Source organism: Cylas formicarius, unplaced genomic scaffold (assembly GCF_029955315.1).
Source record: "Cylas formicarius isolate icCylForm1 unplaced genomic scaffold, icCylForm1.1 PGA_scaffold_3__17_contigs__length_32017465, whole genome shotgun sequence".
Taxonomy (NCBI): domain Eukaryota; kingdom Metazoa; phylum Arthropoda; class Insecta; order Coleoptera; family Brentidae; genus Cylas; species Cylas formicarius.
The window spans coordinates 23,237,889-23,774,265 of NW_026844326.1; the positions used below are offsets into that span (position 1 = coordinate 23,237,889).

General features: G+C 35.5%; 40 protein-coding genes, 1 long non-coding RNA gene and 3 other non-coding genes across 68 annotated transcripts; 18 read left to right on the top strand and 26 right to left on the bottom strand.

Annotated features, from left to right (window-relative positions):
* Positions 1–24,699: 24,699 nt before the first annotated feature.
* Positions 24,700–201,352, top strand: LOC132698924 (matrix metalloproteinase-14-like). Its single transcript, XM_060665252.1, has 10 exons — positions 24,700–25,181; positions 98,161–98,432; positions 173,700–173,846; positions 186,668–186,810; positions 195,061–195,225; positions 195,333–195,629; positions 196,011–196,213; positions 197,819–198,120; positions 198,189–198,292; positions 199,510–201,352. Exons 1-10 carry the CDS (start codon positions 25,050–25,052, stop codon positions 199,767–199,769), a joined length of 2,025 nt encoding a protein of 674 aa, XP_060521235.1. The 5' UTR covers positions 24,700–25,049; the 3' UTR covers positions 199,770–201,352.
* On the bottom strand, positions 41,788–45,342 carry LOC132699378 (uncharacterized). Its single transcript, XM_060666042.1, has 2 exons — positions 45,293–45,342; positions 41,788–43,191 (listed from the first exon to the last, which is right to left on the bottom strand). The coding sequence occupies exon 2, from the start codon at positions 43,185–43,187 to the stop codon at positions 42,288–42,290; it is 900 nt and encodes a 299-aa protein (XP_060522025.1). The 5' UTR covers positions 43,188–43,191; positions 45,293–45,342; the 3' UTR covers positions 41,788–42,287.
* On the top strand, positions 77,529–77,619 carry Trnay-gua (transfer RNA tyrosine (anticodon GUA)). The gene is given in 2 exon segments: positions 77,529–77,565; positions 77,584–77,619. It is a non-coding gene; the product is annotated as a tRNA-Tyr (tRNA).
* Trnay-gua (transfer RNA tyrosine (anticodon GUA)) lies at positions 77,708–77,798 on the top strand. The gene is given in 2 exon segments: positions 77,708–77,744; positions 77,763–77,798. It is a non-coding gene; the product is annotated as a tRNA-Tyr (tRNA).
* Positions 98,701–98,773, bottom strand: Trnak-uuu (transfer RNA lysine (anticodon UUU)). Its single transcript has one exon. It is a non-coding gene; the product is annotated as a tRNA-Lys (tRNA).
* On the bottom strand, positions 170,764–171,774 carry LOC132698925 (uncharacterized). The gene is made up of 2 exons (XR_009618449.1): positions 171,577–171,774; positions 170,764–171,513 (listed from the first exon to the last, which is right to left on the bottom strand). It is a non-coding gene; the product is annotated as an uncharacterized LOC132698925 (long non-coding RNA).
* A 1,100-nt stretch (positions 201,353–202,452) lies between the features above and the next one.
* On the bottom strand, positions 202,453–205,547 carry LOC132699165 (glucose-induced degradation protein 4 homolog). Its single transcript, XM_060665721.1, has 4 exons — positions 205,306–205,547; positions 204,912–205,079; positions 204,626–204,858; positions 202,453–204,356 (listed from the first exon to the last, which is right to left on the bottom strand). Exons 1-4 carry the CDS (start codon positions 205,450–205,452, stop codon positions 204,293–204,295), a joined length of 612 nt encoding a protein of 203 aa, XP_060521704.1. The 5' UTR covers positions 205,453–205,547; the 3' UTR covers positions 202,453–204,292.
* Positions 205,548–207,316: 1,769 nt separating this feature from the next.
* Positions 207,317–217,341, top strand: LOC132699445 (uncharacterized). 4 transcript variants are annotated; one of them, XM_060666156.1, is made up of 4 exons: positions 207,317–207,421; positions 213,478–213,835; positions 213,887–213,982; positions 217,063–217,341. In XM_060666156.1, exons 1-4 carry the CDS (start codon positions 207,410–207,412, stop codon positions 217,164–217,166), a joined length of 570 nt encoding a protein of 189 aa, XP_060522139.1. In that variant the 5' UTR covers positions 207,317–207,409; the 3' UTR covers positions 217,167–217,341. The 4 variants fall into 4 exon arrangements, with proteins under 4 accessions (XP_060522139.1, XP_060522138.1, XP_060522140.1 ...); XM_060666155.1 differs by lacking the exon at positions 207,317–207,421 and adding an exon at positions 207,460–209,173; XM_060666157.1 differs by lacking the exon at positions 207,317–207,421 and adding an exon at positions 207,460–209,173 and having other exon boundaries at positions 213,896–213,982.
* A 3,054-nt stretch (positions 217,342–220,395) lies between these two features.
* LOC132699632 (uncharacterized) lies at positions 220,396–230,329 on the top strand. Of its 5 annotated transcripts, none has more exons than XM_060666456.1 (7): positions 220,396–220,633; positions 223,950–224,280; positions 228,039–228,104; positions 228,162–228,281; positions 228,430–228,597; positions 229,141–229,365; positions 230,101–230,329. In XM_060666456.1, exons 1-7 carry the CDS (start codon positions 220,607–220,609, stop codon positions 230,253–230,255), a joined length of 1,092 nt encoding a protein of 363 aa, XP_060522439.1. In that variant the 5' UTR covers positions 220,396–220,606; the 3' UTR covers positions 230,256–230,329. The 5 variants fall into 5 exon arrangements, with proteins under 5 accessions (XP_060522439.1, XP_060522441.1, XP_060522440.1 ...); XM_060666458.1 differs by having other exon boundaries at positions 229,159–229,365; XM_060666457.1 differs by having other exon boundaries at positions 220,396–220,627.
* A 166-nt stretch (positions 230,330–230,495) lies between these two features.
* Positions 230,496–238,110, bottom strand: LOC132699631 (cytosolic endo-beta-N-acetylglucosaminidase). 2 transcript variants are annotated; one of them, XM_060666455.1, is made up of 7 exons: positions 238,087–238,110; positions 235,958–236,253; positions 235,625–235,782; positions 234,818–235,118; positions 233,657–234,032; positions 232,715–233,196; positions 230,496–230,669 (listed from the first exon to the last, which is right to left on the bottom strand). In XM_060666455.1, the coding sequence occupies exons 1-7, from the start codon at positions 238,093–238,095 to the stop codon at positions 230,552–230,554; spliced, it is 1,740 nt and encodes a 579-aa protein (XP_060522438.1). In that variant the 5' UTR covers positions 238,096–238,110; the 3' UTR covers positions 230,496–230,551. The 2 variants fall into 2 exon arrangements, with proteins under 2 accessions (XP_060522438.1, XP_060522436.1); XM_060666453.1 differs by lacking the exon at positions 238,087–238,110 and adding an exon at positions 236,348–236,670.
* A 1,472-nt stretch (positions 238,111–239,582) lies between these two features.
* Positions 239,583–241,783, top strand: LOC132699873 (uncharacterized). The gene is made up of 3 exons (XM_060666827.1): positions 239,583–239,743; positions 239,799–240,094; positions 241,646–241,783. Exons 1-2 carry the CDS (start codon positions 239,626–239,628, stop codon positions 240,083–240,085), a joined length of 405 nt encoding a protein of 134 aa, XP_060522810.1. The 5' UTR covers positions 239,583–239,625; the 3' UTR covers positions 240,086–240,094; positions 241,646–241,783.
* Positions 240,136–241,010, top strand: LOC132699872 (sepiapterin reductase). Its single transcript, XM_060666826.1, has one exon. The coding sequence runs from the start codon at positions 240,136–240,138 to the stop codon at positions 240,934–240,936; it is 801 nt and encodes a 266-aa protein (XP_060522809.1). The 3' UTR covers positions 240,937–241,010.
* A 335-nt stretch (positions 241,784–242,118) lies between the features above and the next one.
* Positions 242,119–257,427, bottom strand: LOC132699870 (tubulin monoglutamylase TTLL4-like). 3 transcript variants are annotated; one of them, XM_060666822.1, is made up of 14 exons: positions 257,302–257,427; positions 255,740–256,790; positions 253,524–253,651; positions 251,622–251,822; positions 251,316–251,484; positions 250,926–251,034; positions 250,658–250,865; positions 250,481–250,607; positions 250,204–250,420; positions 248,600–248,858; positions 248,373–248,546; positions 244,779–244,852; positions 242,386–242,518; positions 242,119–242,329 (listed from the first exon to the last, which is right to left on the bottom strand). In XM_060666822.1, the coding sequence occupies exons 2-14, from the start codon at positions 256,741–256,743 to the stop codon at positions 242,289–242,291; spliced, it is 2,844 nt and encodes a 947-aa protein (XP_060522805.1). In that variant the 5' UTR covers positions 256,744–256,790; positions 257,302–257,427; the 3' UTR covers positions 242,119–242,288. The 3 variants fall into 3 exon arrangements, with proteins under 3 accessions (XP_060522805.1, XP_060522804.1, XP_060522806.1); XM_060666821.1 differs by lacking the exon at positions 257,302–257,427 and adding an exon at positions 256,915–257,091; XM_060666823.1 differs by lacking the exons at positions 255,740–256,790; positions 257,302–257,427 and adding an exon at positions 254,338–255,710.
* A 40-nt stretch (positions 257,428–257,467) lies between these two features.
* On the top strand, positions 257,468–262,978 carry LOC132699869 (vacuolar protein sorting-associated protein 11 homolog). Of its 3 annotated transcripts, none has more exons than XM_060666818.1 (10): positions 257,468–257,607; positions 257,776–257,938; positions 257,992–258,060; positions 258,113–258,286; positions 258,733–258,929; positions 258,980–259,148; positions 259,197–259,286; positions 259,342–260,075; positions 260,851–261,468; positions 261,784–262,978. In XM_060666818.1, the coding sequence occupies exons 2-10, from the start codon at positions 257,924–257,926 to the stop codon at positions 262,865–262,867; spliced, it is 3,150 nt and encodes a 1,049-aa protein (XP_060522801.1). In that variant the 5' UTR covers positions 257,468–257,607; positions 257,776–257,923; the 3' UTR covers positions 262,868–262,978. The 3 variants fall into 3 exon arrangements, with proteins under 3 accessions (XP_060522801.1, XP_060522802.1, XP_060522800.1); XM_060666819.1 differs by having other exon boundaries at positions 257,563–257,938; positions 261,784–262,644; positions 262,702–262,976; XM_060666817.1 differs by having other exon boundaries at positions 257,563–257,938.
* Positions 262,900–263,396, bottom strand: LOC132699874 (small ribosomal subunit protein bS21m). The gene is made up of 2 exons (XM_060666828.1): positions 263,155–263,396; positions 262,900–263,103 (listed from the first exon to the last, which is right to left on the bottom strand). The coding sequence occupies exons 1-2, from the start codon at positions 263,299–263,301 to the stop codon at positions 262,987–262,989; spliced, it is 264 nt and encodes an 87-aa protein (XP_060522811.1). The 5' UTR covers positions 263,302–263,396; the 3' UTR covers positions 262,900–262,986.
* Positions 263,397–263,520: 124 nt separating this feature from the next.
* LOC132699871 (zinc finger protein 142-like) lies at positions 263,521–270,587 on the top strand. Of its 2 annotated transcripts, XM_060666825.1 has the most exons (4): positions 263,521–263,804; positions 263,865–264,125; positions 264,183–266,396; positions 268,022–270,587. In XM_060666825.1, exons 3-4 carry the CDS (start codon positions 265,975–265,977, stop codon positions 268,962–268,964), a joined length of 1,365 nt encoding a protein of 454 aa, XP_060522808.1. In that variant the 5' UTR covers positions 263,521–263,804; positions 263,865–264,125; positions 264,183–265,974; the 3' UTR covers positions 268,965–270,587. The 2 variants fall into 2 exon arrangements, with proteins under 2 accessions (XP_060522808.1, XP_060522807.1); XM_060666824.1 differs by lacking the exon at positions 268,022–270,587 and having other exon boundaries at positions 264,183–265,973.
* A 451-nt stretch (positions 270,588–271,038) lies between these two features.
* Positions 271,039–276,105, bottom strand: LOC132699455 (inositol polyphosphate 5-phosphatase E). 2 transcript variants are annotated; one of them, XM_060666173.1, is made up of 9 exons: positions 275,831–276,105; positions 275,404–275,678; positions 275,239–275,353; positions 275,013–275,187; positions 274,800–274,957; positions 274,471–274,743; positions 273,081–273,307; positions 271,466–271,689; positions 271,039–271,407 (listed from the first exon to the last, which is right to left on the bottom strand). In XM_060666173.1, exons 2-9 carry the CDS (start codon positions 275,632–275,634, stop codon positions 271,296–271,298), a joined length of 1,515 nt encoding a protein of 504 aa, XP_060522156.1. In that variant the 5' UTR covers positions 275,635–275,678; positions 275,831–276,105; the 3' UTR covers positions 271,039–271,295. The 2 variants fall into 2 exon arrangements, with proteins under 2 accessions (XP_060522156.1, XP_060522155.1); XM_060666172.1 differs by having other exon boundaries at positions 275,404–275,667; positions 275,831–276,104.
* A 702-nt stretch (positions 276,106–276,807) lies between these two features.
* Positions 276,808–280,047, bottom strand: LOC132699856 (trifunctional enzyme subunit alpha, mitochondrial). Its single transcript, XM_060666794.1, has 2 exons — positions 278,777–280,047; positions 276,808–278,041 (listed from the first exon to the last, which is right to left on the bottom strand). The coding sequence occupies exons 1-2, from the start codon at positions 279,885–279,887 to the stop codon at positions 276,873–276,875; spliced, it is 2,280 nt and encodes a 759-aa protein (XP_060522777.1). The 5' UTR covers positions 279,888–280,047; the 3' UTR covers positions 276,808–276,872.
* Positions 280,048–280,443: 396 nt separating this feature from the next.
* Positions 280,444–286,677, bottom strand: LOC132699263 (SET and MYND domain-containing protein 4). Its single transcript, XM_060665895.1, has 4 exons — positions 285,395–286,677; positions 281,469–281,670; positions 280,844–281,278; positions 280,444–280,557 (listed from the first exon to the last, which is right to left on the bottom strand). The coding sequence occupies exons 1-4, from the start codon at positions 286,611–286,613 to the stop codon at positions 280,458–280,460; spliced, it is 1,956 nt and encodes a 651-aa protein (XP_060521878.1). The 5' UTR covers positions 286,614–286,677; the 3' UTR covers positions 280,444–280,457.
* A 434-nt stretch (positions 286,678–287,111) lies between these two features.
* On the bottom strand, positions 287,112–289,769 carry LOC132699752 (probable inactive peptidyl-prolyl cis-trans isomerase-like 6). 2 transcript variants are annotated; one of them, XM_060666627.1, is made up of 5 exons: positions 289,393–289,769; positions 288,933–288,995; positions 288,796–288,878; positions 287,908–288,416; positions 287,112–287,479 (listed from the first exon to the last, which is right to left on the bottom strand). In XM_060666627.1, the coding sequence occupies exons 1-5, from the start codon at positions 289,765–289,767 to the stop codon at positions 287,367–287,369; spliced, it is 1,143 nt and encodes a 380-aa protein (XP_060522610.1). In that variant the 5' UTR covers positions 289,768–289,769; the 3' UTR covers positions 287,112–287,366. The 2 variants fall into 2 exon arrangements, with proteins under 2 accessions (XP_060522610.1, XP_060522611.1); XM_060666628.1 differs by lacking the exon at positions 288,933–288,995.
* A 3,557-nt stretch (positions 289,770–293,326) lies between these two features.
* On the bottom strand, positions 293,327–380,446 carry LOC132699193 (segmentation protein Runt-like). 3 transcript variants are annotated; one of them, XM_060665769.1, is made up of 6 exons: positions 380,278–380,446; positions 376,360–376,896; positions 368,176–368,289; positions 339,185–339,346; positions 298,753–298,893; positions 293,327–294,353 (listed from the first exon to the last, which is right to left on the bottom strand). In XM_060665769.1, the coding sequence occupies exons 2-6, from the start codon at positions 376,763–376,765 to the stop codon at positions 293,842–293,844; spliced, it is 1,335 nt and encodes a 444-aa protein (XP_060521752.1). In that variant the 5' UTR covers positions 376,766–376,896; positions 380,278–380,446; the 3' UTR covers positions 293,327–293,841. The 3 variants fall into 3 exon arrangements, with proteins under 3 accessions (XP_060521752.1, XP_060521753.1, XP_060521754.1); XM_060665770.1 differs by lacking the exon at positions 380,278–380,446 and adding an exon at positions 378,342–378,688; XM_060665771.1 differs by lacking the exon at positions 339,185–339,346.
* A 5,792-nt stretch (positions 380,447–386,238) lies between these two features.
* On the bottom strand, positions 386,239–394,958 carry LOC132699457 (uncharacterized). The gene is made up of 6 exons (XM_060666175.1): positions 394,829–394,958; positions 390,702–390,850; positions 390,475–390,648; positions 389,905–390,087; positions 389,668–389,844; positions 386,239–386,545 (listed from the first exon to the last, which is right to left on the bottom strand). Exons 2-6 carry the CDS (start codon positions 390,828–390,830, stop codon positions 386,258–386,260), a joined length of 951 nt encoding a protein of 316 aa, XP_060522158.1. The 5' UTR covers positions 390,831–390,850; positions 394,829–394,958; the 3' UTR covers positions 386,239–386,257.
* On the top strand, positions 392,737–396,597 carry LOC132699456 (protein singed wings 2). The gene is made up of 8 exons (XM_060666174.1): positions 392,737–393,067; positions 394,740–395,007; positions 395,109–395,259; positions 395,315–395,454; positions 395,502–395,837; positions 395,934–396,053; positions 396,103–396,192; positions 396,401–396,597. Exons 1-8 carry the CDS (start codon positions 393,045–393,047, stop codon positions 396,584–396,586), a joined length of 1,314 nt encoding a protein of 437 aa, XP_060522157.1. The 5' UTR covers positions 392,737–393,044; the 3' UTR covers positions 396,587–396,597.
* A 673-nt stretch (positions 396,598–397,270) lies between these two features.
* Positions 397,271–398,416, top strand: LOC132700172 (partner of Y14 and mago). Its single transcript, XM_060667338.1, has 3 exons — positions 397,271–397,475; positions 397,531–397,782; positions 397,836–398,416. Exons 1-3 carry the CDS (start codon positions 397,436–397,438, stop codon positions 398,108–398,110), a joined length of 567 nt encoding a protein of 188 aa, XP_060523321.1. The 5' UTR covers positions 397,271–397,435; the 3' UTR covers positions 398,111–398,416.
* Positions 398,417–398,438: 22 nt separating this feature from the next.
* Positions 398,439–403,087, bottom strand: LOC132700168 (neprilysin-1-like). The gene is made up of 9 exons (XM_060667330.1): positions 402,978–403,087; positions 400,485–400,915; positions 400,029–400,422; positions 399,410–399,801; positions 399,254–399,354; positions 399,145–399,203; positions 399,043–399,094; positions 398,918–398,985; positions 398,439–398,860 (listed from the first exon to the last, which is right to left on the bottom strand). The coding sequence occupies exons 1-9, from the start codon at positions 403,069–403,071 to the stop codon at positions 398,463–398,465; spliced, it is 1,989 nt and encodes a 662-aa protein (XP_060523313.1). The 5' UTR covers positions 403,072–403,087; the 3' UTR covers positions 398,439–398,462.
* Positions 403,088–403,215: 128 nt separating this feature from the next.
* Positions 403,216–406,232, bottom strand: LOC132700167 (ATP-dependent RNA helicase DDX42). Its single transcript, XM_060667329.1, has 9 exons — positions 405,798–406,232; positions 405,590–405,746; positions 405,018–405,537; positions 404,749–404,963; positions 404,463–404,689; positions 404,097–404,412; positions 403,768–404,036; positions 403,508–403,712; positions 403,216–403,455 (listed from the first exon to the last, which is right to left on the bottom strand). Exons 1-9 carry the CDS (start codon positions 405,974–405,976, stop codon positions 403,378–403,380), a joined length of 2,166 nt encoding a protein of 721 aa, XP_060523312.1. The 5' UTR covers positions 405,977–406,232; the 3' UTR covers positions 403,216–403,377.
* A 554-nt stretch (positions 406,233–406,786) lies between these two features.
* LOC132700170 (clavesin-1-like) lies at positions 406,787–440,852 on the bottom strand. 6 transcript variants are annotated; one of them, XM_060667336.1, is made up of 5 exons: positions 417,161–417,302; positions 416,594–416,629; positions 407,844–408,177; positions 407,371–407,785; positions 406,787–407,213 (listed from the first exon to the last, which is right to left on the bottom strand). In XM_060667336.1, exons 3-5 carry the CDS (start codon positions 408,166–408,168, stop codon positions 407,117–407,119), a joined length of 837 nt encoding a protein of 278 aa, XP_060523319.1. In that variant the 5' UTR covers positions 408,169–408,177; positions 416,594–416,629; positions 417,161–417,302; the 3' UTR covers positions 406,787–407,116. The 6 variants fall into 6 exon arrangements, with proteins under 6 accessions (XP_060523319.1, XP_060523317.1, XP_060523318.1 ...); XM_060667334.1 differs by lacking the exons at positions 416,594–416,629; positions 417,161–417,302 and adding an exon at positions 440,798–440,852; XM_060667335.1 differs by lacking the exon at positions 416,594–416,629 and having other exon boundaries at positions 417,161–417,311.
* LOC132700169 (frizzled-4-like) lies at positions 425,437–449,692 on the top strand. Its single transcript, XM_060667331.1, has 5 exons — positions 425,437–425,771; positions 446,259–446,464; positions 446,719–446,911; positions 448,149–448,332; positions 448,387–449,692. Exons 1-5 carry the CDS (start codon positions 425,616–425,618, stop codon positions 449,226–449,228), a joined length of 1,581 nt encoding a protein of 526 aa, XP_060523314.1. The 5' UTR covers positions 425,437–425,615; the 3' UTR covers positions 449,229–449,692.
* Positions 449,693–450,853: 1,161 nt separating this feature from the next.
* LOC132699052 (superoxide dismutase [Mn] 1, mitochondrial) lies at positions 450,854–452,055 on the bottom strand. The gene is made up of 4 exons (XM_060665511.1): positions 451,942–452,055; positions 451,677–451,846; positions 451,444–451,620; positions 450,854–451,378 (listed from the first exon to the last, which is right to left on the bottom strand). The coding sequence occupies exons 2-4, from the start codon at positions 451,712–451,714 to the stop codon at positions 450,949–450,951; spliced, it is 645 nt and encodes a 214-aa protein (XP_060521494.1). The 5' UTR covers positions 451,715–451,846; positions 451,942–452,055; the 3' UTR covers positions 450,854–450,948.
* Positions 452,056–452,119: 64 nt separating this feature from the next.
* LOC132699051 (AN1-type zinc finger protein 2A-like) lies at positions 452,120–452,984 on the top strand. Its single transcript, XM_060665510.1, has one exon. It carries the CDS (start codon positions 452,305–452,307, stop codon positions 452,953–452,955), a length of 651 nt encoding a protein of 216 aa, XP_060521493.1. The 5' UTR covers positions 452,120–452,304; the 3' UTR covers positions 452,956–452,984.
* A 15-nt stretch (positions 452,985–452,999) lies between these two features.
* LOC132699053 (cytidine deaminase-like) lies at positions 453,000–453,912 on the bottom strand. The gene is made up of 2 exons (XM_060665512.1): positions 453,594–453,912; positions 453,000–453,513 (listed from the first exon to the last, which is right to left on the bottom strand). Exons 1-2 carry the CDS (start codon positions 453,649–453,651, stop codon positions 453,110–453,112), a joined length of 462 nt encoding a protein of 153 aa, XP_060521495.1. The 5' UTR covers positions 453,652–453,912; the 3' UTR covers positions 453,000–453,109.
* A 196-nt stretch (positions 453,913–454,108) lies between these two features.
* Positions 454,109–461,661, top strand: LOC132699049 (dyslexia-associated protein KIAA0319 homolog). Its single transcript, XM_060665509.1, has 11 exons — positions 454,109–454,864; positions 454,950–455,134; positions 455,706–455,888; positions 456,004–456,217; positions 456,274–456,621; positions 456,679–456,808; positions 456,868–457,100; positions 458,439–458,854; positions 460,615–460,866; positions 460,960–461,173; positions 461,229–461,661. Exons 1-11 carry the CDS (start codon positions 454,252–454,254, stop codon positions 461,384–461,386), a joined length of 2,946 nt encoding a protein of 981 aa, XP_060521492.1. The 5' UTR covers positions 454,109–454,251; the 3' UTR covers positions 461,387–461,661.
* LOC132699054 (uncharacterized) lies at positions 455,169–455,694 on the bottom strand. Its single transcript, XM_060665514.1, has 2 exons — positions 455,391–455,694; positions 455,169–455,315 (listed from the first exon to the last, which is right to left on the bottom strand). The coding sequence occupies exons 1-2, from the start codon at positions 455,599–455,601 to the stop codon at positions 455,197–455,199; spliced, it is 330 nt and encodes a 109-aa protein (XP_060521497.1). The 5' UTR covers positions 455,602–455,694; the 3' UTR covers positions 455,169–455,196.
* Positions 461,662–462,037: 376 nt separating the features above from the next.
* On the top strand, positions 462,038–463,088 carry LOC132699036 (transcription factor JunD). The gene is made up of 2 exons (XM_060665490.1): positions 462,038–462,237; positions 462,303–463,088. The coding sequence occupies exon 2, from the start codon at positions 462,424–462,426 to the stop codon at positions 463,084–463,086; it is 663 nt and encodes a 220-aa protein (XP_060521473.1). The 5' UTR covers positions 462,038–462,237; positions 462,303–462,423; the 3' UTR covers positions 463,087–463,088.
* Positions 463,089–463,468: 380 nt separating this feature from the next.
* LOC132699035 (S-adenosylmethionine mitochondrial carrier protein homolog) lies at positions 463,469–464,859 on the bottom strand. Of its 2 annotated transcripts, none has more exons than XM_060665489.1 (7): positions 464,724–464,859; positions 464,517–464,673; positions 464,320–464,429; positions 464,150–464,269; positions 463,937–464,096; positions 463,746–463,887; positions 463,469–463,646 (listed from the first exon to the last, which is right to left on the bottom strand). In XM_060665489.1, the coding sequence occupies exons 1-7, from the start codon at positions 464,775–464,777 to the stop codon at positions 463,529–463,531; spliced, it is 861 nt and encodes a 286-aa protein (XP_060521472.1). In that variant the 5' UTR covers positions 464,778–464,859; the 3' UTR covers positions 463,469–463,528. The 2 variants fall into 2 exon arrangements, with proteins under 2 accessions (XP_060521472.1, XP_060521471.1); XM_060665488.1 differs by having other exon boundaries at positions 463,937–464,108.
* A 430-nt stretch (positions 464,860–465,289) lies between these two features.
* On the top strand, positions 465,290–467,440 carry LOC132699034 (protein RFT1 homolog). Its single transcript, XM_060665487.1, has 9 exons — positions 465,290–465,567; positions 465,617–465,806; positions 465,867–466,148; positions 466,216–466,391; positions 466,441–466,528; positions 466,581–466,834; positions 466,892–467,020; positions 467,073–467,193; positions 467,250–467,440. The coding sequence occupies exons 1-9, from the start codon at positions 465,305–465,307 to the stop codon at positions 467,400–467,402; spliced, it is 1,656 nt and encodes a 551-aa protein (XP_060521470.1). The 5' UTR covers positions 465,290–465,304; the 3' UTR covers positions 467,403–467,440.
* Positions 467,441–467,495: 55 nt separating this feature from the next.
* On the bottom strand, positions 467,496–467,997 carry LOC132699037 (ragulator complex protein LAMTOR5-like). The gene is made up of 3 exons (XM_060665491.1): positions 467,852–467,997; positions 467,737–467,798; positions 467,496–467,680 (listed from the first exon to the last, which is right to left on the bottom strand). Exons 1-3 carry the CDS (start codon positions 467,884–467,886, stop codon positions 467,496–467,498), a joined length of 282 nt encoding a protein of 93 aa, XP_060521474.1. The 5' UTR covers positions 467,887–467,997.
* Positions 467,998–468,055: 58 nt separating this feature from the next.
* On the bottom strand, positions 468,056–471,722 carry LOC132700086 (ring canal kelch protein-like). The gene is made up of 4 exons (XM_060667206.1): positions 471,697–471,722; positions 470,719–470,909; positions 468,747–468,980; positions 468,056–468,687 (listed from the first exon to the last, which is right to left on the bottom strand). The coding sequence occupies exons 1-4, from the start codon at positions 471,720–471,722 to the stop codon at positions 468,491–468,493; spliced, it is 648 nt and encodes a 215-aa protein (XP_060523189.1). The 3' UTR covers positions 468,056–468,490.
* LOC132699033 (ring canal kelch homolog) lies at positions 470,776–478,205 on the bottom strand. Its single transcript, XM_060665486.1, has 11 exons — positions 477,983–478,205; positions 477,757–477,918; positions 477,304–477,705; positions 477,152–477,248; positions 476,871–477,103; positions 474,831–475,014; positions 474,488–474,769; positions 474,321–474,435; positions 474,032–474,129; positions 473,691–473,968; positions 470,776–470,909 (listed from the first exon to the last, which is right to left on the bottom strand). The coding sequence occupies exons 1-10, from the start codon at positions 478,024–478,026 to the stop codon at positions 473,753–473,755; spliced, it is 1,833 nt and encodes a 610-aa protein (XP_060521469.1). The 5' UTR covers positions 478,027–478,205; the 3' UTR covers positions 470,776–470,909; positions 473,691–473,752.
* Positions 478,206–478,324: 119 nt separating this feature from the next.
* Positions 478,325–479,923, top strand: LOC132699770 (erlin-1-like). Its single transcript, XM_060666653.1, has 6 exons — positions 478,325–478,599; positions 478,651–478,731; positions 478,805–478,913; positions 478,971–479,122; positions 479,173–479,325; positions 479,535–479,923. Exons 1-6 carry the CDS (start codon positions 478,471–478,473, stop codon positions 479,880–479,882), a joined length of 972 nt encoding a protein of 323 aa, XP_060522636.1. The 5' UTR covers positions 478,325–478,470; the 3' UTR covers positions 479,883–479,923.
* LOC132699769 (SET domain-containing protein SmydA-8) lies at positions 479,923–484,818 on the bottom strand. Its single transcript, XM_060666652.1, has 7 exons — positions 484,703–484,818; positions 484,535–484,652; positions 482,571–482,784; positions 482,340–482,517; positions 481,207–481,367; positions 480,283–480,857; positions 479,923–480,232 (listed from the first exon to the last, which is right to left on the bottom strand). The coding sequence occupies exons 1-7, from the start codon at positions 484,712–484,714 to the stop codon at positions 479,988–479,990; spliced, it is 1,503 nt and encodes a 500-aa protein (XP_060522635.1). The 5' UTR covers positions 484,715–484,818; the 3' UTR covers positions 479,923–479,987.
* Positions 484,819–503,692: 18,874 nt separating this feature from the next.
* LOC132698906 (putative gustatory receptor 28b) lies at positions 503,693–505,591 on the top strand. Its single transcript, XM_060665225.1, has 3 exons — positions 503,693–503,818; positions 505,146–505,235; positions 505,295–505,591. Exons 1-3 carry the CDS (start codon positions 503,702–503,704, stop codon positions 505,346–505,348), a joined length of 261 nt encoding a protein of 86 aa, XP_060521208.1. The 5' UTR covers positions 503,693–503,701; the 3' UTR covers positions 505,349–505,591.
* A 6,046-nt stretch (positions 505,592–511,637) lies between these two features.
* On the bottom strand, positions 511,638–529,802 carry LOC132699760 (FHA domain-containing protein FhaA). 2 transcript variants are annotated; one of them, XM_060666643.1, is made up of 7 exons: positions 529,516–529,802; positions 515,638–515,720; positions 513,657–513,759; positions 512,806–512,930; positions 512,430–512,750; positions 512,234–512,377; positions 511,638–512,111 (listed from the first exon to the last, which is right to left on the bottom strand). In XM_060666643.1, the coding sequence occupies exons 2-7, from the start codon at positions 515,699–515,701 to the stop codon at positions 512,074–512,076; spliced, it is 795 nt and encodes a 264-aa protein (XP_060522626.1). In that variant the 5' UTR covers positions 515,702–515,720; positions 529,516–529,802; the 3' UTR covers positions 511,638–512,073. The 2 variants fall into 2 exon arrangements, with proteins under 2 accessions (XP_060522626.1, XP_060522625.1); XM_060666642.1 differs by having other exon boundaries at positions 511,638–512,377.
* LOC132699897 (uncharacterized) lies at positions 522,731–523,473 on the bottom strand. The gene has a single exon (XM_060666873.1). The coding sequence runs from the start codon at positions 523,355–523,357 to the stop codon at positions 522,776–522,778; it is 582 nt and encodes a 193-aa protein (XP_060522856.1). The 5' UTR covers positions 523,358–523,473; the 3' UTR covers positions 522,731–522,775.
* Positions 529,803–536,377: the final 6,575 nt, after the last annotated feature.

The following is a 536,377-nucleotide window of genomic DNA, read 5'->3' on the forward strand; positions in this document are numbered from 1 at the left end:
ACAAAAGAAAACTACGAAAATAAAATGTTTACAGTGCAAGCATGAAACAAGATTTATATCCGAAAAAAAATTCAATTTAATGTTATTATGGTTCCGGGAATAAAAAACATGGACGCGTATCCTAGGGCGTGAAGTACAAATATTAATATTAATATTATATTACATATTATTATTATATTAAATTAATATTTTTAGGTTGAGGTTGTTAAGGCAACATATTCTTCATTAAAATTTCTACAAATCCACATACGCTCAAATATTAATTATTAATTATACGAGGTGCCTTTAAATTTCATAATATCGAAAATAGTATATTATGCACTAAGTGCGGTAAACGGTTTATTTGACATGAGCGGAGTGCAGCGGAGCGAGTTTTTAATAAACGAGTCAGTTAAAAAGTTTCCCGAACGTGTTGCATACTATACTTTTTCCACACAACACAAATACATTCACTGAAATGACTGTCACAATTGACAAACGTTAAAATTCAAGGCGTGGGAAATATCTCCGAAAACATCCGGAATCTCGGAGATGTCCGAAGTGGCTCGGATTCATGGGAAACGAAACTGACGTAGTAAAGTGACGCTTCCCGCGGGCTAGATCTGTGGGAAATTAGGCATTTTACAGACGGGGTAGAAAAATGTTATTTCCTTCAAATGCGCAATTCAAATATTACCCATATTTTTGTCACATTATCTTTTAAACTGTATATGTCATGTTATTTGGATGAACTCCAAAAACTATAATTTAAGTTATAAGATGTAGTTTAGACGGATCACAAAAATTTGCAGGTACAAGACCAATTGCAACAATTGCCTCTTTCAGATGACTATAAAAATGTTTTGAAGTGAATAAGTATCTGGGCGATTATGTTTTAACCGTGATCTTGTATTGTTTGTTCTGACTGGCGGTTAATAAATAATCTCATACGTAATGCAATTTTTGTATTAATTAGATGATCGTGAACATATTTTTTTTATATAATTTAATATGTCATTCAGAGAGAAGCTTCAATATACCAGCTAAATTTCAGTAGCCTCTCATGGTCATTTCTAAAATTTATTTATAAATTCTTAAGTTTTTTTCTCAAATTGCGGTTCAGTAACTTTTGTGTTTAACATTTAAGGAATCATATTATTTTAGAAGTAAAATTTATTTTGTCAGTACCGTGGAATGGAGAATTTGAAATTTGTTTCTCGTTCTATTATCTAGTAAAATCCTTTTAGTATTTTACTAGATAATACCAGAGAGAGAATTCATTTATATTTGAGAATTTGAGATGCATACTAAAACCGAAAACTAAATATATAAATATAGATACGATCGTCTGCATGATTTGGGGAAAAAATAAGTCACTTAAAAATGATGAGTTTACTGTGATTTGGGTGTGTAAAATTACTGAGCTAAAAGCATAACATTTCAGAATTTTAGGCAACACCAGGAGAAAAAGGCCTATATTTCTATTATTTTAAGTCAAGGTATGTTTATTGCCTAGTTCGTTTTCCCAAATTTACGTTTTTCTTTTAATAGAGTGACTTCTACTACTACCCCCGGAAGTGAATCTCCCACGAATCGCCACCCATTTAACATTTTAGAAATTTCGCAATAGAAAACGCGAAATAGTCCGGTTCGATGGGAAATATTAATGAAAATGGTAAAAAAAGTACTGCGGCATAGTCGGCATCCGCACAAGCATTTCATTAAATTTAGAATAAGCCTGGGTTCCGTGTTTTGCTTAAAACCTTCGATCTTTACTTAAAAATGCTACAGTACATTTACCAGTTATACAATTACGGCTAATTTAAATACATGTAGATAAATATAGCTCTGGCCAGACTCAAGATTAGCATGTTCACTCGTTTCTACACGTCACAAATTACCATTTACGATGTGCTTATTTCCCATTAGGGGCGTGATTTAATACTTCTTACTGTTTCCCGCTTTGTTTTCGTTGCGACTTATAATTGACGCAACTTTTGAATTATGGCTACTTTAACAGAGTCAAAATTACGAAAGATATACGTTAAGTGATCGAAATAAACTCAAAGGAATAATGGTAGTATAATTTTACTGTTTAACAGAAAGCCGACTGAAAGTCGATAGAATATTCGTGGCACCCAGTAAAAAATGTTAATAATACCTTAAATATTTTAATAGTTTTAATAATAATATTAATAATAATAAAAATACTAATAACAACTATGAATTCTCGAACAACGAAAGTAGTTCTACAGGGAATTAAAGGGTGACAATGACGGTGAAGGAAACGAAGCCCCAGAAGATACAGCCCTCGATCAGTACTGGAGTGATATTTGGTTAACAACAAAGACACACAGAGTAAACGCAAAAAGGGCAAAGGAGGAAAAAGCAAGAATGACGAACAAAAGAAGAACGGACGATAGCAGAATAACAGCGAACGAGTTAGAAAGAGGAATAAGAAAAAGTCTAAACTGGAAAGCCCCGGGACAGGATAAAATCCAAAATTTATGCTTGAAAAAATTCAACAGCGCCCACCACAAGATAGCAGAATGATTCACAGAAACATTGGAGCACAATCTAGACATACTTCCATGACAAAAGGAATTACCTACGTTCTGCCGAAAACCTACTAGCAATAACACTATAGACCAATAACGTGCCAACGCTGTACGAACTATTCACGGGAATCATCGAAGAAAAAATATATAAACATCTAGACGATAACGACATCTTAATGGAATGGAAAAAGATACAGATCGATCAGTGAAACCAAAGTGCTTTAGTAAGACCAGTATCGTTGAATCATTTTTATCTAAATTTATTATTATTTTTAATTAATAAAAAATGTCGTTAATAATGTACCTATTAAAAGCTTGGAAAATGCAGTGCAACACATAGAGAGCATTGTAACTAATAATGATGACTTTAGTGTCATCGTATTTTCTATTAGTACTAATGTGATTTTATTATACCTACAGAATAAAAGAAACATAAACATAATATTTAATTTTTGTATTTTTAAAAACAAGAGTCCGTCTCTGATGATCTGTCCTACAATAGTTATTGGTCAGGTGTTTTCGATAATAGGGAACTTGAACAAAATTTTAATTTGAAAAATCTTGTTTATAAAAGTAAGTTTATACTATTAAAAAAAACACAGTTCATAAAAATAATAATTTCCAAGTTCTATGTAACAAATATAAGGAATAATTGTAATCTTTAAATCCTCTTTGATACGCGCTGTCAATGGCTGTGACGTCAATTCGCTAGTTAGATTACGCGCCAGCCGGACGGTACCATAGAGAAACCATTAGAGAACGACAGCGCGTTCATCTTGGTGGCTTCAATTTTGATTTTAATCTGGATTCTGTCGCTTGCTTTTGTTATCTTGTGGTTAGTATCAAAAACAAAGGTTTGAAAAAGACCGAAGTCGATTTTTTTAAAGGACGGTCTGAAAATTTACCTTTAGTGGATATATTGATGTTGACATCTTACATACAAAACACCGAAAGTATTTTTTTTGTTGAGGTTTGCGGTGTTAAAGCTAAAAGGTTTGTTCATAGAAAATTTAGCCACTAGTTATAAACCACTGCACCTAATATTGTAATCAGCTTAAAGTTTTCTAGTTTTTAAAATTCAAATTGTATATCAAATAAAATGTAAATTATACAATAAAAACGTTTTTTTTAACTAGTGGAAACCTATCTACTGATGTTACAGTATATTGGGATTGATAACTTAAAATGTGCGTTATTTTACATAAGGCCAAAGTAACACCTGAACATAATGTTAACAAAAATCAACGGCTTTTATCTTCTGGTAGACGAATAAAAAGTTTATCTCGCCTTTAATGGGTTGTACTCAAATATGATGGCACGATTTGTAATATTGTTTTTGTGTTGTTTAAATTATTATCATACACAAATACAAACTGGCGTACATTAAACTCCTTTACACGAGGCAAAAATAACCGTAAATAATATAATTCTCGGCCCATAAACCGAGAATAACAGTATCGATCGAAAAGTTTAGTGTTGTTTAAAATGAATAGCCGGGTGTCACAACTTAAATTATTTATTGCAACTTAAATATTAGGTTTTGAGTTTTGATATTTGGTATGCATTATTTCTATACATAAACAAATATAATAACCAAATAATAAGAAATATTCAAGTTCCCTGTTTCCGTCAAACAGCAAGGGGATATACTTGCAGACAAAGTGTACGTACCTGGGCTACAATTATTGTATTGTATACGATTGACTTTAAGCATATTGTCGGATGTACTTCACGGGATACTGTGGGCCAATTTAATCGCAACTCCGCAGAGACCATAAATTACGCCGCGACGCCCATACAAAGCGTCCGTCGCGACGTCTAAAAAATTAATATACGACGGCAACAACCTGCGCGCTCGCCTCGCTCGGCAGCACTTTTCTGGGAAAAGTGGAAAGTCTCGGAATCATTTTCCCGAGGACGAAACGAGGAAATTTTAATTGTCTAGAAAGGTGGCACGTGGTGTACGAGTAGAGTTTGGTTTGCAGACTGTGTACTATTAAAAGCTTTCGGAGAAGCGATGCATCGGTTTTTATGAGAAATATTTTAAAGATAGGCTGCATCCGTCATAATGTTAAACTGTGGCAGTATGCTATTGAAAAAGCCTTGATTAAGAGTTTCATTTGGCATTAGCGAAGTGTCAAACTTGTTCTCTGATCATTAGTTTTTAGAAACACGTTTGCATAGACAGCACTCATTTATTGAATAAACAAAACCACACCCGCACTAATAAAAAGGATTCCTTGATATAAAGAAATTTGACAGGTCGCTATGCATTTGAAATGGGCGAAATGTATGAAGGTTTTGATCCAATACAAATAAAAATTAGGACAAATGCCCCCCATTTTCTTTGCCCTAAAATTATGTGAAATTGAGGCATTAACTTATAGTTTTGTAACAATATTCGATGATTTTGAGGGAATGACCGTATTTTTTCAGCTAAAGTTACATGGATTTAAATCAATGCTTTCACTTTTATCATAACTTCATATTCTCTTTGGCTCAAAATCATTAAGAATTGGTAGTTTGGGTATTATTCGCTTAAAATATAAGATTTTTGTAATAACACTGGCAACTAGTTGCGTCAAAATCTATGCGTTTTTTCTTTCCTGGAAGAAAATTCGGGACAATAAATAAAACAAATTTTGAAACAAAATATAGTAACATATATTTAATCACAGATTTCTTATCTAACACAACATAGAGTCGCAAAATTATTGTAAAATAAATAGAATGGAAGGTATTACCCAATACTATATTGGTAAGAGATTTAATAGAGCGTTGTGAGCAATATACACAAAGTTACATTGCAAAAGTTTGTTGAGATAAATTTCCAAGTAAATGTGTAAATATTTAGAAATGCAAACTTAAAAATGCAGAAAGCGATCAGCTCGTCTGAATACAAACCATCAAAATAGCTCCAATACGTGGATGACACCTTTGTAATTTGGATTCATGGAAGAGATAGACTTGGTCGTTTCCTGGACCACCTTAACGCTCAACATCCAAGTATAAAATTTACCATGGAGACAGAACAAAATCAGCTAATAGCGTTTCTGGATGTTCTAATAAAAAGATGCAATGGGAAACTAAGTCACACAGTGTACCGCAAGCCGACTCACACAGACAGGTACCTACATGCCTTATCCAACCATCACCCAAGCCAAAAAAGAGGAATCATTACAACCTTAACAGAACGTGCCCGGAGGATCTGTGATCCACAACACTTGGAAGCAGAACTAGATCACCTCAAAGAAGCCTTTCAATCAAATGGACACAGGATATCTGATATCGATAAGGCCCAGAATTGCCTCACGACAAGACCCGGATGAACAACTAACGGTTGCGAGTGCTTATCTACCTCTTGTTCCTCGAGTGACAGACAGGATCGGAAAAATATTGAAAAAGCATAATATTAACACAATATTTAAACCAACAAGGAAAATACAACAAACGCTAAGATCAGCCAGGGACAAGAGAGATCCACTGTCAGCCGCCGGAGTCTACCGCATACCATGCACGTGTGGAAAGGTGTACGTTGGAACGACAAAAAGATCTGTCGCAACCAGGATAAAGGAACATCGAAGAAACTGCAGACTGGGACAAACGGATAAATCGGCAGTAGCGGAACACGCGCTCAGTGAAGGGGATCACAACATTCTTTTTGGGGAAGCTAGGCTTCTCGCGCCTACTGCGGGCTATCATGCCCGCCTCGTACGAGAAGCAATAGAAATCCATAAACATGCGAATAATTTCAATAGAAAAGAAGAGACACTGCAGCTCAAACAAATTTGGAACGCCATCTTAAGGAACACAAGGACAGCCCCGGTAGTCACAACCACTCATGCGTTAAAATGCCCCGCCACGACTCCCCAGGCATAAAAACAACGTACGGCCGGGAGCGCGTCAGTCTGCATCTAACATCGGAGATGGAAGTACTTCAGAAGAAGGTAGCCGCTGGTGCTAGCGAAACGTCAGGAAGAAATTCCACTCAACGACGGCCATTAAGCCCTAACAAAAACACTTACAATTCAAACGCTGGCCGCGAAAGCCTTAATTATTTTATTAATACAGACTTAATTTCTTTTAATAAAATGTACAAACAAGAATGCGACAAATGATGTATATGATATAATTTTTATTATAGTGGGTATTTACTTCATTTTCCTTACTACTGCAAAATGCAGCACAACCTCAAAGTGAACTTGTGCCGCTAGAATCGAATTGTAAATAATTAAGATAAAAGCCCCTATAGAAAAGCCCGTAATGCTTCAAATGAAAATATTTAGAATTATCTTGCTGCCCAAATTTTTAATACGTTAATATTTTGATGTTTAAACTCATGAGACGGTTGCATAGACACTTTACCTTATAGGTTATCTCTTGTTTGTTAAATAACGTAATTCATTGAGAAACTAATATGTTTTTTTAGTTTCTCAGTAATATAAACTGGTGTAATATTTTAAGTTACACTACATCCCTTAATCAAGGTATTTATTTACCTTTACATATTTTCATCATTTCAGCCATAATGTACATACCAAAATTGCACAACGCCAACATCGATGCAGCAGTAGCAATCTGAAAATTAAATTGATTTATAACCCCCACCCAATTCAACGACGACCTTACGCAAAATAGCCAAGGGGCGCGGCGTACGATGTTAAGTATCTCTAACAAAGGCCGTAAGACCTTATATCAAAGAGCTGGGATTTTCGGAAAGAATATAACCATGAAAGTGTGTAGAGACAAAGACAAAGTGAGATTATCTCAGAAGCATTTATAATAAAAAGAATCACTCGTTCAATATAAAAACAACAATGAATTTCAGTGAAAAGCAAAATACTCGAACTAAAGACATTTTCTTTGTAACCAGAGAAAAAATACCGAAAATTGGATAATTTTACCAGTATCGTTTCAACTGGTTTTTGTTTTGTGAATTTATTAAATGCCGTCTTTATTAGGGAACAATTAACATTTATATATACAGTGAAAGCTCTCCTGGCGGACAGCTCTAACAGACACTAGATTATTATAGCCTGACGATATTTTGTGCATAAAATTCGTTAAGTCCCCTTTTATATTAGGTGATTCCTCTTTATTTTGCTTGAAAGCTTGGCTTTGAAGTCTTAAGTTCAGCACCATCGGAGTTTCTGGATGTAAACGTAAAATAGCACAAAGAAAAATGCTTGTTTTAAAGGAAATAACGGAAGTTGTCAGTTTAGTAGATAAAGAAACAGAGAAAGAATATTTTGTGAAAAATGCCACTTTTATATCATATTTTCGGTATTTTTCAGGTTAATTAGTTATATATTTGAACTGTTGATTTCTGTTTCCCAAAATCCCAGAGATGCAAATTAAATGTATAACATAATTTTTTAAATCAACAATTTATATATATTTAAGAATATATGTTTTTTAAATTTATTATTAATATTTCTCAAAAACCAACCCGAAAAAACAGAGAAAGCGGAAGAGAACATCATTTACTATCTGTCACTGCGACCCTGACGGTCTATTGGGACTTCCTCCATAGTTATAGAGCTCTATCTAGGTTTGTCTTTTTGAGTCCACTATAGCTCAACAATCCTTTACCAATGAATACGGTACTGGAGTTGTCCTTGGACTTGATGGAGCCTGAAGACTGGGCTCAAATTTTTTAGACAATAATTTATCAACTGTTCCTTTGTTATGCAACCCTTAAGCGAAACTTTTCAACGAAACCAAACACAATTCTAACCTACTTGGGAAATAAGCAATAATAAAACTGACAAGATGAGCATGTTAGCTCGCGAATTCGTTGTGTCACCAATAAGCTTTTAACAGCTTAGACCAAACAGGAACAAATATTTCTGTGTTAAAAATAGCGACACTGTTTTGAAACCAGCTTGTTCTTCTTCCTACCTTAGGTCCAAGACCTATGACTCCTGGGTAATATTTACCCTTATTCCTGCCATCTTGCCATCTATTTTGTTGTCTTCCTTGTAATCTTTTCCCTTCCGTTCCTCTTGTAATCTTTTCTAGTCTGTCTTCCTCCATTTTCGGTATATTTTGATTGCAATTCCTTCATTTCTGTTTCCCATCTTACATTCGTCGTTTCTTACTCGGTATCGAAAAGGTCTTTCCTCCTTTAGCATGTTCGTCTGCCTGTTTTTGAAATTTTTGCCAAAAGTTAGCTGTTGAATATACTACTACATATAGTACAAACATGGACAATGTGAAAATAGTATACTATGCAATAAGTGCGGTAAACGGCATTTGACTCACGAGTTTATTTTAAACGAGCGGAGCGCAGCCAAGCGAGTTTTTAATAAACGAGTGAGTTAATACTATACTTTTTCTACGACCATTAGTTTTTGGGTACATTTTCGCAAAACAACACGAATATATTCACTGACATGACCGTCAGAATTGACAAACGTCAAAATTCAAAGCGTGGGAAATATATCCGAAAACATCCGATTGCTCCCAAATCCGTGCGGTAAAATCCCGAAAATGTCCGAAGTGGCTCTGATTCGTGGGAAACGAAACTGACGTGGTAAAGTGACGGTTCCCGTATGCTAGATCGGTGGGTAATTAGGTATTTTACAAACGGGAGTAGAAAAAATATTTTGCAATGTTAGAAAATAAAAAGACGAATACAGTTTACAACAAACGCAAAAACGTTGGTTCTGAAAGAGTGACGAATGCATATAATGTTACACAAAAAACAGTTTTTTTTTTAATTAAACTTTGTTTTTTAAATTTGGTGGCATTAAGTTCATTAAACAAATCCTTCCATTCCCTTATTACACGTGTTCTTGATAGGGCATCTTCATCAATGATCGAATCAAAAAAATTATTATTGAAAAAATTAATCCTCAAATTTTAAAAGAAATGTGTATGCAAGACGGAATAATGATGGTGGAGTATGAAAAATGGAGTAAGTTAATTTTCTCGCTGGACTATATTTTATTTGATTACTCGGAACATGATTCCTATATACTATATACTGGATAATCTTATTTATTAAAATTTAACTGTTTTCATGTCATTCTTAATTCTATATAAGTTTTTATTTACTTGATCTCAGTTATCCGTCTATCTCTATTTGCAAATTGTCACGGCAATAAATATTTACCAGAAGTTGGTGCATGGGACCCTAACTAACGAGACTAAATTCCTTATTATCATGGATACTATAATTCACGTGTAAATTTCTAAGCCAAACCAGTGAGTCAGGTGATTCGAATTGGTTCAAGTTATTGGAACGCGGAAATCCTCCATATTTACCCGCGAACAACAACGAATCACTTTATAAATTATATTTATCGTTGAAAACCTTCGCAGTCGGTACCCATCGATTTTTATTATCATTGTAAACAAAACCATTTTTATTGCGCCGCGGTGCGAACAAAAACACGTCGAGGTGCATTGTTCATTTTCCACGCGTAGTTGATGCAACTACTTCCTTATAAGGTGCTAATGTAAGGTCGCTTTTGGCACTTTCATTTTCGTTGGAAACGGACGTGCGCTGCCTGAACCATAGGAATTTTGCTTGTAGCGAAATATTCCAAAACCTGGTGGGAAAACTTGTACTCCCCTTTTTAAGATACATAGTATCAGTTGTAATAAAATAAATCCAAGAAACCTTAGCGCCTAATAAATAACAGAGACGCCTCAAATATTAGTGAACAAGAGGTTTTACTAGCCTAAATAGCTGAATATATATTCTATTAAAAACCTGGAAACGATTTGGCTAAATAAGCACATCTTTTCCGACTTCAAACTCCTGCTAGTCCGGGAGCACTGGACCTTTTTCCAAAATGATAAGCAACAAGCTAATTCTTTGGAAATCGTTTCATTTCATCAAGACGCCCAACCTTTTCCTCGACGAAAATTGTTGTATCAGGTAGCTAATCATGTCAATTTAGTTACCATACCAAAATGATCAGCAACAGTTTAGTTTTCAGCTAAATCTATAGATATTGAAATATATAATTTGAAATTAAATTTGGCCTACAAACAAATAGGTTTGGTATAGGGTGGCCACCCCCTCACAGTTGTATCTATTATTCATTTATAAAAAGTGATGAGCAACATGCTAATTTTTTTACTGCAGCTTGCTAATAATTTTTATAAACAAATGATCACATTGTCCTACAAATAAACTGGTAGGATTTTTCAGTCCTACACTTTAAAGTTGTTGTACAAAACTATTTTTAAAAACCATCCGTAACCGCCTAGATTTTTGTAAGTGCATTCGTTTTAATAAGACGCCCAGCTATTTTTTCGTGAAAAGTAGCAAAAGAGATAGCTGAAAGAATGAACAGGTATCAAATCATGTCAAATTGATTATTAGGTAAAAGTGATCAGCAATAGCTTATTTTTAATAAGTTTTGAGATAATCAGATAAATAATCTAAAACAACATTTGTCCTACAAATTAAATGGTAGGTTTTTTCAGTCCTACACCGGAAAATTTCGAAAACTTAAACGTGGTTACATGTACATACGTGTATATTCGAATATACGTGTATATGTATACATACACATATACTTACATCAAATTGGCGGTATATATTCGCATCAACGCACATGCGCGTAATATACCAACGTAGTATCCAGCATACGCATACAACATACATTGTGCATTAAAAAAGATTTGTTTGCTTGGCTTGTCAACACGTGTTAATTAATTTTCTTTTATAAGATTTAATTGTGAAAGTGATCATGCAGTGTTTTCTTTGCAATATACTCTGTGATAAACCTAATTTTCGTGAAAAAAGAGAGACGATAAAAATATGAAACAAAAAGTTGATTTATTAAATTATAAATAATAATAAAACAACTTAATTAAACTCATTTGTAAAAAACAGCTTCCTGGGGAATTTTTTTTGTTCTAATTTAATTGTTCTTAAACTATACTATCTTAGCTGAAGGGTTAAACTTTATCAACAGTTAACTCAGTAACTGTTGCATATTGAATTTTTATGAAGATTTTGTGCACTGCTTTAAAGACATTTTTAGATGCAAAATAGTAATGTTCGTACCAGATTTGCATTATGTTCTAACAAAGAAGTACTGCGAAACTACTTTTTTCTAAAAAAAGACTGATATTATGATTATACATTTCTCTAACAGCAACATCAAAGTCTTATTCAGCATATAAAAAATATGTTATCTTTTTATTGTATTATGTAACTTTTATATTGAAATGATTATATTTTTGTTCAATAGTGAATTTCCTTTCTATTTTGTTAACAAATTCACCTAATATTTTTTCCAATGAATTTTTCAATAACATCTCAATTTAAATTCATTGCCTCGATTAACGGAAAGTAAATGAGTTGATTAAGGATAAAAGCGAGAAACAACATAAAAAATGACAACCCTATAATACTAACTTTTTATCTGTTTCGGAAGCAAATTGCTGCAGTTGTAGCATTTCATACGAATCGTGAGCGAAACAGACATTAAGGTTAGATATTTAATTAAATAAAATATACATGCCTGGTCGGATCGGCGGTTAATTTATTTTGTATTACTGAATTTATGCAATCGCTGCAGTGTTGCAATGGAATTGTCAATTTGTTATTTCACGCGAAATTATACGTATATACTATAATAAGGCATAATTAATTCCCAATTTTTTTGCATAAAACAGTTTATTCTAAATTGCATACAGGGTGCAGCAGAAAGATTTGTTCTATTTTATTCGTAGAAAGACGGAAGTAATAGATTATATGTGAATATTTTTCATGACTAACAACAATTAACCCAATCTCAAATAAATTAAACTACGCGTAAATATAATTTATAAAACATACAATTAGGAAAGATGAGTAAGTGAAATTAGAAAGTCTCTCTGATATCTGAAATGGTTAGTCAGTTAGAGGGAAACCTGTAGACCTAACTTTGATTAAACATTACATAAATCAATGCAGTAGGTACCAATTCCACAGAATCCAACTCACACGTCGATAGATTTTTATCAGTAACCGTTTGGCAAGCTGCTAATATCAGAATCTTTAGAAGGGAACTAATAACTATCAAACTATCCAAAATTTCCTTTTTAATTAAAAATATGCTTATCTGACAGTTTGTTGAAAATTTTGTTGCTATGATGTAATTTTTCATCAACAAGAACAAATATCGATTTCTGCTTTTAATATGCTAGACGTAGATATTACGTAATGTTTTTTTAACTGACAATAAAAAACTGTCTCATTTTATTAGAAATGACTATGCCGAAGGAATTACAATCTGCTACCCCTTAAAACTGAGATATCAACAATATAATTCTGATCGGAAATTAAAAAATCAAGTGTGCCCTAAAATTTCGCATAAACAAATCGAATTAATATCTGTTTAGGCTGCGTTATTAATCATTTGTTTACCTGGATTATTTGGTTATTATGTCACGTTAAAGATACGACTTAGCGCAAATCTGAAATCAATTCTGAATATTTTGTGTCCATTATGTCCGATTGGCGTCCCTTTTACGTACTAACTGGACCTCGATTGATGATGGAGGAACAATCTGTCTGTATGTATTTTATATTATTTTTCATTTATTCTGGAGGGATGAAAATTACTGCAGAAAACATAATAGTAATAAGTATGTTTCCAAATACTTATTATTTAGTACAAATTCAGATTTTTTTGTGGTAAAAAAGCTGGCTGACACCTTTTACTGCTTTTTGAGCAAAACAGGAAAAAGAATGATCTAGTGTTTTTCTGCAGCATTAGTATATTTCATTCATAGTTAACCTTAGATTTAGTTTTTATTTTTCATGTCATAACGTCGTTAATAAATATTTTGTTACATTTAAGGTAAGCAACTAGCAACAGTAGATATCTCAGAAACTATGCGTGAAAACTTTTGAAATTTAATGTAGGCGATGTCATGTTTCAAGTCTATAGTTTTTCTTAGAAGTCCGAACTTTTAATGAAAAGAATATGTTTTGTTTAGTTTTTGACATACAAACATTAAATTAAATAAAAAAAAAACGACCTTGGTCCATATAATTATTCGATCAAGCATACTTAAAAAATCCTGTGTATCAAAAAAAAAGAAATATTTGATGTTGATTTTTGTCTAACCATGTGTAACGTCTGTTCATCTTTCAAAATATTGTGACTAAATGTATTATAGATACGCATTTAATTTAAAACGTTTTTAAGAGTTTATACCTAAAAAACAATTTCGTTCGGAAATTAATATCCAATACGCCACTTTGCATCTCTCCTGTCTGAACGAAGCGCGGATCACCCGGTATAGACGAATAAAAACAGTGTAATAAACACTAGATAGGCAGCAACCCTAAAAGACTGACACTGAAGTTGCATTCAGCTGGAATGTAAGACACACATATTTTGTATATACGGAACATGTGGCACTCGTTTCACAAACAAAGAAATGATTGTACCATAGAAAGGAAATACTGTAGGTACAAAGAACGGTACGAGTTTGTGACTAATCTCGTTATTATTTTGTTAGTAAAAGGCGGATACAAAACGATTCTTCGCTTTTAAGTTCCTTTGCTTTTCTCAAATTAAGGCTAGCACTTTACTTTTTCAATTACAGGACCTAATTTTAGAAGACGATTTTCTGAGCATTGAATTCTTTTATTCATTTCTGGGTCCTTTAACGATTTCGAGTGTATTAAAATGCATTCAACCTCTTTTGAGTTATCGACATTTGTTTCTGAGAATTTTCTAACTCCCACCTGGAAGAGAAAGAACCAAGTGCACAAAATAAAAAAATATTAATTTATTGCCCCCTTCTCAAAATTAAAATTTTAATATGTCTCATTTCCAGCCTTATTTTTTTTTTCAAATTTTTACAGTGTCTCCCTATTATTCTCCTAATACCTTACTCCATTGCTCTTTCTGGCATACGCGGTACAATATGTACACAGAAGCGCTGTCCACCTGTTCGTAGAATTCCCGAGGCTTTTTCAATCATACTTTGTAGTCCTTTTTTAAATATTAAAAAAAATTAATAATAATGAATACAACCAAAGCATAACGGACCCTGCAAGTAAAACGGTACATTAAAAAAACGGAAATTTTTAGGATGTTTTTGATATTTTTGCCCATAAACGACACACCCTGTATATGATTCAAACAATGGTCGAAATAGGGGTTATAGCCCTGAATCTCCCATGTTTCCTGGTATATGATATTTTTCAATGGCGTAAGTGGTTTTTAAGAACGATTTTCAGGATCTATTAGATTTTTGTCTATAATTGAAAAACCCTGTATATAATGAAAAAATGCCCGAAATAAAGGTTATGGTCCCGGATCTCCTCCATTTCCTAGTTCATAAATTTTGCCCTTCGGGTTAATAGTTTTCGAGAAAATAAATTTTTTCTTTAAGTCAAAATATGGCAGAAAAAAAATTTCAAAAATTAAAAAAAAATACTTTGCGAGATTTCAGTAAGTTCTTTTTCATCAGATGAAATGCGGGTGTGGACTTCTACCCTTCTGCCAAATCTGAAGTCGATAGCTGCAAATTTAAGACACCTGTTAATTTTTGAATATAGCACTTAATATCTTGAACACCCTGTTCAGGTGAAAACCTTAAATACAAAAGTTTTAGCTGTTTATGCGGGCTATGTTGCCATGTAAAACGGACTGACATCAGAAGCATACTCTTTTAGTTATATCAAATTTTCATAGCATAGGGGGACCCATTTTTCAGTTTTTTTACATACATGTTTGAAAAACTTTCAGGAATAAAATTTTATGGAGCCGAATCTTATGCGTCTTAACATTCAAGAATTTTCGTCTGCCAAATTTGAAGTCGATAGCTTCAAATTTCGGACACATATCGTGTTTCATAGCAACGTCCAAAAAAAAGGCGAAAATCGAAAAAAAAAAATGGACGCCGAAGCTTGAACGCCGCCATTTTTACATGTTTATACATCCCATGGACTGTTAAAAAGAAGCAAAATTTGAAGCTTGCAGCTCAAACCTTTCGGAAGTTATCGTCGAATAACAGAGAACGGAGAAACAGGACGGAGAACGGACAGACAAAAAAAAACTTTTTTTTTGACGCTGATCATTTCTGTACCAATGGGGGTTCCATAGGACCTACCGTTACCAGGATCTCGAGTTTAGTGAGGAACGCGTACACTTTCGAAAAGAATCGATTTCATCGATTTTTCGAAAGTAAAAAGAGATAAATAAAGCTATATTTGGTAGAATTTAATATAAAAATGAAACAATATTTGATGCCTGTACTTTTTACGTCTATAATAAGGTGCATAGATACTATTACAGTCTTTAAGTTGAAGATATCAGATATATGTTGACATAACCTCCAGATTGGCACGTTTTCTAGAATATAGCAAAAACGCAAAACGAACCGGCCAAAATGAACCATTTTGAGTTCCCGGTCCGTTTTGCCTTAAGAACTTCTTTTAAACAAAGCTTTCAATATTTTTAGATGGTTAGTAACTATTAAACAAAGACTGAGAGGCAAAAATGGTCCGAAGAATCAATGAATCAAGGAATTATTGATTAATTATTAATTATTAAATTAAAGCTGAAGGAGCTGCAGGGTTTAATCGGGTTTCTTTTCACTTTAAAACCTGAGACATTTGAATGCCTAGGAAACCAACCTTGTTTTCAAAAGTTTCAAACCAGGATGAAGTGATACTTCCTACAACGAACCACTTGCACACCTCGCCATCTACCAAAATTCTTTAAATAAAAAAGGGTGACCCGTAAGACCGCTATGATTACATCGTCACCCTATCAAAAAGAATTGGAAATATCGCGAGTAAAAACTCAACAAGTCTAACGAAAAATCGAAAAAAAAGAAGGTTAAGAAGTTTTCCGAGAAAAACGAGTCCTCTTCTGGTAAAGAAGAAGACGCAGAGTGTCTGTATTGTCACCATTTACATTCAACGTTAACGGAAGGCAGGATCCAGTGTCTCACATGCAAATGTTGGGCTCGCTGTTCCTGCGCTGGCGCTGAAGATGAAGACCCACATTATGCCTTCATATGGGTGCCGTGGTACCTTCCTATGAAGAGAAAATGGACCAAATGCAGTTTTATGATTTATTGCCTTTGTTTAATTTCATTTATGTTTAATATGATACTGAAAGGAAACATACTGCGTTACACAAATATAAGTTTAGTTTGTCAAAAGTGTTGTTCATATTTTTTTATCCTGGCCGAAACTGCGGCTTCTTTTTGTTTTTTAATAATTGAGCATGAATGTCGATTGGGTACTTAAAAATCAGCCGCACGTCAAGCACTTGGCTTATTTTTATGAATGGACGGTATCCGCTATTATCGTGGAACTGAGGTGCTTAAAATTTCGACAACGCGAAGTGGGTGGTACGCGTTCTCATTTGAAGTGTGATCAGGCATTTTTAATTTTTGGACGTTAGACGTTCGCTTCGCCGAAAATTACCAAGCTTTCTAAGAAGTACTTGTGATGTGAACGTAACTTCAATCTAAAAAGTTTCTTGCAGCATAGCACTATCAATAAAAGTGAAGGGTCAGGGGAAAGAAAATAAATATCATAAAAATGAGTTTTTGAGAAAAACGAATTTTAAAATATTATGGACTTTGTCTTAAAATATATTTGGCTAAAATATATTTTCTCAATACGTAATATTATCAGCAATTATTGAGTGACTTACAGACTGACGAAGGGATGGATTATTTCTTCTTCTTCTTATACTATGCTCTTAATACTAGTTCTAAACTACTACTACACTCCTGGAAGCCAATCTCCTGGTTTTTAAGAAACTGTTAAAGTATAACTGAAAATTTTTTGGTTATTAGGGCTTCATAAAAATTTTGTTCTGTTGTAAATATCATTAACCAGATCTAGTTCAAAAATGCATGAAGCAAATAGCACTAAAGATCTTTCCGACTTCGTGGTTGCATCTGCTTATCTCACAGAACGACCATTTGAAGTAAAGGTGGTTATAGCAACAGGTGTAAGATAAACGTGCAAAATAAAAAATATGACCTGAAAGAAATCTATTAAAACTAAACCAAAACAAAAGAAATGCCATGCACGATGCAATTGCAACCTTTCTAGCGTCTTAAAGTCGCTAAAAGCAATCAGCTTAATCATCCGGTAAGGTTTGAAGTGCACAATAAGATAATAATTTAAAATGATCCATTTGTCACATATGGAGAACAGTAACAAATACGTTTAGGCGCCTGTTGTCAACATGGCCACCGTTTTCAGTGCTCGGCTACCAGTTTCTTTAATCGGAATTCTGGTGCCATTGACCACATTATTATACGAAACAAAGCGCTAGGGCGTTTTCGTTTTTCTCTCTCCTGGTCAACCATCTCTGAAGAGATTTAAGAGGTAGTTCCAAGCTATTTTCGGTTCGAATTACGTAGTCGTAAAAGGAAGCAACTGTTTATCTGGCTACGATCTGTATGCCGCGAAGTTTTGATCGAGATTACGATTTCCATTTCTTTTTTGCAGAATATTTATTTATTTAGATATCGTTCTATTCAAGTATATACATATAATAGATTCGGTGAAGGAAAATATGGACTAACCAAACTAATAATAATAATAATAATAATAATAATAATAATAATAATAATAGTTTGGAAGGCTAAAAGATATATAAGAAAGCTTAGTTGTGAGAGTGTGAGTAGCCGCAGACAAGGTTTGATGCTATATTTAGGTAGTGCGTTTGATATTGTGAAATCATGATCTTTTATTTTCTATATTACGATTTACTGGGCTGAATGATAGTGGCCAGCTCAGCAAGTTTTTGTTATACCTCAAAGGAGTATCCTGGGACCCCTACTCTACACTAGTTATACTTGTCAGTTTCATCGGCGATTTAAACATCTTAAATATTATCTACCTAAACAGCATGAACAAATTAACTAACGTATTATTTTCGATATAAATAATTTTTATAATACTGGGTACCTACAAATTTGGAGCTGGCTAAATATGCACAGATTTATGGCGTCTTTTTATTACATCTTCATTAAAAAGAAGTGCACTCTTTATCTATTTAGCGAAGTTTCATGAATATCATTACATACACTACCGTAGCCACATAAGAGGACTCTTTATAACTTAAAAGATTATATATTCCATTTTGATTAGCTCACTGAAACTGTCAGCTTTGGACGATACCTGTGTGTGTGTGTGTGTGTGTGTATTTAAGCGTCGACTTAAACAGATCTTCATACAGTCTCAGGAATTTAGGATTTACCTTCATCTCAGATAAAATAAAATTATTTGAGATTAACATCCAAATGAATAAAATTTTTTGCTACCTAATACCCCTACCCATTTCCTTTCCTCCTCTTTATTTTGAATTATTTGCCATAATATTGTTTGCGCACCAAACCTATTCTTATTACTATTATAAACTTAGTTACATTTGAAAGTGACATTAAAAATTTAAGAATTTGCAGGACAGACAAACAATTTTGAAAGAGGCAAAAAAAAACTTATTGATGAGGAAAGAAACTGATCAAAAAAAAAAAAACTTTGAACACAGTGTGATAGAAAGCCGAAAAGTTACGGTCCTGAGAAAACAATTGGGTCAAGGGATTTTTTCTAGGATTTTTTAGAGGACTATGGGCTCGCTTAAAAACGTATACGAAGCCCTTACGCCGTCAGGGCACAACGTATACCAGACTTCCTGGCAGTAATAGCCGAGACTGGCAATAAAATCGTATTGAATATTTGATGAAGCTTCCATTTTAAGCGGATTCCAAAACGGGTTGGCTGCATCTCATATTGCTTTCGAGGTATGATGCCTCGCCCATCGATACGTGAAAAATCCATCAAACACGGGACGTTGACATTCATGTTTATGAAAATATACTCCGTATTATGATAAAATATTTAAATGTTCATCACGTACAAGTAAGGTTATTTTTAAATCCGGAAGTACGCGGGATGGTAGACGTGCCACACTAATAATAGGTAGAACCAATGTAGGTACAGGTAAAACTTGTCAAAACTTTACATACTTTACACAGACCAAGCACGGCGGGTGCAAGTTTGCCGTCATCTACATATTTTCCTTTAATATAAATATTTTATACTGTAAACATTTGTTCCCTAAATTGTAAACAATGTTGATTTAATAGATATTTAATAACAACTGGATTTTGTTAGCTCATTTGTCGATCATAATAAAAAAAACATAACAGTAACGTAATCGTAATGAAATATTAAATATGAATTTGGAGAATATTTTCATTTATTATTCTTAGTCGTAAAATCGCTAGGATTACCCATTGTCAACTACTGTCTACAGGAGGTGCTTCTTGACATTTTTTCCACATTGTTGTGCTATATCTAGCATCTCAAAGTTATTTCCATAGAGGTTAAACCTATGAGTTTATAAAAACTAACGCTTTGCATCAATTTACAATTAAAAAAAAAATGGGAAAAATAGCTTATATAAAAAAATAAATTTAAAAATTACATCGTATCCCCAGCGCTTAAAAAACGAGAACACCAAATTCTGCATTGCTTTTAACCCTAACTCCTTTTTTGACAGAAAATTTAATAGGATTTCGACATATTTTGAGAAAATACTGCAGCAAAATGCCGCATCCAAACATAAACGATCTGTCAGCTTCCATGTTGTTTGTTGAAAATCCCAAGGCCTTATGGGTCCAACGGCAGAATTTGTCATTAGAACTGTCATTGGTTAAATACGAAATTTTAAATCTCGCGCATGCGCACGTTGAATGAACTTTCTCAAAAAAAAAATACATAGTTGCTTCAAGAGTTCCTGTACTGTCAGCATAGGTATGTCTAGTAGCTACATGATATAATAGTTTCTTGTAATTTCTCGAAAGGGTTGAATCGGGTTACCTATACCGTTCTGGCAAGTCATCTACCACATACTTCTTTGTTGGTTTATTCCTAAAAGAGAGATAATTGAGCCTTAAATGCATAAAATTTGGTATTGTAGCAATTGCTTCAATGGCTAGAAGTTACCGGTTACCAATTTCAAACCCACCTTAAGACAAAAGTTAGTCTTTAAAGTACATTTTATCAGATTATAAGTTCACGCCGATAGGGCCGTAGTATACATATTTTATTTACATTTTGGTTATCAAGGTCTTTAATTCATCGGCCCATCTCGCGACTAAACAATTTGGTGGAATCTAGGCATACTTCCATTGCCCAAAAAAATGCCACAGCCAAGCTGAAAAATTCCTCAGGTTGGCAGAAAACGAGATTTAAAATGACCTTATCCATGTTTTTCCATAATCGTTTGAAAACTGCCTGCATTATCAACATGCGTAAATAGTGTATTATCTAGCAATTATAATTATATCCATAGACGGACCTGCGGGTTTCTGTAGAATTTGTGCATTTATTTAACAAAAATGTATGTTTTCGTCAGCCAGTAGGCTGAAACGTTTTTCTTGTTGGATTATGTGGGCAACCTTCGGAACTTTTTTGGCTTAAGTTTCTTCTTCCTTATTACTAGTAGGCTGTCCCAATTTTGTACTACTATTCCAGTATTGAAATTTTAACACCTCATAATTTTTTGCACTTTTCCATCTTAGCTTTAGCTCATTTTAAACCGTACCTTAGTGTAACTTTTTTTGTAAATTGGAAATAAACGTAAGAAGAAGAAGATTTGGTTTCAATTTCAGTCGACCCCGTATCTTTATGAGTTTCAAAGTTACCCCTACAATCCCATCGACACTCACACGCTCAAACTCACAGAGACATATATAATAAAGGTAGCAGTATGTTGTCAATTTAGACGGGAGGCTTGTTTCTTAATTAAATTAATTAAATTACGTGATAATGGCATTAAAATATGCATATAGGTACTGCAAATAACTACACTTTTTGTTGAAGTTATGATTTTCTTAGTTTTGAGCACCTTTCTTGTTTACTTCATGGTTTTAAGAATAAACTTTGTTTCAATTTTGTTTTCTTTCATATTTATTTCTCTTGGAAAAGTGGACGGTTAACGCTTCAAAAATTAAAAGGTAATACGTCATTATATGTGATGACCAGGGGCTGCAAATGTAAGCTTTTTGGGAGTCCTAAGCTGGAAAAAACAACTGACAGAATAGTGGCAAAAATTAAACATTTAGTTAGTTAAAAGACCTTATGAAACTATACTGTTGACAATGCAATTATGTTTACCCTATTTTAAAACATTTCATGAACTAACATTTTCTTCTTTATGAGTTTCAAAGTTACCCCTACAATCCCATCGACACTCACACGCTAAAACTCACAGAGACATATATAATAAAGGTAGCAGTATGTTGTCAATTTAGGCGGGAGGCTTGTTTCTTAATTAAATTAATTAAATTACGTGATTATGGCATTAAAATATGCATATAGGTACTGCAAATAACTACACTTTTTGTTGAAGTTATGATTTTCTTAGTATTGAGCACCTTTCTTGTTTACTTCATGGTTTTAAGAATAAACTTTGTTTCAATTTTGTTTTCTTTCATATTTATTTCTCTTGGAACAGTGGACGGTTAACGCTTCAAAAATTAAAAGGTAATACGTCATTATATGTGATGACCAGGGAGCTGCAAATGTAAGCTTTTTGGGAGTCCTAAGCTGGAAAAAACAACTGACAGAATAGTGTCAAAAATTAAACATTTAGTTAGTTAAAAGACCTTATGAAACTATACTGTTGACAATGCAATTATGTTTACCCTATTTTAAAACGTTTCATGAACTCCCATTTCCTTCTTTATACTATCTTATTGTTTAAAAAATCCTTAATCATTTCAAGGAGGCTATAGTCTACACGAAAAAATAGCGTTTTCCAGTTATAGTTCCACACTACAAGGTTATAAAGGCTTATAAACTACTGCCTGCTAATAATGATTTGATACATTTAAAAAGGTAATAGTCGCTTACTTACTTGCTTACTTATTTGCGGCTTATTTGGATTGGAATTAAAAAATTGGACTTTGTATGTATAATTATCCTATTCCTAGTTTTATAAAGTTATACTACTGTCTACTACTATCTTATTATAAAATGTTCATGCTTTTTGACGTAAATGCTGGATAATTAGGACGTGGCAGGCCCAAAACATTTTGCCTGCCCCCCTAATAATTCCTTTCCTCACGACAGCACTAACATTACCTTTAAAATCTGATGCACTCACTTGGTGATTAAAATTTATTGTTGTGTGAACAACTTTCGTTATAACTGTGGAAGATTTGTCGTAATAAAGCAAAAGCAAACTATAACTTCTTTTTAGAAAAATGTTTACCACGCTTATTTTGGTGTAAAAATTGGCGTCGAAGATAAGTCCCTGGGCATTAACAAACTTTCAAAAAGGTAGGAAAAAAAATGTTTAAGTTTTGGTGTTCCTATGACCTAGTTATCACAGTGATGATTCTTACTTTTGCTCGTGTAATGTTCAAGGATTCAACAGAAAAAATAAGAAACAAATTGTAAGAGGTAAGCGCCAAAATTTCCCGGCTTGACATAGATGCAGCTCCAGTATCACGATAATACTTTGTCTTCTTTTAAATATATATCTTAGTAGGCTGCGAAAAAAAAATTGAAGTTTTGCGTCAAATAGTTTTTTATTGACAGCATTTTAAACAAGACGTGTCCAAAAAAATATCGCAAATAACGCAAATTGAAAAGAAGGGTTAGCACCTAAAATTATTAAAATAAGGCTGGATGGTATGTAAGGCCAAAGTTCTCCTTCGTATGATGTAGTTAAAGAATGGGCAAAACGTTTTCGAATGGGGCAGGAGTCCCTTGAAAATGATTCAAGAACTGGTCGACCAGTGGAGGTCGTAACGGAAGATATTGTTGCGATTGTGGAAGAGGTGGTATTGAGTGATCGACGTTTAAAGACAAGGAAATCTCAGAAATTACTAAGCTTTCTGATACAAGTGTTCGTCGAATCCTGCATGATCATTTAGGTATGCATAAAGTTAGTGCAAGATGGGTTCCTAAAACCCCTTCGGCTATTCAAAAACAACGCCGTGTCGAGTGTGCGCGGTCTTTTTTGGAACTCCGTGGGTCGGAACCGAAGCCTGTGATAGAAACTATTGTGACGGGAGATGAAACTATGGTTCTCTATTATGACCCTCTATCGAAAAAAGAATCAATGGAGTGGCGTCGTAAGGATGAAGCACCTCCAAGCAAATTCCGAGTCTGCCAGTCAACAAAAAAGGTGATTCCACGATCTTTTGGGATTGTGAAGGAATTCTTTTGATAGATTTTAAAGAAACTAATGATAAATATTACGCAACATTATTACATAAATTGCGATACTGCATACGTGTTAAACGTCGAGGAAAACTGACCAGAGGCGTGCGTCTTTTGCACGACCTGTCCATACCGCTGGTGTTGCACAAGCTGCCATTTTAGAATGTGGGTTCCAACAGATAGATCATCCTCCCTATAGTCCAGATGTACCGATCCCTAACGCCCCAAAAGAACTAGAAAACGTCATATCGCCAGAATCCCAGGAATCTAATTCCAGCCCAGATTTCAGCGAATCCGAAGTGTTTAACCAGAGCGAATTAAATGATTTAATTAGAGACTTGCACCTTAGAAAGAATGCATTCGAATTGTTAGCGTCCAGACTTCGTGACAAGTATTTATTGGCACCTGGCGTCACATCAAGCTTTTACCGGGATCGCGGAAGGGCCGCTAGTGTGATCCTAACTAGGATTTCACTTTTTTACAGAATACAAAAATAGATTATTTTAGGATTATCGTTTCTTTTTTAATATTTGCTAAAAAAAGTTACGTGGTATAAATAAATGCATAAATTTTTTGAAATCAGCCTATCAAAATTACATAAAATCAGTTTTCAAAATAAAAACATCTGTTAAAAAGTTTAATTTTTTGACCTGAGTTATTGAAGAAATGTGTGTGAAAATTGCATCACATCTATCTATGCTTACGTTTTACAATTGTTTTACGTGACAATGCTCATAGAGACGCTATCCCGGGTCATTCGTCCTGTGGAAGGGCCGCAACCCCAACGAACCTCGCAGTTTCAGCGTAGCCGCCGGTCTTTTAGAAAAAAAACACCCTTACAGCTGATCGCGATATTGTGACGTCGCGAAAACGCAACGTCCCGACGTCGCCGCACGCCCGTCTGCGTCACAAAAGGGTGGGTAAACCGGCGGCACCCAAACAGCTGAACGACGACGGCAGAGCCAACGCCGACGTTTTCATTTTCAGTCAGTAACCGCGAGGCAGGCCGTGCGCTGCCGTTTTTCCCGCCACGCACCGGCAACACACGCCTTTGTTTTTTCGCCGCGGCCGCCTCTATAAATCCCGAGAAAGAGCGCGCACGGCGACGGGAAAAAGGTTGCGGTCTGCGAAATCGGATTTCCACGCAATATGCGGCGCGGCAAAAAGAAAAACCGACAGCGTTCCTGAAACAATATCGGTCGTTATCGCACGGGAGATTAGAGCAAATATACCGTTCGGTTACGCGTGGCGATTTAGATGCAGGTGGCGGCGTATCGTCGTAAACCAGAGCTTGCTTTGTTTAAAGAGCGCGCTGCCCGCCCTGTCGCAAAATGTGCCGCGATCGTCGCGCCAAGTGCCGAGTTGCCGTCGCTGTGTTTTTGTTGGTGATGTTGCACGGTCCTTCGTGTTTTTGTACGGTCCGGAATGGGATTACCAAGAGGGACGTGCTTGACGAGAATGTGGTGAGTTTTTGAATTACGCGCCAACCGCCACTCTGTCGGCGGCGTATCTAACTAACCATCCCCTAAAGTGGGAATAACCAAATCTTCTAGAGTATGGTATAACTCATTTAAAAGTAACTATACTTAAAATTTCTCGAAACTTTCTGGTCAAGTTACTTACAAGGGGCAGATAGACTCCCAAGGCAGTATTTCGATCGCCAATTAAAATTGGAGGACACTATGGAAATTAAATATTTGCCTTATTAAATATTGGGTTGCGCAGGTGAACTCGGTTTTCCTATCTGTTGCAAAATCTTATTCCAAATACTCTAAAACGCATTTTGCCCGACTTCCTTAATAAATAGAAAGAAATTTGCTTTCAGGCTGATCTTGACTTCGCTCGACATTCTTACTACGCGATGTTTTACAATGGTTTAACTATTAGTGATTGTTTTCCAGAATACCTAAACACTAATTTACCATTCCGCACAACCAGTATTTTAGTTCAACTTAGATCAACGAATAATTATTTCACAAAAGTCTGGTATACAGGTTTGTCATATAAACTCAACTATACTGAATTTTGTACTGTATGTAATCTCCACGAAAATGAAACTCTGTTGTACGTACTGTTCAAATGTCCTCTTTATAAGAGGTTGGAAGTATCCGGTTTAATGATGTGGAATTTTCTGTGGATAAACTGGATAATGTTACACCTGTATTGGATATCTGTTGAAGGTTAATATCAATTCTAAAACTTAACGCCTTGCCTTCTTAACGGATTTCAGAAAAATGTTTCAGTAGTTGACCATAAAATTTTAGAGATCATGTTATAAGAATACTTGTATTTCTTTATAAGCAATAAATAAAATGATTGAAGTAAGACTAATTGTTTGTCACGCGAGCGTGTGTTAATAAAGTCCATACCCGAGCGGAATGTTTTAGATTGTTATTGTTTTTGTGCTGTAAAAACAGAAAATGTATTTATTTTAATCATCCATTTTTGTTTAATTAATTGAAAAAATTGATCACTTTGCTAACTTGATAAACTTAATAATCCCTAATCAGTTTCCTTAAAGGTTTTGTATTCAACGTATCCTACAAAAGTAATAAAAAAGTTCCCCTTAGAAAAGGTGTCACCCATTTTGTTACAAATTATTGAAAGTTCTTCCGCCATAAAGTTTTTTTATTCCTTTCATCCCTAACTACTAAATGTGTTAACAATTAATTAAATTAAACAATTTGTAAATCAATTAACAAAAATTCAAACAATCCGCACCCATAGCTCTTTCCAACTTGCATCAATTCTCTGGCAAAAATAATAATTTTGTTAATATTATTCGACGATCTTATAGCAGTTTCTTGATCTGCATTCAAACATTTTAAAGGAAATCTTTTTTAAATAGAGCCTATCGAGCCAAATAATTTCTCAGACTTCCGGGTACTACTTCCGCGTCTGTTAATGAGATCGCCACTAATTTCGTATCTAGAACACTGCAGCACTATATGATATTAGCTGGTCTTCCATCGCAAACGGGTTAATAAGGCCAAACTAAGCAGTTACCAATTACACCAGCGACGAGAAAGAAATATTAGGTATACTTTTAATTGTACGGTAATGGTAATAAGCCCAATAATATTTTCCAAAAACAGGGGTATGGAAAGAATTTGTTATGATAATGGTATTTTTATATGTGTTGGTACTTTTTATGCTTTGTGAACTACTCAACAGAATCAGCCTTGTAAAACAATTCCAGGAAGAATCCGAGTCACTCGGAGTATCGTAAGTAAAACTCCAAAGGAAAAATAGAGAATACTAAGCGCCCATTTGACATCAAAAGGATCATGCGCAAGGTTAAGAAGACTACAACTTAATTGCGATATAAATAATTCTTTTGCCAAAATGTTCTATATTTTTCTTCTTTTGCTTCCTTTTTTGTACCCCACGTCCTCTAACATTAGCCATATTAAAGCTTACAGTTACAGCCAGAGTCACTGAGTGACATCTGACGGCATCATCATAACTAAGGTCAAAATATCAGTGACTAATGTACTGGAAGTAGCTCGTTATCGAAATCTTCCACATTACGCATCATCTGGCAGACCGAAATTTGTATGAAATCCTTCATTTTGTTTCGATATCTCACTGTGTTACATTCCTCTTGACCTTTTTGCCATCAGCGTATCAAAACTTCCTTCCTGTGTATTACTGTAGCGTGGATGGTAGAGCAACTCTACTTGCTTGATCTATCTAATCAAGTAGTATTTAGAACTATCTTTCTATTTTGTGTTTAATTATTTTTTGCCTCTGCAGTGGTGTCATCTGTGTATAGAAAGTTGGAAATCATTTTCTCTCCATTAGATACTTCATCCTAACCCCGACCAATATACCCAGTTTACCAGCGCCTTCCTCGCCGCAAGTGGTGAGTTAGCAAGGAATTTCCTTAATAATGTCAGCGCATTTCCTGCTTTCCGGACCAAATCCATATCTTACGATGAATCACGCACGGACCTGTTTCGTTTGACCGTTTTAAAAATAATTACATTTATCTATTCGCGCACATTAACGGTTATTCATTTGTTTAATCGGACGTGCTAAATCAGGCGCCACTACGCGGACGTGCTATGGGTGCGCGAATTGCAAAACACTGTCATCGCACTTTTAATCGATGTTTCTCTTCTTCCTGCTGGCCCAGATAAATCGTATGACAGTTTATTCACCCCATTTCGTCATATCGAGGATGCGCCTCCGTCTCCGTGCATTTTGATTTTGAGCCACGGGAACTAGCTATAGCTTTGCCCATTAAAATTCATAAAAACAAAATACCCATCATCAAAATAAATCAATTTCAACTATTTTAGCTAAAAATCAAAAATTTTAACTGATTTGATGCTGACTGATCGGGTTATCATATTATGACATAAGAATTTTAAATGAAATGCTCTATATTTTATGGTGGCAATCATAATTTAAATCACTTAAAAATCATGATTCAAATTAAACTACTTTTTTTTAAATCCTTAAATTAATAGACGAAGATCTAGAAAGTAATGATGTAGTGTCATAAATGTACTTTTATCCTTTTTACTTACTTTATATGTCGTACTTGTGGATCTGGTTAAATGGTTGTATTTCAGCTATTAAATTTCTTTGTTTTGCCCAAATAACTTACTAAATATCTCATTAGGAATTTCAAAATGGTATAACCTCAAAATGAGGGTAACTACTTACCACTAAATAGTTACTGATTTTCCACAATTTCTAAAGCAGCTTCACTTCTTACAGGTTACGAAACACACATAAAACAGCCTCTTAATTCACCACAATTCATTAAATTCACTCAAGAAACTGTCAACCAGTCATGAGAGTAAGTGCAAAAATGTGATCGTTAGGTTTAGAAAAACAGGATACAGAGTTAGCAATAACCATGACATAACTTCGAGGAGAACATATCTATTTGGTTTGGTTTTTTTGTTTGACTAGCTATAACTTCGATATTGCCTCGCCGTCGGTGGAGTTTTAGCAAAGCGTCATTTTTTCAAATTTTTGTTATACAAGCTGCTGTAAGGGAAAATTTGCATTTTTTGAAGAAAAATTTGGAAAAGTAGTTCAACATCTCGGGATATTTCTGCCATTTTTTTGACACATCGCGATATTAAAATTAATGAGAAATCTAATTTTAAGGAATGGAACATATAAAAGCGGCGTGGTAACGTATGCGACTTTTTAAACTATGGCCCCCAAACATGCAACATACTAGTGCATTTTTAAATATATGGTAAATCCATTCTAGCCTACCTCGTCGCTCTGTGTGGCCTCGGCATTATATACGGCAGTACCAATGACAATACTAATCGAAGTAGGCCGATGTACCAGCTTTATCAGTCGGCGGGGCTATTTGATAACCTCATAACCGTTAGCGTGTGTGTGTTTATGCGTGCGCAAATGCAGTTTGTTGACTTTTTACGACAATAAATCAATGAACTTATTTACGATAAAAAAATTCCTGAAGTTAAGGCCGGTTCCAGACGTAACGCGATTTATAAATAAAAAGGCGAGGCGTCCGGATTTTCTTTTGGTATATTTAATCCTATAGAAATCTTCAATTTTATTTGACAAAACACTGAATACTAATTTTTCACAGAAACTTCCACAGGCTACTGTAGTACTTTTTACTTCTTCTCTATCAGATTCCGTGAAAAAATCTGTCACCCCTCATGATTCTAAAATTCCTCGTCTCTATAGACAACCAAAACAAACAAACTAGGGTTACCCCTTCGACCTATTGTCAGCACCATTGGTTCTCCAACGTATTCTTTAGGAAAATATCTAGCTTCTATATTAAAACCCTTTACAGGGATAGTTGCGCACTTAATTGTGTTCACTTCATTGAATAATTGAAAAGCATTACATTAGATGGACAAGATATTCTGGTTAGTTTCGACGTAGAATCCTTCTTTACTAAAGTCCCTATTCCTGAAACTCTCAACAACATTTCAGATATATTAAAATCCGAAATCTGCAACCAAGTCTTCTCACCTTAATTGAAAATTGCTTGTCTGGAACATCTTTTTCTTGTAACCGTCATTTTTGAACAAACGTCGGGAACAGCTATGGGTTCTATGTATGGCGGAAACTGCTCTGGACACCTTGGTCGAGAATCCCTAGTAGATTTTCTTGGAAATTTAAACTCTAACATACTACAACCGACAACTAATAATAACAGCCCATTCTTAGATATTCTTATCAATAGAAAGTAAGACCTAACATTGAGTCACTGTGTTTACAGAAAATCTACGCACTCAGACCGATACCTTAATATATTTTCACATCCTTATCCGGCCCAAAAATCATCGGTTATAGACTCTCTTGTTTACAGAGCTGTAAAACCTATTTCAGCCCTAGTCACCGAACCCAGACTTAAAACACCTTACATTTGCCGTTCTCTCTAATAATTTCCATATTAAAGGTATTATGCGTTCCATCACAAAATACACTTCACCACAACCTTCTAATAATAATGAGCCCGAAAGCAATCCCGCACTTATCACTGCTGTCCTTCCTTACATTCAATATATCACTAACCACATAACAAAAATTCTCAACAACCACAAAACCAACAAAATCAACATCAACATCTTCGATCCCTCGGCAAAGTTCCACTTGAGATGCCAGGACTTTACAGCTTCCATGCATATGCGGCAAAGACAGAACGGGCGAAAAATATCAACTAGGCTCAGCCTTAAGACTAAGACAAACTCATCAGCAATTGTCGAACAAAATCACGAAACCGGACATAAATTTTTTTTCTATAAAACTAAAAGTCTTGCATGCAATCAATTCTTCTACCAACGAAAAATCCTAGAGTCTAGAGAAATTTATAAACAACCTAATTAACTCAACTACAACTCAGGTCTTTACCAGTCAGCAATATGGGAATCAGTCGTCCGAGACGGCGTTTTTGCCCTTTATTTAGCTCCGCCCCCCTCAAACAATATATAAGCAGCTACAGAGTAAAATGCGAGCCAGTTTCACTCAAGCTCTGAAGAAACCAACAAAAGCCGATGCAGGAGGAAGCGCTGAATACTAAATAAATCAGATAAAACCCATAAGCGGTTTCAAAATTAATAAATGTTTGTTTACATTCCAAAGATCTAGCAAGGTATTACTTATCAGAGATAATACCCAATGCTAATAATTTATTTATTTATTATAAACCCACGTCATAAACAGAGTTAAAAATACCAAATTAAAACAGTATAATCCAAGAAACAGTAAGAGAAAAATACGAATCAACTATAGCCAACCAACCTACTAACGTATTAATCAAATCTGTAAAAATGCTCCAATTAATATTTTCATTATTCATATATATATAAAGAAATTTATTACATAACACTTGGAAGTGTTCTGAGGTCCATGATGCTGCATATCATTGGAGTTACCGAAAAACACAGGATGTTGCATAACTGGTCCACGAAAATATAAACATTTTGCATACACAGCAATATAATATTTAATACTTTTTACAAAACTTCTGGATTCCTCTGCATCGGTTTTTGCTGAGTCGAACTTGCTAACGTTTCACCAATCATCCTGTTGGCTTCTTCAGAGCTTGACTGAAACTGGCTCGCATTTTACTCTGTACATGCTTATATATTCTTTGAGGGGGCCGGAGCTAAATGAGGGTCATAAACACCGTCTCGAATGACTGAATTCCATATTGGTGACAGGAATAGACCTGAGTCGCGGTTAAGATTGTTGTGGTTGTGTGCGGCAACTGCTGATCGCTTTATTTCTCGTAGTCTTAAGGCTCGTTCATGTCCTTTCAGTCTAGTTGATATTTTTCGTCCAGTCTCTCCAATGTATGCTGCATATGCATGGAATGCTGTAAACTCCTGGTATCTCAAATCAAATTTTGTCTTTGACGGATCGAAGATGTGGAGAGATTTTTGGACAAGTGGCAATCTGGGTTTGACATTATATTTCTTTACAACTTTTGATGTGGTCAGTGATTTTTTGAATGTGAGGGAGGACAACAGTGGCAAGTGTGGGATTGCTTTCGGCCTCATTGCTATTGGAAGGTTATCTGGGTTCGGTGACTCAGGCTGAGATAGTTTTACGGCTCTGCGAAGAAGAGAGTTGATAACCGATAATTTTTGGGCCAGATGGTGATGCGACAATGCATTAAGGTATCGGTCTGTGTGGGTAACTTTTCTGTAAACACAATGACCCAATGTTAGGTCTGATTTTCTGTTGATAAGAATATCTAAGAATGGGAAGTTATTAGTTTCTAATTCAATGGTAAAACATATGTTAGGGTGTGTAAAGTTTAAATGTCTAAGAAAATCTATTAGGAATTCTTGACCATGAGGCCAAACTACGAAAGTATCATCGACGTAGCGTTTCCATAATTTTGGTTTTATATGGGAATTGTCGAGAGCCTTCTTCTCAAAGGCTTCCTCCATACATATATTCTCGATGGTTCCGATAGTGGAGAACCCATAGCACTTCCTGACGTTTGTTCAAAAATGTTCCAGACAAGCATTTTCAATTAAGGCGAGAAGGTTTGGTTCTAGATTGTCGGATTTTAGTATATCTGAAATGATATTGAGAGTTTCAGGGATAGGGACTTTAGTATCTAATGTAATGATTTTTAATTATGGAGTGAAAGGAATTAAGTACGAAACTATCCCTGTAAAGCGTTTTAATAAGGAAGTTAGATATTTTGCTAGAGAGTATGTTGGAGAACCAATAGTGCTGATAATAGGTCGATATGATCGGTCTGTGAGAATACTTGAATCTTTTCCTAGTATTCATTTTTGTTCATGACCACAGCAGCATTTCATCTATCTGCTTTTAGGATTACGATGTCGGCATCAGCTTTTAGAGATTTTAGAGCAATGCATTCAGGCTTTTCAAATCGAATTTCATTAGCTGTTTGAGATGGCAATTTGTTTAGGATATACTCGACATTTGAAATGATTTCCTCTTTTCGGATAATACGTGGGACAAGGACGAAGTTGGAACCTTTCGAAAGAACTGATTTTTCCGTTCCCGAAAGTTGGTGCGTGTTTGGTAGTTGAGAAGAGTTTGATTGTTTCCCTAGTCTTGGCGTTAGTTAGCGGATGACGAATGGTGGATAACGTTATGCTCTCTACAACCTAACAAAAAGGTCAGAGTGCAGAGTAATCTTACCAGGTCAGTAGCCTGTGGAAGTTTCTTTGACTAAAAAAAATACATCGAAACAACTTTTGTCTTAAAGTTTTTTTTTTTTTAACAGGTTCTGAGATCAGGTGTCATTCCATAAAAACGGTCCGCCCTATACAGATGTTACGCCATTTTTTATTCTACGAATGCTTGTGTCGAAATGGGCAAAACAGATATGTCGTCGCCGCGCAATAACCACGGCAGGATGTCTGCGGTCCAGAACTTTCTAATTAATTGCGTTGGTGAGGTCTCGCGTACGGCAACATCCTCTACAACGATTATCGCTATTTTCGGGTATATTCAGGCGTGGGGCCCGCTTAGCGAAAAATATCGAATGTCCTTTAGTTGTTAAATACGACCTTGAAGAGTGGGACGTTCGTTTGCGCGTAGGAGCCGGGTCAAAATACGATTTATTTCTCCAAGGAAGTGATTATTTGAGAAAGAACAATTCAATTAGATCATTAGACGTCACAAGTTTCTGTTTAATGATAAAGTTAATTGGTTAACAACATAAAATGTGATTGGCGATGTTAAAGCCGCCTAAGTTGGATTCGCCTTCTGGATAACAGCGTGGGAACATTAGAAACAAATAGAATAGCATAGAATAGTTGTTTATTTTTGCAAGTGTTTGGTATACTTGTAACTTGTAACTTATCTAGAGTAAAAAAAAATGCATATCTTTGAATATTAAACGTTGAAATGAAAAGGGCCTAACCACATCACACTCTTAAACTTTCTTACAGGCTGCAAATCCTAAATCGATTTGGACAGCCTATTTAATTCTCTGGGGATAAGGTGCTTGGCGCTTCTTTTGTCAAAGTTCAGGTTTAATTTGTCTTTTTTTATATAATCTTTGATTTCTTGCCCAGTTTTCTTTTTCGTTCATTGTAAGTAATGTTTTCTTTTTGAACGCTTTACCTGTAAGCCGTCGGAAGGATGGTTGCCTCCCATTCAGGATTTACTTTTCAGGTTACAACCATTCGCTTGAATATGTGTAAGGTTTTTTATAGTTTTCAAAATCCTTATCTGTATAATATTTAAGCCATCCAGATGTGAGTTGCGCGCCGCTCCCCATCCCATAATTCCATAGGTTGGATGAGAATTGACCAAACAAAAATACAAGTTTTTTAACATTTAAATCCATTTATTATATACCTCAATCTCTTTGCCAACTAGATAATGTGCATATCTCATTGCATGTGTTGATCTAATATAACACAACAATATTAAATATAAATGTGTAAATATATAAAATACGTAGTGTCTAATTACACTTTTGGGGGTGATAAAAAGGGTGCAGTCATTAGCCTTCATAAAACCCAGTGACCCTTTTTATTGGGTGGTATTATAGGTAGTTAAATTGACCTCAAAAGAAAATCATTCTGGAGATATTAAAAGAATTAAATGTGCCTCAAATATTGAGTATTTTCAAAATTCTTAAAAGGACACTCACTTTTTTATATATTCTACCTTTTTTCTTATTTTGCGTCGAGAAACCCGCTCCTGGGCATGTATTAATGATTCACCCTGTACATGGATTCGTTTTGGTTGAATTAGCTTCTTTAATAGTATATGCAACACGCTAGATAAATGCCATTTAAATCACGAGTTATTAAAGATCAAAGAGGAGAAGAAGTCGAAGAAGTCTGTTAAATTTTTGGGTATATTTTTGCAAAACATCTCGAAATTATACACTGAGTGACGTGTGACGTGATCGTTCACAATTGGAAAATATCAACACGACTAAAATCTATCGAAATCATCAGATCGCTCCTAACCCATGACTTAAGTACCGGAAACGCTCAAATAGGCTCGCGACAGTGTTTAATAAAACTGATGTCTTGAAAGCACTAGTAAAAAAACAAAATTGGATCCAATATTTGTTTGGACTGACCTCGTATATTTACCCTCGTATTTTAATTATGCTTGAAAAGATATAAAAGAAACTGTAATTTATATTTAATGATAAAAAAAGGACAGACATCAAAAAAGAAATAAATAAAATAGTAACAGTAATATAAGTCAATTATACCACAATTTAATAACATTTTCTAAATTAAAAAACAAATTAACTTTCTTAGCAAAACAATATGAACATCACAGTCAAAATATTCATATAGATTTTATATTTACATTCATTACGTACATATTTAAAAGTTCTACTTATGTTTTCATTTTATAATATTTGCATCTAATTTTAGATTCTTCATAAAAAACATGTTTAAAGAATTTTGATATTATTGAACATCCTCAACCCCGAGAACGACTCAAGCATTAGCATATTTAAAGATAAATTGAGATACTCCTCAAATAAATAAATCAATATATTGAGTTTTGAAACACCCTATATTTGAAGTTAGGAGAAATGCTGTGCACATTAAGTATTACGATTAAAATAATTTTGATGACTGACAAAACTTGACAGATCTAATTTTTCTTTTATATTTTTAATTAAAAACAGATAAACTTTGGTAATTTAAGCTTTATCGTTCTATTAATCGATATTGACAACCCGCTACTACAACGTATCATCGCATTATCACGTGTGTATATTATAATCTTGTCTTATTATGTATATTAGCTTCTTCGGAGTTGCCATTCTCTGATCCGGTTATTTATGAACAAATCGAAGTAAATATGATCACATTATAATAATTAGGTTTATGAGAACGCGGAAATTCTATGTTGAGGCCGTAATCATAATCTCAAAGAGACCGATGTTTTTAAATTACATAAATTGATATATTAATCTTTGATTTAATTATAAAGCTGAGCTAGTCGATTAGCTGAATCTACCGTCACCGAAATTAACAAGACCAACACTCAGGATATTGGTCCACAACTAACGTGGATATGTGTCCGAATATTTTGGTAGTTTAGAAATTAACCTACTTGTTAAGGCTATCAATGTTTAGGCGGCGACGCCATTTTTGCGCAGACCGTCCCTATGGCTTTCTTCCTCTGAGTCTTTCATTATTTTATATCGTTGCTAACCTAAAGTATTGTATGACTTCTTGGACGTCACTTCTCTTTTATATTCTCATTAGTTTGTAAGTCTGTCAGAGTAATTTCCAATATGGATCGTAATACCTTCATTTCTATCGATATTATCATAAATAATATGTTCGAGTTAAATGATCAATAGTGCAAATGACCGTCATAGATTATTTATTCATTCGTTACTGATTAGCCCACAGATAGATAGATAGAAAAAAAAAACAATTATATACATATGTATACATACACATACGAGGTTAGCGCCAAACTTTGTCTTCGTTTAAATATTGACCTTAGTAGACTGCGAAAAAAAAATGAAGTCTTACGTCAAATAGTTTTTTATTGACAGCATTTTAAACAAAACGTGTCCGAAAAAATGTCGCAAATAAAGAAAGGCTGGATGGTGTGTACGGCCAAAGTTCTCCTGCGTATTCTGTAGTGAAAGAATGGACGAAACGTTTTCGAATGGCGCAGGAGTCCCTTGAAGATGATTCAACATCTGGTCGACCAGTGGAGGTCTCGGTCTTTTTTGTAATTCTGTGGGTCGGAACCGAAGCTTGTGATAGAAACTATTGTGATGGGAGATGAAATTGTGGTTCTCTATTATGACCCTCTATCTGAAAAAGAATCAATGGAGCGGCGTCGTAAGGGTGAAGCACTTCGAAGAAAATTCAGCCAGTCAACAAAATGGTGATGGCCACGATCTTTTGGGATTGTGAAGGAATTCTTTTGATAGCTAATACCACTGTCAATGGTAAATATTACGCAACATTATTACATAATTTGGACAACTGACCAGAGGCGTGCGTCTTTTGCACGGTAATGCGCCTGTCCATGCTGCTGGTGTTGCACAAGCTGCCATTTTATAGTGTGGATTCCAACAGATAGAACATCCTCTCTATAGTCCAGATATGGCCCCCAGCGACTATTATTTGTTTGGATAGTTGGATATATGAAAGAGGACTTACGTGGACGGCGGTTTAATGACGAAGTTGAGTTAAAAGAGGCTGTTTTAGCTCATTTTGCAGACAAACCAAAAGAATATTTTTTTAAAGGGATTGAGAGATGTAATAAGTGTATTGAAGTTAAGGGGGATTATATTGAAAAATAATAAAAAATTGTTACTCTACTTTGTTTCTTTCATATTCAGGCCGGGAAATTTTGGCGCTGCCCTCGTACATAAATGGTTAGATAGTCTACAATAATAATAGGTATAGGAACGTAATATATAACACATAAAGAAAAGAAAAAAAGGAAGATACCGAACACAATCAAAAAGTGGAAACCATCAAGAATAGGGTAATCCGGTAACCTATCTTCTGTTCCTCTGCAGAGTAAAAAAAATGTTTAAAAAAAAAATTATTTTGGTTTTAAAATTTTTAAATAGCAAGTTTGTGACTTTATTTGGAATTAAATTGTATAAACTTAGATCAACAGAGTTTTTCAAGCTTTTAGTGTATTTAAACTTCCTAGTCCGAAGCAAATTTGAGGACGAAGTGGGGTATTTATGATTATCTGACTGAACCGAAAACATATTTTTTGAGTTATGGATTTCTAATCCGTGTGATACATGTTCTGGTAGAGAGATAAGAGGATAATACTGGGCTCCAAACTATAAAATTCCAATTTTCCATTAAAATTGACTGATACAGTCAAAGGCTTTTATTTATCAAATTGTTTGACTCAAAATAATAGATTATAGATTGGCACAACTTTAGACACTTTAAAAACCTCCTATTGCATTGCAGCATTCTTTAATAATCCTACTGTACAAACAATAAAAGCCTAAAGCTTTTGAATTATTCAAAGACATTATGACCTGCTCGACTCAACTGAAGAAACCAGGAAAAGTTTGAAAGAGCATTTAGGTTTAATCAAGTTTTGCATCAACTCAGATGGCCTAGCAGGAGTTTCGTCCAAAGTGTCTAATATTTTACGCACCACAGTAGTAGTATGCAGTATGAATAAATCTTTCGTTAAATTACATTTACCTGTGCTACACCTCTCGATGTTAATTAATTGCCAAGAATCTTTGCTCTTTTTTTGGATAAATGTAAATAGTTCGTATAAGCCAGTTATCTTGTATTTTTATTTCATTTTGATACTCCCTTTTGTATTTTGTAATTGCATTTTTTGTAATTTCCGCTATACTACTGAGACTGTCGTTGAATTGGAGATTAAGGAAAACACAGCAACGTCTGTTCCCAAATGTTCTTCACCAAGGCAAATTCAAAATCATTAACTTTGGTGCCAATTGTATTATAATTTAATGTAATTGATGATTGACGATACCTATTAAATTTTTCATATTTTTTTCTAGACTACTTTCGACACTCTATTTTATTATTCGACAATTGCAAATTATGATTATTAGACTCAATTTGAATAGCAATGGATTTTTAATTTGACATTATCATAAAAATGTCCTATTAAATATTATAACAACTCCAAAACTCAGAAAGTTTCCTAACTATAAAAACTGTTATGAAAGGTAAAATTTCCTACAAACCTCTTATGAATATTCATTACCTAATATAGAAGCTTAAGCTTCGAAAAATATTAGTTTGAAAGTCTGTTGGTCCATTTGAGATGCTTCCTAAATAAGTCGCAAGGTAATATAGCAGTTGTATTGTAAGAATATGTCTGCAGTCGAGATATGCACAGGAAATGGCCAAAATATTGGTCGGTTTTCTTAGAATGAATAATATGCGTTGGTCGTGTTGCAATTTAAGAATATCCTGTTCGTCATCGGGTTGTAGATGTGGTTTTATGAATGGACGATGACGCCGGTTAATCGAAACCCGAAAAAGGATTACGTGCGTGCCAAGGATAACACAGTTAATTCATATCTGAAAGCACGTATGCGCTTGATCAGCATTAATATAATAGTCATCTTGCTTTATGCCATTTGCACAATTTGGATACGTTAATTAACTAACAATAAAAATTAAATTTTCAACAAACATACACAATGCTCAGATAACATATAAAAATGTGTTACTTCATATAAACAAGTGGTCTGAAATGCTCCATTTCAAGTGTCAAAAACTTTAGTTATATTTTGTTTTTTTTTTCCTCCATAAGATCCTAAATAATAACAATTTCTCTGTACTCATTTTCAAAGCTTAATGGATTTTTCTGACACGCCCACAAAATGAATTACTCATTCATTCATAAAAATAACAATAAATGTCCAACTCCAAAAACAAAAATAAAATTTGGGCAAAAATATTTAAAAAATCGCTTATCAGATACCACCCTGTAAACCTATACATAAACACTTATACCTCGGTCATTTTTTATGACAGATACCAACAACTATACATTAATGAAAATGGTTAATAAAAAGTGCATTTTTTTAACAACCCCAATATACATGATTGCCATATAAAATAAGAATTGTATGCAGTGTGGGAAAAATTTGAGCACTCCACACTGCACACTTAATTTGTTAAAATAATTATTAAGAAAACTGGGAAAACATGAAATCTCCTTTGAAAACAACTGATGAATAATAATGAAGTATTTTTATCTATTTTAGTACATTTGTGTTCACGATTTGAGACAGTTCAAAGTCCCTTTTGCTTTCTTCGATTGGAATAAAGGACAATTTGAAGGAACCGTTACAAAACACATCAATTGACACAGTAATTAAGATGTAAACTGATTTACAATATATTTTTCTAAATCTGTCGAAATCTGATTTCTCTTCATTACTTTAAGCTTGATCGTCAATCCGCCGAAGCCGGTACTCGCTTCTCTCGCTGTTGGTAACTAGAGGCGGAAACCAAGCAAAAAAATAAACACTCCCGATCTCGTGAATTAATGTTATTTGTTTAAGAGGCAAAACAGATATAAAACCTTTCGTACCGGCGCCATAAAGTCTGCCTTATTCGTTGAAACTGCTTTGCGATTCCGATTTAAAGTGTCCGCTTCAAAGTCTTGGAAGCGTGTGGTTGCAAACTTAAATACTTACAAACTGCGGACATGTCTGTAATTTTTTTTAAGGTTGAGAAAACTTTATTGTTCAATATGATATCTAGCCCAACCTAATGTCTGGCATGGGAGACTTTATCTTTTGAGATTGGTTTAGTAAAATCTTATTTGTATAAAAATGCACTTCTTCTTTTGGATCACATATTGCGGATATTGGAACGAGCGTGATTGTTGTGATCATTGATTTTTTTCGTTCTTTTTTTCCCGATAAATCTTACATCTAATACTCAAAAAATGGATCAAAGAGTTTCAAAAGAGTTTTATTTATAAAATAATGATTGCGCTAGTGCGTATACAAACCTACATTCATGCGAGTATTTTTTGTTTATTTACAATAATTTTAAAACTATTATTTGTAAAATAAACATATATTTATTTATTATCTGTTTGTTTATTACTAGAAGTTAGAGTTTGGATCGGTATTTCACACCGGCTTTGTTTCACGTGAGTGCATCCCAAAAGAACAGAAAAACTATTATAGTTTCCGGCATCGAACGTCCGTTAATAAATTATTCAAATCAACACTAATCTTTACACCTACCAGATTCATTCATAAACCTCCTTTACGTGGAATTGACTGCGTTGGTGTGTTCGAGGAGACGATGCAGAATTTTAAATAAAGCTAGCGGCTTCGTTTGCGATATATAATGGTTATTTGAATATTTATATATAGAATCCGAGGATTTTGAACCTCCGACTATTTGCAAACAAGACAGCGTGACTGCGAAGGTATTTTATTTTGCACGTCGGGAGGAATTTCTCATTTTATTTTGCAATGGAATATAGATGGATAAATAGTTTATTAACTACCTTACAATAACATTGTCGGTAGCAAGTCATACAGAAAAAAAAAGTTAACACATAAATTGTTTATAACATCCCATGGTATATGTCTATAGCACAGCATAAACATTAAATTTCAATCAATACACAGAGCCCCACACAATTGATGCTTTCGTAAAAAAACTTGCTCTAACAATAAACACCTACCCTATAATAGCCCTTCCTTGAAACAAAACTTATAATTTTATGTTTAAAGTTTGTCTTATTTCAAAGTTTAAAAAATGGTGGCAATTTCATGAAGAGTTTTTTTTTTCGATTATGGAAACCTATATCTCGGAAGGGCTAAATTATTTACACCTTGGTTATGTGAATCCGAAACCCATGGCAAACTGAAAGTCTTGGAGTTTATCATTAATAAACAATGGCATATCCGTAGTGAATTTTTTTGCATTCTAAATATTTCAGTGGCATAAGGGGAGATAGTGCACAAGATGGTTGCATAACTTATACGTGAATGAAATAAACCAATGTAAGTTGATTGATTTCAATACTTCAAAACTTACCATTTTAGGACCTTGCCTCAAGAGAAATAGGGTATTATTAAGATTTTTGCATAGTTTTACTCTTCGTTTTTGATTCGTTACCCTTCAAGACTACTTGAATTAATAAACGTTGTCGTCAGCAATCAGTACAATTTTAGTGTCGGTATTTCAAGCAGAGATAGCCACAAATTGTTACAATCGCCCCCTGGTATTGGTTCGTAAACAAGTGCAAACCTCGTCTCGATACGTAATGTGGTTTTGGAGTCTAAGAGACTTTCGCATTTTGGGGATGGCTCCATAACCTTTGTTTTTGCGAAAATTTTGTTCTTGAGTAGATGCATATTTTTTCTTTTCTTTCTTTCTATTAAACAACATAGGTATATAGAAACACTCAATACCAATATTTGTGAGGTATTTGTGTAATATAAATTGGGGGGTTTGCTTATTTGCTATTCCCCTAAAATTTCATTATCATTTGGTGTGTCAAAACTAAGACATAGCCTCCTATTTCAGAGATAAGATATTCGACAATATATAACATTTGCTTGTAGATTTGGCTTTACATATAGAATTTGCTTAATCGTCATGATGGTGGGGATGCAACTGTTTCACTATTGGTCTAGTAGCGGTAAGTTCCATTTTATCTAGTCTTGTCTTGGATATATGATTTATAACTGAAGTAGCAGTAGCTATAAAAAAGCTGCGAACGAATATATATTTTTTTGTTAATTTTTTTGACTTGGTTTAAGAATTTCAAATTGTTTATATATACTCAAAATAGACCAATATTCATACAATTTCTCACACATAGATGATAATAATTAGTGTCGGACCAAAAATGTCTTCCCATGTAATTGGTGTAATTAGAACTCAATGTAAACTAATTCCTCAGAGTAGTTGCAAAGTTAGATACTTACGATTATACAGTATGCAATATAGCAGACCGTATTTGTATATTTTGTGTTTCAATTTCCTTACTACCATCCTTGACACTGTTTGATTTGAGCAGACAAAAACGTTAATAATATTATAGTCATGTAATTACCATTTGACGTTATTCTGATTTCCGTTTGGAAAGAATCACAAGTCAATAAGTGATCACTGTTGCAAATTACCGAAAGAAATTTGCAATTTAGACATTAAATAACCTTTGGGCGATGAGTTATTCGAAGTATACTCCATTTTGTCGCCAATCCTATCTAACTGTAATTCGTAAAATGTTTTATATGCCGTGCAAAAACCTGAAAGGCGAAACTCTATCCTATTTGGAAACACATTTGCTTCTTCGATTATTACGCTTATACTTTTTTCGGAAAAATTAATCATCACGTGGTACAACTCGGTGCCCAATGCCAAATAGTATTCGTATTTGTCAAAGTTGTCACATTCGATGATTTTGTTCGAAATCAATTTGGGAGTACGGCAATGCCAGTGAGTTACCAAGTCGGTGGTGGAGTAAACGACGACGTCATATTTTTGTAGAGGGCACTTGTAAGGTCTGCGACTACACTTGCTTTTGTGTTCCATAAAATACAACGTTTTCTGTGAGACGTTCCGCCTAACTCTTACCAGGCAAATGTTGGTGTCGACAACCACTAGGAAAGTGTTGGGCTCGTTGTAGTTGATTTGCAATGTTTTGGTAACTACACGGCCTGGATGAATCCTTTTGCAGTGTTCTACAATCTGGCACCAGTTTCCCTGAAAATCACAGAAGCAACATTTGTTGTTGCGAAAAACGCACGTTTTCTCGTGAGAAACGACTTCGTGAATTTCCAACTTTGCTGTACAGCCGCTGAATCTGTTGACGCAATCGAAGGCGCAATATTTGGCAATGCGATTGTAGATAGACCACGCTGAGTCATTTGGCAAGACGTCTAAACATCGGCCGCAGAACTTCATTCCCGATTTGGTAACCTTTATGGGAAGAACGGAAAGGTATTGGAAACAGATGTCACACGTTAGATGTTGCAGCATTGCTTTATGGATCGGTGCCACCATTGTTCTGCAACTAGGAAACATAGCTTAATAACGAGTGAGATTACCAACCAAAACTTTAAAATTAAAGTTTTAGTTTTTTGCTGACTTTAGTGTTAACCTAGAAAAAACTTGAATCAGGGTTATTCTCCTGGGTCGGTTGTTTATAAAACAAACTTGCTGACGTTTTGCCAATCACCCTGTTGGCTTCTTCACAGCCTAACTGTTTAACAGTTAGGCTCTGAAAAATCCAACAGGGTGACTGGCAAAACGTCAGCGAGTTCGATTTATAAACTATCGACGCAGAAATAATCCAGGAGATTTGTTAATAGTATTACAGTAGTCTGCGGAAGTTTCGTTGAAAATTTAAGGTTATTACTAACTAGCGTTGGGGCTGGTCAATAATATGTATTTGATAATAAATAATTATGCTTTTATGATGTCCCATTTACCTATAACTCCCTTCAAGGAATACCCGCATACGATTCTTAGCAATTCGGGGAATCCCAATAATAATATCGACTCCATTTGGTTCATAGAATGACGCGACGGCGACGTAACAGGCAATATAAATAGCATTGTATTTTTAAAATTCAATTGACAAAAATTTGACCAGGTCAACGTTACGATTATTATGGAATATCACCTTTTCTGAGAGCCAGCAGAACCAGCATTGTATTTTTATATTTACAAGATGTTTGCATTTTTGTTTATATTGGCTATTTTTTTCTGTTTGTGTCTAGCATATCTATCGATTTGTCCTACTGAGAGCTTTTTTTTTGGATTTGGGGTTCATTTGCTTATAGAATGGCTACTGCAGCGGTGTATATTGTTGTTTTGAAACTAAATAGGGGCAGGATGGTCAATAAGTAACTAAACAAAAATTAATTTAATAATCCAGTCATTTCGAAACATTAGCAATAAAAATAAAAATAAATAATAAAAAAAATCCTATACCGTCATTAGGTTGGTTTTATTGACTTTGACTGTAATTTTCGAAACTAGTCCTTGACAGTTTTATTCCACTTATCTTGGTCGTTTTTTTATTGTTATTTTGGTTTCCATTCAACGTTGTACTGAGTGTAAAATATATAATGGTATATGGTAGAAAAAAAAAACACAAACTAAAAGTAGAGTCCATTATATGCAAAATTCAGGTATTATCATTTTGTCACCAGAGTTTACAGTGTACTATCAAACATCCAAATATTTGTTGCGCGTTAAATTTCTAAAAAAGTAGTCCAATAATACCCAAGTTAGGAGTGTGTATCTTTAATGGCTATCAAAATATTTGAATACAACAAAGACAAAGAGAAATGGAGAATTTGGAATGCACTGCACATTTGAATAAAATCCAAAAATTTTTATAGCTGTCAAATAATTTCTATCATTTAATACAAATTTAAAATAATCACTCGATTTGAAAATTGAAACATTTGTTCGGTCATCTGAAATCGGGTATTTGAATTTTTAATTAAATAGCCTATATCTATATTTCAAGACTGTCTGTTTAGTGTTTACGGTTCAATCAAATAAAAAATAACTCTTAAATATTGTTATATTTACCTGCTGTAATATTAAACAATTGTAATTAACATAATCGATGACCTATTCAAAACTAAAACTCAAAAGTTTTGTTGCTGCGCGTAATTGAATTTTCACCACGCAGCATCACATAGACACATAACTTATACCGCATTTTCATTGGTTAACACAACGCTGACGTCACCGTTCGCCCAATATTGTTTGCGATTGTGCCGGATTCGGCAGTAATTTCTCGGGATTTCCACAGTGATTTCCAATATTATGTTTTTGAAGTTAATCTTATCGCTATTTTTACAAAATTTCTGATAAGTGATGATATTTGTGCAAAAACTGACTTACGGTTCGGTTGAGAGAAATATTTTCCCATTCCCTGATGCCAGGAATGTAAAAAGTGTCGATTTAAGACGCCAGCTGGGTTATTTTAGTATTTTATGTTAATACTAATGCGATTTTATCATACCTAAATAAACATAATATATTTAATCTTTATATTTTTAAAACCGCAAAAAAAGTCCCGCCCTGATGGTCTTATTTCGATAATTGCCGTCAAATGTCAAGGCGATATACTTCGAGACAGATCATACCTGATTCTACAACTAATTTCCGTAATCTGCAACGCACTAACCTCTATAACAGATTCCCGAACACTGCCGCAATCATTCGGAACAGCAATGTCACAAATTCATACCGGTACCGATAACGATAATTCGCGGAATTGCGTTTTTCTACTCCCGTCTGTAAAATACCTAATTACCCACCGATGTGAGTGCGGGTAGCAATGAACGAATGTTCAAAGTTCAAATGGCCGAAAATCCCGAACGGCGGTACCGGTAACTCCTAATAAGGTGTATAGGTAGAAGTTACCTTTGTGGTAAAAATAAAAAATATTATTCTAAGCGTCTACTTAGACAAGGCACTGTGGATTGTATGTCAAATACAAGGAAAGGTGGATGGAAAAAAATTAAAAATTATTATACTATTTTTTGGGAATAATTATTAATGTGGTTGTGCTTAAAATTTTTGTTTCATTTCAGCCATTTGAACAGTTTTACATCATAAAAGAGGACAATCAGTACAAATATTTTCTGCTATACCAATGCAATAACAAAAGATTTGGTGGGGCCATTGGGGACATTTCTGGGCCGCTCTGGGGCCGTGAGTCCACGATGCTGTTGAAGTATTTTTGTATCACCATAAGTACGTTTTTATGTGATTCTCATGTGGCTATGGGAAATGCCTCACCTTATTTGTAAAGTAGGCTAGGGGTAGGGGCCCATAAATGTGTGTTATCCCAAGGCTCACTCGCAACTGGCTAGGACAAATTGCACAGCGAATTCACTCAGTCAGTCGTTTATTAAAAACTCGCTCCGCTCGTGTCAAATAAACTCGCGAGTCAAATGCCGTTTACCGCACTTGTTGCATAATATACTATTTTAGTAGACTGGGAAATTTTAACTGTGGTCGCCAAATGACATCCAGCTCCTTCCTGCCAAGCTCCAGAGCTTTCTCTTAACAAGGTAACAATTGAAAAGATCATACTTTCATAATTTTATTAGATTATTATAATTAAAGCGGATGCTGAAGACGGGCGAAATAACTGGCAACCAATTAAAATTAAATAAAACAGGGGTTAAAGTTCATTCTGTCTGTCTAGGTGAGAAGCTTTCTTCGAAATGACTGTGTTCAGTGTTGATATGCAAAAATTAGGAAATTTAGAAAATTCGATATTTCAATAAGGGTAAGATATAGGTATAGGGAACCCTGAACAAAATCTAGAGTCGAAGCTAAAAATGAATCTACAGAGGGCTCGATTTAAACTAAACAAGATGTTGCCACGTTTATAAAAAAGTGTAATTCCTGGGTAATTGGCATGGTAAAGGCATTGTATAAAATATATCAAATTTTTTAGAGATTTGTTTAAAATACCGATTTGATAATAGGCAGTTCAAGAAATATGCAAATAATATATGTTGTGTATGTCTTCAAAAAAGTGCTAGAACTCGGAGTTGTAACGTGGGTGAGCAAAACTATTCATTCCAGCTGTGCTGTAGTGGACAAGTCAAAGGGTGTCGAAGGTTATGTGATTTTATGTTTTAAAAATATACTCATAGCATAAAATTGATAGTTTGCAAAAAAAACTAAAACAGCACACAGAAAAAATTTGTTCCAGTGCCTGTTGCTACATCAGTCATATGCAACTTTGTAATTGGGTCTAATAAATAACTAAATAAAGAATATTTCATACATTTCCTAGTCATTCTGTATAGTACCTAGGTTTTATACCCAATATCTTGATTCCATATTTTACCAGAATATTAATAATAAATTCATGTAAAATGCCTAGCGACTTTCACTTTGTGGTACATATTATCTAAATCTTTTTTTTTTTTCATTTTCGTGGCAATGTAAATTTTGTATTTATTAAATTTCAAAGGGGATTGTTGGGTGAAGAAATAAAGGTACCTTAATAAATGACATCAGTTAAAGTGGCCCATAGACAATAGATTAGGGCCAGAACTATCACAATCGTGTCACGTGGATCAGACAACCCAAAATGAGGGCTGCTTTTAAATGCCGACTGCGTGCGTCGCCTACTACCGCTTTCAAAAGGAAACATCCGGTCGCAAACGTGTGTTGGGATTCCGTCTCGAGAGTCACATTTCGATCCGCATCGCGTTGACACACTCCTCTTTGTTTAAACACGTTGGATCGATATGAAAAAAATGGCGCGAGCATCTCAAGCAATCTTACTCTAGCAAAATGAGCTAATCTTGCCAGGCATTGAAAAGCTTAGCCTCGCTTTTCTTGTTTTGCTTTGGTTATTTGGTATAATGTCTAAGTAATCGTAAAGTATGGTTAATACAGAAAGGCCTGAAATATATAAATGATGAACTAACTGAACTGGGCATTGTGGTAGGGCATTGAAGCAAAGGATAAAAAAGTATTCTACCAAAATGGATACTGAATAAGAAGAGAAAGACGAAGAGACGTACAAATAATCTTTGTAGTTTTTCATGAGTCTTATGATAATGTGTAATAGAATAAGCTAACTGAAAGAAACCCTTCTCAGTCAAGTCTACACACACAAGATGAAATATCGTTCGCTTAAAGTAGAAAGCCACCAGACCCGAAGAATTTCCAGTGATTAAAGGACTGAGACAAGATTGCTCGGTGGCTTCTCTAATTTTCAAAATCTACTTAAAGAATGCATTAGAAGGACCCAAGGAATGGGTTCATCAACAGCAGCACTCGCTTGTTTTGCTACGATCAAGTTTTGATGACGGGAGACAGCGACGATGTCGGCTATATGCTCTCAACTCAAAGACTTAGTCATGAATGTGTCGTGAAGAAACCATAACCATTTTAAATATTTTGGACTGACTTTCCTCAAAAACGGAAAAAGCCATGATAACTCTAATGGATTCTGGATACCATCGAAACTAAAATGCTAACTTGATCTTCGGAAGGTGGGACGGAATAGACGGAAAAATAAAACCTGGAATTGGGTCCTTCAGCAAGAAAGCAAAGAGGAAGGCCACCAAGAAGCTGGAAAGATGAAGTACAGGGGATTATTGGAACTGTCATTCGCGACGGTTCCATATACCATATACTTTCCTAATCTAAGACATGATTTGTGTCACAAACACTACCTCTGTAATTGAACAGATAAACATTTCAAATATTTGGTAACAACCGAACAATCTCCTGTCCGCACTCCTACTAATTCTAAGAACGACGAAGGATTCATTAATTTTGCTAAGATCAAAAAAATAAAGAGTTTACTACCATGTTTGAATTCATAGAATTCTGAAATCTGGAGGTAGCTTATCAATGCCACATTTATTACGTCTGTGCCAAATAGCAGTCCATGAAACAACTTTTAAATTTATTAACCTGTTGCTGTGTTCTGAAACTAACCAAAAGTGGTCGTAGAATCTAATAAATTATTTTTGTCGGACTTTGTCAAAGACTCGGTATAATGTTTTTGTGCATTTGAGCTATTTTTTCAAAGCGTCTATAGAAATTTATTTGGTTTGTAGCAGCAATTTACTCGTAATAAAACAAATTGCGGGTTCCCTCTTATCCCTACTGGCAACATGGACGCCCTACATTCATTTTGTTTCTATTAATAAAAGCCAATAAACAGGAAATACCTGTGAGAACTGTTTCACAATCGCATTTCGCTTCTCCTTCTCAGTATAAATAAACGGATAATCTATAAATATAATCGGAATACTTTTGATTAGGTCGCAGAAAATTGGCCGTGTAGGAAATGATTTAATGCAAAGTGCCTGGGTCATATTTGCTCCCCAAATTAAAAATGTTTAACTTATTTTAAGTTTGCCTAAAAGATGTAGTTGTCATATATACGAACTCATCTCACTATGGTAATTTAAAGGTGGACATCTGTTTTTTTTTTTTTTTATGTCTCCCTTAAATAATGCGCTTTAGCCAATGAAGCTATGTAAGGCTTTAGCTAGAACGGCATAACAGAGCCATAATCATTGTCAAACCTAAAAAAGTGTTTATTTATATTTTAAGCGTAACTAACGCAACAAGCTGTGTAAATTTCCCTTTAGGTTTCCTTTACAAAAAGTTCTCAGAGTGTGAAAACTTATTGGTGGCAAATAAAATATTGGGTTGTTCGGAAAGTCATTTCGTTTTTTTTGGGGAACATGAAAGACAGTTTTCGTATAATGAATAAATATTTTATTAAATTATATATTGGCCATTCTGGTCCAACACCTTTTGCCATTTTTCTGGCAGTAACATAATTCCCCTCTCATAAAAGTTTTGGTCCTTGCTGGCAAAAAACTGGTTCAGGTGGTTTTTGACATCTTCATTTGAGATAAAGGTTTTGCCATCCAAAAAATTTTGCAGGGACCGGAACAAATAGTAGTCGGAAGGCGCCAGATCTGGAGAATATGGTGGATGTTGCAGTACGTCCCATTCAAGCTGTAAAAGTTTTTGGCGAGTGACCAAACTTGTGTGAGGTCTCGCATTATCCTGGTGGAACACTACACCCTTCCTGTTGATTAATTCGGGCTTCTTCTCTTTAAGTGAATCATTCAATTTGTCCAGTTGATGACAATAGACTTCTGAATTAATCGTTGTATTGTCCGGCAAAAGCTCAAAAAAAAAAACGATTCCTTTGACATCCCACCAAACGGAGAGCAGCACCTTTTTTTGGTGAATGTTGGCTTTTGACACGCTTTGAGCCGGTTCATCTTTTCTGCTCCATGACCTCTTGCGTTTAACATTGTTGTATACAACCCATTTTTCGTCCCCAGTAATAATCCGCTTCAAAAATGGATCATTTTCTTGACGTTTGAGGAGCGAATCACACACGTCAACGCGACGACACAAATTTCGCTCCGTAAGGACATGGGGCACCCACACATCGAGCTTCGAGGTTAAGCCCATGCCTTTCAAATGGCCATAAACAGTCGAATTCGACAAATTTAATCTCTCACCGATCTCTCGTGTGGTTATTCGCCGATTTGCATCAACTAATGCCTTTATCGCATCTTTGTCAGCTTCGACCGGCCTTCCAGACCGTGGTGCATCTTCGACATCAAAATTGCCGGATCGAAATTTTGCAAACCAGTTCTGGCACTGGCGTACTGTTAACACGCCTTCTCCATACACATCCGCCAATTTTTTTCTCGCTTGGACAGCATTTTTACCTTTTCTGAAGTAAAAAAGTAAAATATGACGAAAATGCTGCTTATTGCTCTCCATATTTAAAAGGGCACCAACCAAAAACTACTGCGTAGGATTAATAAAACTTTTTCACACACAAGCCTTGCAATATCAGCTCTCAAGACATATAATGGTTATGCGGCTTAAGTGTGAAGTTGGTTTCGAAAAAACGTAATTAAGTCCTCTGACGGGAAAAAACGAAATGACTTTCCGAACAACCTTATATAAGCGGGGAGTTCTGAAAAACTAGTGGGAGCAGAGGCTCGACACCTATGTATTTATATGTCTCTTTGTTTAATGCCACCAATACTCTAACTCTAGCTTCTTTCGGGAAGCATTTGATAAAGTGAATTTGAAGTCAAGATGTCCGTTGACGCGACTTTTTTGACAGTTGTTACAAAATGGTTTGATTTGTAACAGGGTTTTTAAATGGTACAATGTCTATATATAAATTGTTCAATTACATAGCAGTACAGAAGAGCGGTTCTTCGTAAATATCAAACATGCAAGGACCACTTAATTGCTTTTGTAAATGTATACCAAGAGTAAAAAACGAACCCGAAAATTTTTCTTTTTTTTTCTAATATCTTTTGAAGCTAGTTCTGAGGACTGTTTTTCACTTGGTTGGACATATTTGTTCACAAAATAATATATATACTGAGTCTATCAAAAGATGGATTTAACAGTAATTAAAATGAACATGAATAATTTAAACAATAACCATTCTAAAATCTAAACGTAAAATCGGGAGCACACCAAGAAAATAGTGTATAATTTAATTTGTTTATGTTAGAATAACCAAACCCTGTGTATTAATTGACAAAAATGAATCCTGATCAAGCAAAAAAAAAAGACATTGTCTCAAAAACCAGTAAAGATATCAGAGAACGTCCGATTTTTATTACTTTTTAAAGATACACTTGGTATATGGTGCCCATGAATTTAGTTGGAAAACATGTGAATGTAAAATCATACGATAAAAATTTGTTACAAAAAATATATTGGATGAAAAGTTTGTGCCTTTTTTATGTTTCAGAATCGCATTATGTTTTAGTTTGCTTATATCCGTGTTCGTCGCGCTTTGTAAAAATAGTTTTAATATGGGGTGTGGTGCATCATGGGAGGGTCCGATATCACGTGCTCCGGTTCATTCTCGCTCCGACTCATTAAGTTTATTACCCTATCGGCTAGACATGACATACGTGCCCTCCCGAAAACAGTGTTAATTTTCCGCTCCGACATATGTTGCATTAACCCACCACGCTTTTTGGGGTATTAATTATAGAACAAAGTTTTACAAGACGCTTTACCACTAAGCTACTAAATGAAATGCCCAAATAATACTTTATGAGGGGGGGTTTATAAGAAACCTTGCTTTTGCTTTTTTGAATCAGAAAACCATTAATAACTGAAAATGATTACCGCCGTTACCAAGGTTTTAGAAATATCTTTTGGGTAACTTAAAAAAGTTGACAAGGTATTTTCTTTTACTTGAATGCCCATATGTGTGAGACCGACGCTCTGGTGTTAATTGTTTATTTTAGTCAGCAAACTTTTTTACTGTACTGTACACTGTATCCGATGTTTGTCGCGGGTATGTCCGTTGTTAGTGAATTTTTGCAAACCTCTGGTACTTTTATGTGAAACAGAAAATGACTTTAACAAAGCTTTCATGACCTGTTTAGTTGAAGTTTAGTGGCATCCCTCGTACTTCGTGTATCCTATGAAACGTCGGAAAGGTGAAAAGCTCATCCAAATAGATTATTACGTAGAATTCGGTGGCATAGTCAGTTTTTGTAAATACTTTATTCATTTTGATTTTTTTGAATGGAACAGCTTATATCGTATAGACCAATTTGATTCCGCTTGGTATGAGCGCCTCAAGACTGTATAACAGTATGGGATTATTTGTATAAATGAGCTAACAAAAATGATTTTTTAAAATTGTCATGAAGGTATTTGCGGGTAACCCTTGGAAAAAGGATTTATTAAATATGTAAAATAGTTATGGTCTGTTCATAGATATAAGAAAGTGACCAATCGCTTTTGAATGGGATTATCCAAGGGTGCTCATTAACATACAATGCAACAAGATTATTACCTAAAGTTCCGGAATTTAAATTCAGGTAAAATTGTGGTCCGTAATAGAAAATAATTTTATATCTACCTGTGTTTAATATTTTTTGGTTTGATATACTACTTAGTTTAAGTTTATTAGTAATCATTCTTATTTCGTGTGTAATACAGCGTGTGCGAATTATGCGAGTCTAGTGTATCTCAGGAGATGCTCCCGCCCAAATGTAGAAAACACTATCTTCTTTCTTTCTTTCTTTCTTTGGAAGAAACGGCCACATTGACGACAATTCCAACATCAACTGTATGGAAAATTGTGAATAATCCCATTTCAGCGAGGAAAAAAGGAAGCGATGTTGACATTTTCTCGAGTGTAGTGATCAAGATATAATACGGCGTAAAATTTACCAGTTATACGAAGAACAAAGCGTGCCTATATTAGATATCTTAATTAGGAGGCTTGAAAAAGATGAAACCGGTGTTAAATGTGGCAGAACTACCTTATGGAAGTGTATTCAACACATGGGTTTTAGATTTAAAAAAATCGACAAAAGACAAGTTTTAATGGAATCTTTTAGAATTCGGAAATGGTGACAGGAATATCTAGAAAAAATTAAGATTTACTGAGAACAACAAAGGCCAATTATTTACTTGGATGAAACCTGGTTCGACACTTATGATACCCGGAAAAGGATTGGGTTGACTCAACTGATAAGTGTAAAACAAATGCGCCATCAAAAAGAGGCAAAAGAATAACTATTTCGCATGATGGCTCTAAGGATGGTTGGATTCCAAATGGACTTTCTCGCGAAAAATATTAAAGATTCTTTTCTGGATTACCACGAAGACACCACCGCTGATTTATTTGAAAGTTGGTTTAAAAACAAACTAGTTCCAAACATTCCTCCTAATAGCGTCATTGTAATGGACAACGCAAGTTATCACAGTAGACAGTTGACTAAAACACCTTCCTCATCTGACACAAAAGCAGCAATCCAAAACTACATGTATAATAACGACATTTATTTTCACGAAGATTATACCAAAAAGCAATTAATTGAGGTTCTACAAAGCTTGAACCTACAAAAGGAATACGTCTGTGATAATTATGCAAAAAATCTAGGGCATACAGTTTTAAGGCTTCCACCTTACCACTGTATATTTAATCTCATTGAACATGTTTGGCACTAACTGAAATCTGTCATTCGTCGTAACAATGTTTTTCCCCGTGTTAACTTCAATGTCTTCAAACTTATAGAAACCGAAGTTTTTAACATCCCTCCACAAAGTTTGGCAAATTCTGTTAAACATATACAAAAAGCAGAACAATCGTATATCCATATTGCAAATAATATAGAACATATAATAATTAGAACAGGCGATGATTGCTATAGTGATACTGATATATTATGTGAATAATTTTAAGTAATTTAAGTAGGTAATAAAAATAATTTGTAATTTTATTTTAGATTTAAACATAAATGCATACATAAATAAATAAATATTTTTTAGTATCTTTCCTAACAAAACCTCAAATAATTAAATTCTAAGCAAAGTACGGATCTGTTCGGCCATATTTCATTCTTGCAGCTTGCCCCCCGGGTCTTTCCTTAATTCGTATCAGTTAGTCACTTTCTTATATCTATGAACAGACTTTACCTTATTTATTCCTGACAATACTTACACAATAACTTTTATAATTTGTATGAAGCTAACTTAGTTTAATATTCAGATTTAATTTAATATAATTAGCTTTATAATCTATATGTTATTAAAAAAGATAAACCAAAAAAGAGAACGTAGATATCAAAACAATTATTTAGAAAGATAAGGAACATAATGCGAATGTAACCTCTTGCTATTATGAAAACTTTGGAGAGGATTGAAACTGTGTGTAGGATATGCATATGTCTGAGGAAATGTATGAGCAATTAGCTATGTTGAACATCGCCATTAATAATTGTTCCTTTTACGAATAACACTAATCCTATTGTTTATGATGTTGAATACTTCAACGATCTGGTGTTGTTTTTGACCCAAAATCCATATTAATCCTGGTAATTGTCAGCTTCTTCAGTTTTGAAAGCATTGGCTTTTATTATTTTATATACAATACAATATTAATTGATGCGCAAAAATTATTTTATTTTCTGACAGCTCGCTTGAAGTCGTACTAAAAGCATTTGTTTTGAAGTAGATCACGCCATCTACAATCCTTTTACTCTTTATATTATAACAGTTAATGCTGGATAAGTACTTATTAAGTAATTTTAATTATCCTGTTCCCACAAACATATCAGATTTCACTTCATGACGGTACCATTTGGATCCTTCAACCTATGTTTGTGATCTTACAAGGAACTGCTATTGCGAGATACAACTTAGACACAGGATTGGCAAATGTCAAATTGGACAATCCTTCATCTAAGAGAGTCTGCGAGGTTTAGCGGTCTGCATGGGCTTCGTTTTACCAAAATGCTACTTTTTTTAAATTTGTTACTGCAATATTTCTTTTTTTGACAAAATTTAGATAAAATACAACCATTTTTTTCCTGATATTAAAAAAATGTTCTTCAACACATACTTCAAAAATGATCCCGTATGTCTTGCTACCATTTTTAGATGGGGATTTCAAAATTGACATATAAAATTCCTACATCAATTTACGACATGCAGTAATAGATGGAGGAAAATTATTCTGCGCCGCGTCTACATTTTGTCAATGCCGTTTTATTCGGTACGACCACCGATGGCGGCCCACACGCGTGAACCCGAAACAAAATTATCTCCCAGTTTTACAATGTGCCAGTCGGTGCATCACCGTGCATGCCCAGAAATAATAAACTGAAACCCCCACATGTCCCGACAGCAGGAAACAAAACTTTATATCGAGCGCTTCCAATCTAAATTTGTAGTCGTCTTTATGGCGAATTGAGAGGAAAATTGCCGCTTAAATTAGATCTATAGCGGCGATACGTCACACCTTTGTGAATAGCTCTGGTCGTGGGGGATGGTAAAATACAAGCTGTGACGAGAATCCTGCGAGCGTGCGTAGTCGTTTCCCCCCAAGCTGCTTTTTATTTTTTTATTGTTGGTGTTTTATAATAGGTTTCAACCAAAGGCCAAAGTTGCCATGCCTTATGAACATATATATATATATATATATATATATATATATATATATATATATATATATATATATATATATATATATATATATATATATATATATAATTGATTGATTCATATTAAGGCTATTGAAACTAAACACACTGGAAAAGTGTCAGTATATATTACCTTATTTTATCTATTATCAATTGTATTCCGAATAAATCAAATTAAATGTCGTTTGATTGTTATGCCGTTGTTTACAACCAAAAATATATTGCATATTTTATTAATTTATATTAATAATTCATTAATTTATATTAATAAACTGTTTTCTCAATGCAAAAAATTTGTAAAAGCCAAAATACAGTGTAACACATTTATTTTGGCTCTCTGAATAAATACAGATTTGAGGTGTTGCACAGTCATAGAAGTTGATGTATCATATATTTTAAGATACGCAGCACAAACAATGTAAATTTTCGATATTTTGCGTCGCGTGAAGTTGTTCCGAATATTATTCTCACCTCACATACCAGATTTCATTCGCATTTTTAGTTTTTTTCGTTATTTTGGACAATAGCTACATAAAGTTATTATATATTTCTTTATTCGATAAACTAGTGCGCCAGGAACAGTAATATGTTTACTATTGTGAAATGAATGTCAATCAAATTAAACTTTTCGTTAATTACATTGACTTTTACTTAGTGATCGCCGACTTAAAATGCTGTTACCTTAATACAAATAACAATAAACGATAATCAGACCACAATAGAAGGTTTAAAAACATTGAAACCCTATCCGGAAAAATAAATATAATAAAAGATGTATCATACCAACAATATAACCACAAAAAAAGAAAAGTAAGGCACCCCAAATACTAATATCGAGAACTATAAGATAATTTCCGAAGTTAAAAAAGACACTCAAAGGCTTGTTTATTTGATTCGAAATAACTTTTGAACAATTTTTATTAACGGAAAAATCGAAATAATCCGATTGTTTGGTGATATTGCCCTTAATGCCAGAGAAGTTGCTGCAGAGTTTAACAGGAGGCATTCGTAACGTGCTCCTATTACACATGGAAAATGACCAACCTGGGCGAATACTACACCCGTATCCTGAGGATAACGACATGTTGGCGGCAAATCGAGCAAATACATGCATGAAATCTTTGAGATTCTCAGCTGACTAGTAATGATAAAATCGGAAGATATTTCATCCGTCACAAAATCAAGCCCTATAAACCAAACCAAAAAAAAAAAAATTAGATATTATTATTGCGTCCAAGGTAACTTTTTAAATGACAGGCAGTTTTTAAAAAAGATTGTCTTCATTCAACATCATGGGGGTTATCTCCTCTCAAAATTGTAGATACTGTGCCAGAGATAATCGCCAGTGGGTTATAAATTGTCAATATCTGGTGAGGGATTTTGGGAAACCAAATAATAGGTTCTTTTTCTTTAATGAATCATTAAATGCTGATCGTTTAGTTAACTTTTTCAAGAAATAGTCTTCTTGAAATGTGGCCTCCAAAGTCTCCTGATATTACACCACTAGATTTTTATTTTTAGGGAGTGACGAAAAAAAAACGAAGTTTATAAAACAATGCCCAGAAATCGAGATAAGAATAAGATTAGCCTGTCAAGAAATTAGCATCCCAGAACTTAGACGAGTATTCGGATAGAATCTTAATAAAAATTGAAAAATGTATTCGAATAAATGGACTTGTCGAGCGAGATTACATTTTATAAATTGTGAATTGTACTATAAAAATTATTTTCTTAAATTTATTCACTTACCTACCAAAAATTATTGTTTCTTAAAATAAATCTTAAATTGACGATATTGTAGATATTTTTCTTTCCATGGTACAGACATTTATAAAATACATGAATCAACTTTTAATAATTTCATATATTGACCAATATAATGAAAAAACTCAAAACACTAATTTTGTCATTAAATTTGGTATGTGGGGTTAGAATAAAATTCGCAACAACCTTTTCAAATATCTTTTTCCGACGTCTCTAAGGTAAAGCGAAATATGGAGAATTGATGCTGTTTGTGTATTCGCAGTTGGGCATGTTTAAAATATAAATTTGAGTGGAGTGTCTTAAAAAATGTGAACCATCAACCTATAACTGTGCAAAACTTCAAATCTCTAGTTATTTAGATAGCCAAAATATAGGAGTGTGTCCATCTTAAATGCAACACACTGTATAAATATCGATGTATCGATACTTAGACAACGTCACACAGGTGTTTTGTGATCGACTACCAAAATTTGATAAAAGAAACCTATATAACGTGTTTCTTTCTACATGGGCTCGACGAGCGGAGCCACCTCCTTAAAAGGTACACATTTTTCTCAAAGTCCAAAGTCTATTTGGTTGTTAAAAATTAGTCATTGCATTTAAGGACGTAAATAAAAAACTAAATGTATTGGAAAATAATGGTTTTTAACAACAAATTATGTTAGGTTACAGAACAAAAATTCATTGTTTATTAAAGCAGACTCACGCTGTTACATAGTTATGAGAAGTTTGTAAATAGTAAGGTGTATTCCTTAATTGGTGAATAACGTGCGTCTTCTATCGATATATTTGAGTTTGTACCTTAAGAAAATAAACAGTTTCGTTGAGTCTTAGAAAAAATTATTTAAATTCACGCCCACCAATTTTTTCCAAAATAAACCACTCCAAGAAAGCAGACGCCGTCTGTACAAATTACTGCGGATAGGCGTGGGATTTGAAAAAATAAGCGCCTCATTATTTAAAAACTGCCGGGCCAAAATTATCTGATCCGCCATGTTCTTATAAATATAATCATTCCGACGGGTGTTAAAAAACAAATAATAACTTTGGGCATTGTTGTTTTGGGGCTTTTAACCTTGGTGACTGGATCACCCGCACCATCGCTACGATTCTGATATATATTACCAAGAATTTTATTTTGGCACATTGTAGATTTGTAGATTCAGTTTTTAACGAGGTTTTTAAATATTTCAAACCGAAAACGAGATTTTGGATTTCAACAGGTACATTCGAATTTATAAAAAAATCAATGTTTATGTAATTAATATAAATAGTTATTCAACGAGAAACTGCCTTGTTTCGCATGGGCCACGTTCCCTTAAAAGCCCGGTCACACAAGTCACCGATTCCATCGATAATTTAATTTGAAAAAAGTCATTGAGGAGTAAAGAGTAGTTTTTCTAAACCAAGTTTAGTACAAAAACAGATACAAATCATCAGAATTTTCTTAATAATACAACAATTCACAAAAAGTTTTATATAAAAATAATTTTCATGAAAATTTAACAAGAAATAATGCTACTTAAATTATTTTAATAGTCAGTATTCCATCTCTAGTGAGCATGCAAGAACGAATTTGACGAGGCATGCCCATTCTTTTAAAACCGTGACTGTGCATAATTTTGTTGTTGCTTCCTTTTATTTATTTATATAAACGTCTTGTTCTTTGTTATGTACACTGTCCTGTTCTTATGTATTATGGACTGTTTTATATAACCTATACACTCCTTATATAATTTATTCTTTGACTTGTTTTTTATATACATATTTTTCTACATTTTTATATTTATAACTTGCCATAATTGTATGAACAAAACGTGGTCAATAAATTCTATTCTATTCTGTAAGTTGCTCGGTATCATCAGGGTTCTTTTGACGGACTCTAATCTTTTTTTGATGTTAAAAATAAGTGCTCTATTGCAGATCTAAAACTGCAATACCTTCAGTTTGTAAGACAAATTTTGCTCGTCTGTCTTCTACCTCCGGAGATCTGCAGCTTACAAAAGTTGGCATTGAAGCTGTGGGTAAGATGTTGTGGGAGCAATGAGGGTTCCTATGCCAAATGCACAATCCTTTGTCTAGGAGGATTAAATAACCCTCAGCATAACAGATTATTGGACAGCTGCACTTGAACAAACAGAAAGATTTAGGAATAAAAACAACATTTTTTTTTTCCGCAAATCAGTTTAGAGGCCAAGACCTTCAGTTTCTAAGACAAATTCTCTTGGTTTTCCATTATTCAAATTTTGCTGCTCTAGATACCAATTTAAAAGGTCAAATATATTATCTACTTTTGCTTCTACACATCTGTAATTTTCCCATTGCTACATGAACTACAAAGCGATACTGCCTTTCCGTAGTTACTCTTCTACAACTTCTTATCAGTCTATTCTTTATGATTCCCATTCCCAGAAACCTTGAATGGGTTTTTCAGACCAACCCCTTTTGTAACCTGCCTCGTTTTGCCAAAGCAATAATTCTTCCCCTTTGGAATTCCGATTAAGCCACGTACTGGATTTTTTTTAAGTTCAGAAGATACGAGGTGTGTTCAAAAAGTATCGCGAATTTTGTGTTTTTTCAAAAATTATTTATTTATTCATGAATATCTATTTTGTCCCCTTCAAAGTAATCCCCATGAGATATTATACACTTGTGCCAACGGTTTTTCCAATCTTCGAAGCACTTCAAAAAATCATTTTTTTTTATCTTCTTCAGCTCCTCCTTCGATGCCGTCTTTATCTCGTCAAGAGAAGCGTAACGTCGTCCTTTCATGGGAAAAAAAAGTCACGGAGGGCCAGATCTGGGGAATACGGTGGCTGCGGCATCATTAGTGTGTTGTTTTTGGCCAAAAAGTCGCGCACAAGCAACGATGTGTGAACAGGGGCGTTATCGTGGTGCAAAAGCCAATTTTTGTTCTTCCACAAATCCGGGCGTTTCTGGCGGATCGCTTCGCGCAAATTGCGCATAACTTGCAGGTAATATTCCTTATTGACCGTTCTTCCCTGTGGCAAGAACTCATGATGCACCACGCCCCTGCAATCGAAGAAAACTGTCAGCAAAACTTTCACATTCGACCGAACTTGGCGCGCTTTTTTCGTCACCAGTTATGACCCTCTGGAGCAAATTTGGGTCGTCGCGGACGGAGTTTAACATCTCATTAGCAATGTTCATGCGATGCTGTTTTTGGTCACAATTGAGCAATTTTGGTACGAATTTCGCGGCGACCCGTCCTCATGCCCAAATCATTGATAAAAATGGAATGGCACGAGCCAATCGATATGTTTACGAGGTCCTCAGCAACTTCTCTAACGGTGATTCGACGATTGGCCAATACCATTTTCTCCGCTTCATTAATTTTTTCGTCTGTTGTTGAAGTGCTCGGGCGTCCGGCACGCTCTTTGTCGTTCACATCTTCTCGGCCTTCTGAGAACATTTTATACCACCGATAAACGTTGCTTCGGTCCAAGGTAACTTCTCCGTATGCCACAGTCAACATTCGGAATGCATCCGCGCACTTAATTTCGTTTTTCACACAAAATTTGATACAGGTTCTTTGATCCATTTTTTTGAATAGGTAAAAATGGAAGACGATCCAAAACACGTGCAAGCAAAGCAGTTGTCAACAATTAAATGAAAATTCAAAATGACCGAGCTTGTCGGCATAAATGAGAGACATGAGTACCAACATAACGCCACAAAAAATTCGAAATTCGAATATACGTAACCCGCGAAAATTCAAAATTCGCGATACTTTTTGAACACACCTCGTATAAGCTCAATGAGATTCGCAAGTGACAGTAACAGTAAAATAGATATTGTCGGGACAAATCTTATCGAGATATTTTGTTCTGCTCAAGAAATATATGTAAATATTAACGAATATTTCATTTTAATACCGGATTTCATATAAGCTTGGTTGTGTTTATAATGTTAAATACGGACTAGGTTGAATAAAAATGTGGTAAAGCGTAATTTGTTTAAAGAGCTTTTTAGCATATTAATCCAACTGTTTCCACTTAACCCCACTGTAAGCGACGTCCCAAAACATACGAAATTGTAATTGTTTTGTTTCTTTTCTAGATCCCCATCGCGTTTCCCCGAAATCACTTTGTCCGACAGCGTGAATAAATTAAAAAATTAATGGATTAAATTGCTCGACCCGGTACGCGGAAAACTTGTCGAGTCATCCTGTTGCAGGCTACCCGAAAACATACATAGCAAGAGTTTTTAAGCATTAATTGTACTTATTAAAATTATACCAGGTGTGTTGAAAAGGTAAGGTGACTTTTGTATTCGATTCGATGTTATGTTGGTGCACATGTCCCTAACATATGTTCCCAGTTTCAGTTGCAAGTTTACCTTTTTTGTGAGCGTTAGATGTGTTTCGTGTGAAAAAAAAATGGAACAAAGAATTTGCCCAAATTTTTTTGTAAGAAATAGAATATAGTCCTGCAAAACAGTTGAAATGTTGAAAACGGCATATGGTGAATCTACTTTGAGCAAGAAAAATTTTTTATAAGTGCTATAAGCTGTTTCAAGATGTTCCAGTACGTTAATAACAGATGAAAGCGTCGAAGAAGTGATACCAATGGTCGAATCACTATTAGAGAAGTGGCTGAAGACGTCGACATCTCTATTGACTCGCGCGTTTTGGGCATGAAACGTGTAACAGCAAAATTTGTTCCTAAACTGCTTAATTTGGAATAACAAGACCATCGAAGGAGCGTCGCTCAAGAGCTGTTAAACGACTGCAATGATGATCCTGATATGCTCTAAAAGGTGGTGACGAATATCATGGCTATATGGTTATGACGTCGAAACCAAAGTCCAGTCGTCAGAATGGAAGAACCCAGAATCGCCAAGACCGAAAAAAACACGTCAAATGTCAATGTTTTGCTTACCGTTTGCTTTTATTATCTTGGCGTACTACGTCAGGAGTTCTTACCACAAGGTCGTATGGCCAATAAAGAGTATTACCTTGAAGTTATGCGCCGTTTGCGAAAATCAATAATAAGAAATCGTCAGAACCAATTCATGAATTTTGCATCACGATAATGCACCTGCATTTTTTGGGTCTTACTTTTTGGCGAAAAACAAAACCACAATGATGCCTCAGCCATCATATTCATCGAATTTTCTTGTTCCCAAATCTCAAGAAACCTATAAAAGGAAGGAGGTTTGGAACGATTGGAAAAAACGTTGGCACAAGTATATTATATCTTGGGTGGGGGAGGGGAGTTGCTCTGAACGGAACAATATTAATTTTCAAGAATAAATAAATACTTTTTGATAAAACTTAAAAGTCACCTTTCTTTTTGAACACACCTCGTATACATTACATTAGATATATTTTAGATATACCATTTTGTACAAGACAATAATAACTATCTAACTATTTAGACCTCTTCGTTCCCAGAACATTACCCGTTCTTCTCTGACTGTCGCCTTATTTATCCTCCATACTTTTTCAGATCATCCGCCATCTCATTTGAGGTGTTATTCTATTTCTCTTATTTTCCCAAGCTTTCAATTTTATAATACTTCGTTACCTCATCTCTTAAGTCTCTTACTTTCGTTTTATTTCTTATCCACTCGTTTCTGCTTTATAATTATCAGTTTTGTACCTAACATTTGTCTTTGGTTGCCAGATATCGTAGATATTTTAGTTTTTAGAGTAATGCTCAGTTTGCCAAATGCTGTAAATGACAAACTAATTCATCTATTGATTTGTGATATTCATCGACTTGTTCTATTTTTCCTGTCCTATTCTGTGTGGGTTATGATTTTAGTTTTGGTATGCTTCATATTGATACCTCTATTTTTAACCCTTGTGTTTAGTTCTTTCAGCGTTTCTGACTGTTTTTCTTTTTTATCAGTTTTCAGGGCGATATCATCCGCGGTTGAGGCTGTTCAAGTACTGTCCACACATTTTTATACCTTTTTCCTAGTCTAGTTGAAAAAAAAAACCTCTAAAACCTAGTAACTAATTTTAGGCGATATTGTATTACTATAAAAACTCAAACACGAACGAGCACATCGCGCCATTTTTTTCTAAACAACGATTTTGACACACGTAACTCGTTTTCTTTATGGCAGCGACTATGCTGATTGTTACTGGTTAAAAACAAGTCTTGAAATCACCTGCACATACCCATATTGAATGTTCCGACTCACCATTTTTTTATGGTGTCCTCAAAATGCCTACTTGGGGCATATAGAGGTTTTTATTTCTTACAGCGTATAAACTGGATTACTATCCCAAATGTAGTGAAACTATTCCTGCTGTTATCTTTCATTGAAAATGCATTTGTTGCGTCTCTTTTATGGTCCATAACACGCTTTTTCACTCAAAGTAAAGTTTACTCAGGTCCGTAATGGGATGTTGTATCAATTAGCTCGTGCGCTTTAAATGATTATCATTCCAGATAAGCCGGAATTTGTTTCTTTTTTAAGCTTCGCCACACTTTTTTAAACTACGTAAGTAATTGTTTTTCATCCCTTTAAAATATTACTTATATGGTGCGCTATATTTTTTTCAGTGCGGGCTACTGCAGTTCTGCCCTGACAGGCACGAATTTTCCATCGAACTGTGTGCACGAAGTTCCCCATGCGTAATAAAAGTCTAGGGGTGAAGTAATGGGATATGATCGATAAAAAGCTTTTTCCTATTTCCTAAGTATTTTTATTTGCCTTGGAAAGATGTTTGTTAAAAGCTCTTTTTCTGTTTATTTAATAAATATGCCAGTATTTTGCCTAATGAGCATAATTATCATAACAAGGTTTTGACGCTAGCGGTATAACTTTTTTTTAGAAAAATAAAAAGAACGCTTTGGATATGACACCAAACAACAAAAAAAACGTAAAAATCGGTAAATTGGATTTTTCACTGTAATAATCCTATTTACACTTTTATCGGCTCTTAGGCATTTTTGGAACTATAAATCAAACAGGTCGAGGGTGGCAAAAAGTAAATTGAAACACATAATATATGAATACATGCTTTTGTATTGCGTACTGGATAATTGTAATTATATGCATAATAAATACCTATTAAATAAAATTAGTCGTCAGAATAGTTTCATAATCATCCAAGGATATAATTAATGGTTTTACTTTGTCCCAAGTTTTTTCTATAATTATTTTCCACTTCAAGTACATGATTAACACATTCTCTCCAATTGCTCTCTTAAAATTTCATCTAGTTGTTTTTTTTTTGTAATTATCTTCAAAATAAAGTCATGTTCACTAGGGTTCTCTTACAATACCTGTTTTTTGTTGTTAATCGTTGGTACTTTTCTAGCTAAAGTGCATCATAAACTATCACGCTTCCAGGTAGGATATTTGGAACAAGAGAATTTTCAAAAAGCATGGTATTCTAATGTGCAACCTTAAATGTTTTTCGCTAAAAGCAGCAACTTGCCCTGGAATGAAATAATATATGAAAATGGCATCGATAGTAAAGCCTAGATTTTAAGTAATTTCAGCACGTGTCTTTCTGATGAACATGCCCCTATAAGAGAATCTTAAAAATTTAAACATCTTTATGAAACATCGTGACATTGCTCTAAAAAAATCGAAAGAAGACTAGTGGCAGACTGGGATAACTAAAAATTTCTAAGCAATTTTACTTTGAGTGAGGTTCGCAGAGAAAAAAAATATTTTAATAGATGCAGAAAATATCCCTTGCTGTCTGAAATTTTAACATTTGTTCCTAAAGAGATCTCACAATACCAGCAATACTCTCGGAACACTTTGCTACATTACATACATTAATATAATAATCATAAATACAATAAATCACATAAACTTCTCATCTAGGATGGCCGAAGTGTCTGAGATAAATCAAATTTTAAATTCAATGAAATCCAATTCAGCCATCGTAGACGTTTCACCACTGATGTTAAAATATATCATATTATAGACTGCTGCTTGAAAAAAAGTTACTTTCCTGATATATGGAAAATATCAATGGGAAAACCACTGGCAAAAATAAGTAATGCTAATCATCGAATATTTAGCATCCTGCCGGTTTTGTATGCTCAGATGTACGATCATTTTATAAACAATACTGTCATTCGGACTGTTCAGTGTGACTTCAGGAAACATTTTGGTACTTCGGTTGCATTAACTAATTTTAAAATATGGTCAGCATATTGACACTTTTTAAACTGCTGACATTTTGAACTCCATTCTGTGCAGTAGGGTACAGGCGTTTGCCGATGACACGCAGCTCGATTGTTGTTTTGATGCCGATGACTATGTTGAGGCTAAACCACACTACACTTTTAGTCGGTAGACTTAACATTAAAATTAATGACACTCAATTAACATTTGTAACTACCGCAAAGAATCTGGGGGTTGTATTGGATACTCAGCTCAGCTCAGTTTAAGTCTATTTTCAAAAAAATCTACTCCTCCCTAAAGATGCAAGAAACTTATGTGTCACTTGTCTTGCCTAACTAACTATTGTGAGATTATGTCTACGGTTTTTGCTTGGATCGTGAGAGTCGAACCCGTTTTGTGTATGGGATCCAAAAATATGATCATACTTCTCATCTTTATAGCGGGCTGCTCCCACCTCTATTCGTGAGCGTTATATTTTGTTATAACGTGCATAATTTAAATTTTTAAATTTAAATATTTATGTTGCATCGTTCTTTTTCGTACAACGCAGTGTGTTGTTACAATTAAGTCTCAAATATACATATAAAAAACCATGTTAAATTCGCTAATAATATTTTCATATTGTAAAACTGTTTTTCTACTGCCGGCTGTAAAATACCCTATTACACACTGACCTAGCATGCGGGAAGCGTCATTTCACCACTTCAGTTTTGCGCCCCACTGATCCGAACGTTCGGTTCAGTAGAGTAACTTTTAATAGTGGAGCGCCGTAAGGCATAAAAATGGTAAAATCTCGGAACCCAGGGCCAGTCAATGAATCTGTATAACAAGTGTTTGTCTGCATTATTAAAACCTCAAATAACAATGTTAAAACAAAAAATTGACCGATTACTGAAGAATGAAAGGCGCGAGGGGGAAAAAATGTTTACAGTAAAGATCTTAATTTTATATGTAATAAATTATGTTTGCAGAGTAAATTCAATGTTAATTTATTAGATTTTCGCAAAAAAATGATTTACAAAAGAAAATTTAACCTTAAGTATATCGATTATTGTTCATTATTGTCGTCGTTGTCGTCGATTTCGTTGATGTAGATTGTAGGTAAAGGATTAGTAAAGCTATCACCATTGCGTTCTAAGCAAGCTGCAGTGCAGTTTAATCCACCTTTCCTGCACCCGTAAGATGCTCCACATCCTGTTTTGCATGCGCAAAAAATAATTTTTAGTAAAGATTCTGGAGCTGGTCGCTGCGTCATTGTTTGCGGTATCAATATTCTTATTCAATATTTTTTATCCCTCTGGGTCTGTTTTACGGTAATTTTCAAACGCATATAAGAATCCGCGTGATACTTAGCGTCCTGAGCTACTAAATCTAACACACCTACAATTCTTTTATGGATATTGCGACAATATTCGCTTTCCTCTTCGCTTATCAAATTTAAAATAGTTTGCTTGAACTCAGAAGTAGTTACGTAGCTGATTTGCTTTCTTACCGATTTGGACTTTCTTCTTTCCTTCATTTCATCCGCTTCTTTTTAACATAAAAAGCACTTATTTTTCCAATCAAAATCAATAGAAGTAGCCGTTCGCAGTTTTATTTAGGTGGAGGGCATGTTGATGTGATATTCTTTTTTTTTAAATAAGCATTAATACATCATTTATTGATATATTTTTATACTTTATCTCTTAGCTCAGAGCTTAATTCAGAGCTACATCCAATTTTGTCACAAATGAGGCAATCATTATTTATATTATCACTATTCGATGGTTCACCCATTTTGATTCGAGGCTGTAACAACAAATATTACTAATATCAATAACTAACCTTTATATCACAATTAATTAAAATTTCAGATGTAAGGATTGGAAATTTCTTTTTTTTTTTTTAACAAAAATGTGAAAAAATCGGAATTCACTATTTTTCCGATTAATTAAATTATTATTTCTGCATAAATAAAATACATAAAAATAAATCAACTGTTTGTGTAAGCACTATCTTATATATTAATATACTATTGAATATTCACAGCTGTTTTCAAAACCATGTAATATAAATAATAAACAAATACTTACTATTTATGCCATTATTTTCAAAGTTTGTAAAACTCAGTAATTAACTTTTATCACACTCATTGCACAATAATATATTTATTTTTTAATTATTTAAATTTTTTTTTCGGAGCAAACAAGTACGTATCAACCCTAGCAAGTTGCCACGTGTACTATTCTGTTTGGGCCCGCGTTAACAACACCCAACAGCTGCTGTTGCCCCCTCCCCACCTTTCATCATTATACCTGCAGTCCCTTGAAACCCAAGATGAAGTTTGTAATAGTTCTTCTTTTTAACATCTAATTTTACACTAATATAACTTAAGGAAAACTCCAAAAAATTAATAATTATTTATAATAATTATTAAAAAATTAAGATCGCACAAAATATTTTTTTTAACATTTTTCTATATGCTATTAAAAACACATTGCCAAAGTTTATAAAAAGATTTATTGACTGGCTCTGGATTCAGAGGTATAAACCTTACGGCGCTCCACTATAAGGTACACTGCCCCGGAGTTTATTATTATTATTATTATAAACCTTGGTAAATTAGTTTTATATTGTTTTAATGCTCGGTTTGTTGAGGGTAAAAGGTCTTTGATAGGCTAGGCACGTCATGACCGTTCATCGTGTGCTGCTTAAGCTGATAAAAAGAACTACTCTCTCTTTATTTTTTCACTTACGTTATTGTAACCCAAAATATGGTCGCAGTACTTCAATCCACAAATAAATCTGCTATAAGCTGGCGGCATAGTTTTATAAATATTTTTATTGCATTTGTTTACGTTCCGCTATTACGTAGTTGACAAATCGCGGCTCTTGAGATATAAAACCATGAAGATTTTTAAAAAATTGATTCGTCAATTAGCTCCGTTTTGTCGATGTTGCCTTAACATCAGCATCGACGAAGTCGACTTGCTTATCGCATATTTATGTTAAACAGAGACCTCGTGTGTTTGTTTCCACACTTATAAATAAACAAGTCCGTGTATTTTAAAAGCCGATTAATGAAAATAAAGTAGCAATATTTATTGCGGCCAATTTAAACCATATAATTAAGACATCGAGAGACTTTGCAAGGATATTTAATTCTGATTACGTTTATAATATCAGTTATAATAATAATATTATAGTGGAGTGAATGCTTAGCTTTATTTATTGGATTTCGTATCTATAAAGGCTTAATGTTAATAATATCCAGGTAGTTTTTTTCGTAAGTTATTATAGGGTCAAAATACAATCCAATCCATAAAGTACCATTTGGTTACAGTATATTATACGAATTTTAAAACGTTGTATTAGTCACGAGTTTCTTAAGGCACGAGCAGAGCGATATAGATATATATGTAGATGTAAATATAGAATGATAAGATAACAGTTTATTAAAAATGGACCATATGACTTACTAATTCCTAATTTATCTTCTTTCCTGAGTCTTGACCTTTGCTATATTATTTTTTTATAATTAATTTAATAAAAAGACAAATAAAATTATAAGTATAGCCAAAAACTATATTAATTGGAGTGGGATGTATACACATTTTTGGATACGATTTGCTCTTAAAAAAATCTCTTCACGTCATCTTTGCCCCCGTGGATGAGTGATTACGCTATAAAAATCACGTTATCAGGTTTAATGAATGAATTTTTGCCGGATATTTTATTACCCTGACTGATATTGCGCTGTATGACTTTGGACAGGTACAGACATGCCAGCTAACAAAACACGCATAAACAGAATCCAAGCTGCATTTCGTCTACGCTATTTAGGTTCTATTTACTTTCAAGTCTATTTTTAGGTTCGCGCTGCGAACGACTTTACACGCTGGGTTAGGCCTAGAGGTAAAATGCCACAGTACGAGGAAATTTGCTTCGCAATCATTGACTAAATACGTAACTGCATGTAATTAGACTTGCAGTGTTACGTGTTTATGTATTTTCGGGTAAATTTGTTCTAAAATATCTTTACAGCGAAAACAAGGGTACAGCTTTCTGTGAGCTAAGTTCAAAAGACCAATATTGGAAATTAATCTTCCATTTTTTGTCAACCCTACCGTAATTAAAAAGTTAAAAGCAATTTTATAACCGATAACAAATGATCTAAAATAAAAATGAAATCTTGCGAAAAAGCTCAGAGATATTACAAAAAAAATATAATTAATTATTCTAATAATCTAAAATTACAATTTGCTAATGGAGTTGACAGTTAGCACAGAGTAAAAAAATAAAATATCGTTTAGGATCGTGATGAACTTTCAATTTGAAATTAGAAAAATATCTACCTATGGTGTGATACTGGTTGAATTAAAAAACTATCAAAGTAAAAGAAATATGAATAGGTAGGTTTCGATTAATGAAAAAGATCAATTATATAAGATAAAAATATTCAGTTTAAGTTTACCGCTAATAGAAACGAATTCAATTGATTTTGGGGCCACTCACACCACACGTTGGGCATCACAGAATTTGATTAAAGATTCTAGTAAGAAAAATACATACAAAAAATATGCACTAACGCTCTGCTGAAGTTTAGTAAAAAAAATTAGATGCTTAGTTTCCAACATACGGCGTGCCAAATATTAAGAAAACGCAATTCTATTATACTATGTTAAAATTTTTGACCGATTTTGTTGAAAATGAAAAATTCTGCATTTCATTTATAAAAAACAAATTTTTCGTTGACTAACTTATAATTGTGAAGCTTAGTGCCGTCTTACTTTGATTAAGCCACTAGAGTAAAACTTTTTAAAAATTAAAAAGGATTTATTTTTTGGCCCCACACTTCTAAAAAATTAACACTGAATCCCATCAGTCTTCTTAATTGCCTACAGACTACACAGAATTGTAAACATTTTTTTTTCTCAGGCGGAGCATTGCCGCATGTTTTTAAATCACCCTGTATCAAGTTGGCTTGTAATATAGAATGCGGATATCGAACAAAACAAACCCATTGTAATTACCACATAAAGGTGCCACGTAGAGGTAACAATAAAAATCGCCATTTTAGTAAACAACGAAAAAAAAGTCACACACACACACGCGCATACGCACATAAAAACTTAAAACATAAGTTTCCCATTGCTATTCCACACTGGATCGTGTGTGTAGCATCGAACACGGTATGGGCAAGTCCATTATTGTCTTACGATTTCCAATGTTGATTTAAATTTCATTTGGAAATTTCTATGATTTTTCTGTAATCTTTTTTTTTATAAACGAAGGGTGACTCTTTTTATAGTGGAGTATGTTGTATGTTTCATATTTTAGTGCCTGCCGTTGATTTCGCAAGGACCGTACTAGTGTTCTAAAATACTTAAGCGGGATTTGACGAAGGCGTCACCAAAAATGAAACATATGCTAACCTTTTCTTAGAGTGAAGAGAATCTTGCATCCCATAAAACCACAGAAGAAGCGTAAGGATGCCTATCCATTATTTGCTTCAATAAAGGCGACAAAGACTTGATAAGATGAAAAGTTTAAGAGAAGCAACGGCTCATTAATGATGAAACTAACTCTCACCAGCCTTTAATGAATCCTTTTTAAAATCGACTTCTAGTACCGTAGAGTTAACGAAAGGCACGAAATATATAAGAAAACACCCAATGAGGAAAGGGGTAAACAATTATTTTGGAGTTTCAAATGCGTTCCGTGTTTCTTCATACAATATTGCGTGGACTACCATGAAGTCGACTTAAAGCACTGGAATTTCAGTTATTTGCGTCCTCACAACATTTTTAAGGGCCATCTAACGGCGATGATGAGGATAGCGACAGAAAACTTCTAAAAGTATTTGTTTCTTTAACTCATCCATTTGAAATTACCTACAATAAGTAAATACATATGTAAACTGTAGCTATTTAGTTCTAATACAGGACCTAGGCAGTCTATCTAAATATTCACTTATCTTGCCACCTGCGTGCCTATCTGCCTACGTACCGACCTACTACCTACCTAGTAATATAGAATATCATCATCTTAGGCTTAATAACTTTCAATTCAGTTGCCTACTGATCGAAATTCAAAAACCATATACAACGATTCAGAGTGTCAATGTATGGTCTGTTCATAGATATAAGAAAGTGACCAATTGCTTTTGAATTGGATTATTATTACCTAAACTTTCGGAATTTAAATTCAGGTAAAATTGTGGTCCGTAATAATTAATTTTATACCTACCTGTGTTTAATATTCTTTAGTTTGGTATACTACTTAGTTTAAGCTTATTAGTAATCATTATTATTTCGTATGTAATACAGCCTGTGTTGAATCGTGTGCGGATTATGCAAAATATGTGCGAGTCTAGTGTATCTCAGGAGATGCTCCCGCCCAAATGTAGAAAGCACTATTCTATTGAGACTAAGGAAGTTATAAACGATGTTTATTTGGCTCTCATTGAACGTAGTGCTAGCAAGCAAGCATCTTTAGAAGAAACGGCCACATTGACGAAAATTCCAACATCAACTCGATGGAAAATTGTGAATAATCCCATTTCAGCGAGGCTTTTAGATTTAAAAAAATTGACCAAAGGCAAGTTTTAATGGAATCTTTTAGAATTCGAAAATGGCGACTGGAATATCTAGAAAAAATTAGGATGTACAGAGAACAACAAAGGCCAATTATTTACTTGGACGAAACCTGGTTCGACACTTATGATACCTGAAAAGGGTTGAGTTGAGTCAACTGATAAGTGTAAAACAAACTTGCCATCAAAAAGAGGTAAAAGAATAACTATTTTGCATGCTGGCTCTAAGGATGGTTGGATTCCAAATGGACTTTCTCTGTCTGCGAAAAATATTAAAGATTCTTCTCTGGATTACCATGAAGACACCACCGTTGATTTATTTGAAAGTTGGTTTCAAAATAAACATTCTTCCTAATAGCGTTGTGGTAATGGACAATGCAAGTTATCACAGTAGACAGTTGACTAAAACCCCTTCCTTATGTGACACAATCAGCAACAGTCCAAAACTACATGTATAATAACGACATTTATTTTCACGAAGATTGTACCAAAAAGCAATTAATTGAGGTTCTACAAAGCTTGAACCTACAAAAGAAATACGCCTGTGATGATTGTGCAAAAAATCTAGGGCATTTAGTTTAAAGGCCACTGTATATTTACTCCCATTGAACATATTTGGCACCAACTGAAATCTGCCATTCGTCGTAACAATGTTTTTCCCCGTGTTAACTCCAATGTCCTCAAACTTATAGAAACCGAAGTTTTTAACATCCCTCCACAAAGTTGGGCAAATTCTGTTAAACATATAGAAAAAGCAGAACAATCGTATATCCATCTTGCAAATAATATAGAACAAATAATAATTAGAACAGGCGATGATAGCGATAGTGATACTAATATATTACGTGGATAATTTTAAGTAATTTAAGTAGGTGATAAAAAGAATTTGTAATTTTATTTTAGATTTAAAGATAAATACATACATAAATAAATAAATATTGTTTAATATAATTCCTAACAAAACCCCAAATAATTAAATTCTAAGCAAAGTACGGACCTGTTCGGCCATATTTCATTCTTACAGCTTGCCCGGGTCGTTCCTTAATTCGTATCAGTTAGTCACGTTCTATCTATGAACAGACTTTACCCCAATTCCTATTTGACCAAGTTCTAATGCAGTACTTACGCAGCCTACCCATCCACTTATACACCTACGTACCTATCTATCTGAATACCTACCGAGCTACTGCTTACCCAGTAATATAGAACATAATCATGATAACACAAGGCAGGCACATCATCATCTGAGGCTTCATAACTTTCTGGCAGGTTTGGAAAGGTCACAACAGTACGCAAATGGAATTTTTAGTAACTGCCTACGGATCGAAATTCAAAAATCAAATACAGCGAATCGGAGTGACAGTGCACCCAATTCCTATTTGACCAAGTTCTACTACAGTACTTAGGCAGTCTACCTACCCACTTATCTACCTACCTTCTGACCGACCTACTACCTACCTACCAGTACTATAGAACATATTGATGGTAATACAAGACAGGCACATCATCATCTGAGGCTTCATAACTTTCGACTCAGTTGTTTCAGGTAGGTTACAACGATTCGGAGTGATGATAATTATGATAATCCAAGGCATAACTTCCGGCTCTGTTGGTTCTGGCAGGTTAGGAGACGTCACGACAAGTAGGCAAATAATTTTTTTTTTGTGACTGCCTACGGATCGAAATTTAAAATCCATATAAAACGATTCGGAGTGCAGTGTACCCAATTCCTATTTGACTAAGTTTATCGTCCTTAAATCACAACATTAAGCCGAACACAAAGTTTGCGAGTCGCGAGAGATATTTATGGCTCCCCTATTTATGATCGCTTCGATGCAGTCCATATCCTGCCCGTGTTAATCAATGGCAATCAAACGCGAAGGATAAAAGTGCTGTTATTTTATTGAGATAATACGAAGCTAATGCACGCGTTAAACACGATTTTATTGACGCCAGATTTGCGCAGAGCGTTCCGAATATTAAATTTATTGCGTTTTGTTGTTAAGTCTCCCGACTTTAAGGCTGATAGAGTCAGTGTTTCGAGGTTAAGCGGTTATTTGTATCTCGTATATATTGACATTAATCCTTTAAGATTAAATAAATGACTACGAAAAGAATTCCATCGAATAGGATGCTCGACCAGTCGAAACCTAAAATCTTCTGTTAGTGGGTTACTGAATTTTTCGCGTACTTAATAAATATCAGAGTCATTAGTGACTAAAGATGCTATTATTCTAAGCCTTTTGATAAAGTAAAATGTCATTTAAGGTGATGTTACTACAGTTGGCAACTGAATCGGACAAAAAAAAGAAAAGGTTGGTAAATACAAGTCATTCACAAAAATGATAAATAAAATCATATCCGAAAAATAACTACTGCCATTTTCCATACTTTTTCCATATTTTCTTACTTGTTGTTTCCTTCCTATTAAGTACGACTCAAACAATTTTAGAACTTTACCTCTTACACCGTATAGATCCAATTTTTTGAGCAATAACTCCCTGCCTATACAGTCGTATGCTCTAAAAAGATCTAAGCACGTACCTAAAGCTATTCTTTCACCCTATACCCAATAGCATTGATCTTCCTTGAGTTTACTGACAAAAAGAGGCGACCTAATTTCCGGGGCTAAGTGTTGAAGAAATAAAATTTGTTGCGTTTTTTTTATCATTAATTGGAAACATACAATTCTTCGCCGATACTTCGTGTCAATAGTGGTTATTAATTAATTCCATGGCGGAGAGTTTTTCAATAACGTATCAAAGTAATGATAATTTTTATTGTTGTATCTACTCTAATTAAACCGACCTAAGCAATTAAAATGGTTGTTCATAATGGTTATTTATTTTTGCGAAATTATGGTAAACTGCTAATTAAAGAGTTAAAAATGGGCACAAAGTACCAAAATCCCTTATTATGTTTATCAAATATCACTGGTTTATCTCTCATTTGCAGTTATAAGTAGCCCGTTTAGACCCAATTGGATTAGAATTATTACGTCCAGTTACTGAAAAAATGTCAATATTTAAAAAGTGTCAGCTTGGTGGGACGCCATTGGACTTAGGAATTCTAATCAAATTGGGGCTAAACTAGCTACAAATATCTTGAACAACTGTATCTTGAAAATAAGGCATTTTTATATTCACTTTTTTTTATTATTTTTTAAACTGAAATGGAGAAAGAATCATAGTTTATTGAAACATTTCAACACTTTTCAAAAACTCTATATTGCCACTATTTTTAAATGATGTCTAGCTAACTATAGCAGCTAGATGCTTCTTATTTTTAATTTTAGTAAAATCGCGATGATATGTTTATGTCGTGCTTTCTTTATGGAAAACTTAATTGCTAATAAATTTTGTAAAGAAAGACCCACTTGGTTTCTTTGCGATCACAACCCGCTCCAATTTAGCCTTTTTTTATGGTATTGTAAGACGTATGTTCCACAATCTGTCCAATTCGGCCGCGTAACGAAGATTTACAGTGACTGTTGCACAATAATACGTTTCTAGTCGTTTAAAAAGCTCCTTAGTCTATTTGCGTCTATAATTTTAAAACCGACAATTGCACAATGATGCAGGGAAGGTGCACCAGCCTTGAACCGACCTAAATTGGATGAGCCGACTTATCGTATGGAACTGATGCGCATGGGCGTACATCATTGCGGTTTTACAATAAAGAAGAAAGTGGTGAGCTAAAAACAAAAAACTATTCCGAACTTGTTTTTAAACTACCATTCATCACCAAACCACTTTTATCCCACATTCAAGCTCAAGGTTTGTTCTAAATGCGGCTTATAACCTCGACTTATTTTTATAGATTCGTGTGGCTTTTGGAATTAAACTGTACTGTCGAATTAACAAAGGCTGTAAATGCTTATTGTGCTTTAATTCTGACAGTGCGCATTCAGGGTTACAACTATACAAATTATATGTTTGTCAACGTTGTATTGTATGTTTTTATTTCTATGAAGATAAGGGTACATTTCAACTTGTTTTGAAATGTAAAAAATTGAAAGTAAAATATTAAGCTTTGGGGAAGAACTGAATGTTTTTGTCGACCTACACGATGTTATATCATATATAAGAAACCAACTAACATCTTGGCAAAAACAGAAAAAGAAGACAAATCTGAATGTTGACAAAGACGATGGGAAATTAAACGTATAGTTGTGCCCGCTTTTACACATTATTTTATTTGACTGCAGAGCATAACTCACGTTTTTTAAAACTAATTAATTAAAAAACAATTAAATAGATTATATACCATTTTACATGACGATGTTATTGGCATGTAATTATTATAAGGCACTGGCGTTTTTGTTAAATTTTTATTTACATAAAGTTGACCAAAACATATCTACATCAAAATGTCATCAACGTTTTTGCGCGTTTTTAGGGATATTAGTGCTAATACATTGGAAATATTGCTGTTGTATTCAAGTGGGTATGTGTTTTTGTTATTTATTTCCGGGATCGATTAAAATATTCTAATTTTTGGTGCTTACCAGTGGAAAAGAAAATCGTTCGCATAAATGAGCCACGCGTGATAACTTTGCACAGTTTCCCACAGGGCATGCCGAAAAACTGCGGACAATGGCACGCCGCTGCGCACCCGGGCTTTCTCGCAGCGCCGCACGGTTACCGAAGATAAATAACCTTTTTTTTTCCATTTGGTTCTCCTTTATAGGAAAACTATTGAATTTAAACCCCGATTGCACGACCCGTAACTGCTGCGTAAATAAAAATAAAAGTTGATGGAGGAATTAATTGTAGCTCTGGTTATCCTGCTTTTAAAACCCCGTACGGCACAGTTATTGACATCATGTTATATAAATATCTAACTTGTCAAAATGAGTGCAGAAATAAGAAAGGATTTTTAAAATTTGCTTACATTTATATAAATTAAACTTTTACTAGTTTAACATCAAATATTTCTTAACGCTTGCAATGTTTGTATCTGTGCACTAGCATCTCCTCAATTTCTAAGTCACTATTAGTAAGCTCAAGCTATCCCAAACAACTCTGATATATTCAGTAGAGCTATGTTGAAACTAGTCATATAATGCTTGTAATTTTATAGCGGCAATTTTTATGGTAATTTGTTGGATAATATTGAACCTCATACAGAATTATTTATAATTTTTTTAATATATAACTAATTGTGATTTGCTTTGTCTGACGTCCATACCTTGTAATAAATATAAATTTTATTAAGTAATTTTGAGTTTTCTTGAAAGCCCCGTTAAAAGGGAATAAAACAAAAGTACAATGCTTTTATATTATTATTATCATCACTACCTAATTTTGATGAATTTTGATGATTGAATCTTTACAGCGTGTAAGTGGGTCTTGAAAACGAGTGGAATGTTATACAAATCCGCGAGCAAGTTTGTTTACTTTCACCACCACGCATCAACCTTCGATAGCTCAGTTGGTAGAGCGGTGGACTGTAGTGAGTTAACGTTGTAGATATCCATAGGTCGCTGGTTCAAATCCGGCTCGAAGGATAAGTTTTTTTATTATTGAAAATTGTCTCGGTCTAATTTAATTGGCATTGCATCAGCACTGTTTACTTTCACATTTTTACATTCACACCCTTCGATAGCTCAGTTGCTAGAGCGGTGGACTGTAGTGGACTCGCCTTGTAGACATCCATAGGTCGCTGGTTCAAATCCGGCTCGAAGGATTTGTTTTTTTTATGAGGAATTCCGGTTTACATTCAAATACACTCGGCCGGCTTCGATAGCTCAATTGGTTAGAACGGAGGACTGGAGTACTGTATTAGAAGGATTAGTTTTTTTTTTTGTCCCATAAGGGTTGATGTTTTGGTCTCGTTAGTAGCATTCTGATCAGGGCAGCTAATTACTGTTCATTTATTACCTTAATAACTTAGTGCTTGAAATGGTGCTCTTAAAGATGAGAGAAACGTTGTTGTTTCGGGATCACCTCCGTTACATATAGGTAAAGTCTGACTAACTGATACAAATTAAGGAAAGACCCGGGCAAGCTGTAAGAATGAAATATGGCCGAACAGGTCCGTACCTCGCTTAGAATTTAATTATTTGCGGTTTTGTTGGGAAAGATAATAAACAATATTTATTTATTTATGTATGTATTTATGTTTAAATCTAAAATAAAATTACAAATTATTTTTATTGCCTACTTAAATTACTTAAAATTATTCACATATCAGTGTCACTATCGCTATCATCGCCTGTTCTAATTATTATTTGTTCTATATTATTTGCAATATGGATATACGATTGTTCTGCTTTTTCTATACGTTTAACAGAATTTGCCCGACTTTGTAGAGGGATGTTAAAAACTTCGGTCTGTATAAATTTGAGGACATTGGAGTTAACACGGGGAAAAACATTGTTACGACGAATGGCAGATTTCAGTTGGTGCCAAACATGTTCAATGGGATTAAATATACAGTGATAAGGTGGAAGCCTTAAAACTGTATGTCCTAGATTTTTTACATAATTATCAAAGAAGTATTCCTTTTGTAGGTTCAAGCTTTGTAGAACCTCAATTAATTGCTTTTTGGTACAATCTTCGTGAAAATAAATGTCGTTATTATGCATGTAGTTTTGGATTGTTGCTTTTGTGTCACATGAAGAAGGGGTTTTAGTGAACTGTCTACTATGATAACTTGCATTGTCCATTACAATCACGCTATTAGGAGAAATGTTTGGAACTAGTTTGTTTTTAAACCAACTTTCAAATAAATACGTAATAATATTTTTCTCAGGCAGAGAAAGTCCATTTGGAATCCTACCATCTTTAGAGCCAGAATGCAATATAGTTATTTGTTCTCTGTAAATCCTAATTTTTTCTAGATATTCCAGTCGCCATTTCCGAATTCTAAAAGATTCCATTAAAACTTGGCTTTTGTCAATTTTTTAAATTTAAAACCCATGTGTTGATGAATACACTTGCATAGGGTAGTTCTGTCACATTTAACACCGGTTTCTTCATTTACTCGCTGAAATGGGATAAATTAATAATTAATTAATTAATGGGGTTAACTTCCTTAGTCTCAATAGAATAGTGTTTAATATAAGAGAATATTAACCACATGTAGGTATACGGAGGACAATTCTACCTGAATTTAAATTCCGAAAATTTAGGAAAAAATCTTCAAAAGCAATTGGTCACTTTCTTATATCTATCAACAGACCATACTACCATACGCTTCGAATACTCGCGAATACTCAACAGTGTTTCACCAAGGCTTTTTTTGTAAAGTTTAATGCATTGATTCCGTAAAACTTTTAAAATGCGGCATTTTGTGCCATTTGTGTTGTTGTATATGTATAGCATTTATAATATGGCGTGGGTATGTAGGTGATATAAAAAGCATATTGGCATAAGCAATTATAAACAAGTTTTTGTAAGTCCAACTGACTGGAAATATCAAATAGTAATTTCTAGAATTTCACCTATCTTTTTAGTTTACTGCGATTATATCTGCAAAATTCTGCGATATCAAAAATTTCAAAATTGCTTTAAATTTGGGGCATTCCGCACTTTCCAGTTGAACTCGTATAATATTTTTACTACCTAAGCTTCAGGTCAGTTTTTTGTAGGTAGCCGTTCATATTTAGAATTTTTGGTGGTTTTTACTCGCTTGGCTCTAGCATCATTTGGTAGACAATAAAAATGTGTGCCGAATAGTTTAAACAACCGCTGCGTGTACCGTTATCCTTGCACATTATTTCGAAAATTAAATCTAAATTAATTCAAGTAACAATAACTGACAAAAACGGAAGACCCCGAGGCTGACAATAAATAAACTGAATAACATTCAAGGATGTTCGCGGCACAGTGGCGTCTCTGACTATTCTCTGAAATATGTATTGGATAATAGGTAGTTTTAAACAATGCGGCAGTGCTTAAAATAACATTCGCCTGAAATAATACGATAAACAAAGGAAATGATAGAGAATCTGTAACTTTTCGTTAGTTCAAATTGTTTTATTTATTATTATTTATTTATTAAAAGTAAGAGGCGAGCAATAATAAATTATTAGACTACTTAAATAAATGCGTTCCTACCTAACCCTGAAATCTCCAATTCTGTGGTGATCAGGCGTGCATAAGATGTCACTTTAAAAGTGGACTTCATTAAACACGGTCGCTAGCCTATTCGAGTGTCTGTTGTACTTTAATCACGGGGTGGCAGCGATCTGGTGTTTTCTGCACGAGTTTATAAGCTTCTTGTGTCCTACCTGTCATGCCGCTGCGCCCATGATTTCCCATCTCGCAATTATATTTAGATCATCAGTCAAACTGTTCTCTAACCGCTGTCTGTTGGCGCCTAAATCGTTGACTCACAAAAAGACAAACCAACTGTGCATTTAACGATCAGCTGGAGGCAAATGTTATTTAAACACGATCGTTTTTCAACGAATTTGTCTCGTTTTAATTCACCCCCGTGTTGTTTTTCAGTTTGTATCTTTCAAAATATTATCAAAGAAACTGGCGTTGGTGCTGGATTGTGCTTGATGCATTTAAACGCCTACGAGATTAAGTTAAGAAATGGGAAGGAAGAGGGCGAAAAATTCTATTGCTACTTGTTATTAAGAATATAAAACTTTCTTCGATTTATTGGCGATAATCAATATCGAAAGTTTTTAGAGCGAAATGTGTCCGAAACTTTCTGTACAAGAATGATTTTTTTTTAATTTAAGAATTCTGGAATATTGGTCCTGAGTGATCAAAACTATTGTGCCAATGCTTTTAGGACTACAGGGCGATGGAAGTCTTATGAATTGAAAAGCAGATGGGGAGTATCTAAGAGGCAGAATTCATAAAACTAGTTATTATGGGAGCAGTTTGCTAGTGAGAACCATAACAGGAATCATGACCACCAAAGGACCTAAACATAAACTTAAATCGAAAAAGGTATTTTGAAGCAATGAAACTTGATCCACTGGCAACTGTCTCATTAAAGATTTGAAAGGAACACATGCCTGTTGAATTGTAACAGCGTCAGAGCTACTTTTTCCTAAAAATTCAAAAAATCGAATTGCAAAATAAATGAAAACAATGTGTGAAAGTAATTTTCTTGGATGGCGTGCTAATTTAAATTGACATTTCACACTAATTACGTAATTCATACCTATGATAGTCCGGAAATTAACTCGCGTTACGATTTACCACCGACGTCAGTAATTGATGGGCAACCCATACAGCTAACTTAATAAACCCAGGCAGGGAAGGGTCCAGTGACCTTTGTGAATACGAACAGTACATATTATAATTTATTGGCATCGTAAACGGACAAGCCTACGCCTTTCAAACACTACCTGTAGACAATCGCCAGACGATGCTACGTGTCCTACCTATGTAGGTTGTTGGGATCGACATGCAGAGTGTAAACACACGTGTTGCATTGTTCGAAACATTATTTTCGACGTCCTCTTGGTCCTAAATTATTTTAAATAATCGATGACCTCTAAGAGTGCCATGCGAATAATATTTCAACACAAATAAAATAATTAAATACACCAACCTTCAAAAAAACGTTATTTCGGCAAGGTTAATTGGTGGAAACTTTTGAGGTAAAAATGGTGGTAATAATAGGTGATTTGAAGACATTGTATATATATTCAAAATAAATGGAAATTGAAGTCGAGAAGTATCCGCAACTTAGGTTCTGAAGAAATAGAAAAAAAATACAGTGCTATAAGATCTGGGATGATATATATTAGAAAAGTGTATGAGAAAATTAAAAATGAAATATCACTTTCTTCAGTCAGCAGTTAAGTAAATAAGAAATTAGTATATTTTCTATGTACTGGGTTGAAGACTAACCAAAACTATATGTTCTGAATCTCATAAAAATCATAATATTTGGCGATTTGGTTAGGTAAACATAAACACCCTTAATTTTTTAAACAAATTTGTTTAATAAGTAATATTTTGGCAGGATTTTGTCTTTTGTGAATTGGTTGAATCCGTGTTCCTATGACTGCCTTACTGTTTTGAATTGTTAGAATTGCTTGTTTTTATTATCTTTTAGGTATTTTCAAATATGCGTTTTATCATATCCTTAATATATTCCAGGATTTAAAAAAAAATATTTCTTAAGTAAGTCTTATTTCAGGAAAAGCATGAGGTTTTGTTTCGATTGCGCTTGCTTTGATGTGTTTCAACTTTGGTTTTCTCAGTTTTATTTTATTCTTATCTAAAAAGTTTCCTTTACTTCCCTAGTATTATTGATTTTATTTTAAGTTGGTGGTAATTTAAGTGGTATTTAATTGTAATTCTTGGGATAATTTATAAGAGAAGTGGAAGTTTGGTGCCAGATCCACTACTGATAAGTAAGTTTTCGAATGGTAGTGTTGATGTTAACAAGGCTGTCAAATATGACCGAAATCGGAAAAAAAGTCTAATCTAATCTTATAACCAAATCAGACCAGTTTTTGGACACCGCAATTCTGTGTTAAAGTAATCTCAAATAATAAAGATTTAACAATTATATATAAAGAAATCAGTCCAAGGAAATTTATGTGCACCGCATAAATCCTACTTTTTGTGTTAAATATTAATATTAATTATTAATAATGTGAGCAAGTATCCATTTGTTCTGAAACTGACGTTATTTTACGGCTCGTGTCAATAATTTCGGAAACACTGTGAATGAGAAGGATAATTATATTCATACATCACCATGACGTGCATTTCCGTATCTTCTCGTATATGATAATTCTTTTATATTATCTTCAGCGCGACAATAGGTTCAATTTTCATTTGCATTAGATAGTAGACTCGGTCTAATCTACATAACGTAGCCTATCTATTGTCCAAAGATTATTAGTTTTAAAAACGGAGGTATATATGATAAACAGTACTCAAGGTACTTAGTACCACTGCAGGGGAATGGAAATAATGACGTATGTCCAACAATGATGCCGTTGTGACTGGCTTGGCTAATTCAATGCCGATGGAATTATTTTTACAAGTATCCTTTTCTTCAATTTTTAGTTTTTTAAGTGAAATTATTTTTTTCTAGGCAAGTATTTCAATTATTATTTATATAACGATAACAAACAAACGCAATGAGAACCTTCTCTGATTGTTTTTATTTTTAATTTCAATGGTTATCTCACTGAGTAAATTTTTTATTCAAAAATACGAATAATTTTGAATGGCACTGATTAAAAATTTGAAGCTAAAACCTGAAATTTTTCACATTTTACTTATTTTGATATATATATATATATATATATATATATATATATATATATATATATATATATATATATATATATATATATATATATATATATATATATATATATATATATATATATATATATACACACGTGTATTTCTAATAAAGTTCAAGTAAGGCAATCTTAAAGGCAATTTTGGTGGAGTGCGTATATAGAAGCGTAAACTGCACACTTTAAAATTATTTTTAATAGAAAAAACATGTCGGCGTGTAAAATTCAGAGTGTAACAACGTCGTTTGTGAATGTAAACATTTTTCTCTTGACAGTTTTATGCTTGCTACGCGGGTATTTTTTTTCTAAAAATACCATTCTACAACATGTAAATAATGCGGGAATTTGTTATCACCACACCACGCAAGTTACAGATTCCTAAAAAAATAAAGTATCCTATAACTTAAGGGTATTGACATTATTACCGTACAAGGTTCATTGTTTTATTTTGTGTCGTGTCCCAAGAAACTGCTCAGTCTGTTTCAATATCATATAGAGAGAAACTATAGCACCTGATTCTTCAAACACAACGATACGCTCACTCCAAGAAATAAAACAAATTTCACCCACCCCATATACTGTGCAGGGAGAATAAATAGACATTGATGAGGAGGAGATAAAAGAATGATAATGTGATAATTTTTTTTAGCGACCATACTAATAAGCTGCAGCGTTGACCTTTGTATATGTGACTGCGATTATCAGTATTACATATTAATAATCCGTTTCAATACAATTATAATGTTTTTCCACGCTGAAACTGTTGTTGCATCTCGATCGCAGATCTTAAATGACCTCCGACGAAAAACAGTTCCTTTATTAGGCAGGAAACGGGTTCGTCTTGTCGTTCACCTTTGACCGCAGCGGTGCCACTCCAATAAAAACAAAGTTCCTAATGTTAATTATAACAGTTGCCGATAAAGTGAGGCCCGATTAAATTGACTAACGGTTTATGATTCATTACGCGGCCTGATGTCAATTAGTTCGCTTAATTGAGAATACGGTGTGTTTTCGTTTTTAATTTTGAACTATTTTTGTTGGATGTTCCCTCACGGCCTGCGAACAGATTGCAGTTTGACTTGTGAGGGTTTCTAATCACAGTTTTCGGCTTGATTTTAGCCATATAAATAAGCCTTCGTTCTTTTTAGTGAATAATGTGCTCCGCCAATTTAATGCATATTACAACGATAACTGTTTCACAACTTCTGGGTATGCTTGAAATTAGATTTCTGATTTTGTCCCGTTCAGTTTGATCACATATTTGCGATAGGTTCAATGACAGTCCATGTAAGTTTTTAGGTGGAGCCTATAAGGCTGTAACCTGTCTACCCATGTTATCCCCATGTGTTCAACGGGGTTCGTCTCGGGGCTTCGCGTTGGCTTAAGTTATAATTTCCACTTATCGCACATCAATAATATTTCTTTCCCAAACTGGACTAATACCGTCGAGAAAAAATCCTGCTAGCGTGCAATGTTTGTGGTAAGTCGATTTGTCCAGAACTTCTTTGGTTTCTGCCAGTTTCTTCATACCGTGCCAGTGTTCTGGAAGTCAACTTTTTAGGAAAATAAATAAGAACTAAAAGTTCAGATTTCCACGAAATTATATATTTTGACATGACAATTGTTTCGACAACACCGTGTCTTTAGCAAATGTAATATTTACAAACTACCTGCTACTATATATAAGGAAAAATGACCATAAAACCTTAATTAATGTTGTTGTGAGAATTTAAGTTCAATAATCTAATTGATAGTTAAGCAACACATTTGAATGTCTCATTTTGTTAATCTGCATGGCTTCCAATAAATTTAATTTTCTACTTTTTGTGGCTGTTTTTCTGTGTTTAAGTGTGTAGCATAATTAGAATCTAGACTATTGTTTTTAAACGCTCTTTTATGTTCGTTAATGCGTTTCTTGAAGGATCTGCTTGTTTGTCCAATATAAATTTTAGGACAAGATCCGCATTTCAACTTGTAGACATCTGATTTTTGAGATTTTGGACATTTCGTTTTGGTGTTTATAAAAATTTTCCTATTGTGTTATTAGTTCTGAAAGCTATTTTTAAACCACATTTTGACAAATGCTTTGAAACTTTTTCACTAGGTTCTCCTATGTATGTAATTGTTTTTAATTGTTCGTGTTCTGTATTAGGTTTCGGATAAATAGAGTTTACTGTTCGATTTGTTTTTTATTTATAATTTTATATAAAATAGACGGATTGTAGCAGTTGTTCAGTGCTATTTGTTTAAAGATATTAAGTTCTTTGTTGTAATTTTCTGTTGAGAGTGGCGTATTAAGAAGTCTGTGTATAAAAGAGTGAAATGCAGCCATTTTGTGTGCATAAGGGTGATTTGAGCTGTTATGTGTAATTGTGTCCGTGTGTGAAGGTTTATGATGAATGGAAAAATCTAATTTGTTTCGCGTTTTCGTAATAGTTAAGTCAAAAAAATTAATAGAATTATCCTGTTCAATCTCGATAGTGAATTTTATACGATTATGTAATGAGTTGATGTAATTTAAAAAAGAATTCAATTGTCTGCCCGTTCCAGCAAAGCAAGCAAAGACATCATCCACGTATCTGTGCCACCATAGAAAACTTTTACTTAAAGGATGTTCTAGTTCTCGACTAACAAAGGACTAAGTGGGTTTCCCATAATCAAACCCTCAATCAAATCAATATATTCAATTTTCAATACATTTGGAGACATCTTGTCGTACTTCCTAATTATTTTTTAATTTCTAAGCTAGGGGTGTACACCGTAATTCCTCGGTTACGAATAATTCCTTGGAATTTCACGGAATTTCTTTATTTTTTTTTAAAGCATTAAATTCTTTTTTAAATATTTAATAATAATAATAATAGTAATAATAATAATAATAATAATAATAAAGGACACGGTTCAGATGAACAAAATAAGATATTTTGTGCCTCCGTTTTTAAACCTATCCTTAGAAGAAAGTAGCAGCGCTAGGCAGGAAAAATACACATAAAAAAAATAATTACCTAGTACGATTTGTGCAAATAGAGAGACTTACACTTTGGAAATAGTTTACAGTAGACATTACTTAAATATTTAATGATAATAATACTTCACGCATTATATGTTTTAGCCATATTATATGTAAAGGATCTTTCAAAAATTCCAGAGGTGTGACATGGAGAGGTGGCATTTAAATCTTAAAGTTAAATTGTGAACGTCCGTGCGAAAGCTGATTTTTCTGAAAAGATAGCGTGGAGACTTCAATCTTATAATTTTTGTGATATAGATCACATTTATGGAGATATCGTCGACTTTTCATATTAAGCCATCGGTCTTCCTTCAGTTTATGACTAACAGGCCTGCCGCGTTTAATCCCAAAAATGAATCTTAGACAGTATTTCTGGATTTTTTGAATCCGTTCTGACGATATCCCAGTGGTTAAAAAAAGATAAAACTATCGAATGACACAGGACTTTTTTTAATGATTGTGATTAGAATATTTTTAGAACCATATGAGCATCTTAGCTTACTGTCGAGCATAAGCCCAAGGTTTTTAAATCCATTTATTATTATATTATACTAATGAGGAACAAAAATGTGCTCGGGATCATTAGATTACATAAAAAATAAATACATACATACATAAATAATCCCAATCAATGGTAGGTACCTACAATTCAAAATGAAATGTACAATTATAAAATAGTGTCCAAATAGGGAAATTTATTTTAAGTATTAATACAGGGTAAAATCTGTAAAGTCAATTTTTTTTGTGTCAAATGACCAGTGAATTGACCGAAATAATTTTAAAAATACCATAAAAATGTTTATTTTATTGAGTTTTCCCGACATCACAAACTTATTATTATTAACTAACGATAGATAATGCTCTACATTGATGTTATTTTAAACATTTTTTGACTAGTCAATTAAGAAGTGGTGAATTGACGGTCCAGTCCCAACACTGGTAATCCGTAATGAATTTAATTTGGGCGTTTGCGGAGAGCAACAACATTTTACTAACGTTCTAATGTATATTTTTATTATTTGTCAATTCAATATGCCTATTGCATGTAACCACTTGAAATTGTATATTATTTTGTTTTAAAACAACTGTCAAAGATTTTAATAAATGTCAAAGCTAACATCATTTCTAATCCATAGCCTACTTATCCTTAATGTACTTTTTTTGGTTCAGTGGTTTATTTTTATCGAAAGAAATATAGTATAAGTTTTTTGCTTTGAAATGATCGCTCTACCATAATTTTCAAAAAAGAAGCAACGGAGCGGTCCTACAAAAAATAGAATGTCTTAACCATCTCGAAAAAGATACGAATTCAGGTTTTGATGTCGACATTTCAAAAGAAACTCTAAAATTTTATTTAATTAGGTGACATGTAAGCAAAAAAGTTGTATTACATTTTTTTTCGAGAAAACGCGCAGGTTTCTAGATATTTTATTGTATATTAAAATGGAAATATCTCGAAAGCTTTATGTTTTATGGCCCGTTTTAATAATAACAATAATTAAATTGTGGAAAACCAACTATTTCATGTTCGAATTGCATAATGAAAAACATTAATAAACAAAGTCCACTGAGGCAGTTACAGATTTAGGGTATTATTTCTATGTTTAAATAAGGGAATAATACTTAATAACAATGTAATAATACATAACAATAATCATTTATGGTGAAGTGTTAAGACATCATCTGTCTGCCAGCGACCTACCGCTGATTGAATCATGGTTTTAGTGAAATATTTTTTAAATATTTCTTTTAGGTACTTTTTACTCCAAATTAAATGAAAATTTCGAAAATATTTTTTGTTTTTATTTTTTGGCAAACATTTTCAGTCACTGGTAATAATAAAATATATAAAAAAAACATTTTTTACCGTTTCTTACATATTTTGAACCGTATGTATTTTTTCGTCTGGAAATAGCTAATTACACACCGGTTTAACGTGCGGGAAGCGTCACCACATCAGTTTCGTTTCTCGCGGATCCGAGCCACTTCGGACATTTCCGGGATTTTACCCCACGGATTTGAGAGCAATCGGATATTTTCGGAGATTTTACCGCACTGCTTGAATTTCGGTAAATTTTTACCGCACTTGTTGCATAATAGACTATACCCGCATTTTATAAATTAATTTGCTATCCGAGTCGTGTTTACACTTGTAGTATTTTAACCTCTCTCTTTATTTGGATAAATGTTTCGGTCGCTTTCGGGTGTTCGTCGCTGGTGATTTGGACAAATGCACATTATAGAATTTGTGGTTTTCCCTTCTTTTCCTTTGGATCTGAGCCACTTCGGACATTTCCGGGATTTTACCGCATGGATTTGAGAGCAATCGGATATATTATACTGCTTGAATTTTAACGTTTGTCAATTCTGACGGTCATATCAGTGAATGTATTCGTTGTTTTGCGACAATGTAAAAACTAACGGTCGTAGAAAAAGTATAGTATGCAACACGTTCGGTAACCTTTTTAACTCACTCGTTTATTAAACACTCGCTCCGTTGCACTCCGCTCGTGCCAAATAAACTCGTGATTCATTCAAATGCCTTTTACCACACTTGTTGCATAATGTACTATTTAATTAGGTATTTGTTTTCAAATTATACTTGTATCTCATTGATTGATTAAAAAAAGGAAACGGAACATATCTTGAGAAGACGGTAAATGAAGGTGAAGGAAGAGGATAGGTTAGGTGCAGTAATTTAAAAACCAGTTTTTCAGTTTAGTAACTTTGATTTTGCCTGTTAGCTATAAAATGTAATTCAATTTAACGGAAAAAATGTTAATGCATTAAAAGTTTCTCCGAGCCGAAATATAGCCATCAATCAGATAATATGGAGCCATAAATAACTTTAAAATTGTTATACTTATGGCGCCTATTCATACATAAGTTCATATAAATTTTACATATTGACGTCGACTTGTCTGCATTCATTTATTTATTTTTCACCTTATTTCCCGCCTTACGGTCATGTCAGTGAATGTATTCGTGTTGTTTTGCGAAAATGTACCCAAAAACTAACGGTCGTAGAAAAAGTCACTCGTTTATTAAACACTCGCTTCACTGCTCGAGTCAAATGCCGTTTTCCGCACTTAATATACTATTATAAGCAAATAAAAAACAGATATTTCATCATGGGTGTGAATACCTATTTCCGAATGTTTTTTAGTAAATACTATAACCAACATAAAGGGACTTATTCACATGGGAAAGTATCCGAAAATAAACCATCTCAAGGAACTGCACAAAGACATACGTCACGTAGACGGGTCGTTTTTCTCAGCCCCGTTTGCATAAAAAAAACTTTGACGGTTGCCTAATTGGCTTCTCAACAATCCCACCTAATTGAGTCTATTCTTGCACTTTTAAATCGACGCGTTCGTCGGGTCAACAACTTGTCGCGAGGATTTCGCCGAATCACTGTCATCGAGTTGATGTATCTGCATTGTAACATAAACAATGGATGAGCGCGGATGTTGTTATCACACCAAATTTTTCCAATGGTTTTTTTTAGAATAAACGATTCAAACCGCTCTCACATTAAACTGAAAATTTTCTAGTCGAACCTTGTATTGGGTATTCTATTAAAGGTTCTGAAGAACACATCTGTTTAATATTTGGCTTTACTAGGAAAAAAACTATATTTTATACATATTTTCAGCAATTTAGCGTTGCCAAGTTTACCCCCATATTACAGAATCAGAAACCACACACAAGCTTTTAAATAATTTTTGCACTGTGTAGTTGTCTCGAAAAAGTTTAATAGTCCAAAACTGTAATATTGGCTAAAACTTTTGTCCAAAAATAAAACTACCTTATTAATTTAACTTCTTTTTTTTTTCTGATCCCCACAGCAAAACCACTATGCTATAGCTCGTACTTATGCCGTTAATAGGTAATTTCATAAGTTATTTGTTTAGCAGGTGCTTTTAGATATTTTTGCTCTGCAGCAAAATATTCATTTGCATTTTATCATGTTCTTATGAATACACTGCGTGCACTGCAAATAGAGGAAGTTAATCTTCTAGTTGAAGCAATATTTCCTTTAAATGTTAAATGTCGTTAAATCCATACTCTTGGCCAAGATATTCTGTCTCCCTTTTTTAAAATAGAAAGAGTGACATTCAAAACTTGCCAAAGAAAAGTTCACACTTAAACAAGAGTTTTTGCTGTACTACCTGGACTTGTTTTGCAGGTTCACCGTGGTCTACATTTTTCCCATTCCAGTCAATGTTTCAGTTTGCAATATTTGTCGTATCTGAACTAGGATTATTTGGAATTGTAGTAATGTAGTCTATATCTATGTCCAATCTGAAATATTGCCAATTTATAGCGTTTTATGGGTTATTTTTATACCTACTCCTATGAAAGGTCCCTTATTTTGTTACTCTACACCATTTGTAAACTTTAGACTTTACTCTAAATTAATTTGATTTCATATATTGTACATGTTATACATATAATATTATATTTTATTATCTCCGGATATAGTTTCTTTAAACATTACCAAACAAACAAAATTTTAATTTGAAAAATATTGCTTATATAAGAAAGTTTATACGACTAAAAGAGTCACAGTTCACAATAAATAAAAATAAATACACAAAATAAAAATTTGTAGTTCTATGTTACAAATACAAGCAATTAAAATTTAAATGCTCTTTGAAACGCGCTGTCATTGACTGTGACCGGTTGTGACGTCAATTCGCTGGTCAGACTACGCATGGTTTTAATTGCTTTTGTTATTTTGCGTTTAGTATCAAAAAGAAAGTTTTGAATATGATAGAAGCCGATTTTTTAAATATGCTTGTGGTGACATTTTACATACAAAACACCGAGAGTTTTTCTTTAGCTGAGGTTCGCGGTGTTAAAGCTAAAAGGTATATTCATAGAAAATGTGAAACTAGTTTTAAACAAATATAAAATTCGAGTGGTATATCAAATAAAATGTAAATTATTCAGCAAAAAAATAAAGAAAAAGGATTTTTTAAACTAGTTAAAATACTGATTTTAAGGTATATTGTCATTGATAAGTGATTAAGTGTTCTTTATTTTATATAGATCGGGAAGTCATTCCCATGAAGACTGCAATAGGATGGATGCAAGTTCGACGAGTTAAAAATGTTTGCACAAGTTATGCTCCGACAAGATGGCACAATTTGTGATATTGTTTTTGTGTTGTTTCCATTATTGTCATGTAAAGCAGAATAAGTACAATTAAAAACTGGCGTATATTAAATACTGAATTCAATAATATAATTATAATATAATTCTCGGCCTATAACCTGAGAGTAGCACTATAAAATGATGCCATATCGATCTCAAAAACAGCGGTATGACGTCACGATCATTCCCGCGCGTTTAGTGTCGTTTAGTTATTTATTGTAACTTAAATATTGAGTTTTGAGTTTTAATATTTTTTATGAGTTATAAGCAAATGTTTTAAAGAAAAAAAATAAAATGTTGTTCCCTATTTTTTTAGACCGTTCAGTGAGTGGAACAAATACGTTTCAAAACTTATTCTCTCGCCACGAGTGTGGGGGGTGCAATGGTTTCGCATTCATTATTTTCACATTGCCTTCTTCGGATTTAATGTCACTGCTGAGAACCGTTCGAAAATGCTACCGAATATTTAAAAAATAAGTTGTTTTCGATTTTTTTCCTAATAAAACGTACGGCATGTAAAAGTGACGATGCATAGATCGTAGATAACCGCAGCCGCCGGTTCGTAAACAACCTTTTATGCAAACCGACATGAATATGCATGGAACATAAATATGTACCACTTTTACTATTCCTGCCTCGTACGCGCGGCGCCAACTTGATATTGATTGCGTTAAGCGCCCGCCCGAATGACAACAAAAAGAATTTCTTAACTGCATACGACGGCATGCCGAGCGAAATTACACGCCGTACGAAGATAAATGGTTGTTATTAATTACTGTTATTAGCGAAACAATAATGCACAATGCGCGAAAGGTTACGAATTAATTATTAATGCACACACGCACGCATTCATAATTTAATTTAAAAATTTCGATGTACTAATATTAATTAATGGATTTAGATAGGTACGGGCGGCTATGGCATATGTTGGCAGGGCTTGGTCCATTCTATTCCGATTCAAATGGTTTTATTGTTTTCAGATTTTTTAAAGGAGTCATGTTACTTGATACTGTGGTGTCCCACCGAGGAGTGCCCCGATTATATAATTGCAGAGGAAAGTAGCCCGATATCGAATAGCATTATATTTCTTAAAACAGGCTGACGAAGAAGATAACATAAATCTACAAGAGTTTGAGGAACCATCTTATATAGTTGGAACTATATACTGAATGATACAGCTGTCCTTCAACAGTCCTGTAATTCATCAGATGACGAAACCCTGAAATTCAAAAGGAGACGTATGCTTTCTGCAAACGACAGGATTGTTTCTACTATCAAATGGAAGAAAGGTCAGATTGAATACACTCACACACCTCTATCGGATAAATTTAGGTCATCTGAGGAATTAAAAAATAGGGCTTCTGACGTATACTATGTATACTAGTTGGTTATTGCACCGGGTCTCGGGGTAATTTACAATTTACACTATCAACAACCTTGCCAATGCCTAACATACGCGGATCATGTGCTACTGTTGGCAAGAAGTAGAACGGGGCTTGAAAATACCACCAAACAACTTACAAGAACGGCAGAAACTTTTGGGCTCCAATTTATCCTGGATAAAACCAAACTTATGGAGTTCAAGAATGCTACAGGTAGTAAAAGCAAACGAAACTTACAAGTACAAGTGGGGACTAACAAGATATGAATCTGAAGAGGTAAATGACATTGATATGATATTTGGGAGTACTCATAACCAACAAATGTGACAAGGAGTTGGATCTACGAATAGCAAAATGTAATAATTATCTGTGGGGGCTTCACAAAATTGAAATGTCAATAGAGAGCAACAAAACTCCGACCAACTTTAATTTACTGTTCTGAGACATGAGCCCTTAATAAAAAAAACAACAGAAACTAAGTATACAGTATTAAGTCGAATCTTTGGGGGAAAGAATACAGAGCATGCGTGGGAGAGAAGGATGAATACGAACTATTCGGAGATAAGCTAATCGAAAAATTTGTTCAAGCAAGGAGACTTCAATTTCTAGGGCACCTCATCACCATGGAAAATAATAGAAAAGGAAGTGGCATGGAAAAAACCAGAGGGGAGGAGGAAGCATGGTAGACTGAGAAGAAGAAGATGGAGAGAAGCCGTCTAGCAAGATTTAAGAGAGGGAAGGATTACTAGTTGGAGAAATATAACAAGAGATAGAATAGAATGGAGGAAAATTACAAAACTCTATACATAAACGGCCTGACAAAAAGGCTAATATATATCGGCGTAATTTATTATTTTTATTTACAAACTCAGCAGTAGGGTGGGAACAACCTAGGACATATAAAAATAAAATTTTATATTTACTTTTATATTTCAATAGTTTAGATTAGAGGTTACTAACGCACTAAATATGACATAAATCACACTCTGAGCGGATCTAATTGCACAATTTACACATAATAATAATTCGTGAATTACTATGACAATTACTATGGGGATTATCTAGATAAAAATTCAAGAAATTTCACGTTATATACGCTGGAGCTGAATGAAGAATTCGAAAGCGTTAATCATATTATTTAAAAATTTGTATAAAAAATGACTGCAGACACGTTTATTCTATTTTGCAGAGAATGAAGATGCCTGATGCATGCCTGTCTGTGATATGTGCAACCTTTTCAATGTTATACTTGTCAGTTTCATAGCAGGGACTTCATAAAAAAAATATTAAAGCATACTTCTTACAAATGATGTATACAATGTTGTAAGCCATTAAATTAAAATACTTACAATTTCTTATGATAAACTGATACACTTTAGATGCTCTAGATTATATATGTGTGCTGAAAGATAATATTTTATTGATATTATAGGAAGCACAATACATTTTATCAGCATTGAAATGCAATGTTTAATAATACCATAAAGTTTCAGATCAGTAGCTCATAAAAGTAATGGACCAAAATTGGAACCCAGCGGAACCCCTTATAACAACTCGCTGAGGTCTCATATACAATCAAAAATTTACCAGGTCATATATGTTCGGAAATATATGTTTTTTGCAAAGACATTGATAAGTACCATTCCCAAGATATATCTTCAAAAAACAACCTAAGGCTAAGGCTTTCGCGGCCCGTTGATAAGCTATTATCTTGATTCCGGTTTAAAGGCCTAACGTTTCGCTAGCACGAGTGGCGAGCTTCTTCAGAAGGATTTGCGAACTGGAGAACCTCCAGATCGAACTTGAACACCTGAAAACTGCGTTCGAAGCAAATGGCTACAGCAAGAGGGAGATCGAGAGATCAATGAACTCAAGATCATCAAGATCACGGGATACCGAACAACGACCCTCTACCTCCCACGTATATCTGCCGTATATTCCGAGTGTCACCGACAGGATTGGCAGAGTATTGAAAAGACACATCAAAACAATTTTTAAGCCTACAAAGAAGATCCAGCAGACCATCAGGTCAGCGAAGGACAAGAGGGACTCACTTTCAGCTGCATGAGTCTACCGCATTCCGTGTTCATGCGGAAAGGTCTACATGGGAACTACCAAGAGATCAATGGGAACGAGACTTAAGGAGCATAAAGCAAGCTGCAAGCTAGGACAGACAGAGAAGTCTGCAGTAGCTGAACACGCACTGGGCAGCGGGGAACACAGGATACACTTAGAGAGCTGTAAGTTACTAGCACCGGTCAACGGCTATCACAATAGACTAGTCAGGGAAGCCATTGAGATACAAAAACACCCACACAATTTCAACAGAAGGGAGGAGACCCCTAGACTCAACCAAATCTGGAACCCGATCCTTAGGAACGCCCGAACAGTACCGATCGATATCCCGAGACCAACCGAAGCGGAACAAGCCCCGCCCACCACCAATCGGCATAAATACAACTTGCGTAGGAGAAATCGTCAGTCTACGTCCAACATCGGAGATGGAAGGACCTCTGAAGAAGCTTGCCACTCGTGCTAGCGAAACGTTAGGAAGTAATTCCAACCGACGACGGCCTTTAAACCCGAATCAAGATAATAGCTAACTTAAATGCAGTTTCAATCTGTCTGCATATTACGCCACCCCAAAATATTTAGCTTACAGGTATGCCATGATCTCTCAGTTTTAGATTAAAAATATATGGCTTTAGTTCTCTGTATTCATGGGCAGAACAACATCAGCGCAATTACAGTGTATATTGGGATAACAGTTTTTTATTGACTGCGTGAGTATATCTGTCGACTTATATTGTATAAGGAAGGATATAAATGATCCTTAATTCATTTTCTAGGTTCTTCAATCTAAGTCGACTATTAAAAATTATTCGTATGTTTTAATATTCTGAGACAGGTAGAAGCATTGACCAAAAAAAACTGAATATCTTCCCTAGCCAATACTCGATTCGGTCCAAGAAACATATCAATCGATTTAGACCAATTTATTTTTAGACTTTTTTTTTTAAGAAATTGATTCATATATTCGGAACTTATTTACTATAACCAGAGCATCCAAGCATCATCCTTGCGAAAGCTTTTAACTAAGCTATATATGTCACATATTCACTGATGTTATCCTTATCAAAGGTAAGGTAATATTTTGGTAATATATATAACACAAAACCGATTTTATGATTTAAAAATGTATTTTTAATAATTGACACGAGCATGAAATTATTAACAGATTTTCTATATACATAAGACTGTCGCCGTCATAAACAGTGAAAATCTATGATAACCACTTGGTTACTTACGCGATAACATACGATGTGGCCCAAAAAGAAACAAAGCAAACAGAAAAATTGAGAAATAATACAAATAGATCGATTTATTACATTTTTCTGGGATTAGTTTTAACGTGTGTGCGACAAAGAAAAGAATACCTACCCATTATCACCCATCTTCCTCTAAATAAAATTGGCCCTATTGCAAAAGCAGCCCAGTATGTTCATTTTAGTTAGTTTTTTGTCGAGATAGATAAAGTAAAACTATTGTTATTAGAAAACAGACTCAAGTGTGATAAAACTGCCGAAACCCTTAACCCTTGTTTTCAAACGGAAACCACAGCTTGACATAGCAATATGAAATATTTTAAATTTTCGAAATAGAAAAATGTTTGAGCAAGCTTAAGCTCATTGAATCCCCGATATTAGTCTTCGGCTAGATTGTCTTTTCCTACACGCAGATTGTGCGCAGTATGCCTGAACGCGTTTGGTTAGTTTTGCTGTTCCAACAAACTTTTTGGGTAGTTCGGGGTTACAGATTTTTATCACGCACACAGTAATATAAAACACATTTTAATTTTCAGTTCCTATGACATACCCAAATCATAACCTAAACGTGTTTCATTTTGTGTTTTTGTCTTGTTTTATTTGTTGTTTTTTTAGCATAGAGATCTTTCTTCAGTTGATACTTCATTCGAAGAAATACTTGAAGAGACTTATATTACAAATATCTAGTATATCATCGGAATATTGCTCTTCCCTTCGACTTCTCTTTATTTATTATTATTATATTTTTTTTATTTCCAGTAAATAATCGTCTTATACTTATTTTCTGGCCCATGCAAACTTATCGGCGACAATTTGCTGCTAAGTAGCAAGCGCATACTTTGAAGATAACAATGGACCATGTAATTCTTTTCGTAACCCCTTTCTGGAAAACGAATTTCAGAGATAAATTGCATCTAGTCGCCTTTACAATACCAGCCTGATACCGCCCAAGCTCAAACTTGCACGTCGCGATTTATTATCGTCTGTTATACATAGATTTTGCTTTTTAAATCATCCGGGCTGCATTGTTTGTAATGTCAAGTTCAAAGAAACCCACAAAGCAAACAGTACACTCCTTTAAAACGCATAATTGCATCTCATATAGTACCGCATTAAACTGCCCCATACTTCATAATCAGTGTAAACGGCTGCATTGAAATAAGAAAAAAAAAGCTCGTTAATTAAAGAGGACAGATAATAATTATAGTCGAGCGCATTACGAAAGAGCTTAATGACGCTTTATGTTGTGACATGTGTCTGGTTTTAAGATACGTGACAGTGACGACAGGGCGCAGAAGACATTGAATAGATAGTTCCATGATATACGGGGAAAGCCACAGGATATTTATATCGAGAAAAATTTTAATGATCCAAAATGTCGATAGACTGACTACCGTCTGCAACTAGGATTATTTTAATAAGCTTTTTAGTCCGGTCTCTAATGCTCCACTGTCCGCTCCGAAACCTTTCCTTAACATTTTCAATAATTTGCTTTATTTTTAAATTTGATTTTTGCTTTGTTTAGAAAGTTGGAAATTCATATTTCATATCAATAAATTTTAGGCATCCAGACAAATTATCGTCTTTGTTTTACACTCGTAATCAATTTTTATGATAACATTCAAAAGTTTCAGTTGCGACTCCTATAATGTCCAATGATAAAAACGATTTCCTTATTTAGCTGAAAATATAGAAAAATATCGAATTGAGTACGGTAATACAATTTTGAGAAAAATGCTGTAAGAAATATGTACCAATTGTAAAAATTATTTGCCATTGTTAGATAGAGACAATCAAATATAAAACAAGAAGATTTAAAATGCTGCATGCTTGTGACATCTAACGAGTAGTAGCCGAACTTTCGCCGGTCTCATCGAACCAATTTTCGTTGTGGGCCACTGTATTAATGGTTTCTCCCGTTTCGTTACAGCAAGCTTACTTGACGCAATTTGGTTACATGGACAAATCGCTAGATGGCGCGTTCGCCTTGCGAACCGAAAATTCCGTGAGAGATGCTATACGGGAGCTTCAAGGATTCGCGGGAATACCAGTGACGGGACAAATGGACGAGCGCACTTTGAAATTGATGCAGACGCCAAGATGCGGAATACCGGACAAGGAAGAAAAGCGACAGACTTCCGGGAGGCGGAAACGATACACTATACACGGCCTAAAATGGCCTTATACTAATCTTACGTGGAGGTAAGTGGTCTTTAGCATTTATTATGGCCCAAAATAATTTCCTTGGTAATTATCTAGAAGGCAAAAAATATTCATGGGTAAGTGGTTATAACTTCGGGGCATGGATACATTTAAAAATATGTTTAGGAAAACATTGATTAAAGCTAAATAGATATGTTTCAATACCATATTACATATGTACCTATTTTTTACACCCTTTTGTGAGAGTCGCTGGATTAGAAAATTTTAAAATTGAAAAACAGTTTTTTTAACGTGGAAAAAAAAAATTCGCCCGAGCAGGGACTTGAACCCTGGACCCTTGGATTAAAAGTCCAATGCTCTACCGACTGAGCTACCCGGGCTGTAAGAATATTTTCAAGTGACAAGCAGCACCTAATATTGGGTAACATTCATAGAAATAACTAAGTTCATTACTAAGAAGACTCCCTTCTCCTAAAGACGCGTTCTCGTATTGATGTTATACTGAAGACTGGGATACAGAGCACCATAACGCGATATTCTCCAGGATATAAACTCTATCATTGTTTTATGGTCACCATATCACCTTGTGGTTACGTATATACATTTTCGATGGAATCTATAGCTGTTATCATTAGTATGAGTTTTCAACTTCTGGTGTTTATACGTCAACATTCATATAACGATTTTTGAGTTAAACTAATAAACAATTTGAAAAATATATATTTTTATTTATTTTCCGACATGTAAAACAATAATACTTATATATTATTTTGTATACATTTTGGGATGAAAGTTGTACGTATTTATTTTAATTGTTAATAAAAGAGATAAAAGGAGGCAACCTATTTTGTGAAATATACCTCATGCAAATAAATTTCTTGTTTAGCCACTTAATTCGATTATCAGAGTTTACAAAAAAGTAGGAGAGAAGCGTTCTACACCACAGACAATAAACTCAATAGCAGATTGCCATACTCGAATAGAATAATCTGTATATATTATAAAACATTGGTTTGCTACAAGAGATTTTGAAAAATAATAGTTCTCGGCATTAAACAAGAATATAAACTTTAGAGATGTTACGCGAGACCATTTCAAAAATAGGACAACTACAAATAATTGAAACTGTTTCCCCATAATCCAAAGCAGGCCATGAATACGTAAATAAACCCATCTTATTTTCAATTTTCTCCCCCATCAAAAATTCACTACAAATTGATTTCTCCGTTGAAATTAATTTTGATCCATAAATTCTTAAGAGGGCAAATGACCCGATCCCTAAATATACATTTGTATACCGTCTTTTACTTCTACTGTACTTATATGAAACTGCTATTATAATTATTGACCTTGAAAACTTTGTTTTATTAATCGATGAAATCGTCTTTATTTATAAGTAAAATATTTAATTTAACTAACGGGTTCACAAATTACTAAAAAAATTACAAAATTTGACGGATTTGCAAAATAATAATACATTTTTAAAAACGGAACACATTATTAATCTTAGTAACACACAGAACAATGTAAGACTAAAAATTCTTTATTATTCAAAATCTGAATTTGACGAAGGAATTTTTAAGTTAAGTTTAAGCTACTGCGAATAGGCTTGTTTTACATTTACAGTATTACGTTAATCACCTTGAATATAAACAGAACAAAAAAAAATGAATTAAGCTTATAAATTTATGCTACTAAATTAAAGCTATTTTTGCAGAGTCGTGTTCATGTCTATTCTGTGTTGTTTTGTACTTTAATGAGCTTATCTGTATGCTGAGGGTGGTGCAAGCAAAACTTTCTGAGCTTGACCACCGACTAAACTGGTCTCGTTTTTTTTGAGAAGTCATCTGGTCGGAATTACTCTCTACATGTTAACTTGAACAGCAAATCAAACCCAGAGGTCAAAAATATTACATTGCTATGAGTGATTATTGGCTCCACAACTTAGGTGGGAGGATTTACACTTAAACTCTCTGTGCTCAAACGCAAACAGTTTTTGTGCTCTGATTATCAGGCTTAAAGAATCGCTTTTCAAAGGAAGCAGTCTCGCATGTCATATGTAATACTGCATCTTCAAGCTGTATTTTTATCTCTGGGCACCCGTGATTCGTGAAGAAAAATCCTAGTCTCTTTGGCAACAACTCTTATACCACTGTCACCATAGTTCACTAGCATTAGCTTGTGAAGGATATGTCTGCCAAGGTCATAAGTAAGAGTGAAAAATGCTATACATGACGTACAGTTGCTAGAAATCACGTTCTAATTAAAGTTGATTTCCAATTTCCTCGTTAAGTCAACCAGTCACTCATTTAATAAATGTGCTGGAGATTCACGACAACCAACCACAATCAATACTGGCGTTTCTTACAAATGTCGATAAATTCCACTTGAAAGCAATAATCTATTCGTCGTCCCCATTAAAAATTAAACCCCCCCGTTGTTCTATAAAATTTTTAACCCACCATGAACGGGGGTAAACGACCTGAACTACAGCTCGATGTTTGAACAAGCATGCAAGGGATCGGTCGTCGGGTACGTTTTCAATTTTTGTGCTCGAAATTAATTCATTCATACGGTCGAAACTATGAGTAGCGTTTACAGGGTGATGCTCGCAAGTCGCTGGCCCCATTTTTGCCGAATTTGCCTGTCTTAAAAGGGCATAAACAGATAATGGTTTTTTTTTGCAAGAAGGGGAGGAAAACAACTAGGGGATGTTGTTGAAATGATGTTCAAATATAACTTAATCGAATCATACGAGTTTTCAAAATTCTAATTTTCAATTTTTGTTTGTTAGCTGGGATAAAGTGTAGTTCGTCCTGACTGCTCCAGAGGAAACAGGGAAAATGTGGATCATGGTTGATCAACACTTTAGTCTCTCTTTTGATGCGTAGAATACGTCTTGAAAATATTGACCTCTAATTTATCTGCGACCTGCTTATTAATTGGCTGTAACTTTTTTGTTTTCAGAGATATCAAGGTAAACAAAAAAACAAAATGTAGGGTTAATAGCCAAGTTTTTTCCAAGTGACGTATAAAACAAAATACTATCAATTTTCTCACAAATAAGCCTACGTCATATATTTTAAATGGAACACTGTATATTATATATGTTTATATTTTAGTTCACTCATATTTGAGAAATCGCCAAAAATATATTTTTTATGTAATTTCAAAGAGTGCCTTGGCTGACTGCGACAACGATAATTATTTACAAATTAAACACAAAAACATTAAAAACAACAAGACAAACTAAAATAAAAAATTCTTTAACTATTCTAAATACTGGTGTATGTGACCACCATTTTCCTGAACATATTTCTCATACGGAAATAAAATCCTTTGCCAAAATTAAACGACATTACTTCGTGATTTTTCATGTGTCCCCAAAAAAATCTATATATTTTATATATTGTTCTATTTGGTGCTCCAAGAGTTGCAAATAATGATCTCCAGTTCTTTGGATCTACAAATATCGCGACCAAAATATGCCCATCAATGACACCACACCATACATTAATTGATACCTCTGGATTTTTATTTCGTGTATTTGTCTAGGATTATTTAAAGGCCAATAACGCCTATTTTTTCTATTACAACCCTTTCTTGTAGTGAACGAACTTTCATCAGTCCATAAAATGTTTTCCAAAAAATTATTATTCCATTATGTCTATCTAAAAAATCCAAACAAAACTGCATCCTCCTTAGTTAGTTTTTGAGTTTTACGAAATTTAAATTTTATTTATATTCTCTCAAAACTGACAAAAGAAGGGTTAGCACCTAGAATTATTAGAAAGGCTGAATGGTGTGTACTTCCAAAGTTCTCCTTCGTATTATGTAGTGAAAGAATGGGCAAAACGTTTTCGAATAGGGCAGGAGTCCCTTCAAGATGATTCAAGAACTGGTCGACCAGCGGAGGTCATATCGGAAGATATTGTTGCGATTGTGGAAGAGGTGGTATTGAGTTACCGACGTTTAAAGGTCAAGGAAATCTCAGAAATTACTAAGCTTTCTGATACAAGTGTTGGTCGAATCCTGCATGATCATTTAGGTATGCGTAAGGTTAATGCAAGATGGGTTCCTAAAAACCTTTCGGCTATTCAAAAACAACACCGTATCGAGTGTGCGCGGTCTTTTGGAACTCTGTGGGTCGGAACTGAAGTCTGTGATGCCTGTGTGACTGAACTATTGTGACGGGAGATGAAACTATGGTTCTCTATTATGACCCTCTATCGAAAAAAGAATCAATGGAGTGGCGTCGTAAGGGTGAAGCACCTCCAAGAAAATTCAGAGTCTGCCAGTGAACAAAAAAGGTGATGGCCACGATCTTTTGGGATGGTGAAGGAATTCTTCTCACCTGTCAATACTGCTGGTGTTGCAGAAGCTGCCATTTTACAGTGTGGGTTCCAATAGATAGATCATCTTCCCTATAGTCCAGATATGGCCCCCAGCGACTATTATTTGTTTGGATGTTTGAAAAAGGACTAACGTGGACCGCGGTTTAACAACAAAGTTGAGTTAAAAGAGGCTGTTTTAGCTCATTTTGCAGACAAACCAAAAGAATATTTTTTTAAAGGGATTGAGTTCTTAATAAAGAGATGTAATAAGTGTATTGAAGTTACTCTACTTTGTTTCTTTCATATTCAGGCCGGGAAAATTTGGCGCTGCCCTCGTATCATTCATTTTACGGATGCTAAATTCGAGAAAAACCATTTTAGCAATAATGACTTGGACAATAATTCAACCATCAACGTTGTTTACTAGTATGTCAAACGTAAACATTTTTATTCAGGGTACTCTTTGAACTTATATAAAAATTTCCTATTTTTGCCGATTTATCATAAACGAGTGAACTAAAATGAAAAGTGTGTTACATCATTGTAATCGGAAACACATATATAGTATACAGTGTGTCCCATTTAACGGCTTTGATACAAGATACAGTCTCAGTCCAGTTGTCTTATTTCTTTTTAGTTCAGTGAGTTCCTCATTATTTTTTTAATAATTGTAGTCGACATACTTTAATGATGCTGAAATAATATCCAATATATTGTCTTCTTTGATTGATACGAGGTGTGTTCAAAAAGTAAGGCGACTTTTGTATTTTTTTTTTGTTTTGTTTGTACACATGTGATGGGTATATGGTTATGACGTCGAGACAAAGGCCCAGTCATCAAAATGGAAGAACCCAGAATCGCCAACACCGAAAAAAGCACATCAGTTCGATCAAATATCAAGGGTTTTACTTACTGTTTTCTTTGATTATCGTGGCGTAGTGCATCAAGAATTCTTACCACAAGGTCGTACGTGCAATAAAGAGTATTACCTTAAAGTTATGCGCCGTTTGCGCTAAGCAATACGAAGAAAATGTCCGGAATTGTGGGAAAACAATTCATGCATTTTGCATCACGATTATGTGCCTGCTTACTCATTGCTTGTGTCTAACGTTTTGACCAAAAACAAAACCATATTCATATTCAGGAAGGAAGTTTGAAGCGATTGAGGAGATAAAGAAAAAATCGCTGGAAGAAAGTGCTTGCCAGAAGTGCTTCGAGAATTGCAAAACAAGTTGGCACAAGTGTATTATATGTGGGGGATTGCTTTGAAGGGGGACAACATTAATTTTGATGCATTAATAAATACTTTTTGATAAAACTTAAGTCATCTTCCTTTTTAAAAACATCTGCATCATTTCAAAGATTCTTTTAGAGTTCCATTGTTACATTCATGAATGGATTCTATGAGTACTTGCCAAAAACATTATAATTGGACCACCTAGTAGGAAAATGTATGTATAAGCGTATAAACCGTGAAAACTGGATTAATACGATGAAGTTAATTCGGTTCGAATTTCCAGAGAGAGTTTCTCTATTAAAGTTGGCAAGTTAACAGTGAGAGCGCCACATTGCTCGTTAGCGACATCTGGTCGCCGGTCGTTCGGTTTAATTTGTTTATTGGCGATTTTAATGACTTTTTTAAAACGGTCTCGTTGCGAATTCGTATTCGGGAGTCGGATAAGCCCGATTGGATTCGAGGAGATTAGAGAGGGCATTATTGTTTCAATTTTATTAGTACCGCCGGCAAATTTCGTTACATTACCTAGATTGGCTGGCGCGCGGCTTTGTTATCGTAAATTTGCTACAAAGAAAGACGTGAAGGGGTTTTTCTGCTGACATTCTGTATGTATGTTTTCGAAATGTGAAGAAAAATACTGACAGACCTCTATGTCAGTTTAAGATCTAAAAATTTAGAAATTCTTTAGAATTTAGTAAAGTGGCTAAGATCGCTATCAAAATTGTGAAATAACAACATCTCCCAGAGCGTTGGTTGCAATATAAAGCAATTATACTTTAACTGTAAGTGTACATGAACCTCCCATTGGGCAAGCATATTTTCTTCTCAAAATTTAATATTGTTATGATGAATTCACTTTTTGTATTGTATTTTATTAAGTGATCAACTCGGTGTGCAACCAGTGATTTAATGAATATTAAAGCTGAAAAAATACATATTATTTTCATGTAAGGGCCCATTACAAATTAACTATTTGACAGAAATGGAATAGTGTATCTTTTGTGTAGTGAGCTCTGATTGCAGTGCAAATGAAAAAGTGGAGGAGCTGAATTTGATTTTCGCTACAGCCGACCACAAAACTGTGGGAAAGACTTCATACTGCTAAGTTTGGTCTCATTTTGCTGTAGTGTTATTTTTTGTAATTATTTAAATTTGAATCGTTATGGTTGTGATGTTGTTTAGACATTTATCCATTAGAAAAGCTTATAGAAATGATTTTTATTGGATTATAAATAACTTTCCAAGTTTCTGAAGCCCATTGGTTGTCAGACGTGTCACGACTTGTAACCCTTAGTAATAGAATTTAAATGAATGTAAAAAAATATGAAAATATGACAGAAATAAATGTCTAAATTCATAGACCATTGAATAAATAGATTTTACAGCAAAACCATAAATCGTTCAAAAGTTTTACAGTCCTGTAGACGTTAGCCAAATCTCTGTTAATTTTAAATGATTTGTTCCGTCGTGTAGATCTGCCATATCGCAATTGCCTATTTAGTCTGTTAAAGTACAGGTATTTGGTCCCGACATACAGAAACATTACTTCCGTTATTTTCGTCAAATTTAAAGTTCTTGAAGGGACGGATGTTTCAGTTAATTAGTACTCTTTAAATTCTGACACCTTCGAGCGTTCAGGTATTTGAGGCGTGTTTAAAATCTAAAAGGGTTAGCGTGTGTTAAAAGATGAATAGGGTTAAAAAAAAGAAAAATTGGCTTTATGTGTCTGGCAAATTTGTATAAACAAAAGGGCAAAGTGGATAAAAATGTGGATTCAGGAGAAAAAGAAATAGCGGCATATGTGTTTATTCAGAGACCCTCCTCTATTTGCTAATCTCCTTCCTGAAGACATTTGCTCGGTTTTCAAGTTTATTTTTATCTCCCCAACAGTGTCAAATCGTCAAATCAACTTTTTTTTTCCTTATGTAACTCACTATACTAATTGATCCTGCTCGAAATTGATTTGTATCTTTAAACATTACCATCGCTTTACATTCATTGTTTCACGCTTTATGTAACACAAAATAACACAAACGTCTCTTTTAGCGAAATTTATAAATATGATACGAGGTAAATAAACCAAATGCAACTACCATTCCTATGATTACGCTTTCTCAGTTTAAAGCAGAAGTGTTCAAATTCTACTACTAACTGGAAGACTTTTTATTAGATACTTTACAATTTATCCCTCATTTTATCCATTAACATTATTTGTTTGTGCTGTAAACTATACTACATATATTTGGATTGTAACATCGATATTTTCTTATTTCTGAATAAAATTCTATTCTATTCTATTTAATAATTCCTTCTTTCATTCCATCTTTTCCAACAGCAACTGATATTGTCGTATAACATCTGCGAGCGGAAAAGAAAGGCAAAAACCAACCATGGCTGACCAATAAAATATTAAATCTGGAGAAACGTAGAATAAATAACGGTAGAGACACAACGGCATATACGCATATTAAAAGGGGAAAAGAAGCTTGGCTTGACAAAAAGTATGATAATTGCAATGTGCATAAAAAAATAGAGGAAATCACGGAAAAACAATAACATCAGTTAAGGAACAACTCAAGCACTCAAGCTGATGATCAATAGACAGCACCGCCAAGGAGGAGGTTATGAGTTTCATTAGTAATTCAAGCAGGTCAAAGCGATTTCACAGTCGATATTACAGTAGACGCTATTAAGCTCATCGATGACAATAACATTCATCTGTTCAATAAAACATTATAAAAGTGAGAATATTCCAACAGAACGCTGTGAAGACTACCCTATGATAGATATAAGACAGGGTGCGTCATAATAAGCTCATCGAAGTACTAAGAAAACTCAACCTAGATCCTATTTATTGTACACTCTGAGTTAATCTTTATAGAAGCACTGCAAAATGTTAGACTTGGCGTCAATGTTAATGAAACATTGATCAGTAACCTCAGAGTGGAGATAATACACCGAGGTTACAAGCAAAATTGAACAGCCTCGACGTGTATTCATTAAAGTGTGAACATTTGTGTCTTACTGTAATCTCTTTATCGAACTCCGGAAAAGGATGCTGAAATGTTATGTTTCCAGTGTTGTTATACGGAATGGAGATAAGGACTGTGGCAGAAGTGCTGTTGAACAGAACAGCAGCCTTTGAAATGTGAAAGTATAGGCGAGTCTTGGAGAGACCTTGGGCATATAGAGTCAGAAACGAGGAAGTATTCACCGTAGGAACACACAAACCGAAGTCACCCTCACCATCAAGAGAAGACAACTTGAAAACTCGAAAAGAGGTACTGGCAGAAGAAGAGATACCTAAGATCTAAGGAAGTGTTGAAATAAAACATCAGTGGAACTGTTTCGATCTGCGGTTTACAAGGTGAAACTTGCTAATTTGGTCGCCAACTTCCGAGATAGGAAATGGTACAAGAAGAAGATCAAGACGACATGTAATTATCAATTTCATGAAAATGTGTTGAAACATCTCCAAAATCAGATATTTTCCATCTTGTAAATTACTTGAAGATAATGCAAATATTTATAAACAATGTTATCAGTTATTGGGCTTAATTTGAATTTTAGCGTTATTCACTCTACCCTAAAAGTGGCGATATGTTATCACACACGAAAACCAGCTCTTTGGCATTTTTTAGCTCTTTAAGAAGTTGGAAAAGTAGGGATTCCTTTTAGTGGTATGACGCGAGCATAGCGAAACAATGGCGCAAAGCTGTCACTGTACGAAAACCCGTATGCCATATTCGCGGAACTAGCTGCCGTTCGGTAATCTAATAAGACCGATGATAGAGAGCGAAGAGATGCGACGGGCTGCGGTAAATCTTAGAAAAGTCCCGGTAAGTGCCTGCGGGCCAGACCGAAGTGCTTTAAACCATATATTGGCTTCGAGCGTCACTTTTGGGGCGGTCGAATACTTATTCGCCGGCAATGTTTCAATCAAAGAGCCTGTCTCCGTTAAAATCAAAGGTTTAACGTCGTTCTCCTCCCGACGTTTGATATACACGGTGACGCAAAATGCAATTACTCGGCGGAAATTGCTGTTACGGAGTTCGATAATAGTGCGGATGTGGTGATACGAAATTCTCAGTCCATTATCTAAGTATTTAGTGTATGGAGGAGTCGTTCCCGTCTAACCTTTTCCCTGTGAAATTTCGATTAATTTCTGTGGAAAATGGAAAAACTCTTGCCCAAATGCCACCAAAACCAAAAACAACAGCAATCGTTATTTTTTCTCTAGCCCCTATTTGCACTTTTTTGAAAAGTTATAGTGATTTACAAATCCAGCCATCTAGATATTATAGATCCAAGAGTTGTCTCCTTGATTATCCTAGGGGAGGGGATGATTCCCATTGATTGATGTTGATGTGAATGACCCTATAGAATACCTGTGGCCCTAGCGAACCAGAAGTTTCCCTTGTTATCTCATTGTTTTCGAGAGTTTTTCTTTATCAACTCGTTAATGACAACAAAATATACCAAAATAGGTTGACATCAACAACTCCCTAAACGCCGTGAAGTTTTACTCCTTCAGAAAAGGCATAATATTTTAATAATTAATAATATAAATAATAAGTTCAAACCCAATTTATATTAGACTAATAATATTATTAACCTATTTGATTTTGGCTTGTTGGATTCTCTAGTACGATAAGACTAGATTAAGGTTTCATTTTAGGTTTGGTTATATATATTTTTTTGTCCTTTATTTTATTTTATATTTGGGGTTTCAAAAAAGTAGACTTCGTGAAGCCAATTGTAAAATCATATCTCGTTCCCATGCTAGATTTTTATATTTGTTTATCAAAAAGCATTGTTTTGACGAACATGAACTGATACCAAAATTAAATGAGCCATTTCTTTAAAATATTGTTTCTCACATACCTACATCCGTTCGGCTTACTTAAAAGAGAAGAATTGTCTAAAGAAACACCCGTCCGACATTTTGTACAGCAGAGATACATTCTTCAAAAAAACATTCATAAATGCACTGGAAGAAGAAGAAGATATTAAAATATATAGGGTGTTTATCGGAGGGTTAGCCAAACTTAGTGGGCGTATGTAGACTTTTGCTCAAAAAATCCCCGAGTTGTTTGCATTGCTTTTTCAGTTGTTTCTAAAATAAAAAAGTCTTTTTTTATGGTTTTGGAATTTAATCGATCCTTAGGTAATAGAAATTTTTCTAATTATGAATATACAGAGTGTTTGGTGGATGATTTCTCAAACTTGGAAGCCAGTAGATATAGCGGATTTCGAAGATATTTTCTCAATTTCTGCCCTAAACATTTTTGCATTGCTTGCAATATCACAAATATTAACGAATTAATAACAAAACAAAAACAGGCAGGAAATTATAAATTTGGTATTCATTTTATGCTAACGATTTGCTTGAGATTATAAGTTCCTACGACCAATATTTACTAGGGGACAATTTTCATTTTAATATCGGCACATTATTTCGTGATGCTTTTCATACATGCTTATCACAAACTTGCAACAAGTAACAAGATATTTAATAAATTTTCCATTTGTCGGAGTACATGGACAATAATGTCTAGAAAACTATCCGGAACATCGGAAATATTAAGTTTCCAAAGTTTGGCAAGTTTCTGAAATGTTTCCCGAAATTCAATACTGCAACTAAAAAGCGGTCGCTCAATTTAAATTTAAATAATGCTCGAACTTTCCTCCGACAGACCCAGTTTCCAACAGTTAAAGAGTCGTGTTGTTAAGTCAGATGCAAAAGTTAATTTGAAGGTATGAATTATTTTTACATACAAAATTAGATCAAGAAATATATGGGAATTGTGTAAATAAAGATTTAATCTTGTTATCACTGGGAAATCACATGAATTTGGCAATGCTGATCATCCGACTTAGCAATCATACTTCTATTACTACGCATTTCAAATTTCACGTAAAAACATCCAGTTGACTCTCGAATGTAATTGCAAGTGGAGCCCCCTACGAAGGGGTGTTTGCTTCCATCTACATACTCTTATGAGTATTAATTACGCGTCTCGAATGCGTGCTGAATTCTGAAATATTCAGCCAAAATAAATCCGGCTTAGTTCGCAATTAATAACCCATACAGGGATGGTTCACACCGATTTTCAGTTACAAAAATAGCATACTTTGCAAATATTCTGCGATCTCAGAGAGTAGCTTAATGTTTCATTTAAATTTTTGGTTATAAAATGCATTTGCATTAATTTTATGCAAAGTCTAACTAACTAATCTCTGTAACTTCAAGTACTAAGTAACTAGGTAACGAAGTACCTAGATATTCATGAAACAAGCTAGGGAAAAAGCGTTGAGACTCAGGACATTGTTGTGAGCTCTCCCTTCTCGATATTTGAGCAAAAATTTTGGTTAATTAGCTCCAAAGTAGTGTTAATGAAATTTTGTCGTTTGTTAACCAGTAAAGGCTTGAATTATTTTCCGATCCCCCCAACAGGGAACTTGAATATTTTTTTAATTTCTTTAATACATTTGTTTATGTGTAAGAATAAAGCATACCAAATATACCAAAACCTAATGCGTAAGTTGCAATAAATAATTCAACTTGTGACACCCGGCTATTCATTTTAAACGACATTGAACGCGCGGGAATGATCGTGACGTCATACCGCTGCTTTTCTATCGATACTGATATTCTCAGTTTGTAGGCCGAGAATTGTATTATTTACGTTCATTTTTGACTAGTGCAGTGTGTTTATATTTATATTGTTTGCACGGGTTTGGGAGCAATCGGATGTTTTCGGAGATTTCACCGCACGGCTTGAATTTTGACGTTTTTCAATTCTGACTGTCATATCAGTGATTGCATTCTTGTTGTTTCGCAAAAATGTACCCAAAAACAAACGGTCATAGAAAAAGTATAGTATGCAACACTTTTGGGTCACTCGTTTATTATAAACACTCGCTCCGCTCGTGGCAAATAAACTCTTGACTCAAATGCCGGTTACCGCACTTAGTGCATAATGTATTATATTCATCTACCAGAATATTAAAGCCGTCATTTTTTTGTCAATACTATGTTCAGTTGTCAGTTTAGCCTTAATCGCGCAAACATTTTTAACCCTTCTACCTTGCACCCGTCCTTTTGCAGTCTCCATAGGAATGGCTTTCCTGATCTACATAAAATACACTCAGTTATCAATGGCAATATATTTTAAAATCAGTATTTAGGTTTCCACTAGTTTAAAGAAAATCCTTTTGGTTTTTTTTTGTTGAATAATTTTACATTTTATTTGAATTTAAAAACTAGGATACTTCAGAATACTGTAAAACTAGTAGCTAAATTTTCTGTGAACAAATGATGTGTTTTAGTTTAAAAGTAGCTTTGCGGCGAACCTCAGCAAAAGAAAAACATTCGGTGATTTGTATGTAAGATGTTCGCATAAACGTTTCCACTTAAGGTAAATTATCAGATTGGCCTTTTAAAAAATATTTCTTTTTGATACCAAACGCAAGATAACAAAAGCAAGTGACAGGATGAAGACTAAAATTAAAATTACAACCACCAATACGAACACGTTGTCGTTCTCTAATGGCTTCTTTATGCTACCGTCCAGCTGGCGCGTAATCTTACGAGCGAATTGACGTCACAACGGGTCACAGCCAATGGCAGCGCGTTTCAAAGAGGAATTTAAATTTTACAATTTTTAATTGCTTTTATTTGTTATATAGAGCTGGAATTTTTTTTTTGAACTGTGGTTCTTTTAATAGTTTTGTAAGCAATATTTTTCAAATTAAATTTCCCTATTTCTGCCTGCAGCACTTGTGCCTGTAGACTCCGTTGTTAGGTGCTTCTTCCAACGAAGTAATTTGATTCGAGTGTATTTTACTTAATAATTTTAACAATAATTTAATTTAAATTAAAACTGTTCATTTTTAATTTTAGTTTAAGTTTAAAGTGTTCGTCATCCGTTACTTTTCGCGTGATCGTTCGGTCCTGATGAAATATTCCATGTCTGCCGGTGTGTTCCGGACGCCACTCGGTCACCCGCTAGTCGTCTCGAGGACACTCCAAACCCGGTGACGTCACCGACAAAACTTAAGGGTAGACATTTGAGTGTCCTCGACGCGATTCTCATCGGAGCCGCGGTCTTTGTCGTCAACCTATGCGATACAGGGCGACTCTGCAAAACTTATTTGCCATATTGGCGACGTGGTAGGACAGTGATGGCGCACTTTTTCAGTTGGATCTGTCAAATTTTTAAAAAATCGAATCATTTTGACGCGAAACGAATCTTTGAGGGATTTGCGTACATTCTATGTGATTGTGACCCACAAGAATCGTACTCTTAATTCAAGATCTTTTAGTTCTTTGGATCAAGAAATTGATGCACCTGCATAGAGGGCAAACACGTAAATTGATGTATTTCTTTTCCTTGAAACTTGTTCATGTAGGTATTGCTCATTATTGAGTACTTTATGGATAGTTTTATGCACTTTTGAACTAATAACCCCATGTTTTAGATATTATGTCGAAATATCACACAGACTCGGAACAGAAGTCATAAAAAACGATAGAATTGACGTGTTCGAGCAAGTTCAAGAAATACTACTCAAAACAACAATAAAATAAAAACAGTACACCGATATTCATATAAGTTGACACAATTTTTTATTCTATCAAGTTTTAGTTATTACTGTTTCAATTCAAACCTAGGATAATATTATTAATATTTATTCAAAAGTGACTACAATTTTTTTTTTAAATAAATAAGAACTAAAAGTTCAGATTTTCACGAAATTATATATTTTGACATGACAATTGTTTCGACAACACCGTGTCTACCACATTTGATAAAGACACGGTGTTGTCGAAACAATAGTCATGTCAAAATATATAATTTCGTGAAAATCTGAATTTTTAGTTCTTATTTATTTTGATAAATGGATTTTCATCAAGTAAAAGCCACCTCAGTTCAAACTTATTTTTGTTATTATAAGTTAATAAACAATAAAAATAACATCATTATAACAAGGATTGTAAATGTCTTTGGATTCTTATTTTGTCACCGATGTTTCGAACAATCAAATTGATTTCATTCTCCATTAAGTACTTCGGGACCTCTACGTCGTCAAACTTCTCATCCATAAATAAAATCAAGAAATGAGAGATTGTATTGTTGATTTTATGTTATTTATATTAGCGAAATTCCTTTCTACCACTTCTGCTGCTTCTGGAATTTTTTGTATTGAAATAATTTCAAAGACAAATGTTTCTAATAATAAGATATTAAAAAATAAAACCTGTATCCGGATCCTTTTTTCGGAAGAATATCCTGTAGAATTACTACTTTTTAAGCAAAATTATTTATAACAACTATTTGTTGTATATATATATAGCTGAGGTTTATATCCAGTTACATGTGGAAAATTTAAATTTACGATAAAAAGGTAATTTTACTATATTGTCAGAAAGAAATATTTGAATTATGAATGCATCTTTAAAATTAGTTTGTAATAAAAAAAAGTAGGAAGTTTATAAATGTATTTTTTTGGGGCAATAAACTTAAATTGAAAATATCATAGACATTTTAGGTGTGGTTTCGTTTAGTTAGAAATAGTTTGATTTTAGTAATGTGCAAACTTTAAAGCATAATATTATGGAAACGCATGGTCCTAGAAATTTAAAAAAAAACTAATTATATGCTAATTTCTGAAATGGACGCCCTACCATTTTCATTTTAAAACCCAGTTTCTGCAAAATCTGGACTGGAATCCTGCATCCGACTGGAATCCTGCAGACGTTTCGCCAAAATCTCACTTGGCATCTTCAATGCTCGCACTCCGAAAACACTTCGAACGCTGGAAGGTTATCGGCGGTGCGTGCGGTATTTATACTAGGCGCCGAAGATGGTAACGGTGCTGCTTGTGCGTGGGGGGAGGTGGCTCCGCCCCCCGAATTGTCGCGTTGTTAATTTCGCCCGATCGTAGTTGCGATGTCCCCGTTGGCTGCTGCGCATCGCTCTGCTGTTTGATTATCGTTCTCCACGTGTTGGATAAATGCAGAGCGTCGTTTCTCGTATTGAGGTGTCCGGACTTTTCTATTTCGATGGCCTCTCGTATAATCCTAGTCCTAAAATCAGGAATATTAGCTATTTGTTTGCAAGTGCCGAAATCAATTTTATGGCCTGTCTGATGTTGGTGCTGAAACAAAGTAGATGTTGTTTGTTTGTTTCTTATGGCTAAACGATGTTCCTCGAGCCTGGCTGAAATCCTTCTGTTGGTCTGTCCCACATACGTCAGGCTGCACGATCCGCATGCTACACTGTATACTCCTTGGTTTTCCAGAGTAATTTTTTGTTTTGGGTTTCTTAGTATTGCTCCGATGGTAGGGTCAGGTTTGTATGCCGTTGATATATCGTGTTTCCGTAATATTCGGCCGATTTTGTCAGTAACCCCCTTGATGTATGGAAGGACAGCGATCGATCTTCGTTGGGTCTCGTCCTGCACTCTCTGCTGCGGCTGTTGTTGTTTACTGATTGCCTTGCTGATGATGCGCCTTTGGTATCCGTTTTGTCGAAGACAGATACTAATTTTCTTCAGTTCTTTATGTCTGTTCCTCTCGTTTGTGAGCCTGAAGGACCGAGCAATTAATGTATTTGCCACTGCCTGTATCTGTGATGGGTGGTGATGAGATTTAGCGTTCAGATATCTATTAGTGTGTGTTGGTTTTCTATAGACAGTGTGTTCCAAGTGTCCATCTTTGGTCCTTGTGATGTGCACATCTAAAAAGGGCAGACTGTTATCCTCTTCAAGTTCTATTGTAAATTGAATCCTTGGGTGAATGGAATTCAGATGATCTAGGAATTTCAAAAGCTCCTCCTTGCCAAAAGGCCATACAACAAATACGTCATCAACGTATCTTGTCCATAGTTTTGGCTTCAGATTTGCCTTCTCTATTGCTTTCTTTTCGAAGTAAATCATTAAGAGGTTGGCAATCACAGGTGAGAGAGATGATCCCATTGCTGCTCCATCTATTTGTCGGTAAATTTTCCCGTTGTTCATAAACAATACAGTCAAAACCACCGCAACCAAACTTAAGCAGAGAAGAAATGCAAGCCTTAAGGAATCTAAACAAAAACGAAAACATTGTAATAATGCCAGCAGACAAAGGAAATGCCACTGTCGTCATGAATACGTCGGATTATAATGCAAAATTGGAGGATATTTTGAACGTCCCAATATACAAACTAGTCACCAGAGATCCCACGACATATTTGGAAGAAACAACTAAGTCCAGGGAAGCTCTCAAGGATTGGAAGCTTTGGAGACCTAAATTGGTTTCGCAGTAATATCACTAACCCAAAGCAATCAGTTAAAGTTAAAAATTACATTTCGTTAGAGACTGTTGTGACGTCTGGTGTCCCACTTTTCTACATTCCTTTTTAATGTTTTCATTAATGACCTAAAAAATATTTTTCGTTTTTCCAATGTCTTCCATTTGCGGACGATTTAAAGCTCTCTAAGGTTATAGCATCACCTCTTGACTGTAATAGATTACAGGCGGATCTTGATAGGTTTTCTTTGTGGTGCAGACAGAGCAATTTAACTCTTAATACAAACAAGTGCAAAATTGTAAGTTTTAGTAGATCCACAAATCCAGTAACTTTCACCTATCATTTGAACTCTGGATCGCTCGAGAGACGGAACCTAGTTAAAGATCTTGGGGTTTGGCTCGATTCGGAGCTCACATTTACATATCACATTGATTTTATGGCTAACAGAGAGCTATTCGATTGCTTGATTGCTTGAGCTTGTTTTTCGGACTTTGAATGGTTTTGAGCACATCTTTACGTATAGGGAGCTGTACTGTGCGCTTGTGCGTTCAATTTTAGAGTATGCTAGCTGTGTCTGGCAACCATACTATGCAATTCACAAAGAAACAATTGAGCGTGTGCAGCTAAGTTCCTTTGAGGGATAGGTTTTAAATTGGGAATGTCATTTGAGAAAATAAACTACGAGGAGATTATGAAGCTTTTGAATCTGATATCTTTGGAGAGTAGGCGCATTTTTTTTGACATCGCTACATTGTACAAAATCCTTAACAACTTGATGGATGCACCAGATCTTCTGGCATCTGTTGGTTTTCATATTTCTCCTATTAATGCAAGAAATAAGGCTCTTTTTAACATTGATTTTCATGGCGTTAACTCTCTTATATTTATAAATATTTTACTCACAAATAACGAGCTTATTGATTTATTTTCTGACTCTCTCAGTAGTTTTAATTGCAAAGTAAAGAAGACTGTTTTTAATCAACTGGCCGCCTTGTAAACTTGGTAGTTTAGCAACTGTAAGTGTTTGTAAGTGTTGGTGTTACTATTTTTCTTAAGTTAAACTATATTGTGATGATAATGTAAATGCTAAATGCGTAAATAAAAACTTTAATTTAATTTAATTTAAAATAATAAAGAATAATAATAACAAATTTGGAATTGCTGTAAGGGGCCTTTCGCAAGCTGTCAATCGTGCTATGCGAGTGGCGCATTTGCGATTGATCACAAATTTTAACATGATCAAAAGATTCAAGGTTGATAGTAGTGGTTAAAAATTAACCCTGTGGACAAAAGAACTTTTATGTCACTTTTTTCTGTAAAATAGGAGATATGTAGTGTTGGACTGGTCAATTGACAAATTTTTAATTGGCTAGTCTAAAAATGTTTTAAATATCATCTTGCAATTGTAGAGCGCTATCTGTCATTATTTCCCAATAATACGTATAGAGAAAAAGAATATCCAAATAAATACGCGTGAGTTTTTTGAACAAATCTTTTTTCTTATCCGACATTGGTAAGTAATTAGTGAGAGAACATACATGAGAAAAATCTTTACAAAATTCAGTGTTTAAATCAGGTTCTGTTAAAAAGGCTCTGGTTTTTATATGATTTTATGATCATAGTCTAATAATTGAAGCAGCATTCGCTGAAGCCGCGATAGTACTGAGTGAAAACTTTTCTTTTATATTGCTTCTATCGGTTTTTGATCTGAATCGAGCTATATTGACACCATAAATAAAATAATTAAACTTTTGACAGCTAAATAAAAAAAATTCTTTCTTCTTCTCATCATCGCTTAACTGTCTGAATCTAATTACATCTTTAATGATTTAAACCTTTAAAGTGACCAGTATGTATATGTATTTACTTGGAAATATACCAATTGTGGGTGATTTTTATATAGATTATCTCAGGATCTCAGGCTCAGTAAAAGTCTTTATTTTAAGAAACAAAAATTGCAATTACAATCGTGAAGACGATGATCCTAGCAGTCGCGGCCACAAGAAGAAATTTTTTTAGAGATGTGTCCCCAAACAAAAGTACGTAATTTAAAACTTGGTAAAAGCCGAAATTTGTGTGGAATTTTTAAACGCGTCGTGGAGTATAGACGCTATTAATCATTCAATTATTGGGAATGATGTAGAGGAGGGGATGGGAGCCATTCGTTCTTCCAAATTAGTTTTCCCCTCAATAAGCCCGTTATTAATCCCGAAACAAAACTCGGGACACGAAATACCGAATTAACGTCTAAATATTTGATTCCGACCGTCATGTTTTCAATTGAAAACGGCCATGGAAATAAATTGGAGTACCTTGGTCGTTCGCGTCCATCTCGAAACCTATTTCCATCCGTTTTTAAAACGAAACGGTGATAATAATAATAATAAACGTGCCCCCGTGTCACGCATCGAGAACAGTAAATTTTGTAAAATCTGTCGGTGACACCGCGCGGACGTCACACGATTTGTTAATTGGAAATTTCTCTAATCAGAGCTTAATTGTACGGCTGTATCGAGTGGGTCCTCGATATGTATATTGTGCGCGCATCTGTCATCGGCAGTGCTTGCCGTCATCCGCGCCGTTGTCTAAGTATTCCCGCTAAAATAGAAATTACCTAAGGGCCGAATTACTCGATACATTCGCCCTACTTCTACGTAATTGGTTTTTGACTGTTTGCGTATACCGGCCTTAAGGAGCAGGAGCTGGCATAAACTCGCTTGCATAGAAATCGGCCCGTTTTGAACTTTTAACTTCAATTTCAAATGCTGTTTGAAAGACAATTTTATATGCTTTAATACGAATTTAAATTGATTAAAATTTATTTCTGATTTTTAGGTTTCGCATAGTGAAATAACTGCACGAGTCAAATTGACATTTTTTTATTAATAAAAACAAATAGAGTTATTGACAGTTATTGAACTGAGGTGGCTTTTACTTGATGAAAATCCATTATCAAAGTAAATAAGAACTAAAAGTTCAGATTTTCACGAAATTATATATTTTTACATGACAATTGTTTCGACAACATTGTGTGTTTATCAAATGTAATATTTGCAAACTACCTGCTACAATATAAACCGAAAAATGTCCATAATACCTTAATTAATGTTGTCGTGAGAATTTAAGTTCAATAAAGTGGAGGTATTTGAACCTAATTGAACATTAAGCAATACATTTGAATGTCTCATTTTGTTAATCTCCAGGGCTTCCAATATATTTAGTTTTCTACTCTTTGTGACTGTATGCAAAATATCAAAATTGTCGTCAAAAATGGTTTTTTCTGTGTTTAAGTGTGTAGCATAATTAGAATCTAGACTATTGTTTTAAAACGCTCTTTTATGTTCATTAACGCGTTTCTTGAAGGATCTACTTGGTTGTCCAATATAAATTTTAGGACAAAATCCCCATTTCAACCTGTAGACACCTGATTTTTGAGATTTTGGACATTTCGTTTTATTGTTTTTTAAAAATTTTCCTATTGTGTTGTTAGTTCTGAAAGCTATTTTTAAACCACATTTTGACCAAATGTTTTGAAACTTTCACTAGGTTCTCCTACGTATGTAATTGTTTTAAATTGTTCGTGTTCTGTGTTAGGTTTCGGATAAATAGAGTTTACTGTTGTCTGGATTTGTTTTTTATTTATAATTTTTTCTATAATGGAAGGATTGTAGTCGTTGTTCAGTGCAATTTGTTTAACGATATTAAGTTCTTTGTTGTAATTTTCTGTTGAGAGTGGCGTATTAAGAAGTCTGTGTATAAAAGAGTGAAATGCAGCAATTTTGTGTGTATAAGGGTGATTTGAGCTGCCATGTATGACTGTGCCCGTGTGTGAATGTTTATGATAAATTGAAAAATCTAATTTGTTTTGCGCTTTCGTAATAGTTAAGTTTAAAAAATTAATAGAGTTATCCTGTTCAATCTCAATAGTGAATTTTATACGATTATGTAATGAGTTGATGTAATTTAAAAAAGAATTCAATTGTCTGTCCGCTCCAACAAAGCAAAGACATCATCCACGTATCTATACCACCATAGAAATTTTTGCTTAAAGGATATTCTAGTATGATATTTTCCAAATTATCCATAAAAATCCCGGCTAATAAAGGACTAAGTGGGTTTCCCATAATCAAACCTTCTTTAGAGATGTAAATCTGTCCATTAAATTCAAAATAATTTTGGTCTAAAGATACTATTAAGCAATCTAATAAATCTTGTTTCACCAATGGGTTAACCTGTTTCCGAGTTAGGGTGAAATCTACTAAATCTAGGTGAAATACTGAGAAATAGACAATAGTGTTGCGTTAGAAGGGATTTTGATATCTTTAATTTTGTTGATTAATTGAAAAGAATTTTTTATTGCAACTTTTGGTTTAAAATCTGTGTAGAACTTTAAAGTATTTACCAATTTTGTTGAGAGTTGAACTGCTGGAGCTGTTGCATAAGGCACAACTGCTCTAATGGGCATATCTTTTTTATGTAACTTAACTACAGAATATAGTTTCGGCGGTTGTGGATTCATAATTGTCAAAAAATATTTGCCTTTGTCACTAAATAGTGTGTAGATAGCAATTACTTCCTTGACTTGTCTTTGATATAACTCGGTAGAATCATATTTGATGCACTGGAAAAGTTCCGGTTTAAGAAAATTGTTGGTTTTTGAAATATATTTTGAGAGATCGATAGCTATGACTGTCTTCCCATTATCTGCACGTGTAAATATGTTATTTTCAGAAGCTTTGTTTTTGATAGTTTTTACTAGTGACATTTGAGAATTTTCTTTGTGTTTGTTGTTATCTATTAATTGAGAGTTTATATTCGCTAATACATGTTTGTTTAAATTCAAATCGTTAATGTCCTTAATTGCTAATTCACAATCGATCCCTAAACAGTCTAATTCTATATTGATCGCTATTGTTTCTTGTGGAATGTTAAGCCACTTTTCCTCGACTGCAACATTGGGATCGAGGTTGGGGTCGAATTCTCCGTTTTAGCTAATCCCATAAACGTTCGATCGGATTGAGGTCGGGACTGCATGCTGGCCACTCCATAACTCGAAAACCGACTTCTGTAATGTAATCTTGCGCCATCCTTGCGGTGTGCGGCCTAGCATTGTCATGCAAAAAAATGAATTGTTCTCCAATGTAGTCGACATATGATACCACGTGATCTGATAAAATATTCTGTATGTATCTGGCACCTATCTCCTGCCCCTTGAGCCCGATCGCCCCTACAGATGAAAACAGGATCCATAAAGGCTCCGCTCTTCAATTCAGCATTCTACAAATCGCTCTCCTGGTCTTCGGTACACTTATTTTCGTCGGTCACTATCAGAAAAGCATATTCTGGTCTCATCTGAGAACAGACCCCCATTGGTACAATGATCCAAAGCGTAGGCGTGATTGTCCATGAGCTTTTTCTTTTTTTGCTATAGTTATCTCATGCGAACTAATAATTTTAAAATAGTTACTATATATTATTTTATAGGGACTCTTGCAATTTTAAATTTGAATCTATAATGACTCCAAGATTTAGTTTAGACAGGCGATGAGCAGTTATGTCGGTAATGGTTGAGTCATTCACTTGTGTTATTGTTCAGTGTTAAGTAGTTTTTATCATGCCAACTTTTTATATATTTCATAGTCCCTTCGGCTTTTACTTTCACAGACAAAACGGACAATGTCTCCTGTTCGAAAGCTACTGAAAACATTGTTAATTTTTACTCTCACTCCCAGTGTTTCCATTTTTATTAGCAATTTTTCGTATGCCGCTGTGTCAAATGCTTTTTACAAGTCGAGAAAAATATCCAGGCATTTCTTGTCAGGTCTATAATGGTTGACCGCGTTTTTATCTTATGGATTGGGGTAATAATTGCTTTTTCAAAACATTCTGGGTATTTTCCGATTAAATCAATGCAAGATTAAATTTACTAGATATATAACTTGTATCAGAATTAGATGGTGGTTGTTTTTTATTGCTTTCACTGGGATTCCATCACAACCAGGTGCGCAATTTTGTTTTAGGTTATGTATTTTGAATTATCATTTCATTTTCTATAATTGCTAATCAATAACGACGGTTAAAACATTTGATTGTTTTTTATGTTCAGAAGTGTAGTGGTTGATCCATGTTTCATACATAGTTGCCAGATTTGAAAGTTTTACTGTACAACGGCGTCACTTGACTTTGTAAGGAATGTGGAGCTAGATTATGTACGTGAAAGAAAAAATGTAGAACAGGACGAATTAACTTGGCCTAAGAGAGATAAACAATGTTTATTAATCAGGGCTTGACGACTATAAGTCTACGTGGTGATATTGTTTCGTGGTTGGTGATAATTATACTGACTTTTCGTTTTCCACCTTACATAAATTGTTTCCGAGATTTACAGGAAGATAATAAAAATACAAAATATATATTCAACACCAAAAGTAAGTGCCGAAAACGCCGCAACGCCGCCATTTTTCGTGGCCTCGATTATAAACGGCATCCCCTCGAGGAAATTAATATCCCACCTAACTACCCTTAAAATTATAATTTGACTGTACCGCACCGTCGCAGAAGACACCTTGACAATTTCGTAGCAATTTTAAGATTAACCTTTTACGCCCCCGCCCCTGCTCCTCGTTCCTCTTTGCATCCCCCGGTCTCCTAATTCGTTTAGCGATTCAATCTTGCCGTTTTATCTCTCAATTTCTGTCTAATAATTCGGTAGGCGACGGCAAAAATTCCTCGCCGTGTTACGGATTTTAGTTGATGTTCGAATTAATTTCAAAATGATCTCGGAAAAAGTGTTTTAAAACACCAAAGAGATCGGAATTTTCCACGCTTACTTTAGTTTACGTTTACGTTTATACGGGTCGTTTGCACAGATTCGCCTTAAGTCTCCCGTTTGTTAAGCATGAGATTATGTCAAGCAAAGATTGTGACAAATGTCACTTAACCAATCAAATCTCTAAAAAAATGTCTGTAGGATATTGTTGGATAATGTCCTACATATTTTTTATTTAAAATATTTAGAATTCTCCGTACCATGGAATCGTGAAATATAATATGATTTCAGGTCCATCAAAATCAATTTTGGCCTGTTGTATTTCGCGAAACTCAACACACATTCTGGGTTTGCCTGTAGAAATATCCAAATTTTCAAAAAAACAAACCTAGTCGCCATATTGTCTTCGTTTCTACCACCAAATCCAGGCTTTGATCTATCTATTATCAAACCTAAATCTTTTAGAAATAAATCATAAATTCCTTGTTTATTTTGGGCTATTTTTCCCAGTTTTCTTTATTTTCATAAGTACCACAAAATCGAATAATTATTGATGAATTTATATCCAAATCATGTCATCATCGCTACTAGAAATCCTTCGGAAGAAGTAGAAAAAACTCATACTTTTTTATTAAATTAAAAAAAAAAAATTTTTATTAAATGAAATTCCTAGGTCGACGTTTCCGATTTTTGGCAGGGATTTCCGGGAACTCTATGCTTAAAATTCTGTATTTAACTGTTTTTTTATCCAGCACGATATTATCGGCAATTCATATCTACTCAAACACGTGAGTATTTTTTCTCCTGTCTTATAAACTAGGAATACAGAAATTTAGTTGTTTCACAAAGTAATAAAACATCTTGCTTAAACTTGGTTCTGATTAATACTTCGCTCATGAACTTGATTAAATTTGCCACATTGAAAATTTGATTTGGATTGTGCAAAAGTAGATATATTTGCTCATCCAGTCAAATCAAATGGAACCAGAAAAGAATGAACTATACATCAAACGCCAAAACATCATAGTTGTAAGTATTTGACTTCTGTACAATGTAAACTAAGCAATAAATAATACTTAATACCGCCTACAAATTTTGCTAAGGTAGTTTTAGACATCCCCATCGTATAATCCGTATAAACAGAGAGAGAAAAGCTTCTTGACATGACTATTTGAGTTCCGTGTATTTTGTGTGTTAATTTTCCTACATTAATAGTGCACACCAGATTTACCACTTGTCCCTAAATCTCTCATCATCTTCGATCCGTCAAGGACAAAATTCCATTAGAGATGCCAGGAGTTTATAGCATTCCGTGCATATGCAGCAAAGAATACATTGGAGAGACCGGACGAAAAATATCAACTAAGCTCAAACAACATGAAAGAGCCTTAAGATTAGACAAATAAACTTATCAGGAGTTGCCAAACACAATCACGAAACCAGACATAAATGTTTATTCGATAAAACTGAAATTCTTCTACCAAAGAAAAATCCGAGAGTCTATAGAAATCTATAAGCAACCTAATAATCTTAATCGCGACTCAAGTCTCTACCTGTCACCAATATGGGAATCAGTCATCAGATACGGTGTTGATGCTCCGCATTTAGCTCCGCAATATAAAAGCAGGTATAGAGTAAAATGCGAGCCAGTTTCAGTCAAGCTCTGAAGAAGCCAACAGGATGTTTGGCGAAACTTGAGCAAGTTCTAATCAACAGAAACCAACGCAGGAGGAATACAGAAGTTTTATAAAAAGTAAATTGCCAATTTCTCTCCGGTTTAAGATGAAGTCTCAACTATAAAAGTCTAAAAGTTTTCTGTCGTTGTCTGTCGTTGCAAGCTTAATTACCATAAAGTATTTAGAAACATTTAGAATATCCGAAAGTGCTGAATCTCTGCTAACGTGTGTGAAGCTGTCAAAGTACCTTTTTTAAATCAGTTTCTTATTAATATTTTAAACATTCTTTTACCTATATTGTTGACAATTTGACAGAGTAATTTCTTTTAATAAGCAGATCACAAGTATATTAGTGACTTTTTTAAAATATTGATTTTTTCAGATCAAACAACTAAATTTATGTCTGTAGACCTTTCTTATTTCTTCGCTTTATTCTCGTTCCACTGTACTGACCATTTATCCGCGGTACTGGCAAAATTAATTTGAGTCTTAAAATCATTTAAACGCTTTGCAGTATTTCATGAACTCCATGCTTGTAAATAGTACTTAGATGACGTACTTTCAATATGATTCACTAGACGTTTCATAATCATCAAGTCTCAAGACAGATGGCGCTCGAGTCTAATAAATTCAAAATCAAAAATTCGTTAAACTTTAAAGACAAAATTTATGAGGTAATTAGTTTACATTCTTTATTGCGACAAAAAAAAAGATTTTACTGACTTATATTATGTAAAAAATATGACGAAATATGTTCATGATCATTTAATAAATACAAAAATTTCATTTTTAGATTATTAATTAATCACCAGTGGGGAAAACAAACATGCAAGACATAAAAAGTCACAATGAAAACAGAATCACCCGTATACGTTAAATACAACAATGTTAATGTTGTTTAATTAACCAGGTTTGAGAAAAAAACTTTAATTGTCTTAAGTTATGTATATGGTGTTAAATGAAATAGCAGCAAATGCAAAAATTTAAGAACGTGTTTTTTTAGAACCGAAAAATCCAAATTTTAAATCACCAACAAGGAAATAAATTAGCTAGCCTTAAAGAGTACGTACCTACCTTGGACTGCGTGAACTATATTTTAAATTCGGAATCGGACTCCAGATAAATGAATTTAAATTTGTACCATCCCGTGCTTAATTGCCAATTAACTTTCTGTCCTTTATTGGAAGTACAGTTTCTGTTTTTTTTCGTTAAGGTTGGTTAGTTTAGTTAGTTGGTTAGCCGAACAGTTTCCATTCCCTGGTTTCAAGTTCAACATTATTTAGTTGTATTCATAGGAAAATTTATGATTTTTAGCGCTCCTGTTAATGTTGAATTTCTCGTCGAATTTGAGCCCTCGTCCGTATTTAGCTACTTGACATTTAAATCCACAACAGTTCTTTGGCATTTAATAAATGTCAAATGTGGGAAACCGATTTATTAGTTATACAGGCTGTCCCATTAAGGATGGCCACCGGTCGAATCTCGAAAACTACTGAACCCATAGAAGTTCAGGAAAAAATTATTACTGGAATGAAAGTCCTGGAAATTATTTTTAAGCTTCGCACTTCAGCTCACGGTCGGATCAAAATTTCTCAAATAATCGTTTATGATTATTTGGAAATTCGAAAAATTCCGAATGAGTCGTGTCAAAGGCTGAAACGCCCAACCATATTAATAAGAGTGGGAGAACCTTCTAACTAATCTGATTTTTACAAATAAAGGCTTGGTACTACTTAAGTACTAATAAAATTCTTAGCGAGGTCAGTAGGTTGAATTTGCAAGAAAAAAAAGCACTTGTCACTAGATAGAAAGTACAGAATAGGACTTCGACTCAACTCATGTTCCTTTTCAAAGAATTCTTCATAGCATGCACCGATATAAATTAATAAAAGACACTTAAACCGGGAAAATAATCGAACTTTTTTAAAGTCATCCTGACCGCCACCAGTCATTTGAACGGGCGAATATAACTTTTCACTATACAATAATGCAAAAGCTATAAGTAAGTCAAATGAGATTTCGTCAGAATAGTATATATTATAGTATATATAACGGCAAAGGCAAAATTAACTTTTTCTGCTCCCTTACTTTAATACTTAATTATACATCGATTTAGCCTGTGGGAAGCGTCACTTTACCACGTGAGTTTCTTGTCTCATGGATCCGGGCCACTTCGGACATTGCCGGGATATTACCGCACGAGTTTGGGAGCAATCGGATGTGTTCGGAGATTTTACCGCGTATAGTATGTAACACTTTGGTAAACACTCGTTGCCGAACACTATTTTTCAAAATATTGAAAATATTTTTTAGATCGATAGAGCAGATTTAATTACATACAGTGACCAAATTTTCAGAAAATTTCATGCACCGTGAGACATCCTGTATGATTGCAAATATTAATCGGTTATTTTGTAAAAATATCTTCTTGTTATTGTAAATACGAAACATGGCGATTAGGAGCGTACTTGTCTCTATATCGCTTCCGGCCTTAAAACCAACGCATAGACTAAATTAACCGGACCGCGATACAAGTCAATTACTTACTCTCAATTCGGTCTATCTCCACTCCCGTTCCATCCGCTCGTTTCTGTTTCTATCTCTACCGACACCATTAACAAACGTCACGAACGCTAAACAATTTGACTCTCTCAAATTTCAAATCCAATTTAGCTTCGTCGTATTTAGCAGGCAAATGCAAAACGATATTTAATAACCGCGCACACGCCCCCTCCAGCGGGAGCCGCGGGGGAAGGGGGCTTCATCGTCGTGCCCCACATGGGAATCCTCCGGTTCCCCGAAGGCACGTAATGTTATTTCGCATCCGGGCTATAAATGAAGTGGCGTGATAGGAGCCACTCAATAATTTGATTCATGACTTGTGAATAAGTAAAAATCGAACGTATGATAACGGGTGGTTAAATTTCAAGGACCGATGTTGATTTTGAATAAAACACAAACTATTTAGGAAATTATTGTAATTTTATTTTATTATGATATATTGGTATTACTCAATTATGTATGGAATAAAATATCGGCCAAATGGGCGCCGCGACCACGGCGGCACACCTCCATCCGATGGTCCAAATTTTCGATGACCCTGAGGCATAATGGAGGTTCTATGCCGTTAATGTGCCGAATTATCTCATCCTTTAGCTCTTGAATTGTTGCTGGCTTATAGACGTACACCTTTTCTTTCAAATAACCCCAAAGAAAAAAGTCCAACGGTGTCAAATCACATGATCTTGGCGGCCAATTGACATCGCCATTATGTGAGATAACACGACCATTGAATTTGTTGCGCAAAAGAGCCATTGTTTCGTTAGCTGTGTGGCAAGTGGCACCGTCCTGCTGAAACCACATATCGTCCACATCCATATGTTCCAATTCGGGCCATAAAAAGTTCGTTATCATCTCACGATAGCGAACACCATTCACAGTAACTGCCTGACCGGCCTCATTTTGGAAAAAATACGGCCCGATGATGCCGCCAGCCCATAAACCGCACCAAACAGTCACTCTTTGGGGGTGCATTGGTTTTTCGACAATCACTCTTGGATTCTCATTCGGCCAAATGGGGCAATTCTGTTTATTGACGAATCCACTGAGGTGAAAATGTGCCTCATCACTGAAGATGATTTTCTTCGAAAATTGATCATCCACTGTTGCCATTTCTTGCCACCATTCTGCCCATTCACGACGTTTGGAATGGTCAAGAGGCTTTAGTTCTTGAGCCAATTGCACCTTGTAAGCGCGTAAATGCAAGTCTTTATGCATAATGTTTATCAACGACGAGCGTGAGAGGTGCAATTGTTGGGCACGACGACGAGTTGAGGTGGACGGCTCTTCAGCCACACTATCGCGAACAGCAGCAATATTTTCTGCAGTACGAGCTGTACGAGCATGCACTGGTGTTCTCACATCTTCTACAGACCCGGTTTGCTCGAATTTTTTCACGATTTTTGCGATTGTACGCACATTTGGACGATCAAATTGACCAAAAAAATCACGAAGTGCACGATATGCATTTTGATTTGAACGCCCATTTTCATAATAAGTCTGGATAACTTTAACACGTTGTTGGATTGTGTATCTCTCCATGGTTCAAATTGAGTAAGTCTGAAATAGAGAAATGTCAAATAAAATTCGGAAAAAAACTTGGCGTTTAGGTGTGGTTCACATTCAACATCGGCCCTTACAATTTAACCACCCGTTATTTTGGGTGCCGTTACGCAAACGAAGCAAACAATTGCTTACTTGAATTTACAGCAAAGATTGACGGTGATAACGGTTATTATTCCAGGTTACAAATGACAAATTACAACCTTAAATATCAAAAATAATACCGCTTTGTAAAGAAGAAAGCGACAGCGAAAATGAGACTTCTCCTCCGTATAGTTTTCAAATTTGTTTTTTTCTAGGTGTTTAAGAAGTGTGTGTATGAATAAAAACAATATAACTTTTTTAATTTTTCAATTGAAACAACTTGCAATAAAGAAAGCTATTCCGTGTATATGTGAGGAAACTTCTAGCTAGATTTCCTTTCAATAAATCTTTAAAGAATAAGCATCACTGAGTCACTGAAGAAGTTGGGTTACTACGAGTGTGCTTCTCTTTTTCCTAACTTTTATTATTACAATTAATTTTAGTTCAATATTTCATGCAGTGCCATTATTTAGCTTTACTAACGGATTTTGAAGTCGTTATTAAAGTGACAGATTTAAGAAAAGTTTGATCTCACAAGAGGGCTGTTTAAAAATATTGCGATATCTTAACCAAAAATAGTTCAATACTCTCCTTTTATCTAGATAATTAACAGAGCAGCAACATAGTTTTCTGTAAAATGTACTTTTGGTGATCGTCTAAATCAGTCTAGGGGTTATACACATTATCCGTATCTCAAAATCACGTCAATTTTGTTGCAGTAATAAAAAACGTTCAAAAGTGAATTAAAAAAACAATATCGGATGCATATAAATTGGTAGTTTTCCATGACCTCCAGATCAATTACACAGTACAAATCTGTAATCATGCTAAAATGTACAGATGTCAGAATTTATAACGGTGCGGATGAACAGAAACAAAGCCTCCTATGTAATATTTCATTTTTATATAAATGTATTTACCGATCCGGTATTTCCTTCGTGTTACTGGTTTTTCAAAAATTTGTATTCAAAATTGTTACAAAAACCGTACAAATTTTGAAAATTGTTTGTCCTTAGAATTTAAAAAACATAGGTTATCCTAGAAACATTAGAGTTTTTACCGCTACGCTATACACAGAATAATATTTTTCTACGCCCGTCTGTAAAATACTTAATTACCCACCGATCTATAGTGCGGGAAGCGTCACTTTAGCACGTCAGTTTCGTTTCCCATGAATCCGAGCTACTTCGAACATTTCCGGGATTTTACCGCACGGATTTGGGAACAATCGGATGTTTTCGGAGATATTTCCCACGCTTTGAATTTTGACATTTGTCAATTCTGACAGTCATGTCAGTGAATGTATTCGTGTTTTGCAAAAATGTACCCAAAAACTAACCGTCGTAGAAAAAGTATAGTATGCAACACGTTCGGTAAACATTTTAACTCACTCGTTTATTAAAAACTCACTCCGCTCGTGTCAAATAAACTCGTGAGTCAAATGCCGTTTACCGCACTTGTTGTATAATATACTATTTTAAGTATTCAAAAGCGTAGGTAATTTAGAAACTTATACTTTAACAAATTGCCCTGATAACGTTCAAAATAAACGCTTAAGCCAATGTTGGGGAGTTTTAAACATCGAGCTCACGTGCGTCTTGTACTAAGGCTGCTTTTGCTTATTGTTTGTGAGAAAAGTAACTTTTTGAACTTGAAAAGCTGTTTTTGGATATTGCTATTTACTTTGTATCGAAGACGTATTTCATCTGTAGTTGTATTTATATTCGTATTTTGTGCATTTGTATTTATTATTACATATTTTAGATATGCAAAGAACAATAAAAGCATGTTGTTTTGCATTATTTACAATTTAATTATGAAAACTTTAATATTGGTAAATTGTAACTTCACATGCCATCATAGGTAACCATTCATATTTAAGCAGAACTCCTATTAATAATATAAAATAAAATATATATAATAAAATAATAAATATTATTATTAATAAATAAAATGAAAATTATTATTAATAAATAATTAAACGAGTTTAATACAAAATAATAAATAGTAAATGTATGTATACATTGAAATAAATTTAAATTGTGCATCCTGACAATCTTTACATCTATTGTGTTTATTTTTGAAACCAATGTGATAATGAATTTTACTCCATCATGGGCCCGCCCTGTACCTTTGTTTTTTGTTGCGATCCATTTCAAAATAATTTGAATTTGATTATTCAAAACCCATCAATTCCTTAATATCGAAAGCTGAGCTGTTGATTTTTTGGGTCAACCCGTACACACTTCGTACACAAAACCCGATTAAATGTGTACCGACACATTCCTCACTATTGCAAATCAACGAAACATGGGAAACGTTTCCTTTTTATGAAATTTTCTTCGGCAATAAGACATTTTAATATATTTTTCGGATTGTGTTACGTAAAACTAAAATTAGGTTGCGTCCCGTATAAATTTCGGGCTGGTTTCAAATTCCTCCCGGTTACACGTTTATATAAATATTTCATTTAACAGAAATTTCCATAGAATCCCCCACAATTCTCTAATATTGCCCCTATCTTATGTCCGGTTCGTATCGATTCCTCCGCGTCGCACGGAATTTTATGAATTCGGGCGATTTATCTGTTTGTGGATTAAAAAGCCCTCTTCGATTCCATTGATTCCATTGGCACCGAAAAAAACAATCGGCAATTTTCCGTTCCGGCTGATGCCTTATTATTCGCCTTTGATTAATTCAAAAGCAAGTTTATTCTTCGCAAGATGACACAATACCAATTTCCAAGAAGGAAATAATTGCATTCCCGTTTAGAACGGAAATTTTCTGCGAACAAGACGAACGTTCAGCCACTATTTCGAATAACGATCGCATGGCTGGAAATGGAAATAGAAAATGTTGACTTAAACAACTTCAGTTTTCACTTCAAATTTAGATAAATTTAATTATAAATTTGTAGAGTCTATTCATAGATATAACAAAGTGACCAATTGCTTTTGAATGGGATTATCCAAGGGTTGTCATTAACATTCAATGCAACAAGATTATTACCTAAAGTTTCGGAATTTAAATTCAGGTAAAATTGTGGCCCGTAATAGACAATAATTTTATACCTACCTGTGTTTAATATTCTTTGGTTTGGTATACTACTTAGTTTAAGTTTAATAGTAATCATTCTTATTTCGTGTGTAATTCAGCGTGTGTTGTTGAATCGTGTGCGAATTATGCAAAATATGTGCGAGTCTAGTGAATCTCAGGAGATGCTCCCGCCCAAATGTAGGAAACACTATTCTATTGAGACTAAGGAAGTTATAAACAATATTTATTTGACTCTCATTGAACTTGGTGCCAGCAAGCAAGCATCTTTAGAAGAAACGGCCACATTGACGAAAATTCCAACATCAACTGTATGGAAAATTGTGAATAATCCCATTTCAGCGAGGAAAAAAGAAGCGATGCCGACATTTTCTCCAGTGTAGATGAAAGTAATCAAGATATAATACGGCGTAAAAGTTACCAGTTGTACGAGGAACAAAGCGTGCCTGCATTAGATATCTTAATTAGGAGTTTTGAAAAAGATGAAACCATTGTTAAATGTGGCAGAACTACCTTATTGAAGTGTGAAGTGAAAAGGGTTGGGTTGACTCAACTGATAAGTGTAAAACAAACGCGCCATCAAAAAGAGGTAAAAGAATAACCATTTTGCATGCTGGATCTAAAGATGGTTGGATTCCAAATGGACTTTCTCTGTCTGCGAAAAATATTAAAGATTCCTCTTTGGATTACCATGAAGACACCACCGCTGATTTATTTGAAAGTTGGTTTAAAAACAAACTAGTTCCAAACATTCCTCCTAATAGCGTCATTGTAATGGACAATGCAAGTTATCACAGTAGACAGTTGACTAAAACCCTTTCCTCATGTGACACAATAGCAACAATCCAAAACTACATGTATAATAGCGAAATTTATTTTCACGAAGATATACCAAAAAGCAATTTAAGTTCTACAAAGCTTGAACCTACAAAAGGAATACGTCTGTGATAATTATGCAAAAAGATCTAGGGCATACAGCTTTAAGGCTTCCTTCCACCTTACTTAATTTAAGTAGCTAATAAAAATAATTTGTAATTTTATTTTAGATTTAAACATAAATATATACATAAATAAATAAATATTGTTTAGTACCTCCCCTAACAAAACCCCAAATAATTAAATTCTTTACTTACACCTACCTGGAGATCACTATCGTAGTTTTGTGGAAGACTGGATCATTGAATTTTATATATAAAAAAAACATAACACAACAAAACATAAAATTCTGCTTAAATCTTATGAAAAAGTCAAATAGTAGAGAAAAGAGTAAATGAAGAAAAGCGTAAAAAACGCTTTTCTTCATTTACTACTTCTATGCTTATAAAAATGATGCAGTTATTCGAACCCGTTAGTATAGATCTTATATTCCAGTTCATTCCGAAGAAAAAGCCAAATGGAATCACATCAGACCTAGGTGGTGGCTTTGGAAAGTTGGCGTTTTACCTTTCTGAAATGACGTCACGCTTGTTTCAATTAACGTATTTCTTATATTATTTATGTTTTAGCAATGATCCCTAACCTAAACGGAAACTAATCTAGAATTGGCAATTCCCTTACAGAAAACGCTGTCATTTGACGAAAATGGCTGGCAGGTTCCGTTAAATATTTGCGGAAACCGAACCAGTCTTGGAGGTGCTCGAGAACATCACCAGTTGGTTCAAAAGAATCTTATAACTTCGAAAACTAAAATTTTCTTGCAAATAAGATCGCAAGGCTTTACTGATATAAATTCTTTAATTTGTCTTTATTATTTTAATTCTCAATTACAGACACTACTACTCTAAGATTCTAAGATGTCTTCGTCTGTACTAATTATAAGTGGCGCAAGCTTCTTGAATTATCCTTTCTGTGTGGTCGATATAATTTTTCCAGTGGTCTGCAGATACTTCATTTATCGCTTTTTCCCAAATCGCCAAAATTTCTGATGGTGTCCCTTATGATTAGCAATATATTCCCTGACACCCAGACCATACAATTTCAATAGCATTAAACTGACGGTGGTATGAAGGAAGTCTTAGTATTTTGTCGCTTAAATTTTTTCCATTGTTACAATTTTTTTGTACAATGCTCCATAGGTCATCCTTCATGATCCTCTCTGAAAAATCGATGTTCAATTCTTTTAACCATCCAATGAATCTCTGCTTTGTCTTTGATTTTCCTGGAATATCCTCTAAAAGGCCGGATGATAATTTTTTATTATCTGATTTTTAAACCAATTTTCAAAATTTTGCGTGTTCATATTATCATTCTAATCTCCGTTTGTAGTCCGCTTTCTTCCACATAAAACCAATAGTTATTTTTTATGTATTTAATTTTATGTGTATATTTATTTGCATCTTTTAGTTTTTTAAGCACAGTCTGCATTGCAACATGCATCTATATGTAATTTGTAATTTTTGTTTTTAACTCTTTTGGCTTTTGAGCCATTCTGGAGGTGTAGGATTCATCACTCGTTATTTCTCTTTTCTCGTTCGATTGCAATATCAATTTACAGAAGGATTCCATTTTCAGCTTGATCTTTTTCCAATTGAAAAAGCCTAGATATTCAAAACTGTTAGCTGTTAGTTAGTTAGTTTATAAAGAATCACAACAAATCAATCTCAATTTTGACGAATATAATCTGAAAGGCATAACCAAAACCGGCATTGACTGTTATAATGAAACGACAATGATTAGAAATACTTAATATTCCTTGACTGTTAAATCGTAGGAGGAACCTTTCAATTCAGTTCTTGTTTCTCATTAGTGAACTTCCTCTGAGTTGCTAGCCAACTGAATTTTCACGTACCTTTAAGGCCAGTAACGACATTTCATCTAATAACTCCAGAAATCATTTTTTTATTGGTCGTTGGTCTTCTCAATCAGTTCATGAAATTATTGTTTTTTGCTAAAATAATATTCCTATACTACTCGATTATACACTTAGTGGTGTGTCCTTGACGAAGTGTGATTCGTTCAGAGATCTGAGTATTGTGTTTGACACTTTAATTTTCATTGAGCACATTTCAAGAATAACGGCCCACAACTGACGACGTAAAGTTTTCGTTCTCCCACGTCGTACATTCAAAGACAACCTGTACTTGCTACAGTCCCAGTATAGATACATCCGACACCTGCGATGTAGAATCGCAATTATTAGAAAATTTTTAAAAGCTTTCTCGATTGAAACTTAATCAGATTACGAAGTTCATTTCCGATAAAAGCCCGAGATAATCGAATATCGAATTGCTCAGAGATTTAACGAAATCAATTATAAAAATATTATTTTTGCCGGAACTACGTGCTCGACAAAAAAATCTGGAAAAAAATTCTGTCGTAGATTAAATATAAGCCAACACAATTAAAAAGCCGGTATAATTGATCTAATTTTTCACTCGACTCGTCGGGCGCCATTTCTTACGCGTCTCTGCGTCTATTTTCCCGGCGATGGATTTTCCGGAGCTTTTCCGGGCAGGTATTAATTAAGGAATAATTTTTGAAAGGTCTTAAGGTCTGGTAGATTTCGATTAAGCGATCGGGTGTGGCGTAAACCGATAACTTCGGAGATGGCGCTCGGGTGGGGGTTTTTATTATTTTTTGTGTTATTTTTGCTGTGACGTCATTTAAAAGTTGATATGCCGTCGAAACCATTTATCATAATTCATGTCTCGTAATAATATTGGAACGTCGGTATAAAGTCTTCACTTTGAACCTACAAGTATCAGAGTATTTATTGCTAAATTGCCAACAGTAATTTTACTGTTTTCAGAAATGAATGACTAAATGCATTTTGTTAAACTGGAACCCTTCTTAACCCAATCATCTTTTCTATCAGCGAATTGATTTCGATTGCTTGTATCGCCGCTAGCGGACGTTTTTGCACATCACTAGATATAAAATTTATTTTCGCTTTTATTGCAACAGAAGATAGCATTTCGATATCTCTTTCCTAACCCAATAACCACTAATATTGGAGTGAAAGAAAGAAACGGCGCATAACTTTATTGGCCCCGTACGACGTTGTGGTAAGAACTATTGAACGATAATCAAAGAAAACAGTAAGCAAAACCTTGACATTTGATCGAACTTGGCGCGCTTTTTTCGGTCTTGGTGATTCTGGGTTCTTCCATTGGGACGACCGGTTTCACCACCAGTTATGAACTTTTTGAGCATATTAGGATCATCATTGACGTCGTTTAAAATTAAACAGTTTCGGAACAAATTTTGCTGTTACACGCTGCTACGGAAACAATTGCATGGCACGAACCAGTAGAGATGCCGACGTCTTTAGCCGCTTCTCTAATAGTGATTCGACGTTTTTTCAACGCAATTTGTTTCATTTCTTCAACGCTTTCACCAGTTATTGACATGCTGGGGCGTCCAGAACGAGGTTCTTCTTCTCGGTCATCTCGCTTATACTTATAAACATTTTCTTTCGCTCAAAGTAGATTCACCATATGCCGTTGTCAACATTTCAATTATTTCCAGCAGACTCTCTCACTCATGAAGAGAAAAGAATTTTATTTTAACATAATTTAAAAAATGGGCTTTACGCTTATACTTCTTTTCCCTCGCATTAAAGTCTGCTAGTTATCAATGAAATATTGCCATCCCGCCCGAACTTCATTAAAATCTTATCTATGGTAGATATTTCTTTTTTGAAATAAGTCCATTCAACTTCGCTCGCTGTTAGGGAAGAACTATTTATTTTTTAATACTGTTAACACTACAACAGCAAATACCGATGATGCGCTAACATAAGTATGTTTTTCTACCCCCGTTTTCATTTCCCTGATTTTAACGCACGGATTTGGGAACGATCGGATCTTTTCGGAGATATTTCCCACCCTTTGAATTTTGAAGTTTGTCAATTCTGCAGTCATGTCGGTGAATGTATTCGTGTTTTGCGAAAATGTACCCAAAAATTAACGGCCGTAGAAAAAGTATAGTATGCAACACGTTCGGGAAACTTTTTAACTCACTCGTTTATTAAACACTCGCTCCGCTCGTGTTTACGGCACTTGTTGCATAATATACTATTTAATAACTGTCATTCAACTGTCAGCTCTTTACCCCGGCATAAAGGAATAATGAGGGGCAATATCAGGTGACATTACACGTGTTCAAAAATGACAACAAAGCTTATTTATTAGTACCGGAATTGCGCTAGTGTATAAAAATAATTTTATTCGTATTTTATAGCGTGCCTTTCGTTAGGTAAGTTGAGAAGTGGGACGACCCCACAGATAATCTTACCACTCAACGCCCCTGAAAAAAAACTGAAAAATGCCTCGTGAAAAAAGCGGCCGGAGCGCGCAAGTTGCGCGATTTTGGGTGTATTAAGCGGTTGCGTGCGCACCACTTGCCAACCTTATAAAAGTATGTAAAGCACATTTTCCGACAGTCCGAACGCGTTTCGGTGGTGGAATTTAAGCTTATGAAAGCTTTCAGTTGCGCGCTCGCTCTGATCGGCTTTGCGATCGGCTCAAAACGCCCAAACATTTTGAGAATCTCCCGACGTAAGTTTAAAGTTTTCATTTCAATGTATATATGTTTTGCACCGTTTGTTTTGTACGTTTGTTGTTCACGAATTATAATGAATCTCGCTTAAATCCTAAATACCAAATATTTTCTTTTCCAGAGTAATTTTAATTCACAGGTATTGATATATGTTTCGTTATCTGTCGCGCTATCTAATCATCTGTTTATGTTTGTATCTAATACAAAACGTACGTGATGCGTGAGGAAAAAAATGAATAAGATTGTTTTGTTGTTTTGAATGATATTCGTTTTTATTGTATTAGATTAGGTTAACGGACTATGCTTTTCGGGATTTGCAATAATAGTTATCTAAACATTATCTTTTTTAAAACTTTAAACAAATCGCACCTGTAAGAGAAGCTGGTAAGCTTTTTTTTTTTTTTAAACTGTGGCAGTGTCATTATCCACACTGAAACAAATACAAATACAAACAAAATACCCGGAAAGTCGTGGTATTTTAGTCACAGGTTTAAGAGCGATCGGATGGTTTCGGTAGGTATTAGAGCACTGATGGTATTTTAATGTTTGTGACGTCGCTCAATAAACGTATTCGTGCTGTTTTGCAAAAAAGTAAGCCAAAACCAAAAAGTATTGTATGCAACACCGTGATAAGCTTCTTCAATCCCTCGTGATTAAGGTGACGTTGACTAAAGTCGTTGCATAATGTACTGTCGTAAAATAACATGATTAGGAGTGGGTTACCTGTATAGTCCCTATCTCTGACACATTCACTAGATTTTGTAGTTGTAGAAAAATATATTGTATATAATCAGTGGGATTTTTTATGAAATTTGCAGTTTTCTTTTCAACTTGTTTATTAATATTTATGATTCGTTTGGTCACTCTGAATGTATTCGTAGGTAATTCTTTTTCGCGACCGTTGTAGAGAAGATAATATACAACACGTTCATGAACTTCTTCATATAATATAACTTGCGCACGATATGCTATCTTTTGATGGACGGTTCGTTTTAAAATATATTTTTTTCAATTATTATTTCGTGCTTGAAAGAAAAATATTACAAATGTAATTTACAAGACTTCTGGATTTCTCCTGCGTCTTTTGCTGATAAATCGAACCTGCTGACGTTTCGCCAATCATCCCGTTGCCTTCTTCAGAGCTTCACTGAAACTGGTGAAAGGTTAATTGGAGATTTTTCTTCGGTAGAAGCATTAATTACATGCAAAAATTCTATACTCCCTAAGAAACGTTTTACCATTGTATTAGAAACTAATATCAATCTCTAATTTCCGTCTAAAAATCACACAAGCCAGAATGAAAACACCTAACAACTGCTCTTTCAAATAATTTGCACATTGGAGATATTAAGCGTTCCATTACAAAATAGACTTCACGACAACTTCCCAAAGAAAATAAGTGCGAAAGCAACCTCACACTTGCCTCTGTGGTCCTTCCTTAGATTGAAAACATTCCTGATCACCGCATATCAAAAGTTATTAAGAAATACAAAATTAAAACTATTTGTTCAAAAATCTCTCATCATCTCATCATTTCTAACCACAACGCTACAGCAATGTAGAGAAGGAAAAATATCAACTAGGGTAAAAGAACTTGAAAGAGCGACAAATAAATTCATCCCCAGTCTCTTAACAACCAAACGATCTTAACCGCGACTCAGATCTTTACCTGTCGCCAATATGGGAATCAGTCCTCCGAGGCGATGTTTATGCCCCTCATTTGGCTCCGCCCCCCTCAAACAATATAACGGGTGGTTAAATTTCAAGGGCCGATGTTGATTTTGAATAAAACACAAACTATTTAGGAAATTATTGTAATTTTATTTTATTATGATATATTGGTATTACTCAATTATGTATGGAATAAAATATCGGCCAAATCGGCGCCGCGACCACGGCGGCACACCTCCATCCGATGGTCCAAATTTTCAATGACCCTGAGGCATAATGGAGGTTCTATGCCGTTAATGTGCCGAATTATCTCATCCTTTAGCTCTTGAATTGTTGCTGGCTTATAGACGTACACCTTTTCTTTCAAATAACCCCAAAGAAAAAAGTCCAACGGTGTCAAATCACATGATCTTGGCGGCCAATTGACATCACCATTATGTGAGATAACACGACCATTGAATTTGTTGCGCAAAAGAGCCATTGTTTCGTTAGCTGTGTGGCAAGTGGCACCGTCCTGCTAAAACCACATATCGTCCACATCCATATCTTCCAATTCGGGCCATAAAAAGTTCGTTATCATCTCACGATAGCGAACACCATTCACAGTAACTGCCTGACCGGCCTCATTTTGGAAAAAATACGGCCCGATGATGCCGCCAGCCCATAAACCGCACCAAACAGTCACTCTTTGGGGGTGCATTGGTTTTTCGACAATCACTCTTGGATTCTCATTCGCCCAAATGCGGCAATTCTGTTTATTGACGAATCCACTGAGGTGAAAATGTGCCTCATCACTGAAGATGATTTTCTTCGAAAATTGATCATCCACTGTTGCCATTTCTTGCCACCATTCTGCCCATTCACGACGTTTGGAATGGTTAAGAGGCTTTAGTTCTTGAGCCAATTGCACCTTGTAAGCGCGTAAATGCAAGTCTTTATGCATAATGTTTATCAACGACGAGCGTGAGAGGTGCAATTGTTGGGCACGACGACGAGTTGAGGTGGACGGCTCTTCAGCCACACTATCGCGAACAGCAGCAATATTTTCTGCAGTACAAGCTGTACGAGCATGCACTGGTGTTCTCACATCTTCTACAGACCCGGTTTGCTCGAATTTTTTCACGATTTTTGCGATTGTACGCACATTTGGACGATCAAATTGACCAAAAAAATCACGAAGTGCACGATATGCATTTTGATTTGAACGCCCATTTTCATAATAAGTCTGGATAACTTTAACACGTTGTTGGATTGTGTATCTCTCCATGGTTCAAATTGAGTAAGTCTGATATAGAGAAATGTCAAATAAAATTCGGAAAAAAACTTGGCGTTTAGGTGTGGTTCACATTCAACATCGGCCCTTACAATTTAACCACCCGTTATAAGCAGCTACAGAGTACGAGGACTGACTTTTATATTTCGGGATTTTTTTAAGCTAGTCATACCATCTGGCGATTAACGTTTTTATAGGGAAATTTGACATTTTGAGGTTAGGTTTACTCAGTTTTGGCGAAAAAGTGTTGATTTTGTTTTTTGTGATAAATTAAAAAAATTATGGCTGTTAAAAATAGAACTTATCGGGAGCGTTTTCGTGGAAACATTTTCACTTTAGACGTGGGCTAACTCAACAAAAATGCATCGATGAACTTAATTCGACTTTTGGAGTTAAAGCACCATCGCTATTTATCGCTGGTTTTCGGACTTCAGTTATGTTCGTAGTTTTCTTACTTATGAATTTCGTGCAGCTCGTCCAAAATTGGTGGTTGTCCAAGAAAACGTTAATGCAGTGCGGAAACTGATTTTGGAGGATCGTTATGTAACTTACCATGAGATTTAAGTATCTTTGGGCATTAGTGGGACCAACATACATACAATTTTTCATGAACCTATGGCCGCTAAAAAAATTTGTTCGCGGTGGATTCCACATAATTTGACATCGGCCTAAAAAAAGGCGCATGTTGCTTGGTCGAAGGAAATAAACAAAGAACTTTTTGAGCATTAAAAACGTTGATTTGGTGAGCCGTCCACCGTATAGTCCTGATTTATTCCCATGCATTAAGAATAAATTACGTGGGCAACGATTTCGACACCAGAAGAAGCGATTGATGCGTTTGAAAAGCATTTTTTGGAGGTGCCCGAATCGATGTGAGAAAAGTGCTTTTATGATTGGTGACCATTTTGAGAAACAATGATGTCATATTTGTTAGTAGCTTATAGTTTTTTATTACAAAATTACGAAATATAAAGGGTAGCCCTCGTAGAATACCAACCATTTATAGATAAGCTCTAAACAAGTCAACATCAAGTTCGAATAGTATTACCGCAGCCGGTGGAAATTTCTTTGAAAAGTATTACAAATTACTTAAATATGAATATATAAATATATCTTATTGTAAGAAATTAATTCGTTTGTGTCTAGAGACTGAAAAAAGTTAACGGCCCTAGTTGCTGTAAGACTCGCATGTGGATTGTCTTCTCTGGCAATTAAAACTGTTTGTTAATACATTACCATAATTCAGTTATGACAAAGTAAAGACAACAAATAATTAAGTAGTCATGGGGTATATGAGTCCAGATATTCAAAAATTGTTATGTTGTTAATCATCCAAAATTTTATATAAACTTATTAACTATGAAATTCAGTATTTACAAAAAAAAACTGATGATTGGAAAAATTCACCAAATTGGTTTATTTTCCTGACGAAAACAAATAAGTCAACAATTTTTTTTTCCTACGATTTGGGACTTTTTCCATTAATTAAAACTATGGAATTCCAAGTGTGATTATTTTTCTAGCAAACGAAGCGAATCCAAAATAATAAATAAACAGAAACGTTGAATTTTTATTGGCTTTACCTGGACAGTTAATATAAATCTCACAGAGGCTTGTACAATGTAACTAAATCAGCTAAAACATGTTTAAGCTATTAATAAAATACTCTTCTATTAAAAACATATCCTGGGTCTCAGATTTTCGGAACCATATTTCTATCTGATTGAAAGCATAAAATATAAAATTCCTTCTGTCAATTCCTATTCAAATTTCGTGATTTGCCTCTCTCGCGAATATCACTAATCTAGCAAAATTTTTACAAAAACGCGGCCACGTCCGATATAGTTCGCGGAAAAATTCGAACCAGACGAACAAAACGATACGAAGCAAAACTGCAAACGAACAAACAAGAAGCGAGAGGTCTGGATATTTCTGCAATTTTACGGTTTAACCCCGTTTTAAGTCGGGGCGCGTGATTTTCGGATAAAACCCAACACCGACAATCCATTCACATAAAATATGCAAAGCAAGCCCGAATGATTTATTACATATGGCTTCTGGCTTTCGAGATCGGCCTCAGATACAATATCGAAAACAATCCTAGACAGCAGACAATTTAATGCGAAATTTTGCACCGGGACAGCAAGCCACTGACGTTTTCTCTCATGTAGAACAATAATGCTTGAAAAACATGCATTTTTACAGAATTTGATCAAACTATAATCTCAGCTGGTTCTGACACACAGCTCGGGAGCATACGTTAACTTAGTTTAATAATAATAAGAAATAAAATGTTATAAATTAAACAGCGTTTGCTATAGAGACTTGCTAAATAATTATTCATCCAGACTTCGAGCGAAGGTAGTCATTTCTTGCAAAGTAGTCTAACAAATCCAAAATTATATGCATACCTAATTGCAACACTTGCAATCGTCTGCATCTCTTCAATCAATTTTAAATTTCACCATCAGATTTGTTAAATCTCCTCTCGTTATTGGTTTTCTTCTCTACAATTGATCATTTTGAATTTTTCGTTGTAGAGAAGAAAACCAATAACGAGAGGAGATTTAACAAATCTTTTTCTTCTCTACAATTGATCATTTTGAATTTTTCGTAAGTAATAAGAAATGTACGATTACTGAGAGGATACAGAATGGGCGACCATGAAATCAATATTCTGTGCTACGCTGATGACGCCGTACTGGTGGCTGAAAGTGAAGACGATCTGCAACGACTATTACATCGATTTAACTGCACTGCCAAATCACTTAATATGATAATATCGGCCCAAAAAACTAAATGCATGACAACATCAAAAACACCATTAAGATGCAAATTAGAAGTTGAAGGCAAAATCATCCAGCAGGTAATGAAATTTAAATATTTGGGCATAGAAATCTCGGGTTATGGTGCTGTGGAGGCAGAGGTCAGAGAGCAAACAACAAGGGCAACAAGAATAGCAGGATGCTTAAGCGACACAATTTGGCGAAATAAAAACATTAACATCGAAACCAAATCGAGAATTTACAAGGCAATAGTAAGACCAACCATGACATACACCGCAGAAACCCGACCAGACACAGCGAAAACTAAAGAATTACTAGAGACAACCGAAATGAGGATACTTCGTAGAATAACTGGAAAAACGCTCTTGGACAGAGAGAGGAGCGAAAATATAAGACGAACATGCAGGGTGGAAAACGTTAATGCGTGGGTATTTCGTAGAAAGAAAGAATGGAACGAGCATATTAGTAGAATGGACAACAGAAGAATAGTCAGAATTGCACGCGACAAATCACCATTGGGTCGCAGGAGCTTAGGTCGCCCCCGAAAACGATGGAGTGACAACCTGGCAGTGGGATAGGCAGAGACGACGAAAATGAACAGGCAATTTGTCTAGACTAAAGTAGGAAGAAGAAGAAGAAGAATTTTTCGTGATTCTTCAGTTATACTTTGCTTTGTTTTGGTTAGTTTGAATACTCTTTAAAACCGTTGATTGTAATGTTGGTTGTCCCTCTCCCAAGAGGGACCGCAGAGAGAAGTCAGGGACGGAATTAACATTTTTGTCGATTTTAGTGCCGATAGTTACGAGCCATTATGCGAATATTATCCAGGCTCGAATCTATCATGTTAAAGATGGTGCCAGTGAACTTCTGCAAATCGGTTAGTCCACAATTTAACCGACACCGTTGGAAATATCCCTAATATTCTATAGTCTGTATCACTCTTCATCGTCTTGGTTTTCGACGGACCCTCCTCTCCCAATAAAACTTTGTTATTGGGTAAAGCCATTAACAAAAAATTTATTCTTAGTTGAGTGACAACGCAGGGGTGGGCCAGGTATATTCCTTTCTTTCTCATATATTTCTTTAGTGTTGACCATTTGTGGCAGTGCTAAATAAACATTGTTATTGTGCGTTTCCAAAAAGCTATTTTGCGAGACTATAACATTGTCGTGTCGAAACCATTTTTCGCTTGTAAAATCAATGGCTAGAGCAGAAAATGTTTCTCCTACTTTAAGTCCCAGTGTTATAAATTTCATAAAAAGGTGAAATTAATAAAACATACCAATTGAGAGCTGGAAATATTCAGTACAGCACGTTATAAAAATTGAGGACTCTTGCTTTCTATACAAAACAACATAGATAAATGACCACTCTGATAGTAAAACAGAATTAAATTTTGACATTTATAATAAAAATGTTATTATATATAGATATTCCCAGCTATGAATTTATCGCATGTATTTAATGTCATTTTTTTTCTAAATAAACAAAAAAAAATTATTACCAAAACCTTTGAGAATCCGTCCCTAAGGTTTTGTCCTTTAATACCTACTGGACCCGAGTTTTATTGCCGTCGGCAGGTAACTTCCATAATTGCGGACATAAGCCAGCACGATGAAGATTGAGACAGGCTATATCTAAAATTCGAAATGGTTCAAAACCTTTACAATTATTACTGTAACATTAATGAGTTAGTTTGGTTAGTTGAGTTAATTTCAAGTAGCGAAACTCACTTTCCGTTCTTTACTCCCTAAATATGACGCAGTAAATTTCCAAATTTCCCAAATTTATGCTACAACTTACTGACTATGACCGGGTACGTAGTTCTTGGAGGTAGATATGGCACTTTACGAGACGGCAGAAGAGGGAGCCGGGGGTCTATCGGACAAGTCGGGGCTATATATGGGCAATCTCAGGGTCACATGGTCGTGAGCCCGATCTTCAGAGTAGTCCGGCCTCCGAGGACGAGCCAGATAAGTAAGACGAGACTTTGTTACCAAATGGAAGTCATGGAACCTTTGGCTTTGGCTAGCCTTAAGACTATTACAAATAAACCCATCAGCAGTTGCCGAACACAATGACGAAATCGAACATAAAATTTTATTCGATAAAACCAATTCTTCTGCCAACCGAGAATCTATAGACATATGTAAGCAACTAAACAATCTTAACTGCGAATCAGGTCTTTACCTTTCACCAATATGGGAATGTTCATGCCCCTCCTTTAGCTCCACCCCCCTTGGCACCCGGTCATTTGGATGCGGTGGTTTTGGCGGTGACGTTTGTTGTTTAATTTCAATATACAGTTTGTATATTGAAATTAATCATTTAAATGAATTGTATTATATATGATATAAATGAGAAGATAAGTTTGTGACTATATGGATAATAGATGCATAGTAAACTTTTGATGTTGGTTATAAATTTTAAAAACAAATATAGTGTATTACTTTAAAAAAGAAAAAGTAATACTGGAATAAATAAATTATAGATATCTTCCCTTCTTATTCTCATTTTTTTTATCTCTTATTTTCCTTTTTTATTTTCTAGTAATTCTATAAAAGTAATGAGTTTAAGTTTTATATTTATAATTTGTAATTTGTTTTTATTTTATTTTATAACATAATGTTGAATTTAAATACTTTAAGCTTGATCCGCCTAAAATAAGCGTAAACAGTTCCAAAATTCTAAATTCCACATTTAAGTTCATCTAAAATTCTAAATCATATCACGTAGCGAGCATACGGAGTCAAAATGCCTCATAAAACACTCTTTGAATAAAGAGTCTACTTTAGCCCCAATAAAACTGCATCTGTAAAATGACGCGTCTACGCCCGTTTTGCGTATCGTTTTGCTCGCGCTGATAAAGCGCTGGAACGCAATGCGGAAGGCCGTGGTGATAAACATAAGCGTCTCTCCGGGATTGCACGGATTTTCATTGTTATAAATTAAATTTTTCGTATTCGCGCAAAGTCATAAAATGTCTGACCATACTGGCCCAACTTTGCAATACACTCCTATTTTAGTTTGTGTTGGGTTAGTAGGTTAGTTTTGGTTAGTGGGTGGTGAACTACGCTCAAAATTTCAGGCCTCTACAACTGTGGATTCAGTAAAATTAGCGCATGAATGAACCACTTTACACTGGTCATATTTTTAACAAAAATCAAGGAAATTAATTGGTATCTCGAGAACCTCTACAGATCGATATTAAAGAAAAGCACTCAACAGGCCATATAGGAACTAACCAAAACTTGTTTTCATGGCCGTCTTAATAATTATAAACAAACTGTTTCTGTCGAGGGAGATGTTTTATTTGGTGAGGGCAGGCTGTTGCAAAGTAAGTTATAAAAATAAATAGCGATAATTTGGCAATATTGAAAATTGAAATATTTTCGCAAAATTTTACTTCTCTCACTTTTTTAAAATCAAATACCCTGTATATTTTTCATATTTTCGGATAGCCCTTTAAAAAATTAATCCAACGTCCAAAGTCTGCGACGCACTGTTTTGTATTATTGAAGATTTTTATCCAATTCTGAAAGGGTCTCTAATATTTTTAAAAATTAAAAATTATAGATGATATTGCTAGTGATGTATGCTTATTACCTCCAAATTATTTATGGCATTTAAAATGTAATTCCCGCATTTAATTTTTTAAGTGCATCCCGAATTTTGTTGCTGTAATGCGAAAACTTCTATTGTCCCATCTTTGTATACTAGTTCTTTTGAAGTGCCTCACAAAAAGAAATTAAAATGATTAAATGATAATATTTATACGTTTATTTATTTTCTGATAAATATTTTTTTAATATATTTAAGGGTATTTGAATATTGTCTAAGAAAAAGTATTATTTTATAAAATACGTTATTCAGAAAAATGTTTTAAAAGTTAAGGTACAATGAAAACCTTTCCAGCATAACATGTAACTTTATTTGACCACCCTGAGTGACGATTGAAATAATTAAAAAAGAAAAGATCAGTTTATTAGAAACAACCTTTGTATTCACCCTGTACAAAAACCTAATTAAATGATTGATATCAACTGGACTCGAACAACACGAAACAGCATTAAGACTTCGACAAATAAAATCATCAGCCGTTGCCAAACACAATGACGAAATCGAACATAAAATTTTATTCGATGAAACTAAAATTCTTGCATGTAAGCATCTGTAAGCAACTAAACAATCTTAACTGCGAATCAGGTTTTTACCATTCGCCAATATGGTAATGTTCATGCCCCTCCTTTAGCTCCGCCCCTCTGGGACATCCGGTATAAGCCTTAAACAAGACAACAAAATGAAGAAAATTGACGACGAAATAAATATTTAATCGAACAACCGTAGCTTTTTTTAAAAGCGAAACAATTTCATTTTAAAACCTAAACTATGTTTTTAAATACGGTCGGAAAACTCGTTAGTTCGCGGGAATATCCGTTTTCCGTTTTAGAGGCATTATTTCGGAATGTAGGTCAATGTTGTATCAATAACGCCGGCAAGAATGTATAATTTGTTCGTTTGCGCGTTGAACTTTTTCTCAATAAAAACGCTTAAATGCCCGCTATGGCTTGACGTTAATGATTGAATTTATTAAGTTAGGTTAATTTGGTAGTGACGTAGTTTGCTTTCAATAGGTTTAAATAACAAGAAAAGCAACAAAATTTTATTGAAAAATAAAGAAACAGACAGCTTGCTTAGGAACTGATACTTCTGTATTTTGTACTAAAGTCAATTTTGCAGTTTTTTTATTGTTACTTTCGAAAATCGATGAAATCGAATTTTTCGAAAGTCTCTGCTATCGTATAAATATTTGCTATGAAATACGATAAGCGTCCGAAATTTGAAGCAATCGACTTCATATTTGGCACATATATGCGGCTTTGCCCCGTGACGGAACCTATTGAAAAAGGGGGGGGGGGACGTATTTAAAAAAAAATTAAAATCGCATGTGCGTGACCGAAAAAGAAGACGCAGAGGAAACGACTCCATAAACATTCTTGACAATTTTTCGAAAACATACAGGGTGCGCTGCAAATTAAAAAAAAAAAACTGAAAAATGGGTCCCCCTATTATTGAACATTGGCAATAATTTCAAATCTGCGTTTTAGATGTCAGTTTCTTTTACATGTCGATATAGCCCATATAGACAGCTTAAACTTTTGTATTTACGGTTTTTAAGTATTATACAGGGTGTTCGCGATATTCCGTGAAATATTAAAAAACATAACAAGTACTCCAAATTTGCAAATCTCCGACTTCAGACTTGGGAGAGAAGTCTGGACCCGCATTTAGGCTCTTTAAATTGGAAGCAATAAAATAACGCGAGGTATTTTTTTTATTTTTTTTGTGGTTATTTTGGCATACAGAAAAACAAGCAGTTTTTTGAAAACCATTTCCTCCAATGGAAAAATTCGGATACCAGGAAACTAAGGAGATACAGGGCTATATCCTCTATTTAGAACATTGTTGGAATTATATACAGGGTACGTCGTTTGTGGCCAAAAAATTCTAATAGATCCTAGAAATTTCCGCCTTTGTGTGTGGTCAGAGAGTTTCAGGTTTCGTCAATTATACAAGGCGCGAGATATTTGCAAAAATATCATTCGACAACGCTAGTACCTGTGCAAATTTTAATATTTACCGATGTTTGCTGTAAGTTTAAAGTTCGACAAGATGTGATTTTACGAAAGTTCCATAGTGGTCCGCAGGAGCACGATAAAAAAAAACAATGCGTTCCTTTTACTTCTTTTACGTTCTTTACTGTTACAACAAAAAGCTGCTTCGCGCTACCCGCTACAAACTTGCTCCGCCCAGCGACGATTTTTCGAAAGCAATCTTGTTTCCTTATACTGTTTTTCATTTAATCGTATTTATTACAAGTAACATTTAGCTCCAAAAATTGCCGCTTTTTGTAGTTTTGCATATATTTTCAAAACCATATCGAAAATGAGATTTCCCAAGCTGCTATTATGCTAGAAAATCATGGGTTGTATTAAAGTAACGCCAGTGTTCGGTAATAGGTTTGTTGTTGACACCCAATCTCGAATACATTTCGAACTGGTGTGCAAGGTGTAAATAATAATAATCGATTTCAAACTGCCTAATCCAATCCAACGTCACTTTTTTTGTTGTCCATGGCTGGCTCTTAAATGGCCCGGCACAAAGCACTAATATGACGACATAAGTTTATTCATATTGACTGGTAATGGCGACGTCGGTGTCACATTTACACAAAACGTACAAGCAATATTTCAAATAAGCGGCATGAAACAGTCGCCAAAAACAGAGATATCAGGACGATGTCACGAGCATGCAAGCAAAATCCATAAGCCAGGCCTTTGGCAGTACGAAATCTTGTCTGCGACCGCAGTCTGTGAAGTCGGAGATTGTTGAGATTATCGCTCTTACTGACGTCGTCTTGCAATCGTTACGTGCGCAGTCTTTACGAAACGGAGGCGGAAGCCTCCGTATATCGAAATCCTTGCCCAAATATCTTTTTAGTTTCGCAGACAAGTACAGTTTGTCCCATTTTTAGTGGTATTTAGTGGGTATTTCGGGTTTTAGAGGATCTCCATTATTAATAAAGCTAGGGCATGGAAGATGTCACAAACAGAAATATCGTAACTAATTTGAATTTTTAAATGCAGATCCTTTATCAATTTTTTTATGAACTTCACGAATTTTTATATACCATTTTTGTATTTATTTAGGATTTTTATGAAACTTTCAAAAATATGTAATACGGTGACAAAGCATATATCTTTAATATTATTTTTTTATACTTATGCCATAGAAGAAAAAAGTTGTTCGTTTTCCGAATATACTTTGATTGGCAAGCATTCAAAATTCGTAATTATTAATATAATTTCTACCACCTTTTTTGATATGGGTTATGTTACCCAAAATATGACAATCAAGAGGAATTGTATATAATGGGAGTGTAATATCAATGCAGATATACAAGTTTATCTTGACAGATAATTAACTTTTTGTAATTTATTATGTTTAAAAAAATCGTATTTTTTAAGATCTATTCATAAAAACGTAAAATCAAATAGTAGGTCCTATATGTTATATATATTTGAAAAGCTAATAAACAGCCAAATGAAATTATTAAAAACTTACAGTGTGCTCAAAAATTTACTTTACATATCATAATTTTGGAATTTTGGAGGACAACTGACTACTCCACTGGATCCTAGGAAAAAGGCGCTATTCAGATCATTTTTGATAAATTTGCTCATAACCGAGCTACAAAGGCTGTCTAAAAATGCAAAATTTCCAGAATTCTATTTTGTGAAAAGCAGTTAGGTAACTTGCATTGTCCATTACAATGATGCTATTAGGAGGAATGTTTGGAACTAGTTCCTTTTTAAACCAACTTTCAAATAATCCAGAGAAGAATCTTTAATATTTTTCACAGACAGAGAAAGTCCATTATATCTTGATCACTTTCATCTACACTCAAGAAAATGTCAGCATCGCTTCTTTTTTCCTCGGTGGAATGGGATTATTCACAATTTTCCATACAGTTAATGTTGGAATTTTCGCCAATGTGACCGTTTCTTCCAAAGATGCTTGCTTGCTGGCACCAAGTTCAATGAGAGTCAAATAAATATTGTTTATAACTTTCTTAGTCTCAATAGAATAGTGCTTTCTCGCACATATTTTGCATAATTCGCACACGATTCAACACACGCTGTATTACACACGAAATAAGAATGATTACTAATAAACTTAAACTAAGTAGTATACCAAACCAAAGAATATTAAACACAAGTAGGTATAAAATTATTTTCTATTACGGACCACAATTTTACCTGAATTTAAATTCCGAAACTTTAGGTAATAATCTTGTTGCATTGTATGTTAATGACCACCCTTGGATAATCCCATTCAAAAGCAATTGGTCACTTTCTTATATCTATGAACAGACCATACCCCTGGGTTTTAATTTCGTGTATTTGTCTAGTATTATTTAAAGACTAATATCGCGTATTTTGTCTATTACAACCCTTTCTTGTAGTGAACGAACTTTCATCAGTCCATAAAATGATTTTCAAAAAATTATTGTTCTCATTATGTCTATTTAGTTTTTGAGTTTTACGAAATTTAAATGGATTATATTTATGTTCTTTCAAAACTGAATGGATTGATCCCCAAGAAATACTTCATGTACTCTAGTAAAAGAGGAGGATGTGCTTCATAGATTCCTAATATGTTTGCCTTATTTTCTTCATTTAAAACATTATGTTTCCGACATACCTTTTTGGCATTTAATACGTTACCGTTTTCTGCAAATTTCTTTGCCAGCCTTGAAAATATGTGTTTTGAAGGAGCTCGGCGGTCTGGATAAAGTCTAATATACTGACGACGAGCTGCGGTTGCACTTTTATTATTCAGAAAGTGTATTTGAAGCATATCACTCCTTTCCCGGATACTAAATTCGCCAAAAACCATTTTAACATTAATTACTTGGACAATAATTCAACCATCAACGTTATTTACTAATATGTCAAACATAAACATATTTTTATTTATCACAGCACTCTTTGAAATTATATAAAAATTTTCTTATTTGTCAAAAACAAGTGGACTAAAATATAATGTGTTACATCATTGTAATCGGAATAAGATATTCTATTAAACACATATATAATATACAGGTTGTTCCATTTAAATGAATTTGATGTAGGCTTATATGTCACAAAATTGTATTATTTTGTTTTATACGTCACTTGGAAAAAACTTGGCTACTAATCCTACATTTTGTTTTTTTTTTTGTTTACCTTAATATCTCTAAAACCAAAAAAGTTACAGCCAATTACCGTCGTATCAAGATAAATTAAACGCACGCTACATAATCCGGCGTAAGTAACATTCGAATAACGCCCCGTATATCTCGTTCAATTTTCCGCCCTGACACTTTAGTTCGCGTCCAACTGCGCGGAAAAAAATCGGTAAACAAAAATCGAAAAATCAAAATCGAATAAAACCGGGCAAAAAGTCCGCCGCCCCTCGTCGAGGGGATGAAAGCGTTTTCATATATTGACATCCGCTTCATCCGCGCGCATTTCTCTTTCGCACCGTTTAGATTCGCCGATAATAAGGAAACACAAAAATGATTTTGTTTTCCTTTCCATTTCCTTTTCGATTTCAAATATTTTATTGACTTTCTTGACGCTTCCATCAAAACAAATCCGGCAGGTAACTGACTACCCCCCGAAGGCAACGGCGCAATCTAATTATCCCGTCGTCTTTGCCCGCCTTCGGATTGCTGCTAAGTCGGTTTGGCCTTTTTCCGAATGTTCTCCGTCGTGTTGCGAAACTGGGAACTCACAATTTTATTTTGGTTTTTCTATTTCTCCTCTACTTTCTTGGAAGCGTTACGATTGCAAGCTACTTGGTGCTACTTTATGTTCAAGTTCTCACTAGGAGAACTAGGAGAGATAATCCCCTTACAAAAATTGATAAAAACCAGTTAAAATGTAACATTGCAACAGTTAACACAATGAAAGAAATATTTGACTCTGCCCCACCCTCCTTGAACTTGAAAATTTTGTGCATTTAAAGAAGCGGTAGCTTTGACACAGGCCAATGAGCACAGTGTGGGGGCCTATACCTTATCTCGAAGCCTACGGAGGTTACAAAAAAATTAAATACAAAAGTTGTTTCGACTAAAATTATCTTATTTTTTTAATAGAACACCCTACGTTTTATTGCATTTTTGAGTCTGTGATGCACCGTTTCCAACTTACTAGAACTTATTCAGAATCCGGGATATGTTTAAACCGTCATTGTTGGGTTCCTTATTAACTTTTTAAACTTTTTTCCGTCTGTTATTTTTACGGAAATAATGAAAAATTTAAAATATTTTTTTAAAATACGCGGTGTTGCCACGTTTCGCAAAATGATGCTTTTTTCCAATTTTCTTAAATAAGACATCCTGTATATTATTGGATTTTCGAATAGCCACTTTAATAGCAATTTCAATTATATAACATAGTACGGGTCTCTGACTTATCGTTTTGGCTTAACTGGCAGATAAAATTTAAAACTGGGTATAAGATTTAAATTATTAATGTTAAAATGTTGACGGTTTATCATTGTAAACCATATGTGCCCCACAAAAAAGTCCATCGGAGTCAAATCTGAACTCCTCGCTGGCAAGGAGATGGTTCCATTTTGTTCAATCCAGTCTCTGAAATTTTCGTTTAAAAAACGAATGATTGCAGTACTTCGATGGTAAGGAGCGCCATTCTGCTTCCAAACTAAATACTCTTTTGGGTACTCTTTTTGGGAAAGATTATTATGTACAAGTTGCCGAATTTCGTTCCTTAATAAGTTTAAATTTTAAATATGCTACGGCGTTCGCGTTGTGTCATTCGAAAGAGGATTCATTTCTGCGTCAGTCTGTGCAAGTTTCGTCTCGATCGGTTGTTCAGTTCGTGTGTTACAGTACTTTGATCATCGGCGTGTTTGGACCCCTTGTCGCGAAAATGTGTGCTAAAAAAACTGAACAAAGAGTAGTGATCAAATTTTTGGTCAAACGTGGTGTAAGTTCCGCGGAAATTATGAAACAGTTAACCGACGTGTACAAGGATGATTGCCTGAAAAAAACAGCTGTCTACGAGTGGGCTAAGCGGTTCAGGGAAGGCAGGGAGTCGGTGGAGGACGATTCACGTGAGGGAGCTCCCTCCACCTCTCGAACGGCACAAAACGTCGATCGCCTGCGCGTGCGTGTGCTCGGAGACCGTCGGGTAAGCCTCAGAATGTTGGAAGACGAGTTGGGTATCAACAAGGAAACCATTCGACAGATGCTACACGAGGATTTAGGGATGCGCAAGTTGTGCGCGAAAATGGTTCCCAAAGTGCTCACAGTTGAGCAGAAAGAGCTTCGTTTATCCATCTGTGAAGACATGATTTCTCGAATTGAGGAGGAAGGAGAAGACTGGATGTCAAATGTTATTACCGGAGACGAGTCTTGGGTGTTCCAGTATGACCCTGAGACCAAACGACAGAGCATGCAGTGGGTGGAAAAGGGGGGGAAGCGCCCCACAAAAGCCAGAATGTCGAAATCAAAAGTGAAATCTTTGCTCATCGCATTCTTCGATATTAATGGAGTTGTACACCACGAATACGTTCCAGCAGGTCAGACAGTCAACGGGAAGTTCTACATTGAAGTTTTGAAACGTCTGAAGGAACGTGTGTTTCGTGCACGGCCGGAATTGGCCGAACGTGGATGGGTGCTGCATCACGACAACGCTCCAGCCCACTCCTCATTCGCAGTTCGCGATTTTTTGACCAAAAACGGCATTCCAACGCTTCCGCACCCCCCCTACAGCCCGGACCTGGCCCCCTGCGACTTTCATCTCTTTCCACAATTGAAGTCCTACCTCAAGGGCAACCGATACGACGGCGTCGAGGAGGTGCAACGTATCACGACACGGGTGCTGAGGGACCTATCTTCAGGGGGCTTCAGGGGGTGGATCCAATGGTGGCGCCGGTGCATCGAGCTAGAGGGAGACTACTGCGAAGGATTATAACTTAATTTTAAGAATTTATGTATATTCCGGACCGTCCGGGCACTTTTCCGGGAATATAATTGACAGACCTCGTATATTTTGAAATATGTTATCTATAAAATGCCTATCCATCATTATATTGCAAGTTAAAATCTTCTTCTTGTAGCTTTTGTACTGGTGTGAATTTAAATGACTTTTGTTATTGGCGATGTAACGTTCTAATAGGTCAAGTTTTTCCTCCTGCGTATACATTATACAAAATAGTTTCAACAAAAATGCAACTTAATAAAATAAATAGAAAATAGTGGAACTCCGGAAAAATTCGTTTAAAATATTATTATCATACACCGATACCTGTCAAAAAATCAGTAATATTACCACAACAGAGAACTGCTATTGTTTTCAGAACTACTGTAATGATTGTGAAGGTCAAAACTAATAATATCGTCAATTTTGTGTTTGTGTCTTTCAACAGGCAAGTTTATATATATATATATATATATATATATATATATATATATATATATATATATATATATATATATATATATATATATATATATATATATATATATATTTTAAAGACATGTGGTCTATATTATTAAGAATATGATTATTTTTTAAATGTTTTAAGAAACTTATTTACAAATTAGAAATGTAAAAGAATTTAGGTATTATTGGAAAATAATTAGCAATTAAGCCAAAAAAAACTGAAATTGCTATTAAAGTGGCTATTCGAAAATCGAATAATATACAGGGTGTCTCATTTAAGAAAATTGAGAAAAATAAATAAATAAAGGTTATTTTAATAGAAACAACTTTACAAGTTCTCACTAGGAAATGAATGTATAGTATAATGGGAGTGATAATTCAGTTACAAAAATTAATTAAAACCAGTTAAAGTGTAACATTCCATCAGTTAACACAAATAAAGCAATATTTGACGTCAACCCTACCCTCCTTGAACTTAGCTTTCACACGTAGACCAGTGACTACAGTGTGGAATGTTGTACATAGACCTATATCATAGAGGGAAAAAAAGAGTCATCTGCTTTCAAAAAACTGATGCCGACGTAATTCGTCATATGCTATATGCAGGGAACAGATGATTCCCAGTTCTTCCACCTCCTTCTTGCAAAAACATGATTTATACGAAAAGTTTTGGCCTTATTGTCAAAAAAATATAAAGGACTCACTTGTTGACTAACATTACATGTATTTTGAAGAAAGCTATATCAAACAGCAATTGCTTGAAATATTAAATTCATTTTCAATAGGTCATCCTCTGAATTCTAACGACATTGAGTAATAATGACTTCGATAGATGTCTAGTCCTACCATACTTTTTTTGGGCGACGCAGACTCAAAATCAATATTTGAGGATAGATCATTTTGAAATTCCATGTTATATTGGACTCGCAATTTATACTTATATCACGTGTATACTTTATGTTTTGGTTGTTTTTTTTATAGATTGATTTTTGCTTCTTTTTGTATATTTATTATGTTTAACCAGACCGGGACCTGGTTATCACAAATTTAACGTCAGAAAGAGCAAAAGTCAAATTTAGGAAATGTAAGTAAAGTTTCAGAATATGTCAATGTGTCCGCTTCAACACCCTGTATATTAAAATGTGTTACGCTGTCTTTAGTGCCATTAAAGATTTGGTTAGTTTCACCCACACGCTGCACTAAGCTACAGCATTAGTTTTAGATACATTTCTGCTGTGTTATGTTATTCGACCACGAGAATTGGTAAACGTCATCGCTGAAATTTACCGAAAATATCCGATCGTTCTCAAACCCGTGACTAAAGTACCGGAACGTATTACGCTGAGGTCTTAAATTGGCACTTTCAGTGTTCAATTGGATATTTTAGAGATTAAAAAAAATACTCTATCATTTTAGTCTTTTTTTTGCCAAAGTTTCAATATTGTATTTTTTTATGTTCTTCTTCTTAAGGTGCCATATCCATTTCACTGGATGTTGGCGACAATTCTGGCAAATTCTTCGCGATCCTTTGCGGCTCTAAAAAGTGTGTGGGCATCAAGACCGGTCCAGTCCCTAATGTTTTTGAGCCATGAATTCTTCTTTCTACCGATGCCTCGCTTTCCTTCTATTTTTCCCTCCATGATGAGCTTAAGGAATTGGTACTTTGTATTTCTGAAGATGTGGCCCAGGTAAGCTGCTTTCCTTCGTTTAACCAGTTGCAACAACTCTCTCTCCATCCCCATGCGCCTCAGGACTTCGTCGTTGGTGGTGTGATCTGTCCATGCGATTTTGAGCATTCTCCTAAATACCCACATCTCGAATGCTTCCACTCGATTCATAGTGCCAGCCTTAAGGGTCTAGACCTCGACGCCATAAAGTAACACCGAGTACACGTAGCACTTTATGAAGCGGTAGCGTAGTCTCAAACTAAGACTCTGGTTGGTCAGTATGGGTTTCATTTTTATAAACGTCGCCCTAGCTTGTTCGATTCTACCACGAATTTCCATATCTGGGTCTAGGTCCTCGGTTATCCAGCTACCAAGATACTTAAATTTAGAGACCCGCTGTATCCGTTTTCCTCCAGTCGAGACGTCCAAACGCACATCTGGTGTTCTGCTTATGACCATGACGTTAGTTTTTTCAACGTTAATCTTTAGGCCCGAGCGTTCTCCCGTCGCAGATATTCTATCGACACGGCGTTGTAGTGCTCTTTATGTTCTTAAATAGTACTATTTCTTCTATTTTTAGCGAGTATCACAATCGCTACTTTTTGTTTCTCTAAATGTTAATAAAATTGAAATAAAGCTTTTCTTAAGTTCTTCTTACAACGGCAGAGTAAAAAAAAGTTGTGTCCACGCCAATGAATCTTAATATTACAAGAAATATAAGGTCCCTCAAAATGCATTTATCTTCAAATCTCCCTGTAACTTCCTAAGTTGATATTCCACAACGACCAGTGCAAGTTCTCATGTTAAAGAAATTTTATAATTTTTTTGTTTGGACGTTTTTGATTTCTTTTTTCTGCTTTCAGTTGTCTCAGTATCTAAAATTTCTGTCAGGGCTTTATTCCTTTGTCAAGCCGAAGTAACAACTAGGGTTTTGACATGGGTATTTGCTAAGGTGGTTCCTTAAGTCAGTTTCGGCTATGATCTGCCAACTGCAGTCAGATTGTCGAACCTCGTCAGATGAAGCTGCATGAATGCAATGTGTACTGTTACACATAAAGTAAATATTGCCCTAGTCCAGCACGTCAGACTTCATTTTCCTACTGCACAGTAAAAAGCTCGCTATGGGAATTTAATTGTTTAGAAACTTCTCTCATTTCGAGTCGAATTGTTAAGCCTCTAGCGTCGTCGCACTCTAGAGTATGAAACCACATCAGGCGCTTTAATTGGGTTTCGCTATAACAACCGAATTGTAGAACGATATAACGGCGGGATTTCCGAGATATTCGCAACAATCCACCTTTTTTTAAGCCTCATATGGGCTAAGAAGAACTCAACTGCATACATTTTGCAGGGATTTTGAAATTTGTACCAGTGATATCTAAAAGGAGGTTTCCGATTTAAGTTTTTGATGCAAATAAAACTATTAAAATGGCAAATAAAATAACTCCATAAATAACTAACTCAAATTTTGATTCATGTTAGACATTTTCACACTTCCGATTTTCAGTTTTTATTATTATATTATATTCAATAAAAAATGTTATCCTTGCGATAATACATTCTTATATTTCTGCGTTACTCTGACAAAAATCACAAATACGCACAAACTCTTGAAAAGTATTCCTGTTTAATATCTCAAGACGAAATATCAACAAAAATTTTGGCACTAGTGCAAAAGCAAAACGGTTTTACTTTGTGCTCAATCCTAGAAAAATTGTTTTTATTAGGTTTTCGGGAGTAGTATGAAAGTTTTTTCAATACTTCATTGCCGAACTAATTTTTTTCTTTATTTTTGTTTTTGACTAGTAGAATGTATCTGTTTATACTATTTTTTCTGCTGTATTTGACTTACCATTGTTTGTGTGGTTCTTGTAAGTTCGGAAATTCGTTTTTTAATTATTATTGCACTCAGGGAAATTCACCTTGAGTGTTCTACTAAAAATTTGGTACAACTAAAATGCTTTAAAATTTAACGTATATGGTAATAGTCTAGCTATTATATTTAAATCTATTACGTTGCTAATACATTAATTAAATATTAAAAAATATTTTAAATTAAATATAATTTTTTCCATTTTTTTTTTAGTTCTTTGTAGATAATTTACCCAGAGACTGTCAGCATAAAGTAATAAAGTAATTGTTGAATATGAGTGAATTTATGAATTAATTGTCAAGTTTTTATCATCAAATGAAGTTTTCTTTTTAATTTTATCGCCTTGGTTTTTGAGATCATATTTAGAGAAAATTTTACGGTATTCTGGATTAAGGCAGGTATTTCGGCTCACACTTGCAATTTCAGAATTCGCATTGTTACCGAATAAACTAAAAAAAATAAGTTTTTACTAACTTTCATTGCCACGAAACAATAATAACTAAATAAAAAACTAACTAAAAATTAAGTTAGCTTGCATAGGGAAGTTTCGTTTTAAAATCACACGACAAAACGACATTTAGTAGACAGTAGATGAACAATTTTTCCTTAAAGTTCATTAAAGGGCAAAAGTTGAACCGGGCCAGCGACGTCGCGTATACTCTTTCTAAAGTGAATATGACGTCAAATTGAAGTCAGTCAGTTTGACGGCCTCGGTCTTGGCCCGGACCGGCATTATTGAATTAAAGTCTCGAAAATTTACCGACTCTAATACGGATAGACAACGTTCGAAGTTCCAAACTGCAAATTTACCGTAGCCACAACACGGAAAATTTATACGTAGGTTATCTGCCGGATTGATTTATGGTTCTGTATAGGTTTCAAATTAATTCGCTTGTGAAGCGTTGTACAAGGTGTATATTTATTTGAAAAACTATGATACGGCCACGCAAAGTTCTAATATAACATGTTCAATATTTATGGCGGTATAGTTATTAACGAATAATAGTGACAGTCATATGGTTTTTTGTTTTGTCTTTTACGCGTCTCTCACCCTTATTTATATTTCATAAGTGAAAAGAAATAGACGAAAATAAAGTATATTCAAAATGCAAATTTTCATCACTATCGCACAACTCGCTAGGCCTCCTAGACTTCAACTTGAAATATCAAAAAAAAAATGTCAAACAAAATATTTGTCCAAATTAAAAGTAATAATAATAAAGCAAGCATTCTATTTGATTTATTATTGACGTTGCAGAATTTTGTGAGCGAGTTTGCTATGGTGAAAATGGTTTAATTGAATATCTTAGTGGTCTCTATTTATAGATCGCCAGAAGGGGATATTCATCTTTTCTTAAATAAACTCAACGATTTATTTAACTTCATTAATGTTGGAAATAATAAAGTTGCTTTGCTTGGGGACTTTAATATCCAGTTCCAGGAAAATGTTAAAAATTACAAAGACAAAATGAACAAGCGTCACTTCTTGGATTTAACGCTCTCCCATAGCCTTGAAGGTCTAATTGATGTCCCAACGAGTCAGGAAAACTGCTTGGATAACATTTTTACAAATTTTGATTGTCAGAGAGAAGTAGATGTCATCGATACTCGTTTGTCTGACCACAGTGTAAGATTTATTGCCCAACAAATTCAACTGACAGGGTGCCGACTCTTCGCCATAGGCATATAACTTAAGTTGATTTAAACGATATTCAAGTATTGGTAAACGTGATTGGTCTTTTGTAATCCTACAGGAATATCGACATTGAACAAAAATTCAGTACATTCCTTGATATACTCATAAGCCAATTAACTGTGCCTTTCCCCTCAAGAATAGAACAGTTAAAAATAACAAATTAAATATCGAATAGTGTATACCGACGAATTACGAGAGATGCGGGATCATCTAAACTTTCTCCAGGATATCAAAAAACAAAATCCTAAATTTCCCGATATCGAAAATATAATAAAATCTCATAGGGCTGCTTACAGGGCGAAAATAAAATTAAGTAAAAAGTCTGCTAACTCGTTCTACATAAATAAAAGCAATAACACTTCTAAGGCAGCACGGCAGGTCGTCAATAGGAAACGCAAAAGTGGATCAAATTTTTATTCACTGGGTATCACTCCCGACAATTTTAATGACTATTTTTCAAACGTAGCAAATAAATTAACTTCAAATATTGCTACTACTTACGATTCAACTGAGTCTATGATGGCGCATACTGATAAGTGCTTTTCTTTCTGTGAAGTCTCATATATTGAAATGAGAGACATCCTGACCAGTTTTAAGTGTAATAATAGTAAAGACGTATATGGTACAAATATCAATATTATCCAATACATTAAAGACTTAATAATTATTCCATTGACTAAGCTGACGAATAGGTGCATATCTGAGGATATTTGTTGTCCAGAGTGATTCAAGTTTTCAAGAAGGGCGATGTAAATGATATAAATAATTATCGTCCAATATCTATTATCCCCACAATCGGTAAAATTATGGAAAAGATTCTATATTCTCAATTAGCAGCTTACTTCGAGGACAACCGTTTGTTGTCTCTGGCCCAGTTTGGGTTTAGACGTGGTAAATCGACTTGTGGAGCGATTAGTAGAGTTCTTGATCAGGTTTACGCAGCTTTTGAAAACAGAGAGTACTCCGGCACAGTGCTATGCGATCTTTCGAAAGCGTTTGATTGCCCGGCATCCTGTTCTTCTAAGTAAATTGCAGTGGTAAGATGTGGATCCCTCACGGATCCCTACAAAGTTATATTTTCAACAGGAGGCAGATCGTGGTCCTGAATGGAAAATCATCACAAATTATAGTTGTTGATCATGGAGTACCCCAAAGATCAATGGTATATTTTTCTCTTTCAGGGATTATTTAGCTACGCTACGTTTGGTTTGGGGTGAGTGTTTTCGATACAGAGGCGAGCCATCCAAGTGAATTTTAGGGATGACGTAAGAGCAAGATCTCCAAATATTAACTGTTCCGTGTTATTATATTTATTCGGCATTAAAGTATACTAGAAGCAACCAGGGTCAATATCCCCTTAATATTAATGTTTGCCACCATCTCACCAGAAACAGAAATGATATGTTGATTAACTACTCAAGAATTGCAAAGGCTAGAAATTATAAGAACTCTTATGGACCTAAATTCTTCAATCTATTGCCTCTAAGCGTCAGAGAACTGCCGGAGAGACAATTCTCTATTAAGGTCAAATCACTTCTGCTGCATGGCGCCTATTACTCATTTGATGACTTTTTTACCAATTTTAATAATGGTTAGCGTTTTTTGTGTTATGTCGCGGTATCTTTATAATTATACATGTATGTAGATAAATAAATAAATTTTAATGTACTGTGCTCTTGAGTAAACATAGTGGAAAAACTTGATATCTGATGATTGTATTTTTCTTAAAATAACACTCAGAATTTATCATAATCAGATTTTAGTAAGAGAAAAAACTACTGCCTTCGGAGATTTTACCGCACGACTTGAATTTTGACGTTTCTCAATTCAATAATGTCAGTGAATGTTACTCGTGTTGTTTTGCAAAAATGTACCCGAAAACTAACGGTCGTAGAAAAAATATAGTATGATAAACTTTTTTTTCTACTCCCGTCTGTAAAATACCTAATTACCCACCGATCTAGCGTGCGGAAAGCGTCACTTTACCACCTCAGTTTCGTTTCCCACGAATCCGAGCCACTTCGGGCATTTTCGGGATTTTACCGCACGGGTTTGGCAGCAATCGGATGTTTTCGGAGATATTTCCCACGCTTTGAATTTTGACGTTTGCGGTAAACTTTTCAACTCGCTCACTCGTTTATTTGTTTGTTGTATAATATTTATTTATTTGTTTGTTGTATAATATAGTATTGTAATACTTCTGAAAATTTCCATACTTTTTTTTTCTGGAAAAGGCGCTCAACATATTGTGCGCAGTAGCGAATTTTTCCCTGCTGGAACAGCTTTCGCATTACTCTGTGGTGACTATCCTCTATTTTCCTGCTTCGCTCTCTGTGCTTTCGATTATTCTTCTTATTGATGCACCTACTCTCGATTGCTCTGTATAATAAGTCTCATATCATGATGGGGTCCCTTAAAGAGTGCATGCTCCACACTTTGGACTAACTACCCTATATTGGTTTTTTATTCAAAAATTTGAAGCACAAAATAAACACTTAAAGATTGGTTTACTCAAAATTTATGCAATTTGAATAATTTTTGAAAGGCACCACGATGTTTCTAATTTGACGCAAATATTGCAATGAGTTCAATTAAGTCTTTACGTTTTCCATGTTTTTTAGTAAACAAATATCGCCGCAAAATAGAATAGAAAAATTACGAACAACTTAATATTGAAGAAATAACACTTGAAAACACACATTTATAACTATAACTACCTGGATAATATGCCGATGGCTCATCTGACGGAGGCATTCATTGAAAAATTTACCGGAAAGTGTATATTTTTCTGATATATACTAATATACAGTTCAAAACACAAAGCAATAATAGAGCTAATAACCGAAGGAACAAATATAGTTTTTATTAGTTGGCGCTTTACAGCATCACTTACACCGCAGCCGACACATTAGTCCCGGTAAACTATTGTTTATGGCCTGTAATTATCGATCGCCCCTCGTACGGGGAACAGTCTGGGTTACCCACACATCGTTCGCAATCGCTCTGGATTCATCGGGATTATACGGTCATTAACACAACTTTTAATTGACTGCGGCTTTGTGTTGTTAGCGGCCATATTCTTAAGTGCTCAGCGAATCATACCAGGAATGTAAAGGTTCAACGCCCGTTTGGAATGGGGTAAAAAAATTGGTAATTGGTTTCAGAACATAACACATTAAATCAGATTTTAGGAGTGTTTAATAGCTCCTTTTTTCGTTCTGTATTACAATTTACCTATGTAGTTCCAAAACTCTGAAATATGTATTTTTCTACTCCGTTCTGTAATTATTATACACCGAGCTAGCTTGAGGTAAGTGTCATTTTATCACGCCAGTTTGGTTTTCCACGGTTCCGAGCCAGTTACCGGACATATTGAATTTTGATACACAACACATATTATGCAACAAGTTCGGTAAACGGCATTTGACTCACTAGTTTATTTGACACGAGCGGATCGCAGCGGAGCGAGTTTTTAATAAACGAGTGAGTTAAAAAATTTACCGAACGTGTTGCATACTATACTTTTTCTACGACCGTTAGTTTTTTGGTACATTTTCGCAAAACAACAAGAATACATTCACTGACATGACCGTCAGAATTGACAAACGTCAAAATTCAAAGCGTGGGAAATATCTCCGAAAACGTCCGATTGCTCCCAAATACGTGCGGTAAAATCCCGGAAATGTCCGAAGTGGCTCGGATTCATGGGAAACGAAACTGACGTGATAAAGTGACGCTTCCCGCACGCTAGATCGGTGGGTAATTAGGTACTTTACATACGGGACTAGAAAAATCCCGTTTACCAAACTTGTTGCTTAATATACTATTGCAAAAAATATCTTGATACCGTGGTAGGCTTTGCTGAGATATTTGGACGTGAACTTTGATGTGTTTCCTTACTTCTTAATGTTTAATATTGTTTATTCCATAGTCTAAAAGAGCGTCTATGTTTCTGCCTATATTTTTAATTTCCCCAACTCCTCGTTATTTTAGACTAGTCATAGTCATAAATTATATTTTTCAATATATTTCTTAAGTATTTTTTGGACTTCGACAACATTGTACATTTATGTATGCATATTTCATTTATACGAACACTTATGGAGTTGTTAAATAAATAAAATAAGGAGAGTGTATGGAAATAACATCCGAATAAATCAAGAGGTTATTCTACAAGAAAAATACATAGTTTTCAAGATGCAGGGTGTCAAATTTAAAAAAAAAATGGGTTTTACTTGATATTTTAAGTATTCCTTGAGCAATTTTGTCGACATTTGGTTAGTTTGTTGTTTGTTATCACAATATGCTTATTTAGAATTAATTAAATTAAAATGATTATTTGCAGTGGCGTCCCGGGACGCATCCTGTCGAACATTTTTGACAAAAAAAATGTGCGCTACTGAAAATTATGCTTTTCCCTACCATTGTTCATATGAAAGAATTAAATAAAGTATTTCCGTGTAATATTAATAAGTGTTAATTTGATTTGCAATTCGCGTGACATAAATGTGCGCATAATTCAAAAATAAAAAAAAATATGTATTTTGGAATTTACATGTTGATTTGGTAGTCGCAAAAACTTTAAAAAGGACCTTAGAATTTTCCCCTTTTCAAGAATTAAAAAATACGTTCTGTTAATTTTCTGACCAACAACTTTTTTTTAAATGTTAAAAAAAATGTTTTAAATTTCGAAGTATTTCAATTTGTATACACTTTTTTCTGAGGTTTAAATGTTTAAATGTGGTATTAATTCGATTAAATATCGAAAAATTGTATATATTGAAATGCGATTGAATTTAGTTTTAATTAAAAAATATTAAATTCTTTTCATCTTGTATTACATTAAAACTAAATTTTCGTTTTTGTGTCAAATTTATTAATTTTTATTTTAAATAAGTTTCTACATAAAAATGTTATACCAGTTTCATATTCAACAAATCAACAAATTTTAAAGTGTTTATGTACATCTGAATAAAAAAAATGAACCATTGAAATATCGGATCCTAGATTTAGAGATTTATCCACTGCGCTGGTTCCATTAAAGTTTAGATCCAGTTTGGTCAAGAGTAATGAAAATAGTACATATTCAATGATCAGTGCGTGGAATAAGGGATAAGGGAGTAAAGGTGTATCGGACAAGCCTAAATTTCTTCCGTGTACACACTGCTGCACAGAGCAATAAGCTTTCCTGGACCCGGCTGTAATCGTGGGATTATTAGCGGTTGCGAGGATGCAGTTTGTCAATCAGCGCCTCCATTGTTGACTGCCGCGACACGTCGTGTTGCTGATTTAGCTTCGAATTCATGTTTGTCATCGTTTGGACGGTCGGCTGGCTCACAATTAACTAGCATTGGCGAAACGAGCATTGGAACGCTCCCATAATTAATGCGTATTAACAAAATGCGATCGGTTTTTCCTCAATTTTGTTGATTTTCTAAGAAATGGGTCTAAACATAAAATGTTCACGGCCGATTAAACCAAAATACCCAATTAACACTATAAATAAAACAAATCGCCCATGCTCGAAGATGTTTCACAAAAATTAATATAAAGTTACACACATGATCATTGGCCAAGTGTATCCCATATGTGCAAAATTACATCTTGCATACAATTTTACATGTGTATATGTGTACGTGTATCTACAAATTTCGCAGAAAATTTTAAAACATAAATTTACCAAGTTCGTTGTTAAATCACAGTTCATTTGAATTTTCACATGGCGTTTTGAATTAACATAAAAAATATATTTAACACGCATTTTGTAAATTTTTTAAAATACTTTTAAAAAACACTGTGTGCATTTGAATTGACGTCTTTATGCGTGCGGACGAAACACGGATAACATTTTGAAAATAATTATTTTTGAGAACTGGGGAGTTGTTTGATTCTTTATAGTTTCATTAAACACTGTTTTAGAGGCACTTCGAGAATTTACGGTGATTAAGTCTGACGTCACTCAGTAAATGTATTAGTACTATAGTACTGGATAAGAACATCATGGTTGAAAGATCTAAGACAATGGTATGGAAAATCCTCGATCGAACTGTTTCTTGCAGCTATTAATAAAACAGTGATTGTCAACATGGTGGCCAGCATGATACCAAACGATCGTTAAATCGTCACGGCACTATAAGAAGAAGAATGGTGACAATTTATGGAAAAGATGTGTGCCAAAAATTTAAAAAGTGATATGAATAAATACATGAAGTAAAATCAAAGTACTTAAACTGCTTAAAGATAAAGGAATAGAAGCAATGACAGAACTCTTCAACGTTGTATATAACGCTGGAATAATGCCCGAGGATTGGTTGAAATCAGCCTTCCAAAAAAGAACAGAGCAACAAAATGTAATGACCATCGGACTATCAGCCTGATGAGCCATGTTTTAAAACTATTCTTGCACATAATACATATAATACAAGAATTGGTGAAACCCAGATGGGCTTTCGTAAAGGTTTGGGAACGAGAGAAGCCCTGTTTGGTGTGCAAGTGCTGATTCAGAGATGTCGTCACGTGAATTATGATGTATATATATGTAGTATTGATTTTGAAAAGGCTTTTGACAAAGTACAACACGATAAACTGCTTCAACTTCTTAAAAGGGCTGGGTTAGATACCAGAGATGTCCGAATTATTCAAAATTTGTATTGGAATCAAAAAGCAGTAGTAAGAATTGGACCGCATCTCAGCGATGATATGAAGATCAAGAGGGGGTGCGCCAGGGATGCATTCTGTCGCCTTTATTGTTCAACCTGTATTCTGAAGAAATTTTTGACGAGATTGATCAGGTTACTAACTCGTGTGCTCAGTACGGACTTAAACTAAATGTTAATGAAACTAAATATATGATCATTAGTAAACATGTCTCACATCAGGATGATGGCATATATGTGGAAGGTGCACCTCTGGAACGAGTTGGGAGGTTGACGTACTTGGGCAGTAACATCAACGATAAATGGGGCCCATCTAATGAAATTAAAATTAGAATAGAAAAAGCAAGAGCAGCATTTGTAAAAATGAAAAAAGTTCTCTGTAACCATAATCTAATATTGAAACTGCGAATGAAAATGGTTAAATGTTACGTACTTCCGGTTCTCCTATATGGGATGTAGTCATGGACACTCACTGACGCAACCATCAAGCGTCTAGAGGCGTTCGAAATGTGGATGTACCGTCGTCTACTCAGGATCAGCTGAGTGGATAGAGTGAGTAACGCAGTAGTACTAGAGCGAATTAACAAACATCCGGAGATAATTTTAACCATCAAGCAGCGTAAGCTAGAATACTTTGGACATATTATGCGTCACCCTGAGAAGTATTCCATACTGCACCTCATAATGGAGGGAAAAGTGATTAGCAAGAGAGGCCCTGGAAGGAGAAAAATCTAAGACAATTGTATGGAAAATCCTCGATCGAACTGTTTCGTGCAGCTGTTAATTAAACAATGATCGTCAAAAATAGCAAGTATTGCAAAATTTAATGTCGTTCGTTACATTGTTTGAGAATGTGCTAAGCTAGCGAAGTGGACCTATTTAGATAGGCATAGGTATACTGAAACACTATTTCAATTACAATTTTTTTTTTCATACAAATTTTGAAATAATCTACACAATATATATAATCCCCACCATCGCAATACAGTTGCAGACGAGATGTCTGATTAATCGAAAGGGTGAAGCTTGAACTCTTCTGGCTAGCGGGAACACTGCTGTGGCTTCGGTACTAACCATGGATTGCAAACTATTCACGCTAACCGCCAAGGGCCTGGGTGATCGCCGCTAATAAAGGAGTTGACCCATTCGGTGACTCACTCAACCTGGGTGTGATGTGTATTTTGAACCATCACAACCTCCTTGAGTGAGCGACCGAGGGGATAAACGCAACCGGATTTAGGTACATTACGTCTACCAAAAAGGAGTTGTATTATCGTTGTTACCATTTTAATAACATTCCAAAAATAATGCAAGTATGTAACTATTTTGCTGGGGAGATTTTTTTAGGAGGGTGGATAGACACTAATTAACGACACCGTAGACATTGAATGGCTACTAACTTAACCTAAATAGAAATAAGATTCATTTCTATAATTTCATTTTCCTAGATGCCTAAAAGAGGATTATGGTTAATTGCTGTCCATCTGGATTGATTACAGCTTTCATTTATGTCTCTTCCCAGATTGAAATGAGCCAGATTTTCTTCTCAAATATAGAGGATTAATTATACACTTAACATCTTCTTTTTCTTGTGGTGCCTATCCGTTACGAATGTTGGCGATCATCATGGCAATGCGTACTTTGTCAACTGCTGCACGAAAAAGGCCTACTGTTGTTTTATTGAACCATGTACGCAAGTTCTTCAACCACGATATCCTTCGTCTACCAGGCCTCCTCCTGCCTTCCACCTTGCCATGCAGAATCAGCTATAACAAGTCATACCGGTCGCTGTTCCTCATTATGTGTCCCAGATATTCAAGCTTGCATGTTTTTATTAAGAGAAGCAGCTCCTTGTCTTTACTCATTCTTTCTAGGACCCTAAGATTGGTTATATGGTCGATCCATGGGATTCTTGAAATACGTCTATACAACCAGATCTCAAATGACTCGATTCTTGTACGAGCAGCCTCAGTTAAAGTCCAGGATTCCACCCCGTAGAGTAGCACTAGAAAGACGTAACCCTCAATAGTATGATCAGTGATAGATCACGGCATTTAAATAGTTTTGCTATTTTCAGAAATGCGGCTCTGGCCTTCTCTATTCTGCATTTGATCTCCAGAGAGTGATTCCACGTTTCACTTATCTTGGTTCCGAGATAAACACAAGTCTTGACACAACACTTGACATGCCAAAGTTAATCTCCCCCATATCTGTTATGGTAAATGGTATAGACGTTATTAGGTCTTCACTAATAAAGATTTTCGACATTTCTCAATAGAACATTAACACCTTGTAATAAATGGCTGTTTTTTAATTAAGGATGTTTATTTTTTTAATTAAATATCGCTTCCTGGCGGTTCTGGACAATTCCTAAAATTTTTGTATTTAAAATGCGAAATTTGATGTAACGTGTCACAATCGGTGGTATATACTGGCTTAACCAAGAAATTGGTGTCTAACTCTAACTCACAGGATATTGTAATAGTAATTACATATTTTCTGGATTCCTCCTGGAGCGGCTGTTGATCAATCGAACTTCCTGACATTTCTCCAATCATCCATTCTTCAGAGTTTAACTGAGAGAGTTCCAGTTAAGCTCTATTAGATTCATCAACAACAACCGATGCAGGAGGAATGGAGAAGAATTGTAAATAATGTCGTTCGGTAGTTGTTAATATTTTATATTATAATAGTTGTTGGTAAATCGGTTGATTGGTTTGCAGGTATACCATAGCAAACACCGAGGTTCATACGAGCTTTATCTGTATTGTAAATTATTTTGTATGGTTATAAATGGTTAGAAATTTCATAAGTCTGCTTCTTTACAACGACTTGCGTCGACTTTCCTTAAACGTAGAACTCGGTGCATATCTCAATGAACCCTCGTTTAACATATTTGACATGTAAATATTCTACACGGTCCGCAAGCGTACAAATATTAAAGGAGTTAATATGTAGGTACGTATTTCACACAAAGTATTTCTCTTTATGATCTCGAAACGTTCGCATATAAATTACACCGCACACTTTAACTCAAAGAACCCGAAAAAAGACAAAAAAAAACCATCGACATAATTCCCTTTTCTTTCTCGTTTTATTACTCTCCCGAGTTGAAAACTTAATTAAAGGAAGTGCTCGGTTTCGCCGGCAGGGCGCGCTGTTTATATACTTTGCAGTTGCCCGTGAGTATCGTATTGCGATTGCGGTAAAGGATGAAATAAATTCTAATTGGTTCGGATGGGAGGTAACGAATCGATCACGTTGGCCTATCTACAAGTTTATAATCTCGAAATTAAGGCGATTATTCATTATCTACTGGCAAGAACAAGACCAAGTGACTTTTCTAGAATTGTCAACGCTGCTAAAGCTGCGATTCATAATAACAAACGCTACATATACCACCACAATGGCAAATAATAAACAGGACCCAAAACAAAATTGTTTCGATTTATCAAATTTGTCAAATTCTTGACTGGAACCTTCGGCACTGTGGTAACACACAATAACGCGTTTTACCACAAACCGAAACTCAATTTTACGTATTCGACGCGCGTTTCGCCAACCAAGTTGGCATCTTCAGGAGAAGATTAAAACTTCTCCTGAAGATGCCAACTTGGTTGGCGAAACGCGCGTCGAATACCTAAAATTGAGTTTCGGTTTGTGGTAAAATACGTTATTGTGTGTTATCAAATTTGATTTACGAGTATGTATGATTGAATTCATACCTCTGAACTTTTTTATTGCCAACATTGTTTAGAAAATGCCTGTAATCGATGTGAACAATATTCATAACAATTTTGTAAAAATAGTATTATAGTATATGTTGTTATTTATCTTTTACACGTCGTTTGTACAAATTTTTTTATTGAAGATTACTAGTCCATATTTCCTATTTTTAATGTCACCATTAAAATTGCTTTTAATATTACTCAAATTACTATATTTGTACTTAATATTGTGCCTACTTCACCTTTGGTTTACTAACTATAGGTTCTGGAGAAAACTACGTAATATCTGAACCAATAAATAATGAACTACTATATAAAAGAAACAAACAATAAGCAAAATAAACGTTAAAAAGATCTATACTTAAAAGCTGCCCTCAACAAGTACAAGGAAATATATCCTATATCATTATAAATTACTAGTTCCTGCTTTTAACGTTATTACGCTAGTATGTCATTGTACTATATAAATCCCGCTTTCCCTACTTTACCTTTTTACCCCTTTTTACCTGCGTCACAGGTTTTATACAGGATTGTGAGTTATTATTTCAAAATATATGGAAAAAAATCTTGTATGAGGCTTTTAAAAACACACATATCAGTAATTTAAATCGGAATATACGGTTTTAGCCATAAGTTGTATATGTTGCAGTCAAAGTGTACAGTCCAGTCAATGTATACATTTACTAGCCAATGCATACATTCACTTCCCATTTTATTGGAATGAACACTTTAACTAGTAACTGCATGCATTAACTAGGTAATGCATGCAGTTACTAACCAACTGCAGTCAAAGCGTTCATTGATGAATTTAAAAATAAAATTTAGTTTAGCGAATAATTAAATTAATTATTGACTCGAGGATTATTGCACTAGAGCTAGAAACTAACTAACTAACTAACATGGAAAGAAAATAATTTGAAACACAAACACATTTATAAATAAGAAAAACACTTTATTTGTTTGAACAATTCAAACTTCCATGGCATTTGGAATTGCACAATTTTTTTGATTTAAGGCGTGCACATCTATTTGTGGTGTAGTATTGGTGTAGATGGTGCCCCAAATAGTAAAAAAATTCGAAGTTGATCAGCAACTTCATTATCATCTTTCATCAAACTTTGTTAAGTGCACCTGGTATGCCAATATAAATTTAAATTTATCATCTGGCTGTGATTGGAAGTCAATTAAATCTACTTGACATCTTGAATTAAAACGAGAAAACACCATTGGCTTAACCACCAAGCCTTTCTTTTCATTCGCCCTTTTTTTAAGGCACCCTTCACAATTATTTAAAAATGTTTGAATATCTTGTGCTGTTATATTTTTAAAGCGAAGGTTAAGTTCCTTTTTCATTCTATCTCGTCCACCTTGTCCAATTGATAAATGAGTTTCATATAAAACTTCAAACAATTCTTCAACAGTAACATAATATAGCACTTTTTCATTTGCTATTGGTGCAATTAGTTTATCCACATTACATACATACACTATATCATAATGTTTTAGTAACCAGAAGTGACCATTTTCTTTTTTCTGAGCAGATTTAGCGGATTTAACATCATTTATTAGTTTTGTATATCTTTCCGCAGTCATACGAAAGCCTTTAACTTTTTGTGGAGTATTGTTAATATATTCGTAGAATTTAACTTTCATCGCTTCTTTATCCATTTTATATTTATGACTAAAAACATAATTAATAATTATTAATTACTCTGGACACATACAATTTAAACAATTCACTTACCAAGAATCTCAAACGGAAAAACAACAAACAGCAAACGGTGCAGCACGAATAAAGAGGTTAGGTTTTAGGTTTCCCGGTAAATTTAACCCACTTCCCACTTTGACTAGAAGCAGTCCGTGAATGCATACATCCACTAGCAAATATGTTCACTTCGTTTAAAATGAATACTTTAACTGCAGAGTTTAGCAAATGTATGCATTGGCTAGTAAATATATACATTTACTAAATGAATGCTTTGACTGCAACATATATAATTAGAGTTTATTTTTTCAACTTAGCACGCTAGCATCATTGCTAATTTTGGTTGTAGATTGTTGAAATAATTTTTATGCAACATAATTTTTGCTGACCTCTGCGAGAGATAATCGATGGTCTGTAGACGGTACCGGTAATTGTGCCTTAATCATTACTGCAAATTTAATAATCGTCTTCGGTCATCAAGTCATCGAAAGAGTGGGGGTAATGGAGGAACGCAACCGCGCCGGCAATAAAGTCTATGTTCGGGGCCCCAATATATCGGCTATGAAGGCGCGTAGTCGTGAATTCGATTATGTAAGCGACACACGGACCCTTAGTTAATTTAAGTTTGACTTTAAACAAATTAAACGTCAATTGGGTTCGTCGGCATCTGCGGGCGCTGACTGCCTGCCTCACCATCTTAGTGTTCGAAGTTATATGAGTCCCCCCCTCTCCCTCCGACTCTCACTGGCCACAGCATAATTCAGAGAAGACTCTTGAGGCATGTTGGGTCGAACTTTCTCTATCGACGAATGTTGATTAAACGAAATATACATTATTCCATAACGGGGACCCGGCGCGTAATAATTACAATCGCTAGTTCGGCAACACCGCTTTCCTCACGAAAAATGCTGGAATGTTAAAATGTGACATCGCTACAGCTACTTGTAACGCGATTTCTTCGACGCTTTCTATGAGCTTTTGAACAGCACAAATCTGCAACGCTTGACACTGGGGGTCGATCATAACCTTCTTAAATCGGATAAAAATATCTCTCACTTGTGCGATAATGTTGGTAAAATATAAATTTACATTATTCTCGCAGTATGGAACCAATTTTACGCTTCCTTGTTTTTCTAAGTTGTAAAGAAATCGTTTGGTTTTTTTATTTGAATTGAATTATGATTGATACTCCTATTCATATTTATAATTCACACACAAGCACAAAAGTTATGAAGCTTTCCGTCATAAACTTAAAAAAAATAGTATACAACAAGTTTTACTTTAAAAATGATGCCCGACGATCAGAAGCCATCTTTCTCTGGTACCTTCCGGCCTAACGGCTTTTATTCGGACTGCCAGCATGCTGTGTAACTGATTTCCGGGTCCTCTTTTGATCGTTCTATGTTCCAGTCATAACAGTATACTATTATAAAAGACAGCAAATTTCATCCATTAATCATTCCAAAACCAGTGTGACATCAGTTAAATTGTAGTTAAATTACGTTTTTTGCCTTTTAAGAATTTTGACAAATAATTTTTATGATTAATACGTCATTTAAAATCCGTTCTCAATTTATCTCAAAAACTGAAATTTTGCATTTATATTAAACATAATACAGTAATATATACAGTGAACGTCTAAAATATGGACAAATTGATTTAATTTTTTTTTTTTTAATGGAGCATATCATTTAATCATATCATATCCATTTTAGAATTCGGCGTTAAATTTCGTATCTAATTCATAACTAATTTTAAATCATCTAAAGTTTATCCTTTTTTCTTATACCCTTTTAATTTTAGACATCCCCAGAGGAAAAAATCCAGTGAAGTAATATCTGGAGATCTTGCAAGCCATTTTATTGATTGACACCAATCAATCGTCTTGGTATCGACTTCCACTTTTTAACCCACCCACTGTATATTTGTGTGCTAATGTAGCGTATAATACATAATATGGATATAGCATGTTATTAAAAAAAAACCTTGTGAGATCATGCTTCTAATTGAATTGATTAAGTGGGAAATGCAAACACAACTGCCTATGCGTCAAAATAGTAACCCTTATTAAACTTTTCTCTTATTTATTTCTCGGTGTTTTGTGTATCTCAACGGTTAATTTATGTTTGAAACAAACATTTTTACTTTGTTTTTTTTTTCAGCTTACGAACCCAGAAGCTGCAAAATCTCGACCCCTACGAAGTACGTTACGTTATCTCGAAAGCCTTAGAGGTGTGGTCTAAACATTCGAGATTGACGTTCACCGAAGTCGATAGCGACAAAGCGGATATCCTTATTTATTTTTACAGGTAAACAATTTTTTTAAGCTTGGCATCTGCGTATGTTGATTTTCTTATTTGCTGATACAGAATACGTAAATATGGCAGCTGTTAACAAAATTTTAACATAAAAGCCTAAACGAATAGAAAACAATGAACAGCATGAAATGAATGAAAGCAAATGAACAATAATAAAATGCGGTGTTCAGACATTCCCATTTTTATTGGCCGGTTAACCCATATCATTTTTTGCTCTGAAATTATTTATTTTGTTGCACTTAAGAACACATTACATGTGTCAAAAAATAAAAATAAAAACTCTAAACATACAAAAAAATACAATAAATAATGTTTTGGAGCACATTAGATGTAACATATAATTTATACATAAATATACAAAAGAAAGTTCAAATTCGACAGAAAACAACTAAAAGTAGATTGTTTTCCAAATAGAACCTGATTTGATACAAAAGAATGCATAATATTTTATGATGCCTGAGTGCACCACTGGCAACAACCGGTTTCATTTTTGGTGATATTTTACAAAGCATGAAGTATGTAAATGCACACTACACTTATTACAAACGTAAATTGTGTCGCTGTGGCAGATTCTACATCTCCTTCGGGCTTTATTATTATTCATCTATGGCGGGTGCAATATTTCTTTGAGTAATTGTTTTATCAGTTTTTAAAACTCGCAAAGCAATGTAAAATTTAAAATCAAATCACTTCGTCATTGAAAAATATTTCAAGCAGAGTTTTTCCAGAAAGGCTATTTTTTAGTTCCTCACATGATCTAAATTCATCGGATATAGGTGTAGACAGTGGAAGCAAGCCTGTCATTTGCAGAAAGCATGCGTCTTCTTTTGAATCCCAGGGTTTTATCATCCCATTCAGGTTCAGTAGTTGATGAATCACAGGACTGTTGAAGGACAGCTGTATCATTCGGTGTATGTAACTTGAAAGTTCCAACTATCCCAGTTGATTTATGTTATCGTTCTGTAAATATTTTTCAACGTTATTTTTACCATATATTTGCAAGGAATGGAATGCTACAATACATAATAATACGTAAATCCAAATAATACTTTCGACTTTCATTGTTATTGTGCTCATCTATCACTCCGCCGCCAATTCCTTTTGAGTCAAATACCTCGGAAAATGCCATATTTTACGAATTGTAACGTTCACCGCACAGGGCACAAACTAATACTAAAAAACACGCTAATTGTTGGTGATTATTGATCACAAATTAAAAGTTCTTAAGAAATATAATGTTAAAACCAGATCAATCAAAGACAAAGTCTACATTGAAAAACAAGACAAAAAATATCAATAGAAATATGAAATGGCCTTAAGACGACAAATAAATTCATCAACAATGACATTGGTAAGGACCTTGGTGTCAGTTTATTTTATCTATGCGGACGACTTAATTTTTTTTAAATCCGGTTTTCAGAGGATTGTCTTACTCTCCAGCCTAGTTTAGAGCAAATGAACAATTTGGCCCTAAATGATAACTTTCAACTTAATACAGCCAAGTGTAATGCAGTCTCTTTTTCCACCACAAATCTATCGGTGAAATGTGTGAAATATGACTACCAACTTTTTGATGAAACTGTCTCCCGTTCTAACATTTTTTCTGGATTAGGAGTAATATTCGACTCTAAATTATCCTTTGTTCCTCATGTTAATAAGGTACTGGTAGAAGCCTCAAAAGCTATGGTACGTTGCACCAGAGACTTTAGTCATATTAATAGCGTAAGTTTTTGAAGTATGTATGCTATACGTTGGACGGAGTATATCCCCACGAGGCTTTTCGCATACAATATTATTAAATAGATTTGGTTATGTGTCCCTTAATGATCGCCCCTATTACCATTATTTTTGATGGCTCTGACCCATTACATAGAATAAATTTTCTGGTTCCCGTATTAACACATTGTTTCTGCCCACACCAAGAACTAATATTTTAAAATTTTCACCTATTTTCTCGACTTTTTTCGCAATCTATTACTAAGTTAAAAACTTTATTGGCCCATTAACTGTAATTTTTAATTTATGTATATTCCCATTCTCTTGTTTTTTTATTAGAGTTAATGCGTATGTTAGCCTAGACTTTAGGTTAAGTTTCGTCAAATCATCATTACTTACAATGCATCTGTAACTATTTAATACTTTATACTACAATCTACCTGACTTCTTTAAATAAATAAATAAATAATAGTATAATGACGTATGGAAGTCACAGAAATGAATTTTTGGAGACGTGCCGCGGCTCAAGGTCAAGAATCGAGAGAATAAAAAAACAAAAAGGACCAGAAAATCATGGAAGTAAAACAGACGAAAGTGGTAGGGGCACGGTATAGAGGATTAGCCAAACAAGTTATAAGCTAGACGCCGCAGGGTAAAAAAAAATAGAAGAAGACTCAGAAAGAGCTGGAAGGGAGGGGGATAGACACTTAAATTCGATTAGTGGCAGGTCGGATGACGTCGGAGAACATTTTAACCCCGATTGTATATATATGAAAACTTTAATATTGTTGCATTATAATCTCGCAGGCCAATGATTTATTTCCCCTCCCGAAAATCAGTTTCTCCCACCTTACGTGATTACCATTCATTTTTATGCAACACTCCTCCCCCCCATTTGTCCCTTGCTTAAATGCATCGCATCAATTTCATGGCTTAGTTCGACGTCTGGAGTGGGACTCTGTAATTCGTTTTATGTGAAGACGGAGAGATTATTTCGGTATTGCAGCATTTTTAAACTCTGTATGCGCTTTCGGATACATTCGATGGAGCCGAACGTATCTCCGAACTTCAAGGCGAAAGCTCTTTTAATTTCAGCATTTCCTTGTTCACTTTGGCGAAAACAGATCCAATTCCTATTACTATTTTCCATGTGTGGGAGCAATTCGTTAAATAAATTCAAAAGTAGCTCCTTATTTAGTCGAAACAATTCAATGAATCTATTCTCCCTTGCAGATTAATTCGTTCACTTCTATCTCTCGTTACTTTTTGCAATTTTTAGATTTGAGATCCGTCGTCAGTTCTCCTGCTTACGCAGTAAATGTCTCAAAACAGGATACATCTGTAATTTAAGTTGGGGATTATGAACACAAATTTTTAAAATCTTTATCTCCTATGAGGTTTCAGGAGAGAATACGAACTGAACAAATACCTACATGGAATGCGGTTATTCTATTCTATATTTTATGCTAATTTTAATTAAATTAATTTAAATTAAATGTTCGAAAACGAAGTAACAAACATCAGTCATCCAAAATAAAAAAATAACAAACGCTTTATGGTTCCTTCTCTTGGTAATATGATACTAGTTACAGAGTCTCAGTCCTGTGACTCCAAAGCATAACTTTTCCCCTAAAATGACAAGTTTTCTGGCAAATTTTTTTGAAAACCACCCTCCCCCAAACCCCCCTCCGAGCACAACTTCCGCGATGTCGGATAAATCCATAATGAAAACGCACTTCAAACAAGTCGACGTCGCGCCACACGTCGCCCAAACAGACACGGCAACGATTGGATTTGAACAAGACCACCGGTGGATAATTCCAAATTCGAATAAAGATGGAAATTTCATCAGTCCCGGCAGCAGCCTGCGTCGTTTCATTTCGCTCCCCCTCGCCAGGATCGTCCGAGTGAACAGACATTGTATTATTGTATTAATATCGGTATTCAAATATCGCAAAGTCGCTGCGAATGACACGCGCCTGAAATATAAACCTGTGTGTCTCTATTTTTACGATTTCGGCGGTCGTAAAGTCCGCATCGCAGAGCTGCGTTTTAATTATTACGTTCGGCGGAAATGGAGGAGACCAATTGACAAAGTGGATTTTTTTTCAAACGTAAACCTTTAGAAAGTATATAACAGTATAACGTTCGGCTTTTAAATACAAAAGTTGGGGTCTTGTAGCAGCCGATTTTTGTAAAATTGACCAACTCCAAAGCCATATAGCAGCTGCAGCTGATCGTATGCGTCGAATGCGGGAACTGTCAGCGGCCATGTCGGTTGTTGATCGCCGCTAGGTTCTATTGGTTGAAAACGAGGTTTCCTGCAATCCCCGCGCATGCGATTTATAAATGTTTATATTTGTTAAGAGTCGTTTCAAAACTTACTGTATTATTAGTTAGCAGCGGAAAAATGCAAGAAAAAAATCCCAAATTTTCAGAATATTTGTATCGAAATGAACAAAAATGGCAAATATGCGTTATGAAATTAGTAACATTAATGTTATTTAAAAAAAAGCCGGGACGATTTCTTAATAATTAAACCCGTTCTTTACCAACCTTTTGAATAAATAAAAATGAAACAAAAAAATCGTGATAACAGTTTTTTATTCATAGATACATACGTTGATACTTGCATAGCAAATCGCAATACATAAAATCTAAAACAGAAAAATCGTACAGAGACAACGATTATAAAAAGAATTGTAACACAATTAATAATTCAACAGTATCATTGATACATTCAGATACGAGGACAGCGCCAAAATTTCCCGGCCTAAATATGAAAGAAACAAAGTAGAGTAACATTTTTTTATTATTTTTCAATATAATCCCCCTTAACTTCAATACACTTGTTACATCTCTTTATTAACAACTCAATCCCTTGAAAAAAATATTCTTTTGGTTTGTCTGCAAAATGAGCTAAAACAGCCTCTTTTCACTCAAGTTCTTCGTTAAACCGCCGTCCACGTAAGTCCTTTTTCAAATATCCAAATATCCAAACAAATAATAATCGCTGGGGGCTATATCTCCCACACTCTAAAATGGCAGCTTGTGCAACACCAGCAGTATGGACAGGTGCATTATCGTGCAAAAGACGCACGCCTCTGGTCAGTTTTCCTCGACGTTTTACACGTATGCAGTCTCGCAAATTATGTAATAATGTTGCGTAATATGTACCATTGACAGTGGTATTCGTTTCTTTAAAATCTATCAAAAGAATTCCTTCACATTCCCAAAAGATCGCGGCCATCACCTTTTTTGTTTACTGACAGACTCTGAATGTTCTTGGAGGTGCTTCACCCTTACGACGCCACTCCATTGATTCTTTTTTCGATAGAGGCTCATAATAGAGAGCCATAGTTTCATCTTCCGTCACAATAGGTTTCGGTTCCGACCCACAGAGTTCTAAAAAAGACCGCACACACTAGACACGGCGTTATTTTTGAATAACCTAAAGGTTTTTAGGCACCCATCTTGCACTAATCTTATGCATACCTAAATGATCATGCAGGATTCGACGAACACTTGTATCAGAAAGCTTAGTAATTTCTGATATTTCCTTGACCTTTAAACGTCGATCACTCAATACCACCTCTTCCACAATCGCAACAATATCTTCCGTTATGATCTCCACTGGTCGACCAGTTCTTGAATCATCTTCAAGGGACTCCTGCCCCATTCGAAAACGTTTTGCTCATTCTTTCACTACGGAATACGAGGGAGAACTTTGGCCGTACACTCCATCCAGCCTTTCTTTAATAATTTTGCTAACCCTTCTTTTGTCAAAAACTTTATGACTGCTCTATACTCAATTTGCGTTATTTGCGACATTTTTTCTGACACGTGTTGTTTAAAATGCTCTCAATAAAAAACTATTTGACGCAAGACTTCAATTTTTTTTTCGCAGCCTACTAAGATATGTATTTAAAAGAAAACAAAGATTTATCGTGATACTGGAGCTGCATCTATGTCAGGCCGGGAAATTTTGGCGCCAACCTCGTAAGAGCAAATTACACAACATACAATTCTTAAATTTACAAACTATTCTTTGCAGATGCAAACTCTTGAAGCCTATGTTAAAGAAACAGAGGTAGCCTCCAATTTCGTCAGTGCTATAGGTTCAAAACAATAATTTGTTTTTATAAATATTAAATTTTCTTTCACTGTTAGTTTAGTTAGTCGTTTAGATCTTTAATAACGTTTTTAACTAATTCGTCATTTTAATAAAGACTGGACAGACAGACACACACAAGTCACTTTACAAAACACTAAAAACTGAAACCCCTTTGAACTACCGGATTCGGTTTGCAATATTATTTCATTAATTCATCAAATAACGTTTTGCTTTTACGTTATAGTGTGAATTTATTCATATATAAGAAAGCAATAAAGTATCTGAATCGGTCCATTGTAATGTAACAAACCAAAATAGCGGACAGGGTCTTTATCTAGCAATGAAATGCAACAAATTCTCTATTATTGGAGAACGTGCCTTTTTAGTACAGACAAAAAATACAAAAAACGCCTTTTGCATTTTCTCCGTTTCTTAATTATCAACATTAGGCAGGCTAGTATGCTCTGCTCAAAGCAAAGAAAAGGAAACTGGAAGCAAGATGTTCAAGCAGCGATTTCTTATTGAAAAGTAAATTTTTGACACAACAGTGTCAAGAGGCTAAAAGTATAGATAGAAACAAACTATCAAAAGAAAGTTGATTGTTAAAAAAATGTATACACTTACATATAATAATACCGTTTAAACCTCTACAGAAAAAATATATCAACATCAAATGGGAACATAAAACCGAAACGGAAAGTGCTAGTGTACAATATTCTTCTTTATCTTACTTGGAACATTACTGTCAATTTTATTGTTGAAAATTATACCTCGTTTCAGAATTATAAAGGCTATCGCCCCAAAAACCATAAAGATTCATACGCAAATCACCGAAAGGCTGTCTAGGAAAGCAAACCATACAATGCAATGTAAAAATTGGCGAAAATAGAGCTGAAACCGTTATTATTTATTCTCAATTTAACACTGTTTTTACAGTTCATAATATAGCACAAACTCGAAGTTTTTCGATAATCTTGTACTGTAACATTACCTTTCTCAGATCTGATTATAATTAGATCGGAGTGGTCTTTCAGAAAATTTCTTCTTTTAACCTTTTCAATGATCTCTTCTACAACCAATGCACTGACAGCTCCCAGATTATAATCTACAGATAGACCAAACGTTGCTCCAATGGTTTGTTTCGCTGTTCAAACGCCCTTCATGTAAAGGAACTGCTTAAATCCAGTCCAATCCAATCCACTGCTTTTTGTTCACCTAGATGTAGCATACTCCCATTCAGTTCCATGCCAACGCCGTTTAAATTGTTCATGATAGTGTTCCTCAGTCAGATTTACTTTGTTATTTCAACTTAGTAATGGATCGAAATAGTCGTTAAATGTTACTAACAATTAAGTAATCATACTTGTCATAGAGACTTACAGAATGAAATATTCAATGACTTATTGCACTCAGAACATGTAAATGTATTTTCGGAGCTTAGATACACATCTTATTTGACTCAAATAAAAGCGAGACAGGAATAATAAATTGTTAAATGTATGATGTTAAATTTGATGGATTCATATTTTTTAAAATATATAAAATTTTAGGTACTTTTAAATAAATGATGCATTCCAATTTCAGAAGCTTCAGATCCAAATCCGCTTTCCGTAAATTTGATATAAATCCAAGAATATAAAGGTTGCATTAATACTCTACTTCTGTGTTCGCCAAAATTTACCTTCTTGTTCAATCCCGAAACATATTTTTTCTACTCCCGTAAAATACCTAATTACGCACCGATCTAGCGTGCGGGAAGCGTCACTTTACCACGTCGGTTTCGTTTCCCATGAATCCGAGCCACTTCGGACAATTCCGGGATTTTACCGCACGGATTTGGGAGCAATCGGATATTGTCGGAGATATTTCCCACGCTTTGAATTTTGACGTTTGTCAATTCTGACGGTCATGTCAGTGAATGTATTCGTGTTGTTTTGCGAAAATGTAACCAAAAACTAACGGTCGTAGAAAAAGTATAGTATGCGACACATTCGGTAAACTTTTATTAAAAACTCGTGAGTCAAATGACGTTTACCGCACTTGTTGCATAATATACTATTATTGGTTAATGCTAAATCAAGGTAGCCTTATTAATCCATAATTATTAAGATGGGCATAGTAATTATTTCTATAAGTGGTTATTTAGGAAATTCAAATCCGTCAAGTCCCGCTGTGCTTTCGCGGATTCCAAACATCCCGACCAGCACTTGCGCATTTGTAAAATCCATCAATCCACAATTTTTAATACAGTTTCAATATGAAGGTTCAAAAATATAATTTTATCAGTTTAGGACTTTCAAAGGTGCGCTTTTCAAATTGCTTGAATAAAAATGGAGAATTTATAGTACACCTCGAACCTTCCTTTATCGCCATTTAAAAGCGCTTTATTTTTCAAAATTTTATTTTTTTTACGCGTAACGTTCAACACAATATGGGCCTGACGCAATATGTGGAAACAATAAATATTCCCCTTATATGATACGCTACTGACTTTTATATCGAAACCAAATGATTCGGGTCAAATATCACATTCGTTCATTTAGGGTCCTTGTGATGGCCGCATGAAAAATTTATAGAAGGTTTTATTAAGGCCTTCATTGAGATAATTGGGAAATAAATTAATCCTATATATGATATTATTGACGAGCCAGCTTTTACGAGTATTGGCGATTTTATGTCGAACTCTTGATTGTGTTTGGGTTGAGAATTGTTCAAATCCGCTGCTTTGAACAATATTTTAATGGTTCTAATTTGTTTTTAAGAAAGGTTTAAAAGTATGTACAATACCATAGTATATTATGCATATTTTATGTAGGACATAGCGTTTTAAATCTACCCAAAAAAAAGAGAGTTTGCGCACCTGATAACTAAATAATTCAGAATAGGGAGTAAAAAAATAATCATAATGGGAAAGTGGAGCTGCATTTAAAATTAAAATTCTAACATGCCAATATCAGATATAATTTGTTATTAAAACGGGAAAATCAAATAATAAAAATGTATATTGGAATTAACAAAACAAAATTAAAATAAGTGTGAAGCTATATTTCCTGCCAAGAAGTAATAACTCAAATTTAACTTATGAAGGAGCTTTTTAGAAAAGTAACCACTTGGCAGGGTATAGTAATACGCCGAGAATACACTGCAACCAACGGTGCAGCATTACTAAGATTAATACAGCACTGAATGTAAATGTAACATATTTACATCGCACTGAATACCTCCAGCAATTCGTTGTAGCGGTTGTTGAGAAATGGATCAACATTCCTTCGTGTGAATGTAACGTCCTAGTTTGCAGCAAGGTGGTAAAACAAATTACAGTTAAATTATGATTTCAAATAGGGGAGAAATTTTGGAAGGAATAATTGGCCTTTGTTGTTCTCTGTAAATCCTATTTTTTTTCTAGATATTCCAGTCGCCATTTCCGAATTCTAAAAGATTCCATTAAAACTTGCATTTTGTCAATTTTTGTAAATCTAAAACCCATGTGTTGAATACACTTCCATAAGGTAGTTCTGCCACATTTAACACCGGTTTCATCTTTTTCAAGCCTCCTAATTAAGATATCTTATGTAGGCACGCTTTGTTCCTCGCATAACTGGTAAATTTTACGCCGTATTATATTTTGATCACTTTTATCTACACTCCAGAAAATGTCAGCATCGCTTCTTTTTTTCCTCGCTGAAACGGGATTATTCACAATTTTCCATACAGTTGATGTTGGAATTTTCGTCAATGTGGCCGTTTCTTCTAAAGATGCTTACTTGCTGGCACCACGTTCAATGAGAGTCAAATAAACATTGTTCATAACTTCCTTAGTTTCAATAGAATACTGTTTTCTACATTTGGGCGGGAGCATATCGTGAGATGCACTAGACTCGCACATATTTTGCATAATTCGCACACGATTCAACACACGCTGTATTACACACGAAATAAAAATAATTACTAATAAACTTAAACTAAGTAGTATACCAAACCAAAGAATATTAAACACGGGTAGGTATAAAATTATTTTCTATGACGGACCACAATTTTGCCTGAATTTAAATTCCGAATCTTTAGGTAATAATCTTGTTGCATTGTATGTTAATGACCCCCCTTGGATAATCCCATTCAAAAGCAATTGTTCACTTTCTTATATCTATGAACAGACCTTACCCTAACTTAAAAACGATTTATGGTGTGTAGGTCTTAAAAACTGAGATACGGAATTTATCTTTAAATTGTCACCCTATTTACTAATCCCAGGCATTGCAAATTTATTTTTTAATTTTTCAATTTTTAATTTAAATATAGGTTATTTGTTTCTGTAAAGTTTAATAAACACCCCTGCAGTTGCGAGTTTGTTTGGGCGCGAGCGGAGTTTAATGAACTAGAAGTTTATCAGCGCTTGAAATAAATTCCGATCTTTCAGTATTTTAGGAAGATCGATATCGTACCACTTGCTATGATTTAAGCATATTAATTTTCATTCGTCATGTACATCCGTTTTCCAATGAATACGTCTTTACTGAACTATACTATACATACTATACAAAGTTATTCTTAAAAATTTCTCGGCGGAAAATTTGAATTTGGCGTAGTTTCGATTCCCGAAAAACCATCGAAATTCCCAACAGGAAACGGGGGCGACGCCAAATCCCGACAAATTCGTCGGGATAATTGGGATCGAGTCCCGTCGACAAATACCGTGTACACGTAATACCGGAAGATGAGAATGGCGCGGCCGGCTACAATCTCTGGAACGTGAAGTCCTTGGGATCACCGGGATATGCAGCAGCGACCGGAATCGGTTGCCGAAATTTATCTTGTCTATGCCCGCGAATTATTCTGCCATTAGACGCGGAATTATTACGAATGCGCTGCCCGCCGCAATGCGACGCGGTTCTTACCGCGATTTGATTTGTATTTGTTGGTAAACCAAGATGCAAAAATACTTGGCGGATGCGGTGCAAAGGACAAAAGTTCGGAAAACAATATGCAAAAACCGTATTTAAAAAATTAATTTATTCTGAGAATGACTCATTCCGCCGCCGTTTACTTTGGCGGAGCTGGAGATGCCGCCCCTTCTCCAAGTCAATACAGCCCATTTCATTAGAGGAAATGTAGGGGATCTCGATTCTAACCAAACTTCTCGAAAAACTCCATCGGTTGAACAGGTCGAGCTCCCTCAGTACACCCGGCAGTATTTGATACTTAAGAACATTTATGAAATGACCAGGAAGAAAATCTAAAGTCAGCATTATAAAACATCTGCTCTTCTCTCTAAGAATTCCCATATTACAGCCTTGCATCACAAATTGGTCCTCACCACACTCTTAAAAAGAAAATGAATCCGAAAACAACTACACACTTGCCACTGTGATTCTTCCTTACAATCAAAACATCACTGAACATATATCAACATCTTCGATCCGTCAAAGATAAAATTCCGTTTCGAGCAACAATATCAATATAAATATGAAGGAGCATTAAGACAACGACAAATAAAGTCAATAATCATAAAACCGGACACAAAATCTTATTCGACCAAACTAAAATTCTTGGATGTAATCAATTTTTCTCCAAATAAACATCCGAGAATCCATAGAAACCTCTAAACAATTATTTTATGTAATTATTTACCTATCACCAATAAGGGGATCAGCCATCTAATAAACCGGTTTCGGTTAAGCCTTGGAGAGGGCAAGAGGCCAAGGCAAAAAATATCAATTGTAATAAAACACGACAAATACACCCATCGGCAGTCGCAGAAAACAACCATGAAACCAAACTGAAATTGTTACATGAAATTAATTCTTCTGTTAAGGAAAAATTTAAGAAACCATAAAAAAAATCTCTAAACATCCAAACACTCTTAACCACGATTCAGGTCTTTACCTCCAATATGGAAATCAGTCATATGAGAGAATGTCGTGTCCCTCCTTTAGCTTGGTTCACTCAAACGGTATGTGAGCAGGTACAGACTTTCAGTTAATCTTTGAAGAAGCCAATAGGATGATTGGCGAAACGTTAGCAGCGTGAAGAATTGTAAATAGTTTTCCTCTGCATAAATATTTTGAACGTTCTTTACTCCATTAGAATTGTCTGGAATGAAGTTTCGTCCGTAACGATACAAAATAAACATAATGCACGAATATTTTAAAGATTCGAATTAACCAATTTGGGAACGGAAGAGCATTGAGGATAAAATGCAAAATGTCCATTGAGAGCGATCCTTTATTAGAAAAAGACGCCGATCCCGAGAGTGACGTTGAAAGGGGAATAGTATCTTATGCAACAAGTGTGGTAAACGGCATTTGACTCACGAGTTTTTAATAAATGAGTGAGTTAAAAAGTTTACCGAATGTGTTGCATACTATACTTTTTCTACGATCATTAGTTTTTGCGTACATTTTCAAAAACAACACGAATACATTCACTGACATGACTGTCAGAATTGACAAACGTCAAAATTTAAAGCGTGGGAAATATCTCCGAAAACGTCCGATTGCTCCAAAATCCGTGCGGTAAAATCCCGGAAATGTCCGAAGTGAGTGGGTTTCATGGGAAACGAAACTGGCGTGGTAAAGTGACGCTTCCCGCACTCTTGCTCGGTGTACAATTAGGCATTTTACAGACGGGAATAGAAAAACAATATTACTTCGTATAGAGGGGCTTTGAAAGTGATTGACGACCTAAAAAATTTTGCAAGTAAGGACTATCAATCTACTGTTTTGAAAAATATACATCAACAGACTTTATAAACCAGTAACAATTAAAAACTAAAGTTTATGTGATTTTTTAATGGTTTTATATTTAATACGAAAAAGAATTGGCGTGATAGGACATCCGAAAACTAAAACTCTTTAAAAACTTTATATTTTGACCACAATATTCCGCGCCATATAGCGTAAATAATCTAGTTTAAAGGAATATGTATTTTTCTATAATCCTCGGCTTAGTAGATTATTTGAAACGTTTCGAATCAAATTTTCAGAAGGGATCATGGCGACAACTTCCCGTTCGACGGGAAGGGAGTCATCCTGGCCCACGCGTTCTTCCCGACCGGACAGAGAGCTAGCGTCGACGTCCATTTCGACGCCGACGAGAGTTGGACGACGTCCGGAAGCAGCGAACAGGGTAAGCAAGTTGACCTTCGACAAACTTCCGGAACTGCACCGGTATTAAATTTTTTTCCACTGGTGCAATAAAAAATTGACTGCAAAATATGCGGGTTGGGTGTGAGATAAAGAAAATTCTAGAATGATGGAAATGTTTCTTTATCGTAGTAATAATTCTTATTCAAGTTCTGAAGTCGTTTAAAGTGAATCTCCAAAAATAAATAAGATAGTTGTAGGATAGATAATAGGATAACAGGAAGAGAACCCCTTTTCTAAAACCAAAACGAGATAAAGATAAATTAATCAATATCGTATACGCGTGCTCACTTCCATGTTTCTTAATGAGTTTTTTGTTATTTTTACAGCATGGTTATCACAATTTGGGCTGTATTCTGTTGTTCTATAATTTGTACCAAATACTTTTCAATTTTGAAAATAGAAAGCAAATAACTCATAGCTCCTACATCTAAACCCTTTCGAAATCCTTAAGTACTCAAACATATTTGAAGCCGAATGCTATTTCCCCTTCCCTATTTGTAGTGCAAGAAAAAGTCATACAGCTACGAAATACGAGGTTAGAGAAAAAATTTCCAGCCCTGACATAGATGCAGCTAGAGAATCACGATAAAACTCTTCTTTTAAATATATATCTTAGTAGGGTGCAAAAAAAATGAAGTGTTTCGTTAAATAGTTTTTTATTGACAGCATTTTAAACAAGGCAAGAAAGGCTGGATGGTGTGTACGGGAAAAGTGCTCCTTGGTATTCTATAGTTAAAGAATGGGCAAAACGTTTTCGAATGAAGATGATTCAAGAACCGGTCGACCAGTGGAGATCATAACGGAAGATATTGTTGCGATTGTGGAAGGGGTGGTATGGAGTGGTTTGACGTTTAAAGGTCAAGGAAATCTCAGAAATTACTAAGCTTTCTGATACAAGTGTTCGTCGAATCCTGCATGATCACTTAGATATGCATAAGGTTAGTGCAAGATGGGTTCCTAAAAACCTTTCGGCTATTCAAAAACAACGTCGTGTCGAGTGTGCGCGGTCTTTTTTGGACTTCTGTGGGTCGGAACCGAAGCCTGTGATAGAAACTATTGTGACGGCAGATGAGACTATGGTTCTCTATTATGACCCTCTATCGAAAAAAGAATCAATGGAGTGACGTCGTAAGGGTAAAGCACCTCCAAGAAAAATCAGAGTCTGCCAGTCAACAAAAAAGGTGATGGCCGCGATCTTTTGGGATTGTGAAGGAATTCTTTTGATAGATTTTAAAGAAACTAATACCACTGTCAATGGTAAATATTACGCAACATTATTACATAAATTGCGAGACTGCATACGTGTAAAACGTCGAGGAAAACTGACCAGAGGCGTGGGTCTTTTGCACGATAATGCATCTGTCCATACTGCTGGTGTTGCACAAGCTGCCATCTTGAGTGTGGGTTCCAACAGATAGATTATCCTCCCTGTAGTCCAGATATGGCCCCCAGCGACTAATATTTGTTTGGATATTTGAAAAAAGACTTACGTGAATGACGGCTTAACGACGAAGTTGAGTTAAAAGAGGCTGTTCTAGCTCATTTTGCAGACAAACCAAATGAATATTTTTTTAAAGGGATTGAGTTGTTAATAAAGGAATGTAATAAGTGTATTGAAGTTAAGGGGGAGTATATTGAAAAAAATTAAAAAAATTGTTACTCCACATTGTTTCTTTCATGTTCAGGCCGGGAAATTTTGGCGCTGCCCTCGTATGTAGATACTTTGCCTGCTCTCTTTTAAAGTCATCAGTTCTTCCAGAGTGTCAAAACTAAGTAGCGCCAAGTATTTCAAATTTTTACTTGTTACAGTTATTAGATTTGTGAAAATTAACCCAAGAATTTTGCAAACGGTATTTATAACGGTCTTGCAACCACTTACCACTATAATAGAGACTATGCAAAGACTTTATTCACGGAAACAAAGCATGCTCTTCATGATTTAACGAGATTAAACAATTATAATGTTGGAAATGTGTTTTTCGGAAATTGAGCGAAAAAATATTCGCGACGCCACTGGAAAACCGGCGTGTTTATTCAACGCTAATTATTAAGTACGACAACAAGGGCGTAGTCGCCTCGTATATTTTTTAATTATGTCACTGAAAAATCAATTTCGTTCTGCAAGCGACAGCCTGGTCGAGGCCGAATAAGCCGATAGCTAAAAGCTGATCTAACCGACTTTCGGCAGCCACCTCCAGAAAATAACTCCTTTTTATTCCATCTTTACAGATAAATTGAACGTAATCATTGCAAATGTACTGAAAACATTACAAATTAAAATGCTCCTCAATGTCAATCAAATGTCTGTCCCACAGCAAGTATGCCTGTATATATGCGATAGAGGCCAAAAAAGAATGCTCGAAACGAAGAAGGCCATGGTGAACAGTCTGGTAAACTTTAGTTTGCTTCTCAGACAGCAAAGGAGCATTCAGTTGCCTAGGAACACAATAGAATTGAATTTGTGTGCCAAAAACGCCGTTATTTAAGATGTTGAAAAACTGATGAGTTATGTATATAACAGAAACGCAAAAGTGTGAGTCACGAAAGCATAAATACTGGGTGGATCATCCCAAATGTGTATAAAGAAGATAGATCTTAATGGACATTTTGCAAAAAATAATCTAAGCACTTGGTAGTCACTTGTTGGCAATTATTGATTAACATCGGATATGACCTTAGCAAATATAATTATCATTATCATTTGAATCTTAATTATTATAAAGCTCGGCATTATTAGAAAATGACTACAGTTATTTAACTATCCGTCGTATGTGGCGAATTTTTTTGCAAACTCATTTTGGAAGTCTATACTAGAAGGTAACCTAGTTTTATTGAAGTTAAAAAAAGTAATTTTCATGGTTAAAAAGTAATAATCTAAATTAAACAAAATAAATAAGAACTAAAAGTTCAGATTTTCACGAAATTATATATTTTGACATGACAATTGTTTCGACAACACCGCGTCTTTATCAAATGTCACATCAAATCTGAACTTTTAGTTCTTATTTATTTTGTTAAATGTATTTTCACCAAGTAAAAGCCACCTCATTTCAATAATCTAAATTAATTCATTTAATTTAAAACTTGATGATGATTATAACTGAAATGAAAAAGTCAGACAAAAGTTAAAAACATTTTGAAAACACGCAATTATTTTGGAAAATGCACGGAGAGACCAAAACTGACCAAATGATATATATCAAAATGATTTTTCTTTTCTTTACGTAATTATTGTCATTAATTTAGTACAACTAACCAAAATGGTACAGCTAAGTAGGGTTGTATAGACAGAAGATACAAAGATAACTCACCTTTTCAAAATTAGAATCTCTACGTAGTTTAATTTGTAATTTAGGTGGAGCATCTCAGTTGTTTGATTTGAATTTTGTGTGTGTGTTATGTGTCACTAATATTTATGAAATTGTTGATGAAAGTGACTTGTTTTTATCTCTTCTCCTAACAATACCTACATTTGCATTGTCGCCATTGGCGGTATGGTTTCAAAACCCACTTTGTCAACATTACGATTTGCCTCGTTTTTTAGCTTTCCCGTAGATATAACAAAACTGCCATAGGAGAATCAAAAGCAGAAGCAACGATCATTAATAAATTTTGGCGGAAACGGAAACAGAAGCGATTACGGAAGCGGAAGTGTAAATACGCGTCTTCCACGCGAATATGCTTTTATCAGGGATTTTGCATTTGGCACTCGAATCGTTAATCTCAATGGAATAGTTCAAAATTGTAGCCTTTATATTTGCCTCGCTTTCGCATTCTAAACTTACAATTACATCTGAAATCACATGTAGATAAATATAAATCTGTTTCCGAGTAATTAATTTCTGTTGTTTATTATAACCATTGTATTTATTTTTGAATCATTTATGCTAAGTTCCAATATCGATTTTACTAAGTAAATGTTATTTAAAAAGATGGTAATAGATATTCCTTTTTTGTTGTCATTTATACTAATGGATAGAACTCAGTGGTTGTGATATATTTTCATTATTTTTTACGGCGACAACCTTTATCTTTGAAGAATACCTACAAATAAACGTCTCGTGCTGCATTTGGTTGCAGTACTGTATCCGGTAAAAGAAAGTAAATAAATTACGTATATAAGTAAAGAATTTATTAACAAAAATGAAAATTGATTTAGTTATAAGATAAAAATTTTTAACGATGATATTCGAAATTGTTGTTCAAGAGACCCAAAGTATCGGTTTAATGCATACACGAGGTTAGCGCCAAAATTTCCCTTCCTGACATAGATGCAGCTCCAGTATCACGATAAAACTTTGTCTACTTTTAAATATATATCTTAGTAGGCTGCAAAAAAAAAGTGAAGTCTTGCGTTAAATAGTTTTTTATTATTGACAGCATTTTAAACAAGACGTGTCCGAAAAAATGTCGCAAATAACGCAAATTGAGTATAGAGCAGTCATAAAGTTTTTGGCAAAAGAAGGGTCAGCACCTATAATTATTAAAAAAAGGCTGGAGGTGTGTACGGCCAAAGTTCTCCTTCGTATTCTGTAGTGAAAGAATGGGCAAAACGTTTTCGAATTGGGCAGGAGTCGTTTGAAGAAAGTTCAAGAACTGGTCGGTCAGTCATAAAGATTGTGGAAGAGGTGGTATTGAGTGATCGACGTTTAAAGGTCAAGGAAATCTCAGAAATTACTAAGCTTTCTGATACAAGTGTTCGTCGAATCCTGCATAATCATTTAGGTATGCGTAAGGTTAGTGCAAGATGGGTTCCTAAAAACCTTTCGGCTATTCAAAAACAACGCCGTGTCAACTGTGCGCGGTCTTTTTTGGAACTCTGTGGGTCGGAACCGAAGCCTGTGATAGAAACTATTGTGACGGGAGATGAAAAACAAATTAATGGAGAGGGTGAAGCACCTCCAAGAAAATTCAGAGTCTGCCAGTCAACAAAAAAGGTGATGGTCGCGATCTTTTGGGATTGTGAGGAATTCTTTTGATAGATTTTAAAGAAACTAATACCACTGTCAATGGTAAATATTCTTCTTCTTCTTAGCGTGCCTTGTCCTATCGAACGTTGGCGATCATCAGCGCAATCTGGAGTTTGTCCACCGCTCTTCTAAAAAGTGTCCTGGCGCTAACACCATATCACTGCCGCAGATTCTTCAACCAGGAAGTTCTGCGACGGCCTGGGCCTCTCCTACCATCTATCTTGCCCTGCATAATGAGTTGGAGTATTTGGTACTTTGTGTTGCGTAGAATATGTCCGAAATATTCTAGTTTTCTCTTTTTGATAGTGTGTATGACTTCTGTTTGTTTGTTTAGTTGATTTAATATGTCTATATTTCGGACTCTGCGTCTGTATGTCCACATTTCGAAAGCCTCCAGTCTTCTGCACATGGTTTCGGTCAGCGTCCACGATTCGGCCCCATACATGAGCACACTAAAGACATAGCATTTGAGAATGCGAATCCTCAAAGCTAAATCGATATCGCGGCTGCATAACACGGCCTTCATTTTAACGAAGGCGCCCCGGGCTTGCTCTATTCGGGATCTTATCTCTTGTGTGTTGTCCCACTCTGCGTTAAGTATGCAGCCTAAATATTTGTAGTGTTGGACGCGTTCTATGGGTTTTCCGTCGTACTCCAAATCACCCCACACATCTCTATGTTTGCTTACTACTAGCCATTTAGTCTTTTTGATGTTCAGCTTGAGTCCCATCTCCCTACTTCTGTCTGCCACGCAGTTCAAAAGTTCCTGCAGGTCCTCCAGCGTACTCGCGAGAAGCACAGTATCGTCCGCGTATCTGAAGTTATTTATAACTGTACCGTTGAGAATAATACTTTGGTGTTTCTCGTATAATGCTTCTTCAAAAATGCTTTCGGAGTACAGGTTAAATAACAGAGGCGACAGCACGCAGCCCTGTCTCACACCACGCATGATTCGAACCTCATCCGACATCTCTCCGTTCACTACTATTTTTGCTTTCTGGTGCCAATATAGATTTGCGCAACATTATTACATAAATTGCGGGACTGCATACGTGTAAAACGTCGAGGAAAACTGACCAGAGGCGTGCGTCTTTTGCACGATAATGCATCTGTCCACACTGCTTGTGTTGCACACGCTGCCATTTTAGAGTGTAGGTTCCAACATACTCCCTATAGCTATATGGCCCCCAGCGACTATTATTTGTTTCGATATTTGGATATTTGAAAAAGGACTTACGTGGACGGCGGTTTAACGACGAAGTTGAGTTAAAAGAGGCTGTTTTAGCTCATTTTGCAGACAAACCAAAAGAATATTTTTTTAGAGGAATTGAGTTGTATTGAAGTTAAGAGGGATTATTTTGAAAAATAATAAAAAATTGTTACTCTACTTTGTTTCTTCCATATTCAGACCGGTAAATTTTGCCGCTGCCCTCATATTTAGATAAATATACTTTGTATTTCAACCTTTTTTTTGTAATAACGTAGCGGTAGAATATGTATTGCTATTTTCAAACCAATATTTTTTTAAAGCTTTAGAAACGACTTAAATATTTTCTATTAATTTCTAGGTATAGGTATCAACCTAGATTATTGTAATTTTCTTTTTTTACAAATATTTAAGGAAAATATTGTTTGATTACAAAATAATAATAAATAAAGTAAATAATAATAAATAAATAAAGTAATTTATATACCAGTTGTCCTTAAGATACTCTTGAATATTGAATAAAAAATGTTTAATAAGACCAAACATGACCTCCCGTCACGACTGCTTGTAGAGGGGGCAACTTTGAAATATTAAACGGAAACATCCATTTTTTATTGAGATTCGCATTCCGTGTCCGAAAAGCGTCAGGTTTTGACCACAGTTTTTTTACATGACGCCGTAATCGCAAGAAACCATTTATCCAATTTGTCAACATTTGACTTTAATATTAAGATAGGTTAGTTCTGATACCGTCTTTTTCTGTTGTAAGATTTGCTTCATATTCCTTTCAAAGCTGCAATTCCAGTTTATATCGAGAAAAATATAGTAATTTATATAATTAAACATTCCATTCCATAATAACCGGTTTTTCCTATTGTAAAATTTGCTTAGCATCAGGTTGACGAGTGCTGCCATCTATCCGTCCAGCGATTGCGCAAATTTCAAACGCGTAATTAGGAGGTAGTGTCGCCAAACGATCTAGCAAAACGCAATTTAAAATTAGAAAATGCGACCGGTTATATTTATAATGCAAAATTCGATGGCGTCATGCAGTAGATATGGTCAAACACGCCGGATATTCCGATTCATTTTTTAGAGTATCCTTTCGGCCAACGGGGGTAAATTATAATTTTCACGTGTGATTTAATTTTCGGAATCCGCGGGTTTTTGGTTAATATTGACAATGTCGACTCTGCGCGATTAAATTTTCCGATCTCGCAAGAGATATTTTCAACTACGAATTTGATAGTGTCGTGTTAACGACGGAGATTTATTCGCGCTCGATATGAAACAGTGTGGTGCATCTTTACCTCTGATTTTAATCTTTAATTTTGGTGGGTATCTTTAGAGTTATCATTGTTACATTTCAATGTATGGTGACTCACTATAAGTATCTTATTACAAGATTTGGATACCGATGAAAGGGTACTTTCCTTCAAATGTCTTAGATGGCCATAACAGATGATAATGTACTTATGATATTTTACTACATATTCTACGAATTCTACTCAACATTCTCTTAAGGTTTTTGAAAACAAAATGAGTATTTTTTTTAAACTGTTTAAAATACAGTTTTAAAAATAGACCAGTAAATTTACTTACAATATTTCTTAGCTTCCAAAGCACCCGTCCAACTACGTGGCTAGGCAAGCCATGAAAGAGTAATCGTGCTCCATTTTCTGCCCCGCCTAACTTTCTGATAATATCTAGAAATGGCTTGTATGCGTGGATCATGGCATATTCCTATTCCTAAGCAAATTCTTTAAAATCAAAGTGCTGCCGTAAAACAGTATACTACAAGCACAACATTGATAACAGCAAAATGTACATTTAAAATAAATAAAACTGAAAAATTGAAAACGATTAATATTAATTACATTTTCAAGCAATCAAGAGCGGCAGAGAGAAACATTCTCTCAGAATTTTATCTAAAGTCCCACATGCAGTTCCATAAATTTAATTAGCCTACTGGGAGGCGGGAACATTGACGTCACATTACAACGATACTTTAAACATTCAAATTCGTTATGATAACGATGCAAATTTGTCACAGGCACCAATCTATTCAACGTAGCAGCCCACGAGATAGGTCATTCATTAGGGCTTTCGCATTCTACCGAGCAAGATGCCTTGATGTACCCTTGGTATAAGGAGATGAAGGACGGATTGGATTACGAACTACCGGAGGATGATAGGCTTGCCATTCAGTATCTCTACGGTGAGTGGTCGAAAGTTCAAACGCAAAACATAATCACTTGCTGAACTTTTTATTTACTTAACCGTCTGGAATAGGAGCACTGCCTTTAGCAATTACTCATTTTTCAGGCGCCAGAGAGAGGCAGTGGGACCGAATACCTCAATACCGACCTCCAGTCACCGCATCAACCACAACCACCACCACCACCACCACCACCACGACAACTGCAAGAACTCCCTCACGATTTTACCCAACTCGAGCTCCATACGATCCTCGTTACCCTTACGGAAGACCTCATTACCCGCACTCGCCCTACAAGCCCAATAAGAATCCGTATAACAAAACCCCAATGCGTCCCGAAAAGAAACCACATTATCCTAAACATAACTACCCTCACGGAAGATACCCGCACCATAAACATCCAGGTAAGACGACAGGTTCTAGAATCACTACATCAGCGACCATTTTGTCCTTTTCTGATTCCGGTAGAATATTATCGGTATTACAGGATATTCAAGTTCTAAGATTGAATACATCCATACGTTCAGACTTGTTTTTAAATATATATAAATACAATTAAAAAATAAAATATCAAGTTACTAGAGAAGTTTTTTCAAAGTTACGAGTGAAAGAAAAGACTAACAATTCTCTGTCTACTTCATATATATATTAATTAATATGTTATTTACTAATGGTCATTCGGTGCTCAAAAGGCGTGTAAAATTTTCTTTACTGCGGAAGATAATTAAATTAATGACAGTTGGACATCAACGATGCTTCATAAAGATTATTTATATGTGACACAGGGCGACCTTACCCTTACACAACAACCGCGAAACCAGTACGGCCAACAACGAAAAACAACCCCACCGTACCCGAACGACGTCCCGAGGTGACCACATCTCCTTCTAAAGAAACGCCAAAGAGAGATCAACCCCCAGACACCTGCGATACCAGTTACGATGCCGTCGCGATGATCAGAAGGGAGATGTTTGTCTTTAAAGATAGAGTAAGTCACATTAAGTTTATATTTTATTTATGCTTTACACATTATACTGCGTATAGCCTTTGCACGGGAAGCCAAACAAAAGCTAAAAACCTCCCAAAATACCATTTCTATTCTATACTGATTGCAAAAATATTGTGGTGAACGAAGCTAATGGGCTGAACCCGGCCTTGTTTATGTTCCAAGCAACTCGGGTACCGCGAATCGAAGCGTGATCAAAAATATCGCCCTTCGAGAAGGCGACTAGAATATTCGACCCCCATCGTGAAAAGGCACTGGTTCTAAGAAAGCCGTCGAGCTCACAAATATTAGAAGCATTATATAAATTATCCATAATGTGTAGTAATAATTTTTAACGAAATAAATTTTCAGTTCTAACGATTTAAGCCGATTTTTTTAGCGTTTTGGTTCGGCTTCCTGTGCAAAGTGCATCTGGAAAACCTCTTTCCCAATTTAAAAACAAAATAAAGTATTCGGAGTAATTCTAGTTTGACCTACACTGTTCTATACCATTGGGATCTTAAAGCCTATAACCAATGTTTTTGGAACAAACTAGTCAAAAAAGGGACAAAAGCACCAATTATTTTTTTAAACCTAAAAATTTGTATCATATTATGCGTTCCTGAAATTACCAACATTTTTTTATAATAGAAAACGAATCGTTCCCACGCTGCTACCATGAATTTTACAAGTTTCTAAGCAATATATTATTAAACACGGAAATTAACAACTTTACCCATATCTGTCGTATCTCGGATAGTATAAATTGGATTATCTGGTATAGTCGATACTTCCTTCACAGAATGAAATAAACCTATTGTCTCTCGAAATCGCTCTTTTTTCCCACCAAAAAGTAAAATAGCATCTGCCACTGGGTTAAGTTTTTAATTATTCGTTGACCGAAAAAGTTAAGATTTGTTAAGATATGTTTCAATTTAATGTGCTTGTGGTTATAATACTTTTATTTATAATAAACGAACTTTAAACTACAGATTTATGGCGTTCGCTCGTCTTGCTGGTTGTTGGTCAGGGATTTCTTTGTTATCATACTTGGATATTTTCAATGTTACAACTATATACAACTACATTCATCATTCAACGGCAAAGGACCACAAAAAAGTCAACAGCCAAAATAGTTTTAATTGTTCACATTGTTATAACTTTAAAACAACATCATTTTTATTTTGTTTTGTTTTGCTCAGAATGTACTTGTTTTTCTCAAGATATTTATATAAAAATGTCGCATTTCTCTTTGACCCTTGTGATAGAAATTACACCCTTTGTTAATTTTGCCTTAAATTTTTATTTTAACCTCAAGATGATTCCGATAACTAGGTTATAGAGGAGTTAACAACAATGTGTTTTTTTTATTTTCTAAAAAAAGAGATTCTCGCGTCTTATACCAAACCAAATTTCAAAAAATTGCCCCAAAAACTAATTGTAGAAAAAGTATAGTATTACAAGTTGATAAAATTCTTCAGTCACTCGTTCGCCTGGTAGAAGTAGAACTCGTGACTGTTATACTTTTTTTATGACGACTTTTAATTATTACTTAAATAGTCTTCGTTTTGCGAGACAATAACTATTGTCATATCAATCATTTTGCAGTATTTCTGGAGAATAGGCGACAACGGAGTGTCCAACACTTACCCAGCAGAAATAACGCGCCTGTGGCGGGGATTCCCGTCGAATTTCACCCACGTTGATGCCGTCTACGAACGTCCCGACGGACTTATCGTTTTTTTCGTCGACGATCTTTACTACTTATTTTCGGGCGTCAAGGTGGAAGCGGGCTACCCGAGACCCATAGTCGATTTAGGTCTTCCTCGAACGTTGAAAAAAATCGACGGCGCCATGGTATGGGGCCACAATGGAAAAACTTACTTCTACAGTGGAGATATGTATTGGAGGTATGCAAAGAAATCGCCATTAAGATTCGATACGAGTTTTTATATATGTATTTATTTATTCATCGTAGATTCGATGAAGACGTACAGAAAGTTGAATTGGACTATCCGAGAAATATGAAAATGTGGAAGGGCGTTGGGACTAATATTGATGCCGTTTTCCAGTGGCAGGATGGTAAGTCGCATAGAATGTTTAATTAACCTAAATGTCTCACATTTCAGCATAAACTTTTTCAAGTTCATTGAAGAATCAATACATTCAAACATTTTATGGCTATTTTGCTCTCTTCTCCAACAATTGCGAAAACGTTTGTTGTCAGTGTCCTATCCAAACCAACCAATCTAACCATATTGATGAATTGTAAGAAAATGTCATAGCCGACACTCATTTTCAGATCTTGTTTTGACAGAGGTTTTAGACACATTTCATCGTAGTCGTCGAAAAACTATTTCATAAAAATTTCACAACATAAATTACGTTACCACTTGACTAAGTGGCAACATTGCAAGACGTTATGGAATTGACTTGTCAAATTTTTTTGTGTCAATTGACCGAAATAATCTTAAAACTAAAATAAAATTTATATTTATTTATTAATATTTTTTTATATATTTTTATTGGGATTCCTCGAATCGCATTTTGATCTAATTTGACTATAGGACTTTTCGCTCGCAAATGTTCTCAAATAACATTGAGCATTCCCCCTGCTTTTTGACTTTCTTAATATTATTTGGAATAATATAAATTATCCATTTCTGTAGAATCCAAAATCATTATAAAAAAGCAGAATGATTAAATGTTTAGGGTGACCCATATTGTTGCCAATAGTGGCCTAATAAAAAGAATTGGGCAAGTCGTTCTTGAAATTTAATAATTCGCCTTTTTTTAATGAATTTTTTTAAAATTCTGTGGACAGTTCCTCGAAGCGTCATAAAGAAAGTCCCTAACAAAATCCGAAATTGATTGAGAAGATTAATTTATAAAGTAATCTTAAACGGCCTCACATCTTTCCCTTCGCAAATCGAGATTGTATTTTGATTTACTGGTTTATTTCTGCGAACGTTTCTCGTTGTTTATTTTTCATTTTCTTGATTCATATAAAACAACAACGCAAAGAAGAGCGAGAAGTAGTATAAAAGTATTTACCTGCGTAACACCCATGCTAAGGTGTATTCATTCAAATAGCCTTTCATTTAGATGTTTCTGGAAATACTATATCGTTATGATATATTATACATATATTCTATTATATCGTTATAATGGTGTAAAAAGTTTTAATTTTGGAACTATCCTTAACAGGTTTTTATCAAAATTTATTTTTGTATCCATTTCAACATCCAACAACATTCATTCTCAAAGATAAAATTTTGCCGTTCTTATTATTTTCGCAGGGAGAACTTACTTTTTCAAAGGCAAGGGTTTTTGGAAATTCAACGACCTGCATATGCGCGTAGAACACATAGATCAAAAGTTATCGGCGCCATTTTGGATGGGCTGCTCCAAGAATTACGAAGGAAATGACTTGAATCAGAAACTGCCGTACACCAAGCTGGAGGAGAACGCCTCCAATTATCTGAAACCCAGTTTCCTAGGTATCATTTTGGTTTTTTGTTTGTCGATTTTCAAGATGTGTGGTTGCTACGTCTGTTAGCGTTTTAGTAAATTTTACGGGAGTCTTGGAATGATTCGCGCCAGTTCATTTCTTCTCCATTAACTATTATATAATCTATTTTGCAAATTTTATTTATAAGATAACCCTGCCTCAACAATATTTTATACTACGTAAACTATACTCAAATATTTATAAAATTGTGATAAAATATAGCTAACTCTAGTGTTATTTTTATATTGTACAGTGACCATACCATACCGTTGACCATATAGCTGTAAAAATATTTAAAGCACATTTTATAATACATCAAAAATTGACGCGTGGTTTACCAACACTACATTTTTTTTAAAATCTGATCTTAGGTAGCGGCAGCTTGTCTTTGCTAGGCAGAGTGCTGGAGCTTATCAGCAATAATAAAAATTACAATGTCCTGTATAGAAGCATCTGTACAAGTAGGAACTAGCTGCCCAGACGAGCAGTCGCTGTACCGCTAGTTATGTTCGCGTCTTAATTTTTGAAATTTATCAAGTACCCTGGATAAAATAAATAATGTAAAAAATCGATGTTTTAATCATGTTTTTATATAATTTGTGATATGAAGAAACCAGGAGTTACAGGTCTGCTTCCTCAGATAAAGATCGAAATTGTCGGTTGCCTTGTGTAATAAACCGACCATTATCTTTAATTTAGTTGTTTTATTTAATTTTAGTTAGGTACACAAAAGAAAAAAGGCCATAGTGCAATCACGAAAGGTTCGGATTAGAGGCGCATCCTAGTACCTTAGATCTCAGTGAAGGAATATATGGGTTGAAAAATAATGTATTAACTGGCCGTTTCTCTTTTATAGAGCTGATGAGATTGTTCAAGCAAATATTACACCTGCTAGGCAATATTTTGGATGGCGCGCACTGTTTCTTATCAGATCTTTATTTTATTAACAGTATCAGAATTTTATGTTTTACCAAACCAAGAATAAATTGATCCGTCAGCTCATTGGCCATTGTTTTGATTTCAAATGCACACTGCCTTTGGAAAAGCAACACTATTTTTGTGATACATTTTTATTGGCAAAATGTTTAGGCTGAAAATACATGTATTGAAAAAATAACTTTTAGCTGTAAGTTAGGTTTATTTACTTTTTTATATTGCTTATATAAATTCTGTGATATTTTTTAATTGTAATTCAATTTAACCTGTTTTTATTAGCTTACTACAATTTAGATTTTTTAAATACCAGTGAATTTCAATTTTAGTATTAACAATGAATTTCATAGTTGGATAAATCATAATAGAAAAAAGTACCATTCAATTTTTACAAAAGAAATTAAGTCAGTGACCACGAAGGAATGAATGTTAGCAGATATGTATATGAAAACAAACACTGTGTATTTAACAAATCGATTAAATCTCTTTAAAAAACATATGGTGAAAAAATATCTAGAAAATCCTTGATTAGGAACGTTTTAGTTCCAGTTAAATAAAGTATGAAAATAAATTTAGGATTTTTATGTAATTTTTAAGTAATATGACAGTTCAGTATAATTTCTTATCATGTAACTTCATTATTTAGCTGTAAATATTTCAAGTGTAAAGTGAACTTATAATTATGTGGAAAAATATAGTATTGCAAAAAAAAAAGAGATAGTTTTCATTGTTTCCGATGGAATTGTATGGTATTCTAATTATGTGCACTGACATGAGGAGTCAAATTGTGTTTCTATTAAATCTAATGCATTATACAAGGTGTCCAGATACGAATACAGAGGGAATGATAAAGCCAACATCAAACACTGTATCCGTACAAGTGCGTTTGAGTTACTTCAGGCGGGTCGATAAGAATTGATTCTGTATTACCGACCGGGCCAACCGGCCAGATAAGTCGAAACATTTTAAATATTACAGGTCCAATTTCAGGCGGTTCGGCCATGCGTTCATAAGCAAACTTTAACGTAAATTCGAAAGAAAATCATTTTGTTTTTAGTTAATAAATTTTCATGAACCATTTTGTATTGTAACCCCAAAATAAATTGTCAGACACGTTACCCTAAATTTATAACCCGGGGTGGGTTCCGATAAGACTTTCGGTTCGACACAGAGAACGGCATTCCGCTAATTCCAACCTGTTATAGTGGCAAACTCAAGTTTCAGTAAAGCAAGATGCAAGGGACGAGTGGAATACTCTACATAAAAAACGGCAAAAAACATAATATGTGAATTACAATCATCTCTCAGAACTTTTGTCCCAATTATCCAAGATATCGAGAGCAAAAACAGGATAAAATAAAATTCGTTTAAATTTTTAACCTGACCGATTCACAAAGAGAATTTTTTTAAATATCATAAGTTCTAAATTAAAGATTCGTTAAGCATGCATATGTATTTTTGTTTTTGGAAAAAAACATTTTAAATAGACGAACAAAAAAAGGACTTGAATCATTCTACAGCTAGGTTAACAACTGCCGCGGAGAAAGTTCGCACTGTGGAAGCAGAGCTCTTACTTTTCGGAAGGGGTTTGAATATTTTTGGCCCTTCTGAAAGAGTTTATTAACGTCAGAATTGACAATCGTCAAACTTCAAGCCGTGCGATCAATTCAAAAACGCATTGGGTCAGTTTAAAAACGAACTATACCATTTTAATACTTCGTCTTAACCATTTAAAAAAAAAATAATTTTAATATTGCCGGAATTGAAATTAAAACTCACAACTACAAAAAACTAAAATCCATAAAATTTATTTCACAATTTCTCAAAATCAACACAATTACTTACTGGTAAAAACAATTCAAAAAAATATATTTAAATATTTTATACACAGAAATATACATAACCATTTCATCAAATAAATAGGCTAAGGCCGAGGTTATCCAGCATGATATTTTTAATTATTAATTTAATTTAGAAATAATTTTAAAATACCCGGTTCCATTTTCAACAATTTTTTTTTAAATTGCAGCAGTTTTCTATGAAAAAATGGTTTGAAAGGCACCTTATTCAAAACGATTGACACATAGATGTGATTATTTAGTTGAAAATTTCATCCGAACTTAACGAGTAGCTTACTGAATTGTCATAAAAAACCAGGAAATATCAGCAAATTTTTGTCTTTACTTCTATCTACCATCATGGACGAGAATAGTTGAGAGAAATGCAACTGTAAATGTTGTTACAATTAAAGTCATCTTAAAAAAAAAGTAAATAGACAAAGCTTTAAATACAATTGTGAATAAACAGCACCAAGTTGGATAATCCCGACCTAAAATTTCCTTACAGCGAAACAAAAAAATAAAATAAAAATTTAAAGCACACAAAATACCTATTTTGATAATCAGTTCGAAAATAGACCTGTTTAAATTGAAAAAGCCATCAAAGTCTTTCATGATAATTTTAATTTGATGTACTTGGACTTTTACTTAGAATCAGAATATAACTAAGCATAATTATTTTAACAATGGCCTGTACAAGGTAACCAACAAAGTACGTACATACAAGAGAATTTATCAAATTCTCCTAATTTTTCCAATTTGCTTTGAGCAATCTATGTTTTGGACTTCACCAGAGCGAACATAGAGAACACGAAGAAACATAATAGAGTGGGTTTAAGCTGGGGTCTATTTTATGCAATTTTTTCATGTAATTAAACATTTGAAGTGTTAAATAAAATTTATCTCAACAAGTTTTGGTTAGTAAGTTGTAAGGTCCCTGGATGTTATGGCCACAAAAGATCTTATATTTTGGTAAACAAAACTTTTGTATCGCATTGTAAATAACCAGTCACAATCTCTCCAGTAACAATTCCGTCACTTTCATTATTTATTTATATCTTTTAACACATTCATTTTCTCTTAATAGAATCTGTTAACACATCCCATCTCCAATTCTTTTTCCTATTACAAAAATCATTTTAAAAAAAAAATCTGCTTTTAAGAATTACCAAACCAAAGAAGTAACGTTGTCACTGCAATTATGCAAGATCGCGAGTAGAGTATAAAGAGACAATCAATATTACTGTCAAAAAAGACTGAGTGTAGTTGAATGTACATACACAACATTTTAATGTCTTATCTTGACAGGAATGACATTTACCAAGAATTAAAAGTTTGTTATCAATTAGATCTAAAAATAAGTAGGGAACTTATTACCAGCCTAGGTTTTGTCAAGACAATATCATTTGGCAGCGATCTGGGCTAAAAACAAATGTTTACATCATTTTCCTTTAGGTATTAGAGCAGTTTTTTTGAGTGCCCATAGTAGAAATGCTCCACTCATAAATAAGCAGAAAAAAACCAAAATGCTAAGTATTTCAGTTCAAGTTTTACTTTATTTCCCTAAAACAGTGTAAAAGCTTTCAATATTTTCATTTCCATGAATCAAACTTGAAGGCCTATTCAAATGATCTACACCACCTACAAGTCAACCCTTACAAGTTGTAAAATTTATAGAAACTCTAAATAAAAGTCACAATCTGCAACTCAACAGTGATACAAAAATCTCATATAAAAAGTATTATTGCAAAATGTTATGATAAAATTGATGTTGCAAATAAAATTTGGCGTTCACTTGTTTTACCTAAATTCATATATCTGTATTGAATTTTCAGGCACATGCGTTAAGTTAAGAGATTGGTACCTACAAAAATAAATGAACATGAGAACACATCAAACACTCTGTATTTAAATTAAGGATATCTACCATGAAAGCATTAGAAAAGTAAAAAAGGGGTTAAAAGGTAAAAGAACCCTTATTCTTAACGTTGTCTTAACACATTTCCAAAGTAAACTCTAAGCAAAGGTAATTTAATGTATTTTCCTTTAACTTATTTCAGTCTCTAGTACCTTTCAACTATCCTTTAATAGTACATACCCCTAATTTATTTACTATTGCTTAAATGTACTTACCATTCAGAACTACGATGATAATAATAACCTTCAATAGTAGCCTTGGACTTTTGGAAACAAATGTAGTAGAATCCTGCAAACGAGGCACCACTGATATCTTTAATGGTATGATCAGGTACCAAAAAGTGCTCTTTCCATCGCATAAATACATAATCTGTGTCTGCCAAAATTTTGTAATCAAAATTGTCAGAGTTGAATGTTTTCACATACTCGCTGAATAAGGAAAATTTACCCTACAAACATGCACAATTTTAGACACATACTTCTAAGGTTCATGGATATTTACCCAATGTTTTCGGTCAACCTCCTCATCAGCATCCCATTTCCGCGTTAGAAAAGGATATTTTTGACTTATTATTTCTCCATCAAAAAACGTAGTCAGTTTAGGATACTCTTCAGTTAAGCCGTTAATTTGTAGGTATCCACATAGGTATGAATTCTCTTCGTCGACGTGCTAAAATAACCCCCAAATCACTTTATATTTCGCACAAACAAATTTTATATTCATTTTCGCTAAAGCTATTAAATCAAACCTTCCGTAATTTAAATCACATCCCCATTTTTATTTTTATTACCAACTTAAAGCACGACATATGAGTTTATTAACGAAGTACATGCCAAATTAACGTAACAAAATTGGCAAAAACAAAGAAAATAGAGACCACCAAAATCATTCTAACCTGCAAAACCACTTCAACTTCGTACGAATTGCCTTTCGATTTTTGAAAACCTTGGAATCTGGAACCGTTGTATAACAGCGATTTCGTTATACCTGGTTGTTTAGAATTAGCCGGCGGTGGAAGCGTCGGATCCACCCGCACCGGCATTTTCTCAACAGTTTTGAGTGTCCTTGTTTGACGCGCAAAAATTTTCGGACAACTGACAATTGATAAACTGTGTCAGAGAGAGACTTGCGTGCTTTAAACGTTTAAATGACAGAGGTATCGAGAACTTTCGCCAAATGACCCAATCACGAGATTGGTGTCTGGTGTCTGTCCTTATCGGGTTATATGCGCTCAAAAGAGAGAGTGATATAAAAAAGTGACACATACATTTACAGGTCAACCTTTGTTTTATATGTTGCATACTTATTTTAGTTCCTAACATTTTAGATAGTTTTAAAGAATTAAAATACTAACCACACACTAACTAGCGGCACCAATTTAAGTTGAAAAATTTGAAACAACTTGAAAACGGTTAGATCAAACAATATAGAAATAAGAGAACTTTCTTAATACAACCAAAATCAAAATAAATAGAAAGCTGTTAAAGCATAGCAGTATGTTATTTATTACCACATCAGTGATACATAAATCCTTATCCTATCATGACATTAGTAAAATTCATTCTTTACCAATTAGGTAGCTGAAAGAGTGCCTAGAAAATAATCCAGTTAGATTCATTATTCAGTGTAGAGAAGAACGAGCAATATTAAATGTACTGGGTCTCCAAAAACTGCTTTTTAACCGCGACGTATCATTCAATTTTATTGTTATTGCAACATTATCATAACATGGAAAATGGAAAAAAGTATCTAGTTTTCATTGGCATTGGTTTTTCTATAAGATCCGAATTTGTTATAAAATTTATGGTGTTCATTTCATAGAATGTTTTTGAAAATTCAGCAGGATTCAAACGGAAAACTGTTTAGTTATTGAACTGTCAGTGGCCGTGGTGATTGTTGAAGGTCTTATTGATTGGTCTGAAAAGGCAGGTATTATAGGTTGAAAAATTTTAAATGACTCATGCATACTTATATTGATTGTTCTTCGTAAGATGTTAGCTTCAAAAGTGCTATTTATACTCTCCAAAATCTCCACAACAAAATAATTTAAAGGTGCAGTCAGTAGTTTCTTTAATTTTCTTCTTAATCGCTATCGCTAAATCGTTATTTTATAGTTTTTCTTACTTGTAAACTTGTTCCACAGAAAGAGAATAGGCTGTCTATATTTAGACTAGATATATATCTATACAATGTTTTCATTTCCTACTCGAATAAAAATATAATTATTATATTATATATAGTGTTTCAAACTTGAGAACTGTACAGCCTTGTGAAATCTTTGTTTATGGATCGATTTTGATAATTCTTTTTTTATTGGATAGATCTTTGAAAAATGCAATAAAATCTTCTTTTGCATATTGGTTCAACTTAAAGTCATGGCCAATTGAGACTATTTAACAAGAGATAGAGAAGAGAGACCTGCTATTAGGGATTCAATACTCCATGAAGTGGGACACACTGTAAAGGAACATAACAAAACGCTATTCAAAACAAAACGAAAGAAACATATTCAATCGCAACAAATTATGTTTTTGAGGATTGCGACGATAATTTTTTTTTTTTAACAATCGACTATCAAATTTTTCGGATTGCTTATCAAAACTGTGCAGTATAAAGGAAGACAAAATAAAAACTTAACTGATGGAAAAGCCCGCGACTAAACAAGCGGAGATTGGTGATGGTGCAATTTGAATGCAGAAAAAAAGAACCAATGCAAATGAACCGACATGATCCAGCGAAACGAGCAAAAAACACGATTCAATGCAATAAGTACATTTTCCTGTGTGTGACAATGTTTAACAAAGACAAACTTTGAGCAATAACGTCGATCGGGCTGAAATTTTCAGCGATTTTTCGTATAAGCGATTCGTTTCATCGTCGATTTTTAAGCCTGTTAGTGGGAGAGCGCAAGCAAGGTTAGTATAAGAGTACTTATAGAAGTACCCACCCGAGTGCCGACAGATTTTTTGATTTGGTGCTTTTGTTAAACCCAAAAAAGAATGAGGAGTGCTGTAAGTACGCTTTTTCATTTGTTTATCCGCTTTTTGAATTTTTGTGAAACCATTTTTTATGGTGATATGTTGAGAAATTTTTGGGGTATTTTTTATTGAAAAAATTTTAGTCAATGTAAATCTTACTTGTGTGCTTTAGCTGTGCTTAAACCACGGTTAAAAAAACATTATACTATATTACTATCTAGCTAGAAATAATGACACCAAAGGGCATATAACTTTTTAAATTTTTTAAAAAACTAATATTGTAAATTGGCGCAAATGGTGGGTTCGGTTTTCGCACTTTTGAGACAATAAAAATATAGTCTAATAACAACCAAAGAATTTCGTTAACTTTATAGCACACGTATAAAAAAAATTCAGCATAGTTTTAAAATTTTAGAGTATGTATATCAGGTGAGTTAAGCAATCCTTTTATTCAAAAAATTAAGCCCATGTTTAGCTTAATTTTTAATATCTTAAGAGAGTCCATTAAAATTATTGCACACCAAGTTTTTTGCGAATTTTATAAAGTGTGCGATTCGAAGCTCTGAATGCTTGAAAATAAATTTGAATGCGAAATTGCTACACAAAACTCCCTCCGGATTATTTTATCGAAATTAGTTGTTAGGATAAATTTTTGGTATTTACTACCGCTAGTCTATTTAGCTTTCCTTAAATTGCACTTTTTGGTCAGCTTGAGCTTGAAAAATTTTAAAATTTAATGCAGCAGTTGAGTATTTCCCACAAAAATCCACTATTTTTTTTTTTATTGTGTGAAACTGATTATCTGTATTATTTCATAAATATTTCTTCATCTAATAATTTGCAATCCTTCGACAAATTTTACTATTTTTTCTCGAAAATTTCTCCATTAGAAGTTTTTAAAAGTATATGTCTTAGCAATATTAATATAGGGAGTAAAATGAGATACATAAATTAAACCCCTCAGGTGAAAACAAACGATAAATATCTAAAAGAAAACAAATATGGTTTTTCAACCTTTTCTTTAACCTAGTAGCTTCAAATAGTGATTTGCAGGTATTGACCGACCTAAAAAATACTATTTCCTTATCTGGAATTTTTCTTGAGAACAGACCAGATTATACTTTACCCACTCCGAATATTATAAGATATTTTTAATATATTTTAAGGATCCTCTAATAACATTGCGTCTTAGGAATTAATAGCAATCACGTTCACAATTAAAGAAATATTAATAGTAAAATGCCAATTAACTGAAATGTCAAATCGATCTTACAAGTTTCCCAAAGTTGATCAAGTGTGCCTACCAACTGTAGCCCATTAGATTTTAATTTTTGTGTGTCGTATAAACTTGATTTAGATTTATTATTGATAATAATCCAAGCAAGGATCGAATATTCCAAAGCAGATATTTTCCTATTTAAGAATGCCACATTCACATAGCCTTCCTCTGATTTAGAACCCTCGATTGGCGGATGACTCTAGTGCTGACTTAGCGTTCAGTTCTCTTCTATAATCGCCTTGTCACCCTGAATGAAGACCTCGGGGACGCATAAAATATAATTCGAAAAATATTTTCCACTGCAGAACTTGCGAAATTATTGTTGTTAATACATCTGACGAAAAATATTTTTTCTGTGATAAATACTGACCTTAATAAAATTCTTATCTCAGTTTGATTAATTGACTAGACGTTTAAGCGTATGCCGACCAGAAATACATTCAAACTAGACATTTGTGCACTTGGTGTTGCAGTAATTTGCGTTAACTATGAAGTACTTGTTTAAGGTAATTAACCTCTTATTATATCAACGCCCCAAGTATATCAAAAATAACGTTTCTTTTGTTGTTTCCTTTGTTATTTATTTTTAGTTTTGTTTAATTAAATTAATAATGCCTACCAGATTTCTTTAGCCAATATCATGCAAAAAACAATTTCATTTTAATTAGATATTCATGTTAATTAAGCTCTATCTTACGGGGCGCCTTATTCCTTCCACAACCAGAAATCGTATTAGTCGGGTGGTCCTTAAACACAAAACACAAAATTTCTCTCTTTTTTGGGGAATCCCGTCGACTATTAATGAATAGCATAATTTTTGCGATAGTAACTAGTTAGACCATCGTCACCAAATTCCCAAAACGGATAAAACCTGCAATCAAACTCTCTCACGCATTATTAAAACCGAGCGGATGTTATTAGTCACTCCTCTCGTTTCTGTAATAGCAGGCTTCGGTGGAGCCCTGGGGAAACCCAGAAGTAGCCATATATTTGATTTGTGATCATTCACCATTGCCCAGTTTAGTTCTCTTGAAAATGTAAGGAGCTATCCAGTTATGTATAGATAGCAATATTGTTTGTGAAAAAAAAGTTTAATATAAATAAGAAACGAACCAAAACTATCGACTCGCCAATGACTTCTACGAATAGTTAACCAAACCTTGACCCAATAGGTCATTAAATTGCGTTAAGCAATAAAATTGTAACAGGATATGCACAAGATTTTCTTTTCCGTAAAATCCTATTATTTCGATTAGGATATCCAATTAAATTTGTGCGACCCTAACGTTATGCAAATAAACTGAAGAAAACTAACAATAGGTGTAACGCACTCCGCTTTGGATAATTTCACGATTACTATTTTGCACGTCCATAATCGAGTTAGCGGGAAGGACTCTTCTTCGATTGTCTTCGTCTAATCATCGGCGTGGATTGTTTTATTTTTTCTGCCTAGCGATGGAAATTTGTTCGAGCCATTAACGAGATGACGAACGAATTACACGCCGTATGAATTCATAGCGTGTCTTCGCGCAATGATGGCCGCGCCTCAAGTTTGTTTTTATTAACGATACGTATTTTGTTATTGTTTTGACGGGGAATGCTGCTTTACACTGTTGCAGAGGCGAAACAAGTGTGGTTTAGCAATCTGATCACAATCTGAGAAAAGAAATTGATTTGCTATATTATTTTCAAATTTATTCAAAAACAAAAACAAAAAAAAAATGTTTAAAAATACCGGTTAGTGTTTTGTTGTTGCTTTCTAGTTTATTTTTTGCTGTCCGCCTTTTTGTTCGATTTACTACTAAATTGATATTTTTATTAGATCGAATTGGAAGACCAGACAAAATTTACAAGAAAAAATGTTATATATACATAAATAAATAAATAATAATAAATAAATTATTCAAATGCATAATCAATCATGCCAAAGAAAGGCAAAGTGAAGACGTGGTTTTGTTATATTAGCTAACCGATCGTAGAAGAAAGAACCCAAAATAATCAAAATTTGGTCAGCAAATATAAATGTTTTTATCCATAGAATTGCTGAAGCCTATCATCCTCTCGACTTCTTCAGAGCTTAACTGCAACTAGTCCGCATTTTACTCCGTACCTGCTTATACATTGTTTGAGGGGGGCGGAGCTAAATGAGGGGCGTAAACATAATTTCGGATGACTGATTCCCATATATATTCTTTGACACATATTCATGGATTGCTATATACTTCTGGCCTCCCCAATGGAATTTTGTCTTTGACGGATCGAAGAAGTTGAGATTTTTGGACCAGTGGTCAATCTGGTTTTGACGTTATATTTCTTAAGAACTTTTGATATGTGGTCAAAAATCGTCGGTTATCAACTCTTTTGTTTACAGATCTGTAAAACTATCTCAGCCCGAGTGACTTGACCCAAAATTAAAACACCTTACCTTCGCTCTTCTGTCTAATACACTTCACCACAACCTTCCAATAGCAATCAGTCCGAAAGCAATCCCCACAAAGTTTTGTAAATAGCACTTCAAAATAGCCTGTGGGAGCTTCTTTTAAAAATTAGACAACAATTTTGTTAAATTTTTTCAGAACATATAAATATTCACGAAGCAACTGTAAAAAAAATCCAGAAAAAATTTTGTGATTTATCAAGAAAGTATAGCATTATTATTTAGTTTATCAGTTGGTCATTTAACCAAAAGCAACCGTTAATAAACAACAACTGCCCAAAAATTGGTTTTAAAAATCACAAAAATCAATATGGGATTTTATTCAACGCTTCAGTTTTTGCATTTGTCATATGTTAATTAAAGCCTTTAAATGCCAAAATAGTTGCACCCATCACAGACGAAAAATTTGCATAGTGCACAGTACACACAGAAATGCAACAATTGTATATATCATATTTCTTCGTCAGCACCAGGCAAAAGCACTTAATCTAAAATCTTAACGCGAGATAGTTTGGGTCTTGGTAGATTTCGTCCAGATATGTAAATAAAATCGGGATTAAAACGTTCTCCAGTCGCCATTGATCTCGATCCACCCACAGATTTTCCTCCAGGTCTCTCTCTCGGATATGATTTCTATCCCTCCCTTCCAGCACTTTCTGGATCTTCCTCTCTTTCTTTTACCCTGCATCGTCCAGTTTATAACTTGGTCTCCTTCTGAAGAGTACGATTTTCGCTAGTTTTTTTCAATTTTACCTAAATTTTTATTTTTTTTTTCTACATTCTGTGTTGCTAATAATCGAACTTATTAACTAAATTTGTTTAAGAGACCATTTTCTACAGGCTAAATCAATACAGTAAGTTTGTACGTTACTTGCTATAGCCAAAATTTACAGATATTGTTCTGAATAATGGTCTGTCTGGAAACTTCATTTTTGACATGAATTAAATAACTGAAAAACGGTAAAATTTCAATGTAGGATATTATACACAAAATATTTCTTGAATTTTCTGGGGAATCAAATACTATCAATCAAATGCTTTTCAACTAAGAAAGTTGGTACACTCAAATGTGGCGCCATCTTGGAAATATTTTAGCCGCATTTCCGACACTAACGTTAGTTTAATTCCAAATTTGCAAGTTTTTGCTATTTAATACCAGATGAAAGAGGTCTCTGGTGTTACATCCTGTATATAAAAAGAGTTTAATACAACGATTTGGTTGCTGTTGAACGAAAAATCTTTATTTTTTCTTTATTTTATCTTTATTCAAAAATTGTCAAAGGCAAACTCTTTACAAAACTTCTAGATTCCTCGTGCGTCGGTTTTAGCTGAGTCGGAAACGCTACTTCGATGATACTTTTGTTATTTGGCCTCGTGGTCAAGAAATCCTAGTAGATTTTCTTAGACATTTAAACTCGATACATCCTAACATACGTTTTACCATTGAGTTGGAAGCTAATAATAACCTTCCATTCTTAAATATTCTTATCAATAGAAAATCAGACCTAACATTGGGTCATTGTGCTACAGAAAACCTATGCACACAGACCGATACCTTAATGCATGGTCACATCACCATCCGGCCCAAAAATCATCGGTTATCAACTCTCTTGTTCACAGATCTGTAAAACTATCTCAGCCCGAGTCACTCTTCTCTGTAATAATTTCCACATTAAAGATATTAAGTGTTCCATCAAAAAATACACTTCGCCACAACCTTCCAATAGCAATAAGGCCAAAAGCAATCCTAGACTTGCCACTGTGATCCCTCCTTACATTCAAAACATCACTGACCACATATCAAAAGTTCTAAAGAAGTATAACGTCAAAACCAGATTTACCACTTATCCAAAAATCTCTCAACATTTTCGGTCCATCAAAGACAAAATTCCATTTGAGATGCCAGGAGTTGACAGCATACCAGGAATATGCGGCAAGGAATACATTGGAGAGACCGGACGAAAAATACCAACTAGGCTCGAAGAACACATATAAACAAACTAACAATCTTTACCGCGACTCAGGTCACCAATTTGGGAATTAGTCATCCGAGACGGTGTTTATGCCCCTCATTAGCTCCCCCTCAAAATATATATAAGCAAGTACAGAGTAAAATACGAGCCAGTTTCAGTCAAGCTCTGAAGAAGCCAACGTCAGCAATTTCGACTCAGCAAAAATCGACGCATGAGAAATGCAGAAGTTTTGTAAAAAGTAAAATATAGGTAGTAAATAAACTAACTAGAATATAAGATTTTTTCAAAGATCTAAATTTTTACTCAAAATCAAAGGCAAAGGTTGCTAAAGAGAGTTATTTCTATAAATTTTAAAATAAATTTTTCCGTCACCATGAAAAAGACTCGTTGAACTGTTCAGGTATTAGTTGTATGCGCTGCCTTGGCGACGACCGCCTACGCAGGCGGATACGGCCTCCTGGGAAATAGCCTCGGTCTTGAATACGGCGGGCCCTACGGCACGGCTACGTCGGGCTACGGCAGCAGCAGTTACTACTCCGGAAGTAGTTACTACAACAAGCCCTACTACTACAGCAGCAGCGGCTATAGCCCATATTACGGCGGCGGAGGCTACGGCGGCGGTTCGGGGAGCTACGGAGGCTATGGTGGGGGTGGCTATTACAGCGGCGGAGGCTACGGCGGATACGGAGGGGGTGGCTATGGGGGATCCGGAGGCTATAGACCTTATTCGGGTGGATACGGCGGTTACGGCGGATCTGGTAAGTAGAACGTCGACTCGTGGAGGAAAGCTGTTTTGGAAAACCTTTTAGAACGATTAGATAATGTTGTCGAAATCGGAAATAAGAGAAGCGAATACTATAGTAGCACCACGGCTAGGTACAGCGAAAGCGAATCGCTAAGCGAAGGTAACTTGTCAAGGGCTTTTTTTTGGGATCAAATTGCATTTTTTTTTATTCTCAAGCATGCCGAGAATATCAACATTATCTTTATAATGAATTATAAAATCATATTCAAATGCTAGCATGGATAATGGACTGCTTGCATGGGGCTATGTATACATAGAAGGACGCGTTTTTTACATTACATAAATTTTCACGACTGTCTTTATAGCATAGCGCCCTTCTAAAAACGAATTAATGTAGGACATATCATATATATACATAGTATGGTCCACATAGACTTTTAATCATATCAGACCAATCGTGTCATTTTCTAGTGATTTGCAAAGGTTAAGTTTATCAAGAAGCGGACTCAACAAGATGATAAACAACTGGAAGCAAAAATAAATACAAATTTTGATAAACTGTTCAAGTGGTTCCTTTGTACTTAAAGAAAATTAAAAGAAATATAAACGTTGTTGAAAAGGGACTCTTAAGGGTGGATTGCACAAAGTTGCTTAGAATTACAGTAGTCCAGAATCTAAATTGCGACAATGTATCATCAAAAATAAAATCGCAAAAGAAGCAGTATACAAAAGCCAGAGCAGGCCTTGCTCGACTTGAGACAGATTATGATGTAGATCTCACTTCAAGCCAGGCAATTGTTGATTTTGGCCGGTTTTCTTATTTACGACCTTAGTATTCACATTTTTGGAAACAAACACCGTTTTGTATTAAATGGTGAAACAAGTAATCATAATACCTGCAATTGCGGTAACCCGTGGACAGAAGGTCTCCTCACTCAATGGAAAAAAATGTTTAATCTACAACCTACTGAAATAAAGAACCAATAAAAACGCTTAAGAATTTTAAAATCAACCTAAATCAGTTTCATTTTTGAATGAAAGTGGTTGTTTTTATAATCTTGCTGATATCTTAAATTTCGTTTGTTTATAATATCATTATTGTTATTCGTCGTGCTATATTTGACTCTTTCCAAACATTGTAGTGTCTGCTCGAAATAAGACTAATCGTAATTCTAGATGTAGAAAGCAAAAACAATATCGACTTATTGGCTTAAAAAACTCAAGAAACGCCAATGGAATAGAAGTGTTATTGGTGCAAACTGTATTGTCTTTTAATATATCGAAATTTTAAATTTGAATCATGTAATTTTTTATATAGAGTTCAGTGACGAACTATTTTATTTTGCAAAAATGACTTATTTTATCAATTCGACTAATATAATTGTTTTTAATAGAAAACCCACACTTTTCCCATTAAATATTTTATTTAACTTAAAACCAAGATTAAGAATTATGAATGAAACGATCGACATAAAAAGTGTAGATAGAAGCCAAATTATACAATGATCCTACAAACCAGTTTTCGAAGAAGCACGGCGAGATAAAAATTGGAAACCTTTACTATTTTGCGTATAATTTTATGGGTCGCACCACCACTTTCCCTCTAATAATTTTCAACCAATCACAATCCTAACAAATAACCAAATCCCATTCACAAACATATATGTTTGTGAACACCCTGTATACGTCCATCAAAAGCTCGCATTTCAAACAACATCGATCTCGAAATATAATATTAAAAACTCGTGCATGCATAAATTGCGTAATATTGGTCATCTGCGACATTTAATAGCTATTGTTTTCACGGTAATTATTTAAATTTTATGCATGTGTATCGATGTTCTCAAAGGTTGTCTTGTCGTGTCGACAATTTGTAACCGCAACCGTGATTCACCGACGTGATAATTACCAGCACCATTTGTTTACTTAAAGGAAGCAATTACGCCAAATTAACGTAAATTAGTATTGCCTGTAACTCTAACAAGAGACCGACCAAAATATCTGCACATGTTCTTGTGTTTTGTTCTAATAGGCTTTCGTTACCGTTTTAGGCACAAAACGGGTAGATATTAATCTACTTTTGTTTTTATTCGACATAATGTATTTACAGGTAGTTGTTATAGACCTAAACATATTGTGATTAGATGGTTACACATAAAATACAAAAACGTTTATTTCTATCGACAATAACCTGAAATAAAAAATAAAAAATGATGCAAGAGTCCTATGATATAATTTGTAAATAATATTCCACAAAATAGCAAGTTTTTTCTACTGAAAACTTTATTACATAACTATGTGTATCACTTTTGTTGAAAAATTATGATGATTTGTACATTTCATACAGAAAAAAAACACAGTACAGTTAATTTTTTTTTAAACTATCAATTTTTTAATTTTTCAAAAAGGAAACGTATGCACCTTTTTTTGAGGTTTGACCAATGCCAGACACATACAACAAGTCAAGATTTGCATAATAAATCTGAGGTGTTTTCTAGTTATGGTTTATCTCAATATACACGCCAAGTCAATTTGAAAAAATCACATAAAATGGTTTCACATGGATGTAGGTAAATAGAGCTCACCCTATAAAACTGTGTCATCATCTGCGAAAGCTTTAAATAGGTAATATATAATAAATACTAATAGTAAATAATAATAGAGTATAAATAGTAAATTAGATACAGAATATCGGACCAAAAATTGAATCCTGGGGTATTCCGGTTGAAATATTTGACGTCTGAGGTAAAATTTATTGCTTGTTTGGTAAAAAAGATTTCTAACAATCAAAAGTCCCATCAACAAAATCGAACGCCCTGTTGAGATCGCAGCAGATTATTAAATTTTTTCGTTCATTGAAATTATCAATTTTTTTGTTGTCAGTGTCAAAGTTTGGTAAGAAATGTTAATTACATGGCATATTAATTATTTCAAATTTATAGAGATCCTTTTTTAAATTTACATTAAACAAACAAACATTAAAAGTTTATGGGAATCTTTGGGGTTTGTTGGAAATGTTATTGCATGCGTCTGGATTGCTTCGAGATATTCATAAAAGTCCATAAAAAAGATGAAACTCGTGGAGTTTTTGGAGGTTTTGTTTCATCTAATTAAGTGCTAATTTTTAATACCATGGTGCGCAATATTCTGCTTTCGCTTTAAAGCTTGGACGTTATATGTCGCGTTAACATTTTTTTTGCACATTGGTCATTACTAATAAGGATCGTCATTATTTTGCAGGTTACAGTGGATATGGCGGATACAGGGGCGGTTACGGTGGATATGGAACAAACTTTCTAGGACGGCCACACGGCTACAGGGGATACGGCTACTCTTCGTATTGAAGAGACCACATGCCCAGAGCTAAATTGTGATAATTTTGTAACTAAAGTTCGCCTTGGATAATATTTTAATTATTTTTGTACTTATTGCAAGTTGGTTATAAAAAATATTTTGATCTAGGTGTAGGTTGTTGTTAGATAATTAGTCCGTAATAAAAATGTGTTCATTCTAATAAAATGTTTCTTTATTTTTAGAATCCTTTAATCTCCGTTCGGGTAGATTAAACGTTTCTTCACTTATTTTGTTACTCTCAATTGATATAGCGGCAATTGAGCTAAAATTCGTTTACACTGTTTGGGAGTGGGGGATACTAAGTCAAAACAAAAACACATTGATATTTACCAATAGGGGGTTATTAACTATTATTAATATCGCGATGTTAAATATTTTTAGCCACGTCTACTTCACATTTTTAAGAGAGCTACTTTGTTTTTTCTTAAACTTTCATTTTTCTTATGGGGACGTAAAATTGAAGTTTGCAATTTAGATGACGTATTCTCTTTCTAAAGGTTGCATTACCAGTTACCCTCGGAATTTCAAAAATAATTGAAGACAGTAGGCTACGATTTTCGTAAAATGCAATAAAAATATAAAAAATCCAATTTTCAAAATATTTATATTTGTAATAATTCAAATTTTTAATAAACATTTCATGGTACTGTCAACCTTGTGTGAACATTGCCTCGGGTAATTATTTTCCGAAAACGTTATGAAAATGTTATGTTTCGTATAGCGTGGGTCTTTATACTTAATGTAACGCTCGAAAAGGTTGTCAACAATCTGATTTACTTTTCGGTATAAATCTAGGTCATGACATTTGCAAATTGGCAAACAAAATATCGCGTTGGTCTAAAATTCGAAGGTATGTGTGGGCCGAGATGTGGTTTAAGTACCAACGACGAGGAGACGACATAAGTACCGGCGTTGATTACTGTCAACACTTGTTGAGAAAAAGTTGTTCTATCTCAAAACAATTCGGGATTTGATGTTGAGTGGAAAAATGAATTGCGATGATTTGTTGTCATTTTGTGTCATAGTTTTAATAGATAATAAAATTTGTTCCTATTTACTTTACACACAGATTTGTTAAAAACGTATCTAAGCTCACTCGAGAACGGTAGGTCCTACAGGGCCGTCAGTACAGATCGTCAAAAAAAAACACTTTTTATTTTTTTTTCTGTTCCGGATAACATGCGTGCGATTGGAACTGCGAGCTTCAAATTTTCATCCACATGATGATGCACAGCAATCTGCAAAATATTGAGCCGATCAAATAGTCGACGGCCAATTTTGTGACGGCTATTGGTGGTTTTTGCTCGCAAAGTCGCCATGAAACAAAGCAAGTGTCCGAAATGTTGCCATAGAAATTTAAAGTTAGATCTCCAGATGGAATTTATTAAAACCCGTCGAGATCCGAATCTCCGAAGTATTTTTTTAAAAAGTGAAGAAAAAAGTTGGGACCGAAAAATAATTATTTTTTCGAAAAAGGTATAGTTTAGTCAAAAATATTGCCATTGTTCGACCGTAACTGACAAACCGTGACAAAAGGTTCGGTTTGGTTTTAACTTCCTTTTAAGGCGCAGCAAGAGCTACAATTTTTGCATTTACCGTTTCTGAAAGCGATTTGTTGGAATGAACCTACTATTGAGTTATTGAGTGCTCGTAAAGTATTGATTGGTGTGTGATAGTGCGATAGGATGTTTGATACTGGGTTGAACAAAAAACCTACGGATTTCGTGTAAGTGCCGTTAGGCTCCTCGAAAGCTGAAAAGAAAAATAACACAATTATTTTTTACAAAATTTAAATAGGGCAGGCGGGTAGTACACAGAGAAACTTGTTTAAGTGATGTTCCATTCTCATTTCACGAAAGTAATATCTAATGGATCTTAATCATCCACAGCTTCTATGAGATTGACAATGGTACTCAACGCTCATAAAATAGATTTCATTTGGCCGAAAGTAGGTTTATTTAGTAATTACCATCCATGCACAAATAATTCTGCCTTAGTGCTCTGTGAACTAAATTGATCATTTTGCACACCTGGATGAAACCAAAGATTGCCTCAACCATCAGTTAAATAAACACATTTTACGGGAGGACTTTATTATTTCTGGGCGAGAAAATAATTTTTTGAGGTTAAATAATGGCAATGTACGCAATAATCCAGAGTATGATGTCACAGGATAAAAATAGTTTTAACAAATTTGGGGTTCAAACAATCGAAATAGGAGCCAAATATTTTTAAAAAATGCAGTAACGGTGGTGATGCCCAGAAAATATCCAATCATTTGTGACGACAGCTTCGTTAGCCACTCTCACAATGAATTTCGAACTCTGGTCAAGGATTTGCGAGATATTTTTAAATTTTAGTTATTCGACTTTTGTCACTTCTGATGGTCAGGTCGCACGTCACTCGTCCGGATTCGTGGTCGCAAAATAGTATAGTATTAAACACGTTAGTAAACTTTTTCACTTATTTGTATATTAAACCAACTAGTCAAACAAAACTCGTGTCTTTTTACATAATATACTGTTCCGGAAAAACACGTGGTGTGACACTTGTTAACGTTAGGAAACAATTCACTGCTTCAACACCACCCGTTAAAACTTTGTTAATTACTTTGAACTAGTTAATAAAGATTTATATGATCTGTAGATAAATAACTACAATATTTTTGGTTTTGGTTTCAAATATAGATATCATTTAAATTTAAATAGTATATTATGCAACAAGTGCGATAAATGGCATTTGACTCAGGAGTTTATTTGGCACGAGCGGAGCGAGTGTTTAATAAACGAGCGAGTTAAAAAGTTTACCGAACGTGTTGCATACTATACTTTTTCTACGTCAGACCGTCAGAATTGACAAACGTCAAAATTCAAAGCGTGGGAAATATCTCCGACAACATCCGATTGCTCCCAATTCCGTGCGGTAAAATCCCAGAAAGTTCCGAAATGTTTCGGATTAATGGGAAACGAAACTGACGTGGTGAAGTGACGCTTCCCGCACGCTAGATCGGTGCGTAATTAGGTATTTTATAGACGGGGGTGGAAAAACTTAATTGACTGTTCTCCCTTTCATCCTGAACGCATCGTATAAAAGAGATAATGCAGATGGATACGTAATTTTTTCAAGTCGATTTCAAAATAAATACTCAGGACGTCATTCTGATTGCGAATTCAGTATTCCTACGTCTGATTAAAATATATGCAACACTCTTACGCAATACGCAATATGTAACAATAACTGGATGAAACAACTCTCTCTTCTTTCCAAAATCCCACGCGGATGACGGCCCAGTCGAGATTTTGAATTTGCTTAATTCCGCACAGCGAGTAAGCATAATCAGTTACGTGCATTGCGAATATTTACATTTTTCCTCGTTGTCAAGTCATTGTGTGTTTATTTTTTGTGAATAACATTTTGCTGAATTATTATTATGGGTTTACGGGATTTCAAGGTAACGGTGAGTACTTACTATTAGTTATTTAGACTTATAAATTATAAAAGAAATAAAAACATAACAAAATTTTATATTTTTGAGAAGACTAGTTAAACAATTTTTAAAGATCTCACCCTTAACTAAAGAATTTATATTTACGTTTGCAATTTTTTACAATTACAAATTAGGTTTTCATGAAAGTGAATCTTATTTTGAAGTTGACACAATAATTAGCCAAGTGGGAGCGCTGCCAGCCAATTAATTAACCATTCCACAATTAAAGGTAGTCATAAAATTAGTGGTAATTTATATGACAAGTAGGTAACGTTTGTGCTTTGTATGATTAGATTCCAATTAAACCAGGTATCCGTATAAATGTTTGCGTGCATGCCAATACAAATCTGGTGATTTCACTGGGAAATATAATTACAGATTCGAATTCAGTAAACGAGTGACCAAGCTTGATAGAAGAGATAATTTCGTTCAAATAATTCAATGCTTTACAAATATTTTGTAGTCGATTGCCATCGTCATATCAAACAGGGGGCAAAGTTACGATACGAAAATGTTTTCTATAGTGAAATGTTCTGTTTCCCATCTAGATCCCATTTTTCATCGACTGCAGGATTTATATTCGTACCAGTCACATAACATTATCACATAACAAAAAAAATTCCAAAAGGGGGAAATGATTACAATAGCAGTAAGCCTGCAGAGTGCGAGAGGTTTTTGCCTATAGTAATTGAAACAGAAAGTCGCGTTGTTGGGAGCTATTTATTTCCGACTATTGTTCAACTCCATCCATATTGTTCTGTTTCAATAATTAATCCTATAAGTTACCGATAATTTAGTAATTATTTATTTTTGACCGCTCCCGGTATAACACAAGACATTTTTTAACTGTTCCAATTCACTTCCTAAGCATTATACCTAAACCGCTAAATGCTAAAGTGTTTACATCCTCAACACAATTACTGAGCGCTTTTCATTTTTTTTTAAATTAGTATTCAACAATGGGTTTTGTGTTTTTAATTATATTATGCATGACTCATTTGTTTGCTTCGCACAAGGTAAAGTTGAGGTAGGTCTAAGTGATAGAAACTAAACAGATTAAAAATTCATACAAAATTTTGTTGGAAAATGTAAGCATTTAACAATAATAATTAACAAATGTAGATATATTTGTCCGAATAATCTTTATTGGAATTCATGCGTATCTCTGCTCAGGGGCAAATTTTCGCTTTGCACGCGCAGACGCATTTCTTTTTCATATTAACGTATTACTTCGAAAACACTGTACTCAGTTAAATAAAATTGTTAAATATAGCTTTAAGGTGAAATGAAATAAATAAAATACCTAAAACAAAAATAACACGGTTGTACAAAATTAAACTTTTTGACAGATGTTTTTGTTTTGAAAACTGATTTTGAATAATTTTGCTAGGCTGATTTCAAAAATTCTATCCATTTATTTGAATCACGTAAGATTTTTTTTTGCAAATATTAAATGGAAAAACGATATTTCGAAAATGATTTATTTTTTCATTCAGTAAAAAAGTGGAATCCTATTTTTAAAAAATTTACTCAGACTTTTTTGAGTGAAATCTTCGCCTTTTTGACAGAAAGCTGCTTTGTCCGTACATTCGGCTGTGTTTTTTAAAGGCATATCCCTTAGAGTTCCCAAGAAACTTATCAATTACTTCTTTATGTTAGCATTAGATATGGCTGGAAATTTCTAGCACAAATATTTGAAACACGGTCCAATTGTGTCTAGAGTTTTAACAAACTGCTTCATCAAACCGAGTTTGATATGAAGAGGAGGCAGTAAAACATTTTTGAGTTCAACTGAGCTATCTCTAGAGGGCCATTCTATTTAAGTCCAATGTCTGTCTCTTACTCGACTATCCCACTCACAAATAAAGCATGCAAATTTTGTATAACTCCCATGTTGTCCTAGTAGTCCTAACTTTAAGGTTACCACAAAGCATCCACTGATGTTCTTTGTGGTTTATTTTCTTCAAAAGAAGTTCTAAATTTTCATACGTTTCTTTTAAATGTACCGAATGTGCAATGGCAACCGAGCCCAGTTCGTTGCCATAAACAGGCCCATTCTTCTTTTATATACGCCACATTTCCTAATTTTGAAACTAAGTCAGAAATATTGTTGCAATACACTAGCAGTCCTTCCTGAGTAAAATATTGACATAACACGTTTCCGCCATCCCGGTAAAAGCTTGATGTGACACCAGTAAATGCTTGTCGCGATGTCTGGACGCTAACAATTCGGATGCATCCCTTGGTTAAACACTTCGGGCTCTCTGAAATCTGGTGTGAAATCTGAGTCATCTTGGTCGGAATTAGATTCCTCTGATTCTGACGATATGACGTTTTCTAGTTCTTTGCGGTAGGTAACGGTACATCTGGTACATGAGGAAATGGTGGAATACAGGAGTCAAGACTGAGCTACACAATTTGTTTCTTATTTTTTCTGTTGAACATAACACGAACACAAATAACAAGCATCACTGTCAATCCTAGGCTCCCGCCATACTATAGGAACACCAAAGCTTAAACGTTTCTTCCTACCTTTTTGCCAGTTTCTTAATGCTTGAACGCAAACGAAACATGAGGAGCTCAGAACTTAAGTTATTTGGATTGTTCCCCCAATGCTCTCTTTTCATATTTATACGTTCTAAAATAATAAAAACAAAAACAACGAAGACAACAGCTACGAACACAGTAGCACGACGACCAATACAACGAAACTGCGCATAAACAGGCTACAACGCTGTAATGGCGCTTCTGCGCCAACTCTGTTGCTCTGCAGAGAAATCTAATATTATACAGTGTTGCCAAATCACATTCAATTTCTTAAAAATCAATTCATTTAAAAATAATGCCTAACATGGAACAACCAAATTCACGTCATAGGTATGTGTATTAATAGAATACCATTTTTAAGATATAGAGCGCTAAAAAAAATGACGTGGTAGAGCAAAAATATGGCGTTTTTTGGAAAAAGGGCCCCCAAAAACATACAAATAAGCAAACAGCTTTCAAACTCCAAAATCACTGTAGACCTGTGTAATCAAACACCAAGCATTATGAATATTACGTTTCAAAAGGTTTTTGATTTGCGCAAGGTGCTCGCACAAACGTAGCCGAAAACTCATTGAAAATGAAACAGAATTATCCAAATGAAAGAAGAAATGAATATTTCAATTTATCATTTTCAAAGCCACCTTTAAAAACATTTTTAAAAGCATTTTTCTTAATGTATTCAATCTTTAATCTATTTAATTGTAGTAATCGCTTCCTCAGCATGAACCGTTTATTTCAGATCCAGACTTTTGTTAAAATTTCCGTGTGCCTGCATATATTGATTCACGGTACCACTTCTTTGCCGTCCAATGAGAATAGCAAATTCTTGGGTAACGAATTGCCACAAGAAAGACGTCGTCGACCACTAAACCAAGGTCCGTGCAACTTCGGCGGCTACGGCAAACCAAAGAATGAGGCTTCCGAGCGGTTTTTCTTAGATTTTCAATTCTTGAACGTCGAAAATAATCACAATTACAATATCAACTGTGGAGGGGGACATCCAGTTAGTGAAAATTATCCAGTCGCCGATTCGTTTGGCGGTTACCGACCAGGAAAACCCATTCTAAACGGTAGGTGTGGTTTAAGTTGACTGTAATTGCAAATTTTAGGTGACGACTTCGAAAAAGGTTAGTATATGGTCTGTTCATAGGTATAAGAAAATGACCAATTGCTTTTGAATGGGATTATCTAAGGGTAGTCATGCAACAAGATTATTACCTAAAGTTTCGGAAATTAAATTCAGGTAAAATTGTGGTCCGTGATGGAAAATAATTTTATACCTACCTGTGTTTAATATTCTTTGGTTTGGTATACTACTTAGTTTAAGTTTATTAGTAATCATTCTTATTTCGTGTGTAATACAGCTTGTGTTGAATCGTGTGCGAATGATACAAAATATGTGCGAGTCTAGTGCATCTCAGGAGACGCTCCCTCCCAAATGTAGAAATGTAGGAAGTTATAAACAATGTTATAAACAAGCATCTTTAGAAGAAACGGCCACATTGACAAAAATTTCAACATCAACTGTATGGAAAATTGTGAATAATCCCATTTCAGCGAGGAAAAAAGGAAGCGATGCTGACATTTTCTCGAGTGTAGATGAAAGTGATCAAGATATAATACAGCGTAAAATTTACCAGTTATACGAGGAACAAAGCCTGCCTGCATTAGAGATATTAATTAGGAGGCTTGAAAAAGATGAAACCGGTGTTAAATGTGGAAGAACTACCTTACCACTGTATATTTAATCCCATTGAACATGTTTGGCACCAACTGAAATCTGCCATTCTCCAATTCTCCAATATCTTCAAACTTATAGAAACCGAAGTTTTTAACATCCCTCCACAAAGTTGGGCAAATTCTGTTAAACATATACAAAAAGCAGAACAATCGTATATCCATATTGCAAATAATATAGAAAAAATAATAATTAGAACAGGCGATGATAGCGATAGTGATGCTGATATATTATGTGAATAATTTTGAGTAATTTAAGTAGGTAATAAAAATAATTTGTAATTTTATTTTAGATTTAAATATAAATACATACATAAATAAATAAATATTATTTAGTATCTTGCCTAACAAAACTCCAAATAATTAAATTCTAAGCAAATTACGTACCTGTTCGACCATATTTCATTCTTACAGCTTGCCCGGATCTTTCCTTAATTCGTATCAGTTAGCCACTTTCTTATATATATGAACAGACAAGCGGGTCTTAAAGTCATTCTGAAGTCAAAACCATAAAAAAGTTGTAAAGACGGTATATCGTTGGGCGAACACACGATAAATGGTCTACGAAATAAGTTTTATCATACGATTTGATCTCAAATCTTTAACTAGTTCTTTTTTTGTATATATTTTCAAACTAAAGGTCATGCTGACTAAGGAACACTTACAATACCTCTTGCAATTTTCAGAAAGTTCGTTTGGCACCCAACCTTGCAAAAAAAAAAACATTCAAAATGCAGCTCCATGAGGAATTTTGCCACCCTCATTATAGTGACTTGGGTGTCGAATCAAGTCTCGTCCAAATAATATTTGCTTTAAAACATATAAATTAATAGCAGATCATTTTATTTGCTATATTAAAGTTTCCGAAATGTTATAGTAAACGTTGACTAATGTCGTAAAACGTCTTGCAGCACATATTCAAATAACATTTTCTTTTTGGTCCGTTACTCTCCTCCATTCCGTCGACGAACTTCTCTTCAACCCGCCATCTAAACATATCAAATAATGACTGGCAATGGCAATGCGCAAAAGATTTTAAAATTTCTAAGGTGTCGACACTACTAAAACAAAAATACCTCCCTGTAGTTAAAAACGTTTGTAAATCGGCCCTTTATTGATTTATTACTCCGTTTATTAAGGGTAAAGGGCCTTCGGTTCATGATAGGCCAGGCAAGTCGTGTGCTGGACTATATGAGACTATGACTATGACTATGTAGTAATTCCTTGACGTGTACTTGAGGAAACCCATAAAAAATACCTATCGACAATACCTATACAAAAATACCTATAGAATAGTTCACAAAAGCTTGTGGAATCGTTGAGTCTAGTAAAGTGTGAGTGACTGTAAATTAGACCCCTAGTACTAAATATGTACCGGGTGAATAGAGTAAACCTCATTGGTTTCAGAAGTTATGAGAAAATGGTAAATACAAAAGTTGTTCCGATTCTTATAATGTACAATTTGAAGGTCATAGCGTGGCTCAAAAAAGCGTGACGAATAAAATATACATTTTTATAAATGGAATACCCTACTTGTAAATTTTATTTTCAATACCTACCTAAGAGTTTTTCCAATATTTTAATTTTTCTACATTTGCAAAAAAAAATTACGTTTTCTTTTTAAGGTAAAGGTAAAGATAAGGGTCATATTTGATATTATCTGTCTTTTAAGATAAACGAATATATTCGCTTCATCTTCAATTGAAAACTCTCGATTTTTTAAATTGCACGCCCGATATATGTATTTTTTAAAGATCTTACAAAAACGTACAACTTTTATTAAAGTTATTTTAACTTTTCCAACATTGACCCTTCTTTCTGTTCAAGTTAGTTAGTTGGCTTGGGCAAATGACATTGAACACCCTGTAGCATCTAACTCAAATTCCGTTACATATACCTTTTAAGTCATCTTAAATAATGGCGCGTTTTATTCGCCACGTTTTTTGAGTTAACTTTTATATTTTTCTACTCCCGTCTGTAAAATACCTAATTACACACCGATCTAGCATGCGGGAAGCATCACTTTACCACGTCAGTTTCGTTTCCCACGAATACAAGCCACTTTCCAGGATTTTACCGCACGGATTTGGGAGCAACCGGATGTTTTCGGAGATATTTCCCACGCTTTGAATTTTGACGTTTGTCAATTCTGACAGTCATGTCAGTGAATGTATTCTTGTTGTTTTGAGAAAATGTACCCAAAAACTAACGGTCGTAAAAAAAGTATAGTATGCAACAAGTTCGGTAAATTTTTTAAGTCACTGATTTATTAAACACTCGCTCCGCTCGTGTCAAATAAACTCGTGAGTCAAATGCCGTTTACCGCACTTGTTGCATAATATACTATTACCATTTTCCAGAAATTTTTGAAACCAATGAGATAATGAACTTTACTCTATCCTTGACTCACTCTGTACAATATTTCTGGAAACCTTTAAGGAAAAAGCAAAGAAGAGATTTAGCTTTATGATATATTACTATATTTCACATTGCCGTCTCCGAAAACTCCTTACTTGAAGGGATTAATTAATGGCGATTTCCTTACTATGTTTGAAAAACTTAGTTTTCAGAAAGAAGACCTGACGGCTATACGACAAACCAAACGAAATTGAAACAGCAAAGGAATTATCAATTTGTGAGTGCCAGTAAACCAGTTATTACGTCACTCTAAAAGATTCTTGGAAGAGCTCATTAAAAAAATAACTTGCTAAAACCAAAACCGAGGATAAAGTGATAATAATAAAAAAAATTAATGGTTTTTATTTAATATATCAGGTAGAGAATTTTGAATGAATTCATCATGACAATTCTGCTCACAGTTTAGCTTAAAAACTACTCACACATATAATCACACAAACTTAGCACCCATTATTTTGTGAATCCTGTGCATTCTACTAAAACAATAATTACTACGATTAAACGGACAATGTTGTAGGGAATCAATAAACAAAAATATACAATTCAGGTTTTTTTTTTCTAAAATATGTCATCAATATGTCCGAAAGTCATTTTTGTAATTGTAAGCCGCCCACTTGTAATTTGTGAATCTAAACACCAAACAAAATTTTGCTAGGCTGATTCTTATTTCTAGGTAACAAACCATTTCAAGGAGGATACAAACCAACACAAGGGGGTCACCACAAGCCTCATAAACCAGGTTAGCATTCTTTCGACGGTATCGCCATCGTTAACTCAAAAAATCTTTGCCTTTTAGGAGGACTTTTTAACGGAGGCGGATTTTTTGAAAACAGACCAATCCTTTCAGGCTTTTTATTTGGCAACAGACCACAAGGGCCCCACGGTCCCGAAGAGTCGTCGCCACAAAGTCAGCAAGGTATCGAATTTACTATTTTTTGAAAATATCGTTTTCGAGTGTAGGTTAACTTTACCGGGTGTTCAGTTTTCGGAACACAACAATCTGCAAACTTTAATAAATAAAAACTGGACACCCTGTACGTTAACCCCTTTCCGATTTGCGCCAGGAGCATTTAGCGGATCATTTGCTGGGATTCTGCCGACGCCGCAACAATTTGGACAAGGCTTGGGCGAGGGCATCCAGTCCTTTCTCCAGACAATCCCTCAAATAGGCCAAAGCTTCCAGTCCCTTTTGCCAACCTTCGATAACTTTCAATTACCTCAACTACCATCAGGTATTTGTGTCTCGACTTTACGTCAAGGTGTCAAGTGGTTAATTAAGAAGGTCCCGTATAATATCCAAAGGAGAACCGACATGCCGTATCTTTAGTTGTGCGATGAACAGCATAATCACATTCTAAACGAAAGCCACATTAACAAAAATTAATAAAAATCCATTAAATGCTCTATCCAAAGAGACCAAAAATATTCAAATCGTTTGGATAGATAGATATTAAAATTTATGTATTGCAGCCATTCATTGGAGGTTTTATGTTTCTTTACAGTACCTACAGCGTCCCCTAGCGGGCAAATTTTTCCGAATGATTTCTCTTGTCGTATAACCTTATCGGAACCCCCGTATTTTGATTAAATCCCCTTTTCACGCGACCAAAATGTAAAACATTGGATCTATCGCTGGAGCAGTAGGCAGACGAAGGAATTTTTATTTATAATCTTAGCCTTTGTGCATGATGGCTGCCGGTTTTAGTCATTTTATTAATGACTCCTTTGGATATAATATAATTTGACCCAGGAAATTACTAGTAACTCCAATACAGGCCCCCTACAATTTCCAGCCCTCTCGCAGGGCGGGCCCGTGTCCAACAACAACTTCAATCGTCCTGAATCTATCTCAGGAGTTCAACCAACAAGACCGCAGGTGGCGCCCCCGCCACCAACAACGACCATCGATCCTGATGACATAATCTATAACGACGAGATAAAACCAGTTCACGAAGATTACGATCCTGTTACAGATTTCTACAACAACAAGTTGCCCCCCGGTCAGTATCTGACGATTTCCAATCCTTGGTTGGGCAGCTACACGCATCAGTTGGGCGCTTTCAATCCCGCTAACTTTTATAATATTCTTCAGCAAGGGGTGGAGGAGATCATCAACGACCTGATATAACCGATGCCAAGGTTTGATATCTACATGTCGCCTGTTAGTTTGAACCCACATAGCTATTAAATAACACAGAGATGGGAATGGGTTTCCGCTCATGCCTCTGAATTTCACCTACTAACCTGCGCTTTGCGCCATTTTCTTATTAAACAGCACTCGCACACGCTTAACTCGTTTTCAAAGAAAATTCAACGCGATCTAAGCAAATTTTGAGAAAATACTACCATAGAAACGCCGCCAAACTTATTGACGATCCGTTAGGGGCCATGTTAGTTGTTGTATACCGCTTGCAAACGAGAGGCCGCGCATGCGCGCATTGTTATCGTCATAGGCAGGGCATATGTGTTTGGACAAAGAACATTCACAACCAAAATCTAAATAAACAATATACAAGACATTTATTCAGCATAATCCACATAAATATTAAATTTTTTCTCAAATTTTTTACTTTTTATTCAGATTATCCATACGAAGGTTGTGAAGCTTCGTGGTCAAAAACTTAACTGACTTGACAACTTTGAGGAACTAAAAATAGTTTTGATGAAATTTGTCAGCAAATGAATATTTTGTGCATATTAACTAATTCCTTGCATAACATAACAGAATTTTTTAGGCAACAGAAGAGAACCTCGCAGAAGATATTTCGCGGAAAATGGGAAGGGTTACAGGAATAACGCAGCAAGTAACCCACAAGTAACACTTGGCAGATCCATAAGCGTTTTATCAAGACAACCAGAGAGTTCTGGCACCTTCAAATTCCCTTCGTGAGGTTGGGCAGAACATTATTAAATCCATAAAAACTTACTTTTTAGGCTGTTAAATACATACAAATAAATATCAGAAAAGCTGCCAACTTTTTAATTCGCAAACTATTATTTAACTCACTTTCCCATTTAAATGTTAAAGAAATACGCATATGTCTCTAATAAGTTTAAGGGGCATAGCAAAACTTTAAGACATGGACCCTCAATTGGTATTTCAAATAATGGAACTATTAATATCATTAATTCGTTTTTATTGCAATATATTTTAACATAATGTACATTATATTTGTATAATTTAATTTAGGACGACGAAAGTAGTCGCTTTATACCGAAACCGCAGAGGTGTATAGAATTGCCCGCCTCAATAGTAGCTCCAATTTCCAATATTGTGCAAGGTGGCGTGTAGAATTCATATAAGCTGAAAAACAATATTTATTGTCATCACAAACTATTGTAAGTATAAAAATTGTTGCCAATACGTTGATGTTTTCCAATGTAATATGAGTAACTATATAAGATGCTAATTTTTTTTTATTTTGTTTAGTTTTTATAACTTTATATATGAGAATGTTAACGAAAGTTAGTAACACGAAGGAAGGTATTGTCTGCTATGCTGATGCGGCATCGAATACTGTTAAAAACCCTTGGAAAGAAACCGTCGCAAAAGCTGAAAAATTACTAAGTCAGGTAAAAAAATCGATAGATTATAGCCTGCTGTCACTTAATTTAGAGAAAACCCAATTCATTAGTTACTCCATGACAAAAGCTGGTGCTCCAGACTTGCAAAGAATAATTTTAACTGTGGCTATGACACTTGCAAATGCGATCTTTACATAAATTCTACCAAAAATATTTAGGGGTCGTTTTTGATCAGAACCTTAAATGGGATGTCCACGTCAATTATATCACTGTGAAAATTCGCAAGGTATTCCATAAATTTTTTATATTAACTTATCAAGCATGTTTTGAAAATAATATTATTCAAAAACAAACTATATTCTTCTAAAGAATTGTTTACTGAAACGAAAGTCTTAACAAAATTCGTAAAGAAACAATCAGCCGTTCAGTAAAAACTAGATTTGTATCAGATCAGGCCATGCCAGTACCATGCTAAAATTCACTTCAGTGCAGAGGAGACTGTTTGCAGCCCCTAGAATATATAACTCCAATGTATTTGCAAAATAGGGAATATACAAAAATTAAGAGGCTTGTCGACTCCTGGTTATTTAGTGTTGACTATGACATTCTGGAAGCGATAAATTAACTGTGAATAAATTTAATAACAATGTGACTTAATTTACTTTAATAATTATAAGTCCACATGAACATAGCCATAAATAGTAAAGTAAGTTGCATTAGACTGAACAAATGCAAGCTTAAATTTTATTATGATTATATATATATATATATATATATATATATATATATATATATATATATATATATATATATATATATATTCTCACGTATTGATTCACGGATGGAAAAATATGATGACACTATATTCCGGGATATCATCCGTTCGCTCGTTGAACTCCGACTGGAATCCTGCATCCGACTGGAATCCTGCAAATCCTGCATCCGACTGGAATCCTGCAGACGTTTCGCCAAAATCTCACTTGGCATCTTCAATGCTCGCGCTCCGAAAACACTTCGAACACACTGTGTGTTCGAAGTGTTTTCGGAGCGCGAGCATTGAAGATGCCAAGTGAGATTTTGGCGAAACGTCTGCAGGATTCCAGTCGGATGCAGGATTTGCAGGATTCCAGTCGGATGCAGGATTCCAGTCGGAGTTCAACGAGCGAACGGATGATATCCCGGAATATAGTGTCATCATATATATATATATATATATATATATATATATATATATATATATATATATATATATATATATATATATATATATATATATATATATATATATATATATATATATATATATATATATATATATATATATATATATATATATATATATATATATATATATATATATATATATATATATATATATATATATATATATATATATATATATATATATATATATATATATATATATATATATATATATATATATATATATATATATATATATATATATATATATATATATATATATATATATATATATATATATATATATATATATATATATATATATATATATTAATATTAAAATAAATTAATAAATAAATAAATATTATTAAAATATTATTATTATATTATGTATATTTTTGACCAACTTAATTATATCGCTAATTTTTAATGAATTAGAAGCACTGTTTTTTTATACATAAGTTACGCGCCATAGAGCCGCAGATATTGTTTACAAAAATGACATCAGGAGATTTGGATTTATCAACCTTACACTCAATTTTCAATACACGAACCTAGTAAAGTGGTGCTAGGTATAAAGTAAATCCAACCAGGAAAAAATGAGAGAGAAAAAGGACTTACCTCAGGTGGAAATCGCCCTCTTTCAAACTATCAAACTTGTTATGGATAACTCTAACTTCATTATCATTATGCAGAGAGGTTCTTTTAGGATTGACCTCCAAAAGCGACTGATCGTCGGTAGTACCTTCTTTAAAATCAGCGAGCAGTTTAATTTTCCGAAAAGCGCCGCTCTTCGAACGAGTCAGTAAAGTGACACTCATCTCCGACGGGCCATCAGTCAGACTCTTCGTCAGAAAATATGTCAGATTCGTTCCACGAATCTCGAGCTCGCATACGAACAAGTGGTGGACAAATTCCGTGTTTAGTTTCAAATTTTCCTTGGACAGGAAACATCCGTTTCTTGAATTTAAAGCTTTTTGCTGCATACACGAGCAAGTATTAATCAATGTGGGTATCGAAGCTATGTCGGCCACCAGGTTCGAGTTTTGAGGGTAGAGGAACCTCGACGGCTGTTGTCTTTGCCTGAACAAATTATAGTATGCCTGCAGTAATAAAAGGAAAATACAAGTTTCGATATAGATATAACAAGCAGAAAATAGAGCGATTAAATTAGATTAGATTAGATCTATTAGAATATAACTACTATAAATATATGTGAGAAACTCAATGTTTTCTTGACTTCCTGGAAGCCGCGGGTGGAACAATACTGTGCATTCACAAGAATTATTCGTCGCCGTATATAAATTTTAATTTTCCGCGCTTGGATATCTCTGTTGTTTCAGGTAATCTAAAACAATGGCCGACATAGTATGAACTTCTCCGCTTCACAAAATGTCTCCTATTCTTTTATAAAATCTACATTACTTGCCTGCTACATTAATTAAGACCAAGTTATAGTTCATATGAATAATAATTACTATGACCAATAAACATCATTTTCAGTCCAGTCCAAATCACCGGCATTGGTCTAAACTTAACTAAACTTTAAATACTGTATCTTACCCTATCAAGTCCGATGTAAAAATCCGTTTCGAAATAGTCGTTAATGGGGTGCGTGTACAGATAAGGCCAGAGACTACACCAGAACGCGTAATCTCGGGTTAAGAAATCGTCAAATATCGTTCCAGATGCGCTTCTATCTATCGTCTCGTGCGTCCAACCTGGTGCGAACAGCGCAATGGACAAGTTGTATCTCGTTACCATTTCGACTGCCTTAAACGTGTTAAATTTGCCGCCGCCAAACATGTTTCTTCCGAAGACGTCGATACCAACGAATACGTTAAAATTCCTATGAGCAGCGTTTTCAACGGTATTTATTAGTTTCTGCTCGTTCCAACTATAGTTTAAGAAGATCCCATCGCACCGATCAAAGAAACAACTGAAATGCGGAAGGAAAAACATATGGGGCGTCTCATTTTTGACGTATCCTTATGGGAAACTCCGTTATTTTTGAAAATTCCGCCCGAACTTCACATACCTACTATTCTGATACTTCAAAACTGATATAATCAGATTTCGAATAGCACCTGTACTTTCTGGGCTACGAGGGAAAACGGAAAAATTGGCAATTTTAAAATATGCCCTACCTACCTAATGACATATTCTTATTTTGTAAATATGTGCTTTGTTATTGCAACTTTTTAACAAAAAATTTAGTATTTAGTATTTGAATTGAAAGTTTGTTTTTTAGGACCAAAATGTTAAATAAGAACCTAATACTTTTTAGCATAACTTATCCTGGTGCTTTAGTTGCTTTCTGTAATGGTTTTAAATAATATCTTTTCGAATTTCGATTACGTTTATATCATATCACATCACTTGGACGTATTACTAAATATCTAAATAAGACACTTTCAAGAATTAAATTACGGAAAAAAAATCAGGTCCGTATTTAATATTCTGACTAGAATGATGGTCGTAAAACAACAAGGCTTCAAATTTTAACTGCACCATCTCTTGACTGTTGAAAACCTAAAACTAAGGTTTTACCAAATCAAAATCCCTTTCATACTGAGAAAGATATGGAAAATATTATAATCATCAAAAACTGGTACTGAAAATCTGAGGGATTATTATAACTCGCTTTCCCATAAACATGCAATGAAAACAGTACACGATGGTAGCGAACGATTCCATACTCGGCTTGAAAGTAATTGTACTAACCGATTTCTTTCATTAAGTTCATCCTGCCACTGCAATTTACCGTCCTCAGTAACGCTGTCATACCATATAACGACGTTTTCTTCATTATCGTTATGAATCAATTCGGTGAAGAGTTTAACAAATTCCTGGAGGATTTTTGGATTTTTTACTTCGTTTTCTATGTTAAGCAACCAGCCGTCAAATCCAAATATTCTGGTCAAGTCAACTAAATCTTGTGCAAAATCCATCATTGACGGGATACTCTCGAAAATATCCTCATCGCAAATTTTGGTTCCCTCTTTAAATTCGGTTATTAAGGTACCTATAAGGGATAAAAGAAAACTTTTTTTCTTTTTGTTATTTGTTACCAATTTAACGAAAAATATTTTTGACAAATTGGGGGCTCTATTTGGTATCCTTATGATATATACAGTGTTATCTAACTTTCCGCCAGACACGAAATCAATATTTTGTTTAGACCAATTCCAATTAAAAACTAACACTAGCATTGTGATTTTGAATAAATATTTTGATTTACCATCCATGTTACTATGTTAATTTTTTAAATAATGTTAATAAATAAATGATAAATAAAATAAATGACTCATCAAAATAGCCGTTTAAATCTGAAAGGAAAGTTGGACTTTCAGAAAACCGCGATCTTCTAACTAAAAATAACCAAGATGAACCACCCTGTACATGCAAGGTTAAATCAATAAAAGACAGTGAATTTTTGTTTTTTTTTTTAAATAGCCTATGAGAAAATAAATCACCTCTACACTATCTCGAAAACACAAAATTATTACTAGGGTTTAGAAAAATACTAACCCAATACTTTAACCCCATTCCTGTGGCCAGCATTTATCCATGCTAAAGGGGGTATGGTAACAAAGTGATGACTAAAATAGACAAAATAATCTATCTGTGCCCAATTATAAAATGTGTAACCATCACCTTGTATACTTTCATTTTCAAAATATATAAATCTGGAAATAAAATAAATTTTCAAGCCATTTCACACCTAACAACATACACCAACAATATAAATACATGCTTCTTTTAGTATATTTAAGCACACAATTCAACGATATAAAAAAAAATTTTAGCATTAAAAAAATTGCTAAAACTTATGTGAATTGACTCAAAATTGTATGAGCTTACCTATCTTCCAAATACCCTCCTTTATAATCATGACAAACCAATGTCTGCGGAACAGTTTTTGAATCTAGTCTGTTCCTCACAATGAAGTGTTTAGAATCACTGTGACAATCAGATAATACATTCTTTACAACAGTGGCACTTCTCTTTTTTAAAGTTTCAACTCTGTCCACCCACGATGGTGGTTCAAAAATCACATCTTTAATCTCTTTCGCATTAGTTATTGGATGACACTGCATAAATAAACTTGGAACCATCTTATCCTGTTTAGCGTCTATGCTTCCACCGATTTTTAAAATCTTCAGCAAAAATAAAGATTAAGGAATGTAAACTTAGGAAACAACTGCAAACGTGGTGAACCTTGTATAAACAAATTAACGACTTATTACGTACTGCGTTAGAATTCATCTTCATATCTTTGAAAAAATATACCGGAACAGGAACTGCACTATATCAAATTATTCAATGGAATGCATCTAATGACCCCAAAATTATGCGGTTGTTGATAAGGAGGCTATGAATGTACTTCCGTTAATGTTCTAATTACAAATATTCCTGCAAGATTGCAGATAACGTAATCTCTATTCTGTATAAACTTGCACGTCGCATGTGATTAAGCGATATTTAAAAAAAAACATCCCTGGAATTTGTTTTAAAACCTAAAAGCTCTCCATTATAGGTTATGTTCTAATCACAACAATCCACAATAATTATCCCATATCATTTAACTGGAATTCTTGCAAGCATTCGCATAGGTGGAATAGCGAAGTCTGTATAGAAGTTTGAATTATCTATAAATTCAATTTAGAAATCTCAATTGCGGTAAAATTGCCATATCTCACGCGGCTAAGGGATTCTTGAACAAAACTGCTAAATGTGGTCAACAAAAAAAGTACAAACCTCTTAACGGAAATGCGCGAGTGTTCTCCGATAGCGAGCTCAACAGGTCAAAAAGAAGAATAAGAGGAGTACCTGTTCTATCATCATAGATAAAGCCTTCTTATTTGATTTATTAATTAATTATTTAATTTAATATTAGTTATATGATATCTATCAAAACGTCAAGAAAACAAAGGACGAATATTTTTCCCCATAAGCCCTGGGGTCGCCAGATTCCTGCTGACTGATAGGAGAAAATGTGTCCAGGACTATGTCCATCAATCCAAATGGCATAACATCTGTCAATACAGGCAGTAAAACACAGACTATCTGTGAGTCATCACGAAAAGGAGATTAAATGCCTATTTGTACAGAAGGGCATGTCTCTATTTTTCTCCCATTAATCTGAACTTTGCGTCATTTTCTTTCTAAACATCGATTTTAATACACTTGACTCGTTTTCCAAGAACAGTTAACAAACAGCCAAGAGAAAAACACCTCGTTTGGTCAAAAGTAGTTTTTATTTATTAATTTTTTTATTCAGTGCTAATAATACAATCTATGCTGCAGGTAATATTAAGTAAGTAATATTTAATATAAAATTTAACTTTATATTACGTAATCCTTCATAAATATGTTCTTCGCATGATTCATTAAAACAAATAAAATTTTTAAAACATCTATGGACCACCTCTGTATGAATTTCTAGACCGTTTTTGTAATATATTTTAAACATTAAAATAATGTAGAAGATTGATAATTTTTCGTTAGCCTCTGACCTATATTTGACATTATGAAATCCCAACCAAAACTAACCAAATATATAGCTTTCCTAATGTGATTCTCATACTTTAGAGTTTCACGGACTTGTGAGATGTAGGAGGTGTTGCTTAGGGGCGTTCAACATCTAACGTGATCGCTGACAGCTCGTTAATTCGACAGGTTTCAATTTGGACCTGACATTTTTATTTCAATATTTTCTCAAGATTTCGATATATGTTCTAGAAAAACGAGTTAAGTGTGTGGAGACCTCTGTTCAGAAACAAAATGACGCAAAGTGCGAGTTAATGCGCAAAATTTCTGCTATTCGAAAATGCAATAGCCGCCTAAGATGCATCAATTTTTATCCTAGTTGCGGTCACTATATTATGAATATAGCTATCAGATAATATAGTGGCCCTACCACGGCAAAAATCGATGCGCCGCAGGCGGCAATGATATTGTCGTAGAGAAAGTGAATTTCATCCACTAACCTGCACCATTTCCTTTCTGAACAACTATTTCCACACGCTTAACCCGTTGTTTCAGTACATTTAATGAAGTGTAGGCATAATTTAGGAAAACACTGCTGTATCTAAATTTTCTGAAAATCTGTCAGCGGCCATGTTGGTTGTTGAAGGCCGAAAGCATATTGGCTAAAAACAAAGTTATAAATTTCGCGCATGCGAATGTCTAATTGACAATCCGATTTTTTTTTGTCACAGTAGCTTCATAAGTTCCTGTGTTATTGGCGTATACAGGGCCTCTATATACATATATCTAATAGCAATTTGATATTATGTAACAGCTATATGATAAATTCACACCCCCGTACAAGTCTCTTCCGTGTCGCAGCTGTAAAGATTTCTATTGTTAATAATCTCCGCTGAACTGACCGCCCCTATCCCACATTCGCTTCACAGGCGCTCACCCCAAAAATAAAGCGTAGGGACCGTTAAAATAACCCCTACCCCACCCTCTTTCCGAGGCTATTTATGCCCATTCATAATTAACAACCCATGGCGTGCCATGTTGCGCTTAGATGCTGTAAATTATAGTCTCCCATCAGTTTTCTAACGAAATTCGAAAATAGCGGTCGGTTTTCAATCGGCACGTGCAAGTTGCCGTGATAATCCTTGTTCATAAATAATCGATACACCTCCCTTATTATCTTCTAGTTAATGTCAAGCATCAGCATCAAGAAATGGTTCCGGATGAGGCCGCCGCCGATATCGATGAAAACTATGTCAGAAATTCAAAAAGTTTTGATAGGCGAAATGCCGAAATGTATTTGAATGAAAGCACATTTATTGGTCAGTACGCGTACGTCGAGTATTTAAGATGTTTGAGTTGCGCTGACGGCTACGAGATGTCGAAGGACGATATGAGAAATCTACTGATGATGACCTTCCAGGGCTGTGATTTGAAATATATTGGCAATGGCTAAATAAGGCGATCATAACAGTGCGTCATTTCTAAGAAAACATTATAGGTAATTATAACAAAAATTGTTCCGCATCGTTTTCGCATTTAAAAATATCAAAATTTAATTTGCAATATTTTTAAAGGTATATAAAAATTTATGTTGAAGCGTGATCTAGTTTTACCAAAGGACAACCTATATTTTATATCTAGTCAACCAATAACCTATTGTGTAATATTTTAAATGCGTATATACTTAATATACCCGATTTATTCTATTTGCGTTTTATTTCTGATATTTTGTTGTTCACTATTGATAAAAATATTAGGATTATTGGTTATGCAGTTGAAAAGCCCAAAATATATTGCTTATTATGTTTACATCATTTAGTTAACAATAAATGTATTATTATTATTATATTAAAATTTATATGTCCCGCATTCGTCGTAAATGTCCACGAACGACCCATGATTTGGCAACCGTCGTAATCTCGATTCACGTGATACATTTGACGGCCAACGAAAACGTGGCATGATTTTATCTCGCTTTTGCACTCTTAACTAACCAACACGGAGATAATGATCTGCGGCGTCACTGTGTATAAAAAAAAATGGATCCGTGGCAGTCTTGTCAATCGAGGTTGAACATTTCGGATAAAAACACTTTAAAATTCGAGGATAATTTCATCGATAAACTACCCGACCACAAAGAATATTTGGCGGTTCTCGGTAAGAATTAATAGAAATGAAAATTTGAACAAACGGCACCGGCGTGTATTTACAGAAGGGAAATTGCTGAAAATCAAGAACGATCCCAACATACTCCAACAATTGGCGGCGAAGAAAGAGGTGTATATGCGACAACTGTTAAACGAGGAATCTGAACGCTATTTTGAATACTCGTCGTTGGACGAACCCATTTCCAGCTCGCAAATCGTTCGCGCTATATTAACCCAACGGCAAGCTCTCAATCAAGGAGAAATTCTTAACATTATAAAGTATGATGAACTAGGTAGGGACGATAAAGATCCGGCTGTAAATACGCCACCTACAGAAAACCGCAGTCCTTGAATTTATTAGGTTCGTAATTACTAAATTTGTTACTAAAAGTTTGGTTTATAATGGCTGGTGCAACGAATTTTTCAAAGAAATGTATCGTTTTTGTCACGGGTGCTTCAAAGGGAATTGGCCAAACTATAGCTGTAGAATCCGCCAGGCAAGTCAACCAAGATTCCGTGTTTGTTTTACTCGCCAGGTCGGAATCGGGGTTAGACAAAACAAAACAATTAATTTTGGAAATAGACAAGTCTTTAACAGTGCTAACATACAAAGTTGACCTTTCCAAGCCAGACTTAAATTTGTACAATGATATTTTCAAACAAGTCTTGAAGTCAATCGATTCTTCTGGAATTGAGATTGGCCTTATATTTCATAATGCCGCCCATGTGGGAGTTCTCAAAGATTCGACGGAATTGTCAGACCTGCAGGTCTGGAGGGAATATTATGATCTTAATCTGTTTTCCGCTGTCTTACTCAACAATGCTTTTATCAAACATATAAGGCCTATCGCGCCTCAATTGGTAATCGTGAATATATCATCTCTAGCTGGCAAAGTGCCTTTTGCAAACTCGGCGATGTACGGTAGCGGGAAAGCAGCTCGCGAATTATTCTTCAAGGTTCTCGCATTGGAACACAAAAATATAATTGTTTTGAATTATTCCCCCGGACCTGTTCAGACGGATATGTTCGATATGGTTTGCGATGTTGCCCAGTCTGACGAGGTCAGGTCCACGTTTCAGGAAATTCGCGCCAACACCGTTTTGACCACTAATCAAACCGTTTCCAAATTGCTAGAGGTTTTGGAAAAAGGAGATTTTAAAAGTGGCGACACCGTCGATTATTTCGATAGGGTCAATGCTTAAAGGAAAATCGATAAACGCATTCCATGTAAAAGTATGCAATGTTGTCCATACTAAATAAATATTTAAAAATGTTATTAGTAGTCTTTTATTTAACCTGAGGCTGTTCCAAATTAACTCCGAGAGAAACGCCCCGCCTTATAATTTTGACCTTGATTTGTAATTAATAATTAATTCAAAAGTTGATGAATTTTCATGTAGCAACAGAATCCTTTTTTTGCAATCGACTGCTAATAAAATTTTTAAATATCCAATCGCTGCATTCAGACTTCGTTAGACCTACGGGAGACGAAAAAGTTTTAACGTTTATGAATGTATGTCTATTACTTTTTCTTGTAAAAATCTACCTTTGGATTGACACAACTTTCTTACTCGATACAACATTTTAGCCAAATGTTTGTTTGATCACGAAGGTTGGCATTTTGACTCCACATTTTCAAGGTTATATTTTGGGATTTTATGATTTTTGGCTTTTTTCAAAGTATAATACTTACTAAACAAAAATTCGATGTTAAGTCTAGAATTAGAGACGTGGCTAATAATTTAACCATCGTCATTAAAAACAATCTATCGCTAAAACAGTGGGGAGACGAATGGTTCGCCGTTTTTAGTCAATTGTTTGAATCGAATTGGAACTTTCGACATAACGCTATTAGCTTATATAAATAGGTTTAAAACCAATCTCCTCGTAAAAGGCAGTTTGGCGTTTCAGGTTCAAGGAATCGATGAAACCGTTAATGTTTTTGCTGAAACTAGCGTGGGACTGTAGGTACAGATTGCCTCTGCTTATAGTGGTGGGTTTTATGGTTTTGGACATACGAATGCAGTTGGACATTAACGTACAAATAAGGCACATACCTAGACCCTTACCTCTACGACCTATGAATGAACCCAACAATTTCTTAAGGGACGACGAACCTGTTGATAATATGTCGGACAGTAAGTCTTTGTCCTATTTCTGATGCTAATAGGATTAACTTTGTTGTTTCTAAGGTTCTTGGACAACGCTCGATGAGCAAGAAGCGTCGGACGAAGATGGGAACTAAACAGTTTGACAGTAAGGTGATGATGAGACTGCGAGACTCGTGTGATATTTTATAAACGCTACGTGAGAATGGACCCAGTATTTCCTTTAAGATCTGTGTGTATATATATTTTTTATAGTTATCGAAGAATAAAACGACATATTAATTTTTTGTTATTGAAACATCATAAAAATACAATAATCGCTAAATAAGTTACAAATAAAAATAATTGAGAATAGTTTAATACAAATAAATGCAAAAAAAAACGAAACGTTATAAACGAGAAAAATTGAACTATAATTTTATTGGCTCTGCTGGTTCCAAAAAGGTTTAGCAGTCTCGGCAGTTTATGCTGATCTTTGCGTTTTCGCCTATCAAAAAAACGGTCGTTATTATACCTTGAAACAATTGAATAACGCAAACACACCTGATATAAGCCGCTTTTCGCTAAGGGTAGGCGTTTGACCTAAAACTGGCATCTCACGAACACCATTCGTCTGACCTTCCACCGACGGACGTTGCCCTTTGATCTCCACCCCATGGATCGTATTCGGCGAGTTCTATAAACACAAATTGCAAAAAAAATGGGCGTGCCGCACGCACGTGGCGCGTTTCAGGAATCTATTTCTACAATAATTTCATCTATATATTGATCTAGACGTGACAAACTGCACTAGGATCGGACAAGACGGGAAGAAGTAATGCTCCATTGTTATGGCGCTTATTGAATTATGAAACAAATTTATCTCCTTGTTTAAAAAAAAACTAACTAAACAAAAAAAAAAAAAAACAAAATTCAAAATTATATTTTTTTATCCAAATAATTCGGAAAACTAAAAGCGGTAATTTTAAGATAGTTTTCGCTTGAATTCCTATCAAAACAACTATCGTAGATACGTAAGTGCATACATTCAACTATTTTCCAGTTGCCATGTTTTTATAATCAAATAATTTAACATAAGAGCGAAACCCTACAAAAATTATAAAATTAATATATTTGTTATTTTTACGATATTTGTTGTCAGACGTATAGATTATAATTTGAATGACTTACGCATTTGCTACAATTCATAGATTATGAAAAAGAGCATAAAATTTGAATCAACTTCTTCGGGTCATCTCAATTTCAACAATGGCACCATATCCTGTGCCTCAATTAACAAGTATTCGAGATATTTTTTAATCTATGGTGACGTTGGCTCATGTTATCATTACTTCCGACTAAGCTATAAACAATTAATTACCCGACAGTTTCGGAGCTCAGCCAGCTAAAGAAAACACTTAATCTAGAAAGTGCCTAACTAACACAACTATTACCACACTTCTAAATTCAACGAGCGAAACCGTTAATATTAAACACAAATGCCTAGTTAATGTATTAGTACGACCTAGACCGCTTAGATCCGCTATTCGTCTAAACAACGCGATTGTTCCGCCAAAACAAGCCTCTCTCTCTATATAGCTGATGGTTTTGGTGGTGGCCATTTGTGCAAAAAATTACAGCAAAATTGGACATAATGTTCACGCAAGAATGCACATAGTATGCGTCCCAAAGTATATCGTGGCTATTAACTGAAATTATCGAAATAACCTGTCGACGGCATTAAAACACCTGACCACCTGTATGACGGATATCAGGCAAAGACGGTGTTTTAAAAATATAAAGTTCAAATATTATATGACGTTTATTTAGGTATGATAAAATCACATTAGTATTAATAGAAATTTTGAAACCAGTTTCAAAAAGCTTGCTCTAGATAATAGGTCAAGCTGTAGTTCTTAATTCAATGAGAATTATGGCAGCTTTTAATGGAACTAACCCATCCTTTGCATCGTGGCTATCAAACTAAGATTCATATAGGTAAAATATACGTCTGTTTTCGTATCTATACTTTTTAATTCCCTGACTGTAATTATATTTCCAAGTGTTTTAGTTTATTTTGCAGTATTCAAATCCCATTTTACAAATAACTCTATGGAGGAGATTAAGCACGGCTAATGATAATATTGCTTTTATCTTCCTAAAGCAGGAACAGTCTGGTTTTAATAGGTGAAATATTTTTTCCTTCTTATCATATAAATTGAATAATAATTCACTGTTAACAATATACTTTATCGATGATACTGACGTTTTTGTAACTAGACAGGTTCCTTTTAAAGCTTGTTGTTTAATGAATCCTCTACTTATTAAACATTCCTACACATTTTAGTGATATACTCGTAAGCTTTTCTGAAACGCACGGTAAAACGAAATGATTGCCACTGCCACTGATCACACGCGGTCGATATCTACCTGTCGTGTCCCTCACCTATGAATAAATTATTGGTTTTGGGTTTACCCAGTACCAGTAGGTATGAAGGTCCTAATTACTTTTTTGGGGGACGGTGCGTCAAAAGCCAAGACATATACTTTGAGACACACCATACGCGAATTTGTAGACATCTGGGTCATAGTGTAATTACACGTGCAGATCGACTTATTTCGACGTACCAATACGGCGCAACTAAATATAAAAAGAAAAACTAGTTATCCTGCATTAGTATGACCACATGTTAAGGCAAACAAAAAACCTCGACAAGACAACCACCGACAACTTACTGCGGCAGAGGGAGCACACGTTACGCAGCGCGCCCATTATGAAATTTCTCGCCTTCGGAAGAGTGGGGGGGTGTGATGGATGTGTCGTATCGAAACAAAGACATGTGAACACAATGCGCACGAGATGACTCGAATGGATACGATAAACAATGATCGACGCAAGCTCGAAAGGACCCGAAGAAAAAGAAGCCAAACAAAATCATTAAAACGCATACACTTACCTTCTCCAACAGGCACGGCGACGCCACCTTCAGGTGCACTTTCTGCGCGCAGAGGGTCCGCAGCAGAGCAATTCCTGCGTGCGATAACAAACACAAAATATATTTCGGCAGGGTTTTATTATCGTGGACAAGAGACAGGAGAGACCATATAAAGCACAATAGGGACTTTTTGCACCTCTTATTTTGGCGTTGTTTTACTTTGTCTCTTATTTGAAGGGTGCGCACTTGGTCAGAAATAACGTTTTCTCTTGTTAACCGATGAAGTTCAACGCGGAATAAGTTTAAAGCGTATACCGTGCTGTCAGTGTCGAAAATAAAAAATATTTTGAGTTATGAAATTAATTATTTTTATTTGACTAGTTTCTTGTTTATTCTAAAGAACACCTAATGCATCCTCAACATCAAATTTCGTCATACCAAAGAAGTCCTTCCTATTGTCGTTACTTGTTTGAGCCAGTAGTTTAAAGGTAATTTTTTGTAGCAGTTGTTTCCTATTCGGTTATCCGAAAATGCGGAATATTAGAAAGCGAATGTGGTTTTGGCGATAATTAGGACCTAATGCTGCTCTGAGAAGACCTAGACCTAAATTCTTCTTGAACACGTTAGATCCCTAACATTAAACACAACGTCAAAAAAATTATGCTATAACCCCTTAATAATCGATAAAGCGACATAAGGGTGGAATTTCATAATAGTTTCATAATTTAATAATAGGTGGAAAAGGTCCCTGACATTGATGCAGTCAATATGAAAATCACAAACAAGTAAAATTTCTTCCCTCAGATCAAGATTGATACCGGAAGATACCGTGTGCACTGAATATGACATTTTACCGAAAAAAGAGTTGGGAAACAATGGGTTTTCAGTTTCCAATTTTTGGTGGCGGATGACTTGCCCCGTCTCCCATAAATATAAGCAATCAAATGAAATAAAATTTTCCTGCACATTCAGTTGCATAAAGCTATTGGCCGTTTATCTTGGGACGCTACCTTATCTCAGAAACTATTGGGAATGGAGCCAAAAGTTAAATACATAAGTTACTGGGGGTATTACAAACCTTCAATTTATATTAATGTTGTATATACAGGGTGTTTCATTTTTCGTGTGCGAGTATCAACTTTCTAATTTTAAATGCAACGCCTGTTATATTACTTCATTTTTGAATTCTATGCAAAAGTGTAGACATATTTTGTGTATAATGTCTTATACTTAAGTCTAACCATTTTTAACATTTTTATTTTTTTATGCGAAAAATGCAAATCGTAAAATAAATGCCAATTTCTTCATTCGAAAGCATTTATTGTTTCACTTGACTAAGTTTTGTTGTAGACAAAGGACTCGAATAACGGATTTCATAAGAAATTTCGATATATAATAATACAGGGTACGCGGAAACTAAAATTAAAAAAATCATTTAAAAATTTGCCAAAAAACGTTTTTTTTTAATAGAAACTACCTATTTTTATAATCTTGTCATATTTAGCATAAAAAATTAAGGCAATTTTATATAAAGTTGTATATGCCTAATATTTTTGCTTTTTGAAATATTTAATTTTAAACATTTGTCTATCACAAATAATATGCTGTTGCCATATTAGTTCAGCAGTTAGTCTAAGTTGGCTATGAGGGCGTATAAACAAAACAAGTGCAAGAAGGCTGCTTGCGTATTGTTTACCACAAAGGATATGTTACAAAGTTACATATCGAACAATAAAAACTGGACCCTGCCTCTTAGAGATTATATGAAAAAATTTCCATTGAGGTGTTCAGAAAAAAAGATCTTCGACAAGATTTACCAAGACTTTAGAATATGTGGAACTTTGAAGAAAAAAAAAGTCGTATTTTGAATAATTAAGAGCAACTTAATATTTTGTTGCATTTTGCAGAGGCCCCTGAAGATTTAAGCCGAAATGCGTCTTTAGATCTACATGTCAAAAGAACAACGCTTCGAACGTGCTTTTAAATAAAAACTGGAAGCTCTATAAATTCTGTCCAGTGCAGAAATTAGTGCAACAGGATTACAACATCAGCTTAGATTTTTGCAACAATCTTATGGAGAGACATTTTTCAGAAAATATAATTGCTAATATTATTTGGACAGATGAGTACAACCTCAACTAAAATTTTTAATTGGAAAAATTCCAATTACTGGAAAAACAATAATAAAAAACGTATGGGAGTTACAACATCAGGTAGAACAAGTATGGTGTGCCATTTGGAGGTACAAAATAATGAGTCCAGTATTTTTTGATCAGAATGTAAATTCCCAACGCTACTGAGACTTTTTAAATATTATCCATCTCTTTGTTGAAAATGAAGTGCCTGAAAGGGGACGACGAAATTTATTTTAGCTAGCAGGATGGCGCTGCTTACCACGGAAATTAGCACCTATTTAAATGCCCACTATACAGAATGGATTGGCGAAAATGGTGGTTTCCCCTCGCCTCCAAGGAGCAATGACTTAACTAACCTAGATTTCTGTGGGGTACACTTAAAGATTTACAGGTAACACAATCCGTCAATGTCGGATAAGAGAAGGTATCGGACATTTAAATGGGACTGAAGCTGTTATGCTGCTTGTATTACTCAAAGGGCAGGACATATTGCACAACTGTCACAATAAAAATTATCCTTTGTAAGCTATTAATTTTTTTTTATTGATTTATTTTAATTATTTATTTATTTTATCGTTCATTAAAAAAAAATCACCGATGTTGTCGCTTATCCTTGGTCTTATTCTGTATAAATAATACATACATAATCTTTGGAACTTCATAAGCGCATTGGCAAGATTATGGTCAACTATTAAATGGTAAATCATGACTTCAGCACTTGTTTTGTTCAAACGCCGTCATAGCCACCTTACACTAACTGAACTTATATGGAAACAGCCATATTATTTGTGATAGACAAATGTTTAAAAGGAAATATTTCAAAAAGTAAATTCATTGGGCAACCTAATATAAAGTTGCCTTAATTTTTAATGCTAAATATGACACGATTAGAGAAATGGGTAGTTTCCATTTAAAAAAAAAAGTTTTTTAATTTCATTTTTAATCTTATTTTTCGCGTACCCTGTATAAATATGTATCGAAATTTCTTATGAAATCCATTATTCGAGTCCTTCGTTGACAAAAAAAACTTGATCAAGTGAAACAATAAATGCTTCCGAATGAAGAAATTGTCAGAAGAAGTCTTGCAAACGTCATTTTTCGCATAAAAAATTAAAAATGTCAAAAACGGTTATGTCTAAAATTTTGTATAAAATTCAAAAACAAAGTAGTATACCAGGTGTTCCATTTAAAACAAGAAAGTTGAGACTCGCCCACGAAAAATGTATATGCAAAATTAAAATAAATTCAAGATTTGGAATACCCCAATTATCTTTTGTATTTAACTTTTTGCTCCATCCCCTATAGATTCTGAGATAAGGTAGGGTCACAAGATAAACGGCCCACCCTATACATAAAGGAAATATTTAAAAAAAAATAGATAAGTCAGATAATGGACGAAGACCAAGTCAGACAATGGACAACGACCTGGAAAATTTTATTTCTTCTGATACATAGATTCAACAGATAGATCCACACTCACCGTCCTCTCTCCTGGACGCGTACCGCGACTCCCACGCGTCGAACAGACGATTATAATACCTCACCTCCATGAAATCTAAATACTTGTGGGTATGTGCAGTCGGAAATATCCGCTCGAACTTCCCTTTCACCACGTATTCGTCCTCCGCCCTGGTCAGGTGCCGCACGTCGTCGCCTGAAACGATAACGGTAATAGGCGGGTCCTAGAGCAATGCGGCGAAGGGCTACCCGTTAAATCTACGAGGATATCGTGGACGTAGTCCTCCCGGCCCTCGAACTCTGTAAAGTACGTGTGCTTGTTGCGCTCCCTCTTTGTCAACGTTCTGCAGTAAATTTTCGAATCGAAGCACTGCGGCGCTGTCTTCACGTTCTGGCCCAGCTTAATCGGAAAGTGAAATTGGGCCATGTCGAACAGCGTCTGAACCAGGGGACCTTTGACGTGAGCGTCTAGGGGCGAGGCACTGTGCAAACTCGGGGATATATTCACCTGAACGGAAAACAGTTAATTTAAAGAAATAACTCGAAATTTGACAAAATACCACTTATTTCTTTAAAATTCAAACCTAGATATGCTTTTGCGGTATAAGTTTGCACTACACTGGGCCAGAAAAATCTACCATTTTGCTTTATGAAAAATATAAACATTCATAAGCTTTCTTTGATCTAACTTTTTAATTTTTGAATTTTATAACTGAAACTAACAAGCATCTCAATATAGAAAAAAGAATAATATTAATTTTTAAAGGGAATTTAATGCTCCACAAGGAAGAATATTTAAAAATATATATATTCGCGCTTCGAAGAAAAAATAAAATCCTAATTTTTTTCTTTTTTACAAAATTTTTTCAACCAATGGAAAAAATTTGCATCCCATGGAAAATTATTTTATCAGCAATACAATCGCCAAAAATAATTTTAAAAATTACAACTGTTTTACTATTGAAAATTATTAATTGACAATATTTGGCACATTAGTATAATATTATATTCGAATTCATATCTATTTATCCTGCCTTGCTCTTTCTATTTTTAGAACAATGGAAAGTGAAAAATAATTTGGGCCTTCATTTGATTCGCAACGTCTATTGCGACCGCCTACCGAGCAAAAATGACCTTGAAGTTTTGCGTTTCCATCAGAGTATCGCGAATTTTTGACTAATAGGTTACCCTAAGATCAAAGCCCTTCATCTCAACTCTAATTATTTTTCACTTTCCAGTGATCTAAAAATAGAAAGGGCAAGGGAAGAAAGTTATAAATAGATACGAATTTATCTATATTCACGAATATAATATGCTAATGTGCAAAATAATGTAAATGTTCTATCGTAAAACAACATAATTATTATTGTTAAAATTATTGTTAGCGATTGTATTCATAGACGATGTAAATAAAAAATTAAAAACAGCCGCAGGCGTTATCGGACATGTTTATTAATCCAACTAACGTTGGGTTGGGTTAATATTATATTTACCCCAAAACTTAGCGATGCATTTTCGAAACACCTTGTATATATTTATAAGGTGCTATTGAAATGCCATAATACAATTTACTGAGTGAATCTCATGATCATAATGGTTAGTTAGAGAAAAATACCTGGATCTTTGTACGTTGCTTTCACAAATAAAATATTTACTGTAATTATTATAATCAAGGTACTACCAAGGGGTTCTCCCATCTTTAATTAAAAAGATCAAAATACGCAAAAAACAATTTAACATTCTTATTACTTCTAACCGTGCAACAGGCTTCACATCCATTTTTGTTTGTTTATTCTATTATTTACCATTAAAATTTAGCTACCATCAGTTTCGGTTACACTTGCGGCACTAACCTCGAGTAACCAAGGCTTTAGATGTTCGTCGAGGAGGACGTCTATACCAAACAGTTCGTAGCAATTATAGAAACTGTTCATATTATCCTCGCAGAGTGGAGTGATTAACGATTCGGACGATATAATGGTCTTAATCACGAGCTGCTGCAGGTTTTTCCACAAACCCTTCGTGTCCACACCTTCCGAATGCAAGTATTCCATGAGCTTGGACAGGGTCCTGAAAAAAAGACCGCCAAACGATAACGCTGAGGGACAATTTTTCTTAAAGTCAACCGACCATTTGTGACCTTGACACGCGTTCGCGTCCTCGTTCGTCGTATACTGACTGGACAATTTGTTTATACTATAGTTGGTGAGGTGCATATATCGATCTTTTAAATCTTTGGCGTCGTCGCTGTATTTGGCTAAAACAAACCGTGAAACACCGCCAGACTGAACACCGCCGCGAACCTACCACTCGCAAATCTGGCTAGCCCTTCGGGATAAAGGTATATCCTTAAAGGGTGGAAGCTCGTTACTAAAACGTAAAGCCTAAGATCGAACTTGCTGCCATTGATAAGATAAGGGTTGCTTATGTATTTTTGGACCACCAGGGATGTCTTTTTGGGAAGCTGAGACCATTTGTTTATCACTTTAATGCCCACGCCTCTGGCCGATGCGGGCTACAATAACACCCACCCCGTTTTGCGAATGGATTTTTTTATTAGTTCCTCGGTACTTACGGGTTTAATAATCCACATTTCGTTGCCGTTGCCGTTTTTAAACTCCCAATTTTGTTTCAGTAATTTCATTTCCTGAGGTAGTATATAGGTGTGAGGTAGAAATCCGAATCTGGCGAAAGCAATTTTTGCCAAAAAAGGCGAAAGAAAAAATAAACCGGTTGACATAAAAATTGTATCGTCCAAAACATTGGATTTTTCAAAAGAAGTAATGCTTTTTTCAATTTTATTCTAGAGTATCGAAAAGAGTGAAATTTCTGGAGAGTATCCTATATCAACCTTTACACTCGACTTAGGTTATGTGTCAAATTAAGGTGCATTACCATCATCGCGGTAATATTTTCTGGACTCAGCAATGTTTACATCACCCGGTATTATAGTTACGCGACTCACTCTTTAAGTCCGTGTTTGCTAATCATCCGTTGAAAATTGCGCCAAAGCCGGTCTTTCCGGCCGAGCTGGAAGGTTCCGGGAAAATGATTCAGCTTCTGCGTCTCCTTCAGCGTCTTAAACATGGGAGACTTCATGTGTTTGCCCCACGTGCCGAGCCATTGGTTTGTTTCTGAAACGTACAGCGCCGGTAATGGCAAAAAGGCGCGTTGAGAAAAAACACCGTCGCCTTTCGCCGCCCAAATGATGGTTAGGTGGGGATAGGGACAGGTAGGAAGGGGGCGGGGGGCACACCTTTATCCAACTCACTTCTAACCAACGCGAAACCCGAGTTTGTAAGCGTTTTCCTAACTATGATGGGGGTGATGGTGCTGAGCTTCCATTTGAAAAATTTTCTACCTACAGGCACTTTGTAAGCTGTTTCCGTGTCGTGGGATCTAAACTTAATGTAAGGCGGAATGTTCGGGAATAGGCTCGGCCTCACCGGCCAAACCGTGCAGTCTCCGGAACCTGAAAAATATGTTTTAAATAAATAATAACTCATTGAATTATATAATAAATATAATAACAAAAGTTAATTTATTTATTATTTAAGACTGAAAAGTAAATCAGTATGTATTTCTCCCATTTCAATAAACAAAAAACATTATTATTAAGTGTAGGTAAACAAGTGGGCATTTTAAGTCTGCGAATAACATTTTTAAAACGTTAAAGAACATGTAATTATTTTAAATTTATCTCTCTTTTTACAAACGGTTAAAATATTGTTTGATCGGCAGATAGTAATATGCAAATAATTTCAGTAAATATTGTATCGATAATTAAAGTAATTATACAACTAAAACAGTCCCTTCTCAAATTTATATAAATTATCGAGAGAAAGACAAGGGTCCCCATCATTAGCCGTCCTTTCCTATGTCAAAATTTGCCTCACTTTTCCATCACACACACGGAGTTAATTTATTATCAACACATGCAAGGCCTCTGTATATCTAATAGCTATAAGGATATAATAAATGTATTTTGTATTGTTACGAAGACTTTTACTGCTTATTGTACTTGCAAAGAAATATTTACTTTGTGAGTTATAAAAGTTATTTTAATGTTTCGCAGTATTGTATGTTTGACAGGTTTCATACTATAGTATGTATAGCATCTTAATATCTTAATGGGCGTAAAAAAATCTAACAATACTAAAGAAGTAGTATAAAAGCAAGTAACTAACACACAATTTTAAATCAATTTCATCAAATTTAAATTCCATTGACGTTATTGGATAGTTGAAATGACGGCCATTTAGAACCACCGAACAATCATCTTTTCAAAGCTTAACAACGTAATCTCAATAATTATTCTCGATCCTACTGATTTCCCAATTATAATTGCCGATCTTGACCCAAATATGCCGCTTATAAAAATAAAAATTCTAAATATACACAAAAATCAAAAAAGAAACGGCGTTTAAACTTGACATTTCGAAGCGTGACGTCACGCAAGTTAAGTGCCCATCGCAGATATTAGCAAGGTGCCCATCGGACACCTACGCAAAATGCACTAACAACGTCGTTAACGCTACGGAAAATATCTAATCGATCACTTTGAATGAAACGAAAATTGTCAAAGCAAAACCGGGGATATTCGGGGGGTGAAGGCGATCTTAAAACGCGAAAACGTTCCTTACTGTTGGATTTCGATTGGCCGAAAAGGTTAGCGAGAAAATGTAAACACATTAATCACCGGGAAACCCGTTTCCCGTGTCGCTTATATATTCCCGATGCGATTCAGTTTATATTTAATAAGTATTTTTCGAAATAAGGGGGCGTGCCCATATTTTCTTCTTACTAACCGAATCTAAAATTAAAGTCGGTGCCGCCAATGAACACCCGTGCAGCCAAGAAAGTGTCACATATCGGTAACATTTAAAAAAACACAAGACATGTTCGTATAGTTTAGGTCAAATTATACCGCTGACGTTTTGATCAGAATGTCGGACACAGCAACGCAGGATGTATGCACTTAAAAACCAATAATAACAAACTACTTTGTTGAAAAAGTCGGACAGGCGGATAGACGATTTGATTATACTAATTTTTAAAAATCTCAAAACTGAAAATAGTTAAATGTTACAAGGTTTTTTAACCTGCACGGGAGCAGTTGACGCACCACAGATAAAAGCCATATAATATGACGCAAACTGAAATTTGTACTCACCGGTTTCTAATCGCTTTAATGGTGCGTTATCGGAGGAATCCTTGGTACTATTATCATAGGTGGACGGGTCACTAAGAGGTTCCTCTTCCAAAGGATCGTCGTCCACGACATCACTCTCGTCGCCATCGCTACGAACCAAAACTAAGTATTTGAACTTGGAAAGTATTACTGCTCATGGTATATTATTGTTTATTTAGTTTGTCATTTATACAGAAAATCTCGCCACATAAAACTTATAATTCGACTATACACAGAGGATGGATGTCTGGTACATTCTGACGCTGACAATTACTGTTTACCCGAAACGCGCCATCTCTGAACCAATTTTAGAAGTTTATGCATGAAACCGACTTAAATTATTAACAAGTTCAGTCCCACTTTCGACTAATCTAATGTGTAGAAAGGAATAAGATCCTTGTGATAAAAAATAAATTTAAGAACAATTTTTTAGAAAATATAGCACAAGAGTAACAGTTGACGGTTTCGATACAATGTTTTTTAATATTTTAGCACTGCTTTAACATGTAATAATTCTTTTGGCCCGGCACCCTTCAATATAGGTTTGTTGTTTGCTCCTTTTTTTTTGCTTCATTGCCTACTATACTAAAAGATTTTCACATTATTGTTCTATACGCCTCAATTTTTTTCCAGTATTAATTCCATTCAAAAGCATACAATAATTTCGGAGTTTATCTCGTTGTGGTAAAATCTACCACGAGTTGGACACAACACAATCACGCTGACTGTGTACAAAAGATTGGACATAACGAAATCGCATTCCTCATATAAATAACAATGAACTTTTAAAAAATACCTGTAATCCTGGTAATCTTCAATAACATCCAGTCGCATTTTCTAGGGACCAAAGCCGCCACCATCAAAACGAAACTAATTCCCCCCACGCCAAAACAACAACAAAATGTCAGTAACTAGGGTTATGTACCGATATTCTGGTACCGATCCTTCCACAAGCGCGAAAACTACTGAACATTTTTGTTTAAACATTTTCGGGGAATCGACAACGTCGCAATAAGGATTGTTCCCGGCATTCCTGGGGACTTCGGGGGACGGGTGAGGAGGGAGGGGATCCCGTAAAAACGTGAAAATATGCGAAAATATTTCTCGGGTGATTCAAGTCCGTGAGTGCCCGAAATAAAAATAGACAAATCAAGGTGGCGACGCCCGCCCACTCGTTTATTCAAAAACAATACGATGATACGGGTGGAACTGTTGTTAAGTAGGTCAATGGTGAGGATGTTATAATTAAAAGCGACCCCGTGAAATAAATTGCGAATGCAAAAAATGCAGTGCGTTGAAAACTTATTTAAATTACCTTAATGTAAAAAAAATTGATGGACGGATTGTACCAATTCAATTTTGATAAAAGCTCAGTTACCATTTTGCACTTAGATTAAAATAACAAAATGATCAAGCAATGCAAACACGAACTTATATTTTTTTTAACTTACTCCGCCCTATTTCGAAAAAATTGTCGCTGTTATTAGACCATGCCATGACCGGATTGATTTCACTTGTATTGCCGCTAGAGAGCGGTTTGCGATATAAGTGCAAATAAAATTTATTTTCCCAAAAAAAATCATTGCAACAATACAACGAAAAATAGACAAATAAAGGTAACACTAAAAACTGGAAATAATATCGGTAATCTTAAATTGCAAAAATTTTAATGGCGGTATTTAAGTGCCAATAATATTAAATTGCATCTGTGTTTTGGGGTTGTTAGTTCTTTGAATCAAAATTAGGATTTAATAATGGCAGGTATACTGGAAATATTCCCCAAGATGCGACATTATTTCGAACTTTTACTTGTGTGTAAAACTCTTTGTTGGCCATTTTTTGTTGCAATAAAAGTGATATCCTTGCATTTAATTTTTTTGAAAAAATAAATTTTATTTATAGTGGTGTCGCTACCGCGATTCAAGCAAATCAATCTGAACAGGGCAGCGTTTATTTCCGAAAATGTTTGAACACTCCCCACCACTTTCATTTAAGGGATAGCGCAAAATGATTTAACAAAAAAGAATCTAATTTATTGCAACTTTAGCTGGCTAATATAAGATTATTTCGCTCCTGGTGGCACTTTTGTTATTAGTTTTTTAACCCGAAGTCTTTACAGCAATTACTTTTCGAGATAGGGTATAGTTCCCTTTTTAGTAGCCCCCTACTAAATGGCCAACCTATCGATGGTCACTTACCTCTCTGCAATGGATAAAGCACTGCTGGCAGCCTTAGCTTTCGTCTTCTTGATGCGTGAGGGATTTATTTTCCAGGTTTTTAAGGTTATTTTACTTTTAGAATTTTTTGGAACAGGAGCTAAAGAATTAATTTTATCTTTCTTTAGTTTTGGTGTTGATAGAGTGTCAATAGAGTTTTCAACAGAATCGCCACTACAACACTTCTCATTATTCACGTAAGTACATTTCCTTAAAATTTTTAATTTTTCTCTGAGATACTCGACCTCTTGTGCATACCTCTCTTTATCCACAGGTCTATCAAAATAAGTATCTGTATCACAACATAAAGACCTACCATCTTTCACATCCTGGCATTTAACATTGCCTAATAAACAGTTTTCGGGGCACATGTGACTTTTGGACAATTCACAGGATCTTTGGCTTGGGTTTTCTATGTTTTGATTGTCATTTTGGTATTGTTCTCTAGCAGGACCCTTCAATTTGGGCTGAATCACGCCGTTGGACTTAAGATGACACTTTATAGGTTCTATTTTAGAATTTGTATAAAATTTGGAATTTTCCATTTCATCAAAATTTTCCAAATGATTACTGAAATCAACAAACTTAATATTCTGATCATAATGTTTGACACTTTTTAAACAATCACTATAGGCACTGTCATTTTTAGAGATATTCGCAGGTTGACAATTATTTGATATATAAGATGTGGGTAATTCAACTAAATTTGATCTGATTCTGCAGCAATCATATTTTGTCTCATGCCAGCCTTTAAAATCGTATTCAAGCTCCATATTTTCATATTCAGTGCTCTTATTATATTTTTTTGGGGTTAGGGTTTTCATTTCTTTACATTTCTTTCTGCATATTTCATTTGTTTCGCTTCGACTTCGTCTCCTGGGCGATGTTTTCTCACAAGTTGGGCACCAAGATGAATATGAGAATTTGCAATATTTTTCCTTATTATCAGGAATTCCATAAGAGAAGTCCAGGCTACAATCACTCATATTTTTAGAATATGTAATTCCTCATTAACAAACCCATCGCTTAACACCTGTAAAAAATGCAAATGATATTAAAACGTGTCTATTTAAATGTCCACACAGGAAAATTCAAAATGGTGTAATATCATTACAACAAAAAATTCTTATATCTGAAAAAACTTATTGGAAACTTACGTTGTGTGCACAGCAAACAGATATAATAAATAATTTCAAACGATCATTTCAAATTAAAATTAATATTAATAACCAAAAATAAGAACAAACTGTGTTTAAAATTTACTGAAAACTATAACACATCTGAACCATCTTTAGATCGTAAGTGCGAAGACATTGCCGATTAAGACACCGAGATAATGGCGTTATCTCTTTCTAACTCATTAACGATCTTTGTTCCTTTAAGTGCGCGTATGTCGAATACCTGTCAATAATATCTAAAAAATGGAGGAAACGAACTGCCTAGATTTCATTTTCCCGCCTACTGAGTCTACTTTGGTTTCTTTTCAGAAAACATGAATGAAAAGTATTCGAAAATTAGAATTTCAGACTTTTTATAACACGTACCAAACACATTAACCCTTGTTATTCAAAAACTATACAAAAGCATCCGTGGTAAAAGTAAAACTAGGAAACGGAAGCACCGCGTATTAATAAAAGTTTTAGGAAATCGTCATAACAATTGAATGCATTTCTCTTTGGTTAACAAAAATGAGGCACAATTAAAACTAGGCAAAATCGACTTAAGTCTTATTTTAATAGAAATCTACAACTCCAATTTAAATTATTTACAAAATTGATTTGAAAATTGGTTAATTTGTGCGTGACATCCTGATTATCAATCGTTAATCCTGATTGGTCAATCACGTTGTGGTAAGACAAGGTCAACGACAATTGTCTGAAGATTTTTTTAAAGAAATTAGAACTGATTTGCTTGTTTAAATTTCTTTTTTTTTATTTAAGATTACATTTTCTTTAACCGAAATGAAATAAAATACTTTCAGTAACAATAATAATAATTTTTATGCTCTCCATTTCAAGAATGGAGGTCACCGGAACCAACAACAGCCTTGACAAATATCAGCTGTTCCCCACAACAATTTGTGATTTTACTTGCCTGCATTATTTTTGGGGTTATGGGATAATATTCTAGATATTGAACGATATAATAATAATAATAAAGAAAAAAATGGCATTTTTAGAGGCAAGTGCGTACGGTTTTTCATGTATCGAATTCGTTAAGTTATTTATTTTTAGTGGCGAAAATTTCATTTCTTTGATTTAAGAAAGGGCGTTGATGAAGGCAAGTTATCGGAATTGTTTAAGGTATTCAGTACGTCTTTGCGATATTCTTTTTAGCTAAATATCGAACTTCTAGGAAAGTCAAGTAACAACCACTTCTGCCGGGAACAATTATTTAGTGCTGGGAGACTCCTTAGGTCAAATTTATCTCATTTCACGTTCATGGTATATCAGATCTTTCAGAGGTTACGAACTGAGGATAGACTGTTCCCAACAATTAAGGAATTCTCCGTTGCTGGTTACAATAGGAGTATGTCTTTTTACATTTATTTTTATTTATTAGGTGTAACAGCAACAGTACTATATAGTAAATATATCAAAAACAAGCAATACAATATAACATATTATTATATTTGCATTTCATTTGTTTTGAAACATCCTGTATATATAAATGTGAAATTAAAAGCCCCAAACTTCTGTAAATTCCATTAGGAATTATTAATGCTTTCAAATTCTAAACCTGATCATGCAGTGTCCATTATTTCCAACATTGGGAATCTGTTTTTTTCCTAATGTTATTAGGAAGACTATTAAATACTTTAGGACCTAAATAATAAATATGCATTTGACATTCACAGTGCCTGGGGGTTTGTAGTTGAACAATGTTTATTGCGGCATTTCTTGTATTTTGTCCATGATCAATAGTATGTTTATAAAGATATGTTGATCCTAAGTTATGTTATTATATTTTAATAGCAAGATGAATCTGGAGTAAATCCTTTACTCAAAGTATGGGATGTAAGTCGATTAGATAAAAATGGAATTCCCTACTGCCACAGAATTAGCAAAGTGTTGCCTGGAAGTCGACCTATACAAGTTAGTGTATTGACTGTGCATGATGGTTTACAATTAATGGCCATAGGTTTTGTTGACGGCTCTTTGCTTTTATACAGGTTTCTTTTCACTTCTGGAAAGTTTTTTGTTTCTTACTCTAATTTTAAAGGGGAGACATCACAAGAGAACGAAGCTGCAAACAAAAGTTATTTAAAGATCATTCTTCAGAAATTACTGGGCTAGCCTTTAAGTCTTTAGCGACAAACACGTTTCTGTTTGTGTCCACGGACAGATCAATTATAGTTTACAACATCTTCCAAAAGGACAAGGAACAGAAGGTAAGGAGCTCAGGTTGTGTGTAAAATTTTAAGAGTTTATCAATTTAGTGTCATCTGGATAACATTGGGTGTGCAAAAAATTGCAGCGTTTTAGCAGAATCATTCCAAGAATGTCATTTTATGGTTGGTCGGAATGATGTAAGTCACAATTATTTTGATTACCATAATTTTGTTTTCCGTTTATTTGGTTCAGGCTGTGTATTGCTACTCTGCAGATGGTAGGGGACCATGTTACGCAATAGATGGGGAAAAGGTTATGTTGCAATGGTTTCGTAACTATCTGGTAATTATATCAAAAAACAGCCGTCCTACAGCCATGACTACAATGTCTAATGAAAGTCAAGGCAGTGCAGTTCAAGGTGATCTCATAACAGTACTGGACATTCACAACAAATTCATTGTGTTCTCTTGTGTAATGCCCAACATAAAGGCAATATTGAACGAATGGGGCTCTTTTTTCATACTCGATGTCAACAATGAAGTATACCATCTTGATGAGAAAGACCTTCAGTCCAAACTGGCTCTCTTGTTCAAAAAAAATCTATATGATGTAGCGATAAGAATTGCAAAATCGCAGCAATATGACTCAGATGGTCTGGTCACAATTTTTAAGCAATATGGAGACCACCTGTGTGACAAGGGAGATTTTAATGGCGCAGTGGATCAGTACATCAAAACGATAGGAAAATTAGAACCCAGTTACGTCATAAGAAAGTTCTTGGATTCACAGCATTTGGATAAACTAACCACCTATTTGCAAGCATTACATAAGCAGGGGCAAGCCACTGAGGATCATACAACATTGCTGTTGAACTGCTACACCAAACTTAATAATTCTATTGGACAAAGCGACAGTCTCAAGGAATTTATATTGATGAAGGAGAGTGACTTGAATTATGATGTGGATGTGGCTATCAAAGTTTGTCGGTGAGCTATTTGTACTATATATATATATATATATATATATATATATATATATATATATATATATATATATATATATATATATATATATATATATATATATATATATATATATATATATATATATATATATATATATATATATATATATATATATATATATATATATATATATATACAGAAATAAATTTAATTGAAAGTGATGTATGGAAAATGAATTTGCCAGTTTGAAAATCTCCGTCAAAATTCTTAACAGGACAGCAGCCTTGAAGATTATTTGTCTCTTTTCTACAGCGAGATAATTTATTCTCAGTGGAAAGTTTTGTATATACTAATTCATATTAAAAAAATTAACCCGCCAAAACTAGCCTAATAATATGCTAATCGTTAATATTTTCGAATAACCCCAGAAATAACTGAAGAGACCATTTTGTTTAGAATTGATCAGATTATTTAAATTTATTAACATTTAACATTATTTTTTATTATTTAAATTAATTCAAACTGTCTTACGAACGCTACTGGTTAAATAAAAGCAAGTTCATTTATGCTATAAATTATATATATATATATATATATATATATATATATATATATATATATATATATATATATATATATATATATATATATAAAGAATATATAAAAAAAAAATATAAAGAATAGGAAAAAATGTTTTTTTTTCTCATTTTTATCTGCTGAATACATTGTGAAAGTTTCTCCATTATAATTCGGACTGCAGTGTATAATCTGTAACTTAAGTTTAAGGATTTTTTAGACATGGCAGTCCAGCTGAAGCATTGATGTTGGCGAAAAAGCACGAAAAGCACGACTGGTACATAAAAATTCAAATTGAGGACCACGAGAAATATTCCGATGTGCTTGATTACATTTCAAATCTAAATTTTGAGGAAGCTGAACATTATATGAAAAAATACGGGAAAATTTTGGTCGAACACTTACCCTACGAAAGTACCCAGTTCCTCAAAAAGCTCTGCACGAATTACAAGCCCAATAATTCGCCTATCGTTTCAGAAAATAGCATGTTAACGGGAAACTATGACGTTGTTCTGAAATCAGACCCGGAGGATTTTATTCATCTCTTTTTAAACAACTCTGAAAGGCTGGTGGAATTTTTGGACCATTTAATGTCAGAGGGATGCATCCTAAGCACTTTGGTGTACAATACGTTGCTCGAGCATTACGTCCACGTATGGTCTAATTTGGAAAGTGTGGGCGAGAAAAATAAATTTTCTCAAAAAATATTAAAACTTCTCCAGGAACCCGAGACAAAGTGCGATAAATCGCAAGCGTTAGTCGTGTGTCACATGCATTCTTTCAGCGAAGGAATCTTGTATCTCTACCAAGAACAAAAGTTGTATCAACAAATTTTGAGGCAAGAGCAAATTTTAAAACTTATAAAATAGACTAGTTCCTTTTTCCTGAAACGAGTGTGCTCCATGCCACAATTTCCTTTGGCAACACTGATAGTGAATACAGCAACTTTCATAATAGTTGTGGATTGTTGATTCATGTATTTATGATATATTGACAGCTGTCAGTTTATTTTAGTCACACCAATGTTACCAACAATCCAACATGTAAATAAATAAACTTAATTTCCTTATTTTTGGTATTCTATTAAAATTTGAATAGGGATCTATTCATCATTTTAGCAGAATACATTCTAAAGGTTGTTTCGAAATTTTAGGTACCACATCTCACAGAACGATTCAAATTCGGTTTTGACATGCTGCAAGAGGTTTGGCCATCAAGAACCGACACTTTGGGTTCACGCGTTATGGTCATGTGTCAGGGACAGTCGTCAACCGTCTACAGATCTTCTTAATGAGATATTCACAGTGATAGCGAAGGAAAGATTGTTTTCCCCGCAGCTGGTAGTGGATGCTATAGGCAAGGGCAATGCCGAGATGACTTTGGGTCATATAAGATCCTATATAACCAATGAGCTGCAGCAAGAAATGAAAAAAACCAAAGAAATGTCAGAACTGACTGAGAAGTATCAGAAAGACACAGAGAATCTTAAGCAGCACCTCGAAACGCTGAAAAGTGGGGTTATCGTGATAAGAGGGTCGAGGTGCGCGGCATGCCACCACCCCCTGGAGTTACCTGCCATACATTTTCTTTGTCAGCACAGCTTCCACCAGCACTGCTTTCAGAGCTTTTCAGATGACGAGAATGAATGTCCGACCTGTCAACCGGAGAATAAAAATTTGTTGGACTTGTTAAAAGCCAGGGAACATAACAAAGACTTGCATGAAATGTTTCATTCTCAGTTGGAAAAGGCCCATGATGGGTTTTCTGTTGCCGCAGAGTATTTTGGTCGTGGCGTATTTAACAAATATAAGATCATAACAGATGAAAGTCTACAGAGAAGCTTGTTACCGATAGAAGAAACCAAAGTAACAAATAAAAACAAGTTAGTGGAGAAGGAAGTGAAAAATTATGGTTTTGGTGCTGAAGCTAGGTTAAGACAGTCTGAAAACATAAGAACACAACTTAAAATTGAAAGAATATCCGAAGGCAGAATGAGAACTGAAGAACAAACCAGGTGTTTTATGGTCCTTTTTTTAAAGTTAACATTTGAACTTAATATATTTCTTTTAAGGCAAAGCTCATCCCTCAGGTCTAGTTCCATTAGGTTTGCTTCATCAAATCCTTTCGAGGATGAGTATGATGAAGAAAAAAATCCCTTCCGCGAGAACGATGATCTTGACGACTCCAACCCATTCAGTGAAAACTACTGCGATAGAAATCTAAATCCCTTTGAATAAATTGCATAAAGTCAAACTAAACTTTAGTTATTACTAAGCCTTGTCTATTTATACTTTTACATTTAAGGACTTATTTTATTACACAGTATTAAGAATAAAACCACATTTTTATTTGGCTGTTACAAGGAACCTGGGAAAGGATCTATTCTATTTTTCCTCAACACAAATTGAATTTTTCGGTCCATGTCTTCATTGTAAATTGCTTTACACTTCTCAAAATTGATTCTTCTACGAAACTACAAACACGGTGGATAACTTATTTTATTTTGTTTCCTCGGAAGTGTTACCTGATAGGGTTTTTCATAGTATCTGGTTCTTCTATACTGGTCGAGAATATCTTCCCTTCCTAGTATTCTGTTTAAGATTCTACATGCTGCTTCTACGTCATTATTTTGCACGAAGACTGTCCTAGCTATGAACGAAGCATGCCTCATTGCTAGCTTTAGTGTAAAATTAATAATTTTAAAATTCAAGTATGAAATAACATTTGGGGTTGGATAAAAGAACTTGGTTAGTTACAATATCCTTAATCCATGGAATAATCTCCTTTAATATTTTACTGAGTTGGGTAAGTTAGCCAAGGGAACCTGCCTTTTATCGTTACAAGTCGAGTATATCCATAGAAAAAGGAACTTTGTGACAGATGTGACACGTATTCGGCGGCTAACTTCTGATATGTTTTAATGTCCTAGTTAGGTTACAAGGCCAATTTTTAATTTTGTTTATTTTTATGTTTACACTTTTCTTTTATTTTAAAATGGAGTTTAGTTATACGAGCAGAATTTAATTTTTGACGAGAAACATGGACCAACAAGCTCAACTGACCGTTTGTAGATTGTGTTTAAAAGATGTAGAAGCCAACACATCTTGCTTACCAATTACAAACAATAGTCTTGTTTTACAAAATTTGAATCTTATTTCATTTGCTACTATAAGAGTAAGTGCCCATTAAAAACAGACCTTGTCAGTATTTTTCAATTTTTTAATTTGGTTTCAGAATCTGCAATTAACAGAGGAACCAGTTTTGTGTGAATTATGTGAAGAGAAACTTAAAAAATTAGCTTATTTTAAAGAGAACGTTATAACTAACGAATTTAAAATCCAATGCCATCAGAAACGAGATATAAATTTTTTTCTGCAAACTTTATCTTCTGACATAGATCAGATATGTCGCTTGTGTTTAAAAACTTCTGCATACAATTTTGACAAGACATGGAAAGATAACAAAAAGCTCTTTGTAAAGTGCAACATTCACTTGGTAAGCTTTTTTTGAAAATGTTTTGGTTCTAGGGAATAAATTGTTTTCTTTTTTTAGAATTTAAATATTTCTAAACCTTCAAAAATGTGTGAAGAATGTTACAAAATGTTACAGGAGACTTATTACTTTGTTTGCGACTCGATTGAGAAGGAAAAATTTATAGTATCCACATACTCTTTAAAAAAGGAAACTCTAATAGGGAAGGATTTGTTAAATATTTTTAATTCTTTGCAGAAGTTTGATAATAATAAAGCAGCCGGCAGTGAGTCACCAGACACTTCTGATGTTGTAGAAAACAATAATAATGTCAATGATGATGAAAATCTGGACTCAACACTAATTGACAATAAACCTGAGGCAATTCCAATTAGTCATAATAATATAACTACAAAAGCAGCAACAGAATTAGAAAGGTCATGCAATCAACCCTTGGCTGAACAGGAAACATATGAAATGCCCAAACAGGCTAGTGCTGCAATTGATTTAATTGTTGTTCATGAGAAGAATATTACAGTCATCAATAAGTGTGATGATTCTTCAGAAAAAGCACCAGGTCTTGCTCTATCCGAACAAAGTGGGGAGCAATTAATACAAAGAGTGGAATCACCTGTAGAGCAACAGGAAATTGGCTCTGCTACAAAGTGTGATGAGGAAAAGGAATCTGGGATGGAACCACAAGATTCCAATAAAGAAATTAAAAGTCTTGCACTTACTGACACTAAGCCAAAGAATGATTCAAATATAATTAAAAAAGGATTACACAAAACTACTGAGGTAAAAGGTGATTCAAACTCAGTTAAGACAGAAGCATCGGAGAGGAATCATGAAGAAAAGAAATTAAATGAGCTGGCCCCTGCTGATACAGAAAATAATAATAAACAGAATGATGACACATCTGCTGCTGCAGTTGATAACGATATTGAAAAAAAAATGGATCACAGTGTTGATAAAACTGTGTTAAAGGCTTCGAATGACCCTACACCAAATGTTGCAGAAGTCAGCACTGCAATTTCCTGTAATGGTGACCCAAAACAAACTGAAAGTGGGAAAGGCAAAGAATTTCAGGCAAATAGGGACTGGTCATTTTTAGATGCTGCATCTCAAGATTTAACGAGTATTTTCGGCGAAGTTTCAGAATGTTCAGACAGTGTAAATGACATGTACAAAATTACAGAAACAGTTGATGTTGTGGAAATAAATGTTTCTACTACAAATGGTAAGTCAGGATTTAGTGGAAGGAACAAGTCTATATCCCCCTCAAGGCAGGAATTGATTGACTTGCTAGAGGATAATGTGAGCATGGATATTCCTGTGAATGACTCACAAGTGGCAACCCTAGAACAAGGGACAAAAGTGGGAGGTGATGAAGATAAAGACAATTCAAATGTAGATATTGAAGATAATAAAATTAACGAAAACAAGGCTGGTTTGAAGAAGAAGGGAATGCCTAAAAAGGGTATCAAGTTGGAAGTTTATCCAGAAAAAGAGGAAATTAGGAAAGCAGTTGAACAAAGGGGCGAGAACAATAAACCAATAAATATAAGGGTTTCCCCAAGAAACAAAAACATCAAAGCAGAAAAACAACACAAATTGAAAAGGGGGAAAAATAAAGAAATATCACCAGAGATTAGAAAGAGTCCAAGAACCAAAGTCACTGAAGGAGTATTGAATCAGAATAAGCAATTAGACGCCAAAAGTAAAATGTCACCAAAGGATGATGTTTTTCCTGACTCTGAGCCTTTAAATTTCGTTCCAGGCAGGGGAAGACCCAAAAAAACTATTAATGCTGAATTAAAATTTGATGACTCCTTTGACAGCGGCGTAGTGTCGGTTTACTGATAGCGTGGTTATGTCAGCTTCAAATCCTAGAAAGAGAACGCGCAAAAGCGTGCGCGAAGCGGAACCAGCTCAAAAGAGAACCAGAACGAAAATTGAAAGACCTGATGTTGAAACGAAAGCTGCCCAGGAGGAAGAATGTGGAAGCGTTTCGAAGGAAGTGTCGGCTGGTATTGATGCCCCTACGAGTAGCTTCGGCGCTGCGCCGAGAGATGGCGCTGATTGTCAGGTCGGCGAAGGCGAGAGCAAAGCCGACACATCTGCACCTGTCGTTAACGGGTTGAGAATTATTCGCAGAACCAACAGAAGCAATTCAGAGGCGGAGAAAAAGTGGCTAGAACTGATATCTGGAACCAGTAGCAATAATAGTGGCAGTACAATCGAGGGCGCGGAAAAGAAGCAGATCACAAATACTAAAATCAAAACTAGAAAGAGGTAAGTAACTATTTTGAGTTCTTTAATCTTTATTTCCTTAACTTTACAATTTTTTTGTTTATTAGTTAAAGTGTAATTTATAATTAGGTTTGGACTAGAAAAAATACTGTTTAATTCCAATAAGGAAAGACTCGTAAAGAACTAATCAAAAGAAAAAAAAAACGTTTTTATTAAAACCAAATTAAAATAAATTAAATTTGGGTTTAAAATCTAAGGAAATATCTACAAAAAAAAATCAGAACCAAGAATAAAACATTTCAAAAAGGAATCCCCCTTTTTAAGAAATTAATTTCATATACTTAATACCATAAAAAATAAAATAAATGAAAAGCGGGCATAAATTAAGAAACGCAAGATGAATGCAAGCAAATAATAGCACTTTATTTCAACAGGTAACATGACCCAATTACACGAAATATAAAACAAAAAAAAGTGATAATGTTTCCTTTTTCTTAAACAAACACGATAGCTTTGCAGTGTCAAATATGGCGAATATTTTTTAAACGGAAGTACATCTATATATATATATATATATATATATATATATATATATATATATATATATATATATATATATATATATATATATATATATATATATATATATATATATATATATATATATATATATATATATATATATATATATATATATATATATATATATATATATATATATATATATATATATATATATATATATATATATATATATATATATATATTATTTTTCATAGATTTACCTTTATTTTTTATACTCGGAAAATAATCAATGGACTTTTAGGTTATTTCACTTATCACAATTGGAACAATTTCTAAGACCACCCTGTATAATTTGCAGCCGAACAAAACAACTGAAATGATGTTTAACAACACATTAAGCTCTTATCTTATTAGACATAAAATCGCTAATACATATATCGTGAACCAGAAAAGATTGCTAAAGGTTATCTTACATAAGTTTACCCTTATTTTTTGTGGGGAATCGAATTCTTAATTGTTTGTCATTGTCATGTTTGTTATACGGCCACCTTTTGTACCACAGAAGTTCCTTTAAAAACCACTAATTTTCTTAAGTCGAATATTTTTTGGAGATGAGGGATAGAGGCTCTCTATAGTGTTGTAACCTCATGTTTTAGAACAGTCAAATCGGTAGAATTAGTTTTACACGCATGCGCGAATTTTATACCATTCCCAAACGATTATTTTCTCGATGATCGGTTGGAACGCTGTTGGGCCCCGTTGCTAGGTACCAAAGCTAATCTAAACCTAAAAGATGAAAATAGCAAGAGAAATAATTTAGATTATTCAAGATGTGTGTTGTCCTAAACGTAAAAACGTAAATAAATTTATAAACCAAAACAAGAACCACCGAAACCAGGCAATCTCCATACTAATGTCATTGGGCTGACAATCTGGTTAACCGCGCATGTCACACTGAATAGCATCGAAATTACTGGAATCCTTCTAAGAACGACGTTAAACTTGATTGGAACTTAAATAGAATCGTTTATCGGTTAGCAAATCGGTTGGAATAAACTTAGTATATTCCACACCTCAAAAACCTCGGTACCTCAATTATCCCGTACATAGCGATGGTAAACAAGTGTTTGGCACTTTCGCAGGAGGGCTCGCGAATCGACGCCTATCGTCGAGTTTCTAGGCGTGAACGCTGACGCGCCGCCCCCGATGCCGCCTCCGGCCGCGGACGGCCCAAAAAAATTCTACGAGAAAGCGCTGACGTGCGACCGCTGCCAGTATAGGACCAAATCGCGGGACATGTTGACCCAACACCAGCTCATCCACAATCTGATCGACAGCGTGAAAAAGTTTCGCTGCAAGAGTTGCTCGTTCCAAGCGAAGTCGCAGGAGCTGCTCGACCAGCACAAACTCACCCACCTGGACGTTAACACGACGTACAAGTGTGTGTATTGCGAGTTCAAGGCAAAAAAGAAGGTTTCCCTGCTGCACCACATCATACGTCACGAGGACAAGCCTGTGGACAAGGAGTTCTTCTGCTGTTACATAAACTGCGACGAGCCTACAGAGGCGTACGAGTGTTTGCAGTGCGAGTTCCAGTCGGCCGCTTGGGACACATTGGTATCGCACGTGGCCGACCACGAGGCTACCAACACGTGTAACCCGAACATCGAGATGTTCAAGTGCAGCTTTTGCTCGTACAAGACCAAGACGGAGGAGCTGCTGTCGCGCCACGAGGAGCTGCACAAGTTCCCTAAATATATTAAGAAGTCGGACGAGAGCGACACACTGTTGAAGTGCGACAAGTGCGCGTTCGCGACGGTAAACAAGCGAAGCCTTCAGAATCACTTTTCGAAGAAGCACGGCTCGAAAGACGAGAAGAAACCGAAACCGCAGAGCGACGAGTTGTTTTACTGCGCTCAGTGTCCTTACCTGACCGATAGGAAACCGAACATCACGCGTCACGTGCTCGTCCACATGACGAAGAAGAACGTCGAGTTTTGGGAGTGTCCGCACTGCCCGTTCGAGACAAAGCACCGCAGGAGTTACATCAGGCACATGGTGTGCGTTCACAACGTCGTCGTGTAGCTTTGGAAAATCGTGGACGTGACTGCAAACAGGCACTTTTACCCAAGCTCAACCTACAATATATCCAAGACTACCAATTCGCAAACTAAGCGTTTTTCGTGCGTTGGAATTTATCGCGTATTTACAAAATGCCCAGCAGCGAGACGAACAACTCCGAAGCTCGCCGGATCGGCGCCGAAGGACGTGAAACGTCTCATACGGTTAGCGTACGCGGATATAGAACTTACCATTTTGTCTTATTCAGCCAGGTTCATTGGAATGGGGCAACTCTGAATGTCGACGTTTCCACCCAAGAATACCAATAAAACGAATAAAAGATATTTTTTAGCATTTTCTTAGTTAATTAAAAATATTTTTTATTCAGATTATACTTTTTATCTTTTAAAATCAAGGATGGTTCGTTCCACCACGGACCAAATGCCACTGGACAAGTTTTAAGGGAGTGGCACGATTTGGCCTATTAAGATCTCACAAAGCGATCGCCATCGCGTATAACGGATGTTTTATTTTTAAGCGAGCAGTGATTATAGAGGTTAAATTCTAAAAATTGAAGTTTATATTGGTAATATTGGTGCCTTACTGAACAATGTTCATATACTTGTTACTCGACTTTATATTGCAAATTTATTATTTAGGAAGGTAGTTATAAAAACGTATTTTTTTGTTTTAAAAACCATATAATTTAATTGTATTCAATCCCCAGATTGATTAAATATTTTAAAACTTTTTTTTAAATTAACTTCATGTTGAAGTCTGCTCAAGTTGCGCGATCAATGGAGAATAATTTGAAAATTATATTTTTATCCTCGCTTTTTTCCCGCATTATTTATCGTCATTATTATTGTAGTATTATTGATTACTTGTTATAATCTTTGTCTAGTTAACGATGTGCTAATTTAAAATTTTCGGAACTTACTCCAAATCCCATTCAAATATTGTGTGATTAACTCTCAGATTAACAAAATATGCATTTCGTTTGTATCGGTGGTGTTTGGGATTAACGGAGGTTTACTGTAGGTATTAGAAGTGTTAATGAATCTGTTAGAACCCAGGATATTTAATCACAAGAGAAACCTATAATATTGGCAACGAACAATCGGGTCTCCCTTTTGGTTTAATGCCTTTGGTTATGAATCAGTGCCTTTATTGTAAAATTTTATTGCTATATCAATTTTCTGTTAATATATTTGTCGTGGCGGATTTCGGCAAAGGTGTGGTTTTAAAGTTTATATATTTTCGTATTATGATATTACAGGAGGGATTGACTGGAGGACCAGTAAATAGTCCCCTTGCTAATGCGTTGCCGTCTAGGCTATAAAATGGCTTCCTTTTCGTTGCGTATCGTTTTAGAACCGGCGTAAGTTTTTATCGCCCGAGACCATTTTTTTATTATGTATCAGTAATTATCCTACTCCCGTCAGCAAAAACGAAAAAGGAGATGTATCAAACGGTGTACATACACGTACAAGTTTAGCGTTAGGATTAATTTATACGTTTATTCCTTTTTTAATGCAAATATTATTTTGTGTTTGACAATTATGAATAAAATATGTACCTGTCGAATTTTTTTTTTGTTGCCGATAATTGGATTGATACTACGAGTATGGGATTATTTTAAAAAATTGCCACCCTGTATTTCAACACTTAAGAGACAAATTTTGTTTTTATAGACATTAAATTAGAAAACACCCTGTGTAAATTTTCAAATAGATCTTGTTTACGTTACATAATGAAATAGATCTTGGATTCTATTCTAAAAATAAAAACTCTTGTCGCCTTCTCTTTTAGGTTTTTGTTACCCCCAAGTGGGATGCGGCGTTGTCAGACCACCGAATTTAACGTCCTGAAAATTAGTGATGGAAACATTTGGTAAATTCTTTTTTATCTTTAATTTCTTAGTTACAATTTGTTTTCTGTGTTCGTTTAAACTTTACGGCTGTTATCAGAATTGGTTATTTTTAACTAATTCATTTAATTAAATATTAAAGAAGAATTTACACGAAAACAAATGTATCAAATTTTTCAGATTGTCAGCCGAGTTGTTTTCGCGGCTTGGCGGCCTTTATGTAAAATTCGGTAAAAAACAGACATTGGACAAGTGGAGATTTATTTTATAAAATATAAGGGGCACCTATCACCTATTTCTATGAATTATTATCTTTGGTCAGTTCCCGGGTTATACGAACTACTAACGACTAGATATAGAAAGAATATCACAATTCATCAAACTGAAAAACATATAAAAATGATTGTTTCCGTAATGGAAGAGCGCATCTACAGAAAATCACAACGCTGCGGTAACGGACGGACGCAGGAATGGATAATCCACGTTCACTGGATCACGCACACGGTCGTCCCTTTGCTTTTGCTCAGGGTTTCCGCCCTCCTCTTAAGACCCTCCAGATATACTTCGCGATTAAACAGACCCGCGGCCAGAGGTATTCTGAAAAACAGGATACTTAAGACGACCACGCCCCCACAACTAGCGACTTCTCGCTTACGTATCTAAGCCCGGTCTCAGGTGGACCTTGAACACGCCCCATACAGGTTTGTGGTCTGAAGTCGTGATAGAGGGTACGGAATCGTACACGACGCACTGCAGCGGCGGGTTTTCCAACACCCCGCTCAGTCTTCGGCAATTTTTTTGCTTGTAAAGGATTCGATCCGTGTACGCGGGAGTTCTCTGTTTCGACGAGCTGTCGAAATTTTGAGTGCCCGGATCGTACTGTGAAATATCAAGCAGAGAATTTATTCATTTACTTAATATTCAAAATTTATTTTCATCAATGCACGAAAAATTGATGATACAAAACTCATGGGCCTAATTGCAGTATAAAAAGTGGGTCAGATTCTAAAAGAACGTGAATTGAAGTGATTGTTGGAGTGAATTGCAGAAACTAATTAATTAACTAACACAGCGTTGAACTTGCTTGCATTGTTCTGCTGCTTCAGAGGGATGTGGACAGTGTTTGCATGTGGTCTAAGATTAATAGTCTTGCGTTTAATGTAAAAAAATGCTGTAGCATTAGCTTTAGTCGTTCATTAAGTATGATTCACAACCGATATAGTATTGATAGAGTCGAGATCGAGGCCGTCACTGACATTAAAGACTTGGGTGTTTGCTTTGATTCTAAACTAAAGTTTTGTGACACATTTTGCGGAAGTGGTAAACAGGTCTATGCGAGTCCTTGGGTTTGTTGTACGCAATAGTGGCCAACTTACTCCACATTGCTTTAAAATCCTTTATATCTCTGGAGTATGCATCTGTGGTATGGTCTCCATATTATGCCTGCCATATAGATAACATTGAAGCCGTTCACAAAGGATTTTTAAGATCTTTGGCTTCAAAGGCGCATATCAACATCTATAATGGGTATCAGATCAACTACAGTATTATGACTAAGGCCTTTAATATTGATACTCTTCAAACCAGAACATTTCAGAGTGATTTAGTTTTTCCCTTTAAGATTCTGATGGTTGGTATTATTGTCCATTTCTTTTACATAGCATACAATTTAATGCATATTACAGAAGCTGTGATAACTCAATGTTCCCCATACCTTATCATCGCGCAAATTATGGAGTTTATTCACTCCTTACTGGAATGCTCAAAGCGTGCAACTGTTTTGATTCTTTTCGGTTCTGTTTCTTGTTATTGTTATATTTTGTTCTGGTTTCTGGCTGTTATACTGCTGTCTTTCTCTCTCTTTGCCTTTAATATATGTAACAGTTTTGTAAATTGGTTAAACCGTAAATAAATAAATAAATCAACTGTTGAAGGTAAAAAACGTGAAATGGAATTTAGTATTATAATCTAGTAAATCTAGTATTATAGACTTCCATATTTGGTTTATGGTAAATATTTCTCTATTCCGTGACGGGATTTCCGATTGCTTCATTTTTTCTATTTTGAGAGGTCTTTGAACATTAGTATTAGTTTTTAAGCAGTTTTTATAAAGAACATTATAGGTTAACTTGACATTATTTATAATTTTTTCCAAACCACGGGAGAGAGATGAAGACGTAGTAACTGTAAACAAATGTCAACATTCGCGCAGGTAGGCGGGGACTGTATTGAGGTATACTCCCCCCCCTCTTTTATATCTATCATTTTACCTTATAAGTGGGGGGGAACGTTATTTTCGCCTCGGAGAACCCCCTGAAAGCGGCCCCCTCGGCGAGCACAGCGCAAAGTTGATCGTGGTGTAGGTAACCGTGCGGCAAGTGATCCGGTAATGGGAAGCTTGTGTTCGACAGCCATTCGAGCACCTTGCTGCGAGGCGTGGCCAGACGAAAGTTTAAATCGCCGCACCAAAACACATAGTCAAAATTCTGCGTTACGTCTGGAACAGAGAAATGTTTGTGACGAGAACGTAATCGGATATGTCGAAAAGTGTAGCCTAAAATTTTGTCGTATATGACTAACTTCTTCAATTAATGATTCTTCCACGACGCTCGCCGGGATTGAGGCGTAACCTGAAAAGAAAAAAAAAACAAGCTTTATTGTGCATTAATTTGTTTGAAAGAAAAGGAATTGTAGCACGGCAAACGGTGGACATATTTACAACGGGAAATTATGGTGACAGCAATTTGGGCATGTAGTGCAATAATTGTTAAGGAAATAACATTCGCTCATCTAAACCAAAATATAGTGTGCTTGGTGCGGTTTGCTACTCAAAGCATCTTTAACAATTAATCTAAGGATATCGCTACACTCTTAGGCGAAAGTAGGTTATTTTACCGAACGATGTGCCAAAATAGAGGCCATTTTGGCCGATTGGTCGTTTGGATTACGTGACAAACGGCACCCCAATATTCCCTTAACTTTGTTCTTGAGCAGATAATAAACGAAACTGATATTTTACAATATAAAATTGACATTTTCAAAAGGACAAGGGTTAAAAAATAATAAGGCAAAGTCAGATGATTCAAAGCATCATTAGCAAGCAGGAAAGTTGCGTCACATGATTGGAACGACTAATAATGAGACGAGTTTAAATTCGCAAAATCGTTATAGTCTAGTAATGTGCATATTTTAGATATTATACAAAATATTGAAAAATGTTTACTTCAAAACTTGGGCTTGTGCATGGGTGTAGATGACATAACATTCGATATACTCTGATTACATTAGAGTTATCTTTCTGTGTTGAATTATTTTTTTTTTCACAGAACAAATTAGATGTACTGTACATAATTTGGTAACGTATTGATAATTTAGAATATGAGAGAGTATGCATAGATGCAAATGAATGAAATGAAGGTGCGATTTATAGGTATGCGCTATAAGTTAGTGATGAATGCAGATGTCTCGACTGTGCAAAAAAACCAATAAATAAGGGGAAAACCAATTTTACTTACGGTAAAATTTCAACGAACCAGGCACAATAATTGCACTTCCAAAATAATCGAAAATAATTAAACTCGCAATATAACGCGCAAACAGGCTGAGAATACTGGCCGAATATAATTAAAACTTTTTTTTACAGCTTAAAATATTTCTTACCTTTACTTTTGTTTTTGCAGGGCAGGGCCCTAGGCAGATCCAGCGAATTGACAATTCTTTTAACGTCGCTAACTCTTTCTTTAACTTTTTCTTGGTGGGCTGTCAAGTGAGCGGTAACGAACAGAAAGGAAGTGCCGAAAATCATAAACGAACTGGCAACAGCGCCTTTGGTACGAAATGCGGTGCCAGGTCTGACTGATAAGCTTGCGTCCTCGGGGATAGAAATGTACCATATTAGATCGCGTCGAATAAAAACGCACAAATGAATAGTCCCTAAAATACAGATTAAAAAAATTGGAGGTAGATACAAAAACGGATTGAAGTGTTACCTAAACTAACAGAATGATAAAGTATATGAGAGGGTCCAATGGTTTCTTGCAAGGATACTTCCCACTCGAATCTTTCAGAACATGACTCCTGGGTTCCAAAGGTTAAGATATCAGGTACATGTTTTATTCCTATAGGCAGCACGAAATCATTCAGTTCTCTGAAATCCAACCGATAATATTACACAATACAGTATCAATCAACAATTGTTTTACTTTGGTGCTGAATGTCCATTCATATTCCATGTGCCAACAAATATTGTAATTTCCCTGTTGCGACAAACTCTATCTAGTTCTTTCGAACCTAAAAGTGGATTTGCACCAATCTTGCCATGGAGAAAGTTTCTCTGTCTCGCTTTTACTGTCGGAATTAAATGAAGACTGGTTATACCTATAACAAGAGACTCAACATAAAGCAATCTCATGGAGCAAAATTTGAAACCTTCTTTCAAGACGCTTTCATGCGAGCCGTATTTTTCTAAAGGTTTTGGTATATCATCCTCCTCACACAAGTTACTTTCTGAGAGACTATTCTCCCTCTTTAACGAATATGCTCTCTAGAAATAGAATAAAAATTTTTTCATCTCCACATTTAAACCTTACATACCGGTCCAACGTCGGATTTTGTCATAACCGCACCGTTTTTTGTATCAAAACTTAGAGGTCGTTTGGACATGGTCCAAGGGGCCTTTGCCTCAGATATTGTCATATTATTCAAATTTGTTTCTTTTGCACTCTGAGTTCTGTTCACAGTTACTCCCACCTTATTCGGCGGTTTATTGGGCAACAAAAAGCTTGCAAAGCCTTTGTGTTTTACTTTTTTCTGTTCCTGCTCCATAGTTTCAGGCAACTGATAAGTCTATTGATTTTTCTAAAATTAGACTGATAGTTTATTTTTGGGCACTCTTTATGGTAATAAAATAATTGGTTATCTCGTAATTAAAACGTTTGCAATTAAATTTTTAAAAAATGCCCTAACCTGGTGCCAAAAATTGCTATCGAATTATGTGTTTGTATCGAAAATTTCCACTTACGTATTCCATGTTTGCATTTCTATCGAAGGATCGATAAATTGTTCATAATAAACGTTCAAAATAATACGCTTTAATATTTTTGTTCCTACTAATCGCTAAACCCTCTAATCTATTTTTATAAAACATTTTTTATAGGTCCGTCCTTTTAATATCACTTTGGGCATTTAAAAACCACAGAACGCGAAAAGGTCATTGGCACACGCGAGACAATTCTTTAACCTCGTTCAAAAATCCTTTTGCGTAATAGAAAAGAACCATAATCGAAAATATCTTCTTTATTTAAAAGGGCAATGCCCCCCGAAATTACAGAGTTTTTAACATATAGCTACAACATATATAGAAGCCTTACCCATGCTGATTTAGGAGCAATTTTTTAAGCGACGATCAAAAATATATGATTATTAAAATCCGCGCGCGCAGTACTTTGAAATCTTGTTTTTTAACCAATCAGACTAAGCAGCGTTCCGTATCAGTATGGCCGCTGACAGTTTCAATTCGCGAGATTTCAGTTTAGATGCAGCATTTTCTCAAAATATGCCCAGACCTCCTCACCTGTTTTGTGAAAAGAGTTAAGTGTGTGGAGATCGCTGCTTAGGAAGAAAATGTCGCAATGTGCAGGTTAGTGGCGAAATTTAGAAAAATGCGTGATTATTCCCATTTCTACAAAAATATAGCCGCCCGAAGGCCTACTAGGGCTATAATATGGTCTATAACTAACGTGACCACACGTCCCGGTTTTGGCGGAACAGTTAAATATGTCAAGGAATAAAATATTTTACATTTGTTTTTTATTTATAAATTGTACTTATGTTAAAAATAAAATTTTTTTACATGATTCTTATTCTGAATGCAAATTTTCGTTGTCTCCACCTGCCTGATCATGTTATCTATAACTTACCACGGAACTCATTCCTTAGGGGGAAAGAAACCGTGACATAATGACAGAATAGTTTTTGTGCTAAAACGAAAAAAGAAAACACAATTTTTAACAAAAGATATTTATTTGCTTAATCTCGCGTAACACTAAAAAATAAATACGTTATCAATTATTATAAAACTTTTTAGCCGAGTCTTTGCTCATATCCAACAAAGTCTGCGCCGGCTTGAAGGGCAGGCCGTACGCGCCTTGATACTGCTCCATTTTCGACACGAACTTGGCGGCCCCATATTGGTCCACCCACCTAAATGGACCGCCGCTAAACGGCGGGAATCCTAGACCAAAAACTGCCCCTATGTCTCCCTCTAGTGGGCTCGCCAGTATCTTCTCTTCCAAGCACAAAACGGCTTCGTTCACGAACCTGGCGACCATTCTCAGAGTTTTGTCTTCATCCTCGAACGGTCCTTTCGCCTCTGAACTGTACTTCTTCAGGATGTCCAACACTTCGGGGTTCACGTCGCGATTTTTGGACGCTTTTTCGTAAACGAACACTCCTTTGCCGGACTTGCGGCCCAAAAATCCTGCTTTTACCACATCGTTCAAGATGTTTATGTCGCCTCCGCCGAATCGTTCGCCGAATACCTGAAACAGGTGGGGGCCGATGTGATTCGCGACGTCTATACCGACTTCGTCGACTAACGTGACAGCGCCAACGGGAAAACCGAAATTCTTAGTCAGAGAATCCAGTTCTTTGGGGTCAACACCTTCCTGGAGCAACCTTACAGATTCGGCCATCATGGCAGCTAGGATTCGGGTCGTGTAGAACCCGGGACCGTCGCCTACCGTAATAACAACTTTTCCCTGTTTCAAACCGACGTCGACGGCCGTCGCGGTGGTTTCTTTGCTCGTCTTGTCGGTCGTTATGATTTCCAGCAGTTGCATTTTGTCGACCGGCGAGAAATAGTGCATGCCTATAACTTTGTCAGGCCTCGCGCTAACGGCCGCTATTTTACCGATCGGTATGGCGCTCGTGTTGGTGGCGAACACGCAATCCGGTCGGATCACGCCCTCTACCTCCTTCAGTACTTTGTGTTTGATGTCGAGGTCTTCGAACACTGCCTCGATCACTATGTCGGCGGTTTTAAAGTCTTTGTAGCTGAGGGTGCGGTTCAAGTTCGAGATTAGACGGTCTTTTTCGAGCGACGTCATTTTCTTCCTTTTGACGGCGCCGGTCAGACCGGTGTCGATTTGATTGGTGCCACGCGCGAGGGAATTTGAGTTCGTGTCTTTTAAGATTACGCGATAGCCTTTGTTTAGCGAAACGTGGGCGATACCTACAAACGAAATTTGTTTGTCAGTTCTGTAATCCCTGGCAAGATCAAAATTTTTTATCTACGACATAGGCATAATTTTTGAATACGTTACTGCACAATTGCTCTGACTGCTCATTACTACCTTAGCTTTTATTTATTTTTTGTGGAAAAAATGACTTTTTCAAAGCGAAAAATCCGCAATACTGTGAAGTTTGCAGTAAACAAATCCTTTTTTTCTTTTTTTTTCTGTATGGTTTATTATATATATTGTTTATTATACATTATATTATATCTAAAAGCGTGTCAAATGTGTTTAATTTAACTATTTAGAATATAGAATATAACTGTTGAATTTTTAATATTTTTAGATTATACTCTTACACGCCCCAATGATTTATTGCCCTCCTCGGAACCATTTATATTTAGAAAACAATCCTCACTCCACCGATCCCTTGTCTAAAGGCCTACATTTGCATCAAAACAATGGCAATTTTATGAATGTTTTTTGCGGTCTCTGTTAGTTGGACATCTGTGGCTATAAGCTGATATGATTCCACATCACGTGGAATTGGGGAAATTTAAATGTACAAATAAATGCAATGTTAATTCGATATAACGCAATTGGTATCATATTTGATAAAATAAAGGGTGGAATGAGTGCCCATGACACATAGGTCCAAAAACAGTGAAAGATAAAAAAAGACCTATTTATGTGTAAATCCGCCATGTACCATTATAATCAACATTTAATGTTACCTGCTCCCATCAGACCCGCTCCCAAAACGGCTACCGTCTTGACTTCTTTAGCTGGCTGACCAAATCTATTTTTTTTGCACTGAGTCTGTCCATAAAATAAGCTGATAAGCCCTTTGGATTGGGGTGTCATTGCTAATTCTCCAAAACCCCTGGATTCAGCATCATATCCCCTCTCAATACCCTTGTCCAATCCTTCCCGCACTACTTCCAGGATCTTCAGTGGTGCAGGATACAATCCTTTTGACAATTTCATAACCTGCTTCTTGGCTTTTCCAAAAATTTGATCTTTAACAAAATCATACTGCAAGGCGTAATTAAGGACTTTGTCAGTCAATTTCTTTTCACGTTTGATGGGAAACTTTCCTGACGCGATTTGTTTAGCGATCCCCACAGCAACAGATTCCAAATGCAACCTAGTCATGTTCTCGGCAGTATCTAGTCCAGGCCCCAATGGATCTACCACCAAATCCACAATTCCAAGTTTCTTTGCCTTATCTGCGCTCAAGTTCTTTCCAGTAAGGGCAATATCTAAGGCATTAGGCAACACTGTGAGTTTTGGTAACCTCTGAGTTCCACCCCCTCCAGGCAGCAGACCCAACATAACTTCTGGCAATCCCAACTGGGTTTTCTTATCTTTTACAGCAATTCTATAGTGACAAGCAAGTGCGGTTTCAAGTCCGCCTCCTAAACATGATCCCTGAATGGCTGCAACAAAGGGTTTCTGGCTTTTCTCAATATCAAAGAAAATTTGATGGCCTGCTTTAGATAGATTTGTTACCTCCTCCTGAGTCTTGCACTGCGATATCATATTTATATCTGCCCCAGCTATGAAACAGTTCGGTTTATTAGAAATTAAAACGCACGACTGAACTTGGGCATTCGCTTGGACTTCATTCAAGATCTGCCGAACTTCGTCCATTACTTCGCGGCTAAGGGAATTAACTTTCACCCCTGGCGAGTCCAGCGTAATCACGCCCACATTGTCTACTACTTTTAGGCCTACATGCTTCCTCCCGACGGCAGTGGAATAACACCTTCCGCAAACGGAAACATATCGGACATTGCGGGCAGAAACTTGCGACAAAATACCGTAAATACGGTTACTAAACATTTTTCTTTCGAGGAACTCACTAACAAGTGCAACCAGTACCTGTGCAAAAGTAACTTAAAATAAAAAAAGATTAAAAACTCCACCAACAAAATTATAAATATTGTACTAAATTCCAAAGATCAAAGGTCCTTTTCTTTAGGGATGGATCGGCTATCGATATCGATGTCGATATATCCGAAGGTGTTTCAGCTATGTAATTTCATTGGATCTATGCAATAAATTCCATACAAATTTTTCTAAGAACTGGCCTAATGATCCTAGCAATTTGGCCCTATGGAAACAAGTAAACAAGGTTTCGAAGAACGGTTACTTGGTATAGGTCAAAATTGTTGTTTGCTAGTTGAGCAAATATTGGTTACATTTCTTCTTTGTACGTGTTGGTCACTTACTAAAAGCGAAGATCCTCTACGGAAGTCGGCAATGGGCAAATGATGCTAGCAGAATTGCCCAACAGTTATGTGAAACGCATCATTGTTTGTAAGAACGGTTACTTGGGGTATAGAAGGTTGCATATTGCACTTATGCAAGTTTTGAAGCGGTAGGAAATAAGAAGCGATGTTTTTATAATATTTATTTGGCGTAACATTCCGTCGTGTTGCCTGTATCAGCTACGCACGCTCTCAACATTTCTTCAGCCAATTGTGTGTCCTTATGCGGTGGGAGAGATACCCTAGAATAGAGCAAATACATACATGGTGAGCAAGTCATACAGAAAGAAAGTTTCTTTCTGTATGGAGTAAGTAACAACTTTACAGGGCGTAAAACTTTTACTATTCTATTTGTTTTATTCAGATACTATCTGAAGCAATGAAAATAGTTGTGGTGCTTATGAGTTAATTGAAAACATTGCTTAAAATATTTGTACTGCTTGAAATTAGTAGAGAATAAAGAAGAAAACATAATGTTCCAAACAAATAGCAGCAAAAAAAGTTCGACAATGTTCGATGAATGATTACCTGTAAAATGTATTGATAGCTGCTTGGAGAATATCGGCAGCCTTCCGCGTGTCTCCGGAGTTCATAATTTCGAACGCCCCATTGTATTCTTCTTTGCAGCCACGAAGCAGCAATACCCTATCTGATAAATTGACAGTTTGTTTGCATTTTGGACACCTCGGGGTCTCGTTCTTCAAGGGACACGTAAAAAAGCCGAGACATTTCTCTCTCGGACACCTTATCCTTTCGCTGACGCTTCCTAGACCATTTTTTAAGGTGGGCCAATCTTGTTTGCAAGCGAAGCAGCCGCATTTAAACCAGTATCTGCCTGCCAGGTATTTTTGCCTTTCAGTTAAAGACTTTCTCGTAAAGATTGGCCCGTAATTTTCAGGCACGTTGTCGTTTGCATCTAACGGCCTTGCCGCTGTTAAAACGATTTTTTTGCCGGAAAAATGTCTGAAAACATGTTAGCTATCAGGTGCAGTTGACAGTCTTTCACAGTGAGATAGGTAATAAGGTTTCAAAAAGTATCATTTTTTTGTGCTAATTCCCCGCAACAAAATGTCGATTTGGCATTAGGATAAGATTCAGATTCCATCGTTAAATTATGTGATATCACTTTAATAACGCCTCCTATGATGTTTACCTTGTGAGGGCTGGGTGGCAATCGTGATTGAAAAGAGACGCGGTCGCATAAATCCCGACGCCTATGTACAAAGTTTTCGAGTCCCTAATATGATGTTTCGTGGGATACAGAGTCTCGTACACCTCGTGGGCGTTAAACTGAAGCATTTGCAAGTTGTAGAGCAGTAGTTCGCCGACATGGAATTCGGGCTCCGTCGGAAAAACTGCAAAACCATTATACACAACTTAAATTTAAATGTAAACGTCATCTTAGAAATAATATTCCTAGATGGCTGTTAGAGAGAGAAACCCCTAATAAAGAAAGTGATAAAGGAATTAAGGTTGCCCTATGTAACAAGTCTGTTGTAAGATAGCTAGAGTTCTCCAAACGATATACCGTTTTTATGGTTTTGACTTCGGATTCTTTTCAGCACTTGTACCACAAGCCAGGGCCGAATTTAAGATGTTAGTCGACAAGAACTGTGCCGTGCGTACTTGAGCTTAGCTCGATTTCAAGTTGAATTTGCCCATTAGATAGGTTGATCTCCTATATTAAAAACACATTAGAAAACTTAAACTGATTTCCAATTTAAGGGTTTAACATAATGACTAAAATATTTTCCAAAGAAAGCAATACAAAGTCTTATGTAGTTTGCTATTTGTTGATTTGTGGGGGTTGGTCAAATCGGAGTATGCTGTCAGTTTTATGAAACACTATTTTCTTAGCTGTCGAAGCTTAGGAGTTATTTCTATTCCGTCTTGTGTTTGTTATTAATAATTACCTACTTACCGTTATTCAATTGTTTTCATGCCTCATTTTTGTTGAGGTACCATATACATTTTATTACAATTTATTTCTAACCAAATACTAACATTATTCAATTTTATTAGTCACTTGCGATATCCAGCGGACACATTTGTCAGTTGCTGCCAAAATTATGATTTTAAATATGTTTCTATTTCTGAAATCGACATCTGGGGAAAGTGGAGGCATAAAATTAACGTTCGAGAACACGGACAGATCGTGGGACCCCAAAAAGTCTACTTCACATGAGTGAAGTTGATATATAATGCGTATCAGAAGAATATTGTTTTAACAATTAAAATTTTTCATGAAGAGTTGCGTAGTGTTTTGAACATTAACTGGTGCTAAGAGACTTTGCGTGCCTTCGTACGAATAATTCGTTTTTATTACAAAACCGTCAATAAGAAAGAAATCCCCAACATATATTTAGATGAGACTTGGTTTGATAGCCACGATACCGTCAAGAAAGGATGGACTGATGGTAACAGTAGGGCAAACTGGTTAGGTAGGTAACGCTTTGTTGCTTTTTGCAAAAGATGTCAAAGAAACAAAGGTTAACTAACACGAAAACATGATAGCAGACATCAAAAATGGTTTTCTGAGAAATTGCTTCCCAATGTTGTTGTTTGACAACGACATCGACTAAAGAAGTCATTCGATTTTTTTTTGCTTGAAAATGATATGTATTTTGAAAATTTCTACACAAAGAAGCAGTTATTGGAAGTTCTCAAGACGGGAACCTGGGCAAGTTGGCCATGGAGCGGGGATTCAAAGTGGTCCGTCTTAGACCATATCACTGCAATTTTAATCCGATAGAACTGATATGGAGGCAGCTGAAACCCAGTTGAAGAAGAAACAAAACCTCGCCGAACTTTAGTTCTGGGGCAATAGGATTAAGTAGAAGTGAAGTACAAAAAAATATCTACTTTCAGTTGGAAAAAATGTGTAGAACATGTCATCGAAGAAGAAAATGTTTACAGAAGTCGACTAGTGCCAGAATTATTTATTAATGTGAGGGACCAGTCCAGTGACGATAGTGTCTACTTTGATGTTGAATAACTTTTTTTTAATAAATATTCTAACATTGATTTATAGCGAAATTTACTCCTTTATTTATAATAAACATTTGAAAGTAAGAATGGACTTTTCACCGCATCGACTAATAATAATCGAGGAGTCTCACCGATGAAACTCTACAAAAATCCGTCAGCTTTCAGCCTTTGTATGCATGAAGTACCGAAGTATGGTTCTAGAACGTCATTGTAGAATTGCAAATCTATTTATTGGGGGTTGCATAGAGAAACCCAAGCGAGGTAGACCTGCGGTTAGACCTAAAAATTTACCAAAGTTAAAAAACCGGAATGTCGTAAAAACGGTATATTGTTTGGAGAACTCTGTATAATCTCACTTGTGCGAGATATTGGGATAATACCATTTTATGTAATTTTTAAATACATAAGAACAATATACAGTGAAAGCTCTCCTTGCGGACAGCATTTTCAGCGTTTCAATGTTGAATGCATATGCGATAAGCGGACGCTCTTATAAACGGACGCGGACACTAGATTTTTCCTGAAAGTGTCCCAAAACCTCCCATAAGCGACCGTAAAACTCTAATAGCCGGACGATTTTTAGTTCCGTTTATTGCAATGTATCTACATAAAATTCAGTGATTCCCCGTTTTTTATTAGGTTATTCCCCATTTACACATTTCGTTTACTAGCCTGAATGTTGTGTTTTGTCTTCAGATTTGTAGTTGATATTGAAGTTATTTTATAATTTTACGTAAAATGGAAAAGGTGGAAGTTGTTACTTAACGTTTTAGACATAGAAAGGTTTAATATTGGGAAAACGCAAGCAGCTGAAACAGCCAAAAATAAGGAAGATATCAGAAGTAGATGGCAATATGGAACTAATATAAATCAAAAGAAGGATTTTTTGAAAAAGGAAGGTTTCGCTATAGACAAAAGATGTTTTGAGTGGTTTGTGAAAGCTAAAAATCAGAACATTCCAATCTCAGGGCCGTTAGTGAAAATGAAAACTACTACAATGATTTCAGTGCGTCCGATGGGTGCCTTCAAAAGTGGCGTAAGAGACATAGTGTTAGTTTTAAATGCATATCTGGTGAAGCTGCTGCAATAAATCAAGTTAATGTGTCACAGTTTTTGGAAAAACTTCCGTCCATGTTGCTTGGCTACAAACCAGAAGATGTGTACAACGATGATGAAAGTAAACTTTTTTTCGTGCATTGCCCGACAAAACTCTGTCTCTCAGACTAACCATCGTATTCTGTGCAAATATGGCGGGAAAGCGCCTCGTTCTCGTGCTTTAGAGAACGTTGCTATTAAGGATCTACCAACCACTTGGAAATCCAATAAAAAAGCATGGTTGCTCCAATTCGACCGAAAAATAGGAATCCAAAAAAGGCAAGTTCTTTTATTTTTGGACAATGCATGCTCTCATCCTCGTGAACTGAAATTGAAAAATGTGAAAATTATATTTTTCCCGCCAAACACAACTTCAGTTTGTCAGCCTTGGATCAAGGTAGTCCAAATGACTCAGAAGAACAACTGAAAGCACCATGCAGTTCAAAAACGATAAATTCGTATCGGGAAGCTCTAAATCATATTTCTGTATTAAAAACATTTGCTAGAGATGATTTCACTGCATTTCAACACTTAAAAATTTAGAAAATTATTATGAAAATTGTCTCCTTCATCAAAATATGGTGAAATTTCGTCAGACAAGCATTTTAGACTTTTTTCAAAAACCTAAGGAATAATGTTTTTTTTTTTTAATTTTTACACCACGTATATGTTGAGGATAAATACATCACTAGTTTAAAATGTTGTCCTCTTATCATTATATTATACATTGTACGTATTTATACGTACACACTATCCTTTAAACGGACACCTCACATAAGCGGACAAAAGTTATGAAACCGTGAGTGTCCGCTTATGGGAGCTTTCACTGTATTATTGTTTGTATTGTATGCAAATTAGTGGGACCCTAATTTAGGAACGAATTTTGGAAGTGCAATTTATTGGAACTTGTCCACCCTGTTTAATAATCCCAAATTTATATTTTATTATTCTCTGACATTAAGAAGCTTGCACGAAAGTAAAACCACCTGAGCTTACCGTGAGTATCTTGCCTTGTGTTGCCGAAAAATCCCGATTCCTGAAGACATTTGAGCAGAAATGCCGCCATCAGGGTCCTCTGCAAGAAATCTCCGGACGTCCTCTTGTCGGCGTTGCAGCACAACCGATAAACGTTTTCCTCGTCTCTGTTCTCGTATATTTTGAGGCAACGTTCGAGTCCGTACTGTGTGATCATCCTCAGAGCAGTGTGCGACAGAATGCTCATGCCGGAGCCGATGAGCAGGTCCAGGTACTTGCACTCGTACCGGTGATATGTCGAAATTGCTCGGTCCCTGCACGCGGTACAGCAAAAAGCTACGCTCGAGCATTCGGTACACCCTACGGCCGACTCTAACCTGGCGAAGCAATGGTGACAGTGGGTACCGAACATTTCTGGTAACAAACAAGCCGCGTAGGGCTCTTCCACCACCAAAGTCTCCCCCGTTGAAATATTTTTGTTAGCTACCACGTAGCGTCCCAATTCATCGCTTTTTTTCAGCGATAGCTTCGCACTAGCACCGGCGAGACTGCCGACCGACTCGTTTAATATTTCGGGCGTCTTTATTTTTCGTTTTTTCGGTTTTTCTTCGGCGACCGTGCGCGTTTCGTCGCATTTGAGCGATTTTAAGAGTCCGGCGTCGTTCACTAAAAGTTTTTCAGCCAAACCGAACGAAACCCTGGCTTTATTCGCGTCGTCCATTGCCTTGTGGCATACGCCCATACTCCAGAAAGCCAGAGCTTTGTATTCGTCCGCCAAGCCTTCTTTTAAGGCCAGTTGGACGTCCGATAGGGCCAGCGAAAATTTGTTCATCTTTAGAAGCGCCTGAGATCTACCCCAGAGGGCTAGAGGCAGGTCTTGTCTGGGCGCTCGCAACACGCTCTGGCTGAAGAGCACGAAAGATTTCTGGTGCTCGCCTCGTTCGAGCGACGTTTCGGCTTCGGCCCGTTTTTTTCGTGAGAACTCCGCGTTTTTCGGTCGGTAAACTTCGCGCACGTTCGATAGGAACCGTTTGAGAGTTTCGCCGGTCGCTGCTTCAACGAAAACAGTCTTTAAGCGTTCCTTGTCGGTCTTGAGCCGGCCGAACCTGGTTTCTATCCATTCTTTGCCCGCATTTTGTTCCACACATTCTACAAACGTCAAGAAGAAACCCTTCCCGTTGGATTGAAGAGTTTTCTCGCTACAAATTTCGCGGTATACATTCTCTTTGGGTCTCGCCATGGTCAGTTTTACTATCCAACAATGTGCCCGGGTTATTATTAACCAATTTCCAGGCCTTTCTATTTATAAGTACGTTGAGACCGGCGCGTTTTGCTGGTTTAAAAAGAGGGACACGTAATATCTGCGGAAAACCGACGCCCTCTATGGGCGATTAAAAAAATTAGTGCTGGTTCGTCAGCACGCTAAAAGAGAACTATAATTATTCACCTGCCGTGCAATAGATGTCGCCCGATGGAGAAAAAAAATGCCTATAGATGAAGTTTTCCAAAGATGAACCACGAACTTGTGATGTTTAAAGTCACTAGATTAAGTTATCACAAAAAATCACAGGTCATTTTAATAGTACTTTATGCAATAATGCAAGTTTACCAAACTTATTGCATACTATACTTTTTCTACGACCGTTAGTTTGTAAGTAAATTTTTGCAAAACACCACGAATACATACATTCACTGACATTTCAAGCCATGCGGTCATATCTTCGAAAACATCCTTTGCTCTAAAATTGTGCGGTAATATCCTGGATCTGTGGGAAAATGATGCTCTCCGCATGCTAGATCCGTGTATAATTAGGTTTCTTACAGAAGGCAGTAACAAAATAAATAAACCCTTCAGCTAATATAAAAAATTACGAATGGTAAATAGTCATTTTGAATTGGGATTTGGATTATTCCTCTTTCTATAATTACGCAGAAAACCAACCACTGGAAGGTAAACACCGTGTGTGAAAATATTATTTTATTGTTCTGCAATTTATAATTTGGCATCGCTCATAGATATAGCAGAACTATATTGTATTATCTCCTTTTTCTTTGGGTGCGCGAGCAAGTCACTTGACGCAGAACCAATACGTTCATCCTCATTAGCTGGAAATGACTTTGGTTCACAAAATTCTACCAACTTACCCACAGTCGTTCTCATAGGTCAACAAGCATGCATATCAAGAGCTGAATTTAAAGAAAACAAACAACATACCCCTTAATGTGTGAAATGAAAATGAAAAAGCAGAGATAAATGTGAAAGATGACTGATGTGGATTCATGGCTGGTTGACTGTTAGACTTACCATTGGTATGTTATAAAAAAGTATACCTATTTTGCAGATTGCAGATGTATTACTTACAGCCTTTGCTAGAATTTTTTTCCGCTTTGGGTGTTCCAAATTTTCATCGCTATAAAAAGCTAACATTTTCCCTTTTTATAGGTTTTGTGGTTCCTTATGTTAAGCTAATTGCCCATTTGATGTGCATGCTTGTATTCATGAGTTTGTGCAGTCGCTTGAATCTCGCCCTTACATTCGCCGTTGTCTATCAAATATTCCTGCAAATGTCTAAACGGTCCATAACTCTTTAAGTCGGTTGACAGGCTATAAAGTCCATCGACAAATCGACTATGCGAAAAGAAAGAGTCTCGTGTTAGATTATGTTTTTCGGATTCTAACACCGCAGGTATTATAGATGTAGATCTCTGCCAAGAGGTTCCGTTTTCTAAGGTTATCGAATACTCTCCGGCTTTTACGATCGTTACTTTGTCGATCGGTGATTCGTAGTACGTCGATACATTTTCAATTTGGGTCAACACCTCTTCTCCCTGTATCACCTGTCCGAACGCTACGTATTTACGATCCATCCAGGGTGCGGCATCGAGAGCGACGAAGAACTGGGTGCTGTTATCTTTGTGCGGTCCCGCGTTACACATGGATGCCACGCCCCTTTTGTCGTGGGGCACTGCGTAGTTTTCGCAGGCCATGTCGATGGGTTCCAAATCGAATCCGCCGCACTGAATCCAACAGCCTTTCACGACCCTTTAAAGATAGCAATACGTAATTTTTAACGGAGAAATATATTCATTAATTAATTTAAATACAGAAAACAACCAAATAAAAAACTCCGGCAGTATTTTTGCGCAACCACCAAAAATCCATCGCTGCGCTATCTATGGACCAGGGCTTGACTAAAGCATGTCGAACCACGATCTCAAAGCGAACCTTGTAGTTTCGCTAGTGTCGTACAGATGGCTCTTGTTCTTTACAAAATTGGTATAATGAAATTTGAATATGAACATTTAAATTTTGTGAAAACTCTATACATACACGTGAAACAGTGCGAAAAATGTTACAGCTCGTTGTTTTGTTCCGCCGATAAAAGCAAAAGCCAGTGAGTTTTAGACGTTATGGGCTTTACCTATGGACGGGAGTGCCGGCGTATCCATTTTGACATCTTTCGAAGAAGTTTTGACACGTCAGAGGTACCAGGTCATTGTAGAGCTAAAATAAAAGACCATAAAGGGTCTTTATAGCGACCTTGTAATTAGCAATAACTTCCAGCAGTAGGGATCCTATTACTCGATTACTTATGGCAATTGTCAAATACACCAGCTGCCTCTAAAAAAACATCATTAGCTCCAACGGGCTAGATTCTACACGGAAATTGTGCTGACGAAACGAAAATAAGCGGTTTGAACTTCGGTTATCATTGACCTGTGTATGACGCCATTTTAAATATTGGCAGAAATGATACCCTCTTCGATGTTATTTTTGCTGATCATTAGCTGTATTTCCATTTAATAAACAATGTTTTTAAGGACAACAAAGCACAAATTCCTAACCCCAAAAAACACAAGCCGTCAAAATATATCGCAGGTAAAAGCCTACCCTAAACTTGAACTAAATCAAACTAACCAAAACTAACCATGATGTAATGACCTTCGTTTTTGTAAATTTTGGTTAAATTGTCAAAATGCACCCTTCCAAACCGGTTATTTTTGTTTTACATCCTTACTCCTCGATCGAGTATCGCTTTCAGGTAAGAGCGTAGGTGTTCACAGCCGAGCTGGTGCCAATCAGCTTCTAAGGTGAGCCTCCATGATTTCCGTATCATCTCCGACAGATCCTCGAAGTCGCCAACGGCTTCACCGTCGCGCAATACCAGGACTTTGCCTTTGACGTCCCACGTTTTGCCTCCCACTTTTCTCTGGTACTTGACTATGAGTCGATGCCATTCGACGTCTAGCAGGGGTCTTATTTCTGGCTCGCCAAATTCACCCGGTAGACACGAGTGTAATCTGGCCAGCGCGTATCTACATTTTTGAAAGTCTTCGCCACTTACGCACCCCAGGAGCGTGAATTTTCGTGGTACTGGCGTTTCCTCGCACATTCTCGTTGACGTTGACGGACGTCGAAGTACAGTGTATCTCAAAGTATATCGTTTTGATTTTTGGTGGGGCCTCCCCCAAAAAGTAATTACGACCATCTTACCACATGTCAGCTGATATCAATAGCAGTGTGGAACAATCCGTCGAAATCACTTGTCATTAAATGCAAATCAAATTCATTTGTTGATTCATTAAACAAGAAGGTTTTAATGGAAACCTGCGTACTTTTGAATAATCATGAATAAGTTCAAAAACTTTTTGAAAACTGCTTGCAAAATGATCTTTTAAAAACATAAAATAACTTGGCATTGCACCATATTTATTTTCAATGCAATTAGAAGAAAGCGCAACTTTTCGAAGTGTTAGATTTATATGCTATTAAAAAACAGTGTGTATGTATCTTCCTCTATATCGTTGTACATTCAATTCCAGAAAATGTTTAAGTCGGGGTGTAATAAATTTAATAAAATTACTATTATTAATATGGGAAAAAGTTCGGAAGTTTTAAAAATTGAAGAATATTTGGATACAAAGTAACGTTAGTGGCCATAGTAATTAATTTTAAGTGTGATTCTAACCAACTAAAATTGCGTAGCTAAATAACCCCTGAAAGAGTGAAAAATATACCATTCTGACTATACTTTGAGAGACCTCGCCAAATTAACGACCAAAACTAACCAAACCGCGCAACAAGTACCCCACCCTTGAGAGCTTCTTACAAAGACCAATAATATGCTGCTCGAACGTCAATTTCAGATCAAGCAGAACCCCAAGACTGTTCACGTGTAATGGGTTGTTGAAAGTTGACTCGCGTAAAGAAAATATAAGGTTGTTCGTAAAGTCATTTCGTTTTTTCCCGTCAGAGGACTTAATTACGTTTTTTCGAAACCAACTTCACACTTAAGCCGCATAACCATTATATGTCTTGAGAGCTGATATTGCAAGGCTTGTGTGTGAAAAAGTTCTATTAATTCTACGCAGTAGTTTTTGGTTGGTGCCCTTTTAAATATGGAGAGCAATAAGCAGCATTTTCGTCATATTTTACTTTTTTACTTCAGAAAAGGTAAAAATGCTGTCCAAGCGAGAAAAAAATTGACGGATGTGTATGGAGAAGGCGTGTTAACAGCACGCCAGTGCCAGAACTGGTTTGCAAAATTTCGATCCGGCAATTTTGATGTCGAAGATGCACCACGGTCTGGAAGGCCGGTCGAAGCTGACAAAGATGCGATAAAGGCATTAGTTGATGCAAATCGGCGAATAACCACACGAGAGATCGGTGCGAGATTAAATTTGTCGAATTCGACTGTTTATGGCCATTTGAAAGGCATGGGCTTAACCTCGAAGCTCGATGTGTGGGTGCCCCATGTCCTTACGGAGCGAAATTTTTGTCGTCGCGTTGACGTGTGTGATTAGCTCCTCAAACGTCAAGAAAATGATCCATTTTTGAAGCGGATTATTACTGGTGACGAAAAATGGGTTGTATACAACAATGTTAAACGCAAGAGGTCATGGAGCAGAAAAGATGAACCGGCTCAAAGCGTGTCAAAAGCCAACATTCACCAAAAAAAGGTGATGCTCTCCGTTTGGTGGGATGTCAAAGGAATCGTTTTTTTTGAGCTTTTGCCGGACAATACAACGATTAATTCAGAAGTCTATTGTCATCAACTGGACAAAATGAATGATTCACTTAAAGAGAAGAGGCCCGAATTAATCAACAGGAAGGGTGTAGTGTTCCACCAGGATAATGCGAGACCTCACACAAGTTTGGTCACTCGCCAAAAACTTTTACAGCTTGAATGGGACGTACTGCAACATCCACCATATTCTCCAGACTGGCGCCTTCCGACTACTATTTGTTCCGGTCCCTGCAAAATTTTTTGGATGGCAAAACCTTTACCTCAAATGAAGATGTCAAAAACCACCTGAACCAGTTTTTTGCCAGCAAGGACCAAAACTTTTATGAGAGGGGAATTATGTTACTGCCAGAAAGATGGCAAAAGGTGTTGGACCAGAATGGCCAATATATAATTTAATAAAATATTTATTCATTATACGAAAACTGTCTTTCATGTTCCCCAAAAAAAACGAAATGACTTTCCGAACAACCCAATATAATTTGTTGTGTTTTTGATTCATTGAGGTTAAGTTTGTTAGCACGAACCCACTCACTAGCCCCGGACTGGGCCCCCTCCATCCTGTGCACCAAGTCGTTCTCAGAATGACTTCTACAAGAAAAGGTGCAATGTACAAACTATGTCAGCAATATGCTCAGGGAGGTCGTTTATATAGATCAAGAATAGAAGAGGGCCCATAATGGATCCTTGGGGTACTCCATGTTCAACAACTCTAATTTGTGATGATTTTACATTCAGGACCACGATATGCCTCCTGTTGGAAAGATAACTTTGAAGGAATCCAACCGATGAAGGATCCACACCATACCTTACAATTTACTCAGAAGACCAGGATGCCGGACATATAGGACTGTGCCGGAGTACTCTCTGCCTTTAGAAACTGCGTAAAGCTAATCAAGAACACTACTAATCGCTCCACAAGTCGATATACCACGTCTAAACCCAAACTGGTTGTCCTCGAAGTAAGCTGCTAATTGAGAATATAGAATATTTTCAGAAACTTCGCCGATTGTGGGGATAATAGATATTGGACGATAATTATTTATATCATTTACATCGCCCTTCTTGAAAACTGGAATCATTCTGGACAACTTCAAGGAGTTAAAAAAAATACCATCGGATATACACCTGTTCGTCAGCTTAGTGAATGGAATAACTATTAAGTCTTTAATGTAATGGATAATATTGATATTTATATCTTTCTTTACTATCATTACACTTAAAACTGGCCAGGATGTCTCTCATTTCAATATATGAGACTTCATGGAAAGAAAAATGCTTATCCGTATGCGCCATCATAGACTCAGTTGGAAGTATTAGCAATATTTGCAGTTAATTTGTTTGCTACTTTTGAAAAATATTAATTAAAATTGTCGGGAGTGATACCCAGTGAATGAAAATTTGATCCACTCTTGCGTTTCCTATTGATAACCTACTAGGGCGTAACCGATAAATGACGAGTATATTTGGCTAGTGTCGTGCTAGGCCAGCAAACTGCTGCGAAAATCCGGTTGATTCTTAAATTAAGCACTATCATTGTAAGTTTCAAAACTTCTAAAATTGTGGTCACATTTGTGGTTATGTATGTTTAAATGCTCCACAGGCAAAAGCTATCTTTGTCCCAATTCCGCCTGAAAACCTATCGACGAATGCTATTCCTGTGGTTGCGGTTCGAAAATCCGCAAACTCGAGCTCGAAATTTATAGTCTCAATTATTGTTTTAGTGAATGTTTAACGGTATTGATAGGCACTGGATTGACGATTGTTAATTAATTTTTATTAATGGCACAAGCGAAATGTCCTTGCGGTAAAAGGAAAGGTCGTCCAATTAAAAAACGTCAAAGCAAATATATGGTAAACATTTATTTCACTATTTTTACAGATATGTATAAATTATTACTTTGACATTTACCGTATGCTGTACAGAATTACATATGTCGATCACAAAAGAGTTGATATGTATCTCAGAAAATCGTCAAGTAAAACGGAAAAGTAGAAAAAAAAAAACAAATTTCAAAATGGTCGCTCGCGAATATTCAAAAATATTACTATGGTGTCCTTGGACGAAGTGCGCAGGGGGAAAAAGTTTTTAAACTATGCTTTAAGAGATTGTATCACTTTTAAAAAGAATTTTTTAGAGCAACGTTGTTTGTATATTGAGATAAAAAAATATTCAATTTGCAGCATCTAACAAAAGTGCCAATAAGCGGGGATGGAAGGTTAATATGGTAGACTCAATATATTTATTAAATCAATATTAAAATATGCTGAAAATAATAGAAAAAAAAGGACAGCAAAACAAAATATAATGTGAAAATAATAATTGAACAACTCACTTCCTATGTCACTGAAACACCCTGTACACCCATACAGAAACCATTTCCTGGCTCCGCCCGTGGACACTCCGCACATAAACGGTTCGCGAAATTAAAACAAAAATCCTCAGAACAGTCTCTCGTAGGGTCTCCACACGGGATCGGCGCTCGGCTGCTGATCCCTATTGCTATCCTGAATCTCTTCCCCTTGCACGTGGGAATTCAACTCGCCCGAAGACGTAGGCACCAAATCCGGCCTGCTACCGCTACCCGAGGCTAGCCCTACGCTCGGTAAATTTCCGGAAGAATCCGTGAGATACGCGTCGCTGCTCCTGGAATCGCTAGGGGGATGTAGGTGGAAGTGTATCTGGTTCTGGTTGACCGTAGAATACAGCGACGTGGGATACAACATCACGGGGGTGGGTTGGTTGATGTACTGCTGGTTGTTGTACGACGTGTTGTAGCAATTGTTGTTCGGGTAGGCGGGATATGTAGACCAGTTGTTGGGACAGTAGGAGTTCTCGGGATACCGACCGGCCAACGTATCTAGTTCGGACTTTGCGCTGTTGAAGTTGGGCGGCGGCGACGACGTCGTCAGAGACGTGGAAATGAACTCGTTGGACGAAGCTTCCGGCAGAACTGGAATAGAACACAATATCATCATCAAATCATATGTATAATACATAAAAGGGACTATAAAAGAGATAAATAAAACTAATATTAACAAAACCGAAACAAAAACTAAAGTGGCCGACCAGACAGATTGCTCAATAAAGATGGATGTCACAAAATAAGTCGGAGAGATATGAGACACGATTGCAATTGGAGCAAATTGGAGGTAGATCTCTGAAGCAAAATATGTTACCTCGCAAATGCGGAAGGAAAACTCTTTAAACAAACTTCCACAAATCTTCTACATTCCACATGCGTGGGTTGTTGATGAATCAAACATCGCAAATATATTAAGAAAGCCTTCTACATCTTCCATCTTAATCCAAAACTTTGGCAACGCTACGCTGATGATCCTATAAACCCTGTACACCCTAATATACGTTTCTCCATTGAATAATCTCGTATTCTTATCAGACGCAATATTGGCACACAGACCGATACACAGAGAGTAATTTTTCCTAAAATTGTGTAAATGATATTCTTATTGGGCCAATAAAAATTCCTGAAATTTTCTACAAAACGAAATTCACAAAGTATATATTATATGATTTATTCTCTGAATTAAGCAATTCTTAACAATACACACGTTTATTATTAACCGGAATACAAAAATGATTTCTTGGAATAAATTAATGGAATGTTAACGTATTTGCTCAAATTGAAATTTATTTGTCGCAATTATGTAGAAATTAAATTATTTAGTATGTAATAGATCCCTTAATATTAAAAAGTGGAAACGTAATATTGCTGAGTCTAGGGAACCTTCAAGTAACATTGTTTCTATCGAAGAAAATAAATTTAAAGTATGGGTTATTTTAGACATCTTCTCAGATAGAAGAAGCTATAAGTGTAAAAAGAGAGAATGTAAGAAATAAGATTATACCTAAATTGCTCTTGCTCTTGCAAATTAATGTCTCTGGATATTTTAGGTTTTAGAGCATCAAGCATCTTTTTCTCTGTATACCTTAATGCATTTTCACATCACCATCCGGCCCAAAAATCGTCGGTTATCAACTCTCTTGTTAGTTTCGAAAATCGGTGAAATTGAATTTTCGAAAGTATCTGTGCTGGTATAAAAATTTTATATCTTGGTAACGGTAAGTCCTACGGGATGGCCGTTGGTACAGAAATGATCACCGTTGAAAAAAATTTTTTTTTGTCTGTCTGTTCTCCGTTCTCGTCTTTTGGTTTTTCCTAAATAACTTTCGAACCGTTGGAGCTACAAAATAGAAATTTTTAACCCTCCACGAGGTACATAAGCTTATAAGAAACGGCCCTGACTTCATATTTGGCGCATAATTGCAGCTTTGCCCCGTGACGGAACCTATTGAAAATGTGGGGGCTGTAAAAACGACGATTTTTCAAAAACCGTTTACAAGACAGAAAAAATTCTTGAACCGGAAGACGCAGTGGAAACGACTCCATAAACTTTTATTTTTGACAATTTTTCAAAAATATACAGGGTGCGCCGCAAATTCAAAAAAACTGAAAAATGGGTCCCCCTATTATTGAAAATTGGCAATAATTTCAAATCTGTGTTTTAGATATCAGTTTCTTTTACATGGTGATATAGCCCATATAGACAGCATAAACTTTTTTTTAAGTATTGTACAGGTTGTTCGCGGTATTCCGTGCAATATTAAAAAACATAATAAGTACTCCAAATTTGCAGCTACCGACTTCAGACTTGGGAGAGAAGTAGAAGTCTGGACTCTTTAAATTGGGAGCAATAACATAACGCGAAATATATTTTTTTAATTTATGATTTTTTTTTTGCGGCAAAAGATGAGATGATTTGGTTTAAACTGTGTCGAGAGCTACAATTTTCTACTCACGGTTTTCGTCCACCATACAGGGTGCTCGAGATATTTGAAAAGTGTCATTTTAAATCGGTATTATTGATACAAATTTTTTAATTTACCAAAGTTTGCAGTTACTTTGAAGTTCGACGTGACTTTACATAGGGTGCATGAACAATAAAATAACATCGATCTTGCGAAAGTCCATAGTGGTCCGCAGAAGCACAATAGAGGCACAAAAAGCATTTAAAATTCAAAGCTGCTTAGCGCATAATAAGGAGTAGATGATTGGCACAGCTACGATGCTTCAAAGCGAACTCCAAATGGAATTTAAATCGCGAATAACGCCATAAAAAATACTGCTGCTGCTGCACTTTTTTATGTCTGATTTTTTTTATGGGGACCTTTCATTTCTGTTGCACAAAAATGGTATTGCCTAAAACAATTTGTTATACAAAAAGATATCCTTGTTTACGGTCAAAATATACTGTAAAATATATGAAAAAAAAAGCGCACTCTGAAATTGTAATTTTCCGTGATGCCCCCCGTATTCAAAGGGGGAAGCAATTAACCGAACTAATTATATTCGAATCGGAACGACTTAATTTTTTCCTTAGAAGCGATAATTTTCGAACAAATAAATATAATTTAATATGTTAATCGCCATTTAATCTACGGCGGTGTACGGCGGCCCGGTCGCATTGATAAGTAACTAAAAAATTCCTGTAAATACCGCAAAGCTCGGTTTTAAAAAATATATTTATCGCGTGGTGAGTTCGTAAAATATGGTAGGTCGCAGGTCATAAACAACTACTTAATAACCTGCGTTACCACTAAAATCCGAATCGTACGGGAACATTTTTTATTATACTTTTTAAGTCACTTACCTCTTTGAATTGCAATAAAATCAACCAGACTTGATTTGGATTTAAAATGTTAAAACCACGTTAACTTTGCATCAAATTTGAAGAGGATTTGAACATTTAAAATAGAGCGTAAGAGAGATAAATTAAAAGAAAAACACTTTATTAAAGTAGTCTAGTCCATCTTGGTGGCTCGATTTCTATTGCTTTAAATTAGAGTCTACCAAAATAATTTTTTTATTTTTATTTTTTAAATATTTTTTAATAAAAAATGTCCTACTTCGTCGGGTAAGTCAATTTTCATAAATTACTTTGTTTATTACGTTTGCAGCACAAACAATGTCCAGGTTCAAAATTTTCCAAAATTTAGTGGTGGCACTGTACCTGTTTAGGCATTTTAACCCTGCCCTTCCAAACCGATCGCTGTATTTTAAAGAGCTGAATCTTTTTAGATATATTAGCACATATACGACCTACCACTCCATAAATTTCAAATAACATATAGGTCTTTATATTTTTGGGGGTCCTTTTTCCAAAAGAGGCCATATTTTTGCTCTATCGCGTCATTTTTTTATAGCGCTATATATCTTAAAAATGTTATTTTATTAATATGAATATGTTTGTTCCATGCTAGGCATGATGTTTAAATGAATTGTTTTGATTTGGCAACAATGGATAATATTAGATTTCTCTGCAAAGTAACAGAGTTGGCGCAGAAGCGTGATTGCATTGGTCATCGTGGTCCTGTGTTCGCGGCTGTTGCCTTCGTTGTAGCGTATTTCTAGTGTTCTGGAACGTATAAATATGAAAAGAAGACATTGTGTAAATAATCCAAATAACTTTTGTTGTAGTCATGTCGTAGTAAAGCAAAGGTAAACCATTTTTGTTCGTGTATTAGTCAAGGATTCAACAGAAAAAATAAACGAATTGCGTATCCCAATATTGACTCTGCTATCCGACTGGTGCATAATGGACCAGATGTACCGATACTACCGCCTCAAAAGAAATAGAAAACATCATATCGCCAGAATCAGAGGAATCTAACTTGGACCCAGATGCCTCAGATTTCACACCTGAATTCAGAGAGCCCGAATTGTTAGCGTCCAGACTTCGGGAGCAGCATTTGCTGGCACCTAGTGTCACATCAAGCTTTTACCGGGATCGCGAAAAAGAGTTATGTCAATATTTTGCTCAGGAATGACCGCTAGTGTAACAATATTCCTGACTTAGATTCAAAATTATGCCGTATATAACAGAAGAATGACGCCTGTTTATTGACTCAATTAAGTGTAGTTTAAAAGGCGTTTTATTGCACAATGGTAACGAATTGGCTTCGGTTCCCGTTGCACATTCGGTAAATTTAAGAGAAGTCTGAGTTAAAAATTTTTTTCACTTTTAGAATTCCACGTTTTTTTTTCTTTAATATTTGCAAAATACCTTACGTGGCACAAAAAAATGCATAGAATTTTTGAAATCAGCCTACCAAAATTACGTAAAATCAGTTTTCAAAATAAAAACGTCGGTTAAAAAGTTTCATTTTGTAGACCTGTGTTATTAAAACAGATTTTTTGGGTTATCTAGAATTTTTAATCACTTCATGTTAAAATCCTAATTTTATTTATTTATTATTTATTTTATTGTATATTATTATTTATTTATAAAAACTTTTTTTTATATTTATATACTATATAAAACTGTGCTCACCGGTCGGTAAATGCATGGTCGTAACGTAGGGTGAATCCTGATGAGGGTCACAGTAGTTCGACTGAGTTCCGTACGTTCCGTAGCAATTGCCGTAGTCCGCCCACGGACCTGTTGCGCAATGTGCGGACAATGGTCCGTTGTCTGAAAATAAGTATTAATTATTAATGGGCCTTGACTTACCTAACAACTTTTTAAAAGAACGAAACTGATACGGATTTTTCTAAAATTGTCAAAAATATACTTGTATACATTAATAAATGGAAAAATACCTATACAGCGTGTTTTTGAAAGCGGGAAAAAACTTCTGCTTTGTGTATGTTCTGCATACAGGGGACTTCAAAAAGTACCGGATTTAAAATTAACAAAAGACGTTGGGTATATCTCTAAAACTAAGAGTCGTAAAGACGTGCGGAATGGGCTACAACAGAAACAATTGACAATAACTCGATAAAAACGTGATATATTAAAATAGTATTACAATTTAAGTGCTCTATGATTTCTATGATGTATCAACTTCTAATTTAATAATAGCAAGTGAAACTAAATGACTCAAAAATATAGGTCTCCACTTTTGCATACAAATGATTGGCCTTCTCGAAAATACAGCGTTCACAATCACAGAATGGTCTGTGCTTGTGGACTAATTCCTTCAAATGACCCCACAAGAAAAAATCTAGGGGTGTAAGGTCCGGTGACCTAAGTGACCAGGGAACATCCATATGGCGCCATATCCATCCTCGTGCAAAAGTTCTATCCTAATATCCGTTGACCCCAGCTGCGCTGTGAGAAGGAACTCCACCACGCTGATACCAAAGAGCCGGTCGGGAATTTAATGCCAGGCCGTTAATAAAACCAAAAGTTTCGGTTCTTAGGAAATTTAAGCAAATCTCACCGGTAATATTTTGGATAGTTTTGGTTAGTTTTAAAGACAATTAAAATTTTATTACAACGGGTAAATATTTCCCAAAGTCTGGATTTTTTCGGGTTTTAAATTCTTTTTCTCATATATTTTAGGTTAGGAAAGAAATATGGAGATAGAGTTTTCATTGGCGTGTGAGTCCCTCACTTGGCTATCTTTTGTAAAAACTGTCATGTTGCACATTTTTTACAGAAACCAGTTATTATTCGTAATTATGTAGAAAAACGCGCTCCAGTGGCAATTACAAGCAATAATTACAATTGTCAAATTTACAAAAACGTTGATAGGCCAATATAAGTTTCTTTCAGCGATCCCAACGTGTTTAAATTCGTTAAGATTTCCGCAAAGAGATAGAGAAAAAAAGTTTTTTACAAAAGAGTCTGGAGTTTATATCTGTTTTAAAATGAAGTACATTTTAGCTATGGTGAAAAATTGGTAATGAAACGTTTAGCGAACATTTTGAAAACTTAAAAATAAGTTCCTCTATTTTCTATTGGTCGCGCTTCTTTATTAGTTTTAAACCAGGTACTTTTTGAAGCCACTCTGTATGTCCAATATACAAATATTCTTGTGCAAATTAATTTTTTCAAGAAGCAGGACCTCTTAGAAACATTTTTTTAGTAAAGTTAATATATTTTTTTTTATTTGGTTAAGAACTTCCGAAAAGCCGTATAAAATTTATGAAAATATTAAGATCGTGGTAGTGGTAGAACCATTTTGCTGCAATCTAAATAAAATAGGCAACATTAATAACAATATTAAGATTCTATTGTTAAAATATTTCGAAATATTGATAAATATCTCGGGCACAACACCAACAGCTATACATTGGAAAATTTTTGAGGCGTAACTTAAACGGCATATAGCTATAAAATAATATAGTGGCCCTACTACGGCCGCGATCTTTTGCGCATGCGTCACCTCCCAACTGACTGAGTTGCTACATCCGAACATAATGTACCCTGTGCCATTGTTGTTTTCATTCATCTAACAAGATCTTAGAGAAACAGTGGTGTCTATATATTTGACATTTAACAAACTGGAAAATTGACTTACACAAATATTTACTAAATAGAATTCTCTACATTTTTAAGTACACTTAAATAGCTACGAAGGATGTTTGGGTAATATGTGTTAGTGTACAAGAATTACAGGAAATATAATAATAATAATAATAATAATAATAATAATAATAATAATAATAATAATAAATAACCTTTATTATAACAAAAAAAAAACAATATACAATATTAATATTTTTCAAAACAAAGTAAACAGATAGCTCAAAAGCGGGCAGTCTAGCTTTAAATAGCTACTCTACTGAACCGCTAAAGATCTATTTATATAATTAATAAATTGGGCACTATTTATTAACAAATAAAATATGAAAAATGCAAAATCGGAAGAACAACATAACTCTACTACACACTCCAGAAAATACAATTGAAGATAAAGAAAGTGATAACTCAATATAATCCCTTGCTAATAACATAATTAGTAACACATTATTAGGAAAATTGTATTTTTAACAAATGATCTTTGGACCTTTTTTTAAATGAATATAAATTTAAGTTACTGAATTCCTGTGACAATGAATTGTAAACACGAACTGCGTTGAATGTGAAAGATCTACGAAACAAGGCACTCTGATTGTGGCATCATTAGTCTGTACCTGTATCTTACATTCACAGAATGGATAGTACCCCTAGGAGTAAGCCGCTCTCTCAGCAAAGCGGGTGAATCGAGGTTATAGATAATTTTCGTAACGAATATGTTGAAATGAAGGGCTCTTCTTTGTTCCGTTTTGTTGGCGATATGCAGCAGATACATGGTCATATTTTCGAAGACCCATAATAAAACGAACACAAGCATCCTCCAATCTTTGAATACGGCACTTACACTCGCTATCGATAAAAAAACCATACACTACATCACAGTAGTTAAAATGTGAGAGAACAAGTGACTTACATAATTGTGTCCTAAGTCTAAAATTTAAAATATGCCTGTTACTATATAAGATTTTTAGTGAGAAATGTGCCTTTTGAAAGATATTTTTTAAATACTCACGAAATCTTACATCACAATCTATGCTCAGCCCCAAATTTTTTGCTGAATCGACAACGGAAAGTTTAATAATATCTAACATTACATTAATATTTTGTAGCTTAACTTTATTTTTATATATAAGAAAGCAATTAAGCTACAAGCTGAATTTTTAATAGAACAAGCATAAGAAATATCTCTTGTCAATTACTGTCTTATACTGACGATGACGTGGGTGCTTTAATTCTGCACTGCTTTTCCAAACCTTAACTCCTTTTTTGCGGAACATCGACGATCTGTCAGCGGCCATGTTGTCTGTTGAAAGCCGCAAGGTTTTATGGATCTTGCGTCAGAATTTGTCATTAGGGCTGCCATTGCTTAAAAAGCAAATTTTAAATCTCGAGCATGCGCACGTTGAATGGACCTTCTCAAAAAAAATTACGCTGACGCTGGTTGACCGATAATGACAAAGTTGGCTACGTTAGAGGATTTTTCTATGGGTCCTGTGATTTCCGATAAAAAAATTTAAGTGATATTTCTTACATAACCCAATTTTCAAAAATCCACATCGTATGTAATGCTCATGTAAAAACAGAATATCGATTAATTTAAAATAATTGAATCAACTCACAATTCATATGGAATTACATCAACTAGCAAGACACTAGATTTCGGGCGAAAATATTTCGCCATCAGGTCTTCTTTAACATATTATATATATCTTTTGGCCGCGTATAGATCAAACGCGAAGAAAAAACAATGGGAAATTACGGGCCGTCCTTAAACGAAAATCAACAGTAAAAGATATCATTGACAGTCATCGGGAGTTCCCAGCGTGCGTTCGCGTGTGTGCAACGTCACGTAGGCGGCGAGATGGAAACTTTCGTCTACGAGGGAATCACTATAAGTTTAATTGTATCGTATAAACAGGTTCACTTGAATTTCCGCCGAAGGAAACGCGTTCAAGGCCGTTAAGAAACCAAACAGGTAATTCCGGTCTAAGAGTGCTGCGACGCGATGGGGGAAAACGTTTTATAGGCTTTAGAGGTAATAAATAGTTATCTTTGCTACTATGACGCGTCCGCGATCGTCAATTGTCATGGGTCTAGCGGGTTAGTAAATAATAAATACGTAGCTCTATAACGAACATGTGCACCGTGTTCGTTGGGGTTTCTCGATTTCGTTTGATAGATCAGGTACTTTGAAATAGGGAAAAAGCGGCCGATCACTTTTGTTTTAGGCTCCATAGTGTTTCCTTCAGATCTCTAGGCCCATAGCTCACATTTCAAATTAATGTTTGACTGTCTCGGCTAATTCGAGCAGAAAACGAAACTTTATGGATAAATTTGGGGTAATAATAAGGCATAATAGAAGAATAAAAAATTAATAAGACTCCACTTTGCGTGTGTTTTACGGCACTTGCGGCCTTTATATTATCTAATGGTCCAACCTCTCGTTCAGACAATATCAACGAATTTGCACAATTCGTCTCTGCCCAACTCAGTCAAGGTGAATTTTTACGATTTTGTGGTTTTACTCGACCGTTTCCTGGTTTGTTTGCGTCTCTCTTTTCGAAAATGTATAATTAATATTGTAAAAAAATTGTTTGAACTTCTATCGATGGGGTTTTGGTACTACAGGAAGAGTAGGAGGAGAAATATATCTGCATAGTACTAGGAAAATGGTAGAATCCCTTAATAAATAGTCGTTGAGTGTAAACCTAGTAAAACAAAACACTGATAACATTTATTAGACGCCTTATTGGAACAATCTGTATAGGACACTACAAAATCCGAGGATATTCAAAATATGTGCAGATATAGGAAAAACTTGCATTTAATATATACATAATTTCTGCACGAAAAAATAAGATGAATATGAATATGAAAATGCTTTTCAAAAAACAAGGTTTTAAAAAATATCTTAAATATCCCTTGACTAATTTTGTTGAAAATTGGTAGTGCTGTTTGTTGTAATAAGAGGTTCATTTAAGATTAATTGAACTTAAATTCTGAAGAACAGTAGCGTTGCGGGAACCACCCACCTACCGAATATTATTGACAAAGACAATATGTGCCACTGATATTTTCGTCTCTTAAATTTTTTTCTGATATTGTCTCGTTTCCGAAAAAAAAAAACAATAAAATTCAATTTGTTGCATGTCCGTAATGGCAACAAGTTCTATTTGGCTTTTATTAGTTAAATTATTAAAGATATTGTATAAAGACACTCCGAGAAATGGGCACCAATTTATTGTCCTGCTGAGTGTTTGTCGAACCGGGAGAGAGAACTACAGCGAAGTGAAAAGTGACCCTGGCATAAAATCCCAAGTAAAATATTAATATTGTTAATGTTGCTGTAGACCTAAATAAAAGAGCAATTACTGAATAATTGAAAATTCCTTTGACAGTTTTCTTGTTCTCTCTTGGAATCGAACAGAGTATTGTGGCCTAAAAATCACTTAAATGTTATGAAAGCTTGACGAATTTTTATTAAACCTCACCCGTACAAAATGGTATTCTGAGAACGTACGATACCAAAAACGGAACGAAAAACGCCACTTTGTTGACATTCACTCAGCTTCCGATATTAAAAAAGGCGCGCTGTTTTATAGGGTGTCACATTCCAATAGATCAATGGAGAATCAATCAAGAAAACTTTTAAGTTTGGTATAAGTGATAATCTATATATCGGAAGCGTTTTGGCAGCGTGAGGTTTGGAGTTGAGATATTTACTACTTGCACTTGTAACTCCCGTTTCGAAACCGACCTAAACAGTGGAGATGCAGAACATCGTATTCTGAAGTATTTAACTTTGGCAGTAAACAAACTTTAGGTAAAAAGGACATAACGTAGAAGAATTAGGTCAGGTTAACAAATTAACTGTATAGGAAGAAAGTATAAAAGAAAAAGATGAGTTGCTTATTTTTATTATTTAAAAAGTGTTCGCCGAACGTGTCCACCTGCGAAAGTTTAATGGCAAATTTGCCCCCTATTTTTTAAAACAAAATATTCAATAAAATAAACATAATTAAATTATTTTGATAAACAAAATAGTTTCAGGTACGATAAATTTGTATCTTCTTCGATCGCGAATAAAAGTTAAAATATTATTAATTGGATGTAAGAACGGTGAATCACGCTGTATATCTGCGCCGTGGGAGTTTTCTTCAACGGTATTTCCGTAGTAGCCCGGTTAGGTCCTCGATAGAGTCGTCGTAAATTAAAATTTTAATTACTTACCTATTGAAATAAAAAGCTAAAACACACCATCATAAGATTGTTCATAGTTTTCAACTGAATGATTTACAGCCTATAATATAACGAAAAATTAGAAGAATTAGAATGTCATGGTTTGATTTGACATAACACATCATATCACATGATGTCATGGCCTTAGACGATAATATAACAACAGAATATGGCGAAATTTCGTCAGACAAGCATTTTAGACATTTTTCAAAAACCTAATGTTTTTTTTTTAATTTTTACACCATGTATTTGTTGGAGATCAATACATAACTAGTTAAAAAATGTTTCCAGTTTTTGTTTCCTTTCCCTCTTATCATTACATTAAACATTGTACGTATTTATACTTGCACACTATCCTTTAAGAGGACACCTCCCATAAGTGGACAAAAGTTATGGAACCGTGAGTATCCGCTTATGGAAGCTTTCACTGTATTCTCAAAAATTTAAAGTGAACCTTTATTTTTCGAACGAACAAGCGGAATAAGAATAGGGAAAATATGCTGAATTTATTTGAAAAATGAATCGAGGTAGCCAACTTTTGTTTACAGAACTTTCACGAAAAAGTAGGGCAGTATCTTCGCTAATAACGGAGATTCCGGCCATTTGCCACCAAAATTGATCACGTTGGACACGTCCGTGATTAAGGACGGAGATTAGTTATTTTCGTCACGCGGGTCCCAATTTATATTGGGACAATAACCAGGATCCGCGAAATTTGTTTTGTGTTAAAATATTTACATACAATATATCGTATATAATTTTCAGCGGCGCGCCTCGCGCATATTCATCGCTTGCGCCCATTAAAGGAACGCCAATTTACAAGCGTGTGTAATGAAAATCATGACCAAATTCCTGTAAAGTAACCAAACAACGGCAAAATACAATAATTAATATTGTAATGAAAAATAAAAATAAAATGTTCTTGTTGAATTTAAACTTCTCTAAAAACTAAAAAATACCAAAATAAATTTTATATATGTATAATGTGTTGCATATCTAAGACATTTGTACTTTGTACGGTATCGTGAAAAATGTTGCCCCTACGAAGTCACTTTAAGTTTCACGTTGAAACGCTCGTAAAGGCAAAAAAAATGGAATCGCAGTGTGTGGCCCGTTTCGGAGCCATCTTCGCAAATTTGAAATAAATAATGTCAATTAGTCATCTGTCTAAATGCGCCGCAAACGCAGGTAGAAACCACGTGCATTATAAATCTCGCCGATGGCGGTGAAGTGACGAAACGGCGGCCCGTCCTCAGGGAAACGACAAATATTTTAATAACGGTCGTCGTCATAATAACAGTCGTCGACTGCCAAATGCTTGATCGAGAAGAAAGGTGTATACGTATACGTAGCGGCAACGCAGGAAAAACCCCAAAGTGAAACGTTGCATATTAAAACGCGATTTCCATTGTAGTCCAAATTCTCGGTAAGGCTTCCTGTGTGTGTGTTTGTGTTTGTACGAGCAGCATGGGTTTTTCTTTGGCCAACTTGACCTTTATCGAAGAACAAGCGCGTTACGTCAATTTTGTTCGATTACTTATTTGCAACAAAATTTAAATAAAACGCGTGAAAACGCTTCCACAATAATCGCCCTGCAAACAGTTGGCTATCCCTTAACAAGTTGTACTTGTCAAATGTCTTAAGTTTATTATTGTGCGACAAATAAAATGCGTGTTATATCCCAAGAATCGTAAACCTAATAGGATTGCCTAATCCGTCAAATCTGGCTGTGACGTAGGTGAAGTCCTGTATTGGCGCGTTTAATATGTAAATGCATGGAAATAATCTGAAACTGACCCGAGTTTTGATGGACTTTGAGTATTTTGAGTAGCTAATATAGCATTTTGTTTGGATAATCACTCATTATTTTCGTTTAATGTCAACATTAAATCGTTTTAGTACTTATTTAATAATTATTGGGAAGTAGCGTAGGGCAGGGTCTGAGGTAGGGTAAAAATAATAATATTGCAATCAAGTTTGGCTTACATGTATTATCTTGAAATACATACATTAATTAAATATTCTTACACATAAATAAAACTTTGTGTTTTACGGCATTCTACCATTTTAAATACACAAAAATCAACAAATACTTATAAACTAGAAATCACTATTTTTGAATATATTAAAGAACATAAAACAAAAAATATATTAGGCATACATAACAACTATTTATAGGTGGTAGGTAAATAATAATATGTATTTATATGTTCCCTGGTATGTACATAATATAAAAAATACATATTACTACCTATACTTAAATCTTTATTTTACAATTTTACCATACTTTCTAACTTTTTTTCTGCGGGTATCATCTTGCAAAGATTTTCTTCTGGCCGCGGTTCTGGAGATGGATTTTTCTCTAGAATTTCACTTGTGGCATTACATGTTGTTGCTAAAAGCTCAGACAATACCTGCTGAGCTTCTTTTTTGGCATTTTTGGAATGAAGTCTTTTTGATCTAGATAATCCTGGTTCTGTTGGTTGCTTCCGGTTAAATAATAATAGTGTCGGAACAGCATTTTATTTAACAATCTTTTTTAAAGGTAAACCTAAAATTTAAATTATGTGGAGAATTTAATGTGTTACTCCAGACAACAAAAATCTAAGAACTTGCCTTTTCATCAAAATAGTTGTTTTTGATGCAACTTATCCCACTGAAAAAGGTAAAAGAAATGTATTTCTTACCTTTACTTATATGATTCTGTGTAATATTTTGAGCTTACCTCCTAAGTAATAACACCGCTAATAAGCAGCACGAACACAAAACTTTTAAGTCTTCGTTTAAGGTTAAAAATACTGATTTTCTCAGTTCTCGCTATACAATATTACAGTATTTGTTAAAGCTTAAAAACACTGTTTTGTCCAATTTTTTTTTTTACAGAAATACAATTAACACAAACATAAGCGCACTACTCACTAGTTTAAATTATTTTAATTGTTCAAAGAACACAAAATACAACGGTTTAATACGCCTTCAAATGCACAAAAACCGTTAGAGGACTTCGCTTACGTCACAAGCGACCACGTGCGATCGATAATTTTGGCGAACGTATGTCTTATGGGATAGGGCAATCCTATTAGGTATACGATTCTTGGTTATATCCATAAGAATAATATAGTTTTGTCTTTTAATACTGATATTTCGGCTTTCTGTGCAATGAATTTCTACTAATTTTATAGAATTCGCATTTATTAAAAAAATCTGGATGAGTTCGGAGAAGACGTTTTTCTAGAAGCCGCTCAGAGTATGCAACCAATTATACGCTTGCGTATTGTGTTTACTTGTTCAGAAATGCCAACGGTTGCGGAAAAAAAAACTTTTATTATTATTTTAGTCGTTTCCCACGAATCAGCGCTCAATTATCGACCTTTAACGTATTACCCGCAGTCCGCAACCGCCCAACAAGCTGTAAAACCGTGTTAACACTTCAAAAACCCGTAAACCAAGCTCGCGGTTTTCTGGCCAGGTATTGTGTGCGTACCCGTAAAGAGAGGGAGCGAGAGAGAGAAAGAGAGAGGAGGACCGCCGACCGACAACAATAATGAATGAACTTGTGGTCTCCGTTTACACACAAACCGAAAAAAAAGCTCCTCACAAATTAATTCCCGATGCCGCGGGATATCTAGTCCGGTCGCATCAACTCGCGTTCGTTTACGTTATCAGCCCGCACATGGAAAGAATGAAAGCGCGCTGGACGAGCGGCCACCGCGATTGAAAAGAAGACCACGGCGACTTGATTATTTTGGGTGTTATTCAAATCTGACGTGTAACTTTTCCTCTCGTCTATTTTCGCGCGAATCGTGTCGCAGTTTACATTGTTTGGGCGTTAAAACATGCATACAAGCCCGCGCTGCAAGTTATTGAGGGCCGAGAATAAAAAAACGGACGCCGCAATGCAAAAGTCGCGTTTCTCAGGTAGCCGAAGCATAAATTGACTTATTGGCTGGGCGCATTATGCTCAATTACCGGTCGAGTGTATATTGTTTTCTGAATTGAATTCGCAAACGCAAAGATAGGTGTATGCGCGGTACTCGGACAGATTGCACGAGTGGGTCGGGATTACGCCAGATATACAAACATTTTGAAAGTCAATTGTTAGCGAGTGACTGAAGCGAACGTTATACGATATAATTAATGACTATTTTAATTACTAGACAAAAATATGGATGACAATTTAACCTAAATCTAACTAACCGACAACCAACAAACGGTTTTTGGTTTATTGTTTAGGGAAAGAATCTTATCAAGGAAATTCCAATAACTCACGAAAAAATGAACTGGCTTAATAGAAAATTTAAATGTTATTCGAATAGATGGTCTTTTAAAACACAACAGCATGTGGAATAAACAATTGCATTGGTTAGAACCATTTTTATCCTTTGTACGTTGTAAAATCAATTTTGTGTTAACAAATGATCGGACAGATGAGTGGATTTTCACTAGTAAAGTATGTTCATAGATATAAGAAAGTGACTAATTGATACGAATTAAGGAAACACCCGAAACGAAAGATACTAAACAATATTTATTTATTTATGTATGTATTTATGTTTAAATCTAAAACAAAATTACAAATTATTTTTGTTACCTACTTAAATTACTTAAAATTATTCACATGATATATCAGTACCACTGTCGCTAAGATCGCCTGTTCTAATTATTATTTGTTCTATATTATTTTCAATATTGATATACGATTGCTCTGCTTTTTCTATATGTTTAGCAGAATTTGCACAACTTTGTGGAGGGATGTTAAAAACTTCGGTTTCTATAAGTTTGAGGACAGTGGAGTTAACACATTGTTATGACGAGTGGCAGATTTCAGTTGGTGCCAAACATGTTGAATGGGATTAAATATACAGTGGTAAGGTGGAAGCCTTAAAACTGTATGCCTAGATTTTGTAGGTTCAAGCATTGTAGAACCTCAACTAATTGCTTTTTGGTATAATCTTCGTGAGAATAAATGTCGTTATTATACATGTAGTTTTGGATTGTTGTTTTTGTCTTACATGAGGAAGGGGTTTTAGTCAACTGTCTACTGTTATAACTTGCATTGTCTGTTACAATGACGCTATTAGGAGGAATGTTTGGAACTAGTTTGTTTTTAAACCAACTTTCAAATAAATCAGCGGTGGTGTCTTCATGGTAATCCAGAGAAGAATCTTTCATATTTTTCGCAGACAGAGAAAGTCCATTTGGAATCCAACCATCTTTAGAGCCAACATGCAAAATAGTTATTCTTTTATCTCTTTTTGATGGCCCATTTTTTTACCCTTTTCCGGGGTATCATAAGTGTCGAACTAGATATTCCATTCGCCATTTCCGAATTCTAAAAGATTCCATTAAAACATGCCTTTTGTCAATTTTTTTAAATCTAAAACCCATGTGTTAAATACACTTCCATAAGGTAGTTCTGCCACATGTAACACCGGTTTCATCACTCGAGAAAATGTCATCATCGCTTCTTTTTTTCCTCGCTGAAATAGGATTATTCGCAATTTTCCATACAGTTGATGTTGGAATTTTCGTCACTGTGGACGCTTCTACTAAAGATGCTTGCTTAATAGCACCACTTTCAATAAGAGTCAAATAAACATTGTTTATAACTTCCTTAGTCTCAATAGAATAGTGTTTTCTACATTTGGGCGGGAGCGTCTCCTGAGATACACTAGACTCGCACATATTTTGCATAATTCGCACACGATTCAACACACGCTGTATGACACACGAAATAAGAATGATTACTAATAAACTTGAACTAAGTAGTATACCGAACCAAAGGATATTAAACACAGGTAGGTATAAAATTATTTTCTATTACGGACCACAATTTTACCTGAATTTAAATTCCGAAACTTTAGGTAATAATCTTGTTGCATTGTATGTTAATGATCACCCTTGGATAATCCCATTCAAAAGCAATTGGTCACTTTCTTATATCTATGAACAGACCATATCTTCTACAGACTTCTGCCCAAGCAGTACAGCGATATCTAAATATATTCAAAGGATGTCAACATGATGATGTCTTATGGAAGAAAGACAGCCAATATGAGTATACTTGAGGTCTTCAAAATACCTCTTGTTGGTCTGCCGGCGTTGAGATACCTAAAATGAACATATTTAAGACATTAGTAAGTTTCTTTGACATCTGCATGCAAAAAATTTCATGCGTGTCAGTTTCGGCGCAGTTTTCTTCTTAATCGATACTAAGGTAAGCCGACATCCGTCAAATAAAAACCTTCGAATGCGGTCGGACCGCGACGAGACCACAGAACATATATATTTTTTAAAGTAATTATAAATCCGACGGACTGGCATCTATTAAGAAGCGCAGAACGTTTAGGCGCCGCAATTACGGCATAAATAGTTAAACGACTTTTCGTTTTACCTGCCCAGATTGACGTCGTCGTGCATTTTGTATGTCGCCCACCCACGCTAACTTGTTGAATATAGGAATCGGACGGAAATATATCGCGTTCATTCATAGCGCCGCGTTGTGCACTTTTAAATCGCTCTCCGGGGCTTCTGTTGTACGCCATTATTGGAATTTTTTCCTCTCCGTATCGAGAGAAAAGCGATTTATTCCGACTGGCGACCGGTAATTTAGGAGATAATCGAAAACCACCGTCGAGAAGAATTCGCTGGTTATCAGGATTGCTGCGTGCTGCATGCAAAATTGTTCGTCCCTCTTGGGAACTAAAAGTATCTGAACGAAATTAATAATTTGCAATATCTTTTCGCCGAATGAAATTATTAAGACTTGCAAGGCTTTGCAGGTTCGATTATTACCGCCTAGTCACAAAAACTGACACTTTTCCATGGGGACAGACGAAACTCAGAGACCATTTTGAGCAAACTGATCTCCGGTACTTTGTTTTACGAACTGTAGTCCAAAATGCGAGTCCCAAAAAAGTCAAACGGGGCGGTAAATGGAATTATAAAAAGATCCTAAGTTAGTGTCCAATTAATCTTCATTTTAAGTTGCAAAATTGAATGTAAATAAATAAAGTGACCCTTTTGTAATGAATACTTTGTTTAGCAGTGAACATCACTATGTGTTACGAAAAAGAGACTAATAGTATTTGATATAAATGCAACACTTTAAGATGGACACACGCACACTTAAGTTCGTAAGTGAAACTATTTGTGCAGCAGTCTCCAGTCGAGAAGTATTTTTAAAAATTTAAAAATAACTTTTGAAAGGGTCAAGATATAAATGCAACACTTTAAGATGGACACACACACACTTAAGTTCGTAAGTGAAACTATTTGTGCAGCACTCTCCAGTCGAGAAGTTTTTTTAAAAATTTAAAAATAACTTTTGAAAGGGTCAAGAGTATTTTTTTTTCTCGGAAACCGTTTGAGCGATTGAAAAAATTATTTTATTCTTGATAATTTTCAAAAATGTACAGGGTGTGCCTCTTATTGCCAAAAACTGAAAAATGGTTCATATTTTAGTTGAAAACTGACTATGTTTTAATTGTTAGATTATTTTACACGCTAATATGACCAGCTAAAACTTTTGCATTTGAGGTTTTTACATATCGTAAGGAGTGTTTGGGATATTCCGTTATATATTAAGAAACATAATAAGTGTATCTAATTTGCAGCTATCGATTTCAGATTTGGTAGGGTGGTAAAAGTCCATACCCACATCTAGACTGTTGGATACAATGGAACCTCCCGAAGTATTTTTTAAAAAAATTTAAAAAACGTTTTTAGGTTATTTTGGCTTCCAGAAAACTATTATTTTCTTTAAAACTATTTTCCCGATCGGCAAAATTTCTGTTTCAAGCATTTTTTCTATTATGGGCAGGGTATTTCAGTTATGTACCATAAATCGAAAATTTTTAAACCAGAACACTCCATATGTCATATTTAATATTTTCGCATATCATATCGGTTGCTCGAGGTTTCCCGTCTTGTGTTAAATAATCCAGTAAGTTTCCAAATTTGCTGCTATCGAAATTTGACAGACCCCCGGATGTAACTTAGAAAAGTTAGCTGCAATCGAACATTGGCAAATATTTTTAAGTAAGTTTTTGGTGTCGTTTTGGGTTATAGAAAAAAAATCATTTGTGGAAAAAATATTTATCTGACACGCAGGACCGGACAGGGTTATAAGTTTTTCGATTATGTATAGGGTGTTTAGGTTATAGGCAAAAATATCTGTCACACGATAGTGAAAGCAATCTTGTTTGGTTCTTAAGCACGTATAAACGTATAAATAACTTGAACTGAATTCAAATTTGCAGAAGCTTTTTAAGACTTCGTTTAACAAATCCAAATCACATGAAATGTCACTAAAATTTTTCGTCGGCAATTTCACAGAACCAACCACTCATTCGTTCCATGGATGCTTAGACTCAGTAACGAGCTAAGTCAGATGCACTTTTTTGTGTAATGCGAGAAATGCAGCTGGCCTTTCTTAGTAAGTAATTGTAGTTTTTCAGCTTATTTTGAGACAATAGTTTTTCTTCCTTGGAGTTATGGCTTATGTAGATTTTTTTGATTTTCTTTGGTGGTAATTTTAAAAAGCTTAATTTTATTCTTGTGAATTCATAATCCATTGCGTCAATATTGCTAATACGATCCTTTCGTAAGTCTGAGCCTACAACCTACAACACTGGAAACGCACAAATCGAGCAGCGTCCAATAACTGGCGGAGCACGTCATTTTTTTATACGTTTCCGTCACTTCGTATATCCACTCAGATATGACGAAAACGGACTTTGCAGTCAATCTACGGGAGTAGTCAAATGTGTCGCCACCAGCCGGCGTGACAAATCTCAATCGGAACCGTTTCGAACCTATCGGTTTATTAGTTTCGATCACAGAAGGCAAAAAAAATACAGTTACCTCTATTTCCTGTTTATCGTGCCCGCCGTGAGCATCGCGATTCTATATAGATTGTTACAATTATACTTGGAATTATACAAGGAATCAATGACAAATGCCCACCAAATTTATTCACGTTCAGTAAAAATTGCCAATATCGTATAAGACAAACTCGAAACACTTAAATCGATTGACGTCACTACATGCGATTGGGATTTTTAGAGCATATTTACAAAAGGCTTATTTAATTTTAAAATGTATATATTAAAATCGTTAAGTCAGTCTACTATCCTTGCTACTTTCGAAAATCGATGAAATCGAATTTTTCCTAAGTATCTGCGCTCGTATAAAAATTTTCGGTAACGGTAAGTCCTATGTTTTTTTTGTCTGTCCGTTCTCCGTTCTCCGTTCTCGTCTTTTGGTTTTTCCTGAATAACTTTCGAACCGTTCGAGTTACAAAATTAAAAATCGCCTCCTTTTTAACCCTCCACGAGGCACTTAAGCTTAAAAGAAATGGCCCTGATCCGACGCTGGTATCCTTCTTTTTTTCGCCATTTTCGACTATTTTGTGGATCTTGCTATGAAACACGATAAGTGTTTGAAATTTGAAGCGATCGACTTCATATTTTGCACATATATGCAGCTTTGCCCCGTGACGGAATCTATTAAAAATGGGGGGACTGGGGGGTCGGGAAGTATATATAAAAAAAAATAAAAATCGCGTGTGCAAGGGTCTACAAAAAAGACCATTTTTCAAAAACGGTTCACAAGACCGAAAAAATTCTTTAACCGGAAGACGCAGAGGAAACGTCTCCATAAACTTTTATTCTTGACAATTTTTCAAAAATATACAGGGTGCGCCGCAAATTCAAAAAAACTGAAGAATGAGTCCCCCTATTATTGAAAATTGGCAATAATTTGAAATCTGTGTTTTAGATGTCAGTTTCTTTTACATGACGATATAGCCCATATAGACAGCTTAACCTTTTGTATTTGCGGTTTTTAAGTATTGTACAGGGTGTTCCCGATATTCCGTGCAATATTAAAAAACATAATAAGTTCTCCAAATTTGCAGCTACCGACTTCAAACTTGGGAGAGAAGTAGAGGTCTGGACCCGCATTTAGACTCTTTAAATTGGGAGCAATAAAATAACGCCGAGTATTTTTTTTTTATTTTTTTGTGGTTATTTTGACATCCAGAAAAACATCTTTTCCTTTAAAGCCATTCATCTGAACGGAAAAATTTTACATTCGGAATACGTGGGAGACCTGGCGCTATAACTTGTGTTTCACGCATTTTTTCGATTATATACAAGGTGTTTTAGTTATGGACAAAAATCTAAATGACCCTGAAAATTGTTCTTTTAGAGAGTAAATTATTAACAGTAAATCAAAATTCGTACAAACAATAGCTAATCCGTTCAAACAGTGTTATAGGCCGTATCAAGGGCTACATTTATTGTATTTACGGTTTTTGTCTATCACATACGCTGTTCGAGATATTTGAAATAATCCAAATGAAAATCACTATTTCTCGCCCTCAATCTAGACGCGATGACGTCATTTAATATTACCACGTATTGTATGGTTTCAGAAAACAAGTAGTTTTTTGAAAACCATTTACTGCATTGGAAAAATTCGGATACCAGAAAACTAAGGAGATCCAGGGCTATATCCTCTATTTCGAACATTGTTGGAATTATATACAGGGTACGTCGTTTGTGGGCAAAAAATTCTAATAGATCCCAGAAATTTTCGCTTTTGTAGGTGAATTATTGGCGATAAATGAAAAACTTTTAAAGATGTGATAATTTGATATGAACAGCATCGTAAACTGTGTCGAGAGAGAGTTTAAAGTTTCGTCTATAATACAGGGGACGCGAGATATTTGAAAAAATGTAATTTTAAATTGCAATTACCAGTACAAATTTTAACATTTACTGAAGTTTGGCGTAACTTTGAAGTTCGACGAGATATGAAGGACACTTTATACATGGTGTATTTACAATAAAATAACATCGATTTTGCGAAAGTTCCATAGTGATCCGCAGCAGCACGATAGAAAAACAATGCGTCCTTCTAGGACAAGAATAAGCAAAGCGCCTTCTTTTTAAAATAAAAAGCTGATTGGCGCTAGTTGCGACGAATTTGCCCCTCCCAGTAATGATTTTTCGAAAGCAATCTTGTTTAAACTATTTTGATAAACGCTGAATTTAAGAAGATTTTTCAACAGTTTTAGACAGAATTAGGTACATCCTAAGTATAAAAACTAGAATATTTCTTCATTCTGCAGTTCTGTGTGCAAAAATATAAGGTTGTTCGGAAAGTCATTTCGTTTTTTCCCGTCAGAGGACTTAATTACGTTTTTTCGAAACCAACTTCACACTTAAGCCGCATAACCTTTATTTGTCTTGAGAGCTGATATTGCAAGGCTTGTGTGTGAAAAAGTTCTATTAATTCTACGTCGTAGTTTTTGGTTGGTGCCCTTTTAAATATGGAGAGCAATAAGCAGCATTTTCGTCATATTTTACTTTTTTACTTCAGAAAAGGTAAAAATGCTGTCCAGGCGAGAAAAAAATTGACGGATGTATATGGAGAAGGCGTGTTAACAGTACGCCAGTGCCAGAACTGGTTTGCAAAATTTCGATCCGGCAATTTTGATGTCGAAGATGCACCAAGATCTGGAAGGCCGGTCGAAGCTGACAAAGATGCGATAAAGGCATTAGTTGATGCAAATCGGCGAATAACCACACGAGAGATCGGTGAGAGATTAATTTTGTCGAATTCGACTGTTTATGGCCATTTGAAAGGCGCTCCTCAAACGTCAAGAAAACGATCCAGAGTTTGGAAGATAGGAGCTTGGCCAGACGAATGGTGCGGCTCACTTCATATGGCACTGTATAAAAAGGGTAATCCAGCAGACTGCAATAACTACTGCTTGATTGCATTAATACCCCATGCATGTAAAATTCTCCTATAGATCATTAATAACACACTTAGACCATATCTACTACTCCAGATTGCAGAAGAACAAACCGGCTTTATGCCGGGTAAGGGTACGAAAGAACAAATAGGAAACGTACGACAACTAACTGAGAAAGCCAGCCCTTAAACTTGGTAAAATGGCCAAAATTGTGGCAAATACTCAAAGAAATTGGGGTCCCTGATCACTTAATACTTATTCGACATATCTATGAACACAATTACGGTCTGATAAGAATCAACGATGTCACATCAAAGAGGTTTCAAGCGATGAAGGGTGCAAGACAGAGATCGCCCTTACTGTTCAACATATATACCGAATACATAATGCTGGGCATTCTGGATAACTGGCAGGGTGGTATAGGCAGGGTAGGCGGAAGGGAAGTCAATCGACGACACACTAATTATAACATCTAGTGTAGAAGAAATTGAATTTATTATGCACCGTCTCCAGGAAACTAGTGCAGAATTTGTACTGAAATTAAATCCCAACAAAACTACTGTCATTATTGTAGACCGGCAAAACCACAACCAACCCCACGTAAAAGACATAGCTGGATTCAATGTGTTGAATAAGTACCTGTACTTGGGATCTTTAATTGACAATAGCGGTGCATGTGAAGGTGAAATAAAGCGAAGAATTGCACTAGCTCGAACAGCGGTAAGATCTGGAGAGATACAGCCAAAATTGTTGAATTCACTTATGGAGCTGAAACCTGGACGATCAAGAAGAGCGATGCAAGTCGGATGCTTTTGAAATGTGGGCGTACAGACGGCTGTTACGGATACCCTGGACGGCCCACCGTACGAATGAGTCCGTTCTTCAAGAACTAAATACACATCTAAATCTGTCAAAAACGATAAATCGAAGCTTTCTAACATTCATTGGCCATATTGCAAGAATAACGGACTCACTGTAACTACTAATAGTCGAAGGAAAGGTCACCCAATAGACCAAGCCAAGGATTTTATCGGCCATGGCTTTCATGAAACCGTAATCATGGCCCAGAATAGAACGGAATGGCACAATACCATAAGCACTGCTTGAAGAGCATCATAGTCACTAATCCCTTCTTAGGGAAATGGACTAAAGGAGAGATCGTTAATCCCAAATATTTAATTTGAGCAACTTTCTACAAGTTGTTGTTGTGAACACTTATAACATTTACGTAGTGGCCCGAGTAGGGATCCTTGTGGAACACTGTAATTATTAAATTTTCTGTCATTACTTATTATTAAATAACGAACGAACGTGTTACGCGCCGTAAAAACGTAGCGAAACATCCGCCTCAGCGTTTTCAAAGTATTCCTTCGGATATATTAAAAGAAAAAGAAAACGGATTTGACTTTGGGGGCTTCGCGCGCTTGCTATATCGACTTTCACGCACTCCCATTAAATTCTCATGAAATCCAACCCTTTGGGCCACGAGAATTAAAATCTGGGGGCCTCCCCGCTAGAGTTACCGAATCGAGGAAAAAAAAAACGCGAGGTCCTCAGATTACGCCCAATAAAATCGGCAATCGCGCGTTTTCGCGTATATACAGGGTGTCGTTGAAATGACATCGTATAATCGTATATAATAATGAGCGAATCTCAGGGTCATGTATATAGTATCCTAGAAAAATGGATCTAGAGTTTTGATAGGAAATTTAAAAACAGCAATTAGTTTATTGAAAGTAAATAAATTTAATTTTTTATTTTATATATTTATATCTGCTATGAAAACCTTTAAAAATTTGTCACAAATTTGTATTTCCAACCATCTGCTGCGCTACTGGTGGCGACTTTTTTGCACTTTTATCTGTTGAAGGTTTCCTTGATGATTCATTAATGCGAACATACATGGCGAAATAGAAAATAATGAAACTGAACTACACTTAGTATCTTAATAGAGTAGATTTAAAATGGAAAGGTGAGAGAAAGGGAGAAAAATTTTACAATAAAAAAAGATGCCTAGTAATGGGGCTTATCCTCATGGATAACACCCCATGGGGTGTTGTCATTTATAGTGAAAATATTTAAATATTATTTTTTAAAAGTACTTGTAAAAAATAAAATTTATAAAACTTTTTAATATTAATTTTTTAATTTACTTTCCACTTATCGTCTCTGTTAAAACCAAACTAACCAAAGATACCATCTCTGCTTGGAATAAGTAAAATCAAGTAACAATAACGTATACTGTTTGTAAGTTATTGACTTGTAAGACTTTTTATTTAATATCCAATCCAAATACGCTGTGTATTTGCCTAAAATTGCGGATAGAGCAAGTATGGCTCTGAAATGTCAAAGCAACCCATGCGTATGTTGTGCACAAAGTTGTGGGCATGTGAGCGGAAGTCGCTAAGTGATATTTTTACAAAATTTGGAATTTTGCCATTGCATTTGCCAACGTTGGGTTGTTTGATATATTCATCGCGACTGTCAGTTTGATAATGAGATTTCTGATGTCGACCGCAGCACTTCTTGGGCCGGCTAAGGTTGCAAAAAAATAGCCTCTCTTAAATCCGAATTCGGTCGAACTAAATATAGAATCGACATCAAGGTGGGGCTCAAATTCATTAAATTATGCAATGTAATTTTAACACCCTGCATAGATGATTTCCCATCGATTTTTATGTTTTAATTAGGCACTCCATTATTTTTTACGGCGACGTCTTAATAGAAACCCATAAAAAAATTGTTATTTTTTTTTGTTTATATTAATGTATTCGCGCGTTAAATAAATCTTGGTCGCGCCTTTACGTAACACGCGCGTAATCGAATTCTAAAAATAAATTAACAACAATATGAAAGGGATTTCACTTTTTCCCGCAGTTGGGAAAAAACTTACGCGTGTGCGCCAGTGGGTGATGGCGATCGGAATACGAAATTCCGTTTTAATTACCGTTTTTAAATCTAATTTAAAACCAACACTCCAATTTCCCGGTATTTACGGGCGATAAATTTAATGTTCGTTCAAAAAAAAACCCGCCGTTCGTTTTCGAACGTATGTACGGCAGGGCTTTTTAATGGAGTCTTGAAAAACCGGCACGCGGGATCGAACAGCTGAAAACAAACGTGGAAAATGGTCGATATAGTTAATCTGATCAAAAATGAAAAATCGTAATCTTTAGTTATTTTTTCGAAGGAAACACAAGGGCGAAAATGTGTAGAAAATTAAAACACCAGTGGCGTGCCTTTTGGTTAGTTTTTAGTCTAAAAAAATTACCCCGAATGCCTGAAAGACTTCAGGTTGTGGATAAAGTATGTTGTAAAATATGCATAAAAATGCAAATAATTGGTCATATTTTAGACCCCATATGTTTTTAACTAAGCGTTCAACAAATATTCCACTAAAGTTTATGGAGCCGTATCTTCGCGTCTTCTGGTTCAAGAATTTTTTTGGTTTCGTTTCGTTTTAGAATACTTCCTGACTTCCCAGCCGCCCCCCCCCCCCCCCCATTTTCAATAGGTTGCGTCACGGGGCAAATATGAAGTCGATTGCTTGCAATTTCGGACACTTATCGTGTTTTATAGCAATGTCCAAAAACAGTCGATGGATATCGCCTTCGGATCAGGGCCATTTCTTATAAGCTCATGTGCCCCGTGGAGGGTTAAAAAGGAGGCAATTTTTAATTTTGTAACTCGAACGGTTCGAAAGTTATTCAGGAAAAACCGAAAGACGAGAACGGAGAACGGACAGACAAAAAAAATTTTTTTTTCGACGGTGATCATTTCTGTACAAACCGCGATCCCATACGACGTACCGTTACCGAGATATAAAATTTTTACACGAGTGCAGATACTTTCGAAAAATTCGATTTCATCGATTTTCGAAGAATTTTCGAAAAATTCGATTTCATCGATTTTCGAAAGTAACAAGGTTTTAGTATATTTTTCAGAGACCTATCTAACAAAAAATATTATCAACGAAAGTTGTTCAGGGAAAACCAAAAGACGAGAACGGAGAACGGACAGACAAAAAAAAAATTTTTAATAAGGTTTTAGTATATTTTTCAGAGACCTATCTAACAAAAAATATTATCAACGAAAGTTATTCAGGAAAATCCAAAAGACGAGAACGGACAGACAAAAAAAAATTTTCTTTCGACGGAGATCATTTCTGTACCAACCGCGATCCCATAGGATCTTCCGTTACCGAGATATAAAATTTTTATATGAGCGTAGATAATTTCGAAAAATTCGATTTCATCGAGTTTCGAAAGTAACAAGGTTTTAGTGTATTGTTCAGAGATCTATCTAACAAAAAATATTATCAAAATCGAACTATAAATAAAGATTTTACAAGGGTGTAGGTACTGTGAGACACACTGTATATATAATTATAATCATCAGAGACAATTCCATCGGCCATATTTGCAGCGTTTCGATACTTTATCGACTTCGCAACTCCTATAAATCACGCCGACGGCGGGGCGGCTTTAAACTCGAGAAATAAGTTTCCCTCCGCGGGGTTGGGGTAGCAGTCAACAATCTTTGACTGCGAAAGGGCCTTTATTAATTGCAGTGCGACTTGTCGCCAAGTTGCTCCGTTGCATCGTAGGTGTTCGCCTCTGACCACAGTTTCTCTACGGGTATGCTACTGACACCCGCGTAATTGCCCTTTCCGGTGCTGTTGTGTTTGCGATATTTTGACAGCCCCGGAGTTTGGTGACGAAGGGACGCAGGGGGGACTTCCCCCTATCGCGATTTTGCCGGAGGGGGGTTCTGGTTCTTAATTAACGAACTACAAAGAACGGGAAATAGGTCGAGACCAAGACGTTATCGATAAGACGCAATGAAATCTTTTTGGACTGGAGGGGTTAATAAATATTAATAGTTTGTCGTTTTTAATCATGGTCTTGCAGAGGTCAGATCGCCACTGATTGCTTCTTTCACATCATCTCTCCATTACCCCTTTGGGCGGCCTCTTTTTCTTCTTCCGTCATCTGCTTATTTGCGAACTTTTTGCACGATAGTTGTTGTATTTCATTTTATTAACCTGTTCCTTTGTTTTCCTAAGTTTCGTGTTTGACATTTATTTGCTGTCTTATGACGTCAATAACGTCAACTTTCATTTTGGCCCGGAAAGATAACGTTTTTGTAATCTTTTTTTATTTTATTTAATAATATTTTATATTTTTTTGGAATTAAACACAGCCAATTAAGTGTAAATAAACGTTTACTTAACACACACTTAATGCTAACCCAACTTGTTTGATATTTATTTACTGATTTATGACGTCGGTAGCATGGGTTTTAACATTTCCTCAGAAATATAGCATATTCGCAACTTTTCAATATTAATACATAATATATTTGTTTGGAATCTGCGGATACAGCGAAATAAAAATATTTATAGATTGATATCGTGCAAACCGTTGGCGATAAAAAAAATTGAAATAGCAAATTGCACTGGGGTATGGAACCCAAAATTATTTTCATACATACAAGATGTATCATAAATGTGTAATAAAGTCAAAATATGTTTTCTTATAGAACCTACTATATATTTTTTTATATTATATTAGAACTCTTGGGTTACTCCTAACTTAATACTAATAAGCTACAATTTCACATTTCAGTTATTACAGTTTAGCAGCGCTGTACAGGGTGTCTCAAATATTGGAAAGAAATGTCGAAATTACACATAAAATGTTCATTTTCTAAAATGCACATGATTTTTTTTGTTCTGTTTACTTTTGCGTGAAACTTTTAGTAATTTTCAACGAACCAGTTTACCAATTTTCCGTTAAATTTTTAAAATTCCCCGCCATTTTGAACGAAAGAAACTGCAAAATATAATAAGAATTAGGTAAGCAAGACATTGCATAATCACCGTCAAGTTTTGATAAGAAACATACCAATTGTATTTGAAAATTTTTTGTCGAAAAGTACATAAGATATACATAAAATTCTTACTTATAGTTTTTCTTTTCAACAATTGGTTATCTATTTAAGAAAAACTCAACTCCAAAAACCCTGTTGGGTATATATCTTGGAGGGTGCATTTTTCGTTGTGATATTAACTTGGCAATAAGATTTTTAATTTTATCTGGAATACAGTAGGAAACTTGATTTTTTTTTAATTTCTTTAATACATTTGTTTATGTATAGAAATAGCTCATACCAAATCTCAAAACTCAAAACCGAATATTTAATTTGCAATAAATAATTCAAGTTGTTATATCTGGCTATTTCTTTTAAAAGGCACTAAACGTGCGGGAATGATCGTGACGTCATTCCGCTGCTTTTCGATCGATACGGCGACATCTTATAGTGTAATTCTATGAATTACTTAGGACTTAGGAAGTAATTCCAACCGACGACGGCCTTTAAACCCGAATCAAGATAGTAGCTTATCAACGGGCCGCGAAAGCCTTAACCAATTTTTAATTGCTTATATTTGTTATATAGAACTACGAAATTATTTTTCTTTTAATAATATAAACTTACTTCTATAAGCAATATTTTTCAAATTACAATTTTGTTCAAGTTCCCTGCTGTAGAGTCTTATTGAGAGATTTATTTTTGGAAAAATGTTATCTTATGCCGAGGAATTAGGATCAGGTTTTTGTTTCTTGTACTATGAGAATGGATTGATTGGCGTTTTTAGAATTAGCAGGCAGTGTATATTTAAATATTGCTTGAAAGGTTCTAAGAGTTTTAAGCGTTTCAAATGCGTTCAGCAGCTTTATTTGTTTAATTCTTGATAAGACTTTCATTGCTTTTCTCTTCATTTTCAGAGTGTTAGCCCAATGTCAAAATAGTATATATAAGAATTTAAAACACGCCTATCTCTACATCGGTTGTTCCATGACATCTAAGGCTTATTTCAAATTCCGTGACAGGTTTTCCAGTTCTATACCAACACCGAGTCAATAATCCGATTCGTTTTTTAAACGATCCCCTTCGCATAGGTATAACAAAGGACCATCGTTGTTTTGTATCAACATTCAATAAATCCACCGCTTAAGCTGTCAGATTTCAACTAATCGGCGAGCAATAATTACAAAAATATCTACCCATGCTTTCGGCGTGTTAAACAACAATCCCGTGGAGCGAATCGGGCCTACGCAGGGCCCATTTACGAGGCTCTCTCTTCTGAATCGAAGAAGCGACGACGAAGGACCGTGGAGATTGCTGCCGCGTCGTTACCGGAAGCATAATTTCGCATAATCATACTCAGCCAGCTTTTTTTCCCTACCTTGTAATTATAAATTAATGCCGGCCTCTTCGGGACTCGAAAAGCGATCCACCGTGACTGACAACGGACCCGTTTAGAACGTACGCGGCGGCAGCGATTTCCGCCGCGCGTCGCGCCCGAGGCGGTTTCCGCCAACAGCGGTTAGTTTTCAAACAAGCCAATTAAGAAATTAACTAAAGACGCTCTTATTTTGCAGCATATAGTCAATTCCCACAAAATAGCAACGATTTGTCAATATTATATTAACTATCTAGTTGAGACAGTTTGTATAATATGTATGAAATATGCATAATATATGTACCGACTATGCTCGGATTACAATTCGCTTAGTCAGTACAGTGACATTTTTAACGGTCGCTTACCTAGATTAATATTAATATGTAACAAACATTACTGAAGTCTTGCTTAACATTCGTCTAACTGCCTAATTTATATGCATATTATGGTGTTATTATATCTTTATTTTGCTCTTTTTTTCCTTCTCGTTTCTTAAATACATGTTGCATTTCAGCGAGTATTTTGTATTCTAAATTATATATAATAATAATTATAATAATAATAATAATAATAATAATAATAATAATAATAATAATAATAATAATAATATAATAATAATAATTATTATTATTATTATTATTATATATAATTTGGTATTCCAGTACCTTCATTGGCAAACCTACCCTTAGCAGAAGCAAAGTCCCTAGAAAATAACAAGCTTTGTCAGTCATGATCAACAATGTATTTGGTAGAGACACAACCGTCTATTTTGAGACGGCTGCGGTAGAGACTATAGTTAAACAAACATTTATTAATGCGTTTGAACGACAACGGATAGATTAGGGCATCATCAACAAAGAAAACTTTGTATTTAAATTTAATACAAACTTTTATATATATATATATATATATATATATATATATATATATATATATATATATATATATATATATATATATATATATATATATATATATATATATATATATATATATATATATATATATATATATATATATATAACATGAAAAAACAAATAAGGAAATATATATTCATCATCATTCTTTGTTTTTGTATCGCGTTTTTTTATTTTATATGTAATCTTACTAGTGTATGCCGCTGTATTTATTTATTATTTTCCGGCAATCTTTATTAATATTTTTAGACAACGAAATTCTTTTATTGTTTATTTCATTTTTTTTCGTATTTGATTTTTGTAGCATTTTGTAAATTTTATAAACCGAATTGTGTAGTCTCGATTTTTTAAGGATATTTCGACTCAGTAATACACGTCGGGACGAATATTCTAGGACTTGTGTCGTGGTTTCTGGCGACCTAATTTGATGTTCGCCAGGGTACATACGTTTAGATCTCCACAAACAATGCGTGAGCGAATCTTCCAAAAATTAAGATAATTTTAAATAAATAATTATAAACAATTTAATTTAATGTACGTTTCTGTTAACTAGAAGAGTTTGCTTCAAAACTTGCTCTCCAAATGTTCATTAAGGTAACTAGGTAACTAAAACAAGTAAAAAAACATGAAAATGTTTCATGAAATGTATTTTATTTAACTCTATAAGCAAGTCTTCTTAGATGATCAATTCCCACATTTAAGGAGGAAAATATTTCTATAGGACATAACTATCAAACGGCAAAATATCAAGAAACCTCACAAAAAGAGAAATAATATTAGAGAACATGATGGTGATGGTGACGGTGAATAGATGGCACAATTGCATGGATAATTGGTCCTCCTCCTCCTAAGTGCCGTCTCTGCTGAGGTTGGCGACCATTGTGGCATACATTTCTCTGTTCTGGGCTTGATGTATGAGGGCATTTCCATCTGTGTGGGTCCAGTCCCGGATATTTCTCAGCCATGATTTCTTCTTTCGGCCTATGTTCCGTCTACCCTCTATCTTCCCTTCCAATATCAGCTGAAGCTGTTCGTGCTCTTGGTGGCGCATGATGTGTCCGAGGTAAGCGGTTTTACGTATTTTAAGGAGCGTGTACAAGTGTGCTCGTGTGTTCATTTTACGTAGCACCGTCTCGTTAGTTGTGTGGCTTGTCCAACTGACCCGAAGCATACGTCGATAAAGCCACATCTCGAATGCGTTGAGTTTCTTGATGTCGTCTTGCTTAAGTGTCCATGTCTCACAGCCATAAAGCAATAGAGCCCATACGTAGCATTTAAGTGCTCTTAGTCTGAGAGTTATTGATAGTCTCGAATGACATAGCACTTTACGCATATTTAGAAATCCAGTTCTGGCGATTTCTATTCTTCTTCTTATTTCTTTTGAGTGGTCCAGTTGGTTGTTGACTTCTCTGCCCAGGTAGATGTAGTGCTGCACCGTTTGAAGTCTGAGACCATTTATCATAATGTTGGTTATGTGCCCCTGTGAGGATCTGTCAAATACCATGGTCTTGTTCTTAGCGGTATTGATTTCCAGGCCCATTCTTGAGCTTTCTTCATTTAGGATACTCATCAAAGTTTGCAGTTGTTCTTCCGAATCTGCTATCACCACGGTGTCGTCGGCGTACCTTATGTTGTTGATAATGTTCCCATTTATTTTAGCTCCTTCGGGGCAGGTCTGTAATGATGCTTTCATTATAGACTCCGCGTACACGTTGAATAGGAGTGGGGACAGTATGCATCCTTGTCTTACCCCTCTTTCTATATTTACGTATTCGGTGTTTCCAGTCTCCGTTCGTACGCAGCCCTTATGGTCCCAGTACATAATTGGTAAGCTTTATGAATTTTGGTTTGAGTTTGTGAGCCCCTGAGCACCTAGCGATTGGAGGGAGTCTACGTGTTGGGTTCTATAGAATAACATGTATTATCGTCCATTGCACAATCTTTCAAAAAAAGGAATAAGATCAGCGAGCACGGATCTTGAATATAGCAGCACAATTGCAATGATTCGCAGTTTAAAGCTAGCTATTTTTTCTTATTCTAAAAAGATTTTGCTATTTACAACATAAACGTCATTTTGTTTTTATTTGCCACATTGCCAAACTGACCCTAGATTGCGTCCTTTTAAAAATATTTTCAACGTGCTGTCACTTCCGGCTCAACCGAAAGTTGATATTTCAAAAATTTGCTTATTTCAAACGGAACACCGCGTATATTAGTACATATTAAGATACTGTATGAAATTTTAAACATATATTATGTATAATACAATTGTCTTTCCATAGCAGAGTACGTGAAGGGAAACTGTTCGGCCCAACAAATACGATACTATCAAAAAATCTACTTATTTCGAATATGGTTTGGAATAGGCGTAGGTAACTGTGATAGAGAATTAAGTTCTGGACTTAACAATACTTTAGAGTTACAGTTACAGAGTGTCTCATTTGAAAAAACCTAATTTTGGACACTGTGTATAAAAGTAGACAACCCCAATAATAAAAAAGTGAACTTAAGCCTCTTTTTTAACATTTTGCTAAATAGGAGGATCAAATTTTCAGAAATTACAAAAATATTCATGTTTAAATGCCGGGGGCGCAAATATTTCAGAAACGGTTAGACATAGGCATAGGACATTATACTTGAAATATGTTTACAATTACACAAAGAATTTCAAAATGTAATAATAAGGAAGTTGACAGGAACTTCCGGTTGAACCGGAAGTGACAGGACGTTAATATTTTTAAAAATAAGTACACTTGGCACTCACCTTAACCCCAGAAATTGGAAGGCGGTTCTAAATTACAACTTAATAAAATTTTAATGAATGGATAGGATGAAAACCCACTTCGCCAATGTGTTACCGTCCATGGAAATAAATGTACTGTCTTTTACTGACATTTGACGGGCAATGCCGTCAAAGGGAACCGTGCGGAAGTCCCGAAATCGTATCGAATCCTGAAGGCCGGAGCGGGCACTAAGCGGACGCGTCAGACCACGGCACACTCGATTAAACCGGAACCGTTCAGAGAACGTCCGACCGGCTGCACTCCGAAACCGATTTTCCATAAACGTAATCCTCTTCGGTAAATCATGTTTGGCGCGAAAAACTGTTTAATTTTCGTCAGAGAATCGATTATCGGCGTTGTATGGCGGACCGAGGAACTCGGGAGAGGCTAGCGGAAAATTATTATTGCGGATGAAAGCCGGCAATGAAAAAAAAAAAAAAAAAAAGCGGGACGACGCCGATGTGTACCGGACCTCTTCTCTACGCGCGTCTTTCCTCGACCAGAGAATAAAGACGGGTAATTACGCCGGGGTGTCCATAAAAAGCCCCGGGTCTATATTAACTTTCCGCATGAACACTCAAATCCGCACTTTGCCTTAACGTTTCCCATTTGATTTCGTTATTAATATGGAGGCGTTGCAGATGCGAGCGGATAATGGATGAATTTGTACCGGGCGTTCCGTAAAATCAGAGCCCGGTTAACGGGTTATGGAGGTTCAGATCCGAATATGGATTTTAGATTGGTCAGCCGAACACGAATTTTCTATTTCAAGCTCTCCAAATATTAAATATTGGTTAATATTCGACAATTGTTTGTAATGTTATTCATATTTTAAAGTGTTTCTTCTCTGCGACAAAAGCAGTTTCTTTAAAAATTTGAGGTTTAACAGGTCGTATTTTTATTTACGTTTTTTTAGTTTTCAAAATGTTTACATTAATTATTTTATATTAATTGTTAATGTTATTAATTTTAATTAGTTGTGGTTATTTGAATCTACCTCTCTAAAAAATGAAGCAACAATAAATACGAAGTTTTAAGCGATATTAATAAAATAACAATAGTAGTCAATAAAAAATTAGTTACTTAGTTATGTAACGGTCATGGACCATAGATAGTCGTGACACGGTCCTTTTTGACAACTGTCAGTCTTCAGATAGGTGATTCTCCGTTCTCCATGCACCATGGAAGTTCAACTGTTTTTTTTTGTGTTATTGAATGAAAGATATGAAAGATTGAGTTTTTAGGGATAATTGTTAAATATAACAGATAAAATATTAATGTATGTGTTCATTTTCGCATCTATAGTTTCAATATACAGGACGTTCCAAAACATCGTGCCAATATTTAAGGAGTTGGTATTGTTTTATTTCCCCCAATTGATTTTGGATTGAATAGCCGAAAACGCATCTTTAGTTTGAAGCATTAAAAAAATAACAAACATTAAAAACTGTATTTTGCAACAATTTTCCGTATTATTATTTTCATTTTATTGCTGTCTTTCTTGCGACAAAAGGCAGCAGTGTATAAGTTTTTATTTTTAATTTTTATTGCGTGCTAGCTCACAGGTTGTTAGAATATCAGGCTCTTAATTCGTGGAATCAACTAGTTTAGTCTCGACTAGATGGTATTATTTATTATTGTAATTATCACAGATAAATAAACTAAATCAGGTACTTCCTTTCTCAAATAATTCAAAACATGTTTCGTCTCCAAGTTGTCCAATTTACGAGGTACTGAACGTGTCCTCGTTAAAAGGCTTTCCGTCTGATGGGAAGTCAAGGCTACTCCAACATGTAGTCGCCAATAACCAGGTGTCGAAATAGGGGAACGTCGATCCGGACGGAAGGAGAGCAAGGCAGAAGAAAGTAATAAAAAACACGATGTCGTTTGGTTTCGAGGTTCTGTCAAGTAAAATCCGACTAAAAAGTCCATTGTCAAAAATAATCGGCTATGGATTTAAACTGCCCAAGACAAACCCAATATAACCCGACGGACAAATTCCACATTGGAACATTTAAGATTTCCAATAGCGCCTTTTTGACCGAACTTCTCCTGTTTTCGTCAGGTCAAAGATAAAATCAAAGTCGCAAAGTGTATGATATCTGGGACAGGCTAGATTCAATATTGGTACGTATCAGACCATAGAATATTAAAAACTTGATTAAACACCAATTCTTAGTTAACCACTAGTAAAAACGTGGTTACACCAACAACCCAACTAACTGATATCTTTATTTTCCTTTGCCTGTCGATAACTAACCATTAAAAATAGTATGCACATTTAGCGAAATGTCAAACAATATAATCACAGATGTTTTCGGGAAATGAATTGAATTATAAAATGAAATTAATGAATATATACGAGGAGAGTTGAAAACACGACTCCACATAAGACATGACTATACTTTTATTTTATTTACTTCTGATTTTAGATTTAGAACTGGGAAGCAATTACCAGTATAGTTGTACTGTTTGAAACCAATCTATTGCAGTATGACTAATAGTATTAGTATTAGTATTAGTATTATTCCAATTTAAAAAAAAATCATTATTTATTTTGTAGGAATGAAAAATAGATAAACAGGAAATTTTTAAGCAACAAATAGTATTAAGTATTAATGACATTAATTTTCATTAATTATGTAATTTCAATCCATCTCTGTATTTACGTAAATGAAGAGACGACAAATACAACAAAAAGAAGAGTAAAAAAAACAAATCTAATCCTACTGACTTTTTATGCGAATGATTTTATTAGCAAATAATAATATTTGCTTTAAAACAATTGAAACGTACGTGTATGCGAGTGCCCTTTTATTAATAGTGATTAAAAATTATTTTGATTTTTGGTTTGCAGTAAACCGGTTTTTATAATATAATATTAGTTAATTAAAAAGTCAGACGTATTAAAATAAGTTAAGAAAATTACTCTTCGTACTACGTTATGTATAAAACAAAAACTATTGGGATCCACGAGAGAAAAATGACTGAGTTGAACCAACCAAAACTATAGGATATGGGAATTAATAACTTTAAGCAGGATGGGAATCAGGCTCTTGCTACAACAAACAGACCTACTGAGTTTTGTTCAAATCGGAAAAAGAGTTATATGGAGAAAAAACTGATTATTTTTATTGGTTACTAGAATTGAATAATTGAAACTTGAAAAACATTTCAAGGGGGAGTAGCAAGATGTAAAAATATCTAACTATTATGCAAAGAAGGGGTTTATCAAAATTTAAGGTCAACCTAACATAACCATTATAAACTATTATTAAAGTTTCAATATTTTCACCCAAAGAATCTGTCGTTGGTTGTCCCATCTTTTTGACTCGCCCTGTAGATATCTTTAGCAGTTTAGAATTGTTTAGCATCCCCACTTAAATCGCCGCGGTAAATTCAAAATACAGTGTTTTAATTTCTGATAAAACTGTATCTATTCCAGACATTTTAGACAGAGAGGTCCGGAGCGTTGAGGGTCAAGTTTTCGTAATACGATTACAACTTTGGCGGGGTGTCTTTGACGGACTCCGACTTGCAAAGGCTTTAGTTTGCCCCTTTGTGTCTTAAAACTTAATCTCCTAGTAGTATTAATATAAAGGAAGGAACATAAGGTCTGGCAAATATTAACAAAAAAAAACGGCGTTGCCGTCACGCACGAGGGCACGGCGCCTCAAAAAATTCGGCAAATTGGAAAAAATTCGAGCCACGGAACACAAATTTTAAGCGGGCTATATGCATTCGAGCAAAACTTTTGTCTAATTAACGAGTTTTTGCCGCTCAAAAAGTAAATTAAAATTTGTCTTTTCCCATCCGCGTCCACTTTCGGGTTTCGGGTCCGTCGCGGTCAGCGGCGGAGGGTTCGCAATAATACGCACGTATTATTGCTGTTATAATAGCGAGATATTTTGTAATTTGGTTGAAAAAAATATTAATATTAGCGAGCAATGATTTTAGCCTGAGATTGCATCTCCAAAAAATACCACAGACATCCACGTTATTTGTAATTTTAGAGGTATACTTCAAAATGTTGCACATATTTGCATTGTAAACATCGACGTGGAGGGTTGGAAGAAACTTGAAAGTTTGGAAGACTGTTCTTGTCATCCGCAAATTCGAGTATGAAAAAAAAAATTAATAACTGAGTAATTAGTATCCTGCTAGAGACATTTTTCGCAACAGTTGGAAATCTAGAAGAACGGTTGTTCAGTTCTGGTTAGAAGAGAAGCACTTAAGGTCAGTGAAAGGTCCACCGCAAGACAATTTTCTTTTTCATCCGAAAATTCGACTAAAAAAAATAATGTTTAATAATTGAATAAGAAATACCGTGCTACAGGCTTTTTATTGGAAGAGCTTTTGGGACATGAGCTACCTTTCTGGGGAGAGAAAACCTTTTATGGTAATTACAAGTTTGTTATAAAGACCAGGTTCTTTTTCATCAACTATAACAACAACAAACACCCGGTTATCAACGCTTTCTTTTGAGGAAATTTGAAAGCCATTAACCACTGTTCTGGACAAAACAAAACAATTATCCAGTAAGAAATACCCTGTTAGAGGGTTTCTTTTGAGGAAACTTGATAGCTTCCCAGTTGAACTACTGTCCTGGGCCGAAGAAAAGCTTCTATGGTCCGCGATAAGTTAGTCGTAATAAGACCAGATTTTTTTAAATTATCCAGTGGGAAATACGCTCGTCATTCGTTAATCAGCAGTTTTATGGAAAAGTCGTTTTTATTTAAAAAAAAAACATCAAATCGACGGTTAGTACGGCGTTAGACGTCGGCACGCCACTGCCTTCCGGACCGTCATTCATCTTTGGTTTGTTCAGTTAGGCGGTAATCCGGCGTGAAGTCTGCCACAGTTCCGAACCCGTAAACGGATCGATTGATCAATCGAACGAAGAGAAATCGTTCGAATTCGAAAAAAAGAAACAACGGCAGCTCGTCCGCGCACAATAATAGGAAATTATATGCGTCAGTTTTGAGAGAAAACCATGCAAAAGTGATTGCCCGACCGCCGATTAACGTTAACGGGGCAGAGATAATAAAAGTGTCGGTTTCGAGGGTATTAATAAGAATGGCAGTTAATGCGAGTTGTTTATTTTCTTTCGTTCATTCGAAACAACTACTTTGATTTTGAATAGTTTCCTACCCTGCCAAAGCATGCGGATCGGAGCCAAATAATCTAAGAGGAATATTGACAGATAAAGACATCTCAAACATCCAAGGCGTGTGTATACCACCGAGGAAAGAATGTACACCATTTTCCTTTTATGCACTTAAAATTCCTGGGAGTTCCTCTGGAATTCTTCTAGATTTGTCAGTAATTGGTTGAAATTCCTTCACACCGTGCCCCATAATTCCTCTGCGGTTTACCCACAGTTAAAACCTATACTTTATTCATATAAAAGAAGGAGAGGTATTTCAAGCCTTTTGCAGAAGACGGTGGACTAAATTGTTGACAAAAAAGAAGACAATACTTATTTCTTTCCGTCTTAAAGAAATTAATTTTGGTGATTTTTACGTAATATCAACATTGAACAACGTCATTTCAAAGAAAGTTTCGCATATAGGTAGAATGAGCTTCATTTAATTTTAGTTATTTTATCTTCAAAGAAAACATCAACGAAGACCGAGAACACGTTTTTGTGACGATTTTATTGATATAGCAACCCAAGACAACACAGCCACATTGATTACAATGTTTCCATCAAGAAATCATCAACGCTTAAATTTTAGGCGAACTAATTATTCTATTACCATACCCAATAATTGCTAAAGCAAATATTTAGTAACGAAATTGAAAAAACTTGAATTATGTTACCAAAGATTTTTCAATTATAACTGACCATTATTACATCTAAGCCCATCCTAATCCCTTCATGGGAGTCGTTCGTTAGTGATTATAAGCCATATCGCTTAGTTTGGACTAAAAATGTTTTTAAAAAAGAAATAAACTTAAAAATAAATTAGTCTAGCGCTGTAGCAAAATATTATTTACTTGGTGTTTGCTAGTTTTTTATTCGTGTTAACATTTTTATTTCGTGATTTAGTCTGCTATTTTTAGGATGAATCTTACAAACGTAACAGTAAATACAATATTGTATTTAAATTTAGGAAATGCATTGATAATTCTCATATATTTCAAAATTTTTAACTTTAAAAAGCAAATGTTTTACGTCTAAGCAGATTTAGATTAAAAACTTTAAATATCCATTATTTATTTTATTTGTCTATTTCTGTATATACCTAATCAATGTTCATTATTCAATATCTATCATTCCAAACTAACCAAAACAAAATAATGAAACAAATTTCTTGAACATTGTTGATTGTTGTTGAAAATTGTTAATTGTTAAACTTACTCTAAAACTAACAGCACTGAAGATTGATCAAGACTAAGAACAGCTGAAATGGACTCAACATTTGAATCGACGCGTATGCGTTAAAGCAAAGTCTCACTTGGAAAGTATAATTCGGAACAGATTGGTCAAATTTTCTCGGCGACCACAGAGACAAAAATTTGAAACGGCACGCAAAAAACGTCGTCGCAAAACACCAATCAAAGTATAGAAAGTGTCAGGATCGTTATAGTCGTAGAAATTATTGTTTAACTATTTAAGTGGCGAGAAACCCGGCGGCAAAAAAATCATGCAAATTTTCTATTCGTTTGTGTCGACTGCGTTAACGCGGAGTTTCTGTGGCAATCGATTTTTTTATCGATTCACTCACTGGGTCGCTCGTCACACCGTCTTAATCGCGCGAACGCCATTTTTATTGCCCCAACTATAGGTGTTTCTGGGCCGCTGAAATGTAGCAACACTTTTTTGTTGTCCCAGGCGGCCGTCGACGTGGACATTTCTAGAAACTTTAAAAAAAGAAACTTTCCTCGATTATTTTAACGCATAGAAAATATGGTAGGTCTCCATGTATTGACTACAATTATGGAAACAACCAAAACATTTGACCAGTGGGTATTGTAATACGGGTAGAGCATCCGGGACAGGCTTTAATAATAATAATGATAATAACAATAATAATAATAAATATTTAAATAATTAAATAATAATTAATAATAATTAAATGAAAAAATAAATAAAAATTACAAGAAAAGGCAAGAGTGCAGCGCCCAGATGTATCTGCTTGCTGATTTCTACACTTATCCTTACACATAACATCACACCATGGTTTCAATTAATATTTACAATTTCGTTAAGTACCCACTTAGTTATATAACAGAAAAACCTAAACCTACCTCTGTAAATAAAAAAACTATTAGCTAATGTCGAGGCTAAAGTACTGTAAGTACCACAAATTTTTAAAGAATTTTAGCAGTGCACAGTGATTTGATTCTTCCGGCGTTCTGTAACTTCTCGGTGTTTTTTTTTCCTTCATTTTTTGTTCACTTTAAATTCTAGAACATAACCACGTTTTTAGTTTATTTGGAAAAGAATTTATTTTCGCATTCTGCATGGAATGAGGCAGGTCATTATATAATTTAGCCAAGTAGTAACTGAAGGATCTTTCAAATATACCAGATTGGTGACGAGGAATTATGACCCCTTTAAATCTTAGATTTAAGTTATTCACGTCTGTTCTAAAAGTTATTTTTTCGGAGATGTATTCGGGATATTTTGTCTTAATAATTAATTAATTAATTAATAAAGACAACAGCGATAGATCAAGCGCCGCGTCTTCATATTCGTCCAACCCGCTTCCTTCAGCTTGTAGCAGATAGGTCTTCCGCGACGGATGCCGTAAATAAACCTTAGGCAGCATTTTTGAATCTTTTCAATACGTTGTGGCGAATTACCTGTCAAACATTGCTGACATCACGGTGATTAAACACGGAGAGAAGATTTTAGCCTTTTGCGTAATTCCAGAGGTAAAATGAACTGCTTAAAAATTCTAAAAAAAGCTTATCCTTATTATTATAACCGAATTATAATTAAAGCCAGAGCTTTCGAAAATCTTATAAATACTAATAATAATTTTTTTAATCGATAGAAAAATAGTTACTAATCAGTATTTTTTTTATTAAATACTTTTTAATAAATACTTATAATTATTATATATAACATTGTAAATATGGGAGAGTGGGCCACGACGGCCAGAAGGGTCGCCAAAATTTGGGTAAATTTAGTTAAAGTTAGTCAAAAATATATCAACTCATGGTTAAAACCCACAAAAAATAAAAAGCTTAAGTAGGCTGTCTCGGCCCACCCGCCCCTATGTAGATATAATAAAATCGCTAATTTAAAATACGATGAAACAAATATAAGCAAATTACCAATAAATAGGTAAATAGGTAGTTTTTATTCAAAATCTAATTCTGTTTTACTATCATCAATATTCATTTGTTACTGCATTTGCATCAATTTTAATTATATTTTTAATTAATTTTATTACAATCGGACACACTAGGAGTAGCATTTTATGCTCTCACATTTTATTTTCTTTGGTGCTATAAATATTCTATGGGGTTGAATATAAAATGATATGAAGCAAGACGTAAAACAATATGCCCCATCTCTTCAGCAAATAAATCTCCAATTCCATTACCCCTTGTTTTTTCTTTATATAGCCGCATTTTACAAATAACTCTATGAAGGGTGACACGGCTAATAAATATATTGTTTCCATCTGTTTTTGGTTTTGGTTGGTTTGGTTTTGATAAAGGCAATATACTTTCCTTCTTATCATATCTCCAAAAACTCCAGCGGGCCTAGCCGTCATTAAGTAAAGCAAAATTTGCCTCACTTATCTATCACGTCGTTCCAATTCCAGTTAAGATCGAAGGCACTCATCTTTTTGCGGGTTTGTGCCGCTACGCGGCTATTCGCAGTGCAAATATTCTTCTTTTCCATGTTTGACGTAACGCTGGGCCCGGCTACCATGGCTATTCGCCAAGCCATAATTTTACAAGTAGCGCATAAATGCGCCTATGGCGTTTTTCAATGCAAACCAATGAACATAGAAAACTTGGATGTCCGGAAGGTGTAGTGTATAGAGAACAAATCCCGAGCAATAGGTCAGAGATTGAGAGTTATGTATTTACATTGGCCCCTTCAAAAGATAGACCATCAATGTAAAATATGATACTTTTATATACGTCTTAAGAATATGTATAGGATAGCCAGTTAAAGAGCCGTCTATATATTTTCCAGAAATCTATAGTGTTATAAAAAAGGTTTGAATACAAAAGTTGTTTGAAGTAAAATGGTCTTTAATATTTTGTATTATTTCAATTGTCACAAATTACATACAGGGGATCAAATAAAGTTATATTTATTGAATGGAATACCCTACGTTTTATTACATTTCTAAATACTTCATTTAAAGGTGAATCGAACGATATACATGAACACTGGTCTGCGATGCACCGGTTTGAATTTATTAAAGATTCTCATCAATTCCGAGGCAATATTACCGCAATTTACCTTAATTCTGAAAAAGTCTCTATTATTTTTTTTATAAAATTGTCGTATCGATAATCATCTATTCAAAAAATACTGCAAAAATTATGGATTATTTTATTTTTAAAACAGTAACAACATTTGACAAAATTTTTCAAAAATAAATTAATAATTTTATATTAAATTTTCAACATGTCCACCATTTTGAATCATGCAATACCTCCAAATGATTTATGGTATTTAATATATAATCGGTAGTATTTAGTTGTTTAATTAAATCGCGAAAGGTATATTTTTGGTATATTATTCCTTTTAGTAGTGTTAAATCCGGGCTTTCTCCCTGGCCAGAATATGGTGCCATTTTGCCCAATCCATTGCCTAAAATTTCCATTTAAAATTTCAGGAATAATATTGCCAATAAGAGACTCAATATTATTTCTTAATAAATCTAAAAATCGCACTGCTATCAAATTTTCTTCCTAAAATATTAGTCCGAAAATACTATCTCTCTAAATACCGCACCATACATTAACCGATCTTATACCTTGTTTACTCGTCTCAAAGTAATGCATATTTTTTTTCGATTATGCAATGTTATTGTTGTAATTAACGATTCATGATTAAATTAAAATTTGATTTTGAATTGAAACTGAAATGATTAAATTGATTCATTTATTTATTTTCTATTAAATATTCTTTTATAATATTTAATGACATTTCAAAAAATACGAGGCGTTTGATTTAAAAAAGAGAAAAGTAGCATTTTGCGAGACATAGCAACACCGCCTATTTGATAAAAAATATTTCAAGTTTGAATACTGTCCAGGAAAAAGTATTATTTTCTAAAATATGTTAATATGCAGCGTAATAAAAACCTTTCCAATATAACCTGAATCCCGAACATATTCGCTAAAATTTAATAAAATATGGGGTGTGCCGTTTAAAAAAATGAAACTTCATTTTACCACCCTGTATGTAAATGAGTGAAAATGAAAATAATACAACACAATTAAAGATCATTTTACTGGAAATAACTTTTTTATTCAAACTTTTTTTATAACCCTCTTCTACAGATCCCTCTACAGTACAGAATGGGCATCAAAATAATTCTATTTATGTTAGTCTAAAAGTCGATATTACAAAAGATACAGGTTATTAAAGTTGCAAATTAAAATCAGATATTTGTCGATACTTTCGGGATTGATAGGGGCGAGAAAAAAAAATAGTCTGACTGCATTTTGGAACCGAGCCGGCAGGGGGCGCAGCACGCGTTACCAACGTATACAAATGCTATCAAAACTATATAGGCAATAGCAGTATTACGTCGCATGCACACAATGTAAACGATTCGCGGAGTCATTCAATAGCAAAATCGATACGACATATATCGATAATCAGCTCGAAACTGGAATCTATAGAATCTCATCTTATTTAACGAATCGGTGGCGTGTAAAAGACTGCAACCGAAATACGATCGCCGCGGCCTACTATCCCTTACACACCGGTGTAACGCTAGCTAAATTTGCCGGTCGACTGATCGCGTGTACAGCGATTCGGTTTTGTTTCTCTCGCATTTTCTCGCCCGGACGGCGACGGTTTTTCCGCGATTTCCCGTCCGATTTTGCGGAACGTGCCCCGCACGCCGAGATTTTCGAAATTTTATCGACTATGAAACCGAAACTATCGGACTTCGATAACACGCGCAGTCATTATTCGACAATCGATTGCGCGAAAAACGTTCCATTATACAGGGTGGTTTTCAACTAAATTAGTTTCGGAGATTTTATTTTAAAAACTCCTGTTCCAAAAGCTCTAGCTATAAAAGTTTATCTAAATGCCCGTCCGAAAGCTCCAGTTCTAAAATTTCCTCTAAAAGTATTCTAACTCTAAAAGCTTCCTTAAAAGCTGATCCATTCTCTTTAACGTTCTGCACTGTAATATTTTCGTTTCATACACAAACCACAAGAAAAGTTTTTTGGAGCTAGTCGATAGAATGAGAATGGAACATGGAACATAGTTTCCAAAAACGCTAATGACTGCGGGTGTTTTCGAATACGTAACCGAAAAGTTTCAAATGTTTCAGTCACTTACCCTGAGGTTCCTGTTTGTAGGAACTCTGAGATCCGTCGCTGCTGTGAGATGAACTCAGGCCCCGCTGTCGGGGTTTCAGGTTGTCCAGCTCGCGCAAGTGGGTCGTGAATATCGTGTGGCGACCGAGACCGATGGTCGGGTAGGCGGCACCGTGAGGGTGACCTAAAAAAATGCCATTAACACCCTCGAAAAGGCGATAATTGGGGAATAGAGTCAAGAGTCCGGAAAATTACAAAATACTGCCCTGCGTTTGCTTCGTTACCAAGCTCCCTGGTAGGTTTTGTTCGAAAGAGAAGAGCGCGATCGTCTAGACTTTAGGGCCTTTAAAAACTCAAAGTGACTCATTGGTTAGGTTAGGGAGACTCTTGTGGATAGGCATGTCTGTAAACTTCTAAACTCTGTGTTTGTGTATACAAAGATCGTTACGACATCTAATCTTTCAATACATGTTTTTTCTTGTTCTAAACTGCAGGTGTTCGTGCACCAAAGACTCGATCTTTCATTTTATTGGAGTGACGGATTAACATTTTTGAGACTAACCTCGGCCGCCCTAACAATTTCCATGGGAAGAGTAATAAGACTGTGAGAGCTGTAGATACTCATCTAGATATTAATACAACTGAGGGAAATATCAACCCAATTAACAAAACGTATGCTCACATAGCTATTCGAAAATATAGTGACTTGAATATGGTAATGCCTCTGAGTTTCACATACTAACCTATATCTAGTACTAGTATTACTAATTTTATTTGGCACCTTGGGCACCTTAGAAGGCGATTTATTCACAGGCCTCGATTTATTTTTGTTTTATAGTAAAACAATCGCAAATGACATATATATGTTTTATTTACATAAAAAAATTACGATTATTTTACAACCCAACTTAATTAACGAAAATATTTGCTCCAAGGTGGTAGAGAACCCCTTCCCTTCGGGCAGATGTATCGCTAGCCGTTATCAAGTGGAGACTCCACTGAACGTTGTGTAAACAAAAAATAAAGATACTGGAAGTTCGACATCTACTACCATCCGTCACGTTGACGTATACGTCAAACGTATTATAAACTGCAAAATATCCGCGACTTCAACCTATATATACAAGTTTGTTATATTTCTTTCATAAACGTATATACGAGGTGTGTTTAACAAGTAAGGTGACTTTTAAGTTTTATCAAAAAGTATTTACTTATTTATCAAAATTAATGTTGTCCCCTTCAAAGTGATTCCCCCAAATATAATACACTGCTGCTAAAGCGTTTCCCACTCCTCGAAACATTTCCCCAGTCATTTTTGCTTTATCTCCTTAATCGTTTCAAACCACCTTCCTTTCTTGAGTTTTGGAAGCAGGAAAAAGTCGCATGATTGTGGTTTTGTTTTTGGCAAAAAAGTTAGACACAAGCAACGATGAGTGAGCAGGTGCATTATCGTGATGCAAATCGATGACTTGTTTTCCCACAATTCCGGACGTTTTCTTCGTATTGCGTCTCGCAAACGGGAAATAACTTCAAGGTAATACTTTTTATTGATCGTACGACCTTGTAGTAAGAACTCTCGATGTACTACTTCTTCTTCTTCATGTGCCGTGTTCGTCATCGCACGTTGGCTATCATATGGACTATCAAAACCTTATTCACGGCAGCTGTACCTGACGTATGGAACCATTCCCGTAAATTTCGAAGCCCTTCTGCGACCTGACCTTCTTCTTCCTTCTATCTTGCCCTGCATAATTATTATTCGCGTGTTCCTCTCGTCAATACCTACTTGCTGGAGGATTTCCATAAGCTTGTCATGCCCGCATCTCTGCATCTCTGAACTAGAACTTGAATACAAAACAGCACTTCTCTGGTTCCAAGGTTATTACAGAACACAAATTGTGTTTCGCTAATTTGTTCTTTAATTTTGATGTAGATTTTGATTCGAAGGAAAATTTTTATTACGTGACTTATTAAGCTAATTGTGTGAGTTACCTTTTTTGGCAAGTGTCACAAAGGTTGATTGTAACCAATCAGTTAGTATGAGTCGGTTTTCATATTGCCGTTCTTGCCAACTAGTCCATGAGGTCTCCTGGTGTTTGTGCTTGTTACTTCTTTAATTTTATTATGCACGTTGAATCTCGCTGCATCTGTTTGCAGCTCGTATATTTATTTCTTTTGATTTCTTTATTGGTGAGGTTTTATTTTTGTTGGTCTTGATGTTCTACGCCACGATAATAGAAAAACTTCATAACCAGATACCCATGATTCGTCACCAGTTTTGGCGTTTTTGAGCATATAAGGATCATCATTGACGTCGTTAACAGTGCTTGAGCGATGCTTCTTCCACGGTCCTTTTCTCCAAAATTCAGCAGTTTCGGAACAAATTTTGCTGCTACACGTTTCATGCCCAAAATTCCCGAAAAAATTGCATTCGACAATTTTTCAACACCATTTGTTTCATTTCTTCAACGCTTTCATCAGTTATTGACGCGCTGGGCGTCCAGATCGAGGTTCGTTGGCGTCTTATCGGATATCTTAGAAGAGCTTGTACCACTTATAAACATTTTTTTTGGTTAAAAGTAAATACACCATATATCGTTGTCAACATTTCAATTTTTTGCAGCGCTGTATTCCATTTTTTACACAAACTTTTATTCTTTATTCTTTGTTCTATTTTTTTTTTTACAGTAGAAAATCGCCAAGCACACAAAACACGTCTAACGCTTCTGTCTCCCAAAGAAAAAGTAAATGTGCAAACTGGCTGAAACTGTGAATATATGTTAGGAACATGTGTACCAACATAACAAAAAAAATTTATCGAAGATCGACTGTACGTAGCCTACCCAACTACAAAAGTAACCTTACTTTTTGAACATACCTCGTATATATACAAAAATTTTTACTAGATGATAAACGTCTATTAATAGTTTACAAAACACTAGGTTTATATCAAATACGTTTATTAAATGATATTTTGTTTTATAAATTGATAAGTATAACAGGGAGGTTCATTACGGGACAAGTCCATTAACTGGTACGTACAAAATTAATTTCAAAACAAGTTAATAATAATAAATAATAATAAATATGAATGTAGATTCAGACATTACTGAAATCTGATTGATTACAAAAATATTGCAGAAAAACTCGTATAAATACAAAAAACAAAACATGTGCGGTAAACGGCATTTGAGTCACAAGTTTATTTGGCACGAACGAAGCGAGTGTTTTATAAACGAGTGACTTTTTGCGACCGTTAGTGCGTACATTTTTTCAAAACAACACGAATACATTCACTGACATGACCGTCAGAATTGACAAACGTCAAAATTCAAGCCGCGAGGTAAAATCTCCGAAAACATCCGATTGCTCCCAAACCCGTGCGGTAAAATCCCCACGGTAAAAATTTTTGTCTACAAAGATACTCTTTCTTTCCTTGAACAGTTTGTTTTACCTTAAAACAAATTGTCTTGAAGTGAAACATTTATTTTTAGTTTAACGCAGTGTTTCACCTTGTAATGAGACTTTAATTTTCTTCTTTAATTGTTTTGTTTCGAAACAATTCATTTTTTAACAAAACGAATTGGCTTCATACGAGTCATCGAGAGTTCTTAATTTATTTTATTTAGCATAAAACAAAAATTTGTTTCTATGGAAGCTACGAAGCTCTGTCTCCCTTTAAGAAAAATCTAATCTTGAAAATTGGATTTTTACTCAAAACAACCCGGTATAAATTATCTCTGATGAAAATAATAAATATGTCACACGTTCGTCCAAAACAACCTGGCGCATTTGTCTTGAAGTAAAAAAATTAAACCCCCATTGTCTTGAATCGATACATTTTCGTAATATTTGTCTTGGACCTGTTAACACGGAGACACGCATTTCATTTAGTTATTTATGTGATGTGGAGTGAGTGTGTCGGAAAGGTGGCTTTGGTCGGCATCGCATCGGAAACGAAAATTGTGTTTTGTTTTGATGTCGATTTTTGATTTGAATGTGTATAGAAATACCTAGCTCATATGGAAAACATACTTGACCTTTTGACAGATTGAGTATACATACATACCTATACATATAGGTACCCCATACGTACGTAGGTACGTATCCTGGTAAGCGTAGGCTTTTGCTCATAAAAAAGTAGGAAATTGGATTAAATAATGTAACATCAAAGTCACATTTACCCTACATATCCAACTTCTCTTAATCTCATTTTATATAATACTGTTTTTTTAATTAAGATTTAGGTGTACTCGCATTTTGTTACTGCGTTATGTTATTTTTAGAACATATTGCCATGTTCTTTGCATTCGTAGCACCGTTAACGTTGTTGTGGTTGTTATTATACTTTTAGAATATGATATAATATGTTATTATAATTTTAGAATATAAGACTGTTTCTTAAAGATGTTCTCGTTTGTGGTACTTTTAAGTATGTTGCAGTTACTGTTGAATCCGAAAAAAGAAAAATACATATTTTTGTATTTTCGTACGACTGAATTTCTTTACATTTTTCTTCACATCAAAACACCTATATTCCTATGTAAACAATACAATCACTTCTAGAAAACAAATTCAATTTGTAATACTTTTATACATACAGGGCGTCCCCAAAGTCAACGATAATACTGAAAGGGCTGATGGAAAAAGTCATAAGCATCAAGAAAAACATAAAATGGCCTTAGTAAAAAATCGATGGTTTTCGCGATATTGCCACCTTAACAAAATTTATTAAAATCGTAAATATGGATCAGATTTTCGAGTGTCACATAAGAATGTAAAGAGTTATTTTTTTTTAGATATGACACTTGAAAATCTGATACAAGTTTACAATTTTAATGAAATCAATTAAAGTGACAATATCGAAAACCATCGATTTTTTACTAAGGCCATTTTATGTTTTTCTTGATGCTTATGACATTTTCCGTCAGCCTTTTCAGTATTATCGTTGACTTTTGGAACACCCTGTACATATGTTTAAGAAAAAAACTATCTTAGAAGAAAATAATATAAATTTCCGTTTATTTTGATTTAAGGGAGTATAATTTTTCATTTGAAGAATAGATTTGTCTTGAAACAAAATAATGCAGATAGCTATAGGTTTGTTTTATCTCGAAAAACACTTCTATTTGCTCTAAAATAGTATATGGTCTTGAAAGAAAACTTTAGAAATTTTCATTATTTCATTTTTGGTCAAGAAAATTATTTTGACTTGGAAGAAGAATCAAAAGGTTTTGTTTTGAATGAGCAAATATTTTCCTTCTAGAGGAAAAGGTGTCTTAGATTGATACACTTTCATTTTATAATAAACAAAAATTCTGTTTTGCAATAAAACAGAGAGTTAAGAGATTTTTTCTGATAAATCAAGAAAATATTCTCTTGGTTGCTTTGATCTAAGAAAAAAAAATTTACCGTGCCCGAAATGTCTGAAGTGACTCGGATCCGTGGGAAACGAAACTCACGTTTAGCTATTTTACAAAACGGAGTAGAAAAACAAATTTAAAATACAAAAATGTCACATAATAAAGTGAAACAAAAATACCGTACAGAACAAGGGATTCGCTAATTTAGGTTTGGATTTAGACTTTAAAGCGGTTATTTATTAAGGGTATTTTTATTTAGTGTATAAATAAATCACTATTGCGTTTTTTTTGGTGAAGAAAAGACGCAATCTGCTCTATGAGGCAAAATCATTTAAAAATTAAGCGTTTAATTTACTAGCACCATAATACACGTTTAATATAAAAAAGAAATACGAATTAAGTGTATTAATTATACGAATGAAATGTTATACGATGTTTCTACGAAGAATACGTTTATTAAACGTATATACTATGGAGCGGTGTCGATTTCGTAATGGTGTAAATCGACTTTGATTTTTAAAATATCAGATAATGACATGATGATAGCATTAAGAATATCCGCACTCTTTCGCAGGGTCATTCATACAGTACTAGATCACTAGACTTAGTTGTTTCCCGCAGGTACAGACTACCTCTGTCAAAAATTCACTAAATTCTTCACAGCATTAATTGTCATCTGTTCGTTCTATATAGAACTTCGTGTTATATTTATACATCAGTGACTTGCAATAAACCCTACTGTATCATTGTTAAATATTTTACCAATGCACTAATTTCACAAATTAATAAAAATGAGGAACTTATCCAAAGTCTAACATAATTAAGTGATTTGCTAACTTAGTGGAGATTTACAGAGATTTATCAATGATTGACTACGATTTATTGATGATATAGCTACCACACTCAAGCGGCACTCCAAGGCAATGGCGATTTTATGCACCCAATTGCTGCTGCTGCTGCAGCCCCCCGCTATTTATTATTTTTATTCTCATCGTTTCAACAATTTTACGTCGCTGTTTGAACAAGCAAAGCCGCGGATTTGTTTGGCATTCGTAATCCACAGTTGTTCGGCACTCGTAAATTCATATAAATAATACATCGGTTGACCCACCCCTCCCAGCAATCCCCACGAACAACGCGCTCCCCCGAACCCGCAGGAATTAATTTATAGTTTTTACGAATTGATTATTCGTATGGTAATTGCGTTATTACATGTTTGACTTTAATATTTGATACGTTTGTGGATCCGGTTTTGCAATTTATTCGTTATAAACGACACGATATGGGGAGTATTTTATCAGATTATTTTCGCCCGGTCGGTCGACCCGGCAATTGTTTTCGTTAAATAGCTCTTTTGCATTAAATATCGTTACGACATTACGTAATTAGAATAATGAGGGATCGTTTGTCCATAACCTCTATAGCGCATAGCTCGGGTTCGACGTTAACTATAACATTTTTTATATCCAGAGACCAGTTGTCAAATCATATAAGGGCTTAAAAAAATCCATTCTATTCTCCAAGGAAGGACAGGAAATTTTAAAATTATTTTAAATTATTAATTAATAAATTAAAGACTTAATTCTGTTCCTACAAAAAATATGGATTGAAAAAACAATTGGTTTCCCCAAGCTTCAGTGCTAGAATGTGTTTTAAAATGTGGATGAAGTATTTTAAAATAAAATAAATCCCTATAAATTCGGTTAAATCGTCAATAAATGCGTACAAATCGCTATCGCCTTCTTAGCAAAAGAAGTCCTTGGTAAAAAAACACTTGAGTCATAGTGAACCGCCGATAAAACACTGCAAAACCTTGAAAATCATGGTAAACCACTTACCAACTTTAACGTTGAATATAACAAATTTGATCCGACATGTGTGTCTGTGTATGCATTGCATTAAAACTAGAAAGGGAGGCACCAAATTCTTTTGTCCGTTACTTTTATTTACAATCCTATAAGCATAAATATAACATAAATAATTGTTAAATATGGCTGACTTATATGCAAGCTTAACATGAAAAAAATCCTATACGAGGACAGCGTCGAAAGTCGCGATTTTTAGGTTATGTTGTACTTTATGGTTTACGAGTGACAATTCATTAATACCACTTTCAATTATAATCATAAATAAATAAATGCAACAAATATTTTTCACATGACGTTATCAGGATTTTGAAAATTCTATTCTGAAATTGTACTAAATTTGGTAATCTTTGGCGGTAACGTAATAACAAAAACAAAATAGCAAACAACACATCGTTTATAGGAGTCACACTGACCATCACTAGCAGGATAAGTGGGACATCTGAACCAACCCTTGATCTAGAGACAGATTTTCATGAATAATCATTGTTTTCTGCAACGTTCGGTTAGTATTCCCGCTAAATTATATTCTCGCATTTTATACGATATCAACATATGTAGTCAACCCACTTTAGACGAAGAGTTTACAAGAGCTGCTTGAAAAATGTTGAATTTCTTCAGTTTTTTTTTTTTCGCAACAGTGAATAGTTTAAGGGGGACATCCGCCATCTTCTGTTCAGGAGAGGGCGAAGAAAACTATATTGAATATAAAATTTGGCAATTGCAAAGAAAAGAGGAGACATTTTTCAAACGCCGAAAAATAGCGATCAAATAAATTCATTAAGTCGTATTGAATGGAGTCGATATTATTGGGATTCCCCGAATAGCTTAGTATCGTGTTCCGATATTCCTTGAAAAGCTTATAGGTAAATTGGACATCATAAACATATTATTACTAAATAATGACAGATAACACTCTACAATTGCAAGATGTTATTTAAAACATTTTTTCACTAGCTCCCAACACTACTCACGATACTCGATACGTGTCTACATCAAAAGCTCTACGCAATGGAATTGATATAATTCGTAGAACTGTTGGTTCGTCTCCAAAGTACTCGCAATATTTTATGATGAAAATTTGTTTGCGAATGCAGTGTTGAATTAAGAGATAAAAGAAAATTTATATTTTGTCTATAATAAATAAGTTGGAAATAAGGTGTAAGGTTACAGATCCCAAAATAAAATAAATAAGAACTAAAAGTTCAGATTTTCACGAAATTATATATTTTCACATGACAATTATTTCAACAACAATGTATCTTTATCAAATGTAATATTTACAAACTACCTGCTACTATATACAACGAAAAATGACAATAAACCCTTAATTAATGTTGTTAGAATTTGTGTGAGATGTTTAAATCCAATTAATCGTTAAGCAATACATTTGAATGTCTAATTTTGTTAATCTTCATAAAACCTTAATTAATGTTGTTGCGAGAATTTAAGTTCAATAAAGGAGAGGTATTTAAATCTAATTGAACGTGAATGTCTCAATTTATTAATCTCCATGGCTTCCAATATATTTAATTTTCTACTTTTTGTGGCTGTATGTAAAATATCAAAATTGTCGTCAAAAATGTGTTTTTCTGTGTTTAAGTGTGTAGCATAATTAGAATCTAGACTAATGTTTTTAAACGCTCTTTTATGTTCGTTAATGCGTTTCTTGAAGGATCTACCTGTACCTGCAATATAAATTTTAGGACAAGATCAAAGCTGTAGACACCTGATTTTTGGACATTTCGTTTTATTGTTTTTTAAATATTTTCCTATTGTGTTGTTAGTTCTGAAAGCTATTTTTAAACCACATTTTGACAAAGGTTTTGAAACTTTTTCACTGGGTTCTCCTATGTATCTAATTGTTTTAGATTGTTCGTGTTCTGTATTAGGTTTCCGATAAACTGATTTCACTGTTGTCTAGATTTGTTTTTTGTTTATAATTTTATCGATAATTCACGGATTGTAGCCGTTGTTGAGTGCGATTTATTTAATGATATTAAGTTGTTTGTTGTAATTTTCTGTTGCGATTCTGTGCATAAAAGAGTGAAATGCAGCCATTTTGGGTATATAAGGGTGATTTGAGCTATTATGTATGACTGTGTCCGTGTGTGAAGGTTTATGGTAAATGGAAAAATCTAATTTGTTTTGCATTTTCGTCTCTAGTCTAAAAAAATAATAGAGTTATCCTGTTGAATCTCGATAGTGAATTTTATACGCTAATGAAATGAGTTAATGTAATTTTTAAAAAAATCAATTGTCTGTCCGTTCCAACAAAGCAAGCAAAGACATCATCCCCGTATCTATACCACCAAAAAAAACTTTACTTAACGGATGTTCTAGTATGATATTTTCCAAATTATCCATAAAAATCTCGGCTAACAAAGGACTAAGTGGGTTTCCCATAATCACACCTTCCTTAGAGATGTAAATCCGTCCATTAAATTCAAAATAGTTTTTCTCTAAAGATACTATTAAGCAATCTAATAAATCTTGTTTCACCAATGGGTTAACCTGTTTCCGAGGGTGAAATCTACAAAATCTATGACATCCATAGGTGGAATACTGTGAAACAAGTTTTGTACATCACATCACGTTGTCATGTGAAAATATATGATTTCGTGAAAATCTGAACTTTCAGTTCTCATTTATTTTGTTAAATGGATAGTTGTGTCTTTTTGTTGCCCCCTTTATATATGACTTAATTAAAAACAAATATATTGATCCCGCAGACAAGCGGCCAATAACTAGTATATTAAACGAACTTCTAATTGAACTTCAATCTTAATTATATGAAGCGCCTTTTGCTACAGGTCAGTCTCGCCCTCCTCAAATTATCATCTTCAAGGAGTTGAACTTGCTCCTTTTTTGCAAATATTTATCTTGTGTGGGACCAACGAAATCGCTTGGGATGGTTGGGATAGCATTTCCAATTCATACTTTAATATGGGTAGACTGCATATCTTAATCTTTAGGAAAAGGCGCTTGATATAATTAAGATTGAGCTTCACTTAGAAGTTTGTTGAATCTAGTAATAAAACTTGATATACTCACACTCACACATAGTATTTTTTTATTTAAATTAGCAAAATTGCGGCTTATAGTTCAACTAAAAGAAACCATGTCTCTCCAATTTACCCTTATAAAAAAAATAAATAAAGGCAAGTTCGGGGAGATGCTATAGCCGGCATTAAAACGGGGAGATGACAAACCGCACGAAATATTGGTACTTAATAAAATAACGGTCCTATTGTGCAGTAGTTGCGGTGGCGGCGTAGCAACCTCCCCCGCCGCCGCCCCCCTCACGCCGAAACCGCGAATTCGCATATAGTGCCTTACGGAAGTCATCACGCGGAATCATTTCCGGTACCGTCCATTTCCGCCACTATTATTACTGAATTATTTGTAGGAATTTGCCCGCGGCCGCCGCCGCTGGCGGGCGGTAGCTGATGACCCCGACATCTGTTAATGATTTGTTCTAATTAACTCACACTGCGACGTTGCGATGAGGGGGGGGGGGTGGACGCGCGTACGCACGGGGGAGACAGTGAGGGATGTCTCAATTCGGGGGGGTCTGGGCAGGGGCAGCGGGGACCGATGCACCGCATTTTGGAGACCAAAAATATACTCTATTTCTGTAGACAACAGAGCGGCAGAACGTTTAACGGGTTTACGTTAGGGTTAATTAGGCGGAAAGTCTGCGACACACACACCCAAACACAAAATATACTTATATACTAATATACTCGAAAAATGCTTGTCTGGAACATATTTTTCTTATAACGGTCAAATTTTTGAACAAACAGCTATGGGTTCTCCACTATCACCAGTCATCGCAAATATATTTATGAAAGCTCTCGACAACTTTCATCTAAAACCAAAATTATGGAAACGACACGTCGATGATACTTTTGTTATTTGGCCTCATGTTCAAGAACCCCTGGTAGATTTTCTTAGACATTTAAACTCTATACACCCTACGATACGTTTTACCATTGAGCTGGAAACTAATAATAACCTTCCATTCTTAGATATTTTTATCAATAGAAAATCAAACCTAACATTGGGTCATTGTGTTTACAGAAAACCTACGCACACAGACCGATACCTAAATGCATGGTCACATCACCATCTGGTCCAAAAATCATCGGTTATCAACTCTCTTGTTTATAGAGCCGTAAAACTATCTCAACCCGAGTCACTGAACCCAGAGTTAAAACACATTACCTCTGATCTTCTCTCTAATAATGGCCACATTAAAGATTTTAAGCGTTCGATCAAAAAATACACTTCACCACAACCTCCCAATAGGAATGAGGCCGAAAGCAATCCTACACTTGCCACTGTGGTCCACTAACCAAAAAATCGCTCAACGTCTTCGGTCCATCAAAGATAAAGTTCCATTTGAGATGCCAGGAGTTTACACCATTTCATGCATATACGGCAAAGAATGCATTGGAAAAGCCGGACGAAAAATATCAAGTAGGCTCAAAGAAGACGAAAACGCCTTACGACTAAGACAAATAAACTCATCACTCATAAAATTTTATTCGATAAAAATAAAATTCTTGCATGTAATCAATTCTTCTACTAAGGGAAAATCCGAGAATCGGTAGAAATCTATAAACAACCTAACAATCTTAACCACGACTCAGGCCTCAGGCCTCTACCTATCACGAATATAGGAATCAGTCATCCGAGACGGTGTTTATGCCCCTCTCAAAGAACATAAGTTTGGTAAAAAGTATTACAGTAGCCTGTGGGAGTTTCTTTGAAAAATTAACAATATATACTTATTAATCGGAGAACTAGATCTAAATTGGAAGCAAATTTTACAATACAAAAACACCGCTAGTAACAGGTATTCTTGTTTTTCTTTTGCTGATTTATATTAATAATAGAATGGGTTGCCTATTTTTGTTGTTTAATGACTTTGTTTACCGATCTAATTTTCCATAAATGTTTGTAAAAAATAATCTATTTTCATCAAAAAGGCACATATAAATCGATTTTGACGTTTTTTCATAAAATCTTGATTAATGCCTTTTACCAACTCTTTTATAAAGGATATATCATTCACCCATGTTTCGTCCAGATAATAGACATTCCTGTTTTCCCTTCGAAGCTGTCAAAACTGCTCTGAAATATCGTCATCGCCAGCAAAATAATTTCGTTTTTTTCTAAAAGTGATGTTAAAAAAATTTATAAACATTTGATAAAGAGACGGTATTGTCGAAACAATTGTCATGTCATAACATATAATTTCGTGAAAATCTGAACTTTTAGTTCTTATTTTGAAAAATAGAGTTTCATCAAGTAAAAGCCAATTTTCGAAAATTTATTTCTTCCTTCCCATCGATCTGGATGGGTGGAATGAAGTCATTTCATTCAGACATTAATTTGTCTTATTTATTGATTTCAGTTTTTTCATCCTCATTTATTACAGTTTCTTTTCTTCCTGTACTTGTCTTTGGTGACCGTTTTCATTTTTAGAAACCCCAGTTGCACTAATCCGTTTCTCGGCAACATATTCAGAAACAAGAATGAAGTTTGCCAACAACTGCCGGAAAATGACTATAAAATTATAATCTTCAATTCTAAGGAACTATGCCAATTGATTGTCATATGTTTCAAATCTTTTATTGTAATATAAACAAAGAGGTGAACTAACTGCCCATCACTCTCGGGACCCGTGACAATCATCATGGGTACATTACTACGCCTATGGAATACGGCTAAAATTACTGAGTTTTACAGTCCAAAAATGATATAAACTCTCTCGCATTAAAGAACACATAGCTAATATCCAGTGCGATAAATATTATTTTTTTTATTATCACAATTATTATTATTTATTATAATTTACAAATGAATTGTTTTTTTTGTTTTTTTAAGTTGTAGCCGGTTTACCATTCTTATAGCTAAAATTGTAAATTTGCAACGCTCTGTATAATACACGACGAGATATACAGGAAACTGTTAATCTTCATCGAATCAAAACGTCTCCAGATATAAATATTTTTTGAATCTCGAATAAAATAATAACGATTGGCAACGGGAAGTATCAACGTAAAATGTAACAATATACAGGGCGACCTACTAAAAACATCCTACTTTGTCGAACAGATGATGACATTGTATTGTAGAAAATATTTTGGAAAACAAATATTCCCAACTATTCTGCCATCTATCCATCGTTGATCACCCCGTTTCATGAAGAGTCAAGAGTCAAAACGCGCGAATGGAATGTTTATCGGCTCGTTGTCTCGCGTGTCGAGACTCGTCCGCGAAAATCCCCATCCGTATCATGGAAAGCGCCGAACAAAAGCACGGTGACCAGGAAAGTCCCATCGGGTGACGTGTATATTTTCGTTCGTATAAAAATTCCCTTCTAATCTCTCGTTCGTTCACAAACTTAAGATGGTGTGGGAACTTCGCTGGAATCGGACGATAAGGTCGGTTTCCTGTAGTCCCGATAACATCAAGTCGTAAACACCAGCGCGCTGGTTTCCCACAGGTTTGCGCGCATTATATACCGGTCGTCCCAGAATTGAAACATGGCGTGTCTGGTGATAAGCGCCAGGGTATCACCGTCAAAGGTCACATCTTAATTACTATGTCGGAGCACTTCTTCGTGGTCCAGAATTGTTAGAAAAGAGCACACACATAGTTGATCATAAAGACGTAATTAAATTTGTTATTTTTATAATAAAATTTCTAATCTTGATCATCACATGTCAAATCTTTTACTGTAACATGTTTATTATGGAGAGAAAATTAACTAAATTTATATATTTATTTAAAACCTACATACGTTTTATATTAAATTTTAATTTATTTTTTAAAATTAACAACTGGCATACTAGGCCAACAGTACTTCTTAAGCAAAAGCTTTTATTATAGCTTTTCTATAAGTCTGGATTGACACCTCATCTAGAGGTTTTACAAATTACATTAAAAAGTTGTAATAACAAATTATAGGAAATAAAAAAATATATCTAAAATAATATATAAACAGGGATAAAAAGCTAATCCTGACAGCACATAGTGGAGGTTCAGGGCTATTTACATATTAGGGACTGTAAGAGTTATGGCAGAAAAATTACTGGCTCTTTTAATATCTAAATTGGGCCTTATTTCCGTTACAAATATTTATGTTAACCCATCATGGCTTCGAGAGATATAATTCGATTTGTATTACTTTGGGCAAGTCAGCTAAGGACACTCGCCCATTACGGCCTACTAACATAACAAATTTTGACTGGTTAATTTTGGTTAGTTACAGTAGTACAGTACAGAATGTTGTGTTAAAAAACATTCTTCCCTAGGAACATTGTAAATGCCATTTTATTATAATAATGCGGCTACAACAATGTATTTGCAAACATTAAAATTTAAAATTTTTTGAACATGTCAAAGTTCAGTAGTGGTTAGTTACCTCGACGAGTTTCGGCAATGGGCGAGTGTCCCTTATAGACATCCCCAACGTTACGTACATTGTAAAGAACAATAATAAGAAGATATACCGTATATTTTTGTAAAAAATATGGAAGTGTTTAGTGTGTTTTTGGCACGCTATAGTAAATTTGGAACGGAAATAATAGAAGCTACGGCATACAAAAAATTATATAGTAAAAAAAAATAAAAACTTCATTTGCAGTCAAAATTATGAGGGACACTGTATATACAACAAATACGCAGTTATTGCATCTGAAAATAACTGGAACGCGCGACCACAAATACAATATCATCCGTTTGCGGTTATCGCTGTTGATGAAAATCAAAAATTTCGTTTGTTTTATTAAATATTACGAATATCGCTTTTGTAATGGCAACAACGAACGCTGGGCGACGTGCCCGCGTATAATACCGACGCAATTTGTTATATACGCGCACCTACACATATAGACGCACACACGGGCCAAATGTTAATTAAACAAATATTTTACGAATACTTTGTTCTCGCTACGCGCGACGCAAAAAAAATTTTCACGCCCCCCCTCCACCCCATCCGACACGGCCGCACGCGACAAATTTAAATCGGCAATTATTCATAGTAAATATTTTCGGAAAAATATTAGACTTTTTGAAAATCCGTAGTTTTTTATTTATTTATTTTTTTTTGTTATAAACTAAAATACAGTGAATAAAAAAATCCATAGCATATCCAGTAAACATAGTGAATAGGTAAAATAACGCTTAAATTCCAACGATATGAGTAATATTATAAAAATAGATCGCACACGGCCAATTACCAAGGGTCAACATATTATTTATTTATTTCAATGACAGATGACAGTGAAAGATGGCGGAGACATCAATATTTTCTTTTTAAGGGCAACGTATTGCTTGTAATAAAGCTCGTATGTTTTTAAATTGTAGCGTTGTTCTATCAAACCATTTTTAAATGGTGATCCTCGAAAATTGCAAAAAATCGGTGAAACGAATGGGAAGTTCGTTTAAGCTTCTAAAGGGATTTAAATCATTCATTCATTTCATTTTCATCAGTTCTCTATTAGTTAACGCAATTTCTTTAAGGGTATTTGAGTATACCTACGCGAATTTTAATGGCAAATAATTCTGAAAATTTTAGGTGAACATAGCTTACATAGTATCTTAATATGGTTGTTTTTAGATTTTTTTTCTCTATTTTAGCATGTTCATTGTCAATATTCTCAGGGAAACTGTTGCAGTGTGTGTTAAATAATCGTATTTGTATTTTCGAAGTTATCACAGGTCCTATCAGGATTTGTGACAATAAATACCTTGTCTTATACCCCGTTCTTTGCTGGCCCTAAGTTTCTGAAAATACTTTTTTGTTTTCACGACCAAACATTGTTTTTAAGCAATCTTTCTGCTTGCGCATTCAACAAAATTACGGAAAATGCTTTTCCGGATCGGCAAATCCTATCAGAATCTGTGACAATAAATAGCTTGCCTTATACCCCGTTGTTTGCTGACCCTAAGCTTCTGAAAATACATTTTTGTTTTCACGACCAAACATTGTTTTTTAAGCAATTTTTCTGCTTGCGCATTCAACACAATTACGGAAAATGCCTTTCCGGATCGGCAAATCCTATCAGGATCTGTGACAATAAATAGCTTGCCTTATACTCCGTTCTTTGCTGGCCCTAAGTTTCTGAAAATACTATTTTGTTTTCACGACCAAACATTGTTTTTTTAAGGCAATTTTTCTGCTTGCGCATTCAACAAAATTACGGAAAATGCTTTTCCGGGTCGGCCGTTTCAGTTATTTCTGGTGGAAAAATAGGCGAATTTTCCATGGTAAAACGCGCCACTGTTCTCCCCGGCTGCGAAGAGTTTATTGTGCCATCGATTGTCCGTTCGGGAAATTAGGGGAAAACGGCCCTAATGACGGTGACGTATAATTTTCTAATTACTTTCGCGTGTCCCCCGATCAGTCCGGTATAAAGGACGAATCGCGTTGTGGAAAGTTCTCGAAAACATTAAAAGGACCCTTAATAGGAAACATAATAGGTCATAATATGTGATTTAGAAATATTTTAAATTTAATTGAACTTTTAGGTGGCCTTTTCAGTAGCAACTCGTTAAGTTTCAAAAAATAGTAAATATTTTGGAATATACGAGGGTGGGCTGATAAGTTTTGAACCTGATAGAGATGGCGCCTCAATATAACTAGATTCTTTATAAATTTTCCCGTTCAATTGACAGCCTTTTGATGAAAACAACAGTGATATTTTTACAAAAATTGAAGATTTAAAAAAAAGTGAGTTATAAAATACTTTCAGTTAAAGTGTAGAACGGCTTCTCAAATAAAAGAGGATATGGATAACTGACAATACCTGAACTAGTAGAAAAGATGATTGGATACCAGAAAATTTGTAGTATTTTGATATATTTTAGATTTCATTAAAAATCATATAAATACTAAGAATAAAATATCAGATACTGGAAAATAAATTTTAAATGAAAAACTGAAATCGCGGCCCTCTATATTTTATTGTACTACCCCCTTACTCTTGATTTGTTTTTCGCGGATTATTACTTTAAAAAATAAGCAAAATTATTTATTTGTTTTGCTTTTTTTAGGACGATGGTAAAAATAACTACTTGTCATAACTATATGTATCGTTCATAGCGTTCCCCAATTCAGCAACGCCATTTTTTCCGAATATTCGTTGCAAACAATTGACGCAGGCAAGCCAGATGTTTTTTTGTGCACCGTTTTGAATAAATACGCTCATTTTCGTGTCGATATGCCGAAACAATACAAAGCGCCTACTCTTCCTCACGGGATAAATACACGTGTGCGTATACCTGCACGATTTTTTTTTGAACCCCAAACCGATATAGTATTTCGAATATAGGTATAATTTGCCACACGCAATGGTAGAAATTTCCCATATTAAATGTTATATATTATTACCTCGAGAACCGTTTTAACCCCTCGCGTTCCTACTGGATTAACCAACGGTTTACGACTAATATAATATAGCTGATACTCTGATTACTTTGAGGTATCAAGATTTTTTTAGATAGACCAGAGCGGGGGACTGTAGAATCATAAAGCGTATCTATTTGGTTAAAAACTTTAATAATTATAAATTTAATATTGAAGTTTCACCTTTATGTCAATTTTTATGAGGTTATATTCTCAATTTTTGCACTACCGCTCGTCTGCTGGCCAGGTGTTTTTTTTTGTTTTTCCACCAAATATTGTCTTTAACGCAATGGAAAATGTAATTGATATTTTTCTAATGTGCACTTGGCTCAGAGAATAATATGCGACGAATGAGTCAGGATTTTATTTGGCACCAGCGAAGCTCAATAAACGCGTCACTTAAAAAGTTTAAAAAGTATACCAAATGTCTTACAGACTATACTTTTTCTACGAATATTCGTTTTTCCAAAACAACACGAACATATTCATGACCGTCAGAATTGACAAACGTCAAAATTCAAGCCGAAAACACCCGATCCATGGGACAAGAAACTGACATGGTAAAATGAACCTTTCCGCACGCTATATCGGTGTGTAATTAGGTATTTTACAGAAGGGAGTAGAAAATAGTACATTATGCAACAAGTTTGCATTTTTAGAAATGGTAGTAGAACGTTATTTTGTGAGATATTTCCGGACCGAGATCCGAACATACATCCCTTTTAATTTAGAAAACACTGAACCCGTGAAGTCTTCACTTTCGTAAAACATTAATTGGCCTTGATCAGTTCTAACGGACGTCATTGTTCCTGTTACGGACTTATGTTCCTAAATTGCGTCTTACATATTGGGATTTAAAAGAGAGCTGCCGCAGCGGCACGCATTCGTTTGCGCTTAAAAAATTGTGAAGCAAATCCATACGAAAATTTACCCCGAACTCAAATCAAATAACGACCAAATTAGATGTTGTCGTTGCATTGCATATGGATATGTTTTTGAGAATCGACAAAAAAATAAACTAACATTTAAAAAGCTTTAGTGCACACCATTTTATTTCTACATTTACGGGGGTAAGCTGAAAAGTTCATGCTTGAAGTTACACAATCCGCGTAACATAATATTTTCCATGCCTTCTCTCCCATTTTGTATCTTCTTTCATACTTTGAGGGTAGGACATAAAACTATCACCTGGTCTAATTCCTGTTGTGTTTTAATTTTAGTTTTATTGTTTTTGTTGAGTTGTTCTTTAAAATTCCATGAAATTTGTATTTATGTATCTTGTGCGTTAGGCCGCAGTCGCGTCGTTCTGAAAACCAAATTTAGTCGATATTATTATTGGGATTTCCCGAATCGCTTAGTATCGTATTCGGGTATTCCTTGAATAGGGCTGGCTATAGGTAAATTGGACATCACAAACACATAATAATGTACATATTATTATTAAATAGTGATGGGTAACACTCTACAATTGCAAAACGTTATTTAAAACATTTTTTAATTAATCAATTAAGAAGTGGTCAGTGACCGGTTAATTAAGACGATCGGAGTATTCTTTTATTCATTTTATTTTATTTATTTATAATGGTGTTTCACATAAAAAAATAAAGAAATTATTTCCTAAGCAAAGAAAAAAAAAACAATCTACAGGGGCTATAAAGCACACAAAAAAAATTATGTAGGTATGTACATATTTTTATTTTATATAAAAATAGGAAACTAATAAACACTAATATAGGTAATGCAAAACGAGAGAAACTAAACTACCTAAACTAAAAACTTATCTTTCTATATAAACTTTACAACATACAAGTAAAAATTTATTCTTTTTGAGTAAAAAAAATTGTCATTTTTGTGTGTTTATTTTTTCTCAATACAGATTTCATATTTTCGATGTGCTTCTCAACCTTCCAGGACGCTTGTAGATTGTACAAAATTTGCAACAATTTTAGCGGCACAAAGCGCTTCAGAATAACTTGGTACTTCATCCTGTTGAAAACCATCGTCGCTTTCGTTACCAGAGCTTTGAGGATCATTTGGCTGTAAAACTTCATCATTCTCCGGGAAGCTATCCAGCTCAGGAAGATACATTTCAGTGTTAGTTAGTCGTCATTATTTTTGTACTTCTAGAACCACTGAACCAGAGGTAAGTTATCGTCTCAATCAAACTCATCTTCCGATTTTATCAGACCTGCATGTCGACAGGAGTTTGAAATAGTGGTAGAAGTAACATCATTCCAACATTATACAAGTAATTTTACGGAGTCTAGAATAGTGACGTTGAAAGATTCCTTATTTTCAAAGGACTGGATCAAACGATACAAAAAATATCTGCGGTAATATATGTCTTAAGGCATTTTATTATGGCCCGATTAGAGATATAACGGTTCGGAAAAAAACCGGAAAATTTGGAAAAAAACACGGATTTTTTTCCGTTTTTTTCCCAAACCTCGGAAAAGTTGGAAAGAAACGGAAAATTTGACTTTTTTAAAATTAAATGCCAGACAGCTAAACGAGTTAATATATGATGATATATATGTATATAGGTTAGTATAAGTTGCTTCAATAAAAAAAAAACAAAAATTAAGTTGCCTACTTTATTTCAAATAATAAAGAAAATAAAATAAGAACTTCTTGGTTAACAAAACATAAACTCTAGAATACATAATAAACAAAACAAAAATGTATACAAAAACAAAGAAGAAGAACTGACAAAGCAAGCAAAATGCATGTAAAAAAACGTCATTTCTGCAAAGCCAGTACACTTAAAGGGGTTTCATCGTGAAGGTCTTCGGAGAAAGAATCTGGTTCTGATTCCGCAGTATCGCCGTCCTGGATATTCCTAATTAATTCGATATCCATTTCAACTCGCTGCAAAAGCGGAACTGGCCTAGAATCGTAGGCAAATTTGTCATTTTTTTCTAAATTTAAAGTAGACTGAATTGCAACAACTTTTGTACCTTATCTTGTGTCAGTCTGTTTCTTTTTTTAGTATGAATAACACCATGCAAAGACCAGTTTCTTTCTGACGAAGCGGACGATGTAGGTCCTTTTAAAATTCTCGAAGGAATTGGCATAGGTGGCTGCGAGGTACATAACCCCTGCCACCATATAACTGGATGGGTACTGCTAGCAGATTCCCATAGAGAATTCCTACTAAAAATTCCGGTTTCAGTTCTGAATAATTGAGACATTTGCGAAATAAAATCAATTGCCAATATAACTCGGTCTTCATTTGTTTGCTTCCCTTTAAAACGGGAATCAAGAAGATTTGCTGCAAAATGAATAGGTTTACAACAAAATTCGAAACGCTCTTTTGCACATTTTAATAGGTTTTCTCTAGTCAGGCAGGACAGGCCATCAGTAATTGCGGGAATACCACATATTGCATCTTCTATCAACTCAAAAACAAAAGGCACTTCTGATAATAGGGATGTATCGGACTCAATAAGATTTGTTTCGCGGAAATGTATAGGGGATTCACCGGTAAACAAGTTGTCAGTGTTGTTACACTGCACTTATTTTTTAAAATATGTTTGAAAATAATTGTATTGAAACCTCCCTGGATATTAAAATGCTTTTGGATTTCGTTTGATGATAAAATATGTACGTAATACGCGGAAGTACGTTATATCCCATATACGTTATAACATTAGAAAATTAAACTACATTAAATATAATCACAAACAAGAAACAAACTAAGCATAGGTAGAAAATTGTGTATACAGTTTTCCGAAATTTTTGAATTCTTCCAGTACCGAAATTGGAGTTTTTAGTTTTTTTTTTAATCAAGATTTTTTTTACCTAGACCATTTTATTTGATTGGACGGCCATTCAAATGGAAATTGCTTTTGTTGCTTTGGTTGTAAATATATTTCATTTTGTTTTTTGCAGTTATTATCGTTGATTTCAATTTTTATTGCTACTTTTAAATCTTATAAATAGTTCTATAAACTCAATATAATTGGTATGCCTATAGCGGCTTTTCTTTCGAAATGTCACGCCGAACAAAACCCTGGTGCGGTTAAAAAAGAAGAATGTGGTTATGTGCGCCCGAGATGTCAACAAACCGGCCTATCCCTCCGTCGCGATATTTATCCCAAAAAAGTCGCCCCAAAGCGTAAAAAAAAGTGCCGCGCGGGTATATTTATTTACGTCCGAATCCCCCAATGTCCCGCGATGTAATGGGGTTGATGAAATTTAAACGGGCCAATATTGGCGTGTAATTTCGCGTGGCCGTCCTGCGGGACGCGTCGTTGGAAACAATAGCAATTTTTGTCATTTAAATAATTTACCCAACTAATGTAAAATTTCGGCAACACAAATTGGGCCGCCATCGATCGGCGCGTCACCACTTTTCCGGATCTCCCCGGATGTCATTTTAGTGCGTTTCGATTTCGATTGAATTTGGAATAGAATATTGGACGAAACATGCGAGTCTAGAATATTCTAAATAAAATGACAACGCATGTTGTTGATTTCATCCCCACCCTCATAATATTTTTTGAAATAAAAATTCTGATTTAGGCATAAATTTAAAAATATGAATATATAAAATCACTTCCGGGTTAACCGGAAGTGGTAGCGACATGTTTATTTCAAATTGCCAACATGTTGTGTTGTGTTCCAATCAAAGATTTGTCGCCAAATAATAATAATTTTCAATAATAAACACCCCATAGAACACATCGAATAAAACTTCGATAAATTTTACTATTACGCATTTGTGCGGCGATCAGGCGGTTGAAATCCAACGGGAACGCCAATGATACACCAAATGGAAAATCAAATCGAACAGGCTCGATCCGTTGAAACAAAAAAAAAGCGTCAGAGCCGGTAGCAACGAGGCGAGTTACAGTAAATTACCGACGGAAACCGCTTAGTAATGATATGCCTCCGAGTTTTCGATTCGGACTGAGGCGAAACATTGAGTCTGGGATTGATATTCAATACCAAGAGGTCCATTTACTTCTCCAGTGCACGATTGAGACAAAACTTAACGACACTGATTACTAAGTATTGAATATGTATTCAAAATTTACAGCACTTACAAATACAAGATACAAGATAGATAAAATGAAATAAAAAATATTAAAGACTACATTCTTTATATATATTTGTATTTTATACCACAAAGGATAAGGACAGTCTTGATACAATAATAATATAAAACTAAGAATAAGATAAAATTACATTTACTTAGCTGCCGAACCATGAAATTCGTATACATAATACCATTAAGTGGTACTTTATTAAGAATTTCATTATATTTTACGTATATTTGGTTTAATTGTAAATTATTTGCTACTTGTAATTTTGATGAGAATACAATTTGTTTATATTATATATTATTTTAAATATTATGTATTTTTGTCCGTCTGAGTAAAGTCAAATATTTGTTGGGGGCAGCTCCCCAAACTGTTGTACAGTAGTTTAGTTGAAAGAAATAGTTTTAGTTGATTCTAAACTCGAGCCAAAATAAACACATAAATAGTTTATTTTATCCTGCTCTTTTATTTTTAGAAGGCTCTTTTCATTGAAAAAATATAACTAACCCGCTGGTTTAAATCTGTTTTTAATTTCAATTCTGCAATCTATGAATATTATTCCGAGAAATGTAGCCAATCGCACGGCGGACCTAGTTCCTAGTGATTTGGCGTGACTTTCCCGAAATCGGAAAAACGTACGTCGATTATGGACCGGCTTTGTCGAAACCGGTCGGGACGAAGGGGTGAGGCGCGAACGGGTGGGGAATCACCGCGCGCCGGCAATGGGGTAATTACTTACGCAATAATGAGCCTGTAATTGCAGCAATAGCAGATTTGTAAATTGCTCATCTGACACATTTGTCGGTGATTGGTTTCTCTGCGTGCGCGTGTGTGTGTGTCTGTGTCAGTGTGTGCGTGGGGTAGCTTCGTGTCAGTGGCAGTTTTAATGCGGACGGTCTCTTTTCGCTGGTGAAAAGTTTCGAGTCCTCTTTCCGGTAAAGTTTTGTAGGAAAGCAGAGTATTTTTTGTTAAGTATCAAAACGACGAGGATGAATCCTCAGCTGTTCGCTATCGTCAAGTGTATCGATAATTATCGATGTCGATGGATTGCAATAAAAGTATCGATTTTACAATTTTAAAAATCCGTTCGGTTAAAAGTGTTTCCTATTGATGTTTCAATGGTATGTTGCATAATGCCATCTGTCATGAAGCACCGCTGTATGTAAAACGTAAAATAAAAGGCCACTGTGGGCCGTATTCACAGATCGATACGGTGTGTCTGGTGTATCGATACTTAAAAAAAGAAGGCTAAATATAAGCACAAATAAGGATAGAATACGGAAAACAATATGTATCGATATTTTGATATATATAGAATTTCATTTAAAGCCGAGATCATTTGAATTTGATATTAAAAACATCGTTTTCTGGTAGAACTATCTCCGAACAACTGAATTCAGGATTAAACAGCATAATTATTACACTTTTTGAAGTTATGAAGATGTTACTAACTACAGGCTTTATAAAAGCGCTTCCTAAGGGTGATATTCGGAAATCCCAAAGAAGAAGAAGATAAAACTACCCAAAACTAGATAATATTGCTAAAAAGGTCTCCCTCCGTACGACACAGGACACCAGACATAAGATTCCATCATGCTGTATCTAAGACTGAAGTTCATGGTTATGTTCGTAAAATATTTCGGAAATTTTAAGAATATTCTTCTAACTTGTTCGATTCAGCCTCGTCTCCCCTCATCTGGAGTCCATCTTTCGTACTCGTGAGATATTGTTTCTGCTAACAACCATGTTGATATTTTAGACCTAGTTGTTCACTGTCTCGCTTCATTAATGCGACATAGTAGAGTTTCGAGGTCATTCACATTATCTAGTATAACAGTGTCATCTGCAGATCCGTTATTGTTTATTTTCATGCCGGTAGGGCTATCCGACAAATATTCTTTCCTTTCCACGTACAGGTTAAATAACATTGGCGAAAACATATACCTTCTCTTGTCTAACTCCCTTTTGATTGCCCCTGCATTATCATTTTGGTTCCAGCACAGATTACTGATCAGCCTTATTATCCTTGCCTCCAAGTCCCAAATACTCGATGAAACATATGAAAAGACCTTTTCTTTGGTCTTAGCAATTCGGTACAATAGGAAACTAAATATGGCTTTTCTAGTTCCAAATGCGCTTTTAAATCCAAACTGATTGCTTACCTCCTCACATTTTTTGTGGAGGATTCGAAGGAAAAGCTTTAGGAAGTGCCTTGTTATTCGGTATTGGGCATTGGGCGATAAACTTATAGCGGAGCTCATTTTCCCGAAGGTGTGGAATGTCGTAAATATTATTGAATAGTTTTACTATTGTGTTCAAGTTTTTTTCACTGATTAGGTGAAGGGTTTTCGAGGACATATTACCAGGACCTGACACTTGGTTGTTTTTCATTAATTTCAATATGCTTGATCTCGATTGTATCGGTTATTATTTCACCGTGTTGATCTTTTTGTTGAGATGGAAACTATTTCCCAGATGACCGAGACTTTCAGCTTCTATGCAAACCCATTTACTACATTGGAAAAATTTTATCATCAAAGAATGATGAATTGGTAGTAACATTTTTAAGGAAAAGCCTAAAAATGGAAGGAAAGTTTTATTTTCCAGACGTTCCAGATGTTGCCACTATTGAAGTGCTATTAAAGTGATTTTACCAAATCCGATTAACTATGGAAACATAAAACGGCAGAATTCTTATTATTCGTTTGAAATTAAATTTAACCTGGATCTTCGTTGCAAATTACCGTTTTTCTACACTTAATAACCATTTTGTTGTGATTTAGTGTAAATTTGGTGGTTTGATATAACTTTTTAAAATTAATAGTGCTTAGTTAATGTAGTGTCTCCATTGTACCACATACCTGGGGAACAGTAAGACAAATGACAAATTCATTGTCATTATTTGTTATGATTTTCATTCTAAACCACATTTAAAAATCAAATTAGATATACACTTCTATCAGATACACAAAAGAAAAATATATTTTCTTTTTCGTTTTAAATAATAAGAAAAGACAAATTACTGTCCCAGTGTTACCCGCTTTCCCCTACCTTTCCCTTAGTCACTTCTCTTTTGCCAGTGTAATTTCATTTCATAAAAATATTAAACAAATACATTTTAAATCTTTTATCCATATGCCGTCGCCAAGAAGATGTGAGCATAATGTGAGCGTAATATCATCGATTTAAACAAATCTAAAATGAGTAGTGATATCTGCCGAATCGATAATTACCACCACCGAATGGTTCGGAAACTTTACACATGACCGGACGCCTTCCCCGAACCCAAACACAATGCTCGAGCAAAAAAATTCGTGAACGAGCTCCTTAAATTGGTTTTCCATCTCGCTCGCTCATTACCAGCGATCGGTATGATTAAAGTAAAATTCTATTACCGATTGACCGATGGTTATTTGTACAATGGGAGCAGGGATTCGCCTGCGAGATCAGTAGCGTGCCCGCGTGCCCCTGGGGTGGGACTCTGTAATTCGTTTTATTAGAAGACGAAGAGATTATTTCGGTAATGGACCATTTTTAAACTCTGTAAGCGCTTTCGGATAGGTTCGATGGAGCCGAACGTATTTCCGAAATTCAATTCAAAAGTTTCTCTCTAAAAATATATATTTGGTTTGTTTTGAGCGTCGATTATTTTACTGGTTTACTCCAATTATGTCAAAATTAAGAAAGACGCAATGATTTGTTTTCACAATTACTGAAAAGGTTGGAGTCAAAATATTTTTTTTAATTTAACAGTTTCTACATAAACGGAAAATTAGTTTGTCTCTGCAATCTTGTTTTATTTTATTTTCTGTGTTAATATTTGTTTTTTTTTTTAATAGTTTCCTAGTGATGTTTTTTTTGTAGGCAATTAAAAAATAATAATAAAAATGCTACAGCGTATGCGTTCAGATTATTTTATTGTCTAAAATATCTATTAACAATTTCTTACTGCAAAAACCGCAAATGCACAAATAATTCTGTCAACTTCCTCAGGAGTACAATATAGTTTGAGAACCCCATTATGCATCTAAATCGAGTTTTAAAAACACCAATGCATCCATTAAAGTATACCTCGAAATACATAGTGAAGAGCAAAAAATAAAAATATGTATAGCTTTCCTGCAGGATATTGAGTTTCCAATCACCAAAGCACGCCAAATAAATGCATCATTTATTAATCCGTTACCTCCACTTGTTATGTGCATGTTTTTGGAATGAAATCCTTTTCTGCTGACATAGCATTTTCATGCAGTGTGATGATTGCTATATGAGTTCTATCTACACAGCCAATATTTCCTGGGTCCACCTTTTTTCATAAAAGCTCTTTTAATTTGAGTATTTCCTTGTTCAGTTTGGAGAGATTCGACAGTTGTTGCGCAATCAGTTCTTGTTTGCTTTGGAATTCTTGAATTCATATTACTATTTTCCATGTGTGGGAGCAATTCGTTAAATAAATTGAGAACTAGCTCCTTATTTAGCCGAATCAATCCAATGAATCTATCCTCTCTTGCAGATTAAATCTCTCATTACTTTTTCGCAATTTTTAGATCTGAGATGCGTCCTCGATTCGTCTTCGTATGCAGCAAATGTATCAAAACAGGATACATCTGTAATTTAAGTTGGGGATTATGAACACAAATTTTTAAAATTTTTATGTCCTAAAAGGTTTCAGAATAGAATACGAAAATAACAAATACCTACCAGTAGTGCTGTTATTCTGTTCTATATTTTATGCTAATTTTAATTAAATTAAATTAAATGTGCAAAAACGATCTTAACAAACAACAGTCAACCAACTAACCAAAAATCGTTTTTTATTTTTGGTTAGGTTGGGATTTTCTTCATTTTAACACGAGGAGTACAATTATCCGTGCCCGACCGACGAAACGAATTTTGGCGAATGATAGTCGAGAAATCTAGAGAAATGTATGCAAAATATTTATCGACATATGTATAACTAAAAAGATTAATAAACCACGCCTTTTTTGAATCCTCCCTTATCCATATATTAAATGCTCGATAAATGGTGATGATAAAATAATAATAATATCTTGTTGGAATATTAACAAAAATTAATTTCGAGGGTTCTTTTCAAGAAAGCAGTTTTCCTTTTTTGTAAAAAAAAATTAAAACTTGATTGTTAGATACATTGCGGATCGTCAGTAAGCTCGTTTTAAAAGAGAAATTAAATATTTCTATAATATTCACCATGAATAATTAACAGGGATTTAGAGTGTTTAGTGAATATCGATAATAGTGTTAATAGCTGTTAAACATGATCTGGTTATCGAAGAGTTGCGAAAACTAGGACGTACTGCGAAAAGTGTTTTTTGTGGTGTATCTGTCAGACTCATTCCTTGGTTTTGCAAAAGAAGTGACAAGAAACCTCCGGTATGGGAAGAAAATCTGTCGAATATATCGCAATAGCAGAACAAGTTCCTAAAAATGCCCGAAAATAGTCGGTTTCACAAAAAAGCAATCAAAGACAACTGTCATTGTGAGAAGCCTATCTATTTTAAAATTATCCAGCTAGGCACAAGCGAAACCCCAAGTTTTGCCTTTATGCTTGGAAGTCAACAATACTCCGAAGAAAATAAAAACAAAATTACATTCACTTTGGATTCTGGTGCATCAGATCGCACTATTAATTTTAACGACTTAAGTGCTCATTATTCAAGTCTTACAACAAATATCAAACTATCAGTAGCGTAAAATGTACAATATGTAACAGCAACAAGGAAGGGCTTTCTAGAGGCTTTAAGCAAAGTGGGAATCCTAGGAACTCTGGAAAATGTCCTCTACCCAGATGGCCCCTACATTGCTATCAGTGGTAAAAATGCGAAGATACATGATACTTTACTTTGCCTAATCTGTCATTTTAAAAAAAAGGAATTTGCTATGACATCATCTATAAAGACATTTGCCTTATAGTCAAGTTTATTATTATTATTTATTATATTAAACGTTTAAATTGACATTCATCTTGAATTTATTTATATAAAAATCAACACACGTTGACAAATTTTGCGTAGTGTCCATTTGTAGTGATATGTTATATTATTTCTCTTCATACTCACAACCCAAACTTAAAAGCACTTTGTTGCACTGCGAACCGGTTGGGAAGCATTACCTAACCTCGCAATGGAATTTAAATCCTGGAATTCCAGAGTTTCCCTTAAATTAAGTTAACTGTGACACAAATTTTTAATTAAAGACCGCGAAAACCAAATGCATTTTTTTTAAACTTTTAAGACATTTCCCTGGCACTTCTGCACTCTATGCAACCTACATTGACAATTTGAACCAAGCTGACTTACCAGTTTTCGATCTTGGCTCCCTGGGTCCGTCAACGGTCACTTTGATCGCCTTGTTATACGTCGCTACTTGGGGCGGGCTCGTCGATATAGTTATGGTTATCGAGAATGATTTTCCTGGAAAAGAAAATTTTTCCTATAACGCAGAAATTCGAAGATACAGTCCGCAAAAAAAAATCTACATCCGCGTTTTAACGATTGGGCAACAATTCTGCGGTAAGTCCCAAGAAAATCTTATCGCAATGGAAGTGGCGGTTATATTATAGAGTGAGGCCAATTAAGTCGGCACCATATAAAAAACATTTTTATTATTAATTTCACGCCAAAAAGGTATTGTTTATAATAAGTCCATAATGGTCTAAAACCTAAAATACAACTGTCAGATGTTAAATTAAAAAATAAATTTTGCTCAATAAGCCATGAGAAACTCTTCATGAAACATTTTGCATACGAGGTTTATTGACAAGTATGCAGTTTATGCAAAAATAAAGTGCTTTAAATTTAATAAAATCGAAAATTGTTATTGACAAAATGTGATTTAGTTTTGTAAACTATGTTTAAGTATCCAACATCGGTCTCCGAAATAACACCAATTTTCGAATTTTCTAAAGAACAATGACAAGATTAAAGGAGCGAAGGGTGAAACTTTGGTTTTATGAACAGGGTCTAACGGAGTAAGTATTACTTTGCAAAAAGCAATTAATATAAGGCAAAATTCATAAAAACCACCTTTATTACGGCGGTTTTGAAACCGAATATAATAAAAGACGCTGCGCAAAATGTGTGACACCTTTGATAATTCCTTCGACATGAATAATTACGCCCTTTGGCCCAAGAGCGGGCAATAAAAACTTAGACCGACGTTTATCGCCTTTTAATTTACCGGCAAAGCCATCACGGCGACACATAGTAACATTTATTGCCGTTAATTTTTACGAGGTCGTTTGCAGATTTGTAACCCAAGACCTCTATATTGTTTCATCCCGACCAAGAGGTGGGCTTAGCGGTTGTCGTCGGTCATATAATTTAGCAATTTTGTCGAATCATAGACACGCGCAAGTCACACCCACACATAGGAATAAACCCCAAGAACTCGCGTCCATATCGTTGCGGTAAAAACAATCTACCGGGTTCAACTTTAGAACATAAGATCAGTCTTACAATAGTCCAGAGGTCGTCTATAGAAACAATGGATAACGTCTTAAAAGCTTAAAAGCTGAATTTTTGTTTTGCCCACCATGTAATGCGACCATGAACTTACGATTAAAGGGACATTTGGCTGTTTTGATTGTCAAAATATCGTTTTGTATTATAAACGGTCAAGACGATGCCAAGAACGTCATCAGCTACTAATTACCGTCTCATTTTAACATATATATGTGACAATGACGACGCATAGCCAAGCATCTTTTGAGCAAGTAGGATGTGATTGCGATCTTTTCAGCTGATTCGTTTCGTATCTAAAAGTACCATTGAAAAAAAATTCACTAATAGTAGTATTTAAAATCTGCCGAAAACATCCGATCACCCCAAACCAGTTTCCAAAGTACAAAGTTTAAAAATTAAATTAAAAATAGGGAGAATAGAAAAAAACGTGAAATGCTAAGAAAAGTAAAGAAAGACATACAGCGATCTCTGCTCGAATGAGGGAGCTGAAAGCCCCCAAATGCAAGGAAAGAACCTACTACTAATAACTACTTCTCTTATGACATACACTACAAATAGAGAAAAAGGAGTTAAACATTCCAAAAGCGAAGTCTGCGAAAAAAATGTACGTATAAATAAGATGATTCAAAAAACGGAAATAGATTCAACGTTCACTTAATAAGAATGCAAGACTGAAATAAATTATATGAGAGAAAAATGTATGCTGCAAGAAACCGAATTCGAGAAGATATAGAACAAATTACGATATTGGAAATAAAGCAGACATTAAGGAAAATGAAAAATCGAGTGAAACTGCTTGACCAAAAGAAGAATAAATGTTTGTTGAATATGGAAGATCCTCCAAAGGAATAGAAAATGGCAAACTTATCTTCCATACATATACTAAGAGCTACAGAGTGCAACAGCCAGCATTGAAAGATTTACAGATTGGAAAAGAGCAAAGCGGTTTCACAGCAGCGCGCTCCTATGTAAACAAACAACACTTTTACTATTAAGATGGGCGGGCTAATTAGACAGACGAAGGGTCTCCTGCAAAAGCTAGTGCTCATTTTCAATACTTTTGAAATGGGATCGTCATCACGACAACGACTATATAATGAGCAAAATTACATGAGACACAGAGTGAGATGGGTTTAGAAATCAATTTTAGTGTTCCCAATACAAGACTACACCTGGGCTAGGCAATCAAGACTATACCTAGGCTCAAGTAAAAATACCATACCGCATTAATCGACAAAAGCGAGCCATCAGTACATTGAACTACTTATCAAATAATAACATAACTAGAAAAAACTAGGAATATATAAGTAGAGACATGGAAACTAACAAAACGGGACAGCAGACAACGCTGTAAGCGAGAAAGACGGATTTTGTTAGAAGAAGTTGTGGAGTATCACGGATGCAAATAACAACAAACAGCGAAATCAAATGAAAAATGGATATAGAAACAATGCTATCAGAAGAAATGGAGAGAAGCGGTCTTAAGTGGTACAAATAGAACCAATTAAGCATAACCGGATCGCTATGTAAGAGAGAAAGCGGAATAAATATAAATAAAATAATAAATGGGATGGGGACAGAAGGCAGTCGTGTGTATAGTGGAAAAATACTCCGAACCTGTAGAAATTCGTGGAGAAGTAAGGCAGGAAAACCGGAGTGGAATTATTATTATAAATGGAATTGGAAGAAAGTTAAATGGAGAAAATATAAGGAACATCCGTCCATGGTATTCAACAAAACTCCAACACCATATACAGAACTGCTTATCAATAACGGTCGATGAAAGGGTTGACAAGTTCACTTATTTAGGAAGCACTCTGTATGAAGTCTGGAATCATTCTGTGGAGATCAAATGTTGCATAGAAAAAGTTCGAAGCACTTTCACCAACGTGAGATGTGGATTTACATAAGAATCCTGAAGACACCTTGGACTGATGAGATCACATAAACTTGAATACTTTGGGCGCGTCATGAGAAATGAAAATACATATCGCCTATCACACGACATCATGCAGGGCAAAGTAGAAGGAAAGGAATCCCGGGTAGAAGAAGAATTTCCTGGTGCTATCTCCATCGAGCTATTCAGATGTGCTGTGAGTAAAGTTCGAATAAGGATGATGATCGATAACAAAAATGGATGAATCGAGTTCGGCAGGATATAAAGAGAAGAGGAACGTAAATACAAGATTGGATGGATAGGGAAGCCTAGAAAAGAGGATGCGAGAGAAGGTCCGGAAAGTAACAAACTCATCGTAAGCACGGATTGTAATTATGTTAATTAAAAGGCGACGGTCGAACAGTTTTTTTTTGAAGGAATACAAAACGACCCGCGACATGTGTGTGTTTGTGTCCAATTACAACATTATTTTAAACGCTACTGCGGTAAAATTTGTGCCCCGTGGTCCGACTTATTGCCAAATTTTGCGGTCTTGTCGCGTGCCATGTGCCGCCCGGTCCACGAATTAAAACAAAAATGACCGACCGAACACGAAACGGTAATTGCCGAGTCTTATTTTCGGAAAAAACGCCAAGCGGGGCTCCACTAATATTGCTAACCATTTAGTCAGTATAATTTAGTAGTATAGTTTTACTTTGTACTTTGTACTTTTGTAGCGTTTACACCATATCCCAGTCAGATCCATGTTCATTTTCAGCCCTGTCATTTAATTCCGATCTAATCAACATACCTAAGCTTACCATCCAGGATGTCTTATCAGCAAGCAAAGCACTCAAAAACAAAATAACTGCCGGTCCTGATGGCATACCAAGTTTTATCATAAGAGACTGTTCCCACGCAATGTGCGCTCCTTTATGTCACATTTTTAACTTAGTACTTGAAACTGGTGTTTATCCAGAAGCTTGAAAAATTGAAAAAGTTTATCCTATTCTCAAAAAAGGATCACCTTTTTTGAGAATTAAGCAATTAAGCGATTTTTCGAAAATATTGGTCAAGTTGACATTATATACGCTGACTTCCACAAAGCGTTTGATCAGATAGATCATCATTTACTGATTGAAAAAGCATCTCAAAAATTTGGTTTCTTCGATTCGATGATTTCAGTGTTGAGGTCCTATCTGGTAAACCGTAGAGAGTTCATAGAGTTTGCTGAGTTTAAATCAATTCTTTTTGTTCCAATTTCTGGTATGCCTCAAGCTTCTAACCTTGGACCACTTCTGTTCGATATATTTATAGACGATCTCTGCGACAAGCTTGCCTATGCGGACTGCATGACTCTCCATGACAACATCAATATTGTCGGTCAGGGATGTATTAAAAATAAATTGCACCTTAATATCGACAAATGTAATATGGTTTCGTACCACCGCACAAAAACTCATATAGTCTTTAATTATTATATGGATGGTATTATCCTGACTAGACTTGCCTCTGTAAAGGATCTGGGGATTTTATTTGACCAGACATTCTCTTTTGTACCTAACATTACTAAAATGGTTTCCAGTGCAATGACAATTTTAGGATTCGTAACAAGAAATTGCAGGCATTTTTGTAGCTCAGCTACTGTTAAATTGTTATTTAACTGTTACGTTAGGTCCAAGCTTGACTATGGCTCGCTGGTATGGTCACCAATATATAACTGCCTGAGAGGGGAGTTGATCATGATCTTCTGCTTGTAATATGTTTAATTGCTTGCTCTACAAGTTAGTTCATTACGGAGTCCATTGTTCGTCTGGAACAATTACTTTTTCATGTGCTGCGGCTGGAAGGCGGACATCAATCAACTTTCTTACAGCAGTTACCCAGGTCCAATATCCATTTTCAAAACCTTATTTACATTATATGAGTTACCTTCAACAAACTGTCGTCGCAATGCGATTTATATTATGATGGTCTCCAGGCGATACTTCGGAACTTCGATTGGCTGATTATCCGTACTACCAAGTCTTTTCTTTCTACTTTTTTTTTTAGTTATAAGATTAGTAGATTTAAGATTAGTTTTTACGTCCCCTGTGTATATATACTGTGATTTATATTTAATGTTTCCTGTAATTAGGTCATGTTTCCACTTGGAAATAAAGTGCTATTACTATTTACTAGGGTCCAGACTTAAGTAATCAATTATCTTACCTTTTTTTAACAAATGAAAGGGTACAAAAATAGCCTATATATAAGCTTGTGCTTGTAGTATCCAAAATACGGCGGTCGTTCGTCTCTAATATTTTTAAAAAATATTGCTAAAAAAGATTTGCGAAAGTTCTAGGTAGATATTTACTAAATTTGCTTTAATTGTTATTACTTGTATTTCAGTCTGTGAACGCTAATTAGTAAAACTAGAACAAAATATTCTGGACAATATATCGAGCTTTTGTTTTGGCAGAGGAAAAAGTTTTACAAGTTATTTTGATTCCGTGAATTTACGAAACAAAAAAAAATAAGGGGGAACAGCAATTTACCACGCCCGATGACCAAAGTGATACATTCCGACGCGAAGGAAGGCTCGATTGATCTTATATTAAGCCTTTTGTAAACAACTATCTACCGTGACTTATTCTGATGGTTCTCGAAACTTCAAACAACGATCGAAATTTCTCGGTATACACTTTCGGGTGTAACACAACCATTGCCGCATCGTCAACGTTGCCAAGAGACATACCAGTAGCATACCTGTCATGTAGCCATATTGATAGCAGATTTTGATTATTTCCAAAAATGAAGGTGCCTTTCATAGTTCAGAGGCGATACTTATTGATATAACCCTAAACCAAGGGAAATTTGGGGAGTCAACCGTCAAGAATTTATTACATAAAATTCCGCAGAAAACTATTGACCATTGACAGACGACACATTTAAAAGGACGTATTTTACTACACTACAAAAAATCCTGAAAAAGTTGAATATCACACATTTACTGTGATAATTTATACGAACTTCAGCAGAAACTGAAGTTTTTGGTTGATAATTGCAATTGACGCATTTTCACCAGGAAAACGAGCGAACACGCTGATTTTCACTGGAATTTCACTGCCTCCATTGTAAAAATTGGACTGATGTGGCTTTCGCTTGATGAAAATCCATTTATCAAAATAAATAAGCAGTAAACGTTCAGATTTACACGAAATGAAAACATTTGATAAAGACACGGTATTGTCGAAACAATTGTCATGTCAAAATATATAAGTTCGTGAGAATCTAAACTTTTAGTTCTTATTTATTTTGCCTCCATTGTAATTTAGATTAAATTCATTAAATATTATTTATTTATTTATTTAAAACTACCTAACAGGCATGTATCCCAACTAACAGGTAGGTTCCGGAACAAAATAGTATTACAGAGGCAATTGATCGAATAATTACATCATGTAACAAACTAAAATCTAACTTAACAAAGGCATTAACTATAATAAAAAAAGACGGAAATTTATAAATTTTTAACTGTGTCACGTCCAAATCGGATCGAACATTGTATTTGGAGAAAATAACTGAAAATTTGAAAATATTTGATCTTGGCGTGGACAGAAACTAGGTCTAGAGTTTATACGGGGAACAAAGAAATTTAGTCTATACCGGCTGATCTAAAAAGTGTTCATCATTGGTAACTTTGAGTAAAAGTACAAAGTCGGTTAAATCAACAAACTAGTAGTCTTTTTCCACTGATTGCGATTTTGAAATCAGAAAAACTATAGAACATAGGGTTTAGGAAAAAAGCAAAAAATTTGCACAGTACATCCCCCATGTCCACAAGTGCGTTTTAGCTTTCTGATTGGTTCTCGCATTGTTGGTCCATATTTATACGATGGCACGCTGGCCGTTTGAGTTTGAGAGATAAGCTTGACCTTGTAAGTAGGCAGAATCTCCCTTTCCAACAAGATGACGCACCGGCTCATAACTTCCGAGACACATCAATTTTTGACAACCATTTTGATTTTATCTTGCGGAGTTATTTAAAGGACGAAATTTATAAGGAACTATACCAACACTTTGACGTTTTAAAGGCTGCAATAAAAGAAAAAATAAAGCTGATAAATTCATTCAAATTACTCAGATTTTTTTCTATTTTTTCTATGTTCTTATTTCCATGTTTCTTACGCTCAAATAAAAAAATAAAAGGAAAATGGAGTTTTATTTCGAGACCACTCAGCCATCCAGTCTAAAAGAGAAATTTGCTGATCATCACTTTTGCATATGACCTTTTTTGTTCTGTTGCTGATTTATGAACTTTAGAGTAAAAACTATTTCATAAATCCTACATTCAGCTGTTTATCTGTTTCCACCACAGTAATCAGTCGAAAAAATACTACTACTTCGCTAATTTAACCGACTTTGCATCTCTACTCATAACAAAATTACCAATGAGCATAGCAAACAAACAAGTTATTTAAAATTTTAAATATCATTGAATGATGTGCACATAGCGATCACTAAGATACTCATAATCAAATCCATTTGTGGGGAATATACTCAGAATACTGAGGATACAGCAGACCCAAATACTCATGCATACTGTAACTTTGAGTTGAATAATATATTTATTATTTCTGTTGTTAAAGTCTCTAGTGCAACGTACGATAAATTCCTAGGTTTTTGAGGCATCTACCAACGCTTTATTAACATGAGGGGACAAAGGGTAGTTTTGAGTATTGAGCTGCAAATTATTATTTAGACAGCATACAAGAGAGACATCAAAATTTTTACCAATGTCATTAACGACCAATAATGACCCCAGTAGTGAGTCATGAGAAACGCCTGAGGAAACAACATATTCATCGGAACTGTGATCACAGAGATAGACGTACTACAAATTAACAAACGATTCAGAAAATCCCAAAGTACGAAGCTTATGTATCCGAATTTTGTTTGATCGATAGCTTCAGAAATACAGGTAATTGTTAATGGTGGTAAATCCGAGTTGTTGAGGGACTATTTGGAGACATAGATTAGAAAATATTACAAGCGGCTTGGCAAAGCAAAGCGACAGCCATGTAAATTGTAAATTTAGGTTTAATTATTTTAAGATCTTATCGGTAATAATACCCGCCTGAGGAAAATGTTGACGAACTTACCCCTTCCGCTCCTCCCGACGAACCTCAAATCGTTAAACTTCGCCACCTGGTTCTTCATGACGGCCGTGCAGTTCCGCAACTCCGCACAATAGTTCTCGTCGTTTCCGGCCCTGACGGTCACGACGGTGCCGTCCCCGACGTCGCCCACGGCGACGACTTTGAACCCCGCCGGCAGGGTTTTGTTTGACCTCCAATGGGTCGGCAACGCGGAACACAAGATATAAGGACTGCCGGTCCTGACCAACTCGCCTGGATGTTCGGCCTGGATCTCGTGGATCCGGTGCTCGAACCAGGACAAGTCCAGATTGCCCGAGGAAGTGTACGCTGCGGTGGAGGGATGTTCGCACATCGCGGACCGCGGCCACGCGTCTTCCGAGATGTTGCAACTGGTGACAGGTAGATGCATTGGGTCTACTTTTAGTGATGGTGATAGATGCGGGTTTTAAGCGTCAAAACTGTTGGATCTATCGGAAGCTGAGACGATCGACGCTGATGGGCGGCGCCTCATCGCTTAGCTGGAGATCGATGCCGTGGGATCTGCAACAATCCATTTTTTGTGCAGTGACATTTTACCAAAATGAATATCTTAGACACGCTTTAACTTCTAGGTTTTTCGCTTTTAGATTTTAGCGGAAAATTTAAAACATGTCCCAAGAAAAGTTGTGAAGCAAAGTGGTGTTTTTTGCAAATTGTTTATAAACAACAAAACACTATAGAACTTCTGGATTCCTCCTGCGTTGGTTTTTGTTGACTCGAACTAGCTAACGTTTCGCCGAACATCGTGTTGGTTTCTTCAGAGCTTGATTGAAACTGACTCGCATTTTACTCTGTACCTGCTTTTATATTGTTTGATAGGGGAGGAGCTAAATGAGGGGCATAAAGACTGTCTCGGATGACAAAAGAGGTTCAAACAAAGAATATAGCTGAAGTAAAAAAAACTATTTACTCATTTCGACCCGGTTATACTCCGTCATCAAGAAAAGCGTTTTAGATGACATGTATGAGGAGGAAAAGGCAAAATGCCTTTGTTCTCTGTCAGGACAATGTGCGAATATGTCCATTACGGGTGGTCGAAAGTCCACAATGTGCCAGTTACATGTGCAAGAATAACAACTGAAGATGGACGAGCGCTTTTTTACGAAACAATTGATACTTCGCGATATGACTGCGAGGTATAATCTTTTGTGACAGAAAACACAGCAAATATGGCCGTCATGAGAAAACCTTTGGAGGAAAAGACGGGCTGAAAAGTTATAACATATGGCTGCTCTGCATATATTTTAAATTAACTGTGCAAAGATTTACAAATATAAGACCTCAAAGAACATGCAGTCTAAATTGCTAACTATTTTTGCGCTAGTGCATACTAGCTAGTGCGAAATTTAGTCAAGCTGGACGCAACGCTTTAGTCGTATCAAGTGATGTGGGATGGAATAGCGTTGCCGATTGTTTATAGATGTACGTCACTCAGTGGGACATGTTATTAAAAGTTATTAAAGCCAATGCTCTTGACAATTTGCAGAGAAAAATCGCTTCTATCTCATTTACAATATATCTTCAAAAAATTCAGGCTCGATATAAGCAGGCACTCACGCCGTATCATTTTATAGCTTATATGTTGGACCCTCAAAAGCAAAAATATGAGTTAACACCCGAAGAAAAGAATCTGACTTTAGAAACAATTAATAATTTATATGGAAATATTGGACTCTTGCCATTAGAAATAAAGTTGAACATGTTTGGCACCAACTGAAATCTGCCATTCGTCGTAACAATGTTTGTAATTTTATTTTAGATTTAAACATAAATACATACATAAATAAATAAATATTGTTTAGTATCTTTCCTAACAAAACCCCAAATAATTAAATTCTAAGCAAAGTACGGACCTGTTCGGCCATATTTCATTCTTACAGCTTGCCCGGGTCTTTCCTTAATTCGTATCAGTTAGTCACTTTCTTATATCTATGAACAGACATTACCTATTGAATTTCCTTGTATATCGGCAGCGCGGTGCAGGGCAGGATTGTTTGGAATTTTGCATTGTTTGAAAAATTGTTTGTGGAGTAGTGACGTCAATTATTGTGCAAAAAAAAAACAAAACGAGCATTATTTTTTGAGGTTCCGAAATTTGCCGGTGACGGGCAGTAAAGCCGAGCTTATTGACAGATTGCAAAAATTGTCCGATAATGTTTGGCAAGATTTGGTTCAAGAAAAGCGAAAAAAGGAAGAACAATTGGCGGCTAGGGGACAGAGGAAGATTTTGCTAATAGATTAGCTCAACAGGAATTGGACATATTGAGGCGTGAACAAGAATTGGTGCGAAGGAAAGTTTAACTTCTCCGACGGGACCAGGAGTTGATGAATTCTCGTGAGACTCCTGATAGAGCTTTAAGCCTTTCTAGCTCCGGGCCGGCCAATCAGATAAGTATACGAGCAATGGGTGACTTATTATGATTTTGAAAAATGGGAACAGCAAGGGCAACTTCTGCGGGCATCTTATCAATTTGAAGATAATACCGCTCGCGTTTTGATCAGTTCTAAATTGAAAGGAGACTTGTCTTGATTCCATTCGAAACCAACTCACCTGACTATGGATATCAACACCCTACTAGAAACCATGGAACAAATGTTCAAGCATCGTCCGAGTAAGTTGCTACTGAGAAGAGATTTTGAAAATCGAATGTGGAAAGCCGGGTAACGATTCACTGACCATTACCATGATAAGGTAATTTTAGGAAATCAGGTGCCAATCGACGAGCAAGAATTGGTTGACTATATTATCGATGGGATTTCGAATCGACATCTTCGAGACTAAGCCCGTATTTTACGTTTCCGGTCAGGTGGAGATTTGCTAGAAGCATTTGAAAAAATAACAGCCCCACCTCTTCTCTCAGCTTTGAAACCGCCAGATGTATTAATTGTCAAGAAACTGGCCACATTTCCACCAAGTGTGCAAAGCCGAAACGACCCTTTGGTGCGTGTTTTGAGTGTGGAGCAACATCGCATAAAATGAATGAGTGCCCCCGACGAGGACAACAATGTAGAGGTTCAAGGGACGAGCCACGACCTACAGTGTCTGCGAATGTGCTTCAGCCTGCTCACCAATTGCCGTACATTGTTCCCATGAGATTTGAGTTAGTTGATAAGGAAGGCGAATATTGTAAGTACATCTTGACTGCTATGTTAGATTCAGGATCACCTATTAGTTTGATTAAGGAAAATTTTTTGCCTTTGGAAACGCGATCCCAAGTTGATTCAGATGAAGAGGGTTTTGGGGTATAAATGGGTCACCTCTAGAAATTATTGGTATTTTTTATAGAAAAGTTCAAATCGAAAAAGTTAAAATTGCATTAATATTTTATATTGTGCCTAATAAAGATTTTAAACAAAAGGAGTTTGATTTAAATCATTTGATTAAAATCAGCCCAACCCTGATCAGCAGCCTCGAATTCCTCAATGAGTGTTTAGATTAAAGTTTTTCTTTAACCACACCCTTGCGCGTACCAAGAAACAATAGTGAGGATTTTTCAGACTGTTCGTCAAACGATGAGTTGGGGAGCAAGAAAAAAACGTTTTGGTACCCTGACGACGAGTTAATTTCAATCGCAACGGCAAGCGCATTATACAACTTTCACGGAACCGAGCTGTTTACACTGGCCGGAGCTTAATATGCCGTGGGTTTTTACAGACGTCGCGCGGCCTTGAGGTTGTCCCTGCGTCGTGGAGAAAATTCATGCGAATCGAACCTGACACGCACCGATTTTTAACAACCCGATCGGCCCGAAAACCGCGACGAGTTTAGCCCCCCGTCCGCGAAACCGCAAGAAAAAGCACCCGCCTTCCCCCCTAGATCTCGAGATCTGGATTCGTCACCGCGCGTGACGACACGGATGAATCACGCGTCCTAGTACTTACTCGTCGCTCCCGTCGAAATCCGATCGAGGCGGTTCCCGCGCGGCAAAAACGCCACAAAAAAAAACACAGTCGAACGTCAAATGTCAAACTTTTCCCGCGTCGGCGTCACTTCCGGTCCGTGAGCTCGCGTACTCTACGATCGGCCGACTCGAAGGAACGCGACAGACTACGCGCGACGCGACCTCACGAGAATCAAGAACGCCGCGGTTATCCTTCCCGTTCGGAATCGGACGCGCGATAGAAAGAGACGGTTCGAACGGAACAAAGCGGTAGGCCGGTTCCACGGCCGCCTGCATTCCTACGACCATCTCGCATAAGGCACACTATCGCGTTCAGCGTGTACGTCACGCGATTGTCGACTTAACGTCACCCGTGGTTAAACGCGATGGGCGGCGGCGAGGGGCGTGGCTTGCGGTCGGCCAATATCCGCGCGCGGGCCGCTGAAAAATTCGTTAACCGCCGCGCCCCCCGTTCGTCTTTCCACGATAAGGAGCGCTCTTTAATCGCGGTTTGCGCCGCACTAGGCGACTGCGATTTTTTCTCGCGGTTTAGTCAAGGAGGGAGGGGGCGATTCGGATGTTTTGTCCGGTGCGATAAAAAATATTTCGCAAGGGAACGCGCGCGCACGCGGTTCCCTGCGAACTAAAGCGCCAATGAGACACGCACGTGCGATAAAGGCGAATTTCCACTACGCGCACAATTCGCAGTACGCTCAAGATTTATTATTTGATGTAGTTTTGCATCCACATTTGCAGATCCGTTCACATTCTTTGCTATGAATAAAATTAAGTATCCACTTCTTACTTAAAATGTTGGAGTAAGTTCGTCATTTGGGATGAATAAAATGATGAAGGAGATGCTTAACAATAGAGCACCTGGTATTTGTAAAGTCTGTTCATAGATATAAGAAATTGACTAACTGATACGAATTAAGGAAAGACCCGGACAAGCTGTAAGAATGAAATATGGCCGAACAGGTTCGTACTTTGCTTAGAATTTAATTATTTGGGGTTTTGTTAGGAAAGATACTAAACAATATTTATTTATTTATGTATGCATTTATATTGAAATGTAAAATAAAATTACAAATTATTTTTATTACCTACTTAAATTACTTAAAATTATTCACATAATACATCAGGATCACTATCGCTATCATCGCATGATCTAATTATTATTTGTTCTATATTATTTGCAATACGGATATACGATTGTTCTGCTTTTTCTATATGTTTAACAGAATTAGCCCAACTTTGTGGAGGGATATTAAAAACTTCGATTTCTATAAGTTAACACGGTGAAAAACATTGTTACGACGAATGGCAGATTTCAGTTGGTGCCAAACATGTTCAATGTGATTAAATATACTGTGGTTAGGTGGAAGCCTTGAAACTGTATGCCCTATATTTTTTCCATAATTATCACAGACGTATTCCTTTTGTTGTTGTTAGTCAACTGTCTACTGGGATAACTTACATTTTCCATTACAATGACGCTATTAGGAGGAATGTTTGGAACTAGTTTGTTTTTAAACCAACTTTCAAATAAATCAGCGGTGGTGTCTTCATGATAATCCAGAGAAGAATCTTTAATATTTTTCGCAGTCAGAGAAAGTCCGTTTGGAATCCAACCATCTTTAGAGCCAGCATGCAAAATAGTTAATCTTTTACCTCTTTTTGATGGCGCGTTTGTTTTACACTTATCCGTTGAGTCAACCCAACCCTTTTCCGAGGTATCATAAGTGTCGAACCAGGTTTCATCCAAGTAAATAATTGGCCTTTGTTGTTCTCTGTAAATCCTAATTTTTTCTAGAGATTCCAGTCACCATACCTACCTACTTAACAGTTAGTAGTAAAATTAAGCATATACTTACAGTTCCTCCAATAATTTTAATTTACCTGTTTAGGATGCTCAAAGCAGTTATAAATTTGATTTGATAAGTATTGTACAACCAAAAATATAGTGCATTTATTGCTTAGACGTTTCAAGTATTTTACAGTACCTTAATCGCAGACCTTCGCAGGACCGTGGTAAAACCTTTCCCAACAGATGTTTATTCTGCATTAAGTAGGTCTTTTCCTGAGATGGGCCGTAACAAATATTTGTAGAAGCTTGAAATTTTTCTTTGAAACGTAAATGTAAGTAGAAGCGTTTATTTTAACATCAGGTGATGTATGGTTCTTAAGAGTGTAATCTAAATTGGAATATATTGCTATATATTACGGAGGTATATGACTGTGATCTTTCCAGTAAGTACATGCGAGGCTGTTTTCACTGGATAGTTCAAAGAGTGAGGGTAAGTTTGAAATTAATCATTTTTGTCTTGTGTGCCTGTCGATTAACAACATTCTTCTTGTATTTTTGTGTCTTCTATATGGTTCTTCGATTTGTAAAAAACAACAGTCCTTTTTAAGACTATAGATTATATTCGCGGTAGATAAAAGTACGTCAAAAAGTCGTTACGTACATTTTTGAAGAAAATGGATTTTCGTCAACGTCAAGTGTTAATAGAATCTTAAAGAATTTTACAATGGAATAATAATTCTTTATGCTGGGTCCAAAAATGATTGGGTGGAAGATGCTTATTTTAGTCTGCCAAAAACCTCAAAGATTTAAGTGCAGATTACCATGAAATTATGACCGCGGGAATATTACTATCACCAAATACTGTTATTGTGTTGGATAATACCTCATATGATTCAGCCCAAATTAGAAAAATTCCAAATACTTCTTCAAATAAAGAAGAAATTAAAGAATTTCTGTACGAAAATGATTTATATTTTGAAGAGAGCTTCACGAAAAAACAACTTCTGGAATTATTAAAAACAAAACATTTCAATGAAGACTACAAAATAGATCCGATAGCACAACAAAACTGACATGAAATCTTGAGATTACCCCTGTATCATTGTGTATTTAACCCAACTGAGATGATTTGGTATAAGTTGAAAGCGCATATAAGAAGAAATAACACTGCACCGACATTTAGTGATAGTACCATGAACGTAATTCGGCACGCGGTAGCTAATATATCAGCACAAAGCTAGTCTAACTGTGAAAAACAAGTAATAGAGAAGTAAATATTTATCGAGAATCATTAGTTGCCGAGTTGATCATTGAATTAAGTGACGACAATAGCGAAAGTAACGATTTTTTATTTTTTTTATTATTATATTTAATTTTTTGTATATTCATAATGATAATAAATTGTTACTTTGTTCTAATTTTGTTATGTACATGTTTCAAGAATTGCTCGGCGAAAAGATTGAAAACATTGAAGTAATAAACAGTAGGCAAAGTTAATCACGGGGTTCGTTGTAAAACACTATATTTCTGGTCTAAGTATACCTACTCCCTTACTTAAAATTTTGGAGTAGGTTCATTATTTGGTATAAAGAAAATGATTAAGGAGATGCTTAACATCAGAGCACCTGCTATTTTTCGAAGTACCTACTTAACAATGAGTACCTACTTCAATTTTGGTACGAATAAAATTAAGCATATTTTCTCAATATTCCAGAAGCTCATGTTTACGTAGCTGAAGCGGACAATTCTCAAATAATATTTATTAACAAAGTCTACACTAATTTTTCCATTCGTTGTTTCGTTATTTTTCGAAATACCCTGCGTAACGATACTAGATTTCTTCCGAAGACTCGTCGGTGGGCGAGATACATTCGTAGCGCGTCCTAGAGGGACGCATTGTTTTTCTATCGTGCTCCTATGGCCCAATGTGGAACTTTCGCAAAAACCATGTAATTTTATTGTACATACACCCTGTATAAACAGTCTTAAACGTCTCGCTGAACTTCAAAGGCAAACTTTGGTAAATATTAGAATTTGTACAAATAATTGCGATATTTTTTAAAATATCTCGCGCGCCCTCTATGACAGACGAAATTTAAAACTTGCTCTCCACATAGTTTACGATACCGCTCCAATCAAATTAACAGTTTTTCATTTATCGCCAATAATTTACCCACAAAAACGGAAGCTTTTAGGATCTTTTAGAATTTTTTGCCCATAAACGAATAGAGGTTATGGCCCTGGATCTCCTACGTTTTTTGGTAGTTATATCAATTCTTCCAATAGAGTATTGGTTTTCAAGACAATAATTCTTTTCTGAAACTGTGCAGTACGCCGTAATAGTGAATGAAGTCATCGCGTCTAAATTGAGTGCTAGAAGTAGCAATTTTTATAAGGATTTTTTTAAATATCTCGAGCGGGCGTATATGGTAAACGAAACCCGTAAAAACAAAAATTTTAGTTCTCGATGTGGTCTATAATACTGTGTAAAGCAGTTAGTCATATTTTTTATGAATATTTAATTACGGCAAATAATTTACTGTGGAAAAGAACAATTTTCAGGGTCGTTTAGATTTTTGTCTATAATTGAAAAACCCTGTATATAATCGAAAAAATTCCTGATATAAAAGTTGTAGTGCTGGTTTTAGAGAAAATGTTTTTTTTCTGGACGTCAAAATAACCAAAAAAAATATATTTTTTAAATGCTTGGAGATACATGACTGCGTCTAATTTCTAGGGTTAAGAAGTGCGCATGGACTTTTAACTTTGTGATAAAATTGAAGTCGATAGCTGCAAATTTGACACACCTATTCTGTTTCGGAATATACCATAGAATATCCCGAACACCCTGTACAATATTCAAAAACGTTCAATACAAAAGTTTTAGTTGTCTATACGGACTATATTAAAACTATGTAAAAGAAACTGACAACTAAAACAGAACCTTCTACTTATGATCAATTATCAAAAGGGGAACTGAATTTTCTCAAAAACTACGAAAATTGTAGGTCTTGATCCGGCCTATGACACCGTTTGAATCAATTAGCCATACTTTTTTAAATTTTTGATTTGCGGCTAATTATTTACTCGGTAAAAAAACTATTTTCTATTTCTTTTAGATTTTTGAATATAATTTTTCCCTTCATATAATCGAAAAAATGCCCGAAATAAATGTTACTCCACTGGATCTTCTGCGTCTGCCGGTTAAAGAATTTTACCGAACGGATGAATGATTATGGAGGAAAACATATTTTTCTGGAAGCTAAAATGACCAGAAAAAAATTTTCAAACATTTTTAAAAAATACTTGGTAAAATTGGATTGCGCCCAATTTCTACCGTTTAAATGTGGACACGGACTTTTACTCCTCTGCTAAATTTGAAGTTGATATCTGCAAATTTAGCACACCTAACACATTTTTCATTTAGCACGGGAACACCCTGTACAATAGATGAAAACCTTAAATACAAACGTTTTTTCTGTCTTTTATAACCAATTTTCAATAATAGGGGGACCCATTTTTCAGTTTTTTTAAATTTGCGGCGCACCCTGTATATTTTTGAAAAATTGTCACGAATAAAAGTTTATCGAGCCGTATCTTCTGCTTCTTCTGGTTCAAGAATTTTGTTGGTGTCGTAAACAGTTTTAGAAAAATGTTTTTTGTAGACCCTTACACGCGCGATTTTTTATTTTTGTAAAATACTTCCCGACCCCCCAGCCCCCCACTTTGAATAGGTTCCGCCACCGGGCAAAGCTGCATATATGTGCCAAATATGAAGTCGATTGCTTCAAATTTCGGACACTTACATGTTTCATAGCAAGGTTCAAAAAACAGTGGAAAATCGCGAAAAAATTATGGATACCGGCGTCGGATCAGGTCCATTTCTTACAAGCTTATGTGCCTCGTGGAGGGTTAAAAAAAGGGCAAATTTTAATTTTGAAGCTCCAACGGTTCGAAAGTTATTCAGGAAAAACCAGACGAGAACGGAGAACGGACAGACAAAACAAAATTTTTTTTTCGACGGTAATCATTTCTGTATCATCGGCGATCCCATAGGATCTACCGTTACAGAGATTTTTATACGAGCGCAGATACTTTCGAAAATTCGATTTCATCGATTTTCGAAAATAATAAATGAAATCACACCCCTTCCTCGCAACTTAAACTTTATTCTTTACGAGTTCTTAATCCCAAAAATGGTATAAACGTCATCCGACACGTCTACGTCCTTGAGTCCGTAGCCCACTTTGATCACGATGTCCTTGTTAACGTAATAAGCGTTGGGCTCTTCGTAGAATACGTGGAACTTCATGTCTGGGAATCTCGCCTCCATAGAGGCAACTAGACGGGCGCAAACTGCCCGCGGACGGTCCGGATCGACGAGCGACGCTTCGGCGACGCCGCGCAGGGCCTGTTGCAACATGTCGTTGCCCACGTCGCCTTCTTCGTCGATCACGTAAGCCTACAAGAATCAAATAAAATTCCCCCATGCGTTATGGCGCAAAAAAGGCACGTTGAGGAACTTTCAAAATTCGGTCATTCTTCCCTCATTTAAGAAATTCGCAGAAAATCAACGATGATGATAGCAACTTTTCGCCTTTTTAATTTTTTTCCGCCATATTGGGTTTATAAACCCAAAAACAACTCATGTTTTTTTTTAAGAAAAAACTTCATTGAACTGAGGTGGCTTTTACTTGATGAAAATCCATTTATCAAAATAAATAAGAACTGAAAGTTCAGATTTTCACGAAATTATGTATTATGACATGACAATTGTTTCGACAACACCGCGTCTTTATCAAATGTATTATTTACAAACTACCTGCTACTATATATTCCGAAAAATGACCATAAAACCTTAATTAATGTTTCTACTTTTTGTGGCTGTGTGTAATATATCAAAATTGTCGTCAAAAATGTGTTTTTCTGTGTTTAAGTGTGTGGCATAATTAGAATCTAGACTATTGTTTTTAAACGCTCTTATATGTTCGTTAATGCGTTTCTTGAAGGATCTACCTGTTTGTCCAATATAAATTTTAGGACAAGATCCACATTTCAACCTGTAGACACCTGATTTTTGGGGTTTTGGACATTTCGATTTATTGTTTTTTAAATATTGTCCTATTGTGTTGTTAGTTCTGAAAGCTATTTTTAAACCACATTTTGACAAATGTTTCGAAACTTTTTCACTAGGTTCCGCTATGTATGTAATTGTTTTAAAATGTTCGTGTTCTGTATTTGGTTTCGGATAAATAGAGTTTACTGTTGTCTGTATTTGTTTTTTATTTATAATTTTATCTATAATGGACGGATTGTAGCCGTTGTTCAGTGCTATTAAGTTCTTTGTTGTAATTTTCTGTTGAGAGTGGCGTATTAAGAAGTCTGTGTATAAAAGAGTTAAATGCAGCCATTTTGTGTGTATAAGGGTGATTTGAACCGTTATGTATGACTGTGTCCGTGTGTGAAGGTTTATGATATATTGAAAAATCTAATTTGTTTTGCACTTTCGTAATAGTTAAGTCAAAAAAATTAATAGAGTTATCCTATTCAATCTCGTTGAATTTTATACGATTATGTATTGAGTTAATGTAATTTAAAAAATAAAAAAAATCATCCTAATTTAACAATGACTTCGTTAAAAGTTTTTACAGTGAAAACTCCCATAACCGGACATCACGGTTCCTCTAGTTTTGTAGGGTCATTAGAGGTGCATGAAAAAAAAACAACGTAAATCGTAAATGTGCATTACGTTTATTTTTTTAAAAACATACAAAAAACTATAGAAAAAAATGTTGGTGAATCAACTTTCATTAATTGCTCACAAACTCTAAGATACTAGTCGGACGTATATTTATTGTTTTTTGCTTCAGCAAACCTGACTGAAAATGATTTTTAAGGTGTCGAAATGCAAAAACTTTTAGATCGGTAACTATTTTTAAGGCGTCATTATAGCTATTAATTGTGCTAGGTTCCCCACTAATTTCCCACGTTTCCTCGAGTATTCTTGATCGCTGCCTTCTTCCGCTTCAGGTTCTTTCATGTTTTCAATTGTATCTTCAATGTTCAAACTAGTCTCTATTGTCGATTCCAACATAGTTTCCAAGAGTTTCTTGCGTTATGTTCATTTCTCTAACACATCGTTCCATTTCAAGTATCGTAGATAGTGGGATCCCATTCCATTGATGTAGAAAAATCATTATTTTTTTGAAAACCGGCTTGACTCACATATGCTGATTCTCCGGAGATACACTTAAAACTTATCGCATGTCCCTTGCGCCACTTTTTCAGCCATCAATCAAAACACACTTTGTCAATTTGAAGTCCCTCAGTTTTTACAAAATTTCTTTTTTGATCAATATTGCTTCCCCACTGTACACGAATGCTGTCCTTATTTTTCACAATTTATCAATATACGTTATCAATTTCCATTTTTTATCGCAAAGTAAGAAGTTTTTAGTAGGTGCCAATTTAAAAATTGTGGAATTCACTTATGTCATTTGTTTGGAAAATAAAACTGCAAGTCACGGCGTAATGAATAGTACGATATGATATGATGAAAAATGAAAAAGATAATTCCCCTATGGAATTAGGAAAAAGGTAAAGGGGTAGGCAAATATTTCGTTCCAAATAACATGTCCGTTTAAGAGGAGTGTCCGTATTGAGAGGTTTCACTGTATATAATAATAACGGTTGCCGAGAAAAAAATGAGTCAGTTAAGCTCTGAACCGGGCAAAAGGGTTATTGGCAAGTTCGACGCAGGAGCAATCCAGAAGAATTTGAAATAGTATGCAGGATGTTATTTAATAAGTGTTTAATATTTTTGGTTTTTACACATAATTTCCTAAACCAGGCCGATTGCTTAATGAAGATCGGTACCTGGGAGGACATGAATAGCGCTTATTTGAATGGGGCGCTACCTACCTCAATAATGTTTAAGTGAAGCCTCCAGGACTAACCGTATTTTTAAAGTGAAACATTTGTAATAAAAAAGTTCAAATAGACTAGTAAATTTATTCAACGTTTCTTCGTATTGTTTGTATTGTCATGTGCAAACTACGTACATAATAGAATTGATAATGTTTTTTTATATTTTTACATGAATAAACCAGCCTAGTTGATCTATTTCCTTGTTAGAATCATTGCACTTTTCTAAAAACCCGCATCGAATACTTCAATGCAGAATATTTCAAAAAAGGTCGCTCCTAGCGACTTCTAATGGAAGTAATTCGGTTTTTATACCAAAAATATAATACAAGGTCGTAGAAAAAATCGCGAAGCTTCGGAAATGAGAAAGGATGTAGGGTATAGCTCCACAACTAAATTAACAACAAATTCAATTTTCTCATTATTCTTCTGTCAAAAAATCTCCAGGTCGCCCTTTTCGTTCAGAAATTATTTGGGAAATTGTGCAGAAAAAAATAAAAATAAATGGTAAATCTTATTTTGAGAAACCGGTCTGTTAAATATCGAACACTTATTGAATAACACCCCGTACATGTATATCCTGTCATAGAGCGAGCACGCTTAATTTGATCAAATTATTTTTGTCACAAAAACGTTCTGACACCCCTAATTCGGACTTACGAGAAGTTCAGGAACGACTTCCGATCCTTCATCCACGTATTTTCCATTAGCGTCGAAATTTATCACGGAAACGAGTTCGTTGCGTTGTTGCAGGACCTTAATGACGGCCTCGAGGTCATTCTGGGTAATTACGACGCGGCTTCGGTTCGAATAATGGATGCCATCCTCGAACACGTACTGGGAATACAAAATGGTCAGTATAGAACAATTTTTTAGGTTATAGTTTTTGTTATTTACCATTTGGCTCGCGTCGAGGTACATCGCCTCTACGACATCTCCGTTTTTCTCGTAAACGACGCTGCTTATTTCGTTGTCAAACCCGAGTTTGGCTAAAGCGTCGAAGTTTCGCCTGATTTCGTGCACAGACGTATCGTCGTCGTCATCGTCGTTATTGGTCAGCTGCAATCTGTCCCCGGTCTTCTACGTCATCGTACGCAATACAAAACATCGCTAGACGCTTGTCATACTCTGAATATGTTATCGAAATAACATCACACAATTTAAAGAGTGAATTCAACGGTGGAAAGACGTAGAGCAAAATTTTTTTTATTACGGTTGCTTCATAGTATGAGAGAAATATGGCTCGAAAGCAAACCACCGCATCAAGAAATGTGAAAAAAGTAATTTTTGTGAGCTGTTATTATATACCAACGCTTGAAAACATTCTGGATCCTAATTTACCTACATCAAAATAAGGTCATCAGCAATTAACGGAAGAAAATGACACACACCAGTTGCTCAAGATCATTGACTGCGTCCCCAGATCCATTCATTAAATCCTATCGCGCGAATTGCGTATAGACTTACCAATTTGGGCAGAAACAGTTCCACAGTGCGAATCTCCCTGAGGACGCCGTCGTCTCCGTAGACGTCTTGTGCGGCGACCAAGGTGACGTTTATGTCCTCGTCCTTGTCTTCGAGGAATTCGTTCACCCATGTGAGCAAGGTGTCCAATTTGTTTTCCTCGTATTCAGTGTGCAACTGCAAAAATCTCGCTACGTCTGCACGATCCCCTCGTCAAAAAGTGGACTCACCAATTGTTTGACGAATGCAACACTTTTCTCGTTTTTAACCAACGCGTCCAGTTCTTCCGAGGATTCGGAAGAATCGGCCGCGCAAACGCACACCGTTAAAATGAAAACCGCGAAGCTCAGTGCAGCCATTGTCGGCGAAAATCTAAGACCTAATATGGTTACGATATTAGTGAATGGTTGCATAACGAAACTGTTTGTTTAAAACACTCATTTAATCGACTTGGCTAACCCTCTGACACCGCGCTTATCGTCTGTATTTTTTTTAAAATTGCTATTCGATAGCGTTTCTGAGATACTACGCGTAAGAAAGTTTTTTTTAGGTCGTGGTGGGGCCATCTATTGGCATCGTGTCAAACTAATCCTAAGTAAATGGTCTTCGCATCACTCGCTAATACAGAACAAACCTTAGTTTAGGGTATCCCTTCAGAGAGGGCGCTCGCTACTTTTCTGAAAAAATTTCTTTCATTAAAAAAACCCGATATTGTTTATTCTTCCTATACCAATTCGCCAACACATGCAACATACCAAATTGCCATATGCCACCGGCACCCTTTTATCATCTTAGCGACGTGTCGTCGCGTTATTCACACAGAACGATACCGTCCGCGTTCTTTATCGACGACTCAACCCCGTGTTCCCATATTGGAAACACTATTAGTTTCATATTACTTTTAGAGGCCCACGAAAGGATAAAGTTAGGCTTGGGTCATTCAGTTATTAAAAGCTTTGAATGTAAAAACAAGTAGTATTTATTTCATGGACTACACATATTACGTAATAAAATGAAATCCTCCAGATAGATTCCTTTTTCGGTAATATTTCATCTCAAGACTAGGAATTTATATATAGCCTTTGAAGCAAACAATACTCTGAATCAGGGTCTAATAAAAGTTAAAGATAAGGTAGATTATTTTTCTAGATCATGGGTACATTATTTGAACTGTGAAGATTGTAATGCGGTTTATATCGACATGAAGATTTCCATGTGTTAGATACGAAATCTGGTATGGCTACTCTTTCTTTGTCCGCGGGGCATAACTTTTCTCCTTCTAAAGTTGTCAATAATTTTACCCAACGCCCAGAGTAATCTTGACCTTCTGGAGAAATTAGAAATCATAAGAGCCAAAACGTTTTCATCAATTTTTAATAATGTGTAGCCTTATTATTTTTGAGATCTTAACTGAGAGTGTGTTTGAATCTTTATACTTTTGTAAAACCAGGATGGGCAATTTGTATTTATTTACAAATAGCTACGTTCGGGTCTTGCGCCAGCTATTAGAAGCGCAGCAAACTAATTGCTCCAAATATTGTTTTAGCTACGCGTCCAGAGATGGCGCCCTTTCAAAATCAAAAATTCCAACATTTATATTCATTTTATTTACTAAATCGTTTTCAAAGAGCTGCCAGTGGTTAAATAAACTAATCAAGTTTACTGAATCTGCCTTAAAATTTTATTCACGACTAAGCGTAAAAACATTGACATCGTTCTGTGGAATTCGTATTCATTATCCAGTTTCCGCAGTCGACCGTAATTAAATTCTGGTCGTTTGATGCATACTAAGCAAATAATCTACTATTGCAATCCAAATAAATTGTGTTTCGATTGCGGCTAAATTAGACGCTCTTGCAAAGCCAGCGTTATTTATCGGAACCCATTCCCTTCGCGTCTTCGCCTGTCAATCATGTGCGCGACAATTTGAAAGGTCTAGGCGAAGGAATTACCTTATATGAACACGTCTGGGCGTTTTGACGCCCATACACGTAATATTATGACGCGCAAATTTGCCCACTGAACGCAAATCGCTTATAGACACTCGTTTCTGTTTTTGTAAACACAATGAAACGATTTAAATTGAGGAAGTTATTTCCCCTGCAGCGAATGCCGATGAGGCAGGTCATATTCGAGTTGTGAATTCTTTTTATCGGCAAGTTCGCGCGTCCACGGACCACTTTTGCCGTTTTGAGATCGGCACGCGTCTGCTCCAATGCAATCGCCTTCCCTACGTTTGAAATGCATTCGTTACGTTAACGTCATTCGTGCATTTTGTTTCTTTGCATACGTTAGGGACGACCATTGAATTTGGCGCGCTTTTTTAAAAGCAAAACACTCCCGGCAGATTATAAGCCGTCAAGTGATTCTCGCGCGAAATGTAACGTACTAATTGAAATGGCGACCGTCATGTTTGCTTTCATCTTTAGCGCCGTTAAAGTTTATTTGCTGACCGGCCACGGGTGCTCGAAATAGATGATTATTATTATTATTGTTATTATTATGGATCAAACCTATGGAAAGTGTCAAATGTTTCAATAAAGCGGAAGTTCGTGGACGGTTAGGGCTCCACAATGGTTTCGTATTTGGAGTGGTGGTAAGTAGTTTTATCTCTGTCCTAAAAGTTTTTTCAAAAAAATCAAATAATCAATAAAAATATCTTACAAAGACAGACCTATAGGGTTTTTTGGTAATTTCCGTGTAAAGTGATTGTATAATCTACAACTTTTGCCAAAAATAAAAGTTCGCATTAGCTTAGATCATTTATTCATCCGTAACACGAAATACATACCTACATATGTACATGTTACAACATTGGTTAGATAAAATCTGCATTTAAGATCCGCATTACAACAACTGTGCATTTAAAAATCTTTTTGAATTCTCATACTTACTTTGCGAGTATTTATTTAAACTGGTATATTTACTTTTTTCAAAAATTAAAATAAAAAGGAGTTAAATAATTTGGTACTGATATAAATCAATTCATAACATTAACTTTATTAACGCCAAGTAAACAACAGCAAAACAAAACAGTATCAACTAGTTATTGTTTATACTGTACCGAATCACTTAGCATGAAAAAAAAAATTATGAGCATGTGCTAATATTGTTAAATTTAAATGGATGGATAAATTAACCCACTACGATATACAACAAAGAAAAATAAAATAATGGTCCATTCGATACAATTCACAAGCTGTATCGTAGGAGATATTCGTTTCTTTTTTTAAATTTCGTTACTTTTAAACTACGTACATAGATGTAGAAATGCATTGGGGAGGTACTTTTGGAACTCGTTTGTTTCGCGAAAACATAATTATACTATAAACGCGGCAGATCTGATCGAGAAACGAGTACAAGGTCGGAGAATCTGGGCAACGAGAAAATATAATCGTCATTAAAGGATGCAAACCCTACAGCCATTAACAACGCGGTCCTGCATAACCGGATTCCCAATTAGCAAAAGTTATATAGACGCAATTTTTATAAAAATATACGGTTTTGTTAGTCCAAAATGGAGATCTTTTTTTGCAGCACCTCGAGGATAATTAGTTACCCTTTAAAGTGGTCTCAAATCCTTTCAATCATTAGTAACGTTGATTGCGAGCATTAAGACCTGGTCGTCACCGATAATATGGCAACAAACGCCAACGCAACTCGACCTCATCTTGAAACCAGTGGTGTCACTATTGCATTTCTCAAACTAAAATAATCGAGACTAAAATGACTTTTCTCCAAAACAGGCCATTCTGACCAACCATAACTATCCACGACATTTTAAAAAACAAAAAATACCGGTTGAAACCACAAGCTACGACAATACAACTAGATTTACTAGATATACAGGGTGTCACAAAGCTTTTGAGTTATTGCTTAGTTTGTGAAATAAAGCGAAGAAAGATGAGTAGTTTTTCAGTCAATAATTTTTTAAATTTAAATTTTCAAACTTTAAATTAAACTTTAAACTTTAAATTTTCAGCTGATAAAAGCCTGGATTTTAATTATTCTATTCCGTTATAGAGAACCGGGAATGAATTAAAAGTTTTAATTAAATGCGCTGCGAGCATGCAAATTTCTCCCGGCTCGTGTATAACATACACCTACCACATATTCCTAGTAAAACTCTCGCTGACCTAAATCGATTAGCTAGTTGAACCTTTACGTCGACTACATTTCCACGAATCATATATATCGACAGACTATTGGTGCCGAAATCAATTCAATTTATATTCCGTCATAATTTTATATTATATATAAATATTTAGGTTTATGATCTCCAACTTCGTGTCCGTCCTCGGCAAAACAGAAGACTGTCTGCTAGAAGACACGCAAATAAATTGCAAGCGCGTGTTACCTACGAACGGATCCAGTCCGTACGTTGAATCCGTACGCTTATCCGACGTCGATTTGACGCATTTGGACTTCAACGTATTCCTCAACTTGTTCCCTAACGTGAAAAACCTCTCCGTTATCGGAAATAACAGGACCGTCCTGGGAAAGATGGTTTTGCCACACAAAAATACCAAAATTAAGGTACAAGAGCGCATGTTTTACATTTGAACATATTTTCTGGATCGTAATCATAGATAAACAACTTTGGTTAGTTCACGGTAATTCTTCTTCGTTTTACTCAGGCCCTACAACTAAATGGTTTACAAATATCCCACTTTAACGAGCATTTCCTCGACCATTTTCCGGATCTAGAGGTGCTTAACATATCGGCGAATTTCCTCACGGAACTGCCGAGACTCCCGTTTGCCGATATCAAAGAAGTTTATTTAGCTGGTAATTTAAAAAAGCAGAGTTTCGATGTATGGCGCGTTCTTAAATAACATTTTAGCCAACAGATGGAACTGCTCCGGGCACTTGGAATGGTTACTCGAGCTCGACCACGCGGTCTTTCGCGACTTGGATAAACTAATTTGTTTTAAGATGCCGCACAACAACAAACCCGTATTGGCAATCGCCAGAATACAAAAGGTAAGTCTCCTAATATTATTCTATGGTCTGACGTATTGTATTGATAGGAAACGCGGCAGACGTGCACTGCAAATTGCTCGTGCTGGCTTTTGAAATGCGTAACTGATCCGAAAACGGGCCTGCTCGAGCCCATTATAGAGGTAAACTGTTCCTATAGGAATTTTACGGAGCTTCCGAAGACGTTTCCGTTGAAAACGAAAATCCTCCATCTGGAAGGGAATCAAATTGAAGATCTCAGCCCAATTCGTGAAAATTTGAAATACAAACTATTGTCAGATTTATATTTAGACGATAACAACATACACTGCATAAATGTGCTGGAGGGATCCACTTATCTGAAGCATTTTCGAGTATTTTCTCTGGCTGGCAACAGACTGACAGAGGTAAGATAATATTCGCTATATTCAATGGGGTGAAGCATTTTTTCTATCACAGCTGGCTTTCCTCGCCAACTTTTGTAACATTTTTTTGACTCCTAGTTGCCGACATACGCTATCGATAACGCTCTGCAGCGAAATCTCAATATGCCAGATGCTGTACGGATAAGCTTGGGTCGAAATCCGTGGAGATGTGATTGTTTGTTTACGCCCGCATTTCAGGTACTACGACATAAAGTCATAACATTCGTGTCAATTTTGTATTGTTTAGGAAATGTTGCAAAAGTATGCACCCCAAATTACAGATTTGCGGGACATAAAATGTGGCCCCGCTAAAGGGGATCCGAACTCAAATAAAATGGTGAGTCTGTTCCTTACATATGTGCAATAAATCAAAGATACAAAACAGATTCCTATTAATAAGAAATTCCGGCTTTGGCCGAATGATCCTGGTGAATTTTACCAATAGAACCAATGAAATGCAGATAACCTTTACTTTTCCCCAATGAAAAATAACCCGTTGGCACATTTCACTGCGAAAAAAAAATTAATTTAGACATTTTATTTAGGTCGTCGACTTAACGAGAGTTGATGTATGCCACTCGCCGCCGGAGTATTCGATTCAGGATGCGCTAGATCTTCTGAACACCATTTTGGCGCTGCTCATTATATTCATTTTGAGCAAACTGGCTTACGATTATTACAAATTTAAAAAGACTGGTAGACTACCGTGGATTATTACTAAAATGCCTTAATAAAAACAAAATATGGTAATGTGTGTTAATATTTTATTTTGCGCCACATCAATCAGGGTTATGCAATTTTTAAAAAAATATTTAAAGACGAGTAACACAGAGGGACGAATTTTAGAATATACAGAATCCTTTTGATAACATTTAAAGCTTTCTGACTGCTGAATATCGCATCCAGAACTTGATTACTTAAGTTGCCAACAAGATGGAACAAAATCATGATATATCTGTCAACTTGCCTCTTCTGTTTTAATGGAGAACGGTCGTTTTGGTCCGCGTAGTCCATAAAAAACGGAAAATATGACGAAAAATTAGTCAGGCTTTGTTCTATTCGTACGAATTGAGCCAACATGTTTCCACAGTAATTTTCGTTTTCAACTGCTATGTGCGATGTGTCACAAGCTGAAAACACGATTCAGTTGTAAGTTTTATATTAATTTCAAGAACTTACTTAATAAAATAAAAGATAGGAAGCAACATGCCAAGCGTGTCAACATGCTAATCGTAGCAGCTACATGAACCAATTTTATTTCTGTATTTAACAATTGTGTAAGGAACTTTACACATTGCTTTTTATAATGCTCAATTAAAAAAATAATTTTTAATGCAATAAAAAAAACAATTTTTATTACGTCATACGCTTACGCTTTGTCCACGTTTACTTTATGAGGTCTATGCATTTGACAAGGCCGCCAACGTAAGAGTTAAGTGGTCAAAATTCTCCGAATTTTTTTGTCTGTCATTTGCCCTAAATAAAAGGGAAAGTTAAAGTTTTTTGTTTAAACTTGTTTTCAGTGCTTTTTCCAATTATGAAATAGGTTTTTGGTTTGCGCCGGTAAAGTTTTTCGCAACATGTCCACTGGTTACATGTCGAATATAGTGACTGAAAATGGTAAGGGCTTGCAGATTAATTTTCACTCAAGTTGGAGATGACCATTGATTTGAAGGCGAACAATTCATACCGGCCTCGCAGAGACCGGACGGCACCTGGAGGAAAGCGAGAAGGGTTAAAGAAGGCTATGTGCCTCAGGAAGAAGTGCCTCTGTATGAAAGCAAAGGCAAGCAGTTTATGACAAAGAAACAGGAACCCGTAGCCTTAGCTTCTGCTCAGGGACAGGTCGCTCAAAGGATAATTCCCGGACTTTACATCATATCTGACGAGAACGATAAAAAGACTCAGAAAAAGAAACCCAAAAGCAGTAAGTTTTGGATATTGCTGATCGCTATGCTTACATTTGCGGCATTGTTTTAGAAATTGATGAAATAAACAAAATTCTTGAGAGTACAAAAATCTCCGACGGCGCAAAGCAAAAACCAGAGTCTGATAAGTCAGCAAAAAATCAGGAGGCAACAGATCCGGCGAAAAAATTGAAAAACCTTAAAAAACGGCTCCGCGAAGTGGAAGCCTTGGAAGAGAAAGTTAAAAGCGGGGCTTTAACGAAACCCGAGCCCGAACAACTTGCAAAAATCAACCGTAAAAATGACCTTATACTCCAGATTTATGAACTGGAAAAGCTGCAGCAATAGATTTGTGATTTTATATAATAGATTCTGCAAAACGACCGAAGTGTTTATAGGTTAAGAGTGTTCCAGGTTACCAGCTGTCAATTAACGGTAAATTTTTATTAATTGTTTTTATCCTTTCCTCTTATTAAGTTCATTTTATTTTATTATCCCCAATGCCTACTTTTAAATTGTCTCTGCTATAAATCAATATTTGGTAGAGCATTGGTTACCTGACCTTGCCCATCATTTTGCCATATACTACTTTCACCCCAATTTTATTGTATTTGTGTAAATTTTAAGAAACATGTATGGTATTTCGCGTAACGTGACGAAAATAAAAGCGTAGATTTTACGTGAAAACAAATTTATTTTGCTACCAGAGTTCGCAGTAGTTTGGCACGCTAGAACAATTAAAAAGTTTCCTGAACGATTTGTTGTTCAACATGGCCCTATTCACTCGGCTCTCTACTGCAGTATGCTCATCGTTGAATAATTCCATTGCTTCCGATTTTTCGCACCACATGAAAGCATAACTCGAAAAAAACAAACCATCCATACCCATATCTGTCAGTAAAATGCCCTCCAAGTCTAAATTTTTATAGGCCTGCAAACTAATTTCCAATCCCACATTATCGGCTATATTTTCACCGACCGTCGGTATGTGTTTGCTGTTGTACAAGTCTTCAAAACATCTGGTTCTTGTCTGGTAATTGAAAATGTCCTGCAAGGGCCACCACTGGGAAATTGTGCCCTGTACATTGGCTTGCCTTCCTAAAAATCGATCTCTGTCATAAAGCAGTGTTTGGTAAGTCGCCGGTTTTTTTTTACCTATGGTGTCTAACGAATGTGACAACTCATGTCCTATGAGAGCCCCAAGGGCTCCGTAATTGTGTATACTGAAAATAAGTGGTTCTCTTTATGGCATATTTGCGATATTTGTATTCAATTAGTACCTCGGCCTGTTTTGCTTATAAAATGGGGGTTGCAAAATGCCCAGTGGAATGACTGTGAAGAGAATTTTTGTATGAAAGGAGAAGTTAGTTAAATATACTTACAAACGGAATTTTGCAAAACGCTGTAGTAAGAATTTACTTCAAAAATGTTAGAAGGCCACCTACAAAAATTTTAATGGTCGTTTGTTTCGACTGAATTATGCGCGCTTACAGAATTGAATCGGCGTTGGAATTTAATAACCTCAAATTATTTTCGCTTTTAAAATTTTTAACGTTGATAACGTTGAGTAGATGATTGTTACTAATACTCAACTAAAAACGACATAGCGTTGTAAAGCAATAACGTTTTTTCTAGCTAGTCTCTCACGTTCTCGTAAAACATATTGACGACGCTACCGTTGCGCGCCCAATTAGGAAATCCCACGAAATGCTGCATCTTTTTAACCTTTTCGATAGCTAACGACCTAGTGCCCTCGCTAATCCAATCGTTTTGGTCCAACAACTTTTCAAATTCCATCCGCGCGTTGGTTACAATATTGTCGACGTTCTCTATCGACGATTCGTCGAAGTAGAAATCCAAGTACTTCGCCAAAATTGCAAAACTGAAATGGTCGATAACCTTGCTGACGCACTCGGTCCTCCGCGAAATATCGGCGGTAATGCCCAAAACTGCTTTGTCCATCAAAAAATTCAGTTCGTGGAGATATCGGCTCGTGTCTCGGGACAAAGCTTTGATTACGCACCATATTAGATAATTTGCTAAAACAAATATGGGAATGCGTCACAAACGAAAATTCAGCGTACCATGGTGCGCATCCTTACAAATGTCTGGTCTGTGACGCAGACAAAGAAAAAAAACATCGAAATGATTTGTGTTGAGATAGAGTGGCGATATTAAATATAAAGTTTGATTTTTTTTATTCCTATTTGATGTGTTTTTTTATGTTTTTGATACGTATTGGTAAGTGGTATTTTTAAGAAATTACCTATGCTTTCGCTGTCGACGTCCTTAAGGAACTCCATAACGTTTACGAAATATTCCAAATGCCTTACTACTACGCTATCAGTTTGTTCGACCTTGAAAGTAGGACCGGCAAACAGGTGCCGGAGGACATCGAGAAAATTTATTGACGTCCTTACGGATAACATTTTAACATTCGTCTTTTCGATGTTCGATTTCGGAACCATGAACTTGGCGAGGCGCGCTTCAAACTCGACGATATTTTTGGCCTGCAGTTTCAACCGTTTCGTAACATACTTTTTGGGATATAAATGCAACGCACTTTTAATTATCCATTGCGAATAAGCTCTAAGTTCTCTGGAATAGTTTAAAGGTTTTAAAAGGGCGTTTTGCGGGAAAATGAGGGTACCCGGCTCGATCTGGAACACAAAACCGACCGATTATAAAATTACCGATATATAAATTACGCAAAAACGCATACGTATATCGAATACTTTCGCGTGTCCTTGTAGTCGATGCCGACGTGAAACTTGAAAATGGGATGCACGTCGAGGACCTTGTTGATCTGCGCCACGCTCTCCAACCAGTTGTAGTTGACTCCGGACCATTTGTCTTCCGCCAGCGGCCATCCGCTGAAATAGTCGATTAACAATTTCAAGTTGATGACGTAACGATCTTCGTGAGATCCAAAATTGACGCATGCCTCGTAAAACGTCTTGGCCTTTTTTAACGTCACGTCGTCCGAAGCGTTTTCCAAAATTTTCCGGACGTTTCGGTTTATTTTGTACGATCCCTCGATGAAATGGTTCCACACCGATTCGAATTCGGGTCTGCGCGTTTGAGATAGCCACGCGGAGCAGGTATGACGGTAGAAATTGTCGCACGGACCCTCGGATTCGGGCCGGTCCGGATCTGAAATCCCCGACATATTTTACTATTATTGTAATTTTAGTTTTTCAGTTAGCTTTCAAAATGCGGACTTTTTGAATAACACGCATTATTTTCCATCGTGTAAACACAGGTGTTTCGTTTGCGCCAAATCATCATCAATTTGGTTGTTCTAATGCAACTCTTCCCATTATTACCAAATTTGTATCTCTGACCGTTTGCAAAAAGTTTATGACAAAGTAGGCAACTACCTAGACTCAGCTTTAAAATGTAGAACCGAAATAACAATAATATTGATACCATTGATATCACTGTGGAAGTTTCTTTGAAAAATTAATAATGTATTATTTATTTATTTAGCGGTTCAACCAATTAAAAATTAACAGTTACGTAAAAAAAAAGAATGTTAATTGTTGGATATGTTTTGCTCCTCAGACAAGTACCGCTAAAAATAAAGGCGAATTAATAATGTCAAATTCAATATTTCACCCAAAATAATTGGATAAATAACTTTTATTGCATTCCATAAAAATGTATGAAAGAATTATATTTCTTATGTATATAGAATATTTCCTTATTGTGTTATTTATAACTTCAAAACGACGGGAAGTAAGAAAATCAGAATATTTAGTTTTTGGTTAGTTTTTCAACTTTCGTAACTAGTATCAAAACCAAAGGCATTGTATATCTGTTATTTTATGCAAAATGGGAAAATATTAACTGGAGATGCTATAGATATGCAGTAATAATTATCGATACTAATATCCGAATGCTTATTTGTTTATAAAACACAGGCTGTCGAATATTTATTTATTTTTTTAAATGTATTTATTTATACACAAAAATATTTCAATACAAAAGTTTCCTAAATGCCAAAAATAAAAAAAAATATGTGCTACTTAAGTTATTGTTGCACCTAGATTACAGACAGTCTGTATTTGCAAAATCTTAGGTCGTCAAAGTGACGTCATTTTCGAGGTTTAAGTGATCGCTACTCGTTAGTGGTCCGAAAAACACGTCAAAAAATCTTTTATTTTTTTTTATTAACATCACAAAAATGACCTCCGAATGTCGTCATAAAATGATTTAATTAATTTCAGATATGAATATTATTTTTAAATATACAGGATGATTCATATATATGTGGGAAATCAATTTTTTGTTTTTAAATGGAACACCCTGTATGTTGTTGCTTTAATAGCTACTCAATAACCCAATGTAGGGTTGTTATGGTCTATACTGTGTGTAATGCCCTATATTTTTGACGCCCTTTCGAACAGCTGTAATTTTATTATGCCAACAATTTTATAAAGTGTTGTACAGTCGTTTATAATATACTTGTCTTGAAGATAGTTCGTATCGTTTATACAGGGTGCGCCAAAATAAAAAATATGCATTTTCGTGAATAAATGAAATGGAAGACCCTGTATATTATACTTCCATTATTAATTTAAAAAAAAAAGCCAATCCTTATTCGCTTCCTATAATTCTCCATTTTCCGCAATCGCAAAAGACATTCTACGTTATTTAAAGCGGCAGTTTCTGTGTGATTTACCGCGTCGCAAAAAGAAAAAAACAATTTAAAAAACGTCATATTTTGGGCAGTAAAGACCAAAATCTGACGTAAAAACGATTTCACTTAAATAACAAAAGGTGACGACACTAATTGACGTAAAAAAGGCGTCCCTTAAGTAACATCATTCGTCTGAGACATTAGTAGATGAAATCCACGCCCTGCAGACGTCATTTGGTGACTAGTTAATGACGTCATTTTGACGACCCTCTGCTACCTGGGACAAATGTTCTAGAAATGTAACGTTCTAATATTAAGTACATTTCCGTTATATTATTTGGTTATTGTATTTTTTTTTTTTTTGATAAATGGCATCATGCGATGATTCAACTAGAATGACTTGGCAAATGCGACTTAAAGGTTTATATTTTCTAGCTTTCGTAAGCATTCCAGACGATTTAAAGATTTTTCATGACTGAATTAAGCCTTCTTTGTTGACACCAGGTTGGAATTTCAAAAAGTTCAAACTATTAACGCATTTCCTCTAATTGAGCTTTGTCGTTCCGTGCTTACCGAATTGGCATTCGTAATCGCCACTATCGCACCCACTGATGGCTGAGACGCACACCAAAACGCAGCAGAAAAGTCGAAGCATCTTCCGTGGCATATATTACGAGAACAGGAGGACGTCTGTCGCCGCCTTGAGCGGGAAAAGTTTGTTAACCCTGGCGGTTGTTATCTGCAAAATGGCGAGTGGGCGGAGATTTTTTTTCGGACACGTTATACAGGGAGACCGCGGGATAGGGAAACCGAAAAAACGCGTCTGCTGTCTATAGTATATTTATTCTTTAACGTTTCCAACGATGTTTACGTTTCGAAAATGTGAAATCTTAACCGGTAGTGCAAATGTACCGTTCTATATGGTCTCGAAAGCCTAACATTAAAACACATTAACATTATAATTTGGCTTAGTTTACTCCCATCTGCTCTTTTTCTTTCGGTTAGACTGCGGCGGGGGCGGCGGCGGCGGGTTGTCCACGCTTGCGGTAAACTGCAAATTACGTTTTAAAAGAATGACGCGTTACACCCGTGGTTTAACTAACTTGGCTGGTATACTGAGCCTTAAAAGCCTCTTTCATGGCCGCCAATCTATCCGTGGCGGGTCCTTTCGGTTTCGCCGCAGTAGTAGTCGAAAGGTTACCCGACGAGCTTGCCACGAACCCCTTCATTGGAGTCACTGGTGTCACCTTCTCTTTGTAACCGAGCCCTATACCTCCTACATTCGCCGGAGTATCTTTTCTCTTATATCTTTAAAGACACAATATCCAAATAAAAGTCCATTAATTCCTGAACATATATAAACCTTTGCTTCCTGTACCACGAGCTTTGCAACGCTAGATCGAGAACTTCTTGGGCTACTTCCTGGTGGGCAGCCTCCAAATTTTTGACGATATGCCCCGCGAACTCCTTATCCCTAAACGTCAGTAGCGTATACGCGGTACCTTCCTGGCCCGCCCTACCAGTCCTACCGATCCGGTGGGTATGAGTATCAATATCGCGTGCCGTGTCATAATTTACCACCGTGCGCACGTGCGGGATGTCCAAACCTCGCGCGGCGACGTCCGTGGCGATCTTAACGTCAGAAAGTATCATACAAACTCAGTGGATTAGTAAAAACAAAAAAAAGGTTACCAAAAGGGGACACTCTTGCTTTTTAAAAGCCATGATAACCTTATTCCTCTCCGCCTGTTCCATATCGCCGTGAAGCAACAGACAATCAAACTCTTTCACCAGCAAATCGTTGGCCACCTTCTCCGCGTCCAATTTCTTAGTCACGAACACTAGAACTGACCCGGCCGATAACAACTCCACCAATTTACCGAATAGCCACTCTCTCTTGGCTTCCTGGGTGGGTAATAACAGCACGTGCTGCTTAACGTCCTCATTCGCCTGTCCCGTCGTCCCCTGCGTTATCTTAATCGGGTCTTTGAGCGCGTCTTTGGCAAGTCTGGAAACGCATTACAATTCGGTCCTTCGAGTCGGAGCCGCGTCGCTTACCTTTCGATTCTTTTTCTAAAAGTTGCCGAAAACAGCAGCGTCTGTCTATCCGGCCGTACGTGGTTACAAACTGATCTGACTTGAGGCTCGAAACCTAACTCGAACATTCGATCTGCTTCGTCGAGTACCAGAAACGTTACTCTTTGGAGATTCGTCGCCCCGCCCTTAATATGGTCAATGATACGACCAGGCGTCGCCACAACGATTTCCGCACCTTCTTTCAGTGCCTGATGTATGTTATATTGAATTACAACAAAAATTAATATTATTTGTATTAAAAGCTCACCAAGCTTTGTTCCCACTTGGAGCCGCCGCCGTAGGCGCACATAACTTTGACATCATAAACTTTCGCGAATTTCTTCGCTTCGCTGTAGATTTGAAGCGCCAGTTCCCTAGTGGGCGCCAGAATGAGAGCTATCGGCCCTTCACCCGGCTCAACGGGAGGTTGAACAGAGACATGCTTCAAAAGGGGCCATAAAAACGCAGCGGTCTTACCGCTACCTGAAAGTAAATGCTTTCAGACACTGTTGCTCCAATACTAACCTGAAGGCGTACCAGTTTGAGCGATCCCCAAAACGTCTCGTCCCATGAGCGCGCACGGGACTCCTTGCGCTTGTATGGGAGTGGGAGAAACATATTCCGCTTTGATAATGGTTTTCAACAGTTTATCGTCAAATCCAAAATGTGCAAATGAAGCGACAGGTTTGGGCACACCGGTCCCGGTCACTGTCAAATCGTATGTATGCCTCAGTTCCTTGATTTGATCATCCGACATTAATTTTATCTCGGGATGTTCAATGTAAAAATTCTTCTCAAAAGGTTTGTACTCTATCTCAGAATGATCTATTGGCGGCAGGGGGTCAATGATTTTTTTCTTGTCGGGCGGGATTGGGTTGCCATCTTCATCATAGTCGATATCCGGATGGTCTTCTTCAACTGGCAAAAGACCAGCATTTGGGTTTTCTTCCATGTACCGATAGTAAGACTCCTCAACATCCTCTTCTTCAAGGTCATTACGCACAGGTGCTTGTTGCGGAGCAACTGAGACGGAAGTCGATTGGCTTTCTTTTTCTACCTGAGTTAAAAGTAATAAAAAATCCAGCGTAACAAAATAAGTAATGAAATACTTGGGCTTCAATTCCCGCCATAAATGCGTCAAGAGGATCATCATCCTCGTCTTCGTGCCGGTGTTTTTTCTTGTCCATTTGCATATGGGTAGGACTACCCGGTGCAGGTATATAGGCCAGTTCTGGTACTGCTTCCTCATCATCTTGATCAAAATACCTGCAACAGGCACATTCAAAATGCTCCTAGCCGCTGGTCCGTGCAACCTACTCGTCTTCTGTGGCCGCCCTCTTTCGACTACCCGTGCCCCATGAGGCCACCATCGCATTTTGACTGATAGCGTTCATTGTCGAATAGCCCTGCTTGCTAACCCCACTCGAAGGGGGCGGAACAGCATTGTGCCTTTTAGTATTTGCATGGATATTGGCGTAGTTAAATCCACCGCTCATTTTAACGTAATTTTACCAAAGGGGTGACCAGATTTATGAAATCATAGAAAAGCTAACCAAATTTTAAGGTTAGAGAAGCGAAATATCCGCTTAAATTAAAAAGAAAGGATTAGATGGTAAGGAAGATGTTACAGTATCGTAAAACAGCTGGGTATTAAGATATTACTTTTATTCCTTCTTAACTAAAAGTGCACTAATACTAATTAAACACTCACGTTTGATAGAAAATTGACAACTTAAATTGTTTTTTTTATTTGACACAAGGAATCGTAGAATAGAGAGAGAGAAAAAATAAATTTTGCTCCCGGGTGGACAACTATGCTGTGGTCATTCGCCCATTTTTCGCTATATTTCAAGGATTTTTCTTTTAGTCACAGACCAACACTTATATATATATCCTTATTTCCTTATTCTCGGCAAGCAAAAAAGGATTTTCACTGACACCAAAAAAAACGGCTTCCCCTCTTGGTCGTTTTTAGTGGTTAATTTCGGTTCTTTCATTTTTTTTTAAACTGTTCGTTTTTTTAATTGCAAAAATATTTAGCAGAAATGAGAATTTCTGGAATAGACGTTAGACCTGAGTTAATTAATTTTTGCACCTTGGAATAGAATGACAAAATTAAAACTCAAATATATTATTGTACTTTTATTTATTAAATTCAAGATAAATATGATTGTTTTTAGTGGTTAATTTCGGTTCTTTTATTTAAAACTGCTCGATTTTTTACGTGCAAGAATATTTCGGAAAAATGAGAATTTCTGAAATAGACGTTAACCCTTTAATAGAATGACGAAATTAAAACTCGAATATGTTATTATACTTTTATTTATTAAATTCAAGACAAAAATTATAGCTATGCCACGTACCTATAAATTATTTCAACGTTAATTACATTACAAAACGAAATCACAGATGAATTGCAGATTTTAGCCTTATGTAATACATATTACTAACAGTTTTATTGCTTTTATCTTTTTCTTTTTGTTCCCTCAACTTTGTTTTAACAAATAACAGTCGTTTATATATTTAAAAAAACAGTACCTAGATATGAGTGTTCGGCGGAAGCAGCCACAGTGAAATGAATAAATAATCCTTAAAAAATGTCATGCTTATATAAAGTTCCTAAAATCTAAAACTTATCATTTTATAACTTTGGTTTTGTCGTCCAGACTGTCCAAGAAAGAGCGCGGATTGTAACTAGGCTTCTCTCCGCCTAGTTCCGCTGGAAGCACGTCTCTGTAACAATAATCGAAATCTTAAATACGAATAAATTTATATTTACATCTAAATATATTGCAAATTTTTCAAATAAAAGACTATGCGCTACGCCACTTAATTGTAAGCGGCAATTTTAAAAATAATTTCAAGATTATTATTTATCCGCTCCTCTTACCTGTGAACTAGTTCATGCAAAGTGCTGAGGTTGTTCCCGTGACTAAAAATCCGTTCCTTGATCTCCTCCTTCAGGAACGGTTTAATTACGGCCATCGCGGCGTCCACGTACCACGGTTGTCCTATAAAATGTATCCCCTTGAACCTCGCGGGGTAGCAGTCCTGCAACCCCTCGATCATCAACCTCAAGACCGATGGTTTGAGATGTGAGGTCTGTCTATAACTAAATTCAGTCCAGTCCACTATAACCACAAAACCGTTCGCCTGGTTATGGATGTCGTTGGTTAGGTGGTCGAGGCTGAGCAACATCGCCCTGTAGATGGCCAACAAGCTGTAACTGCAGTCCCAGTTGTTGCCGGTAAGAAGCAACACACATCTACCCTTCCTGTCTTTGTCTTTCAGTACGCCCGGCAGCCCTGCAACGATAATTCCTTCGCTTTTACTAACCAAAATCTCTTTTCATCTATGGTCTACCGTTTTCCAATGCGCGTCTGACGTCGCCGGCGGCCAAGTCGAGTTCCCCAAAGACGTCCGGGTTCCGTTTCCGGTACCAGTAGTAGTTTTTGATTAGATCGAAACTCTCCCGAAGCCGAAACTTTCTCGCGAAGAGGAACTTCTGCAGGGTTTTGTCGTCCTGGCTCATGTTGTTCTTAAATTCGAAATCGTCACACTTTTGGATCGTTTCGCGAAGCGCTTTTACCGCCACCTCGCGGTCCTTCGCGTTGAAATTTTTGAACGATTTCTTCAAGTCCTCGCTGATGATGTTCGTCCTCCACTCGTATTCGATGTAGTCGGCCATTTCGGGGACCTGAAACGTTTTACGCCGATGAGTAACGACAACACGACGTTTCGGACGACCACCTTCCGTTCGATTTGCGGTACGGCATCGCGAGGAGTTTTTCCGTAGAAGTTATACGCATTTTCGTCCATCGCTTGGCAGATACTGGATTAGATTACGAAAAAAAAAAGATATACGACGTGCTAATCTGATAAGGCGGTTCGGTATTTGGATTTGCGGCCGTTATCAAAAGGAATAATCTAATATTTAGTGTATACAAGGTGATTCGAACAACTAGGATTAAAGTTTCTCCATATTTTTTTATGAAATTTTGGATGGAAAATGACTAACAAACGTTTGTCCTTTTTGACAAAGAAAGAAACATACAGCGTGGTTTGCAAATGGAAATGAAATTATAAAAATTTCAATTCAAAAGACTCACCCCGTATAAATCAATTAAGTAAGGTACTGACATATGTCCCAAAAATGAAGGAGGTTTCAAAGACGCCCCAAAAAATCGTATTTTTTATTATGAAATGAAATGAAATTTAAACGCACCCCTTTAGCGACGCTCCTGTACAAGATATTAAAAATTTTTCAGCAGTAACTTTTATCACTCACTCAATGTCATTTGTGATCTAAATTTGATTTAGGTAGCTTAAACCATTTTTATTAACCAAACGAATGTTATTTTTTAACATTCAATTTACGCCAGATATAAACACCCGGTATACAGTGTCATCCCTTAAGTGTACAATATATCGAAAATTGTTTATTATTGCGCCAAAATATAAAAATTCTCGGAAAATGGTTCGATATATACTTTAGGTGCCTTTTGAAAGTCGAACGGCATAGAGGGTAAATTTCGCAAAAGTGAATTACTTTTATTTGAAATTCGGATGGTTTTTTGTATTTGACCTAAACATGTTTGAAAATTAATCAAAATCCACATTAATCTGGCAAAATTTTGTTTAGATTTTTAATTGTATTCTAGGATATCACAAACTTCATGTTTGTTCCAACAAAGCATAAAGCATAAAAATCACAAACTTCATGTTTATTGCAACAATATGAAGCACAACTTTAATTTTTTTTCTGAAGGACGCAAAAAAAAATATTAGGAATAATAATACGCATAATAAGAAACTCTAATTTAAAATTTGTTTATATAGCCAAAATAAGCTTTTTATTTATTTTATTTTCTTATTTATTTTCCTGTACTATTGAAAAAGATGATACACAATCACACAGAATTGAAACCGTTAAACATCGAAATTAAAGCAATTGAAATTTTAAGTATGCGACCATTACTTCGTTAAATTTTTCATATTTGTTTTATATTTCGAATATTGCAAAAATGTGGAGGTATGACCTGTGATTCGTAGTTTTTCTCTGCTTCTTAATAATAATTGTCGATTTTTTTAAACAAATGCAATCAATGAAACATAGTATAAAGAAGAAGCTGTGGGTGCCAGTTGTAAATGCATCTAATAATGGGCTTTTCGGTTGCATTTCTCACAAAAAGTTCACATTTTCGGCAAGAAGTATTGATCCAGACTCCAGGCGCCAGAGTAAACATCTGACAGAAGCGACAAAAAGGATTTCCGACGTCACGCCTGCCGCACGTTTTACGCTGAGAGAAATAGTCTAAGCGTGGAATTTTTGTTTCTACATTGGGATAAAGTTTAAATTTGCACATCTTACGGAAAACGAAATTATTTTAATATTGTTTTGGTTATGAGTTACAAAAATCAATTTATAAAAGACTTTTTATTACCATCACTTTTAAGTCGTGCTGTCAAGCTTGAAGCTTTGAGATCAGGTAAGTTTACTTTCATAAATAAAGCAAAAGTAAATGCAACAAAAGAAAAGCACACAGCGGCACCGGTTTGACAGTTGCCCCACATTTCCCCCACTCAAAAAATTTCGTTTGCACCCTTTTGTCGCTTCTTTCTTCCTCTGTTAGTTAGTGTTATTTAGTGGTAGTTTGAATTGGCCCCGGTCCACTTCCGGTTATTTATTTATATTTTGCCATATTTTATCGATAATAATGTGAAAATGTGTCACGACGAGTCGTTTGGTGTCGGCGCCTCTACAACTCACCATCATCGTCCTCGTTTCACAGTTCCCGTTAGGCTCGCGAGGCACTTGTGTACTGACGCCCATTTCACGCGATTTAAGCCCAATTATTACGGCAATTTTTCAATTAATATAAGGTTAACCCTCGCCGACGCGCGTTAACTACTTGAGTGAATCAGTTATTAAATAAATTAGTAATTTTTCCGAATTTTAGCGCGTCGAATCGACGCTTGAATAATAATCTTCCGGTAAACACGGAACTTTCAGCGCGTTATCCTCGTCGATCTCGTAGACGCGCGCGCTCTTAAAAACAAACGAGTCGTCGCCGACAATGGGCCGAATGCGCTCGAAGCGGCGTCGGAACGTCTTCCGCAACCGGTGCTGGCGGAAGCGGGGCATCGTTTCCGGCTAAAACTCAGCCTACTATAAAAATATAACGAGAACAATCGACAACCCAGATGTTGTTCGCTTAATAAGCGCGTTTTTTTTTTCCTGGAAGATGTAACGCAACGCGTTAAAAGGAAAAACTTTCCCCGGTGAAAATTTACAATTTAAATTTTTATACGAGGCGTTGCGAAACGCCGTGAAGTAAATTTGAAGGCGTCTAAAAAATGGAAAAACAAGATTATTACCTAAAGTTTCGGAATTTAAATTCAGGTAAAATTGTGGTCCGTAATAGAAAATAATTTTATAACTGTGTTTAATATTCTTTGGTTTGGTTTACTACTTAGTTTAAGTTTATTAGTAATCATTCTTATTTCGTGTGTAATAGAGCGTGTGTTGAATCGTGTGCGAATTATGCAAAATATGTGCGAGTCTAGTGTATCTCAGGAGATGCTCCCGCCCAAATGTAGAAAACACTATTCTATTGAGACTAAGGAAGTTATAAACAATGTTTATTTAACTCTGATTGAACGTGGTGCCAGCAACCAAGCATATTTAGAAGAAACGGCCACATTGACGAAAATTCCAACATCAACTGTATGGAAAATTGTGAATAATCCCATTTCAGCGAGGAAAAAAAGAAGCGATGATGACATTTTCTCGAGTGTAGATGAAAGTGATCAAGATATAATACGGCGTAAACTTTACCAGTTATACGAGGAACAAAGCGTGCCTACATTAGATATCTTAATTAGGAGGCTTGAAAAAGATGAAACCTGTGTTAAATGTGGCAGAACTACCTTATGGAAGTGTATTCAACACATGGGGTTTAGATTTAAAAAAATTAACAAAAGGCAAGTTTTAATGGAACCTTTTAGAATTCGGAAATGGCGACTGGAATATCTAGAAAAAATTACGATTTACAGAGAACAACAAAGGCCAATTATTTACGTGAATGAAACCTGGTTCGACACTTATGATACCCTGGAAAAGGGTTGGGTTGACTCAACTGATAAGTGCAAAACAAACGCGCCATCAAAAAGAGGTAAAACAATAACTATTTTGCATGCTGGCTCTAAAGATGGTTGGATTCCAAATGGACTTTTTCTGTCTGCGAAAAATATTAAAGATTCTTCTCTGGATTACCATGAAGACACTACCGCTGATTTATTTGAAAGTTCGTTTAAAAACAAACTATAACAAATAGCGTCATTGTAATGGACAATGCAAGTTATCACAGTAGACAGTTGACTAAAACCCCTTCCTCATGTGACACAAAAGCAACGATCCAAAACGCAATTAATTGAGGTTCTACACAGCTTGAACCTACAAAAGGACGTATGTCTGTGAAAATAATTTGTAATTTTATTTTAGATTTAAACATAAATACATACATAAATAAATAAATATTGTTTAGTATATTTCCTAACAAAACCACAAATAATTCTAATTCCTAAATTCTAAGCAAAGTACGGACCTGTTCGGCCATATTTCATTCTTACAGCTTGCCTGGGTCTTTCCTTAATTCGTATCAGTTAGTCACTTTCTTATATCTATGAACAGACTTTACCTAAAGGTTTCCACGCGTTCTATAACTTTTATATTATACATTAAGCTGGCGTTTTTAAAGTTATCTATCTCTCTCGTGATAACAATGATTTTAGTTTTCTTTGTGTTCATGTTCAGTCCCATTTCCTGGCTGCAGTCTCCCACCATGTTAACAATCTGTAGCAGATCATCCATGTTGTCCACGATCAGAACAGTGTTAAGATCTACACACCTCGAATTGTTTCTAAATTAGAGGCACACTAATTTGCATATATAATAATTATTAATTATAGAGATGAGTAGATAATTGAGGTATTAATTATTTTAGGATAGGAAAATAGTTAAATTGTAATTAATATTAATATTTAGACTACCCTAATTATAAAAGTGGTGCTATGCTTTGCTACAACCCGTTTAACTTGCGACCATATCAATTCTATGTGGTTTAATCATATAGCTATTAGAGGACCCTTCTCCTAAATAAAACTCTATTCCACGTACTGTTTAGATGTCCTCTTTATAACGAGGTTAGAACTATCCTGTTTAAAGATGTAGAGTTTTTTCTTTTCTTATTAAGCATTTTTTTATACCGTTTTTATTGTTATTAAGAAATCGTTTAAATTTATTTGGTTTATTTTATCTATTTTTCTGTCAGTAGGTGTTCTGTCAAAATTGACGGTAGCATTAAGTACCCATTACCCTCTGGAGCTCCTTGTTATAGGAATACTATAAATACAATAAATTGAAATGTATTGTTTGACTATATATTTTGGGTGGTGTGTGATTTTCATGATGACGCTGGTTTAAATTTCGTCTAAAATAAGTAGAGCAGTTAAAAATCCAAGTTAAGAAAAAGAAGAACCTTTTAACTAACTCCGGTGGCCGAATGATCATAATAGTCTTGTCCAACCGTATTATTGAATTTAATTGAACTAACTGCGATAGATTTTTCTATACAGCTACCAGAGTTATGGAGGCCCTGCCTATGTTGATAATACAGGAACTTATGAGGCAACGTCCAAAGGACAGTTTACGAATTGTTAGCGTTCGTTTGACGGATTCCGAATATTTGAGTAGAATTGGAAGCCAAGCTTAAGTCGATGTATTTGTGTAAAAACAGGTTACGTTAGAAATAACATGGCGCAAAGCCTTGTTAACTTTGAGTTAGCTTCATATAGCTACTAGAGATATAGCGGACATGCCTAATGCCGAGTATACAGGAACCTATGGAGCAACTATGATTTTTTTTGAGAAAGTCCATTCAACACGCGCATGCGCGAAATTTAGAATCTTGTTATTAACCAATGACCTTGTGACATTCAACAACCAACATGGGGTACTAACCTGCATTTTGAGCCATTTTGTTTCCAAACAGCGACTTCCACACACTTAGTTAATTCATTTTCTCAGAACATTTAACGACAAAATACTGCTGCAAAAAGATTTATCAACGATCTGTCAGCGGCCATGTTGGTTGTTCATTGCCACAAGGTCATTGGTTAGAAGCTATATTTTAAATCTCTGGCATGCGGATATTGAAGGGAACTTCTCAGAATTTTTTCAGAGTTCATTGCCTCTCTATCTCTAGAAGCGATATAGGTTTAATTCACATCGATATGTCGAAAGGCGAAATAACTTTATATTTCGATTTTATCGACAAATTGCTTCTTATTTAAAGTAAGCCAATGAATGAGACGCAGATACTTTTTCGGACCTAGGAGTAATAAGATCTAGCATTTGCTGGAAATATTCCTCAAAGTTCAATCTGTTTTGATTAAAATGCTAGTAAGACATTACCGACAAGTTAGGTAGATATTTTTTTAAAAGTAAAACTTGTGTATAGTTCTTTTTGATGTCTTTAGCATCTTTTCTTAAGGTTCTTCTTTTTGGTGACGCGATGAGGCCTCGTTTATATAGATTGATGAATAATATATGGATTTCCCGAGGAAGGTTTTATGTGAAAAATTTTAGGCAAGTTAATACCTGCGGTTGAACGGAAATATATTTCGATTTAATGCCGGATTCTTGAAACCGTTTTTATTACGCTATTATAATTCCGAACGGCTTTAGTGAACCTAAATAACGGGGCTTAAAGAAGTAAAAATAAAACAGTATACAATCAGATAAGTTATTAATTTTGTATCTAGCACTATTTATGTGGGTTGTGAAAGCGGTACCTAAAAACTGTAAGGTGAGGCTCCATGGAATATAACTTAAGAGAATTTAAAGTCAATAGTTAGGTTCGCTTAAAAGTCAAACTCGGTAATAATAAAACTAAGAATTAACACCAATTAAGTATTAATTAATAGTTCCACATGAGCGATAATTACGGTATCAATAAAATTGCTTTTTAGTAATCGTAAATTTCAAAGTTATATTTCGGTAACAACCAAAGAACTACTTTATTAGCAATTAGCAGTCTAATGCGTCTTTCAAATTCTTCCACAAAAATAGAGCGCCTTAATTCAAAAATATCTTGTATGTAGGTATACCCACCTCGCTGTTACGTCACGACTTCTGCACACCTCCGCATCAAAATTTACCGCAAAAATTTAGAGACACAAGCACAAATAAAAGAAGCAAATGACGATGACATCTGGGACGAGTCAAAAACTCTCTCGTTTAGTTGCGTACACTTTGACGCCATTGGAACGTTATCAGCCCATTCGGCAGCCTTGAAAAAATGATTAGATATCCATCGATAATTTGCCAATCATGGCTACCGGTGATCGCTTCTAAATTTTTAGTTTCAAGGTGCTACTCAAATTTCGGTTAGGAAAAATGGCTTTTGTATCCATTGTACAATTCGACATATTTTAAAAAGATTTTTCGTAGACCTATCGGTTATCCATTTGAATCTATTGGCCTTCCTCAAAAATTATAGACAATTCCGATCGACAGGATTTGTGTGGACTACAAAACTGTTTTCTGTTTTTGATAAGGCGTTTTAAATATAGGCACCCATTAACAGTAAATCTAAAGCGATTATTATTGTTCTGCGTTTTTTTGGTTTCGATCAATTATTATTTTTAAACTTCACAGATACAGAGTCCGAAGCAGAGTATATAATTTGGGTAAACTAACTTTTGTTATTGTTTTTATTTCGATAAGGTAAGTATTTCAAAATTTCCAAAATTATTAATGTGTTTAAACTGAACCCATTTTGAAAAAAGTAAAATATAACGCACGTTATTAGTGTTTTGTTAAGAAATCCCATTATGAAACTCTTATTTTATACTTTTATTTCTGAATTTAGTAAAACTCTCCTTTTAGGGTTAATAAAATTCAGTGTGTCCAAGATAAGGATGTATATCATGCTGTTGAGAAAAAATTACCATTTGCAATATACTCATCACGAACATCCTTATCTTGGACAGACTGTATATAGGTTAGGATTGGTTAAAAAAAAACGATTTTTTTTTGGATCTCACACAAAAATACTAGTCGCTAGTTACCTCTAGAAAATAGTTACCACGTATTCTTCTTAATATTAATGGGAAGAATATCCTCATTATAGTTTTGCACTTTCGATTTAATCTCATATGTAAATAATCATATCTTATTACCAATTTAAATTCAAAAGAACATCAATTCGGTTATTCAAAAGGATCTGAGTGATTTCGTTGCTCAAAAGTCATTGAATTTGTTCAACATCTTTGAGACGAGAGTTATAAGGAAAATGAAGAGTATTTCAAACAAATGAAAGTTGTGACTAAAAACGAAGAACAGTTTCAATACTTGCAGCAAGTTGTCAAAGAACATGGAGGACTATTTCCTAAATGTAAGAAAAGTCGATTTGTATAACTAAATCTAAAAAATGTATATTATATATTTATTGATATTTCTTAAATAAAGATTTTTTTCTAAATTAGATAATAAATAATTCCAAAATTTTCTAATTCAATGAATAAATTGAAAATATTTTTTAAAAACTAAGTACTCATTGAGATTCAAAATGGTTCGAGTAATCGATAAACCACAAGAGACCTTTTTTGTAGAGCATTAATTTTCTTACCAGAATAATTATTTTTCAGTCAATAACAAAGCTCAGAACAAAAAGTTATTTTTCTTTTAATTCTTCAATCTTTGACCTCGAATGTCTTTGAAATGCTTCGATTTATCGAAAAAGTATAAGAGGCCATTTTTGAAAAGCGTCCAATTTCAAGTTATTAATAAAATTGGCTTAATGGTGATAATTAATATTAATATTAAGAGCTCATACGTGGTAAGTACTTTCTACAGGTAACTAGCAGCTAGATTTTGTATGTCAGATAAAAAAAAAATCGTTTTTTAGTGACCCACCCTAATATAGGTTCATAGATATAGAAATATCTTCTTCTTCGCGATACAGGGTGTTAAAGTTGTAATAAATAAATACATACATAATTTTAGTATTAATATTGATGGTTAAAGTGTCGAAATATCTAGTACATACTGTATGCGAGTGATCGTCAATCCTGATGATCTTCACCTTCGAAAGAAAAAAACAAAATTACGATGGTACCATCAGCTGTTTGTTAACTTTCAACAGACAAAGTGGCTTTTTGTCCATTACAAATTTTAATTCGTACTAACCAAAGCTCTTCTGACGGGTCTAAACAATAATCGTAGGTACGACTTTTAAAATTAGCTTCTAACTTCCAACCTGACAAAATGATTTTTTCTCCATTAAACATTTTATTTCGAACTAACGAAAGCGACTTTTAAACCGAATTAACGACTTCAATTTACGTACGATCATCAGTCGTATTAAACGTCGGCTCACTTTTATCGACGGGGTACTACTTTTTTAAGAGTACTCAATTTGGAAGAATTTTACGGGTTCCTTGTACCGAATATCGACCACGTCTTACCGATTCGACGCGAAAAAAGTACCACCTCGTGCTGGTACGTCGCCGGTTCGCTAAAACCGGTAAAACAATCGAAAATCGGTACCAAGGCCGATCCGTCGTCGATCAAGGCGATCGCGTTTTCAAAAAAAGAAACGGCGGTACCCTTTTACCTTTTGGCGGCGCTTTCCCGGTCCAGAGTACCAATAACAACGACAACGCAAAATCCAAAAGGTACTGCAAAATGCTCCCGCACTGCAACTAGATTTGCATGACTCACGAAACTGTTTAAACTTTCTTCGGTCTGTCGCGGGCCTTGATTGTTGTTACGGAGGCGCGGTCGAGAAGGGGCAGGTGGGGCGGCAGTCGTACCGCCGGAGTGGGACGCGCAGGTGATAACGACGACGTACGTCGTTTATAAACACTTCGCGAAGTACGAAACGTCGAGTTCGCGATTGGGTTCGGAAAAATTGACTTTTCTACGAGGGTGGAAGACTATTTTTCCCAGAAAATATACTGTTTTTATTTGTTTAATTTTCATTTCTCCTAGTACTCCGCATAAAGCTAATGGAAAATGAGTGCCTATCGGTCGCATATTTCCAGCGTGTTTTGACACCAAGGTGTTGAACTTGAGGTTTTGGAAAAACAGTACATTTACAAATACTATCAAATTTGGTCACTAGAGTGTTAAAACTTGCGTAGTAGATGTGTATTTACAGATGCTTAACGGTTGTTGACACTCACTCATACAATAAAACGTTGGCGGTAATTATTTATTTAAAACTTTTACTAATTACCTTTGGCGTTAGATTGGTTCTGCGTGATTTTTCTCTTCAATTTTGTAATTCTTTTCTTTCCTTTTGCTATTTCTGTTTTGTGCGGTCGTCTAGGTAGTACGGTAGTCTTTGGTTACATTCGATGTTGCCAAGTTAAAGTATAAACGCATGAAAAGTGCTGCACATAAAGTGGGTAATTACCATTTGGAAATATTTTATTACGACATTTGATTGGTTTTGTTTAGTAACAGTTTTTTATACTAATAACAATAACAACCTACAATAAGCCACTGATATTAACAATCTGCTAGAATTGTAAACTGTTTTTCCAGAACCTCACAGATTTCAACACCCTAGGGATCAACACACGCTAGCATCTGTATATATGTCTACCAGTCGATCTGCGCGATAATTCACTAAGTCTTCCACCTCAGCCTTATTTTTTATTATTTTTTTCTTACATCGCACTTCAATCAGCAACGTACCAGAACCAGGTCATTTTTTCCCTTGATTTTTGGTACAAAATAACCTAATGGCATTGACACTGTGCATGCGAATTTTTGAGTTACAGGGTGAAAAAAAAATAACTTTTTAGATGGACGTCATTCGATGCTTTTTTTTAATGGATAAACAGTGGCGCGCATAATATTTGTTCAGAAATGTTTAAAAGATGGCTGTTGATGCTTAGAGAGTTTGTGCCAGATTGTATTAAAATACATACATATGTAAGGTGTTTCAAAAAAAACTCGTCATCCAAAAACAAATAAAAAAGTTCATATAAACATAAGGCCGGATATTCTTAGTTCCCAAGAAAGTCAAAATTTTAACAAACGACTTGAGCACAAATCTTTGTGTCTTAGGCATTATTTCTATTTCCATGAAATAAAAATGTAAAATAAGCGTTCTTAAAACTACGTTCTTTCAAAAATAATAATTATTAGAAGAAATAAGTACCTATTTTTCCTTAGTCATGAAACAATTAGAAGTAATAATATTTAAAGAAAGAATAATAACTAAATAAACAGAAGAATAAAGTGTAATTGAATTATCGCGCTTTTTGCAAACAATAATTCAAGTTTAGGCGTTAAAATGGATAAAAATGATTACAATAAATGACCGATAATGTTAATGCGTATATCGAGGCGTGTTTGCTTAATATCAATGACTTCTTGCAGCACGTACTACATTGTTTAGACAATGCGTCCCGATAAGGTTCCACGTGTTACCCGATAGGTACGTACAAGCGGAAGTGCCGGAAATACGATCTAAGAATCCCTACGACCAGTAATGATCGCACTGTTTTCTCGACATTCGTCGAAATTTTCCCCTGCTCATAATAGCTATCGTCCTTATCTACTTAATAGCTTAATTAATGCATTACAATAGACGGATCTACGGTTATTGGACTAATTTCATTTTTTTTTCTGTTTAATTGTGTCTAAGCGAACAACGATAAATAATGCTACGTTCTGTGGTGCTCCACTACATTTCGTAAGAATTTATTGCACAGTAAACGCGGTAGGTGCGTTTGTAAATTGGTAAAGCTTAACCGCCCGAGACTCAGGCAACCATGCATACGTCTAATAACCGATACAAAATACACGCTTTTATATTTACGGAACCAACTCACAGAGCGCATCTAACTGCACACGTTTTGTATTTGTTAGATTCGAAAATTTTTCATGAATAACTTTCGAACCGTTGGAGCTACAAAATTGAAATTTTCCTCCTTTTTAACCCTCCACGAGGCACATAAGCATCTTTTTTTCGCGATTTTCGACTGTTTCTTGGACCATGCTATGAAATACGATAAGTGTCCGTAATATGAAGCAATCGACTTCATATTTGGCACATATATGCAGCCTTGCCCCATGACGGAACCTATTGAAAATGGGGGGTCGGAAAGTATTCTAAAAAAATAAAAATCGCGTTTGTCTACAAAATACATCATTTTTTAAAAACCGTTCTTAAAAATTGTTCTTTTACAGAGTAAATTATTAGCAAATCAAAAATCGTAAAAAATATGGCTAATTGGTTCAAACAGTATCATAGGCCCCGTCAAGAGCTACAATTTTTGTATTTGCTTTTGTAAGCTGCTCGGGAAATTTGAAAAAATCCATATTGAAATCGTTATTTCGAGGGCTATCAAGACGCGATGACGTCGTTGATTATTTTCTCGAAAACCATTTACTATATTCAAAAAATTCTTGAACCAGGAAACGTGAAAGATCGAGAGCTATACTTCCATAGTTTGAATCATATACAGGGTGTGTCGTTTATGGGCAAAAAATCTAAATGATCCGTTTTTGTAAGTAAATTATTGGCGAGAATTAAAAAACCGTTAAAGATGGGATAATTTTAAGTGTCGTGAGAGAGTTTCAGGTTTTGTCAATTGTAAAGGGCGCGAGATATTTGAAAAAATATCATTAGACAACGCTTTTATTTGGGCAAATTTTAATATTTACCGATGTTTGCTGTAACTTTGAAGTTCGACGAGATGTGAAGGACACTTTATACAGGGTGTATTCACAATCAAATTACATCTATTTTGCGAAAGTTCCATAATGGTCCGCAAGGGCACGATAGAAAAACAATTCGTCCCTCTAGGACAAGAATCCGCGAAGCGCCTTCTATTTAAAATAAAAAGCTGATTCGCGCTACTTCCAACGAACTTGCCCCGCCCAGATACGATTTTTCGAAATCAATCTTGTGAAGTCTGTACTAATGTACAAGACAACTGTAAAATTAAATCGCTATAGCTAACATTTAAGACCAAAATCGTATCGGAGGAGTAAAGCACTTTGTCTTTGAATTAACCCAGTGGAACGTGTATCTTGGATGAAATATTTGCGACGAAATTGCCCCGCTCACCGACGATTTTTCGAAAGCAATCTCGTTATTAGAGAATTAGAGAGAAACGTTATCAAATATCGCTCGCTGCCGTAAGTGTAGCAGCCGGTGATGTAAAAATTTTCTCAATGTCGGAGTGTTGCCAGATATACTTAAAAATCATAAAAACTTAAAAATTTCAAATACGTAGCGTTCTTCTCCAAATTCTAAAATTATTTCATCTGTGATACACTGAACTTCAACCAACCAAACGGACTCAAAAATATTTTTGCCTCGAAATTGAAAAGAGCGGCGCTCGACGGTAAACTTTTTTTTGTCGCGTTTTTGGCAGAGATCACAAAGCGTGTGCAGCGCGGCACCGACAATTAAAGTTAATACGTCACGCATGTGTGACGACCGTCGACGAGACGCGACGTTGTCGATTCGAAACGATGTATCCCGCAAATTTTACGCAGATGCCAGCTTGTTGGATTGGATTGGATTTACTTCTAATGGCCACGACTACAATAAGTCACTCGGCCAGCTTACAAGTGTAACATATACAAAAATCCTGAAGAATGCCTTCCTTAAAGAAGGGTCTGGACCAATCCATCATCCCCAGGTTGATGAACATATGCAAAAACGAGAACAACTTCTAAATAAATTGTCATAAAATGACGACCGATTCATCAAACGGCTCCCGCAATTATCTTATACGGGATATCCGATACCATCCGGCCTGGTTACCAGCGTGAATATAAGACATCCGGAAACCGTGTTAACATACACATCATGGAATCACAAATCACAAATCCGTGTACATCCGCGTAAGACGAACACTATTTCCCAAATTTCTCTATCACTTCAGATAACAAATGTACAAAACAAAATTTTCTTTAAATGACACTAATTTCAACCGATTTCTACAGATTTTTTGGAACCGGGCATTAGCAACGTCCGCCATGTGCAATGGTTCCATCGAGAGTCCCCAGATTGTTTTTATTTTTCGCGATGTACGGCTGTTTCGTGCGACAGGAATGTACAAGTTACGTATTTTCTATAGCTAACCATATAAAAATCAAATTAGACCGTAAACATTATAAATATGAATAATTTTCGGCGCATATCCTTAAATTTTACTTTGCTCAAGAAAATTTGGCAAAATCGTACCGAAAAAACGCTATGCCTTAACTGAAAACTGTCGAGTCGACGAACTGTCAGCGGCCATTCTGATCGTTGAAATCCGCCAGGTCTTATTGGTTGTCAGCGAAATTTAAAATGACACGCGCAACCGCATATTGTGATCTTGACTTCAAAAGTGCCTGTTTTAACAGCGTGGGCAAGGCCGCTATGTACAATCTAGTAGCTGTATAGTAAAACCAGGGACTCCAATGGTCCCATACATTAGAACATCAAATTAAAAAAATTATCGATATTTATTTTAGGTGTAGAATGGGGCGAGAATATAAAAGAAAATTGTGTTATTCAACTTTAAAAAGATTAAAAATAATAGGGGCTTGATGGTTGTATTTAATTTACCTACACCAAAATTTATTGTTACTATATTATATTAGTACATATTTCTTGTATTTGTTTTTTTTTCGGAAAATCACAAATTTCGTTTTTTTAATTTTTATTTTGTTACGTATTAATCAGTCGATGTCACTTTATCAACGAGTGTGTTAATTGTAAGTAAAGTAAGCTTTTACTACAAAGTTTTTTTTTGGGCACTTCAACAGTTTTCCTCTTGCGACTCGAAAATATCGAGCTGACACGCGGTGTGAAACTCGAACGCTTCGCAAATGCGTCGACAACACTTTTTTACCGCTTCCGCGCAAATATAGTCACCTAAAAAACATCCTGTGTGCACCGGATATTTACAATTACCGGAGACGGCAAACAAAAGAGCGTCACTACGTCAGCTAGATCGAGATGGCCAAAAATATAAAGATAATAAGAAAACTGGCCATCAAAATTAACGCACCACTTTGAATTATTGCTGGAAATTCACATAAAAATGAAATTATTTATTTTCATAGTAAGCTGTTGTGTATCAATTGTTTTTAGATCTAAGTTTTCCATATTTTTATTTTGTTGGAATTTAGATAACTGACATATTTCTTTTTTTATATAACTTTTATTGCTAAAATTTGTCATTTGACGACGGAGCTCTCGAAGAATTGGACAGAGATTTGGTGTATTGCATACATCCGTATGATCCAATGCCACAGGGAGACAGGTCAGCACTTGAGAAGACCTGCGCATAACTCCGTCAGTTCAAGATCGTTTTTTGAGTCCCTGCATTAAGAGAACGGTTTGTAATAGCAAGATTGCTGCAGACACGGCTACAGGAAGCAGATGGAGTCGATGGACTAAGACTGGGAAAGAGTTTTTTTGGTGAGATAACACCATAATTTTTCTCTACAACTCAGATAAGAGTGTTGGTGGAAGGTCAGTTGTGTTTTGGAGGGGATTCTCTTTAACAGCTGACTTGGCAAGGGAGATCCTGCAAGAATATGTGGTACTATTTGTCCCTTACATTGATGAGAATTTTTTGTTACAGCAAGATAATAGTCGACCGCGTGTTGCTCAGATTGTGCAAGATTATCTTAATGAGGATGGAATTGAAACTATGGATTGGCCAGCAACCAATCCAGGCATTAACCCAATTGAGAATGTTTGGAACATGATCTACGGGCGTTTTCAAGACGTTCTTAATATAGAATTGTTTTAATTTTAATTTAATTTTAAAGTTAATTATTTTAAACTTAAGTTAATAATTTTTTTTATTTTTTGCAATTTTCTTGTCTTTTTTATTTATTTTTTTCTTATCTTCTTTTGGAATTTTATGTTTTGCTAATACCTTTATTAGGTTAGAATAAGAATGTATTTAATAAGGGCATGAATATATTTTACGCGTATTATGAAATAAAAAACATTTTCGGAAATATAGTAGTGGTGCGTTAATTTAGCTGGCCAATGGACATGGTATTAAGCAAATTATTTTATTGTTTTGTTAACAAAACATGTAAATGTCACATCTGTGCCGCATCTAGCATTAAATATGAATACAAAAATTATCTTCTAGATATAAATCTAAATAATTTTTCTATCTAAGCATTCGGATGACTTTCTTAAGTCAAATTGTTTTTGAAATTCATTTCTAATTTCGTTCATTATCGACGTCATTTTCAGCAGCCCCAAGCAGATTGACTGGAAGTGGAACTATTTTGAAAAATATATATTTTTTAAATGTTGAATAAACCTCCAAAGTGCTGGTCTTGAAGGCCCTCATCCATGCATAGTTGGATTGATGGGCAAAAAAAAAATTTTGCTATAGAGTGACAATTATTTGAGATACTAAACCCTCCAAGGCCACCTAAGCAGTTTTTATTTTTGACGTCATTTATAGGTCAGTCGTACCAGTTTATAAAAAATACCAATTTAGCGGATCGTCAGTTATCAAAAATTTGCGTAACAATCATAATCGATGCGGGAAGGGACCATGGGAAAAAGGGGCGCATGGACGGTCGGCCTAGAGCCTCGGCCATTTAAACTGTTTTTTTTTGTAATTGTATTACAAAGTTAGTTTCTTTAACGCCATTTTTAATCGGCTCCCGTTCCCATCGTAACGCGCAATCCGGATCGGATGTCGGATACATAAAAAAAAATCCCAACCGGGGGCTACTTTTTCGTGACGTCAAAGCAGTAATGTGCCGCGAACGCGACGAATTTCGCGTTAAAAGGTTTCGGCCAGACCCTAAAAATACAACGCCGGCCCTCGAATAAACCAGCGGCGCACGGTGCCGATCGATGTTCAAGGTTAAAAACATTGAAATCGAATTTTTCACTATGTCAAACTGTAACTACGCGAACAAGCCTGTCAGATTTGAGACATTTTAATGTAGAAGTCTTTTTTTGTTTACTATTTCTAGGGCTAAGTGAACTAAAACTAAATTTAAGTTTAAAATTGTGGCAAAACTTCATAAATCATTTATCAATAACCTGCTAAAACTTACTTGATAGTTATTTTTCTCGGAAATAATTTATTTCTATTAAAATTGGGCACTTAAAGTCACGAGCTCTTTAAATGATGTCGCATTTCTTTTATAGCTGGACTAACATATTGCTGTCATGTTCTTATATTTATAATAATTCATACATAACAAAAAGGACCACTTTCACGTAAAAAAATGTGTAATATTAAAATCGTATTCGTAATTACGCTGATGTAGTACAGAATTGCAAGGAACTCAATCTGAAAAGCATCGACCATAGTCTTTAACCTCTAAAATTGTTGTTGTGGGTTCGTTATATGTATATTTCAAATTCGAGCAAACGGATTCGCTTTTGATCGCTAATCGCGTGCCCTAAATTAATTATCGAATAGGAGCGACGGCAACGAACCGCCGTCCAAAAGCGTCTCTCCGGTTCCCGATTAAAACGCGCGGGACCCCTTTATCTACTCGGTACCCGCACGCCATGGGTTTTCGAGCCGGTGCCGACGAAACTCTTTGATCTCGGTGAAACATTCCTCCTCAGCCTTTTATGATACCCGGCCGGGCCGCGTCTACGCAATCGTGGGCTCGTCGTATGACGCTCTATTGCCCCGCAGTTGCCGGCTTATTTTTTCGATAGCAAAAACGATTTCTCATGCCACATCTACGATCGAATTAGCTAAACTAACCAAAACTAACTTGGGAAAGTCAAAGTTCGCGCACGCCGGTACCCGAGTGCGGCGAAATGACGGCCACGACTCGGTCGACGCGGACCATCTACGAAATTATCACGGCACTCTAAAAAGTTTATCTTTTGTAAAGCGGTTGTTTTGTAGCAGGCCGAGTGAGCGGCGTTCGTTTATTCCTCTGTCGGTTAGTCCGTGTGTTGTGTCGTTGGGGTGCGGACGTTTTGTGGCGCGTTTCTATTGCGCGTGACGTAATATCCGAATCGTCGTCGCGCGAGACGGACATGTGCCGCCCTTTGGGGAGATTTTGGTAAACGGCGCGGAGAAACGACGAAAACGATGAAAGCGGCGGCGGTTCTGCTTTGTTGCGCGCTAGTTTGCGCCGCGGAAAAATGCGAGAGGATATCCGCGGGGCTCTGCCAGAACTTGGGGTACAACTCGACGATGATGCCCAACTTTATGGGTCACGACAGCCAGATAAACGCAGATCTAGGGGTGATTATTATTGGTTTCGCTATCAATTTCGGCGTTATCTTTATGGCCCCCCGCTATCGGGCCCGCGTTCGTGTTTTTTATTTTTTTTAAGGCAATAAAACGTTTTACTGCCGGGCGGCGTAAGTCGATTTTATTATCGTTCGATTGCGATCGACGACGGGCGATTTTAAGACAGGCGTGACGTCACCGTTTGTGGCTCGCACCGAAGTGGATGCGTCCAGTTTAAGGGTTCTGTGCCGTAATGCCCCTAACCTCACTCTCTCGATTGTGTTTTCATTAATGAACGCCCAAACTGATCAACAGAAGTGGGAAAAAGATGTCGGTTTCGCCGCTGGGCCAAATTAGTTTCCACTTTCCTATAAACGCAACCAAACTTATATCGAATCACTCAATATTAGTATGAAATATTCGTTTAATTTTTTTTTTATTACAAGCGATGAAAAAGTACATATGTTTACTAACAAGAACAGGTAGATAAACAAAATAAGTTGATAAGATTTGTCATGCCAATTTCTATGGGTTTGATGGAGTTTATAAGTCATTTATTCATGCACTTTTTGGAGGTTATTGAAAGTCCAGAGGGGAAAAATTAATTAGAAAAGCTGGAATTGAGTACCCTAAAGAATTAACCACGTAGAAGTCGGCAGGGCAGAGTTGCTTTGTAGCTCAAATTTGGAAGCTACAGGTGTGACTTTTTCGTCACTATCAGAAGAAGCCTGAAAAGCCTGCAAAGCTTACAAATCTTTCAAAATCAAAACATTGCTGCCTAAAAGAATCGGTCTATTAATCGATGACCTTTTTCCATTTTAAGAGGTAGAAGAAGACAAGCTATAGTCCGCACTGCCAAACCTATGCTGAAATACAAAGGAGGTACTTTCATGTTTTAGGGTGCTATTATGATTTTGAAAAAACTACTTTAATTCCCATTTAACAGAATATAACTTATAGGTTTGTTATGATCATGTACTTGATCTTCTTTGTGTTGAGCGTCAAACCAGTCGACTGGCAGTGAAGACCTTATTTAGCAGTTCTTGTAGATCATGCATATTTTCAACAAGGACAGTGTCGTCCGCGTAGCGCAAGTTATTAATTATCTTGATATTTACTCTGATACCTCCTGAATCGCACACAACGGTTCTGGTGAAAATTTCTTCAGGTCAGTCATCGTTCCTTGCACTCGTATTGTTTCCTTCTGATTAGAGTACTAACTGGTTATGCCTCACATTATCAAACGCCTTGTTGTAATCTATGAAGCAGGCGTAAACTTGATGATCGACATCGAGACAGCGTTGTATGAGGATATTGTACGCAAATAATGCGTCCCGAGTACTGTTTCCGTTTCTAAAACCGAACTGGGTATCCGAGATGGTATCTTCGAGTTTCTGAAATACTCTGCGGTGTTTAACTGTCAAGAATACTTTTAGTGTATGACTCATCAAGCTTATTGTGGGCAGAAGATTGCAAGAAGAAGAATATCCTGGTTTGGTTTAACTTGTCTTCTGCAGATCTTTTCAGAGCAGTGGTTGCAAGGTCAGGATTGCCATGATGTTAGCAAACCTCCGCAATGGAGAAGCAACATGAAGAAGGAAAAAGGTTTGTTTTGCAACCTGTAATCAGGCTCCGGCGAGGTGGGTTTTGGCGATTTTTTTCCATTTACGCGAGATAACTCACCCTTGCAATTTTTTTCTTAGACGCGGAAGATGCTGCAGTTTCTTGCTCACCTAATCTCTGTCCTATAGAGAGAGCACTTTTGAGTTAAAGTCAATAGAAAGCCGTTTTAGAATAACTGGCAAATATTCAATGCTAAAGGCATCAATACTTTTTCATTTCACTTCTTAAATCGTCATTTCTGGAGAAATTATTTTTTAGTTATTTTTGTAATGAACTTGGTTAGACAGAACTGGTCTACTTCTCGAAATTACTTGATGATTAAACGTAAGTTTGGTTGTGCATGTTATCTGGTATTGCCTTTCCGTTAGGCGCGGCACGTATTTTGAGGTTATTTTTTGTAAAGGGTTGCGACCGACGGAAATATGCTCGCATCGTTTGAACCTCGGCTTCCAATTGCGTTCAATGAACTGCCGCGTGTTCCTCAAACTGGGTTTAAAATACGTCACATTACGTTAAGTGTCAGCGAAAATGCAGCGCCTAAACAAAAGATCGGGTCTGTTTTTTCGTACACAACCTAATCCCATTGAATAACTTCGAATGAGAGTTGTGGTTGGTTGGGGTGGTGGTGGTAAACAAGTAAATCTTTAACATCGCTGAAGGTTTGGGTGAGTAATAACAGCCATATAGAAGTTTTCTTCCATAACAGTGATTTCTACGCTTGACCCCAATGGAATCCGAGCATTTTTTTGACAGATAAAGACAGAAGGATACTGTCGAACTATAACCGCATTGAAACCGAAAAAAAAAATTGAAAGATTGATATGGTTCGTTAGTTTGTTGGATATTATTGGGTAAAAGCGATTTTTTGAATGACTCGCACTTGTGCATATTCATTGTTATGCTTGTGAGTGTATTAGGAGCACGGGCATGGCCATTGTATATCAGTAATTATATGACAAAAATATCTCTTGCCAGCAGCGTTAGGGTTTATAAAGAATGTACGAAAAACTTCGAAAGGATTGAAGAATTGGTCCGGCCGTAAGGCATCGATCAGATAAAGCTGTAGGAACATCGTACTGTTGGTTCGACGACTTCCGGAATAAAGCCGACATTATTCAACATCGTATATTTCATTAACCAATCTTTAGTCGTAACCTTATTGAGTGAACATATCATTGCGTTAAAACTTGAACCATCTCGATTATTCTAAATAAAAACAGAGTGTATGCTTCACTTAGTTTTATTAGAGAAGCAAAACTTTATGCTAATATTTTCTATCAATCGTTCAGGGCAGAAATACGAGGTACGTCATTAATAATAAGGTATAATTGGGCCATGTTATGCAAAAGACTTCCAACCCTCAAATCAATAATATTGAGGCATTTGTAAATGTATTTTTTTCTAAATAAGAAAATCTGTAACCAACGCATACAAAACTGAATACAGAAAAAGTGTATCAATAGCACAAGTGTTATATTACTTTACAGTATATAAGTTTTAATTTATTTATTTATTTTTATTTTTTTCAAAAATGCCGAAAATTTTGTGGCTTTGTAGTATTTAGCAAAATGAAAATCAGCCATAGGAAGGACCAACGTCTTTTTATATTAAAGAATATTGAGGGAGAAACATAAAATTCGATAACTGAAGTATTTACTCGCTTCAACATTGAAATCTGAATTCATCTACATATTCGACCATGCTGATTTTAAGTCTGTATAAAAAGGCAGAGCATCTCCCGGTATGAGATGCATAATTTCCTTTAAGTTCTTAAGTTTCTCTTCAGAAATTGTTCTACAGTTTGGTCACAAAGGCACTAGAAACGTAAAAGATGAACTAATGGATGTGGATGACATACCTCTTAGATTTTTTTTATATTTATTGCTTGGTATTCATAAATTGGTTAAGGCTTTCACGGCCCGTTGATAAGCTATTATCTTCATTCGGGTTTAAAGGCCGTCGTCGATTGGAATTACTTCCTAACGTTTCGCTAGCACGAGTGGCGAGCTTCTTCAGAGGTCCTTCCATCTCCGATGTTGGACGTAGACTGGTCTACGTCTACGTCTACGTCTACGTCCAACATCGGAGATGGAAGGACCTCTGAAGAAGCTCGCCACTCGTGCTAGCGAAACGTTAGGAAGTAATTCCAATCGACGACGGCCTTTAAACCCGAATCAAGATAATAGCCCCCCCTGCTTGGTATATTCATTTGCAAATTATTTTCTTTAACTAAGATTATAAACTGGTCATTCTTTTGTAATTTAATCGATCTAATATGTAGCCAGTTTCATTTTTCTCCTGTTTTGGTTTGTCGTCTGTTTACAATATTTTTTTCAATATTTGAAACGTCGTAAGAATTAGTCGATTTCATTTTTGTTACTAAAAATTCTATATCGCTGAAGTCCGAGCCGTTCCGTAAGAAGCTGTGTCCCGAGATGAAAAAAATCATGGTTATTGTTTCGAGATTTGGGGTATTTTGTAATATTTAAAGAAGGAAAAGAGTCATTTTTAATATTTCTGTTTTGACCCCCACACGAGTCACTCCACAGAATAAGATGTTTCGCTTCTAAGGCAAACATCTATGGCGAGTGTATAAAGGTTAGGAAGGGGGTACCTCTGTGAGTGGTAGGACGATCAATAAACTTAGGTATCCTGACGATACTAGTTTATTTGTCAGCAACGAGCAGGAACTAATGGAACTGTTCCAGCGAGTCGAGACGACTAGTCGCGGACAAAGATAATGATTATCGATCGACCAAGAAATAACAGACCAGAAATCAAGAAAATAAGTGGTATAGATGTCGTTAATCAGTTGGTGTATCTTGGCTCTCTGATAACCAATTCAGGAGGGTGCATGGCGGAAATCAAAAGGCGGTCAGCTGTTGCCAAAGAAGCTATGGTTATGCTGAGCTGGATCTGGAAGAGTCCAGACATAGCCCTGTCTACAAAGATGAGACTCGCCAAAACCTTGGTATTCTCAGTCTTCTTTTATACATCGGAGTGCTGGATACTCTATATGCTGCCGATGTTTTTGAGATGTGTTGTTGGCGAAAGATGCTGCGCATATCATGGACACAAAGAAGAACGAACGAATCAATTTTAAACCAGTTAAAGATTACAAAAAGACTGCGCGCCATCGTCTCCGAGCGAATTACATCCTTTTTTGGACATGTCGTCAGAAAAAATGGACTGGAAAAACTCACTATTCAAGGGAAGGTGTAAGGAACAAGAAGCCGAGGAAGATCTTCAGCCAGATAAGTGTACCTCATTGTCAAGGATCCGGAGTAACGCTCAACGAATGTTTTAGAGCCGCTGAAGACATTCGGAAATGGAAAGAACTCACAGAAGAAGAATATCATCGAAATACTCGGAAACATCTCAGTAGAAGAGATATTTTTTGCCTTTTCCTCAAAGAGTCATCTGACGTCTCCAGCTATTTCTTTACTAATGAAAAGTCACTCGTGTCTAATCACCAAGTTGCTAGTAAGCCAGAATTTGATAGGCATTCAAGTCTCCAAAGAAAATCGCTAGGATTAACGATTAATTAATTAATTAATATTTTGCCTTCAATCGTGTTGATCCAACGAAGTAGAAATTTTAGGTTAAAAAGCGAAATTTTAAGATTGGTTATTTGTTTTTTTTTGCGTATCTCTTCTACTCGTTCGTTCGTAGATTTCTGTCCGCGCGGTAAAGCAAATAAATGGCCGCGTCTCCGGGCGCGGCGAGCGGTTCCCAAACAAACCGTCCCACGACCAATAAACAGTTCGGGAAACATCAAAGCCGAGGCCAAATGTATATCGAAAGTCGCGGCTTTGAACTGCGTTTGTTTATCCGCGATAAAACTCGAGCCGCGTATACAAATTGTTCTGGTCGCGCGGGCGTGTCTCGTAGAGCGATTTTTCCCGTTACGCAGACGACAGAGTACGAGACACTCAAAAGAGTTCCTCAAATGGTTTGCCAAAGAACCGCTTTAACAAAATGAACAATTTCACTTTCCTTAACACGTTTGCTGTGATCCGCTTTTTATGGTTCATAAAGTCACGAATACTACTCAGTAATTCAAATAATAATAATAAATCGGGAGAACAAGATATTCATTTGGCTACAAGAATCGAAAATACTTATTGCGTATTCGGTATTGTGCCTTTGGAAGTTTTTGAGTTTGTGCTTCTCCTGTATATCAGCATAAAGCAGGGCTTGTACGTATCTAGTTAGGTTAAAGTGTCATTAAAATTAACGAGGTTTGTTTTATTTCGTCATAAAACTATTTCAGACATCTTTCCCTCAAAATCATAACCATAAAGGGAAACGTCAGCAACTAGAGCAACATCGAATTCAAGGCTACTGTCAATTACTGCAATTTTTCATGTTTATAAATAAAAGTTTACGAAGAAATGTGTGCTCGCCCAAATATTTGTTTTCTTCCCTGCTTCCCTGCTAGGCTCATTCTGTATTCCGTTCGTTTGGCAATTTTATTTGTTTTCATAAACTCTTGCACCCACTAACAGACATAATAATTATCATTAACATTTTTGAATCTACCTTATTCAAAATATCACAAAAAAGATGACATAAAGCAAGGTTATGACATATATAACTAAGTTAAAGATCCAAATCTCAAAACGTGTTCAGATCCGAGACGTCGCGTAACCAGCGCTTTTTATTTATTGGAAATATAAAATTAACATTTTTTATAAAATAAATTTTACTGTTTTTCAATCGATTCCTCCAGTTCATAAATCGGACTTGCTGACGTTTCGCCACTCGTCAGCAAGTTTGATTTATCAATAACCGACCCAGGAGTTCAGAAAATGCAGAAGATTTGTAAATTTGTAGAAGTTTCTTTGAAAAAATATTTTACCGTTTTATGTTGATTACTATTTAATTCATTGTTTGATCATCTAAAAAAGATCATATAGTGGCCCTACTACGGTAAAAAGTGATGCGCCGCAGGTGCGTCACGCCCCAACTAACTGAGTTGGCATGTTTCTAGAATTTTTCTAAAAAAATTGACTAATTTTCATAAAAACGCAAAGTCAGTCTCTGAAATCCGTATATAATTGGCAACGTCGCACTAGAAACTGCTATTGCCAGAGACTACTATGCCATTGTTGTTTACATTTTTGGTTGTTATGACTGTCCGTACCTTTTTCGTGTTTTTGCGAAAACCTTGTGTTTGTGGTCAAAAATGGAAGGAAAAGAATGTGCCCATATACGGTAAGGTGGTTTCTATAGTCACATTCCGTGAATTCGACTTTATTTACATTTTCAACAGAAGTTAAACTAATAAGTGTATAAAAACAAACTATTTTCGCCTACAAATTCGTGTCTATAGCACTTAAAGAACCAAAACGCTAAAATACGTACAAAATTATACTAAAGACGCCTACTGTAATTCAGCATAATATTAATAACTCTGCAGTTGATGCTATTTTTTTTAACAACGCTTTCCACACCATAATTCCTGTTTTGCTTCAAAATTTAATGTTATTTCGACATATTTTGAGAAAATACTGCCGCAAAACTGGACATCCAAACATTGACTGCCTGCCAGCGGCCAACGTCAGAAAATGCAATTAACCATTGGTTAAAAACGAAATTTCAAATCTCGCGCACGCGCATATTAACCAGACCTTCTCAAAATTTTGTTACGTAGTTGCTTCACAAGTTCCTGTACTATTAGCATAGGCAGGCTCTCTAGATGTCTAGTATTTCCCCACGTTTCTTGAGTTTTCTAAACACGCGACTTAGTGCGTTGTCAGTAAGATTTATCAAGTGTCATGTGAGTATTATTAATTAACCGTCATTTATTACGAGTAAAATGCAATAATGATGCGAGAAATTGTTATTCGCCAGTACAGTACGAACAGTACCTCAAGGTGCTGTGGCAAATGTGTCCACAAAAGCGGTCCTAGTTTTTAAGCATGTTTGATCGGTACTTCTTCGCATTATAAAGTTTCTAAACCATTGTTAAAGGAAACTGAACATCAAATCAAAACCTTGGTGGACCAAAAAAAAAAACAACAGAAACAAGGATTGTCTTAAAAGTTTCCGCGGTGCATCGTAAGGGGTTATATATCGGCCATAGTGTCGAGAACGTTACGCTTTATTGTGTCTTATATTCAGATATCCTTGAACATTCGCTTTTACCAAGTGCAGTAACCAGAGATTTATCTTCCAAAAGGTGGATGGGAGAACATGACATTAAAGTTTTGTTACTTTGGCACAAAATGACACAGCATCTAAGAAATGATCCTCAGCGTACTTTACCACAACTACTTGCTAAATTGAATGAAATGTGGAACCGTTTCTCTCCCGAATTCTGTGTAGGCCTAGTGGATACAATGGCTAATACCGTTAAGGCTGTATTAATTTTATTTCAGTTTCTTTAAAACCACCTGGCTCTAATATTTAGTTGTCGATATTTTTCGTTTATTAATAAATAATTAATTCGATAGCAATGTATTCCAATCCTATACATCATACAAAAATAACGCAGAGTTGTTAGAGTATAAGACACGCTTGCGCGATTTGACCAAAGGAACTTTAAGGTATATGTATTTTTATAAAAATCGTAGGTGGCTCTCCGTATCACAGCAACAATACGGGTAATACTGATGTAACCAAAGAATGAAAATAACAGATCGTCGCTACGCATTTGTCGCGGCCACCTTCGATGCGGCGATATCGGGCACACGTGTGCCGCCGCATCCTTAATTTACGACCACTAGTACGGGGGCCGATCATCCCCGAGCCGAATCAGAGTTTCTAAGAATCGAAAGAAAGGTCGTCGCCGATGCCGCAACGAATCGGAGCCGCGGCGGCAGCGGTGGGGCCTCTGTTATTAGAGAAAAGCCTTGGGTCCGGAGTCCCTTGCGTCCGGCACCTGTACACGGCTAATTACAAGGCGGCTTCGCTCACAAAGGCGCCTCGGCATTCTTGATTATGTCCAGTTTTACCTACCTACCGCCTGGGCGGCGGCGGGGAGGGACCCGCGCACCCGACTCGCGACCAGCGGCGTCCTTCCCGTTTTCACCTCCACGATAATAAAATTTTATACTATTAAAAGAGCCACAGTTCGCAAAAAAAAAGATTTCGTAGTTCTGTTTAACAAATAAAAATTGTAACATTTAAATGCTCTTTGAAACGCGCTGTCATTGGCTGTCACCGGTTGTAACGTCAATTCGCTGGTTAGACTACGCGCCAGCCGGACAGTAGCACAGAGAACCCGCTTTCGTCTCGATGGTTTTAATTTTAATTTTTGTCTTTATCCTGTCGCTTGCTTTTGTTATCTTGTGTTTAGTATTGAAAATGACCGAACCCGATTTTTTGAACAGAACACCGAAAGTTTTCCTTTTGCTGATGATCGCGGTGTTAAAGCTGAAACGTATGTTCATAGAAAAGTTAGCCACCGATATAATATTATAATTAGCTAAAATTTTTTTAGTTTTTGAAATTCAAACTGTATATCAAATAAAATGTAATTTATTTAACAAAAATAATCAAAAAGGATTTTTCTTTAAACTAGTGGAAACCCATATACTGGTTTTAAAGTATATTGGTAAGGATAACTTAAAGTGTTCTTAATTTAATATAGAATAGGAAGCCATTCCTATGAAGACTGCAAGAGGATGGGTGCAAGTTCGGACAGTTAAAAATGTTTGCAGGCTAAAGTGACACCTGAACATAATGTTAACAAAAAACCACGGGTTTTATTTTCTGGGACACGAATAACAACTCGATGGCACGATTTGTAATATTGTTTTTGTATTGCTTCCATTGTTATCATGTAAAGCACACTATAACCTGAGAATAACGCTATAACATGTCGCCGTATCGATCGAAAAGCAGCGGTATGACGTCACGATATGACAACTTGAATTATTTATTGCAACTTAAATATTGGGTTTTGGGTTTTGATATTTGGTATTCGTTATTTCTATACATAAACAAATGTATTCCATTCCGCTAGCGCTATAACCTCAATTGTGGCATTGTTGTTTGTGTTCTTATTATTGAGTTTCACACGGCGTTAGGCTACTATAGTCACTTTTTCTCGTTTTTGGCGGTAACGTTAAATCGTTCAACCTCATCGGGGAAGTTCATTTTCCACGTCGCCAATAAAAACATAGGCGATTATACGAAAAAATATCGGAGCAGACGGTTTATTTTTACACGTCGAGTGGGCTTTATTTATTTTGCGTTGATGTGTAAAATCCCGAGTTTACAATACGTTCGCCTTCGCGCGTCTAAAAATACGGACGGAAAGGTCGCGGCGTTGACGAAACGAGGAGATCGACCAGGTAAAACTGGCCTCGCTTTTTCGGCTCGGCGCAAAACGCTAGTAATATGGGAAAGGTCACTCTGCTTCGGCCCTTCGTAACATTGCCCGTCTCTTTTTCCATTCTTCCGCACTCTCCAATCGTATTTTCCTGGCACTTGGTGGTTGGTTCCCATCATCGTGCCCTTAAAATTGGAATAACTGGAGACGCGCTGGGGGACATTGTTGTCCCATAACTTATGTTTTTCTTAAAACCATATTTATTTAATCATAAATCATAAATTTAATAATCATCATATACTAGTAAAACTCGCAAAAATGGACAAATCACTGAAGTTAATAGCAAGTCTAAGAAGTGTCACGATATATGGGCAGTTCAGGGGTTGTATATCACCTACAAGAAAGTATAAATTTCTCTAAATATAGAATGGAGTTCTTGTAATCTGTATCTACAAAAAGGGTGGCAATAAAAAGGTTTTTAGAGATTACGAACATCTTTTAAGCATTGATCGAGGTCGCAATACAATGAGAAAATTGCAACTTGATTGTTTGGCACAATTTTGAGGTTGAATCTAATTAGGTACATGAATGAGTCGACAAAATCGAGCACCCAAACCAACTCGTCGTGTCGCCTAAAGTTAGGTGGTATCTAAAATTATTGGTAGTAACGTACGTAATTGTAGTTTTTCCTTCTACAAAGGTTGGGTTTGTTAAACGGGTACAGAAATAAAAATTTGTTAGAAAATTGTTTAAGCGTCCTTTGGGATTACGGTTGACTCTTATAATATGGGTGCTTTTAATCTAACATGGTGACATTAAAACATCCTCATCCCGAAATTTTTCATATGGTAGCTTCTTCAACCTATTAAAAATAACTATCACATGAAGAGCTGCATTGTCATCTTAAGTTACTCCTGATTCGAAACAAAGTTCGTCGTTACTTTGTTTTCTACCACATTTTATAGTATTATGTTTGCGAAAGTAGAGCGAATAGCCTCTTCGCTGTGCAATTGGAGGCAAAAGCGAGATAATAACATCAGCGGCATAGACCAGAATTTTATGGGCACTAGTGGGCATTGCGTACCATCCTTTACAAAGAAATGATGACATGAAACAAAATCCTGTCTAAACACCGTTACGTTAAAGAGGAGGAATACACTATAATAATATTTTTAACGTACACCAAAATGTACTTTTTTTATTCCATCGAAATCTGATGTGATATTAATATATAATAATGTACCATAGGTTTAAGTTATTTTAGGTTACTTTTCAAAAAACGCTTTCAGTTGTAATTAATAATTCTATATGTTCTAATTCCCAAAATTCCTGATATTCGTTAGCAAACCAATTAAATCAAACTAGAATCAGACAGGCGAGACAAAAATCCAAATTACAAACCGATCAAGGAACGACAAGACTTGACCAAAACAATTACCACATTAGAACATTAGAATTAGAATATATCGCATTATTAATTATAACTGAAAGTGTCTTTTGAAAAATAACCTAAAGTAACCTAAAAACTCATGGTACATTATTATTATTATATGCAAAGCAAAACCTGAAACTGCCGATTCTTCGTTATGCGTGAGAACTCGGCCTCTTTTGCACACTGAAACAAGATCCAACTGGCTCAGGAGCTCAAAGTTCGTAACCAAACACAACTCAATTTGTTCCATGTTTGCTTAGGCTTCAAATTTTGAAGAATACTCCAATTTTTTTGAATTAATGGCTGTGTTAAGAAGGAAAATTGCTGTATATAAAGTAACACCAATCACAATGTTAATAATGGTGTGGATACTTTGGCGAAAGAGATGTTGGTGAGAGGGCACCATCAGCAGTGAGCGCTGCAAAACAATGATAACCAATTTCTTATGGGCCAAACTGCAGCATATGGACCTAAAGGCAATATGGTTCTAGCAAGGAGCTGCGGGCGCCACAAAGGGTCACAATCGAGTGATGGCCAAAAGGTAAAGATAACAACAGTCCATCACTCAAAGTCAAACTGATATGTGCGGAAGAGCATTGAAAAGTGGACCGTTCGGGGCACCGCGGGAGGGAGACTGGCAAAGCGGTTACGTGGAGAAAGAATTTTCCTCGATAGAGAATAATTATGATTTCTTTACATTACAAAGAGCCAAACCTATCATAAATGTGTTTGTTTAAGGATTCTCAATTATTTTAAATAAGCCATTGCGGTCATAGTAAAATTGTATTTAGGTACCTTTTACTCGGAAAATTGCATACGGCGTTTATGAAAGTTTAATAAAAACGCGTGCCCAAATGTTCGCGTGAGTCAAATACCGTTTACCGCACTTATTGCATAATATACTATAACCGCATTTTATAAATTGATTTGCAATCTGAGCCGTGTTTACACTTGTATTTTAACCTTTCTTTATTTTGATAAATGTTTCTGGTGCTTTCGGGTGTTCGTCGCGGGTGCCTCGGGTGAATTGGACAAATGCACATTATAGCATTTGTGGTTTTCCCTCCGTGCCACCGTAAGAAGTCGAGGCGGACATTTGAATCGAGTATATGGAAGAAAGAATGTAGATAATACCTCATACACAGCTTGTTTTATTTCGTTTCAACATGTACCCGCCCTTATTGAAAATCCGTGTATCGGTAGAAAAAAACTCGGCGATGTTCAGATTTTCCATTTAAAATGGAAACAAGGAGCGGAGGCCCCTGTTTTTCGTCTGCGCCGGGCACGCCACTGGACGCGTAGTAAAAAGTTGCACGAAGATCGTCGATTTGACGGCTCGACGAGCGGAAAGACGGCGACCGGATCGCACGGACGGACGAGGATCACGCGAGCAAAAACTTATAATTCGAATTTGTCTCGCTGTTCCAATAACGAATTCCGAAGGGGTTCCGAGCAAAAAGCTTGGACCGCGCGGGATCGTTTTGTTTTTCCATCGTTGGAAACGCAGAACAATGAACGCGTTCTCAATTAATAATATATGATGCAACAAGTGTGGTAAACGGTATTTGAGTTTATTTGGCACGAGCGGAGCGACTGTTTAATAGAAGAGCGACTTAAAAAGTTTACCAAACGTGTTGCATACTATACTCTCCATACGACCATTAGTTTTTAGATACATTTTTGCAAAACAACACGAATACATTCACCGACATGACGGTCAGAATTGACCCACACCAGAATTCAAACCGATTGCTCCCAAACCCGTGCGGTAAAATCCCGGAAATGTCCGAAGTGGCTCACATCCTTGGGACAGGAAACTTACTTGAAAAAGTAACGCTTCCCGCACGCTAGATCGGTGGGTAATTAGGTATTTTACAGGCGATAGTATAAAAAATATTTTAATTAATAATTTGTAAAGAATAAAGTTTATAATATTTTAACGTCTCAGAAAATCTGCAAAAACCCCATATCAATTGATATACAGTATAACCTCAGTAGTCCCGACAGTCCGGGACATGCTCGGTCTGTTTAGAGGCGTCAGGGTTACCAGAGTGATTTGAATTTATGAAATCAAACAACTTAAAAATTTGTAAAACATTTTTTATTAATAAAAACAAGTGTACAGTGTTCCTCTTTTTTTTTGATAGTTTTACGGTGTATCTTAGTTATTAATAAAGCTAATTTGTTGCGGCACAGCTATGTTGGATTTTTATATATTTGGTGATTTTGAAAATGATGCAATAGCAAGCTTAATAACATTATTAAAAGACGTACAAGATGTTCCATTAAAAAAAAAAAAATGAAACAGGTTTAGTTTATATATCAAAATTTCAGAGTTTCAGAAAGCCATTGGATCATACATAAAAAAACCATATCCAGACCATTCGCCACCTTTTGGATAAGTGTACGTGTAACCGAGTTGCAAACCAATGTCTAACGAGGTAAAATTTCCAAAATATCCCTGTGTCTAAAATCCCAGATGATAGGCGGTAAAACTATAAAAAATAGGGTACACCCCACAAACATCCGAAGTATATATTTATATTCGTGATAAGTAATGTACGTGTAATATGTATACACGGTACAAATGTACTATACATATATATGTACCCATGGCAGTCTGCGATTCTATTCTATCCTATCAATTTTAGTTAGGTTTCTTTCTATTGTGGCGTTGTCTTCGCTCCTTTTCAAAAGCAATAAATCTTCAACCGGAAACTTGTTCTCTCAGTCCACCTGAGAACTACTGAAACCGCTTTGACAGCGTCTGCATGTTTCACCTTCTCCATGTCTCATCTGATTCAGAAGTTTCTTTTGTATTTCCAATATGTATTATATATTGTTCTTCTTCAGTTGAATCAGTAACGATCTCGTCTTCTTCCAACGCCAACTTTGTGCGGTTTAAGTAATTTTCTTGGTCAATCACCCTTAAGGACTTTGGGATTTAAAATCTTCCTGACTTATTGGACGTAGTTTCTAGTAGAAATCTCAGGCTATGATTATGCTCAACTAATATTTTCTGACTAACCAGGACTGATTAAGATTGTTCATTGCAGCTTTTAAATTATACTCCTTCAAAAGGGTATCTATGGTTATGTCTTTATCTTGCATCTGAAGGCAGATGATTGAGAAGGCGTTTCCTATTTGGTGCCTTTATGTTCTGTATTAAATTTGAAGTTTTTATTAGTGACATTTCGATTCAGATCGATATTGTCTAAATACATACGGACAAAAGATACAATCAAAATTATAATTTTACAGTTACATAAAATACTTTATGTAAGTAATCCTAGTTATTATTTATTGCACTGACCACAGAACGTTTTCTTCCCCAAGACCACTGAACGTACCACAAATATATAATCGTCGGTCGGGGTAAATTGAAAGCTAACCTTATTATTCTGTGGATAAAACCGTGGGTTTTAATCTAGCCGACTACTAAAATGTTCGTAATCCCGACTGTCGCCGCTTGCTTTGTCGAAAAAGCGCCCGCCTTTTACCGTCGGTGAAATTCGACAGGTCATTGATGCGTGAAGCGTTCCGAAATGTCATCGCGACGGGCGATGTCCGCCTAATTCGCCGCGTTCAGGTACATTATACCCGCCCTTTCAATTCCGTTTCGGTCGGGCGGTTTTCGAAATAAATTCCCCGGACTTTTCTCTACGCTTAATTATCGCACGCACCGTTACTATATCGACTTACCGTGTATTCGAAGAAGGCCGAGTACATCGCGCGAATTTTGCGTCGCTTCACCGTTGATAACTCGCTCGGCACTGTCGTAGATGGTAAATATATAATACATTCTTTCGGATTTGTCGTGCTTGTTCAAAATTCCCTGTCCTCGCACGCCGGAAAGTCCAAATGAATCAGAGCAATTTGGGATTTAGCTTTCCGAGTTGATTTACCCAGTTTGTTGCACCTTTACCCGTGAGTTATTCGGGATGATAAAACGTTTCAACGAAACGCGTAGTGTGTTATCAGCTATGTTCACAACATCACGGTATGTCTTTTTGTATCAATTTTAACTTGCGATTTTTTGCTGATTTAAAGAAATATCCGTCCATGCAGTGAAAAATCCATTTTTACTTTAAAATATTTGTTGTAAATATAAACAAATGACTAAATTTAGCTATAAAACAATGTTAGAATACTTATAAAGAAAGTTATCAAACTAGGCACGCAAAGTCTCTTGACAACAGTCAATGTTCAAAACACTACGCAACTCTTCATGTAAAGTTTTAATTGTTAAAACAATATTCTGGATGGTGCATGTGAAGTAGACCCTGGCTTGTGGTATACGTGCTGACAAGAAGGGAAGGGACCATCCGCTTTACGCCAGGCGGATCTTAAACTTAAGTGAGATCCATAAATGGTTGTAAAAACGGTATATCGTTTGGTGAACTTTAACATTCTGTTGTTGAGTGATCTCTGCAATAGATCACTCAACAACAGATAATGCTTTTGGTTTTATACCGTCCGCGGGTTTAGCAACACTTGAATGTTCGTTATTTAGTTGTTGATTATCGTCGGTCATTAGTTGGCGTACGTGCAAATAGTTGTAATATAAAGTACCGTTTTTGCTGCGTCGCATTCTCGGGCGTGATAAATCGACAATCGCGTTCTCTCATTCATTCCGTTTTTATATCGGCGTCGGTTAAAAAAAAACGCACCCGTATCGAAGCTCTCGATCAGCCGACAAAGAACGTAACGACAATCCGGCGATAACGCCGCCCGATACCGTATTTTTAATACACCTTTCAAATTGCCGCGCGGATGTAATTTTATAAACGCAGCAATAAAGATTTCCGACATTATCTGTTCCCATACGTGCCCGTTTGTGCAATGCAAATCCATTTGGGCGCCAAAACCGCAGAACGACGCCGTACGGATGCGACGAGACGATGCGGCTCGAAATTGGGCGATGTATTTGTTGTTAGGCGCCAGTCCTTTATTTATATAACAATAATGGAAGTTGGAAAAAAGGGCAAATCCACCTTCCCGTTGTTTTAACCGCGGTGACTAATGAAGGCAAACGAGAGGAAAACAGATCTCGTTAACCGTTGGTCCTAGGGGACCGCCATTGGTACAGAACGAATAGAGATCGAAAAAAAAAATTTTTGTCTGTCTGTTCTTCGTTCTTCGGATTAAGGTAGGGGGTTGAAATTTGGCTCCTTTTTTATCATCCACAATTCGCACAATACACTTAAAAATGGCCGCGATCAGAACTTGGCGCCCATCTTTTTTTTTTCGATTTTCGACTGTTTTTTTTTTTTTTTTTTCAAAAACCAAAAAGTGACTATTTCTCGCAAATCGTTCGATCGAAAAAATTCTTGAACGAAAAGACGCAAAATATTGATCCCCATATACTTATTCTTGACAATTTTTTAAAAATATACAGGGTGTGCCGGTATTACCAAATATTTGAAAATTGAGTTACCTTTAAAAGGACAATTGACTGTAAGCTAAATACTGGTACTCAGTCGGCGCTTTCTTCTACATGACAGTTTAGACAGTAGAGATAGCTAAAACTCCTGTATTTAAAGTGAAAATTGAAAATTGCAGCAAGTGCTAGGAATTTGCAGCTATGACTCCACCCCCACATGCAAGTTATAAAAGCTAGGTGCAATCGGCATCGCCAAATATTTTTCGATTATGTACAGGATTTGTCAATTGTGGACAAAAATCTAAAAGTCCATGAAAATTGTTTTTTTCTAGAAAAAAATATTAACCGTAAATCAAAATTCGTAAAAAATATTATTAATAGGTTCAAACAGTGTCATAGGACACATCAAGAGCTAAAATTTTCGTATTTACTGTTTTCGTCTATCGCATACGCTGGTCGAGATATTTGAAAAAAAATATATGAAAATCACTATTCCTCGGACTGAGTCTAGACGCGATGACGTCATTTACTATTACCACGTACTGGGTGGTTTCAGAAAACAAATATTTTATTCAAACCCACTGACGCTATTGGAAAAAATCATATACCAGGAAACGTAGAAGATCCAGGGCTATAACTTCTATTTCGAACATTGTTTGAATTGTATACAAGGTATGTTATTTATGGGCAAAAAAATCTAAAACATCCTAAAAATTTCCTTTTTTGCGTGTAAATTATTGGGGATAAATAAAAAACTGCTAAAGATGCGATAATTTGATTTGAACAGTATCAAAAACTGGCGCGCGAAATATGGGAGAAAATATTACCAGTACAAATTTACATATTCACCAATGCCTTCCGTAACTTTGAAGTTCGATGAGATTGTGAAAGACACTTTATACAGGGTGCATAGACAATTACACGATAGAAAAACAACGCGTCCCTCTAGGACAAAATACCTCAAGCTGCTTCTTTTTTAAATAAAAATCAGGTTTTGAAAGCAATCTTGATCTCCCCGGGGGTCCTAAGTAGTCCTGGTAGCTGGGGGTGTTGACCTGGCGCACCATGTCACTCGACTAGGTGACGACTGATTATATTGTGTCAGTTGTCGTCAGATTCTTGCCACAGGTGATTGCCTCCACGTCCACTTCATTGAGTGTGATTATGCAACTCGGGCTGTAGTTTTCAGGATATCCAACCTCGGAGAAAGACAAAACAGCCGCCACTAATACCAGGATGAGGTTTTGGATTGTGCGGGGAGCCTTTGTATTAACAATAAAAAAAAACTATGCACTAATTCTTGCTTACAAATTGCAATCTTAAAAGCTAGCAAGATTTACAGTAATATCCTCGATTTTGAATTTGGCCAAATGCAAAAATTATCAATAGAAAACTGATTTAATTAATTATTATTAAATTAGAGAAAACTATGGTTAACTTAATATTTGAATATGATCAAAGATATCCTAAAGTATTATTATTATTGGAAAAGTTAAGAGGGAAATGTCAAAATTCAAAGGTGAAAAACAATTGGTGCCTTTACAGGGCATTAATTACACTAAGATTACGTGATATCGACAAATAATCCCCGTACTCGCACTGTAAAAAAAAGGACGGGCAGTAAAAATTGATTACGGACTATAATAGACGAAAATAGCTATCGAAAACCGCACCAGAGCAAAGAGATATTTCTGTCCACAAATTAAAAGCAAAAGATACATGCAGGTATTTCAAAAGTGGTCACTTAACAATTAATATCCAATAAAGATAAAAATAACCACTTACCTGCAGGTATCCTCGCTGAAGCCTGACAGAATCGTCAAACTTGTCTGGTTTTCGTTTAACCAAGAGGCTTCACAATATTTCTAGCAATGTGCCCAGAAATTCGCCTCGTGGTAAATCAGAGCAACAATCAGGCTTTTTTTTTGGCTATACGCTAAAATAGGATCGGCAGTATCAGCGTTCGATTATAAATTTTAAAGAAAAATGAAGCGAGAAGATAATACCTTCTTCGAGGAGAGCGGGAAAGGAAAGAGTAGTTTTTATGAAATAAATACTAGTTGTTTTTAATACATTTAATCGTTCGATCTTAACATTACATGTACTGCGAAGAGTTGTGCTGTTACATTTAAAGCTTTTTAATGACAAAAACCTCAAGCCTAACTTTATCCCTTCGTGAGCCTGTAAAAGTAATGTAAAACTAATAGTGTTTATAATATGGCAACACGGGGTTGAGTCGCCGTAAAGGACGCCGGCGGTATGGTTCTGTGCATATGACGCGACACTACGTCGCCAAGATGATAAAACGGTGCCGATGGCACTCGACCATGCTGACCACACGATGCTCGAGCCTGCCATCACCTATGATATACAAACTGGAAATATTAGTTCATGGAAATTGTACACCTATCAATTGTACATGTGCATCAGATATGCTACCCAAACAATATTCAACACCGTTGCCCAAAAGTTTAAAGTCTCTTAAATTTATCACGTAGGTATGTGTACATCCACTACTTAATAATCGAATCAAAATTCGAACCTTTGTGATTTTAATTTGTCACAATTGAATCAGAAATTCGAAACTTAACTTTGTGTACGTCAGATACGTCACAGTTGAATGGAAAATTCAAAACTTTACTTTGCGGACGTCAGATACGTCACAATTGAATCAAAAATTCAAAACTTAACTTTTTGTAAGTCAGATGCGTCACAGTTGAATCGAAAATTCAAAACTTAACCTTGTGGACGTCAGATACGTCACAATTGAATCAGAAATTCAAAACTTAACTTTGTATACGTTAGATATGTAACAATTGAATCAGAAATTCAAAACTTCAGTTTGTGTACGTCAGATACGTCGCAATTAAATCAAAAATTCACAACTTCAATTTGTGTACGTCAGATACGTCAGATTGAATCAGAAATTCAAAAATTAAATTTGTGTACGTCAGGTACGTCAAATCATTAATTCAAAACATAAATTCGTGTACGTCAGATACGTCACACTTGAATTAGAAATTCAAAACTTAACTTTGTAAACGTCACAGTTGAATGGAAAATTCAAAACTTAACTTTATGGACGTCAGATACGATATAGTTGAATCAGAAATTCGAAACTTAACTTTGTATACGTCAGATACGTCGCAATTAAATCAAAAATTTAAATCTTAAATTTGTGTACCCCAGATACGTCACAATTGAATCAGAAATTCAAAACTTAAATTTGTGTACGTCAGATACGTCACAATTGAATCAGAAATTCAAAACTTCAATTTGTGTACGTCAAATACGTCGCAATTGAATCAAAAATTCAAAACTTCAATTTTCGTGTACATCAGATACCTCACAATTGAATTAGAAATTCAAAACTTAAATTTGTGTACGTCAGATACGTCACAATTGAATTAACAATTCAAAACTCAACTTTGTGTACGTCAGACCTCACGGTTGAATCGAAAATTAAAAACTTAACTTTGTGGACATCAGATACGTCACAATTGAATCAGAAATTCAAAACTTAAATTTGTGTATGTCAGATAAGTCACAATTGAACCAGAAATTCAAAACCTAAATTTGTGTATGTCAGATACGTAACAATTGAATCATAAATTCAAAACTTAAGTTTGTCTAAATCAGATACGTCACAAATGAATCAGAAATTCAAAACGGATTTTGAATATCGATAAACCGAAAATTTTTATAGTTGACTAACCGTGTGGCGAAATTTATTGCGTTACACTGTTGGCAGCTTTCTGAAATAAGGCGTTTTTGTTTCAGCTGAGAGTGTACAAAAGCCTGTTAAATCACGATTGCTCGAAACACATTCGGCTGTTCGTCTGCTCGGTATTCGTGCCGTTGTGTTCCGAGCACGTACCAGGTCCGATCCCGGCATGCAAGGGCTTGTGCGAAAAGGTGAAGGGTGATTGTTCGGGCCCGTTGGAAGCCATGGGACACGCGTGGCCGCCGGAACTAAATTGTTCGGGGTAAGTTGCGCTGTAAATAGATACGCCACTCGCGGTAAACAAACAAAGCGATAGGCGGTATCAATCGCTTTGCATCGGACAGACATAATTAGTCAATTAGAATTGTTTGCTTTCCTTTACATGCACTTCCCTTATCTCTCGAAACGATTTTAAGCTTCTTTTGAGATTTCTTATCTGCGACCGTTTAAACCGCATCCGCGGGTTTCTTTTTTCGTAGCTATAATGTAATCTAGTCTTCAACTGTCCTTGGTCAGGTTCCCGGAGCCTCCCGAAATGTGCATGCAACAACCGACGGAAGAGGTGCAAGTGCCACGATATTTCAACCACGACGATAACGCTTTCAGCGCAAACTATCCACCGAATAGACGACCCAGCGGCGCCGAATGTGCGCCGATTTTTGCCGCGAAACACGGTCAAATGCATCCCGACGAAGTTTCTAAATTTGAGGTTAGTTTTATCTACGATCCATGACGTATGTTGTGGTTTTACTTTATCCCTTATTTGAAGTGTGCGCACTTGATGCGAAATAACGTTTTCCCTGGTTCACCGATAAAGTTCGTTGTCAGTGGTAATATGATAAGTTTCGAAAGTAGTAAAAATTGACAAATAGGAAATTTTGAAATAGTTTTGAAATACAACCGTAACAAATGATTTTATTTTATTGTAATGGAACTCTCACTTTTTAAATATTATTCTACTATTTTCTTACTTGTTTATTCTAACTAACATCTAATGCATGGACAATATCTAAGTTCTTCATATCAAAGAACTCGTTTTTATGGTCGTTACGTATTCGAATCAGTGATCAATTTTTGTAACGCAATCTTTTATAATTTTTCGAAAATGCAAAATATTTATGTAGGTAGGGGATAATATCGGCATAATGCTGCTGTGAGAGTCCTAAAACCAGCTTTTTAAAATCCTGATGTGTGGGATATAATTCAGGAATATCTTAGGTCCCTAACATTCACTACGAATATACTTCATGTTTCGAGTCGTTTTGAAAAGGTTTTCCTATTTCGACATTTTGACAGTCATATATATATGGCACGCATAATCCCGTGTTGCGCCCTTATCTTTTTTTAAAAAATAATCGCAAAAATAATGGCAATTTTTTCGTTTGTCAGTGGTTGCGAATTAACATTCCAGCCAAAAATTTCTGCTGATTTTCGAAACAATAATATTTTCAAAGTCACTATCACTAAATTTGTTTTAGTTTTCCCTGTTAACAATTTCCAGCAGAGTAAAATAAAAAGTACAAACAATATTTAGTTTGAGGTTGTCTTCTTTCCTTTGCTTTGGTTCGACCATAAAATTAGCATGAATAAATTTTAGATGCGATTTCGATACGATATCATTTTTTCCGAATCGAATTTGGATTGAAATAGAAAGAAATTGGGTTTTCAAGGTCACATGTGTTTGTGTGTGTCACAAAGTTTCACAAGCCTCATTGGGGGTTGATCATAAAAAATATCGCGCAAAATGTTTCTTATAAGGTGGTGATTCACGCTCCTATGCATTATCAAACTTTATCAAACACATTTTTTTTTTAAATAATTAAAGAAACCCAGAATATAATTAACGTTTTAACGTAACGTCAACAGAAAAGAACCTGTAAAAACTTATTCCATTCCTTTTATCAACACCAAAACGTTAATATTCTATGGCGTATTACTTGTTTCAGATTTGGGTGGCGGTTTGGTCCACAATTTGCCTTATATTCACCGTGTTTGCCTTAATCACATTTATAATACAACCGAAGCGGTTCCGGTGGCCTGCCAGGCCCATATTGTACCTCACCTCGTGCGGTTTCATCACTTGTACCATTTATTTGATCCGTTGGATCGAAGGGCCATATACATACAACGGTAAGTTAACGAACGTTATATTTAGACGCGTTAACGACGAAATTCCCGTTGCAGGTACCGCCGCCATCGAAAAACCGTCCGAGAGTCCCTCATGCGTGGTGATAGCGCTAATATTGCTCTTCTGCGATATCGCTTACGCCCTCTGGTGGACGGTGTTTTGTTTCGTGTGGTTCCTCAGCGCGATGAAGGAGTGGTCCACGGAAGCGATAGAGAAAATATCCACCAGGCTCCACGCGGTCGTCTGGATGATCTCCTCGATCCCCATGTTTTACGTCCTGATGTCGAACAACATCGGCAACAGCATGTCCGGTTTCTGCGAGGTGAAAACCAAAACGCTGATATTCTTTCAGTTGTTTTTCATGGTGCTCAGTTCGGTTCTGGCAGTGCTCACGTCTTTCGCGTTGAAAAACGTCCGCAGGACCTTGATATCGGCGGGCCGGTCGCCGCTGAAGCTAGAAAGACTGTTTTATCGTTTACTCGCGATCAGTTTGGGAATAAGCGTTCCTTATTTCGTGTATTTGTGGTGTCAGTTTTATCATACGTTCGCGTGGGGCGGGTCCTACGATAGTTTTACGATAGCCGTCGTGCAGTTGGTGTCGCGGAAAATCAGTATTTTGTTCGCCACGCTGTGGGTGTACAGCCCCAAGACTTTCCACGCGTGGAGAAATTTCGTTTGTTTCTGCGAGCTAACATCCGACGACGCAAAAAATCGAAGATCGAACGATTTGGGTTGCTTGTTTCCGAAATGTTTCGGAAATAGCGGCGACGGCGTCGCCAAAATAAACGGCACCGCGCTCATCAATAACAGCAAAAACGCGGTGTTGATTGAAAAGAAGACTATTTTTGATATATTTTTCGCCAGTACCTCTGGTAACGCGCCGGTTAGCAGGGTATGATTTTTTCCTCTACACCAGTTAAGCATAGGGCACCTTTGCCCTGGTCATTCGTCCCTTGCGATCCTCTTCTGAGGTTCTTTGTAAGCTACTAACGAAACACTTTATACCTTGCAACTATGCACACATTTCGTGGCATTGAAAGACTTCAAAATGCGCAAAAATAAAGTCGAACTGGTTTTCGGAAGCAGGCTACTACACCCGCCATTTACAATGTTTCCCCATCCCCAGCAGGGAGTGAATGTGCCTGCCTAAAGTTAGATTTGTAAACCAAAGTGTAATTCTTTGTGCGTGAATCCCCTATTTAAGATATTTTGTATCTATAACTTAAATGTGATATTAGATGTAACTATTTTTATATATACGACTTTTTCAATTGTTAAATTACCTGTAAAGTACCTAATTTATGCAAGATTATACATGACAAATTATATAAGTATGTAAACGTGAATTGTTTTTTCTTCCGCAGCTTTTGGGTAAGAAGTTAACGAAACTTGTTTCTTTCCAAGCAAGATATCAAAATCACAGAACACAACTAAAAGGATCCCATACGTCGTTCATAAAATTGGTATTGTGCGCATTGGCGTGTTAGATTATAATGTAACAATATTAAGAACCTTAAATTATATTATAAACAGTTCAATTAAAAAAAAAAACCCTATGGGATGTCTTTCAGAATTGTTTGAAAATCTACAAAAGGTAATACTAAGCACAAACATCAAACAAAAATTAAGAACACAATGATGTTTTCGTGGAGAAGAGACTGATATTTTGCATTTATATAATAATATCTGCTAGCGCTACATGTTTTACAAACACATGAAATGGATCAGAACGCCAAATATCCAAAAAACCCTTTCACTTTCAAAAAGTCGCTTTGCCCGCAAAAAAAATAGCAAAAGCAGATGTAATTCAAATTGTACCCGAAATGGAGATTGGACTGAATTAGATTTACTTCTAATGACAATAGGTCACTCGGCCAGCTTAGGACAAGTGTAACATAATACAAAAATCCTGAAGAATGCCTCCCTAAAAGAAGGGTCTGGACCAATCCATCATCCTCTTGGTTGATTAAGATATACAAAAACGGAAACAACTTCTAAATAATTTGTCATAAAATGACGACCGATTCTTCAAACGGCTCCCGCAATTATCTTATTATCAATTATCCGATCCCATCCGGCCTGGTTACCAGCGTGAATATACGACATCCGGAAACCGCGTTAACAGACACATCATGGAATAGCACATCACAAACCCGTATACATCCGGGTAAGACGAACACTATTTCGCAAATTTATAGGCACTGAGCCTGTATCACTTCAGATAACAAATATACAAAACAAAATATTCTTTAAACAACATTAAAGTCGAAAATGGAGGTTATATTTACATATGCCAAAAAGGTTGTCACATTGAAAAATGACATTTCTTAGCAATTATAATGCTATTATTCTATGGGTAACTTTTAATGTGATTCAGGTGCATCAAGTTAATTTTATAATTTACCTATGCTCTCCATTCTTGTGTATAATGTATCCGTAAAAAAGGCGATATTTGCATTTGCATTACTTCAATATTAACGTCTGGAAAAGGATATTGCTTGTAACAGAGGTATATAATACAGATTGGGTTTTAATTAATTATATTAAACTAAACTAAAACAGTAGACCTTAAAACATTGACTATTTCTTTAAAAAAATAAAAAAATAGTAACACAAAATTATGCTGCAGCCTTGGCAAACCTTTCACTAACATCTTTCCAGTCAACAATATCAAATATGGCATTTACATAGTCTGCCCTAACATTCTTGTATTGAAGGTAATAAGCGTGCTCCCATACATCTATTCCAAAAAGTGGAATTAGCCCTGTCGTGGCTTGCAGTGGATCCTGGTTTCCGCAAGTGGCTATTTTTATCAAACCTGATTGCTTATCATATCCCAACCAACCCCAACCTGAGCCTTGAATAGCAACAGTGGATGCTGACAACTGTTTTTTCATGTTTTCTACACTTCCAAAGGAGTTTTGGAGAGCTTTGCAAAGTTCAGGGCTTGGGTCTGTACTGGAGGGACTCAGATTAAGCCAGAAAATTGAGTGATTCAAATGTCCACCTCCATTGAATTTGATCGCTGGTCCAAGTGATATCTGAGTGCTAAAATAAAACAACGTTTGTAAACATAACTTAGTTTAACTAACTAACTTAACTAACTGGCTTACTTAACGTCTCCATTTTCTACAGCCGCTTTTAATTTGTCTTCGGCAGCGTTTAAGTTGGTTACGTAAGTCTGATGATGTTTGCTATGATGTAAGTTCATGATGTCGCGCGAAATTACGGGCTCCAAAGCCGCATAATCGTATGGAAGATCGGGCAAGCTATGCTTGTTTCTTATATGTCTAAAAGTAAAAAGCCTACCTTTTCTACCATAAACGAAATATGTTGGACAATTTACCTTGCCACGGTTGAAGTCACTCTTTTAACAACAATCATTTTATCAATATCCAAGACCACTTCAATGTTAAAAGACGCTAATAATATACTATTTTAAGATTGAGATTTTCCTTATTAATATCACAAAAAATTAATACATTATGACATCTGACATTTGACACATCGTTTTAACTACAAAAAATGTGTTGAGTTTTTATTTAGTCATATTAGAATAGAAAAAATTTAGTTTAAATTTCGGCGAGTGTAAGATTTATTTTTTAACTTACCCAATAATTCCAGTGGTATAACAACACAAGCAAAAGAAGAAAAAAAATGTTGGACCCTTAATCATTTTTAACATTAGTTAATAGAAGTAAAGAAGAAATAGTGCTGGCAAATTGCCTAGTAAAAGCGCCAAACCTCAAAAAAAGAAGAAGAAATGTCAAATGTCATAAACTTAGTAAACGGGTTGACAATGTTATTTGTATGTTTCAAATTTTGTTTAGTCACGGAATGATTGTAGAATAATCAAGAAAATTCGATATAGTATAAAAGTCATTTTAAATTATTCATCGTGAACAGTGTTTTGTTGAAAGTGGTAACCGGTCAATGTTATATTGCGACGTTAAATCGATACTAATATTTAAAACATGGAGCTCCCCCATCTGGGTAAGCATTGCTCCAAATCTGGTTGCAACAAATTAGATTTTTTACCCATCAAATGCGACGCTTGCGATTATTTATTTTGTGATGAACACTACGTTTATTCTTCACACGACTGCCAAAATTCCTACAAAAAAAACAACCAAGTACCTGTGTGTCCACTGTGTAACATTCCGATCCCCATTCAGAAGGGTCAGCATCCGGACTACGTCGTGGGGGCACATATCGACTCTGATTGTCAGAGCGACCCAGCAAAAAACCATAGAAAAGTGTTCACTAACAAGTGCTCTTATAAAAAGTGCAAAACAAAGGAGGTCATACCTGTTATTTGTAAAGACTGTTCCACAAACTTTTGCTTGAAACACAGACACCCAACAGACCACAATTGCGAGGGAAAAAGCGCCCGAAATAAATGGGTATTTCAGTCTCAAGTGAGTGCATCCCAAAATATACAAGGAAGTCTATCAGAAGATGAGGCATTAGCCAGAGCATTAGCTATGTCAATGCAAGATAACATTTCATTCAGCAAAAAGACGCAAGAGGAGTTGGATTTAGCTTTAGCAAGACAGCTTCAAGCATCTGAGGCTCAGGCAACAACTGCCGCTCGAAGTTCACGTGATAGGTGCAATGTTTCATAATTTTAGTTGCATTTTTGACTCTCCCAGGGGAAAGTATTTATTAATATTTACATTTTACTCTCATTTTACTATAGCTTTAAATTAAACTAAATTGTTAATAAATCAAACTGGTTAACTAGAATTGTGTATTATTTAGAATGCATACAATATTAGGTCAATCAAAGCTGTGGTTGCTTGTTTGAAACTGAAACGGCAGCATTTCCTCCAAAGTAGAAACAAACACCTCTTCACATCCCGGTTTTGTTACATACAAATTCACATTTCCAAACTCGCTCATGAATTGCCTACAAGCACCACAAGGCATGGTGAAATATTTCTCTTGGTAGGCTACTACCACTACTGCTTTGAAGTTTTTTCTACCTTCACTGATTGCCTTGCTGTATGCACACCTTTCAGCACAGATTCCAACTCCAAATGAATTATTTTCGATGTTACATCCAGTATAAATCTTGCCATCAGCACATAACACGGCAGCGCCTACTTTAAACCCACTGTAGGGACTATAAGCATGTTCTCTTGCTTCCACGGCTTCTCTAACAATGTTTTGTATGTTGTCATCTGGAATTTGAATCTTTCAGCTGCCATTGTTTTACGTGAGTATATACAAATTATGCAATTTGATAACCTTTTCTACTTGCCTAATGTTTTTAACTTATAAATTTTCTTTTTAAACAAATTGTCATTTCTAGCTAACATAATAAATATTATATTTTTTCCGACTGAAAAATACGCTCAATATCTCAATCTTCCATATGTAACTAAACCAAATTAATTTCAAGGATTGCTATTTGTCTCTGCGAAATTGTTGTTACAAAATTATGGATTTGTACTTGAGATAAATACAAAAAAATTCAAATTTATTGATTATTCTTGACATCATGCGCATTCGCCAGAGATCAAAGTCGGTAAAATTATTATGGGTCTGTGGTAAAATTGTCACAAATTTCGGATTCGTATGCCTTTATAAATGTAATTAAATTAAAAACAAACTTCATTGAAAAACAGTTCTACTAAGTTCTAAGGTTATTATTCTAAATGAGAAGCAAATACATTATTAAAATCACGGAGTATTCTTTTTCTATATTCGGTTTTTAATTTCGGCCATTATTTAATTCGTAAGTTAAATGTCATAAACAGCTGATTGACGGACGCATAAAAATTGTCAGTTGTGAAGGTCGTTGATATCGTGAAATGCTGAATTTGATAAAAATGAGAATGATTTCACGCACAATAGGAGTTTAATTCAATACTGGAACGCATTTCATGCAATATTGATTTCCGGTCGGACCTTGATATATGTGTTTAGCTCGAAAAATGGTAAACCTGTTTAAAATGAAATCCTTATTTTTCATTTATTTTCTACTTTGCTGTTTTACACACGGAAAATCGTACCGTACGTCCATCAAGACTGAGTGCCCCCGATTATTCGAGCACACTTTTAAAGGTTATGTGCCCAAAGGTAATACGAGTGCGGGCTACTTCGAAGAAATAAAAGGCGTGACTTCTTTGGTACCCTGCGTCTTAAAATGTTGCACAAAAAACGCGTGCAACGTTGCTTTTCTAAGTGATGAGACGTGTTATCATATAATGTGCACCAGTAATGAGTTATGTATTCCAACTAAGAACCTAAACCTTGCAACTGTAGACCACGTACTAATGGTTCTTGTTAAACCAACTGACGACGATACTTGGGAAGATGTTCTTGCTAGAGAAGAGTTCTCAACATCTGAGCTAGATAGGGAAATGTACAACATGCTGAATGATAGGGATCGATTTGAAAATACTTACAAAATGTTAGAAAAAGATTTTCTTAATCAGGATGCAGATGAAGAGTGTCAAGTGGGAGTGGATAACTCATGCCCATTCCCTAATGAGATTTGTGTGGGAAAACGCGAGAGGTCCAGAACTGGTGAGATTACAGAATATGCGATATAATACAATATTAACAAAAAAAGGCAGTTGATTAATTTTTTATATTTAATTTTCAATTTGAGGCTTCTGCGAGTGCAAGCCAGGTTTTGTTCGTGGTGATGAGGGCATCTGTGCCACCATAGAATTGTCAGACGTCAACCTGAATGGCTTGCCGGATATTATAACTGAGAAGATCCTGGATCTTTCAACAAATAAATCCGCTCCAGTAACTCGAAAGCATATAAGCATTGTTGTAGAGTCAAAAACAGTAAGTCATGATTAATTACTGAGTTTATATTTTTCACCAATATCTTCGAACTGCTTATTCTGCTAACCAAACATAAGCAATGGTGTGTCTCTGTCCTTTAAAGCCAGAGCGCTTGCCCCGCCACTCACGTCTACAAATCTTCCAGTGTATTTAAGCATTGTTTGTGCACCATGCGCACCATCTGGAACAAGGTTCCGGTAATCGCTCTGCTCAGTTCAGCTGCAGCTGCTCTTGCATAAGCCTAAGCGCTTCGCACCTAGCCTGTCGCCGCCCTGATGTTGACCGCTGGGCGACGGCAATAGCCGCTGCGTACCTCCAACTGCCACCTCGCCCTCCTTGCCTTTGGAAGTCCCACTGGCGACAGCATCCTGTGTGGCTTGACTTACGTTGAAACGTATGCTAACTGGTCGCCCAGGGTTCCCACTTCCTGATTCCCCTAGAATTTTTTGTTCTTTGGGTTGGTCCATAGGAGCCCACGAGCATATGATATACGGAATTTATTTTTATTTATTTGATTTTGATAATGAAAAATTAAGATGTTTGACTCGATAATATCAAAAGCACATTTTAGGTTAGGTTACCTGAGAATGAAGTTACATTAACAGTAAATACTGTGCCGGCAGAGGATCCAAATGACAAATATCAGTATGAATGGACTTCGTTGTACCAGCCAGAGGCTAGTACTGCTGTAAAACATCAAAATGGGGCTCAGTTGCATTTGGAGAAGTTAATGGAAGGCGTTTATGGGTTTAAGGTAATGAAATACAGAAAGCTTTCTGTTATAGTCCTCCATGTAAGCTGTTACACATAGTAATTTAAATCGAACCCAACGTCAGTGCATCAATATTGTTTTTAAATTTGAAATAAAGGTTAGCGTGTCAACACCATCAGCCTATGGCGAATCTTTTGTTAACGTCACCGTGTTGCCCGAGGCCCGTATAAACAAACCTCCGACGATCGTTATAACTCCCGCAAATCAAACTATTAAACAGCCGAATGCTGCCGCGGTTTTGGACGCATCGTCCTCCACTGATGACGACGGCATCACTTCTTGGCATTGGGAATTGCAACAGGGTCCTTTAGGTGTGCACTGTATAGTCCTTCGTGGTAGATGCCATTACTTGGATTTATGTTTTAAGGTTATGAACCTGAACTGAAAGATAGTCCCACTTTGCAACTAAACGATTTAACCAAGCCTGGTAATTATACTTTTAAACTAACTGTGACAGATACGGACAAGGTTACCAGTAGCGGTACCGCTAATATTACCGTACTCGCTGGTACTGACTATCCCCCCGAAGCTAATGCAGGGGAAGACACTATAATTTATTTACCTCATAACAACATAACCTTAAACGGCAGCATGAGTACAGATGATCACGCTATAGTTACTTGGGAATGGACCAAGTCTGCAGACGACGCGCAAAAAGCTGTGGATATGCAGGATACTCGTACGCCGTTCCTGCATCTGTCCAATCTCCAGGAAGGTAAATCGAGGGATGTTACTTAATCTTAATTTTCCACTGTGTTCTTGTTGTACACAGGGATGTATACGTTTGCACTGAAGGTTACCGATAGTGCCAATCAATCTAGCACAGCTCAAGTACACGTTTACGTTAAACCGCCAACGAACAAACCCCCAATAGCCAACGCGGGCGAGAACATAACCCTTAGGTAAACATCTAATTTGGTTTCGGTAGAGTCCTCGACCTTTGAATGTCAAAACATTTTAGTTTACCTCAAACGTGGGCGGTGCTAAACGCATCGAAAAGCACCGACGACAACCAAATTATGTCATTCAGATGGGAACAAGTGGAAGGTCCTTCGACCGTTACCTTCGTAAGCGGCAATGCGAGCACGACCAACGTGACGGGTCTGACTAAAGGGCTGTACACATTTAAAGTCAGCGTCACCGACGACAACAACAACGTAGCGAGCGACATGGTTCATGTTACCGTCAATCAGAGTATGTATGCTCATCTTTTGCTTTACAATAATTTCTAAAATAATCAAGTAAAATTAATGAGAACGTCATAATAAAATAATAGGAAAATTTAGCAACACACAACTTTTTTTGACAGTAATTTTGACAACTTAACTGGCAAACCACAGATTGTCTATTGGTTATGTTTGTTCAATAGGTAGCACTAGGGAATGACAACTCTTGCACAAGTGCTGTCACTACCACAGCAACATAAACACACAACAATAAACGTCTCATTTATACCTAACCCAACATATACCGTTTTTACGACATAACCGGGTATTTAACTTTGGTAAATTTTTATGAAGGACTAACCGCAGGCCTTGGGTTTCTTTTTGTAACTCTCAATAAATATAAATAATTTCACAATGACGTTCCATAACCGTATTTTGGTACTTCGTGCATACAAATACTGAAAGCTGACAGATTGGTGTGGAGTTTCATCGGTAAGATTCCTCGCTTATTATTAGTCCATGCAGTGAGAAATCCTTCCTTACTTTAAAATATTCATTATAAATACAAATGAACAACAACAATGTTACAATGTTTATATAAAAAAAGTTAGTCTACTTCAAAATAAGCACTATCTTCACTTGGACTCGTCCCCCACATTAATAATTAATTCTGTAATAACGACTTCTGTAAGCATTTTCTTCATCGATGATGTGTTTTACGTTTTTTTTTCAAACTAGAAGCAGATATTTTTTCTACTTCACTTCTAGTTAATTCTATTGCCCGAGAACTAAATTTCGGCGAGGTGTTGTTTCTTCTTAAACTGGGTTTCAGCTGTCCCCATATCAGTTCTATCAGAATCAAATTGCAGTGATATGGTGGAAGAAAAATTCCCGTCTTAAGAACTTCCAATAAGTGCTTATTTGTGTAGGAATTTTCCAAATACGTATCCTTTTTAAGCAAAAAATTTCGAATGACTTGAGAGTGGTAGCTGGCATTGTCCATCACGACGAAACTGTTTGATAGAATACAATAGAATACATCTCAAGTGATTAAAAAAATTGAATAATGTTGGTATTTGGTAACAAATCAATTGTAATAAAATGTATATGGTACCTACTCTCGGTACAGTTCTTGTCGGCTAATATCTTACAAAAGGCGGGTCTTAAACTCATTCCAAAACCATTAAAAATTGTAAAAACGGTATATCGTCCGGAGAACTGTATCTCTTACCCTCAAATCTCAATTATGTCAAAGCCTAGTATTTATTGAGAATTAAACGAATTGCGACTTTTGGATTGATACTTATAGTACACATAAGTGTCCACAAGAAGCAGGTTGCGGTGAGCTTGTTTTTCTTCCATTTAGACAAAAATCAGAAGCCTACAGCGAATGCAGGGCCGGACTTGATACTTGAGTTGCCCGCAAACGCTGTGATAATAAACGGGTCCCAATCGAAAGACGATTGGGCCATAGTGCGATGGAAATGGACGCGCGAGGACAAATCCTTGGCGATCGGGAACGTGGTCGAAGGCACGGACGTGTCGCCCATACTTATCTTAACTGACGTGTCCGTCGGCACTTATGTTTTTAATCTAACCGTTTTCGACGAGCAGGGGCTAAGCGATACCGACACGGTAACGGTGATTGTAAAAAACGATCCCAAGCTGTTCTATTTGGTCGAGATTACCATCAACGTGGACGCGAAGTTCCTGACGGAAGCGCAGTATAACAATTTAAGAGGCAAACTGGCCCTGTTGGTTACTGAGGGCTCCAAATTACAGGTTAGTGGCTCTCGTTGTTTTTGAAAGTCGGGCATTAAATCAAATTTTGTTTGATCTGTATTTGTTCTAATAAAAAAGTTTCAACCAGCTACGATTAATAGAAAAATGGAATTAAATATCAATCAGCTTGTTTCAAACAATCAGTTCGGTTTTACACAAAATAAAAGTACAGCCAATGCAATTGTATTATCTGGAAGGATATATAGCTGTCTGGATAGAGGACGTCCCTGTCCCCTATATCTAGCCAAGGCCTTTGATACAGTAAGTCAGAGGTGATTAATAAACAAATTAGAATCAATTGGTGTCAGGAGCCTTGCGCTAGATCTACTCAAGAGCTACCTCCATAACAGTATTAAGAACATTGTTAGTAGCAAACAAACTGTTAACTGTGGAATACCACAGGGAACCGTCTTGGGTCCCATTTTATTCACTCTACCCAAATGATTTACTTACGGTCAATACTAATGATACAGTCCTAATGATGGAAGCCGACACTTGTAATAATGTTAAATTACAAATTAAGGCAGATCTTTGCGCAATAACCAACTGGTTTGACGAACACTCACCATAAATTGACAAAAAACTGTGTATGTAACCTTTTCTGATAATGCCTTCACATTACCAAGTAACAGTATTGAGGTTTATCTCACACAGAGATCCGACATGGAATATTTATATTCTAGCACTAAAGTTAAAAAAAAACAGATCTCTAGTATATATTTTTAAGCAAACAAGACAAATTCTTCCAATAAAAGAAAATATCTCCTCATACTTTGCGTTGCTCCAGTCACGTTTACTATACGGCATCGGCCGGGGCAGGTGCATCTAAAAATAATCTCAAACCATTAGAGGTTATTCGGAAAAGAGTCCTGAAAGTTCTATTTCAACTTCTTCAACAAGTAACTATGATCGCGCAATGAACATTTCTATATGTTGGAAATAAATTATATAACATAATTCCTGCCCAAATGAAAAATATTATAACATCTGAAGGGGTCGCTTGTAAATTGTCTAATTGTTTAGTGGAAAATTGTCCCATAGTCATTGACTAACTTTAAAGCTATGACTAAAAGCAATTTCAATTAATGCAATTCATTATTTTGGTTCCTCTTCCCTTCTTTTGATTAGTTTATTTTTGTAAGCTAGGATTTTATATTTTATTTTGTCTGGGTTATTTGTAAAATAAATAACACTTAAGGTATTAGAAGAGTTCCGCAACTCAAGCTTAATTAAGTATTATAAATTCTATCGCAAATGTTCTTATGATGTCTTATTTTTTGTTTATCCCAAATTCAAATTTAAATTTAATATGCTATTAAACTAAAGCGTCTTGTACTAAGTAGAATTTAGCGTTATGTTGAGGTAAAAGCTTGTTGCTTATTATTATTATTATTATTATAAACTTAGTTCCAAATGAACACGGAAAAACAATTAATGGGTCAGTAGACGGGTGGTAGATTTGTTTTCAAGTTTAATTGACCTGTTCTTCAAGACTTTTTTCAAATGTTACAACCGTCCCGAAAGTGACAATTTCCCACCTAATAATATTGGGACAAGAAATCGTTAGTTTAAATCACTTTTGAATTGGTTTTCACAGTAACATAATAAATAGACTCTGATATTTTGACATGTTAATTTTAAAGAGAACAATCAGTTTTCTAAAGATGTTTTATGGGCAGGATATAAAGCAATGTAGTACAAGCATTAAATCCTTTATGATTAAGAATTACGCATTAAAACACAACCGGGTGGCGTTGCAGGTTAGAAACGTCAGAGCGGAAGATGGGACCGGGAAAGCCAAGATAACCTTTTACCTGGAATCGTCCGACGGTTTGCCCGTTTCCGCCAACGAAGTTGTCAGACATCTTCGTCAAAAGCTGAAAATCGACGCCAGCCTCTTGGGATTTTCCATAGCCAAACTGCAGACCGCCATCTGTCAAAATAACTGTTCCGGCCACGGCGTCTGCGACGAACTTACAAGGGTCTGCACGTGCGAGGCCTTCTGGATGCATGTAAGCGGAACTTCTGCATATTGTTTTATTGTTAGATGTCCCCGTCGGTGTATTTGAACTACTCTCGGTTCGATTAAACAAATCGCGTTTCAGGATTTGTTTAAAGTGTATCTTGAGACGGGCGACGATTCGGACTGCAGCTGGAGCATATTGTACGTCGTGCTGGGTCTGGTATGTGGCGTCTTGACGTTTTTCGGTTCCATATGGGGCGTGGCCTACCTGTGTTACCGTTGGTGCCGTAGGAGGCACGACACTATCAAACCAACCAATTACAAATTAATCGAAGACACTGATGACCTCCCTCCATGTAAATTTGCCTGTTTACTCAATAGCTTACCGGAAACTCTTTTTTTTTATTTTAGTTTCCTCTAGAAAAAGCAATTTGTCTGATAGCGATACAGATTCGGATGTAGTCTTTGAAACCAGGTCGAAGCAGTCGCGTTTTCCGGAGTCAAGGAATGGCCACAAGGCCGGTCGGAATGGTTTCTCAAAGTTGGGAAGTCGCAGAGTGAAAACGTAAAAACCCTCGCCCCCAAACTAACCACCTAACACACAGACTAAATTGGATGTAGTAAAGTTTGTGCCACCGTTCCAGTGAAAAAACACCTAAATGTGATTGCAACGTTACACGAAATACTATATTTATATTTGTACATATTTTAGATACATAATTAATGTGATCTATGTAATTTGTAGAGGATTTTGTACTGGTCGGCTTCATAGTTGGCCTACCCGTGAGGTTAGGTCCGTCTAGTCAAGGTTATGTTGATCTATTAAAACAGTATTTGAACCGCTTGAGTTGTTTAGTTTTATTCGGTTTGCAAAAGTAAAAATAACTATCTCTTTTTCTTTCTGGTAACATTTGTAGTCAATTTGTATTTTTGGAGCATCGAAAAATGTTCCATTGTGTTCTGTGTTTGCACTATGAATAAATGCAAACATAAATACGTCATTCTTTGCTTATTCATGAATTAAGTCATCTTAACGCAATAGTTGACGTCACAGGTCGCTGTATTTTAACAATAGGAACGGATGTTGTCCATGGGAAAAATAATCATTGTTCTTCGCAACGTCTATGTTTTCGCCTTGCCAGAAAGTATACTCCTCTTTTTCTATGATCTGTATGCTTCTCTAATGCTCGTTGTGTGAGAGAGATAGCGTAATAAAAAAAACAGGAAAATAGAAGGAAGTCGTGAGTCACGCTCATAAATTCCCGGAATTGTTACTTTCCAGAAAGGTTTTGTTGTAATTTCTGAGACATATTCAAAGTTCTCGTTTGTATTGGGTAGGCTCGAAAATTATTATTTTTTATTGCGGTGAATCATCGTCTTCTCTCGGTGTTGGTTTTTACTACAACCTTCTAGTTGCGGAGTAAGTGATGTCATAATTTGTTTCCTATCCTTGGCTTTGTTTTCATTTTGTCCATTCGATTTCAGAGTTTATGGAAGTGTCGGATTCGGTGTATTACTTTCTATTAGTGCTCGTTTTATTGCCAGTGCATCTGTTTTTCAACCTTTGGTCTTGGCTGGGGTTCGAATTGTATAAAAATAACTAAGCATGAGTCAGTTCAACGATAACCCAAAGCTGAATTTGTTGAATATGAAGCACAGTCTGACTCTGGATTTAAACCAAACAAAAAAGAACCCAATTTTTTCGCTGAACGGCGTGGATGTGTTATCCTCGCCTGATCTAGTGAAACTAAAAGTGGATACTCCTGAACTTGAAAACATGATATTAGATAACCCATTGCCAAATACACCAACTCCATCGTTTCCATTTCCAAAAAATGTGACTGCGGAACAGGAACGTTTTGCTGGAGGTTTTGTTGAAGCCTTAAGTAATCTGCACAACAGCAACTCGCAACATGGCTCAGACAGCAACTCCAGTACAATCTACAATGATTCTTTCATACCTCAAATCAAGGAGGAGCCCCAGATTGTGCCCAATATTGGCAATAGCCCTCCAATGTCACCAGTCGATATGGAGTATCAGGAGAGAATGAAGCTTGAGAGGAAGAGACAGAGGAACAGATTGGCCGCATCCAAGTGCCGTTCCAGAAAATTGGAAAGGATTTCCAAGCTTGAAGATAAAGTCAAACAGCTTAAACAGGAGAATGTGGAAATTGGCTCAATGGTGAACCAGCTTAGGGAAACTGTTGGTTTACTGAAGCTTGAAGTCATTGAGCATAACAAAGCTGGCTGTCAGATAGATTTTTATTAATACTTTTTACCAAAAATGAAGTCTAATCATGTATTTTTCCACATTATGTGCTTTGTGGATAGGCTGTACATCGAAAATCAGACAAACAATAATTTTCTATAGTAAGTAAAGCATAAAGTATATATTTTTTATGTGAATGCAAAAGTATTTTTGCTCTTTGGGATATTTGTTTTTCTTGTGGTGCTCCAGATGGAAAAAAATATATTTTTATAATTAGCTTTAATGTTTGTGTTTTCTCTAATGGTTATATATTTTATATGCAATAAATTTAAAGTTACCTTTTTGTCTAATAGTATGCTGTAGTTATTAAAAGGCTTAAAACCTTGGTTCTTCAACTTGAAGTGACATATGTATATTTTTTAATTTAATAAATATATTTAAATAAAAACACAACAATTTCAATAAGTTAATAATCTATTCAACTCCTACAAAGTGCTATATGTCATCTGTCTTCTTCCAAAACTTCATAGAAGAAATTCTTGGAAAAGTCATAACTACCAAAAAATATGTATCCGCCCAAGAATATCCATAGTGTTCTGGGTACAACCCCAGCAAATAACCTAGAAACAATGGTTTATTATAATATAATACAAAATGTTTTGTAACAATGAAATAGGGTCTACTGTCTATTCTCATTTGTGTTATCTCTAAAAACTCACCCCTTAACACCTTCTTTATGGTAAATTTTTAGAAAAGTGCTCCTAAAGGTTAAATTGACATTTTTTAACAATTTTCTATCAGCCAGCATTATTCTAGTCTTGACTACATCCAATGGAGTGGTTACGGCAGCCGAAAATCCGCCTGAAATTTACAATGTCCCTAAATACCATAACTTTAATTTTTAATTTACCGGCAATAGATCCACAAACAGCCACTTCCCAAGACTCCAGTGGAATGTTATTTTTAAATTTTTTCCTGTAAGTTGTCTTTAAGTATTCGAGTATTGGAAATTGTATAACGGAAAATGGCACTTCCCTGATGATGGTTGAACCAAAACCTCTATACAGACCCTTGATTGTAAACTGTTTCAAGAAATAATATTTAAACTATTTGTTCTACTTACTTTACAGATTCCTTCATATTTATAGGCAGACATAGCAATCTTCAAAGCAGAGCTGTTAGAACTATCTGTCTGCCTCCTCTGTTTTACAACCTCCATAGGTACCCTAATCAGGCATGTCATCTACAATAGTTATTTTATTATGGAGAATAATACAAGCTGCAATATCATACCACTTCTGATACAGCAGCCCCAAACATATAAACAAGTGGCATAGAATTTATGGAAACAAAAGACTCAGAATAGTGCTTAATTGACTCATAAGTTACAAAAAAAACGGCAGCTACAACATTAAACATTAAATTCCTTGATAATTTGCTAAAATCTACTAATATCTAAATCTAATGGTTATTACATATTATCTGTTTACCTTGTGGGGCACTTCCAATCGCTTGGGGCCCCACGCCTTTATAGATTCCTCTAAAACCACCGGCCTTTTTAAAACCCTGCTCTGCCTGCAATCTTGTCTTTAGGGTGTCTAGCGGAAAAAGTACCATATCAACAAATAACCCAGCCACGCCTCCACCCTGAAACGGCTTGTTTTCAATAAAACATCCCTTGGCAAGCTTCCATTTACCAAAAACGACGACAGGAACAAGTTCCGTTTGGTAACATCATCTTGTAGTTCCATAACACGACGTAATTTTGATTATCTCGACATGATTTTGAAATTAATTTGACCAGAAAACTCTTTATCGATACATTCAACAAATAACATGCTTTTTATATTAAAAACATATTTTTCAAATGGGGGTTTAGGGTTATATCCATAGATAAACGAAGTACGTTGAAAACAATGTGGTAATTGTTTTCAACGTACCTATGGAAACATAACTTCTTCCATGTTTTGAAGCTAGCTGCTCTGCATCATTCAGTCAACAGCTTGTTTTGTTAGTTTGGTTCTAATGATAGGTCTGTTTTTTTCCACAAAACCGAGTATTAAGTAATTAAGAAGTCATCTACAATAAATTGGTAATAACGGTTGAAAGAAGCGAAAAAAAAAAAATGTTTTTATTTAAACCAAATCATCTTTGCAATTTTGGCAGAATAAAGTAAAAGAAGATGCCTTAATACTTAACCTTTAATTTTGACAGGAAAGAGACGGTATAAGTGGTTTAAAAATGATAACGACGTGATCAATTAAAATATTAAAGCCGAATGGCCAGGAACATACTAAAAAGCAGCGTGCAAAACGCTTCTTTCAGCATCGTCTTCCAAATCTTGTTTCGCTGTATAACTTTTGTTCTCAATGCCTTTATAATTAGAACTGTTGGCCAAGAAGTTCTGGGCATTATGAATGTTAGACTCCTCCTTTTAGAGTCTACGATTTTGTTTTTATCTAAAGAGCCGTTGTTGAAGGCTTGCCTCACCAATACTAAGTCTCATAATTGGGCTCAAGTAATTAATTTGATTTGGTTCTCGTAAGTCTTTCAATTTGGTTTATTATTTTTTCAAGAAATATAATTTTAGGGTTCCAATTTCAGCGCTTTTGGGGATGGTTTTGGTTTATATATGGGTCAATTTGTTGAGTCCAACCGATGATATCTATATGAATCAGTACAAATTAGGATGTTATGCCATAGCTTTGTCATGCATAGTAGAACAGATAACTGAAAGTGCAGTTTTGGTAGCCCAAAGCTTTTGTTTTGTGAAATTAAAGGTAGACTAGAAATAATATGTTGCCTATTTGTTGGCCAAATTTTTCTTTCTCTCATTCCAGATTATTTTTGAAACCACTTATATCATCAGTAGAACAATAATTTTCGTTTATCTGGTGGTGAATTACCCCAACAGTGCTATAAATGCATTTTCCATAGCACAGATTATGTCAGCTGTTATGTTATGTTGTCTTTATTATGGTTTCTTTGCATGGTATATCCCTAGTTTGCTCAAGTTCAAAGAAAAAGGGGATGAAATTGAACGTCATTGGTTGTTCTCCGATATGGATGATTTTCCTTTCAGAAGCATTTTAAACTTTTTCCCTGGGTTCATGTTTAATGAGGTATATAATAGCTTTATATGTTGAAGGAATGGTTTTGTACAATTTTAATTCCATGAGTGAGTTTTAGGATGGAAAAATTGATAAGAATTTGTTAGTGCTGACGGTAAGTTTTGTAAAGCAATCTGTAATAAAACAAATATTGACAGAGGGCGAGAGGTATGTCATGACAATCTCTCCTGTGTTAAGTTTTAGTCAACAATCCATGTATGACATCGTTAATAATTTGGGTAGTTTGGCTGCAAGGTGCGGTACAAACAGCTCCTGTGACAGTCCAATGGCAGTACTGTTTTAGGTTCATATTTAGGCCCATAGAGGAGTCTGCTTATTTTTACTTTACCCAAATGATTCAGAGGGATCAAGCTTTGTCAAAACAGAACCAGGTATACTATTTTCAGGGGCAACCTTGTGTTTTAATATTGCCTTGTGTTTCAGATAAACATTTCAGAGTCTGCTGAAGTTTTGAGGCATCTATGCAAAATAGTGACGAGCATAGGACTTGTTGTTGTCACTTTTGGGCAATCTTACAGTTACACATTATTATATTTGTATGGGGGCCAAAAACTTGTTGAATCAACATTACCCACAATCCTGCTGCAGTGCCACTGCATTGCAATTGTGCTTTTAGCTGTGAATGGTGTTACCGAAGCTTATGCATTTGCTACAATGACTAATAAACAACTAGACAGGTACTCTCCAGCTCAGACGATCTGTATTTGATCACTTATATTTTCTGTCCATTACAGGTATAATTACCTATTGGTTATATTTTCTATTCTGTTTCTGTTAATTTCTTATGTACTTACAAACATTCTTGGGCCCGTTGGATTTATTTTAGCAAATTGCCTCAATATGCTAGCCAGAATTGTACACAGGTGCATTGGATAGAAATTTTATTCATTATATGACTTACTTTGATCTTTTTAGCATATATTTCATTTACAACAGATACAAAGGCTCTAAACACAACCCACTGAAGGGTCTGACTCCAGATGTTAGCTTTGTATTTATACTCATAGGATCAGGGTTTGTTACCAAGTTTTCAGAGGTAAATGCTAGTTCTGCATAGTATATTTTGTAAGAATTAATTTAATTTGTTTATAGAGACATTTGTTGCCAAGCTCTATTGTTTTGCACTTATTTATCGGAGTGATTTTTTTGGCTGCTTCTTTAGCAGTATGGGCCTATAACAACAGAGATATATTGAAAATCGGCTATGATAGATACAAACGTAGGGCTTCTATGAAGACAGATTAAGTCATTGTTACAAGAAATAAAAGTTGTTACCTTAAAAATATTTTTTCTTATATAAATATTTTTAAATTACATGGCTCTCAAACGGACCACCATCTACTTGGGTAAGGCTTTATAAATAGCGCCCGTAACGGCTCCCGTTTTCTGGATCATACACAATTTGGTGTCCCCTTCCAGAGTTATAATGGGCATTTTGTTTTTGGGTTCCAGTTTTGCTGCTTCATTAGCTATTGTTGTAATTACACCTGCTGTTTCGGAAGATACCTTGCTAAACTCTCTAGCTAAAAGAGAATACGTACTTATTTTGATTGACAATAAGGGATTCGATGGCTTGTACCTCCCAAACATAGCCCTTGTTCATCCGAGAAAATACAACCACTTACATCCGGATTGTTCATGCTAAAAACCGAAAGAAATATTACCCGTTCAATAGAAGGCATCGGCTTATTTACATTTCGTCCATAATTCTATCTAAATTTTTCTCCATTTTTCAAGTGAAATTTTGTCTCCTACTTTATTGATCTTGGTTAAGGCCAAAAAAGATGCAATTATTTATATAACAGTGGGCAAACGAGACAAGGACACTCGCCCAAATCCAACCGCAGTATAACTCTTAATAGACAAATAACTATTTAATTATTTAGATTAGTCCAACATCATAGAGGTACTTTATTTGGCATAGAACGTTACAATAAATAAACCTTAACCTAACAGATCTAGAATCGAAATTCGATGATAGCGTTTTTGAAACCAATACAATCTAATTATCAAAACACAACTAGTTAAAGAAATTTCGTCTAAAAATATCACCTATTCGTCGAAAAGAACTAAATTTTAAACATCACAATTCATTCTATGATCTAAATTTCTGCAAGTTGTCTTTTATTCTTATTGTTATCACGATTGAAGGTCAAGCTCGCAGAAATTCGACTCAAACCGCAAGCCGATTAACTAATAATGGTGAAATAGTCTATCTACAAAGTGTAACAACAACAAACCATTTTAAGAGAAAAATGATGCGGATCCGAATGTTACCAAAACGAACCAACGATCAAAAAAGAAGAATACATTGATTGACATTGACGAAAATTTTAAGTAGGCGGCGGCGGCGGCTCCGACTCGGCATCATGTGCGTGTTCCGTATCGTCGTTTCCGTCGCCTTTTTCCAGCCCTTGTGCGATCAGGAAATCGATTATTCTATAATCGCGACCGGTTTCGGTGTTGGCGATCCAGAGGGGTAACCATTTGTTGGCGAGCAACCACTGAACGGACACTTTACTTATTCTCCCTGTGAAAAGGATAGGGAAGGGACTTCCACGTGTCGATTCCGTGTGAGGAAACTGTTACCCGTATGGTCCGAAGTACCATAGAGGCTCTCGATTGTGTAATGGTTGTTATTTATGCTGCCGCAGGACGAAGATAGGTGGCGCTCGATGCGGCCGATGCCGTGACCGATGATATCTATCCGACCGTAGGTATTTCCGATACGTCCGTAGGTGCTGGTGCTGCAGCTCGGCAAATTCGGATCGTAGATGGGTTCCGACACGTCGGGCGGATAACCGCCGTTCGCTTGTCGCAGCACTGGAAACAAAGAATAAACACCGTATGGAAGTGGCAAAGAGTGCCGAATGCCACTGTTTGTAGAATAATAATAATTATAATAATGATATATATTATTATAGAACAGAAATAAACAGGCTGACCAACCGTACAGGATTGGCCTTTACAGGTTTTTCCGACCGAGCCGAGGAATACCTCTCACAATGGAAAACTCCATCTTCTCAAATGTTGGATACATTTAAATGGGTATTACTTCAAACCATACCACATTATTCAAAAATTCAACCCGCAATTTAAACTATTTAATTATAAAATGAAACATTTTTAAATGAAACTATTTGACGAAATATCTTTAATAAAGGAATTTGTAACCAAACCAAACTTTTGGAGTAGCGAAAACAAGTTAACTTCATGTGAGCACTTTGTAATCAGCCATGATTACAAGATGCAACGGAAATTGAAGTTGTTTGAAGTTTTACAAACTGCTTTTAAAAAAATGATGTTGCTCCAAAAGCAATAGGTAGTCAAAATAAGTATTCTTTTAAACAATAAGTGATTTTAAAAAAATCATTAGGCGTTAAAATTTACTTCCTATACATTTTCAATTTCTATAAGATAAACGTTTTGCTATGCACAAAGACAATTAGCTTTTTTATCCAATAAATATAAAATACATGTTTTGATTTTATTCATCTTTCTCGAAGTTGGTCACGTTGAAATAAAATATTCATATAGAGCGGACCCTATAACTAACATAAACTAGGTAATCAAAATAAAACAGTAAAAAAATAAAAAGTTAATTCAAGAATTTTAATATGAAAAAGAAAAGCTAACCACAAAAATTACAGCTTCTCTGCACTTATAATGGATTTTCTTAAGTGAATTAAGAGTAAATTTCTACAAATACTCTTAACAGGGGGTATAGTTAAAGACAGAAAACATAAAAAATATTTATACAGTAGAGTACGTTTAGACCTTTGTTATTAATTACCTATATGCATGTAGGGCATCAGCGTTACTGAAGTAATATGCTAAGAAAATTCAACCCAAAAGATTGGAGTAAGCCACTTGTTGCGCGACCGGGAAAATCAAATGCATCGAAAATGTCGACATTTTGCAGACATTGGAAAACTCAACATTAATTCACGCTGTAGCGTGCCCACAACCTCATCATTGAGCATTGCGGATATTGCTCTTGCCCGGTTCCATAAAATGTAAAAATCGATGAAAAAATTGTGTCGTTTGAGAAAAATTGGTTCCGTACATCTTTTGATTGCATTGTTAGACTCGTAGTGGCTATAGTTTTGTGAATTAGTGCATGTTTTGTGTGGTTGTCTATGGATTTGTATGGTGTATTTCCCAGTTTCCGGATGTTTTATATTCACGCTGGTATCCAGGCCAGACGGGATCGGATATCTCGTATGAGATAATCGCTGGCGCCGTTAGACGAATTGGTCATCATTTCATGACTAATTATTTAGAACAAACCTGGAGGATGATAGAATAGCCCTTTCTTTATGAAGGCATCCTTTAGGAATTTTGAATTATATTTACCAATATTTGAAAGCTGGCCAAATGGCCTGAGTTGCAAGGCCAAATAAACCAATAAATTAAAAAAAAAATTCAATTTGTACTGGAAAGAAATTCGACATTCGCGTAACGCATTCTATCGCCAAAAGAGTGGGAAAACGTCTGGATTTTCACAACAGCCGTCTGCAAGTTTCTACGCGTTTTATTTGATCGTTATCGGGTCACTTACTCTCTTGTTGTCGTCTCACTTCCTCGATCGTTTCGTAAATGTTTTCCGGCAACTCTTGCCGGCTGTTGGCGTCGGGGTCGCAGCAAATCTGCTCGTAAAGGTTCTCCTGGTCCGCGAACGACGTCGACGGCTGGTTAAAGTCGTAGCCGTTCGCGCTTTCCGCGTTGCTGTTCTCGTCGCAGTTCGCGTACCTGTACCAAAAATGTTTACCATTTTTCTTTGTTGTTTATTTATCCTTATGCCATTGTATTACTTTATATAACCTACCATGTTTATTAAAAAAAAATGTCCGACAGATTAATGTCGGACCAACAAAAATTGTAGGTCACAATATAGTGATAACAAACATTAATAAGTAAAATATTCTTTTAAATTATAACACCAGTTTTGTAGGAACAATAATTTTAGGTTGGATTTAAAAATGCTTATATTACTACTCCTTTTTGTGATGGGGAAAGTTTATTGTAGACTCCAACACCGGTGTTTGTACAATATTTTTTAGAAAATTCTAGTCATTTTTTTGTTTATAAAGTAACAGTCTTTGGTACGTGTATTATAGCCGTGAAAATCTTCAAACAAACTTCTAATATGTATATATAGGCTAAGGATAACATTTTAAACTCCCTGAAGAGGGGGCTGCACAAACTATTCGGCGACACAACTCAGAACTTCGTTTTGGGATTTGAAAATAGATATCGCTTGGCTTAAGTTTCCCCAAAATGGAACTCCATAGAGTAATCTGGAATGGATGTATGGATGCATAGTAGAAATTTCCCATGCATTTCCCATACAAAACAGTTTGTAAAATTTAATAAACCCGTTTTAATTTGCGTTAGTCATACAGTACAGGACCTTGTGAAGCAACAATGAAACAAAATTTTGAGAAGGTCTGCATGCGCAAAAGATCCACACCTTCTGTATAAAAATATCATAGCCACCTGCAGCGCATCACCTTTTACCGTAGTCGTAGTATATTACCTTATAGCTATATGGTCATACACCATAATTGTGACAGTAGATTCAACATTTTCTCATCAGACTCAGTCAGTGTTTAGATTTCCTAGGCAAAGTTCGTTTTGAAATCAACAAAACATTTGTTTATAAACAACAAACCAACAGCGCATATAAACAGCAAAAAAAAAAAGTACTGAATATTTAAATAATAATCTATATAATAGATTTTTTTTGGCTCTCGAACCCAGGTAGGAAATATTTTTAAAATTTAAAAACATAAAACAATATGATATAGAACAAATACAAAAAATTCTACGTGAAAAAGGCCAAAAAACAAAGAGCAAAATCGTGTCATCCAATACAAACTTTTTTATCTATTATTCATATTATTTATATAATTTTCGTATTCAGATAGATTATAAAAAAACATTTGTGGTTAGTAAAGAAAAGAATTGTTAGTGGAGCCTTAGATCACAATCAATATAAAACAATTACCTTCAGTGGAAAGTTTAAATAGTCTATATATATATATATATATATATATATATATATATATATATATATATATATATATATATATATATATATATATATATATATATATATATGATGACACTATATTCCGGGATATCATCCGTTCGCTCGTTGAACTCCGACTGGAATCCTGCATCCGACTGGAATCCTGCAAATCTTGCATCCGACTGGAATCCTGCAGACGTTTCGCCAAAATCTCACTTGGCATCTTCAATGCTCGCGCTCCGAAAACACTTCGAACACTCGGAGCGCGAGCATTGAAGATGCCAAGTGAGATTTTGGCGAAACGTCTGCAGGATTCCAGTCGGATGCAAGATTTGCAGGATTCCAGTCGGATGCAGGATTCCAGTCGGAGTTCAACGAGCGAACGGATGATATCCCGGAATACAGTGTCATCACATTTTTCCATCCGTGAATCAATACGTGAGAATATATATATATATATATATATATATATATATATATATATATATATATATATATATATATATATATATATATATATATATATATATTAATTTTTTTTTTCACGTATTGATTCACGGATGGACCAATGTGATGACACTATATTCCGGGATATCATCTGTTCGCTTGTTGAACTCCGACTGGAATCCTGCAGACGTTTCGCCAAAATCTCACTTGGCATCTTCAATGCTCCCGCTCCGAGTGTTCGAAGTGTTTTCGGAGCGCGAGCATTGAAGATGCCAAGTGAGATTTTGGCGAAACGTCTGCAGGATTCCAGTCGGAGTTCAACAAGCGAACGGATGATATCCCGGAATATAGTGTCATCATTATATATATATATATATATATATATATATATATATATATATATATATATATATATATATATATATATATATATATATATATATATATATATATATATATATATATATATATATATATATATATATATATATATATATATATATTTACGTCCCATGTCGATGTTTACTACACTATTTCTGTTGAAGTAACACGGTTTGTTTTGAATGTAGTTTCTGCTGCTTCGTTTTGAGGTCTCTGTTAATTTATTTTGCAGATAGGTGACAAGACTTTCCCAGCATGGAATTAAGTACCTCGTACGGGGTGGAATGAAACTAGTATAAAGTAAAAATCTAGATTTTTAGTTTTTAAACTGTCTGTAGACCGTTTTATTGCACCAATGATAGGAGCATTTTTTTTATGATTTGTAATAACTATTTTTTGAATTTATTTTGCTCTACATCTCTAGTTTGAGCAGGAAGCATATTATGGTATGTTTGCCCAGAATGAAAAGGTGATTTTTTATAGCAATAGTTATTAAATTTTTTTAACTGGAAGTTATTAAGTTATTTTTATTTCTAGTGAAGTGAATAAATTGATAGTTTAAGTAAATAAATACCTGCCACAGTTAAAAATTTTTCAGTTCTAAAAATATCTCTGCAAGACTCCACTGGTGTATGTGGGTGGTGTTTGTAAGGGGAGGAAACGATACTCGCCTGTTTCCCGATATCGAGCCGCTTCCAAAACCAGAGACCCCGACGCCAACAGGATGCGATTTTCAAATGGGCTTGTCGATGATCGCGACGCCCGCGTAGCTTCGTCCGATACCCATGCAACTGGGCAGCATTGTCCACGAGTCGGTCTTAGGGTTGTACACTTCGACTGACGCCAAATTGCTGCACCCGTCATCTCCGCCCACCACGTATAGCAGACCGTTCATGGCGATGACGCCCGCATTCCTTCGACACAGCGCCATGTCGTTTACGGGTGTCCACTGCAAAAACGCGATCAATGGAGAGGGAGTGACCCCCAGATCCCGTCTAAGTTTAATACTTACTTGGTTTTTGATTGGATCGTACGCCTCGACCGATTTCCTTACCAATGGTCCGTCGTGACCGCCCACCGCGTACAAAACCCCATCCAGAACCCCAACGCCTAGCGACATGATAACAAATGATATGTTGTTTAGTACGAGGTCAAACATAGGGGATGATTGTTTGTGTGATTTGAAAAAATAATAGAGAACTAATTTTTTTAGAGAAATAACAATTTTTTTAAAAAAGAGGGAGAAGATGTCTAATCAAAACACAACAATTGTTTTTAACGTCTCTTTAAAGCTTTAATACCTGCGCCGCTCCGCCTGGAGCACATGTCCGGCACGCACCTCCAAGTGTCACTCTCCGGGCAATAACACTCCACAGAACTCAGGCACTGCCTGGAAGCGCCGTCGTACCCGCCGACCTAACAAGACGAATTTATAGATTGCAAACTAACCTAACATCACTTTCTTTACCGCATATAAAAACCCGTTGAGCACTCCCACTCCGACGCTACTTCTCCTGGTCGACATTGACGATATCGAACGCCATTTTTGCATGGTCAAATCGAACACTTCCGCTGTATTGAGGCCCGTCGAGCCGTCGAACCCGCCCACCGCGTATATATTATTATTCAAAACGGATACGCCCAGCGTGGACCTTCGCGCCTCCATGCACTCAGAGCTGGTCCACAGATCGAGGGAGGCATCATAGACGTCCACCGTTTTGACACGGAGCGATCCATTGAAACCTCCGACCTAACCAAAGAAAAAAAACGCCTCTACGCTTTTGCCCCGCCAAATCATGAAGTTCACTTACGGCGTACACTTTGCCCCCTATAACCGCGAGACCGGCTCTGCATCTTCGAGTAGGCATTTCGGCCACTTGGTACCAGCGTTCCTCTTTAAAGTCGTAACACTCGACGCTCCTTATCGCCTTGGGGGCTTGCCCCCCGACCACCAATAATACTTTAGGTAGACCTACGGGTTGTCTGGGCTTTGTTCTAAAAATACGCCCCCTCCCTTTACTTGTCAAGTACCAACAACCCAAGCGGTAGGCGTGATCGCGACAGTGACGTTTTCAAAAAGGCTATTCTATACGTCATGGGAGGGTAATTAAATGTCAAACTCAAACTAATGAATTTCAGATGGTGTGCGTTTGGCATTGTTGCAAAAAACAGCAAAAATGAGAAGAAAATGGTTACAATTTGTTCATAAATATTATGGTTAGTTAGTTTACTCGGGTAATAGTGCGGAACAGCTTGAAGAACTTGTTAATAAAGATTTACAGCAGTATTTTGAGTGGCTGTGCTATAATAGACTTTCCTTAAATGCCCAAAAAACAGTTAATATGATATTTAAACAGAGAGGAAAAGCACCTTGTGGGTGAATATAATACTATAATATAAATACCTAGGGCTAACTATCTCTGAAAATCTAAGTTAGGATAAACATATAGAGAGTGTAATTGACAAAACTGTACCAATGCTATGTGTAATAAAAAGATGTTCACATCAACTCAACCAAAAAACAAGTCTGCTGCTTTATAATACCTTCGTAGAGCCACACCTGAGATACTTGTTAACATGCTGGGGAAACACCAGCATAGCACAGCTAAATAAATTGCAAAGACCACAAAATAAAGCACTTATAGTAATATTCAGAATGAACTTTAATATGACTATTGAAGAATTCTACACAAACCTACCTTATTTAAAAATATCTGAACTTAAGATATTAGAACAAACAAAATTATTATTATTGTTATTAATGATTAAACAAAAATGTGAAACTGACTGGAAACGGACAGTGTTACAGTTACAGCACAAGAAACAATGAAGAAAAGGAACAAGACTCGCCAATATAGCATTCACTTGTTTAATAAAATACCACAAACCCTATTAAAGGGCACTACCAAGAAAATGTGTCATAACCTTAAAGACTTTATAAGAAAAAAATAGTAAAATAATACAAAATTTTTTGTAGAATATTAAATATATATTTTTTGTTACTGTTTATGTAAGTTCGCGGGGCCAGTTTATTGTTAATTGTTTAGAGGTCTGAAATAAATTGTTATTATTATTACTTTAAACTGACATATTACATCACAGAAGAGTTTAAAATTGCACACCTTCAGAGGAACAATGAGTAACGCGAGTTATTTATTAGCATATGGCGGCATCATAGATGTATCTCATATAGCTACTAGAGAGCTAGAGGCTCTGGCTATGTCTTACTTATGAAGTAACTATTACTTAAGAAGTAACTGTAAAACAAAATATTGAAAGCAGAAATACAAGTGGGCGTCCTATATAAAATACCTTTAAATCTTTTAAATTAAATTATATCTAAGGCAACCTTTACCTGTGTATAGGCTCAATCTTTTTCTTACAGTTTTGGGGGCAAACACAACAAGTTTTTTGGTATGTGGGTATTTTGTGTTCAAAAAAACAAAACAAAAATTAAAACAATGGCCCAAATTGCTAGTATTCTGTGATAATAGTTGGACGTTGCTAATAATGTCTGGATTTCAGAAACTGATATTGAGTTTTCATAAAAATACAAATTTTCCAAAAATATTATGATGTCAAAATGAAAACCAACTGTAGGAAAATATCATAGCCACCTGTTAGGGCAGTAGAGCCACTATATTATCTAATAGCTATACCATGTATCCTGTTTGCCTCAGGCGACTGGCGAAATAAAGGTTAACTTTTTGGAAGTTTTTTAGATAAATAATTCTATATTTTATAGTCCTATTAGGAAACCTATAATTTGATTAATAAATATTTTATTTTTCGTACTTTTAAATAATCCACTGCTACCCAAATTTACGGCATGAGGAATACCTAAATCTTACCTGGGGGTGCGAAAGGTGGTTTTGGTGTCTCCTTTGAGTAAATGGAATTTAAGGGCCTCAATATAATAATCCTTACATTGTAGATCTGCTTTGAGCAGGGGCTCTTCCTCTACCCTTTGCACAAGATAGTCCTGAGACATGAGTGGTAATCTGACATGTTCCATAAGAGATGCTAAGTGCCTTTGTCGGGTATCCAAGTCGTGTTGGACCCAGGCAATAACACACTCGAAAACCTATGACAAAAATACATAACGCAATATTCTTGGACATTTGTATACCACCTTTTCTTCCGATGGAACAGTCAGTCGGTCGCTGCTAATCAACTTGGACACTTGTTGATGGGACAAGGTAAGAAATTCCTCACATTCAACCACCTCCCTGTAATAAAGATAAATATAATACAGTTCAACCAAAATTAACCACAACCACTGACGGAAAATTTAGTTCTACATAATTATCTGCATTAGCGAGTAGTTCGAGGCACCCGTGTAAATCGGCAAAAGCCCGAATGCCAAGACAGTTTGAGGGATGCAATTGGGCTTGCAAGAAATCACAGCAGGCATCCCTCACGTCCGTAAGTTGCAGCAGATGGGCCGCCGGTAATAAAATTTGTACATTCTCTTCAGTCACTTGGATCTCGGAGGTATAAGAATACTCAACCAAAAGTTCTAAAGCATAATGATCAACTTCCTGTATGACGATACGATCTTGGCGACTCTCCTCGAAACTTGAGAACATTGCATAAAAATAAGGCGAACATGCAGCTAACACCATCTTATGAGCGGGTATTTCCACTGAATTCGCTATTAGTGTAACATCGCACAGTAATTTTTGCCTAAAATAACAACCTTTAATATGAACAACAAGCAATTAATTGTTTAACTACTTTCTCATGGCGTTCATCACCTCAAACGCCTTTTGGGTATGTAAGGGGTTCTTATAAGGTCGCCGCTCTCTATAAGAAATCAACTTTTGGCAATTCTGAGGTATGTGCTTCTGGGAACTTTCATCTAACGAATTTTGACTAGCGCATCTCAAAATTAAACAACTGAAACAGAAGATCAAGCGAGTTATAGACGACATTATTGCGATTTAGTTCATTCTATAATTACCTTCCTTGACGCTCCATTGCACCCTCTTGGTTTTCCTGCTCCATATTTATTTTTGAAATTTGCACGCCAATAATGATGCCTTAAACATACCACATCGGAAACAACAGTAGTTTCGTCATTAAACGGTACGGTAATATAGATCGAACGGTAATACTATTCCATTTAACAAAAAAAATAATAAAATTTAAATAAACCTTATTTGTCCTTGAGTTTCGAAGGAAAACAGCTGACAATCTGCGTTTCAAACAAAGACGCATACGCCAAAATCTTCTTAACTAGCGCAAGGCCAGATCCACAATTGTTTATTAACTTTTATTTATATCTAAAATTGGGAAAGAATAAAGATCTATATTGCAAGGAAGACTATTGATGTAACCAATAAAAAAATTGTTTGCGGGGCTTCGTACTCGTATCATTTTTAATGAATTTGGGGTTGAACTGAATGATACGGGTTTAGTTATAGAGAGTAGGACACTAGTTTTAATAAAATGCCACAGCTTAGCAGTAGTTCCTTACTGGAACATCTTCTTATCGGCAGTATATTAGGTTCAGTATTTCTGGTGGTAAATTATTCATTGCATAAAATCGAAGAGGGACACGTGGGTGTGTATTTTAGAGTGAGTTCAATCTGTAAGAAATGATTTAGATTCATAACATCTTGTTTGAAGGGCGGTGCTTTGCTTTCATCAATGAACTATCCCGGATACCACATGATGGTTCCTCTGTTGACTACATTTAAAAGTGTGCAGGTATATAAGTGCAGTATAGTGACAATAGTTTGCCTTTCGCGAAGAAGTCTTCTCAGTATAGTCCTTGTTTTAGGTCACTTTGCAAACTGATGAGGTAACCAATGTGCCATGTGGAACAAGTGGCGGTGTAATGATATATTTTGACAGGATTGAAGTGGTAAATCATTTGAATGTGAATAGCGGTAATATTTTCCTCAGAAGTTGATTCTGGTGGAATAAATTGAGAATTGATTTTCCAGTAATGGATATTGTTAGAAACTACACTGCAGATTATGATAAAACACTTATATTTAATAAAATTCATCACGAACTTAACCAATTTTGCAGCATCCACACACTGCATGAAGTCTACATAGATCTCTTTGATCAAATTGATGAAAATCTTAAACAGGTAAGCCTGCTTTCTTTTTTAAATTAATTTTTGCAGATTATAAATGTTAGGCTTTGCAACGGGATTTACTCGAGATAGCTCCAGGGCTAACAATACAAGCTGTGCGGGTTACTAAACCTAAAATTCCTGAAGTTATTAGGAAGAACTATGAACTCATGGAAGGCGAAAAAACTAAACTACTCATTTCCATTGAACATCAAAAGGTAAGTGATTAGAACAACAGCTCCAGGACATGGTTTAAAAGTTTTAAACAATAAAACCCAATAATAAATCCCATTTTTATTTTAATAACCTAAAAAGATAAACATCTAGTCATAGATAAAAGAGTTTGGAAAGTAATCAGGCATGTTTTCTTCTTTCTGTGTTTAATCGTTAACTTTGCTTTTTATTTTTGATTGTGTTCTTCCTTTAGGTAGTCGAAAAAGATGCCGAAACGGATAGGAAAAGAGCAGTAATCGAAGCCGAAAAGGAAGCCTTAGTAGCGAAAATCCAGTATGATCAGAAAATCATGGAGAAGGAATCTCTGCAGAGGATATCAGAGATCGAAAACGAGATGCATTTGGCCCGACAGAGAGCTCAGACTGATGCAGAGTTTTATAATAGGAAGCAAGAGGCAGAAATCAACAAACTACTATTCACGAAAGAATACATCCAGTTGAAAAAGTACGAGTCATTGTCGAGAAACACCAAGGTTTACTTCGGCACAAGCATCCCGCAGACTTTTCTTGAATTTGGCGAAAAAAGTTTACAAGACAGATAAACGCAATTATTATACGTCACATTTTTAAGAATAAAACACGTTTTTTTAAGCTTACTGGGGATTTTATTTACAGTATTTACATAACACTAAACGAAGGGCAGTGTTCTAAGCGGTCTCGATAAGTACGTCAAAGTTTTCCAATAGGTGATCGTACGACATTTTGGCCGTCTGGCCCAATTGGCCCTCCGGTTGGCTCAGCGGCTCTTTAATCAGAATTTCCACCGCCTTTCCTAGAGTCTCGAGCGATTTCTTTAGTTGTTCCCTAAATTCCTCTTTAGTTATCGCATCGTATTGGTACTGGTGTCTTGCCAGCACCATCATCGGTGCATGCAATTCGTACAGCGTGATTCCTGAACAAAAAAAAAACTTACGTTCGCGATATCAATTCCGGATCGCGTACCTCGAATTCTAGACAGTCCGGGCTCGATGACGTCTAAAACTTCTAATAACTGGACGCACATCTCGAGCTTTCTCTCTAAAACGACGTCCGGTAAATCTTCCAACGTGTAGCCTTCGGCTTTACCGTACAGTTGACTGAGAGCACTCCGCAGCATGGTCAGGTATGCGTTCTTGGGGTGGAGAACGGACTTATACTTCTTGTAGACGTTTTCCCTGCTTTGAATCCCTTCCGCGCCGCACACGTACTCTAGTTGGTCTAGATCGTTCTGGATCGCGGCGAAAACTCGCCTGATGGCGCCACCGTGCGTTTTATAATCACAGTGGGTACATGCCCATTCGCCGACGTCCTCGAGGGGATTGACGGATAGGATGACGCCGTTGTCGCATTTCTGACACTTGAGGCTGCTCATGTGGGTGCCCAGTTCGGTTTTGTCAGAGCACCGCGGGCAGGTGCATTCGAAGAATTTGCTCTCTCGTAGAAATTCCCTGCGGATCAGCGTGGGCCATAGAGAATATGTGTAGCTGCTGAACAGTTCGCCGTCTTTCGGAATGTCTATTGCTGCCCGGACTGTAACGCTGGAAAATGCGGAGCTCTGTTGATGATTGCGTGTGTGGTTGCACCCATAATCAGTCGAGATCGATCAGAGAGTAGTCGATTATTTCTTCACATTTCTTCTGTGACTAGACCCAACTTACCAATTCTCTATCTTTTATTACATTTTACAATCTTTCTAACATCCATGACCATATTGATGTCATAGAATAGATAACGTATAATCTGTGCCTATATGTACCGTAAAACTTTTACAATTATAATACAATAGAATAATGGTGGTCAAAGAATGAAAAGGTAACTTTAAGTTTCAAAAACGCGAAAAAGTGATTAAAGTGTACCGGTAAACTCCTAAAATTTGAAAGCTCTTACCGACAGTCTCCAATTTCTCCGTTGGCCTGACAGTCGACTGCGTGGTGAATGTTCGAAACGCAGTTATGCGACAATATGGCGAGTTTCGGAAAGAGACATCTGATCATATAGCAGCTCGGAGTCCTAGCTTCGAACGCGTTTATTTCTAGTATCCCGCATACCTACGAATGAGAAATATGTGTGGCTAACTGTAACTCAATAATAAAGATGTGTATTTTCGTGTGGAAACTGTGATTCCTTTATAAATAAATAAAGCTAAAGCTAACTTTCACGTTTTTTAAAATTAAAAGTGATATTTTTGTACTTAGATGTACGGAGGGTTATATTTCACTCTATGTCATAGATTTTTTGGATATCCCTGTATATATTCATTTTTATGAAGTTAAGACTATTCTAAATAAACAAAATATGGTGGTGGTGACTCTGCTTGTAGAAATCATTTGAATCGATGACTTTTCCATAATGGCGTACCCAACAAATAAACAAAAAATCTGGTGTAGGAACTTTCCATGAAGACAAGTCAATCATAAAATTTCATTTCGTTCTTCGTATTCTAATAACAGGTATTAAACACTATAGACAGGACTTAACGATAGCAATTTTCGAAATAATTGGCTGCCATCGACAGCTTTAAACGTTGATGTTGCCAAATTAGAAGCGGTTTGCGCGAATAAACCGGTTTGACGTAGAATTAGTACGCAAATCAGCTAAATGGATTAATCGCTTGGATATTGGATACCGGGAACTAAAGTTTTATCCATGGCCTATATAGCAATGTAGATTTTAAGTTTTGTACTAGCATCAGCGTTCAAAAGTTTAAAATTCGCACCTGCCTCTACCCTTTTAGCAGCGTATAAAATCAATTTTACTACGATGCATATAATTTTTATCAAAATCCTAAAATTCAAGCCAATTCACAAGTCTATTGCAAAACTAAATCAGTTCCTTTCTGTTTTGTGTTCTGCTACCAAGCGCTGAAATTTCTGGCGTTTCCTACACTGCATTTGACAGTTACAGCAGCGTCGCTAGGGGCAATTTTAAAAATTTAAAAATTAGTCATAAAATAGTTTTCCAGTGAAACGTGGTGTTTAAAAATTTCTGCCCACAATAAGATTTTTCGCATTGGACCATACCGTGTGTACCAACTCTTCAGGGAACCTGCTCAGCTTGCAAGGACCGCGAAGGTACTCGACGATGTTGTGCTGATTGTACTCCCAAATCGGCTTTGATCTGCGTTTGTCATTGTGAGCCTCCATATTCGCTACCTCTTCGTCCCATCGTTTGGGGTCTCTCTCTTTCGCTAACAGTACCCTATAATTTCAATCGCGCTGTTTTCCTCAACTAGAACGGTCGATCCAGCTCACCTCAGCGGCGTCACGCATTCATATTGTAGACAAAGTTCGGTTGGGTCGGGCACAGGTTGGAATTTTGCCCCGGAGCTTGAAAAGACTTGGCATTCATTGTCCTTGTGGACCTGGAGGGATTCACAATCTGGTCCGCAGACGGGCCACGAGCATTTCGAGCATAAGTAAGAGCATTCCACGGGACTATGACAGCCCAAACACAAGCACGGACTGTCTGGAAACAGCGGCGCGCGTGCGAGGTTAAAAGTATACCATTTATTAAGCATAGTCTCGAATGCACATACAGAGTTTTATCGAAATTTTGACGAATTGAAAAAATATTCGTTATAATGGCGACAGCCTAGTGTTAGTGTCATTTTTGTCTTCCAAATCCACAAGAAAATGATGTTTAATTATTTAAAACTATTTAACAATAATAATAATAATGACTTTCTTTGAATAATATGATATGACAAAGTTATAACAAAGAAATAATTTCATTTACCTGCCTAAGTTTGGCGCAAGTCTATCCATTGGCAAAGGCAAGGCAAAAGATTTTTGAAATTTTTTTTTCGGTTTTCTTTGAATCTAAGTTTGGTGTCTAGGATAAAATAACACAATTTTTAAATTTTGAAATTTAAATTTGAATAAATTTTTAAAATTTAATTTTGAGTTGCCGATCCCAAACACTATAGCACATAAGTTACTTGGATTAAGTTTTAAGTTGTGGTCTTGAAACATCTGATTTAGGGTTTGAAGGTCATCATTAACGTATGCTTCAAATTCTTTATAATTGTCGGGCTGAAGCTACAATAAATTTGTGTATCATCCGCGAAGACTTGAATTTTACAGAATTTTAAAATTAAAAAAAAATAGGAAAAAGTAGTTGGCCTAAAATTGATCCCTTTGGGACACCGGATAGAATTTCTACCATTTCCCAATATTTTTTGATTTGAAAGAATTGATTGAAATCTAAAAGTTAAGTATGATTTGAGAAGATTAGAAGATTCTACATTGAAACAGTAGTATTGTACTTTAGTCACAAACAGCCCGCGACTAATTTTATCGAATGCCTTCGAAATGTCTGAAAACACTAAAACTGAACTCATTTTTTTATCCCAAGCTTGAAGAAGGTCCAAACCTTTTACGACAATCACACTGAGTTATGGGAATGACATTATTTTCTGTACAAAAATCGTAGTTGTTCACAATTTTTTCGAATATCTTCGTCAAAACAGGGAGAATACGAATGTCATTATAAATTAAGGGATTTGATGTTTTAGGTAGCGGTTTACTAACAAAAATTTTCCATTGGACTGGAAAATACCTTGTTTCAATGCACCAATTTATAATGTGCGTAATGTATTTATCAATAAAACGGTACAGTATTTCACCATACATGGGTATATTTCATCGACTCCGATGGCATTCGTTTTAATATTATTAAGAATTTTAAACGAGAAATTTAAATTGTTTTTATGCAAATTGTTATTATAAAAGTTTATTTTTGCTGGGCAGTTTGAATTATTTTGTAGGTATGTAGACAAAAGTTACTAATTTCGTTAGATTCTGATAAATGTAGAATCACGTAATTTTTTTGTGCCGCATATATTGAAACTTTTCAGAGCTGACCAAGTTTTTTTCGAATTGTTTTTAAAGGAGTCAAGATATCGATTCTTTTCTTTTCTTATTGATGCTAACGTAATATTTCTTAGATGTTTATAGCGTATCCAGTTTAGATTTTTTAAATTTTCCAATTCCCCACTTTGTTTAATAAATAATTGAATGTTTTTTTGTCAGCCAAGAAACTTTTGGATTAGTTATTAAGGCTTCTTTAATTGGCGCATGCCGATCAAACAAAAATAAAATTAGTTTATTTAGTATGATAATTTTACTATCAATGTTATTTCCATACAATATGTCGTCCTAAGGTAAAGAGCTGATATCAATTATAATAATCGGTTGTGAGTTCGGAAAATACTTACCAGATTTCGGGCCGTAAGCGAAAGGAATTTCTGAAAAAATAACGTCGCCTGCTTTGAGCGCCTGACTCGCCACGGCATACCTACCGACGGTTTCGTTTGTTTTTATTTGAAACAAGTCCTACGAATTACTGGAATCAAGTCAACGGCACCGATAATTCAAAACCTTACGTTTTGGCTCATTTTTCCTTATCGCAACAGTCGCTGTCGATTAATAATAAACTATCAGGCTCCTGGCGGACCCGAACTGAATCTACTAGAACGTTCGGGCTCGAGTGACAATCGCGTACACATTAAAAACGCGTTTAAATTTAGAACCGAATGGAAATAGCCGAAAATAAAAGCGGCAAGACGATTTCGGGGCATATAAATAAAATAAGGCCCCGGTTGCATCCACAAACAACTATCGAGACGTATCCAACAATAAAAGAAAAACTTGATAAAAAGGAAATTTATTGGCAACAGGTTTCTTAATACTATTGTCGAGCTAAATCGAATAAAGAATTATCTTCTACCCGCATAGTGGTGGCCCACATGATGTCTCACTCCCCACTTGAAATTCGCGTGCTTATCGGTCTTGACGAAAGTGTGCACGGGCCCGGTCACCCCGTGGTGATGGTCCCTCTTGTCTCTTGCTTCGCTCGCAGCTTCCAGTTGGTCTGCAAAGCGTGATGTTGAGGAAAATATACAAATATTATAAAACCGCACTAGTCGATTATACGCTGTTATAGAAACTGAGAAGGAACATGAACGTCACAGGACAGGGCAGTGCAATTCATTCTAAAAGTGATTGTGAACGACCACAATTTGACCTACATAGTGTTGCGTTGGGGTGCGATGTCAATAACCTAACACTTAATGTTGAGGTGGCTTTTACTTGATGAAAATCAATTTATCAAAATAAATAAGAACCAAAAGTTCAGATTTTTTCACGAAATTATATATTTTTACATGACAATTGTTTCGACAACCTCGTGTCTTTATCAATTGATACGTATTCAACCACACAGCGAATTTTAACAAAGACCTTCATCTACACCCACATAAAGTCTAACTAACTCAGGAGTTGAAACCTCGAGATCATCAACAGCGCCGCGTGAGAGAACAAGGGGTTCATTTTTCAACGAAAATCATCTTTAGCGATGAGGCACATTTTCACGTTGGTGGCTTTGTAAACAAATACAATACTCGTGTTTGGGGATTAGAGAGATTGTTCAAAAAACAATGCTTCCTCAAAAAGTGACTGTTTTGTGCGGAGAAATAATTGGCCCTTTTTTTTCGAGGATAATGCGGAGAACGCTGTTGCGGTTAATGGTGTTCGCTATGGATCTGGATAAATGGGAGCAGTTGGAAGGTACGGACATTGAAGAATTGTGGTTTCAACAGGATGGAGCCACTTGTCACACATCCAGGGAAACGATGCAATTGCTGCGGGACAAGTTTCCTGGTCGGATTATCTCACGTAACCAATTGGCCGCCGCGATCATGTGATCTTACACCCCGAGATTTTTTTTTAGGGGTATTTAAAAAGCAGAGTGTATGGAAATAAACCAAACACTACTCCAGAGCTGAAACAGGAGATTAGACGCGAAATAACCGGCATAGAACCTAAATAGTGTCAAAAAGTGATAGGAAATTTGTCGCGGGGATCATTTGAATGACATCATCTTTCATACCTAATTGTAATACACTAATCTAAAATGGCAAATAAAAATGTTTGTATATTTTTATATTCTTCCGAGTTTTTTTTTTATTTTAAGGTGGAAACCCTTATTGAATCACCTTTTAGAACTTACGTAGTCTCATTGGAGAGAGCACACATGCGTTTTTTACATCATATAATCATGTTTATTGACCTGATTTGCTATTAAGTTTAATGCACCTGCAAGAAACATTAGAAAGAGACAGCTTTTTAGTATTCATTACCATCGTTTAAATTATAGGTATTTTTGTCCCCTGTATTTGTAGAAAGGGTAACCTTGTCAAAGTTCAAAAATCAAATTAAAAAAAAGTTGATGCGATACCCGTTGTGCCTTAATTTCGCTTGGGCTGAAATTATTTAAATATTTTTTTTTTTCAAAGAAACTTCCACGGGCTACTGTAATACTATTTACAAATGCTCTGGTTTCCTCCTGTGTCGGTTTAGAAGATTTGTAATATTTTTATTTATTGTAATATTTATTTATTACTATTTTTAAAATTATTATACGAGGTGTCCCGTAACTCATCCGCCATCATGTGGAACTATCAAAATACGAAGATACTATTTAAAAAACTTCTGGATTTTTCCTGCATCGGTTGTTATTGCAAAAGTTTCGCCTATCATCATCCTGTTGGCTTCTTCAGAGCTTAGCTGGAAGTGGCTTGTATTGTACCTGCCAATATATTGTTTGAGGGGAGTGGGGGCGGAGCTAAATGAAATAAATATTGTCTCGGATGACTGATTCCCATATTGGTGACAGGTGGTAGAAGAATTGATTACATTCAAGAATTTCCGCATTAAAAATATTAAGCGTTCCATCACATAATGCACTTCACCGCAACCTTCCGAAAGCAATCCCGCACTTGCCACTATTCAAAACATCACTGACCACATATCAAAAGTTTTTAAGAAATGTAACGTCAAAACCAGATTTACTGCTTGTCCAAAGTTCTCTCAACATCTTTGATCCGTCAAAGACAAAATTCCTTGAGATGGCAGGAGTTTACAGCATTCCATGCATATACGGCAATGAATATATTGGAGAGATCGGACGAAGAATATCAATTAGGCTCAAAGAACATGAAACAGCCTTAAGACATAAACAACAAACAATCACGAAACCGGACATAAAATTTTATTCGATAAAATTAATCAAAGTAATCAATTCGTGTATCAACAAAAAGTCCGAGACTCTATAGAAATCTATAAGCAACCCAAAACTCTTAACCGCGACTCAGCTCTTTACCTGTCACCAATATGGGAATCGGTCATCCGAGACGATGTTTATGCCCCTCATTTAACTCCGCCCCCTTCAAGCAATACTCGACAGGTACAGAGTAAAATGCAAGCCAGCTGAAGAAGCCAATAGGATGATTGGCGAAACTTTAACAAGTTCAACTCAACAACAACCAACGCAGGAGAAATAGAAGTTTTGTAAACAGTATTACAGTAGATTATTATTATTATTACGAAGATCTCGGTCGTTAAAAAGATACAGGGTGTTGAAAGTCAAACTTAATTTTCGAAAGGTTTTAATAATGTTAAAACGGACATCATTGACAAAAGAGGTGAGGAGACGCTATAATAGAATACAGTTAGATACGTTTTTTCTTGCTTGCTTACTTTTTACTTAGTGGCTTGACTTTCTGCCAACTTAAATCAAAATAGTTCAAACTCACTCTACAGCATGTGTTGTAATAGTTTTTATTATTTCCAACACACTAAATTAAACTCTTTGCGATATTTTGCAAGTGTAATAGCTGATACAGAAAAACAGCAATGCGAGAAGAAGACATGGAAAGCAACGTTGAACTCAGCGTGAAAATGACTAATCGAAATGCTTTATACTTAATAACGATACTATCGTAGCAACGAAGTGACCAAACTAAAATAATACGCGATGGCGGACGTAGCCATTTTGGAACACAAAGGCACTAATATATTTCTTTACCTTCTTGGTATCCCATCGGCTGAGCCTTTCCGGCGCAAATGACGGCGACCAGTAAGCATAAGACGATTTGACACTGAAACGAGATACAAGACATGTCAAGGAAATACAGCGCACATAACAAAAAAAAAACATTATTTTAAATGTACCAAAATCGCACATTATTCACACAGACAGAAGTATTTTGTTGTTATACTGAAATTTTGTTCAGTTTCAACATAAAAATGTCTCCAGAAAATTATTTAATGAATGTAAAATGAGGTATTACAAACAAAAGAGGAACAATCTTTCGAAAAAGATCTATACGGATTTGAAAAAAGATACTAGGCATGCCAACTAACAACTCTCTCATACAACTTTCTAGCATCTTCTTCCATCCATTGCGCAACCACACTTTTTCTTTAACAGTTTTGCGAATATCGCGAAAGTGCAAAGTTTTCGGCGCACGTACCAGCTTGGCAAAGTCCATTTTTCGGAAATTGGTGAGTCTCGCAAATGTATAAGTCTTGGCGTGCGTCTCACCCACAATTAACCGATCGTTTCAGATTAGGTCTATTTTTATACGTGAATCGAGGAGGAACAAAAACGAAAACTTTCGTTCTGTCGGGCTCGTTCAACCGCAGAAAGCGCTTAAATCGCGTTATTAAAAAAGTTTCGGTTTGGCGCGCGAGAGTTTGTATTCCATGGTTTTATGCCGCATTAGTCTGGTCGCTGACGCGAAAACCGATCGTATACGTTGTCCGTAGCGCGTTACGCAAAACTGGAGAAGAATTTCTGACGTTGACCTCTTCGTTGAAGTTCGAAGGGTTGCACCTCGAAATGTGGCACGTTGCCCTAAAGTTGAAATAAATAGGGAACACCGAATCGAATTGTCTTGTCTATAGACGAAATTCTAATCACTGGCCTATTCTCAGACGTTACCTCACTTTTCTTGAAAATATAATGGGTGTCTTTTTTCGATGTATAGATCTTTAAGTTGGCAATACTGTTCAAGATGGCGACCGATTTAACAGCTGTCAAGTGATTTATTCTCAGTTTGGTTTGGCAATTCATCATGAATAGACTCATGCCTGAACAACGCTTGCAAATAGTGCAATTTTATTTCGAAAATAATGGTTCTATGCTGAATGCGTATCGCGCACTACGTCCATTTTATCGTCGACAAAATCGTCCATCAGAGCAGTTAATTCGATAAACCATGGAACGTTTTCGCACCACGTTTACTCTTATCGATAACTCGCATCCCCAGAGACGCCGTACGGTGCGTAAAGAAGAAGCTATTGCTGCTGTAGAGCGTAGCATTGAGGAAGACCCGAATGAGTTCATCCGCCATCGAGCACAGGCATTGGATCCGTGTCCATCCATTTTATGGACGATTTTGGGGAAGGATCTTGGTTTACGTGCTTACAAAAAAAGTAAGGCGTAGATTCGTCGAATGGGCCCAAAACGAGATTGCGGTTGTTCCTGATTTTCATAAGCGAATTTTGTTTAGCGATGAAGCGCACTTCTGGTTTAATGGCTACGTCAACAAACAAAACTGCCGCATTTGGAGCGAAGCTAATCCTCAAGTGTATGTCGAAACACCGTTACATCTAGAAAAACTGACTGTTTGGTGCGCTTTATGGGCTGGTGGAATCATTGGTCCCTACTTCTTCAAAAACGATGATGGCCAGAACGTTACAGTCAATGGTGATGGGTATAGAGCTATGATTACTAACTCTTTCATTCCTGAATTGAATAACCATGATGTCCAGGAGATGTGGTTTCAACAAGACGGCGCAACATGTCACACAGCTCGTGCCACAATCGATTTATTGAAATACACGTTTGCTGACCGCCTAATTTCACGTTTCGGACCTGTGAATTGGCCTCCAAGATCTTGTGATTTAACACCGCTAGACTACTTTCTGTGGGCTATGTAAAGTCATTGGTCTATGCGGATAAGCCACAAACGCTTGACCATTTGGAAGCGAACATTCGCCTTGTTATTGTCGATATACGGCCACAAATGTTGGAAAAAGTCATCGAAAATTGGACGTCTAGATTGGACTACATTCGCGCCAGCCGTGGCAGTCATATGCCAGAAATCATATTTAAAATGTAATTCCATAAGATTATCTTTCAGATAAATAAAATTCATGTCAATCGAATAATCCATCGTTGTTATATTGCAACTTAAAGTTTTATACATCGAAAAAAAACACCCCTTATTTGTAAAGGTCGTTCTATATGGTGCAAGACATATTGTCCATGGCCGTGCGCGGTTGGTAGCTGAGTCATTGTCGCTGTAAAGCTGTAAAATTATTTCACTAGCGTGCTAGCGGGTATATTTGAGGTTAACAGTTCTGGTTATATTCGGGTTGTCTGTTTGATGTTGGTAGTCATGTTTTAATTGCAAGAGACCTGCGCCATGTCCATCAACAGGCAAGATTTATAGCAGATAATTTGTAATTTTTTGCAAAATTTACTTGCAAACTTTACTATGCCACTTCAATAGGTCTTTCTTACTCTTCTTTTCACGACGTCTCCCTTTAGAGGTTGGCGATCCAAATGACTAGCGTAATGTTGGATGTTGCAGCTCTGAAAATGTCGGCAGCCAAACGATCTGGGAAGCTCTACGAGCCATGAATTTTGGCGTCTTCCAGCCGATCTCTTGCCTTGTAGCTTGCATTCGATAATCAGTTTATAACAGCAGCTTTCCTCTTCGTGTTGAGATTTTCGGCGTTTGAAACTCTAAGATATTTTTAATATACGGCGGTATATATACATTTCAAATCGTTTTTTTAATTGTGAGTCGAAGGTCCAACTCTCGCAACTTTATAGCAGAACAGAAATTATGTAACGCATCTTCATCTTAAGTTCTAGGTTAAATCTGATGAACAATTTCTGCATGCTAATAAATGTTTGATGAGCCTCCTCAATTCTGGATTTCAGTGCAGCACCCAGGTTTTCTTGTGTTTTGTGTGGTCATTGAGGTTCGCAGTCTTTACAAACAGAATGAGTTTAAGTCGGAGTTGCATTTTGTTAAATTAAATAAAAGGTTGTGACTAAAGTTGCATCAATGGTAATCCGGTAGGCCGTTTAAATTTTTTTTAAAATTTTTAAAATGTCTTTTTTTTGTTCTTGTTATTTTTGTAGTGCGTCAGTGCTTTAAATTTTAGGCCCTGGCATCAGTCCTAAGAAAGATAGTTTTCTATGTAGCGCAGTATAAACAAACAATAATGTTTCTTGGGCAATATTTCGAAAACTAGAAGTATGCAAAGAAATTGCTACAAAATTGGTTAATCAAAATCGTCTGCTCTTCATACGCGCCATAAATACGCCTGACCTGACCATTGAAATCCTATGTAAAATACTTGTTCTCATCGCTCACTGAATTTTAGGCGCACCTCAACAGCATAAGTTTCTTAAAAAAAATTCAAAAATACAAAAACGAACATCTGCAACTCACATCTTGGTATTGTCAAAGGTCCACTAAACAAATGTGTTCCCGAAAAATCAAACGGGAAATAAAAGTTTTGAACTGGGGGTAACGAAATTTTTTGATTATTTGGAGTTCAATTTGTAGAGTAAAAGGTAAGTAGGTTTACAGTTGGTAAAACTGTAGTAATTTATAAGCATTTTAAATAGCTGTCAAATAGTTTATCCCAATGTTCATGATAAGGATATAATTTTTAAAGTTCTATCTATTATGTAGCTGGAACGTCGAAGACTTCTTCTATAATAATACAACCTATAAGAAAAAGAAAACAAAATCACCAATTCAAGGAAAAATTACCAGAAACGTAATATTTGTTGTATATTTTGAGTCACTTACTATACTATAATACTGCCTCAAACCATGAATTCTTCTTGCTATTACGTCTGTTCTTAGCTGTCTTCTCTGGCGTACAATTGCCTCACCATAATCTACGGTCTGTAAAGCCTCATCACCATCATTATTCACATTTTTCAAAACATGTTTTATGCATAATAAAGCAGCTCAATACAAAAGATGGCACTATTTCCGTTTCCACTAGGATTCTGTGTTGAAGTACAGGAAAACGCTGCTTCAGTTGGCCAAAACATCTTTCTACTATCACACGTTCTCAAATCATCTCAAATCAAACATCTATTGTACGAATTTTCTCGCTGCACCTCTTCTTTCAAACTCGTCTCTTAAAAAAATCTTTCTTCTTTCTTGCTAAATGTGTACTTGATAATCAACATCTCGCGAGTCTCTTTCATGCACGAGCAACAGGCATAAATTCGGTCATTACTTATGACGTCAAATTTATAACTGATTTGAGCATCCTAACGAGGTAATTTAAAATTTCTACAGTATGTGCTTAATTTTATTTTATTCATACCAAAATTAAAGTAGATCCTGACTGTTAAGTAGGTGCTTCGAAAAATAACAGGTACTTTGTTGTTAAGCATTTCCTTTATCATTTTGTTCATACCAAATGAAGAGATTACTCCAAAACTTTTTATGGCGCCGCAGTTCACAACATCCGTGGTTAAAATAATCTATCTACCTCCTTATTTTTAGCATCTCGTGGCCCCTAGAGTTTTTCAAGTTTTCGTTTTACATTTCACACACTTGCCTGACATTTGGAGTTTTAATAAACCACGTTAAAATTTGTCTAAAGGTTCGGGATCCGAGTGGGCAAGTTCGGATGTTTCCGTTGACCTATTAAAAAGCAGTCCGCCGCGATTGCGAAACTCGTGCCATTTTTTGCACCGTTTGGTGATTACGCTCAGCGTTATTAAAGCGCGATAAGGACAAAAGACGATTTCGTCGGCAACAAACCCCGAGAAGAAGGGGTCGCTGTCCCATTAGCATCCTAAGCGTCTAATTTTCCTGAGTTGTAAAACGAAAGGTTTGTGGCGCTTTTATGTGAACGCTGAACGTGTTCTGTGTGAAAGTTTTCCATCAGGTCTCTGACTGGGAGTGACCTGCATAAATAATTAAAATAGTATTGTAAAATATATGGTACACAATACTACAGATTATATAAAATGTAACACCTAAAGTAAAAAAAAATCCAAAAAATAACCCACAATGCTATCGATCTTACACAACTTACAAGTAACAAAGTAATTTCTTAACCAGTCCGTCAGTTTCTATATTGTTTGTACGGTGTAAATTGCTGGCTTTCATCGTCATTTTTTAAACAATGTCTAAATACGTTACATACCACCATCCAGAAATAAAACGTCTCACTATAATTAAAAATTGAAGTCAGCCTCTTAAGAAAATAATACAAATTTGTAATTGTTTTATTAATAAAGCAAAACGATGAAAATAATGGAAAACGGGAATAGAAAAAACAGGCGCATTCGTCAGAGCTAAATACTTCATTGAATATTACGTTCAAATTAATATTCCGGTCGCTTGCACTTACTTATCCTACATATACATAAATAATTACAAAAGTAGTCCACCTCGCACAACCACTACAATCGATAAAAGGGGCGGAAAATTCCGCAACCACGTAAATACAGCCTATTTTTGGGTTGGGTTGGGTTTGTTCTGAGGTTTTGGTTAGTTTGCTGAGTCCTAGTTTAGAGGCAAAAAATTACACAATTTACATCACATAATTTTAAAAATTCTGCGAAATTAAAACTGGCTTGCTGCAATTTGTTATATTTTTTTATATGGTCAAGCACGACTTTCTATAGTCACAAGTGTCTTATATGACAAGAAAACAGAAAAAAAATCTTACAGTTTGGACAATACACACGGGACAATAAATTCCATTTATTCTTTAAAATAAATTAAATAAAAATAAACACAACATTTATAACAGAAACTTTTTTTATGAAATTTTAAATTATATCAGTCCTTTTTATTTTTATTGTTTTCCTTTTTGTATGTCTTTGTCTTATTATTATTAATAATAATAAATATATTACTTAACCTAAGAATACCATATTTCCTCCATGATTTTCAAATTTTTGTTAAAATTTTTAAACATTTAATATAATAAATATTAAATAACCTGTACTAATTCACTTACATTTTGCTTATCTATTTTTTATTCGAGCCCCTAACAAATATTAAAAAAAAAGCGTCTATGGTGACATCCATCTATAAGTTAAATTACGGGTGTTTAATTTGATTAAATAACTAAATAGAGAATTGTGGAAATAAGTATTGCTCTGGCGGCATCAAAAAACCAAAAAAAAACACAAATGTTATAAAATTTTCCTGTACTGCTTTCATATTTACCAAAAAGTCGAAAAAAAGGAGAAAATATCGTCACCTGTTACCTACGTTTTAAATAAAACTGCAGCTTTATGGATCAGCTTTTTTACCGCTTAAACCTTAAAGATAAATACATAATATCCTAAGATAATACATAATATCTGACAACTATTAATACATGTACATTACAGGTGATACCGTCAGATCTGATTTTCACGTCATTATTTGACATATTCTGCTTGGAAAGGCCCTTTTCCCAACTAAAAAGAGAATAATATCATTTTTCGAATATAAGGTAGCTTAGAAATTATTATTATTATTTAAAATATGTATTTATATACGTCTTTTTCAAGAGTTATTATAAATTTAATTTTATAAAAATATTGTTCGATCAACAAATAACCATGTGTAAATAATTTAAGATAGAATATATAGCTAAATAAAGCAATTAAAAAAATTAGGTTACTGTAAAATTTGCCTCAATTTTCTATTGCGCAGTTCCCATTTTTGAGTTTAGTCTGTCGTTGTAATACATCACTAATCACAGCAATTGGAAATTCTTATTTTAGCTGCAATTTCCCAGTTGTGTTCTTTGTGCAATGAGTTATTTAAAAAAATTACTTCATATTACTATTTAATTTGTCCCAATGGCGAATACCTGTAATGTCGCAAGTTCTATAATGTTTACGACTGAGTAAACTACTTATTTAATATATTCGAAAAATTTAGGTGACATAGCTCTGTAGAAAATGTGACAATAATTGCGTAATAAGGGGCTGTTGACTGTACACCAACACAGAAGGGAGGCACTTAAAAGGTCATATTCTTACAATGTTGCTTTAATAGTTAACTGCCTGGACTGGTCTGGTCTTGCGTTTAAATATAGTCTTTTCCAACTGTCTTCATTTTTGCTCAACTTTTCCCATTCTTCTCCTTTATTCCTACCTTTTCCCCTGTCCTTTCCTCTGGAATATTTATTGTTTATATTCTTTGATAACTGGAACAGCAACACTCTTTGGGTTTTGCCGGATCTCTGCGATTTATTTCAAGCCTTTTGCTGCATGTTTTCTTAATTTACTTACACTTATGTATATCTATTGTAAGTTTTCATGCTGTTGGCAATAAACGTTTTTTATTTATTTATTGTTCGAAACTGATTGCGAAATTGAAGGCCTGTAGTATAGTCTGTCCCAATCTTTATCATGTTGGCTTTCCACAGATCGTCCCCAATAAAACTTTAACCATGTTATTACCTATTGTTACTTGTGTGACAAGGCAGGGGTGGGCCAGGTATATTTTTTCTTTCTGATATATTTATTGAGTGTTGGCCATTTGTGGCATCGTTGAATAATCGTTTTTACTGTGCGTTTTGAAAAAGTTATTTTGCGAGAATATAACAATATCGCGTCGAAATCATTTGTCGTTTGATGCAAAACAGGTTGTGAAAAATGTGTATTAAACTTTAATCGGTAGAAGACTTATTAATCAAGAAACTTTAGAAAAACCTGTTTACTTACAAAAACGCCATAAGGGTTATTTTTAATAGTGGAAAATTGAAGAAAACGAATAAACGTCGTGACTTTCAAACTCACCGGATAGACAATAGTGATCAGGTCTTGACATTGTCTATATCAAAGCGAAGTAGTTCCTACCTTGGGTAAACTGACAAAGCAGCTAGAAGAAGATGAAACTAATATAAATATAAGCCACAAAGAAACTTCCACAGGTTTCTGTAATGCTTTTTACAAAACTTCTGGATTCCCCCTGCGTCGGTTTTTGCTGAGTCGAAATGGCTGACGTTTCGCCAATCATCCTGTTGGATTCTTCAGAGCTTGACTGAAGTTTCAGCCAGCAAGTACGACGCAGGAGGAATCCAGAAGTTTTGTAAAAAAAAAATTACATATGTTTTAAAAATGTTAGTATTATGAATCAATGAATATAATATTTATCCAACGTCGAAAAATATCAACTAGGCTCGAAGAACACGAAAGAGCCTTACGACTAAGACAAATAAACTCATGAGCTGTTGCCGAACACACTTATGAAATCGGACATAAAATTTTATTCGATAAAATTCTTGCATGTAATCAGTTCTTCTGCCAACGAAAAATGCGAGAGTCTATTGAAATTTATAAACAACCTAACAATCTTAACTGCGACTCAGGTCTCTATCTGTGGAATCAGTCATCCGAGACGGTGTTTATGCCCCTCATTAGCGCCGCCCCCAAACAATATCAGGTACAGAGTAAAATACGAGCCAGTTTCAGTAAAGCTCTGAAGAAGCCAACAGGATGATTGGCGAAACGTCAGCAATTTCGACTCAGCAAAATCCAACGCAGGAGGAATCCAGAAGTTTTGTAAAAAGCAAGATATTAGAAGATTAGGCAACAGATCCGTAATTTACCATGATGAAAAATGGTTTGATACACATATACTGTATCCACTCAAAACTGTCAAACCTTCAAATAAAGGAAAACGCATCACCCTAATTGTCTCAAATTGATTGTCCTTGAATATTAAGCATTCTAGCCTGGATTATCATGAGGATACCAGTGCCGAACTTTTTGAAAATTGGTTTGAAAACAATCTTTTAAAAAAATATCCCCATTAACAGTGTTCAAGTTGGAAAACTGAAATCCAGAAATATTTGTTAGAAAGTTCTAAATTCATATGCAATTGAAAAACTGTTTTATGTCTTCATATCATTGCATCTTTAACCTCAGGAGGGAGTGTAGAGCACTAACAGGGGCCTACACAGGACATTGCAGGCTTAGGAGGCATCTTTGCTTGCTAGGCATTGGAGACGACCCGGAGTGGAGGTGGTGCATGGAAGGGGAGGAGACTCCGTATCATCTGCTCACTCAGTGCCCTACTTTGACATGGGCAAGATTTGGAGTCTTCGGAACGGCCCTGATCGATCCGGACTCAGTGCACGTAATGGGCTAAAGGAGTTGCTGACCTTCTATAGGAGAGGCGGCATTCTAGACGCCCTCTAGAGCGATCTGGTGGCACAACGGACCCATCTGGTGGCCTAAGTGCTTGGATTCCAGCGGATGCGCCCCCCTTTAATACCAATACCAATACCAATACCAAACCCCATAAAGAGCATTTGTGGATCCAAGTAAAATCATAGGTCAGAGCAGAAAATGTTACCCCTATTTTAAGTCTCAGTGATGTAATTAATAACATACAGCTGGAAAAATTCAGTACGGTTACATCATAAAAATACTATTTTATAAATTTCAACATAAATGCTATTATTATAGTTAATCTCAATGACGACTTTGATAATGAAACAAAATTAGATATAGCAATTTAGAATAAAAATGCAATTATGTATAGATATTCCTAGCTATCAATTTATTGTATATATTGAATGTCATTGTTTTTTCTTAGTGTAAATTAATAAGATTACACCCACCTAAAGCAAAACAAAATTCCCTAATGTTCTGTCCTTTTGTACCTAGCGGACCCGAGTTTTATTGCCATCGAGATTGAGACAGACTATGCCTAAATTAGAGTAGATAATCGAAGGTCTAGAATAGAAACCGGTTGGTGTGGAATGACTTTAGACATGAAACGGAAAAACCATTTGGGGAAATGAATTTTCGGATACAGTTTGAAGACCTGGTTTCAATTTTTCTACCTGACCGAGTCTCGCCATAGCACGACCTCGTTTTAAAATTGAAACAATCGCATCGCGAGCGACCAACAGTTTTGTTTTCCCGTGTCAACTTTCAACGAGCGACGCTGAAAAGTTTGTTTTGCGGTTACTGGCAGCGATCCAGAGCGCCCCCCGACAGCTTAATACCCGACCTATCTCAAATATCCATTATAAGCGGGCGTAAAAACGGCGTAAAGGCGGCCATAAACGGAGCCGACCGACGCTACGTCGCCACGCAATAATTATCACGTGTTCGGCTCTAGGTGGGGTGCGGGGGTAAGGTATCGACGACGACGGTGTCCAGCAGCGTCCAAAGTTCATAAAATTGGGGATTATTTCGCTGACATTTACGACGGAATAAAACAAGCCGTCACCCGTGTTTAACGGCGGGTTTATTGGCGCGTGGATGCAGAAATCCGACAGGGTTGGTCGTGCGGGATGCAGTTTTCGACTCTATTAAGTCGTCTTATATCGGCAACATTAAAAGTCGTTGTTTGTTTGGCGACTCGAGGACTGACGGACGGACGGACGTTCTAAGACGATTTATTATCCGAAAGTATTTTCGAAAACAATATTGCTCTTCGAACTCTTGCATCCTACTAGAAACTGAAAATCGTCTCACTTTTCTTTATACAGGGTGTCTAAACAATGTGTCAGAATCCGATTTGAAAGCCTACCTAAGTACAGAAAAGATAATCCTACCTTGGAAAATTATGCGATCGTTGTGAAGGGTTCTTTAAACTCGTGAAGGTTAGTCAAATCACCCTTTCAAATGTTCACATGTATCCCTCGGTGGAAAATATAATAAACTACCAATTCTGTAAAGGTAAAATGGTAAAGCAAAGGAAAGCCAAAAATAAAGCTTAATATTAAATCATATTTTGTCACCGAAACCCAAAACACAAAGATGTTATACATTATACATAAACATGCTCTGTGTTTAACACTGTATATTTTTGACGATATTCCCGACAGCTGTAATTTTATTATGCCAAAAATTTTATGAAGTAGAACAGTAATTTATCCTATTCTTATCTTGAAGTTACTTCGAATCGTTTACGCAGGGTGAGTCAAAATGAGGAATATTAATTTTCGGGAAAAAATCAAATGGAACACCCTGTATATTCAATAAAACTCCGAAAACTTGTCAAATTATGAGAAAATATCCCCAGAATTTGTAGATTTTTAATTTTGTGCAAAAAATATTTACTTTCTTTCCATTAATATACTGCCTATCTTAAAGCGCAAAATATTGTTGAACTATAAATGCGCGTCTTTTGGGGCATGCGCAAATGTAAGTAGTCTAATCGTTTAAAGACCGTGTTAGAGCACATATCTAAGTCGGTGGGAGACATTTGGAGCTATAAAGTGAAACTTAATTAAACAGTTCTCTATAGTTTTGCAGTTTTGCTCTTAGTTTTTAAGTTATTTTTCCATAACTATTGGCAATATTTATATTGCATTTTTAATATTATCCCTAGCGTAAAATACTGTTTTTCCGAAGTTAAATTTATAATTTTATTTTTATTTAAATCCCGGATTTAAAAAATTATTTCCGTATTACATTTTATTAACATGTAACGAAGGTTATTACCCGAAAGAATTATACTTAATTCGCCTCTGTAGATTTTTCACGTTCAGGTAATATTCATTTTGTCCTCAATCTTTAGTGATATTTTCGCAAAACGTTTAGTATTTTGTTTGTAAATATGTCTATACCTCAAAAAATACTAAATTTAAGTATAGGGAAAGCTTAATAAAATTGAAAGAGCATTATTAGAGATAATTAACGTAAGTTTAATATACAGGGTGTTCCAGTTGATTTTTTCTCAAACATTAATATTTTTCATTTTGGATCACCATGTATAAACGATTCGAAATAACTTCAAGTATAGGATAAATGACTGTACCACTTTGTAAATTTATTGGCATAATAAAATTGCAGCTGTCGGAAACGGCGTCAAAAATATAGGGTGTTAAACACATTTTTGACGAAAAAATGGCTATAAGGCCGAAAACACTCAGTATAGACCATAACAACCGTACATTCGGCTGATTGGGTATAAACGGGAGTATCTATCAATGCCAGAATATACAGCGTGTCCCATTTAAAAAATATATAAGTTTGTTTTTCCACATATTTGTGACTCATCCGATATATTTGAAAATAATTTTAAATTGCAGTTCTGTATTTTTGTAAATCCTTTTTCTCTACAAAAAATAAAACTAGAATTGCCATTATCGAGACAACAGTGTTGCAATAATCGTTTTTTTTAATTATCTCACCGGCATGGCCATACTGTATATTTGTTTTTTTTTTATTTACTACTGAGACCGTTCTATTTTCCAATTTAACGATATTAAGGTTTTGTCGAGAACTATCTCACAGGATCTATACAGGATGTTCTCTAGTAATGTGCACAGAATTCAACAAGAAACTCTTTATAGATGAAAATAGATCATCTTGTTTTTTTTACCATGGTATAATAATTTGACGTGGACGAACATAAATTACTACTACTATATCGCAGGTGACAAATGTCAGCACTGCACTTTTAGCCAAAATTGAACTACACAAGCAGAAGCAGAAAATAGTGGAATTACCATAAAACATACTTAAAAGATATAAAACTATGTGGCGTTTTTGTCAACTTTTGTACCGATATTTCTCATAGAATTGTATATGGATCTTTCGGAGACCCCCATAAACGAAAGCCAAAGGTCCTCAGTGCTTCGAAATTTAGTTTATCGAGCAAGCACCTGTACATAACGCGCGTGCCGTTAACGGAAACGGGTGGAGGAGGTTTCTGGCCAGGCGTTAAATCATGCGAGGGAGGTTGTTTCCCCCCGGCCCCAGTCCCGACACTTTTACGACCATCGATTTGAACGAATTTATACGCCTTAAACGGCTGCAATGATTTCTTGGTCTTTTTCGAATTTATGAACTTCGCAGATCAGGGTGTTTTATTTCCGGATTTGCCGGAGCGAGGGAACGAGAGGAGTGGGTCGTTTGAAATACGCCGCCGTATACGAAAAGTTACCCCCTCTTCTCCCGCACCGCGTTTTTACGTTTTCGTTTGTCCGCCCTCTCCCCGAAGGCGGGTCGCGACACTCGTAAATATCGTCATTAGGACCAGGGACTAACTAAATTATCGCGATTATTCGCGCTTATGTTTCCATTGCGTACTCTAATCCGGCCGCCATAAGCACCAGTTTATTCGGATTCAGCCGTTTGAACTTATCAGCGCGTTTGTCTACGTAAATGAGTTGATCCTACGCGTCTGCGCCAAGTATACCCGGGTTTGCCGGTGCCGCTGACGCGTTCCTTTTCTTTTTTATTATGGCATACGTACATCTAGATAAAAATATGGCCCAAAATTGGACAGGTCAATGAAATTATTTCTTTGTTATAATTATTATTATTATTATCATTATTATTAAAAATTAAAAATGACTTGCTTGGAATGTTCTTCAACATGTGAGGTTAAGACAGAAAATTCAAACTGCCATAAGCAGCAGGAATTCAAGTTAATTTTTGCAAAACACTTTCTTGTTTTGAAAATTTCTATATCAGCACGCTGCTTTCATTAAATAGTAGATATTTTGACGAGTAGATGGATGATGATGATCTGCTGCACTTAGTAATATTTTGTAATATTTTGTGATTTTTATGTGAACCAATTATAGTGACACTCCGGGCAGATTTTGACTCCGCAAGTTTATGTGCTAGAAACCAACGGTTTCTTTTATATATTCGATATCACAAATCCCTCCGTCTCGTTGTGGCAAGAAATATTAGTATCCGCATCGAACCAATTTGCGAAAAGGTCGTTTATATAAATCAAAGAATATAGAGATCCCTAAAGGACGTCTCAGAGTTGCCGAAGCACAGGGCGTCGCTCCGCAAATTACGCCACAGTTTTCCTAAGTTCAAATATTGAATTAAAAAAAATAAAGCAAATTTAATTTTCAGTATAGAAGACGTATTTTTTTGTCTGTAGCTCTATTTTCCCTGTCCCGCTTCTTGCATCAACTTTTCCATGCACCCCGTATATTTCGAAAAACTGTTTATCGTACTTTGACGTAAAGAGACCTTGACCATTTGAAGCACTGACCCAATTGTCTATTCAAGCCGTGGGTGTTTTCCGTCAAAAGAAAAAGAAGCAAGTAAACGATCGAGTTTTATTTCTAACATACAAAAACAAACAATTAGAGAAACCTTCGATATACTTGTCCATTATAAACCTGAATAAATCAGTCCGGCAAAGTGCTCGCAATGGAACGCGTCATCAAACCGATCGTTTTATATTCGGAATTATTTTTAATGGTCCCTTTCGTTTTTCCACAACTCCAACGCAGAAAGCTCAACGTCTGGTTCGCATTCCGCGTCACCCTCGTTTTGCTCTTGCTGGGGTTCGCCTTAGTGACGGTTAGAATACATGGAAAGAAATGCAGCCAGACCCAGAAAAACATCATTCTCAGGGTGGTCAAATTCGTGTACAATTATACCAAGGTCCCGATCATCGGGCTACTGTTTGCAGCAACTCATTTTCGGGGAGGTGTCCATGTCGCGTTTTTAAAGAAAGTCAGGATCATAGAACAAAAGTTTAAGGCTTTGGGTACGCCCGTGGTCTACGACTTTAGATTCGCTTATGTTCTGGTCGCCATTTCGGTTCTGATGAGCTTGGTTTATTTCTTAGGACTCCTATACGACTACGATTTTATTATGGATACACAGGTGTTCGGTAAGTATAACTCCAAAACTTCGCCTGTAGTAAAATTTATTGTAAACAAATCATATAGAAAAATGTGTCTGTCTAAACACTGTAAATAAGTTTTACAAAGCTGACGGACACAGATTCTTTGCCGTTATGAAACTTTCATGATTTATATATAAGATTAGTTAGTTAGGGAGTAAAACGTTTATAGGGGGGTAAAATTAGCTGATACGATTATCTATTTAAGAGCTATAGAGGTTTTATAGTAAAGATTCTCAGGTTTTATAAAATAGGGAAAACAAAAAAATGTTAATTGGGACTGGAGCACGTGACTACCAGACCCCACATAACCCATCGTCACTACAGCTGAGACTACCAGGCTTTGGGGACCTAAAGAAAAAGGATCTGTAAATCCATCGGAGTCTTCAGATTTTTTATCACGAGACCTCCTCCTTGCTTTACAGTAAAGATTTTCAATGTGCTCCTAATTCCAATACTTTTTTCATAGCGCTTTTCATGCCGGTACCAGACTACGTCACCATAATAACGCTGGAGGTGTGGTTCGTGGTACCGATGCTGTACAGCAACGCCACCATCAAGCAATGGGTCATTTACCAGTACATGTTGAGGAAACATTTTCGAGCACTCAACGAATATCTGAAGACCGCGAAGAGAAGAACGATGGTGTGGACCGTAACTCCAACACGAATGGTATCCGAATTACCCTTTTACAAGCCTTCGGAAGTGATGAAGAACGCCTACACGATCTATAACGATCTCATCAAACAAGCGTATAAGTTAAATACGGCATTCGGTTGGCAAATTTTTATAATTGTACCTAACATGTTCATCACTTTGATCTTCGCCATTTTCTCCATTAGCAAGTCCATCAAAACGATGGAGCCCTTCGGCACCTCGCTCTGCATGGGGATTGGGTATTATATCATCATGCTGCTATGGATTGTAGTGCCTTGTAGCTTGACAATGGCTGAATCTGTCAAGTTCGTTTCGATATTGAGGAAGCTCGAGATGGAGTCTCACAATGATCGCAAGGTGGATGGCATGGTAAGTTTAATCAAGCAAACATCTAAGAGGTCATTAGAATTCTCTCTGTTCGTATTAGACACAGACCTCAAATTTATCTTATGCTAAATACTGATAAAGTGACTGGTGTAAGTACGATCTTCGTACAATTCTATTATTAGAAATACTGATTATCCTTAAAAAAGAAGAAGAGCGTGTTCTTTGAAGGAAGATCGTTAGAGGATCAAAATAAGTTTAATTTATGCCTTAACAATTAAAATTAAAGCATTTTTAAAATTTATGCAATTTTAAAGAGAGAAGAAGGTTTCTGCAGGAAGGAAATCAAAATATGTTTCAAATTCCTATCAGGGCCTTAAATTTTATTTATCTGGCAACACTTTCTAATTCAAATTTCAAATTCTTTCACTACGGGAAGATATTTTTACCGTGAGGTCTAAAACTGTATTTTTTTACAAAAGAGGAGATACTAACTTAAAAAAAGGATGATTTCAGTCCAACTATTGATAAGAAGAAAATACTGTAGATCCCTTTATTATTATTCTGGACTCCAACCAATATGGTTTGTCTGACTACCCGATAAAATTTACAAATACAGTCGTATGGTTCATAGTATTTTTTAAAAGTAAGATTCTTATTTCTTATTCTTACTTCGATAAAAAAATGTAACGGGGCACTGGTAACAAAACAAGTCAAATACGTAACACTGGGATACCCCTTTTTTTATTTTATAGGTTAGAGTTAAGCATTAAAAGATCTTAAGTGCTTTTTTCACAACTAGCCTTTATTCTTAGGCTTCAACGTTTCACTCAGGATTGTAGGCTTCATCAAGAAGACTAAAATATATGGAAAAACATTCTATCACATTTTGAGAATTAAATTTTTTTTAACATTGCCTAAATTAAGCAAGAAAACCACAAAACTTTTTTAACATTAAAATTTTCGTTATTATTTAAAATACAGCGATAAAAGATTAGTTTAAACCAATGGACAGTCACCATTACATTGCAATTTAAAACAACAACAACCCAAAGATGGATGATCACAGATTAAAAATAGTTATTGTTTCTTTAACATATTAACGCCATGTTAACAACAAATTTATTTGAGTAGAGGGGGTGACAATTAGTAATAAAATGTTGCCAATCGTACTACCAACCTAACTATTACTCTCTCGCATTAAGAAACATAGTATACACGTGAATAATTTTTTACTCAGAGCTTATACATTGTGGTGTTGCCGTTTATGTCTAAATTTCTCTCTTATTATTGGCGGCAAGTTTCTAGGAATTTTTTTTATGGTTTGGTTGGTACTTTTTCTTTACAATAGCTTTGCTTTGCTTGTTGGCAGATGAGTTTGATGTGCCTGCAATGTCATCATTTACCCGTGGAATTTTCCGCAGTCGGAGTGTTCGAACTCAATATGTCTCTGCTCTACACCGTATGTACTCGAAACCGTAACCGGATTGATTTCAGAGCTTAAATTAAGTCTTCTTTTAGATATGGGGAGCGATGACGACGTTCCTGGTGATGTTGCTCCAGTTCGACATTTAGTTCCAAATCGACCGGTCTAAATCCCCTGGCGTTTTATTTTCTTTGCCGCCTTTCGACACTGTTCATTTTTATATCCCCTCGGAGGATTCGCGTTTCAAAGGTTCCCCAGACCGATTGGCAGCAGCGCCGAAATGATAATATTTTGCATTAAAAAGGGGAAAAAGAGTGCCGACAAAAAAGCCAGAGGATCGGGGATTTGAGCCGGCAGCGAATAATTAAAGACGATTTATTCGATTTTTCTGTGTGTGAAGTGCAAATAAAAGGGGAGAGAGAGAAAGAGCGGGGATTGCTGACAGTTTGTGTTTGGCATTTCGCTTTTATTCCCTGCTTTCGGGGCTTATTCGTCTACCAGGGCCTTTTTTGCATAACTATACTCTTGGTGTAGCAGGATTCTAGAAATTATTTAATGATCTTGTAAATAAAGTACAACGAACGCAAAATTAAGCAATACAAGTAATTTTTTCGCTTCCGCACACCTCTAGTGAAATCGTTTACCAAATATCCATTTTTAAAAATAAATTTATTTGAGCAACGTAAACTAATATATGCAGTGTGTCCACTTAACACGATTTTGATTTTTTTTGTTGGATAGGTCCCTGAAAAATGCACTAAAACCTTGTTTTGCTTATTGCTTCAACTTAAAGTCATGGCCTATTGAGACTGAGACTGAGATCTCTCAAAAACGCACTATAATCTTATGTTTCTTATTACATCAACCCGAAGTCATGGCTAGCTGGGAATAGATTTTGATGTCAATATTAGGGATTTCTTTAAGAACAAAGTGCCAACGAACTCAGGACTACATAAAAACTACTCAAAACTATTCTAATTTCCATGAACTTTGGATACAGGGTGTTCGAAATATCGCGGGCGCCTTGCCTAAGTATTACTCCTGTAGAATGTGGGTTTATGGCTCAATTTTGATAATTCTTTTTTTAAATGTTTTTAATGTTTTAAAAAACTAAATACTGTAAGTCTTGTAAATAACAATTATTTTGTATGTGATTTCAAGATCTCAATGATGATAAAAAAGACGTTTATTTTCTTAAAACAACTGCATTAATAAATCTTAGTGTTCGAAGATTAAATAAAATTAAAATATATATTAGCAAGTGAATTTGACTGTCAAATATTGGCTTCTCCATGGCAAACTTGGTTTTACAAAGTATGCCGACGTCAATCAATTCTGATATTCCTGTTATTTTTATATTCAGATGAGAATTAAAAATTATTTTTAATTATAAAAACCCAGCGTTGTGAAGTCTGTTTAGTTCATACACCCTGTATTGAAACATTATAAAAATTGGTATAGTTATGTTCTAAGTACTCCTGAATAAGAATTCGTTGCACATTTATTTAAAAAAAAAATCCTAATAGTACTTCTCTCTTTTGTTAAATATGCTCAGTTGGCCATGACTTTAAATTGAAGCAATAAGCAAAACAAGGTTTTAGTGCATTTTTCAGAGACCTATTCAACAAAAATAATTATGAAAATCGAAACTTAAACAAAGATTTTATAAGGTTGTACACACTGTATACTACAAAAAGAGCTTTTAGTCCAAATCAGAATGAACACAACTGCAATACCAAAATACTTTTGTAAGACCCAATTAAATTAATTAACTTAATTTTTATTTGTTCTTACAATAACAATTTTCGTCCGGTTTGTCCATTTTCTAGATTCAGAATCAACGAATCGTCAAAGGAGATCAGACCTTGATTGTTTGAAAATTTTGTAGAGATGGATTTAAAAAAATGAAAAGACTGGAACCCTGGAAGAATAAAAGTCATCTCTATCAGATATCTTAGATGACCTGCTTTACGTCTTTCTCGTGTATTTTAACTTCACGAACTGTACTTCTGCCTTCTTGTTACCCATTTAAAATTGATTAGGGTGACAAAATCCTATAAACTATTTGGTTAATCCTTGTCGCAGATGTCATAGGTAAGAAATCTAATCTGGACCAAAACCACATTTTTTAAACCCACGCCAAATAGTGTTCTTATCTTGGCTGCGAGTGTTGAAGAATTATATGACTAGTGGACTAGTACACTCGTCTACCAAGCGATAAAGAAGACTGGATACCCAGAGATTAAAATCGGGATGCCACTAGGAACAAAGTTTCCGATGAGTTGAGAGGGTTTATAAATAGCATCCCGAAGCAGATTATTTCATTACTCGTTGTTTCTGGAGAAGGTAAAGCGCGTTGAGGACGGGCCAAGCCTAATTCTATTAAGTAATAGGCGCGTTGTTTCCCGTGCTGAAGTTTCCAACGCGGACCGGATGCAAAGACGTTGATGAGGGTTGCTTTATGGAGTGTTTTATGCGCATTAAATGCCGTTTACAAAGTTGCGGCTCCGGATCGCCGGCCCATATCGGGCGTTTCACAATTTAACGTCAATTTTAAAGGGGTTGAAAGCGCGGTTAACAGCACCGTCCCCAAGAGCTGCGTGATCTTCTTTTTATATCTTCTGAAGAGTTTATTGCATCTTAAAAGTCCTTCAACTTCACTTTGCAAACGCAACGTTAGAAGACTTTGTTCAGGTACATATAGGAAGAAGTAAAGGAAGTAAAGAAAAGTGACCAAAATTGCTTTGACTTAAGAGGAGTATCAGTAAATATGTTTAGCAAAGAGCTAATGGGTGTCAAGTCTCGTTTTTGAAATTTTACGCGAGAGCAATTCTTAAGTTTGAAGTATGTGCTCTAATTAGCCATTTAATATTAGTAACTAATTATTTACTGATGATAATATTACGAGTGATCCATTATAACAGTTACCCTAAATCTTGTTATTATGTGTATTATTTTATAGTTTACTACGAAAGCTGTAGTTTAATATTACATACTTATTCATATAGAAGGTGTGCCAAAACAGCATAGGGTGTCATAGTTATATTTTTTCTTAATTGGACGCCTTGTCAGTGTACCCAAAAGTATGTAATATTATTTTTTATATTAACATGAGAATTATGCAAAAATAAACTGTTGGCCATGCATCACGTCACATCGACGAGATGTCTTTTGCTCAATTATGACAGTTGTGGCATATCTTGGATGTTGTTCTTGAATATTATCCAAAAATGGATAAAACAATAACGTTTTCAAGGTAAGAAAAAATTAGAAATATAATTATATTTAAAATACGAGGTTAGCGCCAAAATTTTCCGGCCTGACATAGATGCAGTTCCAGTATCACGATAAAACTTTGTCTTCTTTTAAACATATATCTTAGTAGGCTGAGAAAAAAAATTGAAGTCTTGCGTCAAATAGTTTTTTACTTATTTTTATTTTTAGTCCAAAAAAATATCGCAAATAACGCAAATTGAGAATAGAGCAGTCATAAAGTTTTTGACAAAAGAAGGATTAGCACCTAAAATTATTAAAGAAAGCCTGGATGGTGTGTACGGCCAAAGTTCTCCTTCGTATTCTGTAGCGAAAGAATGGGCAAAACATTTTCGAATGGGACGGGAGTTCCTTGAAGATGATTCAAGAACTGGTCGACCAGTGGAGGTCATAACGGAAGATATTGTTGCGATTGTGGAAGAGGTGGTATCGAGTGATCGACGTTTAAAGGTCAAGGAAATCTTAGAAAATACTCAGCTTTCTGATTCAAGTGTTCGTCGAATCCTGCATGATCATTTAGGCATGCATAAGGTTAGTTGGGATTGTGAAGGAATTGAGTTGTTAATAAAGAGATGTAAGAAGTGTATTGAAGTTAAGGGGGATTATAATGAAAAATAATAAAAAATTGTTACTCTACCCGTTAAACCGTTGATCACTGTCCAGTATTTGCTACATATGTCTACAAAATGCCAGTCCTCGAGACTTATTTTTTCAGTCAAGCGAATTTGGGTAAAAGGGTGGAATTTATTTCTCTTCAAAGCTCTCCAAATTTTTCCAAAACTCCAAAAACAGTGTTGAATTAAATGGATTTTCTAAAATTTTTTAAAATGTTACAACAACTGCACCTGTGTATTTCCATATATTCGCTTCTGTCCTTATTTGCAATTTGATCATTTTTTTATATACGTCAATATTTTGAAATTTGTCTCAAGTGAAAAGAAAACTAACCACAACATAGTCTCTCATTGAATTTTAAACAAGTTTAATATCCAATATATACCACAACAAATGTGGCGTTGCCGTGACGCCATAATGCGGCATGGCCAACTAAGTGACGATTTTATTTTTGACTTAATAAGCCCTAATGAATTATTCACGATATAAATATACTTGTCATAACTGAAAATTTGTGAGGCTTTATAACAAAATTTGTCATAATCGAATTATAGTGAAAATCAAATTTATATCTGAATCGACGGACATTACCTTATTCCGGGCCACACAACGCCCTGTACATTGCCGCGGCGTCGAACACGTAACGAACTGTCGCCGGGCGCAAAAAAAATCGTCCGTCGACTCATTTACTATTCAAAGTTAATGGGTTTCCCTAATTATGCCGATAGAGAGTGGGACGAGAGAGAAAAATGTCCCATTTAGCGGATAAAGTTAAATAAAACCGTTTAAATTTTGATTACCGGCGCGGAGCCATTAATCAATTTGATGGGAACGATTCAAACGAAACGACGCAAATAGAGAAGCGCAGGTACACAAAGTAAAACAGAAAACAATGGCGGAAACGCTGCTGCAACGCCAGATTTTTTTTGTCGGCCTCGCTTCCCGCTCATTTTGTCTTTGGTTCGGCGTTCGTGTAAAATTCCCGATAACGATAACATTTTATTAACGGGTGTAGCGTATAAATTATACAAACCATTACACAAATAAAGGGGATTTTTGACCTTTTCGTATGCACAAAGTTTATCGATTTAACTATTTATTTTAATAAATTTTAAGATATAATTCATTCAAAACAAAATCCGTTGCACGTCATCAATCGGAATATAGGCCCTGTTGCCAAGTTGTGGCGGAAATATGAGCATCTTACTTATATTACAATAGTTATGAAAATCCTAGTCATCGCATCTTTTTTTTATTGTTTTTTTTAGATTTATCCAGAAATCTGATAATTTTAATTAATGCTAGCGTAGCAAGGTAATGAACTAAAAAACATTATTTATTTATTTATTTATTTATCAAGGAATATTAATTCATGACATAAAAATGACTTATTTTGAAGAAAGCAAGATGAAAAAAATGCAGCTTGTTATTTATTGGTCAAGGGTTTTTAATTGATCACACAATTTACAGTTACATTACTATCAAGCCACAGTAATTTGGTATTTAATCTGACTTAGAAGTTAAATCAAAGTCTCTAATATCATCAATAGTAATCAGAATTCTGAGTATTCCTTTCCTACCCAACAAGTGCCCTCTTTCATACTAATCTCATTTAATCCCACATATTTAGATAAACATGGCAGTAATATTAAAAGTATTGGTTATTCTCTTCGCTTTTATGAAAGAGATTTTAGAAGTTATTAGCTGCTCCTGTAGATGTTTGTCGCAATCTTCAGATTCAACGCTGCAGCAACACGCTACAGAAAACTAACTGTGGTGGCTATTTGCAAAAATACCTATCAACGAGCACAATATCACTTCAGGTAAACCTACTGATATAATAAAATATTCCTTCATTTACAATTCCTACTTAATATATCTCTCTCTGTCTAATATTCAGTTATAGCGTAAGTATGATTTTAATATTTGTTGAAAAGTTGTTTGTTGAAGAATTGCTACATGTGTTTATACTCGTAGTTTAGGTTGATATTAATTGAAACTAGATCATATATAAACAGATCATCATCATTAAGAAAATAAATAATTCAAGTTGACAGTTTCCTGGTTCTTCACCAAAACAGACAAGACATATGTAAAAAAAAATTGCCGTTTCTATGTACGGCCCTGTAACGTGCGGTAAATTTTATTTATGCATTAGGAAATTATACTCGGTACTTGTGGATAATTTTGCTTCTCTGTTAATCCAAAGTTGTTATACTTTGCAATTTCATAGCTTTAGATGCAAAATGTACTTGCCTAGAATGATACCTTGCGTCGAAATTTTTATAGAGAAGTACCTTAAGAGAGTCTACATCTAAGCACTCCACGGTAATTAACTGGCCTTTCGAAAAAACGCCAAGCTTGTGCCCTTGCAGAATGCTAAACATTTTTCGATAACTACTTAAATTTTTCTGCCGAGGAGCAATTAAAATTTTTAATTATTCACGAGGGGGTTTAGTTTTGAAAGCCGGATGAGTTTGCTACACCCGGGGTACTTGTGCTTCATGAATACGTAATATTTTTGACCCCGTAAAAATAAAAATACCTAGCTTTGGAGTAAAAAATAATTTTATTAAACTATACAACTTACAACACTTCGGCTAGGGTTAACAATAAAATGGTAACATTCTGTTCGCGATTTACGACGTCACAACCTTTTAATTTTACCGAAAACTAAAAAAAAGCATGAACTATGCTAATCTACAGCGATGGAATGGGCGAGTTGTAAAAAAAAATTAGTAGCGACGAAATGCCAACACCAAATTTTGAAGCGGCGATTTTTTAGAAGTATAAGCACCTAACGTTAACAGGGGAAAAGGGCCACTCGTGCGCGATGTATACTACAGCTTGTGGTCACCGAGTGCCGAGGAACTGGCCCTCCTGCTGTCAACGTTCGGTGGGATTAGCGACGGTGACTTGAAAGAAATATGTACAAACTGATCGGAAGCACTTACAACTACTAATTTCTCTTACACTCCCTGTGGGTCTACCTTAGAAAGTAGTACAACTGGGCATAGATTAAAGCTGCAAAGAAAATGAGTATTATTCGTTTTTGGAATGGCAAGTGACTCTCGTCGATCAAAACTACAAATATTAGTGTCTGCCCGTGATTGCTTTGGTCAAATAGTTTTTCAACAAATCAGTACCTATAGTCTTCAGCGACTGTGTGATCTTGTCGGTTATGGAAGGCGATCCGGAGTTTTGAGGCCTCGCCTGGTTGTAGTACGGGTTATAAGCTCCCTGTTGCTGGTATCCCCCGTTGTATCCGGGATATTGTTGCTGATATCCACCTAAAACACGACGCTTTCCTTTCCACGTGACACCTCGACGATGATATATTACCTTGCGGGTATCCCTGATAACCTCCTTGAGGATAACCGTTGTAACCACCTTGCGGATACCCACCTTGGGGGTAGCCTCCCTGTTGCGGGTATCCCCCTGCTGCCTGCCCACCATATCCAGGATACCCTGACCCAATCTGACCTCCTTGATAACCTCCTCCGCTGACAGGTCTGTGCACGTTGGGTCTTGGAGTCGTCTCTCCTTTTGGTATGGCGGGATAGAGGTTGCCTCCGCCTGATGGCGCGCTGGGGGCGTGATCTCCCGTCCCCGACGACGAATCCAACGGGGCGTTGGCGTTTTGGGTATCGTACCTCACAAAACCTGACAGCAGTTACGGGGTTGGTTCAAAAGTTAAGCAAAATTGAGGGTCGTTTACTTTTGGAATGGTCGCCGACGCATTTGGGAGTGTCGCCGTCCATTTTGCACGTCTGACTGGGCGGACACACGAAATTTGAACACGTCCTCGCAGTGTTGCCGCTCATCCGCTTGCACGTGGGGTACCTATAGCCGAATAATATTTATAACAACCGAAAAAACTTCCACTGTCTTTATTTGATTTAATTACGCAACATCTCGGACAGATTTATCAGTTCAAGTTAAGAACGGTGAGCTTTCTTGGTGGTTGGTTGCCAAATCGTGAGTTTTCAACGCTTTGGTTACGAACGCAGCTGCTTCTATAACAGTCACTTCTGGCCATTTTATGTTAGGTTGCTGGTGTTGTATTTTTTGAGTCGTACATTTAGAAGATGTTTGGGGTCTCCAATATACGACTAGCCGTATTCACAAGATACTTATTGAAGCCCTTCTTGACTTGAACACTATTTTAATGACATATTTCTTCGCTTTTAGTCTGAGATTTCTCAGCATAACCATTTGGAGCAATTCAGCACCTGCATAGTGTCATTGGTAGTTTACACAATGTTTTGTAACTCTCCAAGATCCGTTGACCTCATTGATCGATTTGTTTTACTCACAAGGACTTCCAGAAACGAGACTAGAGTTTCTCTCTTTCTCGATGCTCATTTTGATACAGAGAAATGAATTAAGCTATCCGAAATGCTGCGCGATTAAGACAATTGAAGTTCGAAGTTCTTTTAGTTTCAATCTTCGAAAACGAACAAGATAAGAATAGTCGCTCAGCATCGACGAGGGGGGAGAGAGATGTATGGATATTCCTAGCGTCAACGCAGAGTGACTCTTCTTATAGTGGTTCAAGGAAATACGTACGATCCGCATTCATTTTCCCTCTGGTAATATGAGCAAGGGTCGGTTTCCATAACGCATTGCTGGTTACTGGGGCAGCCAATGTCCTTGCACGTTCTACCGTATTCTAGAAACGTCGGTGTGTGTTAATTATTTAACGTTAGCCGTCAAACACGACCGGTGAGCCGAATCGCGACGTTAATTTGGTTGCCTCACCGACCCCCAACTAGAGTTCCAATTAAAAACGATTTCGCACTATTAACGTTTATTATCCGTCATTCTACAATTTGTAATTTCGGTTTTGTCGCTATTTATAATTTGCTTCGACGGCCGGTTTGTTTACAAACCGCCTATATAGATGGCGGTTTGCTAATTAAAATCAGACATCGTTTGCGCGGCGTCGTTTTGCGGGAGTTTTTTTTTATTTTTCCACTCCATTTTTATCATTTGTCGTTGCCTTTTTAGAACTTGTTAGATTGCTTCGTGAAATAAAAGGTATAGGGTGTTGCTAATTCGCTTCTCACTAATGGAGATAAACGAACTTGTTCGACGCTCAATGCTGAAAGAATTGGTCATTTGATTTAGTTTTTTTTCTCGATCGTATTTCGGAAGATATTTTTAAATAAATGCCACATAGTCAAGTGAATTTGTTTTCTAATTAACTATGCATATAACTACTAGTAATATTACGTTTTTTAAAAATATTTTATATTATCATCAACAATTGACAATGAATGATTTAAAAATGAATGCTTCTGTTATTAATATTATTATTATTGTTATTATTTTTGAGACTTTCCATGTTTTTATTTTTCCTTAAGCTTTAATTTTTATTTTAATTTATTTTAAAATTGTCTTTAAGTGTGTCGTATGTTGATTTTTATTAAGCCTTCAGCTTAGCTGTTAGAAATTACCGCATATATCTTACTAAACGGGGCGCATACGTACTGACGAATCGTAATTTGTAAAATAATTATTAAAATACCTAACTTTTCATACTTTAGTGATGGTAAGTTTGACCTTTAAATTGATTGACAATACCTCACAAACTATTATGCCAAGTGAAGATGTATATTAAATCTTTAATCGAGAAAATTTGACGATTGATTCTAAAAACAGGGTGTACCCTCCCTGTTTTTAGAATCAAAATTTACGTGAAAAGTGTAACCTAACGTACAATTATACTCATAAAAAGTTTCTGCAAAATATGAGAGAAACTGCATGATTTATGAAGAGAAATGTTCAACGCCCTGTATTTTAGAAACCGGGCGCGAATCTGAAATACGACATTAATGAGAGTACTAATAATTTCACACAAAGATTCTGTTAGTGACACGTTAATCAATCCTTTTGACTTACCCTGTATATAAGGTGATTCTCTGTAGATTTTTTAAAAATTATTATAAAGACACTGTACATTTTGACAATTAAATAAAAAAAATCCTCCATGCAGCCTAAAAAATAAATAAATTGCAGGGGTGGTTAATATCTAATCAACAACCTGTACATGTTGCTCTTGAACTGTTAAGTTAGTTAAATGTTGCACTACCTTCTTTTTTCAAAAGAACGAACTATGACGGGAAGAGACATCAAACGGAATAAACTAGTTACTAACTGAGTGAGATGTCAGATTTGTATCTAAATTTATTTCTTTCTGTATCATTTTTCCATATACCTGATTGCAATAGTTTCGGGTTTTTGTACATTGACGTCAGCTTTAGCATTAATTTGATTTTAATTATAGAATCAAGATCGGAAAATCTATTTTTATTCTATATCTGTTTCTCAATTCTTCTTCCTTTATGCGGCACACAATGTGAAAAAATATAATCTCTAAACCGTCGCATGCTCCGGCTACATCCATCCCGCACTTAATATCCTGCATGCACAACAATAACAATACTTCGACCTTGGCAAGGTCATAAAAGGCGATTAAATTCCAAGTAGGAAATTTGTTTCTATAAATCATGAACAATGACGAATTTTTTTTTACTACTCGACTTACTCGTGAAGCATTCGGCAATGCTTACGTAGACCAAGGCTACCACTATGACGAAGACGGTGTTCATTACTTCTTCCGCGAAGGTTCTGCAAAAGAATAGTACGTGTAGTTATGCTAAACTAAGCAACTAATGGGCAATAAAAATTTTCAATTGTTATTACAAAACTAATATTTTTTTCTGAAACACGGTAGTTGGATAGTTGCTCCCAAATAAGGTCATAGTTTGTAGTCTGGTGTTGATATCATGGCATACTTTGTCTCAAAGTACCTTCTTGGCTTTTGACGGCAATTATCGATTAAGATTAAATATGAGCTTATGTTTTATTCAGGTATAATAAAGTCATATTAGTGCTAATAGAACATACTACTATATAATACAGGTATATCGGACTTAAAAAGAAGGAGTAACAATTTTTGCTCTCATATTTGTTTTGATTTGGTATCACATATATTCTATGGGGATGAATATCCGATGATATGGGTAAAGATGTACAACAATATGCCGAAATTGTTCAGCTAAATTATCACATACATACTGGCTTAATGTTTTTATAGCTTCCTATTCAGTTTATCTATAATAAACGAGATATATTTTATATTTTGTATTATAGGTTTTATATCTTTTTACTATTGTCCTGACAACGAGACGGTGATATTAAAAATCATTACGTTTTTTTCTTTCATTCACTGTTAACAATATCGTTTATCGAGAATATTGGCGTCAAAATTCAAAACGACATACTTTGAGACACACTTTATCAAAATTTAATTCTACAGCCTGCTTTGGCAAAACGTATCATAACATTGCGAAACCCTAAAGGAAATTCACGGGATACTAAGAAATAATGACGTAGTAAATAAAACATCTCTAATTCAGTATTAGTTTATCTCAGTCACTCCCGAATCGCACCATTCCCAGTCTATAGTCGTTCTCTGAAGTGTAATAAAACCGGGATTTTTTCCAATGCGGGGTCAATACCGTGGTCGTTCATGGGCGTAGCTATAAAAAATATATACGCTTGAAATTTGGGAAGCGACGCCATATGAAACTAATATTCGACATTGGGGTAAATATTATATTCACTGATTTACCATATTAACATTTTAAAGACATATGTAATTTTTAATTATTGTACACGTGCTAAAAACGTCACATTTTATTCTATGAGAATGATGGCACATGTTATGACGATTTGCAGGGACAACTTCTAACACAATAGTTTAAAAAAGATAATAATAAAGCTTTATAAACTCAGTACTAAGTAAAGAAAACATATATGGGATAGGGAGACAACGGATAAAACTTCCGTTCATTTCAATACTATGTGGGCCATTTCTACAAAATTGTTAACATCAAATTTTGCTGCACGCAACAAGTTTCGGACAGTTGAAAAATGAAACAATATTTGAATACCTGTACATTTTACTTTTATAAGGTCCCTAGATACTATTATAGTCTCTATATTATATACTATAATATATTTCTTTAATTTCTTTGATGTTCTATGTTTATGTAACCTCTAGATCAGCACGTTGCCTAGAATTGACACCTTGGACCATTTTGCCTTCCTGGTCCGTTTTTCCTAAACAACTTTTTTTTAAATAAACCCTATAATATTTTCAGATTGTCAGCAACTATAAAAGAACGAGCGAGAGGTAAAAATAGTGAGAATAACCAATAAAAAAAGCAATAATAAAAGTTGGAACTAAGGCCATGAGACTTAGAAAGGCTTCTGAAAATTATAATGTACCTAAAACAACATTAAAAGGTTGCCTTTCAGTTATACAACAATACAATTTTTGAAAAATGAGATCCAGATCTTAATCTTCGCAAACCAGAGGCCACCTCAGCTGCAAGTTTTCTTTTTTTACTTTTAGTTGAAGCTATCGATAAGTATAAATATACCAGATATCTACGTAGACGAGAAGCACATGACTACAGTACCGAAGACATTGGCAAAAATAATCAGCACAAAAGGTAAAAAGCAATTTGGTTTATTAATATCGTCAGAGAGGGGCGAATTAGTAACTACTGTACTTTGCTTTAATGCAGATGGCTCATACATGCCACCCTTATTTGTATTTCCCAGAAAAAGATTTAAGCCGAAACTCAAGAGGATCTTAGGCGGAGTGCTTGAGAGAGCGTCCTTGAAAAATCCAGTGTTGCTTTTGTTTGACGGATATGGCAGTCATACAAAAACTCTGGACATCATTAATTTTGGATGTGTTCATATTCTTTCATTTCCACCATTTGCAACCACTGTATGTGGGTTTTATGAAACCACTGTCTACGTATTTTGCTGATGCAGTAAAGCGGTGACTCAGAACGAACCCAGGGCGGGTGGTCACTCAATTTCAAATAGCAGAACTTGTGGTAAAGTCTTTTGAAAAGCAGCTACAATACCTACTGCGCATAAATATATTTTCTGAAGCAGATTTTTAACATGATATTGTATGAAAACATACTATGTTACACAAATATGAGTTCAGTTTGTAAAAAGTGTTGTTTATCTTTTTTTATCCTGGCCGTAACATTAAGAGTACCATTTTGCCTTCTGTTCCCCTATTTTTAAATGTCAAACAATTTTCCAGAAAATTTAAAAAATTCCTGATATAGTCACGACATTTTAAGGATATTTTGAATTCTCAGGTTTTCCAGTCTTGTGATAACACTAAATTAATGCAGAAGTGGAATGACAACTTGAAAGATTTTATATTATTTTATAATATTGGCACTGCAGAAATATTTTAATTGGATATTTTTCTTTATCAAATCACGCTTTTATCAATCACTCTCTGATCCCGCAAAAATTTGTAAATTGTTAATAATAAATTTTGGGATCAACATTTTCCTTTCCGTTGAACGGGCATGAAAACGCGCAACAACACGTCCGGCGGTTATTCTTCTTTCATTCAGCAAAATTTAGCTCGAGTTCTATACAAAATGCATCCCTTCAAACTCGAAGCCCTCAAACACAGCTCGCAAGAACAGGATCCTTACGATCCAGAACATTACAGCTTGCATTTATTTATTTTGAAACCACGACGAACCAAATGCTCCGAAGCGGATCCCAGGCGCAAGACAAACCGAAAGTGCAGTAAACGTTGATCATACCTCCATTGTCGGGGTATGATGGTGCCAAATGATTACGTGTCGACTATGCAGTACGCGCATCAAGCGCCGTACCCCTGCGAAATGGGATTGGTGTCGTTACGGTTTGATGCTGGAACGCACAAACGTATGAGGAAAGTAAAGAATGTAAATTTTCAGCCGACAACTTAGCGGACTACACTAAAACTGATCGAGACACAAGGACACCCATGACAGTTGTTTCGGCTTTTGACAGAGACTAGATTCTTTAAACTATGGTTTAAAAACACTTGTTTCCGATTGTTTGCTAGAAGTGGACAAATCTCAAATAAAATACGATAAATCAATTGTTGTATATTATATTCTGCCAAAACTAGGGCATAGTTTCTAAAATACTTTCAGTTGTGTCCATTTACAACGTGACCGTCGAATTACGAACGTGACTGAAAACATCAGATATGTATAAAAGTTGCTTGTCGAATAAAAATGTAAAAGATTCAAACTAAACGGCGCCAAGAGTGACTAAGGAATAAATATTTGCTGACAATTGTTGCAAACGAAAAAAAAAACTCGGTCGTAAACGTTCAAATGGGTACGAAATGTTTATTTATAACGCGAGCCTTGAAATCATTTTTAATAATTGTATATTTCGACACGGATGAGCGGTGATACACATAAACGTGTAGTGATTAGTTAATTGCGTGTTGGTATTGGTATTAGTATTAAAGGGGGGCGTCCTTGCGGGCGTCCAAGTACTTAGGCCACCAGATGAGCCCGTTGTGCCCCCAGGCCGCTCTAGAGGGCGTCCAGAATGCCGCCCCTAGTATAGAAGATCAGCAACTCCTTTAGTCCAATACGGTGCATTGAGTCCGGATCGATCAGGGCCGTTCCAATCTTGCCCATGTCAAGGCAGGACACTCGGTGAGCAGAGGATACGGAGTCTCCTCCCCTTCCATGCACCACCTACACTCCGGGTCGTCTCCAATGCCTAGCAAGCAAAGATGCCTCCGAAGCCTGCAATGTCCTGTGTAGGCCCCTCTTAGTGCTCTACACTCCCTTCTGGTCAGTCTAAGCAGCTCCCTGGTCCGAGGGAGGGTGGGCCCATCCATCACAAGCCTCGCCTGCCTCATTCCCGGAGCAACTCTCCAGCCCCCCGCGGCCCGGTCTCTCGTCCAGGCTTCGAGAGCTCCCCGCCTCACACACGGGGCGATCCCGAAGCGGGGCTCTGGCCCTATATGCCTATGCGAGGAGCCCTCTCTGGCTAAGGCGTCCGCTGCCTCATTGCCCCGGACACCAGTGTGGGCCGGGACCCAGCCCGACGTGACCTTTCTCCCCTCAGCCACTCTCCTCAATACCCCTTTGCACTCCTTTATCAAGGAGTGCGTAGGCACTGAAACACAGTGCAGTACTGACCCAGAGGGACCGACAAGCTTGATCCCGTTGTCCCACAGTACGCTCCAGCTCCGGCCAGATCTCCCATTCTGGACCCATCCGTGTACCAGACAAGTTCATCCCAGGAGTAATTGCGTGTTCAATCATAATTTAACACTGACAACATAGTGTAGAAAAAACAAGGTGTGTGACTAGAACGAAATCATCTTTATATTTTGGAGTAAAATATTTTTTTCAAAAGAAGGTGTTTGAACCAACAGCAAAAATGTTTCCTTTATTCAAAATTATTGAATTAAGTAAGTTTATATTAGTTGCTACAGCCAATTATAGAAATCTAAATTTGGTTAGATTTGATTTTTTGGAAACACTGTGAATTGCAATGATTACACTATATGGTAAAGAATGATTTGAACATCGGGGCAATACTAATAGCCTTCATCGGTTTTAAACTTAGGAAAACTGAGTGTGTAAATAGACTTTTACTCAGAAATAATAACGACTGAATAATGAAAACTTTTACTGCTTCTGTATGTCATGTGGGTTGACATTGAATAACGCAACTTCGGATTATCAATTATTATCACCAACACGCCCTCTATGTCTGCGAAGCGTTCTTTCGATATTCCAAGGTGACCTTGGCCATTTGAAGGGCGGCCCGTCACCGAGGGACGATACGTAACAAGATTACTGCGTAATTTACTGCTTTTGGACCCTCTTAAACAACTTATCTTTCGGGACCCGCGTCAACGCTAATGGTGTTTAATGCAAGGCCGGTATTTTTTTGAAGGTTTCATAACCTCACAAATTCCCTTAATTTCCGTTACGGGCGGCGGGCGGGGACACAGGGAAACAAACGCCGAAGCAACTGAGCGTGGCGGAGCGCGCGGCCGCAACTCTCATAAAATCAAATTAGGCCGCGATTCCGGCACGAAGGTAAATAAAAGCGAATGTATCCCCGGAGTGTCCGCTCCGGGAGAGCCGGTCCTGGATTCGGGCCTCGAACGCGAGACCGTCCCGGGTAATATATTGCGTTAAGGCGGGCGAACTTTATTTTTTGATGTAACGGGACATTCCCGAACAGTGTTTCGCAATAATCCGATTTTCTTCAACGTCGTTAAAGTGAATTATCCCGTAAACAAAAAAATCACTAGTCTTAAAGGCTCTGTACATAATTTACCGACTCGATCTCGTTAATTAAGCCGATATATGACGAAAAGTTATCTAGTTGTCCACCATCTACTACAACTACAAGAAGTTTCAGGCGCTGTAATTAATAATTTAAGCACCCATAATAATAATAGGTCATTAAGGACGTTGTTAGTTATTTTAGCTGGCTCACATTAACTGTTATTCTTAAACCCAGATTTTCCCACGAATTCCTTAACTTTGGTAAGTGTAGAATTTCTCACTACCAGCTAAGCTACATCTACTATCGAAGCTGTGGAGTCTGATCAGAGAGTCGAACCAAAATAAAGCTCTAATCTCGCAGTCACGCACAAGCTAAATGAATATTGAATCTAAAGTGCCTCTGAAAGAAAATAAAGAAGAAAAATGGTGAAGCACCATTTTCACAAAATGAAATGCATAAAAGTCGATGAAATTTTGGTAAACTATCCACCAAGTCACAGTTTTCATTATTTAGTCGTTATTATTTCTGAGTTAAACCTATTTACACACTCAGTTTCCCTAACTTTAAAACCGATGAAGGCTATTCGTATTGCCCCGATGTTCAAATCATTCTTTACCATGTAGTGTGATCATTACAATTCACAGTGCTTCCAAAAAATCAAATCTAACCAAATTTAGACTTCTATAATTGCCTGTAGCAAACAAATATAAACTTAATATAAAATAAAATATAATAAAAATATAAAATTAATGAAACATTTTTGCTGTTGGTTCAAACACTTTCTTTTGAAAAAGATTTTTTTCTATAAAAGGTAAAGATATTTTTCTACTCCCGTCTGTAAAATACCTAATTACCCACCGATCTAGCGGCGGGAAGCGTCACTTTACCACGTCAGTTTCGTTTCCCATGAATCCGAGCCACTTCGGACATTTCCGGGATTTTACCGCACGGATTTGGGAGCAATCGAATGTTTTCGGAGATATTTAGCACGCTTTGAATTTTGATGTTTGCCAATTCTGAAGGTCATGTCAATGAATGTATTCGTGTTGTTTTGCGAAAATGTACCCAAAAACTAACGGTCGTAGAAAAAGTATAGTATGCAACACGTTTGGTAAACTTTTAAACTCACTCGTTTATTAAAAACTCGTGAGTCAAATGCCGTTTACCGCACTTGTTGCATAATATACTATTTTTTCTACACTGACACAGCTCGTATTCATTTGAACATTTACGACCGAGTTTTTTTTTTCGTTTACATTATCAGCGATGGTGGCAACAATTTTCTGCAAATATTTATTCCTTAGTCACTCGTGGCGCCATTTTGTTTAAATCTTTGAAATCTTTATTAGATAAGTAACTTTTTTACTTATCTGATGTTTTCAGTTAGCTTCGTAATTCGACGGTCACGTTGCAAATGGGCACAACTGAAAGTATTTGCCCAATTTTTGCCAGAACTTAATATACAACAATTTATTTATCGCAATTGGAAACAAGTTTTTCAAACCATAGTTTAAAGAATCTCGTCCCTTTCAAAAGCCGAAACAACTGTCGTGGGTGTCCTTGTGTCTCGATCCTTTAACTTTCTGCAAAGTTTTAGTGTAGTCCGCTAAGTTGTCGTCTAAAAATTTACACTCTTCACTCGGCCTCATACGTCTGTGCATTCCAGCATCAACCCGTAACGACACCAATCCCATTTCGCAGGGGTACGGCGCCTGATACCCGTACTGCATAGTCGATACGTAATCATTCGGTACCATCATATCCCGACAGTGGGGGTATTCCTCGATCCGAATCTCGGGAAAAGTGAAAAAGTTGATCAACGCTTTCTGCACTTTCGGTTTGTCTTGCGCCTGGGATCCGCTTCGGAGCATTTGGCGCGTAGTGGTTTCAAAATGGCCGACATCTTGATCTCCTAACCGGGCGTAGTGAGATAAATGCAAGCTGTAATGTTCTGGATCATTAGGATCCTGATCAACACGTTGGCGTTCGGCATGCTGCTCCCAACCCTCTACCTTCACGTTCTTTCCGTAGGTCTGTTTGGTGTGTAGTAGTCTTTGCGTTCTGAGTTCTTGCGGGCTGTGTTTGAGGGCTTCGAGTTTGAAGGGAGGCATTTTTTAAAGAACTCGAGCGAAATTTTGCTGAATGAAAGAATAATAACCGCCGGACGTGCTTCGAAGAACCTTTGACATAAGTCAAAATTGTTTAATAATAATTAAAGCGGTAATAATTCTGTTGCGCGTTTTCATGGCAGTTCGACGGAAAATGTTGATCCCAAAATTTATTATTAACAGTTTACAAACTTGCGGGATTGGAGAGTGATTGATAAAAGCGTGATTTGATAAAGAGTAATATCCAATTAAAATATTTCCGCAGTGCCAATATTACAAAATAATATAAAGGCTTTCAAGTTGTCATTCCACTTCTTCTGCATGTGATGATCAGGTCTAGGTGAAGGGGACGGTAGAAAACCAAGTTATATGGTCCAAGAAACTGGTAAATCTGTATATTCCATATTCCGTCATCTGTCAATGCATTCAGAGTCAACAATAGGCGGCACCATCCGCTTTTACCTTTCCTTAACCAGGTAAATTCTAGAAGTCCGACGTACATTTAAGTCTAGAGTCTGGCAATACGCAATCCAATTTGAATCTTGTTGACTGCTATTTTAAACAGTTTGCACGTAGAGAGGCAGAACAGGGTTCAACGATTTCAAAACCCAGGATTTGATAGTGCGCCTCAAATAATTCAATCTGTACTATTTACTTGTGTTTATTTTATTATATTATATTATTAGTCTCTATAATCCATAGTCATGCTAATATCATAACACGAGGGACTCTGAAATTTTAGACTTTCTTTTTGACTGCAGATTTCAAAATATTTCAGAATCATCTGATTCTTGTTCTAAACAGTTCTCATCTAGATAAAGGAAACCTAATTTTAGTTTTTAAGATGCTTAAGATGCTTCGACTTTCGGTGCTCTTTGCCTATGCAGTATGTATCCTAAATACTTCAATCTTATTTATTTAATTATGTCTATTGCTTTGGTCTCTTCTAGGACTCTGCTATCGAAAACATAATATTTTTTATTACAACTTTTTGATGTGCTGGGCTTTATCGAACGCTTACTGATACTGTATAAAGTGTCTTTTAAGCCTCGCCGAACTTCAAAGTTTCAGCAAACTTTGTTAAATATTCAAATTTGTACAAACAATAGCGTCGTCGAATGATATTTTTGCAAATATCTCGCGCGCCCTGTATAATTGACGAAATCTGAAACTCTCTCTCGACACGGTTTTACGATACCGTTCAAATCAAATTAACTGATTTTTAGCAGTCTTTCATTTATACCGAATAATTTACCAACAAAAACCGAAATTTTTAGGACGTTCTCGATATTTTTGCCCATAAACGACACATCCTGTATATGATTCAAACAATGTTCGAAATAGAGGTTATAGCGCAGGATCACCCACGTTTCCTGGCATTTGAAATTTGAAATACTTGTTTTCTGAAACCATGCAGTACGTGGTAATAGTAAACGACGTCATCGCGTCTAGATTGGGGGCGAGAATCAGCGATTTTCATATGGATTTTTTCAAATATCTCGAACAGCGTATGTGATACGGCCTCTAACACTGCTTGCACCGATTGGCCATATGTTTTACGAATTTTGATTTGCTCTTAATAATTCATTGCAAAAAAGTACAACTTTCACGGTCTTTTTGATTTTTATCCACAATTGAAAAACCCTGATATAATCAAAAAAATGCCTAAAATAAAAGTCATAGCTCCGGATCTCCCACATTTTCTGGTTCTAAAATTTTGCCGATCGGTTTAATAGTTTTTGAGAAAATCATGTTTTTCTGGAAGCCAAAATAAGCAAAGAAAATTTTTCAAATATTTTTAAAAAATATTTGGTGACATTTCACTATGCTCAATTTATACTGTTTAGATGTGCGTACGGACTTTTACTCCCTTACCAAATTTGAAGTCGATGACTACGTATTTGAGACACCTATGACGTTTTAGAATATAGCACAGAATATTCCGAACATCCTGTACAATATATGAAAACCTTAAATACAAAAGTTTTAGCTGTCTATACGGGCTATATAGAAATGTGAAAGGAATCACGGCCTTCCAGTTATGGTCAATTATTAATATAGAGGAGCTCAATTTTCAGTTTTTTGCAAATTACCGACGCACCCTCTACATTTTTAAAAAATCATCAACAATAAAGGTTTTCGGCCCGGATCTTGCGCGTCGTTTGGTTAAATAATTTTTTTGACCGCATATACCATCTTGGAGAAATGATTTTTTTCTCAGTACCCTGCAAGTGCGGTTTTTAAATTTTTAAAAATACTGCCCGACTCCCCAGCCCGCCCAGTTTCAATACGTTTCGTTACGGAGCTAAACTCTATATATGTGTCAAATTTCAAGTGGATGACTTCAAATTTCGGACACTTATCGTGTTTCATAGCGAAGTCCAAAAAACAGATGAAAATCGAAAAAAAAAAAGATGGACGCCTTGTTTTGATCAGACCCATATTTTACTGGTTTGTGTACCTCGTGCACGGCTTAAAAGGAGCCAAATTTGAAGGTCGTGCTGCAAACCGTTCAAAAGATATAGGCAATTTATGCCATTTCTACAGAGAGACGGAGAACAGAGAACAGAAAAAAAAGTTTTTTTTTCGACGCTGATCATTTCTGTACCAATGGCGGTGGTCCCCTAAGACCGTTGCCGAGATGTACGTTTCGTTGCCAAGCGCGTATACTTTCGAAAAATTCGATTTCATCGATTTTTTGAAAGTAATAAAGTATCAGTCACCTAAAAAAACGTCACTATCGCTACTGTTGTCACTTAGTTCAATGATCAACTGCGCCACTAACGGTGCTCGATACATATTTTCTTCTTGTATTATTAGTTTTTCAAAGTTAGACCAGCTTTGTGCTGATATTTTGACTACCTCTTGTCGAATGACGTTTACGGAACTATCACTAAATTTTGGTGCAGTGTTATTTCTTGTTATCAATCAAATATACAATGATAACGACTAGAACTTTATTAAAATGGTTGATTTTTAATAATTTCAGAAGTTGTTTTTTCGTGTGGCTCTCTTCAAAATATAAATAAAAATAAAATACTAGTATTTCCAATGTCAATTAGGCACATTGAACATCTGGCTCTGATGCGTATGTCAAATTGCCTCCGTTGCGCCGCCAAACGGCGAATTCCTCGCCTTATGAACCCCCGTTCGCAAGTTTTCCGCCCGCGAGGCAATTGTTTTTTTTTTTGCTGCTCGTCGCGGTGGCAACGCTCGGGGCACTCGTACAATAAACGCTTTTGTGGAATGTGTCGCGAGCGCGACTCTGCGAGCAATTAGGCAAGATTGATAGTCACTTTGAACTTAAATGCGATAATTTAATTTGCCCCCGGAGAAGTGGAAAGCGAAATTTTCTTAATTGCCGCCGCCGCCCCCGCCCCCGAGACGCGAGAATCACACAGTGGTTCCATTTTGCCTCGGCGGGCTTTGAGCTAGAGACGGCACTTTAAAAACTCCAGACCGTGTACGGTAACTTTATCCGAAAGAGCTTTCCGGGAGCCTTATTGTCCAATTATTTTGTATATGTAAACCGCACTCGCGGATCGATACGGTGTAATTCTCCTGTGAAGCCAGCTTTAGTCGGACCTCTGATGTCCCCTAACGTAGTGCGGAGTGCTAAGAAGAATTTGCCGCCATGTGGAAAAACTGGTTTGGAAATTGACATTTTTCTACTCCTTGCAGGCGTTTCCGATATTTTAGTCACGAGTTATGTTTTCGGGAAATGTTACTTTGAAGCTTGACAGACAGATCTGACGGTCTTGTGACACGTCACTCAGCGTTGGGAGCATTCGTGCTGTCTTGCCATATTCACAGTCCTTTAATGACATATTTTCCATGGTCTATGTTTCTTCAGTGCTTGATTAATTTATTTTTGTCAGAAGTAGCAGAAATGATACCTTCTGCCTTGACAAGATCCTCAGTACATTACAATTCCAACCATTGTTTCTCTATTCCTTGCGGTGTGTATTAACGACTGTACGTCGTGTCTGATATTCGTAGCCGAGGCATTTTTTTCGTTCCGATCTCTGTCCGACCTTCAGCATAGACAACCATATATTCATACAGAACATACAATATCAGTTAACTTTAGATATTTATTATTACATTTATATCGTAGGTACTAGTAACATTAAGGTTTTATCCATGAGGAGGCTACCAGAAAATTTCTTCTCTGAACAAACCGGAAATTCTTAGGACCATTTGATATGCTTCATCTATTTAAGATTTTAAGGTAGTTTCTACACATATTAAAGTAGTGTGTCGTCCAAGGCCTTCAGATCTTTGCAAGTTTACAAAGAAATAAATAGTCATTTAATAATTCCAATTATCAACTACACACTGAAAAACAAATTCTGCGAAAATAACTTCATAAAATAAATTATTTTTCCTTGTTCTAAAATTTAATTCAGGCCTTGCAAATACAAAATACACTTGGATTCCCTCCTGTTTAACAGAAAGCTGCTTAGTATTTTGTTCTTTTTCTGCTAATATTGGAGGCATATCTTACCGTTTGTTACCACAACAGTTAATTATTTGATGAATGACGAAACCAAAAATCGTCACTTCTTTTTCCTTTATTTGCATAAGCGGCAACACTGTGTACACTCCTAGGCGTTCAAGACGATTGTTATATTCTCGGGAGTAAAAATGAACCAGTTTTTTAGGGTACGTTCCCGTGAACGTTTCCTTCCCCGACATTCAAGAACAGAGGGCCAGAAGTCACGATTTAGGATTTATTGCGAGTGACCCATATTTGGGCTTTCCGCAGCGACCTGATGATGCCAAGTATTCAGTCCCCTGGCTCTTGTAAAAAGTCCGTTATTGTGTAAGGATGTCTTATTTAAATCTTCCATTCTGACAGAGTCGGCAACAGTTTTGAGTACCTCATTTTCCAAGCAGAACCAGCACTTGTCATGCTATATTTTTTCCAAGAAGCTCCATTAAATATAACCCAAGATTAGGATTCAGTTCATTCAGCGGAGCGTAACAAGTGCAGTACAGGTTTCGAAAATATTTACAGAAAACCGTCATCAGGTGGCAATTACCACCTAGTACCCACCTTAATTGATTTGATTTTATTTTTAGCAACTGCGCTCAATTTAATGCATACAGTTAAATCATACAATGCATCATGGGTTCGTCAAAAATATAAAAAAAGAATAAAAAAAGATATTATATTATAATGTACAATGCAAACTGAAGTATGTTAAAAAAAAACAAATATACACACAAAGCAAAGAAAAACTATCATACAGAGCTTTTATGAGATCAAGCCTCACAAACCTGGAGATCTCTGCTTGAGTTTTAATTTAGTTTTATAATTTCTTGCAAATTCTGCAAAGCTAGGATGGAGTCGAGATAATTTGTTTAAATATTTAATAGCAATGTAATTCAGGTTTTGTTAAGAAATTGAGAAAAATGTGGCTGTAACAATTTGGGTTCTTGACTTTTAGTGTGAATAATAAGACAGTCTTTTTAATATTTTTTCGATATTTTACATATTTGCTCTAAATTGCTCTAAATTTCTGTTGAACGGAGTCAAACAAGCATTCGACGCTAAAATCTTAGCAGTCGTCAAACCACTGAATCCGACTGATATCCTCTCTAAAGGTCCTTATTGCATATTTATCGAAGTTACGTTTTTCTCTTATGTTAGGAGTATGAGTAGGATGTACTTCCGTTGTGAACAGTGAAATAATTTGGTTAAAGTGATCCTATAAATCATAGGTAGATAGGATTGAAATATTTAAGTTGCTTTGATCCACGGATTTGATACGCCACTGAAAGTAACTAAGGAAAACAATAACACAAATTCCGTATCGCCGGGTTTTACCCCAGAAAACGCCTAAACCAACTCGGGCCGAATTTAAAAATGACCCTGGAAATTACGCCGCCGCGCAACTCCAAGCAAATGGAAAAATTCTCGGGATGTTTTCGCGCTCAAAAATAGCTATCGGATAATAAAACGACTCATTGCGTTTTAAGGCAAATCACGGGGAATACTTAGGTGGCCCTGGAAGCGTGAAGAAACGCGCATTATCGACCTACTCCATAATTGCGACTTTTGCCTCGACGAATCGATACACTCTTGACCCGAAACTAATAATCAAATCCGCGAACAATGGCCGTAGATCTATCTCGGACAAGTTACCGCGTCATACCTGTTCGCCTCTTTAAAACTAGTCCGCTTTTTATTCCCGCGTGACGCGGAATCTCTCCTACGTAACACAAATAAATCACGGCCGTCCCGGATAACAAATGACCACACAGGCGGACGTTTACGAAAGGCAATATCCACTACAGTAAACCGACTTCGACTGTTCCGCGCTGCCAAAGGAAAATATCGCGTTGTACGGTGTTGTTTGGGTGACGCGGTGACGTCAGTCTTTTCACGGTTAACCGCGCGAAGAAGTGGGAAATCCCCCCTGCTATTTGCGGACCACGTACGTCGTCGTTGCGTTTTGCCCCAGCGAGATGGTCAGCAACACGACATACACCGAACGACGTCATGTTTAAAGGAGAAAGGTCGAGCGGTTATCTTTACTTAAAAATCCACGATAGACTTTCGGAAACTGCTAAAACTAAACTTGTGATCAGTCATAAGTATAAGCTCTTTGTTGCATGTCATGTCATGTCATTCATAATATTGATCTGACAAATACCTCATTAAACAACTTGTCACACATTATAATAGGGGACCGCAAAGTAACGTCGTTTTTTATCATTATTTTAAACTACATATATTTTTGTTTAGTTTTATTTTTAATCAATAACATAATTGCATCTTTTTAAAACATTTTCAATGCCCGATTTAAAAAAATTAAGTAATTGATTGTTGAAGTGGAGAGGGCATTTTTGATATCATTCACATTGTTAAATTTCATTCCAGCGGGGAAGCTTGGCAGTGATCTCAACAATTCATAATCAGATGGAGCAATCTCGGGTGAGTATGGTGGATGAGGTAGTAGCTCCCAACTCAGATCGTCAATTTTTTCAACGGTCTTCTTTGCGCTATGTAGTTTGGCATTGTCATGGTGCAGAACACCACCTTTTCTGTTTAGCGAAACTGCATATTGTTGTCAATAAAGGCCAGCATCGACTGTTTGTCCAGGTTCCAGAACTTCAAAGTGTACAATTCCGCGAATACTCCACCAAACACATAAGCGCGCCTTCCTTGGGTGAAGGCCAAGTTTCGCATTCGGTTTTGGTGTTTCATTTGGGGACAGCCATTGCCTTTTGCGTTTCGGATTGTCATATAAGACCCATTTCCCGTCCCCTGTAATCAAGCGATTCAAAACCCATTCCTTTTCGTGCCTTTCTAGCAGTAAGTCATCTCTACCAAATGCTCTTGAATGGTATAATAAGGTTGGTTAACTGTATTTCGCTTGCTATTCCTATGACAACTGTTTAAAGTAATTTTTTTTACAATGATCACAAGTCAATAAACTTCTCTTACTTTTAAATGTATCTTGACGACGTGGACGGCTGTACAATAAGTGATTAACATATACTCGCATCCGCAAAAACAATATTACTTTCCGGTCTCCCTATTAATATGGTGTCAGAATATCAGAGACCATTTTGTCCTCCGCAGGAAACCTGAAATAAAGATATAAATCAGCCGAAACAGCTCCCACTTCGAAATCAAACAATTCTTGTTCCAGCAGGTCAAATACGTGCTAATCGATCAAATATATAATCTCCAAACTATTGGATATTGGATGTAAAAATACCTATCTTTTTGATGAGCCTAGGTCTAGATTATTTTGAGATATATGACAACTGGGATGTTGACAAAAAGAGCATTCTCAACAATCTAAAACACTCTTTCCAGGACTATTTCGAACCAAAACCAAATACAGCAACGTTAACTTTAATTGTCACCAATATGGTCTTATGGTCAAAGAAAAGTTCACAATGAGCGCAGTTTTCAAGAAAGACTTATTTCCGACAGCAGTACAAAAGGGGTTTGTCAAGCTGGCGATAAAATACAAGAAAAATACATCCATGCATGTGGGTAAATATTATCCAGCCTATCAAAAGCATTGTGGTTATTGCAAAATGATGAGACACTTTACAACAGAATGTTTAAAAAATTTCCAACAACTATAACCTTAAAACATTTAATTATTTTGTACAATCAGCATTCGTCAAAGAATTTCTGCGTTTTCTTAGTTTGTTGCCCACTTCTGCGTAGTGGTGCTGGTGGGTTCTTTCCGTGTCACGTGGATCTTTTCAGGAGGTTCCACATTCCGATTCTCCAAAGATACACGAAGGGAATTTATACTAGGCTTGCATGTTTTGATTGGGTACACCATTTACTATTCCTTGGTTTGTCAACATTTCTTGAAATCACCAACCTTTTTGGTTGAACATCAGCTGTTGTTAATCGAAGATTCTTTTGTATTTATCAGTTTCTATATCAGACGAACCAGGTCGGCTTGCTTCAGAAAATTTCCTATAAAACAACGACATGTCATTCGTAATATTAATCTGACGATCTATTTGTTATAGAATTCTAAAATAAATAATGTGTTTTAATACCTCAAAAAACAAGTTACCATTATTACACATAACAGGTGATAATTTGTGGGACAAGAATTTCGAGATTAGTAGTGCGAGGACAATAAGCATAACAAAGTAAAATCGCTAATCGGGAAAAACTTGCTTTCTTGTTTAGTTCCGAGTTTATTAGAAACTTCTAAAGTAAGGTAGGCCAATTAATCTATAAATAATTAAAATGGGAATATTAATTATTTTTTTAAGCCTGTCTTTATATGGAAAATTCTTGGTTCGGTGACAAGCAAGAGCATTATTAAATTCCATCACGTATCCGATCTACACTTTATTTCTTCTAAATTAATTAATTTTAATTTTTAATTAAAATTAAAAATTTGTGTTCTGTACATAGTCTAGTATAAAATCGATATTTGAGCCACTCAATTTTAAATTGGGTCTTCCAGTACAGAACTCATGTTGTCTACTTTTATTCGGATAGTTTCTGTATGATCCTATACTTGTATTCTTCATTTTAAACTTGGAATTTTTCTTAAATTTAATGCACCTCATTTTAATTCAGCATTCAGAAGTTTTCCTTAAAAAAGTCAAAGTAATGGCGTTTGGAGCAGTACCTATGGTATACTTCTCAGGCACTGTTAAAAGTAGCTAACAAGCGTGTCAGAAAATGTCAGAAAATGATCTTTTTAATCCTTTTTATTTTAAATATTGTTTTAATAATATAAAGCCTAGAAAATCTCCTTTTAAAAATATTCTTAAAGAAGGAACTATATCCTTACTTGTATTTGCATATTTTAGCAGTGTTAGTTCTTGTTTTCTATTACTTTTTTTAAGACTCACGTTTAGCTTCTCTTAACCTCAAAAACATTTATTTACTAGACACGATCAAACTTATTTCATAAATTTCTGGAAAACTATTACGTTTTTTGAGGCATTTCAGCTCTGTACTAGGGGTCCATAGTCTGTCAAATGATTTGGTTATTTTATAAAAACAATAAAACGTGTATTGCTCTATCGCTTGAACATTCCGACTCTTTTTTTTTTATTATGAGAAATGAAATTATACAAAATAATAAAATTCTGTGCAACTGTCATCGCCGCTTGGGGATATTATAATTCAAGATCAAGTAGGCAAGACATATTTCATAGAGCGATGTTTTCAATTTTTTATATGTAACCATTCCTTCTTTGTCGAATTATCTTCAAATTCCATGTTTTTGGTGGTTAATTAGTCTATAATTTGTTAACCAAAGGAAAATTCTGATTCCTTACTCCAGTCTAAAAGAACGTGATAACGGTAATAATTTTTGTATACGAAAATGTATATACAACGATTTGCGAGCAATAGTTTTAAGGAGATTTCCCGAGTCTCTTGAACTCGATCCGGGGCTTTTTAATTTCCATTTTTCGGTCCGAGCTGATTTGACAGAGCCGAAACAACAAGTCGAATGGAAAATTAGGGAGATGGAAATTTATTTGGATTTGCAGAAGGGCGCCGGCTGATATTTTATTCATGTGGGATATTCATATGTAATATACGAATATCTTGCCTTCATCTCGGTTGCAACTACGCGACGTTGCCATTTCAATTTTCGAGACCCGGCAACGGAATAAATATGTCGGTTCTCGGTTTATAACAAAATTTAACCTGAAATTGTCCCTACTAAAAGCTACCAAAAATATTAATGAATTTCTATTTGCAGTTATACTCGTAGAGGTAAAATGAAGGCATTGCGGTTTTACCGAATTGTTGAACTTGAAACAATTTAATTTGTTCATTTAAAGCACTTGCAAATATTATTAAATACCCAATAATAATGATAACCCTGCCTCTTTTGTAATTCATCAATAAAAAATTGTACCCCTTCTCCACCTTTTATATATTTGGAACTATTTAATAGAAAAATGTGTTTCTGCAGACTGCTGCAACTCGTATCTGGTATTATTTATTACAAAATACAATACTTTTATTTCCATCGACAATAATACGTTGTATAGGAAAAGTAATCCTTAATACTAAAATAAAATTGAATATTATAAATAAATAGTTTTTAACATAACTTTCAAAGCCTTAAAGATTTGCACGTTTTGACGTTATCGAGCCCCACATTTTCTAGAATTTGAATTATGCATAGAACAATTTTTTGTTAAATTATCTCAATTTGTAAAAAGAAACAAACAGAGGAACACATAGAGGAACAATGACGGTGCCGTCAAAATATTTGTTAAATGACTACCATGTAGTTGTTGGTTTTTCAGCAAGAAACCTTATGTACGATTTTTGAGGAATAATATCTGTAGTAAGGGTTGAGCAACCCCAGAAGCATGAAATGGGTGTTCTATTTTTAATAGGGAAGGAAATTAGACTCTTTTGTCCACAATGAAAACGCATAAGCGTTTTCAATTGGCTTAGGTAAAGAGAGCGATCGCAGAACCAACCATTAATTTCTTTAATGCATATATTGCAATCACGTTCTAGAAGGGTATCAGAGTTATCTGAAATTAAAGACGAAACATCATCTGCAAAGGATATAAATAGAGAATTATAATCTGTATTGTGAAATTGGTTAAGACATAAGATAAGGAATGTCGGTCCAGGATCATACCCTGCGGTATTTCCTTTAAAATATTTAATATATTTGAGGTAACGTTTTTAGTTAATATTTTGAACATAAACGTATTGTTGCCTGTGTGTATGTCAACAATTCGTTTTAAATCATTGAGTCTCAAAGACAATAACATCAGTGACGTAAATTTTTCAATAGAAAATAATTGCTAACCATGAGGGTTCTTGGCTTTGTCTTGCTCATTTATTTTAGAAGTCAGTGGCGTGGTCAGTTTTTTAATGTTTGTTGTTAAATGTAAATGTTAATGGTTTTTTTGAACGGAACACCCCATATCTTACAGACCAATTTGATTCCGCTTAGTATGAATTTTTTTAATTTTCATGAAGGTATTTCCGGTAGGTCTTGGGAAAAGGATTTATTAAATATGTAAAATAGTTACCTTGTTTATTCCTGACAATACTTACACAAAGACTTTTATAATTTGCATAAAGCCAACTTAGTTTAATATTAACATTTTATTTGTAAGATTTCACATAGCTTTATGACCTACATGTTACTAAAAAAGATTGACCAAAACGAGAACCTAGATATTAAAATCTACTAAAATCACCCTGTATTTTAAAGATTAAGTCATGACTTTTGTTTGACAGAAAAGTACCAAAGATTTGCGAAAACGCAAGGCTCTAGCTTCACTAATAAATGATATATTAACCAATATTTTTTATTTCACGAAAAATAGAAACATTTAAAATTTTCTCTTTTCAATTTTGGTCAATCGATAGGTAAAGAATTTCAATATGCTTATTTTTTATTACAAAATGATAGGCACAAACATACATTATTATACCAAATGATAAAATTATATTAACAATTTTCGTTATTATATGGAAATATCTTGTTTATATAATAATTCTATGCATAGTATCACGTTCATTCTTGAAGCTGTCATCAACAAAATTTTCATACCCCTTTTGGGTTCTCAGGTGTTCAATTAAAATCAAAAATTAAGCTTTTTTGATACTCTCCTATCTCGGTTATCTTTTAATTTATTAAAAAGTCTATTCCTAACGAACTTTTTTAGAATCACGTGGCGTAGCTTCTTTTGTGCACATCTATTCCGTTTTTTGTTACGAGGAAAACACAACTTTCTTTTAATGGAACTAGTCAAAATAGGTATTTTTTGCCAAAAATATTTATTAATATAATAGAACTTTGACCACTTTCCCGAAAATAAATTCGACTTATCAAAACTTCGATTTATTGAGCCCAAAGTACATTCATATAACCGGTTTCAACAAACAGTATTACTGATACGCTGATTGTACATGCATAACATGTACATAAATGTTTAAATTTATGTATCTGTATCATTTTCACAACATTAGTTTTTGGCATAATTTCTTTTTGGTTTTGAAAAAAAAAAGATTTATCTTAATATTATTTAAAGTTCAAATACAAATGTATTATGTTCAGCCCTTCGTCAACCGACCTAATTGACGGAGCGTCAACCTTTGGTTCTAAATTTTATTATTTATCACTTTTATCATCACTACTTGCGGCTGATGTCTTTCCAAAATAAGGTGGACCGTGGGAAATTCAGGTGTAGAGATATTATTATCAACTTCCATCAAAATGCCTAATTACACACCGATCTAGCGTGCGTTAAGCGTCACTTTCGTTTCCCACGGACCAGAGTTGAATTGTGACTTTTGTCAATTCTGACATTTTGTCAGTGAATGTATTCATGTTGTTTTGCGAAAATGTACCCAAAAGTTAGCTTTTGTAGAAAAAGTATAGTATGCAACACGTTCGGTAAACCTTTTAAGTCACTCGTTTATTAAAAACTCGCTCCGCTGCGCTCCGCTCGTGTCAAATAAATTTGTGAGTCAAATGACGTTTGCCGCACTTGTTGCATAATATACTATTCCATGTGATTTGA

Coding starts and splice junctions, on each gene's coding strand:
- LOC132699897 (XM_060666873.1), bottom strand. CDS start 523,357: ATGCCTCCCTTCAAACTCGAAGCCCTCAAACACAGCCCGCAAGAACTC.
- LOC132698906 (XM_060665225.1), top strand. CDS start 503,702: ATGCTGCTATGGATTGTAGTGCCTTGTAGCTTGACAATGGCTGAATCT. Junction 503,819..505,145: donor ATCGCAAGGTGGATGGCATG/GTAAGTTTAATC, acceptor GCTTGTTGGCAG/ATGAGTTTGATGTGCCTGCA. Junction 505,236..505,294: donor ATATGTCTCTGCTCTACACC/GTATGTACTCGA, acceptor GTCTTCTTTTAG/ATATGGGGAGCGATGACGAC.
- LOC132699165 (XM_060665721.1), bottom strand. CDS start 205,452: ATGCCGGTGCGGGTGGATCCGACGCTTCCACCGCCGGCTAATTCTAAA. Junction 204,859..204,911: donor AGGTTGACCGAAAACATTGG/GTAAATATCCAT, acceptor GCATGTTTGTAG/GGTAAATTTTCCTTATTCAG. Junction 204,357..204,625: donor TATCATCGTAGTTCTGAATG/GTAAGTACATTT, acceptor TTATTTTTGTAG/GTACCAATCTCTTAACTTAA.
- LOC132699053 (XM_060665512.1), bottom strand. CDS start 453,651: ATGTTAGCTAGAAATGACAATTTGTTTAAAAAGAAAATTTATAAGTTA. Junction 453,514..453,593: donor TTATAAGTTAAAAACATTAG/GCAAGTAGAAAA, acceptor TTCAAATTCCAG/ATGACAACATACAAAACATT.
- LOC132700168 (XM_060667330.1), bottom strand. CDS start 403,071: ATGCCACGGAAGATGCTTCGACTTTTCTGCTGCGTTTTGGTGTGCGTC. Junction 399,802..400,028: donor CGTCGACAGCGAAAGCATAG/GTAATTTCTTAA, acceptor TATTTGTTTTAG/CAAATTATCTAATATGGTGC. Junction 399,355..399,409: donor TCAATATGTTTTACGAGAAC/GTGAGAGACTAG, acceptor TGTCGTTTTTAG/TTGAGTATTAGTAACAATCA.
- LOC132699193 (XM_060665769.1), bottom strand. CDS start 376,765: ATGCATCTACCTGTCACCAGTTGCAACATCTCGGAAGACGCGTGGCCG. Junction 339,347..368,175: donor GGAGCCAAGATCGAAAACTG/GTAAGTCAGCTT, acceptor GCATTTTTTTAG/GTCACCCTCACGGTGCCGCC. Junction 298,894..339,184: donor CTACAAACAGGAACCTCAGG/GTAAGTGACTGA, acceptor ACTTATTTTCAG/ACAACGGACCATTGTCCGCA.
- LOC132699455 (XM_060666173.1), bottom strand. CDS start 275,634: ATGGAGCAGGAACAGAAAAAAGTAAAACACAAAGGCTTTGCAAGCTTT. Junction 275,354..275,403: donor CAAAATCCGACGTTGGACCG/GTATGTAAGGTT, acceptor TTCTATTTCTAG/AGAGCATATTCGTTAAAGAG. Junction 274,958..275,012: donor AATGGACATTCAGCACCAAA/GTAAAACAATTG, acceptor GTTGGATTTCAG/AGAACTGAATGATTTCGTGC.
- LOC132700170 (XM_060667332.1), bottom strand. CDS start 408,299: ATGGACGAAAATGCGTATAACTTCTACGGAAAAACTCCTCGCGATGCC. Junction 407,786..407,843: donor CAGACGCGCATTGGAAAACG/GTAGACCATAGA, acceptor TTATCGTTGCAG/GGCTGCCGGGCGTACTGAAA. Junction 407,214..407,370: donor TTGCATGAACTAGTTCACAG/GTAAGAGGAGCG, acceptor TTATTGTTACAG/AGACGTGCTTCCAGCGGAAC.
- LOC132699052 (XM_060665511.1), bottom strand. CDS start 451,714: ATGATTGTTGTTAAAAGAGTGACTTCAACCGTGGCAAG. Junction 451,621..451,676: donor GTGACTTCAACCGTGGCAAG/GTAAATTGTCCA, acceptor TTTTACTTTTAG/ACATATAAGAAACAAGCATA. Junction 451,379..451,443: donor GTAGAAAATGGAGACGTTAA/GTAAGCCAGTTA, acceptor GTTTTATTTTAG/CACTCAGATATCACTTGGAC.
- LOC132699457 (XM_060666175.1), bottom strand. CDS start 390,830: ATGGCTGCACTGAGCTTCGCGGTTTTCATTTTAACGGTGTGCGTTTGC. Junction 390,649..390,701: donor TTGCATTCGTCAAACAATTG/GTGAGTCCACTT, acceptor AGATTTTTGCAG/TTGCACACTGAATACGAGGA. Junction 390,088..390,474: donor AACTGTTTCTGCCCAAATTG/GTAAGTCTATAC, acceptor ACGATGACGTAG/AAGACCGGGGACAGATTGCA.
- LOC132699263 (XM_060665895.1), bottom strand. CDS start 286,613: ATGGCGAGACCCAAAGAGAATGTATACCGCGAAATTTGTAGCGAGAAA. Junction 281,671..285,394: donor CACAAGGCAAGATACTCACG/GTAAGCTCAGGT, acceptor ATGGTTTTGCAG/TTTTTCCGACGGAGCCCGAA. Junction 280,558..280,843: donor GCTATCAATACATTTTACAG/GTAATCATTCAT, acceptor GCTCTATTCTAG/GGTATCTCTCCCACCGCATA.
- LOC132699874 (XM_060666828.1), bottom strand. CDS start 263,301: ATGAGGCATGCTTCGTTCATAGCTAGGACAGTCTTCGTGCAAAATAAT. Junction 263,104..263,154: donor ACTATGAAAAACCCTATCAG/GTAACACTTCCG, acceptor CCGTGTTTGTAG/TTTCGTAGAAGAATCAATTT.
- LOC132699456 (XM_060666174.1), top strand. CDS start 393,045: ATGGTTTCGTATTTGGAGTGGTG. Junction 393,068..394,739: donor GTTTCGTATTTGGAGTGGTG/GTAAGTAGTTTT, acceptor ATAAATATTTAG/GTTTATGATCTCCAACTTCG. Junction 395,838..395,933: donor CTGGCAACAGACTGACAGAG/GTAAGATAATAT, acceptor TTTGACTCCTAG/TTGCCGACATACGCTATCGA.
- LOC132699054 (XM_060665514.1), bottom strand. CDS start 455,601: ATGGACCAACCCAAAGAACAAAAAATTCTAGGGGAATCAGGAAGTGGG. Junction 455,316..455,390: donor TCAGGGCGGCGACAGGCTAG/GTGCGAAGCGCT, acceptor ACCTTGTTCCAG/ATGGTGCGCATGGTGCACAA.
- LOC132699632 (XM_060666456.1), top strand. CDS start 220,607: ATGGGTTTACGGGATTTCAAGGTAACG. Junction 224,281..228,038: donor AGGAAAACCCATTCTAAACG/GTAGGTGTGGTT, acceptor TCTTATTTCTAG/GTAACAAACCATTTCAAGGA. Junction 228,105..228,161: donor CCACAAGCCTCATAAACCAG/GTTAGCATTCTT, acceptor TTTGCCTTTTAG/GAGGACTTTTTAACGGAGGC.
- LOC132699770 (XM_060666653.1), top strand. CDS start 478,471: ATGCCACAGCTTAGCAGTAGTTCCTTACTGGAACATCTTCTTATCGGC. Junction 478,600..478,650: donor ACGTGGGTGTGTATTTTAGA/GTGAGTTCAATC, acceptor TCTTGTTTGAAG/GGCGGTGCTTTGCTTTCATC. Junction 478,732..478,804: donor CTACATTTAAAAGTGTGCAG/GTATATAAGTGC, acceptor TCCTTGTTTTAG/GTCACTTTGCAAACTGATGA.
- LOC132699856 (XM_060666794.1), bottom strand. CDS start 279,887: ATGTTTAGTAACCGTATTTACGGTATTTTGTCGCAAGTTTCTGCCCGC. Junction 278,042..278,776: donor AGCGGGTCTGATGGGAGCAG/GTAACATTAAAT, acceptor TTTCGTTTGTAG/GTATCGCCCACGTTTCGCTA.
- LOC132699872 (XM_060666826.1), top strand. CDS start 240,136: ATGGCTGGTGCAACGAATTTTTCAAAGAAATGTATCGTTTTTGTCACG.
- LOC132699870 (XM_060666822.1), bottom strand. CDS start 256,743: ATGAGTGATTGTAGCCTGGACTTCTCTTATGGAATTCCTGATAATAAG. Junction 250,421..250,480: donor GCGTGTCAAGGTCACAAATG/GTCGGTTGACTT, acceptor TCTTTTTTTCAG/GACCCTGTCCAAGCTCATGG. Junction 242,519..244,778: donor CGCCGTGCCTGTTGGAGAAG/GTAAGTGTATGC, acceptor TTGTGTTTATAG/AACTCGCCGAATACGATCCA.
- LOC132699051 (XM_060665510.1), top strand. CDS start 452,305: ATGGAGCTCCCCCATCTGGGTAAGCATTGCTCCAAATCTGGTTGCAAC.
- LOC132699036 (XM_060665490.1), top strand. CDS start 462,424: ATGAGTCAGTTCAACGATAACCCAAAGCTGAATTTGTTGAATATGAAG.
- LOC132699871 (XM_060666824.1), top strand. CDS start 263,670: ATGGACCAACAAGCTCAACTGACCGTTTGTAGATTGTGTTTAAAAGAT. Junction 263,805..263,864: donor TTTCATTTGCTACTATAAGA/GTAAGTGCCCAT, acceptor ATTTGGTTTCAG/AATCTGCAATTAACAGAGGA. Junction 264,126..264,182: donor TAAAGTGCAACATTCACTTG/GTAAGCTTTTTT, acceptor TTCTTTTTTTAG/AATTTAAATATTTCTAAACC.
- LOC132699034 (XM_060665487.1), top strand. CDS start 465,305: ATGGCCAGGAACATACTAAAAAGCAGCGTGCAAAACGCTTCTTTCAGC. Junction 465,568..465,616: donor ATTAATTTGATTTGGTTCTC/GTAAGTCTTTCA, acceptor ATATAATTTTAG/GGTTCCAATTTCAGCGCTTT. Junction 467,021..467,072: donor CTAGCCAGAATTGTACACAG/GTGCATTGGATA, acceptor TGATCTTTTTAG/CATATATTTCATTTACAACA.
- LOC132699445 (XM_060666155.1), top strand. Junction 213,836..213,886: donor CGGCGGTTACGGCGGATCTG/GTAAGTAGAACG, acceptor AAAACCTTTTAG/AACGATTAGATAATGTTGTC. Junction 213,983..217,062: donor AAGCGAATCGCTAAGCGAAG/GTAACTTGTCAA, acceptor ATTATTTTGCAG/GTTACAGTGGATATGGCGGA.
- LOC132699033 (XM_060665486.1), bottom strand. CDS start 478,026: ATGGAGCAGGAAAACCAAGAGGGTGCAATGGAGCGTCAAGGAAG. Junction 477,249..477,303: donor TATGTAGAACTAAATTTTCC/GTCAGTGGTTGT, acceptor TCTTTATTACAG/GGAGGTGGTTGAATGTGAGG. Junction 477,104..477,151: donor CTGTTCCATCGGAAGAAAAG/GTGGTATACAAA, acceptor TTTTTGTCATAG/GTTTTCGAGTGTGTTATTGC.
- LOC132698924 (XM_060665252.1), top strand. CDS start 25,050: ATGTGCCGCGATCGTCGCGCCAAGTGCCGAGTTGCCGTCGCTGTGTTT. Junction 173,847..186,667: donor ATCCTTATTTATTTTTACAG/GTAAACAATTTT, acceptor TCAAATTTTCAG/AAGGGATCATGGCGACAACT. Junction 196,214..197,818: donor TGTTTGTCTTTAAAGATAGA/GTAAGTCACATT, acceptor ATCATTTTGCAG/TATTTCTGGAGAATAGGCGA.
- LOC132699873 (XM_060666827.1), top strand. CDS start 239,626: ATGGATCCGTGGCAGTCTTGTCAATCGAGGTTGAACATTTCGGATAAA. Junction 239,744..239,798: donor AGAATATTTGGCGGTTCTCG/GTAAGAATTAAT, acceptor GTGTATTTACAG/AAGGGAAATTGCTGAAAATC.
- LOC132699631 (XM_060666453.1), bottom strand. CDS start 236,368: ATGAAGATGAATTCTAACGCA. Junction 234,033..234,817: donor GAACTTAATGAAAGAAATCG/GTTAGTACAATT, acceptor TCCGCATTTCAG/TTGTTTCTTTGATCGGTGCG. Junction 233,197..233,656: donor TTTACATCGGACTTGATAGG/GTAAGATACAGT, acceptor TTATTACTGCAG/GCATACTATAATTTGTTCAG.
- LOC132699869 (XM_060666818.1), top strand. Junction 258,061..258,112: donor AGTTATCGGAATTGTTTAAG/GTATTCAGTACG, acceptor TCGAACTTCTAG/GAAAGTCAAGTAACAACCAC. Junction 258,930..258,979: donor GGCTCTTTGCTTTTATACAG/GTTTCTTTTCAC, acceptor CTAATTTTAAAG/GGGAGACATCACAAGAGAAC.
- LOC132699760 (XM_060666642.1), bottom strand. CDS start 515,701: ATGAACACCGTCTTCGTCATAGTGGTAGCCTTGGTCTACGTAAGCATT. Junction 512,931..513,656: donor AGGGAAAATGAATGCGGATC/GTACGTATTTCC, acceptor ATTCGGCTATAG/GTACCCCACGTGCAAGCGGA. Junction 512,378..512,429: donor TTATCAGGGATACCCGCAAG/GTAATATATCAT, acceptor GTCGTGTTTTAG/GTGGATATCAGCAACAATAT.
- LOC132700172 (XM_060667338.1), top strand. CDS start 397,436: ATGTCCACTGGTTACATGTCGAATATAGTGACTGAAAATG. Junction 397,476..397,530: donor GAATATAGTGACTGAAAATG/GTAAGGGCTTGC, acceptor ATTGATTTGAAG/GCGAACAATTCATACCGGCC. Junction 397,783..397,835: donor GAAAAAGAAACCCAAAAGCA/GTAAGTTTTGGA, acceptor GCATTGTTTTAG/AAATTGATGAAATAAACAAA.
- LOC132700167 (XM_060667329.1), bottom strand. CDS start 405,976: ATGAGCGGTGGATTTAACTACGCCAATATCCATGCAAATACTAAAAGG. Junction 405,747..405,797: donor AGGGCGGCCACAGAAGACGA/GTAGGTTGCACG, acceptor TGCCTGTTGCAG/GTATTTTGATCAAGATGATG. Junction 404,690..404,748: donor CCAAGTGGGAACAAAGCTTG/GTGAGCTTTTAA, acceptor AACATACATCAG/GCACTGAAAGAAGGTGCGGA.
- LOC132700086 (XM_060667206.1), bottom strand. CDS start 471,722: ATGGTGTATGACCATATAGCTATAAG. Junction 468,981..470,718: donor AGTGAGACGACAACAAGAGA/GTAAGTGACCCG, acceptor CTTTGTTTCCAG/TGCTGCGACAAGCGAACGGC. Junction 468,688..468,746: donor TGGTACTTCGGACCATACGG/GTAACAGTTTCC, acceptor TCCTTTTCACAG/GGAGAATAAGTAAAGTGTCC.
- LOC132699037 (XM_060665491.1), bottom strand. CDS start 467,886: ATGGAGAAAAATTTAGATAGAATTATGGACGAAAT. Junction 467,799..467,851: donor GATAGAATTATGGACGAAAT/GTAAATAAGCCG, acceptor TTCGGTTTTTAG/CATGAACAATCCGGATGTAA. Junction 467,681..467,736: donor ACAAGGGCTATGTTTGGGAG/GTACAAGCCATC, acceptor ATTCTCTTTTAG/CTAGAGAGTTTAGCAAGGTA.
- LOC132699035 (XM_060665488.1), bottom strand. CDS start 464,777: ATGGAACTACAAGATGATGTTACCAAACGGAACTTGTTCCTGTCGTCG. Junction 464,674..464,723: donor TGTTCCTGTCGTCGTTTTTG/GTAAATGGAAGC, acceptor AAGCCGTTTCAG/GGTGGAGGCGTGGCTGGGTT. Junction 463,647..463,745: donor CATAAAGAAGGTGTTAAGGG/GTGAGTTTTTAG, acceptor CATTGTTTCTAG/GTTATTTGCTGGGGTTGTAC.
- LOC132699752 (XM_060666627.1), bottom strand. CDS start 289,767: ATGTGCGAGGAAACGCCAGTACCACGAAAATTCACGCTCCTGGGGTGC. Junction 288,417..288,795: donor GCCGGCACTCCCGTCCATAG/GTAAAGCCCATA, acceptor CTATCTTTAAAG/GGTCGTGAAAGGCTGTTGGA. Junction 287,480..287,907: donor TTTGATAGACAACGGCGAAT/GTAAGGGCGAGA, acceptor AGTCATTTCCAG/CTAATGAGGATGAACGTATT.
- LOC132699049 (XM_060665509.1), top strand. CDS start 454,252: ATGTGTTTAGCTCGAAAAATGGTAAACCTGTTTAAAATGAAATCCTTA. Junction 456,809..456,867: donor GGCGAGAACATAACCCTTAG/GTAAACATCTAA, acceptor AAAACATTTTAG/TTTACCTCAAACGTGGGCGG. Junction 460,867..460,959: donor GCGAGGCCTTCTGGATGCAT/GTAAGCGGAACT, acceptor ATCGCGTTTCAG/GATTTGTTTAAAGTGTATCT.
- LOC132700169 (XM_060667331.1), top strand. CDS start 425,616: ATGAAAGCGGCGGCGGTTCTGCTTTGTTGCGCGCTAGTTTGCGCCGCG. Junction 446,912..448,148: donor ACGAAGTTTCTAAATTTGAG/GTTAGTTTTATC, acceptor TACTTGTTTCAG/ATTTGGGTGGCGGTTTGGTC. Junction 448,333..448,386: donor AGGGCCATATACATACAACG/GTAAGTTAACGA, acceptor TTCCCGTTGCAG/GTACCGCCGCCATCGAAAAA.
- LOC132699378 (XM_060666042.1), bottom strand. CDS start 43,187: ATGGTGGCACCGATCCATAAAGCAATGCTGCAACATCTAACGTGTGAC.
- LOC132699769 (XM_060666652.1), bottom strand. Junction 481,368..482,339: donor CTGAAGAGTTGGTACACACG/GTATGGTCCAAT, acceptor TCTCATTCGTAG/GTATGCGGGATACTAGAAAT. Junction 480,233..480,282: donor CGGACTGTCTAGAATTCGAG/GTACGCGATCCG, acceptor TTTTTTGTTCAG/GAATCACGCTGTACGAATTG.